The sequence below is a fragment of the Cupressus sempervirens genome, chromosome 3, assembly GCF_028749045.1.
Source record: "Cupressus sempervirens isolate cs-2001-9-10 chromosome 3, ASM2874904v1, whole genome shotgun sequence".
NCBI classification, from domain to species: domain Eukaryota; kingdom Viridiplantae; phylum Streptophyta; class Pinopsida; order Cupressales; family Cupressaceae; genus Cupressus; species Cupressus sempervirens.
The window spans coordinates 544,086,831-544,663,546 of NC_143120.1; the positions used below are offsets into that span (position 1 = coordinate 544,086,831).

The 576,716-nt window shown below is 35.1% G+C and overlaps 3 protein-coding genes and 1 pseudogene across 10 annotated transcripts; 1 reads left to right on the forward strand and 3 right to left on the reverse strand.

Annotated features, from left to right (window-relative positions):
- The first annotated feature begins 131,412 nt into the window (after positions 1-131,412).
- Positions 131,413-177,492, forward strand: LOC149567571 (floricaula/leafy-like protein; annotated as a pseudogene).
- Positions 177,493-215,892: 38,400 nt separating this feature from the next.
- Positions 215,893-469,942, reverse strand: EMB2757 (Transducin/WD40 repeat-like superfamily protein). 6 transcript variants are annotated; one of them, XM_089820808.1, is made up of 16 exons: positions 469,709-469,942; positions 469,296-469,399; positions 468,738-468,801; positions 468,314-468,507; positions 468,162-468,224; positions 468,009-468,068; positions 467,321-467,377; positions 466,782-467,050; positions 399,638-399,708; positions 399,445-399,547; positions 380,400-380,466; positions 343,806-343,888; positions 343,550-343,641; positions 299,240-299,346; positions 254,350-254,413; positions 215,893-216,270 (listed from the first exon to the last, which is right to left on the reverse strand). In XM_089820808.1, the coding sequence occupies exons 4-16, from the start codon at positions 468,418-468,420 to the stop codon at positions 216,145-216,147; spliced, it is 1,269 nt and encodes a 422-aa protein (XP_089676934.1). In that variant the 5' UTR covers positions 468,421-468,507; positions 468,738-468,801; positions 469,296-469,399; positions 469,709-469,942; the 3' UTR covers positions 215,893-216,144. The 6 variants fall into 6 exon arrangements, with proteins under 6 accessions (XP_089676934.1, XP_089676933.1, XP_089676929.1 ...); XM_089820807.1 differs by having other exon boundaries at positions 468,314-468,445; positions 469,709-469,939; XM_089820803.1 differs by having other exon boundaries at positions 468,009-468,077; positions 468,314-468,445; positions 469,709-469,939.
- On the reverse strand, positions 313,666-314,794 carry LOC149567573 (uncharacterized). Its single transcript, XM_089820812.1, has 3 exons — positions 314,659-314,794; positions 314,173-314,573; positions 313,666-314,067 (listed from the first exon to the last, which is right to left on the reverse strand). Exons 2-3 carry the CDS (start codon positions 314,290-314,292, stop codon positions 313,741-313,743), a joined length of 447 nt encoding a protein of 148 aa, XP_089676938.1. The 5' UTR covers positions 314,293-314,573; positions 314,659-314,794; the 3' UTR covers positions 313,666-313,740.
- On the reverse strand, positions 314,659-316,260 carry LOC149567574 (uncharacterized). 3 transcript variants are annotated; one of them, XR_016362441.1, is made up of 3 exons: positions 315,274-316,159; positions 314,920-315,151; positions 314,659-314,811 (listed from the first exon to the last, which is right to left on the reverse strand). XR_016362441.1 is itself a non-coding variant. In XM_089820809.1 (3 exons), exons 2-3 carry the CDS (start codon positions 315,894-315,896, stop codon positions 315,046-315,048), a joined length of 729 nt encoding a protein of 242 aa, XP_089676935.1. In that variant the 5' UTR covers positions 315,897-315,927; positions 316,148-316,260; the 3' UTR covers positions 314,925-315,045. The 3 variants fall into 3 exon arrangements, 2 of the variants coding, with proteins under 2 accessions (XP_089676935.1, XP_089676936.1); XM_089820809.1 differs by lacking the exon at positions 314,659-314,811 and having other exon boundaries at positions 314,925-315,151; positions 315,274-315,927; positions 316,148-316,260; XM_089820810.1 differs by lacking the exon at positions 314,659-314,811 and having other exon boundaries at positions 314,925-315,151; positions 315,274-315,924; positions 316,148-316,250.
- Positions 469,943-576,716: the final 106,774 nt, after the last annotated feature.

Here is a 576,716-nt window from a genome sequence, read left to right on the forward strand (position 1 = left end):
TATCAATACTTTTACTGTACTGTTAAAAAACCAACTACAATCTTGGAATATTATGGCAGAGGGAGAGACATAAAATGAAGCACTAGGAATATTGTTCTAAGTAAGAACCAACACCTTGGAAACTATAAAGTCTGGGTCAAATAACGCACAAAGACACTACTTCCAATTGTCAATCTGTTGATTAAAGAATTCTTATAAGTGGAAAAAGACAAAAAGCACCTGATGGAAGGAAATTACACTGTGTTAATATTTTGGGGACCTCAGACCATATTATTTTGAGTCAAAATTGCTGCAGGGACTCCGTTATTCTCCTCATCGTGAGAGCTTGTGATTGGTGGAGTTCTGTCATATTCCATCGGGTTCATCTTGGACGACATCCTCGTAATTTTGCACACATCCAAATGACACCTCTACTAGTGTATTTGTTGGAAATGGGGAAATTGAAGGCCAGTTTCTATAGAAAGGAAAGGAAAGGTGGTTTTATAGTCCACGACACTATGCCATAGTTTTTGGGTTTACATATGGTGACAGTGATATGGGACTACCTCATACTCTTTTTTGAGAGGCGCTTGACGCTACAAACGAGGCGTACATACCCTACCCCCCAATGGGATTTGAACTTGTGACCTCTGTTTCAAGAGTACAAGTTCTCCACCACTAGGCCAACTCAGGCTATCTGTGATTATATATTTTAGAGGGAAGGAGTTCAAAGTAAATGCTATCATTGGGTACAGTAAAGGTGGCAATGCAGTGTTGCTTTATGCTTCCAAGTACAAAGATGTTGACATTGTTATCAATTTTAGTGCACGATATGCATTAGATAGAGGTATAAAGGGTAACCTAGGAAAATATTATGAAGATAGGCTTAAGCAATATGGATTTATTGATGTCAAGGATAGATTTGGGAACATGTTATATAAAGTGAGTTTGATAGATCGACTTTGTATTGATATGAAAGCAACAACTCTGTCTATCGATAAAGATTGCATGTACCTTTCACAAAAGTTGTGTACATTGAAAATTGACAACCTATCTGAGTAAATTCCAAGAGGAGCTTAAAAGGATAGAAAATAAGGAGGCAGAAGTAAAATCATCAATGAACGAATTCGGGCGGGAACTAGATGAAATGAAAAAAGAAGCTGAGGAGCTGAAATCAAAGGTAGATGAGTGCAAAATTGTTATATAAAAACTAAAAAAGAAAGCTAGTAATGTTACAACAAACATTGTAAAACGAAAGCGACAAATTACTGCGAAGGAGACACAACTTGAACAACTAAAATCTCGAAAGCAAGAGGTACTTGAAAAGTGTGAAATTGAACAGATAAAACTTCCTACCTTATCAGGCCCAATGAAAATTGACTCGTCAGGCCCCAACTACCTAGTGACAAATTTTGGTTACTCAAAACTTAGCCTATCTCATCAATAGGATCTGAGATCAACTGATCGAGATATAGGGGATAGGAAGGATAACTATGCCAAGGGAAAAGTAAAGAAAACTAATGAATATGAAAGCAAGATTTGTGAAAAAATGGACATCCACAACATGCTAATAAAAAACTAGCCTATTAAAGTAAAAATTCTGATATAAGAGAAGAAATTCTCAACATTTACAGAGAATATAAAAAACTTCCTAACCAAGTGCAGAATAACTTACCATTCAATGATTACTTGGAGCTTCATCTAGCGCAACAAAATAAGATGGATATAGACAAAAGAAAATATTTGGAAGTGGTTCAGGATCTCCTTGCAAAAGATTAGTGCAAGAATGTGTATGAAGAATTTCCAACAGACTAGAACCATCTAATAGAGGGTCTTGAAAAAATAGTCAACCCCCATTGATTTGTAGCCTTTTGGTGATCACACAGAAGAGGTGATATAGGGTACAAGTTTCTATATTGGTGATTTGGAGATTATCTTTGACAAGCAGGTGGATGAGGTCAGTTGCACACAAGGTAATAGGAGGTTGGGGTCTTTGTTTGATGAACCTTATTTTTCCTACGCCCATGACAAGAATTCAGAGGAACAATCCAAGATAACACTGCAAGATGATGAACCACTTTAACATGACAATAATGACATGCATAACGTAAAGAATCAATTGAAGGTTAGTAATGACATAGTTGTGGCATTGTTGGTTCATTATGGAAACACTCAGAAGATGGTGGAAGATCTCTATAGAAAGGTTCAAAAGGGAGTGGAAGTAGATTGCTTGTTTTTGATTTGCAAGTGATCAAAACAACTCTTGAAACTATGAAATTAAATTATTTATATTTTCTTTCTAGTAGGGATAACATTCTTAAGGTTGCTGAAATACATGGTGATCAGCTGAAAAACGAAAGGAATGGGGTTATGGAGCTCAATAGGGAGCTTAAGTCTACTCAGGAGGCATTGGATGAAACTTGATTTTCTCTTCAAGAAGTAGAAAATCAAATCAGGGTCATGAATCACTCTCAAGAACATGAGGGTAAGGTGAGGCAAGAGTTTTTCAAAGAAGTCATTGTTGAGATTGATAGCATTCAAGAAACTTATGACTTGGACAGTTGTCCTAAAGGACCAAGTACCAAAGGTTCATATCACATTCAGCTTATTGATGACCTCATGTTTGAAGTAGATGTTGATTGGATTTTCAATAATCCTCTTTTTGAGATAAATGAGGACTCTCCTTTTGATATCATTCTGATTTCAAGATATGAAATCCTGGTACTATTCCTAGCAATGAATATGGTTCATATGATAGAAGTGGTGAATTGACTACAGTTGATCATCATTGGACTAGTTCTAGTAGGGTTTTCAATTTCATACCATATAGGATTTGGTTGGATTGCATACATCAGCTTTTGGATAGATTTTGCTATAGTATTGATGAGATTTATGTTTCAATCTCAAGGAACAGGTTTTCAACTTCATTCTTATTCATAGTACCTATGTATCCGGAGGTTCTCCAGTTTGATGATGATAGTATGGTATCTGATGCACCCAAGGTGTTGCTCTCAATTTTTGAGCGGTTTGTTTATTACGCCATCTATTTAGTTCAGGTTATCACCATCTATTGGGTTATGCATAGTTCATTGATATATTTCTAGCTTATCATATTGACTGGTTATGACAACAAGATCTGGGATCTAAGTGTTGACAGTATGTATCTATGTATTATTGAGGATTTTGTTATAGTGTTGCATAGTTTGAGATTGGATGCGAAGATAATCAGAATTGTTAAGTTTACAGGTGCAGAGTTTTTCAGAGAGTTATATGGGATCCAGGGATCCAATTGAGAGATAGATTGCATAGTGACACCTTGCTTCACAGTATGGCCGGAATTATTTTCAGTTTGGGCTACAAGGCTACCTGTAGACTTGTATTGGATCTTGGTATTGATTTCTTGAGGACAAGCAATTTTAAGGAGGGGAGATTTGTAATGTCCTCTTTTTGAAACATTAGAAATATTGAAGTCTTATTATATATAATGTTAAAATTGACCATGAGAGTGTAGACTCATTATTAAAAGGTCAATTTAAAGATATAAAGAGGACAAAAGGTCAAGGAGGAATAAGACAAAATACTAGAGGGAAGTTGAAGAGTCACAAGGGAATAGGACAAAAGCAAGAGGGGAGTCAAAGAGTCTTAGTTTGTGTATTAAAAAGGGAAAGCGGTTCATTCATGGGTTTGCTTGGATTTATTATTCATATTTTAGTCCTCTCTTGGGAAAGTAATCATAAAGCTTCAACTTTCAGCTAGTATGAGGACATAGCCCCTCATGCGGGTAAATAGTGGATGCAAACCCATTGTCTTCGGAGATGTCACATCAAGTGTCTTGTATGCACTTACAGGTTCTTTTGATGTTCCAAATTGACTGTAAAATTGTATTTAAGATTGGGTTCTGATTGTTGGTTCTTGTATTACTATTGTATAATGTAATAATGTTGTTTTAGGAAGTTTTATGAGAGTTTGTTGGTTTTATTCTATTGGTTTGTAACACATTTCCATATGCTTGAATACTGAATCTTATTTTGTGAAAGAATGAGTTTATTTATATTGATAAATCTTCTAGTTTCTATGGTGTATTGTGATACATATGCCTATTTCAAGTTCTAAATATATAGCTGAAAAAGAAATCCTATAAATATATAGTTTGGGATATTTTAGAAATTCTCTCTTCAAATTATAGGGCATGATTTTTTTAATTAATCTATTCCTAAAATTTGAAACAAGTAAACAGATTGTGATTATGTACCTTGTACAAATAACTTTCTAGAGGTTTTGCATCTAAACAAAATACTTGAAAGAAACAATGTAGATCATCTTTTGATCTTGAAGCTAATAATAGAAGACTTCAATTACTTATTTCTTACACATCCTCATCCCCCCACTCACCCAACACCCCCCCCCCCCCCCCCCCCCCACAACAAAATAAAAAATAAAAAAATTCCCACATCCTCCATCCACTTTAGAATCTGTATCTAAATCGGTACATCATAAATGACATACAAAAGAAGCATCAAGCATCATCTCATCCTTTTCCTTAACAAAAACAAAGCATCTCATTAAATAAAATGGTTAGAACTTCCCACTTTGTTGCCCCAAATGGTTAATCCCATCGTATTGCTGCAATAATTCACATCCTCTTGGTGCTCATGCACAGGCGCATCTAAAGGAGAAGATTCCTCTTTTCCTTTACAATATTTGGATCATTTAACCAACTCTTTTGCCAAACTGTTGGTCTTCCTGGAAATGGTTCAGATGGGAGACTAGGATATCTTTGAAGGCTTTATTGACAAGGGATAGGTAGTTTCGGAATAATGGATTTCTTTTCTTCTAGAAACTGATCTGAAATAGAATGAGCTGATTGTGCCTTTACCTTCTCATCTAGGAAATGAATCGTTCCTATGTCAAAAAAATTCGCTAAGGAAAAACTCGAGTCTCATATGGGCAAAGCAAAAGGGTGCAATTTTTTTTATTATATCAAAGAATTTAACCCCACGGGAGATCATGAGAAGGAATATGTTGCATAACTTCGTGGTGAGCATTATGTGCATGCTGGTGAGCTGCTGTTGATAGGCTATTTTGGCTACAGGCAGTGGCTTGATCAACTTGATATGACAAAAATAAACGTACATGGGTAGCATCTTCATGTTATGGAGGGTGTTAAGACAAATATTCACTAGATAAAGACATTCATTACAAGAGCTGATAAAAAATAAATCCTCTGTGAAACATATCAGCAATTAGGCTGCATAAACTAGCAGATGTAAACATGGGTTGCCATGGTGTTTGGAACAAAACTGCCTCCAAAGGCTGATTGTGCTGAGAATCACACCAAAACTCTCAGTGGCTGATGAGAACCTCGATTGTATCCTACCGGGCATGCCAGAAGTTGTTATCACGTGGGATTACCCAAAACATTAAGCTGAAAGCTCAACACTCTTGTGATAGATGAGACTACTGTTAGGTTGTGGGTGCCTGTAGAGAAAGTAAACTTCTAGATTGCAGGACTGGATCCTTTTGAAACTCTCTTAAAACTAATTCTTTTGAGTGAAAGGCATAGAAATGCTTGGCTAAATGCTAAAGGGCGATTCACCAAACTTATGAGAAGCTTTAACAGTTGTTCAAACCTAAGTCATAAGGTTCGGATTTGAATTTGAGTTCATCGATCATAAAATTTGGATGAAATTCGTCAAGGGTAAAAATTCGGAAAAAAATCGACATTAAATTGAACTTATGTACATATTTATCTATTTTCAAATATAATATGTCCACAAAATGTCAAAATAGTTTGACATTGATAGATATTTAAACTAAATAACTCAATATTATGTTAAAATAAAATAATTTTATTATAAATAACAATATTATATCAAATATCATAAAATTCAGATGAAGTTCAAAAAGGGTAAAAATTCGTTGAAATTCGAACTTTATGGATGAAATTTGGCAAGTCCTGTGACTTAAGTTCAAACTTACAATGCATTCTAATGGAAGACCTTGATTATTCAAAACAACAAGCTAGAACATACAATGCATAAGCATTTGATAAGAATGTTCAAATTCAGTATTGCCTGATGGAAAACAATGCCTTCACAACTGCAATCCACTGAATACAGATCAACAACCTATCAACACCAAATAGCCTATCAACAAAAACTTACCAGCATGCATATATGATTGCCTTCGTTGCATTTAATTAACCATTTTAAAAACATAGTGATCTCTATCCTTATCTCTGTCTCCTCTGTGATAATACAACTTTCCAACAATGCTCTTTGTTTAGTATTTTAACATTAACCAACATTGTTTTGGACATTGTAACAACAAATCTTAACATTTTACAATTTCATCTTCAGCAAGAAATAGTATTGTTACTGTTTTCATCACCAGTTATCAGTGTTTTGACCTTTGGTAGTCTTCCCAATGAACCACTGTGAAACCACATTATGAGGTATAGCATGTCTCTACAAAATTTGTTCAAATCATGAAGGAATCAATGCTCTTTAAATTGTTCAAAGATACTTGTGCATATGCTAATTAAGAACGTTGCTACCATCTTTTTAGTCATTCATGCCTACCACTTAAAATCATTGCCTTGATGCTTCACTGACCACTTTCCTTACACAGTCATGTCCACACTATTCATTGAACTCATGGTGCTGAAACCTTTGATGACTATCATTCATCTCCTTATAATAATGACTTTGCATAACAGTGACATTTCTGTCAGCATCCTCTTGAAGCGTTTCTCCTTTGCATCCAATACCAATGAGTGCTCTTATAATTGTATAGCATCATTTAGTAGTGTACTTGTCATTGCTGCCTCTACGTATTTGTCTGTTATCGATCTTTAATCAACTACGACAAGCCATCTATTATAACTGACTATCATGGTCTGGTATTTTATTATATGCTTCACTGTCTAATGGACTGCTCCACTACGAGAGCATATGCCACCTCGGTTTCTTATGCTCATGATCTCTTTGCATTATCTGATGCCTATCCTTATAACAGTCATGGTCGCTGTCCTTCCCTATTCTTTAATAGCCTTGGATCCTTCACTGATTTCTTTCTCGACCCTTCAAAGATGTGCTCTCTGAATTCTGACAATGACTGTCTTTCTTCTTTGTCACTGCTATTTAAACAAACTCAATGCATATTGAAATAGAAAACATCTGATCGCGCTCTTAATGCTCCAAACTCTTAAAAACATCACCCTTTGGTAGCACCATATGCTTGATCTGACTGCTGCTGTATCTTTGATGAACCCACGTATACATTCTTATACCACTCCTTGGACACATTAGCGCTGTCCTCCTCTTATTTGCTGCTGAGTAGGGTATATGGTTTTATATATGAACTACTAATATTTTCTATGACGTGACTTCAAACCTCAGGCCTATCATTCACATCACATTTGGCATGGTTGTTAATCTCAATAGTGCAAACCCTGACGTCTACTAGACTATGCTATACACTTATTCACTGTCATTGGCTTTGTGCATTCTTCACACTGACTGCTCTGCTCTTAACCCTTTCTCATTTTATTATAACAAAAATAAGTCTTAGACCTTCATGGATCTCTCTGTTTCCAAACAGTAAATGGAATCATCTTCTCAAATCTTTGAATGCATGCTGTAAGAAAGTCACTTCCGGCCATGAAATAATGAAATAAATTCTCAAAAATGGTGAAGACAACCCACCCTCAGATAGTGAACAGACTGTGCTTGAACCATGTATATCTCTACTGTTTCAAAATCGCAAGTCCTTTTAAGAATGCCTAACCTTTTTTTTGAAACCTTTAGGGCCCATTTGGTTGGAAGCGTAGGAATAGAGAATTAGAATGGAAATTTGGAATAGGAATAGAAATGGACAACGGGAATGGAAAAGACCAATCCCATTCTTGTTTGGTTCGCGTGGTATTTGATTGGGAATACCTATCATCATATTGATGATGAATCTGAATCTGGGGACTTCCCGTATATGAAAGCCAGTATCAAGGGTAGACATAGAAAGCTTTGACAATGGGGAAAGGATTGGATTTGTGCTAAAAAGACTAGTTTCTATAGAATGGAGAGGAATGAGCCCTACTTAATCTTTTCCTACTATGGCCTGCAAGTCCACGTCAATGCCAATGTTAGCCCCAAATCAGTGAAGTTTAAAATTCAAAGCTAGAAAGAATAAAATCAAATCTTTTGCAGCTGCTGAGCAAATGATTTGTAAGAAGACATCATTTAATCCTATATTGTTTTTGTACAGTTCTGGTGTAGCTATGGAGACAAAATTATACTTGACATGTCCATTCCCCTTTACAACAATGCCAATCGAATCCAGTCCGCTTTACCAGAGCAGCTTTCTGAAATATTTATGAAATATACAAACAACAGAATGAGCAGAAACGGTGCTTTCTTCACAAACAACAGAATGAGCGGGAGTTCAACCTAACCCCAAAAATATCAATGCCTAACACGGACCCAACAGATTGTCAAATATGATTAAATGAGATTGAGAATGGGAAGGGGCATTCTAATTACAAGTATTTTTGGGATTAGACAAAAGCTCATTTTGGGCTATTTTGGGAATTCATAATCCTATTCTGTATTCCAATTCTGCCAACCAAACAGAAAATATAATTCGTATTCTAATTTTCAATGCCAATTCCCGTGCTATTCCAGCAACCAAACGGACCCTTACTCTTGTCAAGGATTTTTCTTTGAGCATTGAATGTGCTGCTCACTATTATACAAGGGAATAGAATGCTAGAATATTGTTAAAAACCTGAAAATTGCAATACAAACTCCTTTAGGGCCCGTTTGGTTGCAGGAATAGGAAACTAAGAATAGGAATGGGGAATAGGGTTAGGAATAGAAATGAAGAATAGGAACTGAAAAAAAGTATCGAGAATAGGATATAGGAATAGAGATAGGAATAGGAATAGGATTTCTTATTCTACACTTTGTTTGGTTCTACAAAACCTGTATAATCATCTAATTTGGAGGGGGCAAATGTGATGAAACCAGAACAAGAAAAATGGCAGATCGATGCTGAAGTAGACCAAATCGATTTTCAGACCGTCGAAAATGAGAGATTCGAAAGTATGAAACCATGAAGCAACAGGAATGAATGCAATATCCAAGAACTGTTGAAAGCATTCCAACAGGTCATTCTTGGCTGCTCTTGATAATCATCCTTAAACCTCATTATACGAGATCCCGCGTCATAAAACTACAACCATATACAAAAATTGTAAGGCAGTGCAATCTGCCCAGAAGCAGGCAAGGGCACGGTCATATGGCATGGAAGGCAAAAACTGAATTGAATCCCAAGCCTCGTCAATGTACTGAAAAATTATGAGAGACTCGCATATGGGTTTCCCATTGTGGATTAGAACGGGGATTTTCTTGTGAACAAGATTCATTTTGAGGAGTTCTTCATCTCATTTTGAAATGGTAGTGATTTCAACTTCGCTACTATATTAATCTTCTACAGTTGAAGTTATGGACAATATCAAAGCCGCTAAAAGCGAAAAATTGGATGTCTTCTATCTCACAATTAATGAAAGGGTTTCCAGATTTCTGAGCTTTGGTACAAGCCTCCCATGCCATGGTGGGTAGTTTGCTAGATACCAAGTATTTCCCAAGTGAAAAGCTGCCATCAAATCTATAGACAGCAATTGTAGAAGGCCTCAAATTAAAACTTAAACTCTGCAACAGAAATGGAGGCTTTAACTCACTGCGCATCAGGTAAATCGTCTAAATTTAGGGCAAATAGAGTGTAGCGGATTTCAAAATTTATCAAATAAGAATAAAGTTAAAATAAGAATAGGAATGGCTATTCCAATAACAAGTATTTTTTAGAATGGACACATGCTCATTTTGGGATCAAATTGGGAATACGAATTCTAATTCTCAATTCCAATTTGACGCACCAAACAGAGAATTAAAAATAAATTCTTATTCTCAATTGTACTTTGACGCACCAAACAGAGAATTGAAAATAAATTCCAATTCTCCATTCCTGTTCCAATCAAATTCCTGCAACCAAACGGGCCCTTATGTCTATCAAATCTTCAACAACATTATCAGCCTTCACCAAAAGAGGCATATTTAGAATTCCTATAAATCCTCCATCTAGTATCAACTCCTTTTTGAATGTGGAAATTTGTAGGCAACCAAACTACAACTATTTAACAAAAAGTTGACAACGTATGACATTCTTGGCATTTCTTCCCAAATGAATTCTCAGGCCCCTAAAACATTGTCAAAATGCCAATTTAGGATTACATAACATCTAAGTGCTTCATATGTACACTTTTGACCCTTTGACTAAGGTCTGACCAACCTTGTCCTAAATGGGTACAATAGCACATTTGGCTAGGAAGCCTTAGAATTGAATCGAGTTACATTTGACATTGATCTAATGGGCCTTATCACATCAAAAGACATAAAAAGAAACTCCTTATAATGTCTAGTCAATTTATTAATGAAATTGAGCATACTCTTGCACCATACTCATATAGGGGCGGATGAATCTTAGGTCCCTCTAGAGATTAGTTCTTCAATATTGCTTCCACGTTTCTTTATTTCACTTTCATCAATATGTGGCATCTTCTTTTGAAAGATTTTGTCATTTGACTAGGTATTACTTATGTGTCTTGTTCCTTGTCTTCTTAACCTCCTTAGTGTCCGATATGCTAGTGGAAGATCCTTCACCAAAACATAATTATTTTATACAAAAAAACCTTGACTTGAACCTACAAACACAAAATATTTATAGAGGAATAAATATATAAACATTAAAAATTTGGAGAAACGAAAATACTAGGGAGTCATTCAATCTCATAGGCATTCTTCCCAAACTTGTGGAAAACTTTACATGGCCCTATTTTCTTCATCGTCGATTTTGTGTATTTTCTCTTTAGTAGTTTTTTCTTTCTGAAGGTGAGAAAACACCAAGTCCCCCATCTTTAACTATACCTCTCTCTTTTTCTTATCTTCTTTTCCCTTATACTTTTATGCATTCTTTTAGAGGGTCTCTTCAACTTATTCACGTATATCCTTCAACACTACTACAAAATCTTCTCTTTGTGCACATCTCCTCTCTATCCCTTGTAGATCTTTGAGTTCCAAACTCTTCTTGGGTAAATTCCACACACTATTTCAAAAGGACTCTTACCTATACTCTTATTCACAGAATCATTATAGGCATGCTCTTCTTGGGTAATAACCATGTCTCATGCTTGACCATTTTGTTTGGTTAGGCATCTTAATAGATTTCACAAAGCCCTATTGACCACCTCTGTTTGGCCATTTGTATGAGGGTGGTATGCATAACTAAAAGATATGTTTGTTCCCAAATTCTTCCATAAGGCTCTCCAAAAATTCCCAAAAAATGTGGAATCCTTTTCTAAAATTGTATTCAAAAGTAATCCATGAATTCACATAACTTCTTTGAAGAAAATACTTGTGCAATAGGGGAAGCATAATTAGTACATGTACAAGGCGGGAAGTGGGCCATCTTGCTAGAACTAGCAACTACTTCAAAGACACTATCATAGCCCCTTTGTGTCCTTGGGAGTCCTAAGATAAATTCCATGTTAATGCTCTCCCATGGCCTTCTTTGAATAGGGAGTGGTTGATACAAGTTTCTATTTGATGACACTCCATTGTCTTTTTGATAAATGATGCAACTCTCCACAAACTTCTTGGTGTTCATATGTATCTTAGGCTAGAAATATACCTATTTACCCATTCTAAAGTCTTATGCAAGCCAAAATGTTACCCTAAACCCCCACAATGCTTCTCCCTTATAATGTTTCCCCTCATGGAACACCTAGGAACACACAATTGAATCTCTTTGAACAATAACCCATTCTAAATAAGAGTATTCAAAATGACAAGAATATGAGAAAATATTGCAAACCTCATAGACCTCCTTGAAGTCTCCATCTCCTATATACATGTCCTTAAAGGACTCTATACCAACATGAATTTCCTTCACTATCATGACTCTCCTACTAAGGACATCTTCTACTTTATTTGTTTTCCCTTTCTTGTGCTTTATGGTGAATGTGTTTGCATGTATATATTCAACCCATTTCATGTGTTTATGATTCAAATTATCCTACCCATTGATAAAACTGAACACATAGTTGTTAGTGTAAATAATGAACTCCCTAAGTGCTAGATAATGCCTCCATTTTTTGAGGTTTAAAACCATGGCATATAATTCTAAATCATAAGATGAGTATTTTTCTTTTATACTTGTTAATATTTTCACTAAAGAAGGCTATTAGCATGCCCTCGTGGCTTAAGACTCCACCGATTGCTACATTTATTTCATCACATTCTATAGTAAAAACTTTATTAAAATAAGACAACTAGAATTTGTTGCTGGGATACTATTTGTTTCAAGTATTCAAAACCTTTGTTTGCATCATCAGTCTAAGAGAACTTAGAATTTTGTCTACCTTTGATGATTTCTAATATGGGTGCACATATATAAATAAAATTTAAAATGAATTTTCTATAGAAATTGGCTAGTCCATGTAAACTTCTTATATCTCCAATTGATATTGGGGTGGTCTAGTTCAAAATAGCTCCAACTTTGGAGGGGTCCATCTTCAAGTCTCCTTTTGAGATGATAAATCCCAAGTACACAAGCTCCTACTTCACGAATTCACATTTCTCTAAATTAATCATCTGTTCCCCTTCATCAAATTCCCTTACAACCATATCCAAATGCTTCAAGTTCTCTTTTTTAGTTCTAAAGACTAGGATATCATCAAGATAAATTTATTGATAAATGGCTTCAATGCCTAATTTAGGAAGCACATAAAAGTACTTGAAGCATTAGAGAGTCTAAAGGGCATAACAAGCCACTCATATAGGACTTCATTGGCCTTGAAGCTAGTCGTATATTCATCCCCCTCTCTTATCTTGATCAAGTGGTACCTTCTTTTGAGCTCATTTATTGAAAAGTAGCACACCCCTCTAAGAAAATTCAATAGGTATTCAATTTTATGCATATGGAATGTGTATCTTATTTTTATTATGTTTATATCCCTTGACTTAGTGCATAGGGTCTCTATTTACCATCCTTTTTGGGAGATATCATAGTTGGGTCTACGCATGGATTCAAACTTTTCCTTATCAAGTCATTGTTTAATAACTCTTGCAATTGCCTTACTATTATGCATTTTGTGAGGGATATTTCGTATAGGATTCCTTATTTGGTAATGTATTCATAGGGACCAGACCAATATGGTGGCTAATATCTCTGATAGGGGGTAGGGCATTAAGCATTTCATCCATAATTGTGCCTTTTTACTTTTCCAACAAACTTTGGACCTCACTAGGAACATCCTCCTCCACTCTTTCTGGTAGACCTCTTTGGGATTTAACATTAAAGAAAATCATATTCCATCAACCTCCTTTAAGGTCTCTAAGAACTCCTTTTCTCCTACCACCATTATACTAGGTCCCTCACGACTTAGATTTCCCTCTTCTACAAGTGGTGACTAGTTATAGGTGATTATATCATTTAGGATTATGTCAGTGTTTAGTTCTCCACATGTATAGCCTTTCTATCATACTGTCAAGGCCTTCCCAAAAGTACATGACATGCATCCATAGAGATGATGTCATGAAGTATCTTATCCTTATATGTACTTCCTTTGTTGAACTTTACCCATGACTATTCATTCACAAGTACTTGTTTTCTCTTGTTTAGCCATAACACCTTATAAGGACTTGTATGAGGGATTATTCTCAACTTTAACTTTTCTTCCTTTTCAAGAGATACAAGATTATCAGGGAATCCAAAGTCAACAATTACCTTACAAAATTTACCTTGGACTTTGCAATTGATTATGAATAAAGTTTTTCTCTATGGTGGCTTCTTTGTAGTAGGGACCTTAAGCAATGTTCTCCTCAACATGAGATATTCTTCAACCTCTAATGCAGTGTTCATTATGGGTGAAGTGTCACTTTCATCATCTTCATGAACTATAGGATTCCTCCTTTATCATCCATAGGTTCCTAATGATGTATTTACTAGACACAAATTTGTAGTGTGTCCTTTTTTATGGTATGTATGACATCTATTAGTAAAGGTATTTGTAATATCCCCCAGTCTAATCCTATGAATTTGTGCATATTGCTTAAAACATAGGAATTATATCTTAGATCTTATATTCCTTTTCCATTTTATAAGTGTTCATATTAGTGAATAGATGCCAATGACCACATCCTTAATCTAATAATGAATCTAATTAATATAGTTAAGATATTATAATATTTAATTAATTCATATTTTCTAATATATATTATATCTCATATAAACATAGTATTTCAATATATATTAGATTTATATATTATTATTTTATATTTTTGTAATCTTATTATATCTTTGGGTCCGTTCATTATTTTATACATTTTTTTTTACTCTTACAACATTATATAAATAAGGCAGGTAATATAATTATATTATTATTTATTTTCCAGATACTATTATTAATGTGAATCCTTTAATTTTATTGCCATTAGTATTGTTATAAAATTATTATATTACTAAAGTTATCATATTTTTATATGAGTAAATAATGATATATATATTGGACTTAAATATATTCAATAAAAATCTATATTAAGACTATTTTGTAGAATCTATTTATCATTATTATTTGTAAAACATTTCTCTTAGGAGAGGAACATTATAACTAGGGTTCCTAGTGGGGGACATGACAATCCTTCCCTTTTGAATTTGTTTTTCCTTAAGTAATTGATAAGATCTTTAATTTAAAGTTCATAGCTTAGATTCATTCTCTTCATTGCACATGGTGTAAGCACTTGTAAAGGTACACATGTTACTATATAACAACCTATGCAAGAACATATGGATGAAGACACAAAGTGGACACATTAATGCATGAAAACATTTATGCAAACATGAGGTAGACACACAAATGCACGAAGACACGAAGAAAACACATTAATGCATGTAGACACAATGTAAACTCAAGGTATACATGTTAAAACTTTGTTAGATTACTTTTTAACACTTTGAAATAAGAAAAGGTTAAGGAAATGCTTTACCAATTTCAATTGTAAATGTTGTACTCCTTTCCTCCATCTGGAAATAAAAAATTCTTGAAGATGTTTCTTTTAGTAACCTTCTTTAAGCTAGTACTACAATAAGGTGCCCTAGTAGTTCTCTCCTCATTGTAGACTTTATCTTACATGTCTAATTTTGTAGTGGATGGTAGATTTATAGCTTCTCAAGTTTGGACATGATCTACATGGGGTTACCATATTGCTCCAATGTGAGCAATTTACTCCCCCCTCCATATGCACACTCCCTATCCACTCGGTATGTGCTTATTTCTATAATGGATGGCAGATTTACAACTGCTCGAGCTTGGACAATGTCAATATTCCTACGCATCAAATCTCATAATGGATGGTAGATTTACAACTCCTCAAGTTAGGAAATAATCTACGTGAGGTTCTCTTGTCCCAACGTAAATGATATATTCCCCTATGTGAACGTAATTCCATGCCCATAATGTATGATCCAATGGTTAGTGTACTCAATACATCTACAAGGTTGATATTGGTGTATCCATATATTTTCCTCAAATGCTACCCTTCAATAGTGAGTCAAGACAATAATTCCTTTGCTCACGACAATGTGTTATTTTATAATTTCACAGTCTTCTTGTTTTGTGTTGCCAACTATATGTGCATATCATTGGATCCCTTGACAATGAATATAACATATGAATGAGGTGAATAATTTTTGCAATGATTGATTCCCTATGGATCAATACCTGTTTGTGAATAATCCAGACACCTTTTGTATTTCTTATATATCACATGCATATATAAGTAATCTTTATTCCTTCTAAAGTTTCCTTCTGAGTCATATGTATTACATGCACTTAAAACATGAATTGTCTGCCTTTTTTTAGTGGCCAGCATGCTAGATTTGTCAATATCGAGGGAGGCATTTATTGCACTATCCATATTTTAGTTGGTTGATTTGTCCATTTTTCAAAGTCATATTTCCCTTGAGTATTCATAATGATGTTGAACTCTACATTCATCTAGTTGTAGGCTTACATATTGCTGATCATATTCGTTAGATTACGACTTCATTATCTTAGCTTTACTCCATAGTTACCAAAAATGAAAAACATAATGACAATGACAACCTTACGAGAAACAAAAATTTTAAAGATTGCCTAAAAGAAGGATATATATATAGTACAAATTAATATATACAATTTGACATACATTTTACAACTTGCATAAATTTCATAATTGCATTCAATATTTTAAAACTTAGCTATATAAACATATTTAAAATATTTGGAAGACCATCTAGTAGAGCAACCAGGACAAAGCAAGCAGCAAGGGATGTGGCTAGTAGGAAGCAACTTACACTGGAGATAGTTACTAGAGGTAAGAAATGAAATTCCTCTCTTGGAATTTGAGGGGATTAAATAACCCCCATAAGCAATATGCTCTAAAACAATGCATATTTCAGGAAAAAGTTGACTGTGTTTTAATACAAGAAACTAAAATGTCTAGTGCTAGTTTTGATAAAATAGTTAGCCATATCTGGCTGGGTGCTGAGTATCTTTGTAGGGATGCTGATGGTGCCTCGGGAGGTATTGCTACTATGTGGAATCCAAATTCCATGAAGGGAACTGAGGTTTGGAAGGATAAATTTTTTATATTCATTGATTTCCATTCTAGCACTCATTGTTGGGGGCTGATCAATATCTATGCTTCTAATAGCAAATTAGGAAGGAAGGATACGTATGATGAATTGGCTAGGATTCCTGAAAATATGAAGGATAAACAAATGATGTATATGGGAGATTTTAATACCCCCCTGTATCATTCAAAGAAATTGGGTGGAAACAAGGACTACCCAGAAAGCTTGCAAGACCTTAATAATTTTATGAGCGGAATGGATTTGATAGATGTGGAAATGAGAGGGAACCCATATACTTGGACTAATAATAGAAAGGGAAAGGACCTTATTCAGGTCAGATTGGATAGGTTATTGGTGACAGGGAACTGGAATAGATTTGGGAACTCTCATCTTGAGAATCTTACTAGAATTGCTTCAGATCATTCCCCTATAATCTTCCTGTGAGAGGATGGTTTGAAAAGTGGGTCGAAACCTTTTAGATATGAAATTATGTGGCAGTCTCACCCAGAATTCAAAGAGTGAGTTCAATACTGGTGGAATATTAGGATTGATGGTACTGCGATGTACAAACTAACCCAAAAAACTTGACCACATAAGGAGGAATGTGAGGAGTTGGGCTAAGGATTCATTTGGCAATCTATTCAAAACTAAGGGTGATGTGGAGGAAAAGCTTAAAAAACTCCAAGGGGAGATTGCTGAAGGGATCAACCACTATGCAACTCAGGAAGAGGAGGAGTATAGAAAAAAGTGGAAGGATATTCTCTTGAGGGATGAAATTTTCTAGAAACAAAGATCAAGAATTCAGTGGCTTAAAGAAGGGGATAAGAACACTACTTTCTTTCACAGGTCAGCCTCTAACCATAAAAGAATAAATACTATTGTTAGGCTGGATGGGGAAGGGGGAAGGGTTTTTAAGGACCAAGAGGAGATGGGAAAACATGCGGTGGAATACTTTAGCAAGGCTTATGTCAAGGACAATAAGGCTGAAAATCCAGTGATCAGAAGAAGTTTGATTAATACAATTCCACAGGTTCTAGGAATGGAGGAAAACAACCATATTCTTGGCAATATCATGGAGGAGGAGGTGAAATGTGTGGCGTTCTCTATGAAAGCTTATAAGGCTCTGGCCCGGATGGGTTCCCCCTGCGTTCTTTCAACATTTCTGGGAGGTTGTTAAACCTAAATTGGTCTGGGCTACTAGAGATTCTTTTAGAATAGGTAAGATGTTAAAAAGAATCAATAAGACCTTTATTGCATTAGTGCCTAAAATCCCCACACCAATATGTAACACTATATATACGATATTTGCTAAAGTCTTGGTGAACAAAATAAAGCCTTTTTTGGAAAGAATAATTGGCAGTTCACATAAAGGATTTGTTCCAAGAAGACAGATTCTAGATGCAGCTATAACCACACATGAGGTTATTCACTCAATGGAGGAAAACAAAAAACTAGGATGGCATTCAAATTGGATATCTCCAAGGCTTATGATAAGGTTAAGTGGGATTTCCTTTTTGAGGTGCTTGAAAGAGTGGGGTTTAGTAACAAAGTAAAAAACCTAATCAAAGTGATGGTTGGCGCCGTTCAATATTTTGTCCTCGTAAATGGTTCTCCTTGGGGAAACTTTGGGGTAGAGAAAGGATTAAGGTAGGGTGACCCACTCTCCCCCTATCTCTTCATTATGATTATTGAAGTTCTAGGGAGGTCTTTCTATAAACTTATGAATACTAGTTGTGTTAAAGGGGTTAAGCTGACTACTACAGTAGATACTGAAGTCCTACAACAATTTGTTGATGACACATTCCTATTTGGAGAATCTTCAGTTATAGAGGCTCAAGGTTGGAAGACTATTCTACACAATTATGAAGAAAGCTTAGGTCAACAAGTCAATTATCATAAAAGTAAGAATTATTTCTTTAATGCTGATGCCTCGTTACAAAGGAGGATAAGAAATATTTTGGAATGTCAAATTGCCAGCCTCCTGGATACTTACCTGGAATTACCACTAACCACTAAGGAAGTGACTAATGAATTCTAGAATACGATAGTGGAGAGAATTTAGAGGAAACTTGCTGGATGGAAAGGGAAGATACTAAGCAATGCTAGAAAGCTACAATTACTTTCAGCGGCTCTTCAAGGTATCCCCATTTATTTCCTATCCCTATTCAAAATTAACCAAAACATGGCAGAGAAGATTGAGAAGATACAAAGGAACTTCCTATGGGCAGGGAAAGAGGAGAAAAATAAAGTGAGTCTAGTCAACTGGGAGGAGGTGTACAAACCAAAGAACAAGGCGAGGCTGGGAGTGAGAAGACTTCGTGACCTAAATATGGCTCTACTCACGAAGATTGGTTGGAGATTAGGGGTAGACAATACGGGATGGGGTACAATTATGAAAGCTAAATATCTGTCAAATTCCCCTTTCAATTGGAATCTATTTAATAATGACCTCCCAAGAGGGTCTAAAATCTAGATGAATATAGTCAGAAGTAGAGGATTGTTAAGGGAAGGGATAAGGTGGATTGTGGGAAATGGTTTTAGTATTAGATTCTGGGAAGACAAGTGGATGGGAGGGAAACTGTTGGTCTTCAACAAATTTAGAAGGTTAATGGAGTTACTTAAAGAAGATATGGGAAGTAGATTTGGAGATTATATTGATCAGGGGAGGAAGTGGAGGAAGCTTGTTAAGGAAACTTACTCTCAAGAGGACATTCAACTTCTCAAGGAATTAGAAGAATTGATTGGGGAACAGAGAATCCCTATACTTTTCCAAGAGGATACCACAGCTTGGGATTTAACTCCAAGTGGTAGCTTCATTGTTAAATTGGCTCACATACACTTATTTAGCAAGGATCCCTACCCACAATTGTGGAGTAAGGTTTGGATTAGTAACCTAATTCCTAAAATTAATTTCTTTTGGTGGACAACTCAACATGGCAAAATTTTAACATTGGACAATTTGAAAAGAAGAGGTTTTTATATTACTAACTATTGCTGTCTCTACAAGGAAAAGGAGGAAACCATAACTCACCTATTTTTGGAATGCTAGTTTTCCTTAGAGATCTAGAGTAGGGTCTAGGAGAGATTTGGATTAAACTAGGTTATGAAAGACAATTTGGGACAATTTGTGGAGAATTGGAGTTGTCCCTTTGCTCACGCTAGATTGAATTTGTTATGGAAGATGGTTCCATCATATGTGTGCTAGCACATATGGAAAGAAAGAAATAACAGAATATTTAGGGAGGAGAATAAACCAATGGAGGTGGTCTTTGGAATAATGGAGAAATTGTTGAAAGAGAATTTAAGAGTGGCTAGATTTAAGATGCTAAAGGAGGAACCAAGTAGACAAGAAGGACTAATGGCTGAAAAATGGGGTTGTCATGAGGATTTTTTTCCTATTTGATAACTCAAAAATGATGAAGAGACAAAAAACGAGATGGAGACCACCCACCCTTTCACATTTTAAACTGAAATTTGATGGTGTTGCCAGAGGAGGAATAGGAGTGGCGGGAGGTGTGCTGCGGGATAGGAATGGTGATGCGTTGTTGGTCTATGCTAGGAAAGTGGGAAATGGAAGCAATAATTTGGCCGAGGCAATGACATTGTTTTGGGGCCTTCAGCTGATTAGGGAAATGCAAATTAAGGAAATAACAATTGAGGGGGACTCCAAATTAATCATTGATATGGTCAAGGGAGCCGCCCAACCAGGATGGAATATTCAAAATATCATAATGGATATTAAAAAAATGTTAGAAGGGATGGAAAGTGTCCACCTGCAACACATTTACAGGAAAGGGAATAAGGTGGTAGATGCAGTGACTGCTGAGGGGTTTAAAACTATGGCAATCATGTGCTGGAGGGATATGGCTGATCTCAATGGCAATATTATATAATTGATAACCAAGGAAAGAGGTGAGAATATTATTCAATTATGATTATTAAATTTGGAGTTAGGACCAAATTTGGCAATTTTGCAATGATGTTCACTAAATTTAACAAAGCTCTATTGGGATTGAGGAGACGTGGCCATACAAACAAAATAAGGAGGGAATACAAATTAAGAGGGATGTCATTTCATAATTATGGAAACACATCGTGGATTTTAAATTACACCCCATTTAAAAGTATGAAGGATATCATTTATCAGACTATCAAAGATTTTTGGGGTGGAAAATAATGATGCTATGTAATCATGAATTCCACAATAATTTCACATGGAATTTTGAAACTTATCAAGCACGGGTCTGGAAATTTTTTTGGTTTAGTGTTAAAGGGCTTAAGGCGAATAGTAGTTGTAGAGATATCGTAGAAGAGGAAGTTCAAATGCTCATTACTGAAAAAGGGGAGGCAAAAATTGGTGGAATTGAGATGGGTGGGGACCCGAATAGGTTGGAGCCCACAAAGATTGAGAACTTCAAAGATAGGATGGCCACCTAGTTTCTACTGAAAGAAGCGGATTTTTTTTCGTTACATGTAGTCGATGGCAGGGTATGATGAGAATTGGTGCCCTCCAATTTGTCAATGGATGGAACAACAAAAAGGTCACCATCAATGGAATCACCTTCCAAGTGACTGAGGAAGTGATTTCCATGGCGACTGGCCTTTCAATGAGGGGGAAAAAATGGAAAAAGGTCACTAAAACTGCTGACGAGGCTAGCATGAACAATTTTTTTGCGGAAGATGAGGAGCCAGTTCAATATAGATGAGGGTTTAAAAGGGACAAGCTATCAGCCCCATGGGACGATGCGTGCTTGGTTCTCATGAGATATCTGACGTTGGAGGGCACGTACAGTGTCTGTTACTACTACCATTTCCATTTGTTAAATCATTTTAGAAATAGGGATTTCATTTCTATCTCGTTTTATCTTCTGTATTCTCTTGAGGATATGGTTGAAAATATTAGGGAAAAGAGAAGTAAAGGGAAAAACTATACCATAATCCATCAAGGCCTAATTTTTTGCCTCTACTAGTTTCACCTTGCCCTATATCCCCCAAGGGTGGTGGTGGTTGACAACTAGTGCCACCGCCAAAATTCACCCTCGAGCACTAGTACTGGTACTAAAATTCACACCCCTCGCCCCTCCCCTTGCTGAGAAAACAAGAAAAAGAAAACAATTGATACGGTTGTGGAGCAAAAGTGTAATAAGAAGATAAAAGTTGAAAAACCTATAAAGGTGGATGAAGAGGATTCAAAGGAGTAGGCTGGAGGTAAGGAAAGAAGGAGATCTGGAAGACTTGCCCAATCCTAGGCAAGGCATAAACAAAAATCCAACAAATTCAGGGTGGAGGAGGTTGAGGAGGAAAACTCAAAAAATAATAAAGAAGAAAGGGAGGAGGAAGAAGAAGGACGTAAGGAGGAGGTGGAAAGAAGTATAAACTCAAAAGATAATTCTGTTGATAATGCACAAACTCAGGTTTCTGCTGGTAATATTGATACCACAGAGGTTACACGTGTCAGCAAGCTTTTCCCTCCGGCTCATAACCTTATGTGAAGAAAGTAGTAAAATGGATACCTCCCCCATAACCATTTCATCCCTGACCAAGAAAAATTATAAGATTTTTACTAATCCTAAGGTTTTGCAGGATAAAATTCAGGTCTAGAATACCAAGGAGGAAACAAGGAAGATGAAATGGAAACCAAGGAAGAGACCGAGGACCAAGTGGAGCAGTATGCCAAGCTGGAAAAGAGGGTTAAAGTTTTAGAGGAAGGGTTCTTTACCTTCTCTAATTTTAACCTCAAAGTCACCCACACTGCGACCACCACCCTCCAGCTGTCGGCACAAGAAAAGGAGGATACTAGAATGGATATAGAGGACCATAAGCTGCTCTTCAAATTCCTTGTTGACAACTGGCCTCGGATTTTGCTAGCTGCGAAGGGGAAGGAAAAAAAAGAAATTTAAGTTTTTTAGTTTAATGGGATCCTCGGATCCAAGACTTTTATGTTTATCTGTTGTTTTTTATTTTGTTGGTATCCAACTATAGTTAAGACTTGGTGTTGGCCTATTTTGCCAACAATTATCTAGTTGAACGTTTGTAGTATTAGATCTTCTGGACTTTTTAGTATAGTTGTTCCTAGTTTTATGTTGTTTAGTTTCTAGTTGAAGACTCTTTGGCTTTTCAGTGTTTTAGATAGTTATTTGCTTGTTGGTGGACATTGTTGGTAATGTGTTGGTTACCAGCTTTTTGCTTGTAAGAGCCGACCCCCTAATTTTGATTGCTTTATATTTCAAAAACATATTTAAAATATTAATTTGTCCTATATACCCATTAAAATTAAAATTTCATATTTATCACATTCATAAAGAGCTAAATCTTTAACTACTCTTTCAACTTAAGAACATTTTATTAGTGTAAACTTTAATTATCTATGCAACTTAACTAATCGTTTAACTTGAGAACATCTTCACTCAACCGACGGTTATCTATTTTTAAACTTTAACTATATTTATTGTATGCAACTTTAACTAATTGTTTAATTTGAGAACATCCTCACTCAACTGTTGAATATCCGTTTTTAAGTTTTGAACTTAAAAATAATGCTCAAATAGAATCAATTGAGTCTGTCCGTAATCTATTTTTAGATTTTGAAACCTTTAAAAAATGCAAAAACCTAATCAATGAAGATCAATTTAAAAGTCCATTTGGTAAATTCTTCATTCACAAAAACGGTCATTTTACGATGGTAAATGATGTTTTCTATTTTTATTGTTAATATATGTAGATAAATTCTTGAATTTTTAATTTTGAAACTTTCCCTACAGGATGGAAGGATAAATGCTCAGATACCACTCTAATATTCCCAGTCTAATCCTCTGAATTTGTGCAGACTGCTTAAAGCGTAAGAATTATATCTCAGATCTTCTATTTCTTCTCCATTGTATAAGCGGCTCGTATTAGTGAATAGATGCCAATGACTACATTCATTCAGCTAATAATGAATCTAATTAATATAGTTAAGATATAATAATATTTAATTAATTCATATCTTATAATATATTCAATATATTCAATATTATTTTTTAGTATTTATGTATTCTTATTATATCCTTGGTCCATTCATTATTTTATACATTTTGTTTACTTTTACACCATTATATAAATAAGGTAGGTAATATAATTATATTATTATTTATTTTCTAGATACTGTTATCAATGTGAATACTTTAATTTTATTACCATTAGTATTGTTATAAAAATATTATATTACTAAAATTATAATATTTTTGTATTAGTAAATAATAATATATATCAGACTTAAATATATTTAATAAAAATCTATATTGAGACTAGTTTGTATTATCTATTTATCTTTATTATTTGTAAAATATCTCTTAAGAGAGGAACATTATAACTAGGGTTCCTAGTGGGGGACATGATAGTATTTGAACCTCTCCGTGGCCCTCCAAACCCTACTCTATCATTAGTATTTCTTCCTCTAAAGTTCCCTCTAAAACTTTTATCTCACATTTTCTCACTATTATTTATTCTTCTCATGGTCTGTGAAATTTTCATCTTCCTCCATAGTTGACACTTCCTCTAAATTTATTATCTCATTCCATGCCACTTTTTTCCCTTTTCCTTATTAGCTTCTCCTCAACCCTTAAGGCTACTTGGAAGAATTCATCAATAGCCCTTGGAGTCACCAAACTAATCTTTTCCTTCATATTGAATCTCAACCCATTGAGGTACCTTGAAACTTTATTTTTAACATTCTCTTCATAGCCATACCCAAGGAAAATCATATGGAATTCTTCTATGATTGAAGATACATTGATCTCCTCTTTTTTTGAATTTTGCATTTTCTTGTAGATTTGAATTTCATGATCTAAATGTAGGAATTGAGCTTTGATTTTTCTCACCATCATCTTCCATGAGTTAAACATGCTTCTTCCAGCATCCACTCTCTCTCTCCTTGGGTATAATTCCACCATGTTAATGCAAATCCCTACAACTTTGTTTTGGAAAACTTGACTCTTCTACCTTCTAACATCTCTTTGCAATAAAATTAATTATTGAGTGCATCAACCCACTTACATGCTTCAACAAGGTTCATCTTCCCACCAAAAGTAGGGAGGTCCTCCTTGCATCAATTGGTTCCTTATTTATCAACCATAGGATTCTTTGAAGTCTTCTTCCCTTCATATTTTATTATTCCTGTTCTTCTTCTTTTGAATTATTTTAATATTCTTCCCCTTGTTTTCCTCTTCAAATTCATCTCCATCCTCCTTATTCTCTATTATCTCCCCCTTTTCTTTTTCCTTCTCAGTCTCCATTTGTCAAAACCTCTCCTCAAATTCCTTGAACTTCTTGGCCACTTATGCAGTCATCCCCTTTGGAGGCATTATGACAACCTCTCCTTCACTCTCCCCTTCCAACATACACCAAACCTTATTCCCAACAATCATATTTTTTTCTTATACCAATATGATGTGAAGGTTCCTAATTGGCCTACACATAATGCACAAGTTCAACTTACTCATTAACTAATTACTCAACAATGAGGAACACTCACACCTTTCAAAATACAAATGGACATCAAGACCACCTTGAGACTTTCTACACAAATGAGATGTCAACCATTCAACACCATAAATATATGTTTACTTTAATTCATTATGTCCTCATATGACCCTCAAGCATCTTACAAACTCTTGCTAAATCAAACAAACAATGGTTGCTAAATTGTTCTCAATTCCCTTTTCACATTCAAATCCTCAACTTAGGGTTGACACCATAAAAGTGGGATAGTTATTGAAGAGATCATAGATATTACATGGAGTTCTCTTAATTGCATGAATATGATAGGATTTAGTCACATTCACAAACCCATAACACCATTTTGATCACATTCTCCAAATATACCCAATTAGGCCTCTCACCCCCAATTAGCCCTTCCTAACGAGTTTTTGAGAAATAAATCTTGAGTCTTGAACATTACTAAACAAGTAACATTTATTTGGTAATTAGAAAACCTATCACTAATTCAAGAGTGGGTCCTACCAATTGACCACTTAACCAACATTGTTTGCAAAAGCTTAGTAGGTCTATTATGGAACTGATCTTGTGAAATAATTACTATCTAAATTCTTCAAGAAACTCCAATTCCTTTTGGAATACTTAAAATTATTCCCACACCACTCGATCCACCATTATTTAGTACCTAAACCTCTCAAATTTTGTAATGTAGAAACCCTTCAAGGTGAAGGTAAAATTATGGTGGGGATGACACCCATAAAATCTTCACTACCATAGAAATAAAGTTGTGTCTATTAAGGCTACAATGTTTTTATCACTTTGATGATTTACCCTATGAGGGGTATTCCCCATTAAAGGCTAAAAAAACTGCTAGGTTATAACTTTATTAAAGGATTTTACATCACAACTAAGTGATTACTCTATTATGAGATTTACAAAAGCCTTTTAAATCTACTTTGTTAAGAGATTTAAACCTTGAAGCACCTATTAGAATGTTTAGTACCTGATCCTTTGGTATGCACTTATAATGTTGATATCAGATGTTTTCTATGCAATATAATATCACCTTCCTGTGATTGATCTTCTTTATCTCTACTTGAAATTGTTCACTACACTACTCGATCTCTTTTATCTTTAACACTTGGATTCACCTCCAAAACATTGCATGCAAATAGACTCTTCATTCATACATACTCACACATGCGAACTCGGTCATAGATCCTTCTTAAGTAGATACTTGGGTGAACCTTCTAGATCCCAATCAACAGTCTAGATTCATTCATTTTTCCACTTAGTCCTTTCAAGTTTTTGATTGGTGGATTACTCACATATCAATTAATGATATTCCATATGACATGTAATCAACTGCTTGATTACATCCTTGATCTTCAAAATAGTTTCCAACTCAAAAAAATGCTTTACGTAAGATTTAGTGTCATTCCAAATAAATAGGTAAAAAATGTCTTACTCAACACTAACACCATCCTGGCTCACAGGAGAAGGGTAGTGGAGGAAAGGGTTTGGGTAATAGGGCCAGAACGAGGATAGGGTTTTGATTCCATCAGATGATGAATTTCTTATTTACAGATTGGAAAGGAAAAGAAAAATGATGATGGTGCAGGAGGAGGGGGTTGAGAATTTTTCAAAGAATATGGCTCTGGACAGGGAGGATTATGGTGGGAAGGAACAAGCCCCTGATCACAACAAGGATGAGGGGGAGATGGATCTTACAAAAGGGCTGATGGGTAGTCCTGGAACAATTTTGAAGGAAGTTGAGAACCTAAAACAAAAAATGCAGATTATTTTTAAGGAGTTTGAGTAGTTTAGCAAGGTGGCTAGTGGAGAATGCACTTTGGGTCAACATATTGATCGGCTATCTGAAGTAATAGTTAATGCTGAAGAGGTTGAAAATCTAATGAAAAAGCCCCCAATTTTTGAAGACAAAAACAAGGTTTTGGAGAAGGCTAATGGTGATACTCGGAAGAGGATAGACATCCTGGAAGCTAGAATGGATAATATTGAAAAGTTGATTAAGAAGATGGCTGATCATAATAGCAACATTTTAAAGACAATGGCGAATAATCTTAGTAGTCTTCTAAAAAGGTTTGAGCAGGATAAAGGGCAGGATTCCCCTACTGTGATTGAGAACCAAGGACCAAGTAAGTGCACTAGGGATTATTCCAAGAAGGGCAGGGATGCGAACAAGATGGACAAAATGAAGGCTACTACAAAGAACATGCACATCCTGGCAGATCAAGCTACTGACTTGCTAAAGACTATGTAGCTATCCAGGTGCTGGTTTTTTGTTTTCCTTTTGCTATTTTTAAAGCTTTTTTTTATGGTTGGCCTCCTGATTATTTGTTTGTCTCTATTCTCTATGAGGCTTGTTAGTTTGAAGACTTTGTTGTTAGACTTCTTGTGTTTATGTTTTACTCTTTAGACTTCTTGGTTCTTTGTTAAAGGTTTCAGGTCCTTTAAAACCTATTTTTACTTAATTAAAACATTAACACCATACTGATGCTCAACATAAACTATTTCATCATGCTCTCCCTTGGCCTAATTACACTTGGCATATACCAAATTGCTCAGACTATTTATCACTCGGTGTCAAATATTGTGCTAGATAAACTTGACAACCAATGGAGTACTTGATGACCTCTAGCTTGTTGATCAATGGTAAGTATTATTTGGCACATACCTTGGAATATATACAAGTATTCAATACTTAGCTTATCCTCTATATGATGACTCAGTTGTAGTGATGACTAAAAAACCCTGTTTTTTGAATGACTAAGTATTTGACACTAATAGACAACATGATTTAGGGATCACTAATCCCCCCTTTGACTTTAGTGTAAAAAACACTTTGTAATAATTAAAACATTTCATTACAAAACTAAAACACAAGTACTCCCCCTTGGAACACAATCCATATTGTAACTCAATAAACATTGTGTATGGTCTAACTCTATGCTTGGTATATACATGTTCAAAATTTTAAGATGTCAAAATTGCAAAACAAACTGCCATCAATAATCCTTATTCATTATTAGTGTCATCTTGAATCATGATCATTATCCACCCCCCTTATTTTTGTCACTCATGGTTGTTGGTGTGTAGGGATCAAACCAAACTCATCCAAAAATGGTTTGTGAATTCACAAAATGGTGATTAATGTGCTATCCTAGTTACTCCTTATGGATTTAATAGCTTGAATCTCCATCTCCAATTTCGCTGCAAGATCCACCATTATATCAACAAATGATAGATTTGGATCAACTTGGACTAACTCTTTGAAATTATCCAAATACATTTGCATAACCTCAAGATGAGTTGTCATCATGGCTTGAATAGAAATTATTTTTTCTCTTATTCAACTATATTCTGTAGTCAACTTTGTAAGCCTTGCCTATTAAAAATTGACCTTGGATAGGTGCACAACACTGGAAATAGCATCTGACATAGTTAGTGCATTGACACTATACTGCAAATATGCTTCCTTTCTCTAATGTCCTTAGTATATGTTGAGATATCACATAACTTCCTAAACATTATATACAATTTTTTTGAAACTTTTTCCAAATTAGTCTCAAGTTTTGAATGCTCAGCCTATCTAACAATAATTTTTGATGCTACCTTTTCCGTTACTCTCTTCTCAAGTTTATTTTCTGACCATTGCATATATTTTTCATTTGTATGATCAATGTTTGGGTCATTTATTCTTTCTACAACTTTAATTAATTTCTCAATAATGGGAACATTCTCATCTAAATTAGCAATGACAAATTAATCAAGAAATATATCCTTAATAGCATATAGAACCTATTTTTGTGATTGTTTTTGTTGATGATCTCTTCTAATCTTGGCATTCTAGCCAATAATTCACTTAGAATCTTCATCTACTCTTCAGTTTGGTCAAACATGTCCCAATCAAGTATTATTATGTCCTCATCAATTGTACTTGTCTTAGCTTGGAATGAGATTGGGGACTGGACTTGTTTCTTCTTAGTCTTCTTTCTTGGAGAGATGGAGCTCGACATTAAAACTTATAAGCTTTGCATTTGGAGATCCACAATCAGTCTTTGAGTATCAACTTTTATTTCTTTGACCTTCTTAGGCTTAGTCTTTGTTAATTTGAGTTCATTAATGGAACTTAGTTATCCTACCTCCTTTGTTCTCTCAGGTCTTGAGGCTATTGGTCTTATATCACCAGTAGTAGATTTCTATGCTTGATCAATCTGATCTTTTTCTACCTTTTCTTCCTCAACATTTACATTAGTTCTTCACTCTTTTGAATTAGTTTCTTCATTTATCGACACATTCTGTTGCTTGACAACATTAGCATCATCCTTTTCCTCTATTTGAACTTGAATATTTATATCAATAGGGATTGTAGATGTATCAATGATATTAATAGTTACTTGTTGAGATATCTCTTTACCTCCAATCTTTGGATATTCTTTGATTTTCACAATGACAGGATTGGGGTCCAAAAATGTGTCTCTTATTGGCTTTAGATTAGGATCTTGATTCTTTATTTCTTTCTTGGTCTTCCCTATCTTTTCTAGATCTACTTCAGCCCCACTCATATCTGTGGATGGATTTTCTATGGGTTCATCCTCTAGTGTGACCATTTCAATTTTCTTCTCATTGTCGTGTACCATTTGATGTATGATCTCTACCAACTGCTTGACATCATCATAGATGTCTTCTTTAAGTTCTACTTCTGAGTCTCCTCCAATTCATCTGATTGATCCTCATCAAAAGGGATTAGAAAAAAACATTTCTTCCATGTCATCTTACTTTCCTATACAACTTCTTCAAATTTATTCCTCAAAATCATATAGGCCCTTCTTTTTGTTAGAATTTTTTTAGAATACACCTTTATTGTTATTGGCATATGTTGTTTGCCTAAATCAGGCATTACTTGGGCTAATGTAGCATGCTTCATCTATCTCTTTGTTGTTAATGCTCATTTCAATTTAGCATCAATCTTATAATACAATTCTTTAGGTAATCCCTGGTCTAGTTCAATTGGTGTCTACTTAAAATTCACCATCATTTCAATAACAACCTGTTATACCTTTTCTTTATCAGCCTTGTCCAAGGTATCATATTTTATATAATTGAATCTTTCTAACCTTACAATACTCCTCAACTTTTCACATATTTGTAATGTCCCCATCTCTTTAGCCTCTCAATAGATTTCTTAGCCTTTCATCCTTTGAAGGCTAAGTGGAAATAATTAAATTGATTTCTTATAAAGTCATTAAATAATTTAAAAATTAAAAAGATGACTATATTTAATCAATTTAATATTAGGGAATCATCGAGAAGCATAACTCATCTATTGTTGGAAAGGATGAAGCTTCCAGAATAGTGCGATAAGATAACACTTATGATTCTTCTAGAATGGGGGGTAGGAATAATATAAATAGAGGAGAGAGCCTCATGGAAAGGCATCCGGATTTGTTATTGACATTTGCCTATGTATTTGTGGAGTCAAGGGCCTGCAGATAATCAATTTTTCTTTGGGAATAAAAACTCCCAATGATAGCAATTTAGAGGGTGTGAAACATCACCTAAATTATTGCCAATTGGAGGTGGTATTACAGTCACTTCATTGTACCAAATTTGTGGCCATGGGCCAAGTGTGAAGAGGAAGAATAAGCAGGGCATTTGCTATAGGAGCTTGTTGCAGGAACACTGTATTATCTTATCATTAGGGTGTAATACCATAATACCTGGAGATATTGATTGCATTGTCAATAGAGACTCAAAGCAACTTCAAAACTAGGTTTCTCTTGTTTATTCATGCATATTATATGCTACTACTATAGGTGTCAGTCTTTATCAGAATTAAGCATTTATTTATATATATGATACTAGAGTTTGGATTTGATATTAGTTTGTATTCAGATCTTGTAAAGATGTCTTGGTTGTAGATGCATCCTTTTCTCTTACTGCATTAACAAGTGAAAGGAAGGATTATATTCATTATGCATCTTGTAACCATTTATTACCAGTAGAAAATTAGGGTAATTTGTGATCAATTTGAGCAAGGCTCATTACAATATTTAATCACTATCTTGAGGCTTCTTGTGTGTAGCCACTCTAAATTGGCTTAGCTCATCATATTTTGTCCTCTCTACCTCATCTTCATCATCACCAGGCTTCACTAGCAGTTTTCTTCTCGATTTCTTCTTTGGCTTGTTCTCCTTAGCCTTTGTAGAATCTGTTATTCTTCTCTTAGGGATTTAATTTTGAATAGGCCTAGTGATCCTTACCATACCTTTCTATGGTATCTCTACAACTAGGGTGCTAGCTTCTTTAGATCTTTGTTTAGTTACCCTTGGTGGTGTGGTTGTGGTCTTGGTAGCCACATTCTTTAAACTCTTCTTCACCTTTGGTTCAACCACAAAAAATCATTTATCCTTGGTTTTCTTGGGCTCGACAACTACTAATTCTTGACCTTTAGGGTATGTGCAGGATCATGGTCAAATCAACTATGGCCTTAAGTGGCAATGAAAAACCAAAAAATTAGGGTTATGTCAACTTGACACATAATTTTAAAGTGGTTCTAGACTTTATATTGTTGGTGTGAATAAGTATTTACTTATTACACTTACCTAAGTTTACTTAGGTTAATGCATTATATTAATATTTATTTATTAGTCACCTAGGAGTATGTGCACTCTTGTGAGTTGTCATGATGACATCAAAGGGGTCCGCACCTCTTTTAAGCACATGTTGTCTACAACACAGGAATCTTCTACACACATATGACACTTTGTCATTCTTATCCAATCATCTAGAATGTTGGATAAGGTTCTTAGTTGTTTTATTTCCTAGTTGTTTCTAGAAACATTCTAGGTGCTTCCTAAGAGGCTTTTATATACAGGCACTCCTAGTGTACTCTGAAGTTGGCTAAGTTGGCATATTGAATGAATATCATTATTTTGACCATACTCTTTATTTTGGTCTATTGTGTGCTTGTGTTGAGTTCTTTAGTTCTTGGGTGAATTGTGGCCTAAGCCAAATTCTTACATGGTATCAGAGCTAAGGGAGATTCTCTACACATAGTCGTTCGAGACCATTCATGCTTTAGCACCTCAACATGAATCCAAAGGATTCGCAAAAATTGCGAGCATCTAGAGCAAGATCTGACCTCACCATTTCATCCAGAGTGTCAATTTGGTGAAGATCAACTATAAATTTGCCTATGCTAGGTGAAAGTTGATCATGAGGCAAATTTTTTTTGCAAATTAGAACCCAAAGGCCCCGATTTTCAGTTCGGGCATGGTCAATTAATTGATTTGTTTATTATTTTTTCGGATCTAAATTATTTTAGTTCTCTACAATTATTTTTTGATTTGGGTATTTTCAGAATATTTTCTAGTCAATTAGGTAGAGAATTTTTTTTTTCCGAACTAGGCAGTGACACCCCAGCTCGGCTCTATATTTTTGGCAAATAATTTATATTATTTCACAATGTGTATTACCAATCCATGCAGGTTGTACTATAAATTCCTCATTAATTCTATGCACTACCGTACCATTTGTTTGACATGGCCCTGTCAAATTACCCCTACCAACAACTATAACCCGTATCGGCCACTCAATCCTTACCGGTGGTGAATTTAAAACTCGACAAGCATCCACCAACTACTGGTGGCATTACTATTACCCCTACACTAGTTTGGTTTAAAAATCCACAGGTTGTCCCACACCAATGATGTGGGACTAAGTTTGGTCTTTGCCATTAATTGAATCTCCGACGACAGTAGTGAAAACCAACGGCCTACGCCAGAACTCAGTGCTGTATTTTTGGCAGTCGACAGCAACTAATCACCCATAGCCATGTGGCCAACCTTGATTGATAGCCCAGTTGGCATCCATGTAGACTGCCACATAGGCAGTACCACTGAACATATGGATCACAGTTAGCATGACAAGTCGAATCCACGTCAACAAACTTAATCTAGTCAATAGTTTGTACTTGTGACACATCAACGCTTGGTCTGTAATGACAGTGTAGGACACGTCAGCACACAATTTTTTTACGTTCCACGTCTGTACAATTTTGTACGACCATACAAGTGCCAAGTCAGTAAGTCATACTACCACGTCAATAGAGGGTATGATTTTGCTGACGCATCAATTTTAGTGTATTAAATTTTGACGCCCATCTAGACATCAAAATAGGGAAAATTACAACTAATGCGATGACTGTATGACTGTCAAATTTAACCCTGTCATTCGTTGATGCAACCCCTCTCCAGACTAATTTTGGTTTTTGCAGTCCGACTTCGAGAGGCCATAACTCGGACATCTAGACTCCAAATCAGGTGCAAATTTTTTTTGAAATCGGGTAGAATTTTTTAAATTTTTCAGTGGTGTAGCTCTTTTTTTATTTTGGTGCACGGGTTGTTCAAAAATTGCATTTTTTGGTGATTGTACCTGCATCATCTTGCATTTTGCAACTTCAAACGCTCTATACGGGCACATTTGGAGTTGTTTTTTTTTGAAAGTGCATTATTTTTTATCTACTTTCTAGATTTGCTATTAAATTGTAGGTTTGTGTGGACAAAAGTGTCACTTTCAGAAATATGGTTTTTCTTTGCTTTGCAATGCTTTAGAATTGTAGCACATTGTAAAGTTTCAAATTTGTACTCCATTAAGAGGTTGTAAAAAGAAAAAGTAGAAGTCCACAAAGGCCAAAATTGGCAAGTGGCCCATTGTAATTGCACTACTGATAAAGTGCCCAAAGTATCTATTTTGGGAGGGTTTCTTGATTTAGTGAAAAGGCAGGTGTTCTTGGTGTTGTGTTCTCTCTTTTCTACACTTTTCTTTCATTTTCTACATTATGGGCAACTTTAAGTTTCTTAAATTAACTCCTAATAACTATGCTACATGGTCCATCAAAATGTGGTATCATTTAATGCATAATGAAGTTTCACAATATGTAGATGGTACTCTTCCTAAACTAGCATATGATAATGCATTAGCAAGTGATATTTCAGCTTGGGTAGCAATGGATAGGAAAGCCCTAGGTGATATATGTTTGGGGGTAGATGATAAGATCATGTATCAAATCAAAATGTGTACTACATCCAAGGAAGCTTGTGATACCCTCAAAAACCTTTATGGTAAAGTGTCTGAAGAGGATGTTTTCAAAATTGAAGATGAGCTTGTTTCCTTAGATCCTAAGTCATATGACTCAATACAGGATTTCATCATCAAGGTAAATGAACTAAGGACAAAGCTTACTAATTGTGGAAGTTCTATCAAAGATGACAAACTGATTTATCTCATACACATCAAAATATTTCACATTTGTATCTTCTTTTAACACCTCAAAGACTACCTTAGGGTCCGCCTACAAGAAAGTCACTTTTCATGAATATGCTAAACTATTGAATGATGAAGAAAAGAAGTTGAAATCAATGGGGATTTTCAAATCACCTCAGTTAAAAGCATTGGTGGCCAACAATGAGGGTTCTCAAAATTTAGTTGGACAGTCTTCAAATAAAGGAAAGGGTAAGAAGAAATGAAAGAACAAATCTGAGAATGTAGAAAAGACAACACCACAATCCAATCAACAAGGCAAGTCCTCAAATTCCAACAAGAAGGGGGGAAACAACAATAAGGAGAAGAAAAAGTGCACTTATTGTAAGAAATTGGGCCATGAAGAGCATGAGTGTTATCTTAAGAAGATTGATGAATTGACCAACATCATGAAGAAACATAATGTTCCATTGCCTAATGCTTTCAAGGATAAAGGGAAAGCACTCATGGCAAATTCAAACTCTTCAAAGGAATGGATATTTGACTCAGGTGCCTCAAATCATATGGGTTCTTCAGAGGAGGATTTTTCCTCAATGAAGTAGTCAAAGGTACTACACATCTTCATGGGGAATGATAGCAAAATGGAAGTTGAAGGAAAAGGAAACTTGGAAATGAAAAATGGAGAGTTTCAAGATGTTCTCTATGTTCTTAACCTAAGTTCAAATCTCTTATCAATCTACCAAATCACTCACCTTGGAGATGGACATAGAGTTGAGTTCCTTCTAGACTCAATAAAGGTGCACAGTCTTCAAGATGATTCCTTGGTTGTAGTGGGGAAAGTGAATCATAACAGAGGTTATACTCTTTCTCTCATTTTGTGCCCAAGTCTCCTTCAAAGGCCTTGCTATCTCAATCCAATTCAAACATGCAATTATGGCATGAGCGGTATGGTCATCTTGACTACCACTATCTTCAGTAACTTTGCACATACCAAATGGTCAAAGGTCTACCTCAAATCAACTTTTCTAAGGGTGAATGTTCAATAGATTTAGTGGATATGCATCCATAGGGGAAGTTATAGAGAGGGAAGTCTTATAGAGCAACGAGTGTTCTATAGATGGTTCACATGGTATTAGTAGGTCCTTTTGCATTCAACCAGGGTCGCTACATACTTACCTTCATTGATGACCTTTCAAGGTTCACTTGGGTCTACTTTCTTCATAATAAGAATGAAGTATTGGACAAGTTTCTAGCCTTCAAGACTCATGTAGAATGAAAATCTAGAAAGGCCATCAAAATACTCTGAATGGACAATGGAAGCATGTATGTGAATAGAAGACTTATGGACTTTTGTAGACATGAGGGGATTGATCTTTAGACTCTGCCAACATTTAGTTCACATAAGACAGATATTGCAGCACTGAGGATTAGGACTCTCAAATCTATGGCAAGTTTCATGATAAAAGCCAAGTCTCTAGATCCAATATTAGAAGTCAAAGCAATCTCCAGTGCCACTCACATTCTTAATCGTTCTCCTCATCCAGCCTTAGATGGAAAAACACCTTTTGAGGTATGGTGTGGTAGAAAACCTATTGTGACACACTTGAGAGTCTTTGGTTGTCCTACATGGGCAAAGAGATCTTCCAAGGGATGCAAGGCACAATCATCTTAGCCTTGTACCTTCATTGGTTATGAAGATGGTGTGAAGGCATATAGACTCATGGATCTTGAGACACATCAAATTTTTGTGGAGAAGGATGTATACTTTGAGGAAAGTTCTCCTAGCTTTTCCTCTCATCCTCTTCAAACATCATATAGTGTGGAAACTGATAGTGACACCAGTGATAGTGCTTCAACAGATTCAAACACCTAGGCTTCTATCAACAATTTCAGCGAGAGATCACTTCATCAATTTAGTCCACATGCATATATTGCCACAGTGATAGGTCTAGAACAATAGGGTACATTCAGTCTTCCAAATACAGGTTCAGTGACAGATTTGGGGGATAGTATTGATGATCTGCCTCTTCTTCTTGATGCAAAATCTCCTTCTTCAATTGTCATGAGGGTTCCATTAGACTCTCTTGTTCATTCTCTACATGATCGACCCTCACAGGTTGAAGTGATTATGGATACTTGTGATCAACACTTGCAGTAGGATTCTTCATCAGTTGCAGAGATAGATAGTTCTTTGGGACAGGTTCTTCAGCTAGTTGAGCAGGTTTCAGAGACATCACTCATTCATGGGATTCTTTCCACACACAGTGAAAGCATCTCATTTGTACCTTTGGCATTGTTTCTTCCTAAGGGGAGGAACACCATTTTGCAGTCCTGGATCAACTTCTTCATCAAAGCAGTCATTGTTCAACATTCTTCTTTGGGGGGGGGGGGGAGCCTATCCTGTCTCTCTTCCTCTTCTCATCATTCGCTTATGTATATACTAGATGTGTGTCATAATGGGGGGTCTTGATTACTCCGTCCATCCATACATCGTTTCATCTCTCTTTTTGGGGGAGCATTTTTCCCATGAGGTTTTCCCTCTTTCTTCGCTTTATGAGAGATTGCATATCATTATTTACATGGGTACCTAACATGGCCTAGTAGCCACAACCCATCCTGCATTGCATCCTAGATTTTGTAAGCTTAAGGGCATTTCCCTAAGTTGCACTTAAGGGGGGGTGTTGGTGTAAATAAGTATTTACTTATTAAACTTAAGTTTACTTAGGTTAATGCATTATATTAATATTTATTTATTAGTCACCTAGGAGTATGTGCACTCTTCTGAGTTGTCATGATGACATCACAGGGGTTCGCACCTCTTTTAAGCACATGTTTACAACATAAGAATCTTCTACACACATATGACACTTTTTCATTCTTATCCATTCATCTAGAATGTTGGATAAGGTGCTTAGTTGTCTTATCTCTTGGTTGTTTCTAGAAACATTCTAGGTGCTTCTTGAGAGGCCTTTATATACAGGCACTCCTAGTGTACTATGAAGTTGGTTAAGCTAGCATATTGAATGAATCTTGTCATTCTGATCATACTCTCTATTTTGGTCTACTGTGTGCTTGTGTTGAGTTCTTTAGTTCTTGGGTGAATTGTGGCCTAAGCCAAATTCTTACATATATCAAAGAGTCGCAAGAAAATAATCTATAGGAAATTGAATCTAGTTTCTAAACTACTAGCCCTTATTTGGAGAAAAAATTATTTGATTGGTCAAAAATTTGGATTTTAATGCAGTACTACAAAAATTTGAGGGCAAAAATAAAAAGTAGATGTATGTTTGACCACCTTAATCAAAATCAAATGATAATATTTTTTAATATAATATTTTATATAAAAAGTAGACTTATGCCTGGATGTGATACATGTTTTTGGGAATTTTAATTCCAAATAAATAATTAATTCTGAATTTTCTACTATACTATTTTTAGAATTAAAAAACTCTCGTGTCTGACCACCTTAACTAGCTCAAAAAAATTCAAAATTATTTTTTTCTTTTTTTTCTTATACTAATTGAAGCATAGAATGTGACACATCTTTTGGATTTCAAAAATCTTATACAGTTTGAAAGTTATAGTTATTTTTTAATTAGTATGTCAATCAACACATTATAGCTAACTCCATTATAAAATAAGTAATAATCACTTAACTCATAATTTGACAAACATTATATTGATGAGAACCTGAGAACATTCTTAAGAAACTCTTTTTGTTTCATCAAATTTGGATGAAAAAAAAGTTGTCAACTACATTGTCAAAGTTAAGAACGCACAACAACACACCAAAAACATGTTTTTGGGACGTTTTTGGCATTGACCATGGAGGGTTGGCATCCAAAGAAAAACCAAGCCTAATCAAGTACCTGTTCCCAAATCGGGTATCCATTCCCAAATCGAATACCCATTCTCAAATCGGATACCCATGCTTTAAAAAAAAATAAAAAATTAATTTTTAATTTTTAAAATTCTTTTATAATAGTATGACCCCTTTTTAGGATACTTAATATGTTTTTTAAAGGCTTTAGGACCCTTAACCATACATATAATGGTTCCAATGGATCAAAAGGTGTCATAGAGTACCTTTTGACACTCTTTAACCCATTCAATAACAATATGTGTGCTTATGGTTCCTAGGACCCCTAACCACATAAATGATGTGATCTAATGACTCAAAATGGCCTTAGAATATTGTATGACCCTTTTTGACCCATTCGATGAAATTAAGTGTGCTTAGGGGTAATAAGATACTCTATTACCCTTTTCCACTCATTCGTACCCATAATATATATTCCTAGGACCCATAGGAATGTATTTTCTTATTTAATAAGTCCAGAAGGGGTCATAGGGAACTTTATAATCCCATTCAACCCATTCAAACACATAAGGTATGTCCCTAGGGGTCCTAGGACCCCTAGGAACATATGTGGTTCCACACCTAGAGACAATTATAATATGTCCCTAGGAGTCATATGACACCTAGAGACATATGTTGTCATGAAATGTGAAAGGGGTCATAGGTTATCCTATGGCCCCTTTCAACTGATATAAATGATTATAATATGTCCTTAGGGGTCCTATGACCCCTAGAGACACATGTTATAATGAAATATGTTGAAATGGGTCATAGGTTATCTTGTGACCCCTTTCAACCCATATAAATGATTAGAATATCTCCATAGGGGTCCTAAGACCCTTAGAGACATATGTTGTAATTAAATATGTTGAAAGGGGTCATAGGTTATCATATGACCCCTTTCGACCCATATAAATGATTATAATATGTCCTTAGGGGTCTTGGGACCCTTAGAGACATGTTATAATAAAATGTGTCGAAAGGGTTCATAGGTTATCATATAACCCCTTTTAATCCATATAAATGATTATAATATGTCCCTAGGGGTCCTTGGACCCCTAGAGACACATGTTATAATGAAATGTGTCGAAAGAGGTCCTAGGTTATCCTATGACCCCTTCAGATCCATATAAATGATTATAATATGTCCCTAGGGGTCCTAGGACCCCTAGAGACATATGTTATCATGAGATGTGTCGAAGGGGGTCATAGGTTATCCTATGACCCCTTTTGACCCATATAAATAATTATAATATGTTCCTAGGGTCCTGGGATCCTTGGAGACATATGTTGTCATTGAATGTGTCGAAAGGGGTCATAGGTTATTCTATGACCCCTTTTGAACCATATAAATGATTATAGTATGTTCCTAGGGGTCCTGGGACCCCTAGAGACATGTGTTGTAATGAAATGTGTCAAAAGGGGTCATAGGTTTTCCTATGAACCCTTTCAACCCATACGAATGATTATAATATGTTCTTAGGAGTCCTAAGAACCCTAGGGACATATGTTCTAATGAAACAAGTCGAAAGGGGTCATAAGGTTATCCCATGGCTCCTTTCGACCCATATAAATGATTATAATGTCCCAATGGGTCTTAGGACCCCCAGAGACATATGTTGTAATGAAATATGTCGAAAGGGGTCATAAGTTATCCTATGACCCCTTTTGAACCATACAAACAATTATAATATGTCCCTAGGGGTCCTAGGACCTCTAGACATATGTTTTAATAAAATATATCGAAAGGGGTCATAGGACATCCTATGGCCCATTTTAACCCATATAAATGATTATAATATGTCCCTAGGGGTGCTACGAACCCCAGAGACATATGTTGTAATGAAATGTGTCGAAAGGGGTCATAGGTTATCCTATGACTTCTTTCAACCCATATAAATGATTACAATATGTCCCTAGGGGTCTTGGGATCCCTAGAGACATATGTTGTAATGAAATGTGTCGAAAGTCATAGGTTATCCCATGACCCCCTTCAACCCATATACATAATTTCAATATGTCTCTAGGGGTCTTGGGACCCCTAGCGACATATGTTGTCATGAGATGTGTTAAAAGGGGTCATAGGTTATCCTATGACCCCTTTCGACCCATATAAATGATTATAATATGGTCCTAGGGTCTTGGGACCCCTAGAGACATATGTTGTCATGAAATGTGTTGAACCTATGACCCCTTTTGATTCATATAAATAATTATAATATGTCCCTAGGAGTTCTAGGACCCCTAGACACATATGTTATAATGAATTGTGTCAAAAGGGGTCATAGGTTTTTCTATGACCCCTTTCGATCCATATAAATGATTATAATATATCCCTAGGGGTCTTAGGACCCTTAGAAAAATATGTTGTAATGAAATGTGTCGAAAGAGATCATAGGTTATCCTATGAACCCTTTCAACCCATATAAACGATTATAATATGTCCCTAGGGGTCTTGAGACCCCTAGAGATGTGTTATAATGAAATGTGTTGAAAGGGATCATAGGTTATCTCATGATCCAGGTGGATCTAAAAAGGCTAAAAATTTCATAGTCTCAAAATCTCACAAAAAATGACATCATTGTGAAGAGCTTGGAAAATTGAACCTCACGCAACTTGAATGGGTGAAAAAGGAGCTCATGTGCAAAAGTTATCGTTGGTCAAAGTTTGGTTAAAACGGTGAAACAAGGTTTGACCAAAATGGTAAAATTTGACTGTCTCAAAAGTAGTCAACAATGGTATAATTTATCTTCAAATTATAGATCTCATTGATATCTTTCTAATAGTGTTCATTTCATTGAAAATGGAGTTCGTATGTGGAAGATATGCTCATTTGAAGATAATAAATAGATTAAGTCAAAATGATGATGTCAAAAGCAATTGAATGACGTGGGCTAGTCATGTTTTGACATCTGGCATCTTGGTCAGCTATTGCAAAATAGGAATTATGAGGTTTGTACCTATAACCTCCATCTTATAACAAAGCTCATTTGCTAATGAATCGTACAAGTGCGTTAGAAATTTTAAAGGCATTTATTATCCTTGAACTAGCAACTAAAAGACAAAACCGCTATAGGACAAAAATAGTCATGTGTTTTGAACCCATTACCACTCACATCCTATTTCCCTTCTCAACCAAATACACCAATGAGATTTTCAAAATTTAGAATGGTGGATATTTTCACTACCACGATTTGGTCAGTTATTTCTAAATCTTATCTCCTATGTGCTCAAGTTAATGGGGGACATGATTTAAATATTAGTAAATTCGAAAATAAAAAGGATTTAATTAGGAAAAGGTGTTAAAATAAGAGATATATAAATATTAGAAATATTATGGTAAACCCCTACTTTAGCATGTAAAATTGTATAAAATGGGGTGATTTGAAGATATTATTCAAGTAATTAGTCCTTGAGAAAAAAATAGTCTTGGAAATTTTTTTGCAAAGAGAGTTTTTGTAAAGGAAGGAATAGTTTTTCTTTGTGAGAGAATTTGTAAGCATGAAGGCATTGTCTAGTGCCTTTAAGTGCATAGAAGATACTATGAATGTTGGAAGCTTCGATTCTGTAACAAAGTGTTCTTCTTGACATAATTAATAGAGCGATCCCCAATTGAGAAGCAGGTCTAGAGACGTAGCCCTACCTGGATGAACTCCATATCAAATTGCTTGTGTCTCTTTATTCTCTTTCTTATTCTCTCCATTCTTTAATTTTTTATTGTTATTAAATACATAGTCCATTAATTATGTTTAAAGCATGAATTTTCTTGTAATTTCAATAGCTTAAAATACATACCATGCAATTACTGCCTAGAATAGAGATTAAAACTGTATTTGGATTACAATTATAAAACTTGTAAATCCTAGTTTACAGATTATCCCATGACCCCTTTAGACTCATATAAATGATTCAACTATGTCCCTAGGGGTCCTGGGACCCCTAGAGACATATATTGTCATGAAATGTGTCGAAAGGAGTCATAGGTTATCTTATGACCCATTTCGACCCATATAAATGATTATAATATATTCCTAAGAGTCCTAGGACCACTAGGGACATATGTTGTCATGAAACATGTCAAAAGGGGTTATAAGGTTATCCTATTACTCATTTCAACCCATATAAATGATTATAATATGTCCCTAGGGGTCTTGGGATCCCTAGAGACATGTTGTAATGAAATGTCTCAAAAGTCATAGGTTATTCTATGACCCCTTTCGACCCACATAAATGATTCTAATATGTCCCTAGGGGTCCTGAGACCTCTACAGACATATGCTGTCACAAGATGTGTCAAAAGGGGTCATAGGTTATCCTATAACCCCTTTCAACTCATATAAATGATTATAATATGTTCCTAGGGTCCTGGGACCCCTAGAGACATATGTTGTCATGAAATGTGTCGAAAGGGGTCATAGGTTATCCTATGACCTCTTTTGACCCATATAAATATTTATAATATGTCCCTAGGGGTTCTAAGACCCCTAGCGACATATGTTGTAATAAAATGTGTCTTTCAACCCCATATAAATGATTATAATATGTCCTTAAGAGTACTAGGACCTTTAGAAAAATATGTTGTAATGAAATGTGTTGAAAGGGGTCATAGTTTATCCCATGACCCTTTTTGATCCATATAAATGATTATAATATGTTCCTAAGTGTCTTGGGATCCCTAAGGACATATGTTTTTATGAAACATGTCAAAAGGGGTTATAAGGTTATCCTATGACTCCTTTCGACCCATATAAACAATTATAATATGTCCCTAGGGGTCCTAAGACCCCTAGAGACATATGTTGTAATGAAATGTGTCAAAAGGGGTCAAAGGTTATACTATGACCCCTTTCAAACTATAGAAATGATTATAATATGTCCCTAGGGGTCCTAAGACTCGTAGAGACATATTTTGTAATGAAATGTGTCAAAATGGGTCATAAGTTATCCTATGTCCCCTTTCGACCCATATAAATAATTATAATATGTCCCTGGAGGTCCTATGACCCTTTGAGACATATATTGTAATGAAATGTGTCGAAAGTGGTCATAGGTTATCCTATGACCCCTTTCAACCCATAAAAATGATTATAATATGTCGCTAGGCGTCTTAATACCCCTAGAGACATATGTTGTAATGAAATGTGGCAAAAGGGGTCATTGGTTATCCTATGACCCCTTTCGACCTATATAAAAAATTACAATATGTCCCTAGCATTTTTGGGACCCCTAGAAACATATGTTGTCATGAAATTTTTTAAAAGGGGTCATAGGTTATCCTATGACCCATTTCAAACCATATAAATGATTATAATATGTTCCTAGGAGTCATAGGACCCCTAGGTACATATGTTGTCATAAAATATGTCAAAAGGGGTCATAAAGTTATCCTACGACTCCTTTCACTCGATATAAATGATTATAATATTTTCCTAGGGGTTCTAAGACCTCTATAAACATATGTCATAATAAAACGTGTTGAAAGAGGTTATTGGTTATACTATGACCCCCTCCAAACCATAGAAATGGTTATAATATATCTCTAAGAGTCCTATGAACCCTAGAGACATATGCTGTAATGAAATATGTTGAAAGGAGTCATAGGTTATCCTATGACCCCTTTCATCCCATATAAATGTTTTTAATATGTCCCTAGGGGTCATGGGACCCCTAGAGACATGTGTTGTAATGAAATGTGTCAAAAGGGGTAATAAGTTATCCTATGTCCCCTTTTGACCCATATAAATGGTTATAATATGCTCCTAGGGGTCCTAGGACCCCTAGAGACATTTTTTGTAATGAAATGTGTTGAGAGGGATCATAGGTCATCCTATGGCCCCTTTCAACTTATATAAATGATTATAATATGTTCTTATGATCTTGGGATCCCTAGTGACATGTTGTCATGAAATGTGTCGAACCTTTTGACCCATATAAATGATTATAATATGTCCCTAGGGGTCATAGGACCCCTAGAGACATATGTTGTAATGAAATGTATGAAAAGAGGTCATAACTTTTTTGATGATCCCTGTCGACCCATATAAATGATTGTAATATGTCCCTAGGGGTCGTGGGACCTGTAGAGACATATGTTGTCATGAAATATATCGAAAGGGGTCATAGGTTATCCTATAACCCCTTTTGACCCATATAAATGATTATAATATGTCCCTAGGGGTCCTAGGACCCCTAGAGACATTTTGTAATGAAATGTGTCGAACAGGGTCATATAACATCCTATGGCCCATTTCAACCCATATAAATAATTTTAATATGTCCCTAAGCATCCCATGACCCCTGGATACATATGTTGTTATGAAATATGTTGAAAGGGGTAAGAGGTTATCATATGACCCCTTTCAACCCATATAAATGATTATAATATTTTCTTAGGAGTCTTGGGACCCCTAGAGACATATGTTGTAATGAAATGTGTTAAAAGGGGTCATAAATTTTCCTATCATCCCTTTCGACTCATATAAATGATTGTAATATGTCCCTAGGGGTCCTGGGACTACTAGAGACATATGTTGTCATGAAATGTGTTGAAAGGGGTCATATGTTATCATATGACCCATTTCGACCCATATAAATAATTATAATATGTTATTAGGAGTCCTAGAACCCCTAGGGACATATTTTGTCATGATTCAATATGTCGAAAGGGGTCATAAGGCTATTCTATGACTCCTTTCAACCCATATAAACAATTATAATATGTCTCTAGCAGTCCTAAGACCCCTACAGACATATGTTATAATGAAATGTGTTGAAAGGGGTCATAGGTTATACTATGAGCCTTTTCAAACTTTAGAAATGATTATAATATGTCCCTGGGGTCCTATGACCCCTAGAGACATATGTTGTAACGAAATATGTCAAAAAGGGTCATAGGTTATCCTATGACCCCTTCTAACCCATATAAATGATTCTAATATGTCCCTAGGGGTCTTGGGACCCTTAGAGACATATTGTAATGAAATGTGTCGAAAGGGGTCATAGGTTATCCTATGTCCCATTTCAACTCATATAAACAATTGTAATATGTCCCTAGGGGTCCTAGGACCCCTAGAGATATATGTTGTAATGAAATGTGTCAAAAGGGATCATAGGTTATCGTATGGCCCCTTTCAACCCATATAAATGATTATAATATTTTCCTAGGGTCTTGGGACCCCTAGAGACATATATTGTCATGAAATGTGTCAAAAAGAGTCATAGGTTATCCTATGACCCCTTTTGCCCCATATAAACAATTATACTATGTCCTTAGGGGTCCTGGGACTCTTAGATACATATGTTTTAATGAAATGTGTCAAAAGAGGTCATAACTTTTTTGATGACCCCTTTTGACTCGTATAAATGATTATAAAATGTCCCTAAGGGTCCTGGGACCCCTAGAGACATATGTTGTCATGGAATGTGTCGAAAGGGGTCATAGGTTATCTTATGAACCCTTTTGACTCATATAAACGATTATAATATGTCCCTAGGGGTCCTAAGATCCTTAGAGACATGTTGTAATGAAATGTGTTAAAAGTGGTCATAGGTTATCTTATGACCCTATTTGACCCATATAAATGATTATAATATGTCTCTAGGGGTACTAGGACCCTTAGAGATGTGTTGTAATGAAATGTGTCAAAAGGAGTTATAATTTTTTTGATGACCCCTTTCGACCTATACAAATGATTATAATATGTCACTAGGGGTCCTAGGACTGCTAGATACATATGTTGTCATGAAATGTGTTGAAAGGGGTCATAGGTTATCCTATGACTCTTTTTGACCCATATAAACAATTATAAAATGTCTCAAACAATTATAATATGTCCCTAGGGGTCTTAGGACCCCTAGAGACATATGTTGTAATGAAATGTGTCAAAAGGGGTCATAGGTTATCCTATGACCCTTTTCGACCCATATAAATGATTATAATATGTCCCTAGGGGTCCTAGGACCCCTAGAGACAAACTCTGTAATGAAATGTGTCAAAAGAGGTCATAGGTCATCATATAGCCCCTTTCGACCCATATAAATGATTATAATATTTTCTTAGGGTCCTGGGACCCCAAGAGACATATGTTGTCATGAAATATGTCAAATGGGGTCATAGGTTATCCTATGAGCCCTTTTGATCCATAAAAATGATTATAATATGTCCCTAGGGGTCCTAGGACCCCTACAGACATATGTTGTAATGAAATGTGTTGAAAGGGGTCATATGTTATACTATGACCCCTTTCAAACCATAGAAATGATTATAATGTCCCTAGGGGTCGTAGGATTCTCAAAGACATATGTTGTAATGAAATGTGTCGAAAGGGGTCATAAGTTATCCTATGATCCCTTTCAACCCATATAAACAATTATAATATGTCCATAGGGGTCTTAGGACCCCTAGAGACATATGTTGTAATGAAATTTGTTAAAAGGGTCATAGGTTATCCTATGACACCTTTCAACTCATATAAACAATTATAGTATGTCCTTAGGGGCCTTGGGACCCCTAGAGACATATGTTATAATGAAATGTGTTGAAAGGGGTTTAGGTTATTCTATGACCCCTTTCGACCCATATAAATGATTCAAATATGTCCCTAGGGGTCCTGTGCCCCCTAGAGACATATGTTGTCATGAAATGTGTTGAAAGGGGTCACAAGTTATCTTATGACCCATTTCGACCCATATAAATGATTATAATATGTTCTTAGGAGTCTTAGGACCCCTAGGGACATATGTTGTCATGAAACATGTTGAAAAGTGTCATAAGGTTATCCTATGACTCCTTTTAACCCATATAAATGATTATAATATGTCCCTAAGGGTTCTAAGACCCCTAGAGACATATGTTATAATGAAATGTGTTGAAATGGGTCATAGGTTATGCTATGACCCCTTTCAAACCATAGAAATGATTATAATATGTCTCTAGGGGTCCTAAGACCCCTAGAGACATATGTTGTAATAAAATGTATCATAGGTTATGCTATGACCCTTTTCAAACCATAGAAATGATTATAATATGTCCCTAGGGGTCCTATGACCCCTAAAGACATATGTTGTAATGAAATATGTTGAAAGGGGTAATAAGTTATCTTGTGACACCTTTCGACCCATATAAATGTTTATAATATGTCCCTAGGGTCATGGAACCCCTAGATACATACCTTGTCATGAAAAGTGTTGAAAGGAGTCATAGGTTTTCCTATGACCCCTTTCGACCCATATAATTGATTATAATATGTTTTTGGGATCCTGGGACCCTTAGAAATATATGTTGTGATGAAATGTGTTGAAAGGGGTTATAGGTTATCCTATGACCCCTTTCAACCCATATAAATGATTATTAATATGTCCCTAGGGGTCCTAGGACGCCTAGAGACATGTTGTCATTTTATGGGTCACCTATGACCCCTTTCAACTCATTTAAATACATGACTTATGTCCCTAGGGGTTCTAGGACCTCGAAGAACATATATTGTCATGTAATGTATTGAGAGGGGTCATGGGCTTCTCTATGACCCCTTTTGATTCATTTGAATCCATGATATATTTTCCTATGGGTTATAGGACCCCTATCAACATATGTTATTATTTTATGGGTCAAAAGGGGTCATGGAGAACCCTATGACCCCTTTCGGCCCATTCAAACACATGATGTATGTTTCTAGGGGACCTAGGACCCCTAGAAACATACATGATGTGTTATAATGGGTAAAAGTGGGTCATAGGGTATGCCATGACACATTTCGACCTATTACATCACAAAATACGTTCATAGGGTTTGTAGGATCCCTAGGGACATACATGTTGTGTTCTAATGGGTTGAATTGGGTTAAATGAGATGCTATGACCCATTTCGACCCTTTACATGACAAAATATGTTCTTGTGAGTCCTAAAACCTCTAGGGACAAGCATGTTGTGTTGAAATGGGTGGAAGGGGTCATAAGATAACCTATGAGCTATTTTAATCAAATAGATGACAACTTATGTTCCTAGGGATCCTAGGGCCCCTAGGGACATATATGTTGTGTTCCAATGGATAGAAAGGGGTAATAGGGTATCCTATGACCTCTAGGGAAATACATCTTATATTCCAATGGGTAGAAAGGGGTCATAGGGTATTCTATGACCCCTTTTGACACATTACATGACAACATATGTTGCTAGGGGTCCTAGGACCCTTATCATCATGTATGTTGTGCTCCAATGGGTCAAATTTTGACCCATTACATGATAACATATGTTCCTAGGGGTCCTAATACCCTAGGGCCATACATGTTTTGTTCCAATGGGTCAAAAGGGGTCATCTGATACCTTATGACCCCTTTTGACTGATTACATGACAACATATGTTCCTAGGGGTCCTATGACCCCTAGAAATGTATGTTGTCATGTAATGGCTTGAAAGGGTCATATGATACTCTATGAACCCTTTCAACCCATTAGAGCACAACATATATGTCTATAAGGGTCCTAGGACCCCTAGGAGCATATGTTATCATGTATTAGGTCGAAAGGGATCATAGGATACTTCATAACCCTTTCTACCCATTAAAACACAAGATATATGTCCCAGACATCCTTTGACCTTTAGGAAGATATGTTATCATCTAATGGGTCAAAACGGGTCATAGGGTATCCCATGAACCTTTTGGATTCATTAGAACACATGTATATACCTAGTGAGGCCCATAGGAACATATATCATCATATAGTTTATTAACTTAGGTTACTAATATATATAATATATAATAATAATATATATGATATATAATTAGTGTATCCCATGAACCATTTGGACTCATTAGAACACATGTATATCCCTAGGGGGACCCTTACGAACATACATCATCATATAGTTAATTAACTTAGGTTAGTAATATATAATATATAATAACAATATATATGATATATAATTATATAATAATATATAATTTGTAAGAACTATATATAAAATAATTATATAATAAATAATATTTTTATATATAATAACTATATTTAAAATAATTATATAATAAATTATTATTATTATTAATACTATATAATAAATTTTAGTAACTATATATATAATTGCCCCCCCCACAAATTATGGTATAACTATATTATACTAGGACTTTATACAACTTAAAAAATTGGTCTCCCCATGTCAATAACTTGATTCTCAATAGTCTTCCCAATTTGTAAGCCTTCATCTCCAAGATCTAAACTCTCAAGCTATTAATTTTTTAAAAAGAGAACTAGGACTTTGATACCAATTGTTGGAAGTCTTATTGGGAAACAAGATACTGAGAGGGGGGGCCAGGGTTGAATTAGGGTCTATGAAACTTTAGCTCCTTCAAAAAAAAACATATTAAGTAAATTCAATCCTTACGGATCTCATATATAATCATGAACTATAAAACTAAAATGAATTTAACTATGCATGTCATCCATGAAAATAGAAATACATAACACAAAGATTTTGGTAATTAGGAAACCCTCCAAGGTGAAGGCAAAACTAGGGTGGGAATGACACCCATAAATCTTTACTGCTGCAACAAAAAAGTTTGCTTGTTAAGACTACAGTTTGATCACTTCTGATGATCTACCCTATGTGGGGTCTTCTCAGTTAAAAGAAATACAAGAATGCTAAGTCTACCTTGATTAAAGGGTTTAAACTTACAATGAAGTAAGCACTCTATTAGGAAATTTAACAAGGTTTGCTAACCACTCTGTTAAGGATTTTCTTTGATACACTAGTTAGAATGTATCACTACTCGATCCTTTGGTTTTCACTATGAAGCTTATTACACATCTCCTCTCTTCAATATCTAAATTTGATATCCTTATTTGATTTTCTCTATTCTACCCTTCACTGCTAGGCTGCACTATTTGATCACTACATCAAACTTAATCTTTCTTGCTTTGATCCTTAGCATCTTTTGCACATTCACAATCTTCCTTCATACCCCTTCACACTATTTTTCATATGTGTTGATTTAGGGTTTGATCCCTTCTTAAATAGACAATCATGGAAGGTTCTAGATCATTCTCAACGATCCAAAATACATTATTTTTCTATTTAACTCTTCTATTTTTTGATTGGTGAATCTTCCTTTCTTGGGATTAATGCTTTCTAACAAAATATGTAATTTATTCATTATCTATCTCTACAATTCGTAAATATCACATTGAAGTTAGCTTAAATAATTTACATATGTGTTTGTGCCATTAAAAACACATATGCTAGAAATTGTTTTACTCAACAATTAATGTTTTAACACTTAGTCATAACTAACATTCATGATCCCCTCAACTGCAATAGGCTCGACATATACTGACTCATTGCACATAAGTTATCTTTACATTGCTTAGTCTCGTAATGTTTTACTTGGCATGTATAGTAGTTCAGTCTCTATTGGGGTTCTCAACAACCTTTGACTTGTTTGACATGAAGTGACATACAAACAAGTCCATGTAGCTCAACCTTCTCTGGATGGCTCAGTCATATTGATGGCCAACCAACACTTCCTAGGAAATGACTAAGTGTTAGACACTAATAGGCAACAAGGCTTAGAGATTAACAAGGGTTGGTTGTAAAATTATATTTTTCATAAGCTTTAACAAATGCAAGGGGCTTGACCCTACCCTTATACCTTAACAAACACCATAATAAGATCATGTAATCTAAGAAGATAGTTATAATCTAGGGGTTGAGCTTGAGTTTGATTATAAATAGTAGAGGCTCAAAAGTCAATGAAGTTAAAGATTGGTTCAAGGCTATTGTAAAGGCTGACTGTGAGAAGCAATGACAAAAACAAGGAAAATAATTTTTCTTTTATTTTATTTATTTGTGGATAAACATTTTTCTTCCTATTTGTGATCTTCCTTATCAGATTGAATAGGTCTTTAATGGGTGCACTAGTGTTAGGTAGAGGTGTGTAATGCATAGAGTATTGCCTAGATAGATCATAAAAATGCATGCAGTAGATAAAATTGTAGAACATTTGGTACTGTGCATTTGTAAAATCAAACACCCAAACCATTGCCAGTACTACTAAACAAAAATGAAACATTCTCAACACAAATGCAACACCATATTATTTTGAGTATGCATAAAGAAAAATAATTGGCCTCTATAACATAAAAATATGAAACAACACTATTAGAACAAATGCAAAACCATTTTTTTTTATGTATGAAGAAGAAATTTTAGGAACAAGATTTAATCTAACATGACATAGAAAAAAGCTAGAATGGGAAATAATTTCTCAAACCTGCTATGATGCATTGCTTCAATTTTTTAAATAGTATTCACAATCTAGCTTACTCGATGTTGCAAACCTATAGTGTATGAAAGCGAAAAGAAAACTTGTGAATGTGAAAGTGAAAAGCTTGAACTCAAGATTGGAAAAAGAAAAGGTATAACAAATAAAACATGCTTGTACCTGACTTTGAGAATGATGCAAAAATCACGTAAGTTTTTTCTTTCAAAAATATTTAAACCCACTAACAAAATTGTAATGGCTAGTAAAAAATATTTAATTATGGGAAAATCGACTTTAATAATAATATTGATAGACATTTAAGATTAGGAAATATTTTTAGATTTTTCAAAAATAAATAAATAGCACAAACTCCATGAAAACACAAGTCTCCTTCCTAATAGTGTATTACAATATAAATATAAATCTTTAAATTTCTTCACAACATTTTATTTATAATTTATAATTTTATTACTTAATATTTTAAAATTTGTTGGTTCCATACAACCTAATTGCATAGCTCATATAAATCTATAAAATTTAGCAAATTTTAATTTTAATTTCTCAATACCTAAAATTGTCTTAGTATATTTTTAATATCAAATAATAAAATATCATATGCTACTTTACTAATTACAGTAACGAAAATTGTTGTTCTAAAACAATTGAGGAAACCCTAATTTCGATATGGGATTATGCCAATATGCTTACCTTAAAAGGAAATGTGTATTTGGTATTAGTTATAATAAAATAGACCCTATGTGTTTCTAGCTTCAAATGGACAATTTGGTGAAGTTCCCAAAAGCCGTGAGATGATTTATTTTTTTCCATTGAAAACACAATTGATTTTTTCGGTAGATTTTGTGTTATTTTCTACTATGTGAAAGGAGTACTCTTTAACGTCATGATTTTGATAATAGAGAGAGAAAATATTGTAGTTTCTAATACGGGGTGAGTTTTGAACTTTGTGTCTAATATGGTACTAAAATATAGGATAATAGTAAACATTGAAGAAACGTGCTCATAAAAATAAACACTTTCATAAGCTCTAATTAATCACCAAACATTTTATTTTATTTTTGCATGTATATAAGCTAAAATGCATGTTTCCCAAGCCCTAACTATGGAATGCATGCATAGTTATTATTTCCAATATGTGTTGTAGTAGCATTGCAAAACATTTTGAGAGTTATTATGTAGAGATGCACAAAAAGAAATATGTTTATTGGTCTAACATGAATATTATACAGTTATATACAGATAGACTTCACAATAAAACAAATGCAAATTCAAAGGAAAAGATAGAAAATAAACTTAGTTAAAAAGGAAATATTGCTCAAATACTACTCTTGACTAGCCATTCGCGCCAAAATCCAAATCTGCAGAATTGAATGAAGGAAAAGAGTCTAAGTCCAATTTTAAGCTACTATTGGCAAATAATTTTATGCTCCAATTTTAAGCTACTATTGGGACACAATTTTATGCTCCAGTTTTAAGCTACTACTGACATACAATTTTATGTAGCAATCTCTTCAATTTACCTCTACCTAAACACATGCAAGAAAGAGAAGAACATTTGTCACCATGTTTTAGATTTATAACACGTGTTTAATTAGAAAATTTCTTTAACACTAATTTTTTTCCATAAATTTTCTATTTTGCATGGATCCTAATGACAAAACTAATGCTTAGAAAGTATTTCCTTAACAACAAGGACTAACAATACTTAAATAATTGTTATTCTTAATAAATAAAAAACTAATTAAATGATTGCAAATGAAAATCTCCATCCTAGAAAAGGATCCAATTTAAAATACCAAATAAAAAGAGAATGTTTTCAAAACCTTGTAGGATTTCTAGAGCAATTATGATTTATTTCTTCACTCTTCTTCTCTTTGTTTTAAACTAGTATGAGCTTTTTTTCTCTTTTCTTAAATTTACCTCGAAGGGTCTATTTTTTAAAAGGAAAAATAAATAAAAATATATGAAAAAAATTTATACTCAATTTGAATGCTTTGAAATATAAAAATAAATTTTAAATCTACACTTCTATTTAAATTAGATTTTTTTTTTCATCTCAATTTTTGTTGTTGTTATAATTATATTTATATTCATGGGTAAAAACACAATCAACTATCACATTTTTATAAAAGGAAAAATTAACAACAGTAAAATTGATAAAATTCAATGACAAAAATGTCTTATTTTTGTGAGTAATTTCAAGATGATGCAAATTGATGAAATGTGTAAAATACTATAAAGATTGTGAATTTTTAAAAAAAATTAAAATTAAAATTGACATGTTTTTAAAAAATCTAAAGTTGATTTTTTTAACTGTTGAAGAATCCTTAAAATTGGGAGTTTTATTTCCTGCCACAAAAATATATGTCAAAAATATTGTATTGGTTCAAATTTAAAATATATGTTAGAAGACTGTTTAGCTAGTGTAGGAAAAAAGAAAGATTTGTTTTTTATCTATATTTTGTGAGTTATAGCTTTTCAAAGTCGAACATTTTGAAAATTGACACTTTTCAACTCCCACCATCGTTTCCCTATGAAATCTAAACCAAACACAAAACAAATTATATATCCTTGAAGATGACTCTCTCCTCCAGTGCAAAATTTATATTATATATATTTTAGATAGGATTTTCTATTTTCTATTTTTTTTTTGAATCTACCTCTTTTAAAAATTTAACATACTTACTTTCATTATTTAATAAATTCAACATTATTTTTCTACTCCAAACTCTATAAAAGTCAGATTTGTGATTGAGAGATCTACAATATTGTATTTTTGGTTTTTTAAGTTTGTTAAATTTTAATCATGAAATTGGGTTGTAAAGTTCGTATTTTCAATAAAACTTATATTTGGTTGATGCGGTTGCCACATGGCAAGCCACATCAGATGACTCGATCGGCTCTGACTCAATTAAGGGGTACTCAGCCGAGCCAATTTATGGTCAACCCATAGCATGCACAGTCATGTAGGTGCAAGTGGATCATATAAAGGAGGGATGAAATTAATTGTCATTTTGAAAGAAAATTAATTAAGTAATTTTCTTCTACTTATTGTTTGGCTACTTAATTGGCCCTTTAGGAGGAGATAGTGGAAAATCAATTTTTATTATTATTGAGGAGTATTAAAGTGATTTATTTGAATATTTTAAATGTAATGGGAAGTAAAAGAAAAAGAGCAGGAAAATATGACAAAAAGAGGGATGGAAAGATAAAAGGACATACAAAATATGCTCAACAAGTTGTTGAAGAGGAAGAAGTACCTATTAATGTTGAAGACAAAGAGGTACCTATTAATGTTGAAGACGAAGAGGTACCTATTAATGTTGAAAAGAATGCAAGTCAAGATTAGGAAGATGTTGGTGCCGATAATCAAAATATTTTTTTTGGCATAGAATATTCGACATAATTGAATGAAGATTCTCTTTTTAATCAAGTTTCATTTGAAGACATGGTATCTTCTAGAGAAATCAAATTCTATACTGGAAAATTTTGGGAATAATATTTTGAGAATAAATCTTTGACAGGAAAAGAACAATTATTTTTCAAATTATTCAAAAAAAGAGAAATGATACCAGTTCTGAAGTTGTTGTGTCAATAATAAGAAAACCTTGGGAGGTCAAGTGAAAGAAATAGTACTTGAAAATGTGCTTGAGGCCTTGAATGCTGTCAAGAGTAAACATCAAGGATCTAATTTTGCTAATGCACATAGAGCATTAGTGACTATGATTTCTAGCAAGAGGTTGGCATATAAAAGACAAGTTTATGCAATTATTGGTTTACTAAATATTTTGAGAAGAACCGGTCAAAGGTATATTCGAAGGAGAAACATGTTAGGTGAAAATAGTGAAAACATCTGGTTCAATATTTGTAGACTTCCTAAAAAAGAGAGATTTTGGAGATGTAAGAAGACATGTCATTGAATATTAGATTAGTCACTCTCATGTTTCATCTAATAGAAGGGATGTTATACAAATAAGAGATCTAAAGAGATGGATAGAAATGTTTCACATCCAAAACATTTTTTCGATACAACAAAAAATGAGGTATTTGATGCATTCAAACAAATATTTTCAAATGTAAAAATAGGTGAAAGAAAGTTTGAAATGTTGTGTCCTTCTTTCATATGCATAAATAAGGATTGTGAAACTTGTTAATGTTGAAATCATGTTGAGTTCCATTTATATTTTCAATCATATAAAAATTTAATGGAAGAAGTTAATAAAGATGTGGTTGTCCCTAGAAGTACAACACAATTTGTGAAGTCTATGACATGTGATAAATCAGATGACACAAATGATTTGAAGGTCCAATGGATAAAAGGTGAATGCATTCATTATGAACATTTATAAACATTTCTATTTCAAATTGAAAATATTGATGTTACAAACTTAGTTGTGTGGAAGAGATTTGAATATGAGACATACAAAACAAAGACTAGACAATAATCGAAAAAACAATGTATTGATTGAGAGTGGATTTCCCTACCTTGGGTTTATGACTAGATTTTATACTATGATTTATCCACATATTCAACATTATCATGGTGCACAATGGAAAGCCAAATAGTTTCATGAATCTAAAGCTTCTTTCCCACTTGGTTCTATTCTTTCAATTGTAGATTTTGTGAGAACTATACTTTTGCCATCAATCACAACTTCAAGCACAATATTTTCATTATAACCAAGTTGCAATATTTGTGCAAGTGATTTACAAACATGCACAGTTTGATTTGGATGGGGTAGAAAGTAGTCCAAATGAGCAGATTATCATCAAAGAGATGCATTTCTATATTAGTGATGATATAGTACATGATAGAAGCTATGTAGCTCATTGTTTTGGAATGTTTTTTTATGATCTTGCACAACGTGAGATAAATGCTTCACAACATTGGATTTGGTCTGATGGTTGTGTGAGTAAGTTACATATGTATTAGATTTCTAGCTTTTCAAAGTTAATTTTGAAATTTTCATGTCATTTAAAAATTGAATTTATCTAGATCAGTTTATAAATGTATTTATGTACATATAAAATATTAACACATTTGTAAATTGCAAATCAATTTAAATCTACAAACATTTAATTGGTTAGCAATGCAACATAGTACTAGTTGCAATGTTAAGTTCATCTGGAATCATTTTGAAAGTGGACATGGAAAAGGAGAACATGATGGAGCAGGAGCATGTGTAAAGCAAACACTTAAAAAATACGAACTTCAAGGTAGAGAGATATTGGTTTTCAATTTGTCAATGTTTCATGTAGCTCATTTTTGTTTTTTTGTAGGTAACAAAATAGAGAATTCAAATAAAATTGTTGAATGGTGTCAATCTTATTTTGCTAGTTAGGACACAAAATACATCAAATATTATTTTTGGGAAGTGAAAGGTAAAAAGTGTTGAATTCATTTATATAATTTGAAGTAAATTTTCTATTTTTTAAATTAATTTTAACTTTGTATATATGTAAATTTATTAGATTCTCTATTGTTGATTATGCTGAGAGGCGTTCTATACAATGACAACACAAATGCCCAACACAGGAATATGCCAAAATAGATTCATTGTCAATAAAAAAGAAAAGAGAGCAATTATAAACTTTTAAATTAAATATGAAATTATAAAATAAAAAGTATTCCTAAAATAGTAGTTAGTTGAAATAAGAGGAAGCCAAATGAAGGCCGAAATAATAGTTCCCAAAAAAATAGGGCTTGAAAAAATAGGACCCAAAAAAGGGCCCAAAAAATAGGACACACAAAATAGGGCTGAAATATTTTCTTCAAAATTTGAAATGTATTCTTTTTGTTAAATATATATATTTCATGCACATTTATGATTATTTTTTGTAAGGAGTGGGGGAATTTGAAACAAATTCGTGAAATGTCAAGAGGCATCTATTGGGGGATATGAGGAGCCTCTCATAGGTTATAAAACAAATACTCCTCATTTCATTTTCATTTTGTATTTTTCAGGGAGGAAGATGTGGAGATTATTGGAGTAAATTAGATTTTTTGAAGAGGAGTAGACTAAAGTTTTGGAGTAATTTTTTTGCAGGTGAGATTTCTATTTCTATTTCTATTTTTAATTTTTAATTTAGTTTTGCATTTAGATTTAGATTTAGTTATGTATTTAGATTTAGATGTAGATTTAGTTTCAATGTTAGTTATAATATTATACTTTGATTTAGATTTCAATTTCCATTAGTTTCATCTCAGATTTAGAATTGCATTCAAAATTATTTAGATTTGCATGTAATAGTTTAGTCTTGCATGTTTGATTTAGATTTAGAATTTGAATTGCATTTTATATATTTGATAATAATTTTTAATGTGTAAATTTTTAATGTGCATGTTTCAATTTAGTTTTAGATTTGCATATTTCATATTAGTTTTAGATTCGCATATTTCAAAATGCTTCGGGTTTGCATGTTTTAGGTTTGTATGTTTCATAATAGTTTAATATTTGTGTGTTTCAAAATATTTATGTTTTCACGTTTCATAATTAAATTTTATCATTAATGTGGATGGCAAGGTCTCCATATCAATAAAATTTGTATTTACTAAAGCTAATGATTAATTTAAAACAGACAAATCATATATTTAGTGATATAGATTTTTATTAATATTTATGTTTGTAATATTTGACAAGTGGAAGGCAATGCCACCATATTTCAAACATTACAATCTAAATGTTTCATTTGAAATAGTTTTGATTTTTATTTATCTTATTTTGAACATTTTTCATTTGAAAAAAAATGTTAATTATTAATACTTTTTTATTTTGGTTATTTCTATATATTGATGTTTGTTTATAAGTTTGCAAGCTACTATTTGAGTTATTGATGTCTCGAACAAAGAATCAAACATTATTGTTACTAGCCTAACTACTTGAATGACCTCAGATGATTTCTTTGAGATTGAGTTTGACAAATGCCAACAAATAATTAAAGAGTCATGCACAACTATATTTAAAGTTGTGGAGAATGCAATATTTCCAATTGATTATGTTAATGAAGTAGAAGTAATGCAGATGAAAGATGTAGAAAAAATCACGCATGACACATCTGCAAAAGTGGATGGATTTCCCTTAATGATGAAAGAAGTCTTTTGCAATCATTATTCAAATCAAGGTCACAAAATAATTCTAATAATTGAAGAATGTGACATGTATTTACACCATTATAAAGATTATTTTTGTATATAGTTCATTCTTGTCTCTGGTTTCAGAATTTTACTTCTAATTACTTGTATTGAGATGTTTGTTTCCCCATTGTTCTATGTAACTTTTATGAAGAAGAGAACAAGAAAAAAATAAAATTATTTTTGTAAAAATGTTTCTTCAATGGATGTGGTTACTAACAATGTTAATGAAGAAAGAAAATCATAAGTCTAAATAGATCTCCTTAATGATAGACATATTTATTTACTACATTTTTTAATCATTGCAATAAAAATTGCATTAACATTATTGAAAATTCAACAATATATAATGTTCTCACATCATCACGATGAAATGATTTCCATAAAATTGATTCTTATCTATTCTTTCACACTTTTACATCATCTAAATAGTTGTATTGGGACTTATAATTTCCATGTCATAAACAAGACACAATTAATTTTTTTCCCCTATTCGAGTCATATTTAAAACCTATATCCCAAATTTGACCATAGTTGTACTCCAAATACTCTAACACTACACCTAAATCTCATACTTCTCTTAACCATGTCCCTTATTTTAGTGAAACATTTAACCACTTATTAACCCTAACCATAACAATAAGTGTAATGTAAATAAAATTGTGAACCTTGGATCCTAACTCTAACTCTTACTCTATATGTCACTACACTAAGAATTTAATAAATTATATACCTTAACCTAACCCTATATGTACTACTAACTAGAAATAATATTATATTTTTATAAGTGGATACATGTGTGTGTGTGTGTGCGCGCGCGTGCGTGTGTGCATAAAAGTGTCACACTTCTATAAACTATTATTCTTGAGAGAACCCATGGAAGAGGAAGTCTCAAGAGCCAACTTATAGCTCTCTATCTATGATGTGAAAAGGGTATGAGATGGTGGCTCTCAAATGAACCAAACTATACAACCCTTTCAAGGTGCACCATAGAATGAGCTATTCAAAGAGTAGAGGCAAGAGTGCCAATATCCAAGAATCTAGAATAAAATTCAATACAAATGCAAGCTATTCTAAATGAAATGCGAGCTAACAAAAAGAACTAAGATAAAACATAAATGAAACTAAGCTAAAAAGTATGTCATAATGTAAGTAGAATGAGAGCTAAGAAAAAATGCAGAAATGAAAGAATGCTCCATGTCTCCAAAATCACCAAGAAAACCTGCAACATAACAATAGAATGAGAGACTAATATTTTTTTGAATGAGGAGAGAGCCCTCCCTTTTAAATAAAAATTGATGGAAGAGATTAAGAGGCAAAAGAGGAATAATCAAGGGAGGAGAATACATCTTGAGTGATACATGTGCACAAGCATCTCAACCAATCACAATTAATGGTAAACTTTTAAGAGGGTTTGAAATGTGTGAAGGAGAATTAAAGTTATTTTAAAAGTAGAAGATTCCTCTCACATAGAAAAATGTGCATTCATGTGTAGACAAAAATGCCTTTTCTTTTATTTCTAAAATAGGAATAATGCTTTATGTGTGCACACTTAGGATAAGTGGGAAGTGGAGATTTTATTTAATTAAAAGGGACATGTTATTTTAATTAAATATGCACTTGGGATAAAGTGGTCATACCATAGGTTATAATCGAATAAATAGATTTTTGAGGATTTGATAAAAGATAACCATTAGATAAATTATGGAAAAATGCTAGAAAGGGGGCTCATAGTCTAGATGACCATTTTTAGTTGATTACATTTTTCCCTCTTTGAATAATGTGTGATTGATTTGAGAATAAATTATGTCAAATAATGAAGAAGCCAAGATGGAAGCAATAGATATAGATATCTGATTCCAAAGAATGACATACAGTGAGAGATAACACATCTTGAATGTACAACCTAATAGTGATAGTACTAAACATTCAAAAAAGAAAGATGATGTTAGAATCCAAGAAGGATGCTAACACCTAGCAAAGTAGATAGATCAAGAGCAAGTGAAAAGATCAATCATATGCTCCTAAGAAATAGACAGCTGTAGTAAGTGATGATAGAGTGTGTCTGCTCCCTCAAGATCGAAATTGAAATGAGGTAAGTGGGATGCAAAAATAAGCTAGATTTGATCAAATATGAACAAAGAAAAGTTCATGATGATAGATAAGAGATTAAGACCAAAGTGTGACCACCAAGTAATGAAGATATTCCCCAGTTTGACTAACTTTGACCAAGAAAAATAAAGCATAAGAATTAGGTCAAAGAAAGATGAAAGATGAAATGACATGAAATAGAAATGAAAGAAAAGAGTGGAAGAGAGTAGAAATGATGAAGAAATGAAGAAATGGTGATTTCTCCAACAAGACTCAAAGATTAAGCCTCAGTAGGTCAACCAACTGCATAGAAGAAGGAGGAAATTTTGAGTAACAAGATAAACCCAAATTTGGATTTTGATCTTGAAAATGGATCTAGGATGTTGAGATTAGCAAAGATAGGTCAAAGCATAGACAAGATTAAGATTGAAAAGAAGAGATAAGATAAGATTGAGAAGAGGTAAGAAAAGGATGAACATAGTTAGCTAACATGTCCATGAAAGATAAAGAAGAGAGTTCTCTCAACATGCAAAATGCAAAGCTAAGCTAGAATGATCCCTAGAATGCAACTAGTATGAAAAGGTTCAATTGCAAGGGTTGCATAAGTAGGTCCTAGTTTTTATCATCCAGCCTTATTAGGGACATCATAAGATCATACAATCATCACTAGTAAAACTATGAGGATATGAATATGATCTACGTCAGATAGAAATGTGGAAATCCAACCTAAGCATCAAAGACATGCAAGTCAAGATGACTAATACAATTAGATTTGCTAAGTTTAGTATAGAAAGATTACACCTGTATCAAGGCATAAGCACTAGGGTAACCCCCAAGTGCGATCCTACAAAAAATAGACAAGGATGATAGGTTCTAGGTCCAAAGTGTCACGTAGGAAAATCATGAATGCTCTAAACACCTTAGACTAACAAAGTAACCCACAAGAAGAAAGCAAGTAAAACATGTCCCATGCCCCCAGTCTTCTAGTCCATGACATCCTCAAAAGACTATTAGGGAGGGAACACATAGCAAAGAAATCATCATAGACAACACACAAAGAAGATAAAGTTCATCATATCTTAGTCATTTAAATGTTTAAGTGTGTGTGTGTGTAAGTCATTTGGCCACTTCTTCAAGACTTGATTCTAATAGCAAGAAACATCATAGCACCTTAGACTATAGGTAAACTATCTAAAAAGTGTTGAAAATCACTTGATGTCAAAGGGGATAGTGTTGAGAAATTCTATTTTGTGAGTTGCCACATAATCCCTAATGCACAAGGAGACCTCAAATAGGTTAAATAGTTGTGCCCCCAAGACGAGGACAAGAAACAATTCCAAGCTAGGAAATCTGTTGCAGAGTGTGTGATTGAGACTGATAGACATAGGTGCAAGGGTCTCAAGTAGCACCTATTTCTAGATTTTCACCACTTGGCAAATTTTTATCAAGACTTTTTTCAAATTTTTTTATTTTTTTGTTTTCTTAATTTTTATTTTTTTTGGTGACACATCAAAGTGCCTATTGCTGGGTTTTCACTAAGATGATCATTTTTTCATGACATTTTTTGATTTTTAGGATTTTTTTCAGCATCATAAATGTTTTTTTTTGGATTATTTAGAATAATTTAGAGATTATTAGTTCTCAAGCAAGATCACATCATTTTCTCCCAATGTCTAGCAAGTTATAGGACATGATGGCGCAATGAGATGGTAGATAAGCAAAGATATATAAGAAACGAGTATGAAGCAAGTGAAAGTGATCCTGAAGGACTGACTCCTCAAGAGTACCCAAGCTAGGGAAAGAGGTGAAATAATCAGATGAAGTATGTTTTGGATAAGCAATAAAAATTAATGAGCAATATAACATGTAGGATAAGCAGTGAAGCCAACAAGTGAGATAGCATGAAGCATGTAGTCCAAAAGAGTAGCCATGTCAAGACACCTATGAGAACCATGTTTTATTTATTGTGATCAAGACCAAGGGTTCAACTAGATAGGATAGTAATGAGATAGAGCAATAAGAATAAAGCTCAAGATGGAGGCTATGAGTTAATGAGAGAGCACAATAGAAAATATTATGGATAAGATAGCCAATATGCAAAGATAACTCAACATTGTCAAGATCAAAGAGAGAAGAGGGGATAGATGAATGATGGAAGAATTATGCATGATGCATGTTTACTAGGTTTTCATCATGGAACTTATCCAAGGTGCCACAAAAAGTAGTTTTCACCATCAAATGATTTTTTTTTCTCTTTACTTTTGCTACCAAGGTCCCACAAGAAGTGGTTTTCACCAAGAACATTTTAATTTAATTTTTTTTCTTTTTAATTTTATTTTTTTATAGAAAGAGCTTAAGTCGTTTGAATGTAGATAGTGCTCCTATAGGAAAGATAAGTCATGATAAGCCAAGACCATAGAAAGGTATGCTCAAAGATATTGATAGAGTGATGAAAGAGAAATGGTAGTAGGAAGAATATATTGAGGATAAGAGTTCATGTATAGAAAGTAAGTGTAAGCTTTAGAGGGTAGCTAAAATATCAGACAAGATCAATGTTGTCAAACACCTTGAAGGGTATTGGAATGATGGAGGAATCATGGATGAAATAGCTTGAGGTTTAGATGTATGAGGTGGTAGAAGAGATTTGGAAAAAAGTGGAGTGGAAGGCTTTGGAATATTTTTGGAAGAAGATGGAATGGAAGCCTTTGGAAGCTTGAATGTCAACTTTGATTTCTTTTCAATGTTCAAGTCTTTCAAGAGACACTTGGGAATCCATATAGCTTTAGATTTTCCTTTGGATACATTAAAACACATTTCTTCAATAATGGGTTTAGGAACCCATATTTTCTTTGATTTAGCTTTCTTAATAGAGAACCTTTGTGTTCTCTTGAATTTCTTCTTTGCATTCACATGTCGATTAGATGTGACATAGTGATCTTTATTTTTCAATGGATTCTTATGGTTATTCTCACTTCCAAAGGACTTGGGATTTGTGGATGAATAAGGATGATATGAATGGTTTAGATGGATAGATGGGTGGAAATTCATCAAGGATGAGTGTCTTTGTTGATCTTGAGGTATGATGAGAGAGCTAGGAGTGGAAAATGTAGGAGATGAAGGAACATAAGGTCCCAATATAGATGAAAGGTTTAAAGGCTTTAGCTTTGATGGATGAGGACCAAGGATAGAATTTGGATATACAAATGGATAGTAGAAAGGGATATTAACATCTTTAGAGTGAGAAACATAGTCAAAACCATCAATAGACTCATGAGTAGCTTTTATAGGAACAACATTTTTAATAGGAACACTTGAAGCTTGAGCACAATTTTGAAGTGGATATAGAAGTAGAACATGAGGGAAAACTTTGATCTTGATAAGTAGCTTTGAATAGCATAGGAAGAGAAATTTTCTCATAATTTTCAGTAACCTCAACGGAGATAATGGAAGTGGTATCTTCATCATACTTGGGGGATGAAAAAGACATAGGATATGGAGGGGTAAAATTTTGAAGGAGATGAAAAGGTGCTTGATCTTGATCTTTCTTGACATTTATAGATTTTTCTTTTTGGGACTCCTCTTGACATGGAGTCACTTCTAGGACAAGGGAGAATGAAGAGTGAATGGAGTAGTGCTTGGATCTTTATGCTTAGTAGCATGGAAAAGGTTTGTAGCCAAGTGAAGGTTAGCTTGAGTTTCTTTTAGAGGTAGCCCTTGAGGATAGGCATAGTGTACATGAAAAGAATTAGGTTCTTTATTTGATAGAGGAATTATGGAAAGATTTGAAGTATTGGGAGGTGCATGAGTGTTGGAAGAAGTGGAGGTATCAAGGAAACTATCACTAGACATAGGTTCATTAATATGATCTTTCTCAAGAAAAGTATCCTCATCACATGAGTCATTAGAAGTATCAATAATTCCATTATCAATAAGATCTTGGATTTTATGTTTCAGCTCAATGCAATTTCAAGTACTATTCTCATTATGTCGATGATAAGCACAATATATATCCAAGAATGGGTTTCCATATGAGCTAGACTTAGGTAACGTGATGAGCTTCGTGCAAGAAGTGTTTGCAAAGTGTCATCATAAGAATCTTCCATTTTTTTTGTTTCTCAAGTGAATGGTATGCATCCATGTCTTCATCATTGTCTTGGTCAAAGATAGGTCCATCATGATAGCTTGGGATAGATTCAAAGGAGGTATCACTTTCTTTCTCTCTAAGGAGGTCTTTAGATCTAGAAGATGAAGACATTTGATGTCTTGGAGTAGAATATGTAGACCTTGAAGAAGATGAACCATGTGTATGTAAAGGTCTTAAGGAAGATTCATTTAAGAATGAAATATTCTCCTCTAATCTTTGCTCAAGTTTAGACTTCATTTCTATCATACATTTAGAGAAATGAAGGTAAGAAAGATCATCTGTCTCTTCTAGTTCTTTGTATTGAGCATATAGATCTTGAAACTCTTTAGTGGTATGGAGGATATCATGATCATCTAGATTTGGTTGAGGTTTATTAGCACAAGGTTTGAATTCCATAGTGGTAGATAGATAATCAAGCTTGAAGGAGACTAGAGGAAGCTAATAAGGTGACACAAGATAACTTGATGTCCAAACTAGAGAGGTAGAGTGTTCACTTGCCAAAATAGTAAAGATAGAGTAAAGTGATTTGTCAAGAAAGTGTCCAAGAAACTTACAACTCCAGTGACTCAAGTCAAGATCTAGGAAAGAAGCCAAATATCCAAGTAGATAGAGCAAGCAGGGTGACAAGTGAACAACTTTCCCAACCTAAGAGTGTAGTCAAGAAATCAATGTAACCATTTTAGCAAAAAGATAACTAGCAAGAAGACATAGACCATTAAGATAGAAATACCAAGAACACTAAGACCAAAGAGCCACTTTAAGCATGTTAAAGCACTAGAGACATAAAAAATCAAAGCCAAATTATGAAACCTCCCTTAGTAAGCAAGACAAGAAAATGTTTGCACTTGATGTTTTGACTTGGTTGACAAAGTTTGACAATAGTTGATAGCATATAAAGTTTGATGTTCAAAAGTAATTTCTTTCCAAGAAATATAGTGACACATGGAGTAGTCTTCAACCAATGAAACAAGGGACAAAGTAACCTTGCATAATACAAGCATATGTGAGGTCTCAAAAGAAATCCCTAGAACTATCATCACGTGTATTTTCAAAAGATTTCCACAAGTATAACACATTCGTGAACACATAAAGCAATATCTACCTAGAAGTCACGATTCATTACTCAACAACTTGGTCCACTCTTGATGCTCCTTTTTCTCACACCAAGTGGTTTTCCACAAGAGATATTGACTTTGTCATGGAAGTTCCATAAGCACAACCAAGGGAACATAGATGATAAGTGTAAAATCTCGAGGTGATCTGGGTAATCCACTAGGATTGATCCTTACACCAAGAAGTTGAGTGGAAAAATAGGGTGGGTACTAACCTAGGGTGTCTAGATAGGGCTTCTATTCATAGTGTTCCTCTTGCTTCCAATTACGAGACACCCCACCTTGCGGTGGGTAACAAACCTTGCAGTCACAAGACTACCTTAAGCATTCTTGCCTAATGATCTCCTTATGGTCAAAATCCCATAAACAATAAAACTAAGTGAAGATAAACACTAAATCTACCAAGGTTTTGTGTCCTTGATAGCCTAGTTTATAGTGGGTTGGAAGAGCAAGGTAATTTTCTTGTCCCCACTTTGGTCATTCCTCTCAGGTTGTTCGAGAACAGGCCCTCTAAAGGATCCTAACTACCACAAAACGAATCCACTCTCAAGGGTCAAGATTTTTGATTCACCTTAAGGGTGAAGAGAATACTTTACTAACTTGATTGCTTCCCCCAAACATGCCAAGAAGTTTCAATTATCTGCTTGCTTTCAAAATCCAAAGGTGGGTCAAGATTTTTTGATTCACCGCAAGGGTGAAGAGCATACTCTCCTATCACCAAGGAATCTGAATTACAAGTTTAATGTGCCTAAAAAAATGAACAAATAGTAGATGTCACACATGAAAATAACTAAATCAAGTTGAGTTTTTATGCATTGGGCAGCCCTGTAAACAATTGTTAGTAGCCCTTGTGCATTTGAAACTTTGACATGCGTTCTTTTTAGCAATGAAATGAGAAACTCCTTGCAAAAAAACCAAGGTTAGAGCATAATAACCAAGTAAGACTTGCAACACAAAGTGGTTAGTTTCCTCAAAAAAATCCAAGTTATCTTCCAACCAAGTGTATGCAAAGAAAGTGCAAGCTAATCACAAATGCTCCTAATTTTTCTTTTTGCTTTTGACCTAGTCAACAAGATTGGACTTGTTTTCTATGATTTCAGATCTAAAAATAGAAATAAAAAGAAGAGAACCCTACTAAAAATTAGAGACCTTTCCAAAAATGTAAGAAATTCAAAATAATCTCTTCATTTGTTCCCTAGGGACCCATTTTGTCAAGATAGACTAGATTTATCAAATCAAGTTTTTGATCCTTAATATGACCTCAAAATTCAAAACACAAAGAAATTACCCCCCCCTAGAATTTAAAAAAAAAACCTAAAAATGTAAGTTTTTCCAAAAAATTCTCTGATTTGTGACCAAAAATGACTTTTTATGAAAAAAAAAGAAAAATTTATAACTAATGCAAATTAAGTCAAAATGATCTCAAAATTGGACTGAGACATGTGTGATACATTCTCAAGCTGGAAAAAAAATTTAGGTTTGAACTCAAAGCGGTTTTGAAGATATGCCCAAATGTTTCAAAACTAGGGTTTTGACCTTCAAACAAATCTGCACAAAGGTTAGCCTTAAAACCAAAGTAAGAAACCTGCAAAACCACTTGATTAGATCCAAGAATTTACTATAAAAAAATTAGAAATGACAATGTAATAAAAATGCAATCAAGAAAATGAAGCTAGAAACTTGGTTCTAGCCCCATGGTGGGCGCCAAAAATGTGTGCATAAAAGTGTCACACTTCTATAAACCATTATTCTTGAGAGAACCCATGGAAGATGGAGTCTCAAGAGCCAGCTTATAGCTCTCTATCTATGATGTGCAAAGGCTATGAGATGGTGGCTCTCAAATGAACCAACTTATGCAACCCTTGCAAGGTGCACCATAGAATGAGAGATTCAAAGAGTAGAGGCAAGAGTGCCAATATCCAAGAATCTAGAATAAAATGCAATACAAATGCAAGCTATTTTAAATGAAATTTAAGCTAACAAAAAGAACTAAGCTAAAGAATAAATGAAACTAAGATAAAAAGTATGTCATAATGTAAGTAGAATGAGAGCTAAGCTAAAATGCAAAAATGCAAGAATTCTCCATGTCTCCAAAATCACCAAGAAAACCTACAAAATAACAATAGAATGAGAGACTAAGATTTTTTGAATGAGGAGAGAGCCCTCTTTTTTAAAGAAAAATGGACAGAAGAGATTAAGAGGCAAAAGAGGAATAATCAAGGATCCATGTGCACAAGCATCTCATCCAATCACAATTAATGGTTGACTTTTGAGAGAGTTTGAAATGTGTGGAGGAGAATTAAAGTTATTTTAAAAGTAGAAGATTCCTCTCACATAGAAAAATGTGCATTCATGTGTAGACAAAAATTCCTTTTCTTTTATTTCTAAAATAGGAATAATGCTTTATGTGTGCACACTTAAGATAAGTGGGAAGTGAGAATTTTATTTAATTAAAAGGGGAACATGTTATTTTAATTAAATATGAACTTGGGATAAAGTGGTCATACCATAGGTTATAATCGAATAAATAAATTTTTGAGGATTTGGTTAAAAATAACCATTAGATAAATTAAAGAAAAATGCTAAAAAGGGGGCTCATAGTCTAGACGACCATTTTTAATTGATTACAATATATACATACATATATATACATATATACATACATACACACACACACAGACACACACACACACACACACACACACACACACACACACACACACACACACACATATATATATATATAGAGAGAGAGAGAGAGAGAGAGAGAGAGAGAGATTGGGGCATATCTAGAGAGAAGAGGGAGCCCATATTATGTTTCTCATAAAGATATTTTTCAATAGAGAGAGATATTAGAGATAAGGAAAGAGATAGTCATGTGATGGTGTATATATATCAGGAGGTGTATCTAGAGACTAGGGAGAGAGAGATTAGGGGGTGTATCTAGAGAGCAGAGAGAGAGAGAGAGACTAGGGGATGAATCTAGAGAGTAAGGTGAGAGAGATAAGGGGGTGTCTCTAGAGAGAGAGGTTTGAATCTAGAGAGTAAGGAGGGAGAGAAAGAGAGACTAGGGGTGTATCTAGAGATTAGGGAGGGATATATATATTAGTAGGTGTATCTATCTAGATTAGGGAGGGAGAGAGAAATATATATTAGCAGGTGTATCTAGAGAGAGAGAGAGCGGTTGTATCTAGATAGTAAGGAGGGAGAGAAAGAGAGATTAGGGGGTGCATCTAGAGATTAGGGAGGGCAAAAGAGAGAGATAGAGAGTAAATTATAAAAATGTTAATAGCATGTGCCATAATAGCACTAATCATGGGCATTATAATAAGACTAACCCACAATAAAAATTTAACGTGACAGTTACCCTAACACTAAGATAAAGTGTAATAATAACACTAACACCATCTATATATAATATTATTAGTAACCCCAAAAATAACCTGAACCACAATAATAGAAAAAACTCCAACTCCAACTCCAACTCCAAATCCAATTCTAATCATAACCCTAACCCTAATTCTAATCCTAACCCCAATTCTAACTCTAACTCTAACTCTAACTCTAATTCCACCCCTAACACTAACCCTGTATAACCATAACTCTAATCCTAACTCTAACTCTAACTCTAACTCTAATGCTCACCCTAACCCTAACCCTAACACTAATTCTAACCCTAACTCTAACTCTAATTCTATCCCTAACCCTAACCCTAATTTTAACCCTAATTCTAACTCTAACTCTCACCTCAATTCTAACTTTATCTCTAATTCTAACCCTAACCCTACCCCTAATTTTAACCCTAACTCTAACTCTAACTCTAATTCTAACTACAAATATAACTATAACTCTAATTGTAACCCTAACCCTAACACTATCCCTAACCCTAACTCTAATCCTAACCCTAACCCTAATCCTAACCCTAAAACTATATATAATTCTAACTCTCACCCTAACCTTAATTCTAATCCTAACCCCAATCCTAATTCTAACCCCAACTCTAACTCTAACCCTAGATTTAACCCTGACCCTAAATCTAACCCTATCCCTAACTTTATCTCCAACTTTAACTCTAACTCTAACTTGAACCCTAACTCTAACTCTAATTCTAACCCTAGTCCTAACCCTAACCCTAGCCCAAATTCTAGACCTAACACTAACACTAACACTAACACTAACACTAACACTAACACTAACACTAACACTAACACTAACACTAACACTAACACTAATAATCACCTAAAAATGCTCATCTAGACTATTAGCCCCCTTCTCAACATTTTGGCTAAATTAATTAATCATTTTCCTAGACCAAATTGTTAAAAATCAATTAATTTGATTATAACCTATAGTTTGACTATATTGTTCTAAGTTCTTATTTGATTAACATAACATGTCCCCTTTTAATTAAATAAAAGACCCCATTCTTCTAACCCACTCAATGTGCACACATAAAGTCCTTTTTCTAGTTTACAAATTAAAAGAAAAGGCTTTTTGTCTCACATGAAAAGTCAACTTCTTTTCATTGGTTGAGTTGCTCTTACACATGGATCATGCCTAAAGTCAACTCACACCTTGATAGTCCATTATATTTATCTTGAACTCCACCATCCATGGACCTTTAAAAGAAAGAGCTCTCCCCTTCTTAAAGGATCCACACTTTTGAGTATTGTTATGTTGTAGGTTTATCGGCCAAGCTTCTTGAGAGCTCATGGAGAACTTCTATTTTCTTGTCTAAATCTCTCATAACATTTTATATTATCTTAGATTCATATAGTACAACTTCTCTTTTGCAATAATCTAGATCATCTAGCTAATTAGCACAGACTTGTAATACTCTCATTTTCTTAATTTAGTTACATTGTGCATCCCATTGTAGTTTAGCTCATTTTTTCATTGCATGATTGAGAGTTCTCTTGGACATTTTCATTCTTGCTCGTGTCTTAAGAACCTCTCATTACATGGTTTACTAGTGAGGGTTGTGTCTCAAAGACCTATTTTAGAGCTATTCACATTGCTCCAAGTATACCTTTATACTCCATGGATAGGGAGCTATAAGTCACCATTCAAGCATTCCAACTCATGAGATCACTTGAATAGAAGGATTTAGAGTGGTGCACATTTCTAGTGTACATATTCTTTTATTTTTAACTTGAACCCTAACTCTAACTCTAACTTTAACCCTAATTCTAACCCTAACCCTAATCCTAACCCTAACCCCAATTCTACCCCCAATTCTAACACTAACACCAACACCAACACCAACACCAACACCAACACCAACACCAACACCAACACTCACACTAACACTCACACTAACATTGACACTAACACTAACACTAATGTTGAAACTAAGATTGACACTAACACTAACACTCAAATGACACTAACACTAACACTAACCTAGAAATGGCAATCTAGACTATTAGTCCCCTTCTTAGGTTTTTTGCTAAATTAATTAATCATTTTCCTAGGCCAAATTGCTAAAAATCAATTAATTTAATTATAACCTATAATTTGACTATATTTTTCTAAGTCCTTATTTGATTAAAAGAACATGTCCCATTTTAATTAAATAGAAAACCCCATTCTTCTAACCCACTCAATGTGCACACATAAAGAAATTTTTCTATTTTACAAATTAAAAGAAAAAGGCTTTTTGTCTCACATGGAAAGCCAACTTATTTTCATTGGTTGACTTGTTCTTACACATTGATCATGCCTAAAGTCAACCCACACCCTTGATTGTCCATCATCTTCATCTTGATCTCCACCATCTATGCACCTTTAAAAGAAAGAGTTCTCTCCTTATCAAAAGGGATCCACACTCTTCAATATTGTTATGTTGCAAGTTTATCGATCAAGCTTATTGAGAGCTCATGAAGAAATTCTATTTTCTTGTCTAAATCTCCCATACCATTGCATATTAGCTTAGATTCATATAGTATAACTTATCTTTTGCAATAATCTAGATCATTTAGTTAATTAACACAAACTTTTAATACTCTCATTTGCTTAATTTAGTTGCATTGTGTTGGAATTCTATAGAATAACTTGGGGGGGGGGGGGGGGGGGGTTGAATCAGCTATCCAAGGTCTAGATGTATAAATAAAACTTTTCACAGCTTAGTGAACCCATAAAACATTTGTACTCTTGCATGCATCCATAAGATTATGCAATCACTTAAAACTTGTAGGTTACTGTCAAATCAACTTGCAAAAATGTGAAGCATGAAACATAATAGATTCATCAGCACACTTGCCGCAATGATTTATGTGGAAACCCAATTTGGAAAAAACCACGAATAACATGCTACTCTTTTCACTCTTCTAAAGTGATGCCTTGTAAAAGGCCAACCTTGTTAAAGGTTACAATACACACTGTTAAATGTGACCCTATTAAAGGATTTCAATCATCCTGTTAGGAGTGAGCCTTGTTAGAGGGCTTTAGGCCATTCACTTGGAATTTCACCTGGTTAAAGAATTTACAAATGACTGTTAGATCAACCTTAGGTCAAAGGATTTACCCTAGATTGATACAATTGTTAGAGAGTAACAGTAGAGCTTTGATCTTATACAATTTACAACTTCTATTATAGATTATAGATCTCTATTTAGTCCTCCATTATGCTTGGCCTTCGTACTTTTCAGCTCTGATAGCTTGTTCATCCTTCAAGAATTTATCTCCTTAAGCCTTCTTGCTTAACATGCCACTATAAACTCTTCTTAGGTCAGTTGATGAAGAAAAACCCTTTTGACTCCTTCTCTTCCTTAAGTTCTTGCACATGACAACCTTGCTTCATGACTAGCCATTCCTATAAATAGGAAATTTAGATATTTTCCCTCTCATTCTCCATTTTCCAATTCAAGGTTTTGGATGGATTTGGTAGGATAAAATGTATCTACCCCATATTCCATATCTCTTCTAAAAACTTCTCCTAGAATCCACTTTGAATTCACTTCAAAATGGTTTACCTCAAATTTTGTGCCATCAAATCATCAACCTTATCTTGCACCTGGTTCACACAATCCAAGAAAACAAACTTGTCGACTCAAATTCAATGAATCTTTGATCTTTAAATAATGTAGCAACTTGGCATTATCAACCTTTTGATGCTCGACACATACTACAGTGCTTGAAATCTACTATAAAATCACTCAGCACCAACTAAAGTTTATTGGTGCTCGGCATCAACTAAACTTTTCTCAGCATTAACTATTTTTCTCAACATACACAAGAATTTTCTTTTACTTAGCTCCATATGACTTACATTGACTTTTCTTGACACCTACTACCCACTTGGTCAAGCTTGGCAGAAAAAATTTGTGCAACTTGTTCTTCTAAACTTTCTAAGCAGCCTTTGTAACCTTAAGTAGGTTATCAATATATCATGTCATCATTGTCTTAAGTAATCCTTGTACTTCATTACATAATCATAACTCAACCTTTCCTTTAGGTATTATTATTACCTCTTATTGATCAAATCCTCTTCTTCAACAATCTCCCTCTTTTAATGATCTCTCTCAATAATGATCTTTTCAATTAGATCTCAACAATCTCCCTCTTTGGCATTAATGACAAACCAAATTGATCAAGCAAATGGTAAACTAATTTGTTCAACCAAACTGACTAGGTTAAAATAGTAAGATAATATCAAAAAGAAAACTTGTATTGGTAGCTCTCCCTCTATCAACAACTTCCATCTTTTGATCAGGTTACAAAACTCTTTCTTATAACTCCCTCTGAGTTCCTTCTTGTATGTCCCTCTTACTAGCTAGATTAGGATTTCTCCCTCTTTCTTATATTCTTCTCTATCTCCCTCATCATACATGTGTTCTCTTCTAATCAGCAACATCAACAATTATCTCCTTCTAAGATTAGTAACACTCTCCAAATTTTTGACAACAATCTCTTGATATCTTCCTCTGATATGCTTTCTCTCATTAATCATGCTGATACTAGCTTGATCTATCTCCCTCTTTGATTAGTAGAATATCTCCCTCTTTGACAACAATGCCAAAGCCATGTGCCAAAAACTTGTCATCTTAAACATGTAGATATAGGCTTTTGTAGTTGCTTCAGTTTGTCCCTCTATCACCTTGCTTGTGACTAATTTGAAGTTTTAGCTCATTGATTACTTCAGGTAGCTGCTAAAGTAAGATCCTCTACACTAATTTGTAACATATAAACATTAGCTTGTTTGATGTAGGGCACTCCTTTTTTTACATAAATAGCCTTTGATAGGGGTATCACCCCTAATTTACCTCTTAGATACTCATGAGTATCCTTAGGTAATGGTTTTATGAAGATATCAACAATTTGCTTCTTTGTGTTAACATATTCCATCTTCACCTCTTTGTCTTGAACTAATTTTCTCAAGTAATGATACTTGATTGCAAAGTGCTTAGTCTTTGTCTACATCATTGGATTCTTTGTTATATTGATAGCACTTGTATTATCACACTAAAGTATCAATAGTTCTATGCTCTCTTCCTTTATTCCTTTCAGTAGCTGCTTGATACACACAATATTTGTACAATTTATAGTAGTAGCTGTAGACACCTAAAAACCTTTAGAAAATAAAATATTTTTATTTTTTGAAAAGGTCCCGATGACATCATGATTAATTAATTAATTAATTAATTTTTATGCCATTAAATCCTTTTATCTTAATTAAAAATATTTAATTAAGGAATCCCTCCTAAAAATGTTTAAATCTTATTTAAACATTATTTCCTTATTTATTAATTATTTAATTAATAAATTGACCAAAAAACCCAAAATAAATAAAAAATTTATTTTTTGCCCAAAACTTGGCCAATTTCCTTAAGACCACTAACCTCTTCCAAAATCTTCTAATCCTTCTTTAATTTTAATTAAAGGCTAATCCCATCATTTCCTACCCCTAATCCCAACTCAAAATATTTAATTAAGATTAAATATTAATCCTCATGTTTATTAAAAAAGTTTTAATAAATATCTCCTCAACCCAAACCCTTGAAATAAATAAAACTTTATTTATTTCCTAAAAATCTAATTTATCCTCATCCTAAGAAGTTCTAGACTCTTCTAGAAAGTCTTCATCCTCATCCTAGGAAATTCTAGACTATTCTAGAAAGTCTTTATCCTCATCCAAAGTCTAGACTCTTCTAGAAGATGTCTTTAAACCTAATCCTAATCCCCTCCTAACCTTGTCACATTCCCTAAACATGGGTTAAGAATTACTAACCCAAGCCAAAGTTAACAAATATCTCCTCCTTCACCCACCCTCATTAAATGCCATCCACTTGCCTATCCCTAAGCTAATCCTAAACCATCCTAATCCATCCTCTAATCATTTGCACAAGCCTAAACAAGCTTAAAACCTTCCTAATCAAGTCCAAGTCGAAATTGCTCTCATCACCCTCAAAATATCTCAACCATAAAACTTTATGAAGTCCACTAGGTCATAAATGACTCTTACAAGCCCTTTTATTGCTCTTACAAATCATTATGAGGGTCTTTATGAAGATTTTATCCCTTGAGCCTCCTTTGTTGACTCATCCTTCCCCTTTCCTCCATCCTCTCACCATGTGACATGTGTCACTCCTTGATTGGCTATAAGGAAGCACAATCCATGTGCTCTCTTCTCATGCAATCTGAGCCCTCCATGAGTTTTTTTCCATCCTTGCATCTTAGCCCTCAATCCCTCAAGCCTCTTGCCTATAAATTGGATCCTTCCCCTTTTCAAAATAACACAATCCATGAAGTAAAGTCATAATGCCATTTTGAGAAGCCATTTTACATCAAAACCATACACTCACACCCAAATTCCAACTCCATTTGAAGCCCTTTTTGAAGCATAAGATTGAGCATACATCCTATCTATTTAGACAAAGCTACTCAACAAGAGAGCTTCTCATTGAGAGAGCCCATTAATGGCTCATATTCTCAATTGAGAGTTCATCTTAGTCTATCTTGAAGTTTATGAATTTTGTTTAGTTTGTAGAAGCTTTATTTAAATTTGGTTTCTATTAGCATACTAACATTGCTCATATACAGTAGCAATATATTCAACTTCAATAGTAGATTGTGAGGTGCAATTTTGTTTCTTACTAGTCCATGTAACTAGTCTCTTGCCTAATAAAAATGCTCCTCCATTGGTGCTCTTTCTATCATCAATGTTCCCAGCCTAGTCAACATCAGTGTAGGCTCTCAATTTAAAATTTTCATTCTTCTTGTAGTATAGACCAAACTCTTTTGTTCTTTTCAAATATCTCATTATTCTCTTCACAACCATTAAGTGATTCTCCCTAGGATTAGCAGAGAATCTTGTAAATATCCCTATAGATAATGGAATATCAAGTCTATTATGTACTACATGTTACAATTTACCAATTATAGACCTGTATAATGTTTGATTCACCTTAGCTAAATCATCATTTTTTGACAACTTGTGTCCTATCACCATAGGTGTACTTACTAGTTTGGAATCCTCCAATCCAAAAGTTTTTAATATTTCTTTGAAATACTTTGAGTAAGTGATGTATATACCATACTTCATCTGATATACTTGCAAACCCAGAAAAAAATTGATCTCTCCAAACATAGACATTTCAAATTCTTGCTTCATTTAATTTGCAATATTCTTACATAAAGGATCTTGCCCTCCAAATATTATATCATCAAAAAATATTTTAGATAACAAAATACCTTTTTCTTTCTCTATCTTCATGTAAAAATTGTTGTTATCATCAGTCCTTTCAAATCCAATCTTCACAAGATAATTATGAAGTCTCTCATACCATGCTCTTGGTGCTTGTTTCAAACCATATAGAGTTTTGTGTAGTCTACTTACCATGTTCTTATTGTTAGCATCAACAAAACCTTCTGGCTATTCAATGTAAACTTCTTCCTCTAATATACCATTCAAAAATTCAAATTTAACATCCATTTGATAAACTTTGAAACCTTTGTATGTAGAATAAGAAAGCATAGTTCTTACTCCTTCCAATCTTGCAACAGGGAAAATGTCTCTCCATAGTCAATTCCTTCTTCTTGTGTATATCCCTTGCAAATTAATCTTTCTTAATTCCTTGTGACTTTTCCATTTTCATCTAGCTTGTTTCTAAATACCCAGTTGATGCCAATCACATTTTTGTCTTTGGTCTAGGAACTAGACTCCATGTATTATTTTTCTCTATTTTTTCAATCTCTTCTTTGATTGTTTTGATCTAGTCCACATCTTTTACTAATTTGGGCTCCTTCATGCTCAGAAAAAATGATTCACTTCTCAATCTATTTCTTGTCATTGGCCTAGCATCTTTATCTCCAATGATTTAAGTAGTAGGATGATGTCTTTTGACATAACAATCTTGGCTCAACTCTTGTTTCTTCATTTTGTCTTTCAGCTTTAGAATCACTATGTACATCTCTGTTAGGTATATCAGCATCTCTTTCATGTACACTAACTTCAAATTTAAAATGTGGACCCACTTCATTTTGTAACTTGACATTTGAATGTAGCTCGATTCCTAAATGCAACTCAACATTCACAGGATGTGACTTGGCAATTACTGAAACTTGTTGTTGGTTTGCAGCTTGATTTACAACATCTTCTTTAGTAGGAATACCCTCATAAAAGTATTCAAATGATTTTTATTCTTCTATTTCTTTCATAGGTTCAGCCTTATGTACTTCTATATATTCATCAAAGTTCACATTTGCACTTTGTACAACTTTGTTGGTGTTAGTATTCAAACACTTATAAGCTTTACTTATTGTGGAATATCTAAAGAATATACCTTCTTCACTTTTTGCATCAAATTTACCATTCCTAAAATCTTTAAGAATTTAGCATTTTCTTCCAAATACCTTAAAATTTATTGCATTGGGTGAGTGTCCATGCCATAGTTCAAAAGGTGTTAAATGAATACTTTTCTTGACTTGCACATGGTTCAAGGTATAGATAACTATACTTACAGATTCTCTCTAGTATTTCAACACAACATTATTTTTCATCATGAGTGTTCTAGCATAGTCCATAATAAAAATATTTCTTCTTTCAACAATCCTATTTTGTAAAGGGGTTTTGGGGGTAGATGTTTGTCTTTTGATTCCTCTGTCATTACAGAACTCATTTGATGTGAATTCTCCTCCTCTATCTAATCTCAAACATTTTAGACTCTTACCTATTTCTTTCTCAACTTTTCCCAAGTACCACTTAAACATTTGAAAAACATCAAACTTCTGTTTCAAAAAGATGACTATCATCATTCTAAAATAATCACCAACAAATAACATAGTGTACTTATCTCCTTTGTAGCTTTACACATCAATTGGTCCACACAAGTTAGTATGAACAATCTCTAGTATTTCTTTGAAGGTATAAGCTTTACTCTTAAAGTCTGACATTTTCATTTTGCCTAACTGACATTGTTTGCAAATTGTATTGTCAGGTTTCTTCAACTTAGGCAAACCTCTAACTTTATTCATGTTACTAATACTAATTAAGTTATCAAAACTAACATGACATAACCTCTTGTGCCATAGCCACACATCATCAAATCTTACAATAAGACAAGTACCTCCTCTATATCAAGATAGAATAGATTACTTCTAGTTTGATCACCCTTTCCAATCAATTTTCCATCAGTAGCATATATCTTAGCAATCTTGTTTTCAAACTCAACCTTACTTCTTGAATTATTCAATTGTGACACACTTAAAAGATTATAGTTTAGTCCTTCAACATTGTAAGCATTGTCACATAGAATCTTATTTGTGAGCTTGATAGAACCTTTTCCTTTTATCAAACATGGTGCATCATTACCAAATCTCACACTATTTCCTTCATAAAAATTTAAGGTAATGAACTTACTTTTGTCTCCAGTCATATGATGTGAGCATCCACTGTCAATGTTCCATCTATTATTTTTGTTCATACAAGTCACAAGTGCAGTTGCCTCATCTTCATCATATTCATCTTTTATTACAACATACACCACTTCATCATCATGTTCATCATAATCATCCTTTGTTTTCTCTTCAGCAATGTAGCATGACTTCTTGCCTTTATATTTGTAATATTTTCTATCATCTTCTCTTCTATTTTTTTACTTGTCACCACCTCTATAATTCTTCTTCTATGTACATCTTGCATCAATATGACCAACCTCATTGTAATTGAAACAAATGATAGGTAAGTTACCTTTGAACTTGCCTTTACCTCTGTGGAATCTCCTTACGAGTAGTGTTTCCAATTGTTCAACATCTTCCTCATCTATATCACTATCACTAGACACATATTTAATCTTTCTCTTCTTTTTTTGCTTCACCTCATTAGAATTTTTCAATAACAACTTAGCTTTGAAGGCAGATTCAAGACTCTTAGGTTTGTAATTGTCATAGCTAGATAGCTCGAAAGCATTGAGTCTACCTACTAAACCTTCAAGGGTTATATCATTTGTTGGAATATATCTCAGTTCTTGAATTGTAGAAACTCTAATAGCATAAATAGGTGACAATGCTCTCAAGAATTTGCTTAGCATAATATCATCATCTATTTAACCAGTAGCTCCTTTTATTTCACTGACAAATTCTTTTATCCTAGCAACATATTGAGTAATATTCTCACCTTCTTCCATTTTCATATCATCAAATTTACCTTTGAGACTCTCAGATTTGGCTCTTTGAACATTTTTGTCTCCTCTATAGATAGTGTGCAGGGCATCCCACATTTTCTTTGCAGTGTCACAGCCTTTGATATCATCAAATTTGGCATAGCTTAGGGTAGAGGCAATCTCCAATATTATCTAATTATGTTATTTCTTCTTCTTTATATCTTCAATAGTTAGGGCTCTAGCTGGATCAACATGTTTCACTAAAATGGTAGATTGTGCATGATCTCCAAGTCCTCCAAGGTGTAGCTTCATCAAAATTTGCCATGCAGGAAAGTTATCTCTATTAAGCTTGGGTACATCTCTTCTTGACATCTTGATCTTTGTGCTTCTAGTACCTTCAAACTAGTCCTCTTAAGAAAATGGCTCCAATAACAATTGTTGGAATTCTTTAAAATAATTGATGGGGGGTGAATTAGTTATCCAAGGACCATATGTATAAATAATTTTTTTTGCAGATTAATGAACCCATAAATCATTTGTACTCATCCATGCATCCATAAGATTATGCAATCACTTAAAACTTGTAGGTTACTTTCAAATCAACTTGCAAAAATCTAAAGCATGAAACATAACAGATTCATCAACACACTTGACACAATGATTTACATGGAAACTTAATTTGGGAAAAACCACCAGTAACATGCTACTCTTTTCACTCTTCTAAAGTGATGCCCTGTGAAAGGCCAACCCTATTAAAGGTTACAATACACACTGTTAAATGTGACCCTATTAAAGGATTTCAATCACCCTATTAGGAGTGAGCCTTGATAGAGGACTTTAGGCCATTTACTTAGAATTCCACCCGATTAAAGGATTTACAAATGATTGTTAGGTCAACCTTAATCCAAAGGATTTACCCTAGATTGATAGAATTGTTAGAAAGTAGTAGTAGAGCTTTGATCTAATACAACTTATAACTTATCTTGTAGATTAAAAATATCTATTTAGTCTTACATTCTACTTGGCCTTCATATTTCATAGCTCTGATAGCTTGTTCACCCTTCAAACATTCATCTCCTTAAGCTTTCTTGCTTAACATGCCATTACAAACTCTGCTTAGGTCACTTGATGAAGCAAAACCCTTTTGACTCCTTTTCTTTCTTAGGTTCTCGCACATGACAACCTTGCTTCATGACCAACCATTTTTATAAATAGGAAATTTAGATATATTTCTGCTCATTCTCCATCATCTAATTTAGGGTTTTGGATGGATTAGGTAGGATACAATGTATCTACCCCATATTCCATATCTCTTCTAGAAAATTCTCTTAGAATCCACTTTGAATTTTCCTTAAATTGGTTTACCTCAAATTTTGTGCCACCAACTCATCAACCTTATCTTCCACCTAGTTTATACAATTTAAGAGAACAAACTTGTCAGCTTAGATTTAGTGAATCTTCGATCTTTTAAAAAATGCAATAGCTTGACATTATCAGCCTTCTAATTCTCAACACCTAATGTGTTGCTTGACATCTACTATAAAATAACTCAGCATCAACTAAAGTTTACTGGTGCTCGACATCAACTAAATTTTACTTGACATCAATTATTTTCTTGGCATACATTAGAATTTTCTTTTTCTCAGCTCCAACTAACTTTCTACTTGGCTTGCATTGATTTTTCTCAACACCTACTATCCACTTGGTCAAGCTTGGAAGACAAATTTTGTGCAACTTGTTCTTCTAAACTTTCTAAGTGTAACTAGCCTTTGCAACCTTAAGTAGATTATCAATACATCTTTTCATCACTATCTTAATTGATCCTTGTACTTCATTACATAATCATAACTCAACCCTTCCTCTAGGTGCTATTGTTACCTCTTGTTGATCAAATCCTCTTCATCAATCAACTAAGTGATACTACTTGAATCTTATAAGCAATTGTCTTAACAACAAATAGAAAGTTTGAAATCAATGACAAAATAATGACTGAAACACATAGTCTTCTTCAACAATCTCCCTCTTTCAATGATCTCTCTTAAAAAATGATCTTTTCAATCAGATCTCAACACATTGTACATCCCATTGTAGCTTAGCTCATTTTTGCATTGTGTGATTGAGTGTTCTCTTGGACATTTGCATTCTTGTTCTTGTCTTAAGACTATCCCATTGCATGGTTTACTAGCAAGGGTTGTGTCTCAAAGACTCAGCTAAGAGCTATTCACATTTCTCCAAATACACCTTTGCTCTCCATGGATAGGGAGCTCTAAGCCTCCATTCAAGCATTCCAACTCATGGAATCACTTGAATAGAAGGGTTTAGAGTGGTACACATTTCTAGTGTACATGGTCTTTTGTTTATAACTCGAGCCCTAACTCTAACTCTAATTCTAACCCTAACCCTAACCCTAACTCTAACCTTAACCCTAACCCTTACCCTAACCCTAACCCCAATTCTATCCTTAACACTAACACTAACACTAACACTAACACTAATACTAACACTAATACTAGCTATTACTCTAATTGTAACTCTATCCCTAATGCTAACCCTAACTCTATCTGTATCCCTAGTGTTAACCCTAACTCTAACCCTAACCCTAACTCTAACTCTAACTCTAACTTTAACTCTAACTCTAACTCTAGCTCAAACCCTAACTCTAATTCTAACCCTAACCCTAACCCTAATTTTGACCCTAACTATATTTATAACCCTAATTCTAACCCTAATTATATTTGTAACCCTAATTCTAACCCTAACTATATTTGTAATCCTAATTCTAGCCCTAATGGTAATTCTTACCCTCACCCTAACCCTAACTCTAACTTTAACCCAAATTATATCTGTAAACTTGATTCTAACCCTAACCCTAACCCTAACGCCAACTCTAACTCTAATTCTAACTCTAATTCTATCCCTAACCCTCACCCTAATCCTATATAACCCTAAGCCTAATCCTAATTCTAACCCTAACCCTAATTCTAGCCTTAACCCTAACTATAGCTCTAATCCCACTCTAATTCTAATTTTCACCCTAATCCTAACCCTAACACTTATTCTAGCCCTAACTCTAACTCTAATGGTAATTCCATCCCTAAGCCTTATTCTAACCCTAAATCTAACTCTAACTCTATCTCTAACCCTAACTCTAACCCTAACTCTATCTCTAATTCTAACCTTACCCTTAATTCTAACCTTAACCCTAACTCTAACCCTAACACTTGATATGAGTATACTAGGGTAATGTAGATAGTGGATAAACACTCCTAGTATCCCCTACTTTCAAAAGTTACCCTTAATAAACTAAGAACTTTTCTCTTGGTTATCCTATCTACTTAGGCTTGCTCATTAACTCAAACTTCATTTTAGGCATCCTTAATGGTTCATTTGTTCTTGCAAGGGAGGGAGGCTCTTCCTAAGGTGTCTTGGACATAATTTCATCTATTTTCCATACTTCATTCATTAGGTTTCTATATGATCCCTTAAAACTTTTGAAAACCTCCTATTAGGTCTAGTATCCCTCAATTAGCCCTCCTAATTGACTAATTTTTGATTTGTGCAGAACTTTCCTCAAGAAGACTTCAAATAAACTTCATATCCTGATACCCTTTACCAAGGCCCTCAAGAATCTTGAGGTTTCAAGTTCTCAAATTATATCTGATGCCTTAACCCTATTTTTAGGGGTTTGTGAGGGTTTAACAACAATTAAAACCAGTCAAAGAAAATATTCTCTCCCTCACTTCCAAAAACTTCCAGAGTTTATACCTGCAACCACAGTACCTTCACTACATCATCTAGCCTTCCATAACAATCTTCCTTCTCAAATCACTTCACCCTTGCAAGTGAAGTTCTCTCCTTGTCTCAATTTCTAGCTAAGCACAACATTGTGTTGCCGAGGGATTCTAAGGAATTGGCTTGGCCCTACACTCCTAACTCCATCCTTTCTAACACATAGTGTAAAAGTTGTCTACTAGCATTCCTCAAGGTTTTGTGAGGTTTCCACCATGGGGAATGATGGTAGACACCATTTTTCCAAGTCTTCCCATTACAAGCCAACAAGAAAACAATTTAGAAACAAGTAATTACAATGCATGGACTAGAAACCAAAGAAAGAACACAGATCCAATCTCATGCCAATCAAACTCAATATTTTGTCCAAACTATCATAGATACTTTGAATTTTTGTATGCATCCTTACAATTCTAAAACTATCAACCATACAAAAAATACTTGAAGGGCCTTAGTTACTAATTTCACAAGTAACTCAACCTTCACTCGTTGGTAACCTCCTAATATCTTTTAACCCACTGCAACTTTTGCAAAATTGACAATTTTTGCATTTTTACTTCTTAGACTTGGTAGGATGATACCTTATGACTCCAAATCAACTACGAGAGGTATTTAGGCCATATTTAGACCATTTTATATCTACCTACCCCACTATGCTTATTTGGCCCTCTAAATCAACTTTTTGCACTTTTCCCCTAATTGACAAAAAATGCAACATTACATCAAGTTGCCCATCTCATGCATTACATTGGTGTTTGGTATTTCACATGCCTGACTTTTTGTTCCTAACTAGGTCTTATGTCTTACCAAGAATCCTAGACTCTTGTTCTCTTATTTGCTTCTTAGTGACCTATCCTAGGTGCTCCTATACCATACTCCCCCAATGAGCTAAAAAGTACTTCTGGGACTTTAAGAGGGAATAAGAAAAGGGTCAATGCCTTTCTTCTTGAAATCACCTTTTTCAACCCAAGTGGCCTCACAATCTATTTTTCCCTATCACTTTACAAGATGCATCATGTAAGTCTTGTTCCTAGTCACCTTGTGCACTTTAGAACATAAAATATTCTCATCTTACAACTTACTTGTAGATAGCTTGGGTAAGGTTTCTACAATATCTTTTAGGTCTGCATCCTCCACTAGAGTGGAAGATGGAATAGGACCCTTCTATGCAACCAAATCTATAACATTAATGGTAGTAGAAATGCCCATAACTGCTGGTCAATAAACTTGGTAGGCATTGGCCCCATACCTTGCAATAATTTTGCATGACCCCACCTTTTTGATATGTAGTTTGTGTGATTCTCCTTTTGACAACCTATGCTTATTAAGAAGGATCATGACATAGTCCCTAATTGTAAATTGCATATGTCTCTTCTTGGTATCTGCCCTTTGCTTCATTTGTGTTGTATTCTACTCCAAGCTTTGTTTGACCATGTCATAAACCTCTTTCATGGATAGAGAAAAGTCTTTAGCCACTCCACTGACCTCCGTACCTAATTTCATGTCCCTTAGCTCCAAAATGCGTTTAGGATATACTCCATAGAGCACCTTAAAAGGACTCTCCCTAATATATTATTAGTAGTATTATTGTAGGAATACTCTACTTGTGCAATAATGTGGTCCCAACTCTAACCATACTCTTTGGTCAAACATCTTAAGAGGTTCCCCAAGCTCTTGTTGACCACTTTTTTCTACCCATTTGTTTAAGGATGGTAGGAAGATCCAAATGAAAGGTTAGTGCCCAATTTATTCCACGAAGTCTTCCAAAAATTACTCATAAACTTAGTGTCCCTATCAGACACAATGCTAAGAGGTAGCCCATGCATCCAAACTACTCTAAAAAAAAATTAGCAATGGCACATGCATCATGAATTGTTTTATATGGCACAAAGTGAGCCATTTTGTTGAATATGTCCATAATGACATAGACATTGTCATAGCCTTGCATTGTTTTAGATAGCCCCACCAAAAATTCCATGCTCAAACATTCCCAAGGTCTTTGAGGAATGGGTAATGGTTGGTATAACCCTACATTGGTGGCAACTCCCTTGGCTTTCTAATTAACAATGCAACACTCCACATATTTCTTCACATCCCTTCTCAAGGTGGGCTAGTAGTACAACCTTTGGACCAAATCTATTATTTTATGAACTCCAAAATGCCCACTCAAAGAACCATTATGCTTCTCTTGGATTAGGTTTTCTTTGATAGAGTCCCTTGGGACACATTGTTGATTGCCTTTGAACAAGAGGCTTTCCTAGAAGGTAAACTCAGAGTATTCATGATGGAAATGGTTAGCATAATCAATACACACCTTATAAAGTTTGGAAAAGTCTGGATCATTAGGACATATATCTTTGAAGTTCTTAATCCCCACACTCCTAATCTATACTTCTTGTATAGTCAGAAACCTATGGCTAAGTGAATTTGCAGCCTCGTTTACAATGCCTTTTTTATGTTTGATGGTGAAGTTATATGATTTAGTATACTCCACCCACTTCATGTACCTATGAATCAACTTGTATTGTGAATTTAGAAAGCTCAAAACCCAATTATCAAAATATACAACAAATTCTTTTGGCAATAGGTGATGCCTCCATTTCCTCAATTCTTAGACCAAGGCATACAACTCAAGGTCATAGGAAGAATACATTCTCTTATCTTTATTTAATTTTTCACTATGAAATGCGACTGAATCCTAGCTAAGCACTGCTCCAATGGCAAGGTTACTAGCATCACACTCAATAGTGAATAATTTCTCAAAGCTAAGTAAGACCAAAATAGGTTGGTTGACAATCTGTTGTTTCAACACTTCAAAATTCCTAGTGGCTTCATCAATCCACTTAAACTTGGCTCTAATCCTACTTTTTATGGTCTCTAACAATGGTGCAAAAATATAGCTAAAATGGTTAATGAAATTCCTAGAGAATTGTGCTAAGTCATAGAAAATCCTTACCTTTGATGTAGACTTAGGTGTTGTCCAACTAAGTATAACCTCCACCTTGCTAGGATCCATCTTGAGCTATCCCTATGAGATGAAAAAACCCATGTAGACTAACTTCTCCTTCATAAAATCACACTTTTCCAAGTTGATGGTGAGTTGAGAATAAAACAACCTTTCCAACACTAGAATTATATGCCTTAAGTGTAAATTATAACAAGCTTACCCAAGTAATTAGAAAAAACTTCATTCATAAGCCTCATGAATGTGGAGGGGGCATTTGAAAAACCAAAGGGCATCACTAGCGTCTCTTATGACCCTTTAGTATTTTTAAAAGTTATCTTCCACTCATCTCCCTCCTTAATCCTTATTTGATGATATCCACTCTTCAAGTATATTTTGGTGAAGTAATTTGCATTATCGAAACAATCAAGTATTCAATTCTTAGGATTGGGAATCTATACCTCATTATTATCTTGTTGATTTCCCTTGAATTTATACAAATCATCCAATTATATCTCTTCTTTGGGACCAAGATAGTTGGCACTGTACATGGGCTCACACTCTTCCTTATCAATCCATGGTCCAATAATTCTTGCACTTGCTTGGCTATCTCCTCATGTTAGCTAGGTGTCATTTTATAAGTTTCTTTATTATGAAAAGATTCTCTAGGGATGAAGTCTAGCTAATGGTTGATAGCTCTCTTAGGTGGCAATGTGTTCTTTCCATCACTTTTAATGTCATTAAACTGAGTCAACAGGTCCTACACTTCTCTAGGCAATTGTGGTCTGATTGTGTTTTGTGCATTTTAGTGCTTGACAATAAATGACATACCCTATTCCTTCTCCTTATTTCATGATGTTGAGGAACTCTTTCTCACCTACCATGATTCCATTAAGTTCCATCATTGTGTTTCTCTCCCTTTCAAACAAAGATTGAATGGTGTAGGACTCTTCACCTTTCTTGAATTTTTAAACATTCTTCCTACCATCATATTGGGCTTCTCTATCATATTTCCATGGCCTCCCTAAAAAGAAGATGGAATTCATCCATGGGTAGTATATCACAAAAAAATCTATCTTTATACATTACAATATTGAAGTCTACCCATGCTTTTTCTTTCACCTCTACATGTTGACCCTTATTTAGCCATGTGATTCTATAAGGATTGTAATGAGGAAGATTTTTAAGTTTCAATTTATCTTCTGCTTCTTCTGACACTCTATTATCAGTAGAACTAGAGTCAATTATAACCTTACATACCTTGTTTTTTCACTTTTTATTTGACCCTAAACAAAGCTATCCTTTGGCTTGGCTCCTCCCTCATGGGCTTTCTAATGAGTGTCCTCCTAAATACCAGATTCTCTCCTTCTTCTAAATCAATTGGGAGATCTATTGCCTTCTTATTTCCACCATCTTCTTGAGCATAAGCCACCTTTCGTCTTACCATAATCTTCCAATTTGTATGGTGTTTCTTCCCCTCTTTCACTCTTTCATCTTGAATGAACTTCCTCCATGTGAGGGTTGCTCCTCTCATTCTTTCCTTTGCCACTTTGTCCTTTTGAGCTTCTATTACATTCTCACTTTCAAAGTAGTTCTCCATGCCTTCCAACCATTCCAAGACATGGTTCATATCCAAATTCCCACTAAAAAGTGGTACTCCTTCCAATGCTTTCTGATTCAATGCTTTGATTTCCCTAAGAAAAGGTTCTCGTGCTATTTTAGGATTAGATGTGGGTGCTTCCTCTTCATTAGAAACCTATAGCTTTTGCTTGTTACATTCCTCCTACTGATTGACCTTATTGGTCATTGCTTCAATCTTGAGAGCTTGTCTCTCAAGTGTTGTCTCCAAGGCTATTGTCTTAGCCTTCAACTATACATTCTCCCTATCCTACTCTTGAACCTTCTCAGCCAAATCTACATTTGTCATTATGGTGGATCCTATGGAGGTTTCTTCTTCACTGTTAGACATGCACTTCTTTTTCCCAAAATCAAATTTGGCTCTAATACCAATTTGATAGAATTACACTAGGGTAATGTAAATATTAGATAAAAACTCCTAATATCCCCTACTTACAAAAGTTACCCTTAATCAACTATGAAAAACTTTCCCTTGGCTATCCTATCTACTTAGACTTTCTCATTAACTTGAACTTCATTCTAGGCATCCTTAATGTTTCATTTGTTCTTTTAAGGGTGGGAGGCTCTTCCTAGGGTGTATTGGACTCATTTTCATCCATTTCCCACACTTCATTCATTAGGTTTATATACAACCCCTTCAAACTCTTGAAAATCTCCTATTAGGTCTAGTAACCCTCAATTAGCCCTCCTAATTGACTAATTTTGGATTTGTGTAGAACTTTCCTCAAGAAGAATCCAAATAAACTTTAAAATGTTGATACCCTTTTCCAATTCCCTCAAGAATCTTGAGGTTTTAGGTTCTCAAATTCTATTTGATGCCCTGGCCCTATTTTTAAGGGGTTACTAGGGTTTAACAACAATTAAAACCAGTCAAGAGAAACTATTCTCTACCTCACTTCCAAGAAACTTTCAAAGTTTCTCCCTACAACCACAATACCTTCACCCCATCCTTTAGCCTTCCATAACACCTTTCCTTTTCAAATCACCCCATCCTCTAGCCTTCCATAACACCCTTCCTTTTCAAATAACTTCACCATTGCAAGTAAACTTCTCTCCTTGGCTCAATTTCTAGCTAAGCACAAAACTGTATGACATAGGGCTTGCATGGAATTGGTTTGGCCCTACACTCCTAACTCCATCCTTTCTAAAAAATAGTGTACAATGTGTCTACTAGCATTCCTCAAGGTTTCAACTATGGGAAATGCTAGTAGACATCATTTTGCCAAGGTTTCCTAGTACAAGCCAACAAGCAAAAATTTTTTTAGCAAAACATTTATTGTGGGTACTAAAATATGGCTACAACCTCCTAACCAAAAAAAGAAAAAACGTAATTACAATGCAAAAACTAGAAACCAAAGCAAGAACACAGATCTCATCTCATGCCAATCAAAACTCAATATTTCTTCCATTTACTATCATATATTCTCTAAATTGTTGTATGCATCCGTACAATGCCAAAACTCTCAACCACACAAAAATTACTTGGAAGGCTTTACATACTCATTTCAAAACTAACTCAACCAACTTTCATTCGTTGGTGACCTGCTAATATCTTTTAACCCACTTTGCAACTTTTGTAAACTTGAATTTTTTTTGCATTTTTACATCTTAGACTTGGTAGGACGATAACTTATGACTCCAAATCAATTATGGGAGGTATTTAGGACATATTTAGACTATTTCCATATCTACCAACTCCATTATGCTTATTTGGCCCTCTAAATCAACTTTTTGAACTTTTCCCCTAATTGATAATAAATGCAACATTACATCAATTTTCCCATCTCATGCATTACATTTGTTTTTGGTGTTTCACATGCATGAATTTTTATTACTAACTAGATCTTATTTCTTATCAAGACTCCTAACCTCTTATTCTCTTATTTTCTTCTTAGTGACCTATCCTAGGTGCTCTTGCACCAACACTATATATAACTCTAAATCTAACCCTAACCCTAGTTCTAATCCTAACCCTAATCATAATTCTAACCCTCACTCTTATTCTAACTCTAACTCTAACTCTAACCCTAAATCTAACACTAACTATAACCCTAAGCCTAATTCTAACTCTAACCCTAACTCTAACTCTAACTTGAATCCTAACTCTAAATCTAATTCTATCCCTATCCCTAACCATAACCCTAACTCTAACTCTAACTCTAACCATAACCCTAACCCTAACACTAACCCTTGTAATCACCCAAAAATGGTCATCTATACTATGAGTCCCCTTTCTAGATTTTTGCATAATTTATCTAATGCATATCCTTGATCAAATCTCCAAAAAAATATTTATGTGATTTTATCCTATAGTTTGATCACTTTATCTTAAGTTGATATTTAATTAAAATAACATGTCCCACTTTTAATTAAATAAAATTCCCCACTTGTCTCTTGTCCTAAGTTGTACACACAAAATCATTTTCCTTATTTAAAAATGAAAGAAAAGACATTTTTGTCCCCCATGGGGAACAAAAGTCGAGTGTTCACCATGATTGGTGGAAATGCTTGTGCACATGGATCGCTCCTAGTTTAAAACTCCACCCTTGATCACATGAATCTTGCCTCATGATCTCTACTATCCATTTTTATTTAAAAGGGAGGTCTCTCTCCTCATTCAAAAAATCTTAGTCTCTCATGCTATTGTTATGATGCAAGTTTTCTTGGTGATTTTTGGAGACTTGGAGCATTCTTGAATTTTTCATTTTAGCTTAGCTCTCATTCTACTTACATTATGTCATACTTTTTAATCTTATTTTCCTTTATTCTTTAGCTTAGTTCTCTTGGTTATCTTGCATTTTATTTAGAATAGCTTGCATTTGTATTGCATTTCATTCTAGATTCTTGTATGCTAGCATTCTTGCTACATTCTTTGAATATCTCATTCTATGGTGCACTTTGCAAGGGTTTCATAGCTTTGGTTCATTTGAGAGCCACCATCTCACTTTCTTTCACCTTTTCACATCATAGATAGAGAGCTACAAGCTGCCTCTTGAGATGCTCTCTTTCATGGGTATTCTAAAAAATAATGGTTTATACAAGTGTGACACTTTTTGTACACTCATTTTGGCGCCCAAAGTGGGGCTAGAACCAAGTTTCTAGCTTCATTTTATTATTTTCATTTTGGTTACATTATCATTTATGGTTTTTACAACAACTTCTGGGGTCTTATCAAGTGGTTTTAAGAGTTTCTTTCTTTTCTTTTAAGGCTAATCGTTGTGTAGATTTGTTTGAAGGCCAAAACCCTATTTTTGAAAGATTTGAGCATATCTTCCAAACCACTTTGAGTTCATATCTATTTTTTTTAGGTTGGGGATGCATCTGAAATATCTTAGTCCAATTTTTAGATTGTTTTGAGTTGATTTGAGTCTATTATGATTTTTTCTTTATTTTTCTTTTTAAAAAAAACATTTTTGGTCACAAATTAGAATTTTTTTTAGAAAACTCTAGATTTTTGGAAATTTATTTAAATTTGATAGGGGGTTCATTCTTTATATTTTGAATTTAGAGGTAATCTTAAAGCTCAAAAAATTGATTTTATAAATTTGGTATATTTTAACAAAATGGGTCCCTAGGGCACAAATGAAGAAATATTTCTAAATTTCTTGCATTTTTGGAAAGCTATCTAGTTTTTAGTAGGGGTATCTTCTTTGTATTTCTATTTTTTGATTTGAAATCATAGAAAACAAGTCCAATATTGTTGTTTAGGTCAAAAGCAAAGAGTAAAAATGAGAGCATTTGTGATTAACTTGCACTTTCTTTACATACACTTGGTTGGAAGATAACTTGGATTTTTGAGGCAACTAACCACTTTTTGATGTAGGTCTTACTTGGTTATTATGCCATAACCTTGGTTTTTTTGTAGGAAGTTTCTCAATTCATTGCTAAAATAACACATATCAAAGATTCAAATGTTAAGAGGCTACAACACTCATTTGTAGGGCTGCCTAAAAAGAAAATAAGAAAAAAAACAAGTGTGATTTATTTTCCTTATTTTTGTGTGCAAAAATATTACTATTTGTTCATATTTCATAGGCATATAAAAATTTTAATTGGAATCTCTTGGTGGTAGGAAAGTATGCTCTTCACCCTTGTGGTGAATCGAAAATCTTGAACCCCCTCTAGATTTTGAAAGTGGGTTAATTGAGCTTCTTGGTGTGTTTGGGGGAAGCAATTGGAATACAAGAGTATGTTGTTCACCCTTGTGGTGAATTAAAAATCTTTACTGTTGAAAGGGGATCCATCTCTTGTAGTTAGAATCCTTCAGAGGGCCTTCTCTTGAGAAATCAAGAGGAATGACCCAAGTGGGGACAAGAAAACCTGACTCTTCCAACTCACTATAAACTCAAGGCTATTAAGGACACAGAACCTTGGTAGATATAGTACTTATCTTCATTTATTGGAAGTACTTATGGTATTGTGACCATGAGGAAATCACTAGGTGAGAATGCTTAAGGTACTCTTGTGGGCGCGAGGTCCATTACTTATCATATGATAAGGTGTCCTATATCAGGAGCAAGAAGAGTTCTATGAATGAAAGCCCTTACAAGACACCTTAGGATTAGAGGCACCCTATTTTACTACTTAATATCTTGGTCCAAGGATTGATCCTAGTGGACTATCTAGATCACCCCAAGATTTGACTCACCATATGTGCTCCTTTAGATATGGGTAACCCATCTATGAAAAAGCCAATATCTATTGTGGGAAACCACTTTGTGTGAGGCAAGGGAGCATCAAGTTGTGGACCAAGGTATTGAGTAATGAGCCATTTCCTTAGGTAGAATGTGCTTGATGTGTCTTTGAATGTGCTAGATCTATGAAAATATTTTGAACATACACATGGCGCTAGTTCTAGGGCTTTCCTTTTGAGACCTCACATATGTTTGTATCATGTAAGGTTTCTTTGTCTCTTGCTTGATATTTTGAATACTACTCCATGTGTCACTATATCAGTTGAAAAAATTTCTTTTGAACATCAAACTTGATATGCTATCAACTATTGTCATACTTTGTCAAAAAATTCAAAACATCAAGTGCAAACATTTTCTTGTATTTCTCATTAAGGGGAGTCTCATCATTTGACTTTTCTTTTCTATGTCTCTAGTATTTGAATATGCTTAAAGTGACTCTTTGGTCTTAGTTCTCTTGGTCTTTCTATCTTTATGGTCTATGTCTACTTTCTAGTTATCTTTTTGCTGAAATGGTTACCTTGATTTCTTGACTACACTCTTGGGTTGGGAAAGTTGTTCACTTGTCACCCCACTTGCTCTATCTATTTGGCTATTTGGCTTCTTTCCTACCTCTTGACTTGAGTCACTAGTGTCATAATTTTCTTGGACACCTTGCTTGAAAAGTCACTTTAATCTCTCTCTACTATATTGGAAAGTGAATACTCTACCTCAGTTTGGACATCAAGTTATCTTGTGCCACCTTTATAGATCCTCTAGTCTCCTTTATGATTGATTATCTTTCAACCACTATGGCATTCAAACCTTGTGCTATGAAACCTTAACCAAATCTAGATGATCACAATATCCTCCATGCCATTAAAGTGTTTCAAGATCTATATGCTCAATAAAAAGAACTAGAAGAGACAAATGATCTTCTTACCTTCATCTCTCTAAGAACATGATATAAATGAAGTCTAAACTTGAGAAAAGGTTAGAGTAGAAGATTGTGTCCTTAAAAAAAATCCCCCTTAAGACCTTTACATACACACGAGTCATCTTCTTTAAGATATACATATTCTACTCCAAGACATAAAATGTCTTCACCTTCTAGATCTAAAGACCTCTTTAGAGAACAAGAAAGTGATACCTCCTTTGAGCCTATGAGAAAATTTCATGATAAACATATTTTTGATGAAGATTTTGATGCATGCTATACACTTGGTGATCCTAGAAATACTTTTGAGACAACTTTTACTCCCTTGGAAGATTCATATGATGACATTTTGCAAACACTTCTTGGCACTGAGCTTATCACATTGCTTAAGTCTATCTCATATGTAAACCCATTGTTGGATATCTATTGTGCTTATCATCGACATAATGAACATAGTACTTCAAATTGTATTGAGATGAAACATAAAGTCCAAGGTCTTATTGATGATGGGATTTTTAATACCTCTAATGATGCATGTGATGAGGATACTTATTTTAAGAAAGATCATGTCATTGAACCTATATCTAGTGATGGTCTCCATGACACCCCTACTTTTTCCAAAACTCACAAATCTCCCAAAAATTTAAATCTTTTCAACATGCCTCCATCAAATAAAGAACCTAATTCTTTTTACATAAACTATGCCTATCTTCAAGGGCTACTTGTAAAATAAAATCAAGATAATCTTCATTTGGCTACAAATCTTTTCCATGCTACTAAGTAGAAATATTCTCAAATTTTATGTGATTCTATGCTTACTATGCCCACTTTAGCTAATGCCCCATTACCTCTTCAAGAGCCTATCATGAAAACCTCATATTTTCCCATGTCCTTAGAAGTGGCTCCATTTCAAGAAGACTCTCAAAAAGATAAAGCTATGAAAGTCAAGAAAGATCAAGATCAAGCACCCTTTCATCTCCTTCAAGATGTCAGCCCTCCATATCCTATATCTCACCCACCTCCTAAGTATGATGAATACATCACTTCAACTATTTCGCTTGAGCTTACTAAAAATTATGAGAAAAGTTATCTTAATATGCTATCCAAAGCTACTTTTCAAGATCAAATAGTCCCCTCATGTTCTAATTCTCCATATCCACCTCAAAACTATGCTCAAGCTTCAAATTCTTTTATCAAATGCATTGCTTCTATCAAAGCTACTCATGAGTCTATTGATGGCCTTGGTCACATTTCTCAATCTAAAGATGTTGATATCCATATCCACTATCCATTTGCATCTCCAAAATCTATCCTTGGTATTTATCCATCTAAGTTAAAACTTTCAAACCTTCCTTCCATATTGGGGTTGTATGTTCCTTCATCTCCTACATTTTCCATTCCCAACTCTCCTATCATAGCTCAAGATCAACAAAGATGCTCATCGTTGACAAATTTTTATTCATATTTTCATCTAAACTCACCATATAAGCTTTCTTCATCCACAAATCCCAAATCTTTTGGAAGTAATTTGCATGTTCAACTTAAGAAAAAATGGAAGAATCCATCTAAAAGTGATCACTATGTCCTATCTAATCGACATGTGAATACAAAGAAAGAAAAATTAATCAAGAGACCACAAAGGTCCACAAACCAAAGAGATAAATCAAAGAAAATATGGGTTTCTAAACCCATTACTAAAGAAATATATTAGAAAGTATCCAAAGGAAAATCTAAAGCTATATGGCAAGTCTCTCTTGAAACACTTGAATATTGAACAAAAATCTAAGTTGACATTCAAGCTTCCAAAGGATTTTACTCCATCTTCTTCTAAACATCTTCCTCAAAAGATTTCAAAGTCTTACACTCAATCTTCCTCCAATATTACTCTACCACTTCATACATCTAAACCTTAAGCTATTTCATCAATTATCCCTTCATCATTCCATCACCCTTCATGGTGTGTGTCAATGTTGATCTTCTCCAATTTTTCATTTACCCTTATGCAATCCTTTCAAGCCTAGACTTACATGGTATCCATACTCCTACAATCCTTTCAAGAAATAAATTATTATCCTCCATATACTCTTTTTACTATTATCTCCCTTCTATCACCCTATAAACATATTTGAGCATACCTTTCTATGATCTTGGCTTATCATAACTTATCCTTCCTATAAGAGCACTATATAACTTGAAAAAGCTTGAGCTTTTTCTAAAAATCCAAAATCCAAAAAAAAAGGAAAAAAAGAAAAAAAAAGTGCCTTGGTGAAAACCACTTCTTGTGGCACCCTAGTAACAAAAGTAAAAATAAATAAATGTGTCTTATAGTGAAAAGCTCTTCTTGTGGCACCTTGGATATGTACCATGATGAAAACCTAGTAAACATGCATCAACATAATTCTTCCATCATCCATCTATCCCCTTTTCTCCCTCTCTTATCTTGATAATGTTGAGCTATCCTTGCGTATTGGCTATCCTATCCATCATCTTTCCTATTGTGCTTGCTCATTCACTCATATCCTTCATTTCCAACTTTATTTTTATTTCTTTATCCCATTTCTATCATATCTAGTCAACCTATTGGTCTTGATCACACAAAGGAAAATATGGTTTGTAGGCCTCATGACATATTCATTCTCTTAGATCATACAATTTCATGTTATCTCACTTGTTGGCTTCATTGATTATCCTACATGCTATCTTTCTCATTGCTTCCATTTCTTATCCAAAACCTACTTCATATGGATATCTTTCCCTAGCTTGGGTACTCTTGAGGAGTCAGTCCTTGAGGATCACTTTCACTTGCTTCATACTCTTTTCTTATCCATCTCTACTTATTCACCATCTTTCTTCTTTATCATGTCCTACACCTTGCTAGACATTGGGCCAAAATGATGTGATCTTGCTTAAGAGCTAGTAATATCTAAATCATTCTTAAAAATCCAAAAAAAATCATATATGATGCTGAAAAAGTCCTAAAAAGTATAATGTGTCCTGAAAAATGATAATTTTAGTGACAAATTGGCAATAGGTGCTTTGATATATCAAAAAAAATATTTAAAAATTGAAAAAAATACTTTAAAAAAAAAAGTCCTAAAAAAATCTACCAAGTGGTGAAAACATAGAAACAGGTGCTACTTGAGACCCTTGCATCTATGTCTATCAGTCTTAATCACTCACTCTACAACACATTTCCTAGCTTGGAATTATTTCTTGTCCTCATCTCGAGGCCACACCTGCTTAGCCTATTGAGGTCTCCTTATGCATTAGGGTTTCTTTGGTAAGTCATCTAAAATAGTGTTTCTCAATACTATCCCTCTTGACATTGAGTGTTTCTCAACACTTCTTAAATACCTTAGCCACAATCTAGGATGTTGCGATATTTCTCACTATCAGAGTCAAGTCTTGAAGAAAAATACACACACACACACACACACACTTCAACATTAAACTTTTTGAGCTATTATGAACTTTATATTCTTTGTGCATTGTCTATGATGATTTCTTTGTTGAATGTTCCCTCCCTATAATCTTTCAAGGATGTCATGGACTAGAAGACTGGGGGCATGGGGCATATTTTACTTTCTTTCTACTTATGGGTAAAATTTGTTAATCTAAGGTGTTAAGAGATTTCATGCTTGTCCTACTTGACACTTTGGACCTACAATGTATCATTCTTATTCATTTTTGCAAGACCACACTCAAGGGTTATCCTAGTGCTTATGCCTTGATACAGGTGTATTCTTGCTATATTGAACCTAAGGAATCTAACTGCATAGTCACCTTGACCTATATGTCTTTGATGCATAGGTTGGATTCCCACATTTTTATCTGATATAGATCATATTCATATCCTCATAGTTTATGCTAGTGATTATTGTATGATCTTCCAATGTACCTAATAAGGTTCGATGATAAAAACTAGGACCAACTTATGTAACCCTTGAAATTGCACTTTTCATACTAGCTTTCATTCTAGGGATCATTATAGATTAGCTTTACATTTTGTATGTTGAGAGAGCTCTCTTATTTATCTTTCATGAACATGTCAACTAACTACATTCATCCTTCTCTTGCCTCTTCTCGATCTTATCTTATCTCTTGTTTCCTATTTCTATCTTACCCTCTTTCCTATTTCTCACTTCTTTTCTATCTTACCATCTTATCTATGCCTTTGACCAATATTTTCTAATCTCAACATCCTAAATCCATTTTCAGGATTGAAATCCAAATTTCGGTTCATCTTGGCATTCAAAATTCCTTCCTTCTTCTATATAGTTGGCTGATCTATTGAGTCTTAATCTTTGAATCTTGTTGGGGCAATCATCATTTCTTGATTTCTTCATCATTTCTACTCTCTTCCACTCTTCACTTTCATTTCTATTTTGTCCCATTTCGTCTTTCTTCTTTCTTTGACCTAATTCTTATGCTTTATCTTTCTTGGTAAAACTTAGTCAAATGGGGCATATCTTCATTGCTTAGTGGTCACTCTTTGGTCTTTATCTCTTATCTAGCAACATAAACTTTCTTTGTTCTAATTTGATCAAATCTAGCATATTTTTGCATCTCCTCTATCTCATTTCAATTTCAATCCTGAGGGGGTAGGAATATTCTATCATTGTTGCAAATTGTTGTCTACTACAACTATCTATTTTTCTCTTGATCTATCTGCTTTGTTTTCTCAACATATCAATGCTCATCTTGGGTAATGATATTTTATTTTCTCTCTCCAAATTTTTAGTATTGCTTCTAATAGACTATGCATTCAAGATCTGTTATCTCTCCGTGCTTCGTTCTTTAGAGTTAGATCTCTCTATCATCTTGGCTTCTTTATTCTTTGACATAATGTGTTCCCAGACCAATCATACATTAGTCAAAGAGGGGCAAATGTAATCACCCGAAAATGTCCATTTAGACTATGAGTCCCCTTTCTAGCATTTTTGCACATTATCTAATGTTTATCTTTGATCAAATTTCCAAAAAATCATTTATGTGATTTTATCCTATAGTTTGATCACTTTATCCTAAGTTCATATTTAATTAAAAGAACATGTCACCTTTTAATTAAATAAAATTCCCCAAACATCTCTAGTCCTAAGTTGCACACACAAAAGCATTTATCTTATTTGAAAATGAAAGAAAAGACATTTTTTGCCACATGGGGGACAAAAGTCAACTCTTCATAATGATTGGTGGAAATTCTAGTGCACATGGATCACTCCCACTTTCAAACTCCACCCTTGATCACATGCATCTTGCCTCATGATCTCTACTATCCATTTTTATTTAAAAGGGAGGATTCTCTCATTATTCAGAAATCTTAGTCTCTCATGCTATTGTTATGCTAAATGTTTTCTTGATGATTTTTGGAAACTTGGAGCATTGTTGCATTTTTTCATTTTAGCTTAGCTTTCATTCTACTTACATTATGACATACTTTTTAGCTTATTTTACTTTATTCTTTAGCTTAGTTATCTTTGTTAGCTTTCATTTCATTTAGAATAACTTGTATTTGCATTGCATTTCATTCTAGTTTCTTGGATGCTAGCATTCTTCCTCTACTCTTTTAATCTCTCATTATATGGTGCACCTTGCAAGGGTTTCATAGCTTTGGTTCTTTTGAGAACCACCATCTCACTTTTTTGCACCTTTGTACATCATAGATAGAGAGCTATAAGCTGCCTCTTAAGATGCTCTCTTTCATGGGTATTCTCAAGAATAATGGTTTATATAAGTGTAACACTTTTTGTACACACAACCTTAACCCTAACCCTAACACTAACCCTAACCCTAACCCTAACCCTAATGCTAACCCTAACCCTAACCCTAACCCTAACTCTAACTCTAACCCTAATCCTAACCCTAACCCTAACACCAATTCTAACCCTAGCTCTAGCTCTAACCCTAACCCTAATTCTAATCCTAACCTTAACACTAATTCTAACCCTAACTCTTACTCTAACCCTAAATATAAATCTAACTCTGGTTATCTTAAATCTAACCCTAACAGTAACCCTAACCCTAATTCTAACCCAAACCCCAACTCTAACTCTAACTTGAACACTAACTCTAACTCTAGCCCTAACCTTAACCCTAACCTTAACCCTAACCTTGACTATAGTTGTAACCCTAAACCTAACCCTAACCCTAACTATGACCTTGACTCCAACTCCAACTCCAACTCTAACTCTAACTCTAACTCTAACTCTAACACTAACACTACCTCTAATTTTAACTCTTAACTCTAATTGTAACCCAAAACCTAATGCTTACCCTAATCATAAATATAACCCTCACACTAACCCTAACTATCACCCTAATTCTAACCCTAACTCTAACCCTAACCCTAACTCTAACTCTAACTCTAACTCTAATCCTTATTCTAACTCTAATTATAACTCTCACTCAAATGCTAACTCTAATTCTAACCCTAAACCTAATTCTTACCCTTACCCTTACCCTAACTTTATATGTAACCCTAATTGTAACCCTAACCCTAACCCTAACTCTAACTCTAATTCTAAACCTAATCATAACCCTAACTCTAACTCTAACTCTAACCCTGACCCTAACTCTTACTCTAATTGTAACCCTAACCCTAACAATAACCCTAACCTTAATCCTAACTCTAATTAAAACACTAACCCTAACCTTAACACTAACCCTAACTATAACTCATACTCCTAAATGTAACATTTAATGTAACAATATCCTTAAAATAATAACAAATTAAAGTCATGCATATTAAACACCATATCTAGAATTAAAAAATAAAATGTTGAAGAATAATTTTATAATAAGTACATACAACTACAATTTCACAGTAACTTTATACAACTATATTTAAAATTAAATAAATAAATCGAAACGAAACTTATCAAAAATAGAATTATTAAAAAAATACTTTTCCTTTTGTGTCGTGATTGTCACTAGCTTATATATACCTATATATTATGTCAAGAGTAATCGTGCTCAAGGCGCCTATTTTCATACATCCCAACCGTGATTAAAATAATTTTGAGATTAAATGAAAATATACACCTCAAGAATGATTACTCTTGACGTAATATATATATATATATATATATATATATATATATATATATATATATATATATATATATATATATATATATATATATATATATATATATATATATATATATATATATATATATATATATATATATAAGCTAGTAGATAATTTAATTTCATATTATTAGGTATATGCTTGACAAATATTGATTAATATAATCCATATAATTGTCAACCCATTGTTGGCATAAGAAGTATGCATCAAGTAATGGCTACAACACAACATCAGCCTCCATTGATTCAAGTAAGAGAAAAATCATGTCTTTACAATGACTATGTTGAAAATAATCCAATGAGTCAATGTGAGAACATTGTAATTGGATATGTTTTAGGATGGGATTTGAAAGAGATAGTTAGATATTCTCATTTTTCACAAGATAATGAAAACCTAGATATTCATGATCTTGTATATGATGTTGATTATGAACGTGTCTCTGATTTAGTTTTTATGGGTGTGCGTTGTTGTGCATGCACATGTATATATATACTTATATATGTGGAATTATACATATTGGACTTTCTTATTAAAATATAAAGTGATTTATCATGCACATTAATAAAGTTAAATTAATTTATATATATCTAATCTAGATTCATGTGTGGATGTACATGTGATATTTTTGTTGTGTTTGCCTATCCTAATAATATAGAAGGTGTGGACTACTATCTTATTAGATATACTCAAGAAAAATTCAAGTTGCCAAAACCAATTGGATAGATAATGATGGACAATCTTATCCAACTGGTTCAATTTTTATTGAAGGCACATATTATCAGCAAGAAAATATTGGCAAAAATGGAGTTCAATTTATTGAATACATGCATGGAAAAAATATTTTACATTACAATCACTTGATCATAGCAAAAAAATTAGAATTTAATACAATTCAAAGAAGAGGATGTGGAAAGAAAAAGTGGAATTTTCCTATTGAAGAACATGAAATTTTTTTTGAGATCATAAAATATAGGGAGGATCCAGACTATACGTTTGAAGAACTTTATACTATCTAGATTTATTTTTGTAGATCTCTAGATTACATTCAAATTTAAAGTTAAATTTGAAAGTGAATTCGCGTGGCTTTGAATTCAATGACTATATTATTTCTTGATGAGTTATTTATTTTGAAACAACTTTACATTTTTTTGAACTATATTATTATCTAGAGATGTATTATATACATGTGCATGACATGAGTGAGTTCATGTGGCTTTGATGGTTCAATAAGTACATATTATTGGTTGTCAAGAGTTTTTTTTGTTTTGATATGAGTTTACATTATTTTGAAATTTCTTTGTTTTGAAATGGGTTTACATTATTTTGAAATTTAAATTGAGATCTATATATATTATACATATATGTAAATGAGTTACACACATAATGACGTGGTTGATTCACTAGGTCATTAGGAGCCATTATGCAAGCTACAATGCACATAATGACCTAGTTGACTCACTAGGTCCCCTTAAGTTAAACGTGTATCCTAATTCCCTATAAGTGTAGAAAAAGGGGTACTTGTGTTTCAAAACCTAATGTAAGTTTTATTATTACCTAATCAAGCCTATTAAGACCAATTAAGACCCATTAGGACCCATTGCATAAGCTATAATACACTTAATGACCTAGTTGACTCACTAGAACAACTTAAGCCAAACATGTATCCTAATTACCTTTAAGTGTATCCTAAAGGGTTTCCTATGTGGATAAACCTAATATAAGATGTGTTATTACCAATTAAAACCTATTAAAACTCATCAGGATCCAGTGTGTAAGCTAGAACACACTTAATGACCTAGTTGACTGACTAGGTCCCCTTAAGCCAAACATGTATCCTAATTACCTATAAAGTGTATCATAAAGGGTTACCTATGTAGAGAAATCTAATATAATATGCATTACTACTGAATCAAACCTACTAAGACCCATCATAACCCATTGTGTAAGCTATAACACACTCAATGACCTAGTTGACTCACTAGGTCCCCTTAAGCCAAACATATGTCCAAATTACCTATAAGTGTGTCATAAATGGGTCCCTATGTTATGAAACCTAATATAAGATGAATTATTACCTAATATAACCTATTAATAATTATTAAGATCCATCATGACCCATTGTGTAAGCTATAACACATTTATTGACCTAGTTGACTCACTAGGTCCCCTTAAGCCAAACATGTATCCTAATTACCTATAAGTGTGTAGATTTGGGGTAAATATGTGTAAAAATATAATATAAGATGAATTATTACCCTAATAGATCCTATTAAGACCCGTCAAGACCAATTGTGTAAGTTACAACACACTTCATGACCTAATTGACTCACTAGGTTTCCTTAAGCCAAACATGTATCCTAATTACCTATAAGTGTGTAGAATTTGGGTACATATGTGTAAAAATATAATATAAGATGAATTATTACCCTAATAGATCCTATTCAAACCCATCAAGACCAATTGTGTGAGCTACAACAAACTTCATGACCTAATTGACTCACTAGGTTTCCTTAAGCCAAACATGTATCCTAATTATCTATAAGCATACCAAAAGGAGATTTTATGTGGAAAAACATAATATAAGATGAATTATTACCTAATAAAACCAATCAAAACCCATTGAAACCCATTGTGTAAGCTACAACACACTTAATGACCTAGTTGACTCACTAGATCCCCTTAAGCCAAACATGTATCGTGATTACCTATAAGTGTACCAAAAGGGGTATGTATGTGGAAAAACCTACTATAAGATAAATTATTACCTAATTTAACCTATTAAGACCCATCAAGAGCCATTTTGTAAGTTAAAACACAATTAATAACCTAGTTGACTCACTAGGTCCCCTTAAACCAAACATGTATCCTAATTACCTACAAGTGTACCAAAATGGGTTTGCATGTGGAAAAACCTAATATTAGATGAATTATTACCTAATTTAACCTATTGAGACCTATTAAGACCCATTATGACCCATTGTGTAAGCTACACCCCACTTAATGACCTAGTTGACCCACTAGGTCCCGTTAAGCCAAACATGTATCCTAATTACCTATAAGTGCACCAAAAGGGATCGCTATGTGTAAGTTTATTTAATTCTTGGGACTTATATATACATACATCATGAAAATTTAATTTTTCCTCTTATATGTGTATGTTTATTTCATTTTTAGGGCTTATATATGTTTAATCTCGTAAATTGAACCAATCATGCCCTATTTAGGACTTATAGACATACATGTACACATGTTCGTTTCTAACTTTCCTCTTTAATTTTTATGTTCATCTTAATTTTAGGACTCATATATGTATACATGTTCATTTCATTTTTTCCTCTTAAATTCTTAATTTTATTTAATGCTTAAGACTTATATATGCATACATTATGTTCATTTCATGTTTCCTCTTATATGTGTATATTTATTTGATGTCTAGGACTCATATATGTCAAATCACATAAATTGAACCAATCATTCCCTGTTTAGGACTTATAGAAATCCATGTACACATGTTCATTTCTAACTTTCCTCTTATATGTTTATGTTCATTTTAAGTTTAGGAATTATATATGTATAGACATTTATTTCATGTTTTCCTTTTATATGCATACATTTATTTAATGCTTAGGACTTATATGTGTATGTTTATTTGATGTTTAGGACTTATATATGTTGAATTGCATAAATTGAACCAACCATGCCATGTTTAGGACTTCTAGACATACATGTACACATGTTCATTTTAACTTTCCCCTTATATTGTTATGTTAATTTTAAGTTTAGGACTTATATATGTATACATGTTCATTTGATGTTTTTCTCTTATATGTCTAGGTTTATTTAATTTATAGGACTTATATATACATACATCATGTTAATTTCATATTTCCTCTTATATGTGTAGATTAATTAATCAAATGCATACCATGGGTACTTATTTTGAATGTTTAATCATCTAAAGTTTCATTAATCATTAATAAAATGCATACATACATCTATAATTGAAACAATTGAATGTTTAGAATCATTAATCAAATGCATACCATGCATACTTATATTGAATTTTAATCATCTAAAGTTTCAAATAAACCACATGTAATTTCATGTAAACCTTAAAAGACATATGAAATAGATAAAAATAAAAATATATACACACTAAATATGTGTACTATCAACTATAGAAGACCAAAGTCCAAAATATATCTAATACATGTCTAGAAGTGTCATGATAGAAATGTATCAACAAGTATCATAAATGTTAACAAGGAATGAATAAACAAGTATCAGAAATGTGAACCTAGTTGTACATACTAATTCATGTGGCTCTAGAACCACCTACTCCATCACTTGATGATGCACCTATTGCAAAGGTCTATATAAATCATATATTTCAATACATTAGATACATACATTATAGAATATTTTAAAGAAGAGTCAAATTTAAATAATTTCATTGAAAATAAATATTTAATTTACTAATTAAATTCAAATTAACTTACCTATGTATCTTGATCAATAGAATCCATGTCTTATGTCACCCTCACCTAATGGTACACCTACTGCATGAATCTATAAATTATATGAAAGTAAATTAGATATACATTATAATGTATATAGGACTTGAGTCTATGAAATACATTTTGATTCAAAATATTTTAATTATAGAAATTAATGAATTAACTTACTTGTGTATCCTAATCAATAGGATGATCGAATGCCCATCAATATCCATATGCAAACAATGCCATCATAGCATGAGCCTATTTTAACACAATATATCAAATCATATATATATATATATATATTTTTTTAAAAAAAAATGTTCCTAGTAAACTTTTTAACGTGACCGGTAGTGCTGGCACGACACGCCCACCGGTACCACCAACGCTTTGACCTGGAGCTATGAACCAGTGAGGCCACAAACGGGGGACCTCATCCCCATGAGATTTGAACCTGGATGGCAAGGATAACAACGCAACAACTTAACCATCACAACATGTCACTATTGGCATATATATATATATATATATATATATATATATATATATATATATATATATATATATATATATATATATATATATATATATATATATATATATATATATAATTTAACATGATTTTTTAAATCGATTTCTAGTTTCATACCTGTAATGAACATCCAATATTTGATAACCCAGAAGAGTGTATGGAGACCACATCAGGATCAATGGTATCATCCATATGAAGATATGAGAATCTGGTCATGAATTAGGAGGTAGTAGGTGTTTTTGTAGATAAGGAGGCATAGATTATATTGTAGGTGGTGTGGACTATACTGCATCCTAAGATGTCTATTCTAAAGGAAGTCTCAACGTTGTAGGACATATCAAAATGTCCTCCTATCTGGAATTACTAGCCCCTACATCTCCATGTGCATGGATATCACCATCAAGGATCTCTTAACTGCTAGTCTAGTGAAGTCAAAAAAATTAGACAAATTGATCCCATGGAACATACTATTGGTTTGATATGCCTCAAGGAGATCTCTAACTAGAATAGTACTCATCATACACATATGACCCTCTAGTAGATGTGCTATCTCATCCTATGTAGGAAGATCATAATAAATGTATAGATCATAAAATGGATCTACTAGATCAAAAAATGAAGTGGTTTGATATTGTATCATATACCTACCAACATGATCAGATGACAACTCATCAACCTAAGTCATGATGGACACAATGCCAGAGTACAAGTCCACATGAGCATCCTCTATTGCATAATCTCCTGCTCATGTATACTCCTCCAAACCTTTTAGAAGAACCAAAAAAAATTGACCCACCAAAGCCCTCTTATTAGGGGGCTATGGTAGGTCAGGTTATCTAAACTTATCCCCAAATCAACCCTTCCCCTAGCTTGCATGCCTCTAATAATCTGTGTAGTCTACATCAGAACCTAAATAAAATTTTGCATACAATGGTTTGTAGAAATAAAGGGTCACTTCCTCCTTTTACTACCACATATGATGTACCCCCAATCATCTAGGCTAAATGAATGGGGAAACAAGGGGATCCTAACAATTTTCCATTCTAAAGGCTCTCACTACACACATAGATAAGTAATAAAGGAATAGTGCAATCTTAACCATCTATGTTGAAACATTTATGTCAAAACATCTATGTCTACAGTTCAAAATCTTATCAATCCTAAAATTGTATGAGATAACATGCGGTGATATGACTTAATGGATGGATCATCATACGGGTTGTGTGATTCAATAATCAAAAGCCTAGTCCTAATAGAATGTAGTTTCTCCCTATTAGGGAGGATAGAGGCATTTTGCAATGTATACTCTAGCTTATATATAGCACTGTGCAATATCATGATAACAACCTCTCTATAGGTCACCACACTCTAGGGAGTACAATCCTGAGATGAAAACTTTGATGCTTGACTACTGCATGATGATCAGCAACTATTGGCGGCTACATTGGGCTCTAAACCACTAGATTTCATAATATATATTATATGATGAAATACATATGAGAATAGAATAGATAAACATTGCAAGTGTGCACATGCAAATAGATATAAAATTATCATAAATAATAAAATTAACTCAATATAATGCATGCATGTATATGTGCTTTTTTGTGTGCATGTGTACATAAATTTATAAATTAAATCCTTCTTGAAATACATGTACATTGAAACAATCTTTAAAATTATACATAATTTCTAACTTAAAAACATTAAAAGTTGTTTATTTTAAAACATGAGTAAATTAAACATACACATTTCCCCTTAATCTACACATAAAAAATTAAAATGATAGATTTTTATATAAAGGTAAAAGTTATAGTTAATAAGTGGGCAAGGCTTCAAATGATTATTCTTATTACTACTAACATAGAATAGATTTAACAATATGCTTAGAATTAAGGTTAGTGATATGTAACAAATTAATATTAGGATTAGTATTCTAGGATTAGCATAAGTATTAATGATATGCTAGAACTAGGTTTCTAACTTGTTAGGATGAAACATTTTTAGATTATAGTAAAAAAGGTTTTAAGGGGAGTCAAAACCCCTTACACTTAGCTAAAAGATATACAAATAAGTGCCATAGGTTTTACAAGGACCTAGAACCTAAAGTTCACAAAAAATCAAAAAGATAAGTTTTACAAGGATCTAGAACCTACAAAAAAGAAATTCAAAGTTCAAAACTAAGTTTTACAAGGACATGGAACCTAAAGTAAATAGTTAACAAGAGCTAGAAATGAAACAACATCAGGAAAACTAGGACCAACAACCCAACTAGAGACCAGAACAAAGAATTAAACTAACTCTTTGATGACCTTCATTAATTACTTATGCTCCTCCATAATACCTAGAAGGGTTTCTTATATAGCAGCACTAGGAGCAACAACCATGACTTTCTTAGTTCTTTGTCTAGTTATTTTTCTAGGGCCACTCGAGATCTTGACAATAATAGGAGAAATAGTCTCCTCATTGCTTCTTTTACCTATACTTGCAGTAGCAACACATAAACTAGAAGTAAACATGTCCATACATTTCCCACTATCTTTTACTAGTTGGCATAATCCACTTTGTAGGCCTTTAACCTCTCAGGGATGTTTACTATTTGATTCTCTAGCTAGGCTCTCTTTATTTATTCTTCATCCAGTTCTCTTTGGATCTCTCCCTTATTTTCTTAAGCTCAATAATTTCATTATAGAGCCATGAATTGACCTAGAGAGAAGTGTCTGCTTTTAGCTTAGTCTTATGGTGAAAAGACAACTTCACCATATTATTATCATCTTTGGCCTCATCATCAAACCTTTTCTCTGAATTGATACACTAGTACATTTTGACTCATTTTTTGACAAAAAATGGTAAATTTTTTGACTCATGTTGGTCAAATTTTCAACAAACTATTTCTTCATTATTTTACTCATTGAAAAATTGACCAAGTCTTCTAGGTTTCAGAATTTTGACAAAAAAATTGGTCAAAAGTGACTTTTGACCTTCTTTGTCAATGAGAACATTGGTCAAAATTTAGAGAAAATTTGGTTGAATGTTCAACCAAAGCATCGAAAAGGATGCCAAACCCATGATGTAATCCTGGTCATTGTATTGGTAAAAGATTTGACCAATTTTTGTTGAAGTTTCAACCAATTCTGATCCTTTATTGACTAGGATGCCAAACCCATGACAACATCTTTGTTGATGCATTGGTTGAAACTTCGACCAAGTTTTGTTGAAATTTGGACCAATTCTGATCCTCTATTGACTAGGATGCCAAACCGATGACAAAATCCAGGTCAATATATTGGTCAAATTTTTACCAACATGCTTTTTTGAAAAAAAATATACTCAAAGATAAATATCCAAAGTGATCACCGATGATAGCCTAGTCGATGATTAGTTTGGATATTTATATTCAAGTGATAGTGAGTTGCTTACATTATTGAGGTTCTAAACATTCTTATCTAATGTTTATAAATATCTCAAAAAGAATAATCTTATCTAGAACATCCTAAACATTCATAAAATATAACAAAAAACTCAATAATAGGGTCAGTGTCCATTTCATGGTTGGTGAGGATATTTTCTACTTTATTTCATTCCTAATTGTAATGAGAAAAAGTCATACTCTTCGAATTGAAACAAGTTAATAAGGCCTTAATTAGCCTCATTTATTGATAAGTTAATAAAAATCACAAGGTAAAAGGTGACCAACTACCACATGAATTAGAGCTAATCTAAAGCTAGGGGAATATTAGACTACAAGGATAAGTTTGAAGTTTGCACAATAGGGTTTGAAGGACTCAATAGAGTTGCACCAAAAGAAAGAGGCATGTCATCACATTGAGAGGGGTAATATGATGAAGAATTATAAACATGCATAAACAAGTAATAATCATTAGCATCATACTATGTAGCAAATACTATACAACTAGCAAGGTCAATATGTAGCTAGGTGACCAATAGAGAAAAATCGATGAAATTTGGAGGGAAGACCCTCATATTTAAGAGGTTGATTCCAAGACTTATTCCCTACCATCAAAACCACATCCCCATGAAAAGGCTTAGAGGTGCCAATATACACAAGAATGGGAGAAAAATTAGAGTACCCCATGTAAGAAGTGGAGTCATCAAAGTTTAGGAAGTAAATAATATAGTTTCCTACATCTCATAACATAAAAACTCCCAAAACTATAGAGGGAGAAAGTGTAATGCATACTCAATACATATTTAGTGTCTTAATAAGAGAGTTAAAAGTGGTTGTCAAAGACTAATGAACAAATAGTTTTACCTCCAACACAACATAACCAATGCCAAATTGTTATCTCAGTAGAGAGAAAGGAGGCAATAGAAAAAAAAAGCATGTGGAAAGGGAATAATGTTATTGATCATAAGAAGCTTCTATGAATTTAACATCCAATTGTAGAAATTATGTCGAGAATGGAATGCCCCCTTTAGATAAGAACATCATTATAGCTATTGATTATCATATCAGTGGACCCTTATAGGCTAGTAGAGATAGATAGAGGGTCAATTCGTGCATGGGGGAGATATGTCTTTTTGATGGTTCAAATTTCACAGAGTTCGATGCCTTCAATTTGGTATGGAGACATGATTCAGACTTAGTTGTTTGACCTTTTCTATTTTAGCAATTTTTTAGTCATAGAGAAAAACACCGATTATTTTTATAAAATGATTTTCTCACTTGGGAAATTATTATGCCAACTCTAGTTTCAGATGGTTAAGCCAAATTCATGGGCCTCAGATAATGTTATATTACATTCAATTATGCTTATATTCATGGATACAAGTTATATTTTTAATAGTTTTTATTTGAAATCTACTAATCTAATTGTTTGATGCAGAGATTAGGAGATAGAAGTCCCCAAATGATGGTGATGATGGTGGTAAAGGGTAGCCAGTAGCAATTTTGAGTACATATTTTTGTTGCAAAATATTTGAGCAAAAAACCATTAATTAATCTATATCAATAATGTGTGTGAAGTGAATTATTTTCATTATCATGTAAATCTCTAATTCTTCCAAGTCTTATTTTTGTTTTTGTTTTGACAACTGATTTCTATTGTATTCTTGATAGTATTGGCTTTCGCTGCCCTCTTTCTATAAACATTTCTAGCAAGCAAAACAGTGCAAATGAGAAATTTGGTAGAAAAATGAAAGTATGCAGTTATTCTCACAAAAAATAGTATTTTTTGCTCTCATCCAATTTGTACTGGTTTAATTCCCCTCATTAGTTTCCACAATATAGTGAAATATAAAAAGAATAAAACTATAAATTTAACTATGCAAGAATAGCCAAAACTACTACCATTGCATTAAATATCCCCAACTATGAGCTGGCATTATGTTACCATTAACCATAAATACAACCACTACTAGAGATTTTACAAATAAAATCACATTTATAATCAAGGTCATACAGATTTCTTTTGACACAAATAAATCATGGCACAAGTTATATTGTTTAAGTTATATCAAATTTATATCCATTTATGAGGCCATAGCCAAATGTCCATCATCATAATAAAAAAGTATTGTCTTCATTTAATTACAAAAAAGAGAGACAAGAGTGCACACCAAAAACTCCATATGAATTGAATTATACTTTTCCCCTATTAATTTGATCTTCAACAGGATTGTTTGTTCCTTTTTGTAGCTCCTATATTTTCTTTTTAACCTTATCATTATCATTTTGTGAAGTTTGGAAACTTCTCCATCTCCTAATCTCTACATCAAAATAGTGAATTGATACATTTCAATACAAAAACTATTTAAAATGATAGCTTGTATTCATAATTGAATGTAATATAGTGTTATCTGAGGCACTACAAAGATTTCATTAGTTTATCAGAAAATTATGAGTAAACTACTAAACATATGAACATTTGGGAACTTTTGTCTCCTAATCTCTGCATCAAACAATTGGATTAGTAGATTTCAAATAAAAACTATTAAACATATAGCTTGCATCCATAAACATAAGCATAATTTAATGTAATATAACATTATCCAAGGCCCACTACAAACATTTCACTTGGGAAATGTATATCTAGATGAGTATTAAATGGATGCATTGATGACCCAATCAACTACCACTATAACCAAGTAATGTTACAAATCAAAATCCAACTCAACATACAACTCTAACTCATAGACCTTATCTTTCACATGAAATTAAGTCTATCTTTAATACCTTCTCTAATTTACATAGGAATACAAAAGTTTCTTCCAAATATCAACTACACCTGGATTACACCAATGATTGGAGTCTCCATTGCCACTACCACCATCATATTTAGAGGGATGTGCATCCTTGTGTAGCTGGGATATTCCAGTTATATCCAAAAAAACAAGAGGAAAACTTGTGTTGTTCACAACTTGTTTTAATATTGACACCTGAAATGGTAATGGTGGATTGTATGCAGATGTGCTCTGCAAAGGCTATGTATCTTTCTCACACCTGTATTAAAATCATGCCAATTATGTTAACTAGATTTCAAGTGGACACGATCATATTGAAATTAATCATGAAAAATATTTTAGGACTTGATTGTGTGAATTATCTCTACCAATGTTATGAATCATACTTTATGATCTTCTCTTTGTCTACTATTATACTTTCTTTATTAAAATGATTAATCATGGTGTATGGTGGACAACATTCATGGAAAGAAGTTTCATGCAATCAAATTATGATAGAAATTTTGTCATGAATAAATAACAAGTCTGAACAATGCAAAGTGATTTACTATAGTGCATGATAATGAAAATTTAAAAATTGTTGAGTAAAATTAGAAATAAATATCATATAAGATGACCAACCTTGAATAGCAAGGTGCCATGGTGCTGAAAAATACCATTGATTTCTTGAAATCTATTTGTGAATTTTCCCAATTTGTCCAAGTATTAAGGGCTTTTCTATAAGCAACCATTTGGTCTATACTTTTGTACATTGTATTGCCTTCCATGGCTATGTCTCATCTATATATACATAATTAAACAATGTATCATATCTCTATTTTTCATGAAACATTCATTCAAAGTTTTTCATATAGCTTGAAAAGATTTTAGTTAAATTAATCATTTTCTTCTCTCTTTTGTTTATTCTGATGGTGGATTGTAGAATGCAAATACACAAATATTGATAGAAAGATTCATATAATCTAATTAAGAAATATTCAAACTAATATTGTGATGATATTCAAAGAAATATTCAAACATCTGAAAGGTCAAAAGTAACATTCAATATTCTCTTTCAGAGCTTTTCTCATCCCAGCCTGAAAAACTTCTTGTGTCTCTTTGTTACTAAGGCATAAAACATGTTCTTCCAAATATTACTTCTTGTTCATCTCTGTCAATCTGTCACAAGAAAAATATAACTTAATAACTAACTAGAACCCTAAGAATAAATCCCTTGGTCATCATTCTTTGGTAGCTCCTACTTGTCTTAAATATTTCATTAGAAAATCATAGCAAGTGTAACTACGAGCTACATACATCTTTTCCTATGAAAAAGTTACTTGAATGTGATTAATTCACAAATACAAAATAGTATGATGACCTATATGATAATAATTTGAATTGAACTTATTTCCCTTGAACCATAAAATATGGGAAACATGTCTTGAGAAACTAATCATTTGATAAAATATCCTTTTGTTACAAATTAGTCTAGTGATATAATGACCAGATGAGATAACAAATGTCTATTATCATTGTGGAGAACAATATATATCACAATACAAAAAGACACAATGTAGACATTCCAGTGTATTAGTATGACATCAATTTAGCATTGAATGACTATTGTCATCAATTGAATCATCAGATAAATCTAAGAGAAAATGACTCACGAAACAAGATTTTTTCCAATTAGTAAGATTATGAGCCTCACTTATGTCAAATGAGAAAATCAATTTCTTTCTTACAAGTGACCTGCAATCAAACTAATTTTCTAAGTTGATGTGTAAATATGAGTAATACAGACTGAGAAGTTTAGTCTTGTCTATCACACCTTAATTCACAAGGATCAATTAGTATCAACCTTGCTGGAAACAATTTTTGTGAGACTAGAGATTACTAGAGGCAACTATGATCAGACATATAGAATTTAGATGAAGTTTGGAAATAGTAAAAATTCACTAAAATTTGAACTTTATAGATGAAATTTGGTGTATCCTGTGACAACATTCAAAGATAAAAGAGAGAAAATATATCAACTAATGACGAATCGATAAGCTCCTTCCCTGTTGTATGCCCTAAATGTAGGCACACCTTCAAGTGCAAGAGTATGGAAGTACTCTTCATATAACCATCCTTAGCATCAATGTGCTAAAATTGACAAATAAAAGAGTGGAAACATGAAAATAAACATAAATAGCAATATGGTCAAGTATTAAATGGATGTATTGAGGACCCAATCAACTACTACTATAGCCAAAAAATCTTCCAAATCAAAATCCAACTTAGCATACAAATTTAGATTTAGTTTTGTTAGATTGTTGCATGTAGAGTTCAACTAAATTTTTATTAATTATGGATATAGTGGACAACACTCCCTTATCAAAGGTGGTGATTCTAATAATGGATGAATCAGAGGTGATCACTAACCTCTAGGTTCAATTCTCTATAGTTATTAAAGAAAAACTTATCTAAAGGAAGAACATTACTGTCTCCAAATAGAGAGTAAAGATACTTCAGAGTCTCACCCAAGAATAAAGTCTCCATTTTATCTCTTCTTGGAGGTGGCAAAATAGTCACATCATTCAAAGAACTATATCCATCAGAATCAATTTTAGTGTGAGACTCAAAAGCTTGAAAACTTTGCCAACCCATTCTAGATACCTGTGCCAAATCAAAAGATAGTAAGATAACAAAATCAAACTCGATTCCCATCAAGTAAAATATATCTAGGATAATACAATCACCAAAAGATTGAGATTCAAGAAACAAAAGAAGAAGAAATTTGTGTCATGAGAAAGAGCTATAAAACTAAGAATATGTACAGGTACATTAAAAGTGAAGTAATATTGAAAGATGATGCATTTTCTGCCAAATTGAATCCTTATTATTAAAATGAAAAAAATGTAACAAATCTATATCATTTGAAATGCATGGGTTGTACTTTAAACATACATTACTAGTCACACCAATCTAATTCGTAGAATAATTTTCCATTTCCTTAGTCATTTGGTTTTCTCTAGCCTAATTTCATCTATTCTCTTTATGTGGATATGAATTCAAGTTTCTACTTAAGTAATTTACATCATTCCATTTTAAGGTTTACCAGTTTCTATTTTGAGGTATAAAGCATGTTCTTCCAAATATTACTTGTTGTTCATCTCTATCAATTTGTCACAAGTGAAAAATAACTTAATAACCAACTAGAACCTTAAGAATAAATTCCTTGGTCATCGTTCTTTGGTAGCTCCTACTTGTCTTAAATATTTCATTAAAAAATCACAAGTGTAACTACAAGCCACATATATCTTTTCCTATGAAAAATATTACTTGAATGTAATTAATTCACAAATACAAAATAATATGATGACCCTATATGATAAGAATTTGAATTGAACTTATTTTCTTTGTACTAGAAAAGATGGGAAACATGTCTTGAGAAACTAGTCATTTGATAAAATATCTTTTTGTTACAAATTAGTCTAGTGATACAATGACCAGATGAGATAGAAAATGTCTATTATCATTGTGGAGAACAATATATATCACAATACAAAAAGACACAATATAGACATTCCAATGTAATAGTATGGCATCAATTTAGCATTGAATGGCTATAGTCATCAATTGAATCATCAGATAAATCTAAGAGAAAATGACTAATAAAACAAGGTTTGTTCCAATTAGTAAGATTATGAGCCTCAATTATGTGAAATGAGAAACTCAATATCTCTCTTACAAGTGACCTACAATCAAACTAATTTTCTAAGCTGATGTGTAAATATGATTAGTACAAACTAAGAAGTTTAGTCTTGTCTATCATGCCTTAATATTTCACAAGGATCAACCAGTATCGACCTTGCTGGAAATAGTTTTTGTAAGACTAGAGATTACTAGAGGCAACCATGATAAAACATATAGAATTTAGATGAAGTTCTGAAAGAATTAAAATTCACTAAAATTTGAACTTTATAGATAAAATTTGGTGTATCTTGTGACAACATTCAAAGATAAAAGAGAGAGAAAATACATCAACTAATGTGATGAATTGATAAGCTTCTTACTTGTTGTGTACCCTAAATGTAGGTACACCTTAGGGTGTAAGAGTATGGAAGTAATCTTCATATAACTATCCTTAGCATCTATGGGCTACAATTGACAAATAAAAGAGTGGAAACATGAAAATAAATATAAATAGCAATATTTTTGAGTATTAAATGGATGAATTGAGGACCTAATCAATTGCCACTATAGCCAAATAATATTCCAACTCAACATACAACTTCAGATTCAATTTTTTTAGATTGTTGCCTATAGAGTTCAACAAAAGAAGAAGAAATATATGTCATTAGAAAGAGTTGTAAAACTAAGATTATGTATAGATAAATTAAAAGTGAAGTAATATTGAAAGATGATGTATTTTCTACCAAACTGAATCCTTATAATTAAAATGACAAAACTATAACAAATCTATATGGTTTGCAGTGCATGGGTTGTACTCTGAACATACATTACTAGTCACACCAATCTACTTCGTAGAGTAATTTTCCATTTCCTTACTCATTTGGTTGGTTTTTCCTTGACCTAATTTCATTTATTCTCTTTCTGTGGATGTGAATTCAAATTTCTACTTAAGTAATTTCCATCATTCTATTTTAAGGTTTAGCATTTCCTATCATGTATTTTCTATCACTGGTCGCCACAACATAATCCCCTCCTTTTTTTATCACCAAAAATACTTATCAACGAGACATATAGTGATATGATATCTTTATCAATCATCTCCAAGATGACTATACTGCATTTCCTCTCATTGATAATCACTAGGTGTTATAGCGATATATCTTCCTTATCTCTCATCGTTATGTCAATTTTATGCTTTCTCTGCATGGCATAGAAGAGATCACTGCATGTCATAGCGATATAACACCCAAGTTTTGTTATGACCATGAAATCATCACTATAGTGTATATCAATTCATGAAGCTTTCTCACTATAGCTATATTAGTATATGAGAAAAGTATAAGGCAATGGTTATGATGACAAAACCTTTCAAGGGTTGACACAAAATGAATATAATAGATTAACATACGAGTTTTAGAGAATTCTTATAAAATGACTATTACTATGAAAAAAGCTAAAAAAATATTGCAACAAACATTAGCGGACTTGGTTGTAGCCAATCTTGGCAAGAAGGCAGTAATCATGAAGTTCTTTTAGCGATCGTGAAGTTCTATACGTCTGAGTGTGTTTTTATGTGGCTTTCCATATTTTATACTTCCCATTTGCAATTTTAGTCTACTATGATGGGGAAAGATTGTAAAAGGAACCTGCTTGTCAAACTTGAAGTGTAAGATGGAGGTGACAGAATGAAGCCTTTTCAATGGACAAAATTTAGTGAACTCCATTTCAATTTGATGAAGATATGGTAACAGAGTTGCATGCAGATTTTCCACTACATAGACTTGACACATTTATATAGTAAAATTTTGAGAGATCATACTATCATCACCATAAGTTATAATGATCATGTATTTTCTATCACTGATGCCACAACACAATTCTCCTCTTTTCTATCACCAAAAACACTTATTGCTAAGACATATAGCGAAATAATATCTTCATTTCTCATCACCAAGATGACTATATTTCATTTCTACTTGTTGATAATCTCTAGGTTTTATAGCAATATATCTTCCTTATCACTCATCGCTATGTCAATTTTATGCTTTCTCTACATAGTGATAGAAGAGATTGCTATATGTCATAGTGATATAACACCCAAGTTCTCTTATGACCATGATGTCATCACTATAGTGTATATCAATTCATGAAGCTTACTCTCTATAGCTTTAGCAATATATGAGAAAAGTATAAGGCAATGGTTACGATAGAAAAACCTTTCAAGGGTTGACACGAGATGCATATAATAGATTAACATATGAATTTTGGGGAATTCTTATAAAATGACTATTACGGTGAAAAGAGATTAAAAAATGTTGTAACAAACATCAACAAACTTGGTTTTAGCCAATCTTGGAAGGAAGGCAACAATCATGAAGTTCTCTATGTCTAAGTGTGTTTTATGTGGCTTTCCATATTTTATACTTCCCCTTTGTAATTGTAGTCTCCTATGATGGAGAGAGATTGTAAGTGGAACCTTCTTGTCAAACTTATTTCCATGATCTTCATAATTTCCATCATTCTTATTTGACTTTAGAGGTATCCAACTAGGGACATTACACCCTAAATCAAATGTTTATAGTTTTAGGGCTATGGCCTTGGAAATTGCTAGAGGAAAGAGAGTAGTAGATGTGAGCTTGTAAGAGCATCATATGAGGCTTGTGGAGTGGGTATGGGATCTCTATGGTCAAGGGATTTTTTTGGATACTGTAGGTATAAAGTTAAATGGGGAAGTTTGAGAATGCTGAAATGGAACAATTGGTAGGGATAGGGTTGTTGTGCTCCCATCCAAATCTAGCTACAAGACCCAAAATGAGGCAAGTGGTAAAGTTGTTGAAGTTGGAAGATTGAGTACCTAATCTTCCTCTAGAGATTCATACCTATACCATAGAGTATCATCCCATCATTCTAGACCTACAATAAATGAAATTGATTAATTAATGAAGGTATGCTAATTTGAGCTTCACTTGGTTTCAAGAATACTTTAATATTCTCTACTTAACAAGGCCAACCATGTGAAGGTGGAAGCTCACCTAGCCTCACCTCCCCTCCCCCTAACATCAATCTAAATTCACCATTAACATGTAATTACATACTTCATTCATTCATTCATCCATTTATGAACTATAACATTCAATCAATACAATCATATAACATTCATTAATATGATATAAAATTAATTAATACACAATACTAATCGAGAATTCATTAACACATAAGAATATTCATTGAAATGACATAAAAATAAATATTAATATGAAACATTCATAGATAATTACTTAAAACAATGCTCTTTCATTATCCAACAAAGTTTTTCAAACAAGATTTATCAAAGAGCATTTTTTAAAAATCATTTCTTCTTTTTATTTTTCTTATCTTTCAAAAGAGGCTGATAGGGGCATCAATATCTTTCTCATTCTCCTCCTCTTCTGGCACATGTCATGTCAAATTATGATGCCTCCTATTTTGAGGAGCACAAGGCTATTGCACTAAAGGGGGCTCTATTGCAATAAAAAGTAAATGGGTTAAATTGGCAATACCCTTTTTCTTTTTTCACTATTAAAAGTATTTCGTTAACCACTAGAACATAACATGCAATTTTTTACTTGAGAATGCCACATCATGTACAATAACATTATGATCCACCACCACCTCAACATGCTCCACTTATTCACCATGATGTTCAACATACTCTAAAATATTCAAAAAAAGGTTACACAAAATTGCAATTGAAAATATTAAATTATATTCATAATTGTGTAATTAATTTTCAATAGAAAATTAATACCTCTACCACTATGATGCACATCATGGCCTTAATCACGCACAGGTTCTGTGATAGGATTTGATGGTTGTAGTAAAATGTTATGCGCATTGTTATGCAGTCAATTGATGTTGGAAACTAACACCATTTTTTTCCCTCAACTATTCAATTTGATTTACTTTTCATTTGGCCAATTTACCTATGTCTCATTTGGTGCACCAAATTCTTGGGTATGGCTTTCAGATTCTTGGCATAGGCATGTAGCCACAACTTTATAGCCTTCCTTCAAGGATTTTTTTTTTTATCTTCATCTATGGGCTCTATATTGAATTTTGTGCCCTATATTTTTTGCTTAATATTGTCAGTTTTGCATGTATGATTTGATTACAAAAATTGGTTTGCAACATTATATTAAAAAAATTATTTGAAATTTCATTACTGCTACTTACAATTTGAGAGTGAAGATTCATATGTTCTAGAAGATGTTAATGCTAAGATTCCATAGCTTCTTTGAATGATGCACTAGATGATATTAATGCTAAGATTGTTAACAAAATACCATTTCTTCCTAGAGTCAATAAAAATGATATTGGAAGTGTGTTGGTATAGTTAGCTTTGATGGAGTCAAGGGTATTTGTTGTGCATATGAATCTAGACACATGTATTGATCTATTCTCTAAGGTATTGTACCTTGGAATGTTGAACAATACCTATATCTAGATAGCCACAGATTAGCTCTCTTCCCTTATGTGATGGACTTGATTATGAAACCATGAATTCACTCTAAGGAGTCATTTCTATATGTAGGCATATTCTAATTTTAAATTAGGAGTATGCTCTTAGAGTAAGGTGGAACAATCTTTACAAAACTAAGATAATTGATTTTCACTTGAATACATTTGGACTATATACTTATGATGCAATTTGGATTGTATTCTTATGCTTCATTATTGACATGTTTATTGCTCCATTCATTATTGATGTGTTTATTGCTGCAATGGCCTTGTTACCTTATGCCCTTCCATACAAATTTGAACCTTTGGGAATGGGAAATCAAACCCCAATTATGATGAGCTTGTGCAACAGGTTGCCTCAAAGGTTTGTATGTATAATTGTTCTTATATCTACTATTATACTTTAAGATAATCATCTATAGGTTATAGCTCTCATATAATTCTCACATTGCATTTTTTGGTGCACTAGAGTTAATTTGCATATGCATACTAGGGTTATCTTTGTATAACTATTGTAGTGCAAAAATTTGATGCAAGAATGTGGTGTGCAACTATTGCATTCTTTATTCTCATAGGACTTGTTTTATGGACTTTGGAGCCTAAATCAAATCATGATTTGCAAGGACATCCAAAGGAGCAAGCCACATTATTAGCAAAGAAATTTGCAACATTGTTTGTTTTCATTTGCAATGGATAAAGATAAAAGTTAAGTGTTATAATGTTGTAAAGAGAAAGTGTTATTTACATGAAGGTTGCATGCTACAACCTTCACCATATTGATTGCATGGTCTCATAGGTGTCACAAAACCCTATAAGAAGAACACATAATATTTTAGATCATGATCCATAAGATACTATAAAATATAGACATCTATTGAACTTTTATTATTGCTTAATATTATTTACTTCTTACCTTCAAAGAATTAACTCTAAGTATCAATTATTCTTCCAATACCTCTGTCTCCTTGGTTATGTTTCAATCGAGGACAAGGTTAGGAATTTCATCACTATATTTTTTTTATAATTTTATTGCCATGAAGGTAGGGTCAATACTACATGTGATGCCATCTACAAATGACACTTGAGTTTCAAATTGCATTTTATATGCTGTCATTTTTACTATTCCCTACAATAAGTATGAAGTTGTGAAATCAATATCAATAAAATTCCATCAAAATAACTCAAAATCTATAAATAAAAGAACATAATAATATGACATTCATTTTTATATAATTTATATAACTACACTAATTAAGGTTTACCTTTGCTAAAGATGGTGTGTGAGGTACATCCCTGCCCATGCCTTGGGGTGTATCCATGTCACTTTATGAAAAAGATTAGTAATTCTTAGCAATCAGTGGTGAAATGAAAGCAATAGGCTTACCAAAAAAATAAATAATAAAATAGTAGATTGTATATTAGAGTCAATATTGATTGAAGGTAATTGGTTTAAATGTTATACTTACTAGACCCATGATAGGGAATGTTTTTGTATCTACATGATTTAAATTGTAATATATCATAAGTTCTTCCTCTTTACTTATTTATTTTATTGCACATATAAAAATATGATTTCCCTCGTGTGCCTTGAATATATAGTTTGACCACTTATTAGTTGACATAGGTTGAGAACTACTTATAAATTCTGCAATATTCCCTGTTGCTTTTGGCCTTCCATCAATATACATAGAGAGCCTTTTAGTTTGATTAGTTTCTTTGCATTGTATATAATTTGGTGACAATGCATACCTATACATACTTTTTTTATATTACATAATTTGCATCAATTTTTGTCATTGTAACAAGGTCCTACATACTCCATCAACTGAACAAATTTATTGCAATTGACCTCTATGCCATACATGGAAAATGGGCCCAAACCATGTAATGAAGATGAAGCTATGCGATATATCCTTTCGTTAATATAAATATTAGTGTTAACTAGAGGTAGTTCCTTGGGTACCCATTCTTTCTGAAGATGTGTGTACCTTAAGGGAACCTTCTTATCACCTTTGCTCTCATTATCATAAGAACATGATCCCCTCTTAGCAAAAAAAAATGCATTCATTTATTGTATTTTCTTCTAATCTTTTGACCTCTAGTTGATCTCCCTATTTTAGACCTACTAGATGTCTCACTTTTGTCTTCTATTCTCACATTTTCCTTAGTTAAGGAAGATAGATTAGACAAATATCTATTTGGTGATATCTGCAATCCATAAAATGAGAGACATGTTGTGACTAATGTTGATGTTGATGGTAAAGAGAAATGTAAATAAAAAATTGTATCCATAGGGTCTATTGACTTATACCTATTAATCCATGTAACTATACAAGATCTTGGTCAAAGGCATTAAATAGCCTTCATATGTAAATCATTTATATTAAGTTATCCAAAAAAAATATGATGCATTCATCAAAATAATTGTACAATTTTTAATTCCTTACCTCTACTTTATGTGTGGTAGCTATGCAATATCATTTTATATACTCCATGATAGTAGAGTTCAACACATAATAAAATTAATTGTAAAAACATACAAGTCATACATTTCATTAATCATGTCATTGATCATCATCATCATCACCATAATTGTACTTGTCACTTTGATCATCATCATCACCAATCCCATCTTCATCACCATCATCATCATCTTCATCACCATCATCATGACCATCATTGCCTTGATAATCATCATCTTCATCAGCATGATCATGATCATGATCATCATCACCATCATCATCAACATCACCAAAAGCATCTTCTTCTTCATTGTGTAATAGTCACTTGTGATCATCATTTACTTTTTCTTTTGATTCTTCAGTATCTTCTTCTTTCATCACATTATACTTTACTGACCTTCCTCTTGGATAATGTCTAACAAAAAATGACCAACCTAGTTTATGTGGAATGCCAAAGTAAAACACTTGCTCACATTGGCTCAGAAGAATATAGAGTTCATCTCCAACTGGCTCAAATGACCTTGTATTAATTATTGTAATCCATTATCATGTTCAATAATAGTCCTATCAAGATTATTTTGATTCAGTTTAGCCTATACCATTTGATGATAAATATAACTAATTTGAATAAATTAAAATCATACTCAAGTATATCATCCAAAATTTCATAGTATCAATTTTCAAATTGTTGAGGATGTATGTCATTCCTAACCAAAATATTGGTGACCTCAAAGATTGTACTTATCCTAGAATCACAAGTTTTCTTCATTGTGTCTAACTTTTTAATGCAAAATTTATGTCCATGGTAGGACATAGATTTGTGGTGTTTGATATGTAATTATTCAAATATGTCAAGATTATTTGCATCAATCTATGAATTGATATTAAATTTATGAGTTATGATTAGTAATCTTTTATGTACCTTTATACTTATTTAGTCATATGCTAGATCAAGTACCATTGGCGTAACATTGAGATCTCCATTATGATGAGCTTCATTAATCAATGATGCAACACCATCTCATGTTAATGAGTGACCATTTTCTTGAAACTATTGAATCCATACCATCATTCAATCAAGATTATTTGTAATATACAAATGTAGTGCATCCCACTCATGACCAACTATAAAAAAACAACTAGACTAGTTAGAAACAACTTATATTAATGATGGATAAGAATTAATCAACTACAATAACATATTATAATTACCTCTCACTTTTCTCAATCTACCTTTTCCCATCAAATACTCTCCTTTTAATTTTTTAATGGAGTTGGCATCTCAAATACGATCTACATGGATATTTGATGCAAAGTTAAGAAGATAATCACTAATGTACACCATGGATTGGTATACCATAGAACTCTTAGGATGTGCTCTTTTTCAAACCAAACCATACATAAATTTCAAATGCCTCTCAACCATCCATAATGACTTAGTTTGTATAGGTCCACACAATTCAATCTCTTCAACTTGATGTATGAGGTAGTCTTCTTGAGCATTGAAAAAAGTTGAAAGTAGACACTTTTGCATTTCACACATAAGATGTGAAATTTTTCTCTTCGAATAGTTTATATCTTTTTTTTTATCAATTTCTTTTGATGATAACCACTTAAAAGAGATCCAACACACAAAAACATATAAATGAGATTTTAGATAAAAATATATAATAAAGTACATAAAAAGTAAAGCAAGTCATAGCTATAATATATGTACAACAAAACTAAGAAATAACACTTCTAACCTCATGTATTTTTCAAGATTATACATAAATGTACTACAATCATTAAAAAATAAATCTTTTCAATATATTATAAAATAATACAATAGGTAGTACATGCAATTTTACAAATATATTATAAATGGAGAACATGACTTATCTTGATGAAGGTATGCCAATAATATGTTTTCAACCCTAGCTCAAAATCATCTTTCTTTGATACAAGACTACTTATATTTGCAACAAATCCTATGATTTTTTTTTAGTAACTTCTTTTAATCCATCACTTTATTTCTTTGTTAATAACCAAGGAAGGACACTCGTATTTATGTGGTCTCCATTGCTATTTGAGTCAATGAAAACTTTTAGTGCATGATTAAATTCATGAATGTCATTACAAATTTTGGCAATTTTTTCTCTAGCATGACTTCCATCTAATATTTTCTATAGTGTCTCTATTACATTGTTTCCAATATGCATAACATCAAACAAATGTATGATTTAGAGATCTTTGTAATACAATAACCTACTAAATTGAGTAGGATAACTTTTTATTCCTCTAAGAAGTTGGTCATTGATGCCTTGATGACCTTCATGAGCATCAATTACATCATTAATAAATAAAAGACCATATTAAAATATAAATTTCAAACTTGAGATCACAAACTAGACATTACCTCGATGATTTAATCAATCGTATGTCAACTTTCATAGATGAGGTTTCATTCTTTGTGGCCTTGATATTGTCTCTTCTTTCCCATTAAAATGATGTTTTTCAATAATTTGATACTTAAGATTATTGTAGAGAAAGTGCCTAAACTCATCAGACACCTCCTTTCCTAAACTTCTTGAATGATGAGATTTCATCTTCGAACCACAAACTAGACATGCAAATTTTTCTTTTGTCTAAAGACTTAAAAGATCATGTACAATTATCATGCACAACTTAGACATACAACAATAATGTGTAAGCACTATAACAGACCAAAAATATGTGACCTTAACAATATAACATACTACAAAAATGAGATAGCCCAAGGGCATCATGTATTTTCCATACAATCATTGCATGGAATTAAAATTATTTTTTTCCTTTTGGTCTAGTAATGTCATACATACTAACCCCATTCCATAGCTTCAACAACTCATCAATAAGAGGCTCAATATACATGTTCATATCTTTAACCTAGTACTTACCTAGTAATTGAATGAACATAAATATTACATAATTATTATGACCATTGTGATGTATTGTTTATAAATTAATTTAGATAACTATTAAATGAAAAAATACTTGGTAGAATCATTGACAATATTATGTGCTCCCCTTTATAGAAATCCAAGGAGGAATGTTATTGTTAATAACAAAAATAAGCCACACTAAATAAACATATCTCAATCTCCAAATGGGTTTACACCGTTTGCTACCAATGAAAGCTTGAGATTATGAGGTTCTTTAAAGTGTTGTCATCTTTCTTTTATGTCTTTAAATGTAGAACCATTCATAGGCATTCACATAATGTCATCTTGACCTCTATTGTGTGCATGGTAATCCATAAATTGTTCCATGCTAGTGTACCTAAATAATCGTTTAAGACATGGAATAATAGGAATGTATCAAAGAACCTTGTGAGAAACTTTTTTTGTTATTTGACCTAACCGATTGTAAGGGTTTCATAAAAAATGAAGATAATCACACCATTGTCTTTCTCAAGGATACTATATCTATTTTGAAGACTACCTATTCCATCATGAAATACACTTGAATTGTCAACCTAGGGATGTAGAACTTGAAATGGGTTAGCACAACATGTGAACTAAGTTCCTTTAAGAGTCTTAACACTATGCTATAGGAAAGTAAAATGCATGAAAGGAGTATACACTACTATGATAAGATACTAAACACACGTGGACTAACAAAAGATAATCACAAAAAAATTTGGATAATGAATCCAAACTAGTTAATAACTCAAAACATCCACCATGATCATTTTTCGCGAGTGCTGTAAGAATTTTCAGAGTAACCATGTTGCAGGACTGTAATGAACCTTCTTGGGGTCCATTGTTTATTTATGACTTTTCGTTATTTGTCTCCCTTTTTATCACAATTCCCAAAACTATCATTGGCATTATAAGCTTTTGTCTCATAGTCACTGTCATCTGTGGCTTCTGTGTTGTAACTACTATGACTGTCATCACTAATTGTAGGCATGCCAATCTCTTTTTGACCAGCTAAAGCTGACTCAATTGTGGCTAAAGCTTCTGGAGTATGAAGATCGGCAACACCCAAAGCCAGATCCATCTCAATGTAGTGTTCTTTCCATTCATTACTTTTATCCTTCTCCATATAGTCAGAATATATAGGTTTTGAGGGAAAGGTCGCGACCTTTCTCTCGGTCACTAGGTATTGGTTATCATTAATAAATGCTAATATGTTATTCTTTGAAATAATATTTAGCATGTTAATATTTTATTATATAATAGGTCATTAATATTATATTTCAAAATTCTCATTTATCATTTGATATATATTGCATTGTAAATTTTGAACAAAGTTATTATTTTAATATATCAATGGTATTCGATATATGATTATATATTTTATTGACCATTGATATTATTATGATCATATCTTATTTATTACATATTATTTATTAATTATAAATTTACTAAATTATTATGTATTATTTATAGTGATTATTTGCTTATTACTTATTTTCAATTTAATATGATTGTTTATCTATACTCTAACTATACTATACATTTGAAATAGTACTTCTTGTGTTTTCTTCATTTCTTTACCATTCTTCCCATGTAACTGTAATTATATTAATAACAACATTATAACATACCATATATTATATTAATAATAATAATATTAGTAATATCATTTTTCTTAATACTATTACATAGTATATTTCTTTATATATTATTTATAATAATATTTAATTCTTAATTATTATCATTATATAATATTTTATTGAATATTCATATATCCTTTTTAATTTGGGCTCATTACAAGGACTAATACAGTAAATCTATCTTGAAAATAGAAAATTTCAAAGAATGAATCTACTCTATCTAAATCTATTCCACCTCCCAAGTGGGCCCCTTGGTTGGCTTCAACTAACTAAGAACACAATAGGTATTCCAAAATCACTCTTTCATTAAAATCCTTCTTTGACTACATCAACTAAATAATTCATGAAGAACAGGAAAAAGAGTAACTTCTGAATCTTAAACTAGGATTATCTATTTTCTCATTACCATTTACTAAGACGATCCAAAATTCATTATATAGAGGATTGGATACTTATTAAAAACATGATATAAAAGCTTTGAACAAACATTGCCAGAAAAGAAGGTAGAAGATCAACCATAACATAGTACATTTATTAAGAAACAAAATAACAACTCATAGAAAATATAGCAAGTCAAGTCTTCCTGGATTTTTTGGAACAGTAACTCCTCTATAGGTGTGGCTTATCCATAGGAACCAAACTGTGCTTTCCTTGCCATGATCGATCTCCATCATCTTCTTCCTTTAATGTAGTAATCACCACCCTTTTGTGTCGCTCTTCATTTCATGAAAGTTAGAAACATTCGAAACACATATGCAAGATAAAATTCCTATTCTTATTCAGATATTAGAACATAGCTTAACATATTTATATGAAATAGTGCATTCTATGTATAATATTAAGAAAAGTATGTCATACACACTACCCATAGGTTTAGTAAGTTATAACTGTCTCTAGCATAATTTCACAAGGAATTACACAAATATTTTGGAAATGTTTTTGAATAAAGTGCAAAGAGGAAGTCTAAACTATAAAAACTATATCAAAATTAAGACATTAATATGCCTCATCATCTGCCCCCCACTATTGAAATGCTTCTCCTCAAGCATTATACTTCTTTTCCATAGCTCTGAAATCTCCCACTGTAGTTTTCCCTTGCTTCCCACTTCTAAAAGTGTAGAAGAATCATTGTTGCACTTCCAATGTTCACCCAAGTGTTCCTTAACCAATTTATCCAGTCTGGTAGCACTATTATCATAAAGAGGCCAAAGATGGGTAGGAGGTTGAAAAGTCAATGACATCCATAGTTCCTTTCTAATTTGTCTTCCCAATTATATATACTTAGCCACCCTATTAAAAAATGCCTCATAATTGACAGGGCTATGTGGTTCTGTCTTTTTGAAAGCTTCTAGCAATTAGTTCCATTAGTTCTTAAGCCTTGCAATAGCTCTTTGCTGAGTAAAGTTTGGAAGTGTCTAATACTCTCTATACACCTTTTCTATTTCTACAGACACTTTCTCCCTAATCTCTAGCTTTGGTCTTCCACAGGTTAATCTGAATGAGTCCCTTAGAAGGTCATCAACTTTATGTGATTCAGCCCATAGTGATAATGGTTCATATTTCTCAAGATCTCTATAGGTATCTAACTACCTATCATAATTTGTCTCATTGTGCATCCAGGACATTAAAGCTCTAAGGTGAACATCTCCTATGTAAAGCAAAGGATTCCACTCTATCTCATGTGGAATTATGAAATTATGTAAATAAAGTTCGCACAATAAATTCTTCTACCATGAAGGAAGAGTTTGATACTCATTGTAAAAATCTTTAGTGCTCATTTTTAAATTCACAATCAACATCCCTTATTATCATCATTAGTTGAAATAGTAGAAACTGCCCCTTCAGACAAAGGGAATACACCCTGGGTGGTGGCCTGCAAGCCATCACTTGGTTAGCTAACTTTAAAGCTTTATTCATTTGTTGTTTCTATTTCTCAAGTTTCTCTTTCAGTGACTCAATTTCCTCATCTTTGTCAAATATTACTTTCTGCATTTGGTCCCTTTCTTGCTTCTACAAGGCCTTTTGAAAAATAAAATGATTGTACAAACCAAATAATATAGATTGAATTGTTGATGAGGGGAATTCTTGAGCCATAGATTCCTTCTTTTGCTCCTTAGCAACTTGCTAGAAGTAATGGGTATACTAGGAAGATCTATAAGGCATAATAGAAACATTAGAATATACAAGAATTGGTGGCATGGTGGATTGATCATTTTTAGGGGCTTTTTCTGAGACAATAGTGGGGTTCAACTCACACATTTCCTTACTCCCCTATGGCAGTTCATTAATAGGCTCATTTTCATTTGTTTCCACATTTTGGGGTTCCAACTACACAAGAGTGTCATCTAGAATATTCTCAACTACTGATTCTATATGAGATTTTAAAATTGAAGCATTTAGGTTTTCAGTGGAAACTAGAGATACCTAATCTCACATGCGGGGGCTTCTATGCACAAGAACCTCTTTAGCTTTGACCATTTTGTGGGTCTACTTTGGTTTAGGTGTGACTAAGGTAGACGCTATAAGAATGGTTACTACAAGAAAAAACCTTTCTCTCTTTGTTACTTTAATAGAAGGGTTTTGGGCTTCCTTTTCAAGATTAGGGCTCTCTTTACCAACCTTACACTTACCTTTGCCTCTGGAAGAGCTAAGTATATCATCCTCTGAAATAGGTTCAACAGGTTTTTTTGAGAGGATAATGTTGATTCTTTTTCTATTTCAGCAATATTCTAACTAGGCTCTGTAATTTCTTCCTCATTCCCTAACTTTTGCAGAACGGGGTTGGCTTGAGGCTACAAGGTTTTAAATTCAACAAAGTCTTCCCACGATATGGGAGAGGAATCCCTAAGAGACATTTCAACTAAAAGTTTGATGAGGGCATGATGAGAAATATAATTTTCATTTCCTTTCTGAGTTTCTTTAGTGCTAATACACAACATATTATAAAGGAAATTCAGGACATTAACTTAAATGTTATGTCTTATACAACTGAGTAGCTTAAAATGGTAAGCATGCAAGTTTGAAAACCTACCTTCATAGGTCAAATAGCTAATGATATGGGTTGCTAATTCTAGATATGGAGCCAAAAGAGAGAGTCTTTTATACCTTTTCTTTGAGATGTCTAGTTGAGGGTCACCTAGCTGAGAGAACTACGCCCGTGATGACCTAACATCATGTTCATTTGGATAATGCTCCCCATTTGTTGGTAGTCTTGTGACTTCTCCTATCTACTTCTAAGTAGCAATTACTTTTAATCCCCATACTATGGCTTCGCCTTTATCAAATGTTCTCATAAACTCTATTGCTACCTCTTCATTGAGCTTAGTTAAATGCAAGAAGTAGCCAAACCATTCATAGGCATGAAATCATCAAACTACTTCTACATCCACAAGTAAAATACTATGAACAACCATCTCATATCTCTGCAACTGTCCTCCCATCTTCAAAATGCTTAGCCTCAAATTTTTTTCTATTCTCACCACCCTGATAAGTTTTATCCCCTTTAACACTTCTACAAATACCCTCTTCTCAGAATTTGAAATTGATCTTTCTGAGAAAATTATGATACCACATTTTCTTAACAAGACTCCATTATGTTTGGCATGTAAAATAATGATGCAATTAATTATGAAGGACATAAAGGTTTAACTAGAACTATTCTCATAATAAATTGTTAATATTATAATTCTGTCGGAAAAATTATATTATATATATGAGATATATAATATACGACAAATATTATATATGGAATAATTAACTTATATTAAGAGTCAATATATATATATATATATATATATATATATATATATATATATATATATATATATATATATATCTTGTTATAAAACTATTATAATATATTACTTGTGTTATAACTATAACTAATGTAAGTTAATATGTCAAGGGGACATGTCTCTTTGAGAGACATGCCTCTTTATTTTCTATATATATTTGTTTGTATAGTAACTTGGAAAACACATAAAAGATTCACAAGTGCTATTACAAGTTACAAAATAGATTAATCGAACCTATTTCACTAACATGGTATCAGAGCAATATACGTTAGCTGGGACTTGTGAGATTTTCACTTACATGGTTGGATTTGGACATAATCACTTGTCTCATAGGTTTGATATTAAATAAATAAATATTTTTGTTTAGACTCAACTATTATCGGGTCTTTTTATTTGAGATAGAGCAAGATCAGAACTTCACCATGTTAATCGTATGATAGAGATTACAAGCATCACAGAAGCCCGTATTGTTGAAGATGACATCTCTCAAATATTAGCAGAGCATATGGGAAGATACGACACTTGGGATCAAAATGGAGGATCAGATAGGTATAAAACTTTGGGCATTATTACTGAAGCAGGTGATCACACTTAGAAGGGAAAGATTAAGAATTATTTTGTTGGAAATTAAATGGAAAACTATTGCGATTGGAAAACTCTCACACGATTTCCCATATCCACTATCAGATAGATAAAATGCATTCTTTTAAAATATCAATGCGGTAGGAGTATGCAGTGGAAGTGATCTATGCAAGGCCTCTTAGAGCACTCTATGATTACAGATCATAATTGCAACGTGTCAATATTAATGGAGAATTTTATTTTGGTGAAGACAGATAATATTCAAGCATTACTGGTACCAGATGATTGACCTCGTACTTAAAAACAATAACAACCACAAAACTGTATAGAGGGATAGTCACATCATAGTATCAACCACGATATCTTATGCTCCTATTCAAAGTGGATCATATCCATTCATCTCAGAAATTCTCATTGGGTCAGCAAGAAAATCAAGGGAGATCCATTTTGACCTAGCATAGGAACACAGTATCGCTTTCAAACACATTTCCCATCTACTTATAGAAGAAGATAGAGGGTTTGGGAATAAAGATGAGTATTTTTGATCTTTGGTATTGATTATGAGAATTTCATGACCTTGATCAGCACGGGGCAGATGTTAATGCTATTGACCACACTGGTTAGACTGCTTTGCACTGGAGTACTATGCGTGGGGCAATTCAAGTTGCTGAATTATTGCTCTAGGAAGGTGCTCGTGTGGACATTGCAGATTCAAATGGATACCGTTGGATTGAATTTTTATGTTACAAAATTTGATGTACCTTAAGAGTGGAGACAACCAAATTTTTAAGTTGAAGCTTATGAAATTGTCAATTTTGAGATGACAGTCTATTATACAGAATCTAATATTGTTATGGTGAATAAAGCAAAGAGGATGTTATTTTTCAAGAGGATGTTATTTTGAAAGATTTGATTGGAATATGATTGAAAGAATACAAATGGAAGTTGTATGTATTTCAGTTACTCATTGGTTTGAGGATCTCATAAATTGTCCTAAATCACTAAATAAGAGAATCATCCCCGAGATACTCATGGAAAACTATCCTTGGAAAGAATGTTATCACGATGCTGTACCATCACTTCTGACTAAAGAGGTTCAAACTTTCATTACAACCATAGGAAGTTGAGGGGTACTACTACTATTGTGAAATCATTCTAGAATGTCATTAGATGACTGAAGAATATTTTTAGAGCTATCCTTCCGAATACATTAATTTAGTGATTGCATGATGAGATAATTCCTATGTCATTATCTTCATCAACCGTAGAAGAGGAATGTCAAAAATGTTATTAATGATTGTCAAAGAATGAATATATATATATATATATATATATATATATATATATATAGCTATCCTATGTCATTATCTTCATCAACCGTAGAAGAGGAATGTCAGAAATGTTATTAATGATTGTCAAAGAATGAATATATATATATATATATATATATATATATATATATATATATATATATATCCTTCCGAATACATTAATTTAGTGATTACATGATGAGATAATTCCTATGTCATTATCTTCATCAACCGTAGAAGAGGAATGTCAGAAATGTTATTAATGATTGTCAAAGAATGAATACATATATATATATATAGCTATCCTTCCGAATACATTAATTTAGTGATTGCATGATGAGATAATTCCTATGTCATTATCTTCATCAACCGTAGAAGAGGAATGTCAGAAATGTTATTAATGATTGTCAAAGAATGAATACATACATACATACATATATATATATATATATATATATATATATATATATATATATATATATATATATATATATATATATATATATATATATAGCTATCCTTCCGAATACATTAATTTAGTGATTGCATGATGAGATAATTCCTATGTCATTATCTTCATCAACCGTAGAAGAGGAATGTCAGAAATGTTATTAATGATTGTCAAAGAATGAATACATATATATATATATATATATATATATATATATATATATATATATATATATATATATATATATATATATATATATATATATATATATATATATATATATATATATATATATATATATATATATATATATATATATATATATATATATATATATATATATATATATATATATATATATATATATATATATATATATATATATTGTTACCCATGTTGCAGTGTTTTGTTGAGTGGTTGTCAATTGGAGCATTATGACGTTCAGGCGATCGAACAAGTCCTCAAGTTTATAAGTGGCACACTTATACTTCCCCTGCTGGCCATTTGAAACATTTGGAAATAAGATTGGAACATTAGGCATGCTACCAATATTTTACAAACTCAATCTTATGATAGTATCTCCAAAGAAGTTGTGATTTGTTAATCATCTGATGATTATGTTGAATAATGTGAGGCTCTTGAAGAAAATATCCTTGATGATAATGAGAGGGAGTCTAACAATTCATTAGAGGTAACCTTGGAGAAAGAGAGGGAACATAAAATAAAAATGCTTAAATCAAAATTTGATGATCTTGGTTGAGAAGGAGTAGACCTTGTTGATCGATTCTCCACTAATCAGAAACAATAACAGCTAAAGGACTATGATTCATGGGATAAAATATCATGTATGTAGGTTGGAAGGCCTTATGCTATCAGGATAACCATTGAACTAAGGAACCATGACATGACTTGCTACTAAGAGGTTAGAAGGATGATAACAGATTCAAATGATACTTCATCGGAGAGAACCTTGTGCTAAGAGGTCAGAAAAGTTGATATCAAACTAAGAGTGAGAAACCTTACTCTCTAATATGTTTTATGGTGAATGTTGTGACAACACCACATGATAGTATTCATGGAGACTTCATGCAAACTTTTGATGTCATACATGTATGAGACTGTCCCCTGTGTACATCATGAAGAAGTGACGACTTCTAAATGATTATCACTTGTATTAGGAGAAGTTGTTGTAAAGTGACGTCCTTACAATAACTTGTAGCATGATTCATTTTTGCAAAATTGTTTCATGTAAAGGCTTTATCTTATAAATCAACAACTAGGCGGTTGATATCATTAATTTGATTATCTACAAGTTGCTTGTATAGATATATTTTTGGTACTTGGTGTATATCTTGCCTTGATATTCTGATAGGCCATTACCACATTGAGTACTTGGTGGATATCATTTAGTTGATGTTCTGATAGGCCATTACTTAGAGTATTTGGTGAATATCATTTGATTGATATTCTGATAGGCCAATGCTCATGTTACCAAATATGATATCAAATAGTAATTGGTGAATATCATATATTGATATTCTGATTGGCCAATACTTACATGATATCATGTTCTAGAAATCTTTTGATCAAAGATTTCATATATATATTATTTTAAAATATTACCTATGGTGTAATATCTATGTGTTTTATCCTTCTTCATTAAGAGGGAGTGTTAATGTTATAATTTTGTCGGATAAATTATATTATATATATGAGATATATAATATATGACAAATATTATATATGGAATAATTAACTTATATTAAGAGTGATATATATATATATATATATATATCTTGTTATAAAACTATTATAATATATTACTTGTGTTATAACTATAACTAATATAAGTTAATATGTCCAGGGGACATGTCTCTTTGAGAGACATGCCTCTTTATTTCCTATATATATTTGTTTGTATAGTAACTTGGAAAGCACATAAAAGATTCACAAGTGCTATTACAAGTTAAAAAATGGATTAATCGAACCTATTTCACTAACATAAATCATAGTCCTTTTTTAGCCATGTCAATTAGTGGAGATCTTTTTCAAAATCACAATGAAAAGGTATGGTAGATACAAAAAAATTTTCAAAAATTAAAAATGAGACCACCGCTAAAGTTCAACCTACAACATGGACATGACTAAGGTGACATGGAGATGACATTTGGAAATTAATACACTTTCTCAGCCCCTAACTAAATTTTGAAAAGTGTCCACACTTAAAAATTTGGGCATAGAAATGAGAAACTGGCTTTAGGCTTAAACGATACATTTAATGCAGTATTATATATAGATATTGAAACCTATGTGCCAAAAATGAATAAAGAGGAAAAATGTTGTACCTAAAATTTGAGAGTGTATTTCTGTATGCAAACTGATGAGGTGATAAAGTATGATGAACGCATAAAAAGTGTCAATGATATAGTTTATTGAAAGTAGTAAAAATAGAATTTGTGCACGATGTGGAGTGTGAGTGGATGACAGATAAAGAAATGAGATGAGTTGATATGAAGGAAAGGAAAAATGAATGAAAGAATGAACCTAAGATTAGATGAGGTTTTATTATGAGCACTCATTGAAGGTTTTTTATGGTACAACTATAGGAAGAAGGTTTGCACCTTTTGTTGCAAGAACTATGTCAATTGGAACTATTGTAGGAACTCGTCTTTGGTCTATGGTTTATGATAGAGGTGCAACCTATAGCCATTTAAAAAAAATTTGAACTGGAAAAGATGTAATGCCCCACCAAGGGATCCAAAGAATTTTACTAAGTTTGCCAAACAATTTTTTTTTAAAACATGAAAGATAAAACCATTCATAACATTTGCGAAAGCAATAGCAACAATTCAAATGAAAATAAACATAACATATATAAATAACAGGCTACATTTTTTAAAGATCCCTTAACGTTGTATCACATCAAAATTAACTATTCGTCTAACATCCCATCCTTATGAAATAATAATGATACATCCAATGTACTTAAACAATAGACAAGTGTCCTTTTGTAATTATATTTTAGTTTAGCTCAATCATCCACTGTACATATCACAGGGTATGAAAAGCTTAAAAGAATAAACATCCAAGTAAATAAAGTACATCAGCATCATCTAATATTAATCCATGATGCAATAACATAAATGAAACCACATATCATACATGATACATCATCAAAAAATATAAACATCCATCACAAAAGCTAACCATATATCACAAACATAAATAACTAAGTGCACAGTTCCTCCCAACCTTAAATAGCATCATTAGACCATCATAGATCCTAGCCATCCCTTCATGCGTAACATTCCAAAGCACCGAAAAGATTATCGGTATTAACATAGTAGGAATGTCACTCCTAAAACATCCTACTAACATGCAAAGTAAAGCATAATAAATCATCAACTAACATATGTAAAGTAAAGCAAATCATCAATATAAGAAACATACCAGTAAATACATCCATCATAAGGTATATTATCTATCATAATGCTCCAAGAACATAATGAAGAATAAATACCAACCAAGGATACTCCAGCCATGGTGTCTCGGACGGATCTCAAATGATAAGAGTGAAAAATACACTACCACCCGACCACGTGGACCCTAAGTGGTCCACTCCCACCGTGCTGAGGAGATAATCTCAAGTTCCAAATAAGATATCAATCACAATCAAAGTACTCTCTAAGTCTAGGAATCCTAAAAGTATACTAACTCAAAGGTTCCAATCACACACAAAATCGACATCTAATTCCCAGAGGCACACAAAGACATGTAGGAAACCTACTCTGCAAGCGGGAAAGTGTCATCGCAATTATCACGTACAAGTTACCCTGAAAGTTAGCTAAACTCCACGGGTCCATACTGATCTCATGCGACCACTAGTATCCTCTCATACTGATGAGGCATACTACGGAATGCACGGTCGCAACCATGCGCTCTCACTACTCCCATCCTAGCTTGTACAAGCACTCAAGGCATGAGCGAGAACATCAAAACAATTATCTTTTTAGGTTCATTTAATCCCCATTTAGTGTGTAAATGTTATCACTTATTAACCAAACTTACAATGAGTTACCTTGGCAGCCACTTAGGGCCCCGACCCCCATTGCAAGCCACTTCTCGACACTACAAGTAGATAACCTATCCTAAGCTCATGGAATCATAAATCTCAAAATTATAAAAGATAATCCATAATAAAATCATCAAATATGCATAAAAGCATCAAATATCCATAATAAGAATCATCAAATCTCGAAGATAAGAATCATCAAATCTTCATGAGCATCTAAAAAAGCATCCATAGAAAATCATGACCACAACAGTTCTCTATTGGAAACTGAAGGCATCACTGGTAATCATAAGTATCAATTGGTTCTCAATAACCAAAATATATCTCAAGATAAATGGTTCTCAACAAGCAACCAAGAATATCTCAAAATCATACTGATCGAAGACTCCAAAATGGTTGAGTCAAACATGTCACAACATGACATCATCAAGAAATAAATCCATATTTCAGTCCCATCATGGCGACTAGAAAATAATCCAAGGATAACTGATCGATGACTCAAAAATGATTAGCTCAGGTGTCTCATATATCTCAGTTGCACACATGAAGACTGATGAATAACAATCAGTAATACAAACATTTCATAGAGCATACGATCACATTACCATGGTTAGGCTTATAAAGATCGAGACCAAATAAAATCAACATGCCTTCACATCTCATAACCTCAAGCCTCTGGTAACAATCTAGGACTGGTCAACACTAGTTAACCGAAAACCCAAAACAAGAAGTATATAGATTACACGATGCAGACACATGTTTTAGTTTTGCTATCTTACATAGTTGAATCAAGTGTAGGGGTTTTCTATTTTCTGTTTGCAAGTATACTTTCAAGTGTCTTAAGTTTCATCATTTAACCTACGAGTCAACCCATTTGTTCCCCGATAGCATTATTCTTCCATTAATAAAAAATAATACTTTAAGAATAACTTAAAGATAAATATTCACTAAACTGATTATCATTGACCTTTAATTGTTCTCTTGATTTAACTATGATCTATATTCTAATTGATTAACTCTCCTTCATAAATCAAGGATCATTATTCATTTATAAAAGAACCAATTATCAAACTAATAAGAATTATAACTTTATTAAAATGATCAATTAAATCAAACAATTAACATAGGTACACCATCCATGACCTATTAACATCTAATAGTTTCCAACTCAATAATACTAAGTCTCACCATTAAAACATCTAAGGTCATTATTCAAGTCATAAAAATAAGACCTATCAACTTCAATGTCGACACTACACAACTTTACTAAAAGAATCGATATATCATATCGATTAAAACTTTGCTACATAACTAAATTATTAATTAAATCTAATTAACTCTAATTAAATTATGTAACAAAGTTTTAATCGATATGATATATCGATTCTTTTAGTAAAGTTGTGTAGTGTCGACATTGAAGTTGATAGGTCTTATTTTTATGACTTGAATAACGACCTTAGATGTTTTAATGGTGAGACTTAGTATTATTGAGTTGGAAACTATTAGATGTTAATAGGTCATGGATGGTGTACCTATGTTAATTGTTTGATATAATTGATCATTTTAATAAAGATATAATTTTTATTAGTTTGATAATTGGTTCTTTTATGAATAAATAATGATCCTTGATTTATGAAGGAGAGTTAATCAATTAGAATATAGATCATAGTTAAATCAAGAGAACAATTAAAGGTCAATGATAATCAGTTTAGTGAATATTTATCTTTAAGTTATTCTTAAAGTATTATTTTTTATTAATGGAAGAATAATGCTATCGGGAAACAAATGGGTTGACTCGTAGGTCAAATGATGAAACTTAAGACACTTGAAAGTATACTTGCAAACAGAAAATAGGAAACCCCTACACTTGATTCAACTATGTAAGATAGAAAAACCAAAACATGTGTCTGCATCATGTAATCTATATGCTTTTTGTTTTGAGTTTTGGGTTAACTAGTGTTGACCAGTCCTAAGTTGTTACCAGAGGCTCGGGGTTATGAGATGTGAAGGCATGTTGATTTTATTTGGTCTCAATCTTTATAAGCCTAACCATGGTAATGTGATCATATGCTCTATGAAATGTTTGTACTACTGATTGTTATTCATCAATCTTCATGTGTGAAGCTAAGATATATAAGACACCTGAGCTAATCATTTTTGAGTCATCGATCAGTTATCCTTGAATTATTTTTTAGTCGGCATGATGGGACTGAAATATGGATTTATTTCTTGATGATGTCATGTTGTGACATGTTTGACTCAACCATTTTGGAGTCTTCGATCAGTATGATTTTGAGATATTCTTGGTTGCTTGTTGAGAACCATTTATCTTGAGATATATTTTGGTTATTGAGAACCAATTGATACTTATGATTATCAGTGATGCCTTCAGTTGCCAATAGAGAACTGTTGTGGTCATGATTTTCTATGGATGCTTTTTTAGATGCTCATGGAGATTTGATAATTCTTATCTTGGAGATTTGATGATTCTTATTATGGATATTTGATGCTTTTATGCATATTTGATGATTTTATTATAGATTATCTTTTATTATTTTGAGATTTATGATTCCATGAGCTTAGGGTAAGTTATCTACTTGTAGTGTTGGGAAGTAGCTTGTAATGGGAGTCGGGGCCCTAAGTGGCTGCCAAGGTAACTCATTGTAAGTTTGGTTAATAAGTGATAAAATTTACACACTAAATGGAGATTAAATGAACCTAAAAAGATAATTGTTTTGATGTTCTTTCCCATGCCTTGAGTGCTTGTACAGGCTAGGATGGGAGTAGTGAGAACGCATGGTTGTGACCGTGCATTTCGTAGTATGCCTCGTCAGTATGAGAGGATCCTAGTGGCCGCATGAGATCAGTATGGACCCATTAAGTTTAGCTAACTGCTAGGGTAATTTGTACGTGATAATTGCGATGACACTTTCCCGCTTGCAGAGTAGGTTTCCTACATGTCTTTGTGTGCCTCTAGGAATTAGATGTCAGTTTTGTGTGTGATTGAAACCTTTGAGTTAGTATACTTTTAGGATTCCTGGACTTAGAGAGTACTTTGGTTGTGATTGATATCCTATTTGGGACTTGAGATTATCTCCTCAGCACGATGGGAGTGGACCACTTAGGTTCCACGCGGTCGAGTGGTAGTGTATTTTCCACTCTTATCATTTGAGATCCGTCTGAGACATCGTGGCTGGAGTATCCTTGGTTGGTATTTATTCTTCATTATGTTCTTGGAGCATTATGATAGATAATATACCTTATGATGGATGTATTTACTGGTATGTTTCTTATATTGATGATTTGCTTTACTTTGCATATGTTAGTTGATGATTTATTATGCTTTACTTTGCATGTTAGTAGGATGTTTCAGGAGTGACATTCCTACTATGTTAATACTGATGATCTCTTCGGTGCTTTGGAATGTTACGCACGAAGGGATGGCTAGGATCCACGATGGTCTAATGATGCTATTTACGGTTGGGAGAAACCATGCACTTAGTTATTTATGTTTGTGATATATGGTTATATTTTGTGATGGATGTTTATATCTTTTGATGATGTATCATGTATGATATGTGGTTTCATTTATGTTATTGCATCATGGATTAATATTAGATAATGATGATGTACTTTATTTACTTGGATATTTATTCTTTTAAGCTTTTCATACCCTATGATATGTACAGTGGATGATTGAGCTAAACTAAAATATAATTACAAAAAGACACTTGTATATTATTTAAGTACATTGGATGTATCATTGTTATTTCATAAGGATGGGATGTTAGATGAATAGTTAATTTAGATGTGATACAACGTTAAGAAATCTTTAAAAAATGTAGCCTGTTATGTATATATGTTATGTTTATTTTCATTTGAATTGTTGCTATTGCTTTCGCAAATGTTATGAATGATTTTATCTTTCATGTTTAAAAAAAAATTTGTTTGGCAAACTTAATAAAAAATTTTGAATCCCTTGGCGGGGCATTACATTTGGTATCAGAGCCCGAGTTTCAACATTGGAAGCTCTGGGTATATTGGAATGCTACTAGTTATTAACTAGTCAAATAAAATGAAAACCTAAAACTATCATGTGTATCTTTTTCAAACTAGAAACTTGAAACTAGGTGAACTGAAATAGAACTTAAAACTGTTACTTGCATATTTTTTTTATATTTCAACACTTAGCTTTCAAAACTAAAAATTTTACTAAAAATCTAAACGAAGGCAAAACTAAAAATTGAAACTCATTCTAGCTGCAAAACATGTATCTTTTATCTATGTTGTAAGGTAGTAAACCTCTGTTTATCTTTGCAATCATTAAGTTGCTCTTGTTTAGAATGAATTAAGGGATCTATTTTAGTAGTTGTTAAAAGAATGAATGTTGGATCGATATGGTTTTCGGTTTACCATTAAACCAGAATCATATTGCTCTAAGGGTGTTGTAATATCTTGAATGGAAACATGTTTCCCTACAGAGAGAAAGAGTTCAATGGGACCCACATAGTGAGTATCTTAGTTTTTCATTTCTGTAGGCTTCCAGAAGTAAGCCTAATCCTAGGGGGGGTGGATGTAGTGCCTACCCCTGGTTCACATTTTGTTATCATTGCTGAACTCTTTTAGAACTAGTTTTATGTTGTTGGTTAACAGCATTCTTTTGAGATTATTAGATATTGTGCTATGGATTCAGTTTATTATGTGATGAGATTACTTAGACTCTACATTTCATGTATGTATGATGATTATTTTTAGTGTTCACAATTATTGATGATGATTATTACATTGCTTTCAATTATTAATGATGATTAGTAAGATGATTTATTATCATATGTGCTTTCTTATGGATACTTACCCCATACTTGCATGTGTATGGTGTGCGTATTTGCCTTGCATGTTTGCTTTTGTATGTCGTGTCTGATGTGGTTAAGGAAGGGAGTTGTAGTCACCTGCTAGTCGGGATCTACACGATGCACCACTTCCTACCATTGTCTGTTTAGTTTAGTATATATTGTGTTTGTACATGCATAATTTTTATGCAAGTTGCAGGTATCGGGTATCGACTTCTCTGAATTGCCAGGATGAGCGTACCCTATCACATTATATCAATGATAAGAGAGGAGAGATAAATTCTCAAGTCCAAATCCCAAACCTTTGAGCCATTTGTCCTAATTGAAAAATTAGGACAAATATCTGAGTTGAATACCCACCGAATGTGTCGGATGACATATTTCGTGATTTTTAACCCTTTAGATTTATTTTGTATGATTTGTTCTATGATGGGTTTTCATATTTTATCTTGGAGGTCTATGGTGAATTTTTCATTAATTAAGTTTTAATAAATAGATTTAATTAATAAATTATTTATTTGAGAAAATTAATAAAATATCATGATCTTTGATATTTTGATTGTAATTAATTAAATGTGAATTATTGGAAAAAATGAATTAAATAAAAGAAAACTAGAAATTAAAATTAATAATAATTATAAAATAATAATAAAGTAATAAATAAAATAATAATAATAAAAGTTATAAAAATTAAAATGAAAGTTATAAAATTTAAATAGAAATTATTTAAAAAGTAAATTGGAGTTATAAGCTTGCATGGAAATTAACATGTGTCAACAACACAGAGGTTAGTGCATCAATTAAGCACAAGGTGTCTACAATTCTATGACTCATCAAAAAGAATTGGAAAAGACCCATGCTTAGTTGGTGACACCTTTCAGCGGTTTCAAGAAGCATTCCAAAGGTTTCTTGAGAGCTTTTGATATTCAGGCACTCATAGAAGCTTAAATGAAAAGCTTAATGGAAGCTACAAGCTTAATGGAAGCCACGAGCTACACGCTAAAATAGAAGCTTCAAAGCTTACATGTAGGAGAGAAGATTCATATGCTCATATATTTTCTACTTGCTTCTATGCTCCTTCTAGCACTTCTAATCACTTGGAGGATTCGATCGGCTTGGATTCTTAGAAGAATTGCGAATGATGGGGAAGGAAGGGATTTTCTATGAACTTCTAAGGCATGGAAAATTAGCATCAGTGTCCAAGTGCACTCGTGATATTCTCACATTTCCTTTGCACTCTTTCTCTTCTTGTCTTCATCATATCTGTTTTATGTGTTTGAATACTCTCTGTATTTGAAATTGGAATCTAGATATTTTATTTGGATGAAAAGAAAACAATAGAAAAACCCTTGTTCCAAATGAAAAAGGAATTAAATTTTAATCGGGTTTGAGTTCAAATTTATATTAAATTAGAAAGACAAGATTTAAAATTAAAATAGAAATTTTATGGTGAAAATTTGAATGATTAGATGTAATCTTTCTATCAATTATATTTTTAGATGCATATAAATAAACCCTTTTATGGTTAAATTTAGAGAACAATTATTTTAACAAAAAAAATTTAATTCATCACAAATTGTCTTGTCGCTGCCCCTTGGATAGACCCGAACTCAGTCATTCATAACTTTTTATCGTAATCGAATTTATTCGATCGCTCTGGTTAGAATCGACGCAACTTGGCCCTCTCCAACATATTTAAATTTCAGCCTGATCGAACAGTTCATTAGAGAGATATGACCGTCATACTGAGACTGTTTTATCCAAGGACAAATATTTCTCCATTTCTCACAACTAAGAGTTCTTTATGCTTAAACTTCACAAAAATAATATATATATCAAAGCATGAAATGAATTAAAGATATTATTGCAATATTTCCTTATTAGAATCTTATTAATATGTATTAGTTTTTATATGGTCTATTATCTAATCTAATTAAATCAAATTTAATTAAGATTAGTTAATAGTAGAAGAAGTGTAGTTAATTATTAGTCAATTTAAGTAAATGGATTTTTAAGTGAGAAAAAATTATAAGAAAAGAGATATTAATGATTTAGTTGTTATTCATTGATTGGTTCGAATATCAATCATTATAATTGAATATTGAAATTATTAGTGAGTTATTATTTATTAATAATTGTTAAGTTTAACAAATTATTAATGAAAGATAGTATAGATAAGTTTATATAATTATTAATTGATTCAATTAAGTTCAATCTAATTGAGATTAGTTAATAATTTGGAGGATTATCAGTTAACTGAATCAACGTACATAGGGAAAACTTATTGAGATAATAATACTTGGTATTGAGGATTTATTATAACTTGTTATTATTAAAATATAAATGAGAACATTGTTGCAGAGTGATGTATGTGATCATTAAAAATTTAATAATAAGATTCTCAATATAGCTTGTCATTAAATATTAACAAGTTATTATTATTGAATTATTAATATGATCATTTGAGTATTGAATTATAGTTGACTTTTAACTTACAGAATTTTAGTTAGTTATTAGTCAACTGATGTTAATTAGAACGTTGCAAAAGACATATGAGAATATCACGAGTGCACTTGGACACTGATGCTAATTTGTCATGCCTCAGAAGTCCATAGAAAATCCCTTCCTTCCCCATCATTCGCAATTCTTCCAAGAATCCAAGCCGATCGAATCCTCCAAGTGATTAGAAGTGCTAGAAGGAGCATAGAAGCAAATAAAAAATATATGAGCATATGAATCTTCTCTCCTACATGTAAGCTTTGAAGCTTCTATTTTAGCTTGTAGCTCGTGGCTTCCATTAAGCTTGTAGCTTCCATTAAGCTTTTCATTTAAGCTTTTATGAATGCCTGAATATCAAGAGCTCTCAAGAAACCTTTGGAATGCTTCTTGAAACCGCTGAAAGGTGTCACCAACTAAGCATGGGTCTTTTTCAATTCTTTTTGATGAGTCATAGAATTGTAGACACCTTGTGCTTAATTGATGCACTAACCCCTGTGTTGTTGACACTTGTTAATTCCCATGCAAGCTTATAACTCCAATTTACTTTTTAAATAATCTCTATTTAAATTTTATAACTTTCATTTTAATTTTTATAACTTTTATTATTATTATTTTATTTATTACTTTATTATTATTTTATAATTATTATTAATTTTAATTTTTAGTTTTCTTTTATTTAATTCCTTTTCCCCAATAATTCACATTTAATTAATTACAATCAAAATATCAAAGATCATGATATTTTATTAATTTTTTCAAATAAATAATTTATTAATTAAATCTATTTATTAAAACTTAATTAATGAAAAATTCACCATAGACCTCCAAGATAAAATATGAAAACCCATCATAGAACATATCATACAAAATAAATCTAAAGGGTTAAAAATAACTAAATATGTCATCCGACACATTTGGTGGGTATTCAACTCAGATACTTGTCCTAATTTTTCAATTAGGACAAATGGCTCAAAGGTTTGGGATTTGAACTTGAGAATTTATCTCCCCTCTCTTATCATTGAGATAATGTGACAGGGTATGCTCATCCTAGCAATTCAGGAAAGTCGATACCTGGTATCTACAACCTGCATAAAACCCATGCATGTACAAACACAATATATACTAAACTAAACAGACAATGGTAGGAAGTGGTGCATTGTGTAGATCTCGACTAGCAGGTGACTACGACTCCCTTCCTTAACCAAATCAGACACGCCATACAAAAGCAAACACGCAAGGCAAACACGCACACCATACACATGCAAGTATGGGGTAAGTATCCATAAGAAAGCACATATGATAATAAATCATTTTACTAATCATCATTAATAATTGAAAGCAATGTAATAATCATCATCAATAATTGTGAACACTAAAAATAATCATCATACATATATGAAATGTAGAGTCTAAGTAATCTCATCACATAATAAACTGAATCCATAGCACAATATCTAATAATCTCAAAAGAATGCTGCTAACCAACAACATAAAACTAGTTCTAAAAGAGTTCAGCAACGATAACAAAATGTGAACTAGGGGCAGACAGTACACAAGATCAATGGTTGTCAGCTAAATTGCTCCATTGTTGTAGACATACTAAATATCATAAAGCCCTAACCATCGAATCTGCAACTTCCCTAGATTCTCTTTGAAATGAGAATCGTATAGGAGAGCCCAATTTCCTACTTGAAATTGTTTATTACTGATATGTGCATCATGCCACTTCTTACACTACTATTGAATGATCTTTGTTCTTTCCAAAGCATAATTTCTCACTTCATCCAATGAGTTCAAATGGAGAAGTCTCTCTTGTTGTGTTGTAGTAAGACCAATGTTCAATTCCAACAAAATGTGCAGTGTTTTATGTTCAAATTTAATAGGCAACATTTCTTCTTTTCCATACACAAGTTCAAATGGAGTGAATCTAGTTGTTGTTTTCCATGTAGTTTGGTATGCCTAGATAGCTTTAGTTAACCTACTACTCCAGTCTTTCCTTTGTATTTGCACTATCTTGGTCAGAATGGCTTTAATTTCTTTGTTTGTGACCTCTACTTGCCCATTTTCTTGAGGGTGATAAGGATTGGATTTTTGATGCCTTATGTTGTATTCTTTCATAACTTCAATGATTAAGTGTGATGTGAACTGGGTGCCTTAATCTGTGACTATTTTTTTGGGAATGTCATAGCATGTAAATATTTCCTCATATAAGAATTTAGCTACTTTCTCATCTCTTACATTTTTCATTACCTTGACCTCCACCCATCTAGTTAAATAATCCGTGCATACCAAAATGTAGGATTTTCCATTTGATGGTGGGTCGATTGGACCTATAAAGTCCATACCCCAATTGTCAAAGGGTGTTACAATAATCTGTGGATTGAGTGGCATCTCATTTGAATTGGTTGGTTGGCCCATCCTCTAACATTTTTGACACTTGGTGGTATAATTTGTTGCATCCTTATGTAATGTTGGCCAATAATATCCAGTTGCAAGTACCTTTGGTGTTGTTCTTTTTCCTACAAAATGGCCTCCACATGGTTCATCATGACAACCATGTAGTATGTCATATATCTCATCTTCTCTGACACATCTCTTCATGACCTGATTTGGTCTAGTATAAAAGAGATTGTTATCTATCCATGAATAGTGAAAAATTTTCTCTGCTAGCTTCTTCTTGTCTTTGTGAGAGAAGTGTGGGTTCATTCGATTTGGAGCAAGATAGTTTGTTATGTCTGCATACCATGGTGTATGAGTTTCTATGTGGAACAAATGCTCATCTGGAAAGGAATCTTCAATTGGAGTCATATTTTCATCAGCAATGTGCGGTCTAGAAAAATGTTTAGCAACTATGTTGGACTTGCCTAGCTTATCAACAATGGTAATATCAAAATCCTACAACAACAAGAGTCATCTTGCCAATCTACCCATTACAACAGGTTTGTTCATTAAGTACCTTAGAGCAGAGTGGTCAATATGAACAAAAATAAGATATCCAGTTACATGATGTTTGCATTTGTTCAATGCATATACTATAGCTAAAAGTTCTTTCTCAGTTACTATGTAATTTAGTTCAAGACCATGGAGGCTTTTACTAACATAGTAGATTGCATTTTCAATATTAGTTTGTCCTAATACATCACCTACAACATTGTCTGATGCATCAATATGGATATGAAATGTAACCAATTGACCAATCCAGTCCCTTCAAAACTAGTGCCGTGGTGAGGAGTTTCTTAAGCTGCAGGAAGGCTTCATGACATATGGGTGTCCAATTGAATTCAACTTTTTTAGTCAACAATGTATAGAAAGGACTAGCTATTTTACTAAAATCTTTGATGAAATGCATATAATAGCTAGCATGACCTAAGAAAGATCTTACATCCTTTGGTTTTGTAGGTATGGGCAATGTTAGAATTACCTCTATCTTAGCTGGATCTACTTGTATTCCTACAATTGATATAAAATGACCAAGCACCACTCCTTCCTGCATGAGCATGGAACATTTCTCACTATTGAGTGATAGATTATGTTCTTTGCACCAAACAAGAACCTTTTCAAGATTCATCAAGGATTCCTCAAAGGTGATTACAAATGTTGTGAAATCATCCATGTATATTTCCATGCAGTCATGCAATATATCAGCAAAAATGTTGATCACAACTCTTTGAAATGTTGCGGGAGCATTACATAGGCCAAATGGAAATACAGAATATGCTAAAGTATCCCATGGGCATGTAAATGTGGTTTTATCTTGATCTTCAGGAGCTATACTTATCTGATTATAACCACTGTACCCATCAAGAAAAGAAAAATATTTCTTACTAGCAAGAGTGTCCAAAACTTGATCAATGAAGGGTAAAGTGATCCTTCTTAGTGGCCTTATTCTATAATCTATACAAATATATCATTTCCCTCCCTTTTTAGGTACTATTACTAGAGGTCACACCCATCTAATATCAGATATAGGGTATATAAAACCAACATCAATCAACTTTTGTAGTTCAGTTTTAACTATTTCTTTGAGTGCTAGATTAATCCTCCTCTGGAGTTTATGGAGTGGCAAGCACCCATCATTGATATATATTATATGAGTGCATAATGTAGGAGTTAACCCTTTCATATCCCCATATTCCCATGTAAAAGCCTTTTCATGTTTTTGAAGAAGCTTTGTTAACTGTTTCATTTGTTTGGGAAGCAGTTTGTGATTGACATGGAGATTATGACCTTTTGACAACTCAATAGTAGTTGTGAGATCGATCATAGTAGCTTCAAGGATTGGACTTGTAGTTCCCATGGTAAAAGCTAATGGATAATGCCTAGCTCCTTGGGCAGAAAATAGTTCTCATTAAATTCCTCATATGTAGTTAGTTCCAACACAGAATTGTCAGATACATCTTTTTCTACCACATAAGTATTATTAAGAATAATTTGAATTACTGAATCCTCCTCCTACAACTTCAAAAAATATCATCTATGTAACATCATAAGCTGTGCTATAGAGTTTAACTCGTCCTCTCTATTCCCTAAATTTGGCCATATAGATGTGCTTAAATCTAGCTGGGGTTGTGCTAGAGGAGGCCAAATTTCTTTGTTCCCTATCCATCTGATATGGTCATACTCCTTGACCTACAACTTATATTTGCATCAACTATAGCTAACCATGGTCATCCTAAAATGATAGGGTAACCAAATAAGTTTACTTTTGGGGACAAAATCATGAAATCTACAAGACATTGTAGAGGGTCTAGGGTTACTACTATGTCTTCTATCATCCCATCAGGAGTGATAGTAGAGCTATCTACAATTTGCAAAATTGTTGGGGTAGCCCTTAATCCTTCTATATTTAGATTTTTCATAGTATCCATAGTCATAATATTTATAGTAGCACCAAGATTAATCAAAGCATTTTTAACAGACTAACCATTTATAATCACATTCACAATTGGACTTCCTGGATCAGAATATTTAGGAATAATCAGTTTACCTAACATAATATCAACCAATTGCCCTACAACATGGACTATGGTTGGATCCTTTTTCTTTCTCCCAATCTTTTTTAGACAGGGTTCTTTGATGGCTTTGCCATAAATAGGAACATCTTTAATGGCTTGGAATAAAAGAATTTGGACATGCATGTTCTTTAGCTGATTAATGATGTCAAAGGATTGTTCCTCACTCTATTTGTGTAGGTTTACTTTATATGAGCTTTTGTGGAAAAGGAGGTTCAACTGCTATTTCTGTTTGAGCTAAGCTAGTTACACAGCTAGTTTGGTCAACCATTTGTAGCTAAGAAGTTTCTGGTACTGATGTTGCAATAGTATTTGGTATTTTAGTTATGAGAGGCAGTTTAGGCATTGGTAGGGTTGTACCAAATCTCAAATGTATATTTGCAACACTTAGAGCATAAGCAAGGTATTACTGAGCATCAACAAAATACATAAGTTGTTGTGGGTGTTTGTCATTTGGATTTGGCTAAGGTTTTGCAAGAAACTAAGTCTACTTTTGAGGTCTAGAATTTGTAGGTGGTGGCATTAGTGCAAGTTTTTAGACTGGAGATGGTAGTTGTGGATTACCAAGATTTTGGTTAGGCCATTTTTGATATCCTCTCCATTGGTTTGTACACTATCAATTCCTTTGGGTTGGTTGGCATTAGTTCTACTAATTCTACCATTGATTATTTTGTTGGTTAGACCACTAGTTATTTTGTTGGTTTGGCCAGGAAGGTTGGGAGTTCTGAGGCCATTGAGGCTATTGTGGATTATTTTGCCAAGAATTACTCCAATTAGGTTGACTATATTGTGGAGGACCTTGGGCACTATGGTTTTTCCATTGATTACCATATAAATTTGAATTTTGTAAAGGGTCTTAAGGCATACCTTGATGTGAGGGCCATGGTCAACATTGAGCAATGAAGAACACTTGCTCATCCTCTCCTTCTATCTTGATGTACTCAGGTTGAAGATGCTAGTTCTTTACGCTAGCGACCAATTTGTATTGACAATCTCTCTTTTGCTTCTAGCAATGTGGATAGTACTCAACTAGCTACACCTTAACCTCTACATGCTTCTTCTTTGTAGTCATTGTGTCAAGATGTATAGTGACATCATTTATGATGTCCTTCTTGAAATCTAAGAGTAGATTATATATCTCGAGCTTTGAAATACCCTAACTAATCCCTTTAGTGGTTGTGGATTGATGTCCTCTATCTTTCTTCATAGTTGACCTTGAGTTCTTAAGATAGATTTTCTTGAGGTCATCCCAAGAAGATTGCTACACATCACTACTAGCCATTAGGTCTAGTGCTTCTAGACAATTATCATTCACACTGTGAGGCCTCGCCCCGACCCATCGTAGCATAGTGATACATTACTCTTTTTTTTTTTGTTATCCGCGACTCGAGATGTCGAGACATTATCTGATGCTTAGAACATATTTTATTATTTCATGTTGTGTGATGTTATTTCCAGATATATTTGATGATTGTCATTTAATGATCATGTATATGTATGTTGACGAAATCAGTAAAATTGAGATTTGATTTAAGATATTTCAATGGTTAAGAATTATGTAGGATGAAGAAACTCTTATTTGATGTATGTTTTAATTTATGAAAATTTCTGATACATATGCGTTTATATACATGTGATTTTACGGGACTACTGATGTGTGCAATGAGTGTGCAGATATTTAGCCGAGAAACCCTACGGAGGAACAAAACTGATCTCCATGTGCTAAAATTTGGAAACCCTATTGTTCGTAATTATGTTTTTTCAGTGTCGCTTGACACTCGTAAAATGTTTATGTGCTTAATTTGCTAGTTAGAGTTGTTAGATGGACCTATTTTATTCCTAGATTTTATTTTGTCTCTAAACCTCTTTCCTAAGGCTTTTAACATGTTTTTATTCTAACCTAAGGGTATAGGTATGGGTTAGGGGTCTTTTCCAACCCCTAAGCCCCTAGCTTTGACTTTTGAGGGCACTCAAAAAGTCCCTTTTTGCCTTTGTGCGAAAATTGCAAGTGGTTGTCATGAGTTGTCTTACCCCACCTCCTTTTAGGCTTTAACCATGGTGTAAGTTGGGTTAGGAGTTCCTAGTGTGGCTAGTGGGTGGAAATAGTTATTGCTCCTTTTTGGGTGGTTGAGTTGGAGGCTTATTTAGAGGCCTTCCTTGGTCTAGTGGTTTTGTTACCCAATCTCTATTTTTAGAGAAGATTTCTTGAAGCTTGAAGGAAGGAGGGATGCTCTACTCAAATTGGTTCATTGCCATTACCTCTTTGTGAAGGTAGGAAACTCCCATCTCCCTTATTCAGTTTTTATGTTTTGTTTCATGTTCTTGTTACCTTGTTATTGTTTTACTGTTGTATGGTTGTGGGTATGTTGGGAAGATTTGTAAACCTTGTTATTTTGGTTGTTTTCCTTCCTTGTTTATGTTTGAAATTTTGAGTTTCCTTGCATGGGTGTTTTGGTATTACTCACCCTATGAGAGGGCAGAAGTGACCAATTTTGGGAGAGGTCTGTTTAGTTGGACTCCAACCTATTTAGAGTCTCTTCTCAGGATGAGAAGAGGGATAAAGGGTAGGGTGTTATGGGCCCCTACCCATTAGCACAAACCTAGTATGAGTATGGCAAGTTTAAATGGAAGAACAGAAGTTCTTGGTTATTGGCCCCGATTGGGCATCTGAATTGGTGTTGTGCTTGACTTCTCCAGTTGGAAGAATCCACCTCTCCCTAGTCTTGATTCACTGTGAATCTTATTGTGTAAACCATGTATGATTATGCATGCTTGATGTTCTTTTGGTTCTGCTTGGTTGTCACCCGATCAGTTATTGGTTTCCTCCATGGTTCTTGAAATGAGATTCAGAAGTCATTACAAACTCCTTGATTATGATCATGAAGAAAATTTGATTAAATTGTTGAAATTTGGGATTGAGATCCTATTGTAAATTGTATTTTAAACCTTGTTGTAATTGGCTACGAAGTCGGGTTTTCTTCCTGATTCTTTCCCGATTGAGCCTTTGAATCAGGTTTGCCAATAAAATTGGTGTTTGAAGCATAATTGGTTATCATGTGATTTAATTATGATTTAAATTTAGATGTATGAACATCGAAATAGGATGGAATTGATGTCGATTAAATTTGGCAAAAATCTTAAGGTTTCTTGTATGATTGAAAATGGAAATTATGATCATGCATTTAGATTCAGTTTTCATGATGATTTAAATCAAATAATTATTGTATGATTGAACGAAACGAATAATTCAAATCTTTTGGTATACTAAGTTGTAACAAGTCCTTATGAATTTTCTTTGAAAAGAAAAATAAAAATCCCCTCTTGATTAATGAATCAACTTCAAAGTTTATACTTAGAAAAATAAAGCAAAAAAAAAAAAAAAAGTAATCCAAGAGAGTGAAAACTCTCTGGATTTTGTATGAAGAAACAATTTTATTCCACCTCTTTGCAACAGAGAATCTAAAGATTCCTTCATTATACCTTTTGTTTTTCTTTATTATTAAGTTTTAAAATTAAAAAAAAAATCAATATTGAAATATCCTATTCTACCTAATAATCTTTTTGTCTTAATTCCTTCCCATCTTCCTATGGGCGTTACTTTTGGGCAATGCATAAAAAAAAATATATTTAAACAAAATGATATCTTTAAAGTTTTGTGGCAAATCAACATGAGGGGGGGGGGGGGGGGGGGTGATGTCACCCTGCCCCATGTCCTATCCTCACCTACATTCCTTAAATGGGCGCTCAGAATGGTGGAAATTATTGTAGTTTTGTAAAGTAAATGGAGATGGGAGGGTGACGTCACCTGTTCCCCCCATCCCATCTCACCTTTTTGCTTCTTTTCTTTCTTAGCGCTAAGGGTTTGGCATGGAGTTTGGTTTTAATGATGCGTACCTCTTTATTTACTTGGGGAGCAACTCGCAGGCCAGCTGTATGGGACAGCGCGTAGGCCTAGGGTGGCTTTGGGAAGAGAGGAGGTGTAGGGTTAGTAGGGTTAGTAGGGTCTTAGGTGGGTTTAGTAGGCTTAGTAGGGTTGAGGGTTAGTTTAGTTTTTCTTTTACTCAATTTTAGTATTAGTTTTAGTTGTAGTTTAGATTAGTTGTTATGTTATTTTAGTTTAGTTATTTGTTAATAATTTTAGTTAGATTAAGTGTAGGTTGTGTGTTATAGTGTTTAGTTAGTTTTTTTTTTTAAATTAAATTAGTTAGTTTAAAATTTTAAGTTAGTTTTAGTTTAGTATTATGTTAAGCTAGTCTAGATTTGATTAGCATGTGTTGTTTTTTTTTTTTTAGTCTTAAGTTAGTATGTTACTTATAATTATGTTTTAATTTATTAAAATTATTTTAGTTAGTAGACTTTATATTATGTTATTTTAGTTGAATTTTAATTCAGTTAAATCTGAAAGATTTGTTTTGTTAATTTAGCTTTTTTTTTTTATTAATTCATTTTTGCATAATATTTAATTAATCTAAAGATTAGATTACGTTAGATGTAGTTAGTTTAGTTTTATAATTGATTTAGTTGTTAATCAACTTAGACAGCCATAACATAATGATTAGTTAAAAGATTAGTTAATTTTAAGATTAATATTAACTTATTCTTTGAATATATATATATATATATATATATATATATATATATATATATATATATATATATCGAATATAGCTTAGTTGCTATTATAGTTTTAATTTTGTGACAATTGAATTCGGTATTTGATTTACGATTGTATAAAAATCAAAATGATAAGTGTGGTGTGGTTATGAATTAGTATCATGTTAAATTAATATTAAGATATAGGATCTACCATCTTTTAAATTAGTGTAACGTTAGTGCTATACTGTTATGATTTTAATTAGTTAAATGTATTTTTGATTTACATTTAGTAAGATTTGATGGTTTATTAATTTGTTAAAAATAGTTGAAATGTTAAAGTTAATAAATTTAATATACATATATTCAGTTTGAATTCTAGTTAAATTGTTTTTCCTTAAAGTGATTGTTCAATATTGATTAGTTTGTAAATTTATTATTGTCTAAAAGCTTTATAGTTGATTTTGATTATACATTTTCAATGAACCTAAACTCGAATACATTTGCTTTGTCATTTAAATAATTGTTTTCTTCTTGTTAAAAGTTAATGTAAGAACATAAGTTTATCAATATAAATCTTATAACTAAAGTTTCAAATCTTAATAATGTAATCACCCTCATGTTTATAACCTTAAGACGAAAAGTAAAGAACCTGTACTAAAACTATTATCAATCATTTCAAACCTAGGGCATGTTTAATTATTAATTCAAAAAAATTGTGTGTGTGTTTTTGCCTTCAAGTTTTGGGCATGACACACACCTCTCAAGAAGACTAGTTTCTGTGAATCCTTTGCTAGTACATGCTAGGGGTTCTTCTGTAGTGTATACAAGAAACGTGAAACATATTCTTTCAATGTTTCATCCTCTTTTTGTGATATTCTAAAGACATCATCTCCTCTTGAATCATATTCCTTGCAATACTCTTTGTATTTCTCCAGAAACAGAGTTTGCATTTCATCCCAGGTACCTATTGCATTGGCTCCTAAACCCATGAACCATCGTAAAGCTGATTCTTTCAGTGTTGTTGGAAAAAATTGAGCTTATGGGCATCAATTTTATAGTCAAAGCTACATCAAAGTATGTCAAACTCAAACAAGAAAGTATCGGGATCTTCAATTGTAAGGCCATAGAAATTTGGAAGAGCAACTATGGGTATATTTTTGAGATTAGCATTGGTTATGAGGCTTGGGAGAGGAAATGGAAAAGTAGGTTGTGCCATTACTAGAGGTATTTAATTATGTGGTTGATGCTAAAATGGAACATTAACTACGGGATTGTTAACAATAGGTGCATTTGGGCCAAAACTATCAAGAAACCTAGCCAAACTTTCAGCAAAAGGTTGAAGACCACTTGTGTCCAAAGGTTTTTTTCTAGAGGAAGATCCTGTAGTAAAATCAGAGCTTGCATCCTCAAAAGAAAACTCAACTTCTTCAATTTCTTCATTAAAATTAATAGACTCCAGTGGAAGAAATCTTCCATATTCATCTCGTTGTCTTCCTCTTTGATGCATGCAACTAAATTGGTGACTTGCTAATCAAGCCCACAACTTTGTGGTTTTTAGCTAACAAACTAATCTAAAAATAAAAGACTCATGAAGGTTCCTAGTTTGACACCATCCCCAACAGTGGCAACAAGAATGTAGTGGTTTCATAATAGATGAAGATAATCACACCATTGTCTTTCTGAAGGATACTATATCTATTCTGAAGACTGTCTATTCCATCATGAAATACACTTGAATTATCAACCTAGGGACATAGAACTTGAAATGGGTTAGCACAGTATGTGCACTAAGTTCTTTTAAGAGTCTTAACACTTGTGCTCTAGGAAAGTAAAATGCATGAAAGGAGTCTACACCACTATGATAAAATAGTAAACACACCTAGACTAACAACAAATAATCGTACAAAGCTTTGGAAAATGACTCTAAACTAGTTAACAACTCAAAAAATTCACCATGATCATTTTCTGCAAGTGATGTAGGAACTTTCACAGTAACAATGTTGCAAGACTAATACAATAAATCTATCTTGAAAATAGGAAATTGGATGGAATAAATCTACTCTACCTAAATCTATTCCACCTCCCAAGTTGGCCCCCTTGGTTGGCTTCAACTAACTAAGAACACAACATCTATTCCAAAATCACTCTTTCATCAAAATCCTTCTTTAACTACATCAACTAAATAATTTATGAAGAATAGGAAAAAGAGTAACTTCTAATTCTCAAACTAGAATTGTCTATTTTCCTCATTACCGTTTACTAAGATGATCCAAGATCCATTATATAGAGGATTGGATACTTATTGAAAACATGACATAAAAGCCTTGAACAAACATTGCCATAAAAGGAGGAAGATCAACCATAACATAGTACATTTATTAAGCAACAGAATAAAAACTCGCAAGAAATATAGCAAGTCAGGTCTTCCTAGATTTGTTGGAAAAGTAACTCCTCTATAAGCGTGGCTTATCCATAGGAACTAAACTGCGCTTTCCTTGCCATGATCAGTCTCCATCATCTTCTTCCTTTAATGCAATAATCACCACCCTTTTGTGTCACTCTTCGTTTCCTGAAAGTTAGAAATATTTGAAACACATATGCAAGATAACATTCCTCCTCTTATTAAGATATTATAAAATAGCTTAAAATATTTATATGAAATACTACATTCTATGTATAATATTAAGAAAAGTATGTCATACACACTACCCATAGTTTTAGTAAGTTCTAACAATCTCTGGCATAAGTTCACAAGGAATTACACAAATATTTTGGAAATGTTTTTAGACAAAGCACAAAGAGTAAGTCTAAACTATAAAAACTATATCAAAATTAAGACATTAATATGCCTCATCACCGATATCTACTAATATGACAGTTAGGACATCTTGTTACAAATTCATGTTATTTATGATATAGAATGGGATCATTGGGATATGCATTTATTGTTTGATACTTCATTCCAATTTGATTCATAATGGTAGATGATGATGAGTACAAACGAGGCATAATGTTTGATGGTGGTAACAAAAACTCAGTTATCAACCTACAACAACAAATATGAATTGTGAGTATAATGAATAGTAATAGTATGCTAACATTGAATATGAAAACAATGGCATACCTTAGCATATGTGACATTGCTACATTGGATAAACCATTCATAACCTTCAAGTTCATCAACAACACTATAGTAGAGAGAAGAGTTTTTGTAGGCCTTGGTATAGGGGCTTGTATGCCTTCTCAAGTATAGGTATATCAAGACCATCTTCATCATCATTATTAAATTCTCTAGTGTCATCATCATGATCATCTTCATCAGCTATGCCAATACCATCTTTTTCAATCATGTCTTTTAGCACATTATCATCTTCTTCTATGGGAGCAATATCCTCATCTTGGATATTCACACCTCCATGTTCCTCTAGTTGGAAATCCACATTCACCAATCAACAAAAATTGTGGCCCCCTTCAATGTGACCATGTTTCCTATAATGAATCTAGGTTGTTGTGATTAGAATTCTTTAATTCTTGAAGCCCTTACACTTTTTGCAAAGACAATTACATTTATCAACTTTTCTTCAAAATTGAGACCACAATCTAGCAATTTTCTTATTATTTTTATCTAGGTTCATATTGCTAGCGATGGTCTTTCTTCATAGAAAAATATATCTACAAAATTATTGGACATGTTGTACTTAATGTTTATATCTGCACATATGGTTTTGAAAGAAAAATTTGGTGTAATTAATGTGTATATCTACAAAAATATTGGACATGTTTTACTTAATGTTTATATCTGCATATATGGTTTTGAAAGAAAAATTTGGTCTAATTAATGTGTATATCTACAAAAATATTGGACATATTTTACTTAATGTTTATATCTGCACATATAGTTTTGAAAGAAAAATTTGGTCACCTCACTCAAATTCACCCATAATATAATTAATGAAAAGTTGTCTTCTTACAATGCTCTTTATTAATATCCTCCTTTGTGTCACTTCATTCTTAATTCTTCTTGAAGATGTAAATTCTTAAATATTCTTTAATTGATTGGTTTCTAAACTTTATTACTAAAACACCTAATTCTTGGTTTTTGGTTATTTCAGTATTCAATAATGGAAAACATGTTTGTTTCACTATAGACATGAATTTTCTACCGTTCCCAAAGTTTTGGGATGAGTTGGTGTCCATTAGGATTAAAAATGTAAAGAGTTTTCATATTTGACAAGAAATTGCAACTTAAATATCAAGTAGTTGTTGTAATGAAGTATAAACAATTTTTTTTTCTTTTTTCTGTGAATTACCTATTTACATTATGATAAGACTCATCCCATAACTAATATTATATTAAAAAAAGTTTTGTTTACCAAGCATTTAAGTGTATGTAAATAAATGACTCCTATATTTTAGAGTGGTTAATTATATTCTTGCTTTGTAGAAGTGAGACTACAGGATAAAGTGGAGAGGTCCTACTAAAGCCTTCTAATGCATATGTGCCAAGGTACATCAGTAATTATGGTTTTGGCTAATGAATATATATACTATTTTTGAATCCTTGAGTGAATATTTTGTTGATGCCTTTTATCAAGATTCAACTTGTAGTTTTTTAAGTCTTTGATTAGATATATGTAGAAATCTTCTAATTTTAGCTAGTTTGTGATTTTTCATGTTACAGTGTAAGGATTGAAAGTATCTATTTTGAGTCATCTAGGGAGTCTCACATGATCATAGGCTCTCAAGCATTGTCAATTATAGAGAGGTCATGCTCACATGCTACAATTAAAAAAAAAAATAGAGACAAATAGGCTTGTACAATTGGCTTATATGAGCTCTACCGCATAACCCATCTTTATCCACATGTAAGCTTTGTGAGTGTTTTTATGTTGCATTCATCTTTGCATTTTCATCAGTGCATAAAATGATGAACCTGTGTTTCTATATGACTTTAAGATTAGCGAATGAATTGTCAATTATAATGACATTTGTTTCTAAATAAGGAAATTTATAACTCTGCTTATAAGTTATTATAGGTAGACATCTTCTCACAACTTCAGAATGCAAGTGAATCATTTTGAACATACATCATAGATGGAAAAGCACAAGTACAAATTTTCACTGATAACTTCTCCTAAATAGTTATTTTGATTTTTGAATGCATATTTTTTCTTCAACTTATTTTTTCTTATTTTTTCTTCTATATAGGTACAAATAAATGCAACAGTTAGAAGGAGACACTCAAGTATGCCTATATCAACACCACCTCCTATAGCATCTAATCAATCTTCTCCAAAGCCCCCCCCTCCCTCTCCTTTAATCCTGAATGACAACTAGCCAGGTTAAAGAATACACATTCCAACTTGTGTCCTTTTCCAAATAATATTGACAACAATGATGGATCTTCATTAGTAAATATTGTATCGCATACAAAAATAAATATGATAGTATGTAACAAGAAGAGAAGAATAAAAATGTGAAGTACAAAGGCTACAATAGTATAAGGAGTAGCAAAGTTTTATCTATCACAACAAGGTGATCATTACACTCCAAAGGAATCTCATTCAACAATCCAAGTTTCAGGTCAGAGATCAACAACTATTTCATCCTAATAGGTGGATCAGTTAAATCATTTCACAAGGTAGACTTAACAGTCTTTTGCAAATCTCTTTACTAAGTGCATACTTTATTGTATGTTTGTAAATCCTTTTGCAAGGTGGACCTAGCAGTCCTTATTGCTCTTGATAGGGTAGATCGTCAAAAGTGATCATTGTAAGCCTTAAAAGGCCAACTTTATACTACAATACTAAAGCTTGTGGGTATCATCTCCATCCAAGTTTTACTTTCTATTTGAGAGATTTTTGGGTCATCATATTGTGTGTCAAAGTGTTATGATTGTTTTAATGCTTTTAGTTTCTTATGCATGGAATTAGATCAGAATTCACATGAAGGATTAATTGGTAAATAAAGATTAATGTTTTATTAGTTACTGATTCACCCCTCACCTCTCAGTAACTTAGCATATCATATATATTTCTAATAGATGATGATGATGGCGATGAAGATTTTGGTGGTGATGACAATGATCAAAGTGATAGGTATGATGATGTTGACATGGATGAAGATGATGATCAATGAAACATTTGTTGATGTAAGACCAATGTTAAGTATGATGGGGTCATGATTTATTTATAGAAATTTGTTTTACTTGTATGTGTTTATAATTAAGTTATTATGTGTTGAACTTTATTTTCATGGAATACACAATGACATTGCATAGCTACCACACATAAAGTAGAGGTCAAGAATTATAAAATATATAATGATTTTGATGAATGCATCATGTAATATTTTCTTCTACATAATTTTTAGTATATAGAGCATTGTAAGTGGACAACTTTTCATTCATTACAACATGGGTGAATTTGATGAGTGAGGTGACCAAATTTTTCTTTCAAAACCATATGTGTAGATATAAACATTAAGTACAATATGTCCAATATTTTTGTAGATATACACATTAATTAGACCAAATTTTTTGCTAACTTAAATGATTTACATATGTAGGATATTCAACACCTTTGACCAGGATCTTGCACAGCCACATGGATTGATAGGTATCAATCAATAGACCTTATAGATACATTTTTTTATTTGCATATCTTCTCTTTACTATCAACATAAACTTTAGTCCTAGTATGTCTCTCATTTTATGGATTGCAAGTATCACAAAAGAGGTATTTGTCTTATCTGTCTTCCTCGAGTGAGGAAAATATGGAAATAGAAGACAAAATTGAGACATCTAGTAGATTTAAAATAGGGAGACCAGCTAGAGGTCAAAAGACTAGAAGAAAATTCAATAAACAAATGCAATTTTTTCTTGCTGATGGGGGTCATGTTCTTATGATAATGAGAGTGAAGGTGATAGGTGTTGGAAATATGGATGGAGTAACTAAGGGGGGAGGGGGGTGTGAATCAGTTACCACAAAAAAAAATCTATAGATCCCTTAGATGTCTTATAAAACTAGTTACTACTGTCACTCAGTAAACATACAAAAATATGTTGTAACTCGGTAGATGCAAACTCGGTAGATGCAATGTATGTTAACTTATTACTAATCTTTAAGCATTCATAGTGATTAACATGCAACCATAAAAGAAATAACATGAACACATGAGACACCAGATTTAACATGGCAACCCAATATGGGAAAAACCATCAAGTAACTAGCTACTAATTTTCACTCTTCTGAAGTAAGCCCTGTTAGGAGCCAACTTTGTTATAGGTTACAAAACACACTGTTTGGTGTGACCTTGTTAAAGAATTTAATCATCCTGCTAGGAGTGGCCTTACCAGAGGATTTTAGAACAATTTAATAAAACTTTTACCTTGTTAGAGGATTTACAAAATGGCTATTAGACCAACTATGTTAAGAGATTTAGAAATCACTACTAAAATGGTGAGAAAGTAACAATGACTTGACTTGATTGAGATGCAACTAAATTGCTGATATAGATCTCAGTTCTACTTTACTAGATCCTCTCTTGATCGAATCCAACTTTTCTACTCCACAAGGATATTTGATCCTTCTTCAAATTTTCTCATACTTTCCTCAACACACTTGCATGCTCGCTCATTACACTTTAGAATTCACAACTTGACCTTTTATTTAAACCTTGCAAATTGTCAAGTCGGCTCATTTAAAAGTTACAATTATCAATAATCATTACATTAGTCAGCTATAATCATTAAATAAAATAATTAAACTTTATTTCTCAAAATAATAGAATCCTTCATTGGCTGACCCTACTCAGTAAACACTGCTCTAGAAATGATTTCCAGTGTTAACCAACTGAAGCTCGGTGAACACTGTGAACTCTAAAAAATTATTTGGAGACCGAGTGAACCAATAAACACTGACTTTTTTTTGCTAACCTTGTGAGCTTGGTTAACACTAAATTCTTCCTCATTTTTCTTAAATGATCGAGTGAGCTCGGTAGAAACTGTTTCCATAGAGTAACTTTTAGAAACACTCAGTAGACTCTGGAATTTACTTTGCTGACCAACTGAGCTCGGTAGACTCTGTAATTTGCTTTGCTGAACAACTGAGCTTGATAGACTCTATCTTCCAACTAATATGACATTTGTATAACATCAAAGACACCACACAATTGAACAATTGTATCCAACAATCTCCCTCTTTGGCATTGATGGAAACACAACATGTAATAGCACAATAAAATTTGAAAACAAGTCTTTTTCTGACAGAACATTTCTCCCTCTTAGATTTTATGCCACAAACTTCTCTAATCTAGTAATCTCCCTCTATGAAAGAATTGCATAGCTTCTTTTCTAAACAGTAAACTCTTCCTCATAAAAGTTCAAATTATAGAAAAATATGACAATAAACTCTCCCTCTTTGACAACACATGCCAAATACAACACATACCAAATGAGTAACAATGTACCTTAAGTACTAATTCATATGCAATGTTTCCATGATTATGCTACATAAACTGATAGATCTTCAACTTGGTTCCTATTGATGCATCACTAAAACTTCATTTTAGTGAGCTTTAGATAGGGGAATGACCCCTAACTTACCTCTTAGATACAAGAATGCATCCTTAGGTAATGGCTTAGTGAATATGTCAAAAATTTTCTCTTTTGTATGGACATATTCCAATCTAATCTCCTTATCCTACACTAAATCTTTGACAAAGTGACACTTTATTGCAATGTGCTTGGTTTTGGAATGCATCACTAGGTTCTTGGATATGTTAATTGCACTTGTATTATCAAAAAACATAACTGGTTCTTTGATCTCCACCTTCATGCCTTCCAATAATTGCTTAAACCAAACAATATTAGAATAGTTTACTACTGCTACAACATACTCTACTTTTGCTATAGATTGGGATGTACAATTTTTCCTTTTACTTGTTCAAGAAACCAACCTCTTTCCAAGAAAGAATGCACCTCCACTTGTACTTTTTTTGTCATCTAGATTACTAGCCCAATCAACATCAGTAAACACTTTTAGGTCCAAATTTCCTCCAAGTTTATACCATAGACCATAATCTTCAGTGCCTTTCAAGTATCTCAAGATCCTTTTGATTGTCATCATGTGATTTTCTCTGGGTTTTGCTGAAAATCTTGCTACTATACCAACTATAAGAGCAATATTAGGCCTTGTATGAACCACATACTATAACTTTCCAATCATTGATCTATATAAGGTCTGATCTACCTCTTTTGATTCATCATTCTTGGTAAGCTTTAATCTAGTAGAAATGGGTGTTCCAACTGGTTTACAATCTTCCATACCAAACTTCTTGAGTAACTCCTTGATGTATTGAGACCGAGTAATGTAGATATCATTATTGCTCTACTGAATTTGAAAACCAACAAAGAATTTGATCTCACCAAACATAGACATTTAAAACTCCTTGTTCATTTGCTCTGAAAAATATTTGCACAGAGCATCATTCCCTATAAATAAAGTGTCATCCACAAATATTTCTGCCAAAAAAATCTTGTTATCTAGTCCTTCCTTGATATACAAGCTATTGTTATCATTAGTTTTTTGAAAACCAATCTAAATAAGATAGTTATGCAATCTTTCATACCATGCTCTAGGGGCTTTTTTTAGACCATACAATACTTTGTGTAATTTGCAAACCATGTCCTTCTTGTTTGGATCAACAAAACTTTTAGGTTTCTCAATGTAGACTTCTCCATCAAGAATACCATTGAGAAATGTTGATTTGACATCCATCTGATATACCTTAAATCTTTTGTATGCATCATATGCAAGTAAGGTCCTGACACCTTCCAATCTTGCAATAGGAGCACAGGTCTCTCGAGAGTAGCCTTTACATATCAATCTAGCTTTGTTTCTTGATACCTTACCGTCCTCATTCAAATTATTTATGAATACCCACTTTGTTCCAATCACATTTTTATCTTTAGGCCTAGGTACAAGAGTTCATATTTTTTTCTTCTCTATTTCCTCTATCTCTTCATTCATAGCCTCAATGCAACTTTCATTGTCTAATGCATCTTTGAAATTCTTAGGTTCAAAATTAGCAAGTAAACAAGTACCTTTTAGCTTACTTCTTGTCATAGTACCTTCAAATTTGTCTCCAATGATGTCATCTAGTGCATGATGTCTCCTAACATACTTGGCCAATATAGGCTCCTTTCCTTTTGAATGAATTGCATTTTCATCCTCTTGCACTTCAACTTTAGGTTTTGGCTGCTCTGACTAGGTAGGCATTAGCTTGGTAGCTTCAGACTGTGACTCGAGTCCTTGTGACTCAGTTGGAACTTCTTGCAACTCGGTGACTGAGGAAGACTCAAGAGTAGAAGTCACTTGATTGACATATGTATCTGGCAATATATCAAGTTCAATGAAAAGAAATCTCATGTAATCTTCTGGTTCCTTTTTGCTTTCTTCTTCAGCCCTTTTTGCAAACTCATCAACTTTCACATGTGCACTTTCTGTGATTTTGTGAGTAGACAAATTTAGACATCTATATGCCTTACTCTTGCAAGAATATCCCAAAAATATACCTTCATCACCCTTCACATCAAATTTTCTTTTTCTAGATTCTTTCAAAATATAACATTTTCTTCCAAATACTTTAGGTAAATTGCATTGGGTTTATAGCCATACCATAACTCATAGGGGGTTTTGAATGAGTCCTTCTTCAACTGTACTTGGTTCAAGGTATGAACTACAATGTTGATAGCTTCCTTCAAGTATTTGATAGCAATATTCTTTTCAATCATTAGAGTTCTTGCACAATCCATGATAGATCTATTCCTCCTTTTAGTTATTCCATTCTACTCGGGAGTTCTAGGAGTTGATACCTATCTTTTGATTCCTCTTTCAATGTAAAAGTTATTGAATTCATGGGAGATGAATTCACCACCTCTATCTGATCTCAAGCATTTCATTCTTTTTCCTATTTCCTTCTCTACTCTGGCCAAATACCATTTGATCTTTTCAAATGCTTCTGACTTCTCTCTCAGATACATAACTGTCATCATTCTAGAGTAGTCATAAAAAAAAAAATAAAGAACTTTTCTCTAGTATAGCTTTCAATTCCAATAAGTCCACACAAATCAGTATGCACAATTTTCAAAATTTATTTAGACTGATAGTTTTTACTTTTAAAGCTAGTCTTTCCCATCTTACCAATCTGACAATTCTTGCATAAACCAACATCAAGTTTTTTTATACTAGGAATGCCTCTTACTTTCCTAAATTTTCTTATTTTCACCATGTTATGAAAATTCACATGACATAACCTTCTGTGCCATAACCAACTTTCTTCAACTTGAGCAATAAAACATGAGCACTCACCAAGTTTAAGATAAAACAAGTTACCTTTTGTTTGTATGCCTAATCCAATTAGCTTTCCTTTGTCATTCAACAGTCTTGCCTTTCCATGCATGAATTCCACCTTGAATCTAATATTGATTAGCTATGTCACACTCAGTAGATTGTGTTTTAGTCTTTCAACCCAATAGCTATTATCACGTATAAGCTTTATGGTTAGTGAGATTTTGCCTCTTCCTTTTATGCAATAGGGTTCATTATTTCCAAACCTTACACTACCACCATCATAGTCTTCAAAATGTTCAAACTTAGTTTTGCCACCAGTCATATGATGAGAACAACCACTATCTATTGTCTATGTATCATTTTTTCTTACATGAGAGATAAGTTCCATCTTATCTTCCTCATCATTATCAGATTCATCTTTCACAGCAATGTAAACAATTTCATCTTCACTATCATCAGAATACTTATCCATGAAACATATTTTCTTACCTCTATCCTTGAATGATTTGAAGTCTTTCTTTTCATTACACTTGTGACCTTTCTTCTCATCCTTGTTTTGCTTGTTTGGGCACCTAGCTACAATATGACCAATTTCCTAACATGAAAAACAGATTAGAGGAACCTTACCTTTGTATTTTCCTTTGCCTCTAGAATATTTCCTTGCTAGTAGAGCTTAAACTACTTCAAGATCATTGTCAAAAATTTCTTATAATTTTTCTTCACTTTTTGACTGAGATTCTTTTATTTTCTTCCCTTTTTTTTTGAGTGAAAGTTTGGCTTCAAATGTAGATTCAGTGTTCTTGGAAGCTGGAACATATTTGTCATAGTTATCTAGCTCAAATAAGTCAATCTTCCCACTATGACCTCTAAATTTATCTTATGATTTAGTTCACATCTTCTTTCTTGAATTGCAAAAACTCTAATTGCATAAATGGGAAGCAATGTTCTAAGGACTTTACTTACAACTATTTCTTCTTTGATATCTCCTCCAGAAGCTTTAATTGCACAAATACTTGCTTTGACTCTTTCAACATATTTAGAAATGGTCTCATCCTCTCTCATTTTCATCTAATCAAACTTTCTTCTTAGACTTTCTACTTTGTCTCTTCTCACATTGTCATCACCTCCATAGATATCTTTTAGCTTGTTCTACATGGCAAAGGTAGTTTTGCAGTCCTTGATATCATCAAATTCTTCATAGCTTAGAGCTAATGCAATCTCTATCATCATGGTGTTATGAGTCTTCTTCTCAGTAGTGTCATTGACAGATAATGTACCAGAAGAAGTTGTATATTCCTCATCAAGATATTTCAATCCTATATCTCCAATGGAAGTTAAATGAAGTCTCATTAGTCCCTGCCATGCTGAAAAGTTATTCCTGTTAAGCCTTGAAATTTCCCTCTTGTAAGACATCTTGATCTTTAGCTTAGATCCTTGAAACCCTTCCTGTAAGCACCAAATGCTCTGATACCAATTGTTAGAAATAGTTACCACAAAAAAAATCCACATATCCCTTAGATGTCTTATAAAACTAGTTACTGCTATCACTTGGTAAACATATAGAAAAATGTTATAACTTGGTAGATGCAGTGTATGTTAACTTATTACTGATCTTTAAGCATTCATAGTGATTAACATGCAACCATAAAATAAATAAATAGAACACATGAGACACCAAATTTAACGTGGAAACCCAATATAGAAAAAACCACCAAGTAACTAGTTACTAATTTTCACTCTTTTGAAGTGAGCTTTGTTAGGAGCCAACCCTATTAAAGGTTACAAAACACACTGTTAGGTGTGACCTTGTTAAAAGATTTAATCACCTTGCTAGGAGTGGACTTGCTAGAGGACTTTAGAATAATTCAATAGAACTGCCACTTTGATATAGGATTTACAAAATGGCTGTTAGACAAACTCTATTAAGAGATTTAGAAATCAGTACTACAGTGGTGAGAAAGTAACAATGACTTGACTTGAATGAGATGAAATTGAATTGTTGATATAGATCTCAGTTCTTCTTTACTAGATCCTCTCTTGATCGAATATAACTTTTCTACTCCTCAAGGATATCTGATCCTTCTTTAAAATTTACTAATACTTTCCTCAACACACTTGCATGATTGCTCATTACACATTAGAATTCACAACTTGACCTTTTATTTATACCTTGCAAATTGTCAAGTCAGCTCATTTACAAGTTACAATTATCAATAATCATTACATCAGTCGGCTATAATCATTACATAAAACAATTAAACTTTATTTCTCAAAATAATGAAATCCTTCATTGGCCAACCTTGTCTATAAACACTACTCCAAAAATAATTTCCAATCAACCAACTGAAGCTTGGTGAACACTGTGAACTCTGCAAAATCCTTTGGAGACCAAGTGAACTCGGTAAACACTAACTTTCCTTTGCTAACCTTGTGAGCTCAGTCAACAATGACTTCTTCCTCGTTTTCTTTTGATGACCGAGTGAGCTCAGTAGAAATTATTTCCACAAAGTAACTTTCAGGAATGTTCAGTAGACTCTGAAATATACTTTGTTGACCAACTGAGCTCGGTAGACTCTATCTGCCAACTGATATGACATTTGTGTAACATCAAAGACAACACATGATTGAACAATTGTATCCAATAATAAGAAGGTTCTCTTAAGGTACACACATCTTTATAAAGAGTGGGTACCCAAGGAACTACCTCTAGCAATATTTTTCTATCAATGAAAGGATATATTGCATAGCTACATCTTCATTACATGGTTCAAGCTTATTTTCCATGGATGGCATAAAGGTCTATTACAATAAAGTTGTTGAATTGATAGAATATGTAGGACCTTGTTACAGTTACAACAATTGGATGTTGATTGTGCAATATCAAAAAAGTACGCGTAGTTATGCATTGTCACCAAATTATATACAATGCAAAGAAAATGATCAAAGTAAAAAAGTTCGCTATGTATATTGATGGAAGGTGAAAAGAAACAGGGAATATTGCAAGATTTATAAATAGTTCTCAACATTTGTTAACTAATAAGTGGCTAAATTGTATATTCGAGGCACGGGAGGGAAATCATGTTTTTGTATGTGCGATAGAATCAATAAGTCCAGGGGAAGAGCTTCTGATAGATTACAATTTGAATAGTGTACATACAAAAAAATTCCCTATCATGGGATTGGTAAGTATAAAATTTAAACCAATTTCCTCCAATTAATATTGACTCCAATATACAATCTACTATTTTATTAATATTTTTTTTGGTAAGTCTATTACTTTCATTTCGATGTTGATTGCTAAGAATTACTAATTTTTTTCACAGGGTGACATGGATAGACCACCACCCACAGGTGGGGATGCACCATCTCACACACCTTCTTTAGGGAAGGTAAACCTTAATTATTGTAATTGTTCAAATTATATCGAAAAAAAATTATATTATTATGTTATTTTCCTTATGACTTTGGAGTTATTTTGATGGAATTTTACTGATGTTGATGTCACAACTTGATACTTATTGATAGGAAAAAGCTAAAATGATAGCAAATCAAATGTGATCTGAAACAAAGACGTCATTTCTAGATGCCATCACCCTTAGTGCTAACCCCATATTCATGCCCCACCAACTCATACAAAGATACAATGATGAAATTATTAACATTATCATCGAGAGTGACACAAGCGAGGAGAAAGAGACACTAAAAGAAGAATTGATACGTAGAGTCAAATCTTTGAAGGTAAGCAGTAATTAATCTCAAGCAATAATAAAAGTTCAATAAATGTTTATATTTTATAGTATCTTATGGATCATGGTCTAAAATATTATGTGTTCTTCTAGAGCAATTTATGACATGTACAAGACTGCATGGTAAACATGGTGAGGGTTGTAGCGCACAACTTTCATGTATGTAACACTTTCTCTTTACACCATTACTAAAAATTATAATATTATTACATCGTTGAGTTTATTTAAGGCAGATTCAATTATGAATGAGTGATATTCCATACTTGGGTCTTTGTTTGAACTAGTTTAGGTTGTGCTTGACTATGAAAGGTGAGAGTGTTATGACCACCGAGTTCAACTAAGAACTTATTTATTGTTAACAGATCCATGAAACAACAAGATTACAATCCTCAACAAAGTCTAGTATTTAATTAGAAATTCATGGTTTTGAATCATGATATCTTTGATTTCTTTAAATATGGAAAAACAAGATTCACATGGGATAAAAAGAGGATTAAAGCATCACTATTTGAATCCTCCTTTTTCAAAAGAATATAATTATCTTAATTTAGAATTCATTGATTGAAAACTCCCACTATTTTAAAACATATGTTGACTAGTGAAATTCATATCATACCACACATTATCTTCTTTTAACCCTCTTTATAATATTCTTCAAAAGTCACAAGAATAATGTACACATCTTAACCAATTCTAGATACATCTAGGTTGTTTGTTGTAAGAATAATCAATGTTTTTTTTTTTTGAAAAATACCACTTCACCTATTCTATTAATTTTAATAAAATAATTCATTTAGAGTTAAAATTAATAGAGTCAACCAAGTGACCTAAATTTGAATTCCTGAGAATTTGAATATATCTAATATGCTTTCAACAATATTGTAAGTGACCATAAGTAAAGAAATAGAGGTTTAAGATGTCTCATAAAAGTTTAAAATTCTAATATAAAAGTAACATTAGAGGTAGGGACCAACAATATATTAAGACCAACAAAAGTTATTTAGTGTACTAATGTGTTTTGAAAGTTAGGTACATGAGCAAGGTCGATTATGTGTGTTGGCATTAGTAGGCAGACCATTTTGATTGTAGTGGAAAATAAATTGATGTTAATTTTATGTTTCCTCTACTACTTACTAGTAAATTTGGTGCCTCTTTTGACAGATTAACAACAAGATTACACTGCAGATTAACATATTTTTCCTTCTCCATCCTATTCAAATAAATGATTAATTCTGTGCTTACTGTATTCAAATGAAATATGACTATTAAAAGTGAATCTTATAATATTGAGTAATTACTAATTTATCATTCTTTTAAGCATTTGTTATGTACTACGCAGATACTAGAAATGTTTGAATTGAGTGTGTAAGAAATTTACAACCATTTCACAAATGAAAGGTATGTAGAGAAAAATGACATGGATTTCACTTGGCTATCTTACCTAACCTGGTCCTTTTGTTTGTCTTAGTAACCTTATGACTATTATGGGTATATTTATTTGATTTTTTAGCCCGTCCTACTTAGTGTTGAAATAGGACATCTAATGTTTAAAGTGAAATTGGTGCAACATTGTTTGTTTTCATCAACATTATAACACTTAACTTTTAATTTCGGATGCTTCTAGCTAGTATCCCATTTTATCTTTATCCATTGCAAATTTCTTTACTAAAAATATGGTATTCTTTAGCTCATGATGAAGTGTGGACACCTCCTTTGGTTGTCACTCTGATATTGCTGAGTGCATTGTCAGCAACCAGGAGCATGCAAACATCATCAACTATGCCAAGTACAACTGGTAAAACCTTTTTTTTCTATATTTTGTAATGTGCTAATCATGCTTTTTTTTTTTGTTGGGTGGATTTTATACCCATGTACCTATTATGTGCACTAATAGATAGACTACAATTGATGGAGAAACAGAGACTAGTACTACTGAAGCTGATCCATTTCCTAGATTAGTCCACATGACTAGTACTGTTTCATTTGTAGGGACATTGTTGCTGAACAAGAAAACTATGTTTTTGTAAAAATTATGAAAGCTTTCAAGTGCTTTAAAATTATTATTATTTACAGTGTAATTGTGGTTTACTTATACGTAACTCAATTTGGACTGATAATCCCATGGTATTTTTGTAAGAAATAATGTTTTTTTTATCAGCTTTTTGATGTGACATTAAGGCTATTTGGACCCACCATACATAAAAGGTATGTAGTTTTATATCATTGCTACAATATTTTTCTTTTTTTCCATTTATTGTACTATATTAAAGTTATTGATCTAAAAAAATATTATTTTTTAAAAAGGTGGAATGACCAAGGTCCTAAATTAAAAAATTCAGCTCATTACATCTTTTAAGGACCTTTTTGGAAAAAATATTTTTTACACTGCCCTACTTCTCAAAAGAGCATCAAAACATATAAAGACTGTGAGGGACCAATATAGAAGGGGTCTAAAGGAGAACCCAAAGCACGACTATCCTCCTATGATTCCATCGATGGAGTGGAATGAAATAATAGAAGATGCAAAACAGAAAAGGCTACGTGATAAAAGAAATGAACCAAAAGAGGGAAAAATAAGGTATGTCATGATAAATTATTAAGTAGAATGTAATCATGCACTAATTAATGATCTTTGTAAATATATAATATAACATGTTTCAAACTGTTCATAAATTGCAGAACACCTAAGTGGCTACAAAAGCGAGAGTAGAAAAGGTTGGCCAACACAAACTTGGCTCTGGTGGCTATATAAATCTTCAGTCTCAACTTGTAAGTAGTAGCAACGGAATTTCATATAGTTTTTTTATATATAATATTAAGAAAAAATTATAGGGCACAATTTTCAATGTAGAGCCCACTGATGAAGATAAAAAATTGCCTTGAAGGAAGGCTATAAAGTCATGGTTGCACGACTACACCAAGAATCTGAAAGCATACCCAAGAATCTAGTGCATCAAATGAGACACAAGTAAATTGGTCAAATAAAATGTAAATCAAATTGAATACTTGAGAAATTTCTTTTTGGTATTAGTTTCGAACATAAATTGACTGCATAACAATGCACATAACATTTTACTGCAACCTTCATATCCTATTACAGAACCTACGTGTGATGAAGGCCATGCTGTGCATCATAGTGGTGGAGGTATTAATTTTCTATTAGAAATTAATTACACAATTATGAATAAAATTTAACATCTTCAATTGCAATTTTGCATGCAACCTTTTTTTTGAATATTTTAGAGCATGTTGAACATCATGGTGAAGGAGTGAATTGTGTTCCAAGTGTTCAACATGTTGACATGGTGGTGGATCAAAATGTTAATGTACTCGATGTGGCATTTCTAGGTAAGAAAAATGCATGTCATGTTGTACTGGTAATTAAATACTTGTAATAGTTTAAAAAAAGAAAAAGAGTATGCCAATTTAACTCATTTACTTGTTCTTGCAACAAAGCCCTCTTTAGTGCAACAACCTCTTGCTCCTCAAAATAGGAGAAGGCATCATAATTTGACATTACATGTGCCACCAGAAGAGGAGAATAAGGAAGATATTGATGCTCTATCAACCATTTTTCTTAAGAGAGCTAAGAAAAACAAAATGAAGAATTTTTTTTTTTTAAATGCTCTTTGATAAACCTTATTTGGTAAACTTTGTTGGATAATGAAAGAATGTTGTTTTAAGTAATTATCTACGAATGTTGCATATTAATATTTATTTTTATTTTATGTTAATGAATATTTTTATGTGTTAATGAAGTCTTGAGTAGTATTGTGTATTAACGAATTTTATATCATATTAATGAATGTTATGTGTTTGTATTGATTGAATGTTATAGTTCATAAATGGATGAATGTATGAATGAAGTATGTAATTAGATGATAATGGGGAATTTAGATTGATGTTAGGGGGAGGGAGGTGAGGCCAAATGAGCTTCCACCTTCATGCGATTGGCCTTGTTAAGTAGAGAATATAATAGTATTCTCAAAACCAAGTGAGAATATTAAAATATTCTTGAAACCAAGTGAAGCTCAAACTAGTATACCAAGGATATCTTCTTAACTAGCTAATAGATTCTTTTCTTTGAGATAGAGTTCTGTGTCCATTCCTTTATCAATCACTACCCTTTTAGGCTTCTCAATTTCCTACTCTATTCTTTCTTTTTCTTCAAAACTATTACCAAAGTAGCAATGTATTCTTGATCATCTTTAACTTAGTTACCAAGCAATATAATTTTGATCCCAATACATCTACTTCCTTCAACTACTATTCTATTGTATTCATTAGGTTTTCATCCCTCACCCACATTTTTTCAAAACTTGAAAGGACATTTTTTTGGGAGTGAATCCTCAATGATATTCAGCTGAACTACAAAGTGGTTTGAACTAGAATGAGGGAGGATATGGGAAAAGACCATATATTGAAATCAATTGTTATTGATATTGTTTGGTGATTCTCCACTATTTTTTCTCTAGGATTCATTATAGCATTGAATTCACCACCTATAGTACAAATCTAAATTCATTATAGCATTAAATTTAAAACTCAAAAAAAAATTGTTAAAAAATAAAATCATGTCCAACACATACTTACACCAACCTTCTTGCAAGGAACTGGGCAAGCATTTTCTGCTAGTGAATTTAGGTTGTCTATACAATGTATTGGCTTCTCTACCAGTTTCATGCATAGAAGAAAAATCTGGTAAGATTTTTAGTTTTGTTGAGAAATCTCCTTTTTTCCCCAAGCACAAAATTTTAATATTCTAATACTTGTGAGAGCTAGGAAACTAACTAATAAGCATTGCAAATGTAATTCTTGCTTTCAATCAATTGTATTAAGGAACTTAGTGACAATTTCTTGTATTACACTCTTGGAGATGACGACCCCAAAAATTTGCAGACTCAATCTTAAAGGGACATATTTTTTTAGTAAAAGAAACATATTTTTTTGGTAACCACATTTTAACCTGCCTTGACATTTGATGCAAGAAGAAGGTGTTAATACATTTTTATTACCAAACTCTATAACTACGCTACTTCCAAGCCTACCAAACATATTATTGTCATGTTGGTAAATAGATTTTTTTCTTTAATAACTCTCAAAATGCCCAAATGTTTGAAGAACAATTAAATACAACAATTGGGAAAATGTTACTTCATAACTAATTTCCCTATGAATTATAGGTACAGCTCCCTTGTAGGTGATTTTCAAAGAATTTTTTTGTTTCTAATCCTACTATGGTGTGTTCTCAACCAAAGAACAAAAGAGGTAAACCAAGTTAGACCTAGGCAAGAATAACTCAGGCAATGGGTTGGTCTTGAAATGAGATCAACTCCAAAAATTCACACATCTTATGAATCCACATAATTGATTATGTAGTTATGAAAAATTGTAGTGAATAAAATGTAGGATGAAATGATATGAAGTCATGACATAAATATTCCTTTTAACTTTAGTAATTCTCTTATTGCTTTATCAGTTCATTAAATTGAAAAGAGAAACAAAGCTTCATTTGTCTTCAAATTTCTAATCTAACTTGTAAGAAATACCTTGACTAGCATATGCATGGAATGTTAAATAAATGGTATCAAATACTTCTACTCTTGTTTCTGCAACAAAAGAGCATTTCACCAAAATTTGTTGACCCCTCTATTATCAGGAGAAATTACATTTATAGTTTTTTGTCATCTCTCAATTCTACCAAAGATTGATTAATAGGAGGTTATCATTGATTCCTTGGGTCAAGTTGATCAATTGAGATGCATAATGTTGATCAAGATGGTTGAGATGGGTTTCCCTACCAATACATTGGTCAATCTGGATGAGCAAGAGTTGGATGATGTTGTTCGGATCATGGCTAAAATATACAACCTTGATCTTCTTGTTGGAGAGAAATATGGCATTAAATATGCAATTAGGGCAAAAAAGAGAAGGCTTGATGAAGTAGAGAGGAAGAAGCATATGGAACTCTTTGTTGTCATGGATGGACGACAATGCAAGAGTGATGAGAATGCCTTAGACACACTATCTTAGGAAGGTGATTTGTGCCTATCCATTGCTACATGTGTTTGAATGGAAGAGTTATCATTATACTTGGTTTTTTTGTGCACATATAGATGATTTCTTACTCTATTTTGTGCTTTTTTTCCATTGGGGGACATATATGTTCTTGAGAAATTAATCAATTATATAGTTGCACATGATAGTTGTAGTTTGTTCTTCTGAGAACACTATTATGTACTTTAGTGTCCATATCTTCCTCATCTTTGCCTCTAGATATTCTCCTCACAAAGTCACATAATTTAGATCATATTAGTAGGTAGCCTCTAAAGCTATAAAAATAGTAAATACATGTAGCATTGTATATACCTTTGTGTAGAAACAGCTTCTTGTAATCACTCTTCCATTAAAATGAGAAATGAGAACTCTTTCATTGTTCATATTATTTTGAGTACCATTGTTGTATCATTTGTAAAGATGCAAAAAAAATTATGTTTCATTTCTTTAATGGGTTTTAAAACTTTTCTTCTTTGATAGTGTCAAATATGGTAATTTTCTCTTCTAGGATAGGTTTTGTGATAGTTTTTAGCATTAACATTTTGGATCGTACTTCAGGATGTCTTATACATCATGAGTAAAGGCATTTTGATTATGAATCATGTACCATGATCAACATTAATACTAAAAATTATCTCACAGTCTATTCAAGAAGATAAAATAATTATCTAGTATAGATTGTGGAAATTTTATACACTTTAGTAATTAAATCTAATACATATGTGACATTAACAATGTTTAGTGGTGAAGGGGGAAATATTCAATAGCTTCTAAGATTCATCATTTCTATATGAAACGTATTCTTTAATTTATTGGTTCTTTCTAATATTTGGTGAAGAGGACTATATATGGATTATAAGGGTTTATTAGATCATATGATGATAACTTAGTTGGGTTGATGATACAAGTCTATTAGTGGAAGAACCTAATGAAGATAACACTATGATTCTTTCATAGAATAACTATCCATTGAACCTGAATATAAGAAATGATCATGTGTTGCTGCTCCAAAATAGTGGTCATTTGAGTACTGTAGTGAGTGGGCTAATGACACTACCTAATAATAATAACTATTGTAGTGATCAACAACTCAAAGCTTACAAAAAGTAGAGGAGAAGGCACTCAAAAGAGTTTGGAGAAGATGGCAAAGATAGGAAAAGAGAATGCGCTTTTATTGTAACTAAACCAGGAGAACTTACAAGACGAAAAAGGAATGGGCTTGACTATTTGTTTGATCTCTACGAGTAGTGTGGCAAGTTTTTACTAGATGTTCAGCACATCGCTAAGGAAATAGGAGAGAAATTTCCTACAAAGGTATTTGTTTATAATGCTCTACAATCACCTCAAAAACATAGTGCATAGAATTTAAAACTAAATCTTGGTTCTTTTATTCAAATAAGATTAGATAACTTATCAAGAGAAAGTGATATTGTTTGTGACATGGATCAAAGTGTATTTACTTGGTTGAAACAATGTTTCAATCAATAGTGTAATAACACTTCTTACATGTTCAAAAAAATGTTTGAATGTGTGTTGAAATGCATGGTCGACCTTGTTCAACATGCTTTGCTTTCCTATATAATGTGCATATTCATATTTATTGTGGTTGTGTTGGCATCCCTATTATCCATGACTTGATAATACTCTATTCTATTGACATTGATGTCTACAATATTGAATAGTTTTGTAGATCTCCAAAAACCATAGGTAGAACTTGATGGAAAACCATGTGTTGTTGGAAAAAGTGGTCACATGGCTCTGTATGATAGTTTGTTTAGTCAGGTTTACAATAGCCTTAATCTTATTTATTATTGCCATATTTCTAATGCTCAATATACTTTCTTAGGAGATAAATAGGAAAGACAATTTATTTCAATACATCACACAAATTAAAGTATGTCTTACTATCATGCAGTTGGATGTTGCATCATTTGAACTTCTTGTAACTGATAATGAGTTCAAGGATTCAGAGTTCAGAAAATAATTGAGTGAAACTATAGGTTCTTTGCTAGAGTTGCATGTAGTTCCAATTTTCAATGGAAATGATGCAGTGAGCACAAGAAAAGCACCATACAAGGTATTTATTCCTACAACAAATTTAAACCACATGCTTTGTTTATAAGTATGCCAAATTTTTAATTTGTGATTAATTTTGGCTAATCATTTGTGATAGTTTGTTTGAAAACTAGGTTACTTCCATACACTTACCATTCCAAATGGTACATGGACCTGTTTTGGACAACATTTAAACATGGTAGCAAAATCTTGTTAGATATGTCATGAGAAATCAAAATCTTGTCTAGCAATACATGCATAAATCCAAGAGTCGAGAGACCTTCTCAAGCATTAGATGGAATACCTATTACACTTTGCTTGCAAAACCTAAGAATTAAGCTCACTTAGCTTAAGACCACGAAGGGAAATTCTTAAACTCTTCTTAACATATCATGAATTTCAGACAATGCTAAAGGAAAGCTATTACTAAAATGATTCCCTTTGGATCATTACAACATGTTCTCACAAATTACTTAACCTAAACAACTACATCAATGCAACTCATATATAGATGTTTAAAAAGATGGATGTCACAATAAATGAATCAAACACAATAAAATTTGTTAGAGAAGATGAGTTTTCATAGAGGTTATTTGACTATTTGTGCTCTTACTATCACATGGTTCTTTTGTTTTAGGTAGATACTTAAATTTTGATAGACTTAACTAGCTTTTGGCAATCTTCTTATTCATCAAATTGAATTCTTCTTTTTGAAGTTGCCCCTGAACTAATTTTATATCATCATACATTTTTGATCTTCTACCTTCATTGTTATGCATCACTTGAAAAAGTTGTCAACATCCATAGGATTGTCAATTTACTCTTTACTTATTCACTATGATTGAATAATGTTTGTTGTAGTTGCATAAGGTTCAGTAGGTTATTACATTTTGAATGGATTAAGAAGCAAATGGTTATGGTATTAAATGTTTCAGGTTAAAGGTCATTTACTAATTCTACTCTTAATATATTTGTAGTAGTGCTTTTATTATAGGGAGATTCTTAAATAATGAGTATGATTGTCTTCTAGCAATATTCTTCTACATTGGATTGAACTCTTCCTTTTCAAGTTGCCCTCCCTTTTGATCTTCGACCACTACTACTATGCATAACTTTAAAAAGTTGTTAACAGTCATGGGACTATCTCTTTATTTATCAACTATGACTTTTGTAGCACACACATAAAAATTAATACTGTCATGCTTAATGACTTCTCTTGCTGACATGCTCTAGTTGCTTTAAGACTTTTTTAGATCCAATAATCAAAGTCTAAATAGATTAAGTAGCAAATGGTCATCTTATTAAATATTTCATGCAAAACACCATTCACTAACTATGCTCTTAATGTGTCATCTGTAATAGGTCTTTCATTTAGGTAGATGTGTAAACTATCGTAGAAAATTAAGTCTATCATGCTTAATGCCATTGTGGTCTTCATTTATCTATAACAATGCTTTCATTCTAGTTAGATACTTAAACTATTAGGCTTTGAATAGCTTTTGACATTTTTTTCTTATTCATTGGACTGAGTTCTTCCTTTTGAAGTCGTCCTTAGACTAATTTCATGTAACCATATCCTTTTGATCTTCTACTACCATTGTTATGCATCACCTCAAAAAGTTGTTAACAACCATAGGATTTTCTCTTTATTCTTCACCTAGCCACTATGATTGTTGCACAAATAGATACTAATTAAGTTTGTCATGCTTTATGACTTTCATTGTTGGTATACTCTAGGTTGTTTATGGCTTCTTTTGATTAGGTTTAGTAGTAATAGATTAAGATGCAAATGCTCATGATACTAAATATTTTAGTCAATAGGTCATTTGACTATTTGTGCTCTTAGTCTCAAACGGTTCTTTTGTTTTAGGTAAATACTTAAATTTTGTTAGACTTAACTAGCTTTTGGTAGTCTTCTTGTTCATTGAATTGAATTCTTCATTTTGAAGCTGCCCTTAAACTAATTTCATGCCATCATACCTTGATCTTCTCTCTATCACACCCTCACAATGATATAATTCAGTTGTGAACTCCTCCATGTCTTTTCTTTGATCCTCTTACATGAGTTCCTATTCTCCAATGTCACATGTTTAATAGCTTGCTACAACTTTTCTCTCAATTGCAAACAAATACCAAATGGCTACAACACACATTTCATTGATTTTTTTGGGGTACTCTTTCAAAACAATAATTTTCTTCTCTAATCTTTGTACTTCATAAGAGTGATTCACTTCTTCACACTCATTCTAATCCTCATTTCCTTCCTCAGCATAGCACTTTATTCTTTCCATGTGCAACTAAGATTCACATTCACCATCTAATGTCCAACCACCTATGGTTTCTTAGAGTTATCATCTAAGCATTGGTTGTGAACATGAGCTTGCATTGATTTTTTTAAAGATGAAGGTCCGAAGTTTCAATGTTGTGAGAACGATGAAGACAACATGATTGGTATTCCACAGGTGCTGGGAGTTTGACTTGTTGTTTGAGAGCATCCTTACACTTTCATTCTTTTGCTGCTCAAATGCTTCACTTCTCACCCCCTCCAACATCTACGTTGCTTGAGTTTTCTTACCTGATACTTGCAAAAATATTAGCAAGCTAAGACCTACCTAGGCAAACCAAAAAACTGCCAAGCAAAAAGGTTTCCCATGGTTGTCCATTTACAATGGGATGATGGATTGAAAATATCACAACATGTACTTTCACTTTGTGCGAGTATTTACATATTTACCCTAGAAAAAGACTTTTTAGGTCTTCGTGTTTTGCACATTCAAGCACAGGGGGTGATAAATATTTATAATTATTGCAAAAAACTAATAGAAGTGAAGATAACCCATTTTGAAAATCTAAGAATCGAGTTTGAAAATTTTAATTAGGGAATCTGACTTTGATATCATTAAAGTTGAGGAAAATTACACTTTTTAGTTATAAATTATGCATTTCTTTACAATATTCTTAATGTATTTTTGATAAGAAGTATTTTCTAATGTAAATTGAAATTGACAAAATATTTTAGATTCTAGTATTGATTTGTGGCTTTGCCCATGTAAGTGAGCTCTATTATTCGTAACTCATTTATGATTTGGCTTATTGTTTGGTGTTGTAAATGATATTTAAGGGCACCAAAATTTCACATTGGTCATTGATAAACTTCACTCAAGGTGTCTCTACTAGAGCAGTTAAAGAATTTTGTCAAAAACTACCTGACGTATTTAAACATTACTATAAATGATGGATCTTATCAATTACTGTATAGAGATCAGCTACAATGGCATTACACCAACTTTGAATATTATAAATATAAATATAAACCATTTTAAAGAAGAAAGAGTTTGAGAGCAAGTAGATTCCATTAAATTAAAGATAGAATTGGATTACAATTAAGATACATGGAGAGAAGGTCCCACACATAAACAATGACAAATGAAAAGTGTTACAAAAGTTATTATCTAATTTGAGATCTTAGTTTTATTTTTTAAGTTTAGAATATGGGTGTGATTGATCAATTTATTTGTAGTAACTAAGTCTTTGTAATTAGAAGTTTATGTGTATATTGTAATGATATTTTTAAAGGGTTGATTGAATTTTATTACCGGCAAGAGGAACCAATTTAGGGGAAAAGCTATAGAGAGAGAGCTTCCAAGAAACTTCTCTAGACGTTCCTTTATAAAAGAGTCCTTGTCAATACAGACATCTTGTAGACACTTGGATGAAATGAGAACATTCATTGCCAAAAACCACAAATCTTATCATAAAAGACTGAAATTTCATGCTTCATGAAAGTAGGAAATGATTAAATACAATTTTCATATATCATGCCTCATGAAAGTGGGAAATTATTTAATAGAATTTGCATTAAACATGCATGGATGTTAAAAAGACTTCAAAGACACAAATCTGATAGTCCCATGGTGGTTAGCTTTTTCTATATTTAATTTGATAATGACTACTTTAATGATTATCATCTAAATTGATGAAAATGTCTCTATCTATATGAATATGAGCATAGTAGTAGTACTAAGAGAAGAGTAGAAGGAGTGTTAGACTAGTAGAAGTTATAGAGCCTTAGGCCATGAGTATGGGAATGTGTCAATGTGGTAGACCTAGTAGTTCTATCATTTATAGAGCATATTTAGTTTATTCATTATGTCTTAAATGATACTAACTAAGCTTATGAGTACAATTTTTATGATTAAGACTCTCTATCTTAAATTAATCAACCTTTTGTCTGGATTCATATAAAAAATTACTTCCCTTCTTACTTACCAGTTTTGTGCACGTAACTAGCTAGTAGTAGCCTAATAGAGATCTTATGGTGTTTTTGCTGATTTAATATTTACATATAGTCAACAATATAAGTATGATTTGTGGCCAGATTTATTATCTTCAAAGACTCGTGACAATTTCCATCTAGAAGGATTTTGTAATTTAAATATCTCATGTGGGTGTATTTACCAGTACTTAAACCAATATTTCACCCCTTTCTTCATAACCTTGTTTCACATCTAGGGAGTCATTTGGTGCAACACTAACTCCAACAAATGGGCTAGCTTGAAAGTTCACCCCATATTCTATATTGAAATGAATTTAATCCAACTACTTCTTGACTCTATCAAGATTGTAAGCCATAGTTTTGGGTCCATTCAATGGATAATCTATGTCAACAATTCTAATGCTTGTTTATAGTTTCATAAGGAAGGTTGTCTTATTAGAGATTGCCCTCATTGCAAACTCCTAGCCTCACACATCTTTAATTTAGAACTTCACCCCGAACTCCATATGTAGACAATGATCAAGGTACAATCACATTTGGACTTGTATATGCATACAATATCTGAACCTCATTCATTTGTAGCCACTTGTAGTGCCATCAATATAGGTCTATGAAATCTCATCTCAAGGTGGTGGTAGACCCACCAAAGACCTGAAGATAAATATCCAAACTAATCACTGACTAGGCTAGTGATTACATTGGAAATTTATCTCGCATTAATTTTTTTTTTTAAGAAATCAGATTGGTTGAAATTTTGACCAATCTTGGTCGACATTTCCACCAAATATTGGTCAAAATTTTGACCAATACTTTGGTCATGAGTATGACATGGTGGTCGATCAAAAACTAGAATTAGTTGAAAATTTGACCAACATTGGTCAAAATTTTGACTAATCCATTGGTCATGGGTTTGGCATCCTAGTCATTGATAGACCAAAATTCGTCAAACTTTCAACAAAGATTGGTCAAAAATTTGACCAATGGCCACCAATAATGCTCACACCAAATCTAGCCTATTTCGACCAAATACTTGGTCAAAATTCTGACCAATTGGAGGGTTCATCAAAATTTTGATGAAAAAAATAGCGACACACGACTTAGTCACAAATTCGACCAACATGGGTCAAAATTTCAACCAATTTTCATCAAAAAATGGGTCAAAATTTACTAGTGTCATCACATTACCTAGGAATGTTATGTCTCTATCAATATTATCCTCCTCTTCATTTCAAGTTATAAAAGTTATCATTAAAGGTTTATTTTTAGTGCATGTAAGATCCTTGAATCTATGTGGTGAGATAACCCTAATTTCATCATCTACTTGACTATGATGTTGCCTCCTAGGTCTCATGGTAAACTATTGATGGAAACTACGAGATGTTGTAAGACATTGGCTATCTTTCATTGTCTTACTTCAATCCCTCACATAATGTAACTAGCTTCCATGTTATCATCTTGTGATAGGATTCCTTTACTCAATAACCTAAAGGATGACATGATATGAGCTCTTATACAAATATAATAACCCCTAGTAATTTACAAAATTAATTTTCTTAATTATAAATGATTGATATTTCATTAATAACTTAGCATATAACCTTATGTTATATGTTTTCCTGATGACTACTTACATTTTTTATGGTATGTTCATGGTTGAATTAGATAGAAATGTATTAAAAATAAGAAACAATAATTGTGTCACACATGGATTAGACAATTCCAAGGAAATTACATTACATTAAGCATAAGTCAGAATGGGATGCATTTAATATTATTTTGTTACAAGTGAAATATGACCATCTTCATATAAGAAATGCATTTCATAGTGAATTACAAGTTTGACCCAATCGCTCACATGGTCATTTTCTTGCTTGCATGTATGTAGTCAAAGTGATACCAAATGTAACCCAATGTATATGGTCAATCTACAACTTTGTAATGGAAATCTAATATATTTCTAATCCAAACTAGTAGTAATGGTAGCCTCTTTGAACTCCACTTCACCAATGAATGATCTTATACAATTTAGCTACTCAATGGATCAATTATAAAAATGAAACCCTTATTGATATAATTGGACATAGATGTGACCACCAAAATCTGATTTCTACTCAATAATTATTTTTCATGGGAGTTATTTGTTTTAGTTGGTTCAAATATGTAGGTTGCATAGTTTATACACAAAATATCACACATGTATTACAAGCAATTGTGTTTTAGAATCATTCTTAGTGGAATTTATTTGGAGTGGTTTTTTTATTTAGGTTTTGAACTATTCATATTGCACATATCAACTTTAGCACATCCCTACTTATCATGTTCAAGATCATATCTATTTATTTCCTATGGATCTAATTTATATGGGAGTTGTATGTTTTATCATTAGATCTTTGGATATCCAAATAGTTGCCAATGATATGAATTTTAATGGTCTTAGGTTTTTAACCACTCATATTTGTGCCAATGAAATGATTTTACAAAGAGAGCTCCACTTTTCAATAGTATTTTAATTATTTTCATCACAATTCAAACATCCAAACTAATTTAGCATGCAAAGCCTTCCCTATATGTTGAGACAATAGTTTGAAAATGTTAACATCAATAGAAGTAATCATTAATACTTAGACTAAAGAAGTTTTACTTCAAACTAACTCAATCTAATCAAGAAAGATATGAAACTAAAAAGACATTGTGTATAGATGAAGGTATGAAATGAATGATTTTGGAGTACTTGGTAGAGACACTTACCATTTAGTATGCATATATCATCATTTGATCTGTATAGACATTTACCATTCAATATGCACAATCATAGATTACAAGGGCATGGCAAGAGACAAAATATATACTCACTCTTGAATCCAAAATGAATGAATAAATTAAAAAAAATAGGTGGGAGGTATGAAAGTAAAAAAACATTGTGTACAAATGAAGGCACGAAATGAATGATTTTGGAGTACTCAGTATAGACACTCACCGTTCAGTATGTAGATACCCACAAAATGATCTATGTAGAGTCATTCATAACTAGGGCACAATAAGGAATCTCAAATACTGACCAATGCACAATCATAGATAACAAGGGCATGACAAGAGACAAAATATATATTCACTCTTAAATCCAAAATGAATGAATGAATTAAAAGAGTGGGCATGTGGCATGTGAAGCAAATGTTCTAACCACATTTGACCCATTCACTCTAAAGAGTGGTGTGATCATCTTCTGACAGTATTGACACTCGTTGAAACCATAGCTCGCTTGGTATGTGATGTATCTCTACATATTTTTCATGTGACTATTTTGCAACCATTGCATTAGATATTTCTTCTTTGTGGAAGTTGTAGCAGTCGACATGCTCATAGAAATTGTTAACTACAATAGCCCTTCTTTGTGTAAGAATTTATCTTAGGGTAAAATCACCCAAGATCAAGGAACTCAAGCACAAACATAGAATGGACCAATAAAGTATGATCAAAATAATAATATAATATTCAATTGATGTACAAATACACTAAGAGTGCCTAAATATAAAGGCATCTAAATTGACTAGGTGTTAGCACACTGATAAGTCTTACAACAAGGCACATGTCCACCAGGAGTAGATTATCCTCCATTAAACACAGGAGTTAGTGCAATGATGAGAGGATAAGCCTACAAAGGTGTAGCACATAAAATTATGTTGTAGACACCATATGCTAAAATAAGAATGTGAATAACTATGTTGTCAACATAACAACTCAATTAATTATGCAAACTCTATTGTTGTGGACACCATGTGCTAAATTAGAGTTGCTTACGCTAGTGTTGTCAACATGACAACTCATATGAGTACACAAACTCATAAGTGTCAACCTAATAAATAATAAAATTATGCATTGACCTAAGTAAACTTAAGTAAAGTGTAATAAGTAAATGCTTATTTACACCAACAACTGCTCCCCACCCCCCCCCCCCCCCCCCCCCCCCCCCGCCCTTAAGTGCAACATAGGGTAATGCACTCAAGCTTACAAAAGCTAGGATGAAAATGCATGATGGGTCATGACTACTAGGCCACGTTAGGTACCCATGTACAAAATGCAATGAAATCTTTCATAAAGCGGAGAACGAGGGAAGACCTCATGGGAAAAACCCTCACCCAAAAAGAGAGATGAAGAATCAAGATGCATGGATGGATGGAGTAATCAAGACCCCCCTATTACAAAATTCATCAAGTATATACAATAGAGAAGTATGAGAAGAACACAATCCCAATAGAGGAAAATGTTCCCCCACAAGAGAGAAGAATAAAGGAGACAAGGTAGTCCCCTCCCCCCAATGTAGAATGCCCAGCTATGATAGTTGCTCCAATGTAGAAGTTGATCCATGACTGTTGAATAATGTTCCTCCCCTTTGGAAGTAACAATGTCATAGGTACATATGAGATGCTTTCCCAATGTGTAGAAAGAATCCCAATGGTGAATGGTGTCTCTAAAACTTGCGCAACTATCCTTGTGTCGACACTAACTATTGCCCCTTCCAATACTATTGAAAAGAATAATATTGGATCTAACAAGGATGGATGTAGAACATATTCCAATGAACTATGTGTCTCCTCAAATGATAAAGAGACCTCCTACAACTGATGTACATAAGGATCCACAATCATATCAACCTTGAAAGAATGATCATATAGAGAATGGATAGGAGGGTTAGAGTGAGCCCTTGCAATAACTGAAGAAGGATCTTCTTCATCAAAGAGAAGATGTATATCATCAATGATGTCTCCCAAATCTGCTATGTATGACTCCACAAACAAACCTCAAATATCTGCTATGTAGTTGTCCCTTAATGCTGGAGCTGGAAGACAAGGTGTACCCAACTGTTATGAATTACATGGACCTACCACTATAGCAATGTATGCATGTGGAATGTGTTGATGTTGTGACATTACCCTATAGCTGTCAATAGAATCCCACATATATAAATCTATGGAATTACTATCACTCTTGTCACTATCAGTTTACACAATGCATGAAGTACAGAGAGGATTAGAGGATAAGCTAGGTGAGCTTTTCTCAAAGTGAACATTCCTCTATATGAATATCTCATGAGTCTCAAGATCCATAAGTCTATATGCCTTAACATTGTCTTCATATCCGATGAAAGTACAAAGCCTTGGTGGTGGTGCCTTGCATTCCTTAGAAGATATGTTTGCCCATGCTAGACAACCAAAAACCCTGGAGTATTTCACAACTAGTTTTCTGCTCCAACATGCCTCAAAAGGAGTCTTTCCATCTAAGACATAATGAGGAGATCTATTAAGTATGTGATTGGCACTGCTTATTGCTTTGACTTCAAGTGATGGATCAAGAGACTTGGCTTGAATCATGCAACTTTCCATTGACTTAAGAGTTCTAATCCTCATTTTTGCAACACTTGTCTTTTGTGAACTGAATGCTACTAGATTCTGAAGATCAATACCCTTAAGTTCACAAAAGTCTCTAAGTCTTCAGTTCACATATCTGCTTTCATTGTCCATACAAAGACCCTTGATGAATTTCCTTGATTGCTTTTCAACATGACTCTTGATGGCTAGAAACTTATTGCACACTTCATTCTTGTGACCAAGAAAGTAGACCCATGTGTAGTGTGAAAAGTCATCAATGAAAGTGAGGATGTATTGACCCTTGCTAACCAATGTTACTACAAAAGGACCTGCTAGAACTATGTAAACCAACTCAAGAGATATTGATGCTCTCCAAGACTTCCCTTTATCAATCTTCTCTTCTAGATGCATATCCATGAAACAATTTGAACATTCACTCTTAGAAAAGTTGATTGTAGGTAGACCTTTGACCATATTTTGTGAGAAAAGTTGATGAAGATAGAAGAAGGCAAGATGTCCATACTACTCATACCATAATTTTCTTTATGAATGAGATTGAGTCAACAAGGCATGTGAAGGAGACTTAGGCACAAAGTGGGAGAAGGAATAAAGCCTTTTGTCATGATTGACTTTACCCACTACAACCAATGAATCATCTTTAAGATTGCAAACCATTACTGAATTAGGAAGAACTCAACTTTATTGCCATATCCATAGTGAGTGATTTGGTAGATTGAGAGGAGATTAGAGCTAAGGTTGGGAACATAGAGAACTTCTTTAAACTCTCCATTTTCCATCTCAACTTGTCATTTCCCTTCAACTTCCACTTTTGTATCATCTCCTACAAAGATGTGTGGTACCTTAGATTGCTTCAATGAAGAAAAGTGTCATTTTGAAGAACCCATATGATACGAGGCACCTGATTCAAGAATCCATTCCCCTAAAGAACTTGAATCAGCAATAAGTGCTTTCCCTTTTCCCTTTGAAGTGGGTGGAGTTGAAATCTTAGAAGCATTTGGAACATTGATTTTGTTCTTCCTAAGTAAGTTTTACAACTCATCATTTCTCTTAGTCTTGCAATGATGCTCATCATGATTCGATTTCTTGGAATACACACAAAACAGTTTATCCTTCTTATCATTCTTTCCCTTCTTGTTGGAAGAAGAATTGTCATGCTACGAGGAGGAAGATTGTTGTGTCTCTAATTGTGATTTTTGCTTCCACTGCTTTTTCTTGTTGGTGGTAGCTAGAAGTTTTTCTACCTTGATTTGATTGGTTCTCATTAGTAGCCACCAATGCCTTTGTCTTTGATGACTTGAGAATTCCCATATCTATCAACTTGGATTGTTCCAACATCAACATTTTTGCAAATGCATCAAATGTAGGCTTAGTGAAAGCACTTCCCATGGTCAACCTATGATTGTTGTAACTCGAAACAAAAGATGCTTTGAAGGTAGCCTCTTCAAGATGTGATGAATCAATTGATCATCCTTCATGGGATTATCACAATCCTTAAATAGTTCTCTCAATTCATTGGCTTTGTTGACATAGTCTTGAATTATGACAAAATTCTTGGGATCCAATAGAAGTAGATTGTCCTCAATTTGGAATCCCTTTTCCTCATCCACCTTACCATATAACCCTTCAAATCTTTCCCAAGCACCCTTGGCTTCCTTAAAGCTGGAAATGTGGAAGAAGAGATCTCTATGAACACAACTCCTAATGATTCCTAATGCCTAATTGTCTTTGATTTGCCAATCAACTAGTGTTGTAGCGTCAATGGGTTTTAAAATTGTGCCATCAACATATTTATTTAAACCTTTTCCCATTAATCTACTCCATACAATATCTTTCCATGTAGTATAATTCTGTGAAGTTAGAAGTGGAGTTTTAGGTGAACTCATGATGTAGAAAATTAAAAGAACACAAGAAAGAAAGAGAGACACAAAAGACACAAGAGACACCCCCCTTATTCACTCAATCAAAGAAACCCCTCCCCTCCCCTCCAAAAAAAAGAACAATGCTTTTGGCACTTTATATATAATGTGTTTACAATTAGCCACTTGTCAAAATGTATAAAGCGAACTTCTGATTTTGCTATTTACAACTACCTTTTGAGGTTCAAATCTGGTACTTTGCAATGTAGGTCAGATATACAACAATTTTGAAGAATAATCAAATCAATACAATGTAGAAAAGGACCTAATTTTGAAAGTGGTATTTTTGTCCATGCAACCCTATAATCTGATTGAAGATCTAGAAAGTAGATGAAAAATTAAGCACTTTAAAAAAATGAAACCTAAAAATGTGTTTAGATGAGCTTGTACAGAGCGTTTGAAGTTGCAAAATGTAGTATTAGACAAGTATAGTCGCCAAAAAATGCAATTTTTGACAAATTCATGCACAAAAATTAGAAAAGAACAACACCACTAAAAAGTTCAAAAAATTTTACCCAAAATTTTAAAAAATTGCACTTGATTTGGAGTTTGGATGACTAAGTTATGGCCTCCCAAACTCGGACTGTCAAATCAAAACTCAATCTGGAGAGGGGTCTGGACAACAAACTATGAGGTTAAATTTGACAATTTCAAGGAAATTACATTACATTAAGCATAAGTCAGAATGGATGCATTTAATATTAAATTTTGTTACAAGTGAAATATGACTATCTTCATATAGGAATGCATTTCATATTGAATTACAAGTTTGACCCAATCGCTCACATGGTCATTTTCTTGCTTGCATGTATGTAGCCAAAGTGATACCAAATGTAACCCAATATATATGGTCAATCTACAACTTTGTAATGGAAATATAAGATAATTGTAATCCAAACTAGTAGTAATGGTAGCCTCTTTGAACTCCACTTCACCATTGAATGATCTTACATAATATAGCTACTCAATGGATCAATTATAAAAATGAAACCCTTCTTGATATAATTGGATATAAATGTGACCACCAAAATCTGATTTCTAGTCAATAATTGTTTTTCATGGGAGTTATTTGTTTTAGTTGGTTCAAATATGTAGGTTGCATAGTTTGTGCACAAAATATCACACATGTATTACAAGCAATTATGTTTTAGAATCATTCTTAGTGGAATTTATTTGGAGTGGTGTTTTGATTTAGGTTTTGAACTATTCATATTGTGCATATCAACTTTAACACATCCCTACTTATCATGTTCAAGATCATATCTATTTATTTCCAAGGGATCTAATTTATATGGGAGTTGTATGCTCTATCATTAGATCTTTGGATATCCAAATAGTTGTGTACAGATTAAGATACTTGAAACTAACTCAATATAATTATGAAAGGTATGTAACTAAAAATTCATTGTATATAGATGAAGGTATGAAATGGATGATTTTGGAGTACTTGGTAGAGAAACTTACCATTTAGTATGTGCATATCATCATTTGCTCTATACAGACACTTTCCATTCAATATGCACAATCATAGATCACAAGGGGATGGCAAGAGACAAAATATATATTCTCTTGAATCCAAAATGAATGAATGAACTAAAAAATAGGTTGGAGGTGAAAGTAGAAAAACATTGTGTACAAATGAAGGTATGAAATGAATGATTTTGGAGTACTCGGTACAGACACTCACCATTCAATATGTAGATACCCAAAAAATGATCTATGCAGAGTCATTCATAACTAGGACACGACAAGGAATCTCAAATACTGACCAATGCATAGTCATAGATCACAAGGGCATGGCACGAGATAAAATATATATTCACTCTTGAATCGAAAATGAATGAATGAATTTTAAAAATAGGTAGAGGCATAAATTATCTCACAATCAATCATAATTTAATGACTTTTAGTTTTCCTTCCATTCCCCCAACCAAACAGAAGCATAGATTTTTTTAAAATAAAAAACAACACCTATGATCCTCTATTGCAACCTAGCTGAGATTGCCAAGGAAATTTAATTCATCAAATTTTTATGCCTTCAACCACTCAGTGCTTCATGGCTTCTCAATTCTTTACTCACTCTTTTCTTCGCGGCTTCATCAGGGAATGAGTTTCATTCGGTTGAATGAAATAGGAATGATTTATGTCATTTTTTCCCTTATATTCTCTATGTCGTCAAACTATCGATGGTGTTGTTGCAATATCAATAGAATTTTTTAATACTTTTTTAAATAAAAAAAGCAAAATTCATAGTAAAATATCTTTTTCGTCATAAATTAGCATCAAAAAATGGCCCCAAATATTGTAGTGTAACTCATGGAGCTTCTCACTGATATCCACCATAGTTACTCATAGATGGTGGATCCAACATGGTTACTTCTAAAGGGTGGAACATGGGCTTTCACCTCATACTTATCTCTCATAGAGAAGAATGCATTAACAAAAGGTTGCGCCTTAAACTTCTCTCTCATAGAGAAGAACACATTATATTACATCTCTATTTGTTGAGACTCCCTCTTAACAAGGACTTCATTCTCCAAAAATATAAGCTTGTCTCAAAAATGCATATACTTTAGTTTGACAAGGGGTTTGGTGAGAATATTGGTCATCTGTTCATAAAGGTTAATGTATGTCAATTGAATAACATTCTTTTGCACTATATCTCTAATATGGTTATATTCCATCTCCATGTTCTTTGACCTATCATGAAATACAAGGTGAGAGTCTACATCACTCTTGGTGAACCCCTAATTGACCAATTAGTTATCTATCCCAGAATATCATGACCTAGGTGTGAGTATAAAGGCCTTCTAACCTACATACATGGAACTCCATCCCATGAATCATAATCCTCTTGCTGCCACAAATTCCCAAAAGGGAAATCAATCGTCACATCTCTCTGATGATACTTCCATCTCATGACAAAACTAGAGAAGTAGTGGTCCAAATGGAAGTATACTTGATCACTAGAGAAACAATCTTGACATAGTCCACTCCCTTGAAACCAATATCACCAAGATTATTGAATGTCAACAAAACCATATTGTCTAGCTACTATGTCTAACATAGAAGCATACCCTTCTCACATGTTCCCAAACATAGAAGATATCTTACTCTAAGAATCCAATAAAGCCTAAATTATCTCCAATAATGGGTGAATTAGCCTACTTTACTACTATTTCAAGCTATAGTTAAAGACTTTCTTATTTGACCTTATTCTAGATCACATTATTCGATTCATTATATAGATTCTTAGTCAAAGTATCAGATCGATGTCTAGTCCATCATGTTTCAAATTATGTCTAGAACTTAGCATCCACTCTCGATCCCTTCTCCAAAAATCCTTCAATTTGGATGAGAAATTAGAGCTGTAAATGTTGTAATACATCCCCTCATCAAAGACACATGAATATTTGTTCAATTATCATAACATTGAAAATGTTGTAATACATCTGATCGAACAAGAAAACATTGTAACCTTCCTAAGCACATAAAACGACATACAAACATTAATAAAGCTTTAAGATGCATTACTTATGTCATTCAATGTGGTCAAATTGTTAAATCTGTAACTTGTTAATGATTCTGATATGATAATAGATCTGATATGGCATGATAAGTAGAGGAACAAGTCTTTGCATTATTCTTTCTTCAAGATAGGCATCTATACTTAGAGAGGTTGTTTTAGCATTAATCTAACAACATTTTTTGGTGTTTATAATTAATATTAATTACCCTTAGAAAATCACCAACTTCTAGAGGTTAAACAAGTGATTTGTTGAAGAGACATGTCTTTTATAAGGACATGTCCCTTGACTCCTATACTTATAGAGGGTAAGGATGAAGTCTAAGAGCACACAAGATCAAATATAAGTCTGCTCATTAGTCATTACTACACTCATTCGAATTGCAAAAATAGAAGAAAAAATTCTAAGTTAGATCTCTAATTCAATTAAAGGTTATCATCTAAAGTTATCCTCAACAAACTATAAGGAGATAAAGAAGGAAAATTCTACTCTATATTTAGTCCAAGGAAATTTTGCAAAAACTTTACATGGTATCAAAGCTCTGGTAGTCAAACCTAGGCTCTACAAAATTAAGTTATCAAACTTCATATATATCTAGCAACTATCTTCTATCTTCAATGGCATACACAATCAGACCTGAGGATAGGTTTGATGGGAAAAAACACTTTGATGCCTGTAAATTCAAAATTGTGATGATTCTTGAAAAAAATGATGTAAGACAATTTGTTGATGGAGCATTTAAACAACCTCTAGTTGAACCTCATAAATCTATCTGGAGCAAAGGAAATAAAAAAGCCATTCAAGTCATTTTAGATGGAGTAAAAAATGATATCTTACCCACGCTTACAAAAAATCAAACTACATTTGATATGATGGAAGTATTACAAAATGCATATGAGGTCAACAATGCAACCAAGGTTCTAGCACTGAAAAGGCAACTAAATCACATTCAGATAAAGAAAGAAGAATCAATGAATTCTTACTTCCTAAGGGTTTCCGACATTAGAGATGAATTGTCAAGTATAGGAACTATTATTAGTGACACAAAATTAACACTAATGGCTATAGATGGATTACCATATTCATGGAAGACTTTTGCACATGGAGTAAGTGCCAGAGATAATCTTCCTCACTTCAATAGACTTAAGAATGATTGTCTTCAAGAAGAATCCAAAAAACTAAAGAAAGGAGGCAAACTGAAAAAAGAAGATGAAGAACTTCATGTTCTTAATACAAACTCCTATAAGGAAAAGAAGAAGCATTTCAAGAAGAAAAGGGGAAATCAAAAGAATCGGAAACCCAAGAAAGATATATCTAAAATAAATTGTTTCAAATGTGAAAAATTTGGACAGTACAAATCTAATTGTCCTAAAAATTGTAAACAACAAGAAAACTATACAAATGTTACTAGGGAAGAAGATACCTATGATCTTGAGAATCGTGTATTCTACTCCTCACTATCAAATGAAATTTCAAGTAAAGCATGGGTAATTGATAGTGGATCTTCTAGACATATAATGAGATGTAAAGAAACACTAGACTCTTTATTAGAAAAGGTTGATGGTGAAGTTACCATTGGTGATAATTCAACACATTCCATTGAAGGAATTAGAAATTGCACCTTGAAACTAAAATCAGGAAATACTCTTCTTCTCAAAGGTGTACTCTACGTAGTAGGAATTAAAAGAAATCTTATCTCAATTACAGTGCTTGAAGATGATGGGCATAATGTTGCATTCGTGGATGGAAAAGTCTTAACTTGGGAAAATAACTCCTCAATCAAGAAAGCAAAGTTGATTGGTCAGAGAAAAGGATATTTGTATGAATTGAATATAGAATCTAGTCAACCTATTCAAGCCTTAGTTCATGGAGTTGCAATCATAAATGAAATATGACATAGAAGATTAGGGCATCTAAATTTTAAAACCTTATCAACTATGGAGAAGAAGGTTACTGGATTACCTAAACTAAATAAAGACCACTCAAGCATATGCAAAGGGTGCGCTATGGATAAGAACACTAGAATTTCATTCCATGATAGCACTAGGCCAACAAATAATGTTTTGAAATTAATTCATTCATATTAATGTGGACCTTTGTCTATTCCTTCTCTTGGAGGATTTTGGTATTATATTTTGTTCATAGATGACTTCTCTAGGAAAACATGGATTTATTTTTTAAAATGCAAAGAATTAGAAGAAATTTTAAAGAGATTTAAAGATTTTAAAACATAACTGAAAATCTTTCAAGACACAAAATTAAAACCCTTAGAACTGATAACGGAGGGGAATATACCTCAGACTTGTTTAAAAGGTTTTGTAAAGAATTAGGGATTAAGAGGGAGTACACTATTCCTTATAATCCAGAACAAAATAGGGTAGCAAAATGAAAGAATAGAACAATTATAGAAGTTGTTAAAGTTGTGATTTTTCATTAAAATCTAGAATATTACCTTTGTGTAGAAGCCTCTTGTACTATTGTTTATATTCAAAACAGAAGCCTGCATTCTTACCTTAGAGATAAAAATCTTGAAGAGGTATTTACTAAGGTCAAACCTAATATAAGTCATCTTAAGATTTTTGGGTGCCCTTTGTATATCCATGTTCCAAAAGAAAAGAGAACCAAGTTAGAACCCTCTGAGAGGAAAGGTAGTTTTGTAGGGTTTAGTGAAACATCTAAGGCATATAGGATTTTCATACCTGAACAAAAAAGTATTAAGCTTAGTAGGGATGTAATTTTTGAAGAAGATCTAGCATTCAAAAGAGACCTAAGTTTTGAAGAAGCTTCTCTTTTACCTAATTCTAAAAGAAATAGCGAATCTAGGTCCTAGAGGGAGAACTTAGAAGAAATTGAAGATGAAATTCAAAATATAAATCTTGAAGAAACTCAAAATTCAAAGAAAAAATCACTTTGGGCCATTAAAATAGTAGAGGAAGCACAAGACTTTGTTGCACCTTTTGGAATAGCTAGAGAAAGCAAAAGACCTAAAAGGTTCTCTAGTTATACAACAAACATGAGTGATTTGTCCATAATAGAACCAACCAATCCTTTTGATGCTATTAAATATATAGCTTGAAAAGAAGCTATGACAAAAGAATACCAATATATTATGAAGAATGATGTTTGGGAAATTGTTCCAAGACCTAAAGGAAAATCTGTTGTCTCTTCCAAGTGGATATTTAAAATAAAGCATGTTGCTGAATGTAGCATTGAAAAGTATAAATCTAGATTTGTAGCCAAAAGTTTTTCTCAGAAGGAAGGGATTGATTATGAAGAAACCTTTGCTCCTGTTGCCAGATATACCTCCATAAGAGCAGTCTTAACAATAACAGCATCAAAGGGATGGAAAGTACATCAGATGGATATAAAAACAACATTCCTAAATGGAAAGATTATAGAAGAAGTATATCTAGAGAAACATGAAGGATTTGAAACTCATGATCCTAACGATTTTGTTTCCAGGCTCGAGAAAGCTCTCTATGGTCTTAAATAGGCTCCCAGGGCTTGGTATGAAAGAATTGATAAGTATCTCACCGGCTTAGGATTCTCCAAAAATGAAGCTAATCCAAATTTATATTATAAAAGAGATAAAGATGATATGCTAATTCTGATACTGTATGTTGATGATTTACTAATAGCAAGTGATGATCATCTTATAGATCAGTGCAAGAAAGATCTAACTAGAGAATTCAAGATGAAAGATTTGGGACTCCTTCATTACTTCTTAGGACTAGAAGTACGAAAAAAATTCTGATAGTATCATACTTAGTCAAGGGAAGTATACATCATACATTTTGAAGAGATTTGGAATGTGGAATTGCAAGCCTATGTCTTCTCTAATGGAGACTAATCCACATAAACTTAAGGAAGCAACAATAGAATCACCTTCCATAGATTCTACTCTTTATAGATAGATGATTGGGTCCCTTATGTACTTAGCAAATACAAGACCAGATATTTCCTATGTTGTTAATGCCTTAAGCTAGTTTATGTGTGAGCCAAAGGAGATTCACCTAACTGCAGTTAAACACATTATGAGATACTTACAAGGCACTCTTAATTTTGGACTCAAATATGAGAAAGTTGATCTAGATTTATATGGATTCACCAACTCAGATTGGGGTGGAAGTGTTAAATAAAGAAAAAGTACTTCAGGATGTTGTTTTAGTTTAGGACCAACGATGATATCTTGGATATGCAGAAAGTAGTGTTTAGTAGCTCAGAGCTCCATAAAAGTTGAATACATTGTAGCAGTGATGGCCTCTTGAGAAGCAGTTTGGCAAAGGAAGTTACTTGTGTGTGGGATTATTTGGGCAAGCCATGAATCCTATGATTATTCATTGTGATAATCAAAGTTCCATCAGGCTTTCAATGAATCCAATTTTTCATGACAAGTCCAAGCATATTGAAATTCCTTACCATTATATAAGAGATATGGTAGAAAGAAATTTTGTAAAATTAGAATATATTTGCACTACAGATCAGACAGTAGACATACTCACCAAACCTCTATCTAGATTGAAGATAGAACACTTCAGGGGGAGACTTTCTATGGTTGAGTTGTAATCCATTTGTACTCTTTAAAGTATTAATAAAATCATTTTAATTTTGTCAAGCTATTGACCGTTATGGGCTCCACCATCTGTATTCATTATTTAAGAGGTGATGATCTCTGAGATAATGAATATTTGTATAAAAGACATTATGAGAGATGATGATCTATTAGATAATGTGCTAAATAGTAGAGTTCTACTATAAGATCTATATGAGTATAAGATCATATTCTGATGTCTAAATTGCTATTTAATGAGTCACAATTTGGATAAAGGAAGAATTTTATTGTTCTCCAGGTTTATCCTGTATTCTGGTAGGTCTTAAACTCAGGATCCTATTGTGATATAGAAATACCAATATCTATGAGTCACAACTTGGATATATGAAGAAATTATATTACTCTTCAGATTTATCCTGTACATTGTATTCTTTGCAATACTATCATCACTAATAGCAATGATTTGTCATACTACAGGTTTAGTAATATGACATTGTATCATGTGTTCTATGATACCACATGCTAAGGAGATTTAGATAGATATAGAGTATCAATTCTTGCTTGTTCATCTTTATTGGTGTTGCTAGATATGATATCTCTCAATATGATTTTCAAGTTAAGAAGGAGTGTTAAATCTGTAACTTGTTAATCATTCTGATTTGGTAATAGATCAATCAAATTTGATATAGCATGATAAGTAGAGGAACATTATTCCTTCTTCAAGATCAGCTTCTATCCTTAGAGAGGTTGTTTTAGTATTAATCTAACAACATTTGTTTTTGTTTATAATTAATATTAGGTACCCTTAGAAAGTTGCCGACTTCTAGAGGTTAGTCAAGTGATTTGTTGAAGAGACATAAGGACATGTCCCTTGACTCCTATACTTATAGAGGGTAAGGATGAAGTCTAAGAGCACGCAAGATCAAATACAACTCTACTTATTAGTCATTATTTCCCTCATTCGAATTGTAGAAATAGAAGACAAAATTTTGAGTTAGATCTCTAATTCAATTAAAGGTTATCATCTAAAGTTATTCTCAGCAAACTATTAGGAGATAAAGAAGGTAGATTCTAGTCTATATTTAGTCCAAGGATATTTTGCAGAAACTTTACACAAACTAGCCAACATATGACGTCGATCTTCCTTGAGCAAGCTTCTAAAGCCACAAGAGATTTTGCCAAATTAAGCCACTCTCAAATTGCCTTGAGTGTGATCAAACAATGTTTGCAACAATAAGCTCTTTGCACTCGACATTGGACCATTGAGCGATTTGATTTGACTAGAAACCAGCAATTGCATCAGCAAGTGTGATGGGTACATCGAAGTGATGTCTAGTAGGTTATCTTAATCTTAAAAGGTGCTTTGAAAAGTAGCAGCAATATAGTTAAATGTGTATTCGATTTTTTTGAATTTTTCAAATGCTATGGGTCTTTTTCAATCAGGTTTTGAAGAAATTTATATGTATATTAAATAATGTATAATATATTTTGTAATTTAAGGTAGGTATAATTTATTTGAGCATAATTGTTCAGAATATAAAGAAGAAAGTTGTGATTGCAGCTATGGAACATTCTTTACAATTGTGTGTTGTGTATATGTCCACCTACTCTGCTTTATTTGGAGAGGTGGTGGGTTCAAGTGTGTCAAATCAGTACATATGTTTGATTGTACATTGTTGAACATTCTAATGGCCCGTTGCAAGATTTTTGATGGATATAGAATGTACAATTTGTTTGTGTCAATTTTGGGACCTAGTGTCAAACAACATTAATGTTAAATAAGCACCTTGTGGCCCACACTTTTGCACAGCTTGTTGATTCCATAGGGTGTTTGATTCTAATGCAAATTGTAAACAATAGATGAAACCATGATAGTGAAGGTGTTGCAAGCCAATAGTGTTGGTATGTGGCATATGAAGCAAATGTTCTAACCATATTTGACCTATTCCTTGTAAAAGAGTGGTGTGATCATCTTCTAACAGTATTGACATTCATTCAAACCACAGCTCGCTCGGTACGTGATGTATCTCTGCATATTATGCCTGTGACTATTTGGCAACCATTGCATTAGATATTTCTTCTTCATGGAAGTTGTAGCAGTCGACATGCTCATAGAAATTGTTAACTACAATTGTCCTTCATTGTGTAAGAATTTTCCTTAGGAAAAAATCACCAAAGATCAAGGAAATCAAGCACAAGCATAGAATGGACCAATAAAGTATGATCATAATAACAATATGATATTCAATTGATGTACAAATACACTAAGAGTGCCTAGATTTAAAGGCTTCTAGATTGATTAAGAGTCAACACACTGATAAGTCTTACAACAAGGCACATGTCCACCAGGAGTGGATTATCTTCCATTAACCACAAGAGTTAGTGCAATGATGAGAGGATAAGCCTACAAAGGTGTAGCACATAAAATTATGTTGTAGACACCATGTGCTAAAATAAGAGTGTGAATAACTATGTTGTCAACATAACAACTCCATTAATTATGCAAACTCTAGTGTTGTAGACACCATGTACTGAATTAGACTTGCTTACTCTAGTGTTGTACACATGACAACTCATATGAGTATGCAAACTCCTAAGTGTCAACCTAATAAATAATAAAATAATGCATTGACCTAAGTAAAATTAAGTAAAGTGTAATAAGTAAATACTTATTTACACCAACAATCACCCCCCCTCCCGCTAAGTGCAACTTAGGGGAATGCACGTAAGCCTACAAAAGCTAGGATGAAAATGCATGATGGGTCCTGGCTACTAGACCATTTTTAGGTACCCATGTACAAAATGCAATGAAATCTCTCATAAAGTGGAGAAAGAGAGAAAACCTCATGGGAAAAACCCTCCCCCAAAAAGAGAGATGAAAAATCAAGATGCACGGATGGATGGAGTAATCCAGACCCCCCCCCCCCCCCCCCCCCATTATGACATGCATCAAGTATATACAATAGAGAAGTATGAGAATAAAAAAATCCCAATAGAGGAAAAGGTCCCCCAATAAGAGAGAAGAAGAAAAGAGACAAGGTAGTCCCCTCCCCCCAATGTAGAATGCCCATCAGTGATAGTTGCTCCAATGTAGAAGTTGATCCATGACTGTTGAATAATGTTCCTTCCCTTTGGAAGAACAAATGTCATAGGTACATATGAGATGCTTCTCCAATGTGTAGAAAGAATCTCAATGATGAATGGTGTCTCTAAAACCTACACAACTATCCCTGTGTCAATACTGACTGTTGCCCCTTCCAATACTACTGAAAAGAACAATGTCGGATCTAGCAAGGATGGATGTAGAACATATTCCAAAGAACCATGTGTCTCCTCAAATGATAAAGAGACCTCCTACAACTTTTGTACATAAGGATCCACAATCATATCAACCTAGAAAGATTGATCATGTAGAGAATGGACAGGAGGGTCAGAGTGAGCCCTCACAACAACTGAAGAAGGATCTTCTTCATCAAAGAGAAGATGTATATCATCAATGATGTCTCCCAAATCTGCTATATATGACTCCACAAAAAAACTTGAAATATCTACTATGTAGTCATCCCCTGATGCTAGAGCTGGAAGACAAGGTGTACCCAACTGTTATGCATTGCATGGACCTACCACTATAGCAATGTATGCATGTGGAGTGTGTTGATGTTGTGACATCGCCTTGTAGCTGTTAATAGGATCCCACGTATCTGAATCTGTGGAATCACTATCACTCTTGTCACTATCAGTACGGAGAGGATTAGAGGATGAGCTAGGTGAACTTTCCTCAACGTGAACATTCCTCTCTATGAATGCCTCATGAGTCTTAGGATCCATAAGTCTATATGCCTTAACACTATCTTCATATCCAATGAAAGTACAAGGCCTTAGTGGTGATACCTTGTATTTCCTAGAAGATATGTTTGCCCATGTTGGACCACCAAAAACTCTAAAGTGTTTCACAGCTAGTTTTCTACCGCACCATGTCTCAAAAGCAGTCTTTCCATATAAGACATAATGAGGAGATCTATTAATTATATGATTGGCACTACTTATTGCTTCGACTTCAAGTGATGGATCAAGAGACTTGGCTTGAATCATGCAACTTGTCATTGATTTAAGAGTTCTTATCCTCATTTTTGTAACACTTGTCTTTTGCAAACTGAATGCTACTGGATTTCGAAGATCAATACCCTCAAGTTCACAAAATTCTCTAAGTCTTGAGTTCACATGTCTGCTTTCATTGTCCATACGAAGACCCTTGATGGCTTTCCTTGATTACTTTTCAACATTGCTCTTGAAGGCTAGAAACTTATCAAACACTTCATTCTTGTGACCAAGAAAGTAGACCTATGCGTAGTGTGAAAAGTCATCAATGAAAGTGAGGATGTATTGACCCTTGCTAACTGATGTTACTACAAAAGGACCTGCTAGAACTATGTGAACCAACTCAAGAGGGACTGATACTCTCCAAGACTTCCCTTTATCAATCTTCTCTTATAGATGCATATCCATGGAACAATTTGAACATTCACCCTTAGAAAAGTTGATTGTAGGTAGACCTTTGACTATATTGTGTGAGAAAAGTTGTTGAAGATAGCGGAAGGCGAGATGTCTATACCACTCATAGCATAATTTTCTTTGTGAATGAGATTGAGTCAACAAGGCATGTGAAGGAAACTTAGGCACAAAGTGGGAGAAGGAATAAAGCCTTTTGTCATGATTTACTTTACCCATTACAACCAATGAATTATCTTTAAGATTGCACACCATTTCTAAATCAGGAAGGAACTCAACTTTATTGTCATCTCGATAGTGAGTGATTTGGTAGATTGAAAGAATATTAGAGCTAAGGTTGGGAACATAGAGAACTTCTTTAAACTCTCTATTTTCCATCTTAACTTGTCCTTTCCCTTCAACTTCCACTTTTGTATCATTTCCTACAAAGATGTGTGGTACCTTAGATTGCTTCAATGAAGAAAAGTGTCCTTTTGAAGAACCCATATTATACGAGGCACCTGAGTCAAGAATTCATTCCCCTGAAGAACTTGAATCAGCCATAAGTGCTTTCCCTTTTCCCTTTGAAGTGGGTGGAGTTGAATCCTTGGAAGCATTTGGCACATTGATTTTGTTCTTCCTCAGTAGGTTTTCCAACTCATCAATTCTCTTAATCTTGCAATGATGGTCATCATGATTCGAATTCTTGCAATATGCACAAAACAATTTATCCTTTTTATCATTATTTCCCTTCTTTTTGGAAGAAGAATGGTCTTGCTATGAGGAGAAAAATCGTTGTGTCTTTGATTGTGATTTTTGCTTCCACTGCTTTTTCTTGCTGGTGGTAGAAGTTTTTCCGTCTTGATTTGATTGCTTCTCATTAGTAGCCACCAATGCCTTTGTCTTTGATGAATTGAGAATTCCCATATCTACCAAGTTGGATTGTTCCAACATCAACATTTCTGCAAATGCATCAAATGTAGGCTTAGTGAAAGCACTTCCCATGGTCAACCTATGAGTGTTGTAAGTCGAAACAAAAGATGCATACTCTGAAGGTAGCCTCTTCAAGATGTGATGAATCAATCAATCACCCTTCTTGGGATTACCACAATCCTTAAGTAGTGCTCTCAATTCATTGGCTTTGTTGACATAGTCTTGAATTGTGTCAAAATTCCTAAGATCCAATAGAAGTAGATCATCCTCAATTTGGAATCCCATTTCCTCATCCACCTTACCATATAACCCTTCAAGTTTGTCCCAAGCACCCTTAGCCTCCTTAAAGTTGGAAATGTGGAAGAAGAGTTCTCTACGAACACAACTCCTAATGATTCCTAATGCCTGATTGTCTTTGATTTGCCAATCAACTAGTGTTGTAGTATCAGTGGGTTTTACAATTGTACCATCAACATATAGATTTAAACATTTTTCCATTAATCTACTCAATACAATATCTTTCCATGTAGTATATCATATTTTTTCATGAGCATAAGCCTACCGCCATCACCGAACTGCCCTCCAGCCACCTCCTTTGGCATAGCGCCACTCGGCGACCACCGCTGCCAATGCCTAATCATTATTATTTTGCTGACATAGTTTTCTAGCCCATGACATCAGCATTCTGACTACTGATGTCAACATCCAAGTTGCTGATATCATCATTCTGACCACATTTTTTTGCTCCTACTGACGTCATTTTTCGATGAGCTAACATCACCTTTCCAGCTGCTGACGTCATTTTTTGGTAGTCAAATTTTTTTTCGGCGACGGGCTGTTGACAACCATACGACTGTCAAATTTTTTCCAATGACTGTATTTTTCTAGTGAGCTCAATTTTTAGAGGAGCAGTTCATTTTTTGGCCATAACTTGAGCATACAGAGGTCTTTTTCGACCTAAAAGAAGCACCGAAAAGATGGTTCCAAGATAGACGATGATGCAGGTTTCATTTTGTTTCAAGGCCATTTGAGATCCCATTTTTAGTGTTGAAGTAAAGGCTTTAGTTCCCTCCCTCTTTGCATCTAGCATCCAAGTTTGTTTCTCAGTTTTTGTGCTTTCAATAGTTGTTTCTTTGGTTTTCGAGGGATAGATTTATACATTGTGGGGGGGAGCATTTTCTTTTCTATAATTTTACTTCAGAATCAACCCTTCTACTTTTATCTTCTTCTCTCAATGTCAGACCCCTCTGTGGCCTAGCTAATGGCACACAACTATCACAATTGGAAAGCACACATGACTTGACTTCTTATATCCCGGGGCTTGTGGTCATGTTTGCATGAGAATAAACCTATCCTACAATGCCCTTTTTAGGTTCTTCAACATAGGAACAAAATGGATGAAGCCATGGGATTGATTGCACTAAACATCTCTGATAGTCTCCTATTTCACCTGGATGGTTTGACCACTCCTCAGGCTATTTGGACCAAGTTTCACAACTTGTTTAGCACAATGAATGAGTTCCAGGCATTACAGTTTGACACCTACTAGCTTTGCCACCATTGAGGACTTCTTGATGTAATTCAAATCTCTGCGTACAGTTTTGTAGGGATGTGGGAAAATCAAAATAGATGATGAGTGTATTTTTTTGATACTCTCAAAGTTGCGAGGATAGTATCAAATCTTTTCTTTCACTTTCTACTCCACTATGGATGCCTTGGGTAAAAAACATCAGATGCCTTCTTTTGAGACATTTTGTGCTGAGTTGACATAGGAATAGGAAAAGATTCAACAGGTGGATGCCTTTGGCTCTTCCAGCCAAGCATTGGTTGCTCAGACTTCTCATGGGAAACCAAAATAGAAAGTCAAACCGAAGAAAGATACACCAAAAACTGATTCCAAACCTCCAACTAACCATTCTAAGGTTAAATCTGCTTCGAAGTCTACTAAATCTACCTTCAAGACTAAGAAGAAATTAGCTAAGACCTGTAATTTTTGTGGAAAGGATGGACATCTCATTTCTAGGTGTTGGAAACATTTGGAGGCTTTAGAGGAAGTCATGTAGGAGCATCACATTTAGCTACTAAGTCTTCATCCCCCCTACAAGGAAAGGTCACGCTTTTACTACACGAGCTATGGCTTTTGGGCCTACCTAGATTCTTGATTTCGGTGCCTCTCACCATATGACAAACACTCAGTAGTTGGTCACCTCACTTGCTCCTTGTGCTACTTCACATATTGTTGTTGAGAACTCATCACATTTTTCAGTTGTGGGTTCTGGTTATGTTACATTAGTTGGGGGTTCTTTTTAGGATGTTCTTTTTTTCCCTGACATCTCGACAAACCTATTGTCTATTTATCATATTTGCCACTCTGGCTCTGGTAAGACAATTGAGTTCTCACCACATGATGTGGTTATTCAGGAGTTACTTGATTTTGAGTTTATTGTGGCTACTAGGAGTGTTAACTCTGCATCTCACCTCTACAAATTTGATGGATTTGAGTCTTTTGATGACTTGGGTTCTTATCTTGTAGCACATACAAATTTAGTAACTAGACTTTGACATGAGCATTTGGGCCATGTCAATTACAGATATCTTCAGTAGATGAGCACACAAGCACTTGTTCTTGAGCTTCCCTAGATTTCCTACACATATGGTGTTTGCCAGTGGTGTGCTCTTGGCAAACAACATAGGGATCCTTTTCCACATGGACGAGCCACTCGTGCTTTGGCACCATTGGAGTTGATTAATAGTGACCTCATGTCATTTTCCACTCCTTTTTTTGGTGCCAAATATGTGCTAACTTTCATTGATGACTTCTCCAGACGCACATGGGTGTACTTTTTAAAGTACAAGTCTGATGTCTTTGATTCATTTTGAGTCTTCAAGACATTTGTAGAGAAGCAGTCTGGTCTTTCTATTCGGTGGATACACATTGATAATGGGGGGAGTATGTGAACCAAGCTTTTAGGGGTTTTTGCTCTAAACATGGTCTTCAACATCATTTTTTAGTGCCCTACACCCCTTAGCAGAATTATGTGGCAGAGAGAAAGAACATAACACTTTGGGAGATGGCTAATTGTATGATTTAGTCTAGTTCCATGGATTCATCTTTTTGGGCAGAGGTAGTCAATTGTGCCAACTATATTCAGAATCAGATGCCTCACAAGGCCGTTCGACATATGACTCCTAAGGAGGCTTGGTCTCATGTCAAGCTTGATGTATCTTCATTTTGAGTTTTTGGTAGTGAAGCATGGGCATTTGTACCTGATTCTCAAAGGAGAGAAATGAAGCGGAAGAGCTAACACCTCATTTTTGTTGGATATTGCAACGATATTAAGGCTTATAGGTTGTTTGATCCTGATTCCAGAGAGGTCCTATTTTGATGGGATGTCCAGTTTGATGAGCGCCTTCCTGCAATAGATACCCTATCTCTAGAGTCTACTTCACCTACCACTACTCCCTCATCCTTTCCATTCTCTTTTCCAAATGATGAGGATGATGATCTTGGTGATCCCCATTTACCTCTGCCACAAGATCCTCCCTAGATGCCTAAATGGGCTCAAGCTATAGTTAAGGCTACAAGATCTCTAGCTAGTGACCCTTCCACTTCCCTCACACTCGGTCTCATACTATGGGTTCTAGTCTTCTCAGTCATGCTATTTGTGATGATCCTCAGACATTTGTAGCAACGAGAGGATATTCTGAGTGAGACAATGCAATGGAGGAGTATTCTTCTTTGATGAAGAATCATACTTGGGAACTTTGTTCTCTTCCTAAGGGAAGAAAGTTAGTGTGATGCAAATGGTTGTATCATACTAAGTTTGTTGATGATGGTTCTATTGATAAGAACAAGGCACGTCTTGTTGCGAAAGGTTTTTCACAAGTTGAGGGTATTGATTACATTGAGACATTTGCCCTTGTTGCCAAAATGAACTCTATTTGCCTTGTCTTATCCCTCGCAACTTCACAGCGATGGCCCATTTTTTAGATGGATGTGAAGAGTGCATTCTTGCATGGTGATCTCACTGAGGAGATTTACATGGAGCAGCCTTAGGGATTTGTGCAGGATTCCTCCTTGGTTTGCAGACTTAGACACTCATTGTATGGTCTCAAACAGGCCCCTTGGGCTTGGTATGAGAAGATGGACTCCTTTCTACTTTCTACAGGCTTCACACGCTACCATTCTAATCCTACAGTCTACATTCAACATCTTGAGGCTGAGGTTTTGATCCTTGTGCTATATGTTGATGACCTTCTTCTCACAGGTAGCTCATCCTCTGTGATTTAGGATGTTCAATGAACATTGATGGAACAATTTGAGATGACTAATCTTGGTCTCTTACACTATTTTCTTGGTCTACAAATTGTTCAGTCCTCTGCTATAATCTTTTTACCAACAGAAGTATGCTCTTGACATGCTTTGATACTTGGACATGCTTGATTGCAAGCTTGCTCCCACACCTTTTCAATTGGGTGTTACTTCATCTACCTCTTTCCTTTCACCTTTAGTGGATCTCACATTGTACTGACAGTTGGTTGGCAACTTGTTGTACCTAACACATACTCGTCCTAATCTCTCCTTTGCAATGGGTCTTGTCTCTCAATTTTCACATGAGCCTCATGAGAGTCATTGGCAAGCTGCCAAGCATATTTTGAGATACATTCAAGGCACCCTTATGTATGGCATTCATTACACATCAGGGACTCCTCATATTGTTGGCTACACTGACTTAGATTGGGCCGGTGATATTGATGATCAGAAGTCCACTTCTAGCTTTGTTTTTTGTCTTAGCTCTAGTCCTATCACATGGTCGTGCAAGAAGCAGCATGCTCACACAATTTCATCTACAGAGGTTGAATATAGAGTAGTAATGCTTGCTAGTCAGGAGATTTTATGGCTTCAGCAGTTGTTGACAGAGTTTGGTTTTCCTCTTGATCGTCTCACTATTCTATGGTGCGATAATCAGAGTGTTATTCATATTTCTCGCAACTCGATGGAGCATCAGTGCACTAAACACATTGAGCTTCATATGCATTTCATCCGTTAGCTAATCCAGGATGGTGTTCTCTCTTTGGAGTATATTCCTACTGATGCCCATGTTGCAGACATCTTCACCAAGTCATTTGCATCACCTTGCTATTCTCAGTTGCAGTCTATGCGTGGGGTTACGAAAGTTGTCCTTGGGGGGTCTTGTTGAGGCCTTCCTTCCTTCATGTTTTTTCAGCATGTTTGTTCTATCTCTTTTTGGAGAGGGGTTTTTCCCACTAGGTTTTCTCCTTTGTCTCCGGTTTACAGAGATTCCCTTGTTTTGGGTACCTAATCAGGCCTTGTTGTTGGGACTCATTTTTCTTGCTTTCATAGCTTTGCTAGGTTAGCTTACCTCCTAAGCTTTGCTTAAGGGGGGTGTTAAAGTAATTATTTATTTACACTTATTAATTAGATCGTGTTGATCTAATTAATTAAGTCATGTATTACTCTAGTCTACTTAAGCTTTCTCTTAGGTGCATATAATTAATATTTTATATAAATTATAATGTGCAAACTTAGTTTTTCTTTCCGTTTAGGGTTTCATTCACCTTTAAGGTTGAACTCTTGTATTTTTGTTTTCATAATCTTGGAATACATTTTTCTCTCACATCGTTGGGATTTTCTAAGTTCTGTTTTTCCTTCTTTGGTTTCTCTTCAATACAGGTTATTTGCATGCAAGTGTTCTTGGCGATCTGTGAAGTTGGTTTTCACAACTTCTACAGTAGACACCATGTGTTGAATTAGAGTTGCTTACTCTAGTGTTGTCAACATGACAACTCATATGAGTATGCAAACTCATATGAGTATGCAAACTCCTAAGTTTCAACCTAATAAATAATAAAATAATGCATTAACCTAAGTAAACTTAAGTGTAATAAGTAAATACTTATTTACACCAACACTTTGCAAGATATCAATGGTGTACTTATTTATGGGGTGTGGGAAAATGGTTGGTCATTATAACTGGAGCAGAGATCATACCTTTGCAACCTTTGTGGAGGTAGATAGAAGATTTGCTACAAACTAAAAAATTGTACCTAACATGTTATTAATATTTATTTTTTAAAATATTTTTTTATATAAATGTTTTCTAAATAAAAAAGTTCCCTCTAAAGTTTAAATGTAAATTTTCTAGCAAAACACCTTCCAAAAGCTATTTTTTTCTTACCTTCCATTTCAATTTATTCTAAAAATAACCATTATTTTTACTTTTAAATAATTTCTTAATTTATTTTAATTAGAAGAAGAATTACGGTTGAAAATTGATGTCATAATATCTTATATGCAAAATACAAATGAAATTTTAAAGCAAAATTGTATAAGTATTTTTAAAACTTAAATAATCATTTTATAAAAATACATTTTAAAAACATAGATTTTTGATCAATTTTTTTTTTTGATGTACAGAAAAATTATTCTATATATATTTTTAAAATATCTTAAGACTTAATTTTATATAAAGAATTCTTCATTTCTTATTTTACGTATTATTTAAATAATATGAACATTTTAAGACTAGAATTATAATATAATTGTTAAAGATATGATCCATTAAACTGTTATGTAACTTATAATAGTACTTGTGGATATTTTGTATTTTCCAAGTTACTATACAAATGAATATTTATGTGATATAAAGAGGCATGCCTCTTGAAGAGACATGTCTCTTTGATATATTAACTTACATTAATTAGAGTTATAACACAATTAATATAGATATTACACCATAGGTAATATTTCAAAAATAATACATATAGGAAATCTTTGATATTTCTAGTATATGATATCATATAAGTATTGGCCTATCGAAATATCAATCAAATGATATTCACCAAATACTCTGAGCAATGGCTTATCAGAACATCAACTAAATGATATTCACCAAGTACTCAATGTGATAATAGCCTATCAAAATATCAAGGCAAGATATTCACCAAGTACCTAAAATATATCTATACAAACAACTTGTAGATAGTTAAATTAATAACATCTAACGCCTAGTTGTTGATTTGTAAGATAAAGCCTTTCACAATATATTTCATCATTTACACAAAATGTATATCATGATACAAGTTATTGTAAGGTCGTCATGTTTCAATAACTTCTCCTAATACAAGTGATAATTATTTAGAAGTCGTCACTTCTTCATGATGTACATAGGGGATAGGCTCATACACGTATGACATCAAAAGTTTGCATTTAGTCTCTATGAATACTGACATGTGGTGTTGTCACAACTTTCACCATAAAACATATCAAAGAATAAGGTTTCTGCCTCTTAGTTTGATATCAACTTTTCTGATCTCTTAGCACAAGGTTGTCTTTGATGAAGTGTCAGACTTCCTTTGAATCTATTATCATCCTTCTAACCTCTTGGTAGCAAGTCATGTCATGCTTCCCTAGTTCAATGGGTATCTTGATAGCATAAGGTCTTCTGACCTATTTTCTCCCTCTTTTTGTCCAAGATTGTCTCTAATGAACTACCAAAACTCCCTCTTGATATATAAGGTTACTCATAATCTCAATAATCAAATATATTCACTTCAAGAAGCCTTACTTCTTCTAGCATGATCATCAAGTGACTAATGAATTTTAGATCAACGACTTCTTTAGAGCTACAGTCATAAGATTGTGTCCCACACAATATTCGGTAGAATACCTAATGTACCAATCTTCTTTTCCAACAAGAACATCCTCAGAGACAAAGGGAAAAAAATCAAGTCAAATAGCTCTTTATAGTAATTATAGAAATACAAAATAAGAGAGAGTATAGAGATTAGTAAATGTAATACTAAAACACAATGAGTACTTATCTGCACATCCTTGATACGAGATGCTCCAATGAAAGACCATAATCATCAAATCCAAAAATGCCTCCACATGAGCATTTTGTCAAACAATGGGAATGAAAGATTGGTTATTATTCACCCCCACAATGTAAAATTCTCACTTACTCTATTTTATAGGGTTTTTAGTCACTATCAGGTCTAAAGATATCAACCTCTAATTTTGTTAGTCATCACCTCTATATTTAAAGTGACCATCATGTGTCTTCAAACATCTTGAATGTATTTCATAATGCTTGTGTGAGATAGTGAACAAGAGCTCTCCTATTTCTCTAAAACTTCATAGCAGAATCTATGCCTTAGATCATTACATTAACATAGGGCCATCATAATGCATAGAGCAATGACATTATTTTCCTTCATGTTTTGATTGCATCTTAAATCCTTCAAATATTTGACACTTTAGTATGCTTGGGAAAATGTTACAATGGAACATAGTCCAAATGCATGTCCATCTTCATTATTTTTAACTTAATATCTATCTCATCATTATGATGAATTTGTCCCAAAGGGTATTCTTAAAAATGTCACTTAGCCTCTTTCTTGATCCACATTTTTGCAAGATAGATTACTTGACAAATTGCAAGAGCCAAATATGGAGAACATGAAAATATTGGTTGGAGCCCAACTTAATTGTCTGAGTTTCTTATCCTTGACTTGGTGGTGGTACTAATGAAAAATAATACATATGTTGCAATATAATCATGATCTTGACATATTCAATATAACACAATGCCATTCCATTAGTAGATGAGGTAAAGCTCTTCACTCACAAAACCAACAACTCTCTCCACTTGTAATCTCCTAAAAATAATTCATAGAGACTCACGAAGCTCATTAATCTGACCATAAGTTCTCCTTTCTCCTTAGTTGATTCCAAATCTTTGCTCGTAGATTATACTTGCATTTAGACTAATTATGATTATGATTTCCAGATTGGTGTTTAACTATCTCTGTATCACGAGTGTAATTTGTCATCCTCATATACACAATCAATTTTTCACTAGTACAAGATGTCCAAGTTCCATATCTTTTCATCTTATATGCACATCATTCCCTATGTGATGGGGTAGCTCTCGATATCAAAAGTTCGTGAATATTATCCAGTGAATCTCATATTCTATCATCCAAGTTTGGTGATCTCGGGAACATTTGGTGACATTACTAGATTTACAGACCTATCTTCTACAATGTGTAGGTAAGCATATAGATGTTTTACTGTTGATCATGAAGAAAACGTCATTTATCTTCACTCTGAATCATCATCTTGACCAAAGCCTTCAAGCAAATACTACCCTGTATCATTCTATTTTCCATAATATATCTTGGTTTGATATTTGATTTCCTTTCTTTGATTTATAATGTTTAGGACACTTGGAAATGATCAAGTTATTTCAAATATTCTTCCCTCTGTTGCCTCACCACGATGATTTCAATGTGTGGTTGATGAATCAATGTAGGCTCTATCCTCAATCAATAATGCAATTGAGCTCGCAAATGAGGAAGTACGCTGGTGGTATTTGGGGTGTCATCCTAACCTAATGAGACTGGCTTGAACAGAGACTCTCATGACTACTCGATATCTCCTCTCCCGTTAGGTATGTGTTCCTAAACTTGATAGACCATAGTAAGATTGTTATTTTGATCCCATCTAATCACCTATTTGAAACTCCGTCAAAACTTACCCGAATGGGTGTTCAAGTTCTGAAATAATAATTTGTTTTCACAACTTTCGAATTTACTTTGTTTTTTAGTTCTTTTCCTTTTCTGATTATCATTACAAATAATCATTGGATTATATGCCTTCGATTGGGGCTACATCCATTCTTTCTACTCCTCGGGATTTTCCTCCCACATTTTCCCAGTGATCAATTTGCTTCTGCTCCAAAACTTTGGTTGTTCGTTTGAATAGGTCCTTCACTATCCATGGAAGACCATCCATATGCTAGAAATGGAGGTCAGACCCTCCAATCATGATTAAATATTGACAATACTGTCCATTATAAAGTCATCTAGAAAATTTGCAACAAGATCAGTCGGGCCTGTGAGGCAAACTGTGTTCTACATCATGAGCAACTAGTCATGGTAAAGTGTAAAATAAGTTCTACAAATTCTCAGTGTAAATAATTTTTCTTTTGTTGATTTAGCAAGTTCCAAAATCAACTATCTGATCTAGCATCCCAACAAGTTTCAAAATCAAATATCAGATCTAGCATCCAAATCGTAACACTGCTCTAATACCATGTTAAAGATTATCTGTGTAAGATATGACCCATTAAACTGCTCTGTGACTTGTAGTAGCACTTGTGAATATGTTATGTGTTTTCCAAGTTACTATACAAATGAATATATTTGGGATATAAGAGGCATGCCTCTTTAATATATTAACTTACATTAATTATATTTATAACACTCTTAATATACCCTCAATATATATATATATATATATATATATACACATACACATACACATACACATACACATATGTATATGTATATGTATATATACATACATATACATATACATATACATATACATATATGTATATGTATATGTATATGTATATGTATATATATATATATATATATATATATATATATATATATATATATATATCACTCTTAATATAAGTTAATTATTTCATATATAATATTTGTCATATATTATATATCTTCTATATATAATTTATTCGATAGAATTATAACATTAACAATAACTAACATGAAATCTCCCTCAAAGAAAGTATCAAATATTTGAAGTAATTTAAGAACTAGCATTAATGCTACCTGCTTCATATAATTCACATAGTAAATTTCTTGGAACGATATATTGACATTTTCTTGGGGAGATATATTGAAATGCATAACATAGACCAAGAAATTTTACAAGAAGAATCCAATTTCATCAAATTTATTTCACGCAACAAAAACTCAATGATCCATATTTCTTATAAAAATGTACCCTAAAATCATCTTCTCCTAGACGAAGGGCACGTGGAACTACAGCTGGAACATGGCTTTTGCTAGCATTCTACGTGATTTTTCTATCCTTCAACTTTGCAAGCATTGTGTGAAGAAAGACTGGGACGTGGCTTATTAAGTAAACTAAAGTAGTCAAAACACTCAAGGTACAACCCGATTTGAGAAACATATGAAGTCCGAGTTTTATGGGTTTGTATTAGTGCTAAACAGTTCAACACCCCCAAAAATCGAACAGTAAAAATATAATCCATTTGTGCTTATTTTTTCCTTCTTAACTGGTCATTATTTTGTGGGCATGCAGAGGTAACCAAGGGCATATGGCAAGGACATTGCATGGCTAGGAGGAATATACGAAGAAATAACCATAGATAGAGGACCCAATGCTATGTTTAAAGAAAAAATCTCCATGAGATAGCAATACAATGGAGACAAATTTTGGAAAATTTATTCTTTCATTTCATTTTCTCCACATTATATTCTTAAATTTTTGGTTCTAAATATAAATTTGAAAAGATGAAATGAAATTGATGCAGTTTATATGGAGGAGTAAAATTTCCTAAACTGCTAAGATCAACAGCCAAAAATAGTGTGCAACAGGAGTGAGTCGTTGATTGAGCTGCTCACTTGCCAAGCCTTCCAAGATGAGATTGCAGAGCTCAATTGTAAAAGGGGAGTACTTGCAATTCACTTTGTATCGGCCCATTTTGACATGGGTTTCAACAAATAGTGTCGCCAAATCGCCTGTGATCGCTTCATCTCCATATCGCTATCTCGTCAATTAAAGATCAATCGGCACACAAAAACACCAACAAATTGTTAACATAAACAAACAAGGCCTCTAAGGGAGGACTCAATTAGGGGTTGTAGTAACTATACATACATGATACGTTTGTCCGTCCAGAGGATGGTTTACTGGTCGAACCAAAGCTTATATCTCTCCTCCCTCCCAAAGTCGGTGCTTCTGTTGCCATACACATTTGTTTGAACACACCACTCTTTGCCCCTAATGTTCATAAGGAACTCAAAACACAACTTGTCATGATTATGTTCATTAAACCATGGAGAATGATACAAATCATTGTTGCTCTTCCAACTATATAGACGATATAGGACTATCGTCTCCCCTTAGCACTTCTCTTATAAATTTGGTTTTTTTGTAGACTTGTATGTTTGATCAAAGAGATGAAGGTTCAATTCTCATTTAAACCTATCAGTCTTCCATGTCAGCCCCATTAATTTGGAATTGTTGATTATTAATAGATCATTGGATTGACACATATAAATGTCTAAGGCTAATAGGTCAATTAGATATTTATGTTGGTTTGAAGCAATCCAACCATAGCTACAATAACATTAACATGATGGCTCTATGGTTTTCTAACCAAAACTATTTCCAAGACTATAATGAATCTAACTAGATAACCAACATATACACTATACTCATCTCTAAAGCTACTAAGCAACCTTTAACTTGGTCAATAGTGACCTATCTAGCTCTAGAGACTAACTATAATACCCAAATCTATATACAAGGCCAACTTGCTAAACATCACTTCTTAATACATGAAGGCAAGAAAAAATCTTTGTTTCTTAGAGTTATATGATTGACACATGCTTAGTTTTGATTATAGTCGTAATTTAAAGTAATAATAGTTTATATATATATATATATATATATATATATATATATATATATAACTACATTTGACAATGTACAATGAATAAGATTGGTTAATTTTTTTTAACAACTTAGTTTTAAGTTCTAGTTTTAATTTGAGTTTAAACTTTTTTATTATTTAAAATTAAAAATATATGCATATGCATACAGGGATATAAAATGAGGCTATTTTTAAAACCTATTCATAGAAAACACAATTTTAAGTATTTTGCATTTTGCGCATGCTTTTGTTTATGTCTGTACATGTATGCATGATTGTGCACATTAGCATCTCTATGCGCATGATTGTATGTGTATGTGTAGCATGCCCCATACACGTGTGCCTACAAGTGAGTTCATGTGTACCCAATATCTTAAACAATAGGAGGCAACCAAAAAAATTTCAAGACTCCAATAGTGTTTGAAATTTCAAGAATATTTGTGCCTCACATCCTGATGATTTATCAAAAAAAAAACACATCCTAATGACTTATATCAAGCAACTAATTGTCTGTGTAAAAACAATGTTTGTCATGTTCTTGAAAAAAAAACCATAAAAATATCCTCAAAACTAGATATTGTGTTTAAGTGGAATTTAATGAGTGGAAGAAATCCAAACATTCACATGAAAAAATAATATTAAATCTTATGCAAAAAGACCAATATAATTGTTTGATGACTACATTTGTTATTTATTCAAAGCAAATTGAACTACGCTGACAAACTTAACAAATTTAATATGAAATGATTAAATATCATAAAAGCTAAATGATATTATACAATAGTCAGATTTTTCCACAAACAAATATGGTTCTGTTTGTTGATTGAGCTTCTTCCATAGACTAAATATAGACAAAAGAGTCTTTCTGAAATTATATTCAAAATCACATTAATCTATTAAATGTTTCATGTATATACTTTACAAACAAATATTTTGTTGTGGGAAATAACTAACAAATACATTCTTAATAGGGTCAAAACACGACTAACATTGAAGAGAACTACTCGATGGAGCACTAGAAGGTGGATATAGTGACCATAAAGCAATAGTGCCATCCTCTGATGAAGAGGCAAATATCTTACAATCGTTTGAATGAGAAACACTTGTCACCTGTGTTATCAAGATGAGTAGTGTGTTAGATCTACAATGTTTTGGGATATATCAAATATATTTTATAAATGGCAGCTTCAAATGGAAAAATAGTTATAACAAATGGCCAATACTCCATAATACTAGAAATACTAAATACATTTTTTACAACTAACTTTGTCTTTTAATCTTTTCATTGACAATGCATAAAAAATACATGATAGAATTATCAAATGCAACAAGCTTAAGTGGAAAGACTGGAAATAGGCAACAAACAAGCATTAGTACACAAATCAAGCTTGCAACAATTGATTCTTATATATAGTTGTAGTCAACATTTTAAAAACTAGAAAATAAAAAACCAATCAGTTTGAAGTAAGTTATTTTATTTATAAATTTAAGACTAAAATGATGAGGACAACGTAGAAAATGTGAAAAATGGTTGTGGTAAAGGCATTGGGCTAAAGAAAATTTAAGCTTTTCTTTGATAATACATAAAAATACAAGAGGGAATTATCAAATGCAACAAACTTAAGTGGAAAAAGTGGAAATAGTCAACAAGCAAGCATTAGTACACAAATCAAGCTTACAACAATTGATTCTTATATATAGTTGAAGTCAGCATTTTAAAAACTTGAAAATAAAAAACAAATCAATTTGTAGTAAGTTGTTTTATTTTAAAATTTAAGACTAAAATGAAGAGGACAATGTAGAAAATGTGAAAAAATAGTTGTGGTAGAAGGCATTGGGCTAAAGGTGACGATTCACAATTCATCATATATTGCAACAATTTTAGATTAATTAGATAAATCTTCTCTACCTCTGATTGCATGGCCACAACTATTATCACATCGTCATTTTCAAATGATTCATGATTGTCGTCAGTAGAAACTGTGTAGCCGACGAGTTCATGTCGTCAGTAAAGACTGTGTGGCCAATAGGTTCATGTTGTCGTTAAGAATTTTGTAGCCGACAGGTAGATTAGTATTGTTATGTAGCCGACGGACCCCTTCGGGAAGGTTCAGCGGGAAGTATTCATACTGCGTCTGGGATCATTGTAAATCATCTTATCTTATGCTCTGTAATCTCTTGGCATATGCAATCAATAGACGGAGTATTGCTGTTGCTATTCTTGTTCATTGTCTGTGTGCATTAATCAATTAATCTATGCGGTAAAAATTTGGCGTTGTTGCCCAATGGACCTAGAACAAAAGCTGAGGAATGACGACTAATGCCGAATCAGTTAAACAAAAATAAGAATAAGCTGAAGGACAAAGACGAAATCCGCACAGCTCAAGGCAATTTAATTTTAGCACAACAGGCCGAGCGCCGAAGGAGGTTTCAGAAGATTGCCAATGGACACCGTAGCGCCGAAAAATTGTTGGAGACTCGCCAGTGGGTGGAATTGGTGGAGGAAGCAAGAGAGGAATTTTTGAACTTGTATTCGCCAAGGGAAGAGAATCTAGACAGAAGGGAATCGACTCGCACGGCTCGGAGTGCCGAGGGAGCACAAGCATGGAGTGAACTACTCATCTCAGATACACTTTCGGAAGGGACAACTTCAGAAGATCCTTCTTCACCAAGGTTCGCAGCTGTTGAGACCGCTGGTGTGGGAGAGTAGACCGCCGGTGTGGGAGTACAGACTGTCGGTGTGGGAGTGCAAAGCCACGGTGTGGAAGTGAACAATGCTAGTATTGCAGGACCGAACAACGCACGTGCACAAAATCTAGTAGTAATGGCGAGACCAATGGAAAAACTGCCGAAGTTTGATGGCGATGGTATGGCCGATCCAATCCGACACTGTAAAACATGCGAAACGATTTGGAGGGAAAATCGCATAACAAATACAAACGAATGGGTTTGACAATTTCCCACAACCCTATGGGGTGTTGCAATTGATTGGTTCGCCGATGTAGATCCACAAAAGTTAAACAGTTGGGACAACATCAAGGAGTTTATCACGAAATTTCAACTGTTGTGGCATAACAATGAGATTGTAGCGAAGATATACAATACTAAGCAGGGGAAGAACAAAACTGTCCGAGTTTATGCCAGGAAACTAAAAGACTTGATGGTTCATTGAAGCCCTACACCTGAAGCTGTGGAAGAAGATGAAGATTGTGTTGCCATTGTCATACATTGAAGCATACAATCGAGCAATGAACCTAGAAAGTGAGCAAAAGACAAAAAAGAAGAAGAAGAAGAGTAGCTCCTTTGAGTCAAACAATGATGCGCCTTCGGAAGAAGAGAGCAGTGATGATGAAAATAGCTGCAAAAAGGTTTGAGCCCTCCAAAAGGACATGGTTCGCATGATGAAGGAATTTAAGAACATGCAGAAAGAAACGAAGGGAAGTGAACTATGGTGCACAGAGCGTGAGACAGAGGGTCACACCAAAGGGTCCTGTCCAAAGAACCAGTTATGCAACATCTGCCAAATCATGGGACATTCCAAAAAAAAATGTTCCTTCAACATGAAAACCAGAGGACCTCAACAAGTGTTCCTGGCACAGGAAGCTTTCGTGTCCGGAGGGAGTGGGAACACAAGCATAGAGGGTGCCACATTTGGAGGATACAGAAATAATAGACATGGGCAGAACAACAACAATGCGAACAATAACAATAACAATAGTAGCCGGAGTCAAATTTAGTACAATGCAAACGGATGGCCAATCATTCATGTCGAGCATGCAATTTGTGGGGCCACTTTGTCCAGGATTGTACAACAGCGAACACACCAAAATTATTATGCAGATGGTGCAAACCCGATGATCGTGAAGATGCCAAGTGCCCGAAGTTTGGAGAGAATCTGATCACCATTGGGACGGACGAAGAGGTACTAGCAATCACACGAAAACAAGCAAAACTATACCCCAACCTCGCGAAAGGAAAGAAGAGGATAGAGGAAGTACTGAAGGAAACTGAGAAAGCAACATAGGTGGAGAAATCTTGGTTGAAGGATACCACCAGCACCTCAGCAAGGAACTACACGAAACATAACATTGTACAACAGATACTACAAACTGAGGTACCCGTCAAAATAAGCGATCTATTGCTCACAATGCCTCAGCTCCAATCGGCACTCACAAATATTGCACCAACTGCTAAGTTACCAAGAGAACCAGGAAGAGGGAAGGAAGTTGCCGCAGGGGGGAAGACCCAATGTTGCTAGCCCTCGCATCCAAACGGCATTCGGCGGTCGTCGAGATGGGGATTCTAGGAAATGTGTTGACAGACACAATTGTCAACGGAGGGTCCGACATGAATGTCTTACCCAAGGATACCTGGAAGAGGTTGGGATAGCCAACGTTGTGGCCACCTACATTGCAGTTGTTGACAGCGGACCAACATGACATTAAACCTCTTGGCATCTAGATGGTACAACCGATGATGATTGGCACACAACCATTCCTGCTCGACTTCGTCGTAATCTTGCTGAAGAGAAAAGGATACGATGCCATTCTGGGCGGCAGATGGCTTATTCATGCCAAAGTTAAACACGACTAGAAGAAAAACACTTTATCACCTGAGAGCAATGGGCGAAAATTCGTCATTGATTTACACACCCAAATGGTGGGGGAAGAAGCTCTATCATCAGATTTTGAAGAAGATGAAGGGAGGCAACATATGAAACTAGATCAAGAGGAAGTCCTACGGTTGGAAGGAGGATCAATGGATGATGATTTGGATTCTGTCAACGGTCTTTACCACTGGTAGATAGAGGACTACAAACTCTTTTCGAGCTGTAATATGTTAAAGGTGGACGAAGGTGAGAAAGAAGAGGAAAATGAATGTCTGAAGGAATACAGAGAAGTGGAAGAAGGAAAGACGGTTATGGCTAAAGCTGAGGGGAAGAACATAAAGTACAAACCTAGAAAAAGGAAAGATCCCACTGTACGATTGCGTAGAAAGAAAATGTTATGACAAACCACTGATATATTAGAAGGGTGCCGACAGCAAGGAAAACACATCGCACAGTCTGCATAGGAAACAAAGAGAACATGCTTAATAAAAACTTCCACAATATAGAGTAAAGGTTTTAAAATCAAGAATACAATTATTGACGGCAAGGGATGGCAGCCCACAAAATTGCAGGCACAATGGGCCACAGAGGTGATACAGAACATACGCAAAACGCGACGTGATAAGCACCTGGAACTGAACAGGTTTCAATCAGGGCAGTTGGTGTTGAAGTATGACGAACGAAATAAACCAAGAAAGTTTAAAGTCGAATGGGCCGGGCCATACCAGATCTGGGAGGTAGGTGACAATGGAGCAATAAAATTGTGGACCTTGCACGGACAAGAAGTGCCTTAGGCAGTCAACGGGTCGAAGCTGAAGATGTACCATGCCAGAATGACACTGTCGTTGTTGCAACATGGCAAAGTGTGGAGGGAAAATTGAGTTGTAAAAAGAATAATAAAAATAAAAAATAAAAAGAGAGTTGTATTTTTGTTGGAACAAAAAAATAAAAATAAAATAAGAAAAAAAGGAGAGAGAAGAAAGAAAGTACTTGCGGACACATCTGTGGACTGCTGCTCTGCGGGTGGTCCTGTGGTCGCCCCATGGGTGCCTTGCTTTCCCGCGGGTGCCTAGTGTTTTCTCACGAGTGGGCGGCGGTGGAGGGCTTTACTTTTGTTTCTGTGGCCACCTCTTCGTTTTCTCGCGGTGGCAATTTCTTTCTCCTACCGGTTCGCTTCTTTTTTGTTCGCGGGTTTGCATTGTGATTGTGGGTTGTCTTCATTCTCCCTCAGTGGCATCTTCTTTCACCCCCGATGGCTTTCTTTCTTCCGCGGTTTCCTTTATTTCCTGCACACTTCTCTATCTGTGGATGGCTCCCTAGTTCAGCGGGTTGCGTTGTTATGTATCTTTTAGCCAGTCGCATTGTGATCCCACGGGTTACAACACTTGTTTATTTTTGCCAAGGTTTCATTCTCCTATCTGCGGCTTCCTTTTTCCAACGCTCATTAGTCTCCTTGACATGCAAGAGACATTACCAAGTAGTAGACAAAATTTGCAGCAAGTGGTGTAGCAAGAGAGATGTTATTGCTCGGTGTCTAAATTTGTTATCCCACGGACATGGTAACTCATATTCTTTGTGGAAAGGCAAAAGCAACACAGCAGTTAGGAGTGAGAGACAGAACAGGCAGAGGTAGGAGCAAAAAAAAAACAAAAAAACAAAAAAACAAAAATGTTGACAAACCAAAAATGTTCAGAATGAATAATGTATGATTCCGAGGGGAAGAGAAAGACATAAACAAGGAGGAAACATAAGCAATTGCTAGAAAGGGTGTGGAATTGGAAGAAAATCACAAAAATAGTGTGTTTCATGCAGTTTTGTGTGGGTTTTGGAGTGCTAATTTGGTCTTGGTGGCGAGGGGCGCTATCCTAGGACCCCACGGGGGCGCTGCCCGTCGACCCCGCTAGGGGCATTGCCCCCTAGACCCCTAGTCACTGTGATTATCAGTCATGGGAAGTGTGACCAGTTGACGAGACTTGGAGCTGCTACAAGCATGGAGTGTTTGTGTACCAAAAGCACTTGGAGTAGCTGTTGGACGTGAGGCTGTCTTGGTGGATGCATAGAAAGCTCAGGAGGAGCTGATCATCCTGTTGAAGGTATTACAGCGACACTTGGTTCAGGGTACCCAGGAGTTGGAAGCAGAAAAAGCAACATAGGTGGCTATCAAGATTGGCTTGATTAAGAAGACAGTATTGTGTTATCAGAGACTACAAATGCATCATGGGTTGGAGACCAGTTTGTTGTAGGCATGGGGCGAATGTGAAAGTGATGTGACAGAAACAGATCTATCTTGTGTAGTTAATCAGTTAATGTATTTTGTTTGTTAATTTGTCTCGAATATTTTATAATTGTTGTCCAGAGAACTTTTTCTTTTGGGGGGGGATGATGTCATCGATAGAAATTGTGTAACTGACGAGTTCATGTCATCAGTAAAGACTGTGGTCGACGGGTTCAAGTTGTCGGTAAGGATTTTGTAGCCGACAGGTAGATTAGTATTGTTATGTAGCCGACAGACCCCTTCAGGAAGGTTTGGCAGGAAGTATTTATACCCCGTCTGGGATCATTGTAAATCATCTTATCTTATGCTCTGTATGTAATCTCTTGGCATATGCGAATAATAGACAGAGTAATACTGTTGTTGTTCTTGTTCATTGTCTATGTGCATTAATCAATTAATCTATGCTGTAAACAATCATCATGTGAAGATTCATTTTCTTCGTTGATCACACATCTTGAGACTCCAACATACTCTCCTTGAATTAAACCATCCTCACCAAAATGTTTTCCAATAACAACTTCCAAGTCACCAATTAAAAGGTTTGTATATCCCTTACCTATAGCAATATACGAATCCATCTCCTCACAAGCATTTATGTTATTTTGTTGGAGCCAAATTTTGTGATTTCTATCTTCTTCAACACTAGCTCAAACTTCTTTGGTTGACTTATCTTCCTTACTATCACCACTAATGTGATTAGGCGTCCAAGTCTCCTAAAATGTGAAACAAATCTGCTCCCTCATTTGTTTCTTACTTTTGGAGAGAACTTACAACTTGTAAGCCCATTGATATTAGTTATTTTTTCAATATTTTATTTTTTGAACCTTTCAATATTTTGCTTAATCAACTCATTTGAGAGCTCATAAGCTAGTTGAGATATTATGCTCCTTTCTCCAAATAGACAACAAGTCTGATTGCAACTGCTTGTAGATGGCATCTCCCACATCAAAGATTAAGGACATAATAGTTTGCACACAAACCCTCATATTATCTAGATGATGCTTTCTAATTTCAGTTAAGAAACATTGAAAATTTTGAATAATCAATTTATTACATTTGAAATCCAGTATAATGATAGATCATCTAGTTTTTGCCATAATTTCCAAAATCTTAGCCTTTTTACCAAAATAAGTGGCTTTGATGTCCTTTAACCTATGTAGGCTCTCGAAAATAAACTGGCAAACCTTCTTTGATATGCCATCATTGTAGGGTGCTACAAGAGTTGTTATTCTTATGATCTCAATAAAACAAGAAGCAATTGCAAGTCTCACATTTTCACGTGGATGTTCCAATAACCTGTGTCAGACCGAAGCAAGCATTAAAGACTACCAAACTCAATCCAAAAGCCTCTGATATGATTGGTCTATTCGGGACAAATACTCCAATCTGATTGGTCTACTTTGGACAAATATGTATCTAATTCTTCCAACTTAGAGAGAACACCATCAGGAAATTTCATAGGTTTCAATTGTAATCCAATAACATAGAAAAAATTTCCTACTTTCTTTTAACCAGTTCTTGAGCTTGTTGCGATGCCGTCTACAATGTCGAAAGCCTTGTCTGCGTGGGAGACTGTGCCTGGTTTCGTTGCACCGACATCTTTGCGGGCCTTTTCCTTGGATGGGGATGGTGTAGTGTTTGGCTCAGCAACTCCTTTCGCCTCTTTTGCTCCACGCTCCTCTTGCGGCGTTGCCCTAGACAGGTTTCATACCCTGTCTTCTCCTGCCCTTGCCTTTGGGGCTGGCCTTGGCGGTTCCTCTACGACTATTCCTGCTAGGGCAGCTATTGCTCAATGTAGTGGTGTTGCGGGTAGATCCACCATTTCTTATGCTAATGTAGTTGCTTATGAGGCTAGAATTAGTGGTGGCTCTGGCGGATAGACTGTGTGCCTGGGGCTCCGTGTTGTTGTGCTTGCTGCCGTTGGCAACCCGATTATGCTTGATTTAGGATCTGATGTTGCGGAGGAGATATTCTACTTATGTGGAGGACTTCTTGTCCACAACGGCTATTTTTCGTTTCAAGGGGTTCTGGCCCTCTATCAAATCTACACGCTGGATCACCCATGTGTGTGAGCCCCTCATTTCAAAAATAGCCCAGATATACCCTGTAGCAAGAGGTTTTTTCATACTGAAATTTGCTACCACTGAAGATAGAAACGCTACTCTGCATCATGGTTTCTCATGGGGGGAGAAGTTCCCTTTGATGGCCAAACCCTGGTATAAGGATTTTGACCCATCGATGGAATCTTTCAATACTGCTAAATCTTCCCCTTCACCTTTGGTTGGATTCTGTCCTAGAGGCGGTGGGGGATGCCCTTGGGGATTTCTTATTGGTCGATACGGTGTTTTCAAATGTGTTTCGGACGACGTATGCTCGCATTCGATTAGAGATTGACATCTCCAAAGGACTCACTGAAAAGATTATGTTGGTCACCACTCTTGGCTCATGGATTCAGCTTCTTGACTATGAGGGTATCCCCTTCCGATGCAAGAAATGCCACAAGACTAGACACCTTGTTTCCCGATGCTCCTATGTTTCTAGACTGAAGAAGTCACATGCTTAGTGGAAAGGGGTTTAAAATGATCACTACATGGTTCAGAAAGCCCCCTCTGTTCGGGATAGTGGTTCGCCTCGGGAAACTTTGGTGGTAGATTCTATGGCTGCTGATGGTACAATTGTTGCCCCAACGGTGTTGTCCTCTCCTATTCTTCCCCCTTCGAATTCTATCACTAGTGCTTCGACTGTAGCCCCTCTTGTGGCTCCACCTCTGGATGTTGCTATTGTACCTTCTTTTGATGTGGCCCAGGACTCTCCCCAAGGGGTAGGGGATTTTGGGGGCTGGTTGTGGTGTAGATGACTTTGCGTGGTAGAAGGCTATTGGTTTGGTGGAGGATGGTTGGACAACTCTTAAAGGTAAAGAGGTCAAGCTCACCAATCCAACTTTTGATATGGCCTTACGTTCTCAAAAGAAGGGACTGAAAGGTAAATCTTGAGTCCCTGTCCTGTTTTGGCTCTCCTGGCTTTTCTAGCCTACTGTATTTTGTAGTTGTACATGGTTTTTGAATTATTGTCTACTTTTTATAAACCATGGGGTTTTAGGTGCCCGGTCAAAACCTATTTTTTGTGGCTGAGGTATACTATGTTATCTTTGTTGCCACCATGGTCACTTGGTTCTTTGGCGATCTGTTCCACCTATGGGCTGTAGTTTATGTTTGGTTTGGGCTTCATTGAAATATTTTTCGATTTGCTAAAGGGTTTCAGGCTCCCTTCAAAACCTATTTTCCTTAATCAAAAACAATTTCCTACTTTTTCTTTCTAAAGATCTCTTAATTGATCACGATTGAATGTACCATTGGAGGAAATACCACTTTTATGATTTTCCAGTCCTCATTTTGTTTTCTCCAAACTGAATTGCACCAAATCTAATGCACACTTCCACAAATTGTAAAATGCCCACTAAAATGTCCTACCACTGTATTATGCTGCCCCCATTCACTCTTTCCCTTCTAAGAATTTTGCCAAATAATTTGCAGACATATAGCCTTAAGAGAATGCTTATATTTCTATGTATTTTCTTTCAATGTGTTTCAATGTATCAATCAATAGGTAACCATTACAACAACCAAACTTTCCATGTTCGCACCCAACTCATGAAGACCCCATGAAAGGTGCCAATGTATACACGAGATTGATTGTGAATAATTCCTACTGCAGACCAAAGTATAAGGTGTAGATGGATGTCATTATCAATATAAATGCTGGAAAAGAACCCTTGTTATGCAATACAAAAATCATATGCCAAATGTAAAGAAATGATCACAGTATTGAAAAACAAGATTGAATTGACCTCCACCATTACCAATCAGTCAATGTCCAAGACAAACAAAATACTCCAATATTATTGCATCATTAACAAAATAAACAAATAAAATACAAATGCTTGATCTCGGTGAATAGATCAATGAGTCACCAGAAGTGAATCACCAACACCCTCGATGCCCAATACTGTGACGAATACCATTCTATTAAGATAGTTGATCACAAAAATAGAATACTGATCACAACCAACTAATACAAATGCAAGAACAAGAAAGAGTTCAAAGAACGATGATGCCAATGAATGCACAGACCCAATGTAGAAGCCCATAGACTTAGGTTCAGTTTTGTGTTGACCAAGCTACAATGCAAAACACCACTAGTAGTCCGTTAAAAATTAGACAGATTTCAATGTGGGCCCCAATCTATGAGCATCAATTTTACAAGAAATCATGAGACTTCGATGTCACCTACCCAAATGGGACAGTATTTCTGATCAATTGGTTGCTCCTCCGTCTTCGATGTGATTTGTCCAATATTCGATATGCTCTTACATTCCATTAGTCCTTAATGCTAGTGCTGAAAACATTTTTAATGTATTGAAGGGTTTTCTAGACTTCACCATTAAGCCAAATTCATGAAGACTTCTAACATCTTGACCACTGGTTGTTTTGTCCCCATTGTTATATCCTCTTATTATTTGAGTATGTTGGCGATTAGCCACTATTCTTAATCTTTAATGCCCTACGTTCCTAGTAATGTGTAGAATCTATATTTTTGTTATTCGTAAGACCTCATAGAGAACCCACTATGATATCATGTAATGTTTTTGCAGGTGTTTATATAATTTTTGTAAAGTTTCTGCAAATTCGGTAATATATATCAGATTTATATTATGCCTTACTCTTATACTTCAGAGTATAGTCTTCAATATTCAGGCTTGTGTGAATCAATACTTACTATAATGGTCCCGTTATAAAATAAATTTTAATTAAGCTATTGTAATTGATTCGGTTGATTTAATATATCTCGGACCCATTTTTATTTTGTTTCCACAGTTTGTGTTGCCATTAGCTATCTTTGTACACCCTCGGAAAGTTTTCCCTGATGGGTAAATAAGCACAGCTTGTAGGTAGTCATTAGATATGAAATTTAGATTATTTTCTTTGTACTACGAATTCTTGTTGGGATTCTCTATTGTTCACCATTTTGGAAGTGAAAGATCTTCCCCATTTGGTCTTTTCGGTTTTGGTGGGATTCAACCCTCACCCTATTTCATCACCTATAATACTTCGCTCAGATCAGGCAAACTAAAGCACCATCTTTTGGCAATATTAATTAGAGGATTATATGTGTTCAATCTTCATTCCTATTTGGGTTTTTGAATTTGGATCTATAAGTGTTTCTATTACAGGACTTAGCATTCCCTTTTTGTCTGCACACCATCCATCATTGTGGTTTAGTAACATCATCGTACACTTTCCCATCACCACTTCGTACGGCCATCTGAGCCTACTGTACGGCCATCCCCTTGTCTCCCCTATATGACGGTCTTCCTACTCAAGCCACCATACAGCCCTCTCCACACTCTATACGGCCATCTTGTGTGCCTACTACTTGACACCATACGGACTTACTATGCCTGCATATAGTACGGACTTCCAATGCTTGCATATAGTACGGCCATCATTTTTCTGCCTACCATACATTTCTCCATTCCATCGTACAGCCTGCTCAACACCTTTTTGTATGACATATTTGCTCATCCTCCCACCGTACGATCTATACCGTACGGCCTCTCCCTTGCTGCGCCTCCTCATTTGGCGTCCGTACCACATCTCCACCCAGTCGTACTACTCTAGTATACCATACTACCTCCACAGTAGCTCCACTTGAGTGACATTTTCAGTATTTGACGGAGAAAGATCATTTCCAGAGAAGACGTAGGGAACAGGATCATCATAGTGGTATCAGAGCTTTGATCCTACCAGCCTGTGAACAGTGAACGGGAGTTTATAACCGGAAGAGAAGGATAACCCATTCGGTTGATAGAATGGCGACAGAACCAGAACTCACAGCAGCCAAACTCATGGCACTACTAAGAGAACTTGTGAGGAATCAGGCACAAATCAATGATACTCAACAACTCATGGAAAAAACTCTCAAGAAATTGGCAAACAATAAAGTATTACATGAATAGAATAGTCACAGCGCAGACTCTGCGTTGGGTAAAGAAAACCCTCATCCTACACGTTCACGACCTTCCATGTCATCTTTCCCCACACAGACGGAGGCACCACAGGGATGGAAGCAACCAACTTTTGAGGAGGCCAAGAACAACTAAGAGAGGACTGGAAGAATGCAAATTTTGAAGAAGATATATCTTACAAAGTCTATGCAGATTTGAGAATGAGATATTCTAGAGGCAGAAACCGAGGATATTTTAATGATGATCTCAGGAGGAAGTTGAGTAAAGTAAATTTGTCTCCATTTGATGGATCCAGATCCATATTTGCGCAAGTGTGGGTAATGAAGGCTGATACTTACTTCCAGCTGAATCCTATGTCAGAAGAAGCAATTAAATTTGCAACATTACACTTGGAGGGAGTTGCGCATGAATGGTAGCATCATGGCACCATCACATTGGGGCATGATCAAATAAATACCTATGCAGAATTCACTAAGATTGATAGATCGATTTGATGGTAAAGATCCGAAACTCAATTTCAAAGATTTGGCACAACTAAGGCAAACTGGATCGATTGACCAATACATTGCAGAATCTTAAAAACTCTGTTTTGGTCACGGACATTTCTAAAAGAAGACAAATAGTGCTCTTCATGGATGGGCTAACAAAACCAAAGAAGGGTTGAGTAAAGGGGTTCAGTCCTGCCACCCTGTTGGAAGCCATAAAGAAAGCATGGAGTATGGCATCATTGTCGACACCATCCCCTCGGGGTTACTCACATTCCAAACCGCCGATGTTTCCAAGGGACAAAGATAATAAACCTCCACCGAGGAAGTTGTCATTTGACGAAGCTACCAGACAAGAGCTTTTAAGGAAGAAACTATGTTTCAACTACAAAGGACTATGGGAACCTAGACACAGATGCCTCGAGAAAGGAAAGATCCACTACATTGAGGTTGTGTCCAATGATGAGGATGACCAAGAAGATATACCCACCGAAGGCAACCAACCCCACGAGGACACCAAAATGGTTAGATTGAACCATAAGGAAATAATTGCAGCATTCGTACAACATGGAGGAACTATTGCCCTAGCCGGTAGCCCAAGGTGCATAGTGTTTCGTTTACGGGGAACCATTCAAGGACAAAGGGTTATGATGATGCTCGATAGTAGAGCTACTCTAAACTTCATAAACTCCTCTCTGGTGAAACGAAGAGGTCTACCTACAAAGACGCATGCAAGATTTCAAGTCAAGGTTGTCAGAGGGACTCTCCTGCACTGCACAAACCTTGTTCCTCGGCTAAGTATCACAATGGCGGATCACAAGGTGACCAAGGATTTCTTCATAATGGACCTTGATGATATGGAGGTTATTCTAAGCATACAGTGGATAGTGACACTTGATGAATACACTCAAAGCTTCAAACGGATGGACTTTACTTTTGTTGTTGATGGAAAGAAGGTTATTCTCTGCAGAATGGCAAATGAAGGTCTAAAGGAAGTTTCTGCACATTCGATGGAGGCAATTTTTTAGCTTGATGACATTGCTTGGGTTGGACATTGTTTTGTCTCGGCGAGACCTATAAAGGGGCAATAGACACCTCCCCAGGATGATGATCTCCAGAATATTTTGAGTGAACATGATAAAGTTTTTGTTGACATCCCTCTTAGCATACTGCGAGGATTTGAACATACTATCGAGTTGAAAGTTGGAGCCAAGTCGGTCATAACCAGACCCTACCACCATTCCAAGAAATTCAAAAATGAGATCGAAAAGACTATTTAGGAACTACTGGAGAAAAGATGGATCCGTCCCAGTTCTAGCCCCTTCACGTTATCAGTGGTATTGGTCAAAAAGAAGGACAAGACGATGTGCATGTGTGTGAAATACCGTGTGTTAAACAAAAAACAATAAAGAATAAATATCTCATTCCAAGGATTGATGAGTTGCTAGGTGAATTACATGGCGCAATCTATTTTTCAAAAATAGATCTTCGTTCCGAACACCATCAGATCTACATGAGGGAGGAAGACGTGGAAAAAATGGCCTTTCGTTGTTACTACGGGCATTATGAGTTCCTATCACGTCATTTGGATTAACAAATGTGCCTGCTACATTCCAATCATGCATGAATTGCATCTTCAACAAACAATTGTGTAAGTACTTACTAGTATTTTTTGATGATATTCTTATTTATAGCATGACATGGGAAGAGCACATGAAGCATCTAGGCGAAGTCCTACGGATCATTAAGGATCAGTCCTTGTTTGCCAAGCGATCCAAGTGTGAATTCAGTATGACGAAAATATTGTACTTGGGGCATGTTGTCAGTAAATATGGAGTTCAAGTTCATCAAGCGAAGATTCAGGCTATCCTTGATTGGCCTCCCCCGAAATCACTCATGGAGTTGTGAGGATTTTTTGGACTGTGCGGTTATTACCGGAGGTTTGTAAATGTGTTCTCTCAGCTTAGCGCCCCATTAACAAATCTGACAAGAAAGGGTTCCTTCTAGTGGAATGAAAAAGCACAACTCACTTTTGATAAACTGAAAGAAGCAATGAGCACTTGTCTTGTACTTGCATTGCCTAATTTTGCTTGACCTTTCATTCTGGAGTGCGATGCATTCAGAGAAGGCATGGCACAGTACCGATGCAAGATAGACACCCCATAGCCTATGAGAGTAGGAAGCTTACGCAAACAGAATGCTTATATTCCATTTATGACAGAGATGTTGGCCATCGTACATGCACTAACCAAGTTCCAACAATATCTGGTGGGTGCAAAGTTTGTTGTTCGTACGGATCACAATAGTATGAGATTTTTTCTGGACCAACGGGACTCGAACGAGAGGCAACAAAAATGGTTAAGCAAGGTTCAAGCTTTTGATTTTGACATTGAATATGTGAAAAGAAAGAACAATGTGGTTGCAGATGCTTTGTCCAGAAAAACTGCTATCTGCTTACTGACCTAGATTTCAGCTGATTAGAAAGCACATTTGTTGGCAAAATATTCCAAAAACACATTTTCCTGTGAGCTAATGGATAGCAACACCCAGGATGATCGGTACAAAGTGGTGGATGACATCATTTACTATAAGAATCGGATATTTTTAGTGTGGAATCCAAATTGAAGCAAAAAATCTTAAAGGAAGTCCACAACTCACCCTTGGCAGGGCACCCAGGCTTCCTCAAAACTTACAGACATCTCAAGGAGAGGTTTTCATAGAAGGGTCTTAAAAGAGACGTATTGCAATATGTAAGAGTGTGCAGTTTGCCAATAGAACAAATTCGAACATACTCTACCCGTCGGGTTACTACAACCTCTGCCAATTCCAAAATAGAAGTGGGAAAGTATCTTGATGGATTTCATTACTGGACTTCCCAAAGTGAACGAAAATGATTGCATTTAAGTGGTGGTTGACAGACTGACGAAGTACGCACATTTCTTCGCCATCTCCTCAAACTTTCAAGCCGCACAGGTAGCCGATCTATCTTTTAGAGAAGTTGTTCATCTGCACGGGTTACCCCGAAACATTATTAGTGATCAGATGGACGATTTATCAGTATCTTCTAGGAAAAACTGTTTCGACTGGCAAGAACGGAATTGTCGCCAAACACTAGTTATCAGCCTCAGACAGACAGAGATTGTGAACAAGTGGCTTGAAGGTTACCTTTGGAATTATGTTTCGGCATAGCAACGAGTGTGGGTCAAATGGATGCACCTAAGGGAATATTGTTACAATACCACTTACCACATGTCCATCGGGATGGCACCGTTCAAAGCACTATATGGGTATGAACCCCTTTCCTTCATCAACACAGTTCTGGGTGACAGTTGTGCACCAAGGGCGAGAGACCGGCTTCAGGAGGGATAGGACATATTGAGATGCTTGAAGGAAAACTTATAACAGACACATAATCAACAGAAAATCTATGGCGACAAACATCGAACCAAGAGAACTTTCGAAGTGGGAGACTTGGTCTATCTCAAACTTCAACCATACCAGCAGTCCTCATTGCAGGAAAAGGGGAAAGAAAAATTGAAGCCATGATTTTATGGTCCTTATCGAGTAGTTCACCGCATCAGTGAAGTTGCCTATGAGTCAGAATTTCCAGAGGGGAGTCGTATTCATAACATTTTTCATGTCTACTACCTTAAGAAAGCTATGGGACAGAACATCACGGTAGCGGCAAACCTTCCACTACTCAATCAATAAAGAAAGATCGTATTGAAACCAACTGAGATCATCGAAGTACGTGATAAGGCCTTGCGGAACCGCACAGTGAAGGAATGTTTAGTACATTGGAAACACTTGTTGTTTGACGACACGACATGGGAGGGTGAGCACATTCTACAGCATCTGGCATTGCAAAAATAAATTTTAATTAAGCTATTGTAATTGGGCCTATTGATTTAATATATCTCGGATCCATTTTTATTTTGTTCTCATAGTTTGAGTTGTCGTCGGCTATCTTTGTACACCCTCGGAAAGTTTTCCCCAACGGGTATTTAAGCATGGCTTGTAGGTAGTCATTAGGTATGAAATTCGGATTATTTTCTCTATACTACGAATTCTTGTTGGGATTCTCTATTGTTCGCCATTTCAGAAGTTAAAGATCTTCCTTATTTGGTCTTTTCAGTTTCGATGGGATTCAACTCACTCTATTCTGTCACCTATAATACTTCGCTCAGATCTAGCAAATCAGAGCACCATCTTTTGGCAAATATTAATTGAAGGATTATATGTGTTCAATCTTCATTCATATTTGGGTTTACGAATTCGGATCTATAAGTGTTTCTATTACAAAACTTAGCATTCCCTTTTTGACTGCACACCATCCGTCATCGTGGTTTAGTAACATCATCATACACTCGCCCATCACCACTCTGTACGACCATTTGAGCCTGCCGTACAGCCATCCTCTTGTCTCCCCTGTACGACAGTCTTCCTGCTCCAGCCATTGTACAGCCCTCTCCACAGTCCATACGACCATCTTGTGTGCCTACTACCTGACACCATATGGACTTCCTATGCCCGCATACTGTACGACCATCATTTTTCTGCCTACCATACATTTCTCCATTCTAGCATACAACCCGCTCAACACCCTTCCATACGGCATATTTGCTCATCCTCCCACCGTATGGCCTCTCCCTTGCCATGCCTCCTCATTTGGCATCCGTACCACATCTCCACCTAGCCATACTACTCCAGTATACCATACTGTCTCCACAGTAGCTCCACCTGAGTGACATTTTTAGTATCTAATGGAGGAAGATCATTTCCAAAGAAGTCGTAGGGAATAGGATCATCACATGATTACATGAATGTACACCACATACTTATTAATGCTTACGTTACCAACATGAGTTTATAACATAAATAAGTAGAACCTGGTGTAATTCACAGATGACTGGGGAATGATGCTGCTATCTATGGTATACCCTCAGTGATCTCAATTTTAATCTATGACTTTCCAATAGCTCTAGCATGCTCACCAGTTGCTGGAAAACGTGTCATAACATAGTGTTCTTGGCCTGTGACTTCACTGTAGATAATGGTGCCCTGTGGGTGTGCTCGTGGTAAGGTGGGGTGTGTCAGCAGTCTTCCTTTCACTAACCCATGACCCTTGCTACTACTACTTGCTTGCTAAAGTGAGCGCTGCCAGTGTTGTCAATTGTTGTCAACATATATCACCACACCAAAATAACGTAGGGGTTCCAAACATTAACGCAGCTATGGGGACTGTTTACAATGTCATCCAGGTTCCTTCAATGCTCAGTTGCATCCCTACTGTCGTTGGTATGATGCCAAACCGAATGCTGATAACATCTAAACCAATGTCATATGAAAATAGATATACGCAAGGTTCTCTCCATCATTATCTCAGCTACGGATTAACAAACCTATCTTCTTGTCGTCCAAACATAAAATGCCAGTACTGACTTGTACATATCAGTTCCTTGAAATGGCTTCAAACACCTATACTCTCTCATGTCACTAAACTTCCACTTGTAAATCTTCAACGCTTCAACTTGGAATCATAGTTCTGAGGTGCAAATGTGAGATACTAGGTTTGCGTCTAGTTTCACTATTTTTCCTTAAGGGATTTCATCCTTAGGAAATATCCAATCACATTTAAGCAACCTTTAGGATTTGTAAAATAACATATATTCGTGGTGTCAATCCCAATGTAGCTCCACGCATTTATAACCTTGATATGAGGGAAGACAGAAACAACTAGGCAATGTGGGATTAAAAGCCAATTTCATCTTTTAGTCACTTACGTGACTTTATAACTTTATAACATTAAAATATTTAAATAAATCACTTAAGTCACTTTAACTTTAATATCTCTTGAAATATTTGTTTGAATGCCATGCCGTCTGAAATAGGAATCTCTCCTCATAATTCCCCATGTGACCAAATACACTTTCTAAAAATAGAAAGGGTCCATCTCTATTACCCCCGACTTACTATACATAGTATAGCAAATGGAGTCCAAATGACATCGAACGAAGGCCAAATCCATAAATCATTGAATGTTGGAGATGAATCAATCCTCAGAAGACCCTCCAACCATCCTCATTAGCCTACGAGGATCCAATATTAGGCTAATCCCTAAAATTCTGATGTAGGCAACCAATGGGAACATTACACACTTCCATGGGCTGTAAAATGCCACTAAAATATCCTACCACTGAAATATGCTGCCATGTTTCACTCTTCCGCTTCCAAGAAATTGGTCAAATAGTCCGCGGACATATAGCATTAAGAAAATGCTTATATTTCTATGTATTTTCTTTCAATATCTACCAATCAATAGATAACCATTACAATCAAACTTTCCACAGCTGAACTCAGTAATTAAAGTTTAAACTACTACAAGAATTTTTCTTTGCTGAATACTCTAGGCTAACAGTCTACATCAATTTTCAAATAGACATGTACCAATTTCTTGCAGAATAGAGATATATTTGCACACTCAAAGATGGTAACAACTTTGATGTTCAATGGGAAAAAACCACCTCAATCTGATTTGAATTGATAATACTCAAAATTCCAAATGGTAATTTACAATGAAGCCACAGTATTCAACATTTACATAAGAGAACCTTATAAAGTGCTATTTGCTTGCATTTCAGTGCCCACATCGCAGTATAACGATTCTTTCATTCAAGAGCTCATACCAACATCCATAGCAACATCCAAGATCTCATGCCAGCATTTCAGAATATACCTGCCTCTGGAGGAAGTCATACAAAGAATCCGTTCTGGGAATATAAGCTGCTCACGTAAGACTCAGAAATCTTTCTTTATGTCACAAAGTTCTTTGACCACATATGGCCCCGTGAATGAAGCCACACACCATGTGTTGTGCTGAATATCAATGTTTTCTAGCTCTCAAACTTCACTCCAAAGAGCCACCTCTGGTTTTGTAAGAATTAAAAACCAATTTCTTGAATGTGCCAATTAGATGAAAGCTCTGCACAAAGAAATCTCCCGACTCCCATTTCTCCAAACACAACAATCTCCACACTTAGTATCAAAGAATCCAATCTTGTGCAATAATTGCTCAACAGTAGAACCAACCCTTGAAGTATTTGTATGCAAATACCTTATGGCATGTTTTAGCATTCATACTTCTCGGAAATAATATTTCTTTGGAGTGCCTATGGACTAATGATATCAAAAGGGTCCATACAGTTTGATACACAAATATTTGGCTCAAAACAATCACCTTGATTATTTTTATCAAAATATTTGATACAGCAATGTATACGGTGAACACTATAGTCGTGGTGAAATTTTCAGAATAAAATATAGAGCTTTCCAAAATACCATTGAGACCCACAGCTCAATGAAGAAATAATTCTTATTTGTAATATTAACACTAGACCCAGAAAATGATACAAATGCAGCCCTAAATACATCAGGCCCCACATTAAACTCACTCAAAACAATAATGTTGGAGATAAATTCACAACACTAATCTTTGAAGTTTGAACCTCTGATTTTAAGCCTCTAGACTTTATGAAGCATCACAAATATCTCCACAAATAGTTTTCCTCTCTCCTGTAGTCTTCATGGCAAATATTTCACACGCTAAACTCCTGAAAATCTGAATCCTGAGAGTTTTGTGCTGCAAGTGCTTCTCACAGGAATGCAAAAAACCTCATCTGAATAGTTTGAACTGCCTAGCAGGAACTCGCAGAAAGCTCTCACAGCTCAGTAAAAACAAATAGTAAAGCTCCAATATTTCAAAAACGCTTGAGCTAGACAAAGAATATTAACACACATCCCAGAAGATGTTGCTTGACAAAATCGACTAAACATGGTCATTCCTAGTTGCTTTTGTTCATTCAACCTTCTCAGATATTAAAAACAGAAGTTGCTTCCACGCACTATGTGGGAGTTGTGACCAAGCAATGAGTTTGTCATGCTTGAGGCTTAAGCCAGAAAGTATCGTTCATTCTAGATTTGCTTGAGTTTGAGCCAACAAAAATATTTGAAATACCCAAAATTGTAATGTGCTGGCTTCTTGAAAGGAATGGAGGCCCAATATTTACAACCCACCAAAGTTTACACAAATGATTTTACGTGATATATTGCCAGAAAAAAGGCCAGCTCTTTGTCCACTAATGAAATCTCAAATAAGCTCCAGTCCCACAAAAATGATATCTATACTTCATATGGAAAATATATGAAACATTCATATATACACTTATCATACCAAATTACCAATATATAGATCACCAAGACTTCTACAAAGGCAAAATAATATTTAATTCCAAAATTAACCACTGCAATAAACTCAAATAATCTAGCAACTTTATTTCTAAAGAAGACTTCACAAACTTGTTATTTTCTAAGATCGCACCAAATGTACTAAGTTACTAACAATTGCCATTGTATTGATTGTTTTCCAAATGCAACTGAAAGCTTATTATATATGAGAGGAAGAGACATGTCTCTACGGTTAATCATCACTAGTTAACATATTATTTATATTAGTAATATAAATAACCATATATAAAATATATTATTATGATGATTTACGAATAAAAATAATGTATACCAGATTGAATCAATCTGACTAAAGCTACAACTTTAAAACTCCCTCTTAGCTAGGGAGGATTTGTAGAGCATATTATGCCCTCTTTAGCAAAAAGGAATTTCAGCAATTATAATACAAGATTTGAATACCACCTTAAGTGTGGTCTATGATAGATTTTAGTTATGATGTCCGGCAAGATCCAGCCCGAAGAACCATAACAAATTGATTTTCATCGTGTCCAGCAAAATCCAGCCGAAGAACCATAATGAGTTTGGTCATCAAGGTGTTTGGCAAAATCCAACCCAAAGAACCATGATAACACTTGCTCCAAGACATCTAACACATTTTGGTGCTACAAGTTAATGTAGCATATCTAGGAGATAGGTCAAACTATTGATAAGATCGTCACCTTACAATAGTTACCTTATGTTCATTATCATAACTTCTAGCACTCCAGGACAACAACTTAATGTAGTCTGTTATGATAACAAGTCCAACTATTGATAAGATCGTCACCTTTCATGACATAATCACAACATCATCATGTAGTAACTCACATGATATCCACCATGAACCAAGTTAGAGGGTGGACCCACCATAGCTGCTACTAGAGGGTGGAAGAAAGGTTTTCACCTCATACTTCTCTCTCATAGTGGAGAGCACATTACAAAGAATTTCACTTCGAACTTCTCCTCATAGACAAGATATCATCCACAAAGGATTGCATCTCAAAATTCTCCCTCTGAACAATGATCCTGGGAAGTCAAGTCCTATAGTTACTCCCTTTGAGACTCTTCACCCAAGGATGCCTCTTAGACTCTCTCTGAATCTGATATTAATCTTTCAACCTTTAGTGATAACTTGTTATTTCTTCATAATGTATATAGGGGTAGGCCCATCAAAATCATGTAGTCACATACATGTATTTCTAGACTCCCTCTAAGTATCAATCTTCTAAGCTCTTGTATTGCCTTCGAAGAAGTGTCATACTCCCTCAATGTAAAAAAATCTCATAATCTCAATCATCAAAGATGTTTCCTTCAAGAGCCTCATTTTATCCATCTTGATCATTAGGGTCTTCGGAGCTACTATTATTAGATTGAGTCTACACAATATTTGGTAGCATGTGTAAAGTACCAACTTTCTTTTCCTGTAAGAACATCCTTAAACATAAAGGAAAAGATCAAGGCAAATAACCTTTATTGTATGTATAGAATTACAAATAAGAGAGATAAATATAAATAAGAATACTTATCTACACATGAAGATTCAAAATTGTCTTCTTAGATTATTTGACAATGGAAAATCTCCCCTCTAAAGTAAGTTCACGTGGAAAATGGAACATTGACTATTATTCCCCCCACAATGTAAAATTTTTACTCATTCTTATATTGTAGAACAATTTTGTATCAATTATGACAACTCCTTTTTAAATTCCAACTTGCTCTTTTCATCCATTGAAGGTTCAAACATTCATTTAGCCTACCAATAGAAGCAAACATGTCCTTCCATTTTCTCACACTTGTCTACAATACGCCAATATCTTGATTGAGTATGACTGTGCTATATGTATGAATCTATAACTCATATGTCGAGTTTCATTCGTCAAAAAGAGACTCGTAGATGGTTCAAATGAATTCTTAAAAGCTTAACATCTCACAACAACTCAAATTTCCTTTGTTCATGCAAAGGTATTTGTATGATCCTTTGAATAAACCTATATTACGCACATCTTGCAATCTGTGTATTCAAAATTTGTATCATTGGTGAATATCATATGTTGATATTATGTAGACCTGAGGTAAATTCATGAATCATGGTCCCCTTGACTACTACAATTTATTGATGACTGGAGAATCCATCTCAGCATGGTTTACAAAGTCTCCCTTCTGAATCTTCAAGAACATTCTCAGAGGAAAAGATCAAGGCACATAGCTCTTATTAAAATAAGGGAGAGAGACTACAATAATAAATAGTTTTTAGATTAATGCAAAAACAGGTTTTGAGGGGACCCGAAACCCCTTACAATAATAAATAGTTTACATAATGATATAAGATCATGTAAGAACCCCAAATAGGCTCTATGTTGATCACTGTTTGTTTCCCTGAGTGTAATGATTGTTTTTTGTTGGTTCTTGAATGTTTCAAGCTGCTTCTGGTTTTTTTTTTGAGTTTATAAAAGAGAATACAAATATTGAAACTAATTTACCCAAAATTATAACTCAAATCTAATTATAATGCTGACCGAACTCATTTATTCAGATGGCTCATACAATTTATACAATGTTCATTGTTGGAAGAATACATAAAAAAAAAACATCAGCATTAATAGTTGAAAAAAACCTGATTTTTGACTCCAAAATGCAAACATGCTGCTGATTGCTCCCTCTCTAGGCAGCGCCTATCAAAATCTGCAATATTAAATCTCTGATTTTGAATTTACTGTAGCGCGGTACTGTTCACGGCACTGTTCACGTCACTGTTCACGGGCACTGTTCACGGTACTGTTCACGGCACTGTTCACGTGTACTGTAGCGCACTGTTCACGACACTGTAGCGCACTGTTCACGGTACTGTAGCTTCTGTTATAAATCTGCAAACAGATCCATCCAATTTTCTCCTACTGAAACACAATATTGACTTCTGGATGAAGCCAACTCATAGGCAAAATTCGGGTGATATTTCACACCTTCAAATTGCATCAACTCTGAAGAAACTACGTCCTCCACAGTCTGAATTCTTCTCGAATTTGTAGAAACCCTGGTTTTAAATAATTCTCATAACATGCTCTTGAAGGAAGACAAGGTTTGTTTATAAAGACTCCTCAACTCCAGAATGAGGCTCTACGCTCAATGTGGGATAAAAGAATATAATAATAACATAAAAAATGTTATTACATTAAAACTTAGAAAACCCCTTTTAATTTTCCCATAAGCTTGGACCCACAATTAATTGAAATATGGCCCCCTTTTATGATATCATGACCCTCACTTAAGTTATAATATAAAAACATATTATAACTTAATAATATAAGCTCAAAACCAATAATGTTTATTCTAACTAAATAAACATTAATATCTCCATTATTACTCAACATTTTTGAATGTCGTCTGAACCGGGAGCTAACATGATAGAGCTGCATATGACCATACCCCTTTTCTAAAAATAGCAGGGGTCCACCTTTATAACTCCAAAATTGCTAAAAATAGCCTGACCAAGCCAAACTCATAATAAACAAACTCTGGCAACCCAAAAGTGTACTCTTCTCAGGTCCTTGGAAGATCTCCACACCAAGGTGACCCTCTAACCAATCCTACTAGCCTACGAGGGTCTCTGATAGGCTAATCACAAGCTAAAGTGATGTCTCTAGCTAGAAGGGGACATCACAGTCCACCCTCCCTGAAATTGCTTGTCCTCAAGCAATATCAACTCTGGATGCTGTAAAATCTCCTCGCTCTCCCAAGTAGCATCCTCTACCGGCAAATCCTTCCACTTCACCAAATATTCCCGGATGGTACGTCTCCTCAAGTTCCTTTCTCTGAAATCAATGATAGCCTCCGGAATCAAAACAAGTTTTCCCTCATCATCCAGGGGCGGTAATACTGTAGAAGGCACAATATGATGCCCCAACGCCTTCTTGAGACGTGACACATGAAAAACATTGTGCACCTTGCTCTCTGCCGGTAAGTCTAACTCATAAGCCACCTCTCCCACTTTCCTGATAATCCTAAATGGACCATAGTATCGTGGCTTAAGTTTCTCGGCACCATTCTTCTTGAGAGTGGATTGACGGTATGGCTGCAACATAAGATACACCATATCTCCAACCTCAAAAGTCCGCTCAGTCCTCTTTTGATCTGCGTATTGCTTCTGCTGATTTTGTGCCTTAGTTATATTATCCTTGAGAGTCTTAACAATGTCTTGACTCTCCTGTAACAAATCACCTGCACTGGGCACTCTACTGTCACTCAAAAGCAGATCCATAAAATTGGGTGCCTCATACCCATACAGGGCCATAAAGGGTGACATCTGAATAGACATGTGATAAGTGGTGTTGTAACAATACTCACAGAGATAAATCCACTTTACCCATGCCTTCTGTTGCCCTGCTATATAATTTCTGAGATATCCCTCCACCCATTTGTTCACTATCTCCGTCTGACCATCTGTCTGAGGGTGGTAGCTAGTACTCGGAGTGAGCTCTGTCGCACACAACCTGAATAACTCCTGCCAAAAGTGACTCATAAACCTGCTATCTCTGTCACTCACAATGCTCCGAGGTAAGCCATGTAATCTGAATATCTCTTTGAAGAACAACTCTGCCACTTGTGTAGCAGTGTATGTAGCAGTGATCGGAAAGAAGTGTGCAAACTTCGTAAGGCGATCCACAACCACATATATACAGTCCCTGCCTTGGGCTCTAGGTAGTCCTGTGATAAAGTCCATAGACAAACACTCCCACTTCCTATCAGGAATCGGAAGTGGCTGCAGTAAACCGGCTGGATAGGAGTGTTCCTGCTTATTCTGCTGGCAAGTGAGACACTCCCTAACATACTGAAGTACTTCTGTTTTGAGCCCCTTCCATGTGAAGCGCTCTCTAATCTGCCGGTAAGTCTTGTAGAAACCAGGATGTCCTGCCATAGGTGAATCATGAAAAGATTTCAGAACCATCCTTCTCACCGCTGATCCTGGGACCAAAAATATTCGCCCTTTGTAAATGATGAGCTCATTCACAAGGGTGTATCTGTTGTCCTGAATAGTCCCATCTATGAATCCAGTTGCCCAAGTATCCTTTGCATACTCTGCAAGGATCAAGTGTCTCCAATCCTCCGATATGTCTGTCAATAAGCTCAAATGGGGCCTACGTGATAAGGCATCAGCAACTACATTCTGCGTCCCCTTAAAATATGTAATATCAAAGTCATAGGACTGTAACTTGCTCACCCACTTTTGTTGCCTATCATTGAGATCTTGCTGCCCTAGAAAATGCTTTAGGCTATTATGGTCGGTTTTGATACAAAATTTGCTACCTACCAAATATTGCCTGAATTTAGCCAAAGCATGCATAATGGCTAACATCTCCTTATCATATATACTGAAGCTCCGCTCTGGCCCTCTCAATTTTCTGCTCTCATAAGCAATAGGGTGCTTCTCCTGCATAAGCACCGCTCCAATGCCCTCTCCGGAAGCATCACAGTGTAGCTCAAAAGGTTTGTTGAAATCTGGTAATGCTAACACTGGACAAGAAGTCATCAACTCCTTAAATTTCTCGAAACACTCCTGTGCCTCAGGAGTCCACAAAAAAGCTCCCTTTCTCATCAAATCTGTTAAGGGTGCTGCATGCCTGGAATATCCATCCACAAACCTCCTGTAGAAACCACATAGTCCCAGAAAGCCCCTCAACTGTGTAAGGTTCACCGGTGAAGGCCACTCCACAATGGCACGAATCTTTTCAGGATCCATGCGTACGCCCTCTGCACTGATGATGTGACCCAAGTACAACAACTCTGTCATGCCCAAATCACACTTCGACTCCTTTGCATACAAGGATTCTCTGCCCAATATATCCAACACCGTGTCAAGGTGAACTAAGTGCTCCTCCCAAGATCTACTATATACCAAGATATCATCGAAGAAGACAAGTACAAATCTCCTCAACTGAAGATGGAAAACCCTATTCATTGTTGCCTGAAAAGTAGCGGGTGCGTTAGTTAGCCCAAATGGCATAACTACAAACTCAAAATGGCCACAATGACATCTGAAGGCTGTCTTCTCAATATCCTGCTCTCTAACTCTGATCTGGTGATAACCTGATCTCAAATCTATCTTTGAGAAGAAGCAAGCTCCATGAAGCTCATCTATCAACTCATCGATCCTGGGAATGGGGTACCTGTTTTTAATTGTCTTCCTATTAAGCACCCTGTAATCAATGCACATCCTCAATGTCCCATCCTTCTTCTTTACTAACACCACTGAAGAAGCAAAAGGAGACTTACTTGGTCTAATGTGGCCCATAGCAAGTAACTCCTTTATGGTTTTCTCAATTTCATCCTTCAACCTCTTCGGATGCCTATAAGGTGTAATCATGATGGGCTTAGCCCCCTCCTCTAACTCAATGATGTGCTCAATACCCCTGTCTGGTGGTCTACCTGGTGGAATGTCACTAAACACCTTAGAGTGTTTAACTCTAAGCTCCTGAATATCAGGAGGATATTCAATCTTCTGCTGTCCCTCCTGTGATGGCATTAACATGCACTCTGCTGCCCATTCTACCTGATTATGTCGAATCAATCTAGCCATCCTCCGAAAAGAGACCATCCTGAGATCACTATCCCTAATTGCCTTAAGGATATGTGTCTTCCCATTCACTTTAAACCTCATCTCCATCTCCTTGAGGTTAAGAGTGAACTCACCAATATCGTGCAACCAACTCATCCCAAGAACTATATCTGTATCTCCCATAGGCACAACATAGAAATCTGCCTTAAAGTCATAATTATTAACTTTCAATGGGAGTCTAGTGATCTTACGATCACAATTGAGAACATAGCCATCCGCTACCCTCACTCTAATTCCCCCAAACTCCTCTGTTTGTATGCCACGCTTCTCCACCATCCTAGCATCGATGAAATTATGAGTGGCACCTGTATCAACCAAAGTTATAACTCGCTGTCCAGCAAGTACTCCTCTCATCCGGAATGATCCTTCTTGCTTAATACTAGTGAGACGAGCTTCCCTAAGTTGCCCATCTCCTTCCCCATCCTTGGACTCCATTTCAAACAAGTTTTCAGCCTTGTCTTCCTCTTTTCCACCATCCATTTCCTCTATATCAGACTGCTGATCTGAATTATCTGATTCTGATTCCTCATAGTATGCCCACATAACTCTGTTAGCTTTTCCCTTTGGCCTAAGAGGACAATCATGGTTTGCATCATAGGGTCCCTTACAGTAGAAACATAATTTTTTCTTCCTCAAATCATTTAATGTTTCCCTGTCAAAAGGTGCTGGAGTTTTATCTTTAGAATCATTTTTAAAATCAGTCCTCTCTGGTTTTTTATAAAATGGTTTGTTATCCTTACTAGAAGATGCTCCTTTGGACTGAAATTTGTTTGTTGGGACTGCATGTTCCATACTTCTTGCCTTTTTCATCGCTTCCTGTAAAGAAATAGGATCAAATGCCTTTATCCACCCTCTCAGTGGTTCGGATAGGCCCTCAATGAAAAGAACTATCAATCTACGCTCTGAAATGTTTGGCACCATCACTGCCAACCGCTGAAATTCACCAATGAAATACTCCAAGTTGCCTGTCTGTTTCAACTGTGCTAAGTCCCGGAAGTAAATCTCTGGATCTTTCTTATCAAATCTTTCAACCAACTTATCCACGAAGTCCTGGTACTCTGTCACCTGGTTATGCTGAAGTGTTACCATACCATGGTACCACCAATCATGTGCTACTCCCTCCAAATGCAAGGTGGCATATTTGATAGCTTCAATCTCTGTCATTGGCCTCAGTGCCAAAAATGTGTCAAGCTTATGAATCCAAGCTTGAGCTGTCATCTTACCACTCCCATCAAATGTAGGCATAGTAAGCTTGCCTGTAGCCCTCTTCAGCTCACTATTTTGACCTCTAGGCCTCCTATCCTGTCTGAGTGACCTGTAATGCTCTCTCCTCTGATTAACAAAGCGTTCAAAGGTCATCCTCTCCCGAACCTGTGGAGCTAATAATTCCCATTCATCATTTGCAGCCATGAGTGCATCTGCAAATATGGGGTCTCCTGCCGCCTCCTCTGTCGGAGCTTCTTCTGGCTCCTCCGGAACAAATGTAGGGCGTGTAGGCCTATCAGCTGTTCTAGAATGGGTCCGTTGTGGTCTCTGATTACCTGTAGCACTCCTGTTATCTCCCTGTACTCCCTGTTCCCCATTCTGTCTAACAGGTGGGTTCATCCTTTCTACCATAGTAGTGAGTGCCTGTAATGCCTGTGTCATCTGCTGCTGCCCTGTAACCATTGCACGAAAGAATTCTCTGGTATCCTGATCATCATTATTCCTCCTGTTTCTAGGTGGACTACCATCATACCTCTCTTCCATATTTCCTGTTTCCTGTAGCTGTTCTCTGTCAATCAAAGCTCTCCTGCGGGTATAGTACCTGTGTGGTCCAATTTCCAGTGGCTGCATATGACTCCCAAACCCTCAGGATGGCAGGAACTAGGCTCTGATACCACTGTAAGAACCCCAAATAGGCTCTATGTTGATCACTGTTTGTTTCCCTGAGTGTAATGATTGTTTTTTGTTGGTTCTTGAATGTTTCAAGCTGCTTCTGGTTTTTTTTTTGAGTTTATAAAAGAGAATACAAATATTGAAACTAATTTACCCAAAATTATAACTCAAATCTAATTATAATGCTGACCGAACTCATTTATTCAGATGGCTCATACAATTTATACAATGTTCATTGTTGGAAGAATACATAAAAAAAAAACATCAGCATTAATAGTTGAAAAAAACCTGATTTTTGACTCCAAAATGCAAACACGCTGCTGATTGCTCCCTCTCTAGGCAGCGCCTATCAAAATCTGCAATATTAAATCTCTGATTTTGAATTTACTGTAGCGCGGTACTGTTCACGGCACTGTTCACGTCACTGTTCACGGGCACTGTTCACGGTACTGTTCACGGCACTGTTCACGTGTACTGTAGCGCACTGTTCACGACACTGTAGCGCACTGTTCACGGTACTGTAGCTTCTGTTATAAATCTGCAAACAGATCCATCCCATTTTCTCCTACTGAAACACAATATTGACTTCTGGATGAAGCCAACTCATAGGCAAAATTCGGGTGATATTTCACACCTTCAAATTGCATCAACTCTGAAGAAACTACGTCCTCCATAGTCTGAATTCTTCTCGAATTTGTAGAAACCCTGGTTTTAAATAATTCTCATAACATGCTCTTGAAGGAAGACAAGGTTTGTTTATAAAGACTCCTCAACTCCAGAATGAGGCTCTACGCTCAATGTGGGATAAAAGAATATAATAATAACATAAAAAATGTTATTACATTAAAACTTAGAAAACCCCTTTTAATTTTCCCATAAGCTTGGACCCACAATTAATTGAAATATGGCCCCCTTTTATGATATCATGACCCTCACTTAAGTTATAATATAAAAACATATTATAACTTAATAATATAAGCTCAAAACCAATAATGTTTATTCTAACTAAATAAACATTAATATCTCCATTATTACTCAATATTTTTGAATGTCGTCTGAACCGGGAGCTAACATGATAGAGCTGCATATGACCATACCCCTTTTCTAAAAATAGCAGGGGTCCACCTTTATAACTCCAAAATTGCTAAAAATAGCCTGACCAAGCCAAACTCATAATAAACAAACTCTGGCAACCCAAAAGTGTACTCTTCTCAGGTCCTTGGAAGATCTCCACACCAAGGTGACCCTCTAACCAATCCTACTAGCCTACGAGGGTCTCTGATAGGCTAATCACAAGCTAAAGTGATGTCTCTAGCTAGAAGGGGACATCACAGATCATTTCAATAACATAGACAAATATATATATGTTCAAAATTTTAATTGATGTCTACTATTTATTATTTTTTTATCAATAAATATATGACCTTGATGTTTTTTCAATATGCCAATATTAATTAAAAGCATATGAATATAAGTGGTAACAAAATAAAAGAATTATTACCAACTCCAATTAAGAATTGTTAGTGATTATATATATATATTTGCTTCTATTCTCATTTCTAATCATATCTCTTAATAGTATTAGATCTTGTGTTTCAAACTATAATATTATAATAAAATTATTTATGCAAGGAACATACCACCTTTTTTTTCAGTGAGTCCCTCACATGCATGACCCATACCTTACCAATGGAGTTGGTGAGCTCAACATGCCACGTACATACTGATCGATAACTTTATGTCTCATGTCAAATTGGTCTCCTTGCACCTTAATCCATTTTGTGGGTGCCCACAAGTGGACCCGACAATATTTTTCCATCAGTGTTATGAGCTGTGATTTCTTTTGAGTTCGCTGCCCTTGACTTCACAATTCGGATCTCTTGTTCGATGCCTATTCGGAGCTTGCACTTTTTGATTGTTTGACTTTTCCTTGTGATGACCCACTAAATGGGCCTGCAGTTTTCTCATTGTTGTTGTCATACTTCCTTCAGGTTTACCGGCAATCTTCTTGATATTTTCTATTTATTCCCATATTTTAAATTTGCCTTCTGATCAATAAGAGTTGCCCAGACAAGTGGCGAGTATGATAGCCCTTGTCAGGAGCCACGTGAAATGACCTCCAATTTGCTCGCAGGCTGATATAAGGTTAAATGCTTATTAATTGTTCAAGGAAATGATTTTGTCTATATCCAGTGTATTTCAAAACATCTCACTTGCATTTTGCAGACATGCACCCTAACTTGGAACTGCTCCCTTTGAGATGACAAATATTTGAAGCATTCTGACAAATTACGGGTGTGAAGATCGGCTGTAGCTCCTTTATAATTAAATATTACAACACTATAAATGTCCCTGAAGATAATGTCTCTTTGTTCGGCACATCATATCAAACAATTTAAGCATGTCCTCTACACCCCATCTCTTCAAAATTTCTAACCTGTCATTTTTCTGCTACGTTAGCTGATGTTAATGTGCTTTGTACCTTCTTTATGCAATGCTCTTTATCATCTGCATACGTGACTATTACTTCCTGGTCATTATTTTGAGTTTTCATTTCTTCTTATTAGATACTCCCCTCCTTTCATATGTGGTGGTTGGGTATCTCCAGGTGGAGCCAATCACGATTCTTATTGATTAATAATTTTTTTGTCTCCATTTTCGTTGCATCTTTCATCAGTTGACTCAATAACTCTTTTGCAATCTTTGTCTCAGATCTACCTTCAAGCTATTAAGTTTTATAGAAGGAACTAGGCTCTGATACCATGTTATTTTCTAAGATTGCTGCAAACGTACTAACAATTGCCATTGTATTGATTGTTTTCCAAATGCAATTGAAAGCTTATTAAATATGAGAGGAAGAGACATGTCTCTATGGTTAATCAACACTAGTTAACATATTATTTATATTAGTAATATAAAAATCCATATATGAAATATATTATTATGTAATATATATAACAATATATATAATATATATTATATACTATAATATATCTATATATAGTATATACAATAATATATATCATTTAACATGGATAAGTATATATAGCAAATGATGATTTACCAATAACAATAATGTATATCAGATCAAATCAATCCGACTGAAGCTACAACTTTAACAAAACTTAATACTTATCTACAAAGCCCTTATGATTTATCTGTTACTCATGAAACTTCATAGGTTGGTGGGAATACCAGCAAAGATACCACTAAAATATCTCTGTAGGATATATGCTTCATATTTTCCTCCAAATGTACCACCAGTTTAAACAAACATTTTTCATGCAAACTGATTTCTTTTTACGCAACAGATTATTTTGAACATCATATAATATCATTACTGAAATAGATATCTGAAATTAAATATGAAGATCAATCATTACAATCTCATTTTCTCAACACATATGAAATACCTCTATTATTGCAAGTCTCTTTAGATGAAGACTTCAGAAAATTACCCAGCTGTAAACTCTGTCATGAAGCCACCTCAAAGTCAGATTGGGTTTCCATCCAATTGACTAAATTTCCGAGGGTTTCTGTCCTAGAAATTCTGAACTAAAAACCCAAAGCTCTTAAATTCTCAAATCCAAGTGAACAATAACCAAGCATACTGAGAATGAGCCTCTCAATGTTCTTTAATGGCACATCCTTGTGACTCTTCGTTTTTCCTCTACTTGTCACTTAGAATTCCTTTTCTGTCTCTTTATTATCACCCCTTAAATTAAAATGACTTCATTGTTTTCCATTAAGCTCCATTAAAGTCATTCTATTACTTTATTAAAAAATTATATCAAGACAACTTAAAATTATATATTTAATTGATTTTTAATGTCCAAAACAGGGGCATTACTAGACTGTACCCTTCATGTTTTTCTAGCCAAGCAGTGAACGGTTTAGACAATCATTTTAGTTGGAGGCAGAGCTATTTAAGTTTTCTACAATAGGGCGACCCTTTCTAAAGAAGATTTTTAATAGTTTTTGCTACTTCATCATTTTCTATGCAATCTGTACCAAAAAGAGGGTTCCTAGAACTCGGGTGTGGTACCCAGGAGCAAATTACTACTTTTATGACATGACTCTCACATGTTAGTAGGCACCCAGACAGGCAAAGACTGTCTCTTGGGATTGGGACAGGTTTTTGGCATTTTCATGTAATCTTTTGGAGGTCATACAGTTGTATCATACAGGCTGTACCATGTCGGGAGCCAATGTGCATTGCTAGATATGATTTATGCAATTTTCATCAACTTTCATGGCTGTTTGGTGGTGCTAGGTGGTTAGGAAGTTGTTTGCTAGAGCTGCGAGTGGGTTAGGATGCCATTAGGGACTATTCTGAGGCCACACGGCCACTGTACCTTCTTCTTGAAGGGTTTTCATACTTGCACCATGTCTAATATACATTTCTAGCCTGAGACTTTATGTTTCTAGAGAATTTGAGGTGCACGGAAGTCATTTTTCTTGATATTGTTTCAGTTGATGTTTTTTTGGGTATGCTGAGAGTGAGATAAAAGCTTGCTGGGAAAATTCCCTTGCTTTGATTAGTGTGATGGCGTGTTATTCATTCGTATTCAGACCTGCAACAACTATATTTCAACACTCCATCTGAGGTATTTTCATGCATGTTTCATATTTGTGTGTGTGTGTCTATTTCATGTATTGGCATATTTGTGAACAATAACCAATGAGAATATTTGTAACAGCAGATGTATGTACACTGATTTCTTATACTAGATTCTTGGAGGTCAATGTTGGCATATCACCAGCCTTCTTGATTGCATCCGTAATGGTGCTTAGGGTAAGGGCCTTAACCCAACACCTCAAAGGATTCATTAGTTACTAAAAGAGAAAGCTTGTGGAACTTGGCAATATAGTTGTCCATAGATCCTCCTTGCTAAAGTTGTGTCTACTCCTCGAAGTGAGCTCAATGTCTGTAATGTCCCCTTTTTGGGACATTAGAAATATTTAAGTCTTATTTTATATAATGTTAAAATTGACTATGAGAGCGTAGACTCAAATAATTAAAAGGTCAATTAATGTTATAAAGAGGGAAAAAGGTCAAGGAGGAATAAGACGAAATGCCAGAGGGAAGTTGAAGAGTCACAAGGGAATAGGACGAAAGCCAGAGGGGAGTCAAAGAGTCTTAGTTTGTGTATTAAAAAGGGAAAGAGGCTCATTCCTGGGCATGATTGTTTTATTGATTCAATTTTAGTTTTCTCTCTTGTGAGAGTTAAATAGAAAGTTTCAGCTTTCAGCTAGTATGAGGACATAGCCCCTCGTACTGACAGACAATGGATGCAAACCCATTGTACGGAGAGACATCAATTCAGGTGTTTCACATGCGCTTACAAGTTCTTATTCTAGTATTTCAATCTCACTGTTAATCTATATTTAAGATTGGATTTTTTAGTGTTGGTTATTGTGTTGCTGTTGTATAATGCAATAACGTTGTTTAAGGAGTTTTATGGAAGTTTTTTGGTTTTATCATTGTGGGTTTGTAATGCATTTCTATATGTTTGAAATCCTAAATATTATTATGAAAAGAATGGGTTTATATTTATTGGAGAATCTACTAGTTTCTATTACTATTTGTAATACATATGCCTATGGTTTTAAGTTCTGAATTTCAATTTTGAGGAAATAACCGGGTAAATATCTGGGGAATATTTCCTAGGTTTTATATCAGTAGTTTTATAATGCAACTTCACAATTTATGTTCTGAATGTTATTCGGAAAAAAGGGGAAAACGAATAAATATCCGGTTAGGGATATTACAGTGTCCTTCCCACCAAATCTATCAATGAATCTCTATGTGCCATAGTTTGCAAACTCAGACTTGGAGAGTACCCCGCAGGCCCAAAATTTTCAACTTGACAAAAACTCAATGACTTAGAAAGTACTATTAAATTAAAATCTCCTCAAGGAGCATACTTATTTTGTAAGCTTCAATTACAAAAGGTATTAATGAAAATTGACATCTCGATATCATTACAAAGTTCTAATTTGCAGTTAAAGTTATTCCTCAAGGCATTTGTTGATCATTGTAAACAATTCAATTTCCAAAGTTGAAATAAGAGGAATTCTTGTGAATAGTTTGCAGCAATTAGTTTGTATGCAAACTGTATAACGAAATGCCTTTGAATAATTTGGTTCATTTTTCCAGAATAATATATTTCACAAGTATTCAACAAAATGCCATCTTGAATATTAAGCAAATTTGAATGATATTACATAGTTGTTTGCAAGACTATCTCATTGATAATCAGATTATTGGTGAAACCAGCTTATTAGTTTACATGCAAAGTGTTTGACAAAATGTCAAACATCCACACTTGAAACAATCCAGTGTTTGTCAGGGTTAGAACCACAAGGGTTGTTGCATCAAGCATTAAATGAGTTGAAAATAGGTATCTGCCTTTTGCACCCAAGCTCATATTGTTGGTCCTCTAGATCCATCCAAGAAGGGAAGGCTTAGCTTGCCAATCTTTTGTCTCTATGACCCCTAGTGGGTAAGTTCCTCATCCTCAAGCCCATGTAGTCCTTGAGAAACATGTTTTGTTGTAGTCCTCCACCAAGTCAATCTTATTTGAACTGTTCTTGCAACTCAATGAATGAGGGAGTATGACTCTCTTGTTGCTCAGTCCTTGGAAGGAAGATAGGAAAGATTGGCTGTAAATTGGATTATTGTGTGAGGGGCCTCCTAATGACTAAATTGACACCATTACCATTGTTCTCTCCATTACCTCCACTACTCCTAATACCTGCCAAGCAATTGAGGGTCTTATCTATCTTCCACTGTCTTCATGCCAACGTGCTTAAGATAGCTATCATACCCGCTTGTGCATCTCCCATTTTGTCCAAGGATTGGTGCCTTCTCCTCTGATAAACTATGCATTCCTTTCTTCTCTCACTCATTAACCTCATCCCAGCAAGCTGGTAAGGTCGGGACTCTGATACTATTGAAATATTCCGAGCATACAAAGGACAAAACAGAAATGATATGCAATGATAAACCAGAAATTTGAGATTTCAATTAATACCCAAACAATTAGATCTGCTATTACAATCATGAAGATGCTCAAGAAAGATTGTTCCACATTGGAGTCACAGGAGGCTGACACCAATAAGTTCGATGAGCTGATGGGAGGATGTCCAATGTGCTGATGGCAGGATATCCATGTGCAGATGTCTGTATGCTCAAGATGCAGATGTCTATATGTTCGGTGTGCTTGTGTCAGTATGTCTGATCTGCTGATAGCAGAACTGAATGAGGTCTCGGTATGTATCGCTGCTTCTTCCAAAATGATGTTGGCAATTGATATATTGTTGCTTGATTGACGAATCTGAGTGATGTCTTAGTATGATACTGCAAATGTACATGGAAGTATCACTGCTCACAAGATGTCTTCCGCAGGCATGTTATGATGTTACAGATGTTGTATCACTTGTATGCTATTTTTGCCAGGATAATATGCTATTGCTGTGATCTCCAATGCCCTCAATGATGGTTTTGTTGATATTCAGATGTGTATATCACAGGAACACTACCTCTGCCACAGCTAATACAAATCGTTATCACTACTATGAATGATGTTTCTTGATCATGTAAACTGATTCCTGCTATCCAAAAGCTTGGTGTCGTTGATGTTATTATTATCTCAAAATGTCTGATCTCATGATAAGATGACATTTGCCTTGTTCACTTAAAATCAACATGCCGCTGCTTGCAAGGGTGTGTCTTGACAATATCGAAGACCTCAATGATGCCAATTTGGTCTCTAAATTAGCAAATGCAGACTAGGAAGGTTCTTGCACCTCTTAAATTGCAAACCTTAAGAAGCCAATTCCAATCTGGAATTGTAGGTATGAAAGAGTAAAATCAATTGATTGATGCCAATAATGCTTCAAGAATGCCGATCAAATATGATGTTAAAACATCATTCAAACAACCAAGTCAAACCAATTAGAATGGCACCTAAATTTGAATTATAAAATTAGATCCATGCCGAGAGTAAATGCTACAAGCATGCCACAGATCGGAGCCCCTAAAATACACTCATTGAATCCTAAGGACTCGCACCCCCCTCCAAAACCTTGAAGTACCCATCCCTAGGACGTTCCTGCATTGGGTATTTGGAGTACCTGAGTACTCCCATCTCCTCCACCAAGATGGGTACTTGAATTTCTATTTGAATTTTGATTTTTGAATGTTACTATTGGGTGTGTACTATGTTACTATGTTGAATGTTCAATGGTTCTGGTTCATGTTCCAATTTTCCTATGTTCAAGTATTTCAATTTGGAATGTTGTACTGAAACATCATTTCATAACTAGCATTTCAAGTTCTATATGTATAATATACAGCATCCCCCGCCCCCTCATCCACCACCATCATCCAAAATTGAGGCCCTTTGTCCCCCTATCCCAAAAACTCCTCCCAACATCCCGACATACCCAAGTGTCACTGTTACACTGCATTCACTTAATAGCTCATGAGGGACCATATGAGCTAGAAAGCTTTATTACAGTTAGGTACCCCCTAAAGAGGAGGGGACATGACATGCATATTAAACCTTACCAAGGTGCATTAAGGAAAATATATAAACAAGTCTCAAAAGCCCTCCACTAAACTCACTATCTCAAGAAGTCTCAAAAGCCCTCCACTAAACTCACTATCTTACAGATTATTTTTCCAATGAATTGCATTTATCGACTGCAAATTGCAAGAGAAATGGGCAATCTGATATACTCTTGTGCAATTATGTGCTATTATGACGCAACGGCTATTTAAAAGAATCAACATGTTCATATATTTTATTTACCTTTTCTAGAAACGTACAAATTTCATAAGATGCACCCAAAAAATATTAAAAGAAAAATGCTTTGAAGTTAATCTTTTGTGCAAGCATCAAAATAGAAAGAATAATTTTCTTTTTAGTATAATATCATAACAAAGGCTATGATCCAAACTCAATAATTATTTTCTAAATTTTTGCAGAACAGAATAGTAACAGAGACAAATGTTACCGTAGCTGAGTGATATTTTAAAATAGCAAGTGGCTGCTTTCTTCGATAATCATACACACGAACCCTGGTTTTACCAAAAAAAAACTAATATAAGTGACAGAACCACATGAAAGGAAATTTAAGAGTTATTTTATACCAGGAAAGCATAAGTAAGATGCATATTATGCCTGGTAAACAAAAATACCAAATGCAAAACAAAACACAAGAATACATCAAACTTATTAAAAATGATATTTTACTACACAACCAACTCATGACTCATGAGTGTAAATGAGTTTCTTCAATGGAAAATGGAGACATTTAATCACATAATGCTCGAATGGGTTTCAAATTTGAAAGATTCATGGGTACCGTATTGCCTTTCCAGGGGATGTCTTCTAATAGCTGTGAGCTGGTAGAAATGTCAATATGAAGTCTAGAAAAAAAAGAAACAAGTACATAAAAAGAAATAGCTTAATGCATGATCATATATAATCTTTTGGATAACATGGAACTAAAAAAGGTGAGAATATATTCCTAGTAAGGGCCTCTGTCTGCAAGGTTTGTTACATTTGAAAAGCAAAACACACAGCATGCATTTAAATAATATTATGGATTTAGCAGGGACATGGAAATGATTGCACAAAACACAAAAGAGTTCCATAGGGAAAATTTAATATTTAATTTCAGTACTAATGGGCAACCAAAGCATGGAAAGGGAACCTATAAACATAAATTTTCCTAATGACCTCAGAAACAAAAAGTTGCTGATTATATTTTAGAAAAAAATTGGGATAAAATATATGTCTATCGAAATTGGAAGCAACTTTCAGTTTTTGTGCATGAAAAGATTTTAAAAAGCTTTGAAAATAGGCACCAGACAGTACAGTGTATCTAGAATTTTCTGCCAAGTAATGGAAGTTTTCAATACACATTTATATTTCCAGAGTTTTACTTTCCTATTTTAAAACAGAAAGAAAGGTGTCCTGTGATGCTTCCTGCAAGTTAGCTATTATTATTAAATACTAAAAAGTGCTAGGAATAACAACTAACTACAATGATATGGTTAAAAAGATGTAATAAACTCTCATGCAATACCATTTACAAAAACTAATTATCTTTAAAACTAAAAATAAGCTTCAATATTATGGAGCATATAATGAAAAATCGCACACCTAGGGCACCTGTATCGTTTAGGAATAGAAGAAGAAACTTCAACAAGTTCTAGATTGATGATTACCAAACACCTACTTTACATGGTAGTATACTTGTCTAGTCCCACTGCCATCATAATTAGTCTGAGCATGCTTCTATGAATGTTAACTTATTTGCTCTGTTTCCTGCCTCCACAGACTCAAAAAGGATTTTAACTGTGGAATATGGAACCTTGGCTGTTCAATTAAGAACAGGTCATTATTTTAATTATAAAACATCTGAATATATCCAAGATATTGGTTTACATAATTTATCCAAACATATAGCAGCACTGAAAAGATGTACCAAACAATTCTTTTAGAATTTGACAAAGATTTGTGATTAGCCTCTGAAATGTAGATGATTATATAACCTTTTCCCATCTCTAGACATGCTTTTGTAACCTAGAGGTACACTTGACTAATGCCTCTTTCCACGCACTCCATATAAACATACCTTAAAGTGATTTCTGTTTGATGTTAAAGCTATTGTAGATATATTGATTTCTTTTAAGTGGTCAAAGGCAGAACAAACTAATTGTCTGATATTGGTTTGGTTAATATGTTTTATATAGTTGTTTTTTATGTGTTTCCAAAAGTCATGGAGCTTCTGCTCAAGACACACATTTAATTATGTCATTTTGTTTTATTGTGCAAGTCATGCCTTGTCATGCAAGCTAATAGAACTTGTTGCACAAGGAAGAGGATTCCTTTGCTCATTACCTAACTCCTTTGCCATGCAAGTGATATTCTTTGTTGCATAAAGAATCTCTTAGGCTGTGCAAGCTAATGCCCTTGCTATGCAAACTGATACCTTTGTTGTATAATTATGTTGTGCAAGGTATTTCTGTTGTTGTGTGACATGCTCTTTGTTGTATAAGGTGATCCGTTTGTTGTCCAAGGTAAAAATTGTCATAACCAATACGTGAGTTGTCCAAACTTGATCTAGGCATAAAATAATCTTTCTTGTTGGACAATTACATGTGCATCATTCACTTGAGTGTACTATGCTCTACGGGTGATTTGTTTGTTCTACTACAATCCAAAGCAGGTGTTGAATGGGGAGTTAGATGATTTGTTGGATGGCTGCCAATAGAGAAACACATGAACCAAACACTAAAAAGGGACAAATCTATCATAACAAATTGTTATTAGGATGTGAATCAAAATTCCTATTTTAGACATTCTAACTAAATGTCACCACTACTATTTATGTAATGTCATAACTAAGAGGATGAGAGGAGCCCAAAAGCATATTCGCTGTTTCAGAAAGATTTAGTTTTTACATCAAACAATAAGGGGAATGGAGAGGATTTTGGCTCTTATTTATAGAATTATAATATTTCTCTTCCTTGGTTATCTCCTCCGTATGCAGCAAGGAAAAGCCCTCTTGCTGGATGGATAAGTTGGAGAGATCCATAGTCAGGTAGAGTACAATTAGAACTTCAACAGATGTTTCTTTCAGTTTATTTCCTATCCTTGCTTAATATATAGGCTAGATCCAGATCTCTCTAGTGGAAGGGTGTATACAGCATACCCATTGGAAAAACCTTATATGGCTTGACATTTATTTTAAGGATCACTTAATCAAAGTTAACAACAAATACAAAATAGTATAACCTTCCAGAAAGAGCTTATCATGAGCAATCAGATCTCATGGACACAATGCAGGTGTAAAGCAGGTGATAGATTTTCAATAAACTCAAAATACTCTTGTTTTAGACATTCAGAGGCAGTGGTGATCCCTGTTTCAAAGCAGAATCTATTGGTAAAACCAATCAACGTAGCAGGTAATTTTGGCTCTCTTAAATTTTTATGATATTTCCCTATAATATTTTAGTAGAGGTTCAATAGAACTTTAATCAATTTATTCTCTTTTACCAATATATCCCCCTTTTTCCAAATCAGCTCCATTATATCATTAAACAAAGGGGGATTGAAAAACAGCTTATGATGTTCAAGAGTGGCCATCAAATTTCAGCTAGGAAAGATTTTGTAACAATGACGAAAATCAAAAAAGGATTTTCTAAAACGTTCCATTGCAATTGAAAGCGGAACAGAACATCATATAAATTTATTAGAAATGATGTGTACATGAACCATTATTTTGTATGTGGGAGGCATTTATTGGTTGCTAATAGGGTGGAATGAACTCCCTCTAGCATTAAGGAAGAATAAACCATTTTCAGATTCAACAATAATAGTAAAGAGCTGCAATGGAAAGAATGGAATTATTATATTATACAAGGATGTTGCAGAAGAATATGGGCATGAACAAATAGAACTCAAATCTCACAATCCAGAAATATACTATCCTATTCAAGAATGGACTATCAACATGCCCATGGATCTAGAAATAGAAATGCAATGGAGGGAAAATATTGTAAAAATCAGGTATCACCTATGTCAAGTGATCCTCTCAATAATCCTGATCCCTACAATTTCAGAACAAATTTTCTCCTCAAACATGATGGAACACACAAGATAAAGTGTCTAAAATTGTACTATGATGTCTAAAACCTTCAAATGGGAGTTTACAATAAGCCTCAAGAATGGCTATGATTATATAACCTTTTCCTATCTCTATGCATGTTTTTGTAAGCTATAGATGTGTTTGATAGATCATATCATAGTTCTGAGACTCGGACTCGACGTGAACTTAGCAAAACTGACTCAACTTGGGACTGGACAAAAAATCTGCAAGTCTTGGCAAAAACCCGACAAGACAAAGGAAAAACTAGGTTTTTTGGGAATTTTTGCATATGTCGAGTTTCTAGATAGCTGTTACATCCCAATTTTTGACCTAATTTAAAATATAACCGTTGAGGTTCAATGAAGTCAGTTGACAGTTAATTTGTTATAACCTTGTGAAATGGTAAGACGGTTAGTCTTTATAATTTCAAATGAAGATAACAAGCCAGTTGATCATTTATCACGAATTCATAGAATTGAGAAGATGGTTAACCATTATGATTAAATGATTTTTTACGATAATATAATTTAACTGCGGAGAATTTCCATGCAGGAAACATGTCGAAGGGTTGGAAGCATTGTCAGAAAAGAATTAGGCACAGGAGCATCACCATCACTAAACAGATGGGTTGAGAACTTAGCGACTTGAAACAGGAATACATCTATGGGATCCGCACGAGCTATTTAAATAAATAAATTGAGAAACATAAAATAATTGAGTTAAAATATAAAACATACCTTCAAGGATTTAATATGATCTTTCACATTATTATTATAGATATATTTATATACATGCATATAAATATAAAAAATGATATGGCACCAATTTATTATAATAATTTAATAAAGTGATGTTACCCTATTAATATATTTACATGTACGTATATAAATATAAGATTACAATAATATTCAAAAACATAATAACATTTGAATTATAATATTCGAATTATAACCTTTCAACTCTATTCTTCCATTTTAATATTCTTGCTTTTAACCGATTAACACTTCGCATGATAAAACGATTTAATACTTGGAAATTTGAATCAACTATAATCTTTTCAACTCTTATTTATATAAATTCTTTCTTCCTCTCTTTCATAATTGATTTATTACTTGATAAATCGAAATGGCATATGTTACATAACCGGCGGAAGCCAAGAAGGCACGACCCTCCTTTTATTTTAGTCGTGAATGGAGTCTACCACTTATATATACATTTTCATCTGCCTTGTCATAGGAAGGCATTCAACTTATCATCTGCGTTACCATCAACCTATTCCATGTTTTTGCTATATCTTCCTTCTAAGCCGTGTGAATCATTTAGCCGAGAGTTCCTTCTCAGTTGAAAACATTCACTCTGTCTGCACACCTATATCATTTTGTTCTATTCCTTGCTCCACCAACATTTTGCATTCCGCAACCCAAGTCTCAGAGCTAGCGGGTGAAACAACTTGCCAACAGGGGTTCCAGCCAAGGACGGAAGGAGCCACGTCCAGATTAGCTGCAATCACAATCACAGTTAAGTAATCATAAGGAAAGGAATGATACAGTGGTATCTGAAGCCCTAATTGAATCAGTGGTATCAGAAGCCCTAATTGAATCAGTGGTATCGGAAGCGCTAAGTGATACAATGGTATCAGAAGCCCTAAATGATCCAATGGTAATCGATGCCCTAATTGATACAGTGGTTTGTAATGCCCTTATTTTATATAGTGGTCTTTTTAATAGTAATCGTCATTTGATTTTGATATAGCGGTATTGGATGGTAGTTGTTATATGATTCTGTTATAGTGGTATTTGTAGACTAATTTGGGTGATTGCAAAAGCCTTCTTACAATGATTTCTCGATTCAAATTCCCTGGTATGTGGATTTAAATTTCTATAGTAAATTTATTGATGGTGTTTAAGTTCTTAGTTAAGAAATTTTGTTTAACTGTTTTTAACTGTCAATCACTTTGACATGAACATGACTGTTATAACTGTCTTCCTATGAAATTGAAGTAATAACTGTATTTCTCATGTATGTTAGTTGTTAATTAAGACCCGGGAAAACGGGATGTTACAATAGCCACGAGTCACTATGACCCGGCTGCGGCAAATCAACTCAGAACTTGCCATGACTCGGAGAGTATTGGAAAGTCTGGGAACTATGAATCATATAAGTTTTTCTGATCTCCAAACCTAAGTGTGTAACCTAAAAATGCACTTGACTACTACCTATTTACATCGATTTCATGTAAATATCTATTGAAGAGATTTCTATTTATATCAAAGTTCTTGTAGATAAATTCATAGCTTTTTAAGTAGTTAAAAGTGGATTGAACTAAGTATCTACTACTGGCTTGGTAATTACATTTGGCAAAGTTGTTTTTTTATGAGCATTTCAAAATTTTTGGAGTTGTTCTGAACGACACACGTTCAGTTATGACAATTTGATTTGTTGTGCAAGCTAGTAAAACTTCTTGTGCAAGAAAATTCCTCTGGTCACCACCTAACTCCCCTTCTAGGCAAGTGATCTTTGTTGCATAAGGTATTTCTATGGCTGTACACACATTTAGTTACAACAATTTGATTTGTTCTGCAAGCTAGTAAAACTTGTTGTGCAAGACAATTCCTTTGGTCACCACCTAACTCCTCTTCTAGGCAAGTGACCTTTGTTGTATAAGGTATTTTCTATGGCTGCACAAAGGGTTCCCTTTGTGGTACAAGGTGTCTTCCTTGCTATGCAAAGTAATGTTTTTTCCATGCGAACTGATATCCTTCTTGTGTAAGTGCATATCAAAGTTCCTAGACTCAGATTCAACTCAGACTTGACAAGGCCGACTCAATTTGTGACTCCGCAAAATGAAAAACCCCTTGAAATTTAGAGATTTTTATGGATTTAAAATTTGTTTCATGCACCCACTATTGGATTAAGCTTAAAGACACAATATCATCATCAAATAGAAGCTAATTTGATCACATAAATAATTATACATCAATCACATAAGTACCAACACAAATTAATATGTTGACAACAATTAATACATGGCAGATAATGACTCATACTACACAAACTCAAAGTTGTAGTGTACTTCAAAAATAAAATGGGGGTCTTAGTTTAGCATTTCTGCCACCTAGACCAATTTAACACCTTCAAAACCACATAAAACTCAATTGCGTGCATCATTTTCTTGCGTTTTTAAGATGGCCAAAACCAAACTAGTAAAGCCCAGAAATGCAATTTCCAAATCTCTTACTTGATGAACAAAGCACAAGAACTCAAGGAACTACAGCTGACATAGGGAAGGGTGGCATTTATGTAGCTTCTATGTAATGACCTAAATTCCTATCCCTATTTTGACTTTTATTATCATTCAAAAAATAATAATTACATGTTCATGAACAACGAAATTAACTATTATAACAGATTTTAACTGTTTCTTGGGAATCTCAAACTAAGAATGTCAAGAGAAATTGAAACTAACTGATGGTGCATATGAAATAGAAGATTATTAACTGGTTGTTACACTTAAACATCTTTTTAATAACTGAAAGGAAAGTAAATCAGCAGCAAAATTAATTACACATTTAATTGAAAACTAATTACACGTGGAAAAAAATAACATACCTGCTAACCGCATTAGGCTATGAATGAAATCATGATCTGTCTTGTGCAAGTCTTGGCATCGGTGGAGAGGAAAAGCATGGACAAAGGATTAACCACCCAACCACAAACCTGGTGTATCCCCTCTCAATCTCAACCAAGAATGGCCCTACCCTACGTGGGAAAGAGCTCAAAAACACCATCATGTCTTGCCACCTAAGCATTCTAGTGTAGAGTGTCAATCACTCAGCCGGGGTACCCTCGTAACCATCTATCTAACCGACTGGTGGCTATTCTGACCTCTAGTGATCACACCAGCATTAATTACCACTAAACCTACCTTGGCCAGGGATTTACATGGGCACTATGTGCCCGATCACCCACCGCTCGACTTGGCAAACAAGACATTCCGTAAAGAACCACAATGGGCTGACTAGGTTATGTTTTTTCTAGACTTTAGCTTTGATTTCCTTATATTATTATTGACATGATTCTTAAACTTGCAGGACATTTCCACACAGTCCATGACATCATAATTCGCATCTTCCATCTCAGCCCTACTTGACTATCCTTGATGGTCATTGATGTTCCCATTTTCAATCATGGTGATAACAGATTTCCATCTTCAGAATCAAGCATTTCCTATTCCTTAAAAGGTTGTTAAATGTGATTGTCATGCTATTACCTATTTTTATAATACAAAATTACATGTTAGATGATGCACTATCAAGAGCTAAACTTTCCAGTATCAGAGACATATAGCCTTTAATGTCCCTATACCTACAGCTTCCCCTGGCTAATCTGTTCATAAAGATTTATTGAACAAAGCCATGAATTAATACAAAAGGTTTCAGCTCTCACAAGGCTGTTCGGATTTCATATCATAAGTTGGTTATGCAATTATGTATCATGCTTAAGAGAATCTTACAGAAGAATAGACATGCATAATTTAAAATATTTGTAGGTTCGATAACTTTCAATAAACCAAGCATAATATCGAATAAGAATGATATGAGCAAATTGGGATGCAACCTAATAAGTATGAGACACTGGAAAATATGATGCAAACGCTCCAAATGTGATCTGCTGCAGTTGGTCATTCGGAAATGCAATACAATGAATAGATCTCTAAATCCTTTGATGATTTTGCAGTTGTTGTCACTGAGGTGATAGTGAACTAGCAAGGAAAATTACTTGCAACTAGTGTGCGGTAAATGCCAGAGTATACACTCAGAAGCAACCTCTAAATGGTTACGATCAGGTACTATATAGACTTTGAGGATATGAGTCCAAAAAGAGTTATGTGCATGGAAAGAAGGCGCAAGGTGGCAATCAAAAGCTTTCAAATAAAATGGAAGTGCCAAAAATAATGAGTAAACGAATATAGTCAATGGGCTCTAAATAAAAATTCATTGACATAAAAAAGAAATAATACATTACTTCATATGTTTCACTATAATGGTATCTATTCTATTTACATATATTTGTATGTGTTGCACACACACATTTATATATACACGTATTATTCCAAATATACATCTTTTTATGCATACATGTTTTTAAATGTGTACACACATCTACATCATATTTGAGTATACACATACATACATATACATGTGTATAAAATGTACAAATGTATGTAAATACCATGGTACCTATTATACTAATACATGTGTGGAATTACAAGAAGGATTTCAGATTGACTCACTTCTCAAAGGTAACATTTATTTTTCTTAATTTTCTTTATTGCATAAAGAAATGTTTATATATCTTATTTAGCTTGATGACCTAGTTAGCTCACGGTGGTCTCTTGATGTGTGTTTTGTCCTAGCCTGCACTCCCCGACCATGGTCGTTTAGATTAATACTTGTTAACCTTGGTTGCAGGATGGTGCTTCTCATACTCAATTCCCTCTCTGCCAGTTCCTCGCCCCCTCCCCTTGTTGCCACACTACAAGAAGAATTAGCAAGGCAAAAGCATACTTTCGAATTACTTAACTAAAATAGGTCATCATAACTAAAAACTAAATTAACTGTAATAGCAGATAATATATCTAACATCTTCCTCTTCACATGAAACATAACAATCAACAAATATTTCCATTCATATGAACTTCAAAAATCAGTAACTAATTTAACTAATTACATGAGATGTCAATATTTGAATGAATTTTAGAAAATCAACAAAATAGGGGATGTAACATTCTATTTGATGATGTTATTGACACTCAGTGTCCCACTTGGATTCTAGATGTGAATTTTGCATCTCAATTTGGATGTTTTAGGGCTGCAAGGAAGAAATATGTCAAAAAAGGGAAAAAAAAAAGTTTTTAATGTTTTTTGAATGCCCAACTTTATATTGATGCTAGACAAGTCATCTAGCTCGGACTATGTGACTTACGACTTGGAGAGTCACAACAAGTCACATGCACGACTCGTCTGAGTTTGAGTCTGAGTCAAGGTCATTTTGACCTAGCAACCTTGACTTGACCCATTCGAATCTGGGAACTCTAGTACATACAAAGTATTTTTGTTGCTATACATTAGATACTTTTCCTTGTGCAAGATGATCCTTTTGCTTGGCAAGATAAAAGTCATCATAAACAAAACCTGAGCCATCAAAAATTGACATATTCCACAAAGAATCTTTTTTGTTAGGAAGTCATTTGTGCGTCATCAACATCAAAGCAAGTGTTGGATGAAGAGTTTGACTACTTGTTGAATAACTACCGAAGAAGAATTACTTAAACTCAAAGTAACAAGAATCGGAATCGGATCGAAATCGGCAAGGCCGAATCAAATCGTGAATCGGCCATGAATCGGAATCGAATCGGCCATGAATCGGAAAATTAAAAAAACCCTTGAAATTTAGTGAGTAACTTATTTCATAAACCCTTTATTGCTGATTCGATTCACCGATTCACAAAAAATCGTTTGGCTTGAATCGAATCACCGAATCGCGTGAATCGCATGAATCGCCGTGATTCTTGGAACTATGCTTAAACTAAAGATAGAAGGATGAATCTATTGTGATGAGTTTTTATTTGATTGTTTATGAATTGTTTTTCTCTTCATAAAAATGGCATTACTATTTTACATGTTGTAACTCGTTATAATTAAATGTTAATAGAGTAAAATCTACATAAATTGATGTTAAATATTGTATTCTATTAGTTTAGATTCTATCAATTCAGCTTAATTAAAATAATATAATTTCCACTTTATCTTTAGATTCTTTTAGAAACTTAGTTAATGTGGTTCTCTATAAATTGTTTCTCATTTCTCAATAATAAACAAGCATTTACCATTGTTTAATTTGTTTCACAAAGTATCATGGCAGGATAAATTGTGCACGTTCAGAGTTTTCTTGTAATTCAAGTTATCACGTGAGAACTTCTCCGCATTTTTCAGAGGGTTTTTTTCTTTCTGTAAAACCCACGTCCATTCTGCAAATCCTAATTTTTCTACTATTCACATGACATTTGTGCTTCCACAACTAGGGTTTTCCATGTTTTTTGGGTGTCAAAACATTTTTTCAGCAAAACCTAGCCCATATCCATTTTTTGAAGCATCATTTTTTTGAAGCAAAATCTAGGATTTTGTAATGTCCCCTTTTTATATTAATTAGGACACTACTGGAATAATCTAATTCCTTCTACAAATATGAATAATTAAAAATGTAATAATGATCAAGATATGACAGATAATTCAAAATGCTCTAATGAATTAACGAAATTAGTGAATTTGATACAGTATGCAGCAATACGAGACATTTACGCAATGGCAATTATAGTGCATGCAATGTATTATGATTCAGATAATGAAATATGCTATATACCTTGGGGACACGGCCCCACACGAAAAGCCAAGGTTTCTGAGATGGGGATGTCCCCGAGACAAGGAGACAGGTATGGAACGTCTCCCTATTGTCCCCAGATAGACAAAAAATACAAGAGACGTCCCTAATACTTGGGGACATCTGGGAGAAAAATATGGGAAGGCAAACCATCCCCAGTACAGAAAGGGGACGTCCACACATCCCTCAACCGTACTAGGGATGGCCAATCGTCTTCAATTTTTACAAGGCAAAAACATAAAAAAAAATTTTAAAAAACATAAACTTTTAAATCCTAACTTGGTCGCCCAAGTGGGCCCCACCCCTCCAAATGTCCTAAAATGTAAAAAAAGACCACATTATGGTTGTTTTGTCGTTGTTTGGTTTTGCTTGTGAAGTTGGAGTGTGTTGCAACTAGCTGGGGCTTTCACTTTGCAAGAACTGGAGGTGATTTTTTTTTCCAAGAGCTTGAGCAGGGGTTTGAGCTTACTCTATTGTGCACCAAGTATGAAACTCTTTATGCTTCCATTTTCCATTTTTCAAATAGATTTGCAGCTTCAAAAGTTTGGATTTTTTTTGAGTTTTTTTCATTGTTTCAGCTCATATTTCCATTGCATATTTAAATCTCAAAACAAAGCACAATGAGAAGCAGTGGAAGTACTAATAGTAGTGATGATGAGGAGGAAAATGTGGTTGGAGTGATATTGCTAGCAGTGCGTAAAGTGCCTTGAAAAATTTGAAGTTTTATCCCTGTTTTCTGCCTTGGTAATTTTGTCAAACACTTTCCCTGCAACCTGGGTTTGTTGAAGTTTGCTTGTTTTGTTTTGGTTTTTGATGCCAATGATGTTTTGGTAAATACAAATGATTGCAAAGTAACTGCTTGAAATGCTAATGATATGCAACTTCTTTTTATTTCTTTTTTTCAATGCAAATACATGAAATTCTGATATGAAAAGTACTCCTACAGCCAAGACATATTTTCACAAATACTTGGCATGCATCCCATGAATGAATATGCAACGAGGCATTTTATCGAACATTTGGCATACAAACTAAACAGCTAATTTCAACTGATTTCCTTAAATGACTGAATGTTTAGCACAAATACTTGGCAAGACAATAAATTCTTATCAAAATGAACCTCCTTTCACAATTGTAAAACAAGGAGAGAACCTGGAATAGTATTGAAGATATTTATCGCTGAGTAGTCTCCCTTGAGTTCGGAAAGCCACCAACAGTACTAGCTGTCCCTGGATTTGCTTCTACACACTCTGTCTTCTAGTTCGAACTGTGCATTACTTCCTTTCACTGCTGTATCTCTACTGCTGAACTAAACTAGTACAGACCTGTACCTTCTTGTTATCCACTATGAGGCTGGAAACTTCTGCTATGTACAGCTACACCAAACTGAGACACCCTTCACCTCTTCAAAAATGATGTCAAATCTTTGATGCCCAATCTGAGACAAACTCTGCAAAAATTAACTCTGAATGAAGCTCAAATGAATTGGCTGAATACCAATTCCACTCCTCCAACTAGGGTTGATATCTCACAACCGAAATTGGCACCTTAGAGTCTTCAAATCCTCAGGCAAACTTGCAAGCACTAAAGCTCTCAGCACAATAGATGATTATGCAACTCAAGATGTCTCAAATGTCCCCCCAAAAGCTCCTTATAAAGCATTCATAAGTAACTACAAGAAACTTCTAGAATAATCTATTACTTTATTCTTTTAAGTGACTTCTTGATATTTTATTACTTTAATCACTTTAATATTAAATTAATTAAATATAAGGTTGATTTTTAATATTTTATTTTCAATAACCTTATAAGTAATTAATCTAATATATTTTTTCCCCTTTATTTCTTCCCTTTTTAGCCTCCAAGAAAAATTAAAGGCTAAAAAAAAAAAGGTAGCCGGTGCCTGTCAAAAAAGGGACATTACCGTCCTCCCTTCCTGAAATTGCTTGTCCTCAAGCAATTGCAAACTTGGGTGCTGTAAAATTTTCTCATTCTCCCATGTGGCGTCCTCTACAGGCAAATCCTTCCATCTCACCAAGTACTCCTTAATCACTCTATTCCGCAATTTCCTCTCTCTGACATCAATGATCTCTTCAGGCACCAAGACCAAATGCCCCTCCTCATCTAGTGGTGGAAGGTTTGTGGAAGAGATAACCTGTTGACCTAATGCCTTCTTGAGGCATGAAACATGAAATACATTATGAATCTTGCTGCTCGCAGGCAGCTCTAACTCATATGCTACCTCCCCAATCCTCCCGGTAACCCTGTATGGACCGTAGAACCTTGGTCTCAGTTTCTCTGCTCCACTCTGCTTAAGAGAGGATTGTCTATAAGACTGCAGCCGTAAATATACCATATCACCAATCTCAAAACTGCGCTCAACCCTGTGTTTATCTGCATAAGTCTTTTGCTGATTCTGTGCCATCACCAAATTATCCTTGAGTGCCTTCAATATATCTTGACTTTCCTGAATCCAATCTTTTGCTTTAGGTGCCCTACTCTCATCAAAAGCCATCTCTACGAATGAAGGTGCATCATACCCGTACAAGGCTTTGAAAGGACTCATTTCAATGGACATATGGTGTGTGGTATTGTAGCAATACTCTCCTAAATGCAACCACCTGATCCAAGCCCGTTTTTGTCCTGCCACATAATTATGCAAGTATCCCTCAACCCACTTATTAACAATTTCTGTTTGCCCATCAGTTTGAGGGTGATAACTGGTACTGGGTGTCAACTTAGTGCCTGCTAGTCTAAACAGCTCCTGCCAAAAAGCACTCATAAACCTGCTATCCGTGTCGTTGACTATGTTCTTAGGTAGCCCATGCAATCTAAAGATCTCCCTGAAAAATAGCTCAGCCACTTGTGAAGCCCTGTACTCTGTCGGAATAGCAAAGAAATGTGCATATTTTGTGAGCCGGTCTACCACAACAAAGATGTTGTCTCTTCCCTGTACCTTGGGTAGGCCTGTGATGAAGTCCATCAAAATGCTCTCCCACTTCTGCTCAAGAATGGGCAAAGGTTGTAGTAACCCAGCTGGATGTGTATGCTTGGACTTATTCTACTGGCAAGTCACGCACTCCTTCACATGCTTGAACACATCATCCTTGAGGCCTTTCCATGAAAACCTCTCTCTAATCTATCTATATGTTTTGAAGTAGCCCTGATGGCCTGCTAGGGGTGTATCATGGCAAGCTTGTAGTATCTTCTCCTTTAATTTTGATTCTGGTACCAAGTAGATCCTATCCTTGTAGTAAATCACATCATCAACTATCTTGTACCTATCATCCGGAATCAGTCCATCCATCAACTCACAAGCAAATGTATTCTTGGAGTACTCCACCAGTAAGATGGATTTCCAATCTGCCGAAATCTTAGAAAGTGAGCAAGTTAAAGGCCTCCTGGAGAGGGCATCTGCAACAATGTTCTTCTTCCCCTTAACATACTCTATATCGAAATCATATGCCTGTATCCTGCTAACCCACTTCTGTTGTCTCTAGTTCAAGTCCTACTCTAAGAAGTATCTGAGACTATTATGATCTATCCTTACCACAAATTTACCCCCAACTAGATACTGTCTGAACTTCGCCAAGGCATGCATAATGGCAAGCATCTCCTTATCATAGATGGAGTATAGTCTCTCAGCTCTCCTCAACTTACGGCTCTCAAAGGCGAAAGGGTGTTGATTCTACACCAATACTGCACCAATAAATTCCCTTGAAGCATCACACTCTAGAATGAAGGGCTGTGTGAAATCAGGAAGTGCCAACACTGGACAACTGCTCATCAACTCCTTGAGCTTATCAAAAGCTCGCTGCACCTCTGTTGTCCAACAAAATGCACCCTTCTTAGTCAAATCTGTCAAAGGTGCCCCCAACTGTGAGAACCCCTTAACAAAACGCCTGTAGTAACTGCACAGTCCGAAGAAGCCCCGTAGCTCTGTAAGTGACCGTGGTGTGGGCCAATCAAGAATAGCCTGTATTTTCTCTATGTGCACTTGGACACCCTCTGCACTGATCACGTGTCCCAAATAAAGAATCTCTCTAAGGCCGGACTCACATTTCGAAGCCTTAGCGTACAAGGACTGCTACAAGTGTTCTTCCCATCAAGCTGCTACAAGTGTTCTTCCCAAGTTTTACTGTATATGAGCAAATCATCAAAGAATACCAAGAGGAACTTACGCAACTGTTTGTTGAAGATATGATTCATACAAGACTGGAATGTGGCGGGTGCATTAGTTAATCCAAATGGCATCACCAAGAACTCATAGTACCCATAGTGGCATAGGAAAGCAATCTTGTGCACATCTTGTTCCCTCACTCTAATCTGATGGTAACCTGATCGAAGATCAATCTTTGAAAAATATACTGCCCCATGTAACTCATCTAATAGCTCATCGATCCTGGGTATCAGATACCTATTCTTGATTGTTTTCTTATTGAGGGCTCGGTAATTTATACACATTCTCATGGTCCCATCTTTCTTCTTCACCAAGACCACTGAAGAAGCGAAAGGGCTGGAGCTAGGAAGATTGTGCCCCATATCAAGCAATTCCTTGATTGCTTTCTCGATCTCATCCTTATATTTCTTAGGATGATGATAAGGGGTAGTAATCACTGGCTTGGCCCCTTCTTCCAACTCAATAGTATGATCGAAGCCTCTGTCCGGTGGCCTCCTTGGGGGTATCTCACCAAAAACCCTGTCATGTTTGCCCAATAGCTCCTTGATGTCAATGTGAACTAGCTGTCCTAAATCTGTAGATTCCTTAGGAGCGATCACACACTCCACTGCCCAAACTATGTCATCATGCCTAAAAATGCTCTCCATACGTCTAGTTTAAACAATCTTAGGTGTTTTAGATGCCATACCTCTAAGCACCACTCTACGCCCATCAAAATCTCTGAACTTGATTTCTAGGGTTTGGAAGTTCTATGAGTACTTCCCTAATGACTGCAACCATTGGACCCCAAGTATGGCATGGATATCACCCAAGTCAACCACATAGAAATCATCTATAACTGTGTGGTTACCCATCGTAATAGACAACTGTGGAATCCACTGGGTACAAGCTATCTTACGCCCATCAACCACCATCACACTAAATCCCTAAAAATCCTCTAGAGCAATTTGTCGCTTGTTCACCAATGATGCATCAATGAAGTTATGAGTAGCTCCACTATCAATCAATACTACTATCTGATGACCTTGTAGGACCCCACGAACTTTGAAAGAGCTAAACTTGGGAACACTGGAGATAGAAGCAATGATCTCATCATGATTTTCCCATCTGCACCCTTATTGTCTTCCCTTTGAGGTTCCCCTTCCTCAGAAGTGCTCTCATCATCTGATATCACCTCAATTAAGTGAGCCATGCCTTTCCCTAGGCAATGGTGTTCACTAGTCCATTTCTCTTTGCAATGATAGCAAATCCCCTTAAGCCTACACTCCTGTCTATAGGCTTCATCAAAGTTCACCTTATTACTCTTCTTCTGGAATGGCTTCTTCCCCCTTTCCTTATGGGATGTGAAAGGCTTGCTACGAGCCCTGATGCTAGATGTAGAATATTCCATGTCTCTAGTCTTCATGATAGCATCCTGGAGAGAATTTGGTTTGAAAGCCTTAACCCAACCACGAACAGGCTCTATCAATCCCTCAATAAAGAGCATAACTAACCGCTATTCTAAAATATATGTCACCATAACTGCCAACCGTTGGAACTCTGTGATGTAAGCATCCACTAAATTAGTCTGCCTGAGTTGTGCTAACTCCCTAAAGTGGAGTTTAGGATCCTTACGATCAAACCTGTCAATGAGCTTCTGGGTGAATTCCAAATATGAAGTAATTTTGGCATGCCCCAAGGTGACAAGTCCATGGTACCACCATTCATGTGCTTCACCTTCCAAATGGTGTGGCGTACTGGATAGCCTCTATTTCCAACAAAGGATTGAGCTACAAATATGTGTCAAGCGTCTGAACCCAAGCTCTAGCTGTACCTTTGTTACTTTCATCAAATGATGGTAAGGTTAGTTTTACCACCTTATGCTGCAAGTCTTGATTTTGCACTCCCCGTTGATTGTTTCTCGATCTATTCCTCAATTTAAGACCACAAAAGTCTACTAGTGACATGGCAGCCTTGAAATCATCACCTAGAGCATTGTACTCCCTCAAATAATCACCATATCCCTCTTCTCTTACTTGCTGGTCCTGATTTGTAGCACCCTATTCTCTCAAAAATGTAGGCATAAGAGGCCTAGGAGTAGCTCTACTTGTTGTTTTAGCACTGCTTTGAGCTGTGTCATTGGTTTCTTAACCCCTATTGTGTTCATTCTACCCATTAGTCCTGTTATGGTTCCGATCATTTCCATTGTTTCTGTTATCTACCAACTGTCCAGGGATAAGTGAAAGTTCTTCTCTTCCTCTAGCCATTTCATCTCTCAACTCTTGTTGCCCTCTTGCAAGAGCATTAAGCATTTGTTGGGTACTGCTTTTTTCCATGAGTTCTGAAGGACTTAAGCCCTTTCTTGCCCTGTTATAAAATTTATCCAAAGGATTTATGAATGGAACATTTGGAAACTCTCCACTCATAACCCATACAAGATGCCAAGAACTTTTGCTCTGATACAACTGTAAAGTACCTTGACAAATTTGAAGTTTTATCCTTGTTTTCCGCTTTGGTAATTTTGTCAAACACTTTCCCTGCAACCTGGGTTTGCTGAAGTTTGCTTGTTTTGTTTTGGTTTTTGATGCCAATGATGTTTTGGTAAATACAAATGATTGCAAAGTAACTGCTTGAAATGCTAATGATATGCAACTTCTTTTTATTTCTTTTTTTCAATGCAAATACATGAAATTATGATATGACAATTATGATATGACAAGTACTCCTACAGCCAAGACGTATTTTCACAAATACTTGGCATGCATCCCATGAATGAATATGCAATGAGGCATTTTATCGAACATTTGGCATACAAACTGAACAACTAATTTCAACTGGTTTCCTTAAATGACTGAATGTTTAGCACAAATACTTGGCAAGATAATAAATTCTTATCAAAATGAACCTCCTTTCACAATTGTAAAACAAGGAGAGAACCTGGAATAGTATTGAAGATGTTTATGGCCGAGTAGTCTACCTTGAGTTTGGAAAGCCACCAACAGTACTAGCTGTCCCTGGATTTGCTTCTACACACTCTGTCTTCTAGTTCGAACTGTGCATTACTTCTTTTCACTGTTGTATCTCTACTGCTGAACTAAACTAGTACAGACCTGTACCTTCTTGTTATCCACTATGAGGCTGGAAACTTCTGCTATGTACAGCTGCACCAAACTGAGACACCCTTCATGAACCTCTTCAAAAATGATGTCAAATCTTTGATGCCCAATCTAACACAAACCCTGCAAAAATTAACTCTGAATGAAGCTCAAATGAATTGGCTGAATACCAATTCCACTCCTCCAACTAGGGTTGATATCTCACAACCAAAATTGGCACCTTAGAATCTTAAAACCCTCAGGCAAACCTGCAAGCACTAAAGCTCTCAGCACAATAGATGAATATGCAACTCAAGATGTTTCAAATGCCCCCCCAAAAGCTCCTTATAAAGAATTCATAAGTAACTTCAAGAAACTTCTAGAATAATCTATTACTTTATTCTTTTAAGTGACTTTTTGATATTTTATTACTTTAGTCACTTTAATATTAAATTAATTAAATATAAGGTTACTTTTTAATATTTTATTTTTAATAACCTTGTAAGTAATTAATCTAATATATTTTTTCCCCTTTATTTCTTCCCTTTTTAGCCTTCAGGGAAAATTAAAGGCTAAAAAAAACAAGTAGCTAGTGCTTGTCAAAAAGGGGACATTACATAGTGGAACTAGGAAAGGAGCTGATTCTAAAACTGATTTGTTTAAATGCCTTTCCACCATCATGGAGGATTTTGCAAAGAGTCGTTTCAATAGGAAAAAACCTCTTTTCAAATTTGTCACACCTAGGCCAAAAGATAAAAAGAATGCAAGAGATACTAGGGTGTGGGATTGTCATGTTTGTCTTAATGATTTTAGGGGCAGCTATACAAGAGTAAAGTCACACTTTTTAAGTGTTGCATGCCATGGAGTCAAAGCTTTTTCTAACTTGACTGATGCACAGAGATTAGAATGCCAAAGATTGCACTTAGAGGCTGAAATGGAGGGGCAAAATTTAACGACGACATCACCATCTATGAGTCACAATCGTCTAGGCATATGTCATCCGTCATTGGTACTAGCGGCAGCCCTACTAAGTCTAGAGGGAAGAGGAAGATGAGTAGTGATGAGAAGGGCTCAGAGGAAAGTTTGTATAATGCAACGGCAAAGGAAAAGTGTGAGGCATCCATTGGTGGATTCTTTATTGGTAATGGTATCCCATATCATGTAGCCTATTCCACTTATTTTAAACAAAGGGTGAAAGATATATTGAATATGAATCTCTCATTTGTACCCCCTAGCGAGCATAAGCTACTAATCACCATCCTAGATGAAGAGTACTCTAGGGTTGTTTTTTTGTTTGAGGATATGAAACGTATTTGGGTTAGATCAGGCTATTCTATTGTGATAGATAGTTGAACCGATGTTAGACATCAACCACTCATCAATATCAATGTCACATCCCATGTTGGCTCGTATTTTTTGAAAACCATAACTTGCTCAAGAAAGAAGAAGGATGCAAAATTCCAATTCACCATTTTGAGAGATGTCATAAAGGAGGTTGGGTCGGCTAGTGTTGTACAAGAATCATAGATTGTGCACCTATGTGCAAATTAGTCAGTTTGATGATAGAGGGTGCTTATAGACACGTCTTTTGGACCCCTTGTGTTTATGTATTGAAGGACATGGGAAGATTGAATAGGTGAAACATGTAGTGTAAGAAGCTAAAGAAGTGCAAATGTTTATAAGCAACCACCACACTTCACTTGCTCTATTCAAATCCTTCTCTAAGGAGTTCCTCAAACCCGCTGAGACAAGGTATGTCAATCTTAATTATACTTTACTTTTAGTTTGCTTTAAGTTTATTTTTATTTATAATTGTAACAAACTTACATGTGATGTTTTTAACTTTTTAGTCATTAATGTTTAACTTTATTTTAATTTATAATTGTCTCTATAGGTATTGCACATACTTCAACTTGATGGAGAGGATGATTGAGGTGTATGAGGGCCTCCAATTGATGGTGGTGAATCCAAAGTGGGGATAATGGTGTAATGTCCCTTTTTTGGGACATTAGAAATATTAAAGGCATATTATATATAATATTAAAATTGAATTAGAGAGCGTGGACTCAAAATATTAAAGGTTAATTTAATATTATAAAGTGAGCAAAAAGGACAAGGAGAGATAAGACGAAAAGCCAAGAAGGGTAGTCCAAGAGTTATAGATGTGAAGATAAAAGGAGAAGAGACTCATTCCTTGGGTTATGCTTGATTTATGATTCAGTTTCAATTTTCTCTCTTGTGAGAGTTATTCAAAAAGCTTCAACTTTTAGCTAGTATGAGGACGTAGCCCCTCATACTGGCAGACAGTAGACGCAAACCCATTGTCCGGGGAGACATCAGTACAAGTGTTTCATATGCGCTTACAAGTTCCTATTCTAGTATTTCAATCTAACTGTTAAACTATATTTCAGATTAGATTTGTTAGTGTTGGTTATTGTATTACTGTTGTATAATGCAATAACATATTTTAAGGAGTTATAAGAGTTTGCTGGTTTTTATATTACTAGTTTGTAACGCATTAATATATGTTCGAACCTTGAATATTATTTTGTAAAGAACCGGTTATTATCTTGTGGAGAATCTTCTGATTTTATTGTTGTATCGTATTACATTTGCCTATGTTTGAGTTTTGAATATTATATTCAAGAGGCTAGATAAATATCTGTCAAAATTTTTATGGGTTTCGATTGTGTTCATAATACATTTGCAATGTTCAGTCCTGAATATACTGTTAAAAAGGAAATCGAGTAAATATTCGGTTTGGGATATTTCAGTGGTATCAAAAACTAGTTGTCTTGCCAACCTATGAGATTGTATGAAGACGAATGTATAATGTTCGCTATCAGAATTATCAATGTATTTGCATACAAAATATTGGTAAGAAATAGAGTTTATTTTATTCAATATCAAGGCACAAGAAGGTAGAGCATCTTTGCTTACAAGTTGTGGCTCGTATGACCATTGATGCATGCCATTGGCTACCCATCTCAATGGACTTCAATGTTTTTGTAGAGAAGGATAGATGGGAATACAAAGATTGGAATTCTCGTGCTTATTGAGAGCAGATTGAGGATAGACCAATGCCTAGGTGTTCTAAACGACAGTAATCCTTACCAAGGAAATTAATGCAAGTGCAGTGAGAGGGAAAGAATATACAGATGTCCAATTCTGACTGTTGGTATAGAAAATCTACTAATCATTGCGGTTTGCAAGTTACAAAGGAAAGGCACCCTTAGCGTTTGGATAGACTACTTATAGAAGGGAATTGACTTGTTATTCTTTATGCATATCCAAGAGTACTGAGTTGAAGGCCCCCTTCTAAAGACATTAGTATTGGAATCTGGTTGTTGATGTTATCTCGAGGATGGAATTTATGAAATTATGTTCCAGTTGAATCATATGCGAGTGGGTTAAGCATGTATAACATGGAGTTTCAAAGTCAAGAAGAATGGTGATAGCTGAACAAAATGTCTTGTCTCGTGCTTGTCATTGAATGTACCAGACATGACAGAGAATTTGAAGCATACTCCATTGTTCTTGTGCAGTCAACATAAAATTTATACAAACTACAATAGACCATGAGTTGGGTTGAGCTACAGACTACAAAGTGTATAGGCTCGTGACTGGAACATGAAGCAATTCGAATTGTAGAAGACATCTGAAGCCTTGAGGTGTATGAAGCTTGGTTTCAGTCACAAACTACAAAGGCATCAAGACTTCAATAAGTTTTGGAATTCAAAAATTGTTACACCAATATAATGGGTCGATAGCGGAGAGAGAAAATAGTTCTTATATGTTCAGGAGTCTCATTAAAAATTGAAGTCTGTGGAAATGGAGTTCTTGAGAGTCATCTCACACAACGCAAAGTGGAGATGATCAAGAATCATGGGTTTTGTGGACACTGCTACTCTCAGGCGACAGGAAAGATTTGTTAAACCTCCATCAGTAACAACTAAGCGTTACACATAATCAAGAGCTTATGAGGCTTTGAACTAACAACAGTCATTTCTACAGGCATCTGCTTCACTCTAGGATTGAATGGATAGCCACTAAGAATAGTGAATTGGAGACATTACTAAACGACCAAATAACCGCTTCACTCGCATTGTTGTGGCCGGATATTGGCAAAGTGGGGTGCTTGGATAAAATCGACGGTAAGTGTAATTCGATCCTGCAATCTATTGTTGGAATCTGAGTGTGGGTAATGAGTCCAGAATTTGCATAATGGTCGAAACTGAGAATTGAGTGTTACTCTTAACGGTGGATTGGCTTGACATATATAGAACATCTTAACGGAGAGAGTTATTATGGACAGTTGTCTTTTGCACGGAATGCGTTTTGGGCAGAAAGGTTGTGAAGACGTGTCTTTGTTGAATGACGAATAGCCTTGTCTTATGCACATGATGCTAAGCATCGATCTGCTAATGCCTTTAATGCAAGAGATCTGGAGATGAGATGTTCAATCACCAATTAATACGATGTGTTGGTTATTCACTGCTATTGAATGTGTCTTCTTGCGGTATTCGTTGGCAGTGAGATAATTGATCTAGTAATAAAAGAACAAACAGATGGAGTGATAGTTATTGGGTGACGACTAGCCCTAAAAGACAATTCTCAGATTTGGGAATAATTAGGGGGGACGATGCATGCACATTATTCTTACCATTTCAAGTTGCCTCATTTTTAACATATTGATTTTTGAGCTTTAGCTTTCTTCAACAGTGTGTATTAGCAAGAGCGTTCATCAGTATTATTACTGCAGATAGTTTATGTTTTGCGATATGTGTATGAGCCGTAAAAAGAGATATCTCTGTGTATTGCATCTACTATGCAGTTCTTATATATCTATAACTAGCGATTAAAATCAGTCAGTTTTATGTTGTTATCTTTGTAAAGATGATCAATGAATGATTGGTTAGCAGATTCTATGACTAAACTCAAATATTATTGATTCTCGGCTGAAGATAGCAATAAGGGAAAGGATTTGAAATTAGTTGTGAAACTTGAATAAAGACATCATTGGTTTTGTGGTACATGTTTAGGAGGGGTTGGTGAAGATGGCACACAAATATTACTCATAGTAAGGGTTGTGACGTTGGGACTTTTTACTGTTGTTGGGATCTGTTACAATGTATTGGTAGCAGCAATGGTTAGCCAGAGGATATGGCAACATCATTACCACATTTTAGTAATAAGGAATAACAGAGGATGAGGAAAGAGACTTCTACATTGTGTTGTTATAGGAGGAGGTGATGCATCTTTCTCCTAAGAATCCAAAACACATTGTTGTCTATAACAATGTGTTCTGGATTCTTAGGAGAAAGCATCATCAATTTATGTGTTGACACTGCGAGGACAGGTTGCAAAGAGTTTCTCACCTAGTAAAAAGGAAGGGGATTTTGTCTTTGGCTAGAACCGTTATAGGTGCACGATGAATTCTTCATATCTTTGTAACTATCTCAAGAAAGATTTTTTTTTTAAATCATTGATTCTTGCTTTCTTGAACTAAGAAAAAGAAACCATAGAAAGAATATTTGTGGGATTTTATAGACTTTCAAGTGAAACTTTTATCGGAAACCAGATATAGTGAAAATGCAAAACTATGAAGCAAAACTAGAAAAGAGGGCAGCATCCTTAAATTTGGAGAATATTTGGGAAAAGAATGAATTTGCTTCATCAGTCATGTCAAGTGTTCAACAAATCGAAAACCAGAAATGGTGTTTGAAAACAAAAGCATTTGATATGTATGATGAGTACAAAAAACTCCCTCTGAAGGTTCAAAAAGAATTAGCCTTCAGCGATTTCATGGATTTCCATCCTAAACTCCAATAGAAGATTGATTTCGCAAAAAAGAAGTATTTTGAATTAGCTCAGGATCTCCTTGCAAAAGACTAGCACAAAACTATGCATGAAGAATTTCTAGCAAACTAAAATCATCTAATAGAGGACCTTGAAAAAGAAGAGCAGTCAACCCCCATTGAATTGCAAACCTCTGGTGATCACGCAGAAGAGGTGCATAGGGTGCAAGTTTCTACATTGGTGATTTGGAGATTAGCTTTGACAAGCAGGTGGATGAGGTCAGTTGCACGCGAGGTAATAATAAGTTGGGGTCTTTGTGTGATGAACCATATATTTCTTATGCCCATGACAGGAATTCAGAGGAACAATCCAAGATGACACTGCAAGACGATGAGTTGTATCAGCACGATAATAATGAGATGCACGCATTTAAAAACCAGTTGAAGGTTAACGAAGAAATGGTTAACATCTTTGGTACATTATGATAGCACTCAGAAGATGGTTGATGATCTCTATAGGAAGGCCCAAAGGAAAGTGGAAGGAGATTGGCCTGTTGCTGATTTGCAAGTGGTTAAAAAAGCCATTATATCTATGAAATCAGATTACTAATGTTTTCTTTCCGACAGGGATTTTTCTCTTAAGGTGGCTGGGATGTATGTTGATCAGTTGAATAAAGAAAGGAATGAGATTAAGGAGCTCAGCAGGGACCTTAAGTATGCTCATGAGACATTGGATGATTCTCAGTTATCTCTTCAAGAAGCAAATAATCAAATCGGGATCACACACCATTTTCGGGAACATGAGGATAAAGAGGCAAGAGTTTTTCCAAGAAGTAATTGAGGAACTTGATAGCATTCTGCAGACTTATGACTTGGACAGTTGTCCTAAAAGACCAAATGCCAAAGCTTCATATCACATTCATAATACCTGTTGAAATTTCTATGGGTTTTGATTGTGTTCATAATACATTTGCAATGTTTAGTCTTGAATATACTGTTAAAAAGGAAATAGAGTAAATATCCTGTTTGGGATATTTCAAATGGTCCAATTCTAAGTCCTCTGAAGGAAACACAGTGAAATAAAGGATCCTTGCTGAGACTTGGTAGTCCACAATGAGCTAAATTGCTGATTTTTAAATTTAATGTTAATCTTTTGCTTGTTGATTTTCATAATAACTTAAAAAATTAAAATTTCTAATTCTAATTTTAATTTTTGTTCGCATCTTGCATATATATTTGCTCTATCATAGAACCCATTGTAGATGTCATTAGATATGTTGATACTGACACTCCTAGTTTGGGAGAGATATATGAGACTATTGACAGCATGTTGGGGAAGATAAAGATAATTGTTACAGCAAAGGATCCTACATTGTGGCTTAATGAGGAGCATATTAGGCCTATTATAACATAGCGGTGGAACATAATGAATACCCCACTTCATATGGCAACCTTTGCTCTAAATCCCAAATGGTATGCAGAGTTGGGTGGAAGGGGCATCCCATGTGATGATCCTGAGGTATTGGATGGCTTCACAAGAGCCATTGATAAGATGTATTCAGCTTAAGAGGCTTCTACTCTTCGTGTACAATTCCTTGACTTCACCAACCTCCATGGCCCAAACTTGGGTAAGCCACAAGCGAGGTTGAGTACAATGGTTTTGGCACAGAGAGGTCCTATTGGATGGTGGACCTGGCATGGGAGAGATACACTTGATTCAAAAGCACTTGCCACTAGCCTCCTTGCACAGGTTGTTGGTTCCTCAACTACAGAGAGGGATTGGTCCACATATTTATTTATCCATTCCATCAAGAGAAAAAGACTTACCTCTAAAAAAGCGGAGAAGCTAGTGGCAATGCATCATGCTCTTCGACTTGCTGATCGTCAGACTCCAGAGTATAATAGCTTTGCGGTGGGATGTTGAGCCTAAGGATGTGGCCCAAACAGATGAGGATGAGACAACACCAAGATTGGTTGCGATTCCATTAGATGAGACTACATTTCCTATAGGGGATGATAGTGAGGATTCTGATTTTAATGCCATGGTGGGAGAGGCAAAATAGGAGTAGTAGTCTGCTTCATTTTCTATACTTTTTTTTCTATGTTGAACATGAACATGATGATGAAACTTTATGGCAGCCCTCTCGCCTTTGGGCATATTTAGATTTTTAGATTTGTATGATATTATATATTTTTGGTCACATATTGATATTGATATACATATACAATTGGAAATTGGTTATTATTTCCTAGATGGCATTCAAATGTTGTATGTTAACAATGGTAAGGTTCTATAATGTTTAAATGACATGCTTTGTGCTTAGTTTCATATGAATGACATGTATATTTGCAAATTTCAATGTATATTTTAAAATTTCCCTATATATATATATATATATATATATATATATATATATATACAGTCGTCCCCATTTGTCATCCCCTCGTCTCCAAAATTGCCAAAAACAATTGTCGTTTTGGAAACTTGTCTTGCTGTCCCCCACTGTCCCCGTCCCGTAAACTTGGGGGAGCATAGGGAATATGTAATGATTGCAAATGGAGATAAACAATGCATGCGGTTACATTGGTAATTCCAATGCCAATGGAATAAATATTACATAATATTTGCAATAAAAGTATATATGTGTTCAATATGGATTTTTATTTGATGTGAACTGTTATGATGCTTGCACTCTGATTACAAAGGTTTCATCATCAACCAATCGATTGCTCGAATGGAGCGATAAATTCACAAAGGGAATAAGTTATTATTTTCTCTTCAAATCAACACTCTCCATAGATGATCAGCATTCTTCATATAAGACTTCAATAGGCATAATGAACAATTGCCTTCATTTGTTTTGTCTGTTGCCTTGATTAATTAACACAATAACTAGATCAGTTATTACGCACCGATAGTGTAATACGATCGTATGGAATGATAAAATAATCAAGTGAGGATAAATATCCATTGCTTGAGACATTTTAATTAATCAACCTTTATCATATAACTATCCATAAGGGTATCACACTCATTCCTTATAAGAGTAACGGAAATTGCTAATGAAATGACTAGTGTTACCTTGTGCCATCTTGGACTATACCGCAATCACCATCAGAATATAATATGGATAAGGAGCATCTTTTCTCTGTTACATCATTATTCTTTGTTCCTAAATAAGATTTTTCTTTGGAAAGTTTATCGGTATCTTGGCACATTACTTGAGAATTTGCACTTCATTTTTGTAATGGACTTCCAATGTCTAATTAAGATTTATCTTAATGTCTTAACTCGAATGTTCCACCTCTACATAATATAGTTCCTTTAATAGGAGCGGTGATTCCTTGTAATGCAAGTAAAGATGTGAAGAGTTAACCTCCATGATGTTAATAGATCCTCTATTGATGTTATCTTGATCAAAACTTCATGATGGTAATACGCATCTTGCATAAAAGCTATGCTGATGGTGTGATTCCATTTTGTTACCAAACTTGGATAGTCAGTTCTTGTCCCTTGATCTGAGGAAAGAATATTTCTCTGAGTTGTATCTTTCTGTACTTCGAATGAAGAATCTTTAGCGATGGTACTATGAGAGATTGTCATAAGATTCAAAACATTTCCTAATACTTTCTGAATGGAAGATGCACTGGAATCCATACTGTGTTGTCATCTTTATCCTTGTATGACTTCAAACAGGTCTATTTGTGTACCTCCAACAGTGGTTTGTCATAAACTTTGTCTACTTCAATAGGTTGAAGGTTGCCTTTCTCTATAAACTTGTCAACTCCTGACTTCCTTTCATTTGATTTATGTGGGTAACCTTTCAAGTTATTATCATCTTTCCATTCCCTTAATGTTAGTTTCCCATGTTTATCAACCTCAAGAAGATAAAGTGTGATACACGGAGTGACTAAAGTAGAAGCATCACTTCTCTCTTTCTCACCTATGAGTGCTAAGTGTCCTTTGGAAGGTGAAATAGAATTTTGAGTGGTGACCTTCACATAAGCTGAATTTATTTCAACCTTTATTATGTCATCTTCCATGCATGATCCTCGTGATGATGTTTCATCATACTCATGGATCCATGTGCTTAAGTTATTTTTGATACATGACAAGTCAATATCATTCTCTCCCTTTCTTGCACTAGGGGTTTTTGATGATCATCTTGCACTTTGACCTCTTCTAACTAGATTGTTGTTGTCGGTAAAATCTATATTGTAGCCAACTGGTAGAATTGTATCCAAAAGGGCACGTGATGGTTGAATCACCCCTTCGGGAAAGTATATGTACATCGTTCGAAGAGACTATTGGAACATCATCATCATCATAATCATATTGTAAGCATTCAAGTGCATATTGCGTATATGAATAAAGTATCTGTTCTATGTTATATCTTACTGTACTATATGCAATAAGTATCTGTTTACCCTGTACAGTAAACATTTGGCGTCGTTGCCAGTCAAACCTGGAACAAAGGAAGTGTTATGAAGATTAATGTTGAATCTACTTAATAAAGATAGGAATAAGGTAAAAGATATAGATAAGATACGCACAACACATGAAGTATTAATTTTAGCACGATAGGCAGAATGCAGATAGAAGCTTCAGCAGCTTATCGACAAACACCTAGGGGGTGAAGGAGCATAGACGAAGGGAGTGCATTCACCAAGTAGAACGAGGAGTGTCGAGGAATTGCTCAAAGAAACTCGACAGTGATTGAATTTGGTGGAAGAGACAAGGGTGGAGTTCCTTAACTTGTATACGCCGAGGGTAGAGAATCCGAATGCAAGGGAAGTAACTCGCACGACTCGAAGTGTGGAAGGAGCATGAGCGTGGAGTGAACTCTTCATTCCCGATGCACCCAATGAATGAATATAGGTAGAGAATCGAACAACCTCGCTTGAGGAAGATCTTTTCTCAGCGGGTAACACGGTTGTCCAAAGTAGAGCGGTTGTTCGAAGCAGCGCGGTTGTGCAAAACAACGTGAGTGCTCAAAACAACACTGGTACACAACAAGTACCACAGAATCAGAAGAAAGTAGCAATGGTAGGACCAAAGGAAAAATTGTCGAAGTTCAACAGTGATGAGACGACAAATCCGATCAAACACTGCAAAACATGAGAAATAATATGGACGGCAAATGGTGTAAGGGACCAAGATGATTAGGTCTGATAGTTCCCAGCAACCCTACGAGGTCTAACGATTGATTGGTTTTCGGATGCTGATCCACAAAAATTAACTACATGAACAGAAGTCAAGAAGGAATTCATAGTAGAGTTTCGACTATTAAGGGACGATAATGAAATTGTGGCAGAAATATACAGTACGAAGCAGGGAAAGAATGAAACGATGCATGTATATGCAAGAAGGTTGAAAGAGTTAGTGGGGAAGATGGAGAGCCCACCGGCGAATGGATTAAAGAAAAGATGGTTTGTTGAAGGGCTATGGCCAACACTAAAGAGAAAGATGAAAATTGTACCTCCAGCATCGTACATAGATGCGTATAATCGAGCGATGGATTTGGAGAGTAAGCAAAAAATGAGAAAAACGAAGAAGCACAAATTTTCGGACACAAACGATTCATCTTCCAAAAGTAGTAGCAACGACAAAGAATCAAGTAAGAAGGTTCAAGCGTTGCAAAAGGATATGTGACAAATGATGGAGTTTGAAAATCTAAACAAGAATCCTACCTCAGTGAAAGGGGAATTGTGGTGTACAGACTGTAACGAGGAGGGCCACAAAAAGGGCTCCTCTTGAAAAACAATTTTGAGATATCTGCCAAATTGCAGGACATTCCACAAAGGAATGCCCGTTCAATATGAAGACAAAGGGACACCAACAAGTGTTACTAACGTAGGAAGTATCCACCTTAGGAGCAGGAACAACCACGAACAACGATGCAACCTCAGGAGGATACCATAACAATAACTGGCGTGGACTAGGCGGTAACAATAACAATAATAACAATAATGGAAGTCTAAGTCGGATACAGTACAACTTGAGAGGACAGTCAATGATACAATGTCGTGCATGCAACCTCTGGGGGCACTTCGCCAAAGACTGTACCACGAAGGAAACACCACAGTTGTTGCGTAGATGGTGTGGTCCAGGAGATCGCGAGAATTCAAAATGCCTGAAGCAAGGGGTGAACTTGTTAAGCATCAAAACATGTGAGGAGACACTAGCCATTATTCATGAACAAGCAAAGAAGACAATGTACCCAAATGCGGAGGAAGAAAATAAGAGGTCGCAGCAAGCACGGACGGAATTGCAAAAACAAATGGAAACACAAAAATTACAAACAAAAGACACTATCGGCACCTTGAAGAGGAATTTGGCAAAACAAAATATTATAAGGTAATGCAAATGGAAGTTCATATGAAATTAAATGACCTTCTTACAACGCCTCAGTTGCGAATAGCGATAATAACATGAGACCACTCCCGAAAGAAATGGAAGGGGCAGGAAAGGATGGAAGCGAAGTGACTGCAACAAACCCAATGCTACTGGCACTCACTACGGGAAGACATCTAACAATAGTAGAGATGGGTATCCTGGGAACCATACTCAAAGACACAATCGTCAACAGAGGGTCAGAAGTAAACGTACTACCCAGGATAAACGGAAAAGGTTGGGACAACCTACGTTGTGGCCACCTACATTTCAACTACTCACTGTTGATCAGGATAAAATCAAGCTCTTAGGGACCCTGATGGCACAGCCTGTAGCCATCGAGACACAACCATTCTTATTGGATTTCGTGGTCATTCCATTAAAAAGAAAAGGGTATGATGCCATCCTTAGACGGGATTGGCTGGTATAGGCGAAGGTGAAACATGATTGGAAATGAAATACCATATCCATGGAACGCGAAGGCTAAAGATTTGTAATCATCTTACGAACAGATGATAGGTGAGAGGCAACGTCCTCGGATTCCGAAGGCGAAGGTGAAGGGGGCAATGAGGGCAAGAAGAGAATGGAACCTAATGAAGAGGGAGTATTGAGACTAGAAGGAGGGTTTAACAATGATGACTTAGACTTCGTGAACGGCCTACTCCATTGGCAGATGGAGAACTACGAGCTCTTTCTGCTCTATAATATGTTAAGGGTCAACGAAGGTAATAAAGGAGAGGAAAATTAATGTCCGAAGGAATACAGAGAAGCGAAAGAAGGAAAGGCGGTTACAGCTGAAGCTGAAGGAGAGAACATACCATATGGCCAGTACAAGAGGAAGAACATACCATACAAACCCAACAAAAGGAAAGATTCCACTGTACTATACACAGTGAACGGACCGTGCGGAAAGAAAAGGTTACACCACACCGCAGATTTAGTAGAAAGGTGTCACCAGCAAGGAAAACACATCGTAACAAAGAGGAAAGACTTAATCAAAACTTCAGCAGTACAAAGTGAAGGTCCTAGAATCAAGAATACAGTTATTGATGGAAAGGAGTGGCAGCCGACGGAATTCATGGTACCAAGTTTAAGGATCGCGATCAAAAACAAGCTTGGAGATATGGAAAGTCTGAGGGAGAGATTGTATAATTTAAATAAACTTGACGAGCGACGATTACAAGCACAATGGGCCAGGAAGGTTACACATAATAGGCATAAGGCATGGCATGACAAGCATTTAAAATTAAACAAATTTCAAGTAGGCCAACTAGTGTTGAAATATAATGGGTGCAACGAGATCAGACCAAGCAAATTTAAAGTGAAATAGGTCGGGCCATACAAAATCCGTGAAGTTGGCGATAATGGGGCAATAAAATTATGGAAACTCGACAGGAAGGAAGTGCTTGATGCAGTGAATGGGTCAAAGTTGAAAATCTATCATGAAAGAAACAATGCCCCTCTGCCAACAAACAATTGAGAGAATAAATAATGTATATATGTAAGATAAGTAAATGTAAATACTGTATAAAGTTGAGCATATTTTCATAGTACGGCCTTAGAATTAGTAAAAATAAATTAAAATAATGAGCAACGACAAAATAAACTAAAGGATATATAACCATTGTATAGCCAATAGTCGAGGGAAAAAGGCACCATACAGACATCAGGCAAGGACAAAGGGACCATATGGACATTATTTGAAAGGGAAGAGACTACCGTACGGATGTACAGTATAAGAGGAACATAGATAAATCACCGTACAGTCTTCATACAAACAGAATATAACAGAGAGCCCACCATATGGCAAAACAGGAGGTGGATATCGTACGGCCTTGAAACTGGACACCGCACAGCCTTTGAGGTGGACACCGTACGGCTGTACGGTCGGCACATGGGTGCACTGTACAGTAAGAAAGACAAGCAGAAAAGATAGATAGAAAGAGCATCGTGTGACCTTAGGTACAGGTAGCAAAAGAAGATGTGACACTATACTGTACAGTCTAGAGTTAAGAGCATCCAACGACAAGCAAAGAAGGACCATCATACAGTCGTATGGCTCACATAGAGAAGGGGTACATGAAGACCAACGTACGAAAAGAAAAGTGTCGTACACCATATGGCAGCCACAAAGAAGTTATAAAACATCATTGCACAGTCGTACAACATAAATTGATGAAAGGGATGACCACCATATGGACACAGAAGAAGGGTGATAGGAGGTTTAAACAAAAAAAGACAACAAATAAAAACAGTTCACAATGAATAACATATGGTACCAAAGGGAAAGACATAAACAGGTAGTGAAGAAAACATAAGCGGTTGGCAGAAAGAGTATGGGATTGGAAGAAAATCACAAAAATGGTGTGTTCCATGGACCCCATAGGGGTGCTACTCCTCGACCCCGCTGGAAGCATCGGCCCCTAGACCCCTGGTCAGTTCAATTATTAGTCTTGGGAAGTGTGACCAGTTGATGAGAATTGACAAGAAGATTCCTGAGTACAAGAATATGGTAATATTATCAAATAAATTACCTTAGCCATAGAAGTTGATCATAAACCAATACCAATTATTAAAGGAAAAGCAAGTATCAATTGTGTTGATTCATTTGGCTGCCACAAACATAGACATGGTATGGCCATCAAAATATATTTGGAAACATTGGCATAAACTCAGTGTTGATATACAGTAATATGGATGGCCAAACATACATTAAAGTGTTGCTATCCATATCTTAAGGAGTGACATAATAATCACTGCACATAAAGGACTGAAACAATCTTCAAACCAACCAAGGAGAATCTATTATCATTGCATACGATCATCAACTTGTATCCACTGAACGTCACATAATAATCAAACTGCTAAAGAAGAAGTTTACTGGCCCTTTTTCTAATCATTCTCCTACATTTGGAAATTTGGAGTAACAAATTGTTCAAGGCGAGATATAATTTTTATTTAGCTTTGATATTCAGAGAAGCGTGAATATTTCAGTAATCAAATTGCCAATATGGTTAACTTCTAAGTGTTAGTGGTTGATAGTGTCGGTCGGATCAGTCAAATTGACAAATTCATACCTAATCAAAATACATAGTCTATCATTTGTATTCAACTCAAAGTTATTATGAGAATTGTTGATATGATAAATGCTAAGTTACTGGCTTGGGTTCGGTTCCAAGTTTGAAGTTCGAAAACCAATTTGCAAGTTCATCAAAATTTTGGAAAGGGGTTTGGGTTTGTTTGGGTTCATTAGTACAAAAACATGTAAAAATTATTATTATTATTATATATATATATATATATATATATATATATATATATATATATATATATATATATATATATATATATGTATGTATATATATATATGCATATATATGTATGTATATATATATACATATATGTAGATATATATATATATATATATGTGCAGTATAACACGAGAACTTGCACCCACCTCCCAAACCTTGAAGCACCCGTCCTCGAGACGTCCCCGTACCAGGTACTTGCACACCCAGGTAACCCCACCTCCGTTATTCTACAACCATGCTTCTACTGGAATGGGTACTTGGATTTCTATTTGAATTTTTTTTTTGAATGTTACTATTGGTATGTAATATTGTTACTACATTGAATGTTCAATTGTTCTACATCATGTTGCAATTTTGATATGTTCAAGTATTTTAATTTGGAACTAAAATATCATTTCATAACAAGCATTTCAAGTTCTATATGCATACTATACAACACCCCTCCCTGTCCCGTCCTCCCCTTGCCATCATCCCCTGGCTGTCCCCCTGCTGTCCCGAAAATGAGGCCCATTTTCTTCCGATCCAGGGAACTCGTCCCAACGTCCCCCCATCCCGACGTACCCCAATACTGGGGTAACATTGTATATGTGTTTGTGTGTGTGTGTGTGTGTGTATACATACATATTTATGAAGCATGAGTTAAAATTAGAATGTAGCACAGTAGCATAAACACATTTAAACAAAAAAAACATCATAAACTTGTAATCATAGTGATCATACCATCATATAGTTCAGCATCAAAGATTTGAAACATTAAAAATAAATAATAGCATCAAGTTCAAGTATCATTTTTTCATGTTCATTCAACTAATGGAATAAAAACTTATTAATATTCTAAGTTCTTCAATATTCATCTTCTTCTTCTTTGGCGTTAGTCGAGCTAAGGCCAATGGGATCAGCAGCATCAGCAACATTAGTTGTGGATGCCAAGATATCATTAAATTTTGCAAAATATTCTGATTTTCGCTGTCCACGAGGACCGGTAAAAAAGCGGGTTTGAACTTGGTTTGATTTTCCCAGCTTGGTCTGCCCGGTTTTGAACTTATTTTGAACCCAATTGAACCTGCAGTCAAAAAACAGCACCCTGCCCAAACCAGAGGTCGAACCGGACCAGAACTTTGAACCAGTTCGAACTTCTGTTGCTCCGAGGAAGGGGGGAGGGACGAGCCATGGTAACTTAGGATAAATGACTAATAATTATTTATATAACATCTTTGTAATTATACACATATACATACACACACATACATACATACATACATATGTGTGTGTGTGTGTGTGTTTTTGTATATTTAATAACCATATTAAATACATACATACATATATATATATACATACTGTTATTACATTATTATTAATCTTTATCATATAAACTGAAATTGATAGTATTCAATCAACCTTGAGTTAGATAATTTATGTTTTTTGATTTCATAAAATCAAATGTATTTCCATCGACCATCTAAGTTAATATTGTTACTAGCCAGATACTGACACAGCTTAAGTATGGCTTGGTTATAGGGGAGTCAACTACAAGCTGCCCCTGTTCCCTCAACTTCTCCAGGTTATTGAAAGGAATCATTTCTCAAATCTTGTGGGATTGATATGATCACAAATACTAACAAAAACCTCTAAATTTCTTCCATTCATCTCAATGCCTGAATAGTATGTATTTAATTATCTGTTATGCTAACAAGTTATTGTAAGGCTCTTTATATTAATTTTAGTAGCAGTTTGCTTTCCCAATGATCCATTCATTTTTGTGTGAAACCACAAGAAAGTTGTGTTTCGTATCAGATTCATATTATGATCAAAAGTTTGGCAAAAATACTTATCGAAAATATTTTAGTTTTGTCCACACCTTAACTATTTGATGAATGTTTAAAAGTTGAATGGGTGAAATTTTGCATTGCTGAAAACTCCTAGAAAAGACTATTGACGTACTTTTGGTCATCCATGGCCATTAACATTATTTTTCCCTTCTTTGTTCTAACAAAATCTAAGTTACCGATGCGTGGGCCCGGGGGGGGGGGTGTGGATACGGATGCGGACTGGTGCATGGATGCAGGAGGAGGCGTGGTGGATGCTGCCAAGAAGCTGCTTTGTCTCCTACGGATGCGCACGGGGTGCTTCGGAGAGCATCCAGAGAGCATCTGGGCGCATCCCATGAGCATCCAACTGTTTCCAGCGTCCAATCAAAAACATGTGCTCTAAATGATTTTTAGTTGTTTTTTTCCCTTCTATTTGCCTCACAACCCTAAAACGGCCCTAAAAGAGGCCATTCATTGCCTGTTCTTCCCATTTTGTTTTCAGCTGGGCTTTGTTCTCATTTGGTCTCCATTGTGGAATTATGAAAGCAAGGTCATTAGTTTTGAAGAGGATCATTTGTAGGGTGTTTATTGAGCTTCCAAAAAGGACAAATAAGCATCTAAGGTAAGCATTCGATCCATTTCATGAGTTTTTTTAGTGATTTTTTTAGTTCTTCATGAATTTCTCAAGTTTTAGAAGAAATTTTTCAAGATTTTTTTTTTTTTTTTTTTTTGTAAAGAAATGGAGTAAATTTTTTTAAACATTTATAAGTTATTTTTTTCTATTTTCTTATTAGATTCATAGTTTCTATTGTCCAAGAATGGTCACTACCGATAGTCAAAGTTCAACAGCATGGAAAGAACGAAGTGATAACTTCATTATTGATGTGGCATCTCCATCATGGAGACACACCACAAGATCATTACAGGTTTCTAGAGGTGGGTCATACATTTGGAGATGCAATATATGTCATAGTAAACCATTCAACAGCTTATATTCTCAAGTGAAAGCTCATTTTATGGGCCCTACTGGGAAAGGAATAGCATTGTGCAAGGAAAGTAAATATGGAGAAAGGTTGAGCGATGCACAATTAAGCAGATCATAAAAGAACAAGAGGTTGCTGATCATTTAGTGAGCAAATCAAAAACAACTTTGTACAAACCTTCATCTACAAAAAGCAAAGTGAATGTGCCTACTGATCATGTTGCATCCTCCAAACATCCATTCTTGGAAGTGGGAGAGGAGGATGATGAAGTAGAAGTTATTGCCTGCAAAAGAGGTCCGTTGGATCAAGCATTCAAAATGGAGGCAAGAGAGATTGTTGATAAAGCAATTGCACATTGCCTTTATGCCAATTGTCTTCCTTTCAATTTGGTAAGATCACCATATTGGAGGGAAATGGTTGCGACCATCCTTAGAGCACCAACTATTCAAATTAGCTCTGGGTATGAAAAGGTGTGTACTACTCTTTCGCAAAAAGAAAATATTTCTATAGACAAAGCTCTTAAACCAATTAGGACATCTTGGAAAATTTCCGACAAAACTATTGTTTCTGATGGATGGAAAGACACAAGAAACCGACCATTGATAAATATGATTGCAATGTCCCCCAAAGGGGCAATGTTTTTGAGGGCTATTGATTTTGAAGGACAAGTTAAGGATTCACAATTCATTTCTAGAATTCTCATTGAGGCAATAGAGATGGTGGGTAGTGAGAATGTAGTCCAGGTGGTCACAAATAATGCTACGAATTGTAGGGGTGCAAGTGCTTTGGTTGAGTCTCGATACGATCATATTTTTTGGACACCATGCACCATAAACTCTCTCAACTTGGTCATGCAACAAATTGGCACCCAAATAGAGTGGGTGAAGCAAATATACCAAGAGGGAGAGGAGATACAAATGTTTGTGACAAACCACCACATGTTACAATCAGTGTAACCCAGGTGCGCGCACCCGAGTCAAAACCTGGGTGCACCTGGTGTGGGTGCGTCACGCACCCAAGCACCCTCGCCAGTAGTTTTTTCACCGCAACACCCCCGCCACATCGGTCAAGCACCCGGGTGGGACGTGGTGCTCAGGTGGTTCCCGGGTGCGCGAGTGCGCCGCGGGTGCTCGCGGGGTGCTTCCCAAGTGCTCGCAGGGTGTGCCGAGAAGAGGCCCAAAAAACTTTAAAAAACAATACTTTTTGCTTCTTTTTTTTGTTTTTGTTTTTTAAGTATGCTAACCTTAATTGGTTGTGGGCCCCATGTGGTCTATTTGAAGGCTTAATAAGACCAATAGATCTCATTTTCATTTTATCATTTCATTTCACCATTTTGGAGCAGCAAGGAGCTAAGTGAGAAAGAGTGTTTGGAGGAGCTTGTGAGAGATTAGTGGGTGGTTTTGCAAAGGATTGCAAGATCAAGAGGAGCAAGAGGAGCAAGAAAGTTTGATTTGGCAAGTGTCTCCTCAAGTTCAAGCCTTCAAGGTAGGATTTTTTTTATTTTACTTAGTTTTTTTGGTTTTAAAAATCAATTTATAAATAATAATTTTTAAATTTCGTATTTAATATTTACTATTTAGTTTTACTAAGTTACTTTCAAGTTTCAAGTTTCATTCTTGAATCTTGTTGATAGTTGAATCTTCTTAGTTCTATGATTTTTTATTTTATAATTTATTATCTATATTAATTTTTAGTTTTTTTCATTGTTCTTAAAATAAAAATATGGCAATATATGGCATATGCTGAAACATATTTTAAATATGGCAATATGGCATATGCTGAAACGTATTTAGTAAAATACATTTCAGCATATGCCATATTGCCATATTTTTATTTTAAGAACAATGAAAAAAATCAAAAATTAATATAGATAATAAATTATAAAATAAAAAATCATAGAACTAAGAAGATTCAACTATCAACAAGATTCAAGAATGAAACTTGAAACTTGAAAGTAACTTAGTAAAACGTTTCAGCATATGCCATATTGCCATATATTTAGTATTTGCTATTTAGCTTCATTTTTTAATACTTCAAATTTTTAAATAGTAAATGCTAAAATTAAATAGTAAAGTTTTAAATTATTTTTACTTGGGCTGAAATGTATCATGATCATTTTTATAATTTTATTTTCATTTTGTGAAATGCAGTTTTATAAATGGCTTCTAGATCCAGCCAAAGTGCAAAAGACATGGAAATTAATGAGCCAAGTGCATCTGATTATGAGCCTGACCCTGAGCCTGAAGGAAGTGATCATGGGGCTGATATAGGTGGTCAATTTGAGCCTAAGGGAGAGCCTCCTTATGTTGCACCAGGGGTGCCTTCTATTGATTGCCCTTCAGAGATTTTGAGGAAGTATGCTAGGGGTCCTTATGACTCAAAGTCCCCTCTGAAACAATTTGCTACAAAAATTACACGCCCTACACCTTCAGGGGGTAGCACACGAGAATGGAAGTGCAATATATGTGGAGTAGAATGGTTTGGCAGCATTACAAGAGTTAATTCACACCTTCTTTTTTGGAGTGGCTATGGTGTGAACCCATGCATGTTCTTGTCAAATCCTGAGAATGTCAAATACAGAATTAAAGTGAATAAACTATGGGACATCCCTAATGATAGTGACGTTGCAGTGCCTAGATCTTTGTCTGCTACGCAACAGGTACAGCATATACACCAGTTACAGGGCTAGCAAGATACATCTACTTGTATCTTGCATCAGAGAGCAAAGACTATGTCACCTACACCATCATTCACCTCACCTACACACAGTTCAACAGGGGATAGCAATAGGGGGAAACGGAAAGCAACCACAAGTCGTAGTGATAGTAACCCCATTGCTCATTTATTTAACATGCATGCAAGGGGCCGGTTAGATGATGTTGTTGGTGATTTCTTCTTTTCCAATGGCATCTCTACACATGTGGCTCGATCTCCCTATTTTGTAAGGATGATGACCATGGCAGTGAATGAGGGAGAGCCATCATATGTGCCACCAAGTGACCACAAGCTGAGGACTACAGTGTTGGATAGAGCCTATGACAAGGTTGGGATCTCGATGGAGCAAATGAAAGCATGTTGGATGGAGTCAGGTTGCAGCATTATCATGGATGGGTGGACGGACATTAGTCATCATCCACTCATCAACATTATGGTTACATGCACGGAGGGCCCATATTTTTTGAAGGCAATTGATTGTTCAGGGCATCGTAAAGATGCTGATTTTCAATTTCATGTGCTTAGGGAAGCCATTGAGGAGGTTGGACCACAAAATGTGGTCCAAGTTGTGACAGATGCAGCACATGTGTGCAAAGCTGCAAGGAGGCTTGTTGAGGTAGCTTATAGGCATATTTGGTGGACTCCATGTTCTGTGCATGCCATGAACAATGCACTCAAAGACATGGGGAAAATAGAGTGGATTAGAAAGGTGGTTAATGATGAGAGAGAGGTGCAGATGTTTATCTGCAATCACCATACTTCACATGCACTTTTCAAGAGCTTCGCAAAGAAGCAATTCCTCAAACTAGTGGAGACTAGGTATGCATCATATTATATTCTCTTGGAGAGAATGATTGAGTTGCAAGAGCCATTGCAACTCATGGTTATGACACAAGAATGGAATCGATGGCCTGAGTCTAGAACAGAGTAAGGGAAGAGGGTAAAGGAGACAATGAAGAGTGATCAGTTTTGGAGTGATGCAAAATACATAGTCTCCATCATTACTCCAGTGTTTCAGGTGATCAGATATGGAGATGCAGATTCACCTAGCCTTGGAGAGGTTTATGAGTGCATTGATTCCATGCTTGGGCAGATGAGGGTTGTTGTACGTGAGAGAGACCCCACTCTAGCATTCTATACGGAGCACATTGAGCCTATCATTCATCGCAGGTGGGAGAAGTTGAACACTCCTTTCCACATTGCTGCCTATGCATTGAACCCGAAGTGGTACATACCTAGGCCTGGTACAGTCACACCACTTCGAGATGATGAGGTGAAGAATGGGTTCTTCCGATGCATTGCCGAAATGTATGATACTGAGATTGCTAGTGAGATTCGCACCGAGTGGTCTGAATTTGCTAGTCTTTCAGGTAATCCTTAAATCTTGATTCAGTGCTCTAAACTCTTTATAATTATTAAATTATAAGTTCTTTTAATAATTAATTGTTACTTTACTTATAAGTTATAACTTTATTTAAGTTATTTATAATTTTAATATTATGTTGTAAACTTTAAAATTTGTAACTTGTAGGATACTCGGATATTGCAAAGGTGGATTTGAAAACCATGGCACAAAAGAAACCCATTTTATGGTGGAAATGTCATGGTTCACAAAAGTTAAAGATCACCTCACTAGCCCTTCGACTGCTTTCTCAGGTTTGTAATACTAATAACTAATTCCAGCCCTTTACAATCTTAACTTGAAGAGTTTTACCTTGCTGATTTTAATTTATGATTCATAGATTCAATAATTATTAATCATCGATTTACCATTTATCATTTGTTACAAATTGCATGAACATTTGTTTGTAACTTGTAAGTTGTAACTTTCAACTTTGTTATCTCAGGTGTCTAGCTCCTCAGCTGCAGAGAGGAATTGGTCCATTTATAGCTTTATTCACTCTGTTAAAAGGAACAGACTTACCTCTAAGAGAGCGGAGAAGCTGGTTGTTGTACATGGTCACTTGCGGCTCAAAGATCGCAAGACACGCGAGTACAAGGAGAGCCCTGCAGCACAATGGGATGTGGAGCCAGAGGATCCAGCTCAGATTGATGAGGATGCCGATGCAGAAGCCAATGTAGGGCTAGTTGGTGTTCCTTTAGAGGATCAAGATCTTACCCAGGAGGAGTCTAGTAGTTCCAGTGATGAGGACTTCGGCATAGGGGATGATTAGAGAGCACTTGAGAATCATCCATTCTCATTATTGGCATTTTGTCATTTTGCTGATTATACTCACTTTGATATGGCTATGATACATTATTATTATTTCACTGTTTCATGCTATTCGGCTCATTATCATCATGAGCATCTTTATGATATATGATATTCATAAAATCATATTTGAACAATGAATTTTGAATCTTGCTATCAAAAGGTCATAAGTAATAGTAATGGTTATGAAATTTCAAGTTTCAAGTTTGAACTTATGATTTATGAATCACATTTTAATTTTCTCTATTCATTGTAGTCAACTATATTTGGTATGTTAATGTTACATTGTTATATAATATATTGAAGTATCATTTCATAATTAGCATTTTCAATCATATATATTAATAATATTATATATATACTATGCAACCCCCTCCCCCCACTCCCTCTCCCCCCCCCCCCCCGAAACCCCCCCCCCCAGCTCCCCCGCCGTCCCCAAATTGAGGCTATTTTTTTCCCGCACCCGAAACTCGTCCCGATGTCCCCCCGCACCCCCGCGCCAGGGTAACATTGGTTACAATCTATATTCAAATCATTCTCCGAGCTGGAATTGTTGAAGGTAGATTTAAAATTGTAAATTGTAATTATTTAGTTTCATTTATTTATTTATTTTGAATAAGTTTTATATTCATGTTCAATATCAAATTTCTTGTTTATAACTTCGTTTTATATTTGATGTCATATTGTCAACTTGCTTATAGGTAGCTGAGACTAGATTTACATCTCATACTATTGTTCTGAAAACGACTCCTCAAGGTAAAATCAGCAGTGGGCCAAATGGTTATTTGTAACCAATGGGCTATATGGAAGGCTTCAAATTCAAGGAGAGCCTTGGAGGTCAAGGGTATGATCTTGGATGAGCATTGGTGAGCTCGTGTGCAATTTGTATTGGATTTCACAGAGCCTATCATGACTATGCTACGCTTTGCCGATACAGATGCACCTTGCTTAGGGGATGTGTATGATGGCATGGATACCATGGTAGAAAAGGTAAAGCTTTCCATACAAGCACATGAGACTAATCCCATTGAATGTAAAGCCTTGTGCAAAAAGGTGGAGGATATCATTCGTCATCATTGGGAGAGGATGACTACCCCATTGCACCTCCTTGCATATGCCTTATCTCCAAGGTACTATAGCGAAGAAATACTTGCTATGCCAGATAGAATTGCAACATATGCGGATGAAGAAGTTGCTATTGGGTGCTAAACTGCATTTGCAAGACTCTTCCCAGATGATGAAATACACAAAAAGGTGAGGCAAGAATTTGGTGTATTTGCCTCAGGATCAAAACTTACTCCATATGCAATAAAGGAACAAAATGACATGGAAGCTATCACATGGTGGTACATGTATGGTCAACCATTCAAGCATCTACAACCTTTTGCAATCAAGATCCTCTCACAAGTAAGTTTTCATTTATTTATTTATTTATTTATTTATTTAGCAACTGTATTATACACTTTAGTGTTTAACATTCTCTAATTTTCTTTTCATTTGTATGTTTAATTTTAAATTTTTTAATTTTTATGAAAACTATTCAAGTTGCAAGTTCTTCTTCTGCTGAACAAAATTGGAGTACATCCTCCTATATCTATTCGGTGAAGCGCAACCGGTTGGGCTCAAAGAAAGCTGAGGACTTGGTTTATATAGATACCGACTTGCGTCTTTTGTCATGTAGGGAGGATGGATACAAGGAACGGTCAAGCAAGCTTTGGGATGTAGCCCCTGAATCTGCAGACTTGGATGCAACACTTCAGGATCTTATTATGACGATGGATGATGATGTTAATAACATCATAGCACGTGCATCTAGCACAATTGGAACCATGCACAGTTCAAATGAATTTGCAAGTGTTGCAGCAGGAGGAGATGATGAGAATGTGGATTTTTTTGAGAATCCTTATGGTTCTGAATGACTGAATGTGCCTTGTGAATCTTGAGCCTTGACTCTTGATTGATCAACATTCAACCATTAACTATGTTTTGATTTTGTAATTCAAATTGCATTGGAATCTTGATGTTTTGATTACTGTTATTTCAATTTGATTATGATAATAATTCAATGAATGGTTTATTTTTGTATATTTGTATTTCTTGTATTTCTTTGCATACATTGTCATAAATTATAGTTGACAACTTTACATAAATATGTATGTATTAATATATATATATATATATTTTAAATTTAAATATATATACTTTTGTACAGACGCACCCAAATGCATCCAAAATCCCCCAGAAAAAAAAATCCACGCATCAGCACCCCACACCCGCATCAGCATCAGAACCAGAATCGATAACTTAGAACAAATTCCATTGAAATGCTGTAAATAGAAAAGGTTTTTCCCCAACTTTTAATGTTTCATACCAGTTAATCTCTCTGCAACCATCTCTAACTAAATGATGTTTATTTACTCTCCTAACAAAATTTAATAGCTCCTTTCTCTGAAAATAAAGTCTTCTGATATGCCCAAATTGGCCAAAGTTCCTCCTATATTTAATTTGTGAACTACCTTGTCTTCCTCAAATTCATATGCATATGGTCCTAATGATCGTTACTGATTGAACTTGTTTAGTATTTGCTGACTAGGACATCATATACAGAATTCTAATGGAGATTTGGTTTCAATGATCGCTTGAAATTTATTAGAATTCTGACATAGCTCACCCTTGGGGTATATTTTTAACATTTCCTTGTCAATATATAAAAGAGTCTATTTATAATTGACATCAAGGATTCAATTACAGAAGGGGTTTCGATGATTAAATTCCTACGAGTGATTTAGTATGTACTTGATACTTACATGGAACAACTGTTTATTTAGGTTTGCCTCCCATAAGAGAGCCAGCCATAAAAATGGTTCAGAAATTGAGCAGATAGTCTGACCATTATTTTTTGTTAAATTACAGCTTCATATATTGACAAATGTTGTCACAGGCTACAGCATTCCTTAAAACATATCATGGGCATTTGTTACTTAAAAGGTTGACTAAAATACTAACGTGTAGTAAGGTATTCAACACAGTTATGTTGATGTCATTAATAAGTTACATTGATTTCTAATACAGATCAAAATGTATTTGACAATAAAATCGGTACTGAGTTTATATTTGACAATTAAATTAGTTAGATTTTCCTTATATAAAAATAAAAGAAATTTCAAATGTTTCTTCAACTCATCCCAAACTAGCATATAAAAAGAGAAATTTTAAAATATTTCTTAAAATCATCCCAAACTAGCAAATCAGTGACCAAAGAACAGCAATAATAATGTCCAGGAGATATGCCAAGTAAGAATTTAAAGAAAACGTCAGAAAATCACAGACCTGTGATCCCAACCAGCAGCGACAACAATCCTGGAGTCCCCTCTTATCAAAACATCTGATATCCCTGGACGTGACAGACTGATTTCTTTATTCAGAATACACATACCCTGCCAAACAGAAAAGGTGATAACACGTACTAAGCATGCTAAGAAACTAAACGGTGCTTCAAATCCCAGTTCAGAAGAAATTTGTTTTGTATAAAAAAAGATTTATAAATCATTAAGACTCATTGAATCAGTTACTTATTGCATTATTCTAACATATAGATAGTAATGTGGTAAACAAAGAAAGATGTGTTTCATGATAGATTGCAATTTCATATTTCTAAAAGAGGAATTTTCCAGAAACATCTATTCTTTAAAAGTTCCACTGTTGAGATATATTTTTCGTAAAGTTGGTATAGGTGCACCAAATAGAAGCACGCCTATAAATGCATTTTACAATAATCAACCTTCTGATATTTTCCTAATCATAACCATACACATCTATTAATATGCTCCCAAGTTTGACCCTCTTATCTTTGCTTGTCCAATTATAGGTGTGTCCCTAGATGAGTACATGTACACTAACTTCCGTAATCCATTTTTCATTTGTCAGCCACTTGCTTGATATTGATGTATGCAACCTTGACCTTCAAAACTATTTCCACACTTCCAAGATGAACCTCAATATTTTCCTTTGAAGTTCAGGGCTGACAGACTCATCTAGTAAATGAACAGACACTAGGAAATATTGAAGTCCACTTCATCAAAAATTCAAAAAGTGACTTTGGAGCTAAGTGCGAGTTATTGTAAGGGTCATTTTTAAATTAAAAGGGGAAATAGGTATTTACTGTTAGTGTTAACTGTCTATTATACTTATTTCATTTTGTATGTTTCCAGAATATACAAAATTCTCTCAATATACTAGATTCTAGACACAAGTAAATTATACAAAATTTTGTGTATTATTAGTAACTATATAATATATGTAAATTCATATCACGTTTTCTTCATATATATGTAAATTTCAATTATGTTTAAATTTACATCAAATATATATGAATTTATAATTTTTTAAACATGTAAATGGATGTGTATAACCAGATCTTGTACAAAGATATTTTCTTTTGACTCAAAAACTTATTTAAAATACAATAATATAGAAATATTTTGAATCAAACCTTATGTTTTATTGTTCCTTTTGCAGACTTATAGCCACAGGTAAACGAATCAATATTTGTACTTAGAGAATGACGAGTGGCAAAACTAGGGATGCCTTTTGGAAATATGGGACACTGGGAGCAAAAAGAGGAGATGTGAAATGTAACCCATTGTCCTAAGGCGATGAGTGGGGGCATAACTCGACTAAAATATCACATTGGAAAGATAGAAGGCCATGATATCACACCATGTGATACCTGTCCTAAAGAGACTACCAGGGAGGCTATAACAAGCCTAAATGCATACGAGCAAAAAAAAGATAACAAAAAAAAAGACAGCGAATGCTATGGCTGTCCCAATGGAAGATTTTAGTTCTATAGGGTCTCAAACAGGTGCCAAGGCTTCTTCTTCCATTGGGCCACGGATATGAGGATGGTCATCCGGGAATGTGAGCAGTCATCTTTCAGAATTTTGGGTTCAACGTAACACTCTTGGTGCTCAACCGGGATTGAAAGACACTACATGGAACAAAGAGATGCATGAGAAGGCAAGGGTGGCAGTTGCAAGATTTTGGATCTACAATGATCTTCCCGCCAATGCTTTATATAGTCCATATTGGGATCAAGTGGTCACTTCGATTTCTATGTATGGGAAGGGGTTCAAGACCCCAACTCGTTATGAGCTGAGTGGGCCATTATTAGACAATGAAGTAAAAAGCATTCATCAACTTGTGGAAGAGCAAAGAAAAATATGGGACTGGGAACATAGGGGTTGCACTATTATATCTAATGGGTGGACAGATGGCAAGAATAGGATGCTAATCAACTTTGTAGTTGCTTCAGGGGGGCAATTGTTATTTCTAAAATCAATTGATGCCTCTAATCAAGTGAAGAATGCAGAAACTTTGTGCAACATGTTGGATGAGGCAGTAGTGGAAGTGGGAGTGGCTAATGTCATCCATATTGTGACTGATAATGCAGCTTCATATGTGGCAGCTGGTAGACTTTTGATGGAGAGACATCCCACATTATTTTGGAGCCCTTGTGCTGCCCATTGTCTTGACTTGCTCCTTGAGGGCAGAGAAATTGAGTTGGGTGGAGAAGGTGGTTGAAGATGGAAGGAATATTGCAAAGTACATCTATTATCACACAAGTCTTAAGTCTTATGAGAGAGCACACAGGTGATAAGGATCTTGTGCAAGAAGGGATCACACAGTTTGCGACCAATTTTGCAGAGGTTGCAGACAATACTTCTGGAGAACAAATCACTCCTCAAAAGAGCATTCTCTCCTGAAGGTATCTTTTAACCCAAGCGAATTTGAAACGAACATGTTGGAATAGCAGGTATGACAAGGTAACTGAGAATTTTGGTGCAGTTAGAAAACTTGAGGTACTTTTGGAATGCTCTTTGATTTAGAGCATATGGTTGATTGAGGAATTCGTTCTAGACAAGACAAGAAAAGGCTAACTATTATTATGTCATGGCACATGTATGAAACTATAGTAAAGTAGTCAGTGTTAGATCTGAAGCATTTTGTAGGTTTGTTTCAGTTTTCTTTGAAAGTGTTGATTGATCCTCCTGTTGCCCCTTGGAGAACTGCTTCATGACAAAGGAAGCAGTTTGATGTTATCATTGAGTTAAAATATAATCAATTCAAGATCAAGTTTGAAGTTGGCTATGTATTTGAGCATTTTTTTGCACTCTCAATTTTCAAGTTTGTAAAGTCAATTAAACCTGTCGAAGAAATAGGAATCATCTGGATAATTCCCAATGAGCTGGGTGGGAGCTCCTAGTCCATCATTTGTAATGAAAGGCGAGAAGTTGCAATTGGGATCTCTACAAAACCAGAATTCTTCTTCACGCATAAATAAGGTGCATCCTCCATTCCTCTCTGTATCAAGACTGATGTAGCTGTTGTAACAGGTCTGGATTTCATTCAGCATCTTTGTGATTTTGTAGCCAAAAAAAAAAAATTGTAATTCATTGTTTGGGCATCACATATTTATGAGTTTTCATACAATGAAATGCTGAATACAAACCATCCAAAACAAACACACTTGAATCAAATTAGACAACTTGCATTTCAAATTTAAAGGTTAAAAAAAAAACAGAACAGAAAACTCAATAGCCAGCTTGTGAGCTAAGTGTTGTTTACCGTACTGGGGTAAAGAAATTAATGCACACAGACAATAGATAGGAACAGCAAAACTCCTATATTATTTGCATATGTCAGAGACATTACATTATGCTTATAATGAATAAAATGATCCCAAAGGGGGTATATATACATCTCAAGGAACCTTCCCAAATGTGTCCATCGGCTACATACAACATGTCAGCTACATAATAAGAACCTTCCCGATACTGACGACATACATCTTGACACACACCCTATCGGCTACACAAGATTTACCAACGACATCATTCCCCCCCCCCCAAAAAAGAAAAGTCGTCTCCCGACGACCACACAAGAAAACTCAACAACTAACTACATTTATTTATAAAAACAACATAAACATAGACATCATGAACCAGAAGGTTGTGTCTCAGACTGTGAAGACCAGCTACGATAAAGCTGATACACTTGATCCATCCAAACCTTCAAATCAGCTCTAATCTAAGAGTTACACTCCACTACTTCTTTCAGCATCAAAGTGACCTCCTAGCACTCAACTTCTTTCTGATCATAAGCCTTCTTCCTTGAGTCCTTCTCCTGTAGTACCATTACCAACCGTTGTTCCGCTGCTACTAATTGTTGTTTTGCCTGCTACCTCCCTCGTGCACTTTCCTCGAGTTGTGCTAACAAGGCTGTCCACTCTGCTTCCCATGCAATCTGTTGAGTGGCAAGTCAGTCGGCCATCTCCTCCTGAGCCTTCTCGGTTGTCTCCCAAGCTTCCTGCCCAGCCTCTGCCCGTCTTCTCTCTGTAAGCACCAGCTCTACCAGGGACTTGCTTTGCTCTATGATGTCAGCAAGGCATGAAGGAACATCCTTATCCTTCTCCTCCGTTAGTGGTAGAGGGTTTGTTACTTGCACCCCTCCATCTACTTTCTCTATTGTTGCTGCTACTGCACTCTGATCCTCCGCCCCCACTGAAGCCGGTACCTCGACTACCTCACTATTCGACCAAATGGCCTCCAACTGCAAGTCCTCTCTCATGGGAGATTGGATGGAGGGACATCTTGCAATAGGGGCAAGTAGTCGTTGCCTCAAGTACTCACTTGCCCGACTCGCTGAGCTCATCCGTTCCACCGCTGGCACCTAGGGTTTCGCTTCCGGAATACTGAAATCAATATCCTGATCTGTCGCCTCATCCAACAAAGTGTCGGCTATGGTGACTATTGCATCCCTCCCAATCACCTCTAGATGAACTTGCTCCTGCGTGCCTCCCTGACTGAATCCTCCCTCTATTGTCGTCTCCGCTACAAGAGATGGCTAAGGCAAACTTTTTGCTACAAGTACAGTAGTCGGTTCCTGAACTGCTGGCTAAGCCTATGATCCCGCAGGTTGAGTACTCGTAGGCGTACCTGCTGGTGATGTCCTCCAGCTTACTAAAGGTCGGACACATACAAAATGTGGAACTGATCCTGCTACTATTGTCCGTGATCTAGGATTAAGAGTGACTAGGGTCATCAGCACTAGATGCCAAAACTATCTGAACCCTGGAAATGAACATTTGCCATGGTATGCATATGCGGACTGAAAAATGACAGAATGGATGGCGTGGCAGTTGCTGGTGCAGTCGACAACTGTCGCTGAAATCACCCCAACTTCCTCATCATCTTCCTCCTCATCTTGCTCCACCTCCTCCATATCCTCGGACTCGTCCTCCTCACAAGATGTATCCTAGCAACCACTATCTATGTTGCCTGATTCCTCCATCTCTTGTCGCACCCTCTTCTAACCAGTGCCCTTCTGCCCTGCAGGTGAGTCTAAATGCCTCCATTGCATTATCGGAGGCTCGTCAGGTACTACCGAACTTGGCAATATTTCCAACTTGTCCTCAGGTATTGTCCTTGCGGTTGCCTCCAGAAAGAGTCTAATGGCATAATGCGGCATGTAAAATGTTTTACGATGCAATGTCATGAACTCGTCCATGCGCGTGGCCAAAAGAGAAGTCCAATTGTATACCTTTCCGTTCATGAGTCCATTCATCATACTGACCAACAGAAAGGAAATGTCTGACGCCTTGTTTGATCCTGTCAATCTACTCTTTACCACGTCCATGAGGCACTTCCAATGGCCTTCTCTGATGTCAGATTTTCGCAACCCTCTTCCCCTCGAGGTGCCAATAAGGGCATCTATTTGCTTTTGTACCGGGTCATTGCAGTAATTGTACCAGCTGCAACTTCCTCTCCTTGTCCACCTTTTGTGGCTTACTGTCAATTTTCTTCCCTCCTTGTGCCGCTCCTAGAATTCTGAACACTCTAGTAAAGTCAGTTGGCTGAAATGAAACCACCTTGTTGTACCCCAAATTCGGAACTAAACTCTTCCGACAGTGCCAATCATATGCCTTGATCATGTAATGCAATCAAAGTAACGTGAATCGGAATCGTATCGGAATCGGCACGGCCGAATCAAATCGTGAATCAGGGGTGAATCGCCGGTGAATCGGCAATGAATCGGCAAATTTGAAAAAACCCTTTAAATGTAAAGATTTTAACAATTTAAGACTTATTTCATGCACCCTTTATTGAATATAACTTAAAAACACTATAACATCATCAAATAGAATCTAACATACATAAAACATGAAACATAAAATCCATCACATACGTAACTATGTTATCATTATGTACTAAAATGTAAATTGTATGCTAGCTGAAGTAAATAAAAATCAAATGATCATAATGATTCAAATCATAGAATCAGTAAGATGAAATCATGAAGATCTATAAGACATCAAATAATAAATGTATGTATAAATCTAAGATGAAGATCCATGAAAGTTTGAAACATATGTCTATCAGTGATTCAGTATCACTATCAATATCTATACAGTGTAAACAAAATATAAAAACAAGGCTCCAGCTCAAGCCTCATCATCCTCATCATCATCCTCTAGCTCTGCTGCAGCCTCAACCTCAGCCTCTGAGTATCCAGTTTGCCTATGAGAAAGGCGTGTAAGGTAGGTCCTAGAGGACCGCCGAGCCATGTCCCCTGCATGGGCAATGGGCTCATGAATAGCGTCGCTAGGGCCTGCGTCTGTGCGTGCGCGTGTGCGTCTACCAATGCCTGAACGTGCTCTAGCTGCATCCTCTGCCCTGGCCACAGCCTCAGCCTCTACATCCACCTGGTTAACCCACGCGCAGTCTTCCTCAGTGAAGACTAGGTCCACGGTCTCTGTGATCCACTCTGATTCTGGATCAATCTCCTCTAGAATGATCGGAGAGGAGTCAGCGCCCAAATTCTGTCTAATCCTAAGACAAAGGTTGTAATGAACAAAGACAAGATCATTCAACCTCTGCACTGCCAATCTGTTTCTCCTCTTCGAGTGGATGTGTGAAATAACCCCGACGGATTATTGCCTCGTTTTAACACCAAAGACTAAAAAAAACTCAAGGGTTACACATTTCGTCAAACAGTTAGCAATCAAGCTCGCTAAGAACCAGTGATGAACTGATGTCAAATCTATTCTTGTAGTTGGAGTTGTTCTATGAAAAACAATACACTATGAGATTTGTCATGAAAGAGTAATACCTCAAATAATTCACCAATTGATATAGAGACGTATCAAATGCAATATATAATCATACCTTCAATGTTCAGGGAGGAATTATTATTACAATCAAATGTTCAATGCTTAACCATAATCCAATTATCGAACCACAAACCTGAACTGTAGAAGAAATTAAACCCGAGATTTCCTGCTAACTTACTGCATACTGAAAGATTTGAAACCCGATAATAATACACTGATGGGCTAGCTAGTGGTCTGGCTTCTGACATAGCACCAAGCGATCCTGTCCAGCACTTACAATAGGAAGTTTTAAATGCAACTCCCCCACGCCATAATCATTATGGAGATCGCAGGTACATGGAGCAAGACGTTTGGCCAAGTTTGCACACAAAACAGGAAATGTCGTCCTCCTGATTATAACTCAGCAGTTTGGGTCGACACCTCATCCGCAGACTGGGTAGACACTATATCCAACTGTCTCAAGCATGAGACGGATTAACTCCCCCGTGCCTTATTTGTTGACTTATCAATTCTGGGTCAGAAAGCCAAGCTACTGCAATCTTAGACTGGACCCGTGTATGAACATGTGTCACCCTCATCTTCATTCCGCCCAGTCACTTCCGTCTTTGTTGATGGCAGATTATGCGATATGTTTACTTGAAGACAAATCGCCTTATTTGCTAGACAGCTTACAGTATTAAACAAAATGGATATCACCGACGTCACCACTCGCAATAAGATCCAATATAGAATGCCGACCGTCCAAGGTGAATGAAACCTGGCCCAGACTTCCTTGATCTTCAAGAATGAAAGGAAGACGCCTGTCTTCAAGTCCGCATTGCATCAGAACCTGTGAAACCAAATTGATGGTTATAGTTTAATCCGTCCGATTCAAGAGTCTGTGCCCTGCGAATTTTAATTAATTCTCATGCTCCGCGAAATGAACTCGACGATAGACTGAAACGCTGCCAACTATTCCCGTAAAATAATAACCCCAACTTGCAAACAGCTTAGTCTTCGATTCTCAAGTCTCAGAATGATCTCCAGCTCTAGCCGGCCTGATTTCAGGAATAATGCATTTCAATGCAATCAATGTTCAGAAGTGCTTCACCATTGGAGCTCGTTCTTCTATTCCCGATCTATTCTCACTGCGAGCTTGCTGAAGATATCCCTCATTCTTCTTGCCAACAGATCCTGGTAAAATACTGAACTTCAAACCTTGCAAAAGCTTAAATCTTTGAATATCAATTCTCAGAATGATCCTTCAAAATTTTGGCCTTGAGCCACAGTTTCTGTCCCTGATGAAATGACTGAATGTCACCTCCAATCTGCAATAATTCAGATGATATTTCACACCCTCAAAATTGCGCACCGATTGAGAGTTTTCGTTCTCAATGGCCTATTGTGACAATTGCAGAAACCCTAGGTTCTACAATGCACCTGTGATTGAATCACAATCTGATAACAAGAGAGAGAATAACAACTGCTTGATTCGAATAGAGCCCCGGGGTGCTTATTTATTTCTTTCTCTCCATCTTCTCCAGAGACTTCTAGAACCTTTTTGATTTTATCTCTTAAGTGACTTTATAAAATATTTAATAATTCAAGTCACTTTATTAAATTAATTAAATATAAAGTCATCTTTTAATATTTATTTATTTGATAACTTTATAAATAATTAACTTAATATTACTTATTTATTTAATTAAAATGATTAATTAGTCGTCCTCATAAAATATTCATTATTTTGGACAACCAAGTTAATCAAATTAATTAATCAGACTGCCTCCGAAAATTGGGGACATGACAGTCCGCCCTTCTTGAAATTGCTTGTCCCCAAGCAATGATTGAACCATAAGCCAATCAATCCGCCCGGATCCCAAATGAAAACCTGTGTAATATCCCAATCCTCACCATACTCCCATGGAGAAATCATCATCATCAACGTCAGAGACACTGCACTTGACACCCCAACAACTGACATAACTGACAAAATCATCTGAAGACCAACTATAGTTGTCGATAGGAGAAACCATTCTGCGGAACTCAAGCCAACTGAAACATCAACTCTATCAAAACTCAAGCCCCTGTCAAAATGACACCTGCACCCAACTGTATTGTGGATATGACAACAGCAATAGATACCTGAGTCACTGTCATCAAATCCAATCGCTGATAAACTGCTCCGGGTGTGTCGATGCTGCAGGTTGTGTAACTTGCAACTACCAATTTTATTTTCATAAGATGGTGCCAATCCATCCCATAATGGATGGTAAGAAACTGGAGCTGATCTACACCTGCGTGAAATCAAACCTTCTATCTCTAGGTCAAAAGAAAAAAGATGAGCGTACCCCACCGTATAATACCGGTAAGAACCCCCAAACTCTGCTGCTAGCTCATCATTACTGAACGGAAAATCAATAGATGGTTCCAATCTCAGACTCCGAGTAGCTGTAGGCTGATTAGGATCCTGTGCACTTTTCTCAACAAACCTCTCCTTGAGATCCCTATGAGGTAGCATAGTAGAAAGGACCCCTATTATCTTCTCAACCAATCTACAAATAACACTAGTATCCTGGATGAGAACACCTTCTGTCACTTTATGCGAATCCAAATGAACATGTGCACTATCCAACAAATATTCCATGAACGGTTCAGTGCAGTAAAAATTATACGAGGAAGCGTCAACATACTCCCCTGCACACCACAACTGATCTTCCTGTAAGGGTGGCATACTCAACTGAACCACACTATCATTTATCTGAGAAGAATCAATCTGGGGACTTGACTCTACTGGTATCCCGAACTCATTAGGACCAGCTACTACCAAATCCTGAATGTGTGTCAGCCTCAACAATATGCTCCTCAGTAGCAATCATAGGAGTGTACTCACCACCATCCACCTCAATGGTCAGGTGAACTGGGTCTGGGGCTGGTTTCGACTGCAATTGCTCCAACTCCACAGTCACCTCTTTTAACTGAAACTGCGACTTCTGTAGATCTCGCTGTGTGTCCTCTAAAACCTCAGTAGTTGCTATGAGCTCCTGGGAAAGTTCACTCACCTCTTCTTCACAATCCAAGAGTGCCTCATAAGCTGTACTTCCCCACTCAACCAGGTGATCACGGTCAGCTACCAATCGTAAGTAATCCTGCTTCAAAATTCGTACAGCTTCACGCAAGGCATGAATCTCTGCCAAAGAAAAGTAACCACCGCTGGACTCATCCATCATAGAAGTACCCCAACCAGTAACAGCCAACAATTGATGAGCAGTATCAAAATGCTCACAAGTGATAGCAATGTCTCGCTCACTAACTTTCAACTGTCTAGTCACGTGATGGCTCTGGCTGAACTGTCTTCTACAAGCCTCTTCTGGTGCTCTGTCTAAAGGAGTATCCTCAAGGTCACTGGTTTCTAGACTATTATCATCCATAACTGGCGAATCATCTCCAAGATTCATATCAACATCCAAAATGTCAAAAGCTGTAGTACTGCTGTCAAACTCCTCTGTACCCAAAGAATTTGTCAAGGAAGCTGAATCTTCAAAATTGTCCATTTCATCCTCCTGGATGTCATCAAGGCCAATATGATCCTAGGATTCTCCTGTACACACTGTCAAATATGAAAAATCTTCAACACCTTTCAGCAAAAATGGTCGTCTGAAAATATGAACTAAGCCCAACACCGGTGTATAAAAACCAATACCAACATCGGACAAGCTGCTGGCACAAGGAAAGACAACACCGTGTATTTTGCTGATCAAATCCATGATAGCACCCAAACAATCATTGCTACCATAAAGTGTTCTCCAGTCAACTGAATTCCAAACGCTGCTAAAACATTCTTGAGTCCATATCCGTAAACAAGGTACAGCTGGTAACTCAAGCAAACTCCTTATCTGAGTAATGTGATCAACTAACTCCACAAACCTGTCTGCCATTGCCCTTATATCCTGGATGTGAATGCAAGATGAATGCGTAACATTATCAGCAACCTCATATGATTTGTCTTCTGCGAAAAACTGAGTGCAAGATGAACTTAAGCTCAACTCCATGTCGTGCTCATACCCACGTTTCTTCCCGTCCTGTAATGCCAAGGGAATATTTACCTGAGAAACTTGAGTGTCTTCAAGCTTCCAAGAAAACTTATCAATTCCCTCCTTCCTTCTCAAGGCATCTGAGTAGTCTCTGACAAGTCTAAGAAGATGGTCACGATCTGATAGAAGATGTAAATAGCTCAACTTCATTGTTCCCATTCCTTCTCTAATCGTTTGTAAGTCAACACAAGAGGACTGTGCCTGAACTTCCTTATGTCTTCTCTGTAACTGAATCATCTGGATGTGATCCTCTAACATGTCCCGCATCTTGTCATGATGAGATAATGAAGTAACAATATTGTCTTCACTCACCTTCAGCTGAGTGGATAAATCATGAGAAGTACAGCCATTCTCATCCTCATGTGACGAAGCATCTAACTGAGCCTGGTACTTTCTCTCAGCAAAATCATGAATACACAATGTCTGCTCAACTCTACCTGGTATCTCACCATCAACATACTTATCATCATCTGAACTCACTTCACTGTAATCATTGCCTGTCGGAACCAAACCACCCTGAGTACCTGAGACACCACCCTTGGGAAACCTGTATACAACTGTCTCATCTTGAGTATCAAGTTGGGAGTTACTATCAATCTGCATAATATCCATTCCCACTACCTCCTAAAGTATTGTGCGCCCAACATCTTCCTCCAAACTAGTTTGATTTTTGTTCTCCCTAGATTCGGCTATATGCTGGTCATCAACTACTGCAAACTCCTTGTAAAGGTTTCTTGATACCTCACTGGTAGAGATCCCTTGTTCCTTTTTTTCCTTTGCTCTGGTGGTTGTTCCTCATATGTTCTCTCCTTCGGTTTAGATATCGATCAAAGTTCAATAGTTTACGCACATGCGAGGGTAATGCCTGCCATTCTGCAGTAGCAGCTCTAAGATCATCCGACAAATCATCTTCTCCTATCTCCTGAGCCTCTTCCCTTAGGGAAGTGGGGCGAGTAGGCCTATTCGCTGTCCATGATCTGCGCCCCTGTGAGCCTGTCACACTTCTAACTTCATGATCCGGTGTACCTCTACCTTGAGCAACTCTCTCCATTAAGGTAGTCAAAGCCTGTAGTGACTGAGCTATTTCTTGTTGTCCGGTAGTCATGCTTCTGTAAAATTCTCTGGTTGCATCAACTCTGGAGAGTCTCAGAGGACTCTGTGACTATCTTTCACTCATATTTCTGCCCTTAAGTGTTGTTCTCCTGAGAAAATAATATCTGGAATATTTTCTACCCAACAGGATGGCAGGAACACAGCTCTGAAACCACTGAAATAACCCCGACGGATTATTGCCTCATTTTAACACCAAAGACTAAAAAAAACTCAAGGGTTACACATTTCGTCAAACAGTTAGCAATCAAGCTCGCTAAGGACCAATGATGAACTGATCTCAAATCTATTCTTGTAGTCGGAGTTGTTCTATGAAAAACAATACACTATGAGATTTGTCATGAAAGAGTAATACCTCAAATAATTCACCAATTGATATAGAGACGTATCAAATGCAATAAATAATCATACCTTCAATGTTCAGGGAGGAATTATTATTACAATCAAATGTTCAATGCTTAACCATAATCCAATTATCGAACCACAGACCTGAAACGTAGAAGAAATTAAACCCGAGATTTCCTGCTAACTTACTGCATACTGAAAGATTTGAAACCCGAATAATAATACACTGATGGGCTAGCTAGTGGTCTGGCTTCTGACATAGCACCAAGCGATCCTGTCCAGCACTTACAATAGGAAGTTTTTAATGCAACTCCCCCACGCCATAATCATTACGGAGATCGCAGGTACATGGAGCAAGATGTTTGGCCAAGTTTGCACACAAAACAGGAAATGTCGTCCTCCTGATTATAACTCAGCAGTTTGGGTCGACACCTTATCCGCAAACTGGGTAGACACTATATCCAACTGTCTCAAGCATGAGACGGATTAACTCCCCCGTGCCTTATTTGTTGACTTATCAATTCTGGGTCGGAAAGCCAAGCTATTGCAATCTTAGACTGGACCCGTGTATGAACATGCGTCACCCTCATCTTCATTCCGCCCAGTCACTTCCGTCTTTGTTGATGGCAGATTATGCGATATGTTTACTTGAAGACAAATCGCCTTATTTGCTAGACAGCTTACGGTATTAAACAAAATGGATATCGCCGACGTCACCACTCGCAATAAGATCCAATATAGAATGCCGACCGTCCAAGGTGAATGAAACCTGGCCCAGACTTCCTTGATCTTCAAGAATGAAAGGAAGATGCCTGTCTTCAAGTCCGCATTGCATCAAAACCTGCGAAACCAAATTGACGGTTATAGTTTAATCCGTTCGATTCAAGAGTTTGTGCCCTGCGAATTTTAATTAATTCTCATGCTCCGCGAAATGAACTCGACGATAGACTGAAACGCTGCCAACTATTCCCGTAAAATAATAACCCCAACTTGCAAACAGCTTAGTCTTCGATTCTCAAGTCTCAGAATGATCTCCAGCTCTAGCCGGCCTAATTTCAGGAATAATGCATTTCAATGCAATCAATGTTTAAAAGTGCTTCACCATTGGAGCTCGTTCTTCTATTCCCGATCTATTCTCACTGCGAGCTTGCTGAAGATATCTCTCATTCTTCTTGCCAACAAATCCTGGTAAAATACTGAACTTCAAACCTTGCAAAAGCTTAAATCTTTGAATATCAATTCTCAGAATGATCCTTCAAAATTTTGGCCTTGAGCCACAGTTTCTGTCCCTGATGAAATGACTGAATGTCACCTCCAATCTGCAATAATTCAGATGATATTTCACACCCTCAAAATTGCGCACCGATTGAGAGTTTTCGTTCTCAATGGCCCATTGTGACAATTGCAGAAACCCTAGGTTCTACAATGCACCTATGATTGAATCACAATCTGATAACAAGAGAGAGATAAACAACTGCTTGATTCGAATGGAGCCCCGGGGTGCTTATTTATTTCTTTCTCTCCATCTTCTCCAGAGACTTCTAGAACCTTTTTGATTTTATCTCTTAAGTGACTTTATAAAATATTTAATAATTCAAGTCACTTTATTAAATTAATTAAATGTAAAGTCATCTTTTAATATTTATTTATTTGATAACTTTATAAATAATTAACTTAATATTACTTATTTATTTAATTAAAATGATTAATTAGTCGTCCTCAAAAAATATTCATTATTTTGGACAACCAAGTTAATCAAATTAATTAATCAAACTGCCTCCGAAAATTGGGGACATGACAATGTGCTCGAACATGGACCAACTGCGCTCACATCCAGAAGCGCTGCTCGGCTGACTCAGAATGCGGATGGCAATTTTTTGAAGGTTTGGGGTTGTGGCCCCAAACATTTGCCACCATCTATCTGAAATAAGGAAAAAACAAAAACAATTAGTCTCATTTACAGATTACAACTCTAAAATTAATGCATTATATAATCAACTTTAAGTTTAGAATCTAGATTCATGAACATTGAATATATTATTTAATTTTTACCTGGCTGTAGTGTTGTTTGAGCATTTATGGCCATCCTGCCAGAGAAAAGTGTCCCCTCCTTATTGTTGAACTGGTCTAGCTCAACAATTGCAGCAAGCGCTATTTTTATCGCTACTCAATCTCTGAATCACTGTGTATAAGCCAGTGAGAACCTCCGCATCGGCCTTGAACTCAGGACGGAAACGAAATCTCGGATTCAGATAGTAAGCTACTACGTGGATGGGTCGATGGAGCTGATTCTGCCATCTCCTATCGATGATGTCCCAAATAGGGCCATACCTCTCCTGCACTCCTACATATTGGGCTCTGATGGCCTCCTTGGCCCTATCCATGCCCTCATAAATGTAGCCCATAGAGGGCTTCTCCCCATCAGCAGCTCGTAGCAAAGCTACAAGGGGCTCAGTGATCTACATATAAAGTAAAACAAAAAATTTGAGTCAAAACTTAAATATAAAAATAATATAACTTAAAGTAAAAGCAAAATACTAAATGTTAAATTGCAATAAATTTACCTTAAGGATTTCTCTAGCGGATTTCCAAAAACCATCCTCATCAAATATGCAATCCGCCACATCTAACCCTACAGTGGTCATAGCATAGGAAGAGCAAATCCACTCCTGACCAACAAACATGCTCCTCAATCCATCCCTTCATGTCAACAAGGACTGCAAGGTGATGAATTTCGAGGCAAACCTCGTGATACCTGGGTGAGCTAACTCCTTGCCTTTTGTGTACTTCCTCATTGTGCTAAGGACAAATGCATGATTATAAATGAATTTGCATATATTTTTTGCCCTTTCCACACATGACTTGACAAACTCAAGTTTGTCAATTTCCTCCAACATGAGGTCAATGCAGTGTGCCGCACAAGGGGACCAAAATATGGTGGGGTGCCTCTCCATCAAAAGTTTATCTACAACAATTTTAAGTCAATTAGAAACTCAAATTTCAAAATTCAAATAAATTTATTTTCAAAACTTGCAAAGTTAAAAGTTTACCTGCTGCAACATAATTTGCTGCATTATCCGTCACCACCTGGATCACATTTTGTTCTCCCACCTCTGCTATAACTTCCTCAATAGCCTCACATAAATATGTGGCATTTTTCACATGTGCGGAAGCATCAATGGATTTTATGAACATGGTATATCCTACAAGTAACAAAACAACGAATTAGAATATTAAATGGATCATTAACGAATTAGCATTCAACAAATCAAAATTTACAATGTATGTAGGAAAGTAGAATGATCAATCACCTCCATAGGATACAAGAAAATTGAGGAGTGTTCTATTCCTCCTATCGGTCCAACCATCAATCATGATGGTGCAACCCTTTGCAATCCATTCCTTTCAGTTCTCCTCGAGGTCGACCCTCGTGTCCTCTACCATCTCATCCAGAGGTATCCGCTCAACTCAGCCTCAGTTGGGGCTTTAAACCCCAGACCACAAATAGCAACCGCATCTATCATATTCTGCCAATAAGGAGCCCTGTCACAAATAAAAGTTTAGATGTCAAAGACTCAAATTATAAAACAAGTAGATATAATTAAAGTTTTACTTTTACTTTTAATTTTAGCTTTAAAGAAAACAAACAAAAAAGAATCAATTACCTGGCTGCAATAAATGGAATGTTGCAAAAGTACCAAAATTTGCATATCTCCTTTCTGGCAGCATCGTGAATCTCTTTGTTCAAACCCATGCCCTCAAGCGTGGGTTGGGAACCAAGAGTAGTGCGGGGCACAAAGTAACTATCCATTCTGTTTTTCCGCACTCTAGGCTGCAATAGGTTGGTGTGAGACTCTGTCTCAGTATGTGACCGACTAGCACTAGCACTAGCACGAGCAGAAGAACTAGGATAAAAAGGGGGCCTAGAAGAACCCTCTCCAACACAACCTACGGATGCGGAAGCTGATGCAGATGCAGATGCAGATGTGGATGCGGCTGCGGATGCGGGAACATGGGAGCCAATACCCCTTAACCCTTCAACTTGCATTTTCCTATTTGCTTTGTCTTTTTCAATTTTTTCTAATGCCATTAAGCAAGTGCGTTTTGCCTCAAGAGTTTGGTGAGTGCAAACTGTAACATCATGTCCAAGTATAGCAGCAATGTGGAATTTCAATCTATAAATACCCCCGGAAGTTATTTTTTCTTTACAAAACATGCATTTTGTTTGATATTTGGTTCTTCCAGGAAACTCTTCATTATATTTCCAACATTCATCTTTTTTACCCATTGGAATTTGCGAAAAATGAGAGCAAAGGCTGCTGCAATAAATTTTTTTATGTAAAATATCAAAGTTTGAAGCTAATAAAAATTAGAAAACAACAAACCCTAGCTTGCAACTTAGTAAAAATAAAGAGCATTCAAGATTTACACTAAAATTCTTGAAAACTATAGAAATTTAACAAAAAACGCATAATACACTAAAAATTTAACAAAAAATGCATAATACACTAACATGCAAGAAAAAAAATAAGCACTTACCTCTTGCAAATGAGTTGAGGAGTGTTGATATTGGCTCCTTAATGCTCCCAAAGCAATTGATGGGCTCCCCAAATGGCCTGCTGATCTCTTTGGTGCTCCTCCTTTTTGCCGGTTGGAAACCTATGGCTTTTCTTTTCTCTTCTTCTCTCTCACTTTTCCTCTCTTTTACTCATGCTTCACAAATAGAAGGCCCTTTAGGGTTATAACAAAGAGAATAGGTCAAAAACAAAGTGAGAAAAACAAATATTTTTTTTAAAATTTCAACTTCCCTTTTTACATGCCGCGGGCGATTCATAGCCAATTTTTTAAGGCGATTTTGGCGATTTTTACATGAATCGCCTGAATTGGCGATTCAGGCGATTCATGGCCCAGAAATCGGCGATACTGATTCACGATTCAAAAAAAATCGCGCAGGACGAATCGGGTCGCGGAATTGGCGATTCTCGTTACTATGGATGCAATACACCTTCAAAGTTTTGGATATAGAAAACTGGCATCTGGATTGCCCACTCTACTTATGCCTTTTGGATGCTTGCTTTGGCGAGGTGAGTGTCTGGATTCTCATTCCACCATTTCCTGCAATCCAACCCATTCAACCCTTCAAATGCTACATTCTACGGCGTTGTTTGCACCTCTGGCTGATTCTGTACTTTGGCCCTTTGCTTGCCCTTGTCCTTTCTGCGTGGCCGCACTGCAAAAGGTCTTGCCTGCACATCGTGACTCATAACTGAATCCTGAACAAGTTGCTTCCTCCAAGCCCTCTTTTCGGCTGATTGCATACTTAACACACCTTTATCAATATTGTTGTTAGGTTAGTTACTTGTCCATACGGATGCAAAAATTCCCTCTTGTCCTATGTACGGACGCTGGCCCTTCACCCTTACTCCTGTATGTCATTCGGCCGTAAGGCTTCCCTGCTATTCACTAGGGAATATTGTGCGAAAGGCTGCCTTTGCTTGGTGCAGCCTCCTGTCCATACGGATACTTCTCCAAAAGGATGGAAAGATGCTTGAGTTTTTGAAGGCAGCACTTCTCCAAATTCGTCACTTGCCTAGACGCCTTTGTCTTTACTTACTTTCTTTGAAATCCTTCGCTTGCACACCTATAGCACAAACCCTCCTCCCTTTGAATGTCATACAGACACTTAGAACCAATTCACAAACCTCCAATACGTGTATTTGCCAAACAGAAGGATTGAGCAATGACTCTGCAAGATCTCTGTATCACGATAAAACACCAACCCCGTACCTTGCTATCGTATGGATATGCTTTTATAAACTTGGTTTCCAGTTTGCCTTGTCATACGTCGTACAGAATTCTCTCTTCCGGATGGTAGCTTCCCAACAATAACTTGTTTCGTACCGTGACAGAGCTATAGAAATGTCGTACGGTGACTTGGATTGCTGATCGTGAAGGCTTGTCAACGAACAGAGATCCTACTCTTCCTCAAAATTGTCGTACGATCATCCTGCTCTTCCTCATAACTTTCGTACGATGATCTTGCTCTTCCTCAGAACTATCATACGATATGACTTGATGCCTCCAGACCATGAAATGTTGCTTCCAAACAATTCCTTGTTTGATATGAAGGTCGTACTGGTGGCTTACACTACCTTCCACTTGCCTGAATGCCATACACGAATTATATTTGGGAAGAGGCCGTACGACTTAATATGCAAACAAACATACTTAAAAACTTTGCAAAGTCTTCCGTACGGTGATATACCTTAATGTCGTACGGTAATACTATGCAAACACCATGTCGTACGGTGATGCAAACACTACACCATATGATGATCATTGTTTGTTCATAATGTCGTACAGTCACTTGACCGTACGGTGCTTTTTCTCTCTTTTTATTTTCTTTTTATTTTTTGATACTACTCCTTAATATGCCCTGATGGCAACTTAGCTGGCGCATGATAAATTTTCAACTTACATCCGTTCACTGTTTTCGGAACTTCCTGTCCATCCAACGTCCATAACTTGTTTGCTCCATTGTCGCCTACTTCTCGAATCTGATATGGCCCGACCCACTTAACTTTGAACTTGCCTGGCTTGATCTCATTCCGGCCATCGTACTTCAACACCCACTGTACAGGTTGAACCCTGTTCAGTTTCAAGTGCTTATCGTGCCATGACTTACGCTTGTTCTGTGTTACCTCTGTCGCCCACTATGCCAACAATAGCTTCTCCTCCAACTTGTTCAATTTATACAGCCGTTCCCTTAAGCTTTCCATGTCACCTAACTTATTTTTCAGTGCTATCCTCAGGCTCAATATCATGAATTTCGTGCCTGAACATTAATTGAAACGACGTGTGCCCCGTTGTCACCTCATACATCGTGCGGTAAGCCCAGAGAGCGGAGGGTAATTTTTCCCCCCAATCTTCATCTTCAACCGCATAGGATTTGTAGATAATTGATACCAAGACTTTATTTGTAGCCTCAACCTGTCTGTTTGCTCTCGGGTAGTAGGGGCTCGATAATGAATTTTAAATCTTGAACTCAGAGGTGAGTAGATGAATAACATGGTTTACAAAGTGTCCACCCCTATCACTTGTTAACTACAATGGAATCTCATACCTAGTAATGATTTGCTCATAAATAAATTTTGTTGTGCTTACCGCCGAGTTATCCAATAGTGCGCATGCTTCGACCCACTTGGTCAGGTATACGTCGCCACGATAATGTATCAACAGCTTCTGGTCTTGCTCACCTTCAGAGGTCCAATGAAATCCAATCCCCACCTTTCAAAAAGTTCCTGAGCATGTGAGGGGTTTAGAGGCATGAAGTCTCTTTTCAATGGTTTCCTAGCTTGCTGACATGTGTCGCACCCGACAACCCATTCTCGCGCATCATTGTACATTGTTGGCCACCACAGTCCTGCCAGCAGTATCTTCCGTGCCATGGTATTAGGTCCCATGTGTCTGCCCACTAGACCCTCATGTGCTTCCTTCAACACCCATGGTATTTCTTCCTCTAACACACACCGTCGCAAGATGTGATCAGGCCCCATCTTGTAGAGTTGATCAACTGGAAGGTACGGCTCCTGATTATCAATTTGCGCCTTTCATTTGGTGGCATTTCACTTCGAAATTGACCTGTCGAAAGGTATTCTCCAATGCTCATGTACCATTTCGACAACACAGCAATCTGAAACAACTATTCATTGGGAAAGTCGTTCACTCCGTCCACCAGTTCCCCTGTTTTGGTACTTAATAGATGGTCTGCGCTGACATGTTTCCTCCCAAGTTGTACAATGATTTTGAAAGTGAACTCCTATAACAGAAGCAACCACCTGCTGATTCTACCCTAAATGACAGGTTTATTGAGCATATATAACAAAGCCTGATGGTCAACATAGAACACGAACGGCATCGCCAGCAAGTAATGATGGAACTTCTGCACTGCATAGACCATTCCCAATGTTTCCCATTCTGTTGTACTATAGTTCTATTTAGCCTTTAATAGTAGTCGACTGGCAAAGTATATTAGGTGATCCAACCCATGGCTACCCGTCTATGCCACGGTTGCTCCGATTGCATAGTTGGACACATCAACATGAACATGAAACTCTTTGTTCCAATCCAAATATGCCAAGATGGGAGTCGTAGCCAATCGTAACTTGAGCCCTTCAAATGCCTCATCCTGTTCTTTCTCCCATCTGAATGATTCTCCTTTGCATGTTAACCTATCCAGCGGGTATGACACCTTGGCAAAAATTTTGATGAACCTTCTGTAGTAACCTATGTGTCCCAGGCGAGATTTTACCTCTGTTATGTTGGTAGATGGCTGCATCTCCAATATGACTCTTACTTTGTCCGGATCTATCTTCAATCCTTCCTTACAGACTGTGTCCGAGCAACCTTCCTTGCAGAACCATAAACCTACTCTTCTTCGGATTCAGGGCTAGGCGCGCCCGTCAACATCTCTCCATACATTCGCCCAGTGCTGCCAGATGTTTGTCCTCGACGCTGAATATTGACCAATCATCCAAGAATGCCTTGAATTTTGTCAAAGATGTGCGATATGATACACTAGAATGTAGCAAGCGCATTGCACAGGCCGAACGACATCCGGTTATATGCGTACACTCCATCTTCTACGACAAATGTTGTCTTCAATTTATCCTCTGTGATTGAAATCTGATTGTATCTCGGAAATCCATCCATTAATGAGTAAATCTCATGTCCAGCTACCTCCTCCAAGACGCTGTCTATAAATGGAATTGGAAACGGATCCTTGATCATGACTGCATTCAGGCATCTGAAATCAATGCATATCCAGATTTGAGTGGTGTCCTTCGGTGAGATTACTATGGGTGACACCCATTCACTGGTCTGCACCTTGCAAATAATACCGGCTTCTATGTGATGTCCCCTTCTAGCTAGAGACATCACTTTAGCTTGTGATTAGCCTATCAGAGACCCTCGTAGGCTAGTAGGATTGGTTAGAGGGTCACCTTGGTGTGGAGATCTTCCAAGGACCTGAGAAGAGTACACTTCTGGGTTGCCAGAGTTTGTTTATTATGAGTTTGGCTTGGTCAGGCTATTTTTAGCAATTTTGGAGTTATAAAGGTGGACCCCTGCTATTTTTAGAAAAGGGGTATGGTCATATGCAGCTCTATCATGTTAGCTCCCGGTTCAGACGACATTCAAAAATGTTGAGTAATAATGGAGATATTAATGTTTATTTAGTTAGAATAAACATTATTGGTTTTGAGCTTATATTATTAAGTTATAATATGTTTTTATATTATAACTTAAGTGAGGGTCATGATATCATAAAAGGGGGCCATATTTCAATTAATTGTGGGTCCAAGCTTATGGGAAAATTAAAAGGGGTTTTCTAAGTTTTAATGTAATAACATTTTTTATGTTATTATTATATTCTTTTATCCCACATTGAGCGTAGAGCCTCATTCTGGAGTTGAGGAGTCTTTATAAACAAACCTTGTCTTCCTTCAAGAGCATGTTATGAGAATTATTTAAAACCAGGGTTTCTACAAATTCGAGAAGAATTCAGACTGTGGAGGACGTAGTTTCTTCAGAGTTGATGCAATTTGAAGGTGTGAAATATCACCCGAATTTTGCCTGTGAGTTGGCTTCATCCAGAAGTCAATATTGTGTTTCAGTAGGAGAAAATGGGATGGATCTGTTTGCAGATTTATAACAGCAGCTACAGTACCGTGAACAATGCGCTACAGTGTCGTGAACAGTGCGCTACAGTACACGTGAACAGTGCCGTGAACAGTACCGTGAACAGTGCCCGTGAACAGTGACGTGAACAATGCCGTGAACAGTACCGCGCTACAGTAAATTCAAAATCAGAGATTTAATATTGCAGATTTTGATAGGCGCTGCCTAGAGAGGGAGCAATCAGCAGCGTGTTTACATTTTGGAGTCAAAAATCAGGTTTTTTTCAACTATTAATGCTGATTTTTTTTTATGTATTCTTCCAACAATAAACATTGTATAAATTGTATGAGCCATCTGAATAAATGAGTTCGATCAGCATTATAATTAGATTTGAGTTATAATTTTGGGTAAATTAGTTTCAATATTTGTATTCTCTTTTATAAACTCAAAAAAAAACCAGAAGCAGCTTGAAACATTCAAGAACCAACAAAAAACAATCATTACACTCAGGGAAACAAACAGTGATCAGCATAGAGCCTATTTGGGGTTCTTACATTCTAGCATCCGGTTGATCTCTTCTATAACCCGTGCTGCATAGTTCTTGTTCACCCGGTATGGTCACTTCCGTACGGGAACCGCACCTTCGACCAACAGGATGCGATGTACACAACTCCGGTGGTACTCCTTTCAGATCTTTGTATGTCCACGCAAACACGTTTTTGTATTCCAAAAATATCTTGAATGTCGCTACTTTGAGTACTGGATCCCAGTTATCTCCCACCAGTATGTTCTTTGGTTTTGCTTCATCCCCCAAATTCATTATTTGCAGTGTGGCTTCATTGTATTTGATGGGTTCCCCCTCAATGAATGCATGGGCGGGTGTTTCATCGAGCAGCGCATCCCCCTCATTTACTTCCATGAATTCGTTTGGAAATCCATCATTGTTGTGTCCTTCCTCTATCGTCAGCACGTTGCAACTCTAAAACAATTCATAGTCCTCTATCTGCCAATGGTAAAGACCGTTCGCCGAATCCAAATCGTCATCTCCTTCCAACCGCAAGACTCCATCCTGATCCAGTTCCATACACTGCCTCCCTTTATCCTCTTCTTTGAAATCTGATGACAGGGCGTCTTCCCCGACCATTTGGGTGTGTAAATCAATGATGTATTTCAGCCCTTTACTTTCAAGCAATAGAGTGTTCTTCCAGTCATGTTTAACTGTGGCTTGTATCAGCCAACCCCGGCCCAAAATGGCATTGTACCCTTTCCTCTTCAGCGAGATCACGACGAAATCAAGCAAGAATAGCTATGTTCCAATCGTTATTGGTTGTGCTATCAGGACTCCCAATGGTTTGATTCCATGTTGGTCGGCCGTTAGCAGCTAGAATGTAGGTGGCCACAATGTCGGTTGTCCCAACCTTTTCCAAGTATACTCTGGTAACATATTGACACCAGACCCTCTGTCCACAATCGTGTTCGTCAAAATAGTCCCGAGAATTCCCATTTCGACAACTGCCAGATGTCATCCGGATGAGAGGGCTAACAACATCGGATCTTCTGCACTTGTGCCACCTTCTTTCTCCCTTCCTTGTTCTGCTGGTAACTTAGCAGTTGGAGCTATGTTTGTGAGTGTCGTACAGAGTTGAGGCATAGTGAGCGACAGAACATTTATTTTGATGGGTACCTCGATTTGTCATATTTGTCATACGATGTTCTATTCTGCGCAGTTTCGTGCGGATGTACCACTAGTGTCCTTCAGGTGTACTTTCTCTGCCTGCATTGTTTTCTAGATTTCTGCCCACGCTTCCTCCAATTGCTTCTTTTCTTCCATTGGGTCGGGGTACACTTTCGCTTGCTTCTGTGTGATGGCCAAAACCTCCTCTTCATCTGTCCTGATGGTGATCAAATTTACTCCCGACTTCGGGCACTTAGCATCTTCATGATTGCCGGGTCCGCACCACCAACATAATTCGGTGTGTTTGTCGTTGTACAATCATGGGCAAAGTGGCCCCACAAATTACATGCTCAGCATTGAACTATCAGTCTGTCGTTAGCATCGTATTGAATTCGACTTCGGTTGCCATTGCTATTGTTATTGTTCGCATTATTGTTCTACCCACATCTATTATTTTTGTATCCTCTCGACGTGGCACCCTCCGTACTAGTGTTCCCGCTCCCTCCTGATACAGAAGCCTCCTGTGTCAAGAACACTTGCTGAGGACCTCATGTTTTTACATTGAACGAGCATTCCTTTGTGGAATGTCCCATGATTTGGCAAATCTCGCAAAATTGGTCCTTCGGACAGGATCCCTTTGTATGGCCTTCTTTCTTGCATTTGGTGCACCACAGCTCATTTCTCTTGATCTCCTTTTGCATGTTCTTGAATTCTTTCATCATCCGAATCATATCCTTTTGAAGGGCGTGGACCTTCTTGCTGTTCTTTTCATCATCACTGCTCTCCTCTTCTGAAGATGCGTCATCATCTGAATCAAACGAACAACTCTTCTTCATCTTTTGCTCACTTTCCAAGTTCATTGCCCGGTTGTACGCTTCAATGTATGATGATGGCAGCACAATCTTCATCTTCTTTCGCAACTTCGGGTGTAGGCCTTCAATGAACCATCTGTTCTGCAACCCATCAGCCGGCTTATTCTCCATTTTGTTGATCAAGTCCTTCAACTTCCTAGCCTAGACTCGGACTGTTTCATTTTCCCCTTGTTTTGTGTTGTATATTTCGGCTACGATTTCATTATCGTCGCGGAGCAGTTGAGATTCGGCAATTAACTCCTTAAGGTTGTCCCGAGTGGTTAATTTCTAGGGATCTGCATCGGCAAACCAATCAATTGCAACATCCCATAGGGTGGCCGGAAACTACCGGACCCATTCATTTGAATCTGTTATGCCATTCGCTCCAAATCATTTCGCATGTTTTACAATATCATATCGGATCTGCTGCTCCATCACCATCAAATTTTGGCAAATTTTCTTTTGGTCCTACCATTACTACTGGATGTGTAGGAACACTGATGTTCTGTATTTCGGCATCAACACTTTGTATCCCGATCCCAACGCTTTGTACTCCACCAACGCTTTGTATCCCGACGCCAACGCTTTGTATCCCAACACCAATGCTTTGTACTCCGGTACCAACGCTTTGTATCCTGACACCAACGCTTTGTATCCCGATACCAACGCTTTGTACTCCGGCACCTAAGACAGCTGTGCTTTTTGGTGAAGAAGGTTCTTTGTTAAGCGAATTTGTCCGTTCTGAAAGTGTATCGTGGATGAAGAGTTCACTCAACACTCGTGCTCCCTCGGCACTCCGAGCCATGCGAGTCGATTCCCTTCCGTCTAGATTCTCTTCCCTCAACGAATACAAGCTCAAAAACTCTTCCTTTGCTTCTTCTACCAATTCCACGGCTGAGTCTCTTCTAAAAATTCTTCAGAGCTTCGATGTCCATCGGCAATCTTCTGAAACCTCCTGCTTTCGGCTTGTTGTGCCAAAATTAAATTTTCTTGCACAGTACGTATTCCATCCTTTCCTTTTATCTTATTTCGATCCTTGTTAAGCCGATTTGGCATTAATCTTCATTCCTCCCTCCTTCCAAGTTCATAGGGCAACAACGCCAAATGTTACAGTACTGGGGTAAAGAAATTAATGCACACAGACAATAGATAGGAACAGCAGAACTCCTTATATTATTCGCATATGACAAAGACATTACATTATGCTTATGATGAATACAATGATCCCGAAGGGGGTATATGTACATCTCGAGGAACCTTCCTGAAGGTGTCCGTCGGCTACATACAACATGGTGGCTACATAATAAGAACCTTCCCGATACCGACGACATACATCCTGACACACACCCTGTCAACTACACAATATTTACCGACGACAAGTGTTTGACAAATTTTCTGAGTTAAAGACGGAACAAAGTAGTGCTAGTGCAGTAATTTTCAGTGCATTCAATTGGGTGGAAACAAAACAAATTAAATACAATGGAAAATCTTAAAAGTGAGCTCTTCTACAGGGAATTTAATGACACTTTCAAATTTTTAATAGTTAACAGCTAAGAGACCTCGAGAAGGAAGAGAAAATCAGGAATGGGCTCTATATAGTCGGGATGAAATTGGAGTCAATGGACTATCATGATGGTCTTCTTTCAAAATTGAAAGAGCTGGATTCATGTTTAACTGAAGTGGATCAGTTGATTGGAGGCTATTAAATTAGGCCCTACAGCCTTCCATGATTGCCTTAGTGCAACACGGGTTAATGGAGCATCCAAAAGAGGATGTGAGACTAACGGTTTCCTCTCACCTTACCGAGATTTTCAGACTAACGATTCCTACTACACCTTATAACAATAGCATCTTGAAGGTGGTCACGCAACTAATTGTGGACAGCCGATATGGGCTACATGATATCAAGGGCTCTACTTTTGGTAAGAAGGTGAAGATTTTATAACTTACGGCAAAAACCAAATTTTTCATCCTCACGTTGGATCATGGTTGTGAAAAAATAATTCTACAATTGTTTCAATGTATCCTAGGGGAATTTAAGAAGCGTCATCCAGATAATGTGAGAGTTTGCATAAAAACTAAGATGTCACTAATTCTAGATGAGGATGATGAAGTATGCAAACAATTGCAATCAGAAGAGTTGGCATTTTGGAGAATGGAAAATAAAATATCACTTACGGCTTTGAGCTCACAAAGGAATCGATTGAGCATAAGATTGAGAGGTTTAAGGACAACATGACAGAAAGTGAGCTGATAACGATGGGCATCCAGGTTTCAGGATCTTCCAATAAGTGTAGGAACCAAATGATGGATTTGTCTTACATGTCAAGAGATTTGGTCACTTGAACATGTTTGCAGTATTACTCAAAGGGAAGATTAAATGCAGCATTGAGTCCATCTCTTACAGGGCATAACGGAGGCACAAACAAAAAGCGTTTCCAACAAGATGAGGATGATGTTCGAAAGGAAGAATCAGTTGCTACAGGTGAGAGGTATACTATGCTCTTAATTGGTAATTTGCATATTACTATTGATAAAACTAACGAAGAGAAGAACTCCTTTGATGAACCCATACACGGTCATGATGCTATTCCATTATCACATCAGGAAGAGTGCATGACACCAGCTATAAAAGTAATTGTGTGTGATGATAGTATTGCTCCCACAGTTGAAAACAAATCAGAAAACTTGACATGCGACTGTCTTTACTCCCTAGATGAATTTGAACACAAACCTTTATCAATGCACGATTTGATGGATATGTTATTGGGTACAAAAGAGAGGTTTCAACAAGTATTAACAAAGGCAGATGATTCTTACAAATTCATGGAAGATCTTGTGTGGAAGATCAAATGGATGAGATACAAAAAGGTATTGCATGTGGCATTACTAGTTCTCAATTGCACACCATCAAAGAAGCATTCAAAAGGATCAAATACTTGCAGATGTTAATGGATAGGGATCTTGCCATCAAATTTGGAAAAGACAAGGAAAATGAGGTTGATGATCTTTGTTGCCAGCTTAGTATGGCTCATTTCCCTCTATACAAATCAGAATCTCAGTTTGTTTCATCCACAGACAGAAGGCAAGAAGTGGGCACCAGGTAGTTGGAGATCAAAAAAAATATATATTAGAGGGTGTTAATGAAATCGGAAGGGAAGAAATAGAAGACAATATTATCAGCAAACTACATTCTAGAGACACCCCAAATATTGGTGAATGGACTGAAAATCTCGACATAGAAACACCATGCGGCCTTGAGACGTCTTATGAAGAAGATTTAAATGATGCATTACTCCCTTTGACCACCCAAGAAAGACATACAGCAAGCCAACATATGGTGAATCATGATGAGTCCAAAGAGAGTTTACAAGAAGGGACTACACTTCTGACTTGGAACAGAAAAGGTTTATCTTCACATTTACATGAAATGGTAGCTTTAACACAAAGAAAAGAACATGATCAAGTTTCTACAAGTGTTGGTATCATTAGTACAAGCAATGGTCATCATACTTTAGGTGAAAGGGCGTTTGTAATGAGTGAAGAGAGGACACAAGGGGACCACCAGAACTCTGATTTTAGTAACAGCACTTATATATCTTCACAACATCATGAGGATAAAGATGAACCAATTAATAATAGCTCTGAGATTTCATGTGATAGTGATCATCTTGTTGATGGAGGTGAAGAGTTGATTGGTAACACTCATGGTGAATCAGAAAATTCAGAGTTTTCCTTAATGTGTACTGAGGGCTTCTACAGTTTGTCTTGATATTTATCACCAAGTTTTCATGAGATCGCAGCCATCTATTATTTGGTTGGTGATTTTATCTTTATGCCTACTTCAATTATTAGTGACTACCATACTTGATCTATTTCAGAATTGGATTGCCCTGTGAAAGTTAGTGCCGAGCAGATTCGTGGAGACATGGACTTACTGGAATACTCCTGGAAAATTCCAGGCTAGACATTGCTCCGCATGACACTCATTACATGGTTGCACATTCCCATTATGTACTTCCCATGGGAGCCGTTTTATCTTTATTCGCAGAATTTTACTTCTGGATGGGTAAGATCTCTGGTCGAACATACCCCGAAACTTAGGTCAATTTCATTTTCAGATCACTTTTGTTGGGGTGAATTTGACCCCCTTTCCCATGCATTTCTTGGGGCTTTTGGGTATGCCACGTCAAATTCCATATTATCCAGATGCTTACACCGGATGGAATGCCCTTAGCAGCTTCGGCTCTCATGTATCCGTAGTTGGGATTCATCATTTCTTCATGGTCATGACAATAGCTTCAAGCAGTGAAAAGAACAGAGAGTGTTGCTTGCGGTACATGCCTTATGAGATGACTATCTTTCTAGTGCAGGGGCACAGCAACAACAGTGTTATCATTCATAATGCTAACCCAGTTTATGACAGCGACAGCTGGAGGTATAATGAGTTGATTTTAGTGAGCATTGGAGTTGCCTTTCACAGCCTTAGGGTTAACTATTTATACAGTTGGTTGATTTTGAAGGACAGTACCATTTCTACTCCCAAGATCATGTTGATAGGCTGACTGGGGATCCAGGAGTTGACAAGATGAATGCTTTGCATTTTGTGGACTATGATGAGTTGCTTCACTATTTAAACTTGACGAGGTTGTGTTCAGAGTAACACAAAAGGCAAGTGTAGCAATATTTCCAAAGTTGACTTGGGATCCTTGAATCTTGTTGATAAATGAGTTACATTTGGACACCTTCATAGTGTGATAGGATGTGATTACAAATTGAGCTATAGAGCTACTACAAATGTATGATCCTGGCATTACTTCAGATTCATGATTGCTTGAGGACAAGTAATTTCATGGATGGAGGACTGTAATGTCTTCTTTTTGGGACATTAGGAAATATCAAAGTCCACTGCATCAAATATTTTTAAAATGACTTTGGAGTTAAGTGCAAGTAATTTTAAGGGTCATTTTTAAATTAAAGAGGGAAAATTGTCACAAAAGGAGAAGAGCACAAAAAGACAAGGAAGTGGGAACTGAAAAGTTACAGCTTGAAGCATTAAAAGAGGCAAGGGAGACTCATTTATGGGTATGCCTAGTTTACGCTTGGATATTTGATTGGATTTTCAGATTTCTTCTCTTAAAGAATTGGAAGCTTAGCATCAGCCAGCTTCGAGGATGGAAAACCTCTAGCCAGAAGATGGTGGACGAAAACCCGTTATCCCTGAAGACATCATACCAGGTGTCTAACTTGTGCTAAAACTTTATTTCTATTCTCTAATTTGACTGTCTTTTATGTGTTTAGGATTGGGGCTGAGAATTAATCTACTGAAGAATTTGATTGTAATGTTTATTCTCAAATGTGGATTGTGTTTCTGCGGTGGCCAGCTCTTTTGTTTGTATGCTCAGTTCCATAAACCTTCTGGTTTTTTGTTGGACATTAATATTATTATCTTATCTTATCTTATCCTATCTCAAAGAAAAAATCATATTTTTAATATGTACTGCTGGAAAGTGGAATGGAATAGTAATTTTCTAAGATTACTGTTTGCTGGTTTTAATCTGAAAGTTGCACGAATTAGCTGTTGTATTTCTGAAAATATTTGTGTGAGAATTTGCGAGATAAATATACATCCGGGATCACATCTAGATTCAGTTATTCTGCAAGTTGAAGTAGGGGCTCCCTATGATCACCTTTGATCTGGATTTACATGTCAGACTTGATCCTTAGTGACTATCATAACATTGATAAATAAGTTAAGTGTGTGAGAATTAAATGTTGATTTAAATTTTCACATGCCAAACTAATGTACAAGCTATACATTACAGCAAATGAATCACAAATAATTCATCTACATCTACAATTTCACATTCACTGTCCATATCCCTAATGCGTCATATTAATTACAAACGAAGCATCAAATCAAAAGAAATTTCTAATTAGGTATGTTATTTCTTAATTATGATCTTTCATTTGATGTGTACTCCATCTTCGAGAAGAATGACATTGGTATCTTCCCATGGAGAGAAGAGAGTCTCATTCAATACGATAGCTATCTTGCTAGTTCTAGATTGTAATTCCTATACAAGCAAGAAGACTTGGTTCTAAGAGTTGCCTAATAGTAAATCTGATGGTTTGCAAACTTTGTGAAACTCTCCAAACCATAAGTTTTTATAGACTTGGGAAAAACATGGATAAAAATGTCGAGGGTGAAAGATTGGTGAAAAAATATATATATTTTTCACTTTTCTTTTGGCTATAGAACCATGCATTTTACAACAGTACTTTGAAGAGAACAAGGAAGGAACTCTCGCTATGCAAATGCGTACAAAAAAGCCATACACTTATGTGTCTCGGTTACCGTACCTTGCAACGTGTTTCTCGGCCCTTTTTTCTCACTTTGTGCCCTGTTTTTCACTGCTTTCCTTGCTTTTGGTACTTGCTTTCTTTGTTTGTGTGCTTTACTAAGTATCCTTTCGTGGTATTTGGTTGTGTGTCATTTGGGCTTCCGTGGTAATAATTGTTAAACCTTACTCCGCCATTATCTACCCACCCTGGATCACTCGTGAGAGACTAAGGGGAGGTAATCATGATTGATGGTGGAGGAGAGGCGTCTAAAGATATGATGAAAGTTGATGAGGTTTTAAACAACACCCATGACTAGGATAATTCTCGAATTCAGCAAAAGGAATTGCTTGAGAAACCTTTGTATAAGGCAGTGGTGGAGGAAATTTCAACTTCTTGCCCATCGTCAACTTTCTTTTCTAGAAGGATTTGCAGAATCACTGCGGATGGAATTCGAAGCAACGGACCCGCAGCCAATGGAGATAGACTCGGGGATGGAGGCAACTCTGAATCTGGTGTCGGTGGAGGAAAGGAGGAAAGTAAGATCCCACCCCATGAACTAAAGACCCTTTCTCTCTCACCGAATGAGGATATGGTAAGAGCTATTAGATCAGAACAATCTCAGTTAAAAATGTTGCAGTTTTCTTTCCATGCTTGGATAAAGGGTTCTTACCTTCCCGAAAGTTTTTTGATGAATGGGTTGTAAATGTTTGGGGTAAGAAACTTGGGAATCATGTTACCTTCTGTAGAATGGTTTAAAGAGGACTCTTTGTTGTATTTGTTAAGACTCATAGTATGCAAGAAAGAATATTTAACAAGAAATTTTGGAATGTGGGTAAATCTCTATTCAAAGCCTTCCCATGGTTGCCAATTGTTAACGTAGAAGAAGTGTCTGCTAGGGCTTCACCAAATTGGGTAGAAATTGAGAACTTGAATGTTGAATTACAGCCCTTTATCCACCAGCTATTGAAGCCTATTGGCTCAGTTTTGCAGATAGAACAATCTAAGACTACTCTCCCACATTTAAATGCTAGGGTTTTGGTTGCTCTCGAACCTGGAATTGTATTCCCAGATAATATCTCCCTTACTATTGATCCTGAAGCTTTTTCATGGAAAGTCTCCCGACTTGGTAATCTAGGTGCTTGTTTTCATTACAAAAGGAATGGACATGCAAGAAAGGACTGCCCGCATTTATCTAGAACCCAAACTGCTAACTTTGAGATTTATAAAGATAATACTAATAAAGCATCTAGTTCTGAAATAGAGAAACCCTCAACACCATCCTCAAGTAACTCTGATAGCATTCTGAGGATGGATAAGCCTATGGAAAATGATAAAAATAAACTTTCTAATTCTACCTTAGAAAAGGAATTTGATACTATTGTCAACCCTCTCTATGATACTGAGCTAACTCCTACTAATGATCCCATCTCTAATTCTAACATCATCCCAAGTGTTTCTAACCGATTCAAATCCATTATCTATCCAAAAGAAAGTGTTGTTCCAGTGCTTTTGGTTGAAACCCCCATCAAGCTCAATGCTCAGCAACTTGTTCTTAATTCTCTAGTTGAGAGGGAAGAGCTAGTTAACAATGCCAATCACTCTTTCACTGATAAGAATATGCAGTTAAATGGTTTGAAGTCTTCAAGGATTGAAATTTTTCCAGATAAGAATAGAACTGAGCCCCCTTTTGTTGAAGTCACCAATAAAAGAAATAAGAAAAGAAAGGGCAATGATAACCAAATATTAACCAATTCTAATGGTTACAAAAATGGACAGGGAGATATCACTGATTGCTTTAACAAACTGTATAAAAATGGTAAGAACAACCCTACAAACCATGAACATGATCAACGTCCATAGCTGGAATGTTAGAGGATTGGAGATGAATGATAGAAAATACATTGTTAGAAGATGGTGCAGTAAACTTATACAAAAAGATTTTATTTGTTTACAAGAGATTAAAGCAGTTGGATTTCAGACTCGCACTATTTTAAAAATGCTTTGGGATCATGCCACTGCATTCTACTCCAACCATGAAAGAGGGAGGGGAGGAGTTGCTATTCTTGTGGAACCTAATTGGGTGGATTATATAGTTAATAGAGGAGTTTCTCCTTGTCATAGGGCATTGTGGATTGTATTTAGTAAAGATGGTTAGAGCTTTGGGATGTGTAACTTCTATGCACCTAATGACTATAGAGACAGAGCAGCACTATGGGAATGGGCTACAAATAATTTGCCTAATACCAGGTGGATCTTTATTGGTGATTTTAATATGGTCGAAAATACGGAGGATAAAATAGGAGGCAACTCTTTCAATTGGAAAGGCACTGAATTGTTCTTTTGGAACAAATTTAGGAGAAAGTTTAATGTGTTAGATCCTTTAGAAGATAGAAAATCAGAATTTCAGGATATCTGGTTACTTAGTGCAATAATCAAAAGGTTTCTCAAAGGGTTTATTGTAGATTGGATAGAATTTATGCAAATTCTGCTCTTCTTTATTTTTACTCTAATTCTAGGCATTCACCTATCACAGTTACTCCAGCTTCTCTCTCTAACAATTCCCCTATCTCTACAAAGATTGGGTTGCAAGATGAGATTCTGGTTTCTAGGGTTGCAAGATGACTTTAAGATCAAGGTCTTTGGTTCTAATGTTTTTGCTACCCTCTGGAAGGCTTGGACCCATTCAAGGATACTCTTAGCAATTAGAGCTGTTGTTAGTTTTTCCCCATCTTATGTTGTCATAGATAGATCAATTTGGTGGGGGCTGTACCTAAATGGAAAACCTTTGGCACTTACACAAAGTTGCTCAGCAAAACACTGGAATGTGTTGGGAGTGATTTTAATTAGTGACTTAATGATTGATAATCAGATGGGCACTTGGGATGAAATTAGAACTAGATATGGTATCACACAGACTCAAAAGGAAACATATACATTAATTTCCAAGGCACTCAGTACATGTAACTTCTCCAAGGCTATTGGCTTTGACAGTTTTTTCAAACAACTGCTGTGGAAGGATGGAGCAGTGCTTAATGAAGTAACAGTAAAACAATTATATAATATGTTTGTGCCTGATCCTAAAATCTTTCAAAGAGTGATCCAAGGGTGGGGATTGTGTTCTTTTTCTAAATGGTCTTTCTTTTTTCATTACTTATGGCAGTCAAAAGTGGAACCCAAAAAATTATGTTTAAGTGGCTTCTATTGCTCAAAAAACTTGCCTTAGGATCTAACTTGGAGTCTTTAAGTCTCACTCTTGGTCATAGAAAAGTCTGTGATACGGTTGAGTCTTTTGAATATGTTTTCTTTTAGTGTGATTTTGGTATTATGATATGATCAATTTTTTTGGGCAACCCTAATGTATGGAATTCAAAACCAAGTCTTTCTTAGAGTGAAATTTTAGCTGGATATGTTGAAGCTTTTGACTCTGAGCTTAACTCTTTTTGGTTTGTTCTTATATGTGAGATTTTATGGTTCCTTTGGAAAGCGAGAAATGAAGAGGTCTTTCAGCAGAAGGATAGAGGACTTACTAAATTTACTTGTAAACTCACACATTTTTCCACTATGTCTCAGGTGTCACTTTCTCTAGAAATTTCTACGGTTCAATTTATGACACTGGTCAAGGATGGAATGTTATTTATTCATAAAGTCGAGGTCAAGGCTTTCAAGTACCTTGATCAATTCAAGAATATGATGGACCCGAACGATATTAAACAAATTGAAAGAATGATGGAGGATCTGCACATTTCCACTAGTACCCAGTAGCCTGTTCCAAATGTTTCTACTAGTGAAGAGGTTCAGCTGACTAATGATTTTGTTCTAGCAGGATGGAATGATGAATTGTTCAATGCAGCTTTCTTGCAAGCATTGGATTCTAATGATGGATAGGGCCCGAATATAAATCAATTGCATGTTTAATTTGTCGTCTATAAATATTGTGTAGCCGACAGGGTGTTTTCGTCAGTAAATATTGTGTAGCCGACAGGTTGATGTTGTCGGTACTTGTTATGTAGCCAATGGACCCCTTTGGGAAGGTTCTTCGAAACAGTATATGTACCCCGTGGGAAATCATTGTAATCATCATTGTAAGCATAATGTAATGTCTTTGGCATATGCGAATAATAAAAAGAGTACTGCTGTTCTTGTTCATTGTCTATATGCATTAATCTATTTACCCCATGCGGTAAACATAATTTTGATAATTAGCACTATGTAAATCTTTTTGATATACAGTATAAATCTTATACTGTTTTGGTACTTTTTCTCATGAGATAAATGGGTTGACTACCCTATAAGTCATGTTTAGTGGTGATCTGGTAGCTTTAAAAGTATGATACTCCAGTAGCTTCCTTCTCTTTTATGCTGGACAGTTCATGATGAACCTGCTGTAATCAGTTTTTTACACTGTTCTAATATAGATAGAACCATGCATTCTCTCCTTTAAGAAGTCAGTTTTTTATCTATGAAGTATGGTTTGCCTAGCTGGGACCTTGGTTCATACAAGGTCCGAATAGGTTCCTTGGTCCGGTACAATCCAGTTTGCTTTTGGGTTTGGTTAGGGTTCGAACACTATCAGGTTGGTATTCCCAGCTAAGGTCGAATTAGGGCCAACCCTAGGAGATCAAGTGTGAACCAAGTATATTTCCACTACGAAAAATTATATAATTTAGTGCAGGAAACAATTATTACAGAATTTGAATAAGATCTTTAACATTACAAATAAAAATAAGCTGAAGTTCAAATTTTTAATACATCAAATTAAACTGACCCTCATGATTTCTTCCAGTCAAAGTTTTATATCCAATTTCTGATAATGACCCCTATTCAATTAATTGCAACCTCTCTATAGTGATAAATTATATTTAAACATTAAACAACATCTTCAATAGATGAAATGAGTTACAGGCTATTTTTTTAACATTTTTCAAGCAGGATGTTAATTACAATCAAACAAGCTCTCTATAACAGTGAAAAAATAATAAGCATTTGAGGACTTGGAAAGTGAGAATGTGATTGGTGCAGCCAATCCCATTGGCATTGGCACTGTTTGTGAATCAACTAAAGCCTTTGATGGAAAAGAAGATGAAGATTTAGATAATTCATAAGATGATTGAAACTTAATATAAAGTTCCAATTGTTGAAAGTCAAAAAATTGATACTTCAACTCAATGTTATTAATTTAATATTTTGATGTTGATATGATGCTATGATTACAAGTTTATGGTTTTTTCGTTGTTTTTATGATACAGTGTTACATTCTAATCTTAGTTTGTGCTTCTGTATGTAAACATAATTTTTACAGATTTGTACTAATGAACCTGTTGATTCCCAAAACCACAGATTGAAATCCTATGAACTTTGGCAACTCAATGTAGGGATTCTGACTGGTTATGGCCAACTTAACAGGACTGATCAATCTGATCTAAGTCCTCTGCGCTTCCGTCTCTGAAAACAAAGGTGGGGTATGCCTACCCCTAAGCCAATTCCTAATGTCTTAGGCTTTTTATAGCAGAATAAATAAATCAACCAAGATATCCTCTAACTAGCAAGTAATTCAGAGGACCTTTAATATGCAGATTTTGAAACAAACCTTATAAATCTTTGTAACAGTGCTTGCCGGAAGTGTAAATGTTCAATAAATAAAGGGTTTTGATATATAGTAACTACGAGTGGATTGACTCCTTGAAAGGGAAACACAGAAATAAACAACAATTTTCAGATCCTTAATCAGATCAATGTATCTTGATGAAATAGAAACCAGTGCCTTGCTTACATGGGTAATAGAGTCAATTATATAAAAGTTAAATACAACTTTATAGGATAGTATGCTATCAACAATTCAATTATCAGAATGTAAAGATTCAATTACATATGCAATTCTAAGTCAGTCTAGATTGAATTTTAACTTCTTTGGAAGAAAGATCAATTAGACAAAGATATGGAAACAAATGAAAATTTCACTTTATCTCTGATGATCAGACTTAAAATACTGAAAGTCATCTTCTTATAAAATCAAATATTAAGAATTGCTCACAAAATGACAATAAAGGACAGAACTCATCTGTATTCTGACTCCATTCCTTATTGAAGCAGAAAACATTGAGCCTCTATTTATCACCCAAGAGTTTGAACACCAATTGTTACGTCTGATGATAGATATTTTCTGTAGCCATCCTTTTTTTTCAGAATTATTGATATTTCAAGTTGAGTAAATTGCAAAGAAAAATCATGTCTCTTTTACTCTTATCATCTCCTATATATATATATATATATATATATATATATATATATATATATATATATATATATATATATAGAGAGAGAGAGAGAGAGAGAGTCTTTCAAAGCATCATGTCTCTTGGTGACTAATAACTAATCGGGTGTATTTACATAACATGGTCCCAAATTAAATTTTGTAATTTGAAATCTGTTAAGGCCATGTAACTATCTTTTCTTCTATAATATTTTATGGTGCTGGAAGGGCAACGCTCTCTATTTGTTTTATTCTGCTATAGCAGACTGGATATTTACGGCATTGTTGTGACCATTCCATTGTTAAAAGGCTCAATGTCACCTCAGGATCCACCGTTTGCATTCTTCCAATATCTATCTTATCAAAACGAAACATGTGGATGGACCAGAAAGAAGACCAGATCTATTAGTTGATTCTTGCTTGGAAAGAGGCTTGAATCCATATCCAATTGTGTTAGAAGGTAATCAGAATTTCTACAGTTCGGAAAAACCCACGAGCAATAAATCTGAACCTTTAATTATTGATTTAGGAAGCCTAACTATAGCCACACCCTTTTCATACACTTTTAGGCCCAAGAATCTTCCATTAGATGCAAAAAGATACAAAATACTCATGTTACGGAAGCTGATAAAGAAGTCTGCAGGCATTAAACTTTCCTGATTCAATGCATCTTCACACTCTGTGACTACAGATGACAACATAATATTTCTAGAGGAATGAAGCAGAAAGCACCCATTCCAGATGTTTATTCCAAATGCCAGATAAGAGACACCATATGCTCGAATACATAATAATTCCTCGCCAAGTTACCCCGTATCAGTTAAGGAGCTCTTTTGCGTAAATTCCAATATCTTAGTTAAAGGTGCATGAGAATTATCACCAGCGTGCTTCAGTACAATATCATCCTCAACCTGGCAAAGCCGATTCTTGTTCTTTAACATTCTTTGAACCTCTGAAAGACGTGCCTGTATGTTGCAGGAAATAACTATATGTAGTTAGTATTCCACATCTATACAACTTTGGTCGAGCGCAAACTCTGTTTTTCCCCAGTTAATGGATCTTTAACATGCGTACTGTGAGAGCAGTTAACACGTTGATCATTCAGGCATCGTATTATCTGTTTGCATCAAGTAAAGAACTTTGTCTGAAGTAAATTTAGAAAAGTGAACAGTGACACAGTCTTCAATGTAATGTTTTCCGTTTGAATCATTATATTAAGTTTTCCAATTCATATTTGCTGGAGATGCCTATAGTCATTATATTAAGTTTTCCAATTCCTATTTGCTGGAGATGCCTATAGTCAATGGTGCTTTATCACAGGGACTTAGAAATAATGCCATCATTCTACTTGAATAGTCATAGAGCTTCATAGATGATCCAGTGTTAAGGATTTTCATGTAGGAGTCTTGACTTTGAGATTCTGCCCTGCCTGGGTGCACCAATTTCCAAAGTCCGACTCCCCCTTTTACAATCTTTTGATTGACAACCTTCAATGTATCACGGCAAAATATAATCTTTTCCGCCCCTTTGCATAGTCTTTAAAACAGTTAGATGATGAAATATAAATCAATATCTGCACGATGAAGACATAGGATAAATCAGACAGGGTAAATATGGTAACCCTTTTAGAATCACATTATAAGAAACAATGATTTGTATGAATTTTGAAATTGATTTTTCATGAAAGCGTGGCTTAAGGATATAGGAAAATATGCATCATTGACTGGTTGTATGCAAAGACCATTAAATTTTTTCCTAATTGTAAGATGCTAAAAAGTTGAAAAATAAATCTAATAACAGAAATGGGTGACAAAGGGTATCCAAATGGAGGCCCCCAAACCCCATTTTTTATTTAATAAATTTTTTTATTGAGTTTTGCAAAATATATGGTTCTAAATAAATTTTAATTTTTAGCACTCTCTATATGTCATGTCCCCTCCTTAGTGTAGACCCGTTTTCTAATTTTGCTATTAGCTAATATGGTCTTTCGTAAGCTAGTTAACCTTGGAAGGGGGCCCATTTCGGCTGACATGCTTGTGCGCTACCTTCTTAGCATAGATCTATTTCAATTTCTTCATTTATGCCAACCATTTGGGTTAGCTGACTCGCTTGATTTACACTGCTTAAACATCATACATATATTGGCATTGATAAAGCAAGAATCCATCAGTCAACTTTGAGTTCATTTTGTCCTTGTAATTCCATGTTGGAGTTCATTGGGAGAATGCAATTTGGAAGGTAAAATATACTCCCTAGTTTGCTATCAATCTCTATTTGGTGAAGTCTCTTTGAAACCAAATGGCGTTTATACTTTTGCAAACATTATCATAGTATTTGTGTCTTGCAGTCTGGAGGTTGTCATTTACATTAGTAATCACTTCATTGCAGGATTGGTGAATCTCCTTGGACTCGCATTTACCAGTGATCTTAATCGGCTAGTCATTCATCTTGGTCGACAATGACATATAGGGTTGAACCACCCGTTTTTATACTTGGCAGCTACAGCTACATAATATATCTCTACAATATCCTTCACATTCATCAGAGATATATATTGGAGCAGCGCATTATCAACAAAGCAGCGACTACACCTTGGAGCAGTGATCATTAGCCATAGCAATTACCAACTATTACAGGGATTATCAGTCATTCAAATTGGAGCAACAATCACCAGTCAATCACACTAGAGTAGCATCACACTTTGACCAGTGACATATATACAGTGGCATCCACTCTTTGTATACATTCATACATTTGCGTCTAGATGTAGTGGCAACATCTCATTACAGTGACCTGAGGTAGCTTACACTTCATATACTCACATAACTACAGTGATCAGACCTTCCACTTCATATACATATGAGAACGGTGCTATCCCGATTGTGCATCACAGTGTAATCATTTGTGTGGGGGAGTAACATCGTAACATCACTAGGATGGATAGGATGGATACACTGACACCAGCATATCCAACCATCAGACATTCACACCTCAAACATACCGACATCTGAAATCTGAACATTCTGTCATCTATATATCAATCACAGTAACATCATTACTTCACAACTCCCAACATGGATAATCATTAGAAGGCCAAGGTCCACGGTTCTTGAGCCATATTTGGATTGCAACTGTAATTGTCTGAATATAATTAAAAACTTTTATTTTCTGGTCTATCATTGCATACTTTTATCTATTTTTTTTTTTATATATGCTTGGGATATTTCAGTGGCATCAAAGCCTTGACCCTACCAGCTTGTTAGGTTGAGGTTAGTGAGAGAGGGGAGACAAGATTACATAGTTTATGAGAGGAGAAGGCATCACTCTTTTGTCAGAATGGGCGATGTGCATGCAAATATTATGGCTATTGTGGGAAAGTTGGTAAGAAGGGAACAAAAGATTGTTGAGATTCTCAATCACTTGGCAGAAGTAAGAACGAATGGAGATAATGGAGAGAACAATGGCCATGCAACAATGCAGTCCTATGTTACCCCAAGTTTCCGGGATGAGGGGACGGGGGGACGGGGAAACACGTTTCCGGGACAGTTTTTTTTTTTGCCGAAACAGGGGACAGCAGGGGATGGCTATATATATATATATATATATATATATATATATATATATATATATATATATATATATATATGAATTTTATCTGAATTTTCAAATATATTCATCAATTCTACATGCATCATAGCAACATAGTTTAAAATTATCAATTTCATTCATCAAATAATGATTCATCAATGATCATAGAGCATAGCAATCAGCATCTAATCAAATCATTGTAGAAAATTCTAAATAGCATCATTTTCAATCATCATTTAAGTACTTAAGATACCATTAGCACATAATGAAATGAGTCAAATAAGAGAATGAAAAACATCAACTCTCAATAAAATGGAAACATTGAACAGATAAAGACTCAAACTTTAACGTTTTGAACTTTTGAAGTTTCAACTATAGTGTATCAACGATCATATAATATTATAATGTCAAGACAGAACACTCCAAGTCTGAAACATCAAAGTCAAAATGAAAACAAAAGATACTAACGCAGCTGCCCCTAATCATCCATATCAAAGTCACTATCACTATCATCCTGAGCTTCAAAATGAAAACAAAGATGGTATGATAGTTGCCACTAATCATTCATTTTATATTATATTTTATAAAAAAATTGACTTCTACATGTCCGGGCCTGCAAATGACTAGAAAATCATTTTTTTAATGGTTTTTTTGAGTTTAATAAATTTTAATAGGAAACCTTTTATGCAGTCCCCGGGACATTAGGAAACGGAAAAACAGTCCCCGAAACGGTCAACGTGGTTCGGAAACTCGTTGACCGTTTCCGAAGTTTCGGGGCGTTTCCTATTTTCTTCTCCAAGTGGGGATGTCTGGGAAACGTCCCCTGTCGTCCCCCTGTCCCCGAAACCATCCCCGTTTCCGAAACTTCAGGTTTAGGGGTGGAAACGCGTCCCCGGGTAACATAGATGCAATCACAAACACACACATGATCCAATGATGTGGACCTTCCTTTCAAGGACTAAGCAACATAAGAACCATACTTCCTCTTCATTGAGTTGCATGAGCAATACAAGCAAGATTGGCTTGATGGTGGACTACAGCCAAACATATCTCTCAAGGACTACATAGACCTAAGGATGAGGCACTTACCCACTAGGGGTGAACAGAGACTACAATAATGATCTCAAATGGAAGATTGGCAAGCTAAGCCCACCCTCTCAATGGATTTAGAAGATCAATGACATGAGCTTGGGTGCAAAAGGCAGACACATATTTCAGCTCGACTCTTTACCCAAGGATGAAGAAATTAAGTATGCAGCACTACATCTTGATGGTGTTTCTCACAAGTGGTGGCAGCATGCGATGGTTATACTAGGGCATGATCAAATCACTTCCTATGTCGACTTTACAATGAGGCTCATTAACGTACCAAAATAGAAGGACCCAAAACTTAACTTCAAGGAGTTGATGCCACTAAGGCCAAGAGGATCTCAATAGCTATAGTGTTGAATACCAAAGGCTCTCTATTTGGGTGACTAACATTTCAAAAAAGAGACTGATAGAACTTTTCATGGATGGATTGGCGGAACCTTTGCAGTCAGCATAAAATGCATATTGTTATGGTTGATGATATTGGTTATTTGTCAATGTATTAATTATCCGCATTAAGTTAGTTATCACTCTCAAGTAGTTGCCATGACGATTGGTTGACTTTTATAGCCCTCTTGGCAATTGTCAGGTCCTTTAAATATGTCATCCACTAAGGGAGGATGGTATTGTCGAAGAAATTGTAATCCTTGGCTGGCAATTTTTTGTCTTCTTCTCTGTAACAATTTCATGAGTTAATCAAAATATATTTTACTCCTATATCTAGTACATGCTGCCATTTGTATTATAAGTTTATGTATGTAAATTACCACGTAGTAAACAACTTTGAGGGTTGGGTCAAGGGACTAAGCCCTAGCACACTCAAAGAGGCAATCAAGAAGGCTCATGATATGTCTACATCAACCACCAAGAATCTAGCATAACCAAGTCACTATCACACAGAAGGACAAGGGCATGAAGCCATTTCAGAAAAAGACTCCAATGGTTGAGGAAACCCATGAAGGCCTTAGGATGAGGATGCTTTGCTTCTGCTACAAGGAGCCATGCAAGTTGGGTCATAGATGCCTTGGCAAGTGGAAGACCCATTTTGGGTGGCATACTTGTGTTCTACCCTTCTTGGCATAGACCCATTTCAATTTATTCATTGGTGGCGTCCATTTCTGTTAGTCGAATAGCTTAAGTTACATTGGTTGAACATCATACATATACATTGGCATTGATAGAGCAACATATCCATCAAATAGCTTTGAATTCACTTTGTCTTTGCAATTCCATATTGAAATTCATAGGTAGATTGCAGTTTTGGGGGTGAGATATCCTCCATAGTCTGCTATCAATCCCAATTGGTGAAGTCTCTTCAAGGCCAAATTGAATTGATAGTTTTGCAAACAAGATCATAAAAGCCGTGTCTTGCAATTTGAAGGTTTTCATTTATATCAGTAATTCCTCATTGCAGGATCGGCAAATATCCTTGGACTTGCATTTACCAGCAATCTTCACTGGCACATCATTCATCTTGGTGGAAGTGACATATAGGGTCGCAGCACCCTATCTCCGCATAATTGGCAGCAGCTACAACTACATATATATATATATATATATATATATATATATATATATATCCTTCATACTCATCAGTGATATACATTGGAGCAATGGATTATCAGCAGAGCAGTGACTACACCTTGGAGCAGTGATCATCAGCGAGAGTGATTATCAGTCATTCACATAGAAGCAGCGAGAACCAATCATTCCCAATGGTGTAGCATCACACTTTGACCAGCAACATATATACAGTGGTATCTACTCTTTGTATACACCCATACATCTGTGGTCTAAATACAGTGGCAACATCTCATTACAATGATTGAGGTACCTTACACCTTGCATACTCACAGAACTACAGTGATCAAAGCTGACACTTCATACACATCTGAGATTGGCAACATCCCAATTGCACATCATAGTATCACAAATTCACAATTCCTGTGGAAAAGCAGCATCCTAACATCGCTAGGATGTATACATTGACACCAGCACATCCGACCATCAGACAGTTGCACCTCAAGCATACCGACATCCGATTTCCGAACATACAATCATATATATACAGTCATAGCAACATCATCACTCTGTGACTCCTGACGCAGATAATCATTAAAAGGTTAAGGTGCAAGGCTTCTTGAGCCATATCTGGATCGTAATTGCATTTGTTATTATCTGAATATAATTGAGATCTCTGATTTGCTGGTGTATCATTGCATACTTTGTCTATTTTGTTTGTTGATATGTGTTTATGTGTTTAGGATATTTTGCTAAGTCCAACACATTTTGTCGAGTATTTGCCAATTTTCACCAAATTAAAACTTTGAGCTTGTCAAGTACTCTCCAAGTTCAGGTCTGCAAACTATGCTCTGATGTTTATCCTTTGGATGGATACATTTCTTACTAAGATATTGCTATGCAGAATAACATGCGTGTTAACTAAGGGTGGGGCTATTTGTCACCTTCTCATGGTCAAGAGTGAAAAATACAATCTTTTCATCAGCTGCTCCAGAAACACCACCGATGCCTTCTTTGTCAACATCAAGACATAGAACTGAATCCACAACAAAGAAAGTGTAAAGCTATGCTCAAACAAAAACCAAATTGATCTCATTGAATTGGCAAAATCAAATACTTCAAAAAAAAAAGTTTAGAAATGAGAAGAGAACATAAAATTTCTTGAATAAAAACTACAAAACTTTGTAGCAACAAATAAACCTGGTTCTGAATGAAATCTAACAGATGTCACAGGTAATTTTGGATTCCTCATATCCCACCATGCAATACTTCCATCCTCATACCTGTTAATGTGATACCATAAGACCAGAGAAAGTAAATATTTTCATTGTATAAAAGCAAAGTGAGAAAGTTCCACTATCTTCAAAACAGTTTGCTGCAAAGTTCCAACAATCATAGCCAACCATACAACTAAAAATAATAATGAGGAAGACCAAACAAAATCTCTTTTATTTTTCTTTTCCAGTAAAGATTACAACTTCCCTCTATTCACATGAATGATCCCACATCCTGTGATTTCTAAATTGTAAGTAATTTAATCAATTGAGGGTAAAGATCATGAAGTTAGACTTACAAACTGTTTGTAATGCATCATCTGCTCAATTTTCAATACCACTCTCAATATTAAACATGTACCAGCTGATGCTGGGTATGCTGGTACAGTTGATACCAGTTCTGCTAGTCTAGTTGACATGAGATCTACTTGTAGATAACGCTTAGGTCATGTCAGATGTTTGTAATTTTTTAAGTAAGATTTGTGGGATTTAAAAATATAGCTTAAGCTTCTTGCCGCCTGAAAATAAATATGGATGTTATCAACCTTCTCCAACTTGATTTATAATTCACGCTTTCCCAAAACTTTCCTATGTCAGTATGCATATTCTTCTGCTAAAACGCATCAATTTTTGTGCCAATTTGGATGCTATAAACTAATGAAAGGGTTACAGGAAATAATACTGAAATTTTGTAAAATGGTAGTATTTTACTGTCTCCCGAATTGAAGCCTCCACCTTTCCCAAATGTAATCTCCTCAGATATGATGCAATGTCACTCCCTAACGAGCGAGACCAATATTTTAATATTTTAATTAAATGCTAAGATATCCTCACATTGTCATTTAACAATATGTAAATATTTCACTTGCTTTAATTTTATTTCCATTTTAAAAAGAAATGAAATATTACTATTGTCTTGTATTAGTGGGGAATAAAATAACTAAGGAATTAAAAGAATTTCCGGCTGTAATGTAAGAGAGAAGGTTAAAGATGGTGGATCGGCACTCGGACAGAGGGGAGAGAAAATTAAGAATTTTGCCAGGAATACTGCAGAGTTGTAGAGTCTTTCCAGCTTCTGGAGAACACATAAATTCCATTATCTTCAGAATTAGGAGAGATTCTCAGTATAACCATTGTATTACATATGGTGTAAGGCTGTTATGCAGAAAAAACTCCATTAGGTTGTGATGCAGACAAAATTCCATTTTGGAATGGCAATTGGAATTAAACAAACTGGAGAAAGTTTTATTGAATGAGAGTGCAGAGTTACTTTGAAACCTTTACAAGGAACTTCTTGAAACAATATAAGCAATGACTGGACTTTCAAACAGTGGAGAATCTCAAGCTTGAGTGTTTGTTTTTTCTGAACTTGTGTTTGGACGAGCCAGAGCATTCGAGGAGTGATTTAGCAGGAAACAAATCTACTAGGTTCCCCTCGCAATTGTTGATGGACAATAGGGAATGGTCTGTCTTTGATAAATGTTCAAAGAGTTCCAGTAACTCATGACATGATGGAGCTGTATTAAAAAAGGGTGTCATTTTGATTGTGAAAGTCTCAATGCTAAAAAAGAGTTGTGTTATATGTAGGGTCTTATAGATTCAGACCAGGGAAAAAACACAGAGCCGGTCCCTGTAATCTCATGACAGGGAAATATGACAAATGACTCAACTTGTTGTTAAAGTTATTCTTGACTTCTCTCAAGCAAGAGTATGCAAGGTTAAACATAGAGCTGTCATTTCTCTAGACGGACATAAGTTTTGGTTGAGGACTCAAATAAGATAAGATAAAATAAGGTAACCTTATTAATGTCCAATAAATGTAAATTTTCCGTAAATTATGAACAATCAAGTCTGATATGAAGCCCTTTTAATCTGCTGAAGATGGTGTTTATCAGTATGAACCGATATATGTAGTATCCTATGACTGATATATAATTCTGCAACTATATATTTCAATCTGCTATACTTCGTAAGAGGCAATAAATGCTAAATGAGCAGACTTATCATTTGTTGTGTGTCCTCTATCCACATTCACACCCTATTAAATATAGTAACCAAGGGGCATGTCCTTACAAAGGACATGTCCCTTCCAAAGTCGGCCTTAATTGCTCTCATAAAATCAGCGACTCGACAAGGAGACATTTAGTTTAATACATAAACTAACCAAGATGATTAGTTAGTCATAAACCATGTTGTCCAAGGGAGATGCTGATACCTATTAACGAGAAGACAAATATACAAGGACCTAAGAAGGGATTTTATGCAAGAACAGATATGTACAATCTGTAATCAGACCAGTATGATTTAAAGTTATAGAATTAACACTCCCTCTTAACTTGATAATCATACTGAGAGATAACATATCTAGCAACATCAATTAAGATGAACAAGCATAGATTGATACTCTATATCTATCTGAATCTTTTCAGCATGTGGTCATTGAACAGATGATACAATGTCATATTACTATACCTGTGATATGACTTATCACTTATACTAGTGATAACAGTATTGCATGGAATGCAACATATAGGATAAAATCCGGATAATGATTAAATTTTTCTTTTATCCAAGTTGTGACTCATAGGTACTGCCAGGCCTACATCACAACATGATCATGAATTAAGATCTACCAATTCACAGGATAAACTCCGATGAATGATTAAATGCTTCCTTTATCCAAGTTGTGAATCATAAGCATAGTAATGTCTATATCAAAATATGATCTTAAACTCATCTAGATCTAACAGTAGTTCTCTACTGTTCAGCACATTATCTAAGAAATTGTCATTTCTTATAATGTCTTTTATACCAGTGTTCATTATCTCAGAGGTTGTCACCTCTTAAATAATGAATATAAATGGTGGAGCCCATAACACATTAGAAACAATAGTCCACCAAGATAACTGAGAGGGGGGGGGAGGGGTGAATCAGTTATCTAATAATTAAAAAAATTATCAACTTAAAACAATCTTATCCATTCAACCAAAGTAAACAGTAACCATAACAAGATGCACATAGACAATTACACCAGATATGTTAACTAGGCAAACGCTTGATAAGAGGGAAAACCTCGGTGAGAATGATGCCCACCAGATGATGTACTAATATAAATATTCCTTGTTAGAGGATGGACCCTGTTAGGAGTCTATTACAACATTTAGTACATATGAGACTCTGTTAGGAGACTTTGAATCCTTGTTAGAAGATTCCAACCCTGTTAGAAGTTGTAGAAGACAGAAGAACCCACTGTCCAAACAGCTTCTAGGGCAAGACCACTGAACTCACTGTCTAACTGATCTCTCAACTATTCCTAGCAAAATAATTGTGTGTATTGTACTTTAACTTCTTTCCTCTGTCCTGTCAACCCGAACAATCATTGTCAAACCTTGTACACCAAGTCACAAACCTCAGATCCAACTATCCAACTTCGGATCACACATAAAAACCTCGGCACTGAAGTTTCCTTCACTTCCACTCAACTCTTCTTATCTTCGCATTCTACTCTTCAATCATTCACATTCATCCATACATAATTCATACATGCTTATTTTATGATAAAGGAAAATGTCCTTCCTTTATACCGAATCCACAAAACAATTCCCTTAGTCGATTGTTACACCATCTCAATTAATTATTATAGGACCACATTAGGAACATGCTACACTTAGCGATAACATTAATCTTTCGCCTTGCAACTTGACTAACTTTCTGTAACGTAAAATTATGATGAGCGAACTTAACCACGTCATCACCAACATGTCTTCTTCACATCTGTAACTTCAGCTTCACAGAATAATAACTCTGGTAAGAGATATAACAAGTTTACCAAAACATGCCTCTGTAAACTCTATCTCAAAACAGTCTTCACCAAAACTTGCATAACATCTTCCAGATTTAATATCTTGTGCTTCCTAGGTTAGCTACGCATACTAGACACATAATATAATCTCCCTTTAACCTCGCTACTGAAAGTACTCAACGATCTATATGTACCAACTTGATCTTTCTATTGTTCTTCTGTTAGATACCACAAAAAACTGCTATGCTGACATCAATGACAAACACAGTCATGAATGTAACATATCATCATGATAATGATCTAATCATGTTTCTACAATACTCCCCCATAGGAATATCATTAGCATTCATGCTTCCAACAATCTCCCCCTTTGGCATTGATGGCAACATAGATGAAAAACATCTAGTTCCAAGAATACCAACTACAAAAGACTGTTAACCTTTCTTTTCAAATCCCCTTCATCAATCATTCTCCCATGTTGTACTTCTCCCAAACTGTTTTCTTCTTCCTTCAATGTACTCAAATTGTTTTGCATGCTAAACTTCTCCCCCATTGACATCAATGTCAAAGGTTTCAGCAACCATCAAACTCTACAACTATAGTTGGAAAACTCGCCAAAGGCAAAAACTCACCAAGCCCCCCAAAAGTTTAATCGGGAAAAACTCGGCAATTTAAAAAAAAACTCAGGAACTTAAAAAAATCGCTGAAATTTAATTAAAAATACATTTATTTTGCAAAATGTAATGAGAAGATGCATATAGTAAGTTAATTAAAGAGAACACAAAAGAAACAAACAGAGTTTAGATATATAAATGCATAGTGCATACAAAATTGCATTCTCATGCGAAATTAGATATATAAATGCATAGTGTGTACAAAATTGCATTCTCATGCGGAATGCTCATGGCAAGAAGCAAAATAGTAAATAGTTTTAATCTGTCAAACTAGAAGTAAAAACTAAATGTCTAAATACATCAATACAATCACATCTTCCTCTTTCCAGCTGCACTAGCAGGAAAGCGAGGGGGTCTAGTCCTCGAAGAAGTGCCCTGTATTGGGATAGAGCGTATGCTATGTGACTGTGAACTCTGTGGTTGTGCCTCCTCACTCGACATCTCTACTAATTGGTTCAGCGTCCTGGAAGAGGATGTATCTCCTCCTATATGTGGCACTGGTAATGCCTCATCCTCTGAGCTTGAATCATCATTGTCCTCGTCCTCAATATCATCCATTGTTAAATGAAAATCAGTTCCAGCATCCCGCTCCATGGCCTGCTTCTCCAAATCACTGATCTCATCTGGTGTAAACAATGGACCTGGCTCCTGTGTTGTCCAATCAAAATAAGGATCTATCTCATCCAGAGCAAGTGGACCAGGTAGTGCTGAACTCTGTGCCTTTTTTATGTGCAACTTAAGATTATAGTGCACATAAACAAGGTCATTAAGCCATTTTTGAGTCATTTTGTTTCTTTTCTTTGTGTGAATGGACTCAAATAAGCTCCAATTGCGCTCACAATAGGATGAGCTACAAGGTTAGCATAGGACTCTCAGAGCAAAATTCTTTAAATTGGGGGTATTGCCACTCTAGCTTGCCCACCAAGAATCTGCAAAACAAAATATAAAAAGTTATAAAACAATGAAAAAAGATAATCAGAAACACAACTTATCAATTTGCAAAAGTTTTAAAAGTTTGACACTTTACCTGGTGCTTGACTAGATCTTGCTCTCTTTGCTAGCATAGAAGAGAACAAATTACCCCTCGATTCCACATAGACTTGTTGTTTGGTCACAATAAGGTCTCTCTTCGCTTCATTGGATATCATTCTCTCAATGTATTTAGAGAGACCTTCCATGACCTCTTTGTCAGGATCTAAGTAAGAATCATCAGCCCTAAAACAAATAGAAAATGATATCAAGTCTTACTACACAACCTTAAGAAGTAAAGTAAAATAAAGTTGGTGGAGCATATTGTTCCACCTTCTATCAATTATTTCCCAAATGGGGTCAAATCTGAATCTATCCCCATGATAGTAATTTCTAACAGCCTCTTTGGCCCTATCCATGGCCTCATAAAGACCTCCCATTGGGGATTGTTGCCAATCACATATGCGGAAGACTCTAACCAGGGGCATAGACATCTACATTTGAAATTTGAAAAATACAAATTAGTTATTAACATAGTAAGTTATGAATTAATAATGAAACTTGAATCAACTAAAAATATAATGTTTTGATTCTTGAAGTTACCTCCACAATCTCCTTAGCCTTTGCAAAAACACTATCATCAAAGACTATCCGTGCCACAACTTCTCCTTCGGGCTTCTTTAAGTAAGATGAAACAACCCAATCAGCACACACAAACATTTGTTTCAGAGCCAATATGTGGTCGAGAATTACTTTGCAACGTCAAGAACACCGTTGCAAACTTCGTCATAGCGGGTCTCACCAAATCTTTGTCTTCAGTGGTCTTTCTCATCAAACTAAGAACCCATGGGTGATTATAGATATATCTGGTGACTCACCTGGCATCTTCCACAAGTGGACTCACCCAATCAAGTTTTCCTATGTCCTCCAAACAAAGATCAAGGACATGTGCTACACAAGGTGACCAAAAAAATGTGGCAATGCCTCTCTTGGAGGATTCTACCTAAAAGATTAGTAAAAAATCAATAATTAGTTACAAACTTTCCATATTTAGTATTTACATCAAATCTAAATTGAATAATACCATAGCAATATATTCATGATTCATATTGAACATAAAAAATTAAATTTACCTGCTGCCATATATGTTGTTGCATTATCTGTGATTATTTACACCACATTCTCTACTCCCACCTACATGACAACATTCTCCAACATTAAAGCCAAAGTGTATGCATTTTTCACTTTGTTGGTGGCGTCAACAAATTTTCAAAACACATCATCCTTGCAAGCAACCAAGAAATTAATAATGGTTCTACTTCTTCCATCTGTCCATCCATCAGATAAAAAGGTGCAGCCATACTTCTTCCACTCTTTCTTTTGGTCTTCTATCAATACTCTTGCCCTACCAACCGCATTGTCAAGCAGCCTACAAAATTTAGGTATAATAAAGTGTTACTAAACAATAGGAAATAACAATTAAGATTTAAAATCTAACAATGAGCTAAAGTCAATCACAATTATTTACAATTACTAAATAGTAAAATACTAACCTTCCACTCATATCCTTGCGATTAGGCAGCTTGTAACCTTTGCTCGATATTGAAATTGCATTCGCCAAATTGACCCAATAGGGACTATCAGCCGCATACATTGAGATATTGTTGAAAAACCAAAAATCAGCTGCTGCAATATCAATTTGCTCATGCACCTCCTTGAACCATCCAGTGCCCTCTAATGATGGTTTTGATCCAGCTATGTTCCTAGGCACAAAATAACTCCCTATCCCTGATGCGGATGGTGATGAAGAACTAGGAAATGTAGAAGAAGTGGAACCGGCAAAAGAGGCATTCTGTTTGCAGATTCGTGGGCCACGAAGAGATCTTGGTATGTTCTCAAGTGCTTCTTCTTCTTCTTCTTGCATATCAAAAGGAGAGCTCATTGAGATTCAGCTATGGCTGCCCTCGTAGCTAATTTTGCCCTCTCCCTATTCAATTTTTTCTCTTCAGCAGCTGCAAGTAGAGCATTGATAAATCTTTTTTCTTCTTCAGTAACCTTGAGACAAGGATTTGAATCATGTTTCTTTCTGCCTGCAAAGTGGTATTTGAAGCGGTTTATGCCTCCAGAAATAAGTCTCTCACATGGAATGCATATCACCTTCCCAACATCATTTGGAGCTTCATAGGCATACCGCCATGCTTTATCTCTTGCATTTTTAGGCCGAGTGCCTATATATCTAGATGGGCATGGTGTTTGTGGCCACTCTTCTTACGGGTTTGTCATGTTTTTTTAATGCTTGACTGCTGCCCTACACATAAATTTATAAAAAAATGAATAAACAAAGTTAAAACAACTAGGGCTTCTTTTTAGAAAATCTTACATATTACTCAAAAAAATTGTGAAACATAGCGCTGAATGGCTTTCAAATGATTCAAACATAGAGTTAAAATGTTTTTAAATGATTTGAAATCATTTACAAACAACAACAGAACCAATAGAACATTTGTTAAAATTATAAAAAGTTTTTCAAACTATGATAAAATGAACATACTTGGAAAGAAATTTGTCTTCTAAAACTGGTTAGATCCTCTAAAATCCACTCAAATCCGCCTTGAATCACTTGTAATCAGCTAAGAATGCCTCCAAACCTTCTTCTCTCCACACCTCAAGGCTCTAAAGAACACAAATGCAACAAACAATGAGAAAAAAATGAGTTTTTGCCCTTTTAAGCCGTCACAGGCCGCTAAACCTCGCCGATTACTCACCGAGTAATCGGCGATTAATAGGCGATTTTTTCTTTCCAGCCGAGTTTTTGAAACCGCAAGTTAAACAGCGAAAAACTCACTAAGCTGAAAACTCGACGAGTGTTTGAAACTCACCGAGTACTCGGCGATTTTTCCATCTGTGTCTACAACAACTGATTCTGACTAGCTCAAGTGTCCAAAGACACTAATCAAAAACAACATCCAACAAGAGTCCTAGATGACTCTGTCCATCACAGATACTTTCCCATACAGGAAGCATCAGCATTCAGTCCAGACAAACAATGATGCTCTATTACACTGGACTGATGCATTCTTGCATCTTCTACTCTAATATAGGAAGGGGCATAACTCATAGCATACCTGGCAAATACTCAAAAGTCTCTTTGGGAAGAGGCTTAGTGAAAATATCTACAATTTTCTCTTTAGTGCTCACATACTCCAATCTAATTTCCTTTTTTGCAAATTTCCCTCTCAACATGTCATACTTGATAGAAATGTGCTTGGTCTTAGAATGCAACACTAGATTCTTAGACATATTTACTATGCTTGTATTGTCACAATGTATGACAACAGGTTTACTGAATTCTATCCTTATATCCTTCAGCATTTGCTTCATCCAAACAAATTGAATACAATTGTTTGTTGCTGAACCATATTCTACTTCTATTGTACTTTGTGAGGTACAATCATGCTTCTTGCTTAGCCAAGAAAATAATCATCCTCCAAGAAAGAAGGCTCCACCACTGGTGCTCTTTCTGTAATCCATACTACCTTACCAATCAACATCAACATAAGCACATAAAGTGAAATCATTAGACTTATCATACCACAATCTGAATTCAGGTGTTCCTTTCAGGTATCTAAATATCCTTTTGACTGTTGCATAATGTGCTTCTCTGGGATCAGCTTGGAATTTTGCAACAATTCCAACTACATTTTCTATATCCGGTCTTGTGTGAGTCAAATATTGCAAACCTCCGATCATAGATCTGTGCTTCTTTTGCTCAATAGTAGGTGTCTCATCTTTTGTAGATAACTTGTGTCCAGTTACCATAGGTGTTCCAATGGGTTTACGTGTTTCCAAACCAAACCTTTTCAATAAATCTTTCAAATACTTAGTCTGAGAAATAAAGGTTCCTTCTTTATCTTGCACAATCTGTAATCCTAGAAAATACTTCATCCAATCATACTCATTTCAAATTCCTTCATTTCTTCAGCAAACTTGTCACTTTCATCATCATTTCCTCCAAATATGATATCATCAACAAATATTACCAAAATCATTAATCCATCATCAATTTCTTTTCAATAGAGATTATTATCTGTCATACCTTTGCTATATCCAAGCTTTGACAAATGCTTGTCTCACCTTGCATACCAAGTTATGGGTGCTTGCTTCAAGCCATACAATGTTTTCTTCAATCTGCATACTATGTCCTTGTCATATGTTAAAGGACAACCTTCAAGCTATTAAATGTATACCTCTTCTTCAAGTTCTCCATTCAAAAATGCTGACCTGAAATCCATCTGATATACTTTGAATATTTTATATGTTGCATATGTTAAAAATAACCTTATTGATTCTATTCTTGCCACAAGAGCATAGGTCTCATCATAGTCTATTCCTTCTTGTTGTGAGTAACCTTTACATACCAATCTTGCTTTGTTCCTTACAACTTCACCTTGTTCATTCATCTTGTTAATGAATACCCACTTAGTTCCTATCACATTCTTCTCTGCGGGTCTGGGGACCAATTCCCATCTCTCATTCTTTACTATCTGATCCAATTCCTCTTTCATAGCTTGCTTCCAATAGTCATCTTTACATGCTTCATCTACATTCTTAGGTTCAATTTGAGATATCAAACATAGTTCTTCATTAATTCTGCTTCTTTTCATCACACCTTTGTCTCTGCTTCTAATGAACTGCTCGGGTAGATGATTCTTTGTCATATTCTTACCCGAATTAGGAATTGTTATCTCAACTCTTGGCTCTGCTGAAGGTTCCAAAGTTTGTTCCTATCTTAGCTCTCCTTCATTCTGCAAATCATTGTTAGTCTCAAGGAATAATTCATCATTCCTTGGTTTAGTAACAACATCATCATCTGAATTGTAATCAACTATTATTTCTTGTATCCTGAATTTCTCATCAACTCTCACATTTGCAATTTCCATAATAGTCTTAGTTTTTAGATTATAACATCTATAAGCCTTTTTTTTCAATGAAGAACCAAGAATCATACCTTCATCACTTCTAGCATCAAACTTACCAATATCATCATCTCTTTTGATATAACATTTATTACCAAAAATTCTAAAATACTTAACTATAGTTAAGTGACCAAATCACAGTTCATAAGGGGTCTTGTTTGTGTCTTTCCTGACTTGTACTCTGTTCATAGAGTAGGCTGTTGTATTTACAACTTATCTCCAAAACATCTCGGATACATCATTCTCAGCTAACATAGCTCTTGTTGCTTTTGTTACTAACCTATTTCTTCTTTTTGCTATACCATTTTGTTCAGGAGATCTCAGAGCTGATAACTATCTTTTGATTCCATTAACTTCACAAAAGATGTTAAACTCATTTGTAGTAAACTCTCCTCCTCTATCTGATATTAAACATTTAATCTTCATGCCTGATTCATTCTCAACTCTATTCTTGAATATCTTGAACTTATCAAATGCCTTAAATTTTTCTTTAAGAAATGCAATCCAAATCATTCTAGAAAAGTCATCAACTAAAATCATGAAATAATTTCACCATAGAATCCTTTAGTCTTCGTAGGACCACTGAGATCTATGTGTACAATCTCCAATTTTGCTGTAGTAGCAAACTTCTTGCAAGGAAAAGAAATTTTGTTATGCTTTGCCAAAACACACTCCTTGCAAATTGTGTTAGAAAGTTATATAATCTTAGGAAAATCTCTAACTACAAACATACTACTAGTCTTCACAATGTTGTCAAAGTTTATATGACAAATCTCTTATGCCATAGCCAATTGTCATCCACCTTTGCAACCAAATATGTCATTTCAATAGGATTCAACTGAAATACATTACCTCTAGATCTGGTTCCTGTTCCAATTACCTTTCCATCTTTGTCTATGATCATCCATGTCTTTTCTGTGAACTACAACTGATAACATTTATCCACTAGTTGTCCAACACTAAGAAGATTGTTCTTCAAACCATCAACAAAATATACATCCTCAATGTTAGTTTTACCATCAAGAGTTAAAGATCCAATACCTTTAACATGGCATGCTGCATTGTTTCCAACTTTGACAATGCCTCCATCCTGACTTTTGAAGTCAACAAACTTGCTCATATCACCAGCCATATGATGTGAACAACCACTGTCAATTATCCAATCGAATTTCTTTTCAACCTGTGATACCAAAGCTACTTTCTCTAGACTTTCTTCTTTGATCGCTACAAATCCTATTTCATCATCACCAGCACTTACTGCTTGTTTATCAGATTCATCTTCTTCATTTGCATATAGACACTTTCTATCTCTTCTAGGTTTAAAATTTCCTTTATGCTTTTTCTCTCTTTTAGGACACATGCATATTGACCAAATTCATTGCAAGTCCAACATTTAAAGATTTTCTTACCATCTTTTTCTCTTCTTACCAAAAGGGCTACTCCTTCAATCGTTTTGTCGTCATCAAATCTGCTACTGCTAGCAAAGTCTCCTCTAGCACTTGTGCTCCTTGATAAACTAGGTCGAATACTTAAGGCACTGAAAGTTGTTTAAGTTCTGGTCAATTCTCCGAAATGCCTAAGCTCATTCTTAACTGCTTCAAGACTTCCAAGCAATGTCTCCTTTGTGAAATCTTTGGTACAAGATATCAACAATTGTATCATTTTAACTGCTGACTTAAATGGTGGTGTTAAGGTCTTCAATATCTTCCATATAACCTCATCATCTTCTTTGGTTCCTCCTTGAGATTTAATACCTGTAGTGATTTCTGATATTTTGCCTACATTTATTCCTATAGATTCATCTTCCACCATTTTAGCATCTTGAAATGCACAAATTCAATTTTGTAACCTCAATTAATTAGAATGTTCATCACCTTCAAAACTAGTTTCCAAAGCTTTCCAAATCAAATGTGAAGTAAGAAGTGACTTTACCTTATTATATTCAATTTCAGGAAGTGCAATCAATAGTGCTTCTCTAGCTCTCATTTCGCACACAAAAAGATCTCTTTCTTCCTCGGTACAAGTTTCCAAATCTTTTTCAGCAATGATTGTCTTTGATGTTTTTGTCAAAATCCAATATCCTAGACCCATACACAACAAAAGTGTCTTCATCTTTTCCTTCCAGCTATCATAATTTTTTCCATTGAACTTTGGACTATCTTTCCTGAACATACTTGCCATGGATCTCCCAAAGTTGTCAAATTTTATATTCAAGGAACTGATGCTCTGAAACCAATTGCAAGAAACAATAGTCCACCAAAATAACTGGGGGGGGGGGGGGGGGTTGTGAATCAATTATCCAATAATTAAAACATTTATCAACTGTAAACAATCTTATCCATTCAACCAAAGTAAATAGTAACCATAACAAGATGAACATGGACAATTACACCAAATATGTTAACTAAGGAAACCCTTGATCAAAGGGAAAACCCTAGTGGGAATTTGCTAGGAGTTGTAGACGATAGGACCCACTGTCCAATTAGCTTTTGGGGTAAGACCACTGAACTCACTGTCCAACTGATATCTCAACTATTCCTTGCAGAATAATTGTGTACTGTACTTTAACTTCTTTCCTCTGTCCTGTCAATCGGACCAATCACTGTCAAACCTTGTAGACTAGGTCACGAACCTCGGATCCAAGTATCCAACTTCAGATCACACAATAAAACCTCAACCATGAAGTTTCCTTCACTTCCGCTCAGCTCTTCTTATCTTCGCATTCCACTCATCAATCATTTGCATTTATCCATACATAATTCATACATGCTTATTTTATGATAAGGAAAATGTCCTTCCTTTATACTGAATCTATAAAACAATTCCCTAAGTCGGTTGTTGAACCTTCTCAATTAATTATTATAGGACCACATTAGAAACACGTTACACTCAGTGATAACATTAATCTTTCGCCTTGCAACTTGAATAAATTTCCGTACACGTAACATCATGACGAGCGAACTTAGCCACGTCATCACCAACATGTCTTCTTCAAATCTGTAACTTCAGCTTCATAGAACTATAACTCTGCTAAGAGATATAACAAGTTTACCAGAACATGCTTCTGTAAACTCTATCTTAGAACAGTCTACACCGAAACTTACATAACATCTTCCAAACTTAATATCTTGTGCTTCTGAAGTTGGATACATATACTAGACACATAGTATAATCTCTCTTTAACCTCGCTAGTAAAAGTACTTAACGCTTTGTCTGTACCAACTTGATCTTTCCACTGTTCTTCTATCAGATACCACATAAAACTACTATGTTGACATCAATGACAAACACAGTCATGAATGTAACATATCATCATGATAATGATCTAATCATGTTTCTACAATACTCACTCATAGGAATATCATCAACACTCATGCTTCCAACATAACAGTCAATAGCCTAACAATAATAATTTTAATTCAAAATTATTAATGATTAAAGAATACAAATGTATTACAATTCAACCATACAAGGTCTTTTTCTTAAAGTGAGCTATCTTCACTCGAGAGAAAGATTTGGTAAGAATATCTATTGTCTGATCTACAATGCAAATGTATTCTAATTTTACAGTATTCCTATCTACCATATCTCTTACATAATGGTAAGGAATTTCAATATGCTTGGACCTGTCATAAAAAACTAGATTCACAGAAAGTTTGATGGAAATCTGATTATCACAATGAATAATAGTAGGATTCATGGGTTGCCAAATAATCCCACAAGTAACATTCTGAGCCAAACTGCTTCCTGAGAGGCCATTGTTGCGGCAATTTATTTAGCTTTTATGGAACTCTGTGCTACTGATGTCTGCTTTCTGCATATCCAAGATATCATCGCTAAGCCTAAACTGAAACAGCATCCTGAAGTGGTTTTCCTATCAATGAAACTTCCAGCCCAATCTGGGTCTGTGTACCCATGTAAGTCCAAGTCAACTTTCTCAAACTTGAGCCCAAAGATTAAGAGTGCCTTGTAAGTATCTCATGATGTGTTTAAATGCGACCAAGTGAATCTCCTTTGTCTCACACATAAACAGACTTAAGGCATTAACAGCGTAGCAAATATCAAGTCTTGTATTTACCAACTACATAAGAGAGCCAATAATATGTCTGTAAAGAGTAGAATCTATGGAGGGTGATTCTGCAGTTGCTTTCTTAAGTTTGTGTAGATTAGTCTCCATTGGAGAAGACATAGGTCTGCAATTTCACATTCCAAATCTCTTCAAGATGTCTAATGTATACTTACCTTGACTAAGTATGATGTTGTCAGAATTCTACCACACTTCCAGTCTTAGGAAGTAATGGAGTCCTAAATCTTTCATCTCAAAATCTCTAATTAGATCTTTCTTGCATTGATCTATAAGATGATCATCACCTGTTATTAGTAAATCAACATACTTTTCCAAATTACCATATCATCTTTATCCTTTTTATAATATAAATTTGGATCAGCTTCATTCTTGGAGAATCCTAAAGCGGTGAGATACTTATCAATTCTTTCATACCATGCCCTTGGAGCTTGTTTAAGCCCATAGAGAGCTTTCTTGACCCTGCAAACAAAAACTTTAGGCTTATAAGTTTCAAATCCTTCAAGATTCTCCAAATATACCTCTTCTATAATATTTCCATTTAGAAATGTCATTTTTACATCTATTTGATGTACCTTCCATCCTTTTGATATTGCAATAGCTAGGACTGCTCTTACAGAGGTGAATTTGGCAATAGGAGCAAAGGTTTCTTCATAATCAATTCCCTCTTTCTGAGAGAATCCCCTAGCTACGAATCTGGCTTCATATTTTTCAATGCTACCGTCAGCAGCATGCTTGATTTTCAATATCCACTTAGATGAAACAATGGATTTTTCTTCAGGTCTAGGAACAATTTCCCAAACATCATTCTTAATAATGGATTGGTATTCTTCTGTCATAGCATCCTTCCAAGTTGCCTGTTTAATAGCATCTGAAACATTGGTTGGTTCCAATTTAGATAAATCACTCATGTTTACTACATAACTAGAAAATATTTTTGGTCTTTTGCTTTCTTGGAAGGTTCCAGATGGTGCAGCCAAGTCTTGTGATTCCTCTGCTATCTTAATGGCCCAAAGTGGTCTTTTCTTTGGATTTTGAGTTTCCTCAAGATTACGATTTTGAATTTCATCTTCAATTTCTTCAATGTTCTCCCTCTGAAACTCAAATTTAGTATTTTCTTCAGAACTAGGTAAGCGAGATGGATCTTCAAAACTTACGACTCTTTTGAATGCTAAATCTTCTTCAAATATTACATCCCTACTAAGTTTAATGTTTTTCTGACCAGGTATGAAAATCCTATATGCTTTAGATGTTTCACTATACCCTACTAAAATACCTTTCCTCCCGGAGGGTTCTAACTTAGTTCTATTTTCTTTTCTAACATGTATATATACTGGGCACCCAAAAATCCTAAGATGACTTATATTAGATTTAACCTCACTAAACACTTCTTCAAAGTTTTATCTCTAAGGTAGGAGTGAGGACTTTTGTTTTGAATATAGACAGTTGTACAAGAGGTTTCTGCCCAAAGATAATACTCTAAATTTTTATCAAATATCATAGCTCCTGTTGCTTCTATAATTGTCCTATTCCTCCTTTCTACTACCCGCTTTTGTCATGGGTTATAAAGAACAATATGGTCCCTCTTAATTCCTGCTTCTTTATAAAACTCTTTGAAAAAATTTGAAATATATTCCCCTCCATTATCAGTCCTAAGAGTTTTAATTTTTTGTCCTGATAAGTTTTGTCCTAGGAGTTTTAATTTTTTGTCCTGATAAGTTTTCAGTTAAGTTTTTGAATTATTTAAATCTCTTAAGGATTTCTTCTAATTCTTTACATTTTAAGAAGTAAATACAAGTTTTCTTAGAGATGCCCTCTATAAAAAGTATATAGTACCAGAATCCTCCAAGAGAAGGAACAGACAGGTCCACATAAATCTGAGTGGATTAATTCCAAAACATTGTTAGTTTTTCTAGTGCTATCATAAAATGGACTTTTGGTGTTCTTACCCAGAGCACATCCTTTGCATATGCTTGAATGATCTTTATTCAACTTAGGTAAAAGTGTTACGATCTTTTCGATAGTCAATAAGGTTTTGAAATTTAGATATCACAACCTTCAATGCCATATTTCGTTTATATCAGCAGCTTGACTAGATTCTATATTTAATTCATACAAGGATCCTTGATTTCTTGAATGAAGAGCTCTTCGACCAAATCATTACTTTACCGTCCATGAATGCAAGATTATGTCCATCATCTTTAAGTGTTGTAACAAAGATTAGATTCCTTCTTATTCTTGGTACATAGAGTACTCCTTTGAGATGTAGAGAACTACCCGACTTCAGTTTTAAAGTGCAATTCCCAATTCCTCTGACTGAATGAGCGAAATTATCACCGATGGTAACTTTGCCATCAACTTCTTCAGATATAGAGTCCAATGCTTCTTTATATCATGTAATGTGTCAAGATGATCCACTATTAATTACCCATGCTTTGCTTGATACTTAATTTGATAGTGCAAAATACAATACACAATTCTCGGGATCATGGTTATCTTCTATCCTAGTAATGTTTGTAGAATTTACTTGTTGCTTTGTATTCTTAGGGCAATTAGATTTATACTATCCAAATTTTTCACATTTGAAGCATTTTATTTTGGATAGATCTTTTTTAGGTTTGTCAGTTCTTTGATTACCCTTCTTCTTGAAATGCTTCTTCTTACCTTTATACGAATTGGTATTGAGAACATGAAGTGCTTCATCTTCAATTTTCAATCTTCCTTCTTTCTTAAGTTTCCTAGATTCTTCTTGTAGGCAATCTCCTTTAAGTCTATAAAGTCTGGAAGATTGTCTCTAGCACTTACTCCTTGTGAGAATGTTTCCCATAAATCTGGTAACTCATCTATAGCCATTAGTGTTAGTTCCTTGTCTTCAATTATGGTCCCTATACTTGCAAGTTAGTCTCTTATACTACCCACCCTTAGGATGTAAAAGTTCATAGATTCTCCCTTCTTTATTTGTATATGATTTAGTTGTCTTTTTAGTGCAAGGGTTCTAGTCACATTGTTAACCTCATACATTTAATAATGAAACGTTGTTTGATGTTTTATTAGCATAGGTAATATTTCATTTTTCAATCCATCTAATATGATCTGCATGGCTTTCCTATTTCCTTTACTCTAGATAGTTTTATTAGATTCAATATCAGGTTGCTTGGACGCTGAATCAACAAACTGTTTCACATCATTGTCTTCAAAAATCATCATAATTCTGAATTTCCGAGCAACGAAGTGTTCTTTCCCATCAAATCTCCCTCAGGTCTGATTGTGCTCGCCATTGAAGATAGAAGGATGTTGCTAGATCTTAAAGTCTGATTGTTTAATTTGCAGAGCCTAGGTTTGACTACTAGAGATCTGATACCATGTAAATTTTCTGTAAATTCTGAACAATCAAGTCTAATATGAAGCCCCTTTAATCTGCTGAAGATGGTGTTTTTATCAATACCAACCGATATATGTAGTATCCTATGACTAATATATAATTCTGCAACTATATATTTCAATCTGCTATATATCCTGTGACTGATATATGTAGTGTCCTTTATCCACATTCACACCCTATTAAATATAGTAACCAAGGGGCATGTCCTTGCAAAGGACATGTCCCTTCCAAAGTCAGCCTTAATTGCTCTCTTAAAATCAGCGACTAGACAAGGAGACATTTAGTTTAATACATAAACTAGCCAAGATGATTAGTTAGTCATAAACCTTGTTGTCCAAGGGACACGACAATACTGCAAAGTTTATGCAAATTCTAAATGATCAGACCTATAGTAATACCTTTAATATGCTTGCTGTTCTGATCTTCCTTTGTCTCCAATCTTGATATGAGATGACAATGTTGATTGTCCTTCTGAAATATATATTTATCATAGTAAGTATTGATTTGTGGTAGAGTTGTTTATAGGAGCAGACTTGGTGTGCAGTTGTGTGTCCTTTAACTACAACTACACCCACCTCATATACCATAACCAAAGGGCATTTTATGGGACATGACCCTATCTAGGTCGGCCAACAATACCTTCTCAAAATCAGCGCCTAGAAAGAGATTTCTAATCTTTAACAAACATAACTAATTAGTTCATGTTAATGCTTAACAAATGGTCATTACCAAGCATAGCCGATCATGCTTAACTAAGGGTAATGCATTAATAGCCTTTGAAATGGTACTCTATGAGACAAGAGAAATGTGTGATCTGCACAGTCAGACCAGTGTGAGTATCGAAGTGAGAGTTTTAACACTCCCTCTTAACTTGATAATCATACTGAGAGATAACATATTTAGCATCATCAATTATGATAAATAAACATAGGCTGATACTCTACATCTATCTGAATCTTTTGAGCATGTGGTATCATGGAACACATGATACTACGTCAAATTACCATCTTGTGACATGACTTATCACTTATACTAGTGATGATAGTATTGCATGGAATGCAACACACAGGATAAAATCAAAAGAATGATTAAATACATCATTTATCCAAGTTGTGACTCATAGGTACTAGCAATCCTATATCACAACATGATCCAAAGTTAAGATCTACCAAAACACAAGATAAAGTCTAAAGAATAAGTTTTTCCTTTATCCAAGTTGTGATTCATGAGCATAGAAATGTCTATGTCACAAATGATCTTGAACTCCTCTAGATCTGACAGTAGTTCTCTACTATTCAACATATTATCTAAGAGATCGTCATCTCTCATAATGTCTTTTATACAAGTATTCATTATCTCAGAGACCATCCCCTCTTAAATAATGAATACAAATGGTGGAGCCTATAACAGTCAATAGCCTAACAATAAAATTATTTTATTAATAATTTAAAGAATACAAAATTTTATAATTCAACCATACCAAGTCTTTTTTCTGAAGTGATCTATCTTCACTCCACAGAGAAGTTTGGTAAGAATATCTTTTGTCTGATTTGCAGTACAAATGTATTCTAATTTTACAATATTCCTGTCTACCATGTCTCTAACATAATGGTAAGGAATTTCAATATGCTTCGACCTATCATGGAAAACTGGATTCATAGAAAGCTTGATGGAACTCTAATTATCATAATGAATAATCGTAGGATTCATGGCTTGACTAAATAATCCTACAAGTAACTTTTTATGCCAAAAACTTTTTATGCCAAACTGCTTCCCAAGAGGCCATCACTACTGCAATGTATTTGGCTTCTATGGAGCTTTGTGCTATTGAAGACTATTTTCTGCATATCCATGATATCATTGCTCATCCTAAATTGAAACAAGATCCTGAAGTACTTTTTCTATTATTAACACGTCCACCCAAATCTAAGTCTATGAATATAAGTAAATCCAAGTCAACTTTCTCATATTTGAGCCCAAGGTTAAGAGTGCCTTCTAAGTATCTCATAATGTCTTTGACTGCAACTAGGTGAATCTCCTTTGGCTCACACATAAACTGACCTAAGACGTTAACAACATAGCAAATATCGGGTCTTGTATTTACCAAGTACATAAGGGACCCAATCATCTGTCTATCAAGAGTAGAAACTATTGAAGGTGATTCTACTACTGATTCTTTAAGTTTATGTAGATTAGTCTCCATTGAAGAACACATAGACTTACAGTCCCACATTCCAAATCTCTTCAAGATGTCTAATGTATACTTTCCTTAATTAAGCATGATGCTGTCAGAATTTTGCCATACTTCCAGTCCTAGGAAGTAATGAAGGAGTCCTAAATCTTTCATCTCAAATTCGCCGATTAGATCTTTCTTACATTGATTTATGAGATGATCATCACCTCTTATTAGTAAATCATCAACATACAGTATCAAAATTACCATATCATCTTTATCTCTTTTATAATATAGATTTGGATCAGCTTCATTTTTGGAGAATCCTAAGCCGGTGAGATACTTTTCAATTCTTTCATACCATGCCCTTGGAGCCTGTTTAACCCCGTAGAGATCTTTATTGAGTCTGCAAACAAAAAAATTTGCGTTATGAATTTCAAATCCATCAAGTTGCTCCAAATATACCTCTTTTGTAATCTTTCCATTCAGAAATGTTGTTTTTACATCCATCTAATGTACTTTTCATCCCTCCGATGCTGCAATAGGTAGGACTACTCTAACAGAGGTATATCTCGCAACAGGAGCAAAAGTTTCTTTATAATCAATCCCCTCTCTCTGAGAGAATCCCCTGGCTATGAAACTGGCTTTATATTTTTCAATGCCACTATTAGCAGCATGCTTGATTATAAATATCCACTTGGAAGAAACAACAGACTTTCCTTCATGTCTTGGAACAATTTCCCAAACATCATTCTTCATAATGGATTGGTATTCTTCTGTCATGGGATCCCTCCAAACTGTATGTTTAATAGCATCTAAAACATTGGTTGGTTCTGATTTAGACAAATCACTCATGTTTGTTGCATAATTAGAAAATCTTTTGGGTCTTTTGCTTTCTCTGGAGGTTCCAGATGTTGCAGCAAAGTCTTGTGCTTCCTCTACTATCTTAATAGCCCAAAGTGGTATCTTCTTAGAATTTTGAGTTTCTTCAAGATTGAGATTTTGAATTTCATCTTCAAATTCTTCAATGTTCTCCCTCTAAGACTCAGATTCAGCATTTTCTTCAAAACTAGGTAAGGGAGAGGGATCTCTAGAATTTAGGGCTCTTTTGAATGCTAAATCTTCGTCAAAAATTACATCCCTAATAAGTTCAATATTTTTCTAACCAAGGATGAAAATCCTATATGCTTGAGATGTTTCACCATAACCCTACAAAAATACCTTTCCTCCCAGAGGGTTCTAACTTAGTTCTCTTTTCTTTTCAAATATGTATATATAGTGGGCACCCAAAAATTCTAAGATGACTTATATTAGGTTTAACCTTAGTAAAGACTTCTTCAAGAGTTTTATCTCTAAGGTAGGAGCGAGGACTTTTGTTTTGAATATATATAGCAGTACAAGAGGCTTCTGCCCAAAGATAATATTCTAGATTTTGATCAAATATCATAGCTCTTGCAGCTTTTATAATTGTCCTATTCTTTCTTTCTACTACCCCGTTTTGTTGTGGGTTATAAAGAATGGTATACTACCCCTTAATTCATGTTTCTTTACAAACTCTTTAAACAAATCTAAGGTATATTACCCTCCATTATCAATCCTAAGAGTTTTAATTTTATGTCCTGATAAGTTTTCAATTAAGGTTCTAAATTCTTTAAATCCCTTAAGGATTTCTTCTGATTCTTTACTTTTTAAGAAGTAAATCCAAGTTTTTCTAGAGAAATCATCTATAAAAATTATATAGTACCAGAATCCTCCAAGAGAAGGAACAAACATAGGTCCACATAAATCTGAGTGAATTAATTCCAAAACATTGTTAGTTTTTCTAGTGCTATCATGAAATGGACTTTTGATGTTCTTACCCAGAGCCCATCCTTTGCATATGCTTGAGGGATCTTTATTCAGTTTAGGTAAACCAATACCCATCTTCTCCATAGTCGATAAGGTTTTCAAATTTAAATGTTCCAACCTTCTATGCCATATTTCATTTATATCAGCAACTTCATGAATTAAGGCTTGAATAGGTCAACTAGGTTCTAAATTTAATTCATACAAGTACTCCTTTCTTTGACTAATCAATTTCGCTATCTTAATTGAGGAATTCTTAGCCTAGGTCATTACTTTACCATCCATGAATGCAACATTATGTCCATCATCTTCAAGTGTTGTAACCGAGATTAGATTCCTTTTTATTCCTGGTACATAGAGTACTCCTTTGAGAAGAAGAGAACTACCCGACTTTAGTTTCAAGGTGCAATTTCCAATTCGTTAGACAGAATGTGTTGAATTATCACCGATGGTGACTTTGTCATTAACATTTTCAGATATAGAGTCTACTGCTTCTTTGTATCCTGAGATGATCCACTATCAATCATCCATGCCTTACTTGAGACTTCATTTAATAGTGTTGAATACAATACAGAATTCTCAGGATCAGAGTTATCTTCTTCCCTAGTAATATTTGTACAGTTCACTTGCTGTTTAGAATTCTCAGGGCAATTAGATCTATAGTGTCCAAACTTTTCACATCTGAAGAATTTTATTTTGGATATATCTTTCGTAGGTTTGTCATTCTTTCGATTACCGTTTTTCTTCTTGAAGTGCTTCTTTTTGCTTTTATAGAAATTTGTGTTAAGAACATGAAGTTCTTCATCTTCAGTTTCCAACTTTCCCTCTTTCTTAAGTTTTATGGATTCTTCCTGAAGGCAATCTCCCTTAAGCCTATTAAAGTTAAGGAGATTATCTCTGGCACTTACTCCTTGTGTGAATGTTTCCCATGAATCTGGTAATCCATCTTTAACCATCAGTGTCAGTTCTATGTCATTAATGATGGTTCCTATACTTGCAAATTCATTTTTTAGACTAGCAACCCTTAGGAAGTAAGAATTCATCCATTCTCCTTTTTTTATTTGTATTTGATTTAGTTGCTTTTTAGTGCAAGAACTCTAGTTGCATTGTTAACCTCATATGCATTTAATAATGCATTCATCATATCAAATGTTGTTTGATATTTCATTAGCATTGGTACTATTTCATTTTTCATTCCATCTTATATGATTTGTATGGCTTTCCTATTTCCTTTACTCCAGATAGTTTTATGATGTTCATTAGCAGATTGTTTGGATGCTGAATCAACAAATTGTTTTACATCATTTTCTTCAAGAATCATCATGATTCTGAATTTCCAAACATCAAATTGTTCTTTCCCATCAAACCTGTCTTTGGGTCTAATTGTGTATGCCATTGAAGATAGGAGAATGATGTTAGATATATATCAAGTCTGATTATTTAATTTGCAGAGCCTAGGTTCGACTACCAGAGCTCTGATACCATGTAAAGTTTCTGCAAATTCTAAATGATCAGATCTATGGTAATACCTCTAATATGCTGCTTGTTCTAATCTTCCTTTATCTCAGATCTTGAAATGAGATGACAATATTGATTGTCCTTCTGAAATATATATTTATCACAGCAAGTATTGATTTGTGGTAGAGTTGTTTATAGGAGCAGACTTGGTGATCAATTGTGTGTCATTTCACTACAACTACACCCACCTCAGATACCATAACCAAAGGGCATGTCCCTTAAAGGGACATGACTCTATCTAGGTCGGCCCACAATACCTTCTCAAAATCGGCGCCTAGAAGGAGATGTTTAATGTTTAATAAACATAACTAATTAGTTAATGTTAATGCTTAACAAATGGTCATTACCAAGGATAGCCAATCATGCTTAACTAAGGGTAATGTACTAATAGCCTTTGAAATGGTATTCTATGAGAGAAGAGGAATGTGCGATCTGCGCCATCAGACTAGTGTGAGTCTCGAAGTTATAGTTTTACAAAATACCTATTAAGGAGAAGACAAATATATAAGGACTTAGGAAGGGATTTTATGCAAGAACAAATTTGTACGATCTGTAATCAGACTAGTATGAATTAAAGTTACAGAATTAACAATAAATGACCACAAAACAGGTCAAAGGGACTGTTAAAAGCACAAGAAGGGACTAGTCCACAAGAAAGAAACCAAACGGTGTCATAGGAAACTAGAAACAAAGAAAAGAAAAAAACCAAAGCAAGGGGTACAAGAGCCAAAGGAGCGAGCGGAAATACTGTAGGGGGTGACACCCCGCACCTAGGAGCCCAAAGCCCAATGAAAGAACCTATGAAATGAAGGTTAGGACAAGGAACGATGAGTGTCCCTGGAATGTCTCTGAGGTGTAAATAGGGATCACTGCCTCTGGGGAGTCCTAGTGGATGGACTATGTCGATGTTAGAAAAAGCCTCTACAGGGTCTAACCGATCTGGAAAGCTAGCGCTTGGTACCTTGATCTAAAGGGAGACCCATGAAGAAGGAGGTGATAAGTCAGCTAGAGTGCGAGTATGGCTGCGAAGGAGCCTGAACTAAAAGCGTATGCTGCTGAAGTTGGTAGCTTACTGGATGTGAAGGGCAATGCACCATTACTCTATGTATCTGAAGAAGGTAGAGAAATGCTCAAGAATTTCGAAAGAGGAAATAAAATCTCCCCCTAATCTCATAGTAAATAGGACAATGAAAAAATAAAATGATCCTCAATCCCTAGCTCCCCGATGTTGCAAAGCTGACAAATCCTATCCTCTCTCTCTATAGAAGATGGTCAATATCGATGCGGATTTGGTGAGACACAACTCTTGAGGAACCAACAGGGATCCTGAGGATGTGTGACCAGTGATGAGATAGGTACTAGGGGCGGACAATGATCTCATCACGGATATCCAAAAAGTGTGTCGTGTAAAATGTCATCTTAGGGTGAAAGTCCCCATGGAGGTTAACCCAAGTAGTATAGATGAACTATATGTAAATGTTTGTTCTAGTGCACCCTTTCAGCTCTGGCCTGGGAGAGAGGAGGTAGGGGGGGCCAAGAGAGTACTGGAAAGGAGGGAGACGATCAATCTTATACCAGTAGAACCAAGAAGGGCAGTGGCCTCCGTGAACCAGCGACGAGCACACCTAGAGGGAGGGGGCCAAGGTAGACATAGATTCTGATGAACAGAGAGCAGGGAAGAGATAATGACTACAACCCTCACAAGTGTCGGCAAACCCCTGAAGGCAATGAAGAAACTTGTCATATCCCCATTTTAAGATAGAATTTTAATAATAATTAGATAATACAATGTTATTAAATAAATAGTAAAGTTATATTAAAACTAATACTAAAATATAGAACAAGGAAACAATAATTATTTAATCTATATTATTAATAAAATAGCATTTAGTATGATATTTTAAATATTTAAGAATAATAATAAATTTTTAATGAGTAAAGAAATAAATAAAATTAAATACAAGAGACAATATTGTAGAAAGTATGTTAACTTTCTAAATAGAATTTAATAATAAATAAACACAAATAAGTAAGTAAATAAATAATATAACATAGAATAATATAAATTAACTAAATCTAATGAAAAGTCAAAAGATGTTTAACAAATAGACATGACTACATAAAATTAAGATATAAAAGGGAGGAAAGTTTATTTTTGAGAGGGGAAAAAAGGAAGAGAAGAGGAGAGGGGTTCAAAAAGGGAAAATGCAAGAGGAAAGTAATATGAAGAAAATAAGTGACCTTCTGAAAAGGTATTAATGATATTGAAACGATATGAACCTTTTTGAAAGGATCATAATCATGAACAATTGTGACTCTTCAAAAATATTTTGATTATAAAGTATTAGGACTTTTTTAAAGGATTTTAGTTATGAAGTGTTGTGACTTTTCAAAAGAGTTACAACTATGAAATGTTGTGACTTTTCAAAAGATTTGTATTATAAAAGGTCGTGACTCTTGGAAAAGAAGAAATGAAAAAGTATATTTTTCCCTTTACTTATAATTAGAAAATGAAGAGTTTTGGAAAGTAAATATAGAGTTGAGATAATCTAGAAGGAATAATTCACTAAAGGGTCGATTAAGGATAGAGCCACATAGACCAAGAAAAGAAGAAGGTAAGAAAGGTATGTTTATAGATTATATTTATTTAATTATGTTTATGAATTTATTTATATTTATGAATATAAGTTAATTAATTATTTAGTACATATATTTCTTACAAAATGATTAAGAACCCATAGTGCCAGTATAAGGACATTGCTCGCCTATATAAATGGCTCTGTGACAGTATAGAGTCAGGAGTCATCTTTATATAAATGGCTAAGATGGGGATTAATGGAATTTTATAGTGCCAGTGCAAGAAGTGAGGTCCTCATATAAATGGCTATCGTGCTAGTGCGCGAGATGAGTAACCTTGTATAAATGCTGAGATTTGCTATCTGGATTTGATTGTGTAACCAATTTTTTACATCAACGTTTCGGATCACACTCCGTGATCCATCATCAGGATGCATCCTTCTCTTCTATTGTATGCATCCTGATGATGGATCACGGAGTGTGATCCGAAACGTTGATGTAAAAAATTGGTCACACAATCAAATCCAGATAGCAAATCTCAGTATTGATGGATTGTGGAAATCTGATAGCTCTTGTATAAATGGCTAGATGAGAAAGAGATAATGGCCAGAACTATGGCAAGAATAATATATCTATAATTGTTAGTATTTAAACCTAACATTTATTTTGAAGGTATTAGTATTTCAAATCAACCCTAATAGTGGGGACATTATAGTGGTATCAGAGAATGATCTTGTCATCCTGTAGGGTTAAAGAGGATCTAAAAAAATAATTTATATGAAATACTAATGTAGAAAGTTAATGACTATTAGAAAGGATTCAAACTTATCCATGATAGAAATGTAAGAACTCAGACTAAAAAAAATTTCTTTTTAAAATCAAGAGAAGAAATTATCGAATTGCTTGAGGACAAGCAATTTGAGGAAGAGTGGACTGTCATATCCCCATTTTAAGATTGAATTTTAATAATAATTAGATAATACAATGTTATTAAATAAATAATAAAGTTATATTAAAACTAATACTATAATATAAAACAAGGAAACAATAATTATTTAATCTATATTATTAATAAAATAATACTTAGTATGATATTTTAAATAATTAAAAATAATAATAAATTTTTAAGGAGTAAAGAACGAAATAAAATTAAATACAAGAGACAATATTGTAGAAAGTATGTTAACTTTCTAAATAGAATGTAATAATAAATAAAATAAACAAAAATAAGTAAATAAATAATATAACATAGAATAATATAAATTAACTAAATCTAATGAAAAGTCAAGAGATGTTTAACAAATAGACATGACTCCTTAGAATTAAGATATAAAAGGGAGGAAAGTTTATTTTGGAGAGGGGAAAAAAAGAAAAGAAGAGAGGAATTCAAAAAGGGAAAATGGAAGAGGAAAGTAATATAAAGAAAATAAATGACTTTTCGAAAAGGTATGAATGATATTGAAAGGATACGAACCTTTTGAAAGGGTCATAATTATGAACAGTTGTGACTCTTCACAAATATTTTGATTATAAAGTATTGGGACTTTTTCAAAAGATTTTAGTTATGAAGTGTTGTGACTTTTCGAAAGGGTTACAACTATGAAGTGTTTTGACTTCTCAAAAGATTCGTATCATGAAAGATTGTGACTCTTGAAAAAGAAGAAATGAAAAATTATATTTTTTCCTTTCCTTATAATTAGAAAATGAAGAGTTTTGGAAAGTAAATATAGAGCTGAGATAATCTAGAAGGAATAATTCATTGAAGGGTCGACTAAGGATAGAGCCACATAGACCAAGAAAAGAAGAAAGTAAGAAAGGTGTGTTTATAGATTATATTTATTTAATTATGTCTGAAATTATTTATATTTATGAATATAAGTTAAGTAATTATTTAGTACATATATTTCTTACAAAATGATTAAGAACCCATGGTGCCAGTATAAGGACATTGCTCGCCTATATAAATGGCTCCATGCCATTATAGAGTCAAGAGTCGTCTTTATATAAATGGTTAAGATGGGGCTTGATGGAATCTTATCATGCTAATGCAAGAAGTGAGATCCTCGTATAAATGGTTATCGTGCCAATGCAAGAGATGAGTAACCTTGTATAAATGGCTAGATAAGAATGAGATAATGGCTAGAACTATGGCAAGAATAATATATCTATAATTGTTAGTATTTAAACCTAACACTTATTTTGAAGGTATTAGTATCCCAAATCAACCCTAATAGTGGGGACATTACAAAACCAAATCGGAGATGGCCTCAAGTTTGAAGGGATAGACCCCACACTCAGCAAGAATGATGTGATGCAGGATCCCATGCTTTGCAACTAAGGATGCGTTGGAGAAGAAGAGCCCAAATTATTTTTGTAGAAGCCCAATCTAACTTTGAAAGTGAGGGTCCCCAAACAATAGAGTTGTAGAAAACAGTAGGCCTCATGAGAGTGTCCATCAAGGTCATCTTGGACATGGTGTCCTGAAAGTGATGTCGAAAAAACTATGACTCAAGGAGGGCCATAGAACCATAGCCCTTACATATTCATGGCTAAAAAGTAGGCCTAATGCTAAAGCAAGGTCCAAAGAACTTGACCCCCAAGTAAGTATAGGATGAAGAAATCTCAACTTCCACGCTACTATAGAAGTAGACGGGAGAGGTCTTAAGTCCATCGAAGACCATAAGCTTGGCCTTCCCTAGGTTCACCCTGAGATGTCGTTGATCATAGAATGAGGCAAGACCATCTAACTATTGTTGTAAACCCTCAGAAGAGGAGGCCAAAAGGACCACGTCATCCGCAAAGAGTAGGATAGAGATCAAAGCCTAGTGGAGGAGACACCTATCATCAGCCAAAGAGCAACCCTAAAGGAAAGTCTATAAGTCATCAATGTAGATCCCAAACAAAGTAGGGGAAAGGGGAGAACCCTACTTGACCCCAATAGTACTCGTAATGAAGTTAGAGAGCTCATTAGGAGCCTCGAGAGGGCCAAGCATGCTCTCATATAATCTCATGATAGTAGTCAAACGAATCTTTGAAATACCAATATCTCCTAGTCTCTAGAGAGAGCAGATCTCGGAACAAAATCAAAAGCTTCAAAGAAATCCACAAAGCAACAAGTTGACCTTTGAGGAGCGACAATGGGCCTTCTCGATGATAACATGGAGAGTCAACACATGATCCATAGTCTAGAAGTCAGATCTAAAGTTTTCCTACCCGTGCGCCCAAATCCCCAAAGATCCAACTCCCTGGAGAGAAGAGTGTGTAGAACCATAGCATATAGTTTGCCAAACACCAAGATAGTCTTGTAATTACTAGGATCAAAAGCCACCCAAGCTTTGTGGATCAGATGAAGGATGTGATGAGACCAAGGTGGAGGGAAAGGCATACAAGCCACCTAGTTGAAGAGATCTGAAAGATAATGTTTACCGTACAGGTAAAGAAATCAACGCATACAGACACTAGAACATGAACAGCAGAATTATATTCGCAATAGTAGATGGATGATGATTTACAATGATCCCAGACAGGCTATAAATACTACCACCAAACCTTCCCGAAGGAGTTCGTCGGCCACAATTATTCTATCCGCTACAAATTATTTACCACCGGACCGTCGGCTACAGACTAGAAAATACTGCCGGAACTATCCAGTCGGCTAACAAGTGACTACAGGCCAAAATTGTTGTTTTATCCCACATCCCCCCCAAAAAGAAAAGTCGTCTCCTAACGACTACAGAACAAAACTCAAACAACTAATACAACAATATCACTTTCACATTCATCCTGTTGCATCTATAGCCTTTGCTAACACAATACTGACTCTTCAAGCTGACCTTGATAGCCACCTGTGCTACTTTCTCTGCTTCCAACTCCTTGGTACCCTGAGCCAAGTGTCGCTGCACTGCCTCCATCTAGATGATCAGCTCCTCCCGAGCTCTCTACGCATCCACCAAGACAGCCTCACGGCCAACACCTACTCTCAGTGCCTCTGGTACACAGACACTCCATGCCTACAGCAGCTCCAAGTCTTCTCAACTGGTCAGACTTCCATGACTGATATCCACAAAGACTGGGGGTCCAGGAGGCAACGCCCCCGGCGAGGTCCTGGGGCAGCGCCCCGGAGTACAGGGCGAGGTCGAAGGGCAACGCCCCTCGCCGCCAAGACCAAATCAGCACTCTGAAACCCACACAAAACTGCACGGAACACACCATTTCTGTCATTTTCTGCCCATTCTACACTCTTTCTAGCAATCGCTGATGCTTCCCCTTCCCTATGGCATCATCTGATACTCATTCTAAGCAACTTGATTCTGTCGTCGTTTTTTTTTCTTTTTATAGAAAACCTCCTGTCACCCTTCTGTGATGAAATCCGTACAGCTTCAATCTTGACACTGTCTGCTGATTGCATATGGATGCCTCCTTCCTGGAGCTGCCACGCACACGAGTTTTGATGAAACAATTATGAAGGCGTCTTCACTATTTCAATCTTCTGGAAAAGCCGTACTTGTCTACAAAATCGTACTTTAAATTTGAAAACCGTACTACACATTAAATTATCTGAAAAACCGTACACCATTCCTCATATGTGAACTGGAAACTGTACACCCACCTTCAGATATTAAAAACCGTACGGTATTCCTGAAATCCGTACGGTGGTGCTCCTTCTTGCATATACTGAATACCGTACGATACTCTCCCCTAAAAACCATACAGAACTCTATTCTTTTAAAAAAAAATATGCCATTTTCCATCTTCTGAGAGATCCGTACGGTGGATGTGTGAAATCCGTACGCCGTAAGGTGTTACTTATTGTAAAATCCGTACGTGCTTGAGGAAGCCGTATGGTGCCCATATTTGACTTGTAAAAATCCGTACGGTGCTTCTCTGATTGCATCTGATAAATCCGTACGACCACACTACCTCTGAAAGTCCATACGGTGATAGGGAGTCAAAAGCCGTACGACTGCATCTGATAAATCCGTACGGCCACACTACATCTGAAAAGTCCGTACGGTGATAAAGATCAAAAGCTGTACGGTGACTACATAAAATCCGTACATAACCTGCCTGCACCAGAAGACCACAAATCCGTACAACAGTTTCCCTCCCTGAATCCGTATGGTAGGAATGATGGAAATCCGTACAGTGCATCATTGTTATAAAATCCGTACATCATACATTAAAACCCGTTTTGTTCAAAGCTCAAAAATCCGTACATTGTCTTCACTTTAGCTCCTTTTAAAAACCGTACACCGTACGGATGCAAAATGATGAATGCCAAACTACATAAAATCCGTACTTTCCAGGGAAGGGAAAAACCATACACTTGCTAGAAAGCCGTACCTCTCAGCCTTTACAATCTACAAAACTGTACTCTTCCTCCAAATTTCGTACGATGAGCAGGCTAAATCTGTATGGTGATGAAATTGAGAAATCCGTACAGCAGCAAGAGCACAAGTGTATAGAGTGGTTGCCCCAAAAAAAGTCCGTACGGTGGGTTATGGGAATGGTGTGGTTACCGTACGGTCATGCCATGAGAACAATTTGGAATCCGTACGCTACCACTTGCAAGTTGTATATTCTTTTGCAAATACCTGCCGCCAAGGAAAGAGCAAGAAAACCTTGTGGGGATTTCAACTCAAGATGATCAGTCAATGCTATTGTCCTCCTCTGTTACACTACAGGATCTGTACAAGCTCAACATCGAAGAGGGCTCATCAATTTTATCTGCAACTCTGTCTTTGGTACCCCCACAAGGCCTATATATTATAAAGTCGTGCCTTCAAACTTGTACTTCATATTTGTAAACGTACTACACATTACTTTATCTGAAAGCCTTACATTGCAAACCGTACTACACATTACTTATCTAGAAAGCTGTACACCATCCTGCAGACATTGAAAACCGTACGTTATTCCTCCTTTACTATGAAATCCGTACGGTGGTGCTCCTTGTTTCATGTACTAAATACCGTACAATGACCTTTACTGTGAAATCCATACGATATCAATAAAAACCGTATTTAGACAAATTCACTGAAGGAGGCCGTAGAAGTTAATTCACAGATTCAGACAGATCTACGCATCCGAACTGACCAGGTGTATGAGTTGCGTCGTCAACAGCACTCTTCTGGGACCCCTCCTTCTTCTCTCTAGTATTTCTTTTTTCTCAATTGTGGGTTGTCTCCTAATTTTGCTAGTCGTCAGGAGACGACTTTCTTTTTGGGGGGGGATGATGTCGTCGGTAGAAATTGTGCATCGGTCGACGGGTCCCTTGGGTAAAAGTCTTGTTATGTAGCCGACGGGTAAACAGTTTGTAGCAGGCATAATGTATCTGGCCGACGGACTCCTTCAGGAAAGTTCTTCGGAAGATATTTATAACCCCTTTGAGGATATGATATCTTACCATGAAAGCATAGTGTACTGTTGGCATATGGGAATAATAATAAGAGTTCTGCTGTTTTCTGTTTGGTGTTCGTGTCTATTTCCTGTGTGCGTTGCTTAATTAATCTATGCGGTAAACAAATAAGACCCCAAGATTGGGCACCCAAGCTTGAAGAGCCTAGCCTAGAAATCTTCCTCATTCGTCGCTCTGCTGCAACTCAAGTTTTTGATTGCTTCCTTAACATTGGTCCAAGTGAATAAGTGGCAATGGGGGAGAGAGGTGACCTGGAAGAGAAGTTGGCTAGGGATTTCATTAAACTCAGTGGTATTAGAGACCAAAAGGTTGTTTTCCAACTCAGAATAGAGGCAGGAGCAACAGGGGGAGAGAGTGCACCAGAAGGATTTGGGAAGCAAATAAGGGAGACTGAGAGGGTTCTCCTATGCTAAAAAACGATGAAACATTTCTTGTAGCAGAGGAGGTCGTGGTAGGAAGTTTTCAACTAGGAAACGAAGGGGTGTTGGGAAATGAAAGTTGAGCACAACCTCCTATGGGAATCCTTACAGTCTATGTCATACCATTTGTTCATAGGGCAATTGTTCCTCAATTTGGTCGAGTAAGGCGAGGGAGTGGTAGTGGAGTGGAGGAAGGAAAGCATGGAGGCCTCCCAAAGGGAGGAAAGACAGTTGAACATGTACTCCGTGCACTCCAAAGAGGAGAAGAAAAGGGGCCCAAGAGAGAGGAGTTGCATGAGGTGGAGTGTGAAGAGATGTGCATAGCAACTATTCATAGGGGAATTGTTCCTCAATCTAGTCGAGTAAGGTGAGGGGGGTGGTAGTGGAGTGGGGGAAGGAAAGCATGGAGGCCTCCCAAAGGGAGGAGAGACAGTTGAACATGTACTCGGTGCACTCCAAAGAGGAGAAGAAAAAGGGCCTGAGAGAGAGGAGTTGCATGAGGTGGAGTGTGAAGAGATGCGCATCACAACTGTCAAAGTGAAAGAGGGTACAGGGGAGAGACCGTGGGAGGGGGGAGGGGTTGTGAGGGGTTGGAGGAGAGACAAAAGAGAGTGTGATCAGCCAAGGGGATATGGGAGATGGAGAAGTGATGGATGGAAGGAAGGAACAATTGGCCAGAGAAGCTGTAGTCGACCACACTGGCCCAACCCTGTGGGGTCTTCAAGTGAAAAGATGAGAGCCAAGGAAGCAATCAAGTCATTCGGGATCACCAAGTCAGAAGCCTCACTAAACTGAAGAAGGTTGCATCCATACTTCGTAAGGGAGCCAACAACGTCATTGGAGGACCTCAAGAGCCCAAAAGAAGTAGGACCAAAATCCCCGATATACATTGAGTCAGTCGCCTTGTTGTGGATAAGAGTCTAAGCATGTTCAGTATGGGCATTGAAGTCTCCCAAAATAAGAATATCGTTGGCCAACGAGAACTGGGCTATACTATCCTATAGATTAGTGAAGGGATCTCCATCAAGACCATTGTAAACTGCAAATGGAGACGCCACCGCAGGGAAGTAGTAAACAGCAATATAAAGTCCTTGAAATAGGAAGTCACACGGCAAATCAGAGTAAACACACAAATTGTTACCCAGTTCTAATATCAGGTGTGCACTTTAGGTGGAAGTTCTACTACACAAAGGTATCAAGCTGATATTGGACTGGAATCTTTTTAAGTGTGGTTGAGTCATCGTGATACACCTGCATAGTCAAGCTGATTGTATTCAAGCTATTTTGGGCTGAACCATTGTTTCCAGCATTCGTTTTAGCAGATAACGTAACAGAACTTCCAGGGAAGAAGAGAAATAGTTACATTAGGAAAGAATTTTCAAATGGCCGGCACAAATCATAAAGAGGTCAGACTTATTATTATTATTTCCTAATATTAAAGTTTTAAGTCTCGATCTCTCGTGCACAGTCTCTCTACTTTCAGTATTTGTTAAATCTGTGCAACATCTCAAAAAATCCATTACAGCGCGAACTTTTTGTAAAAATATCTGAATACTAAACACTGAAGGAATCACGAAGGGGTGCAAAAATATAGTGGTCAGCAAGGGTGCTCTATACATACAAGAGTCTGCGTGGGGTTCAAATTTCATTCATGCACCACTGAATTTTCTGAACTTGCAAATGAATAGCTATAAATCCTCCTGAAATGAAACTTAAAGGCAAGGAATGTCTCAATAATAACAGACTACTAGTAGATTTAATAACTAAGATTGGCTTAAGATTAGGTTTGCTTTGGACTGTGTAAAAAAAAGAACAAATGGAAGAAACAATTGAATTATATCCTACATATAATTGGATGTTGATTATAATGTCTGAGAAATCGTTTTCTGCATACTCGCATTGGTATTTGAAAGAAGTGAGTGTTAAAGCAACTGTAATTTCTCGGACAAGTTGAACAAAATATCATATCTTATGATGGCCCTTTTACAAATGTTTGTACTTTATAGTGGTGCCAATGTATGTGCATGATGGAGTGTCTATAACCAGTCAAATCATTAAAAAGCTATTAAACTAACCATAGAAAGTAGCATTGGGTGCTTCTGATAAATTGTGAAAATATATTAGTAAATTAACTGAATCTCCATAAAACCAGGTTGGCATGAAGTGATAAATATAGGGAATTACCACACTGAAGGCACAGGGTCAGTGCCCAGCAGGAACTACAAGGAAAACTCCAAATTGTGCTATTGTAGTGAAAACGTGCATAGTGCCTCAGCATTCTACGCCAATTTACATCTCACAGCCGAACAAGCCAATAAACCCTCATCTATCAATCAAAATTAAAGGAAAAAATTGAATCCTTAAAACAACACATACTTTGAAAAGGAAAGGAACGTAAGATGGGAAAATCGGACAACTGCCTCTTATGAGCTGTTTCCCCAAATATTATTAAGGAAAATAATACTTGGTTTCTACAAAGGTGAGATTAAAGGAAAATAATAAAATGACTAATATTTTGTTCCCCTAAAATAATTTCTACATTGTTATCAAAGTACTTCAGTGACGAGTTACCATAAAACTAAAGAAGGAAATTTGAACTTTGAATAACAAATTTAATAATATGACTATCGAATTTAATGTTGAGGATATTATTATTAAAAATTGTTACAAATATAAGTGGAATAAAAGAATCCAACAAATGAACAATCCTATACATTATTGAAACTCTGTTTAAAAGTTGGTACAAATGCATACGTACACCAATATGTTTTGCTTGGCCATCTTTGGCACACTCAAAATATTTTCGAAGGCTAGATTTCTGAAGTGAGACTATTATTTATGCATGAATGGAGTGTTATAAACTTTTTACAACATACCATGATTATGATGATGATTTTGATATCAATACCTCAGATTCTCAAGGAATGATCATGAGATATTTAACACCAAGGAAATTAAGTTAATGCTAGGGCTATGCACAAGAAATTCAATGTTAAAAGATATTGTGTTGACAAGCGTTACAACATAAACGGACCTGCATATAAAGATTTTGTAAATGCAACAATACAGTTTGGAGAAATGTTGTGGACAGCTTAGTCAAGTAAGAAAATCGGCATTTATTGTACTTAAAAGACCAATTAAAAGTGATATTAATAGTCAAGTATTCAGTTCATGTGATCCAATCAATACTAACCAACATGACTATTCACAACGTATCTTTTGTTACTTATAAATAGATATTCAACTTGAATTGTAATTCATCACTTGCTATGGGTTTAATTTCATTGCAATTCATCTTTATACAAGATAATTGTAGTATAATGCTATGTTCTTCTTATTCTGTTAGCGTGTATGTTCTCACACCTAAGAACATGCATGTGAATCCAATATAGTTGTACAACAATACTGCCAATATGTAAAAGAAAGTACAAATAGTTCTGAAGGAGGATGAATGAAATGAAAACCAAATGATAGCAATTGCATTTATGCCACTTTCCAGTAAGCCTTAGAAATGTTGATCAACTTAGAAAACTTACACAAGTTTCAAATTCACAACTTCTAATTGAAATTGAAATCCAAATTCACCTCTTAAGAAAGATAGTGCTGAGATATACTTTAAAGTCATTCTTATTTAGGAAAAAAAAATCTTAAAGCTATTAATTAATCAAAATAGCCATACTAACCCAGCCAAAATGCTTAAGAATCCTTGTGATCCAAGATGATGGAATGCCTTAAGAGCCATGCACATTCCTGCCACAGAAAAATGTTATTAATTCAGAGAACTATTTTAATTGCTTCAACTTGGCAATTTCTAATGCTATTCCAAAGAAAGATACCGAACATTGCATGCCTATAATATGCATAGGAGTGGAATAGCAAAATACAAAGCCCAAGTGGAAAACATTACTGTAAAGTTTCTGCAAAATTCTGTTATGAATCAGACTTAGATTGTACCTTTTCTATGCTTGCTGTAGATGATCTTCAATATTCAGTTTTGAATGAATGGAGAAATATAATTCTGCAAATGCTTTTAACTTCTGCAAGTCCTCTTAGGGAAGTATTGATTAAGGAGCAGACTTGTGATTCTTGTGTGTCCTTAAACTTCAACCACACCCTTATTAAATATAGAGACCAATGGGCATGTCCTTACAAAGGACATGTCCCTTCCAAACTCGGCCTAGAATGCTCTTCTCAAAACTGGCGACTTTCCAAAGAACAATACTAGTTTAACACCTAAACTAACCAAATAGATTAGTTAGATAAAAAACAAGTCATCTAAGAAAGACACTGATACCTATTAAGAAGGGAAGACAAGTATATAGACCTTAGAGGGGATCTTATGCAAGAACAGATCAGTCGGATCTGTAATCAGTATGATTTAAAGTTATAGAATTAACACTCCCTCTTAACTTGATAATCATACTAAGAGATATCATATCTAGCAACATCAATTAAAATGAAAAAAGAAAAGATTGATATTTTATATCTATCTAAATCTTCTTAGCATGTGGTATCATTGAAAACATGATACTAAGTCATATTCCATCTTGTGATATGACTTATCACTTATACTAGTGATGTCAGTATTGCATGTAATGCAACACACACGATAAAATCCGAAGAATGATTAAATTTTTCATTTATCCAGGTTGTGACTCATAGGTATTGGCAATCCTATATAACAACTTGATCCTGAGTTAAGATCTACCAGAACACAGGATAAAGTCCAAAGAATAAACTCTTTCTTTATCCAAGTTGTGATTCATAGACATAGAAATGTCTGTCACAAATGATCTTGAACTCATCTAGATCTGATAGTAGTTCTCTACTGTTCAACACATTATCTAAGAGATCGTCATCTCTCATAATGTCTTTTCTACAAGCATTCATTATCTTAGACATCATCACCTCTTAAATAATGAATACAAATGGTGGAGGCCATAACAGTCAATAGCCTGACAATAAAATTATTTTATTAATAATTTAAAGAATAAAAAGTTTTCATAATTCAACCATACCAAGTCTTTTCTTGAAGTGCTCTATCTTCACGAGAGAGAGAGGTTTGGTAAGAATATCTGATGTTTGATCTACAGTACAAATGTATTATAATTTTACTGTATTCCTGTCTACCATATCTCTAACATAATGGTAAGCAATTTCAATATGCTTGGACCTGTCGTGAAAAACTAGATTCACAGAAAGCTTGATGGAACTTTGATTATCATGGCTAGACCAAATAGTCCCACAAGTAACTTTCTAAGCCAAACTGCTGCCCGAGAGGCCATTGTTGCAGCAATGAATTCGGCTTCTGTGGAACTTTGTGCTACTGAAAACTGCTTTCTGCATATCCAAGATATAATCGCTAAGCCTAAACTAAAACAGCATCCTGAAGTGTTTTTCCTCTCAGTGACACTGCCAGCCCAATCTGAGTCTATTTATCCATGTAGATCCAATTCAACTTTCTCATACTTGAGTCCAAGGTTACGAATGCCTTGTAAGTATCTCATGATATATTTGACTGCAACTAGGTGAATCTCCTTTGGCTCGCAAATAAACTAACTTAAGGCATTAATAGCATAGCAAATATTAGGTCTTGTATTTACCAAATACATAAGGGACCCAATCATCTGTCTGTAAAGAGTAGAATCTATGGAGGGTGATTTTGTTGTTAGAATCTATGGAGGGTGATTTTGTTGTTGCTTCCTTAAGTTTATGTAGATTATCTCCATTGGAGAAGACATAGGTCTGCAGTTCCACATTCCAAATCTCTTCAAGATGTCTAATGTATACTTTCCTTGATTAAGTATGATGCTGTCAGAATTTTGTCATACATCCAATCCTAGGATGTAATGAGGGAGTCCTAAATCTTTCATTTCAAATTCTCTTATTAGATCTTTCTTCCATTGATCTATAAGATGATCATCACCTGTTATTAGTAAATCATCAACATACAGTATTATAATTACCATATCATCTTTATCCCTTTTATAATATAGATTTGGATCAGCTTCATTCTTAGAGAATCCTAAGACAGTGAGATACTTATCAATCCTTTCATACTATGCCCTTGGAGCCTATTTAAGCCCATTGAGAGCTTTCTTGAGCCTACAAACAAGAACTTTAGGGTTATTAGTTTCACATCCTTTATGTTGCTCCAAATATACCTCTTCTATAATCTTTCCATTCAGAAATGTTGTTTTTACATCCATCTAATGTACTTTCCATCCTTTTGATGTTACAATAGCTAGGACTGCTCTTACAGAGGTGTATCTTGCAACAGGAGCAAAGGTTTCTTCATAATCAATCCCCTCTTTCTAAGAAAATCCCCTAGCTACGAATCTGACTTTATATTTTTCAATGCTATCGTCAACAGCATGCTTGATTTTAAATACCCACTTGGAAAAAACAACAGATTTACCTTTAGCTCTTGGAACAATTTCTCAAACATCATTCTTCATAATGGATTGGTATTCCTCCATCATGGCATCCCTCCAAGTTGTATGTTTAATAGCATCTAAAACATTGGAAATCACTCATGTTTGCTACACAACTAGAAAATATATTGGGTCTTTTCCTTTCTCTGGAGGTTCCAAATGGTGTAGCAAAGTCTTTTGCTTCCTCTACTATCTTAATGGCCCAAAGTGCTCTTTTCTTAGAATTTTGAGTTTCTTCAAGGTTGAGATTTTGAATTTTCATCTGCAATTTCTTCAATGTTCTTCCTCTAAGACTTAGATTCAATATTTCCTTCAGAACTAGGTAAGGGAGAGGGATCTCTGGAACTTAGGGCCCTTTTGAATGCTAAATCTTCTTCAAAAATTACATCCCTGCTAAGTTCAATATTTTTTTGACCACGTATAAAAATCATATATGCTTTAGATATTTCACTATATGCAACAAAAATACCTTTCCTCCCAAGGGGCTCTAACTTAGTTCTCTTTTCTTTTCGAACATGTATATATACTGGGCATCCAAAAATCCTAAGATGACTTATATTAAGTTTAACCTTAGTAAAAACTTCTTCAGGAGTTTTTAATCCCTAAGATAGAAGTGAGGACTTTTGTTTTGAATATAGACAGCAGTACAAGATGCTTCTACCCAAAGATAATATCCTAGATTTTGATCAAATATCATAGCTCTTACAGCTATAATTGTCTTATTCTTCCTTTCTGCTACCCCATTTTGTTGTGGGTTATAAGGAACCGTATACTCCCTCTTAATTCCTATTTCTTTACAAAACTCTTTCAACAAATCTGAGGTATATTCCCCTCCATTATCAGTCCTAAGAGTTTTAATTTTATGTACTGATAAGTTTTTAGTTAGGGTTTTAAATTATTTTAAATCTCTTAAAGATTTCTTCTAATTCTTTACATTTTAAGAAATAAAGTCAAGTTTTCCTAGAGAAGTCATCTATAAAAAGTATATAGTACCAAAATCCTCCAAGAGAAAGAACAGACATAGGTCCACATAAATCTGAGTGGATTAATTCCAAGACATTGTTAGTTTTTCTACTGCTATCATGAAATGGACTTTTGGTGTTCTTACCTAGAGCGCATCTTTTGCATATGCTTGAATGATGTTTATTTAACTTAGGTAAATCAATAACCATCTTCTCCATAGTCGATAAGGTTTTGAAATTTAGATGTCCTAACCTTTTGTTCCATATTTCGTTTATATCAGCAGCTTCATGGATTAAGGCTTAAGTGGGTCGACTAGATTCTGAATTTAATTCATACAAGTATCCCTTTCTTTGACCAATCCATTTTGCTTTCTTAAATGAGGAGTTCTTGGCCCAGGGCATTACTTTACCATCCATGAATGCAACATTATGTCCATCTTTAAGTGTTGTAACCGAGATTAGATTCCTTTTTATTCCTGGTAAACAGAGTACTCCTTTGAGAAGAAGAGAACTACCCGACTTTAGTTTCAAGGTGCGATTTTGAATTCCTTTTACGAAATGTGTTGAATTATCACTAATGGTGACTTCGCCATTAATTTTTTCTGATATAGAGTCTAGTGCTTCTCTATATCATGTAATATGTCGAGATGATCCACTATCAATCACCCATGCTTTACTTAAGACTTCATTTGATAGTGCAAAATACAATACACGATCTCAGGATCATAGTTATCTTCTTCTCTAGTAATGTTTGTACAGTTCATTTGTTGTTTAGAATTCTCAAGGCAATTAGATCTATAGTGTCCAGAGTTTTCACATTTGAAGTATTTTATTTTGGATAGATCTTTCTTAGGTTTATAATTCTTTTGATTACCCTTTTTCTTCTTGAATTGCTTCGTCTTGCCTTTATAGGAATTTGTGTTAAGAACATGAAGTTCTTCATCTTCAGTTTTCAACTTTCCCCCTTTCTTAAGTTTTCTGGATTCTTCCTGAACACAATCTCCCTTAAGTCTATTAAAGTTAGGAAGATTGCCTCTAGCACTTACTCCTTGTGAGAATGTTTCTCATGAATTTGGTAATCCATCTATAGCCATCAGTGTTAGTTCCGTGTCATTAATGATGATTCCTATACTTGCAAGTTCATCTATTAGACTGGCAACCCTTAGGAAGTAAGAATTCATCAATTCTCCCTTCTTTATTTGTATATGATATGGTTTCCTTCTTAGTGCGAGAACCCTAGTTGCATTGTTAACCTCATATGCCTTTAATAATGCATTCATCATATCAAATGTTGTTTGATGTTTTGTTAGCATGGGTACTATTTCATTTTTCACTCCATCTAATATAATCTGTATCGCTTTCCTGTTTCCTTTACTCCAGATTGTTTTATGAGGTTCAACAACAAGTTGTCTGGATGCTGAATCAACAAATTGTTTTACATCATTTTCTTCAAGAATCATTATGATTTTGAAATTCCAAGAATCAAAGTGTTTTTTCCCATCAAACCTGTCCTCGGGTCTGATTGTGTATGTCATGAAGAAAGAAGAATGATGCTAGATATATATCAACTCTGACTATTTAATTTATAGAGCCTAGACTCGACTAACAAAGCTCTGATACCATGTAAAGTTTCTGCAAAATTCTGTTATGAATCAGACTTAGATTGTACCTTTTCTATGTTTGTTGTGGATGATCTTCAATATTCAATCTTTGAATGAATGGAGAAATATAATTCTGGAAATTCTTTTAACTTCTGCAAGTCATCGTAGGGAAGTATTGATTAAGGAGTAGACTTGTGATTCTTGTGTCCTTAAACTTCAAACACACCCTTATTAAATATAGAGATCAAGGGGAGTGTCCTTACAAAGGACATGTCCCTTCCAAAGTCGGCCTGGAATGCTCTTCTCAAAACCGGCGACTTTCCAAAGAACAATATTAGTTTAATGCGTAAACTAACCAAATAGATTAGTTAGATAAGAAACAAGTTATCTAAGAAAGACGCCGTTACCTATCAAGAAGGGAAGACAAGTATATAGACCTTAGAAGGGATCTTATGCAAGAACAGATCAGTCCGATCTGTAATTAGATCAATATGATTTAAAGTTATAGAATTAACAATTACAACAAATAATATACAATGCAAAACTAAAACTGCAAATTTTCTCAAACTCGATCAATCTTAGATTCTAGAAAATTAAATTCACTAAATTGAACTCAATTCCACAAAAACAGTGAAATTCAAATTTTTCTCATCCTATATATCACAAATGATATATATTGAAACAATTAAACCTGCAGCACATCCATATATTGCTTTGATCACATTTTACATTTCCAAATCAGTTGAGGGGACCCTGCAGGTTAAAATCGGTCATTAAGGACTCGATCAATCTTAGATTCTAGAAAATTAAATTCAATAAATTGAACTCAATTCCACAAAAACAGTGGAATTCAAATTTTTCTCATCCTATATATTGCAACAATTAAACCTGCAGCACATCCATATATTGCTTTGATCATATTTTACATTTCCAAATCAGTTGAGGGGACCCTGCAGTTTAAAATCGGTCATTAAGGAGGACCCATATTGGATACAATAAAATCAATAAGGTTCAGCTCACAACTTGAATAAGCATCAGTACTATAGTGATTTCGACTAGTAATAGACATACTTGGTTTAATATTTGTGTTCATTATTTGTCTCTAAGAAATCGACCGTCAATTTCTGAGTGGGATAAAATTTAAATTTACACTTCAAAGCAATTTTATCCCACTCATCATGAAGAGGAAAGTTCTATCAATAGGAAATGCTCTGCTCAACGACAAGGCCAAGTTATGTAGGCTTGTACACATGAATTCTAAAAAGGGTTATCCAAATGGGCTAAAATTTGCAAGATGATCATAAGAAGGTGAACTACAACATAGGATTGCATAGCCATCTGAGGAATCCTATGATGGTAGCTAATCCTAAAGATGTGGATGAAACAATTGCCCAAGTGAAGCATCCTTTTCAAATGCGAAAAAAAACATCAAAGTGCTTTAAATCCAAAAGGGACAGTTAATTGTAATGCTGCTATAACTTTGTGACTGTTGACTGAGTGCTCTCCTTGTCAATCTTCTTAAGCTTGAAATTTTGTGTATTATTGGAGATTCTACTCTAAGACTGGGCTTCAACATTTGTACCAGAGAATCTCTCACCACACATATGATCAATTTTAAACAATCGACCTAGATTTTTTCTTTTTCTTTTTTTGAAATTCTTTTCTAGTGAAACCACAACAGACTCAAAGCAATGAAAATGAAAAGACTAATATTTATGCTATCATGGGCTCTGATATATTTGGAAATACGTGAACTCTGTTGTCGAATATTTTCTATGATGTTAGCAACTAAGTTGCTAGTTCGGATTCGGATTCAAGATTCGGGTTCAAAATTTATTCAAAATTATTATGGGCTGGCTTCAAATTCATTTTGGGTTCGTCCATACAAAAACATGTGTGTGTGTGTGTGTGTGTGTGTATATATGCAGCAGCGAATAAGTTCATACACCACTATACTAATTGTAAAGCAACATAGCAAAACACACCACCATATCTATTAATGTTTTCATCCAAATGACATATGTTTTACCTTCTATGCCTTTTTAGTGGTCTATTTGAAGGTTGGAGAATTGAATAGACTAAGTTAGACAAAAAAAAACTTTAAAAATTTCAAAAATATGAGTTTTTATGTCAAAGTCTGGTCATGTCCTTCCACTGCATTTGAAATTCAATGCAAATTCACCTAAATTTAGCCCAGGTCTGTGTGACAGACTTTAGGCCTAATTTGACCACCTGCAGCAGACCTTACAAAGAATTAGATCAGGACCAGACTTTAGTCAATACCGAACCAGAGTTTGCTGCCTCCAGAAACGAATCTGGTAACTTAGGTTAGCAATTATAGAAACTCCTGTTACAAGTTTTGAAGCAAACATACATCAAAAGAATATGCTATGAAGCACCAAACTGAACATTCAACTAAAAAACATCTAAGAATCTTGAGACGGACCTGTTGTAAGAATTTGCTAGTGGAGACAACCAACGGTAGTTATCAAACGGACACTCCAGACATCATAGGGCTTGGGGTGATAGCCCTAACAAGATTATTAGGTCAAATATTATCACAAAATGATCTGTATAACATAGTTCAAGTCTTCTAGAACAAAGGTTGGTCCTGTCGGTCAACTGAGATGAGTCTTCTGTTCATAACAGAGACATAAACATTCAAATGGCACCTCCCACTAGCATTATCCAACACCTCCGAGTTGCATATTCACTTCTAAAATTCCTGGCAGCCTTAAAAACCCCCTGCTGCTGTACAAAAGTGCAGGGAATTGATGGTTTCTAGCTCCAAACCAGAAGTACCAAAGAGACAAAAAACAGGGGCAATATAGAAAATTAATTTTGATCTTCAAATCAAGCTAAACTAGATTTAAACTACTGATGATAATCACATGTCTGAACACCTCCCTCCATGACAAACAAAGCCCTAAATAGGCCTGTGCTGAATCCAAAACTCCCAACACTGGCCCTAGACAGATTGTTTAGTCCGCTTGAAGTGTACAGCTCTTCTAGTTTGAAGACCCAGCAGATAATCCTTAAAAATTGATTCCAAAATGGTCACCAGCAATCACACCACGGTTCATTACCCAGATTCGTTAAGCACCCAAGCTCAACCCTTTTAGCAGCAAAGTCAGATTGATCTGCTCCTAGAAAATATGGTATGGCCAGCCAGTAAAAACCTCTGAAGACTGAAACCCTTCAAAATCTCAACCTAAAACTTAGAATAAATACCAAAGCAAATTCCCGAAGTCTCTACAACAAACAAAAAACTCCATTCAAGCACCAATGTGATTTTGAAGTGAAACCACCATAAACCAGCTAGGGAGGATCTATCACCACCCAAATCCAGCAATTTCAAGAGTTATTTTGCCCTCAAGGATTTTTGTGTAATGTCCCCTGCTAGGACATTAAATTATTTGTTATAGGAGTTTGCCTTTCAGACTTTTACATGCCAAAGATTTATATTTCTTCCTAACTAATTGATGATTTCTCAAAGTTTCTTTATTCTATATATATGCTTCTTTCATTCTAAGAGTCACGACTTTACTTAAATAATAATTATATTATATTTGATAATATAATTATATTAATAATAATTATAATATTGATCTTAATAATTATATATTAATAACATATATTATATTAGTAATATAGACTATATCAAATACATTAATATCAATATTACTACTTATAATATATTTATTTTATTAATCTAAAATTTATATACTATCTAATTCTCGTATTTCATATTAATATATTATGCAATGAATATAGTAAAAATAACATTATTATTATTTTATTATTATTTATTTCATTTATTATTTAATTATATGGATTTATTTTGATAGGGATATCACAGTCCTACCCTCTCTGATTTTGCTTGTCCTTGTAATGACCCTACTCAAATCCAACCTTAAAAAACTGATTGAAGGCTCGAAGAATTTTGTCAAACACTTTGCATACAAGGGGTCATATGACTGATATAACTTTTCAGATTGCTGCAATGACTCTTGTTTCGATTTGCATCAAAGAGAATACTTACAAAAAGACTCCAAATTGTCTAAACAATGACCTAACATGAATGTGCAACTAATTTTGACAATATTCAATACATATATGTGACTTAAACTACTTGCAATATGCAGCTACAGCAACTAGTAATTATGACAAATACTTTGGATGCAACCTAAGATGGCATTAATGCACTTATAACCAAGTGGCATTAATATAAACACTTAGTATGCAAAATTATAACATTATTTATGTCAAAAAGAGAACTTACAGCCAATTGACATTTTGTCAAACAATTGGCATGCAAACTAATAAGCTGATCTTCAAACTCTAGGTTTGCAATATAGATAGTCTAAAAATTACAACGCTCTTTCAATTGCAAAATCCTAGCCTTCCTTTGATACCAATAATGCCAAATGGCAAACAAAGACAAATACAATGTGAAATAGTGAAGTGCTGAAGCTATATTTGGTAGTCAGCTGAAAGCCTACATTTCTTAGTAAATATGCTAAATGAGAAGTGAAGAACCTGATTGTAGATGGTTGTAATAATTTTCTTCAATGCTGCCCCTTCTGCTTTGCTTTTTTCCGATCTGCTTTTTCCACTTGCTTTTCTCGGATTTGCTTTTTTCATTTTGCTTTTTCGAATTGCTTTTTTCAAATCCACTATTTTTTCAAACTGCTTTTTCGGATTGCTTTTTTCGGAGCTGCTTTTCGGACTGCTTTTTCGGCCTGCTTTTTTTCGGTTCTGCTTTTTCGGCCTGCTTTTTTCGGACTGCTTTAAAATGGCTTCCTATAATTTCGGACCCGCTAGAAATGACCTCCAATAATTTCGGCCCTACTAAAAATGCCTCCTGAAATGCTGAAATTCTGAAAATGGCCTTAGGCCCAATGATGCCCTAGCTAAAGTGACTGAAGTATCACCTCCAAATGTGCAACTCTTTAGAAGATATTTCACTTCCTCAGTTATGCTAATCCAAGGGAGTTTTCGTTCCCAAAGATCAACTGACTATCTAAAACCACTTGGCTCCACAATAGACTATGTGACTGAATCACAATTTGATGTCAAGAGAGAAAATAAACAACTGGATGATTAGAATGAAGCTTGGGGTGCCTATTTATTCTTTTTCTCCACTTTCTCCAGAAACTTCTAGAACATTATTTTATTTTATCTATTAAGTGACTTTATAAAAAATATTTTATAATTCAAGTCACTTTATTAAATTAATTAAATATAAAGTCACCTTTTAATATTTATTTATTTGATAACTTTATAAATAATTAACTTAATATCACTTATTTATTTAATTAAAATAATTAATTAGTCATCCTCATAAAATATTCATTATTTTGGACAACCTAATTAATTAAATTAATTAAATCAAATTGCCTCCAAAATGGGGACATGACAGTCCTCAAACAAAAACCATTTATACATGACTTTTTGTAGAACCATCATACAAAACATATAATTCGATGCAAGAAGATTTAGTATACATCATAATGCATGAAAACACAATGCATACATAAAGTAGACATATGGATGCATGAAAACACAAAACATACGAATGAAAACACGAAACATACATGAAGTAGACATATGGATGCATGAAAACATGAAACATGAAGCAAACATATGAATGCATGAAAACACAAACAAGACACGATGTGGACACATAATACATGCATTCTTGATTAATGCCTTACAGTTCACTAGAGTCAAAATGATGATTTCCAAAATTTACTTCTTCGATAGAATCTTGCAATCACAAGTGATCATTACCACATGTGTATGCATAAATTTCAAAGAAAATGTGAGTGAAGATAATTTAATGTGAGTCAAGATAATTTATTCCAAGTCAATCTCATACTTCCACACAAGGTGGCTTACTTAGGGGGATGTTTGTTTTTTTTGCACTTATTATCATTCTTTAGACAAGAAGAACACCTAGAATGTAAACAAATTGCTTAGGCACCAATCTCAATAGTCTCCCTCAATGTTTTTGTGGATCCAAGCCTATGATCCCATCTTGGAATGACCTCAAGGCAACTTGATCCCATATTGGTCAAACCTCAGGACAACTTGATCCCATCTTGGTCAAACCTCAAGGCAACTATAGGGATGTTGATCCTACCAATCTCGGAATAACCAATTGGTTGGACTAGCCTGAATACACCTTTGTTCTCTCTCCTGAGGCTATCTTTATAGGTAAGTAATGAACTATATGTGAATTAAAAAGGTCATGTTATTATGAACATAACTCTGATCTAGAAGGAATGCTAAGATGGAATAGGTTGCTTTGACACCAAACTCAACAGTCTTCCTCAATCTTTCTATGGATCCGAGCCCTTAATCCTATCTTGGTTAATCCTCAAGGCATCTTACAGGGACACTAATCCTTACCCATCTCGAAATAACCCGTTGGCTGGAATTGCATCCCTATTCTTTTCTTCTAGCTTAGATTTTACAAAGGGACTGAGCATAGATATTACTTAAATGAATTTATTCAAAACATTATAATGTATAATATACTTACCTCAGAGATGGACGAGTCTAATTCTTCTATGTTGGTGATGTATTTATGTCTGATTGTGTCAGACGTAGATTGCAAAGTTTCCTTTCTTACTGGTTTTATACCCTTCCCGGGTACTATGTGTGATATAATATTGCAGGTTACTGGCTATATGTGTCGTTTTGACTAATTGTATTCAGATTCTCTTCTGTCTTATATTCTTGTCTATTTATTTTGTATCTGTGGAGTGCTGTTGTATAGAAGACCCAACTATAGTACATGAATTACTGCCCAGGTAAGTATTTATGTTGTTCTGTAGTCAGAATTGTCATTCCTGAGGTAATGACAATCCTGGTTGGTGCTATGTCAAACAATAATCTGCTTCTGCTCTTAGTGGCTGGGTATGCCTTTGCAGTTGTTACTTTGAGTGCATTCCTATTTTGATGAATGGGCTGAAACTTATGTTCCACTTGCAGATGCAGAAATTATTGATGCCAATACTAAATTTTCTGTTAATGATACAAATCATGATATGGTGCCTATACGTTTCCCAATCTAAAAGGTAGATTATAATGATAGGTGTTCTTCATTTCAATCGCTGTCATCCTGCCTTTTCCGAACTCACTCAATTATAATTAGCACAAATCCATTTGATAATTATAATCACTGCCCAGCTTGATATAATTATGGGAAGTTGATTCAATATACAAATTGTGTTGATCATTCTGATGTTCCAATTATTGATTAGAAATGTTTGACAGTTATTGATCAGTTTTTTGTTGTTCTTTCAGATCCCCTTTTCATTGTGCGCTCTCATCATTCGATCCATTTTATTATGATTCCATATCGATATCATATGTTGCTTGATTCCTCTTACCATGCAACTCGATAGCTTCCATTTTGTCATAGGTGATTGTTACACTAGCAAAGTTTTCTTTACACATGCTGATAAGACTTGTTTTGAACTTCTTAGAATATCTTAAACATGTCTATTCCCAGCGTGCAATCATTTCATTTTATCTTTTGTTATGATTAATTTTGAGATCACAACTATCAGAATTCTAAATGAAATCAGGTATACAACTTGTGACAGCACTCTCTATTGTACCGACCAGCGACAATGGACAATATGACCACTTGATATTATTCACTTTCTAAGTCATATGTAACCTGTGATGTAGCAGAGAAGGAAGCTAGCTATGCCATGAGCTGAAAAGAGGTGGTCGCTTATATGAAGCAGCACTGAATATAAGGGGGCATGTCAGAAGTATTGGCTAATTCAAAGTATGATGAATGCATTCATAGGGGAGACTGAATCGATACAATACAGTCGATTCAAGGCTATCAATTCAGTCTCGTCCACCACAAACCACAGAATCATCACCCACAACCTGCAAAAATTGACGGCTGGACTCGCACAAGCTCCATGAAATGCTCAGCCCGATATGTTAAATATTTGCCAGACTTTAGATATTTCTTTGGCCAAACTTTGTAATAGGTAAGCGCTGAATAGTCATTTTCTCTTTCCAAATATTTTGTTCAAACTTTACACCCAATGATTTTTAATGCTTTGAAATGCGAAGGCTTCACTTTATAAATTTGGGCATGTCTCTAAATATTTCAGGCTCAAACTATAGAGTCCTTCCGATAATTATATAAAATATTTGAATAAAGCTAGGCTTTAATAAATTGCTCGTTGGTCTCTGAATGGCTTCCTGAAATTTTATTCCCAACTCTATATGTTCCCAAGTACATCTTTCAACAGATAATAATAAATATGCACATGCCCAATGATTTCTCTCCCATCCAAACTACACAAATTAAACATTAATAATGTTATTCCTTTCACTCATTACCCGGGACTAAATGAACAGGCTTATATTTGATTAAATTTGGGTCACAGGTACGAATACAACTTCTAGAGGAAATATTCTGGATTACCAGTAATATATAAATTTCAACAGACTTGTAAATTTTATTTTCAGTTAAGGATTATAAGCTTTATTCTGATGTAGCCATCTGAAATTTAACTCAAAATCCAAGCTACTATTCTCTTTACCTGCTCTGATAAGAAACCTTTCTATAACTATCTCTGATAAAGTTTCACAGGTTGGAAGGAAAACCTGCTTTGCTACCAATCAAAATGTCCCATGCTAGGACATTAAATTATTTGTTATGGGAGTTTTCCTTTTAGACTTTTACAGACCAAAGATTTAGAGTTCCACCTAACTGATTGATGATTTCTCAAAGTTTCTTTATTTTATATTTATCTTCCTTCATTCTAAGAGTCGTGACTCTAAATCAATAATAATTATATCATAATAATTAAATTATATTTGATAATATAATTACATTAATCATTATATATTAATAACATAAATTATAGTAGTAATATAGATTATATCAAATATATTAATATCAATATTACTACTAATAATATATTTATTTTATTACACTAAATATTATATAATATTTACTTCTCATGTTTCATATTAATATATTATGCAATGAATATAGCAAATTTAACATTATTCATATTTCATTATTATTCTGTTAATTTATTATTTAATTATATGGATTTATTTTGACAGGGATATCACATTTTGAGAAGATCACAAGCTCTCCAAAATGCAAAAGCAAAACAAATTCATCAGCGACCTCAAGATGAGCCCTCAACTTTTTTAATAGCTTTTTAAGCAATATAAAATCATTTTTCCCATGTCTAGCTTTACAGTAGTTTCATATAAAAGAAAGCTACAGAAAAGGAAAAAGTTTATCATAAGTAGTCATATACGGGCAGCAGTATTATTCCTCTTGGCTTTGTGGAAGGAACCACAGGACAGTTTCAGCTTAAGCTTCCCGCAGGGCTGAAATTCGTTTGCATACATCCATCTTTCTCATCTAGTTCGGCACAACGGGAGAGAATCTGCTAGGATTATGGCTTTTTAAATTTATCAATTGATTTGTATTGCGGTATATCCGTAAATGCTTTTGTTTTGTCGGAATGATTTCCAAGATCTGATTGGTTTTGGGTGTCACAGTGGGTTTTCTGGGTTTCTTTGAAGGTGTGAGGGTTTCTATCGACTATTTGTGATTTTAAGGGTTTTGTTATTCATTTCATAGATTATCTTGTTTGATTGTTCCATGCGACCCAAAACTTGGTACATCTGCTGAATCTTTTGAAATATATGGCTTATTAGGCCTGTTTTGGGGGATTCAAACACATTTTGTTAAATTTGTTAGAATTGGAAGAAATAGGTTTAGGTTTTCTCTTTGTACCCTTTGGGCATTTGGAAACAAAGAAGCTGATAGATTCACAAATCAAGGGACAAATAGAGAAAACTATGTTATTAAAAATAATCCAGTTTCAATACTTTAACAATCCTCTCATTCCCCATATATGATCATATGGAAATGCAAAGTAGGTCAATGTTAAACTCATCTAATACTGTAGTTAGTCTAAATGGAAAATCTAATTAAGTTTTTCGGTTATTCATATTAAGATAATATCTTATACTTTCTATAATAGTCAACTACTTGTCTGTAGTTCGTCTTTCAGTCTAGATAGGAATGTTTCCTATCCTATCTCTTTTGTCTTTAGTCTAGATAGGAATGTTTCCTATCCTGTCTCTAGTTTTGTTTCTAATTCCGTCTTCAGTCTACATTGTTTCTTTTAGAAACAACGTCCTTGTAATTCTTTATAAGAAACACATTTGTTCCTTTGTTAATCAATCAATCATCCAGAAATCCGTTAATCTGCCAATTCTTCTTGAATCTTGTAACATTTTGCATGGACACGATTTTCAGATTCATAAACCCTAGCTGAAACTTAGATGGGCACAGATAAATTTCTCAAAAAAGTAGAAATCTTGGGCATACGTTCATCCATCATAATGGAGAACAACTGATTCTGCTCAATCCTTGGATGGCTCTACGAAGCAAAATGTACAGTGTAATTATTGTCACAAGTTCGGCCATATGAAATTCGAGTACCGGAAACGTTTGGCTGCCCAAGCAAGGCAAAATGCTTCCCAGCCAACAGCACAAGTTGTCGAGCTTCCTGATCAAGGCGAAGCTGCATTTTTCACCTACTGAATTTGTTTTTGTTTTTCTGGGTTTGTTGATTTTCTCCTCAAAAATCATTTCAAGTTGTCTATAATACACAAGATTGCATGAGATTCTGGGTTTTACCATTTTTTCCACAAAAACGAAGTTTTGTAATTACAACTTATTTTGAGTCATAGCACTCTTCTGGCAAAGCTTCTTGGTTTCAGCATTCTGTAGATCCAAGGAGGGTCTCAATTATCACAGAATGTTCCGACATCCGTACGTTGACCATTAAGGGAGGGTATTAAGATAATATCTTATACTTTCTATAATAGTCAACTACTTGTCTGTAGTCCGTCTTTCAGTCTAGATAGGAATGTTTCTTATCTTGTCTCTTTTGTCTTCAATCCAGATAGGAATGTTTCCTATCCTGTCTCTAGTTTTGTTTCTAATTCCGTCTTCAGTCTATGTTGTTTCTTTTAGAAACAACGTCCTTGTAATTCTTTATAAGGAACACATTTGTTCCTCTATTAATCAATCAATCATCCGAAAATCCATTAATCTGCCAACTCTTCTTGAATCTTGTAACAATTCATTCATATATTATTTATTTTGGTAAGTGTATCTAGGAGCTATTTCGTTTAGCCCTAATCTTTTGGAAGACCTTTAAGTGTAGTAATTTTATCATATCTTTACACTCAAAAGGTGGCACACTCTAAACCCTTCTATCCAAATGATTCCATGAGTTCAGAATGCTTGGATGTCGGCTTAGAGCTCCCTATCCACAGAGTGCAAGAAAGTATGTTTCAAGTATATGAGGGCTCTCGACTAAGCCTTAGAGATCATTTTCTTGTTAGTAAACCATGCAACAAGAGGTTTCTTTGAGACAAGATGCAAGAATGCAAGTGTCCACAAAGGGATTCCTCAAAATGCAATGCACACGTGAAGTAAGCTTAATGAAATGCAAAATGCAGCTATTGTAATCAAGATGAGAGTATTAAAAACCAGCCTAGTTATGCTATGTGATCTATATTATTGCAAAAGAGAACTAAGCTACATGCAAGTACACTAAAATGCCATGAATGATAGAAAGTAGACAAGAAGTAGACATTCTCCACAAAAGCTCTCAAGGATTCAAATGGTAAACCTATAGCATAACAGTACTCAAGAGTGTGCATCCTTTGACAAGGGGAGAGCTCTTTCTTTTAAAGACATACGGACGGTGGAGATCAAAATCAAATGATGGATGATCAAGGGTGGAGTTTGAAAATGGGCTTAATCCATGTGCACACACAAATCAACCAATAAACAAAGAGTTGACTTTGCATGTGAGACAAAAGGAGCCTTTTCTTTTAATTTGTAAAATAGAAATAATGCTTTATGTGTGCACATTGAGTGGGTTAGAAGAATGGGGTCTTTTATTTAATTAAAAGGGGACATGTTCTTTTAATCAAATAATGAACTTAGGATAGCATAGTCAAACTATAGGTTATAATCAAATTAATTGATTTTTAGCAATTTGGTCTAGGCAAATGATTAATTAATTTAGCCAAAATGCGGAGAAGGGGGCTAAAAGTCTAGATGACCATTTATAGGTGATTACAATATCTAGATAAGTTATAGATATCTTTATCATATCTAGATAAGTTATAGATATTGGATTTCAAGACTAATACCAAACTATTCCCATATTACTAACATTGGTCTTGGCTGAGATTGACTATACGCAGGAATTTTTCAGGCATAAATATAAAAGGAATCACAAAGGAAAATTTCAATATATGGTAAATATCATAGCAAGAAAAATATCAATCAGCAAACTAATGTAATATCTCGATCTCAAGGTGTAATCATAGAACAAATATTGCAAATGGACAAGAAGAAATGAGTTCTCAAATTATGAAAACAATCAAAGAAGATAAAAATGTATAAAATTTGATTCATATGTAAAAAGGGGGATGCCCTTTCAAAGACCTCTGTTAAGAAACAGAGGCATTTGTACATATATAGATAGGAAGTGAATGTCCCAAGCTACACTAGGGGTTTTCTTTCCCATTCTTTTCCCCCCAATGCCTGCACTTTAAACGGGGAAAATTATGTAATTTTCAAAATATATTAATGAAAATTGGCAATAGCCTTTTACCGATCAAATAAATAAATAAATAATTTTCCCATGTCTACGCCAAAACTTCTTTTATAAAATAAATAATTAATTTTATGAAGCACTTTTCAGCATTTTGAGGAATAATCATTTTTTATCATGAATAGAGTCCCTTTTCCGAGGCATCAATTAGAAATAAATTTTCAACGCCTTTAAAATGAACTATTACACTTAGTTGTCCCTTTTGATATTTCCACTATTGAACTACTTAAATATTAATTAAAAGACTTGATAACATCCAAATTATGGGAAGCGCCCAAATGATATAATTTTGAAATTTTGATCATACAAAGGTGATTTTGAAGGAGATGATCAGAGCCAACTAAGTGACTTTCTAAAATTTCTCTGCTCCTCAAGTTTGGAGAGCACCCAAAGGGTTGGAAAACAATTCCAAAAGCATCAAAGTGCTCCATCAAACTAACTAAACTCATATCCAAGAATATTTGCTATGCAATACTAGTCAAAAGCTTCTCCAAGAACGTTGGAGTTCTCCCTAACTAGCTAATTAGCCTCTGGAAGACTTGGAAGCTGACTAAATGTGCACAGATGTGCAAAGCATGAAAAAGGGCCATTAGGCACTTTGTTTATCCCACCTTGCTATCTGGTGGTTTAGTTCTGTCTATGCCTGTTTTTGTAAGATGATCCTTGGATCTCGGTTGGCCTTCCATTGTAAAGACATTATTATTCAACAACCATGCTAACCTCTTTAGCTCCCTTTACAAGCAAAGGTCTATGCTGATTTACATATATTGGTCTTCTGAAGCTTTATGTAAATATTAGACAAGCTTTGGGTATTGGTGATAACAGAGAATTAACAAAAAAAATGTTGACAAGTTTGGTGCTCCAAATGCACAGCTCAAAATTGACATACCACTCTAAATTAATTAAGTCCTAAATCAGTTTTTCTCTCGCACTTGGTAAGATTATTGTTAAAAATATATAATATACAAATATAAAGAACCAAATGTTCTGAGAGTGATGGAACATAGCAAATGTGCACCTCGTGACTTTGTAGACAAATCAGTCGTATTTCCGTAGGAATCAGAACAAGGTAATTGGAAGTGCTCCACCTGCTCTCCATTATCAATATCCCAAATCTCGACCTGTTTTAGAGCATGAAGAGCTAAGAACTCAAATAAAAGAGATTATAGAAAGTCTGATTATACTAACTCAATCAAAATTATAGAACATACCACAGATGTCTCCTCTCCTGCAACAGCCATCAACACTTTTCCTTGGACAGAGCATAGAGGTGAAATAGAAGCTAAACACCAAAGAGCCCGAATATTGTCAGTGTGGCCACATCTCAATGAAAGTATTAAATAATAATAAAGGCATTTTCTTGAATAAATACCAATACTGATATAACATACAACAAATTTGATAATATTCTAAAACAAGCACTTGCATCAAAAGGAGGTGCAATGGTTGCGCCAATAGTTAGAATATCTATGTCAGATATTATATTGAGAAAACTAAATGTTGAAAAATGTTTTTGGTTTATGATAGTGTAAAATAATGATTTACATAAATAATCTATTAGATATAATATTCTCCTCTTTTTCTATTGGGCCTGTTCTATACAACTACTACAATTCAAACAAAATCACCAAATACAATTTCCTAAGTATTAAGGATTTGTATACTTATTTATACTTTCCTGCATCTTCCAAAATTTAGATTGTTTTTTTGCTTGAATTCTAAACTTCACTCTATAATCACAAGCAAGTCTCTAGGTGGGAAAGTTTTATGTTGAATGTGTTTGAGTTAGAGTAAAGTGCAATGTGTAATTCACGTCTTTCCATTAATCATTCTCATGAAAGATGGGTTCTTGCAAAGCATGGGTTGACAAACCCTTGACGTATAGGAAAGCTGAGGAAGCATACCTAAGAGTAGTAAGGGAACTGGAGCGTGTGGAATGGATAGAGCAAGCAGCAAGCGTCGGGCCTTGAAGAAATGTCCCTTGGTGCTGAAGGAGCAGTGGAGGCTCTTGGTCGAGATCGGGTGGTGACTAAGCGAGGCGGCTCTAGGGCAGATGGAAACACAGTTTTCTGGACGACGGCTAGGCAGCAGCAAGAAACGGGCAGAATTTTGTTGCTTGGAGCTGATGAGAAGGATAGCAAAGAAAAAGCAAGAAAAATCCAGTCAGCCAAGAAAATGCTAATGGAAACCAAGTTTAAAATTTGCTTAGAGAGAACTGTAGGCAGACAATAAAGTTGCATAGGAAGCAACAGAGCTCGAATTTTCATATTACATAGGAGCTCGTAGTTTATTTATTATTATGTATTTCTGGGTTATTGTGAAGATTGTAAAACTTTAAATAGTAAATGTCTAGAATAGAGGAATAGCTTATAGATGAAAATAAGCTAAAAAGGGGAAAATAGAGATGTAAGGCTGAAGAATAGCAGAGGTAGATGATAGATGTACTTTTACTTGATGATGTAATGTACTTACGTTTCTAAATTAATACAAAACACCTATTACCGATCAAAAATAATAATACTAATTAAAATATTAAAAACATTTTTATCAATGAAATTGTAATATATATATATATATAACACAACACTTTAATTATTTTTCTATATGACATTTTTATTATTTTAGTACTTTCTATTATCTCTTATTCATTATAATTTACAAGTAATTTTTTTAAATTAAAAAATCGAAACAATTAGTTTTAATGTTGCATTAAAACTAACCAATACCTTTCCACCCTTGTGTTTCAAGTCAGTGAGGTAGAGTAATTAAATGAAATAGCTTAGGGAAGATCGAAAAAACGAATTCTCCTTGTTTCAAATGAGTTCATAAAATTTAGTTAATTTTGCAAAACCAATTTTATATATGAGATACATCTTAATTACATAAACCTCACTGCTACAGTTAAAACTTGGGGCCTCAATAATAATTGAATAAATTCTTCAAAATGTACACACTCAAAAACCCATTTTTATTGCCTTACACTTTTCATGCATCCATTTTTTTGCGATTAACACATAGAATATTTTTCCCTGAACAAGATCTGACGAAAAACTAAAATTATGAATATATTTCAATTTTTTCCCATTTAAGATGGATATAACAGCTGCTACCATAATTAACTTCTCCAGCCAAACTACAAATTGCAATCCCCTGAATTGGCTTAACTCTAAATCCATTTACAAAACTATCATCAAAACAATATAGGAAAAACACCATTCATTTAATCCTACAATTTAGTTGAAATGAATACGTTAAACTAAATAAAAGTAGCACCATTCACTCAAACCCTGAAATTGAAAAACTACTAATCATTGACAATACCAGTTCCGTCAATAGGAAAAATCCCAAAAATCTAGTCAAGTAATTTTGAAAACAAATTGTGAAACAAAAAATCAAAATTACCGACATAGATAACTGGGAAGAGAATACAAGTGCCTTCTCATTCCTCTTCTTCCTCTCTCACCAGAACTACTCCTCCCAAACATTAACTCTAGAATCAGTGAATTTCTATCATTAACGTCAAGCTTATAAACTTGGAAAGCCACCAGAGCAATCAGTGAATTTTTATCATTAACGTCAATCCAACTGACTCATAAACATAACAGAGGTGTCACAGAAGCCCACTGGCATTATAAGCGATGTTTTCCACCTGATTATATGCTTCTGACAACTGAATGACTTCACCGGATAAGACATCACACTTCCTGGTCAAAGTCCCCTGTAAAGTGGCCTATCAACTAAAATTAGTTTCTCTGACAAATTTGAAATTGCATAACTTTCTCCTTTTCATTTATTTTTTGTTTTGAAAAAATGCATCTCATTTACATTGATAAGAAGAAGAATACAAGAGCCAATAGTGGCATGTTGTGATGGTTAAGTTGTTGCATTGTTATCCTTGCCATCAAGGTTCAAATCTCATGGGGATGAGGTCCCCCGTTTGTGGCCTCACTGGTTCATAGCTCCAGGTCAAAGCGTTTACCCCTCTTTAAAAAAAAAAGAAGAAGAATACAAGAAAAACCCCTTCCCATGAAAGCGAGGAAAGAAGACACCTGGGCCTGCACCCCCAGTGATCACAGAAACACTTAGTTTGAACAATCATTGATAGCTTAATTCAAGTTAAGACTTAGAAATTGGTATTATTAATACAAGGTTTTAGAAGTATTAATTTAAATTATGCAGCATCTAATTTATGGTGACAATTTAAAGGATATTTCTAGAGCTGTGAATCACCCCTGGAAAAAGAATTAAAAATTCAAAGTCTCAATAAACTAAGAATCAGACTTCTAGGCTTGAAGAACTGAATTAAGAACATTGCCATAGTATATTTAGCCTAGTATCATCTATTGTGGGAATGATTTTTTATGATTCTACTAAAAACCTCTTAAGATATTTATCTGTTACATTAATTTGCATAGAACTAGTTACAGCATGAAGGTTAGTCAATAAAATATTATATAATTCAGCATATGAGAAGCATAATATATAAGAGAAAATAATGAAGTGATAGAGAATATAAGCTGGAATTTCTCTGTAAGGCTTGGTATAATGCAAATTGTGATATTGCTATCAAGATTTAACTGTGTGATTTTTGAGTCAAACTCATTGACCCATATTTCATGAGTAGTGATTCAACATGAATCCATCTCTCATGAGAATAAATGGAACACTTAGCACTCATTGGATCTAGGTGATGCTCACAGGGGTGAAGCACCGGGACTTCTCGGGAGGTCACCCATCCCAGTACTACTCTAGACTGAGCGCGCTTAACTACGAAGGTTTCCTCCATGGTTAAACCCAAAGCTTGCAACCCCATTTGCAAAACCTTCACCAAGTGTTGTGCCTTATGAACCATTCATTAGAAAGGCCCTTAAGCTCATCAATTGATAAGTAGGAGATAATTTCCACAGCAAGTCAAATTGTGATATTGCTATCAAGATTTAACTGTGATTTTTGAGTCAAACTCATTGACCCATATTTCATGAGTAGTGATTCAACATTAATCCATCTCTCATGAGAATAAATGGAACACTTAGCACTCGTTGGATCTAGGTGATGCTCGCAGGGGTGAAGCACCGGGACTTCCCGGGAGGTCACCCATCCCAGTACTACTCCAGCCTGAGCGCACTTAACTACGGAGTTTTCTTCCATGGTTAAACCCAAAGCTTGCAACCCCATTTGCAAAACCCGAGTAGTTAAGCGCGCTCAGGCTTTCATCATATCAACAGAATTCAACGATACTAATTAATCCATCATAACTTCTACTTGTATATATATCATAAAAGTAAAAATACATGTTACCAATAAATGTTTGAATATTCAACTTATCTTTATCAAATGCATGTCTTGACATCTTGCAGAGAGGGGAAACATTGTTAGGGGCTTAACCACCCAACCACGGACCTTAAACTTATCTCCACATTTTCTCTAACCAGGAAAGCCCTCCCTACCCGGAATAGACATGGAACACCTTGTCAGTCACTAAGCATCCTGGTACGTAATCACACCACTCAACTTGACAACAGTGAATGTATTGGACATGCATGAGCTATCAAATGATTCTTTTTAGAATAATAAATAATTGTTATGTCACATCTGAATTATGTTTTCATGCTAATGCAGATTCCTTTCTCTCACCTCTTCACCCTTTTCCTTGGCTATACAATCAGGTGAGCCCCAGGTGTTTGAATCTTAGAGCAACTAGCTCTCTCTATTGATCCTCAACAGATGTAAGAATAATACATGTTTCCAGCTTATCACATTCTATGAATTTTGAGGAATGTAACTTTAAGACTTGCAGAATAAATATCATTTGATTTCGACTTTCAACAGCATAATAAAGATATGATATCATGTCATGGATACTTGGCTTTTACTCATCATAAACAGTTATGTCCTAAAGAGGGACTAACCGATGATATTTAAAACAAGGACGATTTGCATCATAATCTAGAACTGTATCAATATGCAGCAATATCAGATAATAAAACATTTTACAATGCCTGGGATATGGACAACCAAATAACCTGGTAAAATCTGGAAAATAAAATGGAGTCTTGCTAGACGCTAGCAATCAGCTCTTTCACAGAATAATCTTCAAGCGCAATCTCAGTGTGATTTTCAATCACGTCTTCAGCAAAATATCAAAAAAAAGCAAATCATTGCAAAGATAATGCAATAGTTATCAAGTGGTATATTGCAGGGATATCGTGTGATATATGCAAAGTATCAGATGATATATGGAAAAGAAATCGGGTGATAAGTAAAAGAAGTCAAGTGATCTCTCAGCTTCATAATATAAGAAGGTATCGAAATCTCTTTGGCTTCCAAGAAGTCGTAACTCATAAAGAAGAGACTTGGCTCTTGAATGCCAATATTATATGCCAAGTGTGCATTTCAGTTTCAAGTAAAGAATTGAATAAATAAGCAAAAGAATTTGAAAGGTTACAAATCAAAAGAATAATATAAACATATTTATTTACTTGCACGTAAATATATTTTATTAATATGGCACATATTAAATGTTTAACCAAGGCCATACCTTTTAAATATGTATATCTAAATACATGTTTCATCTTGGAAGATTTATTTTATCTTCTTGTACATGCATTTAAATGTACGTATTAAATAGAGAAAATCTTGTATAAAAATAATAGTATGATGTCACCTTTAATTTATATCTTTGTGTACGTACATAAATATAAAATATGTATTATAATGATGTAGTGGAAAAGTCAACCAAAAGCCATTTGAGGTACACATTAATTAAGTTAAAATGATTAATATTTTTAATGTTTACTTAATAGCTCATGCGTATCTAATGTGTGTATCCTGTTATGCAGTCACTATGTCCTCGACCATGGTGATTCACGATTCGTACCCATTTGCCCAGTGATGGTGAAGCTCCCGTGCCCAATTCTTTTCTAACAATGCTTCCACCCCTATGACGTGCTCCCTACAAGGAAATTCTCTGCAGTTAAATCATATTACCATAACAAGTTATTAATCATAAATAATCATAACGGCTAACTGCCTTTTCAATTCCATGAATTCATGATAGATAATCATCTAACTTGTTGTCTTCATATGATATTATAACAAATATCCATCTTACCATTTCGTAGGATTATAACAAATTTAATTGTCAACTAACTTCATGTGAACCTCAACCGCTATATGAACATTTTTAATTGGGTCGAAAATTGGGATGTAACAAGTACGCCCTGTGAGAGCTTAACAATGTCAGGAGTTACAAAGACACTGTTAGGTGCCACCCTATTAGCGGATTTACGTCTAGCACTGTTAGGAGCTTTACCCTGTTAGAGGTAGCCTTGTTAAAGGACTTCGAACACTAGTATAAGTGTCACCCTATTAAAGGATTTACAACAAAGGACCTATTAGGATCCACTCAGTTAAGGGATTTTGACTGTTGTAACTGTTAGGGAAAAAAAAAAAGAATGATTTGTAGAACAACACTACCTTTGCTTGATTAGATCCACTAAAGCTCAAACACACTTCACAACACAATTAGCTTCTTTCTGGTTGGATCACACCTTGCACTTCTTTACCACACTTGCTCGACCACAATCAACAACAACATAACGTTCATCCTTCACCAGTATCTACTGGACTTTCAAGTCCACTACCTTAATCAAGCCCTAAACAGGTTATAGATATGAAACTCAAATATCCCGCTTATATACAATGCTCCATAAGACATATCTTAAATCAAGTAACATGCTTACAAGACTGCACCAACCAATTCATAGAGTTTTGTGCCAAAGGTCAAACACTTTTTGACAAAACACTTGCTTCTTGTAGAATCTTCTCCACATTCTATCATTGGACAATGTGATGCTAAATTATGACCTCCAATTGCACATCCACGTTACTAGATCATGATTGACTCATCCAGATTCACTGCAACCTTAATACTAGTCACTAAACATCAATTAATTGATTGTTCCTCAAGAACTCATTTCTCTTTAACTTATTCATCAACTACAAACACTGCTTCACCAATCATCTTTCCATCTTGGAATTTCTTTACCTATCATACTAATGAGTTGTGATCGTAACCATATCAACTTCACTATCTTCTTCAAATCATCCTAAAATCGCTACTCTTTACGCATCGTAGATTTGACAAACCAATCAAATCACCTATTATTTGCGACTAGTTGTTCTAGTAGTTGCACTGATCATCTCTACCTCCACTCTAGCAGCAACAGTCATATTATGGACTTTTAGAGACATCCCCAATGCTCTCTTAATGATCACAACCACTGAAACTCACTAAAACACTTTGCTCATCATGGTCATGCTCGGGAACATACTAGGAATGCTAGGTCAGTAGTTAACATCAATTACAACACAATAATTGATCGTCGTGCAATCAAATTTGTATTATGACATAACTAACATCACCACTCATCACATCATTAGTTATGCCAACAATCTCCCCCTTTGGTACTGATAGCAACACCTATTGTACTTCTATGCTTTAACTTTGTGCACAAACCTGTTTAGCAGCTATCAGTAGTAGGAAACAAAATGTTTCCACTTCTGGCTTTCATAACTTCTTTAGATGCTCCCCCTTATACTTGACTTCTCTCATCCTTTGTTAGCACAACATTCCTCTCTCAATTGGATCAATACATTATCTCCCCCTTTAACAACAATGCCAAAGGTGCCAATACACACCTTTTTTAGAAATCATGTCTTACCAATACTTACTACAACTGCTCCCCTAAAGGTGTAGTCTTGAAACATCCAATAAAAGCATAAAAATATTCAATGAATACATTTGAATTGATGCAACTACATCTTCTTCTGATTTAATTAAGGTAAGGGAATAACCCCTAACCTACCCCTTAGATAATCACTTGTATCCTGAGGCAATGGTTTGGTGAATACATCTGCCATTTGTTCCTTAGTTAGCACATATTCCAACCTTACTTCCCTTCCCTGAACCTTCTCTCCAAGAAGGTGGTACTTGATGGCTATATGTTTGGTCTTAGAGTGCATCACTAGGTTCTTTGAGATGTTAATGACACTTGTAAGGTAACAATAGATAACCATCAATTCAGTTATCTTCTCTTGAATTCCTTCCAAAATCTGCTTGATCCATATCACCTGTGTGCAATTAATTGTAGCAGCCACATACTCACCTTCAGCAGTAGATTGAGATACACCATTCTACTTCTTGCTTGTCCATGAAACAAGCCTATTAGCGAAAAAAAATGCTCCTCCACTTGTGCTCTTTCAATCATCTACATTTCTTGCCCAATCAGAATTAGTGAATGCATTCAATGTGAAATCACCTTTGTGTCCATACCATAAAACATAATCTTCAGTCCCCTTGAGATATTTAAAGATTCGCGTCACTACAATCAAGTGAGATTCTTTGGGATTAGAGAAAAGTCTAGCCACTAACCCAATTGTGTGTGCTATATCTAGTCTACTGTGCACCATATATTGTGGCTTATTGATCATTGATTTGTATACTGCCTCATCCACCACTTTATTGTCATCTTCCTTGGACGGTTCACAACCTGTTACCACTGGAGTACCAACAAGTTGTTATTCTTCTAACCAAAATGTCTTAAAGTTTCCTTTGACGTACTTGGTTTGACTTATGTAGATACCATCTTTAAGATGGTATATCTATAATCCAATGAAGAATTTAATCTCACTAATCATGGACTTTTAAAACTACTCCTTCATTTCATCTGCAAATGCAACACTCATCCTAATATTTACTTCAAAAATCGTATCATCTATAAATATTTCTACAATCAATGGCTTGTCATCATTTACAGCCTCCAAGTACACATTAGTGTTATCACTTGTTCTTATTAAGCCAATCTTGATTAAGTATGACTACAACCTTTCATACCATGCCCTTGGTGCTTGTTTCAATCCATACAATGCTTTTTGTAGTTTGCACACCATATTCTTGCCTTCTGAATTAGCAAATCCTTCTAAATGTTGAATGTATACTTCTTCTAAGATACCATTCAGAAATGTCAACTTGACATCCATTTGATATACTTTAAATGCTTTGTAAGCAGGAAATGCAAGAACTTAGAAGTATTCTTACCCCTTCAAGTTTGGCCACAAGTGCAAATGTTTCTCCATAGTCTAGGCCTTCTTCTTGTGCATATCTTTTGCAAACTAGTCTTGCCTTGTTCCTAACTACTTCACTAGTTTCATCCATCTTCTTTCTGAAAACCCACTTGGTACCAATCACATTCTTGTCCATTGGTCTGGGCACTAATGTCCAAGTTTGGTTCTTCTCAATCTCTTCTAATTCTTCTTTCATGGCTTTTACCCAGTCTTCATCTTTCAATGCATCCTTTACAGTTTGGTTCAAATTCAAACAGATAACAAGTACCTTCTCTTGCCTTTCTTCTTGTTAACACACTAGCATTTTTGTCACCAATAATTTGATTAGGGGAATGATTTAACTTAACATACCTTAGCGACACCAATTGTTTTGGGTGTTTGTTCAATCATTTGGGCCAGTTCCTCCTCATTCACCTATTATTTTATCAATTTTGCTGTAGCATTTTGCTCAACTGGTTGCATAAAAAAAAACCCATGATGATCTTCAAGTACCCTTTTGATGGATTCATCATTTTACTTGAGTATTCATCAATCCTCACATTTGCACTTTCTATTATCTTATTCATTCTCTTGTTCAAACATTTGCATGCTTTGCTCTTAGTGGAATATCCTAAGAATATTCCTTCATCACTTCTAGAATCAAATTTTTCTAAATAGTCATCTCTCTTTATGTAATATTTGCTTCCAAATACTTTTTGAAATAGCTTATACATGGTGATCGACCATACCACAATTCATAGGGCGTTTTGTTCATACTTTTCTTCAATTATACCTTGTTCAGTGTGTAGACTATGGTGCTTACCACTTCTCTCCAGAAAGTTTGAGCAACACCTTTCTGCTAAATTAATTTTCTTGCACAACCAATGATTGACCTATTTCTCCTTTCAACAATACCATTTTACTAAAGCGTCCTGGGAACTAACATATGCCTTCTCATTCCTTGTTCTTCATAGTATGTAGTGAATTCATGTGAAGTGGAGTCACCTCCTTTATCTGATCTAAGACATTTCAACCTCTTACTAGTCCACCTTTCTGTTCTAGCTTCGAAAAGCTTAAACATGTGGAAAGCTTTAGGTTTACATTTTAGAAATTCAACCCACATCGTTGTGGAGTAATCATCTGAAAACAACATAAAGTATTTTATCTCCATAATAGCTTTATTGGACCACACAAATTAGTATGAACTATGTTTAAATTCCTTTAGAAGAATGACTTTTATTTATGAAACTAGAACTGGTTAACTTCCCAAGTTAACATTCTTTACGCGCCACATTGTTTGGTTTCACTAGGTTGGCAAACCTCTCACTACTTTCATCTTACTCATTTTGCTCAAATAATTAAAATCAACATGACAAAATCTCGTATGCCATCACCAACAATCTTCTACTCTAGCAAAGACAACTCTTAATAGTAAAATTAAGACGAAACAAGTTACCTCTGGTTTGTTCGTTGGTAGCAATCACATCGCCTGATTTCCCAATGATCCTACACATTTCATCATTGAACTCCAATCTGTATCCTTTGTTATTTGGTTGAGCAACACTTAACAGATTGTATTTCAAGCCTTCAACCCAGTAAACATCATCACAATTTGGTCTATTATTCAAAGCAATGGAACCTTTACCCTTTGCAACACAAGGAGTATCGTTGCCAAACCTCCCAGTCCTCCATCACATTCTTCCATCTTGATGAACTTTATTTTATCACCAGTTATGTGATGAGAGAAACCACTATCATTTATCCAGTCTCCATTATGATTCATACTGGAAATCAATGCTTTCTCTCACCATCAGAGGAATCTTCTTTAACAACAACAAACACAAATTCTTCTCTGTCTCTTCCACCAAATTCCTCATCAGTCACACCCTCTTTAGTAACGTAGCATGCCTTCCAGTTGTCCTTGGGTCTTCTTTCCTTGACCTTCTATGCTTTGTCAGGGTATCTGAAAGCAACATGTCCAATCTTTTTGCATGAAAAACATTTCAAAGGTAGTGTCACCCTATTAAAGGATTTACAACAAAGGACCTATTAGGATCCACCGAATAAAGAAATTTGATTGTTGTAACTGTTAGGGAACAACAAAAAGAATGATTTGTAGAATGGCACTCACTGTGCTTGTTCAAATCCACTAAGGCTCAAACACACTTTACTTCTTTCTAGTTGGATCGCACCTTGCACTTCTTCACTTTACTTGCTCGACCATGATCAACAACAATAAACTGTTCATCCTTCAACAGTGTATATTGGACTTTCAAGTCCACTGCCTTAATCAAGCCCTAAACATGTTATAGCTATGAAATTCAAAAATCCCACTCATATCTAATGTGCCATAAGACATCTTAAATCAAGAAACATGTTTACAAGATCACAATAACAAATTCATAGAATTTTGTGCCAGAGGTCAAACACGTTTTGACCAAACACTTGCTTCCTCTAGAATCTTCTCCACACTTTGTCATCACACAATATGATGCCAAATCATCAGCTCCAGTTGCGCATCCAAGTCACTAGATCATAACTAGCTCATCCAAATTCACTACAACCTTAATACCAGTCACTAAACATCAATTAATTGACTGTTACTTACGAACCCATTTCTCTTTAACCTATTCATCAACTCCTATCACTACTTCATTGATCAACTTTCCATCCTCGAACTGCTTTACCTGTCATACTAATGAGTTGCGATCATAACCATATCAGCTTCACTATCTCCTTCAAATCATTCTGAGATTGCTCTTCTTCACCCATCGTACATTTGACAAACCAATCAAATCACCTATCATTTGTCACTGACTATTCTAGTAGTTGCATTGTCGATTCACCGATCATCTCTACCTTCACTTCAGCAACGTGGTCATAGCGTGGACTTTCAGAGACATCCCCAATGCTCTCTTAATGATCACACCCACTAAAACTCACTAAAACACTTTGCTCATCATGTCTATGCTCAGCAACATACTAGGAACACTAGGTCAATAGTTGACATCAATGACAACACAATAACCAATCATCGTGCAATCAAACGGTATTATGACACTACTAACATGAACAGTCATCACACCATTAGTTATGCCAACGTTGTCTTAGTTGGATGTCCAAGGGCAACTTGTCTTGGTTGTATTTTCCATGCTCTTGAGCTTAATTGGGTCGTACAACCTTCTCCAATGATCTGGGTTCTCTTGAAATAGGTAGGCCACCCCAAGTAATGGAATGATCCCACTAAGATATTCTTGCCATTTGTGTGCCAAGGGGTGAGTTGCCTTGGATGTTGAGCACTCTTAGGCTTAATTGGGTTGAATAATCTCTAGGCACCCTTTATGGTTTTTTCTCTTTAACCCAACTATGGTTGCTTGTAGGAAATGGAACTATTGATGGTTTGGTTCCTAAAGTTTAAAACCTATTGCAGGATTTATCTAGATAGTTATATACAATTATTGACGTATGCACTTATATTTGTTGTTGGACCCGCAACCCTAATAAAAATAATTAGTCTTAAATAATTATAATTCAAATATTGTCTAGCATGATTGCAAGAGCTAAACCAAAAGCAATCTTGATAAAGACATTTTATTGGTAATAATTCTAATTTCTAACTATATTAAATTTCTTATTTTAATTGAATTTGTGAATTTAAGACTGTTAAAGAATGTCATTGAAGCATGTCATGTTCGGCAGTCAACACTGCAAAAAGATAGTAATCAGGTGTTTGTCTAAGATCAATATGCATCTATCTTCATGATTGATTTGACCGCAAGTAGTCCTAATCATTAAATTCATCAAGTCTAAACATTTTGAAGGAGACAAGTATGGTTGACTCAATAGAAAGGAGGCAATTTGATAGCATGATGATCAAATAAGGACTTATTTCAATACCAAACAAATTGACATGATAGTGCATGAAGAGGTTAACATGCTTTGTTATACAAATAAACTAGTATGTTGACTCAACTAATAGTATTATTATGTTGGGCCAATTTCCTATGAGGAATAAAAGCAGCAATTAGATGAATATGATAACGAAGACGTGCAACACTCCAAAGGAGTTGTCTTTCTCTATAAACATGGTTCCTATCATATGCATCATGAAGATAGCGGTAAAATGTGAGAGAAGTGTGTGACTTGTGTAAATAAAAGAAGATAAAGTGCATACACAGAGAGAGAGAGAGTGCATTATAAAGAAGAGGGTGAGATAAGATAAATTTATTAATGTCCAACAAGAGACCAACAAGGGCCTAAGGGACTGAGAGTTTAGAAACAAGGAAAATTGCCCACTACAGAAATACCAAACGATGTTCGCGAAAGAACAAAGCAACAAAGAAAGCAAAGGAAGACACCAAGGAAAGAACTAGGGGTTCTTTGTAATGTCTCCTTTTGGGACATTAGGAAATTCAAAGATATATTCATATAATATTAAAATTGACTATGAGAGCATGAATTATATTTATAAAAGGTCAATTTAATATTACAAAGTGGGCTAAAAGTGACACGGAGGGATAAGACAAAAAGACAGGAAGGGAGTCAAAGAGTCACAGCTTTGAGGATTAAAAGGCGAGAGACTCATTCATTCAAATTATGCTTGGTTTATGATTCAGATTTCAGTTTCTCCATTGCGAGATTTATTTGGAAAGCTTCAGCTTTCATCCAGCGAGAGGACGTAAACCCTCATACCGGTGGACAATGGACGCAAACCCATTGTCCGTGGGGACGTCACATTAGGTGTCTCGCGTGTGCTTACAGGTTCTTTCTTAGTATTCCAATTTTACTGTAAAACTGTGTTTAAGATTGGACTTTTGAATGTTGATTATTGTATTGCTGATGTATAATGCAATAGCATATTTCAAGGTATTTTATGAGAATCTATGGTTTTATATTATGAGTTTAGATATTATTTTGAGAATGAAATCGGATCAATATCCATTTGGGATATTTCATTCTTCCTTGGCAGGAAGAAATCCAACACGAAAGGATAAGGTCTAGGGCGACCAAGGGTCTTAGGCCGTCTCTAGATACTGCCAAATGAGGAGTGTCACTGCCTGGTGAGTCCACTATGGGGTCTCACTGATCTAATATGGCTGGGACCAAGAGTGCAAAACTGTCGCTTCATGTGCCTGGCAGGGGACAGGGGCACAAAAATGTCAGTGATTAGCTGATCCAAACCCTGGTACTAAGGAAAAAGGAGTTGCAAAATACGGTCCTAAAGCTGAGTGGCCTCCCGAAGATAGAGCGCCAAGCAATGTTGGTCAATGTAACTAAAAAAAGTTAATAAGGACCTACAATCCCTGAAAAGACAGTGAAACCTCCCTCTGATCTCATAGCAGATGGGACAATGAAAAATGAAGTGGTCTCTGTTTCCGTCACCACTAGGGTACACAAATGGCAGATTCGGTCCTATCTATGATGTGATGGTCAATCTGATAACTAAGTCAGTGCGAGCCAACTCTAAAGGAACCAAGAGAGATAGAAGGAAATGGCACCAACGTCAGGTCAAGTAAGCAAGATGCACGACAATCCCCTCTTGGATCTCTAAGAAATGCTCAGCCAAAAAGGCTATCTGTGAATGCAACCCTCCCGAAGGGTTGCCCCAAATCATCATAATGTATTGTCTGTAAATAGAGCAGTCAATAAAAACAATATAAAGGATAGATTGAGATCCTTTTGGAGCAGATATGTGATCAGAATTGCAATAAATTATAAGAGTTGAAGTGCAAATTTTGGAGAAGATTATGATCTCTTTGTGAGAAAATTGCAATCAGCATTATATTAAGTATTGTTGCAGATGTATACCAGATTTATAGAGCAACTTGAAGACAAATATTATAGCAAAAGTTGTGAAGAATAGGATCATCCATGATCCGTTAAATGGTGACAATTTGAATGAGGGATAGGTGCCTCTAATTGAATAAGGGGTTGGTGCCTCTAAAATTGTAAAGAAATTATTATTTATCTAAAACAGACATATTGTCTTGGTTTTGTCCACGTAAAGAATTGTGTTCTTGTGTTCTGTATTTTATAATAGTCATTGTAATTGTAAAAACAAATGTTATACTGATTCAACCCTCCCCCTCAATATTATTGTGTGCTCAATAAGACCAATATTTAGGGTCGTCACAACTGGAATAGGAGGATCAAACCTACCATCTTGAAGGACAAAAGATAGTTTTAATGCAACTTAACCAAACCAAAGAGCTCAAAGGGCCCTGGAGAGAGAAAAGAAGAAACTTGCACCCACCAATAACTCCACTCAAAACAATAAAACGAGCGAACAAATGGGAAATCAAATTGAGGGCCTTCCTGGAACGCATCAAACAAATAACTCAAGCTCTCATTGAGCAAACTGAGAAAATAGTAGTACTTCTTAAAACCCTCCAAAATATGAAACAACCAAACTCATGGGATGGATGCCAACTCTAATCATTCTGAAAATGATAGAACTCCACTAAGATCAAAACAAGAATAATGAAACCTTCCATACCTAAAGAAAGGCCAACTAGAGAATAAGAAGAAATTAATGCACCAAATCATAACTTAGAGGAACTTGCTGAATCATATGCAAGACATGAACCTGAAACTAGAAGAAATGTTGCATTTAGAAGATTTTGTGAGGTTAGATGAACAATTAACCCTAGAAGGGGAAGTGGTCAACCTAATAAAATCTTACATTATAAAGTAGGCAAAGTAACTCTTCCTAATTTTGATGGGTTAGGGAAGGTCATCACTCATTCATAGGTCCGAAAATTGGATGCATACATATCTCATAACCATGTGATGGAAGAAAATGTCATCAAATTCACCATCTTTGCACATGACTAGTGGCAATATGGCTTGATAGGACAAGGGTCATCAAAACATACCATATTATGATGACTTCACCAATAAGCTCATTAGAAGATTTGTCCAAAAGCAAAAGGAGAGGTATTTCAAAGAATTAACCCAATTAAGGCGAGAGGGGACGGTTGAAGAAAGTGGCAAAATTCCAAAAGTTTTTCATCATGGTTCTTGGAATAATTGGTAAAGGACTCACTCAACTAGTCATAGAAGGATTGTTGCAATCTATTAGGGGCCTAGTATGTGTCTTTGATCCCACCACTCTCCAAGATGGAAGCTTAAAAGCCATACAACTTGATACCACTAAAACAAGGGATAAAAGCTACTCTAAAAATATGACATCAAAAGATACTTCATCCCATGAGAAAGACAAGCATCAAAGAAAATTTCTCCAGTTTGTTGGTTCAAGTACAGATACAAGAACTAGGTACATAGGTATGCGAAAAAGCTTTTTGGAAGTTTGGGTATGTGGGTTTCGAGTACGTAGATGTATGTGTGCATGTATACTAATATTAGGATATATTATATATATAAATAATCAAAGAAATATGCAGAATTGTAATATTAAATCATTTGATAATATGATACTTCACCACTGATCAATGTCAAATGCCAATTGATAGTTCAAAACTATTCCATATGATATATCATGTATGTCTAGGTTCACAATTCAAATGATAATCATTACAATCCTGCACTTTCTCATACTGATGATGGATCATGTAGTGTGATCTGAAACATTAATGATAAAAAAAAGCACACAATCGAATCCAGAAAACAATTTATTTTACAAAAGGATTGTCGAAATCTGATAATGTTAATCAGTACGATTACAAAATTGACAATCAAAAATCATAATTGTCTTTTATTGTCAATATAGTTCATCAATCATGAAAGGAATTACTAAAAAACCATCATCTCTTGCATTTTTAGATGTTGCAAGTTCAAGATCACTTGAACCCAAAGCAATGGCACTCACACTAGATGCACCATGTGTAGCTATGTCATCATCATCACCCATAGTGACTATAGTGAGATCTTCAAAGGTTGCATCCAAGTTGGTACACTCGGGGGCTACATCCCAAAGCTTTGCTACCCCATCCTTGTATTGGTAATCCTTACATGATAGAAGATGCAAATTAAAATTATTATAAGCCAAGTCTTCTACTCTTTTTGCAGCCAACCGGTTATGCTTCACTGAGTGGATAAAGGAGTTTATACCCCAAATCCATTTAGCGAAAAGAACTTGCAACCTGTTGAAATTGGAGACAAAAGTAAAACCAACAAAATTTAAAAATGAAAAATGCAAAATAAATTTAAGAATGTTAAGTACTAAAATCTACAATAAAAATAGTTGGAAACAAATCTTGCGAGAGGATCTTGACTGCAAGAGGTTGGAGGTACATAAAATCTTGACCATAAAGATACCACCATGTAGTAGCATCTATTTTGAATTAGTCATGAACAAAACATGGAGGATTATTTCTTCTTGAGAAAAACAAGCCAAATTCTCTCCTAATATTTTCCTCGTCTTCTCCATCTTGGAAGAGTCTAGTAAATGCCCACTTTTACCTAGTAGTAATTTCAAGAATCTTTATATGGTGATAATCTCCTTGTCATAGAAAGAACTTCATTACTATCATACACTTCGTTGCTATAATACCTTGGCGATGGTGCATATGCAAGGAGGTGAAATGGCTTGGTCATCTTGTTTCAACGATGAAGCCTAATTGAATCCACCTTTTATAAAAAGGTTTCTTCTGGTCATTGTCTTTTTCTGTATTATGACTTTTATTTTCTCCAAAATAATGTCCATGTTATCATAGACATCCCCCAAACATGGTGCATCTATATCAAAAATCTTGAGCAGAGTCAGAAAAGGCTTGGATTCAATACATATTCCACACAAGCCCATCAATCATCATCCAAGACCCAGACTTAAGCTTTTGGGCCCTCACTAAATTGGTCTACTTCCGAACTTCCCATTGGTTGCTAATAAACATTTGACTCAATGCCTCTCACACCTTCCAAAGTTGCCTCATAACAATTGTATTAGATGCAAGTCAGATGTAAGCAACCAAGGATCATGTTAATAAGTTAATAATACATTTAAAATATATAAATAACACTTTGAATTTTTTTTATAAATTTATATGCATATTGAACATGACAAAAATAAAGTTAAATAAATAATATAATTTACCTTCAAAAGTTCCGATCTCAAAAAAGTTTTGAAATTGCTTGTAACATTTGGTGATTTGTCATTAACATCTAGATCTCCTCTCTTGTTAGATTTTTTTCACCCACTTTATTTGAGTGCCAATTGCTTACATCACCAAGTTGAGGAGTGTATGGTGAATGGTGTTCAATAAATGTGCTTATATCTTGCCTCAACCAAAGCATTTGCGACCTTACAACTTTTTGCATTGTCCATAATTATTAACGTCGACCACATTCTCATGACCCATCGTCTTTATGAACTCAATGAGGATTTAGGAAATGAACTTTGCATCTTTGACTTGCCCCTCACAATCAACAACCCTCAAAAACATTGTCCCTTTGGGAACACCACAATAGCATTTATCAATGGATGATTTTGCAATCTTTCCATCCATCAAAAAATGATAGAAACTCCCAATTCAACACAAGATTCTCTAATTGGTTTCCACTAGTTCACTATAAATTACTTCTCTCTTTGCAATAAGGTGTCCACATGTTTTCATAGCTAGGACTTGTCAAACCCAGCAGTGCAAGATTGATTGTTGTCAACATTTCCAGCCAATATAGTAATCTCACCAAGTTGAATGGAGACCAACGGCACAGATGCAACATAAAAAAAATTGTTCAACAATATCTCTTACTTCAATTTTAGATGCCTTATCTAGTGGATCGCTTTTGTAGGTGGGAATATCTACTTCATGTTCGACTTTCATAAAGGGTGTAGTAAGCAAGGATGTTGAGATTCCATTATTGTATCAGTGGATAAATTCATTGGTTTTTTCTTGCAGAAGGATAAGCTCTTTTTTTTCCTCTTGCAACCATTCTATCAGCAACTTCTTGTTCTCTTATAAGTGTTGCTATTTTATAGGCAGATAAATCTTCTTTGTTGGCCTTTACACACTCCAATCCCTTTCCCTAAAGAGAACAAAAGTGAAGTTCCACTCGAGAATACAAATGTTACACAAATTACACTTTCAAATAGATCCCCCCACCTCCCAGAACTTGTTCAAGCCTTGTGGCATGTCTCCATAAAGGAGATCCTTTATCAATTTTTTTTGGTTTCTTCCCACACCACTCAACTTCAACCACAAACCATTATTGCAATCTGAATTTTGTTATTACAAGAAATTACATAGTTTTAAATTAGAATAAAACTAATGATTGCAAGCATACAAGTGCAAAATGAAGATACAAAAACATTATAACAAAGAGTTAGACTTGTTTGTATGTTTCTTATTTTTTTTTAAAAATAGAAAAAAAACCTAAACCTGAAAAAAATCATCACAAACTTGAAAATGTCATTTTGGACAATTTTAATTTCTTGTCTTACCTTTTGGCCTAACAAATGCCCATTACCTTCCATTTCTAATCATGTTGGAATCATTTTTTTTAAATAAGAAAAAAAAATAGCCTTCATTCATGATATTTTAATCTATAACAAAATTTGGAAGGAACATTTAAGACATGTACACAAAGTGTTGGAAACACTCCAACAACAATTCTTATTTGCTAAATTCTCCAAGTGTCAATTTGGATTGGAGGATATATTATACCTAAGACAAAAATATTAGTGCTGAAGGTGTTAGTGTTGATGAGGAGAATATTGAAGCCATAAGAAGCTAGCCAAAACGAAGAACCTTAAGACATCTAAGGGGATTTTTGGGACTTTCAAGCTACTATCGAAGATTCATCAAGGGTTTTTCTATAGTTACACCTTCGCTATTGACGGGGGGACATTCAATACAAAGAGACAAGATTTTCGGATGGGGGGACAAAGGGGCCTCAATTTGGGGATGATGGGGGGTATACATATGGTACTTGAAATACTAGTGATGAAAAGATGTATAAGATTATTAAGAAGTAAAGTTCCAAATACTAAATACTAAAATAGAAAATACTTGAACATTGAACATTGAAGTTTTCTCAGCTCTTCATTCTTCTTCTTCTTGCTCTAGCAATCAAGTAGAAATGAAAATGTGAAAACAAATAAAGTTTGGATGAATTTTGAAGGAACAGAAAACCGTAAGTGGGCTCCAAATACTTTAGGGTTCGAATGGAACCAAAGAAACAATTAAAAATATGGGTTTTTTTAAAACATTCTTTTTATGTTGCCAAAGCAAGGGACACTTAGGCGTACCAGTGACACTCAAGGGATGCACAAGCATCCCCCTCAGCATTTGGTGGACGTTGGGATGGCCTAATGTTCCCGATGGTGGAAGAAAAATATTGTGGCACCACTAGGGACGTTGGAATGCCATCCCCAAGTCATTGGTGCGTCCTCATTTTGGGAATGCTTGAGATTTGGGGCAGGGGGTGTCCCTAGGGCACATTAAGCTTTTCAAAGTTGATAGCCCCCTTAAATAACTTAACCAAGAAGGGTGCATTCTCCAGGAATGAGGCACAACAAGCTATTGAGAAACTTAACAAAATAATGAGCATGTGTCCCTTTCTAGCAATCTAAGACTTATCATTACCATTTGAGATAGAGTATGATGCTTCTAGTGAGGGCACTCGAGTTGTATTAATGCAAAACATACATACTATTGCCTTCGAAAGTAAGACATTAAAAGAAACCAAAAGAAGTTATTCATATATGGAAAGGAGATGCAAGCAATCATGCATGCCTTGCTAAATTTTGGCAATATCCAATCTGTGGGAGGTTTGTTGTAAAAGTTGACCATAATAACCAAAGATTCTTCCTAAGTTAGACGCATATAAATGATAGACAATAGAAATGGATGACTAAAATACAAGCCTATGATTTTGATATTGAAAACATGAAAGCGAAAATTAATGTTGTAGCAAATGCTCTTTGACAAAGGCCCTATCTATGTTTTATAACAAGTATCTCGATGGATTGGAAAAATTCAATTATAGTTGAATACACCAAAGATCCACAAGATAGTCGCATCGTAGAACGAAATGCACGAAATAAGAATATAAGGTGGTGGAAGAACTCGTCCTTTGGAAAGATAGGATATTACCTTGTACCAAGTTTAAAGATGAAGCAGAAGATCCTTCATGAATACCATGACAAACCCTTAGCCGACCACCAAGGATACTATAAAACTTATAAGCAAAAGGAAAATACTCATGGAAAGGTGTCAAGAAAGATATCCTCAAACATGTTCGTGAATGTTTGACTTTCCAAAGGAATAAAGTGGAACAAGCCCATCTTGCAGGGCTCATACAACCATTGCCCATTTTTGAGATTCCTAATAGAAAATGGGCAGTGTCTCTATGGATTTCATAACCAGGCTTACCATAGTACAATATAAAGATTGCATATTCATGGTGATAGATCACCTTGCCAAATATGTACACTTAATAGCAATATCCATCAATTATAGAGCTCAAGATGTTTTCTTCAAGAAAATTTTCAGATTACATGGCCTCCCAAGAAAAATATTCAATGAGAGAGAGAGTCAATTCCTAAGCTTATTTTGGCAAGAACCCTTTGAATCGCAGGGACAAAACTCACACCAAGCATAGGTACCATCCCCAAACTAATGGACAGACAAAAATTGTAAACATATGGTGAAAGGATACCTAAGGCACTATGTGACAAGACAGCACAATGCATGGATCAAATGGTTGCACCTTGGAGAATATTGTTATAATACCACCTACCACATTTTGATAGGAATGAGCCCTTCAAGACATTGTATGGGTATGAAGCAACCTGATTTGGAAGTTAGATCCTCCACGAAGTCATGTACCAAGGGCCACAGACTTTATGCAACAAAGTGTGGATATTACAAATACACTCAATGATGATCTATACCAAGCACAAAATCGGAAAAAGATCCATGCTGATCGAAAAGGACTAAAAGGATGTTTGAAATTGGAGATTTGTTTTTCCTACATTTACAACCATACAAGCAATCATCAATCAAGGCTACTGAAGTTGAGAAACTCAAACCCCGATTCTATGGACTCTATAAGATTTTGAGAAGGTTAGGTGAGGTAGCCTACGAATTGGAACTACCAGCAAATGGTGGGATCCACAAAATCTTTCATGTTTCCCGACTCAAAAAGGTGTTAGGACAACATATTACTCCATGTTTGGAACTACCTCCACTTGATGAAGAAGGCAAGCTAATTATGTGGTACATCCCAATTTTTTCCCTAAAATTTTAAACTAATTATAGCCATTGAACCAAGTTATTTCTTTATGTTCATGTGAAATTGAATTAGTTTATTATAGCTGTTATTATATCATGTTAGTTATAGCCATTGCTTAATCCTTCATGTCATGTGAAATTGAATTAGTTTATTATAGTCGTTGATATAACATGTTAGATATAGCCATTGCTTATTTCTTCATGTTCATATGAAATTGAATTAGTTAATTATAGCCGTTGTATCGATTTAATTATCATATGAAATTGAGTTAGTTAATTCTAGCCGTTGTATTAATTTATTCATAATCATGTGAAATAGAGTCAGTTAATTGTAGTGGTTATGTATATATGATGAACAAGTTAGTTATTATGATATTGATGAAATTCCTAACGATCACTTGATGATTTAACTAACAATTTATAAATCTTGAATTGATGTTTTGGCGAGAATGTTGTTTTAAATGATTACAGTATGAAGACCGGGGAGAGAGGGGAAGCATTGCGAAACGAGGTCATCGGAAGGGGATGTTCATAAGATTCAGTTATCAGAAGCGACAGGTTTGACCTAATACCATCCTGGCAAGGTTATCAGGACTTGGCAACATAATTTTAGGGTGGAGCCGCATGAGCTATAAGTAAAAACAATATAAATTAAAACAATACAAAATAAACATAAGTTCTTACCTTTAAGAAAATATTAAATAATCATATCATTTAAATATTATTTTATTTTCTCAACTAGGTTCATAGATAAATAATCATAAAGTGGCACCATTACATTAGAATCATTAATCCAATAATGCCACATTACCATTACGTACCTATAAACTTAATTAAGAAAGCAAAATAATACAAATAATATTAATTATTTTAAAAACTCTTCATCTTCTTTCCTTTTCAATTTTCCCCTCTTTATTTTCCTTTTAGCCGATTGATTAAAGAATTGGAATATGATCTTGTAACTGTTGGGTAGCCGTAAGGTCGGCTCAATTTTATTTATGCAACCTTTGTCGTATCTCGGCATTCACCTTGCCTACGGCTTCCTTTCTTACATCCCTGGTCGGGTTATTAATCCCAGAGCTTCAAATTCCTTTAGGACAGAGTTATTGAGCCAACAGAGCATGGTTCTAAATTTTTCTTTGAAATGATTCAAACCAACACCATATACTGAGGATCTCAGGCGTGGTTTTTAGAGCAAGTTAGGCAGGCTCATTCAAGCGTCAGCCCTTCCAGATTGCAGTGACAAAAGAAGTCACGTAAGGTTCTATTTGAGTTACTTTCCTTTTTCAATATGATTGCTAAGTCTACGTAGGAACTAGACCAAAGCAAGTAAATATGTATTTTGTTATTGTCATATACATGTATATCGTTTTTCCTCATGTATTAGAGAACCCGAGCTGTGCATGAGTCATACGATTTCCATATTCAATCTGCCTTTTAATTAATAGTAATGTAATGGTTGAAGCCGACTGCCATATTTTTCGAAAGTACATTATAATCTTGCAAGATCAATCAACTGCCATAATAATTTCCAATTTTAGTTTGTTATCATTATATATCAGAATATGCAATAATTTTGTAAATCTTCCTTGAAGGGTTTTTTTTCCCTCTATGATCAAATTTATTATACAAATTGAAATAATGTTTAAAACTGAGATAAGTTAATGAACCAGAGTACCAAGGAATTCACCAGGCTAAGAGCCAGAATATGGTGAAGAAGGTACAAGGCAAATTGGTAAAACTAATTTGATGACACCAAGGAATCACCGGCTAGATGGCCTGATTATGGTGAAGAGGTGTAGATGAACCTGTAAAAGGAAAATGCAAGAATGATATCAGTAAACAATACATATATATTAAACTAATGCAATAGCTCATGCAAGTTCCACTTCTGAAATAGTTGTCAAGCTGAGTGGTGGAGATCAGGTTGTAAACCCACATTTTGAAATGCTTGGCCACGGTGGAAATAGGCAGACTTGCTAGAACAATTGATCTTGTTGTTGTCCAAACATTTCAATTATTTTGTCGAATAATTGTTGGGACCTCAACCCACCTGGATACTTTGATGGCTGGATCAATGAACATCCGAAGCCCGACCTCAGGGTAGGGAGGGTCGTTCTATTTAATTAGAACCTGTTGGGATAAGTAATGGTCCCTAGCTGGGAGGTTAAGCCAATGCCAATGCTTCTCTCACCAGAGCCAGAGCTTGGACAACCTATTGAGGAAGCTTCACAAATTAATCTGTATGATCTCTTAAACTTGTAAGTTCAATATTTCTATTCAAGTTCAAAAGTTGCTTATTTTTAAAAATAGTTAACACGTTGAAATAGTTAAATGTACATTTCATTCTGAATTTCTTTTCAAGATCATCTGCCATTTATTTCAGTTAAAACTAGAGGTAGTTAAATATTTACTTTCAGCTGAATTAGTTGAAAATGTTTTCAAATTGTATTCTTGATAATACAGCATTCTAATATAAAATTATTTCAATTTATATAGCCGTTGGAAAATCTTAATCATGTGAATAAGGATTACAAATCAGTTAGTTTAAGACTGAAATTAGTTAGTAAAAATCCGTATGTTACATTATGGAACACAAAACTGAATGTTCAAAAGAAGAGATTGAGGAACAAGTCAACTCCTAGGTATTTGGTTAAGTGAAAGGAATGCCCACAAGAGCTGCCACATGGGAAGGAGTTGAAATCTTTGACCATCCAAATTTAAAATTGTTTGATTACAAGCAATCTTGGGAAGGGCGGAATGTCATTCCCTCACCATGATGCATCTATAGCATACACAAAAGAGAGTAAACTAATAAAACAATGGTGTGCATCAATAAAGAGAAAATGATCTTATTAATAAGACTTTGCCATTTTCTATTTTCCTAAAACCAATCACACAGATTTGCGTCCTTCCCTAATCAGCCATTTCAGAGGTTAACAAATGACTTAACTAGATCAATTTCAGAAGGCCATGTAAGGAAAAGGCACAAGGTCATTTGGTAAAAGGACGAGATTACCTTGAAAGAGACAATGTTTTGGTGAAAGAGATAAGATGTCTATGACTCTATTCATCTTCCTTGAAGGATATTTAAGAAGGAGCTTTATTTGGAGGAAGGGATCAAAGAAGAGAGGATTGATACAAGGAAAAACAGTAGACCTGTGCATTAGCGAGAATTCGGTATGCAATAGGGATATGTTACTATGCATCTATATTCCTTAATATATCTTCTACCAAGATGTAAATAAACTTTGTAAATTCATTATGTTTCTTTAATTAATAAATAAGTTTTTCTATTCTTTATTCCCACAAGCAACATACTGGAAAGGATTGGAAATATAAAAGGAAGAGGCAATAGACCAGTTCCATCAAGTTAAGTAGGCCATCAGTAGTGGTGGAATAGTCTTAGTTGGACGTTCCTGCCATTTGTGGGAAAGAAGCGAGTTGTCTTAGTTGGATTCTATGCATTCTTGGGCTTAATTAGGCTGAACAGTCTTCTTCAATAACCTAGGTACCCTCTAATTAAGTACACTGAAGTTGTCTTAGTAGAACATTCCTGCCATCTGTGGGCGAAGAGGTGAATAGTCTTAGTTGGATACTACACCCCGTTGGGCTTGATTGGGTTGAACAGCCTCCATGCACACTTTGTGGTTTTTCCTCTCCAAACCCTACTCTGGTCAATTATGGGAAACAAAAGTATTGATGGCTTGGATGCTAAAGTTCAGAAGCTATTGCGCACGATTTATCTAGATAGATTAAAGATGAATGTTGATATATATGCACTTATATTTGTTGTTGGATCCCTAAACGTAATAGAAATAAATGGTCTTATGAATAATATTTCAAATATTGTCTAACATGATTGCAAGATCTAAAAATCAAGATTAAGCTTGATAATAACAATTTATAGGTAAAGATATAATTCTAACTATATTATGTTTCTTATTGTAAATGGAAACATGATTTTAGGGCAAGATTTAGGATCATCCCAAAAAGGAACATCTCGCTGTCCTACTTTGCCAACTAAGGTTCCTTGAGTTAAATGGTTATCTTTTCCTTATCCATCCATCATCGAGTCAATGCTTGCTCTTAGGCTAGGTATCCTAATGCTTTCATATCATCCAAGGATGTTTCACTAGTCATGGATCATAAAGGTGAAAGGAATGTTGTTGTTACCTCTCTCTACAATCATCTTATGAGTCCATTTAAGTTCGCACAAGTGGATTGGGAAGAGATTTTGAGCAAAGTTTGTTGTTCAGCTGACTTGGTGACTCTTGGGAAGGCACTTATAGCTGAGGTTCTGATCGACTTTTCAATTTAATTGATGAATCTCAGTGTTGCAGTGGTTGCTCTTTGTTCTGGGAGCAGAGATTTCAAACACCTGACTTAACAAATGCTAATTTCATACTTGGACAGCTACAAACTTAGACATCTTCAGATCATTCAGCCTCTTGAAAAGGTTAGTTTATGGTTTCAGATAAAAGGCATTACTTATGCCGCTACCCAGGTTCAATGTTGGATAGGTGTTTGGGCACCAAACAGCTGTTATTTCTTGTTTCCAGCTAGCACTAACAGTTTAAATAGGGGTTCCTTTACACTTGCAGCCATTATGCTGGAATGCGAAGTGTTGAATTGGGGGAGTTAGCATTTAAAATCTCAAAATTGTTCTGTGTTGCCATGGATTTGTGATTATGGAGAACATTTTGCTAAGGAGTTGACCAAAATCTTTAAGTTCGCACAAGTGGATTGGGAAGAGATTTTAAGCAAAGTTTGTTGTTCTGCTGACTTGGTGACTCTTGGGAAGGCACTTATAGCTGAGGTACTGATCGACTTTTCAATTTAATTGATGAATCTCAGTGTTGCAGTGGTTGCTCTTTGTTCTAGGAGCTGAGATTTCAAACACCTTACTTTACAAATGCTAATTTCATACTTGGACAGCTACAAACTTAGACATCTTCAGATCATTCAGCCTCTTGAAAAGGTTAGTTTATGGTTTCAGATAAAAGGCATTACTTATGCCGCTACCCAGGTTCAATGTTGGATAGGTGTTTGGGCACCAAACGGCTGTTATTTCTTGTTTCCAGCTAGCACTGACAGTTTAAATAGGGGTTCCTTTACACTTGCAGGCATTATGCTGGAACGCAAAGTGTTGAAATGAGGGAGTTAGCATTTAAAATCTCAAAATTGTTCTGTGTTGCCATGGATTTTAAATCCAAGGAAAAGATATGAAGACTGTTCAGTTATAGAGGGATACCTAGCCTAGAGCAAGCATTGACTCGATGGTGAATGGATAAGGAAAAGATAACCATAACATTTCCTCAGCTATAAGTGCCTTCCCAAGAGTCACCAAGTCAGCAGAACAACAAATTTTGCTCAAAATCTCTTCCCAATCCACTTGTGCAAACTTAAATGGAGTCATAAGAAGATATGAAGACTTTTCCTTATCCATCCACCATCGAGTCAATGCTTGCTCTTAGGCTAGGTATCATAATGCTTTCATATCGTCCACGGATGTTTCACTAGTCATGGATCATAAAGGTGAAAGGAATGTTGTTGTTACCTCTCTTTACAATCATCTTATGACTCCATTTAAGTTCACACAAGTGGATGGGGAAGAGATTTTGAGCAAAGTTTGTTGTTCTGCTGACTTGGTGACTCTTGGGAAGGCACTTATAGCTGAGGTACTGATCGACTTTTGAATTTAATTGATGAATCTCAATGTTGCAGTGGTTGCTCTTTGTTCTGGGAGCTGAGATTTCAAACACCTGACTTTAGAAATGTTAATTTCATACTTAGACAGCTACAAACTTAGACATCTTCAGATCATTCAGCCTCTTGAAAAGGTTAGTTTATGGTTTCAGATAAAAGGCATTACTTATGCCGCTACCCAGGTTCAATGTTGGATAGGTGTTTGGGCACCAAATGGCTGTTATTTCTTGTTTCCAGCTAGCACTGACAGTTTAAATAGGGGTTCCTTTGCACTTGCAGCCATTATGCTGGAATGCAAAGTGTTGAAATGGGGGAGTTAGCATTTAAAATCTCAAAATTGATCTGTGTTGCCATGGATTTGTGATTATGGAGAACATTTTGCTAAGGAGTTGACCAAAATCTTGCAACTGATTGCTCTTCCTACAGGAGGATTTCAAAAGGTTACTTGTGCTAGCATTGTGTGAGGACAATTAACCATTGGGAGCAATGTTTACAGCATAGATTAATTGATTGATGCACACAGACAATGGATGGAAATAGCAGAACTTCTGATTATTATTTGCATATGCCAAGATATTACATTATGCTTGATGATATCATAACATGATTACAATGCTTCTTGAAGGGGGTATAAATACTCACCGAAGGGCCTTTCGGAAGGTTCCCGAAGGAACCCGTCGGGCACAAGTCGGCTACATAACAAATAATATATACTATCCTACCCATCGGCTCATTACAATTATTTACCGACTACATCATCCCCCCCAAAAAAATAGTCGTCTCCTGACAACGATACAACAAAATTGTGCAAGTAATGACCAAGATGCTACGCAGGGGGATGGGTCTGTGCTCTCAGATCGCTCAGCTCAGCTTGAAGCTTGTAGACCTATTCCTTCTAAACCTTCAGCTCCGCTTCCGCTTCCATCTGAAGCTCCAGCACGGACTGCATCATCGCTCCAACTTCCCCCATCTCCTTCTCCTTGTCTGCTGCTGCCTGCACCTTCTCCGCTACCAATTGCTCCTCCTCTGCTAACAAGGCTTCTCTCTCGGATTGCTAGGCCGCCCTCTCGGATTCCCAAGCTACTCTCTCTAAAGCCAACCTAGCAACTGACTCCTCCCAAGCTCTCTCAGCTGCTACCTAATTCGCTTGCGCCTTCTAAAGAGTGTAGTACACCTGCTTGTGCAACCTCACTATCTCCTGAAACAAAACCTCAACCTGGCTATCCACACCAAAACTCGTCATGGTGGCCCAGTCCTGAAGCATCTCATCAGTCTCTACATCCAACCAACCTCGCTCCTCAAAACAAATCGTGAAGGCAGCTGGGCATCCAAGATGCATGAACGAGATGACTCCCTCCAACTCCTTCACAATCGAATCCAATGCCTGAGACTCCATGGAATCCAACACCTAACGAGCCCGTGAGGCTAGAGCTGTGAAGTCGGCAAGAAATGCCTCCTTCATTCCTGCCTCCCGTGATGATGAATGTCCCTGCATAACCATCTCCACGGCATCGGCCATAAGCTCAACAGTACAATGCGACGGTCCAATATCCGGAACGAGCTGTGCTACCTGTGGCTAAGTGTCTACCTCGGAAATTTCATCTTGCATAGGAGTCGGTACATAAGCCATCCGAGGAGTCGGAGCATGGTGGAGCCGCGTGCTCAAAAAAGTACTTACCTCCCGAATGCGACTCTCTCTATCACGCTCTGGTGATGCCAAAAGTGTTGCATCCACCGTCACCACTGCATCAGATCCTATGACATCCAAGTGTACACCCGAAGTACTCTGTCCGTCTCCTAACTCCGATGCTAGAAGATCAGCTACCTCCATGGCCGTCTCCTCCCCTCCGTCTAGTACGTTCTCTATTGAAGGTTCCTGAACTCCTGTTGGCTATGCTACGGTGACTTCCACTGCTGGCTGTGCTACGGTGACTTCCACTGCTGGCTGTGCCTCGAAAACTCCTGCTTGTTGCGCTACGGGAACTTCTACTAGCTGCGCTACGACAACATCTGCTACTGGCTGAGATACAGCAGGTGCCACGGGTGCTGCTACTGGAAGTGCTTCAGTAGTGGCTGAAAAAGTCCCTCGGCTTACGGGTGCTGTTGTCTAAGCAAACCCTAAGGCAAACCCAACTCCTGGCCAGACAGGAGAAGGCAATACCCCGTGCTGCCATGGTGCTGCTACTATGATTGCCTGCTAGGGTGCACCGATCATCAGTACTAGCCGCCTTGCTTATCCAAACCCTGGAATGTGAGCCATGCACAGACTTGCTGGCACCAAACAGGGAGTAACAGGAACTGTACTACGCAGAAACATCAAGAGGGTAGCCGTAACAACCTGAACCTCCTCATAATCATCTTCTTCCCCTTCTTCGTCCCCTACACTGTTCTCCTCCGAAGATGTCTAACGGCCACTGTCTTTATCACCCCCCGTGTCCACTCGAGGCCTCTTCTGTCCTACAGCGCCTTTTTGCCCCGTGGCTATATCCAAGTGCTTCCACCGCATGATCGGGGGTTCTCCAGAAGCAAGTGGTCCCAGTTTTGCCTCCAACTCGTCTTTTGGAATCATTTGTGCTGCCGCATTAAGGAAGAGGCCAATGGCATAGTGAGGCATATAGGATGTCTTATGCTGGAGGGTCATGAACTCATGCATACGCTCGGCCAGCACGGACGTCCAATCGTACACCTTTCCGTTCATTATTCCATTCATCATAGACACTTGTGGAAATGAGATATCGGATGCCTTAGATGATCCCGTAAGCCTGCTTTTGACCAAGTCCATCAAGCATCGCCATGGTCCTTTCTAAATGTCTGTTTTCTTTAAACCCCTCCCCTTCGATGTCACAGCCAATGACACCTGCTCTATTTCCGTTATATCTCCACATACTAGTCTAATCAAAAATAGCTTTACCTCCTTAGAAATTTGCTTTGGTTGAACCTTTTTGCCTTGTGGCCCTGGAATACCAAAGACTCGCAAGAAATCAGCTGCCTTGAATGAGACCGCCAAGTCCCTGTCTAAATACTCAAATGTGCTCCTTTGTGAAGCTCTGCAATAGGTCTCAATCATGGCGTGCAGGAACCCTTCATAGTCTCGAATGCAAAAAACAAGCATCCGAATAGCCCATTCTACTTGTGCTCTTCTGATGCTGGCTTTTACTAGATGCGTATCAGAGGTTTCTTGCCACCATCTTCTGCAGTCTATTCCACTCAACCCCTCGAATTGTATAGTTTGTGGTGTGATTTCTATTGCTGCAAGTGTCGGGGGTTTCCGCTTCTGCTTGCTTGTTGCCAGTGCCTTCATTTTGATTTCCCGCACTAGACATGTTCATGCCCTCCCCAACTTCAGACTGTTCTAGTTGCTTTTTCCACTTTCGTTTGCCTGCACACTCCATATTCCTATAGGTCAGTTATTATATTCTTCTTTCTCCAAGCGTACGGATCCGTACGGCAATGTCCGGCAATAATATTTTAATTCAGTACGGTGGTATTTCCTAAAACACTCCAAGGCCAACTAATAAATCCGTACACCTGGCTCTTAAGTTTTGTAATATTCTCCAAAATTCCGTGCTGAATCATGTGCTGGCTCCAAAAATCTGTACTATGACTACATGAAAGAATATGTACTGTGACTATATGAAAGAAGCTGTACATTGCTTGCTAAAACCCGTGCGCTAGCCATTCCTTTAAAAATCCGTACATTGCATCCAAAATTGAAATTTTCGTACACTACCTTCACTATGCATTTGTCGTACTTGAAGTCCAAACTTCCTCCAAAATCCGTACGTCGTACGTACGTAATTAGATGTTATAAACCTATGATGAATTAAGAAGACCGTACAGTGACTAGGACCCAAAATCCGTACACTACCCTGTAAGTAATTCAAAATCCGTACGATGCCTATCTAGGAAAAACGTACGGCAGCTCTTAAAAAATTGTACACTGCATTCTTTAGTGTAAAATCCGTATGGTACATATAGAAATCCGTACACTGTTCAAAACCTCCAAAAAATCCGTACGGTGGCTGTTAAAAAAAAGAAATTTCGTACTGAGAATCCCAATTTACGTACAGCAAACATGTAAATGATGAAATCCATACGGTGTACAGTTAAGATAGCTGTGGTGGTCCGTACGCTAGCAATTTAAAGCTTCCAAAAACCGTACGGTGAGCAAGGTTCCGTACAGTGACCAGGCACCCAAAATCCATACGGTAGCTTTTTCTTTTCTTTTCTTTTTTTAATTTTTAATTTTTTTAATTTTTTTTTTTTAAATATTCTACAGTAGAGTTATTTTTGGACCCGGACTTCGCACGATGAAGGGGTTGTTCAAACTTCACTCTGTGAGGGGGGAGTCTTCCGGTCGTGGTATACCTTCAACTTCGAGCCATTCACTGCCTGAGGCACTTCCTGTCCATCCAGGGTCCACAATTTTATTGCTGCATTGTCCCCTACCTCCCGGATCTGGTATGGCCCGACCCATCTGACTTTGAATTTGCCTAGCTTAACCTCGTTCCTCCCGTTGTACTTCAATACCCACTGACCTGGTTGAAACCTGTTCAGCTTGAGGTGTTTATCATGCCATGTCTTACGCCTATTCTGTGTTACCTGTGTCGCCCACTGTGCTAGTAATCATTTCTCCTCGAGCTTGTTCAATTTATACAACCGCTCTCTCAAGCTTTCCATGTCACCTAGCTTGTTTTCCAGTGCTATTCTTAGGCTCGGAATCATGAATTCCACTAGTACTACTGCCTTCTGGCCGAACATCAATTGAAACGGTGTGTGCCCTATCGTTACTTTGTACGTCGTACGGTAGGCCCAAAGAGCAGAAGGTAATTTCTCCTCCCAATCCTCCCCTTCGACTGCGCAGAATTTGTATATAATCGATACCAGGATTTTGTTTGTAGCCTCAGCCTGTCTGTTTGCCCTTGGGTAGTACGGACTTGATAGTGAATGATAAATTTTAAACTCCATGGTGAGCAGTCGGATCAAATGATTTACAAAATGTCCTCCCCTATCATTGTTAACTGTAACAAAATGCCATACCTAGTAATAATTTGCTCGTAAATAAACTTTGTTGTGCTTACTACCGAGTTATCTGGTAATGCTTGTGCCTCCACCCATTTGGTCAGGTACTCTGTCGCTATGAAGATGTATCAACACCTCTTGATTTTGCTGACCTTTAGAGGTTCGATGAAGTCCAATCCCCATCGTTCAAAGAGTTCCTGAGCATGAGAGGGATTCAAAGGCATGAAGTCTCTCTTCAAAGGTTTCCCGGCTCGCTGACAAGTATCACAGGAACCGACCCACTCCCTGGCATCGTTGTCTACTGTCGGCCACCATAGTCCTACCAGGAGTATCTTCCGTGTAGTTGTGTTTGGCCCCATGTGTCCTCCAACCGGTCCTTCATGTGCTTCCTTCAGTACCTGTGGGATCTCTTCCTCTAGGACGCATTGCCTTAGGATCTGATCGGGTCCCATTTTATACAACAGCCCATTATTCAGCTGAAACATTCGGCTCCGTATCACCATCTTTCATCTTTCATTCGGTGGCATGCTACTTGGAAATTGTCCCATTGACAGGTACTCGCCGATGCTTGTGTACCACTTCAGTAGTACAACAATCTGAAACAATTGTGCGTCAAGGAAGTCATCATTCACACCGTCTACCGGTTCTCCTGTTCTAATACGTGACAGATGATCTGGGCTTACATGTTTCTTCCCTGGCCGTACGATGATCTTGAAGGTAAACTCCTGCAACAGGAGTAATTAGCTGCTGATCCTTCCTTGAATGACAGGTTTGTTGATCATATACAGTAGAGCCTAATGGTCGACATAGAAGACAAACGGTGTCGCCAACAAGTAATGACGAAATTTCTGTACTGCGTAGACCATCCCCAAAGCTTCCCGTTCGGTTGTACTGTAATTATGTTCGGCTTTTGATAGTAGTCGACTGGCAAAGTAGATCGGGTGATCCAACCCGTGGGTACCTTTTTGAGCCAAGGTTGCTCCAATTGCATAGTTGGACGCGTCGACATGTACATGAAATTCTTTGCTCCAATCCGGATACGCCAGGATGGGTGTCGTAGCCAATTGTACTTTGAGCCCTTCAAATGCTTCATCTTGATCCTTTTCCCATCGGAATGATTCTCCCTTGCATGTTAACCTATCTAGCAAATATGCTACCTTGGCAAAAAATTTGATGAAGCGTCTATGATAGCCTATATGTTTGAGGAAAAATTTTACCTCCGTTACATTGGTAGACAGCTGCATCTCCAATATCACTCTCACCTTATCCGGATTTGTCTTCAACCCCTCCTTACAGACTATGTGTCTGAGCAACCTTCCTTGGGGAACCATAAACCTGCACTTCTTCGAGTTCAGGGCCAGGCGCGCGCGTCGGCATCTCTCCATACATTCGCCCAATGCTGCCAGATGTTTGTCCTTCGCACTAAACACCGACCAATCATCCAGAAATGCCTTGAAGTTTCCGATGGACATCTTATCAAAGATGTGCACTATGATCCACTGGAACGTCGCAAGTGCATTGCACAGACCGAACGGCATCCAATTATAGGCGTACACCCCATCTTCTACGACAAAGGTCGTCTTCAGCTTATCTTCCTCTACAATTGAAATTTGATTGTATCCGGAAAAACCATCCATAAATGAGTAGATCTCGTGTCCTGCTACCTCCTCCAGGATGCTGTCCGTGAATGGGATTGGGAACAGATCCTTGATGGTGACTGCATTCAAGCATCTGAAATTCACACATATCTGGATCTGAGTGGTATCCTTCTTTAGTGAGATTACTATCGGGGACACCCATTCGCTGGTCTGCACCTTGAAGATAATGTTGGTCTCCAGCATCCGGTTGATTTCCTCCGGAACCCGTGCCACATAGTTCTTGTTCATCCTATAGAGCCGCTTCCATACAGGTACTGCACCTTCAATCAACGGGATGCAGTGCATACACAGTTCTAGGGGTACTCCTTTCAGGTCCTTGTATGTCCATGCAAACACATCGTTATACTCCAAAAATATCCTGAATGTTGCTGCCTTCAGTACTAGGTCCCAGTTATCTCCCGCCAGTATGTTCTGTGGTTCGGCTTCATCTCATAAATTCATGGTTTGCAGCGTGGCTTCATTATATTTGATGGGTTCCCCTTCAGTGAACTTATGTGCAGGTGTTACATCCAATGGCGCATCTCCTTCCTTCATCTTGGTGAATTCCTTTGGAAATTCATCAGCACTGTGTCCTTCTATCGTCAGTACGTTGCAACTCTGAAACAGTTCATAGTCCTCTATCTGCCAATGGTAAAGACCATTTACTGAATCCAAATCGTCATCTCCTTCCAATTGTGGGACTCCCTACTAATCTGGTTCCATACTCTGCCTCCTCTCATCCTCTTCTCCTTTGAAATCTAACGATAGAGCTTCTTCCCCGACCATTTGAGTGTGTAGATCGATGACATACTTCCGACCTTTGCTTTCAAGTGATAAAGTATTTTTTTTCCAATCGTGCTTTGCCTTGGCTTGTATCAGCCACCCCCGACCTAGAATAGCATCGTATCCTTTCCGCTTCAGTGGGATCACGACGAAGTCCAACAGGAACGGTTGTGTTCCAATCATCAACACTAGTTGCGCTGTGAGTACTCCCAATGGCTTGATTTCGTGTTGATCGGCTATTAGCAACTGGAAGGTAGGTGGCCACAATGTCGGTTGTCCCAACTTTTTCCAGGTATCCTCTGGCAGCACATTGACACTGGACCCTCCGTCCACAATCGTGTTTGTTAGTACAGTCCCGAGAATGCCCATTTCGACAACCGTCGGATAGCGTCCGGACGAAAGAGCTAACAGCATTGGGTCTTCCACACTTGCGTCCCCCTGTTTCTCCTTTTCTTGCTCTGCTGGTCGCTTAGCAATCAGGACTATATTCGTGAGTGTTGTACGGAGTTGAGGCATAGTGACTAATAGATCATTTATCCTGACAAGTACCTCGGCTTGCAATATTTGTCGTACGATGTTCTGTTCTGCACAGTTTCGTACGGAGGTACCAGGCATGTCCTTCAAGTGTGTCGTTTCTACCTGCGTTGCTCTCTAGGTCTTTGCCTGTGCTTCCTCCAATCTCTTCTTTTCCTCCATCGGATCAAGGTACAGCTTCGCCTGCTTCCGAGTGATTGCCAAAACTTCTTCCTCATCCGTCCCGACAGTAATCAAGTTTACTCCGGACTTCGGGCACTTAGCATCGTCATGATCGCCAGGTCCACACCATCGACATAGCAACTTCGATGTGTTCGCCGTTGTGCACTCTTGGGCAAAGTGACCCCACAAGTTGCATGCATGGCATTGAACTATCGGCCGGCCATTCGCATCATACTGAATTCGACTCCTCCCGCCATTATTGTTGTTGTTGTTTTGACCGCGTCGACTATTTCTATATCCACCCGATGTGGCACCTTCTGTACCAGTGTTCCCGTTCCCTCCTGACGAGGACACCTCCTGTGTCGGGAACACTTGTTGCGGTGTTCTTGTTTTCAAATTGAAAGGGCATTCCTTTACTGAGTGTCCCATAATCTGGAAAATCTCACAAAATTGATCTTTCGGGCAAGATCCCTTCATATGGCCTTCTTTCTTGCACTCCGTGCACCATAGGTCATTGCCCTTAGTCTCCTTGTTCATGTTCTTGAACTCCATCATCCGAATCATGTCCTTTTGAAGGGCACGGACCTTCTTGTTGCTGCCTTCATCGTCGCTGCTATCTTCTCCTGAAGGCTCATCGTCATCTGATTCAGATGAGCTAGTCTTCTTCTTCTTCTTTGTCTTCTGCTCAGTTTCGAGGTTCAATGCCCAATTATATGCTTCAATATATGTTGATGGTGGCACAATCTTCATCTTTTTCCGCAGCTTCAAGTGAAGGCCTTCAATGAACCATCTTTTCTGGAGCTCATCTGCTGGCTTATTCTCCATTTTACTAATCAAGTCCTTCAACCTCCTGGCGAAGACCCGTACTGTTTCATTCTTCTTTTGCTTAGTATTGAATATCTCCGCGACAATCTCATTATCGTCGCGCAATATTTGAAATTCTGTAGTAAACTCCTCCTTAATGTTATCCCAAGTGTTTAACTTTTGCGGATCTGTATCAATAAACCAATCGATCGCAACACCCCGTAGGGTGGCCGGAAATTGTCGGACCCATTCGTTTGTATCTGTTATGCCATTCGCCCTCCAGATCGTTTCACATGTTTTATAATGTCGAATTGGATCGGCGATTCCTTCACCATCAAATTTAGGCAACTTTTCTTTTGGTCCTGCCATTATTACTAGATGTTGTGGGTTTTGTTGTGTACCTGCATTGTTTTGCACTCCTGCGTTGTTTTGTACTCCCGCGCTATTTTGCACTCCCGTGCTATTCTGAATACTCGCACTATTCTGTATACCTGCACTGTTCACACCTGCGTTGTTTTCGACACCCGCGCTGTTCTACACACCTGCACTGTTTTCGACACCCGCGTTGTTTCCAACACCCGCGCTATTGCCGACACCCGCACTGTTTCCAACACCCGCGCTATTTTTGACACCCGCGTTGTTTTGTGAAGGAGGGTTTTCGTCAACCGAAGTTGTCTATTTCGGAAGTATATCTCGAACGAAGAGTTCACTCCACGCTCGTGCTCCCTCAGCACTCCGAGCCGTGCGAGTCGATCCCCTTCCATCTAGATTCACTTCCCTCGGCGTATACAGGTTCAGAAACTCCTCCCTTGCTTCTTCCACCAAATCAAGCCACTGTCAAGTCTCTTCCAACAATTTTTTAGTGCTTCTGTGTCTGTCGGTAACTTGCTGAAATCTTCGTCTGCGTTCAGCCTGTTGTGCCAAAATTAAATTATCCTGTGCTGTGCGTAATTCATCATTTTCCTTCAACTTATTCTTATTCTTGTTCAACTGATTTGGCATTTAGTCTTCATCCGTCGGTCGTCGTACCAAGTCCATCGGGCAACGGCGCCAAATGTTTCCCGCATAGATTAATTGATTGATGCACACAGACAATAGATGGAAATAGTAGAACTTCTAATTATTATTCGCATATGCCAAAATATTACATTATGCTTGATGATATCATAAGATGATTACAATGCGTCCCGAAGGGGGTATAAATACTCACCAAAGGGCTTTTCGGAAGGTTCCTGAAGGAACCCGTTGGGCACAAGTCGGCTACATAACAAATAATATATACCATCCTACCCATCGGCTCATTACAATTATTTACCGACTACAAGCAAGGACTGTAATATCGCCATTTTTATGTCATACTATTTTGTGAGCATTACTTTTTGTCATGCCCCGATTTTGTAAATACAAAACAGCCTCTACTAGTAACAGCTAAGGAGGGCCAACCTGTTGGTATCCAGAATAAATTAAAAGCTGACCAGCATTTAGGGCAGCAATAGACAAAATATTAGTAAGATAGAGTTGACATGAAAGTATCATGGCTCTTTGAAAAGTCATCACCCCTGAGCATGATACAAGGTGCAAGAAGATGTGGAATGAGAAAGCGAGTGTAAGGAAGATGAGATATTCAATGATATGATAGCAGATAAGCAGAGATAAACATTTCAGGCAGCAAGCAATAAGCGGCGCCAGCAGCAACAATATACTAAAGGAACAGTCGTCCTTCGTTACAGTGATTGGAATACACAAGCAGGTAGCAGTGATCATAATGAAGAATAAAAATAATCACAGGAATGCACTAATGTTATTAGTTCAGAATAAAATTAAAGATTAATAAAAAGTTGTGACTAACAAGAGTCTGTGTCTATTTCTGGAGACAGCAACCTGAGAAGCCTATGTGCATGGGGATGTTAGGATATATATGGAGGAAGACCATGATGGGAGAGGTAACCATATCAGAAATTGATAAGCATCTACAACAGTCAATAAAGGAGCACTGATACAAGCATCTACACCAGTCAATAAAAGAACATAGATCCAGATCAGGAGAAGATCATTGTGAGCAGCAAATGCAAAGCAAGATCAGACCGATAATAGATCAAATCCAGATGTATTATACCAAATAGCTAATAGCATTATAAGCTATCTTTGTGGTACAAGTTTAGCCTGTGCAATATAAGTTAGCATTTATGATATAATCTCTTGTATGCGTATTGAATGTAAAATGCATTTACATGAACATAAATCTGTTTGTAACCAAACAAGCAATCATATGGGAAAGGGAAGGAGGTGTAAGAAAGAAGACCATTTATAAGATCGCCATTTAAGTAGACCACACAGAGTGGATTTCCAATGTGCATGCCACTAGGGCCAAGTGGATGTGTTTGCTCTTGGGCTTAGATAGGTGGATTACAAGGCCCCCTTTGTGATCTCCTCACTCTATGATGATTGACTACTGACTTTAAGGGATGATGCATGAATAAGGAAACCAAATACAAGCACCCCACCAAGTAGACCACCCCGAGCAGATGTCCAATGTGCCTACCACTGGGGCAAAGAGGGTGAGTGTCCACTTTTGCACTTAAAGCAGGGATGGCTTCGGGTGGACTATCATGCTTCCTCCTCCCAACCCTATTGTGACTAAATACCATGGTTACCAGGAGACCCGTCTCCCCCCTAAAAGTCGCGTCTCGGAGACTGAGATGAGTCTCGAAGACTTTTCGCGTCTCCGGAGACCTCAAAAAAGGTTGGAGATTTCATGATGAAGTCTCCTAAAGTCTCCCCGTCTCCTAATCCAAAAAGTGAAGTCTCCCCGAAGTCTCCTGGTAAAATATAATATTAAATAATTTTATATATTTTAGCCCTCATTTTAATGTTTTTAATAGAAAAATTAAGACCACCGACAATTTAAATGATTAAATCATTTAAAATATGTTATTTAATAAATTAATAACTTTATAAACATTAGAAAACTTTTTAAAAATTATTTTTATTCAACAATTTAAATGATTAAATCATTTAAAATATTTTTGGAGAGACGATTTTTTGGAGAGCATGATAGCTGAAGACCTTGAGATGGATGATCACAACCTTGTGGAGTAGATGATAGTACCATCGACATACTAATACTAGATATATTTCTATTTTTTGTTTATTGTACAAAGTGTTCATTTTTGTTTGCATATCGGCAATTCAGCTTCAAACTATACTTTTTTGAATTAAAATTTTGAATATGTAATGATAATCTCAGCGATTATCAATCTGATATGATGGTGATCATATGCAATATTCGAAAAACAAATATGTCTATGAGATACAATATTGTGATCATGTGAGTTTTGAAATCTTTGACTCTGAGTCTATTTTAATTTTTAATGTGACATTACTATTATTATTTACTTTAGTCTTACAATATTACTATTTTCAAATTTTGTATTTACTTTTAGTATTAGACTCTGTAAACTATTAAAAAAAAAAATTTTAAAAAAATTGCCGTCTCCAACTACCCCCGTCTCCTATTTGAAAAATTGTCGTACCGGTACCAGTACCAGTACCGGAGACCTCGAAGTCTCTCCGTCTCCCGGTGACCTTGCTAAATACTAAGTAGTAATATAAATATGGCCTATTTTATTGGTTTGAGATTATTACATGTTCCCATCTAAACGTCACAGTTGAAAAGTACATATGTATATATTGTTGGTTGTGGTTGCAAGATTTAAATCAAGGTTTATCTTGATGAAAAGAATATTTTACTAGGTACAAATATATCTCTAACCATATCTCATCTCTTTCTTTTATTGCATTTGTGATGCTAAGGAAAATTGTAGGGTAAGTCCAGAAAAGGAAATTGCAGTTTTCAAGGTTTTTCATAAGTTTCCAAGTGAGCTGAGAGAGTTCAAATGTTCTTGGAGAGCTTAGTTTTGGGTTTTCTTGGAATTCGGTGATGGTTTGGAATTCAGTTGGCTTTTAGGTTTGCGGTGACACTCTTTGTAACATTTGGGGTCTTCTAGATTCTTCTCCCCAAAAATTTTGGAGGACAGTGTTCATATCATTAAACGCCCATTTTGGTACCAAACACCATTCTTCAATGTTAGTTCACTACCATTGTGTTTGCTTTTAATTATTGATGCCTTGGAGATGCTTTCCGCAAAGTTGGTTGGATTAATTGAAGTATTACAATGAAGTTCTAAAGTCAAAATTGAAATATATAATTTAGAAATTTCAGTAAATAAAGTTATAGTTTGTCCCCTTACGTGGATATCTAAGGGAAAGGGAGGTTTAGACAATATTAATTTTAAGTAAAATTAATTTATTATGAATTTAAATTATCTTTCTCCTTAGAAAAAGTAGTTTGGCTCTCATTTGGATTTATTCTAAGTTGCACATATATCAAGATGCTAGGGGAGAGGACCCAGTACTTGAACACCCTTAACTTCACGCTTATCAAAATCCTATGTGGAAATTTCAAATCGCTCCCAATTTTTTACAGCAGTTTATTTGGCGAGTTGTCTACTTATACCTAAGGTTTCAAGTCCACATCACCCATTATGATGCCACATCAACATGTTTTTTGCCAAGTTGTCCAAAACAGCCCAAATAAAAAGTGAGACCAATGGTCATGCATAAAGGGTACCCATACTTGCACTGCTGATGTGGCATCACATCATTGGTTAATTTTTATAGCTAAGGGTACATTTTATTCAATTTTGAGTAGTAATCATTGCACTAACAACTTTATAGTCACAAGTATTGGTACAATGTTGTCAAAAAAATTGAGCATTAAGTCAATAAGTGTAGGTATCAAGTCAACAACTCCTATCACAACTATTGGAACGCATTCAAGTCCCAGGTCCTCTCCCCTATTGGAAAGAACAGAAAGGTTCTCTCAAAGTTGATTAGGAATGACATCATCAATATGCATTGTTTTGCATGTTTATATCAGAGGTTTTATCGGCACTTGGTGAAGGCAGTCAAGTGCCCTATTTTCTATTTGTATAAATCTTTTTAGCATTGCTTGGTTGCTCATTTATAGGTTTGATAAGACATTCAAATGTCTTTGTTTGATAGGCTATGATCCTTGTGGCTAGACAACCAGATTTAGTGACATTTAGTTGTGTATTTGAAGTTTTGAACTGTTTAAGAGGTCAACCTTCTTGGCTGACCATTCAGCACCTTGGCAAGCATGTGAGTTGCATGAAGAATATCACCTAGGTTTTGGTGGTTTAGAACTCTGATGTGTGGCATCTAGTTGCTACCTTCAATTGCAAGTGATTTGGTTAATTTCCAGCACCATATGAAGACAATATAAATTTATTTGTAGACTGCCACTGCTGATTATAACACCTCTTTGCTTGTGTGGCTGATAGCATCTACCAGCACTCTTTCCTAAGCCTTTGGATGAGGTTTGGAAAGGATGTGATGACATTGGGAGTGTTTGGACTTTGTTATGGTCTTATGAATTGAAGGATTGAATTTTAAGCTCATAAATGACTATTAATGAGACTCTCCAATGTTGACTGGGATGGCAACATGTTCTTATCAGCCCAGTTAACATTCAGACCTAGTGATCTGCGCTGGGTGGTTATTGTAAACTTCAGAGGCTTTGGGAGATGGCCATAGTGTGATTGGTTAGACTTTCCAGGGATATTCTCTCGCTGTTCAAACCTGCAAATAGACTTTTCAGCCCTGCCCACCTACTGATACAAACTTTCCCCCATGCTAAATTCAGTTCTTTCATCAAGAATAAGGTACTTCACGTGGGAAATCACTTTAATTACTATTTTCATGTTTTGTCTCCTTTGGGGTTTTGTTTCAAACAATTTATGAGCACCAGTGAATTAATATTATCTTCTGATCTAAATCTCATAACAGCTGTGAGTTCCATTACTGCAGTGTATTGTCTCTTAATGCCAAGGTTTTCAAAAAAAAGTCAAGGATGGTTATTACAATACAACTAAAGAACCACCCATAATACATGAGATTTTGCCACCTTCCACCAACCATACAGACAGAAACCAACCAAATGGTCCCTTTCCAACCTAGGAACAACAGAAGGCCAAATCATGAACTCTGATACCTTCATGTGCTCTTCAATAGCACTTTTCTCACATCAAACAGCAATGCCCACTACAATAGCCAACCCAAACAACATAGGCAGCAAGACTGAACAAATTGGCCAGCAAACAACCATCTTTGGCAAGCACTACATCCTTAACACAATGGACTGAAGACAACCAATAGTCAAATTTGATCACAAATTATGTTGCAAACCAAGTCCATTTCATGGAAAATCCATGGATGGAATGTTTTGGCTTTTGGCTTTCTTGACATCCTATTTAGCAATGTGATTACATCACCAAGAACATCAACAAACTTGAACCCCTCTTCCTATTGATGAGAAACCTACTTCAAGCACACCTCTTCATTTGACTCCCACTGCATCTAACGTTCATCCATAGTAGCCCTACTGACAACATTTGTGTAAAAACATGCAATAGATCATCAAAGGTCTTTAGGTGAATCTAGCCAATATCATCTACCCACCAAATCATATGATACCCCCTGTATCCTGATCATTAAATTTTGAGGCTATGAAAACAAGCTCAATAGAGTGAAGGGAATATGAAAATGTGTTATAACTACCCTCAACTGTAAATGAAAGCATAAAAACTTACTTGTGACTCTCTGATCACCCAGATCCAGGGATGGGCAAGCTGAGTGCAAATTCAGGATTACAACTATATTGAAGTCAACTTTTTAAAGGAAAGCATTAGGCAATAAGCTGGCCAAACCACTTACTCAGTGGGATGCATTGCAATGTTGAAAAAGTAAACATCCACATATTCAATGGCAGTTGCAAAGTGTAATATGTTGTCCCAAATATTTTTTAATTATTTTCAACCATCTCTGTCCTGCATTTTATATCAGATATTTGCATGCATGGATGGTGTTGCTTAAATGATATAGTCACTGTTTAATTGATTTTTTTCTTGGTGAGTGTATTTGAGTTCCCAATTGCCAAAGATGATCATGCTAATCTTAAAGCAAAACAAGGAAATTGAATAGCATTCAAATATTTAATATTACAACATTAAAACTTATTGTTTTTACAGCAGATAGATGAAGAATTAACTTTCGAATCTGCATTCTCCAAATAACAGTATCAAGTCGTCACATGATTTGTCTTTCAAATCGCCTAAATGAATTTCTCCACGATTGCAGTTTTTTCTTGATAGATTTCTTCAAACTACAGCAGATATAGGAGTCCAATTAAACTAAAAAATAAAGTAGTCTATAAGGTATGATTTGGAAATGTGCTAATTTAAGTAGCTCCAAATGTGCTCCCACCAGCACTGATTTTGATAATATATTTCAAAATTGGACTCCTACAGGCTCAGATCAACAACCCAACGCATTCACCAAAAAAAATTGCTAATTCATTACTATCAAAAATGACTGGGTGCTAGAGTTGGATATATTCTGCAAATAATTTTCACACTGAAGGAAAAAGAAGTGCTGGGCCCAAAGTTTGAAGGTCAACCACCCTGAGTGTCATGTCCCCTTTCTAGCGACATGATTTCCACAGTAGATTTGCCTATCATCAACTCTCGTAGGCAAATGATTTTGGAGAGAGAGTCATCTTATTGATCAATTGGTCGTAAATTGCTCTTGGAGAGTTGTAGTTGAGCCTGCATCCAGTCGAGTTGGGCCTACATGTTATAATTTTGAGTTGAGATTGCACTTTTATTTTATAAAGTTATTTTATAATAAAGTGCATTATATGAGATTTTATAAAGGATGTTTCTAGAAGTTCCTAGTGACTTCTTAGAAAAGTTAATAAATTGAGGGTTGGGGCATCCATTTGGACAGGCAGATTTGAGGATTCTACTTCTATTCATATTGGAGCAATTTGTAGTCATTTAGTCTAAAAATTTTCATTAGATTTTTGGGAACGAAAACTCCCTTGGATTTGCATAACTGAGGAAGTGAAATATCTTCTGAAGGGTTGCTCATTGGAGATGGTATTTAGCCATTTCATGGTGGATTAATCTGAGAATTGATTTTAAGGATTTGAAATTGATTGCAAAAGGTTTGGAATTCATCATCTCATTGGAGAATCAGTTTAGCAAAATTTAGAGGTCATTCAGTGCATTTCCTGAGAAGTTCAAGCTAGGGCCAGGACTCACATTTCCACTCATAACTTCACATCCCGTTGGAGTTTGAATTTATGCATTGGAGGGGTTATATATTAACCCTAGGCGTTTCAGAACATACCATTTTCAGCACCCAATATTAAGCAAATTATTTTATAGCAGGGTCGCACAGGACAGTACAGTACCAGGGCCTGGGTCACAAGTTTGCTCATATCTCACAAACTATTCAGAGATTAAATTTATGCCTTTGGGAGATCATCAAACAACCCTAGGCGTCCCTGTTTGGGGTATTTTCAGCAGCTATTACCTTGCATAAATTTCAGTACAGGTGCCGTACTGTACGGCCTGTACCAGGGAGCTGTACGGCAGGGAACAGAGCTGTTGTTTGGGGTGCAGAACTGACACCAATACATCATGCATTTGTCAGCAAACAGAGACAGCGATTTCCAAGTTCTTGGTGTTTGATTGGATGTCAAAAAAGATAGTATAAAATTGCATATGTTCAGTCCTTGTCATAATAGTCTAGTCTCAGCTTGAATCAGTCACTGTTATTCATCATTTTCAATTGGATTGTTCTAGTTAAAGAATATTTAGGGCTTGTCATTACCATAGTGCATTGTATTGAAATCTGAAATGGTCATAGTTGTAACAGTCCATTATACTTTTCAGAACGCAGTCATTTGAATCAGTCCGTAATAGCATATTGTAATCTGAATATTGTTATTGGTACTGTTATTGTTAATTGTATTTCATTGCATATTGGTATAGTTATATCAATTACACCTTGTGGATTTGTTGCTCAACAACTATAACCCTGAAACACTACATTTCAAACAAACAATCAGTTGCATGCCAAGTGTTTGACGGATTGTCACAGTTTAGCATTGGGGGTTTTAAGTGGCCTTTATAGTAGGTGTCACTACACTGAGATCCTTCAAATAACCTCTATAACATGTGCTGTGTATATTCATACCTCCCAAAACTGACTAGCAAATTAAAACAACACAGGAAAAGTGTCACAAGGCACACCATCATCGAGTGCTAAGCCAAGAATAATACTCACGTTCTTCCAGCAAGAGTGCCACTGAGCAAAACCATGCAACCTAATTAAAAAATGCACATTCTGCTATATGCAATAAAAAATTCCTTCAATCTGATAACTCTTGGTGAAGAATCATCTGGAATGAATATCCAGAAGGAAATACATTGTAAATAGCCCAGAGGAGCATTTTGTGCTTTTCTCTTTCAAATTTTTTGTACGGCAACCTTAAAAATCTCTACCAAAATATGAATAATTAATCCAACACTCCAAAGAAAACACTTCCAAATAGATACTGACATCTATCAAAAAGAGATAAAATAATCTCATGACTCTCTGCAAATATCAAACCCAAACATTCAAAAAACTTCACAAAAATCACTACAAATGAACACAAAGCTTAGCCTTTGACTAAGACTAACAGAAAATCACTCTGGAGAGACCTTTCACCCTCATACATGATGATTCCAAGGAAGTATTTGTCTTCAATAGCTTCTATATGACCCTACAATATTCCTCTTTCAAGTTTTCCTGCATGCATCTCAAAAATGCTTCAAAAACCCCCTTCTATGCCTTACCAAATTCTGGTAGCCAAGAAGGGGAGTCAAAATAGCATTTTTTATTTTATTATATCCACTTACTCCAAGTCCAAAAAGAGACTAACATCAGGAATAATTATAATATTTCATTTTAAGTAGAACAGGTGCACACTCCAAAGTTTTGTTTAAAATATTAAACAATCAAATGACAAAGTTCAAAACATTAGGAATTGGCATTTAATTAAAACTTCACACCTTTAAATAGTGGAAAAGGCAATTGATCAACCAAATACAACACTAAAGATATTGAGGTGATATAGGACATGAGCTTCAAACCGAGACTCCAACCCTACAAATTCTAACTATGACAAACATTGGATTTGTTTCAATGTTGGTTATGAAATATCCCAAACAAATATTGACCCGATTTCTTTCTCAAGATAACATTTAGATCATAAACATATGAAAACGCATTATAAATAAATCACTAATGTAAACCATAGGAAATATCCCCAATAGATATTTATCCAATGTCTTCTTGAATATAATATTCAGAACTCAAACATATGAAATTTCGTTACAAACCAACATGTATAAAGAACCAATAAATTCTCATAAAACTCCCTAAAACCTGTTATTGCATTATAAAACAGCAATACAATAACCATCATTCAAAATCCCATCTTAAACATAGTTTAACAGTTAGATTGGAATACTAAAAGAACAACCTGTAAGCACATACGAGACACTTGAAGTGACGTCTCCGACAGTGGGTTTGCGTCTACTCTCTGCCAACACGAGGGGCTACGTCCTCACGCTAGCTGAAAGTTAAAGCTTTCTGAATAACTCTCGCAAGAGAGAAACTGAAATCTGAATCATAAATCAAGCATGCCAAAAGAATGAGTCTCTTCTCCTTTTATCCTCGCAGTTGTGACTCTTTGACTCCCTTCCTAGCTTTTTGTCTTATCTCTCCTTGAAGAGAAACCTGAGTATCATCTAATGCCTCATGAACATACTTAAGCTCCCTGTTGAGCTTCATAATCTCATTCCTTTCTTTATTTGACTGATCAACATGTATTTCAGCAACCTTAAGAATATAATCCCTGTCGGAGAGTAAACATAAATACTCTGATTTCATAGTTTCAAGAGTTGTTTTGACTACCCACAAATCAGCAACGAGTCACTCTCCTTCCACTTCCCTTGAGTCTTCTTGTAGAGATCAACCATCTTGTGAGTGTTATCATAATGTACCAAAGATGCCACAACCATGTCTTCACTAACCTTCAACTAGTTCTTTAAGGTATGCATTTCATTGTTGTCCTATTGAAGCAGTTCATCGTCTTGCAGTGTCATTTTGGATTGTTCCTCTAAATTTATGTCATGGGCATGAGAAATATATGGTTCATCACACCTCTCAAAATTATAGGCCTTATTTACCCCGTTCTCTTGATTTGTATGCAAAGGCCAAAGCGTTGCCATGTTATCACTTGTATATAAAGACTCATCATACAAAGACCCCAACCTGATATTACCTCATGTGCAACCAACCTCATCAACCTACTTGTCAAAGCTGTAAAGTTCTACAAATTCTTTTGTTCTTGAATCAGACTTATAGTTCACTTTCAAATGGATGAGAATGATCCTTTAAATAATACGTATATTCAAATTGTTTAAAGCAGATATCATTAATCTTTAATGCAAGTCCAATCCTCTATATTCAAACTTGGATGATTAAGAATATCTCTGCTTTATAACTCGTAGGAAGTAGAATACTTAGAAGAGCAGATTGATGTGTGTATGTGTCTTCTAAACTACATTCCCAACCTGAATATATATCCTATCTAGAGGGTATGTCCCTCAAGGGACATGACCCTTAACTTTGGCATTAAACATAATTATTCCTAAATCGGCGACTTCAAGAAACTCTGATTAGTATTAACAAACTAAGTATTAGCTTAGTCAAATACAAAACAAAAGCATCTATTGGAAATCGCCGGCACCTATAGGAAAGGCATAAATATGTATTAATTGCTAATCATTGGATATATTATCCATAAAAAGAAGGTACGGTCTGTACTATCAGACCTGTAGGATTATCTAGATTATATTCTTAACACTCCCTCTCAACCTGATAATCCTACAAAGAGATATTATATCTAGCAACATCAATACAGATCTTCAAGCAAGAATTAATACTCTATATCTGTCTATCTCTTCTTAGTATGTGGTATTATAGAACACATGATACAAAGTCATATTACTAAACCTGTGCTATGACAAATCACTACTACTAGTGATAAGACACTTGCTGTGACTGATAGAAACTGGTATTTCTATATCACAATGAGATCCTGAGTTTAAGATCTACCAAAATACAGGATAAACCCGGAGAATTCTAAGATTCTTCCTTTATCCAATTTGTGACCCATGAACATAGCAATGTCAATATCACAATACGATCTAAAACTCATCTGGATCTTACAGTAAAATCTACTGTTTAGTACATTATCTAAGAGATCGTCATCTCTCATAATGCCTTTTACACAAGTATTCATTATTTCAGAGATTGTCACCTCTTTAAATAATGATTACACATGGTGGAGCCCATAACAATCAATAGCCTGACAAAAAAATAAAATTATTTTATTAATAATCAAAAGAGTACAAATGTATTACAACTCAACCATACCAAGTCTCCTCCTGAAATGTTCTATCTTTACTCTAGATAGAGGTTTGGTGAGTATGTTTGTTGTCTGATCTGCAGTGCAAATGTATTCGAATTTTACAGAATTCCTATCTACCATATCTCTTACATAATGGTAAGGAATTTCAATATGCTTGGATCTGTCATGGAAAACTGGATTCGCTAAGAGCTTGATGGAACTTTGATTATCACAATGAATAATCATAGGATTCATGGCTTGCCCAAAGAATCCCACAAGTAACTTCCTCAACCATACTGCTTCTCGGGAGGCCATTGCTACTGCAATGTATTCAGCTTCTATGGAGCTCAGAGCTACTGAAGACTGATTTCTGCATATCCATGAAATCATAGCTAATCCTAAACTGAAACAGCATCCTAAAGTGCTTTTCCTGTCTTTAACACTTCCACCCCAATCTGAATCGGTGAATCCATGCAAATCTAAAGCAGCTTTCTCATATTTGAGTCCATAATTAAGAGTACTTTGTAAGTATCTCATAATGTGTTTAACAACAACTAGGTGAATCTCCTTAGGTTCACACATAAACTGACTTAAGGCATGAACAGCATAGCAAATATCAAGTCTTGTATTTACTAGGTACATAAGTGATCCTAAACTGAAACAGCATCCTAAAGTGCTTTTCCTGTCTTTAACACTTCCACCCCAATCTGAATCGGTGAATCCATGCAAATCTAAAGCAACTTTCTCATATTTGAGTCCATAATTAAGAGTACTTTGTAAGTATCTCATAATGTGTTTAACAGCAACTAGGTGAATCTCCTTAGGTTCACACATAAACTGACTTAAGGCATGAACAGCATAGCAAATATTAGGTCTTGTATTTACTAGGTACATAAGGGACCCAATCATCTGTCTGTAGAGAGTAGAATCTATTGAAGGTGATTCTGCAGCTGCTTCTTTAAGTTTATGTAAATTGGTCTCCATTAGAGAACACATAGACTTGCAATTCCACATTCCAAATTTCTTCAAGATATTTGAAGTGTACTTTCCTTGATTAAGTATGCTATTATCAGAATTCTATCGTACTTCCAATCCTAGGAAGTAATGGAGAAGCCCCAAGTCTTTCATCTCGAATTCTCTAATTAGATCTTTCTTGCACTGATCTATAAAATGATCATCACCTGTGATTAATAAATCATCAACATACAATATCAGAATTACCATATCATCTTTATCTCTTTTATAATATAAGTTTGGATCGGCTTCATTCTTGGAGAATCCTAAGTCGGTGAGATATTTATCAATCCTTTCATACCAGGCCCTAGGAACCTGTTTAAGCCCATAGAGAGCTTTCTTGAGCCTGCAAACAAATGCATTAGGATCATGGGTTTCAAATCCTTCCAGTTGCTCCAGATAAACTTCTGAAATCTTTCCATTTAGAAATGTTGTCTTTACATCCATCTGATGTACCTTCCATCCCTTTGATACGGCAATTGCTAAGACTGCTCGTATGGAGGTATATCTGGCAATAGGAGAAAAGGTTTCTTCATAATCAATCCCTTCTTTCTGAGAAAATCCTCTGGCTACAAATCTGGCTTTATATTTCTCAATACTACCATCAGCAGCACGCTTTATTTTAAATATCCATTTGGAAGAAACAACAGATTTTCTTTTTGGTCTTGGAACAATTTCCCAAACATCATTTTTCATAATTGATTGGTATTCTTCTGTCATAGCTTCTTTCCAGGTTGGATGTTTAATAGCATCAAAAGGATTGGTTGGCTCTGTTTTGGATAAATCAATCATATTTGTTGTATAACTAGAGTTCAACGATGTGCCTGATCGGTGGAATGGTCACACCCAATGATTAGTCATAACAAGAACTAATTCCATTTGAGACTTTAACTAAATCTATTTGCAATTGATAACAATCAGTACAAATACGATTGTTTCCAGAATTCAAATCTAAGATACTACTTCAATAATAATATGCATTGGTAGTTTTGAATTGTTGTCCTACATTTTGTCACCACAAAATGTTGGTAACAACACGAAACTTTTCCAAGCTAGTTTCGTATCTCTCTAAGCTTGAATTTGATATTCAATTGCTTAATGTTGATCGATTAATCCATTTCAATTCGAATATCAAATTGTTTCATTCGCTCATCTTATGCCTTTCGTTTTCTCCTCCGATTCGGTCTAACCTACAGGTCAATCGGAGTTGTCAATCAAGAGATATGGTCATTTTAGTGCCTCAAAAGTGGACATTTTATGTGCAACGGCACAAATTAAAAATATGATGTTATATTTTCATTTTGACATTCACTTTTTGAAAATATAACATTTTACTCACTTTTTGTTATGTTTTAAAGTTACTTTTCATTTAAATTTATAACTTAAAGTGACTATAGTGCACTTTATGTTATAATTTTAAGTTGAGTTGCTTTTTAATTTTTCACTTAAAGTGACTATAGAACTATATAGTTACTTTTTAAATTTTTGATTTTTAAATCAAATACTTATATAAATGTCATTTTAACTTAATGTTTATGACTTATATTGATTAATATAACACATAAATATTATTTTTGACCCATATTGTTGACATTTTTATAAAAATAAGTGAAATGCATAACTTAAAAGCCTAAAAGTGGACATTTTATGTGCATATGCATGTAAAAAACTATGAAAAAGTAGAAACTTTTCATGCTAATGCATATAAAAATTCATTTTGAAGACCTTTTTCAAGTCATTACATCAAAAGCTTCTAAAAGTGGACCTTTTTGATGCAATGACATGAAAAGTTGAGTTTTCATGCTTGTGCATGAAAAAGGTGAGATATGTTTATAAAATATGTAAGTGACTCCAAAAAGTGAAATTTTGGAGACTTGCACATTTTAAAATATGTAATGGGCTTCAAAAAGTGAGATTATAACCAAAGACATATTTTAAAACATGCAATTGCATCAAAAAGGTCTTACCTTATTACATGTTTTAAAATATGCAAAGAACACAAAAATGTCCTATTATGTGAAAAAAACATGTTCTTGCTCCAAAAACTTCCTATTTTGATCATAACTTTTGATTATCTTCATGGATTTGAATGAAATCAATTACATTCATCATGTTTTGGAGAGGTGATCATTTTGCCCTCATCAAAAATCAAGTTATTGCACCCAAAAACATGTTTGAAACTTCAACTAGGGCACTTTTTTGCATAAAAATCCATAAATCTGCCAAGTTTGATCACGTTTTTGCATGAGATCAAGTCGTTTTTACCTTTTTAGGTGATTACATTGGTTGAGGATCATTATTTTGGTGTTAAATCATCAAAATACTTTACTTTGAAGATCACGTTTTTTGCTTGTTTTGATAAAAACGGCTCAAGAACTTTCAAATCTTTAAAACGTGGCAATGAGGAGCTAATGTAGGGCACGTTTTGTGATCTTGCATAATAATCTCCTTGTTTGCTGCCCTCTATCATTCGGATTTTGGAGATTTGACAAATTCTTATCATTTTTGAAGAAAATTTCAAAGAAAGAGCATCTTTTCCTTCATTTTTGGCACATATTCATCAAGTAAGTGGACTTCTTCTTTCTTGTGTTTTAATTCATGCTTATCCTTACTAATTTGATGCTTGAAATCGTTGGATAGATGCCATTTGTGAAAATCTTTGCCTTAGAATGTGCATTTTTTCTTTAAATATGAATTTTTTCTTCATTTTGATGTCTTTGGTTCTTCCCCAAGTTCCAAATTCGAATTTCATCTTTGGGAGTGCATTACATCTTGGTATGTTTTGAGTTATTTTCAAAGGTATGTTTTTCTCTTGTTTTTTTTGTGTGCTTGTTGCCAGTTTTTCTTCATTTTGGAGAAGTTGCAAGTTTTTTCCCGAAAACTTGTTTTTCCTTCACTACATGCGAAAGCATTATCATTTCATTTCACATTCTGTTTCCACGTCATTACATCTCACATTTCATCCGACAAATGCGATTACATGTTTTTCACTTCATTCACCATCCGCACATGCATGTAATCCCATTTTCCATTTCCATTTTCATCCATCTCATTTTTCGCTTTCATTTGCACGACACGATTACACGAAATGCTTTACGTGTAATTGCATCTAAAAGGTCCAATTTTGATCAAAAGTCATATTTTGAAAAGACAAAAAAGATGTTATTTTCACTTTCCGTGAATTTTGACTTCTTTCTTCCTCCAAAAGTGACTATATAATTCATTATCTCACCTCCATTGTTTCATTTCCATCTTCATATACGCATTTGCACTTACATGAATAAATACATGTTTCCATACATGTTTCCACCTCATAACATATTTTACATGTTACCCTCCATCCACATCCGTATATACATGTAAAGTATACACATTCGCATTTACGCCTCATTTTTTCACCTTCCGTTACATATTGCATTTACATATATGCATGCTTCATTCAATAAAGCTTTGAAAACATTCAAGTCACTTTTGAAATCAGCAACTTTCACTTTGCACGCATTCCCATGCATTTCACCTTCGCGCATTTTCATTTCATTCCATTTTTCATATTCATACTTTCATTTCATTTCACATTCCGTTGCATATGCATACACTTTCTCTTCGAAAGTCACTCATTTTCGAATCTTCACTGCTGCTCTGTTCACTTACATGGAGATTCCTTCTGACGATGTATTTGTGTTTTGGAATTTTTGTGTTACAGTACAAGCACAAGAAATGTCCTCACCTTCCAAATCCAAGGGCAAGATGAAATACCAATATGACAAAGAATTGGCTCATGCAGTTCCTTCTTCAATTACGTCTATTCTGGATAACATACTAGACACCAAGATTGGTCACGTAGATGTAGCCAATTTTCTACAAAGGATTGAAGCTCCAGCTACACATGAGACGAAACATATTAAAAGAAGCAACATCCTTTTGGTTTCTACATTTCCCATGGCGGCCATAGAACCTGATTTTGTCTACAGATGTGCTCGGCGCTTCACTCCTAAGACAAGGAATATCAAAGATGCTGACAGCAAGATTATTATTAGCCTTGACCCTGAAGTGATTGAACAAGTCTTCAAAGTTCCTCATAAATCAGAATGTGTTGATTTGACCAAAGATTCCTCATTGGCTTGTTAGAATGAACAAAAAAGCAACTATCAGAAGTATGTCAACCTTTACTGGTTAGACAACAAAAGAAACAATTTTACCAGGTGGCCAAAGACTCTTCATCGGTCCAATTTTAAACAGGAATACAAAGGCCTCATCATCCTTCTCAGCAAAATCTATGGTCTTAAGGATTCTTCCGACTTTGAACCATGGATGTACAAATTTATGTTTCAAATCATAGAGAACAAAGAACATATCTTTTGGGGAGAGCTTATTAATATTGCACTCTGTCAGCAGATATGCAATGTAGGAACATTAGTACCTTTTTACATGAATTCATTTTTAGTTTACATTGCTGCTGCTATGGGGTCTTTTTTGGGGCTATCCACCAAAGGTGATCATCTTCAAGTACCTGTTTGGGAATACTATGACCAAATTACTTTGGCTAACAGTAAGTATCATTACAGAAGAGTCCAAGATGCTTTCTTTGGACATTACAGGTGTTTGTTCAACAAACAGTTGTGTATCAAAAGAGTATCTAATGCAGCATGGGAAAAGGTAAACCAGTACGGCTGCATTTTTCTTCAATTTCCCACTTTCACATACTTGAGAATTGGGTATTTCAAAGGAGAGCCGTATACCTTACCTAGGTATGCTACAGATCGAATTATTCTAATGGAGTTAGCAAGACAACTCATGGACGTGCAGAATGATCAGCATGCATCACATAAGCTTGGATTTGGCATCACCTCAACTAGGCCTTTATCTATTGGCAATTAATCAATTGTTTCTGTACCTAAAGCGGAGAATATGGAAGCAAAGTTGCAATTGATTACATTGAAGAGGTTCAAGGCTAGATTTGACTTTGATTATCGAGAGATGAACTCTCAGATAAAGAGGGCTTATACTCATGTTCATCACATTGAAGACATTTGGATTGACATGAGAACAGAGCTTGATATTATGAAGATGGATTATTGCAGGTTAACCTTGCAACAAATAATCGATCTTAATATGTTGGAAATCCCTCCAGATTTCCAAGTTGAAGATGATGGCAACATCCTTGATCCGGAATTTCATCAAAGCCGGTTTTGATAAAATGTGTCCTTTTCCTATTCAATGGCAACAAAAAGAAGGTACATCTATTATGGACAGGTTTCAATCCATCTTAGCAAACACTAACAAGTGGTTGAAAAGTAAAGGCCTAAAAAGAGTAAATCCTAAAATGGGTTTGGATTGTGGAAGCTTTGGTCCTCCTGGCAAGAAGTCACAATTGGAAATTATAGGGAAAGATGGTGCTTCATCTTCAAATGTCAAGAATACTCTCAAAATCAAGTTAAAGGGTGGAAAAGGGACTAAATCATCCCAAGTTCCTGAACCAATTCAAGAATCAGTAACAGAATCAGAAGAAGAATTGGAAACAGAATCCGAAAAAGAAGTTTCAGATGAAGAAGGAGAAATAAGAATCATATCTCCTCCTAAGCCTGCACAAGCTTGTACGTCTTCTCCACATGAAGAGCCCTTTTTGCATGAGGTTGATGATGATGTAGATTCATTTTCTACTATTTTCACTCACTCTATTCCCGTCTCAGAAGTTAATACCATGGCTCTTCCAATTGCATCTGCTGCTCCTCATGTTCGTACACATGATCAATTTGAACACTTAGCAAATGTGTTTGAAGATTTTCCGACTCTTACTAGTGGTCAAGTTTCCCAACTTGATACATCTTTGACAGGATTTGAACTTTTCATGGCAAAATCTTCACAACATGTTCCTATGCCTACAGCAGTGCAAACTGAATCTTGTTCAGTCACTACAGATATACAATCTGGATCAATGCCAATGGTCTCCACTATGCTTGCTTCTACAGATGAAAGTTTCAGCCTACCTGCATGGTTGAGTAGAATAACAACGAAGAGAAGGAAGGTGGTTGTTCCTCCTGACAATCTTCCTGTGAAGAAGACTAAATCCAAATCTCTAAAGGACAAGATTGTTTCTAGAATTTTGGTTGATTCTGACAAAACCAAGTATGTTGAGGTTGCTGAGCCTTTAGTAGATAAACCTGTTGAAGAACTCACTAGCTCTGATTATAAATTTACTAAGGTTGAAGTTGGAAGGCAATCTCGTTTGAGTTCTTTGCAAGATGCTCATGATGCATTAGCAAATGTATCAAAAAGCAGTCATGAGCTTTGGGAAAAGAAGAATCAATTGAAACAGGAAATAGCTCGTTTGAATGAGATCATTCAGAAACAATCTTCTCAGAATGTTGTTGCATCACAAGCATCTAAAGAAATAAGGTTGATTGAAGTTGCTAAGTCTTGGATACAGGAAATCATTGTTGAAGGAGTTCGAGCTATCACAGAAACACTTGCACTTCTAAAGCGTATCAAAGAGATGAACAAAACGGAACTAAGCTTAATTTCTTCTTTGACTCAAGAAGCAGATACCCTGAAGGAAATCCTTGAGGATTGGGATGAAATGATAAAATTTGATCTAAATGCTATGGTCTCATGTGACGTTCTTCCGTCATGTGAAATGTTCTTCAGATTTCAAGGACTCATTGGTTACAAGGAAGAGACCTTAAGAAAGTTGATCACAAAATTGCAAGTGGCTCTTGAAGATTGTCAAGCAGTTGAAACAAGCCTTACTTGTGATTTGGAGCAATTGGGATGCTATGTTACTGATAATCTTGGTAATCTTTTGGCAGCAGAGAGAGTGAATTCAGAATATACAATCAGAATCAATGCTGATGTAGATTCTGAAGAATTTGGTTCGCACACAATGAACAAGTTCGTTTTGTACAAATCCTTGACAAAACACTTGTTGGACAATACAATAGCAAATTCTAAAGTTGTTCAATCAGCATATGAGAATGCAGTGAGGATCGAAGCCATATCAAAGACAATGGAGATTGCTGATCTTCCTACAGTGCGTGACATCATTGTGAAATTCAAAGCATTAAGAAGCAATCTTTAAGATTGTTATGTAATTTCTACTTCATAATTGTTTTAGATGCATGTAATGTGAATTGCATGTATGTAAAAGGTGTAATGCGAGTTGCATGTGCAGTTGTATGTAACCCTTTTAGTTTCTGTAGTTAGACTTGGTCAAAGTTGGTTGAGTTGCTCCCACTTTTTCCTCCCCCTTTTTCTCAACTTCTTTGCCTATATAAAGGAGTGCCCCCCTCATTGTAAAATCATCATTATCTTTATACAAGAGAGCTCTGAAAAAATTGTGCCAGCAGAACTTTGTTTGTGTAGCACTATTTTGAGAGAAAGTAAATACAAAGGAGCATTTGAGACTTAACTTTGATTAAGTAAAATTGTTATTTGTGTGAATTGTAAACTGTGTCTATAATTCATTCAAGTTACCTTTTATTCGTACTATCTTTTGTTATTGATATTGTATCTTGTGATTGATAGAAAAGAGTTAAGAAACAATTGAATCCCGAGCTTTGACCAGGAACAATTGTGAAAATCCATAGTTAGAAGCTTTGTCTGTAGCTTGTATTTTCATCTTAATTCGCAAAATAGTTAGATTGTTATTACTTTTAGGAGTCTTTGTGCCCTAATTGTAAAGATTTTACCACATAGAAATACAACAGGACTTAGAGCCAAACTGGTACGTTTTGGCTAGCCTTTAAGTTAGTTAAAATTTATCGGTATCATTGTTTCTAGCTCGCGATAGAAGTGTAATTAGAGATTCACCTTGCCCATTATTCGCCTTACGAATAAGTGGATTCTTTCTTGAAAGTTAAGAAGAAAGGATAATAGTAACACCCAGTTTATAAATCTCTCAATTTCTTGCTTACCTTGAGTTGATCCAAGGAACAGTGAGAAGGGGGAGCCTTCCCTTTAAGGTAGGAGAGACTCTGTCTCACACGCTATGGCTGGTCATCCTATTTTGTGACTGAATTTTTACCCAAAACTGTCGGTTGCAAAATATCCACCCAACATGAATGTTGCGATCTTCATTAAAATATTTAGACGATATTCATGTACATATTCATATCGATATTCTGCATATCAACATGTATATATACATGAGTACATGAGATCAATGCAATTTTTTGAACCAAAGCTATTTGCCTCAACACTCCCTCTTAGCTAGGGAAGACAAAGTGCATATGAATATTCTCATTATAAAAAGTAATATCCTCAAGATATATATAAGAAAATCAAGTCTCATGATATTCTTTTCAGTTATGGTGAGTATAAATATATCAAGTCACATGATATACACCATACCAGTTCATGGTACATCCATAGATATTAAGTCACATAATATCCACCATGAATTGAACATATTGATCTTCAACAGATATCAAGTCACATAATATCCATCAACATGCTCTTTTAACTAACATGATCTTTCCTTGAATATCAAGTCGCATGATATTCATCATGATAACAATCTAATAATAATAAAGTCGTCACCTTATATTATCAGAATCAATATTACATTATAAAAAAGATTCTCCTCTTAAATAATGAACATAGGGTAGGCCCATGAGTCATAGAGTCACACATATGACGAAAGAGTTTACACTTTAAACATCATTAATTAGTTAAACAAATTTTACAAGGTTGAGACTCAATCTCATAAACTTACATTTCAATCAAGCCAAGTTTTTTTCTGAAATAATCAACTTTCACTTTAGGGAGAGCCTTGGTGAGAACGTCAACAGTTTGATCACCTGTATTAATATATTCTAATTGAATAGCTCGTTTTTCCACCATGTCTCTCACCTAGTGGTAAGGAATCTCTATATGCTTGGATCTATCATGAAATACCGGAATCACAGATAATCTAATACAACTTTGATTATCACAATGAACCGTAGTAGGTTTCAAAGGTTCACCAAACAAGTTTGAAAGCAACATCCGAAGCCACACTGCTTCTCGAGCTCCCATCACTGCTGCAATATACTCTGCTTCAATAGAACTTTAAGCAACAAAAGCTTGCTTTCTGCATATCCAGGAGATCATGGCTGTTCCTAAACTGAAGCAACATCCTAATGTGCTTTTCCGGACTTTTACACTTCCGGCCCAATTAGAATCAGTATATCCATGTAATTCCAAGCTGGTATTCTCATATTTAAATTCATATCCAATAGTACCTTGAAGATACCTCAATATGTGCTTCAAAGCTACAAGATGAATCTCACAGGGTTCACACATGAACTGACTTAATGTATTCACTACATAGCAGATATCAGGTCGAGTATTTACAAGATACATCAAGGACCCAATTATCTGTTTGTATAAGGTGGGATCAACTAGTCTGGATTCAGCACTTGCTTCCTTTAGCTTGTGAAGATTGGTTTCCATGGGTGTAGACATGGGTCGATAGTCCCACATTCCAAATCTTTTCAAAATGTCAATAGTGTACTTCTTTTGATGTAGAAAAATATTAACAGACTTCTGACATACTTCCAAACCAAGAAAGTAATGGAGAATTCCTAAATAGTTCATTTCGAATTCAAAAGCCAAATCTTTCTTACATTGATCAATAATGTGTTCTTCCCCTGCAATCAAAAGATCATCAACATAAAGAATTAGAATTAACATATCACATTTAGTTACTTTGAAGTAGAGATTTGGATCAGCCACGTTCTTGGTGAATCCAAGACTTAAGAGGTATTTGTCAATCCTTTCACACTAGGCTCGAGGAGCCTGTTTAAGTCCATAGAGGGCCTTCTTCAATTTACACACATAAGAAGTAGCATCACGAGTTACAAATCCTTCTGGCTGTTCCAAGTATACTTCTTCCTCTATCTTTCCATTAAGAAAAGCAGTTTTTACATCCATTTGATGGATTTTCCAACCTTTGGCTGTTGCAATGGCTATTACAGCTCTAACAGAAGTGTACCGAGCAACTGGTGCAAAAGTTTCTTCAAAATAATTCCTTCCTTTTGAGAAAAACCTCTCGCCACAAAATGAGTTTTATGTTTTTCAATGCTGCCATCTACAGCATACTTGACTTTGAAAAGCCATTTTGAAGATAATAGATTTTTCCTTAGGTCTCGGAATTATGTCCCAAACATCATTTTTTAGTATACACTGGTATTCTTCCACCATGGCATCTTTCCAAGCTTGATGTTTAAGTGCTTCAGAAGTGCTAGAAGGTTCGAAATTCAAGCTTTCACATATGAAGGCATTATATGTCAATTTTCTAGGTCTCTTGCTTCCTCGGAAGGTTCCTAAAGGGGCAGCAAATCCATCTCCTTCCTGTATTATTTTACTTGTCCAAAGTGGCCTTTTAGAGTGATCAAGACTCTCTTCTTAAGTCTCTGGAAGGATTTCAGTTTCAGTTGTAGTCTCTTCAAAAAACTCCTTCTGATTCTCAGGAGCAAGAATCCCTTCTGAAGATACATTAAATGTATCTAGTTCATCGGTGGTTTTGGCTCTTCTGAAAGCAATGTCTTCCTCAAAGATGACATCTCTGCTTAGTTCTATTTGTTTCTGTCCAAGAATGTAGACTTTGTATCCTTTTACTGTTTCACTAAAACCAGTGAAAATACCCTTTCTTCCAAAAGGTTCTAACTTAGTCCTTTTCTCCTTAGGTACATGTACATATACAGGACATCCAAATATCCTTAGGTGACTGATGTCAAGTTTCTTTCCAAAAAATGCTTCTTTAGGAGTCTTATTGTCCAAATGTGAGTGAGGACATCTATTATGAATATAGATTGTAGTGTTGGATGCTTCGGCCCAGAAAGACATACTCAAGTTTTGATCAAAAATCATGGCCCGAGCAACTTCTACAATAGTTTTGTTCTTTCTTTCAGCAACCCCATTTTGTTGAGGATCGTAAGGGACTGTGAACTCCCTCTTAATCCCAGTGAGTTTGCAAAACTCTTTAAATATTTCAGAAGTATACTCCTTTCCATTATCTATTCTCAGAATTTTAATGTTCTTACCAGAGGAGTTCTCAGTGATAGTTTTGAATTCTTTAAATTTAGAGAGAATTTCTTCAGATTCTTTGTATTTAAGGAAGTATATCCATCTCTTCCTAGAGAAATCATCAACAAATATCAAATAGTACAAGTATCCTCCTATAGATAGTATAGACATGGGCCCACATAGATTAGAATGTACTAGTTCCAACACTTCTTTAGTTTTGCTCAAACTATGGGGAAATGGCCTTTTAGTGTTTTTCCCTAAGGCACAACCTTTACATGATTCATTGTGAATATGTTTTAACTTGGGCATTCCAGTTACTATCTTCTCCATTGATGTTAGGGCACAGAAGTTGATATGACCTAGTCTTCGGTGCCATATTTCATTTGAATCAAAAGACTCATGTACCAATGCAAGGTTTGTCTTAGCACATAGCTCATATAGGAGCCCTTGTCGTACTCTTATTGTTAGAGCCCTTTTAATGGTTGAATTTTTAGGCCATGCTAGTACTCTCCCTTCCATGAAAGCAATTTTATAACCATCATCTTCAAGAGCGGATATGGATATTAAATTCCTCTTAATACCTGGTACATAGAGAACACCAGAAAGTTGAATAGAATTTTCAAATTTCAATTTTATGGTGCAGGTCCCAATTCCTTTTACCGAGTATGCAAAGTCATCACCAATCGTAACTTCTTCATCTGTTTCTATTTTCATGCTTTCTAGGTTATCCTGATATCCAGTGATGTGTCTGGAAGACCTGCTGTCAACTATCCATGTATTCCTTTTAGTTGATATTTGGCTGGATAATGCAGAATAAAAGCATATTTCTCATGTTCATTTCCTTCGTTTGACTTCTCAAATTTTGCAAAAGATGCTTGAGGTTTAGATCTATCAGGACAAATTATTGCATAATGTCCATATAGATCACATCTGAAACATTGGATTTTGGACAAATCTTTCTTCTGTTTGGATTGTCCTTTTCCATGAAAATTTCTTTTCCTTTTGTTGTTTTTCTTCTTTCCTTTCTTATGAGCATTTGTATTAAGAACTTGAACATCTTCATCTAGGGTTTTGTGTTTTCCCTTAATCATTAATCTTGATTCTTCTTGAAGACAATTTGATCTTAAACGAACCATTTTAGGGATTTTAGACCTAGCACTTATGCCTTGTACAAACGATTCCCATGAGTTTGGAAGTCCTCCTAATGCTATTAAGGATAACTCTTGATTTTCAAATCTCATAACCAAGTGCAAATAATTGATCTCTTAAGTCCGTGATTCTCATAAAGAAAGCATTTATGTTTTCTCCTTTATTCATGCTTATACTATTCATCTACCTTTTAAGAGCAAGTTTTCTGCCAGTATTATTGATTATAAATGCATTTTCAAGAGCTCGAAACATACGATAAGCTGTGGTATGTTTTGCCACAATAGGTGCTATGTGGTCTCGAACAATATCAATAATTATCTTCATTGCCTTTTCACTTTTCTCAATCCATTCTGATTTTTCAGGATCATCTTTAGGTTCCTCCTTTGTCTTCTTTTATAAATGATTCCAATTTGTTTTCTTTTAACATCATTACTCGAAGTTTCCAAGATTCGAAGTTATCAGCACTTCCAAGATGATGTTAGAATCTCATTGTGTTTGTCATTTTGGAGGGAAAGAGGATTGTTTGTCTCAAAGTAAAAATCTGATTCAATAAACTTAGTGTGATATTTCCTTAGCCAAGCTCTGATACCATGTAAAGTTTACTTACAGATTTCCTTTTCACTGCTGAATTATGTATATTTCCTGCAGGTACAGTCAATGCCAATGAAGCGTACAAGTGTTGCACAGTATATATAAAAACTCAATGCAAATGATGATACATATTATTCAAGATTGACGTCTGTATAGTCTTTGATCTGCACACATTAATCAATTACTATGTTGCAATATCGGGCGGCATATCCATCATATATGATGTGGACGGGTACATGGGTGAATGGGCATGTCTCCATTTGGAGACATGTCCATTCACTGATGTGCCTGATCGGTGGAATGGTCACACCCGATGATTAGTCATAACAAGAACTAATTCCATTTAAGACTTTAACTAAGTCTATTTGCAATTGATAATAATCAGTATAAATACTATTGTTTCCAAATTGAAATCTGAGATATTACTTCAATAATAATATGCATTGGCAGTTCTGAATGCTGCGATCTTCATTAAAATATTCATGTACATATACATATCGATATTCTACATATCGACATGTATATATACATGAGTATGGTCTCATGAGATCAGTGCAATTTTCTGAACCAAAGCTATTTGCCTCAACATCCACGAACTCGAACCTCGAATCCGTCCCCGAACTCGAACCGGTAACTTTATATATATATATATATATATTTTTTTTTTTTTTTTTAAATTTTTTTTTTATTTATTTATTTATATGCACCTTAGAAAAATTAATTAAGATTAGAAGCCAAATAGTATCATAAAAACAACAAAAACACTACAAACTTGTAATCTTAGCATCATATCTATTGGCAACACCAAAATATTAAAATAAAATCGAGTTCAAGTATCATTGTTTAGAGTCTAGACTTCCAACAATTAGAACATTATGCTAAGGTTCAATCATCTAATGGATTATCTAAATCTTCATCATCTCTTCTTCTTCATCAAAGGCATTAGTTGGTTCACAAACACTATCAATGTTACTGGGATCAACTGCACTAATAACATTCCTACTTTTCAAGTTGTCCAACGTTATTATTTTTTCATTATACAAAGAGCTTGTTTGTTTGTAATTAACATCCTACTTGAAAAATGTTATATAAGTAGCTTGCAACTCCCTTCACCTATTGAAGATGATGTTTAATGTTTCAAATATTATTTATCACCTAAGTTGCCGGTTCGCGGTTCGGTTCCGGGTTCAGGTTCGAGAACCGGTTCGCTGGTTTGACAAAATTTTGAAAAGGGGTTTGGGTTCGTTTGGGTTCGTTAGTACAAAAACATGTAAAAAAAATTTTTTTTTTTAAATATATATATATATATATATATATATATATACATCTTTACGAAGCATGAGTTAGAATTAGAATGTAGCATAGTAGCATAAACACATTTGAACAACAAAAAACTTTAAAACAGCATAAACAATATAGTAGCAAACCACAGCGATCATTGGAACCCCTAGCGACCAGATCTCTTCCCTTTCATTTAAAAAATTCATAACTGTATCTGATTAGTTTATGCAGATCAACAGTAAGTTTTAATAAAAATTTCTTCTTTTCATAAATTTATTTACCAAACTCTTATTATGATTAACATAATCGATTGAACGTGGTTAAAAACTAATTAGATCTAGCTTGCAGAAGGTAAATCCCTTTGACCAGCTGAATATTCTTCAATCTCTTTGGGCACAATCTCCCAAGCACTGATCAACAACAGTAAACTGGAAAAAGACCATTCATGGAAGCCTCTGGATAACACAGTTTGACGTCCCAGATTCAATATTCTTTAATACAATTTTTAATATACCTAGAGGAGAAATAATCAGCCAAACAGTGATAGACAATGTGGTAAGTAGCTGCCCCACCTGACCATATTCATGTGACCATAACTTTCTTCTGCAGGGCAACATTTCCCAATAAAACGTTGTTTATTGTTTAGTGTTTGAAAAATTCATATTGCTACTCAAATAGGCCTTGAAATTCCTCGAAATTGGTCATGGTGGTCGCCACATGTTGAGCATCTTCTCTTGTGGGTGTCTCAAATTTAGTAGCATTTTGATTCAAATAGAAAGTGTTTTACAACTAAGGATTACTCAACACTAAAAAACTGTGGCATTGTAATGCCTACCAACCCAGACCCAAGATGTATCAACATAAATTAAATTAAAACATGCTGTAATGTGGAAAATTTATATGTGGTTCTCCTAGGTTCGAACCTTGGTCCGAAATTTTATATGTGGTTCTCTTGGGTTCGAACCCTGGTTCGAACCAAATCGAACCAGGCATCCAAAAATGAACCCAGGTCGAACCGGACCAGAACCACAAACCGGTTCGAACCGGTACGTGGTCCGAAGGGGGGGGGGAGGTACCCGTGCAACTTAGTTTATCACTATACAGAGCTTCCATTTATTCGGACATGGGCCATTATCAACAATTGGATATAAAAATTTCACTGAAAGAAATCTTGAGAGCTAGTTTAATTTGATGTAATAAATATTTGAATATCTGAAAATTCTGAAAATTTTGTTTGTAATGCTAAAAATCTTTATTCAAATTCTATAATAACTGTTTACTGCAATAAATTATAGCATGTTCCCAATGGAACTGTACCTAGTTCGCACTAGGTCTTCCTGGGTCTGCCCTAATTCGACCTAGGTTTGACCCAAAGGATGCTTGGGTTCAAACCCAAGTGGAAATCAAAAGAGAACCGGGATCAAGACCAAGAACCGCTTTAAAATTCACCCCGTTCAAAGGGCCAAGGGGAGAACTGGGTAACTAAGCTCTGAAAGATTACAAACACACGTTCACCATACCCCATATGAATCTAGTCATAAATATCTCCTCAAGCATTCTCCACAGTCCAAACCTGTCCGAAATAACACTGGAAAGAAGGATAAATAGTCTAGACATTCTGATCAGCAAGGTATAGGTTTGGCATACTCAGGTTCAGTGGGTATAATGCTCAGAAAATTAATCATAACTTCAAGAAAACTTCAATATCCCATGCCAAACCACAGGGATGCTTACTAGCAGACCTGTGCGACGCAATACATCAAGAAAATGGTACAAAGCTAAAGTGGTTTGCCCCAACAAGTGATGCACACATGCTTATACTAAAAGGTGGGAGGGGTGTCAGTATAATACAGCTTTTACTACTTCAAAACTTAATCAACCGCAATAATCATAACCATAAAGAATATAGCAATCATGAACATGAGAACACAAGATTTACATGAAAACAAAACCACACCAAAGTATTGCTTAATATCTTTTTACAAACTTCATAGGTACACACCCCGTGACTGAGCCCCAACTCAACAAGAGACGCCAATCTCTTTTGATAGGAGGCACCAACCTCAATCACAACAAAGTATTGCCTTCTTTAAAAAACAGCTCTAATAAATATCCTCAGGCTTCCATGAAATCTAATAAAAATCACCTTGTAAGGTCTACTATTTTGGCCTTAAATCACCCTCAAAATCTGCTATAAATTTTTCAATCCTTCAAAAGTTTGTTTACAAGATCTTCGTAAATCTGCCCATAAGGACATCATAAATCTGCCAATAGATTTTTCAAAGTCTTCATAAATCTGCTCAAATAATCTCTCCAATAAGCTTCATAATTCTGCTTCAAAACCTGCTGTTATCTTGTACATAAATCTGCTATAAAATCTGAACGATATTATTTTTAATTGCTTGATGTTCTTCTTATAATTTGAAAGCTGGTGTGTTAGTTGGGCTAAGCTTACCACAATAAGGGTCATTACTTTTAATAAATTTTCATATAATAAAGTTCTACAGCCTGCCTATATAGACGAGACAGCTTGGCCCTAAAAATGGGATACCTTTGAGGGGGCTGAAATTTTGAACAGCTACCTCAAGAATGAAGGTTATTCTCATGGTTCCAGATTTCCAGCCATCTTCATGATCTTAGTCATTCTACCTTACAATGCCAGACATAATTACTAACCCAGGTTGCATAAAGGTTGTTGACTCAGATCTATAAATTATTACATTCTATTTGGACATTGTAGTCTTCTATTTCTAAAATGAATCTCCCAAATATAGAGATAGAACTGATTTTATACATTTTGAGCCGGTGCCTTCTAATTCATTAACTGTAACTTGTTGATCACTTTTAACCTTGCTAGTTACATAAATCTTTCAGCCAACACAAGATGTAATCACCGAGTGTCACAATAAAGATGGACGATGGGCAGTACATTTGCAATATAAAATCTTTGAGTTCTACAATTAAACTTGGTGGCTACCTGTATCTGCCATTGAAGATAGATGAGAACTGCAACTAGATAAAGGATAAATCTTGTCAAGAATTCCCCCTTGGATATCAGATGACTTCTGAGCAGTTTCTCTATTTTCATTGGATATATTAATCCTTTCAAATATTACTTTGTCCATTTCATCCTGATAAGTATTTGTAAGTTTAGATTTTCCAATTTGAGTTGAGCACAGTGCATTCTTCACTAAATCCAGCTTACAATAGTGGTACGCATTTGTCTTTACAATGAGAAAGGGCTGCCTGCACTTCAAAATACATTCAATACATCATTCTCTTTATAGTCTTACATCAGAAAAAGACATTATGACCGATATGAAAAGAAATCTGCAAACAAAAATAAATAAAAGCTTCTTCATCATGAAACAAGGCGTCAGGAAAATATACAAAAATTATTTATAAGTTTCTAAGTTGGCAACCATGAAAACCAGTATATCAGGTTCACCTGTTCCTGTGTGAATTACAAATAGCTTCAAAATAAATATAAAATAACATTTGGTTGAATAGCAGTACCTTGACAAAGATCCATCCACAAATTCCCAGCATTTCACGGTTCCATCTCTGCCCTGACTGAAAACATTAAAAACAGTATCACTTTTCCATGTATCTACTTAAGCCTAGAATAAGCAACAGGGTAACATGTCTAGGTTTATATAACAATGTGTTCGCCTATGATTGAACCTAGGGCATACAAAGGCTCGTGCTTTAATGGTAAAAGGAATAATAATAATAAGTGTGTGGCCTGAGATCGAATTCCCCAACACAATACGCTGCCCCATAACTATGCAGAAATGTGGCAAGGTTGTATAAATTATGAGCAACAATCTTAAGAATGTAGAGAAACACCAAATATTTTCTCAGGAAGTGGAACTGTTGCAATATGTGGGACAATCATAGCACTAATATAACTTTCACCTTCTCAAGTGTAACTTGTGTTTATGGGGTTTAGTGTACAATGAGAAAGGATTTGATTTTCGATAGATCCTTAATCAGATGGAGGAAGGTGGGATGGCTGGCTCCTCAGCAAAAGTGGAATACTGAACCTAAAATGATATAGGAAGGTCAATTTACTTCCACAACGGTAAACAAGCTAAAATCCTCTCAAACCTAAATTCTCTTAAGAAGAAACAATGAACTATAAGGAACAAGTGCAACATATAACTGCCTGAAAATGATACAATGGCGCAAATAAATAACTTACCTAAGAATCTTGTTTTCAGATGAAGGAATTGTAGCAATAGCAATGACCCCAGCTGCAGGGCTGTGAACCCTTTCAAAAGGATATAACACATTAAAATGTTAAGCATGCAGGTTTTGCAAATGGAATTGTAATAGTATGTAACGAAAGAGATACCTGGAGGATGATAATGTTTTGTAGCGGAGCAGATCCCATATTCTTAGCTCACCCTCTGCATCCCTGAATAAATGAATCCATCACTATAAATTTTAAAGCAAACCATATAAATTTTACTAATTTTTGTGCATGACTGCTTATTAGAGGCATACCCTGTAAAGAGAATGGGTTTGGTGGAATGGAAACAACTGGCAGTAACCGAAGCTCGATGACCTCTCAGTACTGCAATGGGATCCGGGGCAACACGCTTCGTCTCCATTTATATGTTGACTATCCCACCAACTCTGTAATTCTCGACAATAATGGTGATGCCAATTACAGCGTTACGCACTTGTGAATAACTTTTCTGTGCACTATCAGAAGTGCACTTATTCAATTTTCTTTTTCTTTTATAAAGAGTAAATGCAACATATAGCTGCCTCAATATATCAGACCGCAAATGAACAATTTAATTGTAGCAATTGCGATGACCCCAGCTGCTGAGTCGTGAACGCTTTAAAATGGATATACGTGTAGAAAAATGATAGGCATACAAGTATGCAAATGGAATTGCATGGTAAGCAAGGTAATGCATACCTGCAGAATGACCACGTTTTTTAAATACAGCATGTCCCATATTCTTAGCTTACTCTCTGCATCCCTGAATATCCACCATTATAAAGTTTAAACTCAACAATATATCATAGAATTATGTGAATGACAACTTATTTATTTAGGGCATAATGTTATGCATTTTTCTTTACAGAAGTAAGAGCTGTCTGCACTTCAGAATACATTCAATACAATATTATCTTTTTTTAACTCACGTTAGAAAAGGACATGATGACTGGTTCATTAAGAAAGCCGCAAGCGAAACAAAACAAAAAAATTGAAGCCATACGGGGAATTCACAGAAAACTAAAGTCATTTATAAGATTGTAATGGTCTATAAGATACTTGACAGTCTTAATTGGCAACCATGAAACGAATAAGAGGATCATTCATACGTTTCTACTGGCCTACAAAGTACTCTTTAATCCTAATTGGCAACTTTGAAACGAATACGAGATGCACCTGCTCCTGTCCCTGCTCCAGTTTGAATTATCAATCGCATCAAAAAACGGAAAGAAAATAAAGTTTAAACTGTAAAAGTACCTTAACAAAGTTTCATCCACAAATTCTCAGCATATCACAGTTCCGTCTCTGGCCTGAATGAAATTATCGAGCGTAACACCATATTTCAATTTATCGACTTGAGCCTAGGACAAGCAACAGAGTAACATGTACAAATTTATTAGGCCGACAGGCGTTCCCCGTGTGGTAAGTGCATGGCAGCAACTACTGCTGCGGTTTGAAATCTATGGTTGAGATTGAAAGGACAACCATATAATTATTCTGAGCCAAAAATGTCTTTTTGACACATTTTTCTTTATCGAGTTCATAACTTATACGAAATTCAACATTATTGTTAGAAGATGAACATTGTGGCGCCAAGTATTTTAAGGGTTTAAATAAACTGAAAATTTGCAAAAAGAAAGGCCGTTTCTTTAATTTTGAGCTCAACTCACAGTTTACAGGAATAAATTATTATGCCTCTGTTTGCAAGAGTGTTGGCAGTGGCAGGCATTTATGACATTTTGATGTTTGCTGAGAGGTTGTGCAGTAGAAAGGGCGAGCATACCACCAGCTAGTTGCTAACCTCTCCTACCGCAATGTGGATATGACAGAAAAGATTCAAGACGTTTGGTGAAATATGCGCAAATTGTTTAGCTGCAGAAATTTTTTAAGAGATTACCCTTGGGGTCCCATGGGGTGCTTGAGCTCTATATTTAAGGAGTTGGAGGTCCAATGATAATATTTTGTGGGGGCTAAAGCGTAATTTGGAATCTTTTTTTATTAATTATGAGCCCTTACTTTTTAGTTGAGCCGATGCAAAAGGTGGGGGCTGGAAATAGCCCCTATTGTTTAGAGAAGAATTCTGCCACTTGGCAAGAACCTACCTTTCATTTTCCTTCCAAATTGAAATCATCTTGTCAAAAATTTTAAAAACAACAATTTATATTTTTAATATTTCCTTCAATTTAAGAGCTATTTTTTAAAAACAGATTTATATGTAATGCCCATTTGACTACTCCTCTTTATATGTTCCTAAAAAAGCTCAGCGGCACCCGCTCTATTTTTAAGCAAGTGGGTGCCCATGGGACCCCAGCCTTAAAAAACATGGTTTCTTGTTGTTTATTTATTTAAGCCATGAATTTAAGGGAAGAGACCTAGTAGTTGGCGGGGTGCAATGATCAAAAATTATAGATCCTCTCCTATGGTCTGGTATTGTTATAGATCTTCCCTAGATCAACAAATTTAACCACACCTGCAAGCACGGTGACAAAGAGTACCTAGGAGCTGGCATCAAAGGTAAGGCAAGAATCTTGATGGCTCAGCTGAGGTCCAATTCACATCACTTGAGGTGCGAAACCAGTAGATGGAAGATCCCTAAAGAAAGGTGGGAGGAGAAAATTTGTAAGTTTTGTAACAAGAGCACGATGGAGACAAAATGGCTCTACATAAAGGAATGTACAGCATACAAAGATATTTGGGTCCAATTCATGGATAGTATAAAAGAGTTTTTTGACGGGCCAAGACTTCACAAGGTGGTTGCCTTGCTAATGTAGCTTCACAAAAGAAGGGATAGCCTAGAAAAATCTATTTAGTGGACCCCCCCTTTTTAGTCCCATAGACCTTTGATCTCGTGGATGTTAGTAAAACTCATTTCATTTCCCCAATTGCTTGTTCATAAAATAGTTGTTTGCCATTATACTAATACATAATCATTTACATGCACATTTATTAATACAAACATGTTTATGTTTCACATTTCATTGCATAAAAAATGTGACATTTGTATTATTAGTCAAATTAATGTTTTTGGTAGTGGCATATAATTAGTTTAAATTAAAGTAAGTTATTTTATTCTAAAGCTAAAACGTGAAAAAAAAAATGTGGTTTAAAATCTAATTTTTATTGGTTGAAAGAATTTTTGCCAAGGGTAATTTTGTTTTTTAATTGTAAATAATAGAAAGAAAATTCTTAAAGAGATAAGTTTGTATTAATTATGGTAACCAGCATTGTAACTTCAGGCAGGGGTCATTTATTGCTTCAGATTAACACAACAAATATTTATTATTAAGAGATCAAATGGATTTAAAGTCATTGCTAAGTAGACATTTTGAGGTTTCAACGACAACGAAGATTCTAGAAAACCTTTGAATTTAAGGAACGGATAAGTGTAAGTTGCGATTTTTATATGTTTTTCCAAAGAGTATTTGTTAGTTGTCACATGTACATAACTTCTTGTGTGGTAAATTGCACAGCAAAAATGAAAGACAAGGTTGTGGCTTTTACGAATATTGCTTCTCAAGTATTTATGATAAAATCAATGAAATGGATTTCTAGGTTATTAGTCTATAATATAAGGATTTTTCCCAAAATTTTCATAGAGAAGATAAACTGCAACGGATCAACATTATATGTGTTGATCTCTAAGCCTAAGTTGTCGATTAGTGTCTAACATTTAGTCATTTTGAAGGAAGTGTTGGATGGTCATCATCGCGATTGAGCCATCCAGAGAAGCTCGAGCTACGAAATGACTTGTTAATTTATTAACACATGTTGACCAAGTCAAAGATTGCAGAGCACCCTAGTTGAGACTGAGCAAGCATACAAGCCGAGTAATTTAGTTGAGACCAAGCAAGCGAAAAGTTTGTTATTATTGAGTTAACAGAATACGTGGAGGCCGAGTGACAACATGAATGTTAGTTATGATAGAGCATTAGAACATTCAAGTGTCGAGTAAACCAGCATTGACATATGAATTTGTAATTGCACAAACACTTATGTAATTCATTCTAGCCAACCTCTACACAAAATTTAAGGATCAAAGAGATAATTAAGGAGGGAATTACGCATTTTGTCAGAAGGTAATAATCCCTAGGAAAACATATTAATCAACCAGAAAATCAAAATGGAAAATGACAAAAGAATGAAATATGGATTGTTGATCCTAATCTAGAACCTTTGAGGATTATCTATTTAAGAAGGATTCCTAACCTAAAATTGTATAGAGAGTGTGTGAATCATATACAGAAGTGTGTATGTGAAGAGAAGTGAAGTGGAGAAGCAAACAAGCTAAGTACAAAGCGAAGGAGTTCAAACAGTGCAACTAGAGCAATGAAGGATAGAACGGATATATCAGTTAAGGAGATTAGATTTTTGAAGAGAGGAGATCCATGATCATCTTTCAGAGCAAATCGAAGGGTCAGTTTGCTCCTGGATCAGTTCTAACATATTGAGTCAGGAAAAATCTCTTAACAAGGTGGTTCTAACATACCTACTTTAAATCTCCTAACAGAGTTCTTAATTGTAAGTGTAAAATCCTTTCACATGGTAAGACCTAGCAGTCTTAAATGCTTTTAACAGAGTAGACCCCTCACAGGGTAGATCATCTTATATGATCAAATTGTAACGCTAACAGGTTTATTTGTTGTTGCAGTAGTGAAGATTTATGGGTTTTATCCCCACCCCAATTTTACCTTCATATTGAAGTGTTTATGGGTAATCAAAATCATTGTATTATGTGTTGATGATTTTCATGGATGTTATGCTTAGATAGATTTCATTTCAGCATTACATAATCATGTTTATATTATATAAGATTTGAGATATGAGATGGATTAGGTGTGAAATGTTTTAGCAAAGTATTATAGGTCCTGATTCACCCCACCCCCCTCTTAGTATCTTGTTTCCCATTAAGATTTCCAACAATATGTTGACTAATGACTCTTTAATTCTTATAGAAATGCCCTTGTCATTGATGCTAGAATATATTTAGAAAGGGACTGCTATGATTTAAGGAACTATTATTATCTATATCATCTACTTGTTGTTAGCAATTGTATATAGTAATGTTTATGTCCAGCAATAGATACCATCCAAGCTACAAAATTTGTAAGGCGTTTTGCACCTTAACATATTATGAGTAAAATATTGCTTCATTCCACTAAATATAAAACATGTTCAAACAAGTTTTGCTTCACTTGGCGCCCAGAGCAATTGTTTCTTGCGCTACATTGCTAAGTATTTAACATAATCACAAAGCTCTAGTATAGAATTATGCTCCATCTACAAATTATTTATGGTTTGATTAAACATTCCTCTCGTATGAACAATTAAGATGAATAGAACTATTTTTACCTCACTTTCGAATCTAAATTCAAGGAATAAGGGAAGTGATGAAACACTCTACCTAGAAATTAAACAATGACCAATCATAGTTGTACAATGGAGGGAGGGTTGGTTTTAAGAAGATGTAGCATAAGTCATGCTTGGTTTCCTTTAAAAGAGATGCTACAACCTAAGTATTAATTGTTCAATTTCAGCCATGATAAGTCACGGAGGAGGATCCCCCAACAATTTTGGAATGAAATGTCATTGTGGTCCATTAGAATCTATTCTCTTCATTTTCATTAGCATTTTTTCATTGACTTATGATTATAATGTTCAAAGGAAGGACATACAAAAGTACTCAATTAATGATTCTTCTCTATAACCATAAACAAAAAATGAACGGCAACATTTTATCACCCAAAAAAACACTCTTATGAAATAGTATAAAACCTTTCAAATAGCTTCCTATGGAGACCCTAATCACTGGGGGCTTTATTAAGTTCGTACAAAATTGTGTTAGATTGTGGTGACTGATCAGGAAAGTACTGTACGTACTTCATAAATAGTGGGGTTCGGGGCATCACCCCAAAATTTTTTTTTGGGTAGTGGCCGACATGGTAGCTGACATATTATGGCCGACATGTTATAACCCTAAAGCGATTTAATACTTGTATAAAAGGGCTTAGGGTTGGGTATTTTTAATAATGTTGTGATACGAAATTGGTTCTTGCGGCGGTATTGAGTTGTAAGGGATTACGGATTGTAATCAGGTTGTAATCACTGGTTTGTAATAAGATCGGACTTGCTATTTGGTGGACGTAGCCCAGGGATTGGGTGAACCACGTTAAATCTTGGTGCCTTGTGTTCATTTCTGTGTGATCTATTATTTTTTCTGTTATTGGTTATATTTGCATGTAGTTTTTTTTTTTTTTTTGTCTATAGTTTATCCTAACAAATTGGTGGGGAACATAATCTATTGCATATAAAATGGGGCACGACTATCCTCCAGACAAATGCACCTTTGACCAAAATTGAAAAAATTGTTCTCCATGATCCGTATCTTTTGTGATCGAAAACAACCAAAATTTTGAGAAAAAATCACTATGTTTTCAAAGATTTGAAGGAAGAAAAAAAAAAAGGCTTTTGTTGCATTTTGTATAGAGCATAGCCGACGCCTATAAAATGTTGGGAAGGTTATGAAGCCCTATCATTTTCCCCAAAAAAACAAAAGCCTTGTCCCTAGAAAATTATGCCCAAGGCAACAACTAGAATTGTTTTTGGGGCCCATATAATTTATAGGGAGAAAGATGGTCTCTTTGATGGCTAGAAGTTTTTCAAAAGTATGAAAAGATAGAGGACTTTGTACCATCCATTCCGGTGTGGTTGTGGTTGGCTCAATCGTCCAAAATCATTTCGCCTACCTCAAAACAACTATTGGTTCAGCAGCTTTGTATCAATGTAGTTATGAGATCTCACAATTTGTTCTATATTTGTAAATGATTGTTCTAGACATAATATCATGAATATTATGTAAATATGCTTTACAGTTTTGAAAATATCAAATTCAAATACTTCCTTCTGTCTAACTACTACAGCAGCACACACACCAAAACTCCAACACAACATCTCCACTCTTATCTCAATACAAATAAAACAATTCACATATGTTCATTTCATACAATTTGGTTGTATGCTAACATTTAACCACTAAGACACATAATAACCTTGCTTCTTGCTTCATATTCCCTAGAGAGGGCAAGGACTTAAGCTCAAACAAAACTCTTGTTAAGCAATAAATTGGTGCACATAATTGCATATTGACATGATTGGTTCAATAATAGAAAATAAATATTTTAATGTACAATTTATATTACATTCATGTGCAAACATGCATGATTACTGGTGTATTACAAATTTCGTGACATACAAAGGTGTAGAATTATTGTGCATAACCATTTTTTAAACATTTCTATTTGTACATAAATTGAAAAATATGTGACAACTTCTAGCATTTAAGCCAGCTTCTTTGGGCACCTGTATGCACAACTAATAGTGTAAGATTCACCAATTGAATTAAATAAAATAGATGGGAGCACACAACAATTGAATTAAATTAAACAAATGGAAAAAAAAAAAAAAAAAGAACAAATAATAATAATTTGAAATCAAGAAATCGTTGCATAAAGAAAACATTAAATGCAATTCATTGTATGAAATGACCAATCACTTCTCACCAGAATTCAAATTTCAAATCAACAAGTCATTTCTTCTATGACAAAATTCTTATAAGAACAATACAATGTCATGATAATTTTTTTGAAAATTCCTTGTTCGAACGCTCCCGATTATTCTCTGCAATCTACAAATTATCTACACTTATTTGGTTTGGTAACATATTGTTCAATGCATCTTTTTCTCTATTTTAGTGGTTCAAATGCACTCTATTTTTCTATTTTTACTGCTTGTTATGCACAATTTTTTTCCAATTTGACTACTTTTAATCCGTGTATTTTTTTCAATTTTACTACTTTGACTACTAAGTGAATGCTTCATGGTCATTATTAAAGTATGTTGTAAAGTATATATTTTTTCAATTTTACTCCTTTAAATGCTAAGTGGATGCTTCATGGTCATTATTAACATATGTTTTAATGTATATATTTTTCAAATTTTATTGCTTTGACTGCTAATTGAATGTTTCATGGTCATTATTAACGTAAATTGTAATATACGCATTTTTTTGTTTCATCTTTATTATTCTTTGTTATTGTATGTTGAATGTATGGTTTCATAAAGTTCAATGCAAGTATTTTTTCATGCATGGCAACAAGTACCACTATTGTTTGAAATCTATGGTTGAGATTAAAAGGACAACCATATAGTTAGTATGAGCCAAAATATGTCTTTTTTACATGCTTTTATTTATTTATTGAATACAACATGCTTTATTGAGTTCATAACTTATATGAAATTCAACGTTATTGTTAAACAGTGAAAAGGAAGTTCGAAGATGGACATTGTGGTGTCTAGAATTTAAGGGTTTGAATAAACTGAAAATTTGCAAATAGAAACACATTTTCAATAATTTTGCACTCAACTCACTGTTTACAGGAATAAATTATTATGCCTATATTTTCAAGAGTGTTGGTGATGGTAGGCATTTATGACATTTTGATGTTTGCTGAGAAGTTGTGTAGTAAAAAGGGTGAGCATACCACTAGCTAGTTGTAACCCCTCCTATGACAATATGGATATAACTACAAAAATTCTATAATGAAGCCAACCCCAAGATGTTTTGTGAAATATTCGCAAATTTTTTAGGTGCAGAAAATTTTGAAGAAATTAAAAAAACATGGTTTCTTTTTGTTTACTTAAGCTATGCATCTAGGGGAAGGGGCCTAGTAGCTTTTCAGGTCCAATGATCGATATAGTATCGTTATAAATTCTCCCCAATGACTGATACGGTATTATTATAGATCCTCCCCAATTGTTACTCACAAAAGAGGTCAATACCTACAATACAAAATGCCAAAAGAAATCACCATGAACACCAATAGTTGTTCACTATTACACTAATACATAATCACTTTACATGCACATTTATTAATACAAACATGTTTATGCTCCACATTTCATTGCATAAAAAAGGTGACATTTGTATTATTTAAAAACAAATTGATTCACATATTGACATGATTGGTTCAATAATAAAAAGTGAATATATTAATTTAGAATTTGTATTACATTCATGTGTACACATGCATGGTTATTGGTGCATTACAAATTTTGTGGCATACAAATATGCATAATTATTATGCATAATTTTTTTGTAAACATTCCCATCTATCCATAGATTGAAAAATATGTGACAATGTATAGCATTTAAGTCAGCTTCTTTAAGTACCTGCATGCATAGCTAATGGTGTAAGGCTCACTAATTGAATTGAATTAAAGAGATGGGAGCACAACAATTGAATTAAATTAAACAAATGGAGGTAGAAAAAAGAAAGAACAAATAATAATAATTTGAAATCAAAAAGTCATCGCATGAAAAAAACATTAAATGCAATTCATTGTATGAAATGACTGATCACTTCTCACAAGAATTCAAAATTCAAATCGACAAGCCTTTTCCTCTATGACAAAATTCCTATAAGAACAATACAATGTCATGTGAATTTCTTTGAAAATTCCTTGCCTAAACACTCCCGAATTATTCTCCGCGGTTTGCATATTCTTTGCACTTGTTCAAGTTGGTAACATATTGTTCAATGCATTTTTTTTTTTCCTATTTTGGTGGTTCAAATGCACACTATTTTCTCAAGTTTACTACTTTTTATGCACAGTCTTTTTCCAATTTGACTGCTTCTAATCTACGTGTTTTTTTCAATTGTACTTCTTTGACTGCTAAGTGAATACTTCATGGTCCTTATTAATGTACGTTGTATAGTATATATTTTTTCAATTTTCCTACTTTGACTGCTACATGAATATTTCATGGTCATTATTAACGTATGGTGTAATGTATATATTTTTTCCAATTTTACTGCTTTGGCTGCTAATTGAATGCTTTGTGATCATTATTAATGTATGTTGTAATATGTGTTCTTTTTCTTTTTGTTTCATCTGGCTAATTCCCTATTATTGTATGCTTAATGTATGCTTTCATAAAGTTCAATGAAAATATGTTTTCCAATTTTGTAGCTTATATAGCACGATTTTTTGAAATTATGTTGCTTTGACTACTTATTGTCTATGCTTAATGAATGTTGAAAAATATACGCCTTTTTTTAATTATCATTGTCATCTTGTTTACGTATTGTTATTGTATGGTAAAAGTACGCTAACATAATATTAAATGAAAGTTTGTTTGTCAATTTTATTGCATATATTTCAAAATTGTGTTTGAATTTTACTACCTACTAAACACTTTATGTTGATGCTTTATGTATATTCAAGAATATAATTCTATTCATGTTGTCAATTACTACATTGCAAAACTAATGTTGTCAATGAGTACATTGCAACATTGGGGTTTTGTTGGGTTTATTAGATTTTGAAGTTGTCAATGAGTACATTACTAAATCAAATTTGCATTATGCACAATTAGTTATGTGGTGTATTCACTAATGAAATGTACTAGCTATTATGTAAATTTGTATTCGTTGTACACCAAGAATTCACATTGCTCTCTTCATTTTGTAATCGCTCTTAATGAATACTCGACAACTCTATGTTTCACTCATGAAATGTACATGTCATTCTACTTAAGTTATTTTATTCCTTCATATTGAAACTTATTTTGTATTCGTGCAAGCTTCCTACTCTCATGTCTCACACTACCAAATAGTTTTGTAATGTTGTCAATGAGTACATTACAAAACTACTTGTACATTTTGCATATTTTGTTTTATGATTTATTCTACAATGAAATGTCCATGTCAATCTACATGTGTTCTTTTCACTATACTCTCACATTTCACAATGTTTTCCTACTTTTGTAATGTTCTCAATCAATACCTAGATGTTTTGTGCTCATTTATATAATGTTAACAATCAATACATTACAAATTAATTGTGCATTATGCATAATTACTTAAGTGATGTATGTACTGATGAAATATAGTTAACTAACTCTACAAAGTGCACAATTAGTTATCTTATGTATTCACATTGCTATCAATGTCTGCTACATAATGCACAGAAAGTTTTCTTATGCCATCAATGACTTTGTGTACTTGTCAATTTAGTTAAGTTGTGATCATTGTACTCTGTGATTTCACATTGCTCTCTTTCTTTTTTCATGTTCTCAATGAATACCCAAGAATTTCTTGTTCATTTGTATAATGTTGTCAATGAATACATTACACATTTCTCATACCATTTTGAATTATTGAAATTGTAATGGTCTAAATGAATACGTTACCGAAGTAATTTAGCCAATTGGTAATATAATTTCTAATGTTTTCATTGAAACAAAGTGCTTGATAAAGAAACATAATATATTCAATCAATAATTACTTTAGTGTCAATGAATACTGACTGTATAATTTAAACCTTCCCATTAGGTAGAAAAGGAGGTGATGGGGTCATTTTAATTAAAACACATTGTCCCTAGCATTAATCAAAATCCCATCTTATTACACCCATTCAAGCACCCCGCTTAACTAAAACCGACCCTAAACCTAATCACCTTGACACATTCTCATGTTCACCAAATATCACATTACCACCTACAATTAACCCAATTACTAAGTTGAAGGAACCATAAACCATTTCATTTTCTTCATGTGGGAGATACTCACAGAGCTCATACCAGTGCTTCCCTCTCTAGCAATTTGCTCAACCTTGTTCATCTTGTGCATTTGAGGTGAGAAATCATGAATTATCAATATCTCATTATTATTTGCCATTCACTTAGTATATCTAATGATATGCTATTTTATTTCTAGTAATTTTCCTATGCTCATAGTTGTATGTTTCAATCTTTCCACCTTTAATCATTGCATGTAATGTGATAGAAATAAATAATTAGAGAAAATGGTAAAGAGATAGTGTACATTGTCAATTTAATCATTACTTGGTGTTGTACTATCTGTGTATCTCAACAGTTTCTTCTACTCTTCATTTGAAATATGGGGATTTCTTTGTGTTCATCGTTATCTTCCACATATGTTATTCAAAAAACTTCAACATGCACTCATGTAACTCGTCCCCCACCTTTGCAATACTTACCTCTGACCTTTCTTAATTTATCATTCCTTTGTTGGACACCTTGAATATACTCATTTGCAAACCTCTATTTGACTGCATCGCCTCATTCAAATAACTACTTGCATTATTATATTGTCATCAACGAAGCATGGTTCATTTGACATTGATTGTGTGCATTATTTAGTTGACGTTGATTGTTTGAATTGTTAAGTTGATATTGATTGTAGGCATTCCTCAGGGTATTATTACTTGTATGTATTTTTTAGTTCACATCAAGTGTATGCATATGTATAAGAATGTATCCATTCTTCAACTAACATGTATTGTATTCATTACTCTAGTGTTCAATTTGGTATTTTTCATTCTTCACCTAAAATTATTTCCATAACAATTTTACATTGACTTGATGTACATTTGAATCTATGTACAATGTCAAGCATTGTTGTCTGAGGTAAGCTTATAAGTATGTCACACAAAAATCAAATAGAGAAAAAAAGTAGACCAAAGGAAAAAAGTAGACCAAAAGGAACAAGCACAACAAGGGGATCTTGTGTACCTGTAAAAGTGTCATCTAGAGTTATATTGACAAACATGAATCACATTCATGCTTGTGTTATATGTCCACAAGTATTGCCTCCTTCTACTTCCATCCACGAAGCAAAAGTTAGTATTGCTGACAATGCAACACAAGATGGTACTATTGAGAATGCAGCAAAAGGTACTACTACTTGTCAAGCCACAAAACAATAATAAAATCAAGAGGACATGGATGTTGCAATGGATAGCGTTGAGAAAGGATTTAGCTCAATTTGGGCTACAACGAAGAAATGGGGAATATCTACATCTAGTTTGAGGGTGTGGTTAATGGGCATTATATTGACAAAGGTGAAGGACGTCAAAATAGTGTTAACCCATGCAAAGGAACCTCTTAACCCATGTAGAGGAACTTGAGGTTATTAAGTGGTGAAAATAAATGTCTCAAGTGTGCATAGGTGTACAGATTATGGACTTGCAGTGAATAGTTTCTCATATCACAATAGAGAGAGTTAAACCTTTTATGGAAGGACTATCAGGATGATCATGGTGGCTTGGATTTAAATATCGCCATAAAGACTTAAGCCTTAGAATAGAAGATAGGGTCGACATCAAAGCTATTATTCTTTTTTCCACTGTTGTTGCCCACTTTTATGAAAACCTGTAAATAATGTACAACCTCTACAACTACAGATCAAACAAAATATGGAACTTTGATGAAATGAGAGTGCAAGTAGGCCATAACTATGAAATGAGAGTCATCACAGGATTGGGAGCTAGAAATGTCCCCCAACTCATTTCAAAAAGTAGGGAATGGATCACTATTCTGGCATGTGTCAACGTTGTTGGTCAAAGCATACCAAGTTTTTGTTTTTTCAAGGCCAAGAGAAATATAAAAAACTACATTATCATTTGTGAGCCCAGGGCTTGAATGACAACTCAAGAACATGCATTGATGATGAAAGAATTATTCTTGAATTAACAACTAGACATAGATTTTGTCACACTTGTCACATACACTAGCCATAGGTGTCAACAATTGGATGTTAGTATCTTGTCACCGTTCAAATGTTACTTCAAGTAGCATTGGAATGTGTAGTGGGTGACGAACCCATAAATTCATATTGGTTGTGAAGAGTTGGCAACACTGGCTAGCAAAGCCTTCAAATTGGCACTGACCACTGATAATATAATGAGTGGGTTCCATAGGATAGGGGTATGAGATTTGAATAGGGATTCCTTAGTGAAATGTATGAGGCCAAGCGAGGTTGTTATTATTGATGAGGATAACAGACAGGGAGATGTTGACACAAAGTTGCAACCAACGAGTGGTGGATCAACACCATTTATAGTTGATCAAATATTGATGATTTTCAAGTTGAGAGGGAGGCAATTTCTATTTAAGCCTTCATGAAAATTAGTGGTTATAGTGAAGTTCCAATTAGTATAATCACCTAAAAATGGCCACTTGGACTATTAACCCCCTTCTCAACATTTTGGCTAAATTATTTAAATATTTGCCTAGACCAAATCTCAAAAAATTAATTTATTTGATTTTAACCTATGGTTTGACAATAATATCCTAAGTCAATATTTGATTAAAAGAACATGTCCTCTTTTAATTAAATAAAAGACCCCATTCCCACATATTCCTAAGTCATTTCTCGTATGTTTCAAATTAAAAGAAAAGACTTTGTCTCACATGAAAAGTCAACTCATTTATATTGGAGGAAATGAATGTGCACATGGATCATGTCAAAATTCAACCCCCACCCTTGATCATTCATCTCTCGATCTTGATCTCAATCATTTATACATCTTTAAAAAGGGCGAGCTCTCTTGCCATCTAAGGATCTTGTTTTTTAGCTAATGTTATGTTGCATGTTTTCTCATAGGCTTACTTGGAGAACTTTGTGGAGAAATTCTATCTACTAGCTTAATATTCTTTTCATACTCATATTAGTTTAGTTAATTTTCATTAGCTTAGTATTCTTTTTGCAATTGCATAGCTCACTTAGTTTAATTAATATGGTTGTAATACTCTCATATTCTTAGCTTAGTTGCATCTTTACATTTCATGCTAGCATAGTAGCCTTTGCATTGCATTCTTTGAGAATTCTGTGACACTATCACTCTTGCTCTTGTATAGAGAATCTCCCATTTCATGGTTTACTAGCAAGGGTTGCATCACTAAGGCTCAATTGAGAGCTATCTTTATGCTTGTTTTTATGCCTTTGCACTCCATGACTAGGGAGCTCTAAGTCGCAATTCAAGCTTTCCAATCTATGGAATGCCTTGGATAGAATGGTTTAGAGGAGTGTACTTTCTTAGTGTACATTTTGGCACCCACTGTGGAGGAAAATGCTTCTATTTTGCCTCTCTAGCTGCATTTAGTCATGCATTTTAACTCATTGTTATGTACTTTAAAAAAAAATGCATACTAAATTATCGTGCAATACTTTATCAATATCATATGATAGTTTATCCTATTAGTGTGTAATACTTTAAAAATTAAAGTATCACACCACTGTTTACATACTATCACACTATAGTAGTAAACTCTATCACACGAGTGTTATGCAGAGTATTGCACAGAGGAAAACTATCACCTCTATATATTGAGAAGTATTCTACGATACTCTGTCAGCTAAAAGTATCATCTTGTCTGAAACTGCTCACTGTTTAGAGTATTTGACCAGATTTTGGGTCTTAAATGTTTTATTTTTTAGATTTCTTAGAATTATTTGTTGTCTAACACAGGTCATTTTGCAGATTTGCGATATTTTGAGCTAACCCTTTACATATTTGTTTTGTAGGGTTGCTTTAAAATTACTTGCAAATTTTTTTATAAAGAACACATGCCAAAGACCTTATGTTAAGAAGCTACTAACTTTTTTTTGCAGGGCTTCCTAAAAAAGACAAAAGAAACAACCAAGCATGCTTGTGTTTATTTTATTTTATGTTCGGCAATATAGTAGTTGTTTATTTTCCATAGGCACACAAAACTTGTGAGTAGGGTCTTTTGGTGGTAGGAAAGTATGCTTTTCACCCTTAATGTGAATCAGAAATTTTGACCCACCCTTAGATCTTGAAAGTGAGTGGTATACTCCTCTTTTTAGCAATTTTAATTAACTTACTTGGTGTGTTTTGGGGAAGTGATTGGAATAGGAGAGTGTGCTCTTCACCCTTGAGGTGAATCAGAAATCTTGACCTCCAAGAGTGGATCCATTTTGTTGCTATCTCTTAGAGAGATATTACCTTTAGAGGGCCTGCTATTGGTGGAACGATACCAATAGGAATGACCCAAAGTGGGAACAAGCAAAACCAAGCTAACCCAACCCACTATAATCACAAACCTCTTGATAAAGGCCAAAGCCTTGGGGGGCATAGCACTTGTCTTCTCTTTGTAGAAGTACTTTTGGGATTGGGACCATGAGGAAAATACTAACAAAGAATGTTTAAGGTACTCTTCTGGCTACGAGGTCAAGGTAGGTTGTCCTATTCATAGGTGCAAGAGGAGTATTGCGAATGAGAGCCTTTATAAACACCATAGGAATATAAGCTACTTTATTTATTCACCCAACATCTTGGTGCAAGGACCAATCCTAGTGGACTACCCGGATGACCCCAAGATTTTACACTCACCATTTGTGTCCCTTTAGTTGTGCCAATGACACCTCCATGAAAAAGCCAACATCTATTATGGGAAACCACTTTGTGTGAGGCGAGGGGGCATCAACCGTGGACCAAGGTGTTGAGTAATGAACTGTGACCTTAGGTAGTTCTGCTTGGAATGTGTTTTTAAATGTGACAAGACTTGTGTAAGTGTTCTCAAACATGTTCTCAAACATCAAACATGGTGTTAACATTCATAGGATTTTTTTTTTTGATATCCCAATTGCTTGTGTTGACAAGGATACTTTGTCCCTTGTTCAACTATTTGAGACATATTTATTTCATCTACTACTTTCAAACCACGGTGTTTACTGTTAGGATAAACCACGAACAGAAATAAAAACTACATGCAAATATAACCAATAACAGAAAATAATAGAACACACAGAAATGAACACAAGGCACCAAGATTTAACGTGGTTCACCCAATCCTTGGGCTATGTCCACCAAACAGCAAGTCTGATCTTATTACAATCCAGTGATTACAACCTGATTACAATCCGTAATCCCTTATAGCTCAATACCGCCGCAAGAACCAATTTTGTATCACCACATATAAAAAATACCCAACCCTAAGCCCTTTTTATACAAGTATTAAACCTCTTTAGGGTTATAACATGTCGGCCATATGTCGGCCATAATATGTTGGCTACCATGTCGGCTACTTCCAAAAATTTTTTTTTTTTTTGGGGCGATGCCCCGAACCCCACTATTTATGAACTATGTACAGTACTTTCCTGATCAGTCACCACAATCTAACAATCTCCCACTTGGGGACTGATCAGACTCCACACTAAACAAAAATCTCCCACTTGGAGACTGATCTTGTAGCAATACAACTACCGCATGGGGCTCCCACTGGATCAAACCACCCTGGACTCTGTTGTTCTTTTATTCACATTTAGTCTAAAAGACCAACTGAAGCTGAAGAGGAGTTCAGCTTCTCCCTTGTTACAACCTTTGTCAACATATCTGCTGGATTTTCATTGGTATGTATCTTCTCCAGCTTTAATTGTCCATCCTCCAAAACTGACCGAATGAAATGGTACCGCAACTGTATGTGTTTGGTCTTAGAATGCAGAGCTGAATTCTTAGCAAGATGAATGGCACTCTGACTATCTGTGAACAAATAATTATCCTTCTGAGGATGTCCCAATTCTTCCAAGAAGAACTGAAGCCATATCATCTCTTTGGTTGCCTCTGTAGCAGCAACATACTCTGCCTCTGTAGTGGAGAGAGCATTAATCTTCTGTAGCCTAGAAACCCAGCTCACGGCTGCCCCACCAACAGTAAAGACATAACCTGTAGTACTCCGCCTGGTATCAATATCCCCAGCCAAATCTGAGTCAACATAGCCCTGTAAATCAGTAGTAGAGCCCCCAAAGTGTAAACATTTATTGGATGTTCCTCTCAAATATCTGAGAATCCACTTGACAGCATTCCAATGCTCAAATCCTGGATGACTCATATACCTGCTAACAACTCCCACTGCATGTGCAATATCTGGCCTAGTGCATACCATAGCATACATCAAACTTCCTACAGCTGAAGCATAGGGTACCTTGGACATCTTATCCTCCTCTTCCTGTGTCTTGGGACACATCTCCTTAGTCAATTTCAAATGACCAGGTAAAGGTGTGCTGACAGCTTTAGCATTCTCCATAGAGAAACGTTGCAAAACCTTCTCAACATAATCAGCTTGAGATAGCGTCAATGTTCTGTTCTTCCTATCTCTGCAAATCTTTATACCAAGGATTTGTTTTGCTGCCCCCGAATCCTTTATAGCAAATGCATGTGCTAATTGGCGTTTCAGCCCCTTAATATGATCCATGTTAGACCCAGCTATAAGCATATCATCAACATATAAACATAAAATAATGTAGCTATCATCATCCAACCTCTTAAAATAAACACAGTAATCTGAATGACACCTATTATATCCATGCTCATGCATAAAACTGTCAAATTTTAGATACCATTGCCGAGGTGCTTGCTTCAAGCCATATAAACTTTTCTTCAATTTGCACACTAAGTTCTCCTTAACTTTGACCTCAAAACCCTATGGCTGAGCCATATATATTTCTTCATCCAAATCACCATGAAGAAAGGCTGTTTTAACATCCATCTGCTCTAAATGCAAATCTTCAGTAGCCACAAGACTTAAAATAGTACGAATAGAAGTCATTTTAACAATAGGAGAAAATATCTCATCAAAATCAATTCCCTTTTTCTGTGCAAATCCTTTTACAACTAACCTGGCCTTAAATCTTTTCTTACCTCCTTCCTCTTCTTTCAACCTGTAAACCCATTTATTCTGTAAAGCCTTTTTACCTACAGGCAACTTGCACAAATCCCATGTCTTATTTTTCAGCAAAGAGTCCATTTCATCTTTCATTGTAGACTCCCACTGAATCTTAGTATCCACCTGCACAGCTTCATCATAACTTTCAGGTTCACCAGCATCAGTAAGTAAAATAGAATACAAAGAGGGAGAAAACCTTTGTGGAGGTCTAATTGGCCTTGTTGACCGTCTAACATTCACTGGTGTGTGTGGTATTTGTTGTTGCAGTTGTTGCACATCATGAGGAATGGCTGGAACATCAGCTTTTGGAGTATCATCCAGCACTACATAATCATCTTCTTTCTTCTCATGTTGCTGCAACAGATCTTTGTACAACACTTTTTCATTGAATATGACATCCCGACTTCTTATAATTTTATGATTTTCAAAATCCCAAAGCCTATAGCCAAATTCATTAATTCCATATCCAACAAAGACACATTTCTTTGCTTTAGCTTCTAGCTTGGTTCTATTTTCAGAGTCTATATGAGCAAAAGCTTCACAACCGAAGGTCTTGAGAAAAGAATAACTCACCTTCTTACCAGTCCATGGTTCCTCTGGAATACCACAGCCCAAAGGAGTAGAGGGACCTCTATTAATCAAATATACTGCAGTATTGACAGCCTCCGCCCACATGTGTAAGGGCAACCCAGCATGCAACCTCATGCTCCTTGCGCGCTCCATTATAGTCCTGTTCATGCGTTTAGCCACTCCATTTTCTTGTGGAGTCCTTGGAACAATTTTTTGTCTACGAATACCATTAGTGGAGCAATAATCTTAAAATTCATGACTACAATACTCACCACCATTATCAGATCTGAGACATTTTAATTTCTTACCAGTCTCATTTTCAACCAAGCATTTCCATTTCTTAAAAGTTTGAAATACATCAGATTTCTGTCTAAGGAAATAAACCCATACTTTTCTAGTTGCGTCATCAATAAATGTAACATAATAATGAGAGCCACCAAGGGAAGATACCTGAGCCGGTCCCCATACATCTGTATGCACAAGCTCTAATTTCTCCTTTTTGTTTTCCTTCCCTGTCTTTACAAAACTCACTCTCTTTTGTTTTCCATACACACAACTTTCATAGAAATCCATATTCACACATTTTAGACCTGGTAAAGCTTTCCTTGAATGAAGTACTTTCATACCTTTCTCACTCATGTGCCCAAGTCTATTGTGCCACAGCGCTGTATCAGAATCTACATCAACTATTTGTTCTCCCTGCTCAACTGCAGTAATTGTTCCTGAATATTCATTGTTCTCTGAAACAATCAAAGTAGAAGGAACAATATGACCTGTACAAAGATATAAGGTGCCTACTTTCACGCCTCTTGCTACTACAAGGGAACCTTTTGAAACCTTTCAATTTTTATCATTAAAAGTAACTACACAACCCTCATCACCGAGTTGCCCTGCTGAAATTAAATTTCTACTTAGTTTTGGAACATGTCTTACCTCATGTAGTAGCCAATGATTCCCATTCTGCAACTTAATCTTAATTTTTCCCTTTCCAACAATCTGACAAGGTTCATTATCCCCCAAATAAACAAGCCCAAAATCCCCTTGGACATAATCAATGAAATAACCTCTATGAGGTGTAGCATGAAAAGAAGCACCAGAATCTAAAACCCATGAATCATCAACATTCTCTAAAGACAGAAGCAAAGCATCCTCTTCGGATTTGTTACTTACCACATTTGCCTCTTTGTCTCCATCTGATTTATCTCCTTCATTTTTCTTTCGAGTCCAGCAATCTTTCTTTTTGTGCCCTGGTTTCCCTCAGTACCAGCAATCATTTGGTCCTCTCGATTGAGACCTCCTCCCCTTTGACTTTCCTCTTGATTTCCCACGATTTCCAGAGTTACTTCCTCTTTCAGTCATTCTGCCCCTGCTTTGTGCATTTAAAGCACTTCCTGATATAGATCCACCTGAGGATTTTCTATGAGTTTCCTCACTTAAAATAACACCGATCACATCATCATATTTTAGGGTACTAGATCCAGGAACAGAATTACTCACCGCCATTACCAAGCCATTCCAGCTTTCAGGCAAAGAACACAAAATCAAGAGAGCCCTAATTTCTTCATCAAAATTGATACCCACAGAAGATAATTGACTAGTAATAGTATTAAAGTCATTTAAATGATCTGCAATAGATCCACCTTCTGCCATTTTCATATTAAATAAACGCTTCATGAGAAATACCTTATTTGAAGCGGAGGGCTTTTCATACAATGTCGCTAGGGTTTTCATCAAATCTTCTATCGTCTTTGCTTTTGTAATATTAAATGCCACCGATGGTGCCAAGCATAACCGAATGCTTTCGAGTGCCTTTTTGTCCAAAAGATCCCATTCAGCCTCTGACATAGTTCCCTGATTCTTGGCTTTTCCTTCCAACGGCTTCCATAAATCCTTCTGATATAAATAGTCTTCCATTTGCATCTTCCATAACTGGAAGTTCTGCCCATTAAACCTGTCAACCCTCAACTTACCCTCATCTGCCATTGCTCCCACTCAACTGTGAGACTCCCACTTAACTGTGAGACTTTCCTGCAGAGGATAACTGAAAGACAACCTTGCTCTGATACCACTTGTTAGGATAAACCACGGATAGAAATAAAAACTACATGCAAATATAACCAATAACAGAAAATAATAGAACACACAGAAATGAACACAAGGCACCAAGATTTAACGTGGTTCACCCAATCCCTGGGCTACGTCCACTGAACAGCAAGTCCGATCTTATTACAATCCAGTGATTACAACCTGATTACAATTCGTAATCCCTTACAGCTCAATACCGCCGCAAGAACCAATTTTGTATCACCACATATAAAAAATACCCAACCCTAAGCCCTTTTTATACAAGTATTAAACCGCTTTAGGGTTATAACATGTCGGCCATATGTCGGCCATAATATGTTGGTTACCATGTCGGCTACTTCCAAAAAAATTTTTTTTTTCGGGGTGATGCCCCAAACCCCAATATTTATGAAGTATGTACAGTACTTTCCTGATCAGTCACCATAATCTAACATTTACTACTACAAACTAAAGCTCTATTTTTGTCACTATTGCATTCTAGTCTGAAACATCCAAAAAGTTGAACTAAAACATAGGCCTTTTAGGCATTAAGTTGCATTTTACACAGTTCACTAGCCTTTATTGCATGACCTCCTGAGAAATATCGTGTGATACTTTGCACCTGAGAAAGTATTTCCTACTAGTACAAAACTCTATCGCACCCTAGTTATAAGTTAGGCCACACTTCTTCCTAAAAATTATCGCACACTACAAAAGTATCACCTACTTATAGAAAGTATTATCGTACGATAATTGTTGTTGATATTATATCACTTGGCTTATTGAGAAATATCACCCAAACCCTGTTGCTTGCAGAATTGAGTGAGTACTATGTCGTAGTTGATTCAGGGGTACATCACTTTTTCCTACCCAAGTTTAGTTTGAAATATTTATGTTTGATGTTGTTCTAAATTGAAAATATAGGTCTAGCTACTTGTTATCGAGCTTCTTGCTCAACTTCTTGGCTTGATTTGTTAGTGTTGTAAGTTCTTCAGCACTCTTGACAAGCCACTCACTTATTTTATCTTTGATAAGTGACCATTTTGACTATGTAAACTCTAAATTTGAAAAAGCTTCTATCTCATCTCATTAAACAAAGACATATCCTTACATGCCAGTTGGGACAAGGTTCCAAGCTGGCCAAGGAAGTTGTCCCTCATTCACTTTTGAACAATTAATAACTCTAACTAGGTGTCCTCTTAAGAATACTTGTGAGGAAGAACCCATCTCTGACAAACAAGAAGAGGATAACACTTGGCATTATCTACTCTATAGCTTTGATACCCCTAGGGCGACAAACAACATTTCACTCACCATGCATCTTGAAAAGAGGAATTGCTGCCTAGAGCAACTCTTTGCACAAAAAGAAGAACAAATGTGCTTAGATAGAGAAATACTTCAAGAGGCTATATGCATGGCCACTAGAGAAAGGTCTTACCATAAACCTGAGACTAATGTTCATAGACATGACTCTGGGAATAGACATGCACGTGGTTACTATGATAATCCTTTTGATAGAAACCCCATTGGTGGCAATGTTGGGAATAACATGCCACCTAGATCTCCAAGAATATACACAGAGGCATGTCCATCGCCACCTAGACCCTCATAATCACATCACAAAAGTGAGGTAAATGATGAAATCACCAGTGAGGATCCTATGCGATTCCAACAAGATAAGGTTTCCCAAAGGTTGATGCTAAAAGCCTTAAAACAAAATGGTGACCAATATTTCCAATATATGACCTCCAGGGGATGGAAACTCCCCCATGACTTTGACGTCCAAAGCATCATCCAAAAGAGAGAACCTGCTAAGGTCAAAATCTTGAGGAAAGAGATGCAAGAATGCAAAAACCAACTTGCTCAACTGCAAGTAGCCAAAGAAAAACCTAAGACTTCTTTTTTCGAATCTATATGTACTCTTCCATTTGATATGAGTCTCTTCATGGTCTCATTTCCTAGGGATATAGAGATTCCCATTATGATAAATATAATGGAAATGGTGATTCCCATGATCATGTATGACACTTCTATGCTCTTAGTATGGATTTTATGCACGAAGACACTTATCTCATGAGATTTTTTCTAGAAGCTTGAGGGGACAAGCTATGGAATGGTTCACTAAGTTGTCATGCCCCCTCAAGTCGTTTGATGAACTTGCACAATGCTCTATTCAACAATATTCAACATCCCATCACTATGCTGGAATTGTGAAATATCAAACAAAAATAGGGTGGACCCTTTACCACATACCTGCAATGTTGGAGATCATTGAACTCTAGGTACCCTTGACAGATTCCTGAAATCGAGAAAATTGACATCTTTGTCAACATGCTTGTGTTAGAGCTATATTATGATCTTAGAAAATAATTGTTTACCTCCTTCAATGACATGATTGAGAGTGCTTACCATATTGAGGATGTTTCTGTCAAGAAAGGTGACATTGTGCTCAACAAAGACAAGAATAGCAATGGAAGTGACAAAGACAAAAGCAAACCTTGGAACAAAAATAAATATCTAGTCAATGATGGAGTCATAGATGCTCCTAAGACAATAGAGCCAACCTTCCATTTGTCTAATGCTATTTATGTTGCTAAACAACAAGAGACTTCAAAGTCTCGATCCTTTGACAAGACTAAGAAGGATTCTAAACCAAAATGTGTCTGTACACTGATGGTTGAGTCATATGAGGTAGTACTAAAGACCTTGCTTGCTAACAAGTTTATCACACTACCTGATAATTCTTGACCCTATGACCTACCCGTCAAGCCTACTTGGTGGAGAGATGATCACTTTTTAAACTATCATAGGAGTAAGGGACACAACACTGACAATTGGTACAAACTTAAGGATGTCATTCAAGACCTCATTGATGGAGGCGATGTTGTTATAAATGGTTCAATCAAGAATTTTGATCACAAAGCCTTTAAGAAACCATTACCCAGTACGAAAAAGGGGAGCCATCTCATGCTAACAAGAAGAATCATGATGCTAAGATCAACTATACTTACATCGATACAAACAATGTGATCACTATTTTGGAACCCATTGAAAGCATCTACATGGTGGGTCCTAAATTTGACAAGGAACCAAATTAATATGATACTAATGACAAAAATCCTAAAGTAGTCTCGAGAACAAGCACCTCTTAGCAAAACTATAGCGATACTAGGTCTAAGGTAACTCTTAAAGTGGCAAAATCTTCTTCTTCACATTGTGAGACACTAAGCGATGTCGCTAGGGGGCAATCTAAGGTTGTCCTGAAAGTAGAAAACAATCCTAAGAATGCCTCTTCCTCTAAACAAGTGACACAACCTGCCATATCTAGTTACAATTTTTTCAGTCTGTTGCAATGAACCCCTACATAGATCTCTATCTTTGACTTGCTTGAGTTGTCTCCTTTGCACAAGGAGATCCTTGAAAAATATTTACGAACAACCATTGCTCCCACCAATATTGACATTGAGAGGTTCCAAGCTATGGTCAATCACATATCCTTGCCTCATTATCTCACTTTCTTCGAAGAAGATGACAAGTCTCTTAGTCATCCACATAATCTAGCCCTCCATATTGAAGTCCAAAATTTTTGCACTCAAGTTTGTCGAATCCTGATACACAATGGTGTTGGGCTAAACATTATTTCTTTTAATGTAATCCAAAAAGTTGGAATGTCTAAATTTTCTATTGATCCTAGATGAAAAATCACTATCAAGGCATATGATGAAGTTGAACAGTCTTCTAAAGGCCTAATTGTGCTACCTATCCATGTGGGTCCTATAGATAAGGATGTGGTCTTTCAAGTCCTGGATATCCTACTTGCATACAATCTATTACAGGGAAGACCATGGATCCATGAAATGCAAGTTGTGCCATCAACATACCATCAATGCCTAAAATCTATGTTCAATGGTGCCTAGATTGTCATTCCAAGGGACAACTCCATGTCCATTAACATGCTTACTATTGCAAAAACACTAGTACCACATAATTGATCTTCTTGTGAAACCAAGCCATCCCTTACAGAATGTGAGTAGAAACTAAAATTGTTGAGCCTTGGTATGGGAGAGTACACTTTAGATTTTATTGATGCATTGCCAGTTTCTCCATGATCTTATGGGAGACCTTATGAGCAAATGAAGCCCTCGGCTTCTGCCATGACTATCTTTGGTACCTTTGTCTAATTGTCCATCCCTTTAGAAGAAGAGAAGGAAGACCAAGCTATAAGTGACTAGATTTTTAGAGAAGAAGAGGATGTTGAGGAAGTCACAGTCACTACTCCTATTTCTCCCAAACGATACGGAAAAGGCTATAAGTTTTTGAAGAAAATGGGCTATCATGGTCAAGGATCTCTGAATGGTGATAAAAAAGATCTTGTAGAACTTGTAAGTCACATTGAATGACAAAAAAGAAAGGATACTGCAGATCTAGGCTTTAGGGTAGATGATGAATTACCAAGTTTGGATAGAAAGGCCATCATGGTTAGTGAATCAGAAGATGATCATCCACCCTTTGTTACCTCCACTACACAAGAAGAAGAATTTATGCCTTCTACTTTCCTTCTTTGGGGAGAGGAACTAATGATTACCAATAATTATGTTGAAGCTTCTACATCTAGACAACATGAATATGACAAATCTAATAATGAAGATCCTAACAAAAGTACAATAAGAGTAAATATTGCTCGACTACTAGCCCAAAATCAAAGTACCTATTTTGGTGAATATGAATGAGAGTCTCTTTCAAATGCCTCTTGTGAATTAGGAGTGGATGCAATACATGCCTATGTCACCCAACCTAGCATAGTCGATGAGTCTAGTGTAGGGTTTGACGAGTATGACTCACAATATTCTTTAGTGGATCACACTGATCTCTTTAGACCTCCTCTTGATTTAGATTCATTTAGAACTTTCTCCATAGGCTCAACTTCTCTCGTCACCAGAGATGATTCCTTTCACGCCAATAATCTTGAAGCTTCTACATCCTTTTCACTCATTCACCCCGATCATATTGATTGGTATGTTCAACACCAAAGACTAGAGCTACCATCCTTCCAAAATGATTATAAGATCGCATGTTATCTAAATGTTATTGAACCCGTGGTGTTTTCCACCAACAAACCAATGACTAATATGATAGAGACAGATATCAAGTACCTTAGTCACAAAATAAAAAGATTTTTTTAAAAAAGTGTTCAGATGGTGAAAACCACTTTATGGCAATATTTGAACCTAAATATAGTAAAAATAAAGGCATATCTAAGGGGGGAAATCTTGTCGAGGTGCCCAAGGATGAGGCACTCGGTAGTCTCCCAAGCTATTATCAAGACAGATCATCAATTTTGATAGAACTAAGGCAACACATCAATCTTGGTACCAAGGAGTCTCCTAAGATAATACATATGGCTCAATCCTTATCAACAGAAGAGTAGGAACAATTTACAAAGTTCTTTAAGGAAAAGAAAATCATTTTTTCTTGGACTTATGTTGATATGTCTGATTTAGATACAAAACTCATCATGCATCATCCTCCATAGCTCTTAGCATCAAATAGGTCAAAAAAAGATGAGAAAAATGTACCCTTATGTGGCATTGTTAGTTAAAGCCAAGCTCAAGTAATTGTTAAGAGCCAACTTTATTTGAGCTATTGACTTTGTGAAATGGATCTCCAATATTGTACCTATTTCAAAACATGACAAATCCACCTGTGTATGTACTGATTTTAGGGATCTCAATAAAGCATGCCCAAAGGATGACTTTCTGCTACCTAACATTGACATGATAGTGGACATGACTATGGGGTACAAAATGTACTCCCTAATGGACAATTTCTTCAGGTATAATCAAATTAAGATAGCTCTAGAAAACCAAGAGAAAATAACTTTTACTTGTGCATGGGGAACCTTATGCTAGAATGTAATGCCATTTGGGCTTAAAATTATTAGTGCTACCTATCAAAGGGCCATGACCACTATCTTTCATGAAATGATGCACAAAAACATGGAAGATTATGTTGATGACACTTTGGCCAAATCTAAAGAAAGACGCACTCACCTGTCAGACCTGAGTTTGATACTGGACTGTATGGAACAATTCCAACTTAGGCTAAATCCAAAGAAATGTGCTTTTGACGTCACATCAAGAAAATTTCTTGGGTACATCATCTTGGCTAAGGGCATAGAGGTAGATCTCAAAAATGTACAAGCTATCATGAGCATGCCACCTCCTAGAAACATTAGTCAACTAAGGAGTCTGCAAAGATGCCTTTAGTCAATCCAGAGGTTCATCTCTCAACTCGTAATAGGTCACAACCTTTCAATAAGAATCTACATAAGGGTGATGTTTGTACATGGAATACAGAATGTGAGAAATTCTTGACTCAAATCAAGGAATATCTAGCAAAGCCTCCTATTCTCATGCCTCAGATTCAAAGGAATCCTTTGATCCTCTATATCTTAGCTACAACAAATTTAGTAGGAGCTTTATTGGCACAACAAGGAAGAAAAAGGGAAATAAAGAGCTATTTATTATATTAGTCACACCTTGGTGGCCTATGAGCTTAACTATAAAAATACTAAAAAGGCTTGCCTAGTAGTAGTGTTTGCATCCTAGAAACTTAGACATTATATGCTTGTGTGCATACCACACGGTTGGTGTAAAGATGGATCCTTTAAAATACCTCTTAAGTATAGCTACACTTACAAGTCAACTTGTCGAATGGATGATGATTCTTTCAAAATTTGACATTTAGTATGCTGAACATAAAGCTATTAAGGGACAAGCAATTGCCAATCAACTGGTTGAATTCCTAATTACAGACAGTGCTCCAATGCAGATTGACTTTCTAGATACTTCTATTATGTATGTCACTAAGGGGACATGGAATATGTGATTTGATGGTTGACACACTCAAAGCGAAGCTCATGCTAGGATTTTGTTTGTCACACCTCACGGCTACTATAATGCCCACCTATATGTTACTTTTCTATTCGGTTTGCCAAACTCTTTTAGGCCTATTTCATGTTTCAGGGGTATTCAATTTATAATTAAATGACATTATTTCATGATTTGGATTAGAGATATATTAGTGATGATTACTTAGTTGACTTAATTTAACGTGTTATTAATGTTTATGATTTCTTTTGTATTAATGATGTATCAAATGATCTACAGTTAATGAATGTTATTTATTTCATAATGATGTCAGATGATGTTTTAATGATGATTATGTTATATTCATAATGATTCATTGTTTTATCTGAGCATTCGATGTTTAACTTGTGATTATTATTATACTTACCACATACTTGCATGTGTATGGTGCGTATGTTTACTTTATCTTTTTGTCTGATGTGTTTGATGTGGTTAAGGATGGGAGTCGTAGTCACCTGCTAATCAGGATCTACACGATGTACCACTCCCTGCCATTGCCTATTTAGTTTTTATATATATATATATATATATATATATATATATATATATATATATATATATATATATATATATGCGCTCGCCTTTTACACATAATGCAAGTATTGGGGATCGACTTCCCTAAATTTTTAGGATGAGTGTGCCCTATTACAATATTCAAATGGTGAGAATGGGAAGACAATGATCAGGGCTAATCTCAGCCATAGCCTAAATACTTGTCCTGCAAGGAGGACTTGTAATTGATAATCTACCCTTTTTAAAACTTGTGAATCTTTTTTGCGTATCTTGTTTGATTCTTGCTTTGGTTGATTTTCTTTATGCATTTCTTGAGGTTTGACTTGGTGAATTGCCTGATAGACTAGTTATGTATGATTCTTCGATCAATAGTTGATATTAGTTTATTAAATATTATTTTAAAAATTAAAAAAATGTTAAAATAGAATGATTTTGCATTATTGGAATTATATAGATTTTTAGTTAAATTAAAAGATTTAATTTTTAAGTCCTAATTTAGAAAACTACATTAACAGGATCTAGAAATTAAATATTAAATAACTGTGTCATATTATTATTTAATTAACAAAGATTTAAAAAATAATAATGGTTTTTAAATAATGCACTAAGCTATCTTTATTAATTAAATAATAATTAAATATCTTTTATGAAATTTCATTAAACAATAAAGTGGAGATATAAATAAGATAATAATAAAATAATATTTTTATTTAAAAGTGGATTAGTTATACATGAAAGGAATAATTAAATAAAATAATTGTAATTTTAGAGTTGTGGAGACAAGTACCCTAAAAGGGAATTAGAATTCTATATTAGAGGGTTTTTGGGTCATTATTGTATGCACATGTTTTGGAGAGAACAATTTTGGGGTTCTTAAAAGAAGGGGATTTTGGTGATTGAAAGGATTTAATTGCAAAAGGAATTTCTCCCAGTTGCTAGATTGTTAGCATTAGCGTGAGGTAGGGTTTGAAAACTTGAGATTGAATATTTCATTGGAAAAGATATGTTTGCTTCGTGTTTTTGGGTGCTTAAATTATTATTATTATTATTTTTAAAAAAATTCTGGTTATTTCCTCCCGATTTGTGTGAATGAAAAATTAGATTTCAATTGTTTCTACAAAAGAAAATTTTAGGGAGAAAATAAATTTAAGACTAGAGTTTGATTGAAATTATAAATTGTTCATAAAAAAATCTCATTTTATCCTTTAAAAAAAAGAATCATTCCTTTTCCATATATGTATTTTTTGAAAAAAATTATAATTGCTGGAAATTCATCTATTTTTATTAAAAATCAATAAAAATAATTTTTCTAATGTTATATTAAAAATATATTTATGCCGAGAGGCGTTCTATACAATGGCATCACAAGAGCCCAGCACGGGAATATGCCAAGATTCCTTGTCAATAAAAAAGAAAAGGCAGGAGTTACAAACTTCTAAATTAAATATTAAATTATTACATTATAAAATAAAAATACTCCCGAAATAATTACGCCGAGAGGCGTTCTATACAATGGTAGCACAAGAGCCCAGCATGGGAATATGCCAAGATTCCTTGTCAATAAAAAAGAAAAGGCAGGAGTTACAAACTTCTAAATTAAATATTAAATTATTAAATCATAAAATAAAAATACTCCCGAAATAATAGCTGGCCGAAATAATAGGATGCCAAATGGAGGCCGAAATAATAGGCACGAAAAAATAGGGCCCAAAAAAGTAGGACTCAGAAAAATAGGGCCCAAAAAAGTAGGACCCGAAAAAATAGGGGCAAAACAATTTCAATATGATTTTTTTTTTGTTAAATATAATATTGCATGCAGATTCATGCTTTTTTTTTTTGTGGGGAGTGGGGGAATTTGAAATAAATTTGTGGAATGTGAAGAGACGTTTGTTGGGGGAGATGAGGAGTCTCTCACAAGCTATAAAACAAAGGCTCCTCATTTCATTTTCATTTTATGTTTTTGTAAGAAGGAAGAGGTGGAGATTATTGGAGGATTAGATTGAAGTTTTTGAACAGGAATAGATTGAAGTTTTGGAGTAATTTTTTTGTTGGTGAGATTTCTATTTTCTATTTAGATTTAGATGTAAATGTAGATTCAGATTCAAATTAGTTATAATATTCTACTTTGATATTAGTTCCATTTAGATTTTTAGAATTATATTCAAAATTGTTTATGCTTACATTTAATAGTTTAGTCTTGCATGTTTGATTTAGATTTAGATTTGCATTCAAAATCTTTTGAGCTATATATTTTATAATACTTTTCATTTGCATATTTTAAAAGTGCATGTTTCAAATTAGTTTTAAATTTGCATGTTTCGTATTAGTTTTAGATTTTCATATTTCAAAATAGTTTTAGTGTAACATTTAACCACTTACTAACCTTAACCATAACATTGAGTGTCATATAAATGAAATTGTAAACCTTGGATCCTAACTCTAAATCTTACTCTATATATGACTATACTAAGCATTTAGTAAATTATATACCTTAACCTAACCCTATATGTACTAGAAACTAGAAATTATATATATATATATATATATATATATATATATATATATATATATATATATATATATATATATATATATATATATATATATATATATATATATATATATATATATATATATATATATATATATATATATATATAAAGAGAGAGAGAGAGAGAGATTAGGGGGTGTATCTAGAGAGACAGAGAGAGATAGATTAGGGGGTGTATTGTGTGTGTGTGTGTGTGTGTGTGTGAGAGAGAGAGAGAGAGAGAGAGAGAGAGAGAGAGAGAGATTAGGAGTTGTATCTAGAGAACAGGGAGAGAGAGAGAGGGGGGAGAGAGATTAGGAGGTGTATCTAAAGAGTAGGGAGAGAGAGTGAGAGTGAGAGAGAGATTAGGAGGTGTATCTGACTCTAACTCCAATTGTAACCTTAACCCTAACAATAACCCTAAATCTAATCCTAACTCTAATTCAAACCCTATCCCTCACCCTAATTTTAATCCTAACTCTAACTCTAACCCTAACCCTAACCTTTACACTATCCCTAACCCTAATTCTAACCTTAACCTTAACCTTAACTCTAACTCTCACCCTAACCCTAACACTAACACTAACCTTAACCATAAACATAACTCTACCCCTTACTCTAACCCTAAATCTAACTCTACCATAATTGGACTCTAACCATAACCCTAACTCTAACTTTAATCCTATCTCAAACCTTAACCCTAACCATAACTCTAACCTTAACCTTGACTCAAACCCTAACCCTAACCCTAACCCTATCCCCACTATAACCCTAACCATAACCATATCGATAACTCTAACCCTAACCTTAACCATGAGTATTACTCTAACCCTAACCTTGACCATAAACATAACTCTACTCTTAACTCTAACCCTAATTCTAACTCTACCATAATTGGACTCTAACCCTAACTATAAGCATAACTCTAACCCTAACCTTAACCATGAGCATAACTCTAACTGTAGATCTGACTCTACCATAATTAGACTCTAACCCTAACCCTAACTTTAATTTTAATCCTGACTCAAACCCTAACCCTAACTCTAACCTTAAATTTGATTCAAACCCTAACCCTAACCCTAATCCTAGCCTTACTATAATCCTAACCCTAATGATAACCATAATCATAACACTAACCCTAATGTTAACCATGACCATAACTCTAACCCTAACCTTAACCATAAACATAACTCCAATATGAACCTTAACCATAACTCTAACAATAACCATAACCATAACTCTATCCCTAACCTTAACCATAGCTCAAACCCTAACCCTAACTCCAACCCTAACCCTAATTCTATCCTTAAGGTTAACATTAAATGTAATGGTAACTTTGTCCCTAACCATATATCTACCTATGACTATAACATTTTACATTACAATATCCCAAAAATAAAATATTTTTTTATATCTAAATTAAACTCCTTATATTAAATTTAAAAAAATATTTGACTCAAACCCTAACCCTAACCCTAACCCTATCCCCACTATAACCCTAATTATAACCATAATGATAACTCTAACCCTAACCTTAACCATGACCATTACTCTAACCCTAACCTTAACCATAAACATAACTCCACCCATAACTCTAACCCTAATTCTAACTCTACCATAATTGGACTCTAATCCTATGCCTAACCCTAACTATAAGTATAACTCTAACATTAGCCTTAACCATGAGCATAACTCTAACTCTAGATCTAACTCTACCATAATTGGACACTAACCAAGCTAACCCTAACCTTAATTTTGATCCTAAATCAAACCCTAACCCTAACTCTAACCTTAACCTTGATTCAAACCTTAACCCTAGCCTTACTATAACCCTAACCCTAATCATAACCATAACCATAACTCTAATCCTAACCTTAACCATGACCATAACTCTAACCCTAACCTTAACCATAAACATAACTCTAATCCGAACCTTAACCATAACTCTAACGATCACCATAACCATAATTCTATCCTTGACCTTAACCATAGCTCAAACTCCAACCCTAACCCTAATTCTATCCCTAAGGTTAACATTAACTATAATGGTAACTTTGTCCCTCACCATATATCTACGTATGACTATAACATTTTACATTACAATATCCCAAATTTTTCTTTTTTTTTTATCAAATTAAATTCCTTATATTAAATTTAAAAAAATATTTGACTCAAACCCTAACCCTAACCCTATCCCCACTATAACCCTAACCATAACCATAATGATAACTCTAACCCTAACCTTAACCATGAGCATTACTCTAACCCTAACCTTAACCATAAACATAACTCCACCCCTAACTCTAACCCTAATTCTAACTCTACCATAATTGGACTCTAACCCTATCCCTAACCCTAACTATAAGAATAACTCTAACCCTAGCCTTAACCATGAGCATAACTCTAACTTTAGATCTAACTCTACCATAATTGGACTCTAACCCTAACCCTAACCTTAAGTTTGATCCTAACTCAAACCCTAACCCTAACTCTAACCTTAACCTTGACTCAAACCTTAACCCTAACCCTAGCCTTAGCCTTACTATAACCTTAACACTAACCCTAATCATAACCATAACGATAACTCTAACCCTAACCTTAACCATGACCATAACTCTAACCCTAACCTTAACCATAAACATAACTCTAATATGAACCTTAACCATAACTCTAACAATAACCATAACCATAACTCTATCCCTAACCTTAACCATAGCTCAAACCCTAACCCTAACTCCAACCCTAACCCTAATTCTATCCCTAAGGTTAACATTAACTATAATGGTAACTTTGTCCCTAACCATATATCTATGTATGACTATAACCTTTTACATTACAATATCCCAAAAATAAAAAATATATTTTAAATCTATATTAAACTCCTTATATTAAATTTTAAAAAATATTTTGAAGCACAATTTTATAGTAACTTCATACAACTCTAATTAAAAATTAATTAAAAATTTTATAGAAACCTTATCAAAATAAAAAATAATAAGTAAATATTTTTCCTATTGCGCGGCGACTGCCACTAGCTTATATATACCTCTATATATATTACGCCGAGAGTAATCGTTCTCGAGGCGCCTATTTTTATTTTCATTAATCCCAACTTCGATTAAAATAAGTTTGGGATTAAATAAAAATAGGCACCTCGAGAACGATTACTCTCGGCGTAATATATATAGAGGTATATATAAGCTAGTTATATTAAAAGAACAATAAATTTTTCTTAAGATTAAATAGTAAATGCTTGAAAATGATTTGTGGGCCATCACCCCACACCATTCTCTTTTTAGAACTAGTATTTGAAAAAAATAAACGCATGGAATCCTTACAAAAAGGGAAAAGAAGGGGAAATTAAAATAATGAATATTTCTTGTTGGGCGAGCCATAATGGGACTTGCACCAGCATGTTCCTCCTTTAACGCGGTCATTAGCGTGTTCAAAATGCGACCATCATTCAATTTTTTTTAGCACGTGAGAGGAGTGGAAGGTAATACTCTCTCCTCCCTCTTTACCAATTATATTGTTTTTCTTAAAAGATGTACTTTATATTAGGTGGAGGTAGGTATACTCCCTATAAGTCATAAATCCTTTGTTAATATTTAGTATATTATTGTTTTTTTTTTTTTAAGTTTTATTAGTTTTCATTAGACCTCCCACCCATTAGTCTGTGCAATTAAAAAAAATCTAAATTTCTAATGTTTGATAAAAATTTATTTTAAAAATAATTTATTTGCATTAATTTATGTTTTTCAATTGGCCCTTTCCAATTTTGCTGGGGTTTAAACTACTTTTTCAATTTCAAAAATAAGAAAAAACATTGCATTTATTATCTTTGTCAAAATTCCTTATTTGCCAACCACGTGTTTGTATGCAAGTACTAGATTTTAAAGATTTTAATGTGATAATATGCAAGTACTAGATTTTAATGTGCACGTACGTAGGTAGAAGCATTTATGGAAACATGAATGTCACGAGAACATTATAGAAGCAATCCAAATTTTATTTGTTAGTATTATTCCTATGCCGACTTTGAAAAAGTGAAAACTGTGTTCATATCTTAAAATTTAGGTGGGCTCCGGGGTTTATTTTATTTATTTATTTATCAAGTTGATTTCCATTTTTTCAATAACATTTATTTTGCATTTTTTATTAAAACAATGGTTATTGAATGATGTAATATGTCGGTCTATTTATAGTTTGATATTATTATTTTTATTTGAGGTTTTCATTTTTTTTATACCTTGTTATAATATATTATTTAATAAAATATATTTAATCAATTAAATTTATAGAATTATATCATTGTTCATAATTATTGGAGTGTAAGAAATATAATGTCTTAATCTATTCTTATTTATTATTATATTTAACATAGACATAAAATTTTATATATTTTCTTTTTTAAGTTTTTCGTGATTTTTTTTTCTTAGAAGACCAATATATTGCATATATTTTAGATTTCATATATTTTAGATTTCGTAAGCTTCAAAACTAAATAAATTTGGTATAGAAATTTTGACAACTAACTCATGCTAACTTTTCTAAAAAAGAAATCTTTATGTGACAAAAATAACTTAATAATAAAAAATGCTTCTTCCCAATTATAAATTTCACATGGCAGGGACTCATGCTCTTTAGAGCTCTTGTTTTAAACTCTTTTTATAATTAGATTTAGTTATAAAAGTAGTTTTTGTTTGTAAATATTGTAAAGTTAATTTGTTTAAAAGAAAATTTAGTTATTTTAAATTGTTTTATATTATAATTAAATTAGTTAATTTAAAGATAAATTGTATTAAATAAAATTTATAAATTCATTAAAGTTATGTTTGAATTGATGCTTAATGATAAATTGATTAGTTTTATGGATTAGATTTTTTTAGGTTAGAAGTATAAATAATTTAAATAATAATTTAGCATGATTAAAATGAATTATAGTTATAATTAATGCTAATATTATTATATGGTCAAAATAGAGCTTATGTATTGACATATTGTATAGTTAAATTGGATAGTAGTAAACACTAGATTTATTTATTTATTTTTTATTCGAGATTGAATTTGTGTTTTATTTGGTCGAGTGTATTCTTTTGTTCTACTCAGTTTTGTCCAGTGGTGATTGTGTTCGCTTTAGAAGTTGTACACTAGAGGTTTTCTTTTTGTGATTCTTCTATGATGCTTATTTGTTCAGGATGTTATAATGAGCTTATGTGTTTTAGATTGGAAGTTACATTTATGAGATATGCTTTGTGGTACAATTATGTTTACTTGGGTTGGGAGAACCAACTTATTTTTGGGTTGCCTATTAAGGAACTAAGTGCGATCATTATGGGTGTTGTGGTATGGGACATAATTGTGATTTGTATGCTTAGGAGCGGTAGTCTAGTGCATGTCTTTGGGAGTGGCTTGCAGTAGGGGTCCAAGACCCAAAATGGATAGTGCTAGAGTAATCTATTGCAAGTTATGTAATAAGTGATAATCTAGTAATTAATATTTGGGAAACCACTAAAAAGATAAGTTAGAGAGATTTTCCTTGCTCATGCCTTGAGTACTTGTATAGGCCAAGGATGGGAATGGGATGATACCTAGTGAGAGGTATGACTGGTTTTCCTCATCTTTATGAGGGGGTATTCTAGTTCCGTGTGTGTCACATCGTGGGTCTGGGGTCTAGAGTGACCTGTCTAGGGTAAATCAAGTAGTTTGACCATGTGAGGACACTCCCTGGTATGTAGCCTGAGTCTCCTCTGTAGATTTTGTTTGTACCTCTGGTGGTGTACTTATTCTTGGATGTGTTTAATATAGTTATTTACTTTCATTGATGGCAATTGGCGATTCATGGATGATGTACTTTTGACATGTGGTAGATATCTTTCATTGGCTTTATCTCGTGATTTTGGTATCCAATTTACACTTGGTTTATATATGATGTTTTGTTATGTGGTGTTGGTGTTGGATTAAGTGTTCTTTCTATTTGGATTATCTTTTCTTCTTGAATAAGTATGTGTTACCCTTGAGATAGGCATTGTCTATTAGGATTCCTTGCCTAGGAATGTTTTGTGAATGATTAGTTGCATGTGGATCATTCATTATCTTCCCTACATGGTGGGAGTGGAAGCATGACTAGGTAACCACGTGGTTGAGATGTAGTGTCTTCTTACCATTTGGGTCCCCCTCACATTGCCAATTGTTGGATGTTCAATGATGCATCTGTACCTTTATCATACTTATTACTATCTTGTAGACTTCTCTTTAGTTGATGTATTTATACGTTATCATGTATCTCTCACTTGATGTACTTATATTAATTTTCACATACCCTATGATGTGTGCAACATATGTTATTCATTGGATGTACTTTCATTGTATTAGTTGTATTTATGTATTTTCTTATGAGATAATGTATTTGCTATTTCTTTATGATCACGAGACATTGTACTTGAAACTTAAACTAATTAATATAAACTTCTTGATGTAACTCCACATGAAGGACCCTTGAGGAATTGAAATTGTATTTGTAATTGCTTATGAGTATTTGATGTGTATGTTTATATTGCTTCCATATTGTTGTCTTGTCTTGTTTAAATTTTGAAAAAAAAGTTTAGTAAACATTGTAACTTGTTAAGTTTATTTCTCTTGGGTTCCCAAGTGGGGCGTTATAGCTACACAATCCCAAAGTCTTACAAATTATTGTTTCCTTGCACTAACAACATAACTAAGTATGCGGCTTTGACTAATGGGATTAAAATGGCTCTTGAATGGAGAATCACATAATTGCATATCTATTGAGATTCCCAACTTGTCATTAATCAAGTCAAAAATGACTACCAAACTAAGGATAACAAGTTAGTACCTTATAAGAAGTTGATTGATGCCCTAGGGAATTATTTCACCTTTGTGACATTCCAACAGATTCCTAGGGAAAAAAACAAGGTTGCAAATGCTATGGCCACTTTAGTATCCATATTATAATTGAAAGGACATGAGTCTCACTTTAAGTTCCTGGGTGAAAAATTACAACATCCAGGCTATGACTCCCTTGACAACCATGTAATCTGCACTATTGTCAGCCATAACTCTTCCTGCTATTACACCATATTTTCCTACTTGTGCAACCAAATTATTCCTAAAAACCTCATGCATAATAAAAAATGCCAACTCATTTGCAATGCCGTACATTACACCCTTGTCTCTGGTGACTTGTATAGGAAGGGTTTAGATGGAACACTTCTTAGGTGCCTAGAGATAGAAGATTCTGAAAAAGCATTAGCTGAAGTCCACAACAACATTTGTAGGGCATGCTCTAATGGCCTTTCACTTGCTCAAAAACTTCTTAGGGCAGGTTACTATTGGTTGACTATACTAGCTGATGCTATTCAATATGCCAAATCATGCAAGAAGTATCAGTTACATGGTAACTTGATTCATGCTCTAGGGCATGAACTTATTCCTTTTGTTGCATATTAGCCTTTTTAGTAATGGGCCTTTGATCTAGTTGGTAAAATTCACCCAAGGTCATCTAGTGGACGTAAGTTTATCATCACAGTGATTGAGTATTTCACAAAATGGATTGAAGCTATTCCACTATCTGCTGCTATAGGAAAGCATGTTGCCTTGTTCATACTTAACCATATCATCTATCATTATGGCATTCCATCCTTTATTGTCACTGATAATGAAGGGAAATTTAAAAATAAGGACCTCAAGAAATTATGCAAGAAACTCAAGATTAAGCAACATTGGTCCTTTATCTACTACCCTTAAGGGAATGGCCAAGCTGAGGCCTCAAACAAAACACTTCTAAAAATCTTGCACATAACAGTTCAAAAATCAGGAAGGAATTGATGTTTGCAAATCAATCTAGTGCTGTGGGCTTATAGAACTACTATACACACTCCTATAGGGCTACACCCTTTTCATTGATCTATGGGTATGAAGTCGTCCTCCCTCTATAAGTTGAGTTTCCATCTTTGTGAGTCTCTTTACATGGTTTAATTAATAATGAGGACCATAGAGCTATGGGGATCCATGAGCTAGAAACCCTAGATGATCATTGCAAGGCCATTTTTGATCACATGAGGGCCTATCAGAAGAGGATGTCCACTAGCTATAACAAAAAACTCAACCCTTGTGAGTTCCAAGTGGGTGAACTTGTTCTTCCAAAAAATCCTAAGAACCAATTGAACAAGGAATAAAAGGGAAAATTTGAGCCTAACTGGTTGGGTCCTTACATTGTCACAACTACGTTTAGATCTAGGGCCTATCATCTTTCCATACCAAATGGGGGACAACTCCATGAGCCTATCAATATCCTACATCTGAAGAAGTTCTATGCTTAAGGCTCTCATGGCTCAACTGTTTGTACATAACAAATGATCCTAAAAAAATCCCAAAAAAATCATATATGATGTTGAAAAAAGGACCATCTTAGTAAAAACCTCGCAATAGGCGCTTTGATGTATCACCAAAATAATCAAATATCTAAAAATTACAAAAAATTATAAAAGTTCCTTAAAAAAAACTCCCAAGTGGTGAAAACCTAGAAATAGACATTGCTTGAGACCCTCGCACCTATGTCTATTAGTCTCATTGCACGCTTATTCATTTCATGGTACCTTTCCTATCTTGGAATTGACTCTTGTCCTCGTCTAGGGGGCACAACTATTTACCTTATCAGGGTCTTCTTGTGTGTTAGGGTTTCTCTAGCAACTTGTCTAAAATAGTTTTTCTCAACAATTCCCCCTTGACATCAAGTGTTTGTCAACACTTATACCTTAGTTTTAGTCTAGGATGGTATGATATTTCTCACTAGAAGATTTGAGTCTTGAAGAAATGGCCATGTGACTTACACACACACACAAACTTTTTAACATTAATCTTGTTGATACGTGATGAACTTTATTTTCCATTGTGTGTTGTCTATGATGATTTCTTTGCTAAGTGTTCCCTCCCTAATAGTCTTTTGAGGATGTCATGGACTAGAAGATTGGGGGCATGGCGCATGTTTTACTTATTTTCTTCTTGTGGGTATACTTTTTTAGTCTAAGGCATTGAGAGCCTCTATGCTTTTCCTACTTGACACTTTGGGCCTATAATGTATCATCCTTGTCTATTTTTGCAAGACTGCACTTGGGGTTTATCCTAGCACTTATGCCTTGATATAGGTGTAATCTTGCTATAATAAACTTAGGGAATCTAATTGCATTAGTCATCTTGACTTACATGTCTCTGATGCTTAGGTTGGATTCCCACATACCTATCCGATATAGATCATATTCATATCCTCATAGTTATATTAGTGAGCAATGTATGATCTTCGGATGTCCCTAATAACACTCAATGATGAAATTAGAGTCTAAACGTTATGTGTTCCTTGCAAGTAAACCACTTTTCATATTAGTTTGCATTGTAGGATCAATTCTATCTTAGTCTTGCATTTTGGCATATGGAGAGAGCTCTCTCTTAGTCTTTCACAGACATGTCAACTTATTGTGTTCATTCCTTGCCATCCTTCCTTTTGATCATGTCTTCATTACTTGTCAATCATGTCCACTTTCTTGATTCTTCTATATCTGTCATCACATAGGGTTAATCTCATCATCAATTTTAATCTCTCCAAGTATCACATTTTCAAACATGAGTCTATATCATAAGCATGAGAGCTAAAACATCTATAAGAGAGATACATCCATGAGCATATAAACATGAGCACATAAACATGAACATAAGCATAAGCATATGCATACATGAGCAACATCACATGGAAATATAAACACAAGTGTTGAAACATCCATACAAATCCATCACATAAGCATGAAATGAGACAAGTACACAATGAAACTAATTGAATCTAGTATCTCATATTATTATATAAATGAATCAAAGTACATGTACATGTGACATCCAAAAATCTAGATAACTATCTCAAAATACATATATGCATCAAAATGTGTCACAAGGACATCATCCTAGACCTAGTCCTAGAACTAAGATTGACTCTCACCCTCCTGGGTCAACAACGGTTGGGGTGGAGGAGAATGTCTCCTATCTGGTAGCTATACCTCACCCTCTGATCTCCCTACCCGATTTGAATAATCAAGAAGTCCCTACCCTGGTGGTACCACACCCCTATAAGAAACATAGTAGAAAGCCACTCATGCACCATGAAGCTCTACCTCACATCTACTTGTATCTCTCTCCCTCTAGAACTCCTTGTTGCACGCATGCTTGTTAATGAGCTTCTGACCCCATGCAATGATGGTGATCAATGCCTATTGTAGTTCTGCCTCTAGTGTATAAATCTAAGCATCCCTCAGATCCTCTCCATCTCCCCCTAGAGGTTGCTCCTACCTAGGCTCTTCTCTCTCCACCTCCCTTCATCTAACTAGTTTCTTTGCCTCCTCCTCCTCATCCTTCCCCTCACCATTCTCACCCTCCTCTTCTATTGCGGCATGACTCTTGTCTACCTAGCTATTGTTGCTTGGGAGTCCATTCACCTAACTCCTCTACCTCCTCTGCCTTAATCGTCACTGCCATCTCCTTCTTGTCCTCCTACCCAAGGTAGTATATCCAATCTAGTGAATTGGGGAAATGAGTGTCTCTACATCTCATGGAGATAAGTTGGCTCAGCTCCTGCATCTATGACATCAAGACAATAGTCCCATACCTCTTGTTATAATGTTGTCACATCTCTCAAAGATGCCTGATAATCCAACATAGGCAACCAACCCATACTCTCCTCACCTCTAAATCACACATATGTTATGGTCTTAGTTGATATACCATGTCGACACCCAAATTGTCTCCACACTCTGCTAATAGGAAACTGCTCAACAATATCCAAGTATCTCCCAAGAAGCGGTTTGCTATAACACATGTACTCCAACTCCCAGGCATTTGACCACCTCGCACACTGATGATAGGGCCTCCATACAAATGACAAAAACTCATCAAATAGTCTCCTATAATAGGTCACATCTCCATTATGGGACTATGGGATGAAGGCAATATATCAGTAGATATAGGGATGTCTCCGCTCCCTAGGCTGTACTCATAGTTGCACCACTGATATATGCTCCCATGGCCAAATCTAGGCTAAAACTATATCAAAGGCCCTTTTCCTCCCCTCTTGATATGGAATCTCATCGTACATGTTCATGAGGATCGTTGGTCCCCACACCATCCTCTGAGGCTGCCCAATTAGATCTTCCACTAATCATCCCCAACCTAAAGGGAAGTCCTTCTAGCTCCTATTTATGACTAGGGTCCATGCTACTAGATAATAAACAAGGTAGATTATGGGATATTGATCCCCATACTCATCTATTAGTCGCTTCCAACTAAGATGTCAATCTAGGATGGTAACTTCCTCAAACAACTCTTGCATGACTATCATCCCCTCTGTCAGGGTCTAATCATAATATACCTATGAAACACACATGCTCATGTCAATACGCTTCATATGGAAATTAGGAATGAAAAGTAAAAATATCAAGATATATCTATCATACTCACTAGATCGTTGTGGCATGGTACATGAAGGATGCGATACACATCCTTGAGAGTGATAGTGGCCTCACTAGTGGGCAATTGAAAGGTGTTATGCTCATTGTGCCACCTCTCCGGCAATGCTATCAATAGGACATGGTTTTCCTAGATATGGGGCATATGTAGTAACCAACCAAATCCCATGGGCTCTAATACTTTGGTCTCATCATCATCTAGATGTTGTATGACAGGTAATCCCACCATCTTGGGGGGCTTTGATAAGCAATGTGGTGCAGGAGCACCTAGGTAGGCTAAGCGTGAAACCTAGGTATTTCCTTATTTTTGGCTTGTAGTGATGCTAGACACATCACTAGTCTAATAATAGGATCAAATAGGTCCTAAGGTGAGTTTAGATAGGTTAGAAGAGCCCCACAATGCAATATTGCTCCTAATTGCTAAAAATTGCTCATTTGGCTCAATAGACAATTTTTTGTTTTTGAGGGCCAAATAGGGAAAGAAAGTGTTTTAGGGTCCTTATTAGGTGTTTTAGATCCATATTAAGCCTTTTGTAAAGTTTGGTAGCAAGTAGAGAAATTTTGGATAGATAATTTGCAAAATTGCAAAAATTGCTCTCTTTTTTTGTTGCCAAGTTGTCATTGACAACTTTTGTAACTTTTATGCAAAAAGAGAAACTTCTTTGTGGGAGACTTTTAACCACTTAAAGTAGTTATAAACGTCCATGCCAAGTCTATATTAGGTCGAACTCAACCTTTTCAAGAGGTTGGAGGAAGGAGAAATGAGAGTTTAAGAATTGTAATCAGCATTTTTACTACGTTACAGCAGTTTCTTGCTTTGGAGTGTTTTTCATGCTTTTACAAATCAGACTTAGGTTTTCCTGAGTTTGAAGTGTTAGTATTAGTTTTCCTTCAATTCTTTTTTTAGTTTTTGTGTTCTTACAGAGAGTTGTGTGTGGTTGAATAAATTATTTTGTAAGTTAGCAGGTTGCTGTTCTGAACTGGGCAGCGAATAAAAAATAGAGTCTTAGGGCCTTTTCCCACCATATAAAATGTACAGCCTCTTGGGATTTGGAACTAAACTCTTTGTAAATTATTTACAGCAAAGGAGAGCCCATGGGAAGCACGGAAAGCATTTTTAAAGTGATGCCCTAGGCAAGCCAAATGCAACTTGGCTAGGAACCACAGTTGGAAAAATGAGCTATGGAGGGGATTGAGCGTGTAAACACCTCAATCCGGCCACATAGCAAGTAAGGAGAAGGTATAAAATTGCTTCAGTCCAAGGGATAGGTCTTGGAACATTTTCCAAGGTGGTTTTCCATCACAACAATGATAAAGCACTTGAAATCCTTATTTTTGGCCTAAAACTGTACTTTGGTTGTATGGATAGTTTGGGGGTTGAAAAATCATAGAATATTGAAGTAATCCGAAAAGGGTATCCAAAAATGTAATTTTTTTTTAGGGTTGTTAAGAATTTTTTCAAGAAATCTTGTTTCCAGCTATTTAGGAGGGTTAATTCCTAGTAGCCTTTTTGGAGCAATTTGGTGTATTTTCCCTAGTAGATTGAATGCACCTATGAAATCAGCATCTTTTAGGGTCATGGATGTTAGAAGAAGTCTAAAAAAACTCTAGATGAAGAACTAGTACCCTTGGAGCTATAGAGGGACTTGAGGGTTAGTAGCGAACTAGAGCCGGCTAGTAAAAAATTTGCTGTTACTTTGTTGGTGTGCCCCCAATTGAAGGATTATGATCTATTGAGGAAGGTCCTAGTAAGAATAGGGTGTGAAGAAGCCCTAGTGGGTCTAGTCAATGAACTAAGATAGCCCTAAGAGAGCTTGGGGTTTGGAAGCAAGGTTGGGGTGTTACATCAGAGTGGTATCAGAGCAAGTTAAAGATTTGGGAAAAGGTAGTAGATGTTTGAAGCTACTGAAGAATCAGTAGGATAATCCATGATGGTGACTAACATGGAGTTAGACAAAGAGGTTAATGAACAAAAGGAAAGAAACTGGCTTCTTGAAGAAGCACTGGAAGAGGTGAAGCAAAAACTGGATGCAGTTGTAGAGGAAGCCAGAAAAAGGGAAGAAGAAGAAGATGAGAAGTGTAAGAAGGTAGCAGAGGAAGACATCATACCTAAACCTGATCCTATCTTGCAAGAAGAACCTTTCTTGAAGGCAATCAAAGCTTTGGGAAGTAAAGCCTTGGAAGGAGTTCCACTTTTTAGTGGTAAGATGGATATTGATGTAGTTATGGATTGGTTAGAGGGTATGGAGAACCACTTTGAGTGTGAGGGTATCTCAGAGGCACAAAAGGTTAAGGTGGCTAAGTCAAGGCTTAGAGGCTCAGCCTTAACATGGTGGAAGTATTTACAAGATGAAAGAGTTAGCATGGGCAAGAATCCAATTGCAAATTGGAGTGCTATGGCAAGCAAAATCAAGGAGAACTTCCTACCTGAAGACTTTGAGATCCAAATCCATAAAAAAAAGGCAAGGACTAAAGCAAAAAGATCTTGATGTGACCTCCTATACTGAAGAATTTTAGAGGTTGTGTTTGAGATCCAAGAAGCAAGAAGAGGAGTCACTCAAGGTGGCAAGGTATCTCGGTGGCTTGAAGTGAACATTCAAGAAGAGCTTAGCTTATGGGCCCCTACCACTGTCCAAAGATGTCATCAACTAGCTTTAAAGGTAGAAGAAAAGAACAAGAGGAAAGGAGATTCTAACTTCAAAGATAGAGGCAAAGGCAGAAATAAGAAAAATCAAAGAGGAGGCTACCGAGGCAAAGGTAGTGATCAAAATAACCAAGGAGAAAGCAAACCCATGGAGCAAACTAGTGACCACTCTTCAAGATGTGGTTATAATAGAGGGAGAGGCAATCAAGGAGGATCAAGCAGAGGTAGAGGAGGTATGAACAGCTCTTACTTTGCAATAATGAAGTGTTACAATTGTGGTCAACTAGGCCATCCTGCCTATAGGTGCTCGGACAAACCCTCTTCCTCAAGCCAAGATAAAAGGCTAGCATATGCACAAGAAGATAATACAAGTTGCAAGGATGCTGATATAGACCATATTGAGTCTGAAAAAGGTGAGAACCTCATGTTTAGGAGGGTGCTGATCAAGCAACTAGCTCCTGATGAGCCTAGACATAGGAGGACATTGCTTAGGATCAAGTGCAAGATCCTAGGAAAAGTATGAAAGGTGGTGGTTGATTCCATATCAACTGATAATGTAATATCAGAGGAGGCTATTACAAAGCTCAAACTGAAGAAGATACCTCATGACAACCCTTACAAGGTCACATGGCTTAACAAAGGGCAAAGCATTCTAGTGAATGAGCAAGCATGGGTGGACTTCTCAATTGTAGGATGTAAAGACCGATTGTTGTGTGATATTTTTCCAATTGATGCTTGTCATCTTTTGCTAGGGAGGCCATGGAAATTTGATAGGGAGGTGGTGTATGATGGCAGGGCTGATGCCATAGCGTTCAAAAAAGGAGCCAAGACTTTCAAAATTTAGTCTTTGTTGGAAGGGGAAGAATCGCAGTCCCAATTACGTAGTGTGCTGCTATGTGGAGAGAGAGTTTGTAAAAGACCTTAAGCATAAGGAGAGCCAAGGATTTGCAGTGAAGTCCACTAATGAAGAAAAATCAGTCAAGGAACCCTTACTGGTTGAAGTCCAAACTTTGCTTGAAAAGTATAAGGATATAGTGAGTGATGGTACCCCAGCTACCCTACCTCCTAGGAGGGTTATAAGTCATCAAATTGACTTTGTACCAGGTGCCTCTTTGCCTAATAAGGAAGCCTATAAGCTCACTCCAGATCAGAACCTTGAAGTGGCAAGACAAGTCCAAGAGTTGATGGACCAAGGTCTAATCCAAAAGAGCATAAGTCCTTGTGCAGTCCCGGTGGTTTTGGCATCCAAGAAGGGAGGAAAATGGAGGTTTTGTACTGACTCAAGGGCCATTAACCGCATTACAATCAGGTATAGGTTTCCTATTCCAAGAATTGAAGATCTTATGGATTGTCTAGGAGGTGCTATGCATTTCTCTAAGTTGGACTTGAAAAGTGGGTATCACCAAATCAAAATAAAGGAGGGAGATGAATGGAAGACAACATTTAAGACTACTGATGGTCTTTATGAATGGCTTGTGATGCCATTTGGTCTTTCCAATGCCCCTAGCACATTCATGAGGCTCATGAATGAAGTGCTCAAAGACTTCATAGGTAGATTTGTGGTGGTGTACTTGGATGATATCCTCATCTTCAGCAAGACCAAAGAGGAACATGTCAAGCATATAGAAGCAGTTTTGAAGAGGCTTCACGAGGAGAAGCTAGCTATCAACCTTGAGAAGTGTGACTTCTTCAAGCAAGAGTTGGTGTATCTAGGCTTTGTGGTGTCTAAAGGAACCTTGAAGATGGACACAGAGAAAGTTGCTGCTATCCTAAGTTGGCCTACACCTACCACTACCACTGAGGTAAGAAGCTTCCATGGATTGTCCCAATTTTATAGGAAATTCATTAGAAATTTTAGTGGTATTTGTGCACCCTTACTTGATACCATAAAGGGGGGAGTTAAGTCTAAGTTTAGGTGGACCTTAGAAGCTGAAAAGTCCTTTGATATGTCGAAGAAGCAAGTAGCCACTCAACCCATCCTACAATTGCCTAGTTTTGACAAGCTATTCACCCTAGAATGTGATGCAAGTGGCTTAGTAGTGGGTGGGGTTTTGAGTCAAAAAGGTAGACCAATAGCCTTCTATAGTGAGAAGCTAAATGAGGCAAAGAAAAAGTACTCATCCTATGACCTAGAGCTTTATGCCTTAGTCCAATGTCTTAGGAAATAAAGACACTATTTGTTGCCAAAAGAATTTGTGTTTACAGATAATCAAGCTCTTAGCTACATCAACACACAAGAGAAGTTGAGCAACAGGCACTTAAAACTGGATGGAATATTTGCAGGCCTTCACCTTTACAATCAAGCATAAGAAAGGACAAATGAACAAGGTTGCTGATGCATTAAGTAGAAGGGTTTTAACAGTCCAAGAGATTAAGCTCCATAGCATTGGAGTGGAGAGTTTTCAGAATCTTTACAAGAATTATGAGGACTTTGCTGAAGCCTATAAGGTATGCATGGACTTTGAAAACCACTTTCATAGTAGATTTTCAAAATACTCTTTGCAAAATGGGTTGCTATTTAAGGGTAACCTATTGTGTGTACCAAGAGGTTCCATGAGAGAGAACCTAATACAAGAGAAGCATAATGGTAGCTTGAGTGGGCATTTTGGTATCAGCAAGACAATAGAACTAGTGCAAAGGTTCTATTATTGGCCTAAATTGGTCAAAGATGTAACCAAGTATGTGGAGCAATGCATGGTGTGTATGAAGGCAAAAGGAGGAATGAGCAACGTAGGTCTTTATCAGCCTCTACCAATTCCCAACTGGCCATGGGATTGTGTAAGTATGGATTGTGTTGTAGGTTTGCCTAAAACTAAGCAAGGATATGATAGCATCTATGTTGTTGTTGATAGATTTAGTAAAATGGGGCATTTCATTCCATGTAAGAAAACTAATGATGCAAGTCATATAGCTCATTTGTTTTTCAAAGAGGTTGTAAGGATTCATAGACTTCCATTAAGCATTGTGTCGGATCGAGATGTGAAATTCATGAGTCACTTTTGGAAGACTTTATGGAAGAAGCTTGGCACTAACATGTCTTTTGGTTCAGCTTACCATCCTCAAACTGATGGTCAAACTGAGGTGGTTAATAGGACTTTAGGTAACCTTCTTAGGTGCCTAACTAAGGAGTATGGTCAGACTTGGGATGTTATCATCTCACAAGCAGAATATGCCTAAAATGATAGCAAGAATAGGACTACTGGAAATAGTCCTTTTCAAATTGTTTATGACATGCATCCATGAGGTGTGTGTGAACTAAGGTGTCTTAGAAACATGGATCAGATTAGTGGTCAAGCTGAAGACTTTGTACAAACCATGAAGGAGATTCAGGAGCAAGTCAAGAAGACTATTCAAGACAACACTCTAAAACTCAAAGCCAAGGTGGATGAAAAGAAGAAGGATGTTCAGTTTGTTGTTGGGGACTATATGATGGCCCATTTGAACAAAGCAAGGCTTCAAAAAGGTATTCCTACTAAGCTACAGATGAAGAGGGTAGGGCCTTGCAAAATATTGGCTAAATATGGAGCAAATGCCTATAAGTTAGATTTACCTTCTGATTTGGGCATATCCCCTATTTTTAATGTGCAAGACTTGGTGGCATACAAAGGTGACTCACCTTAGATCAGTCTAGATGTTCATGAAGATCTTGAACCTACTTCAGCACCTACAAACAACAAGTTGGAGGTAGAAAAGGTGTTAGACTCAAGGGTGAAGAAGTCTACAAGGCATAAGGTGTATATGGAGCACCTTATCAAGTGGAAGGGAAAACCAACTTTAGAGGCTACTTGGGTTGCTGAGGAAGATTTCAAGAAGATTGGCATACCCCTGGACCTGATACCATCAAGTTCTTCTTAGCTCCTTGGAGGGGGGAGTATGGTGCAGGAGCACCTAGGTAGGCTAAGTGTGAAACCTAGGTATTTCCTTATTTTTGGCTTGTAGTGATGCTAGCCACATCACTAGTCTAATAATAGGATCAACTAGGTCCTAAGGTGAGGTTAGATAGGTTAGAAGAGCCCCACAATGCAATATTGCTCCTAATTGCTAAAAATTGCTCATTTGGCTCAATAGACAATTTTTTGTTTTTGAGGGCCAAATAGGGAAATCCAGTGTTTTAGGGTCCTTATTAGGTGTTTTTGATCCATCTTAAGCCTTTTGGAAAGTTTGGTAGCAAGTAGAGAAAGTTTGAATAGATAATTTGCAAAATTTCAAAAATTGCTCATTTTTTTGCAAAGTTGTCATTGACAACTTTTGTAACTTTTATGCAAAAAGAGAAACTCCTTTGTGGGAGACCTTTAACCACTTAAATTAGTTAGAAAGGTCCATGCCAAGAATATATTAGGTTGAACTCAACCTTTTCAAGAGGTTGGAGGAAGGAGAAATGAAAGTTTAAGAATTGTAATCAACATTTTTACTACGTTATAACAGTTTCTTGCTTTGGAGTGTTTTTCATGCTTTGTACAAATTAGACTTAGGTTTTTTTGAGTTTGAAGTGTTAGTATTAGTTTTCCTTCAATTCTATTTTTAGTTTTTGTGTTGTTAAAGAGAGTTGCGTGTGGTTGAATAAATTATTTTGTAAGTTAGCAGGTTGCTGTTTTGAACTGGGCAGCGAATAAAAAATGGAGTCTTAGGGCCTTTTCCCACCATATATAATGTATGGCATCTTGGGATTTGGAACTAGACTCCTTGCACATTATGTACAGCAAAGGAGAGCCCATGGGAAGTATAGAAAGCATTTTTAAAGTGATGCCCTAAGCAAGCCAAATGCAACTTGGCTAGGAATCACAGTTGGAAAAATGAGCTATGGAGGGGATTGACCATGTAAACACCTTAATCAGGCCACACATCAAGTAAGGAGAAGGTATAAGCTTTCTTTGGTCCAAGGGAGAGGTTTTGGAACATTTTCCAAGGTGGTTTTCCATCACAACAATGATAAAGCACTTGAAATCCTCATTTTTGGCCTAAAACTATACTTTGGTTGTATGGATAGTTTGGGGGTTGAAAAATCATAGAATCTTGAAGTACTCCGAAAAGGGTATCCAAAAATGTAATTTTTTTGCAGGGTTGTTAAGAAAATTTTCAAGAAATCTTGTTTCCAACTATTTAGGAGGGCTAATTCCTAGTAGCCTTTTTGGAGCAATTTGGTGTATTTTCCCTAGTAGATTGAATGCACCTATTAAATCAGCATTGTTTAGTGTCATGGATGTTAGAAGGAGTCTAAAAAAACCCTGGATGAAGAACTAGTACGCTTGAAGCTATAGATGGACTTGAGGGTTAGTAGCGGACTGGAGCCGGCTAGTAAGAAATTTGATGTTACTTTGTTGGTGTGCCCCCAACTGAAGGATTAGGATCTCTTGAGCAAGGTCCTAGTAATCATAGGGTGTGAAGAAGCCCTAGTGGGTCTAGTGAATGACCTAAGGTAGCCCTAAGAGAGCTTGGGGTTTGGAAGCAAGGTTGGGGTGTTACATCACAATGCCAAAAAAACCATCTACATAATCAAAACAAAAGACAAAAGCACGTCAGTACCCATCATGATGGCTCAAGTAAAGCTACAAACAACTAAGTCTATGCACCATAAAATGGTCACCTAGACTATGGGCCCCAATTCTTCAATTTCTTAATTTCCTAAATCAATGCATCACAATATTTTATTGAATCAATTCAAATAATTTTCCTTGATCAAATTGCAAGTAATTTAATTATTTCAATATTTCCTAAGGTTTGATCATTTCATTGATAACCTTATTTAATTAAAAGAAAATATCCTTTTGAATAAATAAAATAATCTTTTTTAATTAAAAGAAAATCTCTCTTTTAATTAAATAGTTTTATCTTATTTAATTAAAATCTTTCTGTTTATTAAACAATCTTATCTTATTTGATTAAAAGAAAACATCCTTTTAAATAAATAAAATAATTTTATTTAATTAAAAGAAAATTTCTCTTTTAATTAAATAGTTTTATCTTATTTAATTAAAATCTTTCTTTTTATTAAATGATCTTATCTTATTTAATTAAAAGAAAACATCCTTTTAAATAAATAAAATAATATTATTTAATTAAAAGAAAATCTCTCTTTTAATTAAATAGTTTTATCTTATTTAATTAAAATCTTTCTTTTAACTAAATAAGATTATTTTATTTATTTAAAAGGATGTTTTCTTTAAATTAAATAAGATAAGATTACTTAATAAAAAGAAAGATTATTACCGATAATGGAGGTCAATTCAAAAATAAGGACCTTAAACAACTCTGCAAGAGATTCATGACCAAACAACATTGGTCCTCCATTTACTTTCCGCAAAGAAATGGTCAAGCATAAGCATCAAACAAGGCCATCCTGAAGATCCTACATAGGATAGTTCATAAGAGTGGCAGAGATTTGCATTTATAGATAAACCCATCTTTGTGGGCCTACAGAATGAGTATTCATACTCCTACTAGGGCTACTCCTTTTGCCCTCACGTATGACACTGAAGCAGTGTTACCTTTAGAGGTTGAGATTCCTTCACTTAGAGTTTCTCTCAAAGGTTTAAGTTATAGATGAAGACTACCGATGAGACTTCAAGAGTTAGAACTTCTAGATAAGAAACATAAAGCATCATTTGACTTCAACAAAAGGGTTCACCCTAGAGAATTCTAGGTGGGAGATCTTGTCCTACGTGAAAATCCTTAGAATCAACAACAAAGAGATCAAAAGGGGAGATTTGAACCTAATTGGCTTGGACCTTACATCATTACAACAACTTTTGGGTCTGGTGCTTATTTACTAGTCTACAAAAGAGGGAGAGCAACTCCCTAATCCTATCAATTTCTTGCACCTGAAGAAGTTCTATCCATGATGCCTTGGGGCATCCTTTGTATATATTTATTGATCCTGAAAAAATCCAAAAAAATGATATATTTCAAAAATCTAAAAAAATGATATATTTCAAAAAATCCAAAAAAAAAATGATATATTTCAAAAATCCAAAAAAATGATATATTTCAAAAAATTCAAAAAAAATGATATATTGTCAAAAATCCTAAAAATTATAAAATGTCTTGAAAAACGATCATCTTAGTGAAAACCTAGCAATAGGCACTTTGATGTATCACAAAAAAAAACAAAAAAAACAAAAAAAACAAATTGCAATAAGATCCAAGTGGTGAAAACATGGAAATGGGCGCTACTTGAGGCCTTTGCACCACTATTTCTTAGTGTGAGTCCTTGACACTTAGCCTTTCTCCATCATTCCTTGTCCTTGTTTCCTTCATTTGGAATTGGTCTTTGTCTTTGTCTAGGGGGCATAAGTTTGTTAGCTTTGGTCTCTTGGATGTGTTAGTCTTTAGGACACTTCGTAAATAGTGTTTTTCAACACCACCCCAATTGTATTTTTCAATACAACCCTTGGCATCGAGTATTTTTTTAACACTTATTGGTTTGGTCTTACCCAATTTTTTCATGTGATCTTAACTACTTGCAAGAATTTGATCCTTATCCTTAGAACTCAGTATCAGTTAACACACTTAGATTTTAAACACAAACACTTAATTTTTGAGCTATGTCATGATCGTTTCTTTATGTGCTAACTGTTATTGATTTTTTTTGAGTGTTCTTGTCTAAAAAGTCTCTTTGATACGCATAGCTAGAGGACTTAGGACATGGGGCATATTTTTCTTTGCTTTCTGCTTGTGGGTGTGGTCTTGAAACTCTAGAGTTCTCTTGTTGACCCATTGAAACACTTAGGAGATTTGAGGCATCATCCTTGATTGTTTTTACACAACCATTCTTATGATCATCTCGACATTTATGCTTTGATGGGAGATTGGTTTTTCTACATTAAATTGGGTAAGCTAACATCGAAGTCATCTTGACCTTTATGTCTTTGATGCTTATGTTAGAATCTTTCCATATTCCAATCCAATATAAATCACATTCATATCTTCATAGTTGCACTTGTGACTAGTGATGATTGTGTGTTTTTTGATGTCCGTTAATAATGGCTCAATGATGAAAATAAGTTCCTTTGCATTCTTTCATGAATGATGAACACAAAATCTTTTGTTACGATTGCTCTATTGCAAGTACACCTTTGTATTTTCATGTATCTTGCATTATTAGACTTCATTTTTAGGCTACATTATGAGTTTGAGAGGGTTTTCCTTCATCTTTCTTGTGGACTTTTAATCAACTGTGGTCATGTCTCAATCTTCATTTCCTTATCTTCTTTCATGATCTCAATCAAAATGTTTTATCTTAAATAGTTGGTTGATTTTGAGTCGTTCTCTTTCTTGAGGCAAATTCTCTTTCTTCTTTCCATTTTTTTCGTTCTCTTTCAAACTTCTATCTTCCATTTTCTTTCACCCCACTTATTTTCTTCTAATTCAACTATAGGGCATAATCTTTCATGCTTGATGATATACCTTGGTTCTGTGATCCTTATATTTTTCATCTTACATCAAGAACCTTATCTTTAGTTTGATTTGATCAAATTTATCAATTTTTTGTTTCTCCTCTATTTCATTTCAATTTTGATCACGAGGGTGTAATACCTATCAAACTTCAATCCTTGATTCAGCTTTATCAATCTTTGTTCTGCCTGCAACAACCTTGTCTTTGCCAAAACAAAATTGTTATAATTTTTTTTTTTATTTGTCCTGATGTGTTCCTAAGTTTACCACACATCTATGTTGTTTTGTGATCCCAAATCGACTTGACATTTTAACTGCATTCTTTGACTACATGTGTTCCTGAAATGATCACACATTAGTCAAAAAGAGGCAAATCTATGCACCCTAAAATGACTACCTAGACTATGGGCCCCAATTCTTCAATTTATCAATTTCTTGAATCAATTTTCTGAATCAAGGCATCACAATATTTTATTGAATCAATTCAAATAAATTTCCTTGATCAAATTGCAAATAATTTAATTATTTCAATATTTCCTAAGGTTTGATCATTTCATCAATAATGTTATTTAATTAAAAGAAAACATCTATTTAAATAAATAAAATAATATTATTTTATTTAAAAGAAAATCTCTCTTCTAATTAAATAGTTTTATCTTATTTAATTAAAAGCTTTATTTGTATTAAATAATTTTATCTTATTTAATCAAAAGAAAACATCCTTTTAAATAAATAAAATAATCTTATTTAATTAAAAGAAAATCTCTCTTTTAATTAAATAGTTTTATCTTATTTAATTAAAATCTTTCTTTTTATTAAATAATCTTATCTTATTTAATTAAAAGAAAATCTATCTTTTAATTAAATAGTTTTATCTTATTTAATTAAAATCTTTCTTTTTATTAAATAATCTTATCTTATTTAATTAAAAGAAAACATCCTTTTAAATAAATAAAATAATCTTATTTAATTAAAAGAAAATCTCTCTTTTAATTAAATAGTTTTATCTTAGCCAATAGTGGCATGTTGTGATGATTAAGTTGTTGAGTTGTTATCATTTCCATCAAGGTTCAAATCTAATGGGAATGAGGTCCCCCGTTTGTGGCCTCACTGGTTCATAGTTCTAGGTCAAAGCGTTTACCCCTCTTAAAAAAAATTTAAAAAATAGTTTTATTTTATTTAATTAAAATCTTTCTTTGTATTAAATAATCTTATCTGATTTAATTAAAAGAAAATTTCTTTTTTAATTAAATAAATAAATCCCTAATTAAAGCTCTCTTTTTGGTGAAAAAGGAAATAAATCAAATAAAGGTTCCTTTTTTTTGCACATATCTCTAAGTGATGAGCTTTTTTCTCTTGTCTTTTTAGGGATTTATCCCACATTGCTCTTGTGAGAAGCCTCCCACCTCCACCGTTTCTTTTATAAGAAGCTCTCTCCTTTTCATTTTGATAGATATTAGTTGTCATAGTATTGTTATATTGGAAGTTTGGAGAGCAATTTTGGAGAAAGAATTTGAGCCTTAGGGCTTGGACATTGGAGCTTCATTGCAACTTCTCTCTTCTTGTCTTCTTCTCTCATGCATCCATGGCTTCCATCATCATGCTTCATCCTTGCATTTTCATATTAGCTTAGAGTCATATTTGCTTCATAGATTAATCTTGCATTGTTATTTCCTTTCATAGATTATATTTCATTTCTTGCATTGCTTTGCATTGTTATCATTTAGATTAGCTTGCATCTTCATTTGCATGCATATTTTGATCTTTGAATCTCTCATTTTATGGTGTACTTACATGGGCACAAACTAGGTCAAACTGAGGGCCTCCATTATAAACCCTTGCACTCCATGAATGGAGAGCTCTGAATCACCATTTAAGATCTCATTCTTGAATAATTTTGGATATAATGACTCATAGAAGTGTGTCAACCTTTTAGCACACACTAAGCACACAAGAAAACCAAAGCAACATGATCAAACTTTACTCCTAAACATGTGAAAATGCTCAAAAATTAACTATGCAACACTTTTTACAATAGTGGTGTGATACTTTTTTGCTGATAATATATTGTGTGATACTTCTTATAGTAGGCGTGTGACACTTTTGTGTTGTGTGACTAATGGATGCCCCCCATACAATACAATCTCTAACACTTGTGTGATACAATTTCGCTGTCAAAAGTATTGTGCGATATTTGTCACAATAGGCATGTGATACTTTAAAAGTATCGCATGATATTTTTCATAGTACTATTAAAAAATGCATAAAAACATGTCAAAATGTGGAAGAAATGACCAAAGTGCTCAAAAGTTTTGATAACTTACTGGGGCCTTATACTCTGGAGGCCAGTTGTGCAACCTACCAAAGCCATCAATATCTCTCTCAAATCACTCAAAGCTCTCAAAATCCCCAAATATAAAATGAATTGAAAATGACCCTTGGACCCCTTATATAGTCCTTTGACCCATTTTTCAAACTCCTCAAAATTCTATGAAAATTGTACCTTTGGCTAATTTTGACATCCTAGATCCTTTTTTGGGATTAAATTAAAAATATGAGTTCATATCGATGGTCAAAATTGTATTTTAAAATTATGTCTTCTTGTATGAAGTTTATTGACCTTCTGAGGTCTAATCTTTGAATCTTCATTGGGGCATCTCATTTCTTCATGTCATCATCATTTCTATAATTCTTACCTACTTCAGTTCATTTTATTTCACTTCTATATCATCTTTCTACACCCAATTTTAATACTTTATACTTCTTGGTCAACTATAGTCAAACTAGGGCATTCTATCTAATCCTCGTGGTCACTCTTTGGTTTTAATCTCTTACCTGTCATTATGGACCTTGATTTATTTCAATTTGATCATATCTCGCTCATTTTTGCATCTCCTATGTACCTCATTTTGATTTCAATTTCAAGGGGGCATGAATATTCTATCATTGCTTGCTTTCTATCATGGCTATCTATTTATTAGGAGCATATGCTTGACCTTTCCATTTTCTCTCGATCTATCTACTTTTCTTGATAATAGTACTCTTGTTGAGACCTGATATCATATTTTTCTCCTAGTCTTCAACACTATCACTACTAGGTTGTGCATTTAGGACTTGTTATCTCACTTTGCACTTTCATTCTTTGAAATCATATCTCTCTATCTGCTATTGCCTATGTGGCTTCTTTATTCTTTGATGTAATGTGTTCCTAGAATGGTCACACATTAGTCAAAGAGGGGAAAATGCAATCACCAAAAAATGGCCACTTAGACTATTAGCTCCCTTCTTAGCATTTTGACTAAATTATTTAAATATTTGCGTACACCAAATCTCTTAAAATAAATTTATTTGATTTTAACCTATGGGTTGACTATAATATCCTAAGTCCATTTTTGATTAAAAGAAAATTTCCCTTTTTAATTAAATAAAATACCCCATTCCCACATATCCCTAAGTTGCACACATAAGTCATTTCTCCTATTGTCTCACATGAAAATTCAACTCATTTCTTTTGGAGGACATGAATGTGCACATGGATCATGTCAAAATTCAACCCCCACCCTTGATCATTCATCTCTTGATCTTGATCTCAACCATCCGTACATCTTTAAAAAGGGATAGCTTTCTCATCATCTAAGGATCCTATTTTTGAGCTAATGTTATGATGCAGGTTTTCTCATAGGCTTACTTGGAGCACTTTGTGGAGAACTTCTATCTTCTATCTTCATATTCTTTGTATACTCATACTATTTTAGTTTATTTGCATTAGCTTAGTATTCTTTTTGCAATAGTATATCTCACTTAGTTTAATTAATATGTTGTAACACTCTCATATTCTTAGCTTAGTTGCATCTTTGAATTTCATCCTAGCATAGTAACGTATTTGCATTGCATTCTTTGAGAGTTTGTTGACACTAACACTCTTTATCTTGTCTAAATAATCTCCCATTTCATGGTTTACTAGCAAGTGATGCATCTCTAAGGCTTAGTTGAGAGTTATCTTTATGCTTGTTTGTATGCCTTTGCACTCCATGGCTAGGGAGCTCTAAGCCACGATTCAAACTTTCCAATCTATGGAATATCTTGAATATAATGGTTTAGAGGAGTGCACTTTCTTAGTGTACAATTAGCACTTTTGCGAGAAATTCTACCCAAAACTGTGAAGGGACACCTACCAATGCACCTAATAATGAGAAACCAACAAACTTGGACCAGCTAGTAGACCATCACAGGCTAGCAAACCATGAGTAGAGACAAAACAACAATGTTGAATTGGCTTTCCAATAATAGCTTCTCGACCAAATTGGCTACAAGATAATACCATAAAAAAATTCTCAACTAATTAGTTGTGGGGATGAGGATGTTTCCCTATAAATGCCACCCCCGCAACATGTTGACCCTATTGAGGTCATGAATTGCTTTAAAAATGGTGGAAATTGGGATGAAATGAGTACTCAACAATCTGATGATATTGATGCTAGTGTATGCACCAAGATGGTATGAAAACAAGTGGACACCATGAAAAAAAGTCAAAATTACACATAACGTGATTATGTTATGTATACTTTTCATCAAATCTCAAAATGGGGTTTGGCTCATTAATAAACCATAACATGATTGCATTTTTACTTATTTATAACGTGATCATGTTATGACTAGTATGACTGTTTTGTTTTACTATGCATAACATGATTTTTTTTGTTACAATAAAAGAACGAGCACATTTGAGCTTGGTAATAGGCCTTTTAAATGACCCAAAGGATATGGTTGATGTTTTCCCTCCATTGTAATTGCTTTAGACATTTTTTCATCTTCTAAGACCAATTCTCATCTTTGACTTCATCAAGTTTGAAAATGGTGAAGTGAGTGTCTCTGAAATTACTGCCATAATCTCACACATTTTCTTACCTTTCTAACCATATAAAGTTTTTAATTTTTGGAAAATATTAACATTGTAAAGTTAATCTTTCTTTAGTAATGTCTTGACAGTCCTCTTAGACATACATTTACCATTTTAAAATAAATTTTTATCTATTTAATGAATTAGAAAATATATTGCATATCATTATTCTAAAATTGATTCTATACACTTTTTAAAAAAGTGTGATTTTCTATTATTATGATACAAGTTATGCCCAACACACAAAGAGGTATGATAATTTTAGGATGAGGTCACTTCAAAGATTCATAGAAAAATAACTACTCATTTGAAGATTAAGAAATATACATAACTTCTTGATCTCATTATTACATATCATCCTACCAAAGGGTTTTGAAAAATACTAAATATAACTATGTGTTTTGTGGAGTGAACAAAAAAAGCTATGTTATTTTTTCTGCCAAAAACACAAACAATTTTTTGTGCGTGCAAGGTTTGAACCTCTTAATCTAATCCATTTTAAAAAACCTTAGTAGTTTAGAAACTAGATCTAGATTACTACATTTTTTGTGTTTTTATAAATTTTCTTATTTTGAGTGCATGAAGCTCAAATGACTCTTCCAAGATTAGCTTTATTTGATTTTAGAAAAAAGGTGTTCACTTATACCCCTCTTTTTGCACACCATCTTGGTGCACTTACCCAAGCCCAAAGATTATGTGATAGTGATATTTAATTTTTACTATGCACACTACTTGATGACAAACAACCTACTGATGTAGCTAGCAAATTCTTACAACTACAAGTACAATGGATGTAAGCTTCTACGAGAGGCACATGACCTAGGGTACTTCATCTAAGTAGGAGCTCACAGATTCATGAATTTGAAAAAAAAATTTAGCAACTAAGGAAGGAAGAAGATATTAAAAATTAGTGGGAGGAGAATGCAATTTGTAGGAAAGAGTAGATGAGGGACATAAAAGCATAAAGAGAGGCAAACAATGTAGTAGCAAAAGTTTTAAGGGTTGGAAAGCAATGAAAAAGGCTTGTAGATGTTGTGTAGAAGGAAAGACAAGTTGTAGAGAGGATTCTCTAAAGGAATAAAAGAGGAAATAAAGAGAGGATGATTCAAATGGCCACAAGAGACATAGAGCCAATAATGAAAGTACACCTTGCACACCTATAACATTTATAGTTACAACATCAATGGAAGAAAATGTAATTGCACCAGTCTAAAACCAATTAGTATGCTTGAAATGCCTCTTCCCCCAAATACCAAGCACTTTTTGATATGTTCAATGGTCTTATCTTTGGATTAGCAGATGTTATTGGTTAGCAAGTGCAACCCAAGCACTACCTCTACATTTGACAACAAATGGTAACAATCACAATCAACTTGGTGCTATCATAATTCAATTGATGCAGTTCATTCCTACATTAGACACATCAAGTAGTAGAGTGGAGAATTTTGGGATTGGGTGTGTGACTCCTATTCTATTTCCCAATTTTATGGACAACTGATGGTACATTAACTAGTTGGGATAACTTCAAAGGCTTTGAAATAGATAATTTTTGTGATGTATTGAAAATAGCTAAGTCAAACATTTTTTTAAATGTGAACTAAAGTATTTTGACATTACCATATAAATTTACTTGCATTGTGCTCATGGTTTTTTTGATGGTCATGGTGTACAATTATTAGAATACAATCAGTGTCAACTCTCAAGAAATGAATAAAGTCAACGTGAAATTTAACAATATATTTAATTTTTGTCATCAATCACAACATAAAAATGTATGTAGGTATACATTCCAATACAAGTAAAAAAATGCATATTGTCATGTGACCCTTTGCTCATAAAGTGAATAACAAATCAAGAATGCATTCACTAAAAAAGAGTATTATGATAGTCTCAAACAAATACAGGACTGAACAACTACAATTAGATATTGTAATATGCAGTGAGTAATGAATAGTTTTTTGAATACAAAGTCTTCTTAAAGTCTAATTGAATCTACTAGTATAAGTTCAATGTATCTCAACTTTAAGCAATCTAACCAACCTCAATTACTACTTGCATAAAAAGCTAATGGTATGGATAAATTGCAACAGATTATAATGATATTTTTTTGGCAATGTATTTGTAAAAGATGAAATAAACTTTGGAAGCAATGTAAGTATTTATGCAATGTATTAAAGGCTATGAATCTAGATGGATATTGATTGAAGGATTTTATTGGAAGATTGTAATATCCTAACATATTTTTTTGAGACAACCATTGCACTGAGAAATGTAAGTACACATACATACACATGCATGCATACATACATATGTACACATACTTATGTAGGCATTCATACACATGCATACATTTGTTTGTACATATATTGACATCATTTTCAACAACAAAATGTATACATATGACTAGATTTATTGAGAAAATTATCACAACATTATATAAATAAAATGCTAATAGTCAGGTATTCATTGAGAACATGTTACATGTGCACTATAGTATGCATACATACACTCTATTTCACATGCATATTTTTATTTTGAAAATTCCAATCTAATTTTAGCAATTACTAAATGAAATCCCAAAATTTGCAACTTATTAATACTGAAAAATATGTAAATTTGATGAATAAAAAAATGAGCAATATATAACTATGCATAAAAATATAAAGTCCACAAATGCATAGTACAAATAAAATGTATGCATATATATCATTGTGTTTAGATGCACGTAATTCTTTTGACATGATGCAAGTTAATGTAAAATTTTACTAAATGCATTCCCCACATTTGCAACTTACTAATAATGAAAATTATGTGAAAATGATGATTTCAAATTGAGCAATATACAACAGTACATAAAACAAAAGTTAAGAAATAAAGAGTTTAACACATTCAATTAATTTCATGGCCTTAATAAAGTCTAGTAGACTTTACTTATATGTTGTATGTGTCTTTCATTTAAAATGTTTCCCTCTCTTACAAGGTAATTTGCCAATTCAACATATATGAAAATAACATATGGGTAAGTCACATATTTTTTGTGTTGGTAAACCATATGATATTATGATTTCACACCCTCCCCCCCCCAAAATGGATTATTAATAAACATAGATTAGTAGTATTCAAAGGAAAATGTTGAGAAACGCATGCACATGGCCCTGTATGAATCTAGAAGGCATAGTCAACTCCTCATTCCTTTGCATACCTGTAGAATTATGTAACAATAAGTGGAATTAACAATTCTAATAGAAATTTATCATTCAATTGGTGCATGCATGATAATCTTACACTTTCATGATTTTATTTTCACAAATTAAATGCCTTCAAATATATTTTCATGTATACATAAGCATCAAAAACATATACACGAGTACATAGATACACATCTATACAAACATAATTATGCATACAACATGTTGCATCCATTTGAACACATACATATATACATATATAGATACACACATAACATAATTGTACATCCATTTTTGTGCATATATATGTACATACATAATTATGCAACAAAACAAACACATACAATCTAACAACATGGTGAAAGATAGATACCAACATGAAAAGATAATGGTATAAGGTTCATCAATAAAATTAATATCAATCGAATTGAATGTTTAACATTACATAATGTTCAAATTGACCTATGAGTCATACATTTCGGTGTAGGGATACACATTCTTATATAAAGACATATATATATGTGTACATACAAACACATGTATACAAATATATGCATGCATATAATAATATGCATCCATTTCAACACATACATATATACATACATAGATACACCCACATACATAATTGTATATCAATTTGCACACACATATACATACATACATAAATACGCAAGGAAATGAATGCATACAATTTGACAACATGGTGAAAGATAAATAGCAACATGAAAAGGTAATGCTATAAGGCTGACCAATACGATTATTAGTAACAGACTGGAATGTTTAATATTACATAATGTTCAAATTGACTTATGAGTCACACATTGCAATGTATAAATGTTAGGAATAAGGTGTCTCAACCTTGGATAATTCCTATTCTTATTATTTGTTTTGTAAAATGTATTTCTTGCAAATAATGTTGATGTGTCGGCATCTTGAATTGTGTATAAGGAGATCATCGCTAAAATGGTTATGACGGATTCCTATGACACGTAAGAGCTATGTTAGGAAGATTCAATGATAGGTGGAGAAAGTGTATTGTTGGTACTGTGAGTTGCTATTGGAGTCTTCTGTTGTCATTGTTGAACATGCATTGCAAGTGTATTGTAACCTTGTGTTGAAGATAATACATTGTGCAAGTTCTGGAGGGGTGGGGTTGTTTTACCGAAAGGTTTTTCCCCACTGAAAAATCTTTGTGTTATGTGTTTCTTTATCTGTCTATTTTCTTTATGCTTCGTTTGCTGCAATATTGTTGTTTACATGATATTGAATCTGTAAGTGTAAAATATTTTAATAGGATTTGCACCATACTTCTCTTAATAGATTAGTGTAGGAAGTTGTTTTCTCACCTAAGTTTCCTTAAAATAAAAATCCACATCCTTGCATAAAAATGTATATGTGTATATACATACATATCTATACAAATATATGTATGCATACAACAATATGCATCTATATGAATACATACATATATACATGCACACACATAATTGTACATCTAATTGTGCACATATATACATAAATAAATACATAATCAAATGAACACATACAAACACATATAGACACATACATTTTCAATATATCCCTTCTTAGGCTTGGATTTATTGTATGCATTACCAAGTTGAAAGTGATTACATGCATAGCCAAATTGGACTTCACAAAACACAAGCTAAGCATTTGAAATCAACAATATTACATTATTATAAGCAATTTAATTAAAAATCATTAAATGGAAGTGACTTTCTATTCACACAACTAAAATAGAAAAAATTAATGACTACAATGGTCCAGTCCCTTCATTGATTGCAAAAGCAGTTAAGTAAATCCGACCACTATAAAATGTCAGTTCACAATATCCCATCTCTCTTAACACGTCGATTTCTCTTACAAATTTGACATTTGTAGGTTTAACATGCAAGAGTAGGATTTTGGACATCAAAGAGGAGGTATTTAACCAAATATCTAATTCTCAGTAAACTTTTCTCAAAATGTTGTGGCACTATCCACTCATGCTTCTGAAACAAACTTCTAACATCATCTTCATGAACTTCCACTACATAGTCCATTAGCTTTCTCAATATTGTTCTCATCTCATTGTTGTCCTTAAGCATTGAGTGTGGTATAATTCCTACCACATAATCCTCACCACTTTAAAGATCATATGACCTTATAGCATCCTCCAAAGCACTCCCTTTAACAAAGGACTTGTTAACACAATTATCTGCAATGATTTTTGGTCAAAACTGGATAGTAGCAAGACCATGAATTGTGATAGAAAGATAGAAACCAGTTGTGATGAATAAATGGTTCTCCTTAGGCCCACAATGAGATTTGACCCAATTAGTTCAACAATACATTCTTGCACACATAGATGACTAGGGTATTGAAATAATTCCATCACAAAATATTGTTGCATTAAATTGTCCAAAGGTGGATTCCCTTGCAGAAGTGGGATCTAAATATAATATTTTATTATCTTTAAATCTATCGATAGACACTAGCCTCTAACACAAATGCATATAGTATATGTCAAGAGAAGCTACACATTCATATATGTATGTGTGTGTGCGCATGTGTGTATGTTAGAGATTTACATACAATCAATGTCATGTGTGTTCAATCAATGTCAACTGAATAATGGATATAGTAAATGGAAATTTGATAAAGGAGTGCATTGATAAATAGATTGCATATTACATTCACGAATTCACTAAGTGAATGATAAATAATGGTTAGATATTTCTACTTCATGATTTCTCACCTCAAATGCAAAAGAAGAACAAGGTTGAGTAAAATAGTAGATACTAAAGTGACGAGAAGTGTTGGCATGAGCTCTATGAGTGACTTCTACATGAAGAAAATGAACCAGTTTTTCATTCCTTCACCTTAGTAATTGGATTAACCACATGTGGGAGCATGGCATTTGGTGAACTTGAGAATAAGGTGAATAGGTTTGGGGTTAGCTGTGGTTAAGTGGGTTACTTAAATGAGTGTAATAAGATGGGGTTTTGATTAACACTAGGGACAATTTTTCAAATTAAAATGACCACTTTGATACCTTTTCTACCCATTGGACAGGTTCACAATAAAAAATGACATATTTTTTTAGTACATTACAAAATCAAGGCAATAGTGTGCAACCCTAGTTTTCTAAGGTATTCATTGAATACATTAAAAATCAAAGGTTGTACAACATTGTCTTAGTTGTGTAATGTATTCAATGAATACATTGCAAAACTAATTTAATGATGTGAACTATTAGAAACTTTTTATTCATTTCATATATTAGGAACAAAAACAACATAATGGTGTCATAGTTTGCTAAGGAAATCATTGAATACATTACCAATGTAAGGTTATTGAGCGATGTGTTAATTTTGTAATAGATAAACTAAACACATTACAACACTAACTTACACATGTCAACTAGAAGTATAAAAAAAACCATGAGCACAATGCAATTTGATATGTTTTTGAAAAATGTTATGATTATCCAATGCTCCAAAATAGTTCTTAAGTAGGATTTGTTGCACATACTTATGTATACACACCTACAAAATGTTTCATAAAAAAGGCTACTCCATAAAAGTAGTATATAATTACAATTTTCTTGAATTCTATGAAGAAGTCCCCATTTCTTGCAATGAAAATTGAAAAGTAACTGTCGTCATCCCTAAAACATGCATTTGTGAACATCTCTCATGCTTTGACCATAAGATCTTGAAAACCCTCTTTTTGAAAATAAAAAACATATGCAAGTTTTCCATTTATGTTGTGAGGATCAATATTATTAATTTCCTTAGGAAATTTTGCCCAGTTTGATGGAACCACAACTTGGGTGAAGAATTCCAACACCCAATCAATTCTACTAGTACCTTGAAGAAGGACATAAAAGAAAACCTCATAGATGAAACCATAGTATAGATAGGGGTCACCTAAATTGTGTCATAGAAGATATATAATAACATCCCATATATCTTCATCTTATGTGATATATAATCTGGAGCATTGGTGGTCCAATGATTCCTATCAACAAACCCGACATTGAATACCAAAACTTCTATCTATAAAGAATACCTAGAACAAAGTAACATAAATATCCATTCATATTACTTGATTGAGATACAAAATGTAGACATCAATCTCAAATTGCAGAGTACAATGATCACAACTTAACTAGATTGACAAGTACACAAATTAATTGATGACATAAGACATAAAGTTGTGCACTATGCAAAGTTAGTTTTGTAATGTAGTCATAGACAACAATGTAATACATTAGATAAATATTTGTGTACAATGTAGAGTTAAGTACATTTCATTAGTGAATACATCACTTAACTAATTGTGTAGAATGTACATTTAGTTTTCTGATGTACGCATTGACAACCTGATATAAATGAACATGGAATAACTCAGTATTCATTAAGAACATTACAAAAGCAAGACAACATTGTGAAATCTAAAAGTACACTCATAAGAACATAATTAGATTGACATGTTTATGTTATTGTAGAATACATCATAAAAATAATTGTGTAGAATGCACAACTAGTTTTGTAATGTACTCATTGACAAAATTACAAAATGAAGACAATAATGCGGATTCTTGGTGTACAATGAATACAACTTTACATGATGACCAATATATTTCATTTTCAAATACATCACATAGCTAATCATGTGTATGTAAACTTAGTTTAGTAATTTACTCATTGACAACTTAGAAAACAACTTAAATTCAATGAAACTCCAATTATGTAATGCACTCATTGACAAAAATTAGTTTTGTAATGTACTAATTGACAACATTAGAAAACAATAGTAAGGTGATAATAGGCTTACACTCTTGAACATATGTTAATCATCAACATAAAGCTTGGTATTTAATGAAAATGTTACAAAAGTAAGATAACAATGTTAAATCTGAGAGTACATTGATAAGAAAACAAGTAGATTGACATGTACATTTTAGTGTAGAATGCATTATTAAAGTAATTGTGAAAAATTGAGAGGTAGACTTATAATGAAATAACTGACAACATTACAAAACTATAACAACAATGTTAGACATGTGAGTACATAGAAAAACTAAGTCTACACTACAAAGAGTTAGTTTTGTAATGTAGTCATTAACAACATTACAAAACTAATTGTGCAAAAAGAAGAACTAATTGTGCAAAAAGAAGAACTAATTGTCTAATGTACTCATTAATGACATTACTAAGTTATCTCGCTAATGTGCTCCATGACAGTTGGAAATTTGCATGAATAGATAATAAGTTTCAATATGAAGGAATCCAATAATTAGAGTAGATTGACAAGTATATTTCATCAGAGAATACATCACATCAATAATTGTACACCATACAGAGTTATTTTTATGACTTAGTCATTGAGAACATTACAAAACTAATATACCCAAAAAAACTCCAATGGTGTAATGTACTCATTGATAACATTAGTTGTGCAATGTACTAAATGATAAAATTAGAAAACTAAAGTAAAACATAAAAAGGCATATAGTTTTGAACATAAGTTAAGCATCAACATAAAACATTAAGAAACAATAGACAATAAGAAGTCAAAGGGGTAAAATTGGGACTTGACCTTGCATTAGATGTACCATTATGTAAAATTGAAATTTTTACTTGAATTGAACTTTATGAGAGCCTACATTAAGCATACAATAACAGGTAATAAGCAAGATCAAACATAGAGTGAAAAAGGCATATACATTACAACATACGTTTATAATGACCATGAAGAAATAAGTTAATAGTATAAATAGTCAAATTGGAAAAAATCGTGCTTAACAAGCAATAAGATTGGGAAAAAATGTGCACTTGAACCACTAAAATTGGAAAGGAACATGCATTGAACAGTAATTAACCAACTTGAACAAGCATGAAGAATTTGTAGACTATAGAGAATAATCTGGGAATGCTCAGACAATGAGTTTTTAAAGATATTAATGTCACATTTTATCTTCTTATAGGAATTTTTTCATAGAAGAAATGGTTGGTTGATTTGAATTTTGGATTATGGTGGGAATTGATTGGCCATTTGATACAATAAATTCCAGTTAATATTCTCTTCATGCAATGACTTCTTGATTTCAATTTTTTTTAATTTTCTCTTTGTTTTTTATGCTTCCATCTATTTAATTTAATTCAGCTAGTGAATGTTACACCATTAGTTGTTCATGAAGGTAACCAAAGAATTTGGCTTAAATAACTGAAACATATAGGTAAAAATAAATCAAATTCAACTAAAACAATTATTGAATGACAAGAAAATGAAAGTTATCACTTAACCACGAACAACAATGCTTGAAATTGTACATAGATTCATGGGCACATCAAGTCAATGTAAACTTATTATGCAAAGAATATTAGGTGAAGAATGGAAAGTAGTAGATTGAAAACTAGAGTAATGCATACAATGCATGTGAGGTGAAGAATGGATATATTCTTATACATATGCATACACTCGGTAGAAACCTAAATATGCATACAGGTAGTGGTACCTCAATGGATGTATACAATCAATGTTAGCTTAACAAATCATATAGTTAATGCCAACTTTACAATGCAAAAAATCAATGTCAATTCAATGATGCACATAGTAAATGTCACATGAACAATGCATACATTGATGATAACTTAATAATGCAAATAGTTACCTGAATGAAGAAATGCAGACAGTATAAGTATGGAAATGAATATATTAAAAGTTTCCAACAAATGAATGACAAATTAAGAAAGGTCATAGGTAAGGTAAGTATTGAAAAGGTGGGTGGCTAGAAGCATGAGTGGGTGATGAATTTTTCTGAATAACAATATGTGGAAGACAATGACGAACACAGAGAATTTGCCATATTTTAAACAAAGAGTAGAAGAAACTATGGAGATACACAAATTATTACAATGCCAAATAAAGATTAAATTGACAATGTACACTATTTATTTATCATTTCCTCTAAAAAAAATTTTCACATTACATTCAATATGATTTGAAGGTGGAAAGATTGAAACAAGAAATTATGATCACAAAAAAATGATCAGAAGCAACATTGGAGTATCATTACAAATAATTTGTCAAACATATGATCAAATCGACAATGTACACATTTTCTTTACCATTTCCTCTAATTATTTCTTTCCATCACATTACATGCAATGACTTGAAGGTGGAAAGATTTAAACATACAACAATGATCATAGGAAAATCATTCAAAAAACTATTGGAGTACCATTATAAACAATGAGGCAAACATATGATTAAGTCAATGATGTACACATTTTCTTTACTATTTCCTCTAATTATTTGTTTCTACCACATTATACATAATGATTTCAAGGTGGAAAGATTGAAACATACAAATATGAGAACAAGAAAATCGTTAGAAACACCACAAGACTATCATTACATGCACTAAGTTAAACAGATGATTTAATCAACAATGTACACAATGGCTTTACCATTTCCTCTAATTAATTATTTCTATCACATTACATGCAATATTTTAAAACTAGATTGATTAGTACATACAACTATTAGAACGTGTAAATCCTTAGAAACCTTAGACAGGTAGAAACCCTATATTGATACAAACAACTATAAGCACATATAAATTCCTGTTACATATCCTCTAATATTGTTGAAACATACATAAACCCTAATTTTTTAGTTCCCATTTCTTCACATTATTTCCTTGCTTCATAAAATTTCCTACAAGTTATCATCCTAAAACCTTCGAATACCCTATATGAGAAATGAAAAATTTGTCAATAGAACATGAATATGGTAAGTATGAAGAAAACAATGATAAACATAGAGAGGCCTCCATATAAAATCTGATGAAAGCAAGAAATTATGGAGATTCACAAAAGCACAACAGACAGCCAAAGATTATATCGATAATTTACACAATTACTTGACCATTTTGACTAATTATTTATTTCTATCATTGTACATTGAATGATTTAGATCCAGAACAAGACAAACATACACCTATCAACACTGTTTAATCATAAAAAACCCTTAACCACAACTAAATTATCATTTAAAGAAACCCTTTAACATTTCATCTATTTTTTCGAAACCCGCAAAAACCCCAATTTTTCATTTCCCTTTTTTTTCCTAATGATTTCCTTCTTTGACATTATTACTTGCAATTGAACCTTAAAAAACCCTCACAAACCCATAATTAAAAATGAAAACATTGTGAGTAGAGTAGTAAACAATGAATAAATCGCTCAAAAAGAAATGATTTCAGTAAATTTGTCGAAGACAATTATAAACATAGACAAAACCCCATGTTTCTACTAAAACCTGCAAGATACTTTACTCATTCACAAAAAATACAATAGAAAGCAATCATTATATCAACATTCTACATGATTCCCTTACCATTTCCTCTAATTATTTCTTTCTATTACATTACATGCAATGATTTCATGGTTAAAAAAAGAAACATATAACTAAAATCACAGGAAAATAATGGAAACACTAAGTGAATGATAGAAAGTAGCAAGGTATTGCTACTATTAGATAACTGAGGGGGGAGGGGTTGGGAGGATCAGTTATGTCTAGTTATCCTACTGTCCCTTCAAACATTTTAGTACCAATAAAAATTCATAAACATCAAAAGAAATCACTCGATGATCTCATTCATCTTCACAATTAACTCTTTATAACCAATTTATACCAAACTGTTAACTCACTATTTTTATTATTACCGAATATCAAAAATATAACTTCATTGTTACCTAGTCATTACCGAGTTGAAGTAGTAAGTAAATAACATAAAAAATAACTTGCAACATAATAACATTCACATTTTAACACTATGATTTTAAATGTGGAAACCCTGTAATGGGAATAATCACCTGGGACTAGCAACCCAAATAATTCCACTCTTCTAAAGTGAGCTCTTCTAGGATCCAACGATGTTAAAGGTTTACATACACATGTTGTTAATGTGACCTAGTTAGAGGACTTATACAAAAAGATCATTTGGACCTTATCACTAACCAATGCTACCATATAGGATTTCATTGACTTGTTAGGTCCACTTAGTTAAGAGATTTTTTTGCTACAATTGTTAGAAAGTAACAAACCAAATGATTTGTTAGGTTTACGACTACTATAAGAATTTTGCTAAGGCTATAATGTAATGCCAAGATCTAGGAGCACAAAAGAAAGTACAAGAGAGTCAAGAGATGATCAAATGAGAATCTCAATAATGATCAAATGTTAATATATTTCAAATGAATACATCATAGAAGTTCCATGTATATAAAGGCAATCAAGATGACTAGGAGTCATGCAAAGAGATAAGAAAAAACATAGCACATGTCCACCAAGAGTGGATTATCCTCCATTGTGCATGAATTTAGATGCAACAATGAGAGGATAAGAATACAAAGGTGTATCTCATAAAGAGATGTAGTAGACAACATGTTCTCAATTGGAGCACAAACTACTGTGTTGTTCACATGACAACTCATATGAATATACAAACTCCTAGGTGTCTATATGACAACTAATATGAGTATGCATTATCCTAAGTAAACTTAAGTAAAGTTTAAATAGTAAGTACTATTTTACACCAACACCCCCCCCTAAGTGAAACTTAGGGGAACTTACTTAAGCTCACAAAAGCTAGATAATAATGCAAGATGGGTCCTAGTTACTAGGCCTTGTTAGGTACCCATTTACAAACTACAAGTGCAAAAGAGATGTAATGCAATCTCTCATAAAGCGAAGAAAGAGGGAAAATCTCATGGGAAAACCCCCCTCCAAAAAGAGAGATAAGTACAATAAAAGAAAATGAGAGAGAAGAAGACCTCATGTGAGGAAAAGATCCCCCCCATAAGAGGGAAGAAGTGGAAGAGAGACCAACTAGCCCTCCCCCAATGTAGAATGTACACATGTGGTAGATGCTCTAGGCTCAATATAGAAGCTTCTCCATGAGTCTAGAACAACATTCCTCCCCTTAGGAAGAAACTAAACCAAAGGTGTATCAATGAAGCCTCCCCCATTTGTAGGAAGAAACCTTAAAATTTAAACCTCAAAATGTATGGAATCTCTGAAACCTACTCAAGTGTCCCCATGTCAATATTGAAAGGTGTCTCCTTCAAATCATGTGTACTATACCACTCCACTAAAAAAGACAAATCAAGTTCAACTAATGATTAATGTAGAACATGTGTCAAAGACTCAAATATCTCCTCTAATGAGAAAGTGACCTCCTCCAATTGTTGTATCAAAGGATCTACCATCATGTCAACCTTAAAAGACTGATCAAGTAGAGAATGAAGATGAGGGTCAGCATGCTCCCTCACAACAACTGAAGAAGGATCATCTTCAACAAAGAAAAGATGAATACCATCAATAATGTCTCCTAAATCTGCAATATATAACTCCATAAACAAACTGGAAATGTTTGTCAAGTAGTCATCCCATGGAACTAAGTATGGAAGACAATGAGTATCCTATTGAACCCATGGTTGGGTAAATACAAGTATCATCAAGAGCAATAGTAGATACAATATCAGTAGGATGAGAAGAAATAGATGGCTCAAAAACTTGATCACATGTGAGAATACCCAAGTTCAAGTAGCCAAAGTCCTCCTCAAAGTCTGAGTCAACACTTGAAGTGTGATCAAAATCTACTGAGAAATCACTATCATCATCATGAGAAAAGTTTGAGAAGTGGTATAGCCAAGATGCATGATCAACCACCCCTATAGAAAGAACCTCTCTAGTCTCCAAGTCTTTGATAAAAACTAAATCAAGTGTGAATTCCACAATCCTCCTTGTATTCCCATGAGTGAGTTGACAGATGGAAATAAAGTTATGACTTAGGTGAGGTATGCAGAAAACATATTTGAAGTATCCCTCCCCCTTATCAATAGTTCCTTTCCAAATCAAACTCATGTAAGTATGATTTCCCATCAAAATATGTAGAAAAATGACAAGGATCAAATGATGAAAACAAAGACTATGAAGATGCCATATGATGAGAAGTCCCTGAATCTAGAAGCCAACTCCATGAATCTTGACTTGAAGTAGTAACTAAGGCTTGAACTCTTTCCATGTGATCCTTTCCTTTATATGAATGTGAAGAATAAGAGGAAGTAGTCATACTTGAAGGTATATATATTTGGATCTTCTTGAGAAGATTATTTAGTTCATCAATTTCCTTCTTATAGCAATGATGTTCTTCATGTCCACTCTTCTTGCACTATGCACGAGTAAGAAAATCCCTCTTGGATGATTTCCCCTTATTATTGGAGTTGTATTGTGGTGAGGAGGTTTATTTATTTCTCATTTTGTGTCCTTTTTTCCACTTGTTTTGCTTCTTTTTTCCTTGATTTCCTTGATTAGCTACCAATCCCTTAGAATTGAATGACTTGAGAATTCCCATACTCATTGTTTATTTTTCCAACATCAACATCTCTCCAAATGACTCAAATGAAGGTGTAGTGAATGCACTTCCCATTGGAAAGTTGTGAGTATTGTAGCTTGAGACAAAGGCTACATACTCTCAAGGAAGATTGTCCATCATATGATGAATCAATTGGTAATCCTTTATGGTAATACCACAATTTTTAAGTTATACTCTCAACTCATTAGCCTTGTTGGTGAAATCTTGGATTATGTCAAATTTTTTAGGATCCAATTTGAGTAGTTTTTGTTGAATTGTAAATTCCTTATCTTCATCTACTTTACCATACAAACTTTCAAGTTTATCCCAAGCTTCCTGGGAACTACTCAAGGGTGTAATGTGAAACAAAAGATCTTCAATGCCCAATTCTTTAATGATTTTGAAATCCTTAGAGTCTTTAATTTTCCATGCAAATGTTTCCTTAGGATCTACATTAGGACCAGAGGGAATTGGAATTGTTCCATTCACAAAGAGATTCAATCCTTTCTACATTAACCTGCTCCATACATTTTCTTTCCATGTGACATAGCTATGTGGAGTTAATTTGGAAAATGAAGAAGAACTTATGGTACAAAAAGCAAGAACAATCACATAAGACACCCCCAAAATCACTTAATTAAAGAACCCCCCCCGCCCACCCACAAAAAAAGAAAAAGAAAAGAAAAGAAAAGATGCTTTGGCACTTTATATTTAGTTTGTGTAGAATAGGCCACTTGTCAAAATGGACCAAAGTGAACCTATGATTTTGATGGTTACAACATAAATGATGAAGCTATAGCAGACACAAGTACATAAGACACCAGGTCTATCAATATTCTACTCAATTACAAATGCTAAAATAGGTAAAAAAAATGACCAAATGTTGAAAGTACAATATCTAATTACAATTTCTCCAAACTAATATCATATCTGGAAAGTAGACAAAAAAATCAAACACTTTAAAAAATAAACAACACCTGAAAATGTGTTCGTATGAGCCTAGATGGAACCTCCAAAGTTTCAAAATGTGGGATTGGATAGGTATAGTCACCAAAATCTTATAATTCTACAAAATCTACTCACCAAAACTAGAAAATAGCTGCACCAATGCAAAATTTAGGAAATTTAGCCCAAAATAAAATAAAATTTGCGCTCAATTTGGAGTCAAAATTATCGAGATATGACTCTTTGAAGTTAGACTTTCAAATAAAAAAAGCATATGAAGAGGGGTCCAAAATTCAAATGCTTGTTGATGTCAAAAAAACTAGAGTCTAAATTTGATGTTCTACCTCCCATCAATGCCAAAAAGAGAGAGCCCTATGACACTTGAATGGGTGTCAAATTTAATGTATTTATTAATTACAAAAAATATAAATTTTTAATAGGAAAATTAGCAATCCGTTTCTATCAAATGCGGATGTGTGTGATCTGTGAGATGCTGCATGTATGGATAGTTGGTGATGATGCTCAATGTGACCCAGATTTATAAACTGTGGGTGTAATTTGTCGTTGGTTGTGCAATGTGTGATCAGTCAAACAATGCTCATGATGAGTGCTTGGAGCTTCAATGTGATGATGTGCCTGAGTTAAGGTGTCCATGATGTCTAATGCAATATGTAGTAGTATAGAATGTGATCATTTCAATGTCTTTAGAAGACCAAATTGTGAGTGACCCATTTGAAGGTGTGTGTGGCAAGAGTAGAATTAGCGTGGATCAGATCCACTAATGCTTGGTGTCGACTAAAATGTGAGGATCTCGGTGGGGTGAAACTAATTTTCTCAATGTTGACAAGAAATGTGAGAGTCTCCACATGACACCTATGAATGTCAAATTAGGCTCAAGTCAGACCACAGAAGGCCCACATGACAATATGCTTGATTTGAGAATGGGCAATGCAACTAGCAAACAATGTTCCAATTTGGATTGGGACAACAATGGAGCTCAATGTAATTGGGATGATGGTAACCATCAATGAAAATGTTTGGATCTATGCATTGTGTGCTGGCTGACAGGGCCAATGGAGTGACAATCTATGGTGTGCACTTGTAAATCAAGCTTCTTGGTGATCGAAAGTTGCAGATTGCACTAAGACAAAGCAAGATACAATCAAATCTCCTTCAATCTCTGGATCCAACGTTTGATTGCCTACCTACAACTTTATACAAATCTAACAAAGAACCACACCTTCAAGCCAAAATATTTTCCCACTGATAATAATTGAAATGATTTTTTATTTCTGAAGATAAATTGTAAAATTTCAAAAATGGAAATTATCCAATTTGGAAATAAGGGTTACCATACCATGACGAGCTTGTTGTAATCCTCCAAATGGGAAAATTAGGCTTCCAAGCCTGATTTGCAATTTTTCCCCTCAAATTTGACTTTTTCCCAACATCGGCAAATTTATAGTAAAAAATCACCATAATGGCCACTTGGACGCAATGGCAAGGTCAGATCTTGCTCAAAATGCTCACAATAATTGTGGATATCCTAGATCTGAATCATGGCCCTCCAAGATGTGAGACAATGAAGCTCTCCAATGGCTAGCAAATGTACGATCCTTTAGCTCAGATACCATGTAAGAATTTGCCTAAGGAAATAATGCAATGCCAAGATCTAGAAGCACAAGAGATAGCACAAGAGAGACGAGAGATGATCAAATGAGAATTTCAATTATAATCAAATGATAATATATTTTAGATGAATACATCATAGAAGTACCTTGTATATAAAGACAATCAAGATGACTAAGAGTCATGCAAAGAGATGAGCAACAACTAAGCACATGTCCACCAAGAGTGGATTATCCTTCATTATGCATGAATGTATGTGCAATAATGAAAGGATAAGAATATAAAGGTGTATCTCACAAAGAGATGTAGTAGACAATATGTGCTCAATTGAAGTGTAAACTACTATGTTGTCTACATGACAACTCATATGAATACACAAACTCCTAGGTGTCTACATGAAAACTAATATGAATATGCATTATCCTAAGTAAATTTAAGTAAACTTAAGTAAATTTTAAATAGTAAATACATATCTATACCAACAACTACCTTGCTTGTTTAGATCTATGTTCTACTTGGTCTTATTTTCGATCTCTTCATTTTGATCTCTTATTGGCTGATTCACACCTCACTGTCACCTTTATCTTAACTTTGTTTTGATCTTCTCTTTGCTCTTCTCGATTCTCCTTGATTTTTTAAACTTCTTCTATTCATTCAACACTTTGCCTCCATTCAACATTTAGCTAATAACCAAAAACTTGCTCCAACTTCTCCTTAAATAGTAGTCTCTTTGCTTCCAGATTTTGCCACTTAATCACAATCGTCAATCTCAAATTCATACCAAATAAAATGAATCTAGACACTCAAAAAATAGAAATTTTATTGAACTTTGTGCACATCCTTATCCTTATTCAATCTCCATCATCATATCTTCATTATATTTTTCTAGTCGTAGATCTTGTTAAAAAATTTGACTTGTGCCTTTAAACTTCTCAAACATTCTTTATTTTTGCCAAAATTCAGCCTCAAATTCTAACTTTATGAACTTTTTATTCTAGCTATTACTTTCACTAGGGTAATAAGTTACTCAGTTAATACTAAACTTGATTAACAATGATCTTTAACTTGCTTAGCCAATTGCTTAGCGACAAATCTAGTCACTCGGTGAACTCTATCTCCTTCTTTCACCTTGTCACTCAGTATATCTTGTATAGATCATTACATTATTAGATTACATGATTGTAAAATAATCAAACCAACATTATATTATCACTATCCAACTCATTCTAGTGCCCATTGAATACCATACTACTCAATACTCTATCATCAACATATTTTCTTCAACTCCTCTTCAACAATCAAATGATATGACACTCTACTAAATTAGCATAATCTCTAATCAACTAAGACTTGACATCAATGAAAATATAACAATTGATATAATTTTTTTACATACATTCATAACATTCTTAGTTATACAATGCAACTCAGGGAAAAGAATAGTCAAAATGGAAAGGAAGGAGAAAAAACTTCTTCCTGACTCCAAGCAGGGCCCTGATACTTCCTCAGACAAGGACTATAAAAAAAGAGCTGAAGGCATGGATATAGTGGAAGAAAGTGCCAAAGGAGAGGAGGATCTCAAAGGCAGGGAAGGCTTGGATAGGAAGAAGGGCAAGAGAAGCATCCCCATCAAATTGCTGACCAACAAAGAGGACGAGATCACGACTTCCAGGAGCAGGAAAATGAAACTTGTTGAGGCCAAGGAGGATATATAGGGGGAGGAGTAGGAGGGGGTGGAAACAACTAGAGTGATAGGGAGGAACATGAGTAGGGCTTCGAGGTATTTGACTCCACCAAATATAGATGCTCGATCTTGGGGAAGGACATATATGTGGTGTGGCAGAACTTTGATACCAATTTTGCTAAAATGGGGATCAATCATGAGATGATCAAAAATCTCATCAAAGAAAATGAAGAGCATAAAATCCAAATGGAAGAGTTGGTTGACCCTGCCTTGGTGATTTTTAGCAACTCTGCTAAGGAGTATCCGGAGATGGATGTCCTCAATAGCACCATAAACAATTGCGATGGACATCTTCCGTACAACCAAGTGGATTTTCCATGAAATCCAAGAGCTTAAATATTAGGTGAGCAACTTGGAAAGGGAGAACTATAGCTTTAAGAATTGGATTACAGAGTAGGAAACAAGCACATATAATAGAGTGGAGGATGTCAAGAGCAGGGTCCAAATGATGGAGAGATCGATGCAGGTTATAGTGGAACAAAGCTATAATATTCTCGAAGAGGCCAATGAGAATATTAAGCTATTCATTAACAATATAGAGGAGCAAAGAAGTATTAAGGAGGAGGACCCCGCCCTCCATAGTGTAAAGGATAGGACCCCTGATGACAGCTTGAGGAAGGACACCCTCACCCCTAACCAAGATCTCTCAGACTTGAAGGAGGCTACTGGTAGACTATCAAAGTTGGAGATAAGTGCAGTAGAAATGCTTAGAGACATCGCCTGAGAGCCTTGGCTTTTTCTGGCTAGTCCTATTTTTTGTCTTACTTCCCTGGTTTTTTCCTAACTATATATTTTGTTTGGAAAGTTGTCTTAGCTGGTAGCTTAGTGTTTCTTCTGTTACTTTAAGCATTTTTTTTTGTTCAAACTTTGTACAGTTTGGGTTTTGAGGCCCTTGTGAATCCTATTTTCCATAATAAAAAACATTCTCAGTTACATCATCAATATGGGCTAACAATCTCCCCTATCTGGCATTGATGACAACATATAATGTATGATTTTACATTACAAAACATTGCATAAGATAATCAAATGTATGCATTGACAACAATAAAACTATTCAGCTCACAACTCTTTATGTCAGAAAGCTTCATTTAGGTGTTGTCAATCTCTATCTTCAATAGTAGAAAACTTCTTTAATATTTCTCCCTCTTAGGATATGAACTTCTTCTATTTAGCAGTAGCATCATTTTCTCTCTTTGCATATTCACTCCATACTTAGTCTTTATTTATTTTCCATTCATACTTTCCCCCTTTAACTTAATCTTCCTTACTGATTCTCTTTCTCAACATACTTCTCCCCCTTTGACAACAATGCCAAAGGTAACTATAACTTATAATGTGAAACTTATAAAACATTGTAGCTATCCTTGTACCTTGCATGTACAATTTATATTAGTTTCATCAAAGTCTTCTTTTAGAAGATTTTTTCTGGGGAAATTTTGGAAAAAATGATTAGTCTAGCCAAATCGGCTCAAAATACATCTCCAACCATTGATCTTTGATGATCCAACGGTGGTTAGAGAATTGACTGTCACCTCTTTAGAGGTCGCATAAACACACAACATCATACTCATTTCTCACTTGATATGTATATGCCATGTGTCTACTTTTTGTGAAAATTTGAGAAAATGAATTGATTGTTGCCAAAATCAGCCCAAAATACATATGGAGTTATTGATCTTTGTTGATTGAATGGTGGTCGGTGTGTCTCCTTTGGTCCCCTTCTGGTACAATATAAATGATGATGATGTTGTGTCACCGTATGTCACTATGTTATTTACCATGTCTAAATAAATAGAGATTTTTCACATGTGATATATGTATGCCATGTGTCTTCTCTTTGGGGTGATTTAGGAAAACAAGTTGAGTGCTACCCAAATCTGCCTAAAATACATCTCGAGTCGTTGATCTTTGTTCATCCAACGGTAGTCGGGGCATCACTTTTATCATATTAACACTAATGACATTATTAAATGAAAATATCATATTTATTATAATTATATTGTAATAATAATATAATTGCATTAACAATTGTCCAAAGCAATCTAAAGTATATCCAAGATTAAAATTTTAGATTTGAATAAGATCTCTTATGATAAAACAAGTGTTACGTAGTGGCTTGTATTTTTCATAGCTTGTAATAATTTATTTAAGGAGAGTAAAACATATTTTTATTAAAGATAAAAAATTATTAATTAAAAATAAATTGAATAAAGATGTTTTATATTTTTTTAAAGAAAAAAATTGACTTATTTGCTATGTTTTTAAAATTATTTTGTGATTGAATAAGAAGATATTCATAACATAAATAGAAATAAGAATCTATGTATTTGTGTATTGACTTTCAAACTTAATCATTTACATTAACAAAATAACTATATTATTTTATGCTTTTGATGATGATAAAAAAAAAGTTGTTATGTTAATCAATGTGTTTGTATGAAAATAGAGCAGCTTATAAATATTTAATATATTGACTCTTATGTTAGATAACTAGTTCAATAATTATATTAGGCTATAATTAATGACCTAATACAATATAGTTAAATCATTCTAATTTATATAGAATACTTAAAGTTATAATTAAAATTAATTTTTTTTTCATCAAGTAAAACAAGTTTTATACAAGGGTTTCTGAAACCCACTAGTTAACAAAAAAATACTACTTAAAGTCTAGTGCTAGTAGCAAAGAAACATAAAACAACAAGCCAAACTAGGCCACCATAACTAAACAAAATAAAAACAACCAAAAGCTAGGGGACAGACAAAAAACTAGGAGCACAAATCAGGGCACCATTTCTTTGACCAGCTCTGCATTCTTGTGCTCCAGCTCTCTCATGGTCTCAGTTACATTAGTCTTCAAATGACTATCATCCAAAGACACCACCTCTTCCCTCTTCCTCTTATCCAATCTCCTTCTTTTGCTCGGGCTCTCAACTTGTAGGAAGCCATCTTCATCTACAGCCCTAATTTCCTCTTTGTTCTTTTCCTCCTTCCCCCTATTGCTTTCCTCCATCATCAAGTGCAGCTAAATTATATTGTCATAGAATCCTTTGATTATGTTGAGGCTCTGGTTAGCCGAGATATGGAGAGATCTCACCATCCTTTGCACTCTTTTTTCAATCTCAGTAACCCTTGCATCCAACTTGCTCATTCTGTCAGTCTCAACCTCCCTTTTGTCCTTTCTTGCCCTTGCATCCTAAACTTTATCTCTTCTATTTCATGGAAAATCCATTTAACGGACCGAAAATTATCCACCATATTGTTGCAGGCATTGTTTAGGAGGTTCGTTCCCATTTTTCCTCACATTATCACTTAGAATCACCAAAGCCGGGTTGATGAGTTCCTCCAACTGAATTCTTCCATCCCTTCCCTCTAAAACCTCTAGATGGATATGCTCTCGTACTAGATCCATTTTCGTTGTGCTTGTTTGAAAGTTCCTCCATGTAGTTTTCCTACTCTTTGTGCTAAGAGTACTAGTGTTTTTTTTCAAACCATATTCCTCTTTACTCTCTTCCCAAGCTTTGAGAATGGTCTCCTTACCCTTACCATGTGCCTTCTTTACTTCCTTATCTCCACCCCTCCTCCTTTTGGTCGGCTATCATCCTTCCTATTTTTTTGTGCCTTATTGGTGCCCACCTCTTTCACATTATGTTGAGATAATGGGTGTTGCACACATTGCATAATATTTTTATATTGTATTATTTTATTTTATTATGTAATGTTGCACCTAGATGAACGTGCAACATGTAAATATTTCCATGGGATATACTTGATGAGTTGTATTGTAACATTGTGATAACATTTGATGTAATTATTTAATATTGGGGAAAAGAATTAAATTTCCAATATTAAAAGTGGGGTCAATGGGTTAGGTAGCACATGGTTCTAACACATGGTTAATACCACTTGGTGGTTTTGTGGGACTTGCTACTATATAAGTAGCCACAAGGGTAGTTGTTGTAGTGAGAAGATAGAAAGAAAAAAGGAAAAGAGTTGAGCAGGACAAGGCTTGAAAGGTTAGCCAAGGGAGTATTTGTGAAGGTTGGAAGCATGGCATGGGATGTGCGGATTCATGCTTGTTCATATAGATTGCTCGATGGTGTCTATGGCTTTGAAGGCTTCCATGGTTGTATTGCAATGGTTTTTTTTGCTGAATAATACATGGTGATGGATGATTTTGGAGGCTGCGCTTTTTTTCCCTCAATGAGGGTTTCCCAAGTTATATCTTGTGTCACATTTTTGTGAGTATGTTGTCTATTCTCTTGCATGTGTATGTTAAGTACATATTTATTTCAGATCTATTATGGGTTATGTGGAAAGGATTATATTCTTTGTTGCAATTTTCCTTAGACATTACCATCCTCATTTATTTCCATCCCCTCTTCCTCTTCATTATAATTCTCAGTTCAATTAACCTCATGCTTTATCCTTCCCTCTATTCCTTTCCTAGACTTCTTCTTCTTCTTTTTGCCCATGTCCATAATTTTGGCCATCTCTTCTTCATCATTCGAATGCAGTCCTACACTATCCTTTGTATCAGAAGGAAGGTAAGAGCTTTTCGTATCCTCTGAGGACTCTTCCTTATGGGCTACAACTCTTCCATGGGTTTGAGCCTTAAAGTGCTCATATATAAGTAATAACAGACCCTCATGGAAGGTAGGGTTAGCATACACTTTCTTCTTAAAACCCATGATATTCTTATTTGCAGAGAAGAAAATGTAGAAAGGGATGGATATTTTTGTTTCACACCTAAAGTGGTTTAAGATAATGAAATGGTGGATATGGATCCTATCATACCTAGTGTCAAGTGTTATGTAAGAGATAATCTCCCTTAGGACAAACCTACAAAGTTTCTTTATTGATGCAGATTCATAGTAGGCACCAATCTTCACTAATTCCTTCATCTCCTTGGCATCCTTAGCAAAGTCTTTCACAACATTTAGGGATATTTTCTTATCCCTATAGAATTTAATGCCCTAATTAGGAGAATCTATCACCTCTTCTATGACCCCTTCATTGACCTAGAAATCAATACCATATATCTTCACCTTCCCATCTTTCCATGACTTAACCATAAGGTCAATTATATTAGGATCCCAGCCATGAAGTTTTTTAATCAAGGTCATGATGCCACCTTCTCTTAGCTTCTCCCACACCTTTGATCTCCTCTTCCACTTCTCTACTTCACCCTCTAGCTCTCTACGATGCCTTTCCCCTATGCTTTTATTTGCAAAAAATTAGAACAATTACTCTGTGTTTTCCAAGTGCGAAGAGCCAAACACTGGTTTTTCTCACAAAAATTGTACTTTCCCTATCCTTGGTAAATAAATTGTAATAACAATTACCAATCACCTAGAAAATGTGCCAAAAAACCCCCCGATTATGATAACTCTATTTTGGCCCGTGCCAAGCTTTCATTACTTTAAAAGTATTATTGACAACATTAACTTCCATTATTACACTTTATGTTTCCTATCCTCCCCTGGATTATCTCAATCTCAATTAAAATTTTAGTGGCCATTAGAATCCCCTCACCACTTGGCCATCTATATGACGTGTCCCTTCTAACCACCTCATTGGCCATCCACTCAGCAACCACATTAGCCTCACAGTAAACATGTGACACATAGACCCTCTCGAAGGTAAGTAATATTTGTTTCATTTCCTCCATCATATTCTTTATACTCTAGGATGGGGGGTGTTCACCCCTTAGGCATTTAATGATATTATTTGAATCCCCCTCAAGCCATAAACTTTTTACCCCTACCTCTTTTGCTAGCTTGGTTGTTTGGAGGGCTGCACGAGCCTAAAGTGATTAGTGTGGTGTCCCAAAAGGAAAGTAACCACCACTATACCATACCCATGACAATTTTTTATCACTTGTCTACTGCTCATAGCTCCTGGGTAACATTTGGCTGCACCATCAAAGTTTGCTTTGTGCCAACCCTCTGAGGGTAAAGACTAGTGGCATTCCTTTCTTCTTTTCTGAGAATCATTACTACTTCCAATTTCACCTGTGAATGGGTTAGATCCTTTATTAAACATATAATTTTCCAAAAGGGCATTTTGAATTTTATCAGACATAATATTGGCAGGAAGACTAGCATCCCTGAAGATACAGTTATTGTGTTCCTTCCAAAATCCTTATCCAAAATGAGGTAGAGCTCATTTACTTATTGCTTGGAGCCTTGACCCCTTCCAAGAGTCATCCCACTACCTAAAGAATTCAATGGTTGAGATAGGAGCACACCAAATCATCCCAAAAGATTGACTAAAAAGAGAGCAATGTATAAGCAAATGATCCATAGACTTGGCCTTGTTTTTGCAAAGGACACATCTATTAGGAATTTGAAGATCCCTTTTACTAAGATTGTTTTAGTCAAGATCATGTTCTAGAGTAAAAATTAGAAGAAAAAATTGATTTTAGGGATAAGAAAGGGAACCAGGCCTTAATCCAGTCTGGTCTCAAATCTTGCCTCATAATAGCTTGGAACCTCGAAGCCACCAAATAGATGCCATTAGAAGTGTTCTCCCAAACAAGCTAGTCCTGATCCTCATTCAAAACAATAGAGTGGAGAATAGTCATTAGAGGTTTTAGATCCCTGGATATTAAATAAAGATTTCTCCAACCATGGCCTTGTCTGTAATCACTAACAAATCTTCCATACCTATGGATGCAAATAGAGGCCCATCTTTCATATTCACGAATATTGTGAAGAGGCCCTTGGATTAGCCAGTTTTCTTGCTAGAATAAGGTGTCCTTCCCATTACAAACACTCCATTTTGCCTTGTTGTTGGCTATCTCTTTGGCTCTTAGAATGCCATTTCATATATTTGATCCATTCAAAATTTGACCCTCCAAAGAGAAAGTGTCTAATTGAAGGTCTATGAAGGTATTTGTCTTCCATGATGTCCCTCCAGTCCGCCTTGCTAGAAAAGATTATCCAAGTCTATTTAGCTTGGATAACTTTATTGAAAGGTCTCAATTTTCTTATACCCTACTCCACATTCTATTTTGGGAGGCACACATTGTCCCACACCACCAGGGGAAATCTCTTGTTGTCTTCTGATCTCAACCAAAGAAAATTCCTCAAGATCTTCTACAAATGATCAACATACTTGCTACGAATCCCATAGAGACTCAAAGAAAAGTTACGAGATTCTGAAGAGTTGATTTGACCAACTAAATCTTGCCAGCTTGGGTAAGAGTGACTCCTTTCCAACCAACCAATTTCTTATTAAACCTGTCAATTAGGCTATTCCGAAGAGAATCAGGGGGTTTGAGGCCCAATGGGGAGACCCAAGTATATAGAAGGAAGGCTTCCCAATTCATAACCCATAATAGTAGCAATCTTCCTCTGTCTTTTTCACCACCCTGGCTTCACCAACTATGGCTTTCTCTCCCATAATAGTGTCATCAACAAATTTTTGGTGAGAGAAAAATAGGGGACCAGAAGAAGGTTTGATTCCAGACAGAGCACTAGAATTTCTATTGGCAGAAATCATTTTTCCAAGACATTCAACCAAAATAATGAAAAGAATGGGAAATATCATATCTCCTTGCTTAAGCCCTCTAGAAGGTTTGAAGAAAGCTAGGGGGAAATTAACCAAAATAACCAGAGAGGTAGTTGTCACCAACTGGTTAATAAGTTTGATGACCCTTGAATTAAACCCAAAGGCTCTAAGAACTTTAAAAGAAAGGACCAATCCACCCAATCATAAGCCTTGAACATGCCAAGCTTGAGGAGGAAACCTTCTCTCTTACCTTCTTCCAAATAGTGGATAACTTCATGGATAGTCATAATTGAGTCTAGGATTTTTCACCCTAGAACAAAGCCAGATTGTTGAGGTGCTATGATGGAAGGGAGGACCTTGATAATTTTTGAAGCCAACACTTTAGAAATAATATTGTAATACAAGTTGCAAAGGCTGATAGGTATGAATTGTTCCATAGAATCTACCCCAACCACTTTCAAAATAAGCACAAGGAAAGTTACATTTACCTCCTTGATTAGATTCTTGGCTCTAACAAACTCTTGAACCACATTGGTGACATCCAAGTGGACCACATTCTAGGACATTTGAAAGAAAAAAGATGGGAAACTATCTGGGCCTGGGGACTTGTCGGCTGCAAGAGAAAAAATAGCTTGCTCAACTTCTAGAGGGGAAGGGATAGCCTCAATCATAATGTTCTCCTCAGGTTAGATCAGAGTTAGGATATTTGAAATGATTTCCAGCTGATCTTGATCCACTAGATTAGGATCTTTTGCAAGAAGATTAGAGAAGAAAGATATAGCCTCAACAACTATATTGTTTTTCTCTTTTAGAACAACTTCCTTTTGCTTGATTCTATTATTAACTTTTTGTTTTAGAGTAGAGGAGTGGAAGAACCTAGTATTCTGGTCCCCCTCTTTTAACAAGACAACCCTTCATCTTTGTTTCCAGTAACCTCCTCTTGACTAATTATATTGTGAAGCTCAATTAGAATATATTTTTCTTCCTCCAACCTCTTTTCATTGTACCCCTCCTTTTGAATGACATCTTGAATAATGTTGAGGTCCTTTGAGATCTATGCTTTGGAGTGAAATATGTTACCAAAATCAAACTTGTTCCACTTTCTAATATTCAGCTTTATGTTTTCCAGCTTCTTAGCCACCTTGAACATGGCAGAATCCTCTATGTGGATGTTCCACCACTCTGAGATACAAAGAGAAATATCTGGGTGGGAAAGTCCACATTCTCTCAAATCTGAAGGGGAATTTACGTCCACATTTCACATTTATAGAAATGGGGTCCAAAGTGAGAGACCCGATGATTTAGTTGACCCAACAAAGAGAACCTTATCAATTCCACCACTCTTGAGATCTTCCTAGGAGAGGCAATCCCCTAGCTAAGACTACCAACTTTCACGGGGTTGGGCCCGTAGGATTGAGCTACCTCCACACTCACTACTAGATCCTAGAAATTGGGGACATTTGATAATGAATAATTCAATAATGAAATGTCATTATTAATTTATTAGTTACTAGAGTTGACATGTGTCTTCTTTTTAGACGCATTTATAAAAATGTTTGAGCCTTCCCCAGATTTGCCCAAAAATCATCTCGGGTCATTGATCTAAGTTGATCAAATAGTGCTACTATGAACATAGTGATTTTAAACTTGATACATGTTTTCCATGTATCTTCTTTCTGGGGGCATTTGGAAAAACTAGTCGGATGCTGCCAAATTGAGCACAAAATACAACTGGAGTCATTGATCTTTGTTCATCCAACTATAATCACAGTATAACCTTTATAAAATCAATAACATAGTTCTTAAATATATTAAAATATTTATAATTTTTTAAAAATAAAATATTTTTTTAATTATGGGTATGTGTAGGATCATGGTGTGCCAAAAAGTGGTGATGTGAAAAACTGGAGTTTGAAAATGTCTAAAAGCGTTTCAAAATCCCCTCTGACTTTTTTCCAACCATCCTAATACCAAAGCTAAAAATTTAGGACCAAGCCTTTTCAGGTATTTGATTGATAATCAGGCGCTCGATATTATATCAAGTATCTGATATGAAATTAGATACCTGAAACCTGTAACATAGATTTAAATAAAACTTGAGAGCTCTTTTTACATTATGTTTTTTTGGCTTGAGTGTTGACCTCCATTTAGGTATTATATTTCTGAATAGGTATACAATAAGGGTGATTTTTTTTGTTTTTTAAAAATGTTTTGAATGAATATTATTATAAATTAGTTATTTTTAATTGAATTTGTTAAGAATTAAGTTTTTTTAATAGAAATTATTGAAATTTAGGTTTTTTTATTATAGAAATTATGTTTTGCGAATTAATAGGTATGGCTGAACCAAATGATGATACTGAGGTAGGAAACAATGTTCCTCGTAACCCTCCACCAACTAATCTAGTGCCCTCTCAAAACCATCCACCAAACGATCCCCTACTCCCTCAAAACCCTCCTCAAATTAAAGATTTGATATTTGAAAACCTCGCCAAACTGAGGGTTTTTTGAACCACATATAACACTATACTCGCATTGGCTCCCATGTTATCCACATTAAACCCCATAGTGGATAATATTGAAACACTTACCAGCGAACAAAATGTTGCTCTTTGTTGGCATGACCAAATGCATGCCATGTTTGATGATGGGTTGGAGTATGATGAGGTTGCGACCCTAAATATAACTAAAGATGATATGGTTAGCCTTTTTGTGGACCCAAAAATCGGCAAACAAGTAGAATGCACAAAGCCCAAATCATCAATTAAATGGTACACAAATGAGGCTACACGTGAAAACTTTTGGGGTCATTGGTAGATGGTTTTTGACATCCCTCCACATAGCAATTTAGAGGTGCCATTTTAGTTCATTAGAAAATCGTATGTCAAATTTGTGTTGGGCCTCAAGGTGAACTTTTGGAGAATGAGGCCCAACATGAGTGTAGGAGGAGGAGCTCCTTAGGATAGACCCTTTGCCCAGCAAAAGAAAGTTGGCACTTTTGTCCCCCATTACTGATGTCTCCCCCCTCCTCCAGTGCAACTTCCTGATATCATTGCAGAGGCTAGCTCTCAGACTATTAGAGCGATCCATAGATTGAGTAGCCTATTAATATCCTAGGTAAGGTCAAAGTTGCCTACCCGTGTTGATGATGTTGGCACAAGTTCATCATCGACAAGCTCATCACATGTCTGTGTGGCCCATACTTGCATAACATGCAAGAATATCTTTTTGGCTCCCATAGGTGATCTTTCTGAGTATCAGTTTGTATTTGAGGAGGATATAATAGATGTGCGTACAAAGGCAACACACCCTGACGTGAGAGAGGAGGGGCATGCAGATGCATGGAATCCTTCTGTGTTAGTACATGTATACATTTTTTTGTTACGACATATGTGATTTAAAGTTAATCTTTATAATAGAGTAATTTTAGTTTTTAACCCATACTAACTTATACATGTATGTCATCTTCATTCATGTTTAGTTGATGACTGAGGAGGAGCTCAAACAGGTTGATAATGTCACACTCTCAGCTATTTCATTTGGCCTTGAGACATCTACGATATATTATGTTGTGTTCTCATTATTTTTTCTATTTGATATTGGATCATATATGGTTTCTAATCTTTCTTTTCTCTTGCAAGTATCACTTGTCAGTGGGGGGTAGAGTGTAGGGGATGAGGCACAACCCATTGACAAGGGAAAGGTAATTAGGTGCTTTTAAAGTGATTAAATATCGATGCATTCTTATAAAATGTTTGTGGTAATGAAATTTAACTACATTCTTTATTGTATAGGGTGTGGCTAATGGTGATGAGTCTAGGCAGACTCCACATCATAGACCCTTTGGCATTTCCATTCGTAGTGAGAGCCTCATCATATGTATAAAAGTATCATTTATTCTTTATTTTCATTATTTTAATAAATAAATTCAAAATTGAGTTCCATGATATTAACAACTAGTATTTTGTATCTCATAAGAAACACCTAGTGCACAGGAGGTTGGACACCAGAGTTTTGTATCTTTACTGACGCAGCCATTATATCCAGAGGAGGAGTTGACATAGGTAAGTTTTAGTTTGAATTCTTGATTATATGTTATAAATTTATCATGCTATGAATCATAATGTTATAATTTAAGTTGTACAAATTCATCTAACAAACATACTTGAACATACACAGGGCACAATCAATGAGGTTCAGGCATTGTCGAGGAGATATGAGAGGACTCCTAACCGATGCAAGAGGTTGACAAGAAAAGTATTTATGATGAAATTTTAATACTATACATCTTCATTAAAAAATAGATCATTATGCATTTGAGTAATTCAATGTTAGATACATAGAATCATATAAATTTAGTAGTCTAACTTTGGGCTTTCCTTTTTTGTTTATGTAGGAGGCTACATTTTGATCATCCACTAGTAGCATAGGATAGTATAGTTGTCATAGGATGTGTTATGAGGCATTTTGAGATGGCATATGCCACATTGTATACAGAAACATTGATATTATACACATTTTGATGGCATGATCAACCACATTTTTTATATGGGTCTATGTATTTTGATATATATTTGTGTAATTTGTCTATGGATACATGAACTTTGATATATATATATATATATATATATATATATATATATATTTGTGTAATTTGTCTATGAATACATGTATTTTGACATATATTTTTGTCATTTATGAGCACAATGATATACATATTAATTTAGTATAGTATTGTTCAATTTATCGTGAATCATGTGTATTGTTCATGTTTATGAAATATCATTCATTTTGATCATGTTTGTTATATTCGATTCAAATGAAATAATTTTTGAATAAGATTTTAACAACCTTTATTATCAAATGTTGATGCAACGTTTAATTTGAAATGCTATCATATATGTTTAATTTGAAATAGTCTTTGCAATCCCTTAAGATGTCACTATGGTTCACCTGCCCAAATGCACTTAGAGCACCTTGGAAATGAGATAGGTTATTGTAGGCCTTGACATGACCATCCTATAGAATTTGACCTTTCATCTATAGCCCCCATGAGCTTTGAGTTATGACCCTTGGAAGATCAACCTCGAAACACACTTAGAGCATTTTGGAGACTCTTCGATATGGAGTGGTCGCGAACGATGGAGGATTCTCATGATTGGAACAAGGGTGTCACTAGGGTTCATCCACCAATCCAAAGCTGATGGTGCTAATGATTCAATGCCAAGATTAGTAGTTCCAAAGTTACGTTGTGATGCACCTATGAGTTGAGGCACACTGCGAGTTTTGGCATCGAGCGAGATCGCTGTGCTGAATCCAAATAGAATGTGAACTCTCAAAAATGAGATAGGTAATTTTAAGCCTCAACATGACTGTCGTATAGCATTTGACATCTCATCAAGAGCCTCCACGAGCTTTGAGTTATGACCCTCGAAAGAACAACCTTGAAATGTACTTAGAGCACCTTGGAGACTCTTCTGTACGGGGTGGATGCGAATGATGGATGCTCTCCATGGCTAGAAAAAGGGTGTCCCTAAGGTTCACCCACCAATCCAGAGCTAATGGCATTGACAATTCAATGCCAAAATCAACAATTTCAAAGCTATACTGTGATGCACCTATGAATTGAGGCATACTGCAAGTTTTGGCATCGAGCGAGATCATTGTGCCGAATCCAAATAGAATGTGATCTCAAGAAGATGAGATAGGTTATTTTATGCCTCAGCATGATCATCCTATAACATTTGATATTTCATAATATCCCTCATGAGCTTTGAGTTAAGACCCTCGCAAGATCAACTTCGAAACAAACTTAGAGCACCTTGGAGACTCTTTAGTATGGGGTGGCCATGAATGATGGAGGCTCTCTACAGTCAGAATAAGGATGTCACTAAGGTTCACCCACCCATCTAGAGCTAATGGCATTGACGATTCAATGCCAAGATCAACAGTTTCAAAGTTACATTGTGATGCACCTATGAATTGAGGCACATTACGAGTTTTGGCATCGAGCGAAATCGATGTGCCAAATCCAAATGGAATGTGATCTCTCAAAAATGAGATGGGTTATTTTAGGCCTTGGCATGACCATCCTATATCATTCAATGTTTCATCGATAGCCCTCATGAGCTTCAAGCTATGACTCTCAGAAGATCAACCTCGAAACACACTTAGAGCACCTTGGAGACTCTTCAGTACGACATGGCTGCGAATGATGGAGGCTCTATGTGGCCAGAAAAAGGGTGTCACTAAGGTTCACCCACCCATCCAAAGCTAATGGCACTGATGATTCAATGCCAAGATCAACAGTTTGAAAGTTACGATGTGATGCACCTATGAACTGAGGCACACTATGAGTTTTGGCATTGAGCAAGATTGTTGTGCCAAATCCGAATTGAATATGATGCCAAATCCAAATAGAATATGATCTCTTGAAATTGAGATATGTTATTTGAGGCCTCAAAATGATCATCTTTTAGCATTTTACGTTTCATCGATAGCCCTCATAAGCTCTGAGTTATGACCCTCGAAAGATCGACCTCGAAACGTAGTTAGAGCACCTTGGAGACTCTTTGGTACAGGGTGGTCGTGAACGATGGAGGATCTCCACAAAAAGAACAAGGGTGTCACTAGGGTTCACCCACCCATATGGAGCTAATAGAACTGGCAATTCGATGCCAAGATCATCAGTTTCAAAGTTATGCTATGATGCACCTATGAACTGAGGCACACTACGAGTTTTGCATCGAGCAAGATTGTTGTGAATCCAAACAGAATGTGATCTCTCAAAAATGAGATAGGTTATTTTAGGCCTTCACATGACCATCTTATAGCATTTGACATTTCATCGATAACCCTCATGAGCTCTGGGTTATGACGCTTGGAAGATCGACCTCGAAACACACTTAGAGCACCTTGGAGACTCTTCGATGTGGGGTCGCCATGAACGATGGAAGCTCTCTGTGGCCAAAACAAGGGTGTCACTAGGGTTCACCCACCCATTCAAAGCTAATGGTTCTAATGATTTGATGTCAAGATCAATAGTTTCAAAGTTACGCTGCGATGCACCTATGAACTAAGGCACACTACAAGTTTTGGCATCGAGTGAGATCATTGTGCCAAATCCAAATGAAATGTGATCTCTTAAAAAAGAGATAGGTTATTTTAGGCCTTGACATGAACATCCAATACAATCTGACATTTCATCAATAGCCCTCATGAGCTCTAAGTTACGAACCTTGGAGGATTGGCCTCGAAATGCACTTAGAGCACCTTGGAGACTCTTCGATACGGGGTGGCCGTGAACGATGGAGGCTCTCTGTGGCTAAAGAAGGGGTGTCACTAGGGTTAGTATTAAGTCAAAACATTATTTTTTAGCTCTCTCAAGTTTTTGGCATTGCGCACAATGCAAGTTTGGTGTTAGTATGTATCAAAATCATCATTTTTTAGGTCCCTCCACATAAATTGCATTAAGTAAAATCATCTTTGTTTCTTACATTAAATCAACAAGTTTACATTTACAATATCTCAAGTGTTTCATCATTATTACATCAATATGCAACTAGCAAAAATTGTAGTGTAAAAAATAGTAGTATAAAAAATCGTAGTGTCAAAAAAAGTAGTGTGAAAAATCGTAGTGTCAAAAATAGAATAGATTTTTCTTCGTTCTGCTCCTTATTTAGTTTTTAATCTTCATGCATGGCTACTCTTCATGATGTACCTACATTCAAATATCATAAAAAATATCAGTAACTTACTGTATTAAACAAGATAATCATTGGTTCATTGAATCATTATGAACAAAATAACATAAGAAGTAAATATACCTAGTCAAGTGTTCTAGTAGGGTCTTCTCTCTATTAAAGGTCTCTAATAGGGCTTCATAATTAGCATTAGTAATAGTAAAAATTTATTTTACTTTTGGTCTTCCTTGATGCTTCAAAAAATTCACATTTGTTGCTATAATAAGATGCAAATATATGAGAGTTGTTTTGTGCTTTTGATAGTTTTCGAATCCAGGAATTCCATTCCTTCTAAGCATGTATGTCCATAGCCATGTTCTAGCAACAACCACTGAACCAGTAGGATATGTGAATCCATCATCATTTGTGACTAGTTGTGTAAGCTTTTGTTTACCTCTTACACAACATACTAACTGATAATCTAATTTCTCATCATTTCCCTGTGGTGCAACTAATGCAAAGACATGTCCTGGTTGAAGAAGATCTGATAGATGGTTATGCTCAAGTGAACTTTCCATGTAATCATTTTTTATAGAGGGTATGATAGAAAATGCAGTAAGATAATATGGAGCCCATGTGTCCACCCACTCACTCAACTCACAGTGATCCCAGCCACACTAAAAATAACTAGGAGAAAAGCAAGCTAGCTGTCATGTCCAAATGGTCCGTGCACTAGAATCAAAACTTTGAAATGAATGCATTTTTGATGAGTCTCTGACTATAGCACAATCTAATCTATCACCTATAGACCCTTCCTCAACCAACCAAAAGAATTTGCGTACTACTGAATCAAGAGTCCCCCCTGTGATAATGTTGAACTACACCAATCAATAATGCTACAAGCATCAAGAAGCTCTGCTACTGAAATCTTCAATTGCTTCTTAACTAGATCTCTCTTCACACATGCCCTTGCTCCATAATGTTCCCCTTTCCCATGGACAGACTCAAAAAATCTCCAAATATGAGGCACCCCCTCTGTACATGCATCCTACACAGCCAATAAAACCTGTGAGCATTCTTGAATTGACCTATGCAATTATCTGACCAAATAATATGTCTATCCATAGCAATGTCATGCTCCTGTAAGAAATCAAAATAATTCTCAAAATAATGTTGCACAAACTTGTTAGAGTGAGATCTATCATTACTCATATTAAAATGGTACTCTCTAATAATCTTTCGATTATCTTCTGCACTATCAGGGGCATGTCTATATGTTATGTGGACAAAAATAGAAATCTAAATGGAGTTGTAATACTGAGATTGTGTCTCATTTTGTGGTCAAAATGTGTACTTCTCAGCAAAGTCAACAACTGATATAATAGTGCCAATAGAAAAAGTCTCCTTACACATTCTAAATCGTTGATCCAACAACTAAGACCTGTGACTATGTCTTGCATACTTGTAGAAAAGATTTGTCTTGAAATCTAAAATAAAACTAGCCACATTGATTTCTTTTGCAACCAATCCACATCTAGATCCCTCATCCCCACTCTTCAATGTCTATTTCACCATTTCATATACCATCTTTTTTACTATTTTCTTCCCAAGATCTTGTTCACACCCCTCATGGAAACATTTGTCAAACTTGGATAAGCCACCACATTTTGAACACTTCTCATTTAAGCAAGCATTTCTTTAAAAGATAACAAACATCAACTCTATGACATAAAAATTGATCTAGCAAGTCTCTTGATGATTTTGGAAGCCCACTAGTATCACAATTCTCCAACATTTCTTTAGTATGCAAAGTAGAATGTATGAAGCATAATAGTTCATGGTGCATAGAAAACTTGACATGATATTTGCAACAACATGTATTTTAAATTTAAGTGGCACACAATAAAATGGATTCAAAGATTCAAAACCCTTTGTGATATATGCAATCTTGGATGACTCTCTCTAAATTCTTTGAACAACATAGTTTGACTTACCTCCAAATAATGTTTAGGATGTGGCATGCGGTCTTTGATGCCAGTTCTCAACTTTAACACGTCTTTAGCATTGGGTAATACTCTTGAGATAGAGTGCCAAAATTGTGTAATTTATTCCTTCACATCATCACATAGCTTCTTATCAAAACATGGAAGTCTCCCACCAAAATCTCATATTTCATTTTAGAGAGGATCATCAATTCTCTCTCGTCTACTAAATACTCTTCTAAAACTAGTACAATTTAGGTTCAAGTCAATAGAAGTTTGTCTCATATATCTATCCTTTCTCAAATGATGACTTGCCAAAGAGGTTGTACTAACCCTTCGAGTAGTTCTCTATCCTTCTCCCTGTTATTTTTTCCATTGCTATTGAGAGTAGTGAAAAGATTCTTCACAATAATGGCATTTCTTTCCAATTCTTTTATTGACACGAATCTTCAATTTGGAAAGCATAGGTCCAATCTTTTGCATCTTTAATAAGTGCATAAAAAGTTGACATTGCTTTACCATAGTCTTGTTGTTGAAAAACATCTTATATAGTCTTAAAGCCCATAATCGAATGGTTCTTTCTTATATTTCCCTTCCAAATTGGTAATAATTATTTCATCAATTTCAATTATCCATTTTGGTGTTCTAGAACCTTCATGTGGATTATAATTAGGAGATATGTAACATTCCTCTACATTGACATTTTTGACATGGTCAATCATGCAATTTACATTATGAACTACTAAAATTTCATTCTTTAAATTTTCAATCCTGATATTATCATTATCAATTGGTACATTTTCATTCCCCAACTATACATATTCACTATCTGACTATATGATTTCACCTTCAATCAATACATCGTCAACTTGACTCACATTTAACATACCTTGTCTCTTCCTTTGGTGATTTACCTTGTCCCTTTCCCTATATGCTGCAATGTCTTCATTCAATAGCTTCCTTTTGCATTTAGCCTTTTGAGGACTATTGTTCCTCATTTAGAAAATAATATCGGACACCTAATCATGCATTATAGAACCCTTTTCGATTATATGGGCCCCAAGAAATTATTTTTCTCCAAATCTGTGAAAATGGCCCCCAAAAAATGTGATTGTTGGGTCTGTAGTGACAAAAAATATTTTGGAAAAACCATGCTAGTATTTTAGGTACCCGATCCCATATCAGGTACCCAAAATGGATAACAAATTTTAGAGGGAAGCCAAAATTTGGAAAGTGTGGGCAATGTGAACAAATTTGTACAAATGTTATTATGTATTAGTATTTTATTACATATAATATTTGTATATAATTATTATTATGATTATTATTATTAAATATAATATAGTAATATATGTGATTATTAAGATTAAGATTATTATTATTGTGACCTATAAATATAATATATTAATATATATATATGATCATTATTATTATATTTAATAGGATATTATATATGATTTGATCGAATGGGTCGAAAGGGGTCATAGGTTAACTTATGACCCCTTTCGACACATTTCATGACAACATATGTCCCTAAGGGCCCTAGGACCCTTAAAGACCCATTTGATTGGTTCAAATGCATCAAAAGGGGTCATAGGTTAACCTATGACCCCTTTCAATGCATTTCATGACAACATATGTCCCTAGGACCACTAGGACCCCTAGGAACCTATTTGGTTGGTTCAAATGCGTCGAAAGGGGTCACAGGTTAACCTATAACTCCTTTCGATGCATTTCATGACAACATATGTCCCTAGGAGCCCTAGGACCCCTAGGGACCTATTTTGTTGGTTCAAGTCTCTAGGGGCCCTATGACCCCTAGGGACCCATTTGGTTGGTTCAAATGTGTTGAAAGGGGTCATAGGTTATCATATGACCCCTTTCGACGCATTTGAACAAGGGTTCATGGGCTAACCTATGACCCCTTTTGACATATTTCATCACAACATATGTCCATAGGGGCCCTAGGACCCTTAAGGACTTATTTGGTTGTTTTGAATGCGTTGAAAGAGGTCATAGGCTAACCTATGACCTTTTTCGATGCATTTCATGACAACACATGTCCCTAGGGGCTCTAGGATTCCTAGGGACCTATTTTCTTGTCTTGAATGCGTCGAAAGGGGTCATACAATAACCTATGACCCCTTTTGAAGTATTTCATGACAACATATGTCCCTAGGGACTCATTTGGTTGGTTCAAATGCGTTGAAAGGGGTCATATGTTAACCTAGGGCCCCTAGGGACATATGTTATCATAAAATGCGTCGAAAGGGGTCATCAATTAACCTATGACCCCTTTCAATGCATTTCATGACAATATATGTCCTTAGTGCCCACCTATGACCCCTTTTGACACATTTCATGATAACGTACGTCCTTAGGGGCCCTAGGACCCCTAGGGACCTATTTGGTTATTTCGAATGCGTCAAAAAGGGTCATATGATAACCTATGACCCCTTTCGACACATTTTATGACAAAATATGTCCCTAGGGTCTCTAGGACTTCTAGGGACCTATTTGGTTGGTTCAAATGCGTCGAAAGGGGTCATAGGTTAACCTATGACTCCTTTCAATGCATTTCATGACAACATATGTCCCTAGGGGCCCTAGGACCCCTAGAGACCTATTTGGTTATTTTGAATGCGTTGAAAGGGGTCATCTGATAACCTATGACCCCTTTCAATGCATTTCATGACAACATATGTCCTTAGGGGCCCTAGGACCCCAGGGACCTATTTGGTTGGTTCAAATGTGTTGAAAGGGGTCATAGGTTAAGCTATAACCTATTTCGACGTATTTCATGACAACACATGTCGCTAGGGGCCCTAGGACCTATAGGGACCTATTTGGTTGATTCAAATGTATTAAAAGGAGTCATAGGTCAAGCTATGACCCATTTCAATGCGTTTCATGACAACATATGTCCCTAGGGGCCCTAGGACCCCTAAGGACCTATTTGATTGTTTCAAATGTGTCAAAAGGGGTCATATGATAACTTATTACCCCTTTCAACTCATTTCATGAGAACATATGTCCCTAGGGGCCCCACGACCCCTAGTGACCTATTTGGTTGGTTTGAATGCATCAAAAGGGGTCATAGGATAACTTATGACCCCTTTCGATGCATTTCATGGCAACATATGTCCTTAGGGGCTGTAGGAACCCTAGGGACCTATTTAGTTGTTTCGAATGTGTCGAAAGGGGTCATACGATAACCTATGACCCCTTTTGACAGATTTCATAACAACATATGTCTCTAGGGGCTTATTTGGTTGGTTTGAATGCGTCAAAAGGGGACATACGATAACCTATGACCCATTTTGATGCATTTTATTACAACATATGTCCCTAGGGGCCCTAGGACCCCTAGGGACCCATTTAGTTAGTTCGAATGTGTTGAAAGTAGTCATAGGTTAACCTATGACCCCTTTCGACGTATTTCATGACAACATACATCCCTAGGGGTCTTAGGACCCCAAGGGACCCATTTGGTTGGTTCAAATGCGTCAAAAGGGGTCATAGGTTAACCTATGACCCCTTTCGATGCATTTCATGACAACATGTCCCTAGGGCCCCTAGGGACCTATTTGGTTGGTTTGAATGTGTCGAAAGGGGTCATAGATTAATCTATGACCCCTTTCAACACATTTCATGATAGGTTAACCTATGACCCCTTTCGAAGCATTTTATGACAACATATGTCCTAGGGTCCCTAGGACCCCTCATGACCTATTTGATTGGTTTGAATGCGTTGACAGGGGTCTTAGGTTAACCTATGACCCCTTTCAACACATTTCATGACAACATATGTCCCTAGGGGCCCTAGGACCCCTAAGGACCTATTTGGTTAGTTCAAATGACAACATATGTCCCTAGGGGCCCTAGGACCCCTAGGGACCTATTTGGTTGGTTCAAATGCATCGAAAGGGGTCATAGGTTAACCTATGATCCCTTTTGATGCATTTCATGACAACATATGTCCTTAGGGGCCCTAGAACTCCTAGGGACCCATTTGGTTGATTTGAATGTGTCACTTTCGATGCATTTCATGACAATATTATATTTAATGATAATAATATAATATTATATATAATAATATACTAATAATATATTACTAGATTATATAACAATAAAAATCATATATATTTTAATATATAATAATCATAATCATAATCATATATAATAATAATAGTTAATAATAATAATGCCCACACTTCCAAAATTTTGGTTTTCCTCCAAAATTTGGGTGGTTTCTCTCCAAAATTTTAAAAATTTGGGTTGGGCTATGAATGCTTGAAAGAATTTTGGCCGCCACTTTTTGGGTACTCAATTTCATACTGGGTATCTGCTTTGGTATCAAATACCTGATTAGGCTTGGTATTTACCAAACCTGTTTGGTCAACTCAAAAAATGTGTCTGAGAAAGGTTTCACTGACATTTAGACTTCGAGTAACCATTTGACAATATTATTTTCATTGAAATTCAATGAAATGAAAAGGGTTTTTTATAGCACTCTCAAGATTTCATCGATATAATTATTGTCAAATTTTGAGTTCAATAAGTATATATTAGTTAATTTTTAGTGAAGATGATTGTAAAGTGTTGATTGACATACTAATTGAAAAATAGCTATAACTTTCAAACGGTATAACATTTTTGAAATCCAAAAGTTGCATCACATTCTATGCTTCGCCTAGTATAAGGAAAATAGTAATTTAATTTGGTAAAGTTTTCAATTAGTTAAGGTGGTCAGACACAAGATTTTTTTATTCTAGAAAAGGTATAGTAGAAAATTCATATTTAATTATTTATTTGGATTAAAAATACCCAAAAATATGCGTCACATCCGGGCATGAGTCTAATTTTTATATCTATAATTATATTTAAAAATATTATCATTTGATTTTGATTACGGTGGTCAGACATACACCTACTTTTTATTTTCGCCCTGAAATTTCTGTAGTACTGCATTACAATCCAAACTTTTGACCAATCAAATAATTTTCCCTCTAGATAAGGCCTAGTAGTTTAGAAACTAAATTCAACTTCCTACATATTATTTTCTTACAACTTCTTGATATAAAGTCTAGAACCACTTTAAAATTATGTGTCAAGTTGACATAACACTAATTTGTTGGTTTTTCACTGCCACTTAAGGCCATAGTTTAGCTGACCATGATCCTACACATACCCTGATACTTTAAATTTGACAGTAAAATAAACCCATCTAACAGAGAAATAAATTTGATTGTAAAAGTAAATATTGATTTTGATCCACGTATTCTATTATTTTGTACTAGTGAACACTTAAGTAACTGATTTATTAATTTTATTCATTGTTAAATGGTAAACCTCAATATCTTAATTTTAATTCAATGTTAAATGTTATATTATGTTTCTTAACAATATAATGCAATTTTTTGAAAATGCTAAAATATTGCATAAGCAAGCATAACAATAAAACACAATTTTATATGGAACTCCAAAATTTTCATTGATATTCCTTGAAAATTACAATCTACAGGGAGACACTGTACAACAATTGTAATTTGATAAAACAAAATAGAAAGTGAAAGTAGAGTATAGGGGAAAAATCTAGTACTACTTTGTTAGTCTATGTCTAAAGCATGAGACACAACTAAGGCTATGAATTCTTGAAGCCATGGGTTGCCTTGTGTCACTTCATCCAAATTGTACAATTTTTAGAGAAAATTCGTGCTAATTCCTACACATTTCCTATGGCGCTTCAACTGCCCAATAGTTAGGCCCAACAAAAATTGTTGCAAGGCCAAATTATGGCCAGGCTCCATGAGCTTGTGGATTTCACCTACCCAAGGGATCCCCACCCCTAATACTGTATGAGCAACAATGTCAATGTCATTGCCAACGTATTCTACTTTAAAAAATTTCCTCAGGAGCATCAAGATGTCAACCCTTTCTTCTCTGAGGTTGAGTAGAGAGGCTAGTAAATGGGATGTAAAGTCAATGTTGACATGGTACCTATTCTCATTCTCGAAAAACTTGCACCCTAGAACCATTTTTACAACATGAATAATGAAATCTACAACAGACATAACCTCATTGCAAATTGACAAGAGGTTTTCATCAAGGACGTCGCCTGAAAAGGCCTTCTAGTCCTCTTCCAATTTGAATGTCAAGTGAATTGGAATGTCCATCTTGATTCATTATTTATGAAATAATTAACTATAGAATAATGACTACAAATCACAAAGAAATGACTACTAGTCTACCACACCAAGTAAACTAGACTAGAATTTAACGAGCACTACAACTACCAGACTAGTGACTACCAAAAATGAGATGAGCAATGAAAAAAAGAAGAAGCTCAATTTCCTCTAAATAAGTTGAGTGGTTGATTGATGGTCCCTAAGCATTTGTCCTTCTGTTCCAACTTTGAGTTCAATTTTTTAAATGATTAAATCTTTGTGAATCTTCCACATAAATGCAAGTTTTTGCCAAAAAAGTTACAATGCATGCGAAGCATCTGATGGAAGAGAGAATGTAATTGAAAATGACAAGACATCTATTTAATGTCCATTGCAAGTGGTACATAGTGGAAGGAGATGTGTCACCATTTTGAAGACTTGAACAAGGTCGATGCTTTATTTAAGATGTTTGGCCAGAAATAAACCTTCAACCATTGATATATAATCATCGGGTGGTAGTCTATAGATGGATATTACTGATTAATCATGTATGTTGGAGATATGACATGCTATTTGAAACATTTCCTAAAAATCCATCACTTCAGACATCAATTCATGCTCACATGTGTACTATGTACTAACCAATAAATACTTACTATAAAATTAAATTACATTTCACACAAGTTTGGGAAGCAATGATCAAATACATCATCTTATTACTGTAAAATAAATAGAGCCCAAAAGAAAAGACCATGCCACTAAAATTTTAAAAATATCAAATATCAACAAAAAAGGGTTTACTTTGCATTATATTCTCTATATCTACTTTAGATTGCATCTTCATATATATATATATATATACAAAAATGGTTGTGGATTCCCTCAAAAAGAGAAGCGACAAGCTTCAAACCATTACATTTCAAATTCATACACTTTTCGATAATATGTTATAAAAAAAAAACCCTAACTAAAATGACGATTCTTTGTGTAATGCTTTTTTATCCTTCAAAACATCCCAAAAGCATTGAAGTTCCAATTTTGTTGTTCCATTGTATTTACAATTTGTTCTTCAAAATTAGCAGGGTCAAGACCTATTTCAACGAACATTGCTTGGAGGTCTGCCTTTTCATGCTCCTTTTCGAGCTCTTTAATGGCATCCTTAGGATTAATAGAGAGCCTACAAAGTTGCAAGAAACTCAGTAGTAAGATCACTTTCTTCCTCATCGCCCTCTACAGTCAAACCTTGGTTGACAATAGGGCTTGGAATTTCATTCAATGGTCCCTCTTCCACATACAGTATCATTTTTGGCAATCAACTACATTTATAATAATGACAACCACTGACCAAGATGTTTGCAATTTAAAGAATTTTTTTCGATCGGATTCCACTCTACCATAAATGCAATAGGACATTCCACATACGTGTAATCCTATAGATACTTTACTTTCTTATAACTCTTTGATTTAATACTAAGAGCAATCTTTTGATAATCTAACAATCGATTTGAAAAATATGCAATTAATTTCTAGTCATTGATTCATTGAGTAATCATGTCATTTTATAGAACATTTGCCAATGCATTATATATGTTTTTTCACTAGATGGGAAATTTTGCTTAATTTAATATATTTTTTTTAAATAAATGGGAAAATTTGCCTAACATAATAGATATATTTTTCCAATAAACAAGAAAAAATGCCTTATATAATTTTTTTCCTATTACAAGGGATGAAATCGCCTCAATTTTATGAATTTTTTTAATGATTGGAGAAAAATTGCATCTAAAATTAAAATTTTCCTAACATTGAAAAAAATTCGCTAATAGAAATTAATTTCCCCCCCTGAAACTAATGTTGGATTTGCAAAAAAAAATATATTTTTCAGGGATGTGATTTCTTAAAGTTATCCCTAGTTTGCTAGTGAGTGTGGCAACTGTGAATGCTACTACGTTCCCTACTTCTCTACGATGAACTAGTTTCTCTAGTTTCATTGCTCCTTTTGAGGCTATGAAGAAGAGGTAAGTTGAATTCAATATTCCCAGTTTTTGTCTAAATGAATTGGTGACTTAGTTAAAGAGCTTGCTTGTTGGGAAATTTGGTAGTATTTTTTCCAATATTTTCAATGCATGGAGATAGATCCATCAGATCTAGAAGTCAAATGGACAATTTGAGGTAATGAAATATTCATTGGCTTCTTTCTTTTCTCAATTTTCAATGTTGATATTTTTTCTTTTTTTTCTTTTTCTTTATGCTTATTGATTTTTGGACATGAATGGTCTTTTTATTCAAGTTTGGTTTGGCCTAATTTGCCACAATTTATTTTGGAGTTTTAGAATGAAAATATTTATCTTATTGTTTCCATTTTTTTTTGCAACATCGTATTATGAATATGCTTACCATATTCAAGAAACCAATGCTGTTTGGTAGATTTTCTATCTATGTAGAGAAAAACTAGGTGCTCTATAATTATTTTAGCATTTCTTCAGGATTTCACAAGTGGATGCAATGAATTGAGTTTGAGGACTCTGTGATAGTTTATTGTTCTTATGATAAATTAGGTCATTCCAACAATACCTCCTTGAAAAATATGAAACAATAATTTTCTTGGAAAAGGAAGGATCATGTAATGCCTACCCTACTTGACTTTTCTAATTTGTTTTGACTAGATTCTTTTAGGCTTGTTCTATTATTATGTTTTATGATTAGCAGTGTTGGATTACCAGAATTGAATAGTTGTATTATATATGTTGATGTACTTGGTGCCAATTATTTCAATTATTGAATGATGTTAGTTAGACGAATGATTCTTATGCAATTTCTAAGGATACTTACCCCATACTTGCATGTGTATGGTATGCGTGTATGTTTCCTTTATGTTTGATGTTTCTGATGTGGTTGAGGAAGGGAGTCGTAGTCACCTGCTACTCAGGATCTACATGATGAACCACTTCCTACCATTATCTGTTTATTTTAGAATATTATGTTTGTACATGCATAAATTTTATGTAGATTGCAGGTATCGGGTATCAACTTCCCTAAATTGCTAGGACGAGCATACCCTATCGCAATATTTCAATGGTATAAGTGGGGAGATAACTCTTGAGTCCAAATCCTAAACCCTAAGCCAATTGTCCTAGAAAATAGGACAAGTATGTGAGTTAGTTTACCCATTAGAATTCATCAAGTGATGTGAATTCATGATTTTGATCATGGAGTTTGATTATGTTCTTTGCCTTCATTTGAGTTGTCATTTTTGGTTTTGGATATGTGGTGATTTTCTGTTATAATTAAATCAAATTAAAAGATAATTTAATGGAAATTTTATAAAGAAATTTGATATTTAATTATATGAAATTAATTAAATAAAAGAATTGAATTTAAAGATTTTATTAAAGTTCTATTTTGACATATTTATATTATTTAATTTAATGATAATTATTTAGGAGTTTTATTTTAATAATAAACTCTAAATAATAATATTATATTATTAATTGAGTAATAAATATTATTTGATTAAAAATAAAATATTAAAATATGTGAATATTTGATTAATAAAAAAATAATTAAATTTATACTTTAAATAAAAAGTCTAAATTCGAAGTCTAAATTTAGAAGTCTAAAATTAGAGGTCTAAATTTAGAAAATTGGTTAAAGAAATATTAGAATATGATGTTATTTAATTATGTAATTCAGTTTAAAATATTTATTTTAAAAGTCTAATTTAAGAAGTTGGATAAAAATAGAATTAAAATATTAAAGATTTAATATTATTTTATTATGATTATATAATTAATAATTATTAAGTTAAAGTTACATTTACATAATGAGCTCTAATTATTCTTATTAATTTAAATAATAAACTATGTTTTAAATAGTGCTTACACTAATTAATAAGTGGAGGAAAAGAAAATATAAAACAGTATTTTAATTAAAAAGTTCTTTAAATGTGCATGAAAGAATTAAATTTAAAAGATTTGATTAAAGTTCTAATTTAGGCGTATTTATATTTATTTAATTTAATAATAATTTATTTAGGAGTTTTATTTTCAATAAACTCTAAATAATATTATTAGTTAAATTAATAAATATTATATAAAAAATGTCGCATGATTTTATAAGGGAGAGAAAGCTTTAATTTAATATAGTTTATTTTAATTAAATTGCCTAAAGTGTGTGCATGAAAATTAAAATATAGTAATTAAAGACAAAGGGTTTTTGCATGATTGCATGATCAAAGCCTTGATTTGGGGGAAAAACTCTTTATTAAGGAAATTTGAGCTCATTTCTAGATACACAGGTTTGGAGGAGCCAATTTTTGAAAGAGGGTTTTCGAAGGAAAAGGAAGATTATTGTGTGTTTGTGCGTTCATTATTTTAGCATCAGATCCAGGTAAGAACTTGTGGGTTTGTGCAGTAGTTGCTCATTCTTCAAATGAATGTATTCTTCATGTTTGTTGTGTTTCTATTTTCAGAAGTTCTTTGGGTTGAAACTCTTGTTTGAGAAAATTGATTTCCATTATAGAATTGTCTGTGATTTAATCTGAAAACTTTTAGTAAATATTGAACTTTAGGGTTTTCAAAACCTAATGAATTATGAAATTCACTTTTGTATGCACTTTATGTGATGTGTAATTTACTGGTGTTGGGGTTTTCGGGTTTGACTTAGCTTTGGCCAGTTAGGATGTTTACTAGAGGCTTGGGAGTTTTGTCTTGTGAGGTCATGATGATGTTTTGATCTTGATCTTTTATACTCAACCAAGGTAATGTGTTTGGTATGCTCTATGAGTGTTTTAATGCATTGATTGTTGTTGCTTTCCAATTTTCTCCTGTGAAACTAAGGTGAATGGTGTGACCTATCTGATATAACCTTTGAATCTTCGATCAATTGTATTTGGATTTCTTTCCAGTCACTTTTGTAGGACTGAGGTGTTTGTATGATTTGTTCTTGGTGATGTCATGTTATGACATGTATTGGTTTATGTATACTTGATTTTGGGATCAGTCCTGTTAGGATGATCGTATTGGTGGAATCCGTGATTATGATCAATGTTTTAAAATACTTGTCAGTTGCTTGTTTTATAACCAATGTATGGTATGTGATCTTTTGATTTTATTGAGCTTATAGTAGGTTATCTATATGTCATGTTGAGAAGTGGCTTGCAATGGAGGTCAGGGCCCAAAGTGGCTGCCAGGGTAACCCATTGTAAGTTGTTTAATAAATGAAAATAATACACTAAATGGGAATAAAATGAGCTTAATAAAAGTCTTTGTATGTTCTCACCCATGCCTTGAGTGCTAGTACAAACTAGAATGGGAGTAGAGAGAATGCTTGGTTGCGACCATGCATCGTTAGTATGCCTTGTTAGTACGAAAAGATACTAGTGTCGCATAGAGTCACTAGGGGGCTGGAGTCAAGTTAGACCGCCAGGGTAACTCTAGCATTGATTCGTGTGATGACACTTGCCCACTTGCATAGTATATTTCCTACGTGTCTATGTTGCCTCTGGGATTAGTTGATACTTGTGTCTTGGTACCTCTGAGTTAGATTGCTTTCAGGTGATTCCTTAAACCTAGATGTTGGATTTGATTGTTGAGTTTGTTATCCTATTTGGGACTTGAGACTATCTCCTCGGCGTAGTGGGAGTGGACCTTTTTGGGTTCCATGAGGTCGGGTGGTAGTGCTTTTTCTTATACCATTAAGATCTGACTGTCAAATGCCGCTGCTGGATGTATTTGTGCAGATGTTCCTTTCTATTTGTTCTTGTATTTCTGTGATGGATGGTTGTGCTATTGTATTGTATTTGATTTCATAAGATCTTAAGAGATGATGTAATTTATTTCATGATGTATACTATTTCAGCCTTTCATACCTTATGACCTGTACAGTTGATGACTGTGCATTTTGTTTATGACCAAGTGGCATCATATATAATTTTATATTATTTAAATGGATTTAAACTGGTATATTATTATTTGATGTGGATTTATTATATATTAGATTTATTATTAATTAAACTTAAATGTGATTCAACATCATGGGACCCTTAAGAATTGTAATCTGTTTTATGGTATGTGTTTATGTGAATGTTAATTGCTTCTGCTATGTTATAACTGTTGTTAAGTTATTATCTTTAACTTTAAAAAAAAATGTTTGACAAACTTAGTAAAACTTTAGGTTAACTTCTTTTGGGTCACATGGCGGGGCGTTGCAGATCATATCTTAGTTTCTAAGGAGTCTTCTCCTTTTTTCAAAAAGTTCAAAAGGTATATTTAAAAAGGAAACCCTGTATGGAGTATTTGATAAAGGATATCAATTGGGGGTTGGAGGAAGGTCATGCCAATGATTTTATGACTCCTTTTTGTCTTAATAAATTTCAATATGGGGATGACTCTTGTTTTGAGATAAAGAGAAGCTCCTTGGAATCTTCTTTTTTCAACCAACTCGACTTTGGGAGATTTCTACCATATCAGTGGTTAGGGTTATTGTAATAAATAGTTTTTCCTTGTTTCTAGTTATCTCATTCATATCTTGTAGCTTTTATTCAATGTTTTGGTAGGTTCCGCGATTTCTTTATCTGTGTACAAGTGATCAGGCCCCTTCCAAAGCGCATGTTTCTCTAGTTAAAAACCATTTTCTTCTCTACCTTCTTTTATTTGAACTCTCCTCCTTTCATTCTTTTGAGTTGAGAATTTGTGTCTTCCTCCATACTATCAAAGTCTCTACTAAATTGATCCTCTATTTTAAATACTTTTGATATCTTTTATCATCATTTTCTTTTGCCACCACTCCTTGAAAAAGAATCTTGACATGTTTTCCCATAAACCTTAAAATTTTGGAGTTTACATCAAACTTATTTGCTACTACAAAAAATTTTAGGGCCCATTTGATAGCTAGAATTGAGGTGGAAATAAGAAATGGAAATACCCAAATTCCCAAATTTGTTATTTGTTTGCAAAAACTAAAATGGTGCTAGGATTTACAAATTCTAATGGTATCCTAATATGGGCATAGTAATCTTCCCTCTTAAAAGGTGGACTTGCGAAACCAATTCCAATTCCACCTTTTCATAAACAAAATTTTATAGGTCGTCTGGTCTAGTTGCTCGTGTTACCCACATCAACATGAACAAAAAATATTTTCCCCTTTCACAACAATTTTATCGAGCAAAAGCCATTATTAGTTTTTGTAGCAGAACCCAAAAATAAGTGTGTTCAATGCTATATTTAGTTTGAGATTAGTTTTTTAAAAATTATTTCTAAAGAAACATCATCGACTATCAACTTTGCATATTGTTCATAGGTTTGTAGTAGTGTTTTAGATCCAATAGGGTCTTCTTTATGTTGTTGATATCACAGTAGTAGGGTGACCCAATATAGAAAAGGGAAATTTGTGGTCAGATTTGATAGTTAATTTGGCATGCACAAAGAGTAGGATAGCTTGTTCAACAAAATCCATTCATGAGAGAGCTTTCCCTTTGGTGCCCACATATTTTAATTCTATTACATTTAGTGATTTGTGTCTATGCATAAAATGATGTCTTTGAAAGTGTGCTTATGTCTGAGGAGATTATATGATGACACCACTACCATTGGATTAGCTCCTCTTGCCTTAACTAAATTTGTTATAGATTGCATTTTTTCCTCCCACAAAACTTGATCAATCTTCAACTGGTATTGTAACATTTCATAAGCATCTTATATGATTGCTATTGCAAAGCCAAAAGTTTTAAATCCCTAAGCCTCTTGCTTGTATGTAAAATTAAATTTTATCTAGAAA

Bases quoted from the DNA above. Each gene is read 5' to 3' on its own strand.
- EMB2757 (XM_089820803.1), bottom strand. From the start codon at position 468,420: ATGGAGACGAAGCGTGTTGCCCCGGATCCCATTGCAGTACTGAGAGGT. The intron at 343,889-380,399 runs GTTAGTATGGCT...TCACATTAACAG, and splicing joins TTCTTAAGCATTTTGGCTGG to GTATGAGGATGGAAGTATTG. The intron at 254,414-299,239 runs GTCTGTGATTTT...TGGTAAAACCAG, and splicing joins GCTGCTGGTTGGGATCACAG to GGTTCGTGTGTATGATTATC.
- LOC149567573 (XM_089820812.1), bottom strand. From the start codon at position 314,292: ATGTTTGTTGGTCAGGAGTGGATTTGCTCTTCCTATGCTATGACCACT. The intron at 314,068-314,172 runs GTAAATTTATTG...CTTTATATGTAG, and splicing joins CCGCTAGAGAAATCCTTAAG to ATCACTGAGCCCCTTGTAGC.
- LOC149567574 (XM_089820809.1), bottom strand. From the start codon at position 315,896: ATGGGTAAAAAAGATGAATGTTGGAAATATAATGAAGAGTTTCCTGGA. The intron at 315,152-315,273 runs GTAATTGATTCT...TATTTGTGACAG, and splicing joins ATTCCATTTATTGCAGCCAG to GGCTCCTTATTGGCAGAATA.